At 39.4% G+C, this 576,716-nt stretch overlaps 1 protein-coding gene, 1 non-coding gene and 1 pseudogene across 2 annotated transcripts; all 3 read left to right on the top strand.

The window, feature by feature from the left end:
• Window positions 1–99,882: 99,882 nt before the first annotated feature.
• Window positions 99,883–499,961, top strand: ST6GALNAC3 (ST6 N-acetylgalactosaminide alpha-2,6-sialyltransferase 3). Its single transcript, XM_047085699.1, has 5 exons — window positions 99,883–100,157; window positions 198,360–198,554; window positions 303,104–303,513; window positions 496,539–496,646; window positions 497,733–499,961. The coding sequence occupies exons 1-5, from the start codon at window positions 99,993–99,995 to the stop codon at window positions 497,917–497,919; spliced, it is 1,065 nt and encodes a 354-aa protein (XP_046941655.1). The 5' UTR covers window positions 99,883–99,992; the 3' UTR covers window positions 497,920–499,961.
• LOC124516385 (small nuclear ribonucleoprotein G-like) lies at window positions 412,665–412,885 on the top strand (annotated as a pseudogene).
• A 49,005-nt stretch (window positions 499,962–548,966) lies between the features above and the next one.
• On the top strand, window positions 548,967–549,073 carry LOC124516713 (U6 spliceosomal RNA). Its single transcript, XR_006963122.1, has one exon. It is a non-coding gene; the product is annotated as a U6 spliceosomal RNA (small nuclear RNA).
• The last annotated feature ends 27,643 nt before the right edge of the window (window positions 549,074–576,716 follow it).

Below are 576,716 nucleotides of genomic sequence, written 5' to 3'. Positions count from 1 at the left end.
TAACAAAATGCTTGCCTTTTAGAATTTACACCTATAAAACACCTAGCACGGTGTCTCAAACATAGTAAGCAGTCAATAAATCCTATATTGTTGTTTTTGTGATGGTGATAAATGCAAGTGGGCATTTTTTTCTTTTAATTAGTCACTTCATGAGATTAAAAAATGGCTCAAAGCATGAACATGAACTTGAATTTAAATTTTTATTAATAAAAGAGCTAATGTGGGCTGAACATTTGTTATATGCCAGCATGAGTTCCTAAGCACTTTGTGTAGAATGTTTCATTTAATCCTTACTTTACGAGATAGACGTTATTATCCTCACTTACAGGTGAGGAAATTTAGAAGTCAAATAATTTGTTTGGGATTTCAGAGCTCAAACTAAGCTCAGTCTTCCCAGCTCCTATGTTCTTAACTATTCTGCTATACTGCCTCCTTCCAGGACACCTGCAGGTCACAGTGATGCGAGGGAGTTCACGGAAACAAAAACATGTCTGATAAAAATTAAAATTGGATGGGGATAATTTAATCAAAAAATGTTGCTAATGGAGACGGTTCTTGTTAATTTGTAATTTGTGACAATGCTGATGGAGGACTTGGCCAAAAGTCTATAGTAGTGCTAATTTTGAAGGTAGCAGTGGTTAAGCAAATGAAGCATATGAACAAGGGGAATATAGAACCTATTTAAGTAAATAAACTTTTCCCAAGTACATTACCACCTCTCTATATACAAAATTAAACGCAAATGGCTCTAATGTGTTTATGATTGTAGATCTTTTTTTTTTTTTAAGTTTATTATTTATTCATTTAGAGAGAGAAAGTGTGAGTGAGTGAGCAGGGGGAGGGGCAGAGAGTGAGAGTGAGAGGGAGAGAGAGAATCCCAGGCAGGCTCCTTGCTGAGTGTGGAGCCCAGCACAGGGCTCAGTCTCACAAGCTGTGAGATCATGACCTGAGATGAAACCAAGGGTCGGACATGTAACCAACTGAGCCACCCAGGTGCCCCTATGATTGCAGATATTTACAATGTTCTCTGCTTGGTACACTTGTGTTTAGCAAAGTACTATAATTGCTGTGGGTAAACATTTGTTGGTTACTTTCTTAGCATCTGCCTCCTCTTTTCCTAACAGCACCTAGAAAATTCCTTTGTGAACCATCTTATACCTCATTTAATAGCAGCCACTTAGTTTGGGATGGATGGACCCTGATTGGCATGGAGCCACTTCCCACATACCATGCTTTTTGAGGAATGGTGGGCAGACCTCACCCAGGCCTTACTGAATCAGTGCTTAGCATTTTCCCCTATCTACATGGATGAGTTCAGCACTGAACATATGACCTAAGTTGGTCAAATCAGCATGAAGCCCAGGACTTTTGCTGGAAGGCCGGAGAAAGAGAAAGCCTCGTTCCTGCTCAAAACAGTTTGGGCTGACCATGTGAGGCCTGGAGCTGCTGCAGCTATTTTGCTTCCATGAGGGAAGCCAGCCAAGGAATTAAGCAGACACAAGGAGGAGGGCAGAGGTGAAAGTATTGTAGAAACTGGGCCAAAGCACTGATCAAACCATCTCAAAAGTCTGTCCCACTGTAGGACTTTTATTACCTGAACTAATTTCTTTTGTTGTGTAAGCCAGTTTAAGTTGGGTTTCCTGTCTCCTGTACTTGCACTTAATCTTGATGGATTTAAGTGCATTGTATACATTTTCTATCATTTGGGTTTTTCAGTAGTAGAGATTACACTTTCCCATCATTAATTGCAGTGAGTAAAGTTTATTAAGACAAAAGTACCTGGCAGAAAGCGATGTTGTCCATGTTCTTGAGAACCCTATAGCCTCTTGTAATGCCATGGCAGGATTTTAGGATTCCAGGCTTGTTCTGTAAGCCTGTCCCCTGGGGGTCACTTTCTGGTTCACCCAGTTAGTGCTCTATCTAACTCGCACTTTCCTCATCTGTAAGTTCAGGATAATAATTAATAGTGCCTACTTGATTTAGGGGTATAAGGGCTACATGAATTGATTTATGTAGTTTTTAGCACAGGGTCTCTCACATAGTGAATGTTAATGAGTGTTAGTTATTACTTTTATTGGTGTTATTGTTGTTGTCACTGTTACTAACAGATCATTCTCTTTCAGAACAAATCTCTGTTTCCTCTCTAGCCCTCCCTCATCCCTAAAAAAAATGAACTGAGTAGTGTTGATTAGGGGAGAGGGTGGACAGGGTGAGTTTGGTAAGTCCACAAGTTGACCTTGGCAATTCTGCCATTTCCTTTGCTACTCTATGCTTCTCAGACGTGGAGCTCTCTGAGCAAGTCTTGGTCTGTGCTTTGATCTTAGCGGTGTTCCTTGTGCTTGGGATGACTGTGTCCCCCATGTGATTCTGTTGATGGCCTGCAAGGTTCTGTGCAGGAATCGAATAGTATAGCTGAAAATAGTCACGTCACCTGGTGTGGCGAGGCAGAGCAATAGCCATGAAATACTTTTTGTTTCTCTTTTTGAGTTAAGCAAACAGAAAAATCTGTAATTCAAATATGAGGAAGGTTGCTTTGGGGAGTGGACTTATTAGCAACAACAAAAGCCTGGGATCTCCCATTCTCTAATGATTGAAATCAGTGTGCTGAAGTATATAAGTAAATACCACAGGGGCGCTTCCTAAGTGACCTCCCCCCTGCCCCCACTGCTGTTGTCACGGGAAATGCGTGCGTGGCAGCATTCCCTTGCCAATGGGAACACATACCCGTACACTCCCCTTTGCCCACTCCCTTTGAACACTTTCAAGGCCTAAAGACAATTCCTTGTTATCTTCCTGAGAAATTAACTTCTGTTTTTCCCTCCCTGTGAACCAAAATAGTAATCATCACATGCTCCCTCGTTATGAGTTTAGGGAAAGAAACACAGGCTTCATTCAGGGTCTGTACCAACTGCGTAGGGTTTAATTGGTCATGGAGGGAATTTTCACTGTCGGTCTGCAGCTGTAGTGCGGGCACTTCCTCGAGTCCCAGCGGACTTGGTTCCTCTTTCCTGACCAACGTCTTCCCTGACTAATCTCATGAATACGCTGTCTGAGGAGAATAAAAGCAGCTATTGCTAATTAAGTATTAATCAAATACGTTATTCTTAAAATACATTCTTATTTTCTCTCTCAAGAATCAACAGTCCAGAGCTGTCTGTCCTACTTTTATCCTCATTTCACTGAGGAGGAAGTGAAGTCTCCGAGGGATTTAGTAACTTGCCCAGGTCACACTTAGGAGGTGCAACCGGCTCTCAATCCCAGATTGACACCAGAGAATGCCGTCTTTACCCCTGTTCCATTCTCCGATCCCGTGATTATTTCCTCGCCTTGTGAGTGTTCTTGTATGTGATACTACCCTTGTTTTTCATTATTCTTGGTATGCACAGACTTCTTTTCACTTGCTTCTGTTCCTCGTTCCTTCCCTGTGAATCAGTATGTGCCTTTTTGTGACTGAGCCCCTCTTTCCTCTTGCCTCACTCCCTAGCTTACCTTATGTTTACATATAGACCTGTGGGTAGACCAGAGTAGGCGGTCCACATGCACGGGCTCACGGGAATATGCAATGTGGTGAAGAAAGGAAGCTTCTGGGTTTTTTCCTCCACCTACGCCTTCTTTCTGCACCCCAGTGTACTGTCTTTGTCCATTTGCTCCTGTCTGCCTTTCCATCATCTTTGGAGCTCGCCTTCTGGCACTTGGTCTGGAGACATTTACATCTATGGGGGTCTTGGCTACAGATCTCTAATACATGAAGTGATTTTCAAGTGTGAAAAAGAGCTATGATTTCAGTTACATATTTGAACTGAGTCGAAAATTATGAAGACTAAAGTAACATTTGGTAAAAGAGTTGAGGGACAGAATAGCAACTTCATCTAAGCCCGATGCTTACATGTGTGATGCTGGTTCAATATCTCCAGTTTCCGTTCTGGCATTCTTTCAAGTGCTTCTAAAGAAGAATTTGATCATGGTAGGTCAGGACTTGTGGGGGTCTGAAGCTGTTCTCCCTGAGTTCATTTATTCATTTATTTAACAAACAGTTACTGCCTGTGTTCCTCAAGGTTCCTAAATTTCATTGAATCAACCAACCTTTCTACTGAAAGCTATGGACTCTTTTTACATGAAAATCCACAGAATACGTAACACAGTTTTGCATGCAATTGGAGGGGGTTCACGGACCCTTTAAAGCCCACGTAAGAACTCCTAAGAACCCCAGCTTTGTGATGCACCACCTTTCCTGCTTATTCATGTTCTGATCTCTAAACCAAGGCCTTTTCCGTTATGAATAGAGATAGATAATTCATCCCGGATTCTTGGATGGAACAGAATTGCCAAGTTCTATTTGCTCATCACTGCAACTTTGCAAGACTATTAAAAAAGAAACAAAGTAGCCAAGCAGCTGTGCAGAATTATTCACGATCAAAAAGGTGTCCTTACAAAGGTGTCATCTTCAGCCAGCCAGCCATCTGAGCCTTCATATGTAGGGTCGCTAAAATATTTTATGGGGAATTTAAATCCTTTGATTGAAATAAAGATCCTAGGAGGGATGAAAAAGGCTGTCTCAGTAATGGATAGGCATAGTGCGTTATGTATTTACAGAAGGCTTGGTTGTTTTGAAGAGAGGAATTCCAAAACATTGAGTTCTTAAATCTGTAGTGTGTATGTGAGGGTATAATGTTTGAAGAAAATGAAATTTTTCACATCTAAAGAAATAAGCATTTTTCCTTTGCGGTTTTTTAGTCCACAGCAATATGACAGCTAACCAGAAAGCTGCCATACTCTGAGGGGTTACATCATATTATTTAATTAGATGATTTATAGTTTCTCTGACAGGCCTGGTGTAGCCTTTGCATTCCTGGAAGGAATCATCTATAACTTGGAGTCCTACAATACAGGAAATAAACAACAGTAGCCAGGGCTCATTTGCTGTTATGGTTTATGTTGGTGACTTGGATATGTAAGACTTCTGTCAACATATATAGAAGTTGGCTGATCACAAGAATGAATACAATTTTGTGCTGACTTTCCTTCTGGTTATACTCTCACTGCCTCCTGCTCCGGTAAGAGTAACTGAAGAATTCTCAAGCTAGCATGGCATTGTGTTTCCATGCAGAAAACCAAAGCCTCCCGTAAACTGAGCTGAGGTGGGAAGGGCATCAAATCCAAGGCCTGGGCATTTGTCATTTGTTATTAAGAGCTGTGACATAATTGGTCAAAGGGGCTCATTGTTCAGGGCTTTCTATAAGTCATTCTGGAATGTTTGCCTCAGAGGAAAAGAAGCCAAGTCCTGTCTTCACCTTCCTGAAGACTTCGGTGGCTCCTGTCCGTTGGACAGTATGTCCTGCTGGGTGTCTGACTGTCCTGCTGTAGCATTTCGGAGAACCCAGGTTTCCTTGTGGCCTGGAGGATCCCATCTCAGTCTGCGTGGGAAAGGGCTGAAACTACATCCCGTTGCTTGGTCGTGGCACTGCCTGTGTGCAGGGACACCGTGCAGAGCCTGGGCTTCCAGGCACACTTTGGATGAAGTCATTCCTCCCTGAAAACCGAGACGGGAAATTTCTCCTGACGTTTAGGAACTTGACTAAGAGGTGAAGCAAAGCCTAGCTGAGAATCAGGCTGGGAGTGTGTTCTTTCAAGCAAAGGTTTAGAAGGGGATCACATTGCCCTTACTTCTATTGTTTCCTCTACTAACAAATTATTAAGGTAAATTTCCACTGAAAGAAAATAGCCATTTGAAAGCATTTGAAAATGTACTAAATGACACATTCATTTTAAAAATTATAAGACAGACTATGAGACTATCAAACAGTGACCTGAGAATTAACATTGAACTTTAATTTGTTTGCTTGGTTGTAGATATCTGTATGGAAACTAACAGGGCTGGCCATGCTTAATTCCTCTTTCTCTACCTTCTACCCAAAGGGCCTCATTATAATTTCTTTTTATTCTTTTAGTACCTTCATATTCTCCACATCCCCTCCTCCCCTGCCATCTTGCTCTCAGAAAAGAGTCCGATCTCAGTTACCTACACTTTAGACACCTTAATGTGAATGCAAACCTAGATATTGATACTCCCGGGGGATTTAGAATGCTGTTACTTATTTTGAATTAGAAGACTTAGCCTCCTTTATAAAAGAAGCAGCAACTAATACCTAAGTTCATTTGGAAAATGAACATGCAACTTTCGTGCTTTGCCCTGTTCTTGAATTGCCTGGATTAGTGCGATGCCTGGGACCACCGAAGTGTGTGTGAGTAAGCCTTATAAACAGCACCATCTGGGAGAGATGGGGACTTGGCAAAATTCAGGTTTGCCACTAGTTTGCACTGTGGATTTGGGAAAGTGAGCTGACTGCACTACCATGCAATGAAAGGTTGAGTTAGGCGATCTCCAAGGGCCCTTCTAAACCTATGAGTCTGAGGAGTTGAAGCCGAGTCTTGAAGGAACAGGCTGTGTAGATGGGCTACAGGTGTCTACCAGTGTATGGTCTTAGAGTAACAAGTCTGCCTCATTGTGGTCTTTGGTTCCTATAAGACCAATATAAAACAGAGAAAATATTATAATCTTTATAGCTCGTACCAGACTTTCCCTTAGGGAGGGAACTGCCTTTGTTTGGGAGAAATATCACAATCATTCATTTGGAGTAGATGGTGAAGCACTGAAAACATTAGTCTGTAGTGAAAACATTAGTGTGCGGGAGGCCGAGCCACAAAAAGATGGCACATCTTTTGAATATGATAAAGTGAAAGGATTTATGTTTTGTTCTGCTCTCAGCAGAGGTAGAGAAGAAACTAGAGAAGCAGAGACAAGAGAGGGAAAGGAGAGAGAGTTTGGCAAGATGACAGAAGACTGGATGCTATGTATTCTGAAAGGTCAATAAGAAAACCCTAGAGATATTAGGAACTGCAAGGTCTAATGTGAGATTTTAATTTGGTTTTCTGTGTGCTATCTAGTTTCTGTAACCTACTAATCTTTAGCAACTCTAATTTTACTATTAAATGGTTTTTAAGTGGGTTACTTTTTAGAAACTGAGGAAAATATTGGAATTTTGTATCTAGATTAATGGGCATTAGTATGGACATAGCAGGTATGGAATAAAATCTTGTAGGTGAAGTTTGACAATGAGAACACAGAAATCACTTAGAAATTTTCAGAAATCTTAGTAAGGGATTTGTATTTCCTTTGGGCTTGGAGTTGAGGGGGTCCCTAGTCAATTTTTAAGATCTAGCCAGATCTTAAGGGGGCAGATCAGGTGAAGGAGTTACCAGATGGCATTATTATGGGGTCTTATCTGAAAATCTGCGACGCAGTAATGGTAGATAAGCAGTTTTGGCAAATTTGTAAGACCCTGGAAAGAAGAAGAATCTGATTCTTTTGGTTGTACTTTTGAGATAATGTGATGAACCTCATCCAACTCTCAGTAAATGCTCCCTTTTGGTCAGATGTTGACTGCTTAAGAGAGATCTAAAAACTTAATTCCCTTATTCATCTGTGGCCATTTGTAACTCACTGATGGCTGTCTTGTCCACTGTTATTTCCTGGGATTTTAAAGAAGGTTCTGAGACAAACAATTCCTTTGTGAAAGATAGCTTTGGAAATGACAAATGGAATGTCTATCCTCAAGCAGTATGCACTATCCAATCCCAGGTGGGTAAAATGTATGCGTATTTAACAATTGCTCTGAAAAAATGGAGGAAGCATGGGTCTCAAAATAATAACTAGAGTGAGAGGTCCCATTACAGTTTTCATTGTATTTATTTATTTATTAAAAAAAATTTTTTTAACGTTTATTTTTGAGACAGAGAGAGACAGAGCATGAACGGGGGAGGGGCAGAGAGAGAGGGAGACACAGAATCGGAAGCAGGCTCCAGGCTCTGAGCCATCAGCCCAGAGCCTGATGCGGGGCTCGAACTCACGGACCGTGAGATCGTGACCTGAGCTGAAGTCGGAGGCTTAACCGACTGAGCCACCCAGGCGCCCCTCATTGTATTTAATCTTATACTCTTTCTTTGTAGCACTTATCAAAATTGAAATTCATTACTTGTGTGTTTTGTTATCAATTCCTTTCCTAGAACAGGGACTTTCTGTCCTGTGCCAGGCCTAGAGTAATGAAAATCTCTGAGCAATGAAGTGGAAGGTGCTTATTTTCTTCTTCCTGACTTTCTCTAGCATTGTAGCCTCTACAAGGGCTTATTTTTTTCCCTGATGACAAAATATAAATCTTACACAAATGAAGCAGGCATAATTAAACACTCTGTGTGACGTTTAAGAGATGAATTGGTGCAGCTGAAGAGGAGACCTAGAAGGGGCAGAGAAGTGTATGTAAGTGGTAGGTTTTCTTTCTTAGACCCAAGACCTTGATCAGTAGAGGAGGATCCTAAAAAAGAGTCTAATGTGTGCTGAGGAAACGAGAGGCCATCCTCACAACATCCGACAGCTTGATCTTCATTTAAAATAATTACAGTTTGTGTTTTGTTCTCTGCCCTTTGGAATTGGATTTTGTTTTGTCAAGGAAGAAAACTGAACAAGGTTGCTACTATAGGATCACTTATTAGATGTGTATGTTTCAGCATGTATTTCCTGGCACTTCATGGTGGAAAGTTGGCTTTTGGAGCTTAGGCTTGGTTTTCGTATATTTTCTATGTGTCAGGATATTTCAGTATGTCTCTAAGTAAACTGGGTAGGTACCCCTCGCCCCTCCAAGGATTCATGACTGATTTGGGGTAGCTGTAACTTCTCTTTTTAAGGTCAGTTAGAAGGGAAAGCATTGGAATTCACTACATGTCAGTTGTATTCAAGCCACACTTAGTATTAAAACCACAGAAGGAGTCATTTACAATTGACAGGGGCTGTGGGTCTTCAGCAATGATCTTTTGGCAGTGTATTTTAGGTTGAAAAGAACCTTGATGTTGGGATTTTTGGTTTTCAGATGAGTGGCTAGTAGCCTGTTTTGAGAAAAGCCTTGGGGATGGGAACATGTACTTGGCTTCCTGGAGTGCAAGAGTTCTGCTTCTTGGTGGACCACAGTTTGACTTTGTTTTCAGGGTTGCCTTGGTGTAACAAAGCATCTCTTATGCCTTTGGGGTTGTCCTTGCCAGCCATCACCTGCCAATTGGGTCCCGTCTATGTAAGTGTTCTGAGTCGGAAAATGAGGTGTGAGAAATACTTTGAGTCGAGGCCGCTTCTACCGTTTGGATACCATTAAATTTGAAAGTTTAGGATTTGGCCTGGTTCCCTTGTTCATTTTCTTCACTCAAAAATATGCATTGGATATTTTTTTTAGTGTTTACAATTGCAGGGCACTGTACTGGGCACAATAGAATTAGAATCAAGCAGGAGAGACAGCCTCTGCCCTTACTAAGTTTATAGTATGAGAGGAAAGAAAAAAAAAAAAGTCAAACCAAAGGCCACACAGCTCTTTAATTGCAGTCGTGATCCATGCTCTAGTTGGCCTGAGTATCATGAGGAAGTGTAAGGAGAAGACAGGCTAAGGGGAGGTGGCTAGACGGGAGGGATAGAGTGCTAGTGACCTTATGGGGAGGCCTAGAAGTAAGCAGGAGTGGCTGTCCTAGAGATGAAAAGAAAACGCGGTGGCCGGAGCTCATGTGGGAAGGTGAGTTTGCCTTGGGGAGGACTGAATGGAGGTCAGGAGCTAGATCGTGAGGGCTCCTGGGTCACCTTGAAGACTCTGGACTCTGAGCTGGGAGCTTTCTGCCCACAAAAAAGGTGTCTATCCCAGGAAGTATGTGTAGGGGACACATAAGGTATTTACCTCTAACGTGACCACCCCTGCTTAGTCCCTTCCCAGTTCTGGAAATTGCTTCTTTATTACTTTGTGGCTATCATGGAAGCAGCCTTGTTGCTTTAGGCTACTCTGTGGCCCAAACATGGCTGGTTGACTGAGGGATTTTTCATATTTGATTCCTCGGGGTATTGCAATTGCAGTTGAGAAAGTGAAGTTAGTTTTTCTCCTGGTAGCTGAAACAGTGGGGCAGCAAACTGAAGAGCTGTCAGAGGCCCTGTTCTGTCAAGTGGCCTGTAGCACGGTGACAGAGGAATGAAGCAAATCTGCAGAAAGAATTTAAATTGAAGGTGAAATCAGAGAGGGAGGACCTATTTCTTAGTTCTCCTCATGCTCCAGGCATTGGTTCTAGATCTTTCCAGCATGTATCTTAGCCTTGTATTCGATAATATAATAAAAAAATCTCCTCTCTCTACTTTTTGTTTAAGCTAGCCAGAGTTAGTTTCTGTTACTAATGTAAAAATTATTTTTTCTATGTGTGCAGATATTCATAGACATATATTACAATTCTGCTTTAGGCCCATTTTCTGACTGTAATTGGGCCTCAAAGCTTGTTAATTCATAGAAAGTCAATTATCCTCTAGTTTTGTTTAAGATACACAGGAGCAGGAAAAGTTAAGTTCATCTAACATTTCTCAAGAATGGAAATGTGACCCAAGGAGACTTTGCTGCATAAGCAGAAATACTTTAACAAGTTAACAAGATAATTTATGGATTTGATTGTAAAAGCTTATTAAGAAATGAAATTTTACCTGTAGCATTCTCTCTTATTTTAGTCTTTACAGCCCACTCAGGTCTTATTTCTTCTGGAAGTGATGCAAACAGCAATCGTATTAGCATAAATTTAAAAAATGTGGTTTATTTATATGTGTAACTAACTACATTTTCCTAATTCTGTCTTTGCTGCATTATCAGCTCTTGGAGAGAGCTGCTTTGCTAATGGCAGGGTCACTCATACTGGTCTGGCCCCTGGGTCTGCTAATTTGAATGAACTGTGTCTGCCAATTAGTGCTGAGATTTGAGAAAGTGCTAGACTGAAGAATGGGCAAATTCAAGACAATTCCACACTATGGTGTGCTAACCAATTAGTCTGGTTACCCACTTACCAAACTGGTTGGGAAGCAGTGTGGTATTGTGGATAAGAACAGGCCCTGTGGATTGAGACCTGTGTGGAAATTTCACCTTGAACCATTTGCTGGGTGACTTCAAGCAAGTTACCTGATGTTTCTAAATCTAACCTTCTTATCAATAAAATGGGGTAATAACAGTGCCTACTGCATTAGAATATTATGAGTCAGTAAAATAATATTTATAAAGCACATAGGAACTTTTTTAAGTATTAGCAATTATTACAGGTATTATTCTATAAAGCACTTACCACAATGCCTAGAATTTGATAAATGCTGTGGCTCTTTGACCCTTAAAGTGCACATATTCATATCCTTAAAACTTCACCAGATAAACATCTCCCCTGACCTATCTGTCCTTGGAAAGCAGGTTAAGAGTCCCTGACTTCATCCAGCCTCTTGATTTTACAGGCAGGGAGATTGAGACCCACAAGAGTGGCAACTTCTCAAGGTCAGACAGTGCCTGGCAGAGCTGGGTCTGGAACTTAGGGACCTGTCTCTTAATTCAGTTCTGTACCCACTATACTGCCTGTTTCTTTTTTTTTAAATTTTTTTTTCAACGTTTATTTATTTTTGGGACAGAGAGAGACAGAGCATGAACGGGGGAGGGGCAGAGAGAGAGGGAGACACAGAATCGGAAACAGGCTCCAGGCTCTGAGCCATCAGCCCAGAGCCTGACGCGGGGCTCGAACTCCCAGACCGCGAGATCGTGACCTGGCTGAAGTCGGACGCTTAACCGACTGCGCCACCCAGGCGCCCCTATACTGCCTGTTTCATGTACAGAAGACCTAGAGTGTTCTTCAGCCTCACTGATATGTATACAGAGGATACATGACATTTATGAAAGATACATTAGAGGCCATCACAAACCTCCAAACTTCTGAACCCGGAAATGTTTATCTGGATCCTTGTTTATCCCAAATGGTATTTCTGTTAGGGATCATGTTTCTCTTAGGATCACATTTTCTGTATAAAGCCTTTTATGTGAATACAGTTTTACTAAAGTATCTTCTCTTGCTTGTTGTCAAGTCTTCACAAGCACCTGAGTTTGTGATCACATCACGGGCATTATTGCATCTCAGGACAAGGGAAGAATCTCCAGGTTTTATTGCAGAAAGATGCTGGGCCCCTGGAACCTCAGTAACTCCACCAAACGCTAGGTGCATCATCTGGAATATCCAAATTTGTATTTCAGTGAAATTTCACGCTAGAACATGTCACAGATCTTTGGTATTGCTGCTTGTGAATGAGTGAAATGGTGATTGTTAAATCTTTTAATGCTAAAGATTTACTCTGTAACAGTTCTATTATACTTGACATTGGTCAGACCACTGTGTTCCATTGAGGGCCATATTTTAAGAGGACTGTGGCCAAACCTAATAGACATAAGAACAACGGCGAGGATGGGGAACGGTTCTGGGAGTGAGTTCTGTGCGGGATGGTAAAGGAGTTGAGTATATTTGCTCTGGAAAAAAGAGGAAAAGGAGTGATAAAATCTGCCTTCAGATATTGCAGTGCTGGCAGAAGAAGGAGGGATTTTAGTTAGTCCTACTGGATATTTCAGGAAGACGTATTTTAGGCTGTTTATAAAAAAAATTGGTGATACTTGAACAGTAATAACTATAACAAAGAAGGCAGCCAGTTATTGGGCCCTTGGGACCAAATACTATCCTAAATGCTTTTGAGGGATCATGATTCTTATTTTATGGATGGGGAGACTGAAATGCAGACAGGTTTGGAAATTGGCCCAAAGGCACTGGAAGTGGTGGATCCATAAGATACCAGAACCTTGGGAAGAGCAAATGCCTCCTTCCCAGGTGGACGAGAGGTTGTAGGAAGAATAGATTGTGTGAGTACTCCCTGCTCTCGTTCTGCCCGACCTGGTGATGCCCAGGACCTGGCCTGGTTCTGCTCAGCAGATCATCATGCAATGAATGAATGAATGAATGAATGAATAATTGAATGGATCCTGCATTTGGTGGGGTTCGGACTTCTCTGGGCTCCAACACTCTTTTTTTTTTTTTTTTTTTTTTATGAAGTTTATTGACAAATTGGTTTCCATACAACACCCAGTGCTCATCCCAAAAGGTGCCCTCCTCAATACCCATCACCCACCCGCCCCTCCCTCCCACCCCCCATCAACCCTCAGTTTGTTCTCAGTTTTTAACAGTCTCTTATGCTTTGGCTCTCTCCCACTCTAACGTCTTTTTTTTTTCTCCCTTCCCCTCCCCCATGGGTTCCTGTTGAGTTTCTCAGGATCCACATAAGAGTGGGCTCCAACACTCTTTAAAACTCACTAATAATTTAGCAGGAAATGGAATACACATCCCATCACTTGGCCATTGGATATGAGCTCATCACAGTTGGTCAGGCAGGGAGTGTGGTGGGGGTCGGATTTCATTATAGCTTTATCAGCTGGGAATGCCCTGGGCTATCTGGCGTGTTCTTGAGAATTGTGGCCATTTGTCACCCAGGTGCTGCTAACTCCATTCTGTGGAGCTTGATGGGATATGATGAGGTTTGTGGAGACAGAAGACTTTAAAATGTCTCTGAAAAATGAGTCCCATTGCCTTTGGATTAGAGGCTGATTTCTAGAAATAATAAATGCCTTATGTTAGTGGCATAGTTTGAACACTTAGATAAAATGTCTCCTTTGATCCGGGGTGCCTGGGTGGTTCAGCTGGTTTAGTGTCCAACTTCAGCTCAGGTTTGAAATCAAGGTTCCTGGGTTTGAGCCCCATGTCAGGCTCTGTACTGACAGGGTGGAGCCTGCTTGGGATTCTCTCTCTCTCTCTCTCTCTCTCTCTCTCTCCTCCTCCTCCTCCTCCTCCTCCTCCTCCTCCTCCACTCGTGCTTTCTCTTGGTCTCAAAATACACAAATAAACTTAAAAAAAAAAAAGAAGAGGGGTGCACAGTTTGTATCCGACTCTTTTTCTTTCTTTTTAATGCTTATTTATTTCTGAGAGAGAGAGAGAGAAAGAGGGAGAGCGAGCATGCATGGTGGAGGGGCAGAGACAGAGGGAGACACAGAACCTGAAGCAGGCTCCAGGCTCTGAGTTATCAGCACAGAGCCTGACACGGGACTTGAACCTGCTGACTGTCAGATCATGACCTGAGGTGAAGTCAGACACTTAACTGACTGAGCCACCCAGGTGCCCCAGTATCTGACTCTTGATTTTGGCTCAGGTCATGATCTCACAGTTATTTGGATTGAGCCCCAAGTCGGCTTCTGTGCTGATACCGTGGATCCTGCTTGGGATCCTCTTTTTCCCTCTCTCTTTGCCCCACCTACCTCCCCAGCCTCCTGCTCATGCTCTTTTTCTCTAAATAAATAAATAAATAAATAAGTAAATAAATAAATAAGTAAACAAACCTTAAAAAAAAAAGATATAACACCTGTTTTACAGAAGGTCACATGCAGTTCGAATCTCCCTCGAAGCTGCAGGATCGGTTATCATCTACCCACTTGGTATCTCCACCTGGATAAATATTGGGCACTCAAATTTAGCACGACCTAACAGAGCTCCCAGCTCCTGCTCCTTCTCTAGTGCTCTCTGTCTCAATAAAAGGCACCAGTGTGAACTCAGGTGTAATAGTTTCCTATTGCTGCTGTAACAAATTCCCACCAACTTAAAGCAACATAAATTTTACTGCTTCACAGTTCTGTAGGTCACAAGTCCAAATGGGTTGGCAGAGCTGGGTTCCTCCTGGAGGCTCTGGGGGGAGAATCCGTTTTCTTGCCTTTTCCAGCTTCTAGAGGCTGCTTGTGTTCCATGAGTTTTTGCCCTGCATCACTGTGACCTCTGTTTTCACCATCACGTCTCCTTCTCTGATTTGACCCTCCTGCCTCCGTTTTTCTAAGGACCCTTGAGATTATATTGGGCTCACCCAGATAATCCAGGATAATCTCTCCATCTAAAGATCTATAACTAAATTGCATTTGCAAGTCCCTTTTGCCATGGAAGATGGCATACTCACAGGTTTGGAGATTAGGGTCCAGATATCTTTGGGGGCCATCATTTTGTTTACCACACTAAGTCCTAGGGCCAAAACCACCTCTATTCTTTCATCCATTCCTTCAGCAAGTTCTGTTGAGATCTCTGTCATCACCTCTTGCCCACACCTGCTCTCACCTGGACCGATGATGGTAAAGCCTCCCCCCTGTCTGGTTAGCCTGCATCCACCCTTTGTCTCCCCTCTCTCTGTTTTCCATATAGCAGCTGCAGTGACCTTTAAAAATGTGGGTCAGATCACACCAGTCCTCTGCATGTGAGCCCTCCAGGACAGTTATATCTTACTCAGAAAAAAAAAAATCAAATCTCTTTCCATGGGTCCTACTGTGTGGCTCTCCTGGCTTTGCATCTCTCATCACTCCTCTCCCTGACTCACTCCCTATACTCCAGCCACACCAGATTTCTTGCTGTTTCTTAAACATGCCTGGAACATTCTTCACTCAGATATCTGCATGGCTTACTCCTTCCCTTCCTTGGTGTCTCTTCTCAGAGCTGCCTTCCCATGGAAGCCTGTCTACCCTGTTCTTTTATCCTGCTTTATTTTCCCGAATGAACACGTAACATTCCCAACATAGTTCCATGAGGGCAGAGAATTTTGTATTTTCTCAGAACCTGCCATGATGCCTTGTGCACAGTAAGAACTTAATAAATCCATAAATGAAGGCTGGGCTTTCAGTGCAGGTCTTCTGGTTCTAGATGAGGTACGTTCTCCCCTCCCCTGTGGTTCCTCTCAAGAGGTGGTTAAGGAAAAGTGCTCTTGTTAACAAAGTTTTGATTTCCTGATGCTTTCCCACATACCAGTCAGCAGGGGTCGCATGCGTCCCTGTGTATTCTGGGAGGTGGATAGGCTGATGGTGGACAGCCTGGCCTGGAAGCACCGAGCTGTTCACAGAGAATTTCTCAGGGTGAGTGACTCCTTGAGAGCTTCCTTGGCTAGCCCTGTGCCATTTGTAATTATGTGCACACATTTTTGTTACCCTCTCATTAGAGAGGCTGACCCTGCATATAGTTTTCACACCCTAGAGTTGCTCTTGACTAAGCATAGCTTTTTGGGTAAGCTTAATGTGGGGGTGATTATGCTTGAGAAGAGTCTCTTGACCTCAAAGCACCTCACAGATTCTGGACATGTGGGTGAGCTACAAAGGAGGTGCCTGAGCTCCGGGAATGGGTGGCATTGTTTCCAGTTAGTTCAGCCACGAGCCAGGGACTGAGATGAGGGCAGGAGACACCAGGAGCCAACGTCTCCAATTGTTGCTCTAGAGGACCCTGTGGTCTACATCAGTGCTGTTTGTATCAGGGCCCATGGACTGGCAGTGTCCGCATCACCTGGAAATTTGTTAGGTGTGCAAAAGTTCAGGCCCCACCCTGGATCTCCTGACTCCAAGATCCCAAGGTGATTGTTCTGCACCTTAATATTTAAGGAGCAGCACTGTGGAGTGTGACAAACAGGCATATAGTTATTATGTCCAGTACCATGGAGTTAAGAATGGGAAGTGAGGGAAGCCCCAGCTGCCCAGGGAGGGGAATCAGATGTGAGTGTGTTAGTGTGCTTTTGTGCGTGGAGCATAGTGGGTTGGTAGAGTGGCATTGACAGCAAAAGCCAACAGAATGAGTTAATTGCTGAGGTAAGCTTTAAAGGAAGGAGTAGGGATTTTAATAACAATAGCTATTTTTTTTTAATGTTTTTATTTATTTATTTTTGAGACAGAAAGAGACAGAGCATGAGCAGGGGAGAGGCAGAGAGAGAAGGAGACACAGAATCCGAAGCAGGCTCCGGGCTCCGAGCTGTCAGCACAGAGCCCGATGCGGGGCTCGAACTCACGGACTGTGAGATCATGACCTGAGCTGAAGTCGGACGCTTAACCGACTGAGCCACCCAGGCGCCCCAACAATAGCTACTATGAACACCCAAGAGTAGCATAATCAATAATAGTAATCGCTTCTATACTTCTTAGCATGTTCCAGGCCCATTCTATTTATTTGAATTTCTAATACACTTGCTTTAATACATGAACTCATTTTGATCCTCCCAAGTCTCTGTGAGGTCGGCATGGTGATTCTCCCTGTCTTTCTGGTCTAAGGAAACTCTTGCACAGTCAAGTCTTCTGCCCAGGGTCACACTACTAGCAAATGTCAGCGGCGGGATTTGGATTTGTCTTCAAAGTCTGGTCCGTTAACTATATGAACGCTATTATGGTTAATAGTGCTTCCTTTCTCTAAGTTTAGGTGTCCACATTTCACCCTTTTTTTTCCTCTCTCAGGGGTGTGAGTTCTCCACCTAACAACATTTGGGGTTATCCAAAGAGAAAAAGAATGTTCATGGCTTGAGGTACAGCAGTGAGGTCCAGAAGTTGGAAAAGTGAGGCCAGCAAGATTGAGCTGGGCTCCTGACCTCAGTGATCACTGGAGTGCCAGGTGATCCTAGGCTGGGTGGTGTGATTCTCCCCTGTCTGCCCTTCCTCCTTGGGGAGCCCGCCTTGCTGTGGATGAAGTGAAAATAGGGAGCAGGGAAGCTGAGTCCCATTAGTGTCCCCATGATGAGGAAATCACACGCACCGTTGCCAGGTGATGTGAAGAGATGACTAAAAGACTTTGAGAGGTTCTAGTTAGAAATCTTTTTAGCTATCACTGACTGGGCTGGGGAGGGGCCTCTCTCCACTGGCAAGTTGTAACCCTTCCCCCACGTCTCTGGAGGGTGACATGTGCTATGCCACCTACTGTGTATTAAATGACTTATTTAATACACCTACTGTGTATTAAATGACTTATTCCTAATAGGGAACCAGCTCTGATCTCCATTTTGCAGCAGCTGCCATCTGCTCTACTCTTCAGCAATGAATGTGAGGTCGGCCTGTCCCCAACTTCTTTTCCTTTTGTGACAATGTTAAGAAAAAGCTCCCTAATGTTCTAACTCTCCTTCATGTGGATTTGATACCCTGCTTGCTCCGTAGATCTTTTAGAGAGTTCCTGTTGATCATAGACTTCTTCAGGGTTTTTTTAATATATATTTTTAAGTTTATTTATTTATTTTGAGAGAGAGAGAGGAGAGAGAGCATGTGCACAAGTGTGAGCGAGGCAGAGAGAGGGAGAGAGAAAAATCCCAAGCAGGCTCCGCACTGTCAGTGCAGAGCTGGATGTGGGGCTTGAACCCACAGACTGTGAGATCATGACCTGAGCCGAAACCAAGAGTTGGATGCTTGATTGACTCAGCCTCCCAGGTGCCCCATGGTTTTTTTTTTAATGAAGTAAAATTTGGGGAAAGGTAAATTGTTTGTATACAAACTGTAAACCTGCATTGTACAATCAGCTACATGTGGCCACTGAGCACTTGAAGTGCAGTCGTTCTGAATGAGATGTGCTGTAAGAGTAAGGTGCCCATTGGATTTCAAAGACTTAATACCAAAAAACTAAAATTTCTCATTAATAATTTCTTATATTGATTACTTAGTGAATGATGATATTTTGGATATATTAGGTTAGATAAAATATGTATTAAAATTAATTTCTCATATTTATTTTTACTTTTTAATGTAACTACTAAAAATTTAATATCCCAAATATGGCTTACATTTGTGGCTTACATTATGTTTCTGTGGGATGGTCCCTCAGCCTGTTTGACCAGGAAGCAGCCAATAAGGTTCCTGTCTGCTGTAAATCCATTTTTAGAGCTGAATGTCGAGTGAATGTAATTTTTCCCCCAGGGTTTCCTCTCCCCTCCTCACTTCTTCCTTTGTGGTCCTGGACCCACTAATTGGATCCTGTTTGGGTTTTAGGCATTGAGACTACTGATCACTGAAGGGCCGCTGGTTGGTGTGTGCTTCATCTTCTGGTCTTTCTCTAGGACTCCTCAGCAGGTGCCCCCAGTAGGGCAGCCCGAAATGTGAGTGACCACACCGTTCTGACCTCAGCCTCTTTATTCCCTTCCGTCCACTTCCCACCCCTCCCTTTCTCACTTCATGCTGTCCTTGGGTGATCCCATCTGTGCTTATGGCTTCATTTATTATCTTTAGACTGGCGACGCCCAAATTTGTGTCTCCTGCCCCAACCGCTATCCTGACATCATTAGCTCAGCCCCTTCCTGGATGAGTACGCTAGGTTACCCTGCAGGTCCCTCAAAGCTTAGTGTGTCATCATGGGACTCACATTCTTCCTCCTCCTAGATTTGTTTTGGCCTGCTTTGTCTTCAGATCAGGGAATGGTGCTGATATGCACCCACTTTTCCAAGTCAGGCACCCAGGCAATAATATCTTTGATGCTCTTGCATCCCTTACATCTAGTCAATGTGCAGACTCTGTCAATTCTTTCTTAATTTTTAAATTTTATTTAAACAAGTTAGTTAACATATAGTGTAATAATGATTACCAGAGTAGAATTTAGTGATTCATCACTTCCATGTAGCACCCAGCGCTCATCCCAACAAGTGCCCTCCTCACTGCCCATCACCCATTTAGCCCATCCCCCCATCCAATGCTCCACAGCAACCCTCAGTTTGTTCTCTGTATTTCAGAGTCTTATGGTTTGTCTCCTTCTCTCTTGTTATCTTATTTTTCCTTCCAGGCTCTGTCAGTTCTATTTTGAAATCCTTTTGAGTGTGTCTTCTTTTCCATTGTCTCTGTTGCTGCTCTAGCTCAGGGCACCTTCTCTCCATCCATGTCTGCCTCAGTCACCCCTCTCCCCTCTTCATTGTCTCTAGTCTCACTCTCCTCTTGACCATTCTCGTGAGTATAGCTGTGATTGTTCTTGAACACAATGCTTTTTGCTCTTAGGACCAAGTCATGTTCTTTTATGTAGCCAACAAGGACCCTTGTTTTCTGACTCCTGCCAGTCCTTCCAGACTCATCTCTTGCTCTTCTCCCCGTCAGCCCCAGCTCCCTCTGCACCAGCCAAACGGAGTCTTCTTTATGCCTCACGAATCCACCCTCCCTTGCTTTGTCTTGGCTAGTTCTTTCTCACTTTAGGTTAGGCGCTTCCATTGTGCTGCAGGCTTCCTCTCTACTGCTGTTCTGACAACGATGCTGGGCCACTTTAATTGGTTGTCCCTGCCCTTCATTCTGAGAATCCAGGACATCAGGGAACCTGTCCTTGTTTATCTGTATCACAAGGGTCCTGTGCAATGTCTAACCCATAGAATAACCTCAGTAAATCTTTGTGGAGTAAATGAATAGCTATTTCAGCTACTAGAGGTAGTTACAACATTGGACAGGAAGTGGGACTCTCATCCCTTGGCTCCTTGCCTTTGGTTGGGTAAGAGCGCAGCCACTCAGAAAAGTGCTGGCTGGCCATTGCCCTACACTGGGCTCTGCTCTACCAGCTAGCTATCCAGTGTCTAGCTGCTGGCTCACAGTGAGGCATAGGGTCCTAGTGACCATTTACCAACCGTCAGCGTGGTCGAACTGACACATACTGGTGATAGATCCAATGAGGGAGAGTTTACATTTAATGACTCAAAATAATTATTTTGTGTTTGTGTGTGTGACTAGGGCTTTCATTTACCTGACCTGCTTGTACCTGAACTTCCTAAGACCCAATGGCAAGTTTGGAACACTTTATAATCGAAATGTACATGAGACAAGATCTCTATGGGAGCCTACTCTTTTCTGGCTGTGCGCACTTACCTGGAACCCCTGGAACGATGTATTTAACTTCTAGACAGTTGTAAGGAATCATGGCAAGAGTGAAATTGAGATGGTTACACTGACAACATGAAACGTAGGAAATGGGCTTTGTTTCTCACTGGACAGTGGATTTCACATCTCCTTGAAGATGTGATTTAGAAGTATGGTGTAACAGTTATATAAGCAGTGAGTGTCCAGTTCAGTCCTGTTTCCTTCCTTCTGAGCCTCCGCCTCTGCTGGAAGACACAAGTAGCATCTCATTGTCCTGAACTGTTTTTGCACAGTGTTTGAGCTGCATCCCACCAAGTTGTTCATGACTGTGTTAGGATCTGAGGATGTGAAAACGTTTAGGTAAAGATACAACAGGATGATAAAACAAGACAGCTTGTGATTAGAATATAAATGGTTGTTTGGGACTCAGATTCACATTGAACCTCTTTCAACTTGCAGTGCAAGATTCTGTGGTCCATCTGGAAAGAGCCATAAAGCATCCTTTGTCGTCTTATGTTAGTACCTAGAATATACTCGGAAGATCAGAAGCGGGTTTCTCTGTACAACAAAGCATGTGTTTCCCATCAGCAGACAGCAGACTCTTTTGTAGCTGGGTTCAAAATCTTTGTTGTTGACTGCTTCTGGCATCTACTCCCCTTTTGTGGATCTGCGGGTGATACCTTTTTGTTTGTCTGCCTTCTCTTTAACACCAAGATCTGCTTCATCCTGGTATATTTTTAAATACCAATATGGATATGCAACTTGTATCCATGCTGACACCCACTAGACCGGTCTCCTACTTTTTATTCCCAGTTTCTATGTTAGAATCCTATTTAGACAGATGGAGCCAATTGAGCGGGCCCTGCTGAAAAGCCATATTCAGTTAGTGTAAATCTTCCTGCTGATGTTGGAGACAGCAAGATCTCCTGGGATTCCGTCTGGAAATCTTATTGGATTTGCAAGGCTTAAGTTAATATAGAAACCCCCCAAATAGTGTAGGGCCTCATTTCTTTGTCTTGAAAGACATTTTCAGAGGTCTGTCTCAAAAGCCTTGCTGATAAGGAAGTTACTTCTAATATTTCAAGAGAAATAGAACACAAAAACACTTCTATTTTCTTATTACTTTTTCTATCCATGCCCTTCCATCTCTTTAGGGCCTTTATAATGTTTCTCCCCTGCATTCCTTTTCCTCTTTCTCTCACTCACTCATTAACCTTAGGCCCCGGTTTCAAATGGAATTAATTACTAACCATGAAGCATGGTAAGTGATGCCCATAAGGGAAAAGTCTTTCATCCCCTCACCCCTTGATGAGGGATGAATGTCTCTTACAGATATAAGTGAATACATTTCATGATGAAGTACATTTCTTTTTTCCCTAAATCAAGTGAGCCTCTCCTTACTCACATAAAGGATACCGTTCTCTGACTGTTGCTCTGGGAAACAGTATCTAACAGAAGAAAGAGTGTGGGCCTTGGCGTCAGAGCCATGGGTTTGAGACCTAGCTCTACTATTCTGAGCACATGATGTCACTGCTGTGTATTTCCATTAACTTGTCTGTAATGTGGAGATAATAATATGTACCTCGCCATGTTGTGCTAAGAATTAAAGAAGAGTGATGGGACGCCTGGGTGGCTCAGTTTGTTGAGTGACCGACTTCGGCTCAGGTCACGATCTCAGAGCTCGTGAGTTCGAGCCCCGCATCAGGCTCTGTGCTGACAGCTCGGAGCCTGGAGCCTGCTTCCGATTCTGTGTCTCCCTCTCTCTCTGCCCCTAACCCACTCTCATTCTATCTCTGTCTCTCTCAAAAATAAATAAATATTAAAAAAATTTTTAAAAAAAGAATTAAAGAAGAGTGAATAAGCACATAGTACCTAGTAGACATTCCAGTGGTAGTTCTAAACAACTCCAGCCAGAATCTTTGATAAATGTCTTGTATTGGCCTTCTTGAGTCCAGCAAGGATGTAATCTTCATGCCTTCATTGAACTATATCCCATACTCTCAAAACCTTCTCATGAGGCATATAAAAAAATGATTACAACAAAATTTAAGGTTTCTCAGTTTTTCATTGATGCTTTTAAAAGGGAAGTTTTGAAGTATGAAATAGGTTTCTTGGGTCATCTTTAAGATTTTTGTATTCTCATTGTGATGGGCTACCTGAAATGCATGTCCTCAAAAATGTGGCTGGAATTACAAATGAGGAAGCTGGTGTTATAGGAGCCCAGGAAGCATGGAGATGCCCAAAAAACTCCCTCTGGGAAGAAATGACTGTCTCTGGGGCTCTGGCTTTTCATCAACATTCAAAGCCATCCTGGAGGCTCCAGGGAATTAGTAATATTTTTATCGGCAGCAGAGTGATACTGTATCTGCTTTGGCTGAAAAATATGAATTTCCTACCCTCTTGGTAACAGAGGATGGTCAAGGGGTAACTTATGCACTGCATATTTGTGTCCACCCACAAATTTATATATTGAAACCTTAATCCCCAATGATGGTAGTCAGAGATGGGGCTTTTGGGGGGTAATTAGATCACGAGGGTGGATCCCTTATGTTGGGATTAGTATCTTTATCAGAAGAGACACAGGAGAGCTTGCTTCCCTTCTGTCCACTCTCTCTCTCTCTTTTTATTTTTGTCTCTATCTCTGTCTCTCTGTCTTGGCCATGTGAGGCTACATCAAGAAGGTGGCCATCTACAAGTCAGACAACGGATCTACAAGCACTTTGATCTTGGACTTCCCAACCTCCAAAAATGGGAGAAATGAGTGTTTGTTTAAGCCACCCGGTCCATGGTATCTTGTGACAGCGGCCTGAACTAAGACGGTAACTAAAGGAGCATGGCAAGAACTGTGTTACTCAAAGTGTAGACTTGATTGCAAATCTGAAATGGAAATAAAGTCAAGGATCTGTCTTTATTTACAATAAACTTTATGTGTTAAGTGGGCGTTTCTATTCTATTTTACTGTGTGTTGAAATAATAAACATTTATTATATGATTATGGCATGCACTGTCTTCAGCATTTTACATGGATTTTCTCCTTTATTCCTCACCATGATGCTGAGGAACGTATTATTATTATTTTCAGTAACATCAAAGGATTAGAATAAAGATTCTGCAAAGGCACTTGATAACTTATCAGTAGTGTCTATCTTCTGAGATGACCCAGTGATGAAATGGCTGACTGTTCATTCAGGGAGGCAACCTCCCGTTGGTGCTAGGCGCCATGGAATGTGTGCTCGGAGACTGTCCACACAGGTAGGTGACCATGCATGCATTCCACAAAGGTACTCATCACATTAGAACACATCTGATGATTTTTTGTCAACTTAAAGGCTCTATGTGACCCATCTTCATCTTCTGTTATTCTGCCCATGTCTCTCTTTTCCATATCCTGCTTTGTGTTTCTACATAGCAATTATTGCTACCTGACATTATGCTATGTGTAGAGCAGGAAAATCCAGCTAACAGTCCCAGGCGAGGATTCCCACTGCATGAAAGATGATGGTAAAGAGCATGACAATGCCAGCTTGTGGGCTCCAAGTCCCCAAAGAGGACTCAATGTGCAAAGTGCTGCTTGGAACAGCACTTTGCTACAAAAGAAAAGTGATAGAGCCAGATCAGTGTCTGTGCTGTGTGCCAGTCTCCCTTGGCCAGAGGGTTCCTCCTGATAGCTGACACGAGGGGGTTGGACTGCATACACTCTTCTGTGGGCAAAGACCCCATGCCCTTCCTGAGGTGAAGGCTGGGGAAGGGGGAGCCAGATACGCTGGTGGGTCTGGCCAGGTGCCATATAACACACACTAGTAAGCAATATGAGGAAATTTGTTGACTACCCAGAACGGGGAACAATTTCTCCTAATAAGGAAGAAGACTCTGGGGCCAAGTGGCAGCTTGGCACCTGGCTTCCATATAAAGGAATGTTCCAGGCCCAGAGTATCCATTGACTGTCCTGAGATGCTTTGCTAGTAGTCCGCCCCCAAATCTCATTAATGCTGGGAAAAACAAAGTATGTCACACTGGATAGGACTGATGGTTACCCTGAATATGGAGGTGGAGGGATATCTTTTGTGGTCTGGGTGTGATTCCAATCTCACAGAGACTCCCTGCCCAATGGAGACAGCATGTGGTCAGGACCACTAATAGGACGTTCTGAGGAGGATGATCAGAACGTCTCTGGGGTATGCTTCTTAGCCAGGTGGCCCGGGTATCAGGCTTTACCTGGCTAAAAAGGTCAAAGAATGGGGTGTCTGGGTGGCTCAGTTGGTTAAGCATACAACTTCAGCTCAGGTCATGATCTGCGGTTCCTGAGTTCGAGCCCCACATTGGACTCTGTGCTGACAGCTCAGAGCCGGGAGCCTGCTTTGGATTCTGTGTCTCCCTTTCTGTCTGCCCCTGTGCCGTTTGCACTCTGTCTCTCGCGCTCTTTCAAAAATAAATGAACATTAAAAAAAATTTAAAAAAAAAGGTCAAAGAATGTGTCTTAATGGGGACAGGAGATTTACTGATAACAGTGTGTGGATTTTCTCAGCTCTGTCTTGACAGACACTGAAGTACATATAGCAAGAGTTGTTGGCTATGGCAGGTTCCACCCTGTACTGCCAGAAGGTTATTAAGAACAATCCAGTTACCATCACCAGCTTGTCTAGCTTGTGTATTGTCTTTTCTGGGGCCTGTATGTATTAAAACTTGGACAGTGAAATAGAGCCACCCCTTAGTCTGCCCCTTGGGAAGGGTGTCACCTGCTGCCCTGTGGTGAGCCAGCAGAGTGGTGACTCTCCAACCTATCATGCAGTTATCTATGTGGACAGGGGTCCTAGGACCCCGAGGCAGTAAGATTCTTCTTCAGGGGAAAGACATTCCATTGCTCATTGAAGTCTACAGAGAAACATATTCTGGGGAGAATAAGTGACCCCCATCATGGTATGGTTGTTAGATCATTGACTAATCCAGTTATGTCTTGTTTCTACCTGTTGTTGCCAGCTTGTGGCTTAAAGAGAAAATGTGTACATCTTCCTCTGCTCGAATTGCCTGCATGAGTTGGCAACACCTAAACACATGAGGGGTTCTTTCCAACCATGTTATGGGTGACATTAAGGCACAGGACATTGGAATGATTTTTCTCCTGAATTTGTATCAGTGGGTCACTTGATGGGTGGATCCATTGATGGCCTGAGGAAGATCTGATTATGTACTAGGCAGGCCACCAAGATAGGAGTCGGAGGTAAAAGGGATCTCAGCCTTGGGTGCCAGATCCAGTTTAATTTCTAGTCATTTCCCTTTGCTACAGCAGTACTGATTTTGATGAGGGTGTTATCAATCCAGGCATTACTATGGGTCCTGGGTGGGGAGAGAGAAATCAGTGTCCACCCCCCCCCTCCATTACCCCCATACATCCTAAGGTAGGAAATGCTCCTGTGTCACTTAAGATGTAGAGTATCCAGGGATGGCCATCTAGTCCATCTGTCCTAAGCCAGGGGCCAATGCCTCCTCAGGAACCCACTGCTCTAGCTGTTTTACCCAATGCTTTTAGGTCCCTCATTCAATCCAGACAAGGAGGTTACATCCTGTACAAACTGCATGTCCTATAACATTACCCACATATACAGGGGAGTTGGGAGTTCCTGACAATACCAGGGGAATTCTGGTATTGTGGCTTTCTGTGACCTCTTATCTAATTGAAGGACATTAGGGCACCTGAACCCGAGGCAGAGATTTTTCTCCAACATGACTAGGGTGGTATTGACATGTGGGTGCCATATGTTCCATATTCAAAGCAGGTGTCAATGGCATTGAGTCACCAGAGGAATCAAGAGCTGGGTGTTGAGGTCCAGTGTGATTAATCTGCCAAAACCTAGCCTGCAAATGCCCCTGTAAATATGTGCTAAATTCTCTTTGTTGTACTGGTTGGGCTCATTGGCAGCAGTCACAAGATTGCCCCACATCTTGGCTTTTGCATCCTTGAGGATTATCCTATTGGATTTGGCCCATTTCCGCATTTGAGGTGGGCTTCCATGACTGGCTTGCTTACGCACCTGGTAGGCTGCCATTGCTCAGGAGTCCTGTTCATGTTCTTGTTTGGAGGGACCTATGCCACGAGTGACCTAGATCTGTTAATTCCATGCAGCGAGGTGTTGCTGTAGTCCTTGTCCCCGGACAGAGGATATCGTGAGAGTCTAGTCACTTAGTGGCCAACCTCCTGACCCAATGGCGAGACAGTTTGCTACAGCCTGGGAATCTGTAAAGATTTAGTGCGGTGTATTGGGTGGGGTGGCTTGCACAGCCATCACCACCACATGCAGTTCATTGGGTCGAGCATTTTCCTCTAGTGTTCATTAAGAGGTGGCCATCATGTGGTGGGTAGCCATCGCAGCCCAATGGACTACATGAGCTTTCAGTTTTGCAGAACCATTGGTAAGCGAGGCCATGCCTTCGACCAGAACCTCTTCAAGTGGTGGCTCCCAAGTGGCTCAGGGAGGGGTCAGCATATCCCCTACAGGATGCTCTGTTTCCTCTGGCAGGGCTGTCACCTGCTCACAGAGGCCACTGATCCCTTGGGATCCTGGCCTGGCTCGAAACTGAATGTACCATTGCCTTTGATGATGGAACTCTGCTGGGCTTGTCCAAGTTTATTCATGGGATTTGTGAGAATCTAGGTAAGAATGGTGACCTCAGGCCTCAAGGTCACAGAAGGTGCTTTGATGGTGAGACGTTCAGTCTTTACCAGAGCCCCACATCGGTGAGTAGCTGCAGTTCAAAGGGTGTATACCAGGCAGCGGTTTCAGGCACCTTGTGTGTCCAGAATCCGAGCGCCTAGTGCCTCAGTGTAGTTCCCTGCTGACACAGGCTCTCCTCAGCACTCGTGGTTGCGAACACCTGCAGTTCCATAGGCCAACAGGCTCCACAGGTCCCAAGGCCAGTGCCTGGGCTGCAGCTTGTTGAATGGCTTCCAGTACTTGTCGAGAGGAGCCCTATTCTGGGGTGGCTGCCAGAAGGATGCCCAGAGGGTATGAGCTGTCTTCCACTATCCAGAGAGGCCCACTGGCTATGGTGCCTCCTTTTTATTAGTGGGTGCAGCCAGCAACAGTGAGTTCTGTTTAGCCTCTCCAGAATACTGTGTTGACCCCTGTTTGTGTCCCCCATGAGGTGTAGTGATTGGGCTCCTGCTGTGGTTAGAATTTCACTGGTTGTCCAGAGAACGTACTTCTCTGTTTTTGTGTCATAAAAACCACCCATCTTCAGACAGACTATCTGTTTCGAAAACAGTTTTAAAACGAACTTTTACAAAAACTATAAAATGTTGATATTATTGAAGTAGTATTTTCTTCTTAAAACAATTTGGGAAAGGAGGAGAAAAGTTACTCCGGACCCCTCCACACAAAAATAGAATGGCTACGGGCGTCTGGGTGCCTCAGTCAGTTAAGCATCCAACTTCCGGCTCAGGTCATGATCTCACAGTTGGTGAGTTTGAGCCCCAAACTCCCCAAAGATTGAACCAATCTTCGGGAATCCATTGCCCATAGCTCAGAAGCAGCACTGCCTGCCACTACCAGGCTCATGGTAGAATTTTTAACACAGGTGCTCTATTTTAGAAGTTTATATCCTTCATTGTAAATAGCTAATAAAAAGAGACAGCTATAGGCCATTTATAAATGCACTTCTAGAATCCAAATTCAGAAGGTTTACTAAATGCCAGCAGCCTGGTCAATAGCTGTTTTAAATGCATTTATTTCTTTTGGGAGGCAAACTTTCTCCAAAATAGCTTTGCTGTCAATAGCCTCTTTGTTCCTTGATGTACAGTTTACAAATAAATGAATTTATAGGCCTTGCTAATGTGTGAGGGGTTTGAAATTAGTGCTAAACTTGTAGTCTGTAGTATATTATCTAGCCGTCTTTGACAAACTCAATTTTAATCTTATTAAGTGATATCTTGTGTGATTATGTATAGAGGTTCCTACACTAATTCTATCCTGCTTGGTTTCTGCAGGAGACAAAAAATCCCTGAGGGGCTGTTCAATAAAGTGTGTGTGTGCGTGTGTGTGTGTGTGTGTGTGTGTGTGTGTGTGTGTGTGTGTGTGTTGTATGTTTCTTTTAGATGAAGAGGACCCAGAAGATGCCTGGTAATAAATAGCTTTCACAGTTGCTTAAGGATTGAAGCCAGGGAGACATTTGACCCCCAAATTATATGACCTCTTCTGTGCATACCAATTCCAGGAACCTTTTTACTGTTGCTTAGAAAAAGTTTGAAATATTTGGGAAGTTGTGTTCTTCTTTTCACTCCCTTAGTTAGAATGATTTGGAATTGCAGACTTTGCCACTAACCCTTCAGTGAGATTTCTGCCCCCCCTCCCCGAAAGTTTGCTGAATCTATAGGCCTCAGGAATGGCAGTTCTCATACATATCCTGGTAATCATCTTAACCATCTTTTATCCAGTGTCAGAGTCAGCTCTAGGTGCCTGGAAAACAACATCTCATTTAATCTTTACAATAGCTCATGAAGTTGATATGTTTAACTTACCTTTTTTTTTTTATTAGCAAGCCAAAACTCAGATTGGTTTGGTATTTTGGTCAAGACTGTAGAAGCAGAAAGTGACAGAGGAGTTGGGGTGCCTGGGTGGCTTAGTCGGTTGAACATCTGACTTGGGCTTGGGTCATGACCTCGCTGTCTATGAGTTTGAGCCCCACGTTGAGTTCTGTACTGGCAGCTCAGAGCCTGGAGCCTGCTTCAGATTCTGTGTCTCCCTCTCTCTCTGCCCCTCCCTGAACTCACTCTCTTTCTCTTTCTCTCTCAAAAATAAATAAAAACATTAAAAAAAATTTATGGAAGTGACAGAGGAGGATCTGAAAGTGAAGTTTACCTGCCGGGGAGCCTGTATCCTGCTGCCTTCAGTGCTGCTACCCTCCCTGTTAATGCAGAGAGGAGGTCATTGCTAGGCCATATGACTACCTAACAGAAAACTGCAGAGATGGTCATTTCTATTAGGTTCTGTCTGTCTGGAAAGCCTGAGTTTTTGCAGAGATTCTTACTCCTTTTTAGGTGCCTTCAGTTGTTTGCTGCTTTATAGACCTGATGCTTGGAAGAGTTCTTGGAATCCAGTGGCCAGATGTGTACAGATGAGAAGATTTTCTTTAACTTGCTCTAAATAAACATGCTGCACAGTTGAAGTGTAGTGGTAGAAACATTTCTAGCAGGCAGGTGATCCAAGTGTTGATAGTCAAAAAGATGAAATAGATTGTGGTAGGATCTAAGCAATTACAATGAAAGTTCAGGACATTTTGTTTAAAATAGAAGCTTCCAGTAGAACAGAACACCCCCTAGCACTTCTATCAGCTCAAAAGATTTCGATTTAACAATCCTTTATGTGTAATCTCCAATATTTGAGCCAAAGGCATTACTGGCTACCTTTCTCATAAGTTGTGGCCATGCCTGTGCCAAGAGAAAATATGGGTTCTGTGGGTTTCAAGGTGGTGATTCTCTAGGCTAGAAATCTTTTTTTTTTTTAATTTTTAATGTTTATTTATTTTTGAGAGAGAGATGCAGTGCGAGTGGGGAAGGCCCAGAGAGAGGGAGACACAGAATCCAAAGCAGGCTCCAGGCTCTGAGCTGTCAACACAGAGCCTGATGTGGGGCTTGAACCCATGAGAAGTGAGATAATGACCTGAGCTGAAGTCGGTTGCTCAACTGACTGAGCCACCCAGGTGCCCCTAGGCTAGAAATCTTTCTAAGGGATTTAATCCTGTAGCCAACGCTGAATGCTTGTCTGGTTCAGCAGGAAATGTCCATTTAAATATGCTTTTCTTGCTTTCAGCTGCTTGTGGCTCTGAATTCAGTGGTGTCCCAAGGAAGTTATCCCAAATCCTTGACCCAGACACTCCTTGTTAAAGCTGCTGTGGCATGTAGCTTATACTGACTGTACTGGCATGTAGCTAAGTGACTTAGAAGCCTTACCTAAGTGCTGTTGCATCATCTTAGTAACAGATCTTCATTATTTTGTGGTCAAACTTCAGTCTCTGTGATACTCAGACATATGTTAAGAAGTATCTCCATTTACTTAAATGTATGCCATGCACCATGACAGGTCTTGGGGATATGGAGGGAAAAAATGCATGGTCCTTGCTCTCATAGATCTTACAGTGTAATGAAGAAGATCTCCATTTCAGAATGTCGAAAAATGCTGATTGAAAAGATGTCACCTTTTTAAAACATGAGAAGAGGTAAAATCATTTTCTGAAGGGTTTGTAGTAGGGAGATAGCGGGTCCTTTAGGAAGGCAAGCACATTGAACATGTTAGTGCATCAGTGGGGTGACAGAGAAGAGTGTCCTCAGAATGATGTGTCCTCCTGTAAGTTTCTTCCTGAGAATAGAGTGTGGGACATTTCCTAAGGTCATGGTGAGGCCAGCCAGGAAGTTCAAACAAATGCATGATTCCAGGCCAGTGTTTAAAGGAGGCAGCATTAGCCACAGGGCCAGGATTGATGCTTGGATCTTTGTGCAGGCCGCTCTAATGCTCTTGTTGAACACCTCCCCAGACTGCTCACTATATGCAGATATGAACAACTTTCCAAATAGAATTCCAGTGCTTACTTCAATAAGTGTTTGCACGATTTCTGTCAAATACGGAGAGAAGTGAAATCTCCAGAGTACTTTTCAACTTGGTGTGCCTTCGCTTCTTATGTATGTTTCCCAGGCTTCCATTTACTCTTTAGAACTTCAGTAGAGTGACTTTTTCTATCCACTGGACATTAAAAAGGGCTGGCAGTCAAGCGACCCCCCAGTAACTCTCTAGTGAGATAGATGCATAGCTTTGTAAAGCAGTTAAAAGCAGTTTTCAGAGATTCTTCTATTCTCTTCCTTTTCGCCCCTTATAAATATAAGGGACTTAAACAAATTTATAAATATATACACCCACATATACACACAGTCACACTCACAGATATGTGTAAACACACACACATACACACACACACATATATATGATACTACTATAGACTGAATATTTGTGTCCCCTCCACAAATTCATGTGAAATCCTAACATCCAATGTGATGAAAGAAGGTGAAAGAGTTTTGGAAGGTCATTAGGTCACGCGGGTGGAGCTCTCATGAATGGGATCCATGCTCTTATAAAAGAGCTCCTACTCCCTTTCACCATGTGGGGAGCACAGTGAAAGGGCAGCTGCCTATGAACCAGACAGCGAGTTCTCACGAGACATTGAATCTGCTGGCAACCTTGATCTTGGACTTCCCAGCCTCCAGAATTGTGAAATGTAAATTTCTTTCATTTATAAGCTACGCAGTCTGTGGTATTCTGGTATAGCAGCCATAATGGACATATACAAACAAGACCTTCAGACACATGTACACACATTCACAACTCTCAGACACATGTGTACATATACAGCACTCATACATACGTGTATATGTAAAAACATGTAGGAACACATACAAACGCACACTCTCACATGCACATATACTGTGTCCTTGGGGGAAACCCTCTTTGGGTGACAGTGGCTTCTTTTTCTCTGTTGGCACGTTTGTGCCTTGGCCTTCATATCTGTAGGAAGCCAGGCTGAAAGCTTTTAAACTCTTAAACCCCTCAGAGAAAGAAGGGTATTAAAGGAAAAGGGTCTCTAAGCAAATCATTAATCTTCCCCAAATAAGTATTTGTCTGGTTGAGGTTTCTAGGCTCCTCGTGGATTAGTTGGACAAGCACTCAACTGAGTTCAGGACTTGAGTTCTAATTCTGGTTTTGTCACTAACTAAGCGGGCAAGACATTTATCTTCTCTGAACCTCAGATTCTTCACCCATAAAATGAGGGACTGGCTAGACGATCGCTAAGATTTTTGCTCTAGAATTCCACGCATGTCACTTTCCCAGCGACAGAGGAAGTTCAAAGTGGAATAGGATGGGAGTAGCATGTGAATCAGATCTGAATCCCCACCTGTAAGAAAATCAAAAGCTATCCCCAAATAAGAGAGCCTCTTTATCTCCTCACTGCTTTGCACAGTGCTCATGTTAGATGTATCTATCAATCATTGGTTTATTCATACGGTGCCTCTCACCATGAAATCTAGGCTCTTGAACGATATAATTGGTCTAATTTTGGTTTTCAGACTGCAGAAACGGATGCTTTCCCTACTTGTCTCTTGTCTCAGCTCTTATTGATTTTGATGGTGAAAGGGATTAATCTGATGCCCTGTGGAAGCAGACATCAAGATCTCTGGAGCAGAAAGAAGTTTTGCATTCTGCCTGTTTGGCATTTACAGGGTATTTCATTAACACCGTGGGCGATCCGTGCCCCTTGTACTTTTGGCTGCCCTTGCAGTGCTGCTGAAAAAGGAAAAGCTTTTCTCTTGCTAGATAAGGGGCAAAAAAAGAGGTGGCTCAACACCTACCTGGAGTCTGATGAGGATTAGGTTCATCGCTGCTGCCCCTGCTAACCAGCTAGCCCCCTGCTTACCTTTCCGTCCTCACCTCGAACCACCTCCAGAATTCTTGTATTCCTTTAGCATAGTGTTTATTAGATTATATTGAAATTGCCTGTTTATTTCTGCCTCTCATATAGAACTTTAAAAACCTCACGTCTTTGTCTTTCTTATTGTATATACTCTGGCTTGCCTATAGTAGGTACTCAGTAAGTATTTCTTGAAATAATTAATGGCTTGAGTTAATCTGGATGCAAGCTGGGATGGATAGAGGGCAGTTTTTGTAGCTTGGAGATTTGGTTTCATTGCACCATGCTGTGATGTTCCTGGTAGCTCTGTCTACTGAGCTGGCACCAGGGACCATGCTGGGCTCCTCTGTGGCAGGCATAAAGCACATTTTTATTGGCCAACATGGTCTATTTTATAATGCTGAAATGAGGCACCCTACGTAGCCGAGGATTTCTGCAGTGGATCAAGGCAAGTTCTAAGAGCTGTGCCATTCCCAGCTTGGAGAGAGTTCCTCTTGTCTATAACCCAGGGAAGAAGTGAACCTGGATGTCCATCTATCTTGTCTACCTTGGGGCAGGTTGAGAGGCAGCCCCAAACACTGGCATGCTAAACTGAGAGAGTCTGATATTCCTTATGCCAACTCCCAAAGCAAACCACAACTCCTTGGTATCCCCATGGCCCCTGGGAGGCTTGTGTTCAAGTCACTTAACTCATAGAGAATCTAGCTTAAGAGAGGGGAGTCAAGATCTAACAAAAGATAGCATTTTTTTTTTAAACATGAAAGACTAAGGCTTGCCTTTTATACACATGATCAGCATCAAGTTTGCTTGTAGCAAAAGAGCCTAAAAAAAAAACAAAAAACACTTGGGTATTTTTGTGACTTAAAGTATTTATTATCCCTAGTATATGCCCACTTCTAGAACAAAGTTTTGGGGGAAATAAAAAACACACAGCTCCTCCTGTCCAGAAATGAAAGGAACAAGCAAAATTGTTTGAGTATTTCCATTATGCTAGGTATTTGAGCATGTGCTTTTGTCTCTTCATGACAACCACGATTTAAGAATATATTCGTTCGCATCTTCGTGAGAGAGGCAATGCAGTGTCTTAGGCTTTTTTAGTATACTTCATTGCCCGTCCCACAGGGACATGAAGGAATATACTCACGAAACAGAGTTCTATACAGTGAGCCAAAGTTTCAGATTAAAAGGGCAACAGAATTTCTGAGGAAGAGGGATCTGCTATCACCTGGACCTTGGAGAGTGAAGACATTTAGTCTGGGGGAGGGCACCCCACAACAGGCAGGTACCCAAAAAGGCACAGACCTGGAGGTGGGAGGGAACATTGGCAACGGTGGACAGATTCCATCTTTGTTGGGACAGGAGTCCAGGATAGTGAATTTGCTATGGAAGAAGCTAAGCCGTTGTAACAGATTTAAAAAAAAAAGCAGTGGCTTAAATCACATACAAGTTTGTTTCTCTTTCCCATGATAGTATAGATGTAGCTGGGTATCTAGAAAAGGTGATTGGTTCTGCTCCAAGATGTCTTCCAGGGACGCCGGTCTCGTTCCTCTTTGTGGTCCACCATCTCCTAGGGTGTTGTCTGTGTGCACATGGTCACAGTTGGTGTGCTGGGGAAAGGGGAGGGAAGGCAGTCTCCTTTTCATGAGGAGTGCTTGTACGTGGCACTCCAAGTCACATGGCATCCCCCGCTACCCTGCCCCCCCCTGCCCTCCGCCAAGTTAAGGTGTGTGGCCACCCACAGTTGCAAGGAGGGGTGATGATGGAGTCTCTAACTGGGTGGGGTGGCAAGATCTGCTGCTACGGGAGAGAAGGGGAGCCGGTTAGCCATCTCTGCCGCCAGGAGAGAAGTAGGATGGGAGTAAAAACTGTGAAGGGCCTTAAATACCTTATCAGAGAACTTATAGTCTCTCTAAAGACAGGAAAAAGGCACGTCTTTTCAGCCAGTGATGGAGCAGCCAACATTGGCTACCTGGTGAGTGTAATGGGCAGAACCAGCTGGTAGAGGGCACACTTCACTGTCTTAAACACCTGGCTTTTCCTTCTAAATCTTGCATCTGCTTCAGGACCACATTGCTATGAGCTACATCGGGCCAGTTCACATGGAGGATTAGACCTGGGTACGCTGTGTCTTTTATTTTTTGGCTTTGTTCTGTTTGAAAATGTTGGCCTGCAGCCAGAGCAGAGAGAGAGAGAGAGAGAGAGAGAGAGAAGGAAGGAAGGATTACTTTCTTATCACAAGGAAATTAGATGCCTAAACTAGTGTATAGTGATATCTTTTAAAACAAATTTTTAGGAAAATTCAACTTACCCTGTTTTCCCTTATGGTAGGCTTTCTGGGTGGTGGGAAGGAACCTATTTTTGCACTTAATGAAATGGAACTTGGCAGTAAAGAGTTTAAAACTAACTTTAGATTTATTTAAAAAGTAATCTCTATACCACCAACTTGTCTTCTGTCCTTAAAAAGAGGAGAATTTTTACAGTGCTTGTAGACCACGCAGTTCCTCTCCAGTTGCTCGACAGTCCAATTAGCAAACTCGTTTGTCAAAGCCTTGTTAGGTATCACAAAGGTACTTTGCCCAGGATCCAATCCAATCTGGACTTTCTTATAAAGTTGTGTGTGTGTGTGTGTGTGCGTGTGTGTGTGTGTGTGTGTATCCATTTGTATATTTGAAATCGGGATATTCAGACATGGCCGTATAATAGACTTATAGCACCCAGTTTTTCCTCTGATAAAAGGTTATATCCAGGAAGAGGGCTTAATAAAACATATGAAAAAGAAATAAATCAAGCAGTTCCATTGGAATATAATGTCAGACACTACGACTTTTTTTTTCCCCTTGCCTCTTTATGTTGGAGGATCCATAAACAGTTTTTTTACCAAGCCAATAAATTACACTTCAGCTCACTCTCATGTAGAGGTAAGAACTTAGGAGAACAATTATCTGATAGCAGTGTTAAGCTTTTGTTTGAAAAGAAGTAAAGAGTGTCTTTCCTACCGAAACAGGTGGGATTTTTGCCACACAGTCTAAGGTGCCAAACTCATGCCAGAGACAAGTCTGTGATTCTGATATGTGCTGAGGATGGTGGGGTCCTTGAGGCCTTCACGCTGAGAGGTGGTTGGAGTTAGAGTTGGGAGGGTGGGCTCTAGAGTCAGACCACCCAGGTTTTATGCCGCTCGGCCACTTCCTAGGTGGCTGACCTTGGGCAAGTCACTAGCCTTGCTGGCCTCAGTGCCCTCGTCTGCAAAGTTGAGTGATACCATCTCACACAGTTACCTGTGAGAACCAAATGATTGATACCAATAATGCCTCAGGGCGGTGTCGACAACATGGAAGTGCTCAGTAAAGGAACCAGCTTTGAACAAGTCCAGAGCCCATGGTTTTGCCACTTCATTTTGATACCTCACTAAGAAGTGAGGGCTGGGGACAACAGCAGGCTCCTGGGCACAGAATGAGGGGGTGGGTGAGCATACCCCTTAGGAAGGAGAAAAAGTCACTAACACCTGCTCAGAGGCCAAGGAAATGGGAGGAGGAAGGAGCAATCAGAACATCAAATGTCATGTAAGCAGGAAAGTATTTTGGAGTACACTCTTTCCAGAGTATTAATTAGGAAAATAGATGCTGACCACTGGCAGCCAGGGACTGTCTGGTACTTATTTTTATATCCATAGTGCTTGGCCTCTAGTAAGAACTCAATAGCCCCATAAATGTTGGAGTGTATTGGCCTGTTCCTCGTTCATTCATTTGCTCAATCACACAACACCTGTTGATTAAGTCCCTGTTGTGGACTAGGCAGCACTCTAGGAGCTTGCCATTGGCAGTGAAGAAAACAGGGACAGACTCCGGACCGTGAGCCTGTGCTTGCTCCTAACGCTCACCACTTCTTTTAATAAGTACAATGCTCCTCTTTCTCTCTCCACCCCCACTTTTGCAAACCAAATTCCTTTGTAGTTCCGAATATCTGTATTTCTTGATAACTTGGCATTGATGGTTTTCCCTAACATAGGTTAACCATAATGGTTTGGGGGGTCTCTTTGGCAAGCTGTGTGATTTAGAGCAAAGAGCTCCTTTCTTGATGTCAAAAGACCTCCTGGGTTTGAATCTTAGCTCTGTCCCGAGTTGGGTGGATCTGGGCATCTTCTGAGTTTCCAATTTCTTTCTTGCAAAATGAGAAGAATACTTATCTTGTAGGAACTTGTCTAGAACTTGTGTGCTCTTAAGAATCAGCTGGGTTTTTACAAAAACCCAAATTTTAGACCTCAGCCTCCACCCACCTAAGAACCTCCCTCTTTATTGTTCTTTAGCAGCTCAGAGAGCCTTGCACTGAAACTATACAATTATTACAATGTCATATTTTCCCTTTGTAGTTGGTCTTTTACATTTTGCACACTTGATTTTAGATCCTGAACTTTTTTCCTTAAGTTTGTTTATTTTGAGAGAGAGAGAGAGAGAGCGAGCATGGGAGGGGCAGAGAGGGGGAGAGAGAGAGAACCCTAAGCGAGCACCTACACTGACAGTGCGACACGGGGTTCGAACCCATGACTTTGAGATCATGACCTGAGCCAAAATCAAGAGTTGAATACTTAACCAACTGAGCCACTCAGGCACTCCAGATCCTGAGCTAAGTCTTCCCAGACGTAAGGGGTGGCAGTGCTGATCCAGAAGGTCCAGCAGGAATCAGCAGGCAAACTGAAAAAACAACTCAGTCGCTGTCACCCAGCTTCCTTCATCAAACCACATTGCCTTCCCTTAAGCCTCAGTCCTAGAAGATGGTTTATTGCTTTGCTACTCAAAGAGTGGGGTATGAACCAGCAGGATGTGAATTGCCAGGGAGCTGGTTAGAGGTGTGGAATCCCAGACCTCCCCTCAGACCTTCTGAATCAGAATCTGCAGCTTAACAAGTTCTTCACGTTACTGTTTGAGAAGCACCAATCTACCGAATACCTCTGGGTCAAAGTACTATGTAGGTGTGTTGTTCTTTTAAAATTATGGTAATAATTCGTGATTTGAAACTCGCTTCAATTTAGCACAACGTGGCTGTTTAAATAGATATATCTACATTAATTCTGTTGGAACGACATCACAGAATTGGTGGCATTTATGAGCTAGCAAGTAAATTCTATATATGTTGAAAAATTAGATAAATATAAATTTCACATGACAGTGTAATAGGGACTTTAAAATTTTAACACGTGTAAGTCGTCGTCTTCTTTCTCAATGCATTTTCCTGAGTAGCAGAATCAGGAAATAAATTTATATCACATCTGAGTTGTGTGTGTGTGTGTGTGTGTGTGTGTGTGTGTGTGTGTGTGTTTTCCAATGTGGACTTACAAGTGATTAATTTACAAATTTGCTCTCTGAGTAGGAGTTGACTTTGATAATCTGGCTTGTGATGGTTGGCCCTCTAAGCCAACTTGGCCAATAAACATAAGTAGCTTCTTTGCTTTTTAAAAATGTATTGCCATCTAAAAGGTGGAAGGCAGTTTAGTCAATATAGATAGACAACGTGCTCAGCAGCCAAAGAAAACAGATGCTTGACTTACATATGTCTGCATGAGTGGATAAGATGTGTTTTTCAAGATTAATGATTTAAGATATTCTTTACATTCCTAGCCTGATTAAATGAGGCTTAATTCAAGACAACACTTTCTCCTTGCTTCTTCAAAATTCGCCGTCTTTTTCTGTCCCTTCAGCATTGATTGTGGGGGTGATCTAGGATGCTGCCTGTCTAAAGCCGTAACTTCTTTCTTTTTATAAAAGGAAGATTATCCGGTTCTTAATTCCTTGTTTTTATTGCTGTCAGATGGCAGGCTTTCAGAAGAAGTGAGTTAGCATTCATTGTACCTTCCCAGAAGGTGGCTCAACTTTTGTGATTGAGATGTTCTTGAGGATTCTGTTAGTGGCATCCTGGCATCCTCCTGTCCTCGCTGACTTTGACGGCTCCGCCTCTGCCCCCTCCTCCTGCACGCCCCTCCGTTCCCAATCAGGTGGTTGCCGCGGCCTGTCATCAGCTGTGTCTCTCTCCTTTGTAAATCCATCCTTTGCTTCCAATTTACAGGGTTTTAGTACTTTCCCTCTTGATCAGCATTTCACAAAGTTTATCCTGCCAGGTTTTAATAGGTATTCTGCCTCTTCTCGACCCCTAAAAAGTTAATTGGCCAGGAAAAGAATGCAAAATGCTGATTTAGACAGAATTAAACATGCTCCTGTTTGTTGGTGTAACCAACCACAGGACCGTCCAGAACCTTTAACATGCTGCCAGGTGGGGTTGGGTTGTTGTGTGCCTCATTCCCAAATTTCTTTCCTGGCGGAACCCTCTTGGGAAGTATTTAGCAAGACCGGTGTGCTGTGAAATACACTTTCCAGTCTCTTCCTTGGTATCTCTGTTATGTGCTTCTCTATATCCTATGCTATGTTTAATGACCCCATGTGCTGCTGCAAATTTAGTATCCTCAAATTCATCCCAAATTAACTACCACCACCAGTAGCTAACTTCCACTGACCACTGACTTTTACTGCCGGCCTTTTATAAGCATTTTCTCAGAAAACCTCCCTTACTTCTTCAGTGTTTGTGAAATCAAGTTCGAATGCCTTCACCTCTCATTCGAGACTGTCTGTGTTCTTGGACTGACAACTGGCAACCGTACTTTGTCCTTCCCTAGCATTTGATATCCTCCACGGTGCTTGGCTTGGTGTTTCTTTATAGTCCTTACATCTCCTAATACGCTACACCAGTTATTTATTTTTATTGTCTGTCTTCCCTCAACAAGAACATGAGCTCCAGGAGCCTGGTAGGTTTGTTTTGTCCATGGTACTGTATACCAAGCATGTGCAATAGTGTCTTAACACCTAGGAGGTACTCGGGAAATGTTTCCGATCTAGTTGAGTGAATGAGAATTTTCAGTTTCATCTCCTGCCTGTGCTCAGAGTTGATTCTCTGCTCTTTCCTTGTGTGTATCCACTCTTTCTAAGTCCCTTATCTTGCTTGATCTGTTATCATCTCTCTGTACCCTTCAGAGTCTAGCTTCCTAAGTACCATTTCTCCCCAAAAAGTCTTTTCTTTAAAAAAAATTTTAAAATGTTTATTTATTTTTGAGGGAGAGACAGAGCATGAGCGGGGGACAGGGGGAGGGCAGAGAGAGAGGGAGGCACAGAACCTGAAGCAGGCTCCAGGCTCCCAGCTGTCAGCACAGAGCCTGACTCGGGGCTTGAACCCACGAACCATGAGATCATGACTTGAGCTGAAGTCGGATGCTTAACCTCTTGAGCCACCCAGGTGTTCCCCCTCCCCAAAGTCTTTTCTAATCTGAACTCTTTCCTCATTGAAATGTTTCCTCATTTGGAACATAGTTCTACCTGTCTCATCAGCAAGCCCGTTCTGCCTTGTTAGTACAGTTACTTGTAAGCTGAGAAAGGATCACGGGGTATTCACGTTTGCCTCTTACTTCACTGTGGAGTATGCTCGGTAAATTCATAAGCGAATACAACAAACTCACATTGTGTTTGCAGTAACATAAGCCGCGTTTGTGTCTCAGGCTGCACGGAATGGGCCACAGTGCTGTGTCCCATGCATCTGTGTCCTCACTGAGCCCCAGAGATGAACGCTTGATGTCCTCAAGAGACTGCAAATGGCAATTTTTATTTTCGCAACATTTCTTTTCTCCTAAAAGGCATTTCTTTGGTATGCAGCAAAGCTCGGGTTGCAAAAATTTCAACTGCTCATCATGGGAGCAGAGAATGGTCTAAGAATTCAGAAGAGAGGGTTGTGTGGAGCTCGGGGAGTTTTTTTGTTTTGTTTTGTTTTGTTTTGTTTTTTTGCAGGGGGAGGATTCATTTTCACATTTCATTTGTTTTTCCTCCTTTTGGGCAAACAGTTTTCCACTTTCAGGCAAACATGTTTTAATTTTTCCCCCAATATTTTTATTTCTTTCTCTATGTTATTGCCTTCCCCTCCCTTCCCTCAGAATTCAGACACTCCCACAATGTATAAACAAATGCTGGGAAATTGCAATGCTCTTTTTTGCAAAGTACGTTTTCTTGGGCAGCATAAGGCCCCATGTGTGTTTTAAGGCTGCTGACACTGGCTTTCCACCGAACCACAGCAACGTCTGTCATTCTTTCTCTTCCACAGCATGTCTCCTGTCCCCAGTGGCAGTCCTCTCTCTCATAAACCCTCCCTAATCCCCCAAGCCCCTTCTGGTACAGCTTTTCTATTTTTTCATATATCACCACCTTAAATCTCTTCTGTTCCAAGGTGGGGATTAATTAAATGAATAAAAATATGTATTTATTTGAGAGGTAGGATAGCAAAGGCTTGAAACCAGGCAGACTTTTATCCCCAGATTCTGCCATTTATCAGTAGTGGAACCATAGTCGATTTTCTTTTCTAAGCCTCAGTTTCTTCATCCATGAAATAGGGATAACAATGCCTGGCTTGTAGTATGGTGGCAAGAATCAGGTCAGATAATTCATGTAAAATTTGGAGCACAGCGTGTGGTACCTGGTGATCATTCACTAAATGGCCGAGAGATTCCAGGTTATGCTCTCTGCTTTTCTGGTTTGTGGGGTCGTAGGGCCTGAATCATTTTCAGCCTCATGTGCCTGACAGGTAATAGTCAAATCATTTGGGTTTCAAAGACGAAGCCATTCAGCTAAGTAAAGTGAGGAGCAGGTTGTTGTCAGTCTCAGTCTGCCAGGTCCAGACATTTAAAAGAAAAGATTGGGGCGCCTGGGTGGCTCAGTCGCTTTAGGCGTCCAACTTCAGCTCAGGTCATGATGTCACGGTTCATGAGTTTGAGCCCTGCAATCGGCCTCTGTGCTGATGGCTCGGAGCCTGGAGCCTGCTTCAGATTCTGTGTCACCCTCTCTCTCTGCCCCTCCCCTGCTTGCACTCTGTCTCTCTCTGTTTCTGTTTCTGTCTCTGTCTCCCTGTCTCTCTATCAAAAATGAATAAATGTTAAAAAAAAAAAAAAGGTTCATACCTGAAGGTCACTCTCTATTGCAGTAGAGAGGAGGATATTCCCTGGGAGCCTGGCATCTCCTATTAGTTTATAAGCAGACCTGTAAACAAAGGAGGACTTTTAGGAGGCATTTGGTGTGTTGGGTGACATTTCCTGGATGATATGGTGACATTCTTAAATACAGGGGTCCTCCCTACAGCATGAACATGACCTGAGTTTGTTCTCTCCACTAGCTGGGAAGAGCTCTGTTAGAGTGGCGGCTTCTTCAGTGTGACGCAGGTAAAGCTTGCACGTTTCTGGATTGCCCTGCCTCCTCTACAGGATGAGGCGACTAGGAGAGATTATCTCGAAGATCTTCTAGGACTGAAGGTCACATTTTCCATCCACATTTAAGAGCCTCTTTATATTACCTATAAGGGCATCTTTGCCCATCACCGCCCTGGTGGGCTGGCTTTTATGTTGAGTGCTTTGGTGTGAAGGGCGCATTTCTTTTAAGTTGATGTCAACTTTCCTTTCACCTTTTCTCTTTTATTCCTGCTCACTCTCTTCATTAGGGTGTCGTAAAGCCCACAGTGATAAATCAGGTCTGCTCGTCCTTTGGTGATATGAGATCCGTGCGCGTGGCAGTTTCATCTCGTCTGCGTCTAGGCAGACTCTGTTCCCTCCTAATTGCCTTTTTCCTTTCGATCATTCACATCTCTTGTCCTAGTATTTTCTTGACGTGTTAGCATATTCTCCTTTCTTCACCTCTTTGTGATCTCAGGTTTTCTGTGGAAGGGGGCTGTGTCTTGCAGTCTGCCATGGAGAGCAGAGCTGCTTGAGCAGGGTCCAGCAGGTCCACCGGGAGCCTGGCCCGGGCAGAGCGGGCCCAGTGCAACAGCACCAGAGGCAGAGACCGCGTGCACTCACTGCGGGGTCCCCACCTGTTCTACCTGGATGCTGACCATGACAGCACCTCACACTGGGTGCTGAGGTTCCTCCAGAGATGCTCACAGGTAGCTTGTGTGTGCAGCAGGCTCGGACCCAGAAGTGGCGACTTCAGCAGGTCTTGGCTGCAGTTGACCCTGTTTCTGCCAAGCCAGAGGTTGTCTGGGTCTCCGTGGGGCTGGGCCTTTTTGCACCTTTGTCATTTGCCAGGCTGTAGCCCTGGTCTTTCAGCCATGTGAACTCTGAAAAGCAGCGGCAGGGGCTTGAATCTTCTTGCACAACTCCCACTCTGCCTGCTTCACATCCTGACGATCCTGGTGTTTAAGCCTCTTTCTTTCTTTCTTTCTTTCTTTCTTTCTTTCTTTCTTTCTTCCTTCCTTCCTTCCTTCCTTCCTTCCTTCCTTCCTTCCTTCCTTCCTTCCTTCCCCTCCCTTCCTTCATTCCTTCCTTCTTTCCTTTCAAAGTTTATTTAATTTGAGAGAGACAGAGACAGTATTAGTGGGGGAGGGGGCAGAGAGAGAACCCCAAGCAGGCTTTGTGTGAGCCTGATGTGGGGCTTGAACTCATGAACTATGAGATCATGCCCTGAGCTGAAACCAAGTGTCTGATGCTCAACCAACTGATCCACCCAGGCAACGTTTGAGCCCTTTTCGAAGTGTGCAGTAGCACATTGGTAAACCCTATCGTACAGGAAGTGGGGTCGTGGCCCTAAGTTCTGATGTGGAAAGGGGAGATGCATTTCGATCACTGCCTCTGCCTTTGCTGGTGATTCCAGGAATCAGGAGGAACCATCAGGAACTGCCCTGAGATGTTAGCAGGGAGATACGAACGCCAAGCTGTGTCACTTTCAAAAGTTTACACTCCAGTCAGCCTCCTGGAGAAAATTGCCTACTCCCTACATCACAAGGAAGGATCAGCCATATAAGGATGGGCCGTTTAAAAAGACTGTAAGGCCCTGGTAGAAAGGCACATGACCTCCTGTCCTAGTTTGAGTTCCCACAGAAGCAGACCCCGAGATTCCAGGGCACATAATTTATATGAGACATGATCCCAGGAAACACTGGTGAGGGACTGGGGAACGAGACAGGGGAGGAAGGCAAAGGTCGTGCTGCCAAGCTAGCGGTCCCTGTGGCAATTGGCGCTTAATCCCACTACAAATCTGGCATGTAGATCTACTGGCCAGAGAGCCTCAGGGGCTAGCTGTTGGAGGTCAGGTCCATGGGCTCTGAAATAATCAAGGCTACGGGGATGTGATGGGACACCGGGAGCCCTGCTCCATCTCTTGTCCTATCTTCATCTTCTAAAGGATCCCATGTGTGTTTTGTTTCTTTTACGTAGAGAATGAATTCAGAACTCAGAAGGGCAACTGACCCCCGAGGTCACAGAGCCAGTTTTTGATATTCAAGGTCATGAGAATCTAGGTGTCCTGACTCCTACTTTAGTGCTCCTTCTACTTGGCTACTCGAGGCAGAAATTTATATCTGTAATGATTCATGAGGCATGCTGCACCCGATTAATGGAACACTATTTCCCTCCCCAATGTGGGTTTGTTAGTCTTTTTCTGAGTGAAAAATTATCAGAGGGATTAAGTCCTCTTTGAGAGCCAGAGAAAGAGCAAAGAAAAAAAAAAAAAGGCTGAGTGTGTAAATAAAGTCTCCCAGGAAGATCATATTTTTGAAGGCATTTATTATTCATGTCTTTTTGTCATTGTCATGTCTTCAGTGTTTACTTGGTCTTCTAGCTTTTTGCTTTTCCAAGGGCACAGCTGATCCATTCTAGAAGAGCCCGACAGCCATCGCCTTAACAATGGCTCATTACTGTCCAGGTTATTTAAGATGTGGTACAAATGTTTATCACAGACCCGCCAGGTGGGATGAGGCACGTGACTTTTGCACATCACACGTTTGTGGAGCTCCTCTGGATGAAAAGGTCTGGCTTGTTTATCAAGCACCTCCCTGGGTGAGGATGGGCTCTCTTAGATTCTGAAATGCCCCCAAGCCTTTGGTAATGCCAAGAGGGAAGCATCTGTGCGATTCTCAAGGCTGAGCCTGAGGCTTCAACCAGCCTATGCCAAGGAGGACACATCTGTTGAAGATGTGGACTGTGGCCGCCAGCAAGAACAAAGACCCCAGCAGACCAGAAACATTTACATTGGAAACAAAATGCCTGCGCATGACTCCAGGCTCCTGAAATGAGCTAGAAACGTGACAAATTATTCTGAGCTTTGCACAGAAGTTTTCAATCGTGGATGAGCCAGAGACCATGTCCACTGGAGGAGTGAAGAAAAGACCCAGAGGTTTCATCAGTTCATGTCCCCTAATTCCTGGATGCATTTGGGCAGTTGATTTGTGTCTTCATTTTCTTATTTACGAGAACCCAAAAGTTTAAGTCCTATTATGTGATCATTCATAAACTTTTGAGAAAAAGATCTTTATACTGGAAAAGGTTACCCAAATCTTTCTTTAGAATTCCCAGAAGGGAATTGCTGGGTTTTAAAGTGTGCACTTAAAAAAAAAAGTTTATTTATTTATTTTGAGACAGAGAGAGTGGGGTAGGGGCAGAGAGAGAGGGAGAGTAAGAATCCCAAGCAGGCTCTGTACTGTCAGCATGGAGCCTGATGTGGGCCTTGAACCCACAAACCATGAGATCATGACCGGAGTTAAAATCGAGAGTCAGATGCTTAACCGACTGAGCCATCCAGGTGCCCTGAGGTGTGCACATTTTTACGGGGATGCATCTGGTTTCCAGAAAAGGGGAAAACATTTTTATACTTCGTTTCATAGTGGTTTCTGGTGTCTCTTTCCTTAGATCTTCTTCAGTAATGGATGTGTTATTCTTTTTTATTTTGCGAATCTGATAGGTGGAAGATGATATGGCATCTTTGCTTTAATTTGCATCCCTTTGAATTCAGTTGTGGAGATTTTTTACTTGTGGGCATTGCTCATTTGCATGTCATTTGCCTGTACTTGGAGGACACTGATAATGCGCTTCTCCTGTCCTTCCCTTTTTGCTGCCAGAATAACTTCAATGAAGCCAGTTACTCCATCCCTGCTTCCCCAGGGCTCCAAATACATACGGGCTGGCTAGAGAGTACCTGTGAGTCCCTGGGAGACAGATCAGCCCCTGGAACTGCTCCCACCTCAGGGCCTCACCTGCCTGTGCATGCCTGTTAGAGCGAATGGCTGCTCCAGGCTAACAAACCTGTTTGTGGGCGGGGATTTCCATCAGGCATATTCCTCATTCACTTCAATAAAACATGGAATGAGAGGGACACCTGGATGGCTCAGTCGGTTAAGCATCCAACTCTTGGCTTTGGCTCAGATCATGATCTCACGGTTCCTGAGTTCAAGCCCAGCATCGGGCTTCACGCTGAGAGTGTGGAGCCTGCTTGGAGTTCTCTCTCTTTCCCTTTCTCTCTGCCCCTCCCCTGCTCATGCTCTCTTGCTTGCTCTCTCTCAAAAGCAAGTTAAAAAATTAAAACAAAAAAACATGGAAAGAGTCCAGGGAAGGTGGTCCATTCCTCCTTCTTCAAGTCAGACTTTTCTGTGTTTTGTTGTTGGTATAGTTCTGCGTTGGTAACTTTTATTATTTTATTTTGATTTTTTAAAATTTTATTTATTTTAAGAGAGAGCAAGCAGGGGAGGGGCAGAAAGAGAGAGAGAGAGAGAGAGAGAGAGATAATCCCAAGTAGGTTTTGCACTGTCAACACAGAGCCCAACACAGAGCTCGAACTTATGAACCATAAGACCTGAGCTGAAATCGAGAGTCAGACGCTTGACCAACTGAGCCAAACAGGCATCCCTGTGTTGCTAACCTTTTTTAAAAAAATATTTTGCTTAAAACAATAAACACAGTTTTCTTTGAGTGACTTTATTTTGCCTTCTAATGAGGTGACCTAAATGGGGACAGTCATATTGTGTACCAGACCATTGACTCTGAACCCCTTTGCTTCTCACTTTTCCATGCCAGAGATGATGCTCTGGGCTGCTGGGTTTGAGTGAATGGTCTGTTGAAATCAGGAAATCTCCTTTTTGGCGTTTATCCAAAGGTGGGCCTCTTGGAAATGGGCGACATTTTCCAGTTTGGGGTGTTTCTTTAACACCTTTACGGCTGGCTTGGTGAGTTGGCTCGATCTGTGTTAGTGGTGAAGAGAGGTCAACTCTGTGGTCTGCAGTCAGAGTGGCATTTTCAGTGTTGAGAGTGAGCTATAAACCCAGGCCGACGCTAATCAGAAGAGAAGTAAAGCTGAACCTGGTCTGGTCTGCCTGAAAATGGATGTGTTCTTTTCCTCTAGGAATTTTCTTGTACTCTGTGGGTGGACAGTTCTTTTGCAACACCGCTAGGATTATGAAAAGGAGAAAGCAGGAAGCAGGAACAAAGTATACTGTACATGAACTGAACCTGTAGTGACCGGCTCAGCGAGGTAGCGGGCACAGTTTTACACCCTGCGTGCAGGGCCCTTTCTCTCCCACTAGAGGGCAGTGTCGTCACTCTTAAAGCAATAGTACCTGGGAAGAACTCGGGTTGCTTCTTGGAGTCCCCAGAAGCTCACTGCCTTGAAGAGGCCGCTTTGTGTCTCAGCTTCCACTCTCAAGGTGTGTTATGAACATCACAACACCCTCCTGCGCAGCCAGGCATGGGGAAGATTCGTGTCTGGAAACTCCTGTTGTAAATTATGCACAGTCCCTGCTTATTTGTATTTCATTAATAAGATGTGATTGTAACCTTGGGGCTTTTTTACACTTCCTGGAGCAGCACGCACCTTTGAAGTGCTGCTCATCCAGTCTGCTCTTCCCCTTTGCCCGTGTAACGCGGTTTAAGTGTGGCTGCAGATCAGCCGTATTCCACTTTCCATGCATCAGCAGAGCTACCATTTAACAAAACCACCATTCTGACTTCTGGGGTTTCTAGGTCATCCGGCAGCCGCTGTGTGGGGTCAGCTCCTTGACCTTTGGTCAGAAGTTCCTTCCGGTTACAAAGCATTCTTCATTGAAATATTTACATTTCTACCAGTCTTCTGATTGATTGATTGATTTTTTTATTTTGTCGGCTTTGGAGGATGTATGAGATGACCTGCCTTTTAATTGTGGGAATGGAGGAGTTTCTCTTTCCTAGAAGGTGGCCAGTGTTAACTCTGAGAGCTACTGGCAGTGTTCTTCCTGGTTTGATGTACAGGGTTTGGGAGTGGTTGTTGCTTGGTGACCAGTATAGTGACACCTTATTTTCTGAGCCTGTGAACCTATGTGTCACTGTAGCTAATAATTATATACCATGACTGGGTTCCAGGTATGGCTTATTTTTGTTTATTTTGATGAACTTTATGTTTTAGATTTACAGAAAACCTGTGAAGATAGTACACAGAGTTCCTATATATCCTACATCTAGCTTCCTCTGTTATTAACATCTTACATTAATATGGCACATTTGTTACAATTCCTGAACCAATACTGATACATTATTATTAACTAGAGTCTGTGCTTTGTACAGATTTTTGAAGTTTTGACCTAATGTCCTTTTTCTGTTGCAGCATCCATCCAAGGTACCACATTACATTAGTTCTCACATGTCCTCAAGATCCTCTTGGCTGTGGCTGTTTCTCAGACTTGCCTTGGTTTTGATGACCTTGGCAATTTTGAGGAACACTGGTGAGGTGTTTTGTAGAATGTCTCTCTACTGGAGTTTTTCTGAGGTTTTCTCATGATTAGAATGGGGTTATGGATTTTTGAGAGGAAGACCACAGAAATAAAGTGACATTGTCATCACATCATTTCAAGGGCACATACTGTCAGCATAACTTATTGGGGCGCTTTAATGGTTCAGTTGGCTAAGCATCCAACTCTTGGTATCGGCTCTCATTGTGATCTCGCAGTCCTAAGATTGAGCCCCGCATCAGGTTCCGTGTCAAGCGTGGAGCCTGCTTTGGGGATTCTCTCTCTCCCTCTCTCTCTGCCCTTTCCCAACATTTTCTCTCTCTCTCTCATATAAACAAGCAAGCAAACAAACAAACAAACAAAACAAACACATGACTTATCATGTTTGATGCTGACCTTTATTACCTAGCTGAACTAGTGTTTGGCAGGTTTCCTCCCTGTGAGTCACGACCCTCCCCTGTATCCATAATATGCTCTTGAAAGAAACTCATTCTACACTATCCACACTTAAGGAGTAAGAAGATATGCTTCACCCCCTTGAAGGCAGAGTATCTACACAATTTTTTTTGTAATTATGCACAGGAGATTTCTCTCTTTTGGCTCATATATTTATTCAATTATTTATAGCAATGTGGATTCATGGAGATTTATTTTGTACTCCCAGTAATAATAGAATACTGCTTAATTTTGTTTGCTCAAATTTTTTCAGATTTGGACACTGGGAGCTCTTTCACTTGGCTCTTGTGTCCCTTTAACATTCCTCCATCATTGTGAGTTTAGTTGCCGTTGTTTTCTTTGAGCACTGTCTTATTTTCTGGAACTACAAGGTTTTCAAGGCTCATCTTGTATGTCTTCTGACCCATTCCTACAATCAGTCGTTTCTCCAAGGATCCCTGGTTTCTTTTATTGGAGGATGGTATTAGAAACCAAGGTCTGGGCTCTGCGTGTGCTTGTTGCTACAAGGGTGCTGTTGCTTATAGGCCCTCTCAGCTGTCAGAGCTGGGAAATATATGTGTGTACACTAATCTATAACTATATTTACATCTAACCATCTGTATCTGTAATAAGCTAAACATGAGTTCATACTGATATCTTCAACTCTGATCAATTACCACATGAACAATTCTAGCCTTCTCCCCTGGCTTATCAGTAAAGCTCTTGCTCCGGCAGTGATGCACTTCACTCCATTTGCCATGCGTTTACTTAATCGTTCAGTCCAGTACACATGTATACCACCATCCAAATTGTTAACCCATATCCCTATGGAAATAGCTTCATCAACTAGAGTATGTTGCTTATGTACGGTTTCTTTTGCCTTTACTTTTACAGTCTCTGCATTTCTAAAGTCATTAGGTAGTACCTATTTTCTTCACTCTTTTTTTTTAAATGTTTTATTTATTTTTGAGAGAGTGCAAGCGGAGGAGGGGCAGAGAGAGGGAGACAGAGGATCTGAAGCTGGCTCTGAGCTGACAGCAGAGAGCCCAATGTGGGGCTTGAACCCATGAACCATGAGATCATGACCTGAGCTGAAGTCAGATGCTCAATTGACCGACCCACCCGGGTGCCCCTTTCTTCACTCTTTAGTAAGGTTGTTTCATATATTTTTAATACAGTTAGATTGCTTTGTCACATTCTGCATTTCATCCTGAGATCCTCCTGATTTTCTAAATGATTCTTCTAAGTTTGTGTATATTAAACATTATGCTAAAATTTCTGTTTCACGTATTCATCTATTTAATCCTCTCCCAGTCCCTAGAAACTACTGACTCTTTAACTGTCTCTATAGTTTTGCCTTTTCAAAAATGTCATATAATTGCAATAATACAGTATGTAGCCTTTTCAGATTGATTTCTTTCACTTAGCAATACACATTTAAGACTTACTGATGTCTTTTCATGGCTTGATAGCTCATTTCCTTTTATTATTAAATAATATTCCATTGTATGAATATACTCCAGCTTGTTTGTTCATTCACCCATTTAAGGACATCTTGATTGTTTCCAATTTTCTAGCAAGTATGAATAAAGCTGCTATAACATTTGCATTCAGGTTTTGGTGTGGACATAGTTCTGAAATCAAGTGGGTAAATACCTAGGAGTGAGATTGCTGGATTGTGTACTAAGACTTATTTATTTACCTTTGTAAGAAATCGTCAATCTGTGTTCCAAGTTGGGTGTACCATTTGCATTCCTACCAGTGAAGAATGAGAGTTACTGTTGCCCTGTTTCCTCTCCAGCAACTGTCATTGTCATTTTTTCCCCTTATTTTCACCATTTAATGTGTATGAAGTGGTATCTCATTGATGTTTTATTTTGTAATTTCCTAATAACAAATGATGTTAAATGTTTTTTCGTATTCTTATTTCCTATCTATATATCTTTTTTTTTGGTGAAATCTCTGCTCCGATCTTTCATCCATTTTCAACTGGGCTTTCTTGTTAAGTTTTATGTGTTCTTTGGATACAAGTCCTTTGTCAGATACATGTTTACAAATAGTTGCAGCCTTCTGTGGGTTATCTTTTTATTCTTTTCACAGTGTCTTTTGCAGAACAGGCATTTTTATTTATTTAATTTATTTATTTTTTTAAAGTTTATTTATTTATTTTGAGAGAGAGAGAACACGAGTAGGAGAGGGGCAGAGAGGGAGAATCCTAAGCAGACTCTGTGCTGTCAGCGCAGAGCTTGACTCGGGGCTTGAACTCATGAACTATGAGATCATGACTTGAGCCAAAATCAAGAGTCAGATTAACCGCTGAGCCACCCAGGTGCCCCTAGAGCAGGCATTCTTAATTTTAATAAAGTCTAGCTTAGGTCATGCTTTTGGTGTTGTCTCTAAAAACTAATCTCCAAACCCAGGATAACCTAGATTTTTTCCTTTGTTCTTCTCTACAAGTTTTATAGTTCTACATTTTATATTTAGGTTTGTGATCCATTTTGAATTAATTTTTGTGAGCAATGTGAAGTCTGTATTTATTTTTATTTTTTATTAAAAAAATTTTTTTAACGTTTATTTATTTTTGAGACAGAGAGAGACAGAGCATGAATGGGGGAGGGTCAGAGAGAGGGAGACACAGAATCTGAAACAGGCTCCAGGCTCTGAGCTGTCAGCACAGAGCCCAACATGGGGCTTGAACTCACAGACCGCGAGATCATGACCTGAGCTGAAGTCGGCCGCTTAACCGACTGAGCCACCCAGGCACCCTGTGAAGTCTGTGTTTAGCTGCTGCTGCTGCTTCTCCTCTTCCTCCTCTTCTTCCTGTTTCTCCTCCTCCTCCTCCTCCCCCTCTCCTTCCTCTTCCTCCTCTCCTTCCTCCTCTTCCTCTTCATCCTCCCCCTCCTCCTCCTCCCCTTCCTCTTCTTCCTCCTCCTCTTCCTCTTCTTTCCTCCCCCTCCTCCTCCTCCCCTTCCTCCTCTTCTTCCTCTTCCTCCTCTCCCTCCTCCCCCTCCCCTTCCTCTTCCTCCTCTCCCTCCTCCCCCTCCCCTTCCTCTTCCTCCTCCTCCTCCTCCCCCTCCCCTTCCTCTTCCTCCTCCTCCTCCTCCCCCTCCCCTTCCTCTTCCTCCTCCTCCTCCTCCCCCTCCCCTTCCTCTTCCTCCTCCCCTTCCTCCTATTCCTCCTCTTCTTCCTGCCCCCCCCAGCTTCCTCTTCCCTCTCTCCCTTCCCCTCCTCCTCCATCCTCCTTTTTATTTCACATTTGGACATCCAGTTGTTCCAGCACCATTTGTTGAAAAGACAGTCTTTTCTCCATTGAATTGCTTTTGCTCCTTTGTCAAAGATCACTTGACTCAAATTGTGTGGATCTGTTTCTAGACCATCTATTCTGTTCCCTTGATCTAATGTCTGTTCTTTCATCAATATCATGCTGTTTTAATTACTGTAGCTTTATTGTAAATTTTGAAGTCAGTTGGTGTGATTCCTCTAACTTTGTTGCTCTTCAGTATGAAGTCTGCCATTCTAGATCTTTTGCCCATGCATGGTTTTAAATGCTTTGCATATATTATTACACTGAAGCCTCATAGAAGCCCCCAAAGAGGCCCAAAGAAGTTGTGCAACCTGTTCAAAGTCACATAGCTAAAAAACGGAGGAGGCAGGATTGAAGTCTCGGTGGGTTGGCTACAGAGGCTGGCGCATAACCACCTAGCAGATGGTCACTGAAGGTAATGGAGAAGGAATCCTTACTTATTTTTGACAACTTAGTGAAAATATTCATGAGGCTATTTCCTAGACCCATTTTGTGGGAAAATAGGCAGTGAGGAGTTTCAGAATTCTTGCTCTGACTTGTTTTGACTCCTGGCTCCACCAATTCCAAGCCACAGGACCTTGGGCAAACATGAGTCCAAAAATCAGAGTCTTGGGCACCTGGGTAGCTCAGTCGGTTAAGCATCTAACTCTTGATCTCAGCTCAGATCATGATCTCACGGGTTTGTGAGTTTGAGTCCCGCATCAGGCTCTGCACTGATGGCATGGAGCCTGCTTGGAATTCTCTCTCTCTTTCTCTGTCTCTGCCCCTACCCCACTCACGCTCTCTCTCTCTCAAAATAAGTAAACTTAAAACAAATTCAAAAATCAGAGTCTTCACTTATAAAATGGAGCATAGTAGGCCTCCTTAATAGTGTCATGCTGACTTACTAAATAATTCCCCCTTCTCAGCAGTGGTGGGGGATCTGTGCAACGTAGTTCTGCTCCCTGGCCACAGTAACTGATTGAGTCAGTCCAGTTAGCTTCGCTAGCCTAGACATTTGAAAAACAGGGAAGGGACCCTCGATGTTGAGATACCATCATAGCTACCGTCTGGAGAGTAGGTACATCAATTCCTGCTGCTGCAATTTTTGGGGCTTGCCCTTGGTCCTCAGCCAGCCTGGCCTGGATGCTTAGGGATTGATTAGTTTGTTGAACAACTCCAATATCTTAAAAAAACAAAAACAAAAAAAAAACAAACAAAACTCATTCCCCACTTCTTCTTCTCTACCGTCTTCTTATTAAAACAAAACAACAGCTTAAGCCAGGCAAAATCAGTCCTTCTTGCTTACAGGTACCTTAATTAGTGCTGGAATAATAGTAGCTTCTGCATTGCTTATGAGGATTAAATAAGATAACTTACAAAGCACTTAGCACAGTGCCTGCCAGTGAGTCAGTAAGTACCTGATAATTAGTAGCTTTCACTAGTATCTAATAATAGCTCTTGATATTTACCTAGTGCTTTATAATGTAAACTATATACTCTTGTGTTGCCTGCTTATTCTCCTTAATAACTGGGGGGAAATGGTGTCCACATAGTATGGATGAGGAAATAGGATGATGTTTATGAGTTTGCCCAAGATCGTGAAGCTGTTGAGTGGCTGAGTCCGGAACCCTAGCAAGGCCCTTTGTCGGCTCGTACAGGGGTCCTACCACCATTTCCGCCTCCTATGTGGTTTGAGCATGGATGAGTCATAATGGAGGGGGAGGCTGTTTCTTTTCCTCGTTTTCAGGGAACAAGAGTGAAGACGAGAAAGTACAGACACTTCCCAGGGGACAGAGAGTACAATAGTCTGAGTCGAAGGTTGTGGCTCTTTCTGTAGTTGTGGTGGGTTAGGTTGGTGGATTTAGGCCTGGAGTTCTTTTCTGAGCCATGGACAGTGCCTGGAGTCAGCCTGTGTCTGGTGTCCCCCATCTGTAGCTTTCTGCATTTTATTGCACAACCCATTTTGTTTAGTGCCTTCCGTGTGCCAGACGCAGTGCTAAATACAGAGATGAAGAGATAAATAAAACCCATGAAATGTCGACTTTTAAAAAAAAGTTTATTTATTTTGAGAGAGAGAAAGAGAAGGAGAGAGGCAATAAAAGAGGGAGAGAGAGAATCCCAGGCAGAGTCCACACCCTCAGCATAGACCCCAATGAGGGGCTAGATCTCATGAACTGTGAGGTCATGACCTGAGCCAAAACCAAGAGTCAAATGCTTAACCGACTGAGCCACCCAGGCACCCCAAACGTCTACCTGTCAAAGCTTATAATATGTTGGAGAAAACAGGGAAATGGAAGTACAGAGATGTTAAATAGCTTGCCCAAGGTTATACAGACGGTTGTGGAGTCAAGTTCCAGAGCCTGCCCTGTTATCATGGCACTAAACTGCTTCCCACAGAAGGTCTTAGTATGTAGTTCTTTCTGGGAGAGTTGATGAGACTTCTAGAGCAGGTGCTTTCTGAACTGGCTGTTAAAGGAGGAAGAGGAGTTTATAGGTGGATCGAAGGGAAAGAGGGTTCCAAGTAAAGGAGACAATGTGAATTTAAAGCACAGATGGACGAAAGTGTATGTGTTTTGGGAGTGACTAATAATCCCAGGGATTGAGGGGTGGCAGAGAATGGTTGGTGATTAAACTCAAAAGGCTAACGCTACTACAGTAGGCACTTGGGGACCTCTCAGAGGATTTTGAGCAGAGGAGTGGGTGTTTAGATATGTTCCAAAAAGATTCCTGTAGCAGCAGTGTGAGGCTGGTTTGGGTGTGTGTCAGAATAGTTTGAAGTCAGGGAGACCTGTCGAGGCTCTACAGTAGTCTAGGTGAGACCGTTCATCAGCCCCTGAATATGATAGTGGAGGTGCCTGTTCTTGGCAGTTTTGGGGAGTTAGAGCTGTCACAGGTTCATTAGAGTCCCATTGGGAAATGCCATCCCTCTTACTCTTAAACAGTGTTCCACGAAGCGGCCAGTCTATGAGCTGTTTATTACCATTTGGGCCAACGTAGGGGGCTCGCATCACAATGTAGATCGATACACTGCTTCCTTTACTGAGAAAATCTTGGTATGCACGCAAGCACACACAAAGTCAACCAGAGCAAACAACATGCTTTGTGACAAAGCTGATTTATATATCTGGTGTAAGCTCCCATCTCTTTGCAGCCTGATAACAATTTGTAGACCTTCACTAGTTCACAACCACAATTAAAGTAGCATTGCTATATAATCAATTTTATTTGTTACATGTACGCTATATACTTTATGTATCTTTTTCTCTGTGGCCAGACCTTGTGCAGAAAACATGGTTTCAACATTTTAAGAGCTTTCTTTTCATTCTACAGGAAAGCCACTTGTATCAAGGACTCCTCTTTTACTTTTTAGTTTTTGGGACTTTACATGACTACTTAACCTTGATGAATAATTGATAAATCTTTCCATAAAGATGGTCTAGTGCCCTCTTCCTATTCTCCAGTATTGTTAAGAGTTAGTTGTTTTTCAGGTTTCAGGTTCTCTTCAACCTCCAATGCTTGGGTCATAATTCCTTCTCCAAGGTTCTCTGAAGTTATGGAGCACTAGAGAGGGAATGGAAATCATGATTTCTCTATCACCTGAGTGTAAAGCATAAATGAAATCAGCACTTAGTAGTGAGGTTATTAGAAGGATTCAAATACTGGTAAAGTGTCTGAGCAAACAGACCTTAACTATTTGCAGTCCTGAGATTTTGGGTTTTTTTTTTATTTTTTTTATTTGACCAAAGTCATGGAGCTAGGAACAGCAGAATGGGGACAGCATCTAGGACTTCTGACCGTCCGTCACACTGCCTCTTGCCAGCCACCTCCCCTCAGTCCTTCACCAAGAGCTGCAGAACAAATGATAGGTTCCCTAGAGGCTGGAACAGATGCTGTGGGTCTTCATTTAATGATGGGACCTTTGGAGGCTTTTCTCTCTGCTAATGACCACAGCAGAAAGATGCTTTACATACTGTATTGAGATCTAAATTTCTATAGCAGATGGGCTGACATTGATGTTCTAAAGTGCATGTTGGGAAGATAATTCCCAATCTCCTGAGGAAAGAGGTGTCAAATTCAATTTTACTGAGGGGCTGATCTGTAATTTGGCTCTTCCAACTCTGGCTTGCCCCAGCAATGAGCCACATGATTTGCCTTGAAGGGCCACCCCTTGATTTGGACAGAGTCTGTACAGATGCCAGTTTAGCATAGTGCCTAACGCTGAGTCTGTGAATTTCTATTGGTTTGCCTTTTCTAAATGCTGTTCAATTATGGCAGTGTCCATTAGTGTTTCAGTTAAATTTTCAGGCCTTTGTCAAAACCTCTTAACTAAAGATCAGAGTTGGTCAGAAAAAGTTGTTAGAAATTGACATTTGCCAATGTCAATTGGCCAAAGACAGTTGGTACTTAGCTTGGGAAACAGGGTCAGGCATTTTTTTTTCTTTCAAAAAGCATGCTTCCAAATTCTCTAAAATCCCTTGTGGGTACATGGTTGTCAAAACTTACAGCTCACTACTTTGGCTTTTCTGCTTACCAGCTGTGTGGGTGGGCATGTTTCTTAGACTGTCTGAGTCTGTTTCTCCATTGCAAAGATACTAAATCCAAACCTTAGTGTAATTGTGAGAATAAATAAGATAACACATGTCAGAGGTGCTCAGCCCATTGCTTGGCATATGATAGGTCCTCGGTAAATGTTTAATGTGAATCTGTTCCATATGCATTGTCTGTTGTAGCCAGGTAAGTGTCTCCGTACCATGAAATGCCATTTTATTCCTGCCTCCAAGCTTTTGGTTTTGAGCAGGAGGAGGGCATGGCTTAATGGTTAACAACATGCCTTTGGTGTGAGGCACATCTGGCTGGACGTTGACTTCTCTGTTGTGGGACATGGGTTAATTGACCTCTTCAAGTCCCACTGTCTTCATTTGGTAAAACGGGAGAAATTATGGTACCTACCTTACAATGTAGTGGGGATTAAATGAGATAAGGCTTGTGAATGCTCAGTCAGGGTACTGTGGGTCACCGTATTGGGTTCATGTTATGTGTTAGTCCTGGGGGTAGAATGGTAAGCAAACTGGAAGTCCCTGCCATCATGGAATGATCAGGTCTAATGGATGTGTAAGTATAACGGTTATGAACTTTGAAGTAAATAATTACAAATAATTACAGGGCTGCGAAGCATTTAAGAGAAGAGATGGGTCATTTAGCATTTAGCCAGGGAACCCAGCTGGGTCTTCACAGAGGACATGGTGCTGAAGGTCGATGTGAAGGACAAAGAAAAGGTAACCAGGTGCAGAGCCAGGGAAAGACTGGTCCGGGCAGGAGGAATAGCGTGTGTTTAAACTTAGAAGCAGGAGAGGATGTGGTGTGTTTTGAAGAGCTGCGAGAACTCTGGCACGAGCCTAGTAGGTGCCCAGTGAGTGGCAGTTTTTATTCTAGATTCCCTCTCAGGTGACTGAATCCTGACTCAGAAGTGGGGTGCTTTCTTTCATTCTCATCTCCCCCCTTATTCCTTGGGTTCTTTCATCACCTCTGAACTGATTCTACTCTAAAGACCTATAGCATTTTAGTCGATGCTATGTATTTCAACACTTAAACATACCTTTAAGAAGCTATTCCTAAAGTTTATGTATCTTTCTTGAGTCATCAAAAGAGATGATTGAAAGTTCCATGAAGGAAGAGCCCTGATTTCACATTATTTGGGTCTCCTGAGGGCTGAGCAAAGTGCTGAGTCTGCAGGGATCTACAAATAATGCTTAATTATTGCTTACAGTTGGAAACAAGTAATCTACCTAAAAATTATAGGGTACCCTGGGCCATGTGTTAGAGTTGGACGAATGTGCATTTTGGATCCAAATGGGTGGGTTGAACCCTGACTTTGCCATTTTCTATGTGTGTGATCAGACAAAGACAATTCACTCTTTTTGAGCCTCAGTTTCCTTGAATAAAAAATGATGTTACTACTATAGTTCATTGAGAGTAAGACTCATTGATTTTCTTCACATTTTAACATTTCTAAAACATGGATGTGTCTTACAATGAACATGTTACAGTTAAGTTGGCAGTGTTTTTCCCCCTTTGTTTCTTTTGATTACGTAAAATTGTGATGTGTCTTACATTTGGGCATTTTAAGATTTGCTGAAATATAATAAGATTGTTGTGAAAATTCGAGATAATGTACACAATTCATCTGGTCTTTACCCAGCGTTGCCATAACAGCTAAAAGGTAGCTGCACACTGTAATTTCCAGTCCCATGGCCCAGTACAAGCATTGCAAGCTGCTACAGTTAAAAATGGTTATAGCCCATGCTTAGTAAAGCAGTGAAGTTCAAAGCCACACACCCTTAACCTTAATTCCTCCAAATGTATTTTGCCCATTTTAACACTGTTGGCAGAATGCTCAAGATGTTGGGGACTTTGAAAAATCCCCTTTCCTCTCCAAATAGCCACACTCACTCTCCTACTTAGGTTCTGAACTAATTGAGAAATAAGGTGAAAGAACCTGTAGAGGGAGAACTAAAATGTCACAGTTCTAGGCTCCTATCTGTGAGTAAGTGGGCCCCCTGGCACTGTGCCTGGAATTACCTATAAAGTTCCACATGCACTATAGGTGAAGGTGTGGAGAAGCATAGAAGACCTCGGTGCCCTGTGGACAGTTTACTCCAAGGAAAGTAGGAAGGAAGAAGGAGGCTCACAGATCAGCTAAGTCATCTGTCTACACCAGGAGAGGAAATCCAGTAGGGCCCCACTTAACCAAAAGAAACTTGCAGAGTAGGGCAACACCTTGCATAGAGTAGGCTTTTAATAGAAGGTAGCTATTGAAAACATGACAGGTTTACAGACATTGGAGTGATCCCAAAGTTTGAAAATATTCCATTTTTACCTTATATACTGCTTATGTAGATGTTTAAAAGTATTTATGTTTGTCTAGGATTTCTAAGCATTGGTTCCAGGTATTCTTAGCCCAGCCATCACTTGCTCGGTCAGTTATGCAATTCACAAATCGGATGGGTTTTAAAAAATTAATACATCAGCAATTTTTACATACCAAATTCAAATTGTATAGTTACCTTAAGCCCATAGTAAGGAGAGAATGGTAGATTTAGAAGTTGGTGTCATAATCTTAAAGATTAAAGAATAGGAGTAAATAAACAAATTAGGAAGGAAAAAGGAGGATGTTAATCAATACCAAAGCTTATTTTGTCGGATCAGAATGAAAAAAAAAAATATTTGATTGAAAAATTTGGGCATCTATCTCCAGAGCTTTTTTTTTTTTTTAATGCAGATAGTACTAATTAATAAACTCCACTGCTGGAGGAAGGAGAGAAAAATGTTTATAAAAGAAATTATTTCAAAGGTCTGTATAAACCTTGAATTCTGTAGAGCCTGGTTCATTGCTGGCCTGTTGATCTCTTCACTGGTTAGGGATCTGGCATGGGAGGAGAGATCTGTCTGTGGTGCTGAGAAAAAGCCATGAGTGTGGTTTGCACTGTACACGGTTTAGCTTTGTTTATGTATCAGACAAGCTAGTTTAGTTTACAAATGGAGTTTTGATACACTCAGGACTGTGAATAAGTGTTGGGGGGTGGTCTAGTAAAAGGCAGACAAACCACAGTAGTTCATTTCCTTTTATTGATCCTAGTACAAAGCATTGCTGTTGCATCATAGAAATTAAAATCCTAGCTGCACAGAATAGTCTGGTGCAATCTGGAAAGATGTTATGATGGTCTCTCAGGAGTAAATAATATGAATTTTTAAACATTCCCCAGGAATAATTTACATGATTTCAAGTGTTCTAAAGCATCAAGATGTACAGTATTTCTTACAGTAGGGGGAATAAATATTTTGGGAAAACTATAAAGGTGGAACTGTATATTGGTAGGAATGTGTTTTCAAGGATTAAATATTTATTTTATTTGTTTTTAACCCAACAGATATTCACTGAGGTTAGTGTATGTGTGCATTTTGGGGAGAGTGTTATCCCAAATATTAATATCACATAGAGACAGTCTACAGTCTCCCACTTACAAACTCTCCATACTTCATACCCAACAACTTCTACCTCCCACTCCCTCTTGCCATTTTGCCAGCGGAGCTGTTGATGTTGTTGCTTTTAGTGTTCTGCATTAAATTTAAAAAATAACCTTTCTTAAGTAATTATAGAATGGTCAGGTTAATTTTATGGTTCGTACAGAAATCCTAAAAATTGTAGACAAGTAGAAAGGGAAAAGAAAGCAGTTAACCATTGTCTGAATTTTTGTGAATGTCTTTCTAATATTTTTATTTTATATAGGTATACATACATAATAAAATATATATAAGATTAAAATATAAAATTATACATGTAAGATAACAAGTATATATGTTTTCTAGTTTACCCTTCCCTTTTACTTAGTAACAGATGATGAAGCTTTTCTATATACCAATAAATGTGTTTCTATGATGTGCTACTTATTGGTATCCACGTATTACATTGTATTGAAGTCCCATTCGTTATTTACTTAACAACCTGCTCTGGTTGGGCATTTACATTAATTAGTAAATTACTGATTTTTCTCTGTTTTAAAAAGTGACATCTTAAACATCTTTATACACATTGCTCTTGGTGCACATCTTTGATTACTTCTTTTGTGTAGTTCTCAGCAGTGTTTTTTTTTGCTGGGTCAATGCTATACTTTTTTTTTTTTTTTTTTTGGACTTCATACATGTATAGCCAAAGTGCCCTCCAAAGAGGCTGTACTCAGTTTACACGGCCTTGGAGTTTTTTGAAAGTTATTATTCTCTCATACCCTCTCATACTGGATAGTCCCATTCTTTTTGTAACATTTTTAGCCTATCAGAGGAGAATGTTTTCATGTCTTACTCGCAGTTTCTTTGACTTTTTTTGAGGCCAAATATTGCAGAGCTATCATTTTAGAGTAAAATAGAAAATATGAAGGCTTATTTCATCCATATATTGGTTTGATCCATTTGCTTTGAATCTCTTGTGGTCAGCTGCCCTGAGGAATAAGCCTTGGGGTTGGCCTGGCCAGGATGGGGACCTAGTTGGGAGAGGAGTAAAATTAAGGTAGTTGGAAAGTATTGTAGGGTTTATAAGAGAAGTACCAGAAGATGGGGAAAAGGTACAGAAAAAGAGAAACAAAGATATTAAGGACTTTTCTTTTCTTTAAAAATATTCCTCCAAGTCTATACTTTGCTATGAAAAGAGAGAAGAAAATTTCTTTTTCCCCTGTAAATGCTATATTACCCCTTGGCCACTATTCCAGAACTCAGGACACACTGTGTGTCCTATACTTTGGCTACATGTGGATGAAACCATTTTTGTGTGCTCTTTTAAGAACAAAGACCCCAATCACAATTTTAAGATCACTTCTCCAGGAAAAAAAACAAAAACAAACTTTCTAAGTTACTAACTATAGGAACATAAGTTATTGGTCATTTGAAGAACTACTTATCCTTTTAGTTTTCCGATTTAAACATTAACCAAGGCAGTCTGAGCTTTGCCTTTTTTCTCTTTGGTAACTTGATTCCCCAATTATAAATAATGATTATTTAATGTCTGTTAATTCTGTCACAGTTTAGGGTGAATTCTAATTAGCCATCTCCCTAAGATATGTGGTTTGTGGCTTGAAAGGTTTTCTAATGTGTTTCCACCCTGGAACTAATGGCTCGGAAACGAGAAAGACTGACACAGAGCTTCACTGTATGGCGGGGCTGGCTACAAGGCTCATAGAGCCTCCACACCCTCTTGCAAGCTTGTTGCCACATAGTGACTAACGCCACATAGTGACTAACGCCCGCCACCCGGCCTGTCTCAGTATTGAACCTGCTCACTGTTGCACTGGAAGGGCTTTGCTTGGACAACAGGAATTTTAGTTTTCAGTTCTGCAGGTGAAGTTTGGGATCAGAGTGCCAGTGTGCTCAACAATTTCCTGTTGTTTATAAGTCATCCAGTTTTCGGTACTGTGTTCTAAGCAGCCCAGATGGACTAACCTTGTTGTCTTCTCACGTGGTGGAAAGAGGGCGAACTAACTGTTTGGCCTCTTCTTATAAGGGCACTAATCCAATTCGTGAGGGCTCTGCCATCCCATTAGGGATTAGATTAGATTTCAACACATGAATTTTTGGAGGACACAAACCCTCAGTCCATAACACCCATCAACGTTGGCATATGGGTACGTGACGGCTCAACATGACTTTCTGGATGAAAATAGCACTTCTTTCCTGAGCATAATGCATAAACTGGGTTTAAATATGATTAAATCACAAAAAAAGATAGCTCTAGTTTTACCCTATGTAAGAATGAAATCTTACACACGTTTAAAGAATAAGTTCTTCTGTTTAGCAAGAGTTTTCTGATTAAGAGGGAAATACAGGAGGAAAAGGAGTTACTTATTGGGTACAGATTTTCAGTTTTGCAAGATGAAAAGAGTTCTGGAGGTGGATGTGGTGATGATTGCCTAATGTGAATGTATTTAATACTGAACTATATGCTTAAAAATGGTTAAGATGGTAAATTTTGTGTTATGTGTATTTTATCACAATCAAAAACAGAATTAAATGGGAGCCGCTTTTGGAGAGCCTTTCGACCCACATTTTAACTTAGTAAATATGGGAAATTAAATGCAATTGTGTGTATACTGGCTGTTTGAGAGTCATTGCCCTGCATGCAGTTCTCATTTTATAGGACTGGAGAAGGCAGAATGTGCTTTAGACCCAGAACGTGTTTAAGAAGGAGGTTATTTCTTCATGTTGGTGTGCATTCCTGTGATTTGCATTCTGCTGCTACATGTGCAGGGAGAAAAATAATTGGGATCCCAATTAATTGGGTTCTAATTTATCTGTGTCTTAGGTTCTGTATTAAAAGATCAGCTACGTAAGGTTGTATTTAATGGTAACTGATCTTGCACGTAACTGCACAGGAGAGAACGAGTTTATATGAAGCTTTCTTCCCATTCCAGCTTTCCCTCGTGCTTTGTGTTCTTGAGACTCTGTAAATTTTTTTGAAGGTCGGCTATGGTGCAGAGGAGAATTAATATTGAAATGCATTTAATAAATAAGCTGTCAGATGATTCCCTAAGATACCGTAGCAGCTGAAAGTCTTCTTTCCTTTTTCTTTTAGATCGCTGAGTACAGAGGGAATGATGGTTAATAGAGAGTCTCTGTTGGCGTCTCTTAACAGGCCCTCAGTAATCATTTCTCTCCCAGAGTTGCTCCACTGATTTCATCACTCTTGAGTGACGGAGCAATTTTCTCACAGAATACGCCCCCTCTCTGGGAAGGAGGGAACAGGAATAGTCATCTACCAGTGTAACAGTAGGAGAATAAAAAGAAAATTACAGATTCAGCTGAGAAGGCTTGCGCAAACTGACCCTATATTCCTGGCACTTTGAGTGGGGTTTTGGTCTTTGGTTTGAATTGTCATGATTATTTAATGTTCAACCTGTGCAGTGTGATGAGGCTGTGATTTTGAACTCTGTGCCCTTCATAGGCTCTGCCTCAAGGCACAAATATGGGAAGATTAAATATTAATTAAAGTATCCAAAGCAACCACACAGGAGAATAAAGCATGTAAAGAAGCAGAAAAATATGTGGCCTTCTCACTAGGGAAAGTGATTTTAGAAAGGAAGGTCTCATATTGGACTTTGGAGATGGATGTAAGTAGACCCAAGAACGTGAATAATTTCTGGGGAAAGTATTCTACCTTTGATTCCTTGAAAAAAACATTATAAAAGCTCAGCAGATGTGGGATGATCTCAGGGACTCTAATGGTATGGAGAGAGAGGAAAGAAGACCATGTTCAAGTTAGAAGTTGTAACTGTCTTTGATGTTTATTGAGAAATGATGGGGCCTTGGGGGGGGGGGTGTTCCAAAGCTCACTAAATGCCTTTCTTCCTTATAAAGTCCAATTTAGCATATCTGATGTGGGTTTAAGAATTTGTATTTCTAAAAGATTCCCTGGTGTACAGCTTGTTTTGAAAACTAGTGGTCAAGGTCAATAGTTTTAATTAAGATGAGAGACAGGGTAGGACAAAGGGAAATTGACAAGAAAAAGGGAGGATGAGTTTTGGAATCCTTTGTTCCAATATCTGAGGAAGAGAATATGTAAATTAGTTCAAAGCAGAGCGGTGCTGGCTGAATTGGAAGCAGAATTTTTTTAGGTTCCTAGGGCCATGCCAGGGAAGACCAGACTGAACGATGCAGATTTAACCCTCACCCGTTGGTCTTGTGTGGCCATCATTTCCCTCTTCCCTGGCTGTTACTGCCACCTTCAGTGTCTCTTGGCTGTTTCATCCCTGTGTGCCATTTTTTCGAGCTCTGATTTTTGCCCCTTCAGCTGTCTCTTCTGCGTCTGCTCACAAGTTAGTCTTCAGTCTGATACCTGTCTGCTTCTCCATGGTACTAGAACCTCCACTTTTCATGTGGGGGTGTCCCCAGCCTTGTAGACAGGACTGGGCACTCAAGGTGTGTCTGAATGGAACTCCAAACTAATTTTGGGTCATGGCGATTTCAAGAGAGCATGGACTTTAAAGTCTGATAGATTCTCGGGGCGCCTGGGTGGCTCAGTCGGTTGGGCGGCCGACTTCGGCTCAGGTCACGATCTCGCGGTCCGTGAGTTCGAGCCCTGCGTCGGGCTCTGGGCTGATGGCTCAGAGCCTGGAGCCTGCTTCCGATTCTGTGTCTCCCTCTCTCTCTGCCCCTCCCCCGTTCATGCTCTGTCTCTCTCTGTCTCAAAAATAAATAAAAACGTTAAAAAAAAATAAAAAAAAAATAAAGTCTGATAGATTCTCTCCAGGCTTCTTCTCAGTAAATGTCCCCTTATCCTTCTATTTAAGCTCAAAATTCTTGAAGTCATTGTTAGCTCCTTTCCATCTTTCACAGTTCACATTTAAATAGTGAAATTTTTCAAGTATACTCGGTAACCTCTATTCTCACCATCTCTATTGTTCACATCTGGTCCAAACCACTATCACCTGTTGCCTGGATTATTGCCACAATCTCCTAACTGGTCTCCTAGCTTCTGCCCTTGTTCCTTGAGGCTTCCTAACACAGTAATCATAGTGATCCTTTAAAATACAACTTGATGGGTGCCTGGGTGACTCAGTCGGTTAAACGTCTGACTCTTGATTTTGGCTCAGGTCATGATCTCATGGCCATGAGATCGAGCTGTCTGTCAGGCTCTGCACTGGGCGTGGAGCCTGCTTAAGATTCTCCCTCTCTCTCTGCCCCTCTCATGCTCTCTCTCTCTCTCTCTCTCTCTCTGTCTCTCTCAGAAAAGAAAAAAAAAGAAGAATACAACTTAACTCCCTTCCTTCTCTGCTCAGAGGACTTTTCTTTCAGGGTCAAAGCCAAACACTGCAAGTCAAACATTGCAAAGCCCTCCATGATGTGGTTTCACCCTTTTATATCTCTCACCTCATCTCTGACTTATGTGCCCCTTGATCACTTCACTGTGGCCATAATTTCCTCCTTGCTGTCTCTCATTTGGTCAAACATGCCCCTGCCTCTGCCCACTGTCCTTGTTTCTTCTGTCTGAAGCATTTTTTAAAAAAACATTTATTTATTTTCAAGAGACACAGAGTGTGAGTTGAGGGGGGCAGAGAGAGAGAGGGAGACACAGAATCCGAAGCAGGCTCCAGGCTCTGAGCTGTCAGCACAGAGCCCTACGCGGGGCTTGAACCCATGAACCGTGAGATCATGACCTGAGCTGAAGTCAGCCGCTTAACTGACTGAGCCACCCAGGTGCCCCTGCCTGAAGCATTTAAAAAAAATTTCTTTTTCTTACTTTTTATTTTATTTTATTTTATTTTATTTTATTTTATTTTATTTTAGAGAGAGAGAGTGAGTAAGCGAGCAAGCAGGGGAGGGGCAGAGAGAGAGAGAGAGGGAGACAGATAATCCCAAGCAGGCTCTGCACCCAGAGCAGAGCCCAAAGCAGGGCTTGATCCTCTGATCCTGAGATCAAGAGTTAGATGTGTAACCACCTAAGCCACACGGGTGCCCCTGCCTGGAGCATTTTTTAATGGGATATGTGTATGGTTCCTTCACTTTTCTTCAAGTCTGACCAGTTTTTGAGATAGTTTTATATTTTTATTATTTTCCTATTAGAGAGTCTATTCTGGACCAACTTATATGAAAATGGAGCCCCTCCATTCATTTTGAGCTGTTTTGGTCTTATCCTGCTTTATTTTTCTTCATAGCACATTTTATAATATGGCACTCTGTTAATTTATTTATTTTATTAATAAATTATTTTATTAATTAATAAATTAATTTTTTATTTTATTTTTCAAGCGGTAATAAATACTTAAATTTTTTTTAATGTTTATTTATTTTTGAGAGAGACAGAATGTGAGCAGGGCAGAGAGAAAGGGAGACACAGAATCCGAAGCAGGCTCCAGGCTCTGAGCTGTCAGTCAGCACAGAGACTGATGCAGGGCTCGAACTCACAGAGTGTGAGAAAATGATCTGAGCCGAAGTTGGATGCTCAACCGACTGAGCCACCCAGGCACCCCCAGATCTCCAGGATTTAGAACAGTACCCAACACATAGCAGGTATTCAGAAAATATTTACTGAATGAACGTATCAGTAGTACTAACGCATTATTAGTAGAAATGGAATTTCAACTTGGCTTTTCATTTATTTGTTACGTGACATTCATCATGTTACTTCTCAAATCCAAGTTTCCTCGTTTTAAAAATTAAGATAACTTCTATTTCATTGGATTCTTTTGTAGAATAGAATTAATGCTTATGTTTCTGTAGAAAAGTCTTAGATCAAGTTAACACTAAAAATACAATAGCTCTTATTTTTGTTGTTGTTAGTGTTGATTGAGCTTTGATTTAAGACTGAATTTATCAGGGTTGGATTTCAGTGGAAGTAGAATCCAGGAACTGTCTGTCACTTCTAGAAGGGAAGTTTTGGTTGTTTCTATTCTTCTAAAAGTTCATGAGCTACCTGCTGATGGCTCCTGGATTTTTGCTTGAATTATCTTTGCATAAGTAAGAACTCCACAGTGTAAATTTTCCCACTTAAATACACTACAGAGGGGAAAGTATTATTTTTTTTCAATTACATAGGTTTGTGAAAATTCATTCCTGTCTTCTTATATTTAATCAATATGCAATATCTTATGTGCCTTTATCATCCATGTGTTAAGGACATAATATATGGTAGACAGCAGCTTTTTTTTTTTTTACATTAGCCAAAAAATATGGTTAGTGCTCAATTCCATAGAGAATACTCATGTAGATAGTTTGCTTATTAACCAGGTTTGGTGTCATCTACACACTTATAATGTTAATAATTACTAGCTATTAATATTGTAAATTTAGTTCAAATATTGTAAATGTTCTTCCAAGACTGAATGTTAAGATTAGAATTTAGAATTGAGTACAAGTATGTATAAATCATTTCAAGCAGAAAAAAAATGAATGCAAATCAGAGACCAGCTGGAGGCAGATTTGCATGATTATTTTAATGCTATGACAGGACACGAACACTCAGAAATTTGAATCAGCTTGTTTCTCATACCTGCAAGAGTCGCTGAATCTTTCTTACGACCTGGTCAAGTATCACCCTGAATTATCAGCAAATCCTACTGATAGAAATTTGAGAGTCCAGTATCAAACTCACTCTATTTTCTCTGAACCCTGGGTGTGAAGATTGAAATGGAATAAGCATTTCCACCAGGGTGAGCAATGCTTAGCACTTAAATTATTGGTGTTCCTTAGAATTGCTCCACGGTTTTTCAAAAGATCATGCCGTCTGATTATTGGCAATCATTTGTCCATTCAGCACCCAAATGCAGACTTCCCTGTGTGTACTGAGCAGCCACTTTTTTATTTTTATTTTTTAAGTTTATTTATTTATTTTGGGAGAGAGAGACAGAGTGAGTGGAGGAGAGTCAGAGAGAGAGGGAGAGAGAGAATCCCAGGCAGGCTCTATACTGTTAGTGCAGAGCTGGATGCGGGGCCCGAACTCATGAACCGTGAGATCATGACCTGAGCTGAAACCAAGAGTCAGATGCTTAACTGCTGAGCCACCCAGGCGCCCCATGAGTAGCCACTTTTAGGAGAGAATAAAAGAGCAACAACAGTGCCATTTTCTAGAACGAGTCTAGACATAATCTTTTCTGCAGCATGAAACTAGTATCTGGCTGATTGAGTCTTGTTGCATGATCATTTCTCATACATGTGCAAAACCTTTAGTACTATTTATAAAACATAATTATGACTTCATAGGGATTTCTTTTCTTTTTAGGGGCATGATTGTTTATATGCTTTTAGTTTCATGCTGTTGCACTTGAAAGTGTGTGTGTGTGAGTGTGTGCATGTCTGTCTATATGTATGTATGTAATGGCCTCTGGCCTTTTTAGCAATTATTTTAATTTTATTTATTTATTAATTCTAAGTTTCGTTTATTTATTTTGAGAGAGTAAGAAAGCATGAATGGGGGAGAGGCAGAGAGAGAGAGGTAGAGAGAGAATCCCAAGCAGGCCCCATGCTGTCAGTGCAGAGCCTGATGCCACATGTGAACCCATGAACCATGCGACCGTGACCTGAGCTGAAGTCAGATGCTTAACTCACTGAGCCACCTGGGTATCCTACAATGATTTTCATTTTAGTTATTCAAATGAATTGCTGGTAAAAATAAGCTTTGATGGTCATGTAGAATTGGAGATGATTCTGGTTTAAAAGGATCACTAGGCAAATTAATAAGTAAGGTTATCACTCCACATAAACAAAGTAATTTTTTAGGAACAGAACACTTGATATATTGCTTGATGCTTCAGTCTGGTATGATATTTGAAGAGCATAACGTTGTAACATAGATTTTCATTTTAATGGGAGAGTTGTAACACCCTCATAATTTTTTTTTACTTCTCATTAGTTTTTACAACCTATGAATTACCTAAAACAACTTCAGTCATTTGGATTTTGACTTGCCACTTATTTTCCTATGAGCAGAATTGCCGTTTGAGAAATGGAGTCTGTATTTATGGGTATTGGTGTCTCAGGCTACACGTGTGGACTATCATAGAGTTTACAGACGCTGCCATGTGCCATGAGGTTCTAATGCCATCCATCCAGGGCTCTGTTCAATATATGATTATGGAGAAGCATAGAAAGAATGACAATGAAGTAGTAGTTACCGTCAATCTTGACGTAATATAATGAGAATTCAGGAGACTTTTCTGTACACTGGTCTAGCTCTACTATTTTAGACTTGTCTGGAGAACATTTTGTATGATTTATTTTAAGCTTATTTCTCCAGTTTGTTCTTTGATATATTATTGCATTATCATTTACTTAAAAAATGATCAGCATCGCAAGCCTTTCAGCCTTTGATATTCTTTCTGTTGTTGTTGATTTCTGTATTAAATTTCAGAAATGCTTTTTTTGGGGAGGGGGTGTAGAAATAACTATTTGTACACATATATGTTATCATATATATGTTATATATATGTTTTGGGAAGGTAGAGACAAGTAATGACCGTATGTACATATATATGTTATTGAGTATGTTATATATGTTATTAAAACCTCAGTTCATTGTAACATACATACGTATGCATCAACATATGGTCTTCTGTATGCGTCCATATAAAGTGACACCTACAGGTTTGTGTGTTTAGTCTCTCTTGTTTCTCCTTGTCACTTTGCCTCCCGCTCTCCACTCTGAGTCCATCCAAGTAACCCATTTTAATACCTAGTTACATATTCTTCCATAATTTTTTTTTACTTTAGCTCATTTCCAGCACTGGGGAATCAGAGATGACCAAGGCATGGACCTTCCATGGGAGAAACTCACGCATAAGTGAAGGAGACAGACCAATAAGCGATTTTACAGTAGTCCCCCCTTATTCACAGTTTCACTTTCCATGGTTTCAGTTACCCACAGTCGACCAAGAAGCTGGTCCTCCTTCTGGTGTATCCTCAGAAGGTCAATAGTAGCCTAACTCTATGTGGCAGTGCCTCCATCATTTACCTCACTTCATCTCATCATGTGGGCATTTTACCATCTTACACCATCACAAGAAGAAGGATAAGTACAGTACAGTAAAATAGGTCGAGAGGAACCACATTCACATAACTTTCATTAAAGTATCTTATTATAATTGTTCTATTATTAATAGTTACTGTTATTAATCTATTGTGCCTAATTTAGAAGTTAAACTTTATCATAGGTATCTATGTGTAGGAAAAACATAAATATTTAGAGTTGGTTATAATCCACAGTGTCAGGTATCCACTGAGAGTCTTGGAATGTACCCCCCGTGGATAAGAGGGGCTACTGTACTGTAACATAACTGTGGGTTTCTGGAATGTAAGCTCCAGGAGAGGAGGGCTTTTGTCTTTTTTGTTCTGAAGCATGTAAAACATTCCATGAAACATGGTAGGGACTCAGTAAATATTTATTGAGTGCATGTATGAACATGTCATGGAGGGAAGCATTTTTTGCCTTGTCCATGGTTTTCATTTGTGCTTTCAATCCAAATTCTACTTCTGATCCCTGGATAGCTTTGCCTACAACCTCCTGGAACACCCTGCTGCCATTTGTATTCATTCCGCAAGTGCTTTATGGAACATACACTGTTTTCCAGGTATTGTGTCAGCATTAGGGGCATAACAGTGGATAGAACACAGGCTTCGTCCCTGTCCTCATGGAGGAATACTCTTCTACTCAGACAATTTGGATTCAGTTCTGTTCTGCCACATACCATCCTTATGTAATCAGCAGGATTGATTCTTTAATGTTTATGTATTTTTGAGAAACAGAGAGCACGAGTGGGGGAAGGGCAGAGAGAGAGGGTGGACAAAGGATCCAGAGCGGGTTATGCACTCTCAGCAGTGAGCCCGTTGTGGGGCTTGAACTCATGAACTGAGAGATCATGACCTGAGCTGAAGTTGGACGCTCAACTGAGCCACCCGAGTGCCCCAATAGGATTAATTCTTAAGTATCTGAATGATAGAGAGGGCCAACATACCCCAAGTGACCTGACCAGATGCCATACCCTATGAGTTTCTGTATAAAGACCTTCTGCCATATATTCTCATACAAAATCTACTATGTTCATCTGGCATTATCTGTGGTGGAAAGAAGCAGACAGGTCAAAGTAAACCCACTGACCACTGGAAGAGAAAGGTCATTCACATGTGTGATCCCTCTGCTATGTACCGGGTAATCTTCTAGGGTGTTTCTTCCTTCACTTAATTTGCATAGTAACCCTGAAAGGAAAGTGGTATTTTCTCTGTTTTGCAAATGAGACCCATTGAGGTTAGTGGGGTGTTCAAGTTCAGGGAACAAGGGAGCAGTAGAGCTGGGATGAGAAATGAAGCCCAGTTTCCCTGCAAATTTGCTTGTCTGAGATTGTGGTGTATTCTCAAGAACATGAATAAGGGTCAGGGAGGGCTGGAGAGTGAGTTGCCCCGTGGTGCCTATTTATACCAATGCCCTGGAAATTGTACCTGCAGTCATTACCGTGGTCGTCTGCTCTCTGTAACCTCACAGGAGGGCTTTCTCGTGTTCCTCTGTAGATTTATGAGCTTGTGCATAGCACCTCCACTCTATGGCAGTCTTTAGAGTTCCCCAAGGATTCTCATAGAGATCACAATTATTTAGGTTCTAAATTACCCTTGTCCAGTTTTAAGCAGATGAGCAGTATTTTTGCCTTCTAAACAATGATTCCTGAGGCTTATTGCTGCAATAATATTACACTTAGTTTCCAAGGAAACTGCATATCCATTCCTTCCCTCCGTCTCTCTCATTTCCTCAAGGCTGAGTTTTGTTTTGTTTTTTTTTAAACTCAAAATGTGCCATTTTAACCTCCTGCTATTGTTAAAGTTTTAGTTCCAGCACCAGTTCCTAAGAAATTACAGTTTTTTTCTGATCTTCTTATGTTTAGGATGCTTTTTTTTGCAGAATGGCTGTGCGTTCTAAATGGCACTGAAACAAATTACTGCCTTCATTATAACACACAAGAGATGAGTATATCACACTTCACACTGATAGCTTCTTTGGCCAAAATATTCTAGTTGTTTTACGTCCTATAGTTGTATAATTGCTTTCTTGATATTCCATTGTGAGACCTGGGAGTGAAGTAAAGATTAGGCTGTGGTATACATGTATATTTCACTCTCAGTATGTATGTGCATTCCAGTTAACTGGACAGATTCAATCAATTTGTAACCTCCAGATAAATTAATTATTGGATGTAAGCATCACTTTCCTGTAGATTATGATACTGGTGACTAAAAACACTCTTGGACATTGTATAAACCACCTAATTCAGGCAGCCATGTTTACTACAAAGGGCAATAAAGTATGTACTTACTCCAGAATTCTCTGGAGTACTACGTGATCCTGCTAGAAGGTAGGGGGTAGCTGCACCACGTCACAGCATGTCAGCATGCAGACCTGCTGCTTAGGCATTATCGCTGTGTTGATTGAAGACTGTCTCTCCTGACTCTTCAGTTTCCCCACCTCACACACACACACACACACACACACACACACACACACACACACCCTTTCCCATCATAGAAAAGAGTGGTGAGCAGCTCTGTGTTTCCAGAGACCCACCCCTGGCAATGTCTACAGGTCTAGAGCAGCTAATTTCCAGTCACTGTGTCCATCCCAGGGATTGCCTCAAGCCTCTGACCTTTTAATAGAGACCTATCTATACCTTAGGGGTTTTTTTTTGTTTTTTTCCCTTGAAAACACTCTGAGACTTAGCTTTTTGGGGAATGTGGAACTTGGGATCTGATTTGTTTTCAGAAATGAGTACTAATTAACAGCTACTAAATAGCAGTAGATTCAGAAATAACCTGTAGTATTTAGTAGGTAAAGGCAAAAGGGATTATTACAGTGTGTTTGGGAATAGGAAGGAATTCGTTTATGTAGGTTTGCGATTGCGAGGTCTGCTAAGGGATTGTTGTATGTGGGAAATGGATCTGCCATTTATTTAGTCTTTCAAGCACTCAGGCTGCCTGGGGTCTAACCAGGTATTAGCTTCTTGGTGGGCAGATCCATAACGAATCTTTCCAGAAGAATTGGATGGAGCCAAGAGAGTATAATCCCACCCTCTTTCCCCAAAGGAGAATGGGAACAGGAATTTCCTTAAAAAAATTTTTTTAATGGTTATTTATTTGTTTTGAGAGAGAAGTGAGTGAGTAGGGGAGAGGCAGAGGGAGTGGGGGAGAGAGAGAAAGAATCCCAAGCAGGTTCCACACTGCTAGCGCAGAGCCTAATATGGGGCTTGAACTCACAAACCATGAGATCATGAACTGAGCCGAAATCAAGAGTGGGACACTTAACTGACTGAGCCACCCAGGTGGCCTAAGGGAGCCACCTTGAGAGATCCTGGCCCTCCCAAGCTGTATGTTTCTATAGAGGAATTTGTTCCTGTGCTGGGAGAATATACTTTGTGTGCCCATCTTCATGGGAGTAGACCCTTAAATTCTTTTCCTGCAGTAAAGTGAATTTGTATCCTTTATTTCTATCACTACCACCCCCCTGGGATAAGTCCACAGCTTTAGGAGCCAGAGACCATCCATGGGCACATAAAGCCTTTCTGCCTCTTTTGTATCCCCTTTGTATGTAGTCACCCTGGGCTTCTTGTTCCCTCCTTGATCTGGGCTGAAGTCAGCAGGCCAACAGACAGTGGAGGGAAATATGGATGGCTTGGGTTCACTTGGGTCATTGTGATTAGGGAATCTAGAATGTTTTAATCTGAGAAAAATAGACGTAATGAAGAATAAGGAGTAGAATGACTCATCAGAGATCAGAAGCCTGCAAAGAGTAAATCCAACAACAACAAAAAATAGTCTGAAGTTTGAAATTCCTTGATTTTAAATGGGAAGTCTAGCTTAATTTGCAATTAGTTAATTTGCAATCTACTACTATGTAGTAGATGTTAGTTTCTATGCTGCCCTACATGGAGGTGGGGGAGAGAAAAGCCCTTGAGAGAGAGGTACAGGTAGTGCAGGTGGAGAGAGGAAAGTGGGGCCTGGCCTGTGAAGGGTCTTACGGTCCGTGCTAAGAAGTTTGAGCATTATCTTGGAGGCTTGAAGGGACCCTGAAAGCCATAACATGGGGACTGCCATTGTGGGAACTTGATCCTGAGCCTTGCTGAAGGCATGAATTTCTAGTCACTGAATCACAGTAGAATGTTGACTTCTGAGAGCTCAGTTGTGGCCGATGAAGAAAAGTCTATCTGATTGATGAATGCTCTTTTCCTTATGAGTGCCTTCTGACTTTTGGGGTAGAGTCTTAACAATCCTCATTTTAAAATGACTTATTGTGCCCTAATTGTTAATTAATACAACAAAAGTAATGTAGTACATGACACTCAAGACATTTCTCCAGTATAGTAATTGATGGTAATGTGTTCAGGAGTGTTTTGTGGTATTGGTAGGACTCAAAGACTATATTATATGCCATCTGTGTGAATAGATTGGGAGATTGAGAAGGATGAGAGTCAGGCTCAGAGATGGGAAGGAAAAATTTCACAGACCCAAGTAAAATTGTTAGAAAAGTACACAGGACACCAAGCTTTCAGCCCAGTGACTCCTTGCTGTTTCGAAATGGTTGTTAGTTCCTTCTTTGGCAAGCTTTGAGACATATGCCCAGCAGTTGGAAGGATTTAGCTTACATGATATTGAAAAATAAAGCAAGGCAAACAAAGCAGACAAAATGACATGAAAAGAACCCACACAAACAAACACAAATGAAATTATTTAGCGAGGCAATTTCTTACAAATTTCAGCTAAAATGTGCCGAAATGATTCTTGTCTGTTGTCCACAAGGGCTTCAGGAATTTGACCCACCCTTATTGAACAGATTTGTAAAATAATGTTTTCTTCATTTGTTGAAAAACTTAATTTGCTATTCAGCATAGTTATTTTACACACACAGATCTCCTCTTCATAAGATAAGGTTTGTTAGTCATCCAGTACAAACTGTGGGATTGATATGCTATTTGCCATTGTTCTTATGGATATATAGAAAGAGTAAATAAGGGTGCGCTATATTTTTTTGAGGCCCCCAGAAGCATGGTGCTCTTACTCAAAGGACATATGTAAATGGAATAGGGCAGTTCCTCATCCCTGGTAGCTCATTAAAAAATGGATGTTGGTTCTACTAGTAGAAATAGCAGAAGTGAAATCTGAGTATAGAAACTTCCTTCTCATAGTTTGGCTTGCAGACCAACACCATCACCATCACCAGGGAACTTGTTAGAAATTCAGAATCTCTGGTCCTTCCGCAGACTTACTAACTCAGAATCTGCATTTTACTGGGCTCCTCAGTTGATCTGTTTGCACATTAAAATTTGAGAGCCACTGGTATGGACTATCCTTTCAAAACCTTGGTTGAGTGCAAAGTGGAATGGATTTGGAGAAAGCCCTTGCCAGAGATGGAGTGTGGTTTCATGGCACTTTTTTAAAAAAGATACTATTTTTTTAAGTAAACTCTACACCCAACATGGGGCTCGAATTTGCAACCCCAAGATCAAGAGTCACACACTCCACCAACTGAGCCAGCTAGGTGCCCCTACTTCTTTTTTTTTTTTTTTTAACTTGGATAAGACTTGACTATATATTTGTAGAGAAGGGGAGCTTTGGGAGTAAGAGACTGAAGAGAAGGGAGAGAAGTGGCTGAGATTCCTGTGAAGTAGGAGGGACTGAGGTGCAGATACTGGGTGAGTGACACTTGTCCTTTTGAGGTGAAAGGGAGGGAGGAAAGGATGGAAGTCACAAAAATTCACCTGAATATTGAGGAAGGGTTAAGGAGGGAAGTTGGAAAGTTGAGGATAGTCAAAAATGGTGGTTTGCTTTCACTGACAATGGAGGGGAGAGTAAAAGGCAGGGTTGGTCACGGGATTAAGCAAAGTGCAGGGGCCCTTGGAAAAACACACTGATAGAGGAGACACTGTAGGGTGAGAGTAAGGAGACCTGAGTTATATAGCTTGTTTTGGCTATTCTCTTAGTCAATTCAAAATACTTTCTGCATCTCTATATTGGAAGAGTTACTCTAGATCGATCTATCTATCATCTATCTATCTATCTATCTATCTATCTATCTATCTATCTATCTATGTTAAATTACAGTGCTAGGCATCATGTAATTAAAGAAACTAATACAATGCTGTTCCAAAATGTGGGACTGTATTGACTAGTTTTTTGAAAATTTTTATTCTAGTCTAGTTTAACATACAGTGTTATATTAGTTTCAGGTGTCACAATATAGTGATTCACCAATTGTATATATTACTCAGTGCTCATCACAGTAAGTGTACTCTTAATCCCCTTTACCCATTTCACCCATCCCTCCACCCACCTCACCTCTTGTAACAATCAGTTTATTCTCTATAGTTAAGAGTCTGTTTTTTTGGTTTGTCTCTTTTTTTTTCTTTGTTTTGTTTTTTAAATTCCACATATGAGTGAAATCATATGGTATTTGTCTTTCTCTGACTGACTTATTTCACTTAGCATTATACTCTCTAGATCCACTCATATTGCAAATGGCAAGATTTTATTCTTTTTTATGGCTGAGTAATATTCCAGCGTATATATTCCAGTGTGTGTGTGTGCGCGCGCACGTGTGTGTGTGTGTGTGTGTGTGTGTGTGTGTATACCACTTCTACTTTATTCATTTACCTATTGATGGACACTTGGGCCACTTCTATAATTTGGCTCTTATAAAGAATGTTACAATATATATATAGATGTACATATATCTTTTCAAATTAGTGTTTTTGTATTCTTTGGGTAAATATCCAGTAGTGGAATTACTGGACCATATGGTAGTTCTATTTTTAATTTTTTTGAGGTGCCTCCATACTGTTTTCCATAGTGGCTGTACCAGTTTACATTCCCACCAGTAGTGCACGAGGGTTCCTTTTTCTCCACATGCTGGCCAGCACTTGTGTCTTATGATTTTGATTTTTAACCATTCTGACAAGTGTGAGGTGATAGCTCATTGTGGTGTTTTTTTAAGGTTTTATTTTTTAAGTAACTTCTATTATGCTCACAACCCTGATATCAAGAGTCACATGCTGTTATCATCTGAGCCAGCCATGTGGCCATCTCAATCTGGTTTTGATTTGCATTTCCCTGATGATGAGTGATGTTGAGCATCTTTTTATATTTATGTTGGCCATCTTGCATTGGCAAATTAATGCTTTATTATTTCTAAAAACGCAGAGCATCTTTATACATGAGCAAATTTTCTTCAAAGCCCACTATCTGCATGTAAGAGATGGAGAATCTTCGGCATAGATGTGTGATAAATTTTGCCCATAGTTATGAACTGAGGTTATGTACCAGACGCCACTGGCTTCCAGCTAGAAGTTCCTTCCACTAGACTATTTACATTTCATGATTTATCAAGAGCCTGCCTGCACTCTACTTGACTTGGGAAAGGAATTTTTGAGGAGCCCTGCTCTCACAGAACATCTGTGAGAGCCTAAGGAAAAGTTAGAGAGACATTTTAATATTTTATTATCTTGACACACAGCCTCAGAGGCCTGCCCCTTCCAGTGTCACTGCCAATAGGAAGTCATAGCTGCTTTTCATCCTTCTGGTGGCTTCTTGTTGCTGGGGCCTGTGTTGTGGTAAGAGGATGGTTTGTTTCCGAGGCCAGGTGGTTCAAATATCCTGCCTGCCTTAACTAAAATATTCACGGCAATGTGCTTCTCAGCACTGTGGATCATTTTTCAAAGCATTTCACTGCTTTTTCTCTTTGATCAGGAAAAATCACTTAACAGTGAGACTGGAATCTACTTTCATAGACTCCCCTGTGTCCTTGTTCTCACCTACTGGTCTTTACTTCTCTGAAGAATCTGACCTTATGAATTAAATTCTTTTTGATTGTAACATTAGTCAGCTGAATTGGGAAACTGGGGACTTTTGTTTATTGATCTCTTTTATCGTCTGCTTTTTTGCCTGTAAAGGTCATTTTTCAATTTCTCCAGAAGGTAATTCTCCTTCTCTTAGTAATTCTCAACAAACACTAAGCTTAGGACGTTCATATAAAAGCCAGAATAAACATTTAAGTTTAGGAGTGTCATATAAAAACTAGAAATCTTTGTGCTTCTGAGTGTTTCTTAAATTAGGTAGGAAAAAATATCTAGTAATGAAAGCAGCAGATTCTTCTACCCTATGCAGGGTCCACAAAAGAAAGACATGGCCCCTTCTCTTTAGGAATCTAGACTTGGAAGACTTCTCTTCATCCTTTGGTGAAAGCATAAATGTCACTTTCTCAAAGATGGCTGCCTTAGTGTCTATTTCCCTTACAGTCTACGTTAGGTGTCCCTTTTATATCTTCTTCTGACATTCTTGACTTCCTCAACAACATTTAACACAACTATTGTTGTGTATTTTTTTGAATAATTATTTGTTGAAAGTTGACTCTCCCATCCTTCCTTCCCCAGACTATAAGCTCCATGATGTCAGGAGCCTTGGTGGAACTGTAGTAGATACTAAATACATGTTGTTAAATAAGTAATGATAATAACAGAATATTTATTCTGCTTGTTGTATGCCAGCAGCTGTGCTAAATGCTTTACCCATCTTATCAATCCTTTGTCTTAGTCTGGTCAGGCTGCCATAATAACATACCATAAGATGGGTGGCTTAAACAGGGGAAATTTATTTTCTTACCATTCTGTAGGTTAGAAGTTCACAATAAGGTCTGCCTGATTTGGTTTCTAGTTGGGGTTCTTTCCCTGGCTTATAGACAGCCACCATCTCCTGATATCCTCACATAGCATAAAGAGAGACACATGGCTTTCTGATGTCTCTTCTTGTAAGGAATCTAATTCCATAAGATAAAGGTCCCACCTTCATGATCTCATTTTACTTTAATTACTTCCTGATTCCAAATACAGCCTCATTGGGGTTTAAGTCTTAGCCTATGATTTTTAGGGGGACACATATAGCTCCCAGCAACCCTAATGAAGTAGGTGCTGTGATTATCTCTGTTTTACAGATGAAGAAACCGAGGCTGAGAGCAAGGAGTCTGCCCAGGTCACACTAGTTAACCAGCTGGGTCATAGTTACTTGTATACTCAAATTGGGCCTACAAAGGTGTAAAGGTGTGTACAATGAGGGGCTATAGATTAAGAAGTGATTAGAATTGGTTGGGTATAAACCAGGGAAGACTTTTGGAAGAGAAGTAATCTGAGATACTGAGTAGGATCTTACAGAACTGTGTGAAAGGCAGAAGGTTCTACAGACTGCTTAAACCTTGTATCTTAGAACCTCATTATACTCCTCAAAAGTATTGAGACGCTTACAAAACTTTTGTTTATGTGAATGATATCTATTGATATTTATAGTATTAGAAATTAAAACTGGAAGATTTTAAAAATATTTATTCATTTATTTTATTTTTAAAAAATTTTTAATGTTTTTTAAATTTATTTTTGAAAGAGAGAGAGAGAGAGAGAGAGAGAGCACAAGTGGGAGAAAGGCAGAGAGAGAGGGAGACACAGGATCTGAAGCAGGCTCTTAGTTGTCAGCACAGATCCAACACGGGGCTCAAACTTGTGAGCCATGAGATCTTGACCTGAGCCGAAGTCAGATATGCTTAACCTACTGAGCCACCCAGGCGCCCCTTTGTTGTTAAGTCACTTAAAAGTAATAATAATTAACTCATTACATGTTAGCACAAATAATATATGTTTAAAAGAAGTAATCTTATCTTCCAAAATAAAAGTTAGTGAGAATGTTAACAGAATTTTTGTTCATTTGTTTTCGCAAATCTCTCTAATGTCTGTTTTAATAGAAGACAGCTGGATTTTCTTATCTGCTTCTCCATTCAGTCTGTTGCGGTATGTTGTGTTGGATGGAGTAGATGAAGAAAATTCGGACTTACGTAGGTATGTAGTTGGAAAGGGATGAACATTTGAATAGCCTTTTCAGATAATTGTGGCCATTCTGCTTTGTTATTGCAGTGGAAGTCCAAGTGGTAGTTTTTTAAAGGTTAGTTGCAGTGTGAAATCTGAAACTGAATCAATGAACTTTTCATATTCTGTTCTGTTAAAATCCATTGGTCTAGCTTGCACTTCGGATGGATTTTTTACCCACGTATGATTTTGTAACATCTCGAATTGGTCATTTGAGAATACCGGTTCACTGAGTTAATGCAGATCTTTCAAATGTTGACACATTTCATTACACAATAGCCAAAGATCGCATTTCTTAATATCATCACTCAAATATCTCATCAGAAACGTCTTTTAAGTACAGGGAAGCCGTCGGGGCGCCTGGGTGGCGCAGTCGGTTAAGCGTCCGACTTCAGCCAGGTCACGATCTCGCGGTCCGTGAGTTCGAGCCCCGCGTCAGGCTCTGGGCTGATGGCTCAGAGCCTGGAGCCTGTTTCCGATTCTGTGTCTCCCTCTCTCTGCCCCTCCCCCGTTCATGCTCTGTCTCTCTCTGTCCCAAAAACAAATAAACGTTGAAAAAAAAAATTTAAGTACAGGGAAGCCGTCAAGCTCTTGGTGGCCGATACCAGTTTTATAAAATCCTAATTTTCATTTAAAACTAGATTTTTATCATCCACATCAAATACTGTTGGTTGTTTTTCTTGAAGTGGTAGGATCACTTCATTCATTTTCAAGCAAATGCCTGCCACATGCCTGTATCTACATAATGGTACTTTGTTAGTTTTCCATTTGAGTACAAATTACGTACGATGAAGAAAGCAGCTAGTTGAACTCACAACCCAGTTGCACAAGTGCTTTTCCTTGTGACAGCCATCATATTTACACATGTACAAGTGCTTTATGCTTTTTTCCCCATTTCATCATAGAATATTAAAAGGATGTGTACTCAGGGTTAAGAAAGTTAATAATTCTTACTGCTCCATTAAGAACATTCTTAAGTGAAACTGCTATTTATTTTATTGCGAGTGCATGGCCTTGAGGCTAGAGAACTACAAGTAGTTTGGTTCCAGCGCCTTAATTCATGCGAGGGCACTAGCACCCACTGTTGCTTTTGTACTTTTGGCACCAATGTTAACAAAGTGAAAAAGGCAGATACACCTTAGTATCATTACAGAACCAGTTTTGAGTCCGTAGCCCCCTACTGGGGTCTCATGGACTCTCCCCTTCCCCGTTCCAAGATCTGTGGCCTGTCCTTTGAGAACTCTAGGGCTCTAGGAATTCTGACATGGGATAAGTTACATAAAGGAAGTCAGGAGCAGGCCTGCACCTGGTTTGAGTATAAAGTTCAGGGATTAGCAACTCTGAAATGAGTGTGGCGTGGGGACAGGCAACCCTTAGATGAGATTGGTAAGAGGGAGAAAGGTTTTAGCAAAGAGTCCTAATGCTCAGAAGCTCAGATTCTGGGGTGATTTCTCCTCCAGGAAAATCAGGAGTTTCCAAAATTTGTTGGGACAGAATGATACTGTCCATGTGTTTTCTCATCTGTAGAATGGGACTGTAATAGGGTTAGTATTTTTTGAATTAGTGTCTACACAGCTTAGAACAGGGTCTGGTACACAGTACGACCTATCTAAATGTTGTTATTGTGAAGATGGAATTTTGCTGTGGTTATAGGATGAATTAGCGGGCTGTCCTCAAACATCAGCAGATGGCAGAATGCCGTGCAGGGCACTCTGTTTAAACAAAGATTGCCAGGCCCTACCTCTGGAGTTTCTGAGTAAGGAACCCTGAGATGGGCCCATAAATTTGTATTTCTCTCAAGTTCCTGGGTGATACTGATGCTATTTTTCTGGGTAGCATGTTTTCTTGTAACTCTGAATCAGAGGAATTCACTCGGTGTCCTTTTCTTTCCCACTTAACCAAGCCAGTACCTACTACCCTGATAGCCTTAGGTGGAAAATGATGTCTATTTATTCTTCCTGTTTGGTTTGATTTGTTTCATTTAATTTTGCCCAAGAATTGAAAATTTCCCTGCATGTTCTTGTGTTTTTATTTTCTGTGACCAATAAACTGATGCAGTATTTATGTTTTTAAACATGCTCTCTTTTGCTGGGTTTAATTGTTATTAAAGCCAGGTGACTGGGTTCCAAAAATTCACCTGATTGCCAATGGTTTTACTCACGAGCATAATTTCAACAGCTCTAATGAAGCACTCTAATGTCACAGAACGTCTTGGCACTTTTTCTGAACTTGCCATAGCTTACTTTCTTTGGGGGCTCAGAAGTATAGATAAGGCTGCTGATTTTAAGCTGCTGCTGAAGATGTGCTAACTGAAGAGTGTTGGCAGTTTGATGATTACCACTGATGTTCATTTAAAATTGTACATTCATTTAACAAATATGTGAGTGCCAATCACGTGCTAGGCTTTGTGGTAGATGCTGAGAACCAAACAAAAGCCAAGATGGGTACCAACCAGTCTGAGTCACTGACAAATCAACAGGCAATCATAAAACAGGGAAGGATTGGGAGCTGGTTGGGCCGAGGGGCCACCTAATTAATGGGGTGGGCAGGGGCATTTTCCTAGGGTAAGTGATATTGGAGCTGAAACCTTAAGGGTGACTTTGAATTAGTCAGGTGAAGGAAGCAGGGAAACTATGGGAACAGCATTCCAGGCTAACACATAGTATGTAGGGAGACCTGGAAGAGAGTGAGAGCACAATGTCTGAGAAGGAGTTTAATTTGGCTGGCTCATTAAGGTTGGGTCAAGGAGGGTCGTATAGAAGGTGGGAAATCACAAGAAGGTGGAAAGGTTAGGCAATTCCCCCATATGTCTTCCGTGTTTTTCAGTTTTAGCACTAGTGACATTTTGGGCCAGATAATTCTTCGTTTGGATAGAAGTGGGGTGGCTGTCCTAAACAGTATAGGAAGCTTAGCAGCATCCCTGGTCTCTGTCCTAGGTGCCAGTGGCAATCCTCCTTAGTTCTGACAACCAAATATGTCTCCAGACATTGCCAAATGTTCCTTGGGAGTGGATGGAGGGGGGTGGGGGGAAGGGTGTGTAGTAAAATTGTCCCTGATTCAGAACCATTGTTAACCAAATTTTTCTTTGTATTAAGAGCAGTGGAGGGAAGTTGTAAAATTTTATTCAGGTGAGTGACATTAACAGATTTATACTTTTGGACAATCACTATGGTAGCAATGTGGAGAATGATTGGGGGTTGGCAAGACTGGAGACCTGAAACAGGTTAGAGTGATTTTGTAGCAGTTTGGGTGCTTAGATCAAATACCAGCCATTTGATCTAAGGTAGTGGCTGTAGGGATAGAGAGAAGTATATAGATAGACTTGAGATATATTTTGGTGATAGAACTGACAGATATTGGTGACTAATTCTACACGAATAGTGAGGAAAAGAGAGGAATCATGGCTGATTCAAAGTGTTTGGCTTGGGTTTTGAAAAAGATGGTGGTGCTATTCACTGATTAAGGGAGCACAGGAGAAAGAACAGATTTATTTGGGAGGATCAGAGAAGACTGTCTTAGATTTTAGATATGAAAATTTGAAGTTCCTTGGGAGAGCCAAGTGGAGCTTTTCATCTGTAGGTGCAGCTTTGGTTCTGGAACTTAGGAGACATATCTGAGCCAATCCGTAACTAGATGGAAGTTGAAACTCTGGATGAGCCTGAGGGAGAATACATTGAGTGTGAAGAGCAGGGAACTAAGTTCAGCTCCCAGAGAGAGAAGGAGGGACTGATGAAAGAGGGAATGTGGAGGAGGAAAACCAGAATGTAACAGTGTCAGGGGAGTTTAGAAGAGCTTAGCTCTATGAAGAGGAGCAAATTTTGTGTGCATGGCTCAGAGTCCTTTCTTTCCTTTGGTGGATTTAAGTTTCATTTGATCCTAGATACTCAGTAGGGTCATTTTACAGTTATTGGGACGTCCAAGAAACAGAGGGTGTGATTGGTATGGAGATCGCCACGTTTACCTCTGATATAACCCAAGGAGAGGCTCTGAGTCATAACATCTGGAGTTGAAGACAGATGCCGTGCTTCTGCGGGATTGATGTGGCCCAGGCTGCTGAATTATGTAGTAGGCTTTGTAATGGAGACAGATTTCCTGAGCCAGAGATCACTTGCCACTTCCTTAAAAAAACTCCTTTGGACTTGATGAGTAGTGGAACTGGGTTTCTGTTTTATAAAAGCCACTTTTGATGAAAAAGTAATAGTTTTAATTTAGAGATCACGTAGCTATCACCAAAGGTTATGATGTCATATAAACAAGTCTCTAAGATCAGCTTTGTATAATATTGTATGATTTTTTTTTCCTGAGTGGTTGCTCCAGATACCTAACCTTTGAAAGCAGTAATGTATTATTTACATGAAACTAAGATCCAGTGCATTCTAAATGGTTGTGATTTATCATGACTATTTCAGAATTGGGTCCTGTGGCCATTTGCTAATTTGACTCTAAGGAAATTCTGCGCCGTGCACTTGGATTTCATGCTTTAAAATTTCAGCAATAGTTTCAATGCTCTATTAATTAAAATAAGATGCTTCATAACTTTTCCCACATAATATGGAATGCACTCAGTAGCTCATCTTTGAATTTAAAACCCTTACAAGCCTTACATTTTCTGGTCTGGCAATTTTTGTTTTTTTGTTTTTTTTTTTTTTTCTAATTTATGCTTCCCATTTGTTCTGAAGGAGTTGGGAAGTTGAGATTTACAGCCATCCCCAACTAGAAGAGTTAAGACGCTTGATTAAGTAAAAGCTTATTTGTGTATTCAAATGGAAGACCATAGCTGGGCAAACTAAAATTTGTGCTCACTTTGTAGTGTAGTTATCTCCCGAATTTAGTGCTGTATCCCCTTCCTGGAAGTTCCACGTGTTCACTAGCCACATGGTAACTACGAGAGAAGCCATTTTTGTATAATACAACTTTTCAGCAGTGACTGAGTGAACCAGAAGTAGGCCTCTAATCCTAGCTCTGCTAAGTCAGCCCCTGTATCTAGGATTTTGTAATTGGGTCTACCAAATTTTCAGTATGTTTTGGATGTGGCCATTTTCTTCTGTGTAAATAGGGAAATTAAGAAAGCAGATTTACAGAAATAGAAGAGTAAAGGGAAAGGAGCAGAGACTAGCAACAGAGAGAAAGGACTCCCAGACTTCCCTGGGGCATCTCAATCCCTAGTTCCAGTCAGTGTCCAAGACCCCGTTCCTCCATGCTTTTGGGATCTCTCACAGACAAAGATTCCTGTATCTTTCCAATAAAGAGGGTTGCAGGAGACCCTTATATCCTTCTAATAAATCACCTTGTGTGCTTGAATTACCTCTGATGGTTTCTTGCTCATGGAGCGATGAAATGGGATACATTACCTAGAGTTTTGTTTCTTGAATGGATGGTGGTTATAATATTCTGATTATATCCTTAAATCCAGCTTTTTTATAAGTTGGCTTTTACTTGGCTTTAGGTTGAGCTAGTCTTTGGTTTAAACGTTACTGATATTTTCTGAAAAGTTACAACCGTAAGTATAAGAAAAGTAACAATACACACAAGTTTGAAGTAAGATTCTTAAAACAAAGGAAAGATGTGTGTGTGCATAAGCAATGATTGGTTCTAGGTCTAGTAATGCAGACCTTTGAAAGTTTGATGTGCAGACAAGAAGAGAGTACAGTCTGTCAGTGGTAGTTAGGAGGCAGTAGGTGTGGTGACCAGAAGTACCTTTGGGATGAAAGGTCTTTTCCAACCCTTCTCCCAAGAGAGTTTGTTTCTTATTTTCTGGTCCCATTCCTCTTTGTTCCTTGAAACAAGTGCTTTGGGATCCCAGCCTAATCAGGGACCTCTGATGACCTAATATTTTTAATCATTGGGAGGAAGACTGCTCTTGCATCTTTGACATTTGAAGATTATTGATAATAAATATCCTCACAAGATTCCTATGTCCATAGGATAGTAATGCAAAGCCAAAATATATCCCAATGTATCTAGTGTTCCTTATTATTCAGAAATTGTGAATAAATATAGGCTTATATGTCTGTGTGTAAATATATATTGGTATGTAGACACATGTATTTATATGTGGTGATACATTTATATCTCTGTATGTTTAGAAGAGTGTTGTGATAGATAGCCTCCAAAGATTACTTCTGAGAAGTGGGATTGACAGAGCAAGGGAGGAAATTTTCATTTTTTTTACCTTAATTTTTTTTCAGTTTATTTATTTTGAGAGAGAGAGAGAGAGGGAGAGAGAGAATCCCAAGAAGGTTCCTCACTGTCAGCACAGAGCCCAGAACCTGATGCGGGGCTCAAACTCGTGAACCTGTGAGATCATGACCTGAGCCAAAATCAGGAGTCAGACGCTCATCCAAATGAGCCACTCAGGTGCCCCACCTTAATTTTTTAAGTGACATTAGAATTACATTTATCCAAGCTTTTTATTACTATAAAAAGAAAAGTTTAAAGTTACTTATTTGTGGTATGAAAGATCAGTGGTTGTACTTACCTAAAAAGTAAGCACTTAACCTAAGTACGGTTACTTCCTAAATAGGTTGTTGGAATCGTGAGCATGCACGCATGCGTGTAGGGGTATAAAGAAAATGATAATTGACTTCTAACTATAAAAATTTAGGAGGGGCGCCTGAGTGGCTCAGTCGGTTAAGCGTCTGACTTCAGCTCAGGTCATGATCTCACTGTCCGTGAGTTCGAGCCCCGCGTCAGGCTCTGTGCTGACAGATCGGAGCCTGGAGCCTGCTTCGGATTCTGTGTCTCCCTCTCTCTCTGCTCCTCCCCTGCTCATGCTCTGTCTCTCTCTGTCTCAAAAATAAATAAAAGTATTAAAAAAACCGAGGAATTTTATATCTGTCATGTATAAGTGTTTTAGGGAAGTGAAAATTGTGAAAATCTACTTCTGTTATTATGTAATTTCCAATTAGGTATTGGCATCATATTGGTTTTTATGTGGCTTGTTTTTATTTTCTAAATGTCAGTTATGCTTATTTAATTAAAACCTTGTAAGGTGACTTTTACAATCTCACGTCATATCATCCTGGTATGGCCTTTAGAATCCCAAAGTAAGGGTCTTAGGAACTCTTAGGTACCCTTACTGTGTTCTCATAAGTGATATCCTGTATGTGTCCATATAAATGAGCATGTACAGAAAAATATGTCAGGGAGACGGATATCCAAGAAGATGGTCCAAGTTTTATTCAGTGGAAATATGAGTGAGTGCTATTTCTTGGAAAAGAAGAAAAATAGTTGCAAAATTGGTGATAAAGGGTCATATTTCTTGATTTTGTTACTTGTTGGATCTTTGATTTGGGACAAGTTATTTAACCTTTCAGAATCTTAGGTTTTTCATCATTCATTCATTCATTCATTCATCCATCGATGATCCAAAAAATCTGGCTTGGAGCTTGCAGTCTACATTGCTTCTACAATTTTACTTTGCATCGTAATCACCTACAGAGCTTGCTAACACAGATTACTGCACTCTGCCTCCACATTTCTGATTTAGTGGCTCTGGGGTGAGGGCCCAGCGTTTGTGTTTCAAGCAAGTTCGCAGATGATGCTGATGATGCTGGCCCCAGAACCACACCTCCAGGGCCGCCTGTCTAGCACTTGCTGGTATGAATCCAAGTTGTCAAATTCCAACTGTGTTAAGGGCTGAAGAGGAGAGGGTCCTGGTGCTAGAATAGAGCAGATGAATTTTGAGAGGTTAGGCAAGACTTCCCTGATTAAGCAACTCTTGAGCTGAAGGAATTGTTGAGAATAAGTGGGTGAAGGAGGAATGAGGTTGGTGAAGGGTAGCTCTTCAGATGGAGGTTTTGAGGAGGGAGCACGGAGCATGCCAGAAATGGGCTGGCTGTAGTACTGACAACTAGGGAGATGGGAGGAAGTTATGAGTTGAAGCTGGAGGATGGATAGGGGCCAGTGCAGAGTCATGTTAAGGATTTTGTCCCTTACTCAAAGGCCAGTGGGAAAGCATTAATGTTTCCAAGGAGATAGATGGGGGAAGGAAGAAGAGTGGAGTGGAAAGCAGCGATAGGATCTATTTAGTGTTTTAAGACAAATCACTTTATCATTTGGCTGCAGTGTTGAGAACATGAATGTGAGGAGACAAGGGTTAGGGGTGCCTTTTAAAATAGGGTTAGGGGCCCCTGGGTAGCTTAGTTGGTTGAGCATCCAACTCTTGATTTCAGTGCAGATCATGATCCTGGGGTTGTGGGATCAATCCTCGAGTCAGGCTCCACACTGAGTATGAAACCTGCTTAAGACTCTCTCTCTCCCTCTGCCTCTTTTCCCTGCTTATGCTGTCTCTCTCTCTCTAAAATAAATTTTTTAAAAAGTTTAAAAAATTGGGTTGATAATACACAAGGTTGGGTCACCTATGTGGCTCAGTGGATTAAGCATCCAACTTCAGCTCAGGTCGTGATCTTGCAGTTTGTGAGTTTGAGCCCCACTTCGGGCTCTGGAGCCTGGAGGAGCCTGCTTCGGATTCTGTGTCTCCCTCTCTCTCTGCCTTTGCCCAGCTTGTGTTCTGTCTCTCCCTCTCTAAAAAATAAATAAACTTAAAAAAATCTAAAATAAATAATAATACACAAGGTTGATGGGGTGGAGAAATAATACAGGTAAAAAGCTTGGTACTGACACAAAGTAAGTGCTCAATGTTAGCTGCTGTTATAATTAATAAAAACAAATATTTTGAGACCCAGAAGTTATCAGGACCACAAAAAGTGACATAAAAATATCATTATACTTGAATTTTTAGGCTTCTCCTACTATACCTCAGCTAGAGTAGCCTTTGAAAATGTGGCAGTGTATAAAAAAGAAAGGGAAAAACCCCACAGATTACTAAATCCTTATGTTGAGACTGAGAACCTGAAAGCAAAAGAGAATTCATCATTGAGATGGAAACTGAATTTATAGGTGGTTGTATTGCTAGTTGGCGCTGATGACAATTATTTGTAGTTCTCTTGAGTGTAGAAAAAAATAATGGTTTCTCTACTTTGGCATCTAACACGTAGGTTGTAGGGAGAATATCGCTGTTCAAAAAAGGAGGACCACAAAGAATAAACTGTATTTCTGTGGAGCTACTAAATTAAAAGAGTAAGAGGGAAATTAAGGGTAAAAATGGGAGGAAGTCAGAGGTCTCAGCAGAAAGGTGGTAGAGTGCCTTTGAGCAGTATCATTTGGGATGCTAACAGGAAGACATGCAAAATGGCAAGAATTTGTCCTTGGATGCAGATTGGCAATTTCCAGTTTATAATTACTAATAACCTCCATGTACACGGCATTCAGCATGTGTAAAATATATTGGCAAATGCATTAGTGAATTTAACTATCCCAAAGCTCTGGGAGCATTGACTTGGTAAAATAACGGAATCCCCATTAAAGCAAAGGTAATTAACTGACTCAGCACTCCTTATGGGTAAAGTGACTCGATGTCAGAGATAACTGTGAAGGACACAGAGGGCAAATCTGGGGAATTATCTGGCTACAATAGAAGGAAGACACACAGAGAGACAGAGCCATACATGTACCATTGACTTCAAGTTTAACTCAAAGGCAATGTTCTTTACCTAGAGAGTGGGGGAAAATCGATGTTTCTAAGGGAGTCCTTTAAGGTGGTATGGATGGATTATGCGTGTATTGTGTGTGTGTGTGTGTGTGTGTGTGTAGACATATGTGCAAATACAGACATATATATTTAGCTCTAAGGCTTTAAAGAAGTTCACGCAAGTATTTATTGTGAACCTTCTTTGTGTAAGGCCTCTGCAAGGTTTTGGAGGGGGAATATATATGGGCGAAGCCCTAAGCTTTGCTTTTAGAAGGCCGAGCATCAAGTGAGAGTGAAGACCACCCCCACCCTTTCCAAGTCCTTCTGCCTTAGCGTCCTCAAGTCATGGCTTCCATGAAACTCTGCGGGAGGTACTGAAGAATGTGTGGTTAAGTTGTTGGTAATGGAAGTAGATGTGATATTACATAACATGAAATGAGAGGAGGGAAGTGTGAAGTGTCTGCAATCAGAGACTGCCTGTTCTATGCTGATGAAACCAGGCAGCCTTGGATGTTGAGATCAGTGTTTTCTATGAAAAATCTGCCCAGTGTCTTAAAATGTAGGCAAGTCATCTGTATGTGGCCTTAGTGCGTTGCATTTTTTAAGTACTGATTTATTAAGTATATATTGACATGCCCTTTGGGCCATTGGTGTTAAATACGGAGATCTAAATGTTCTTCAGTTCATCTTAATTGTGAAGCAATTGCCTGTCAAGTAAGGATATACTTCCTAAGATAATCAGGTCTTTAGCTTTATAGGGATCCACGCACAGTAAGTACTTTTAACATGTAATTACACTTTATTGGTCCTGATTAATTTGTGGGAAGATGTAGAATGAGAGTTTAGAATATTTCAAATGAAACTGTTATTATATGTTAAAAAAAAAAGTTAATGACTCTCATCCATGTGCAAATGCTGGGCTAGGTCTTAGGGTATATGTCAAAGGAATATAAGGTTGTTCCCAGCCTTGGCTTCAAAGTAGTCACCTGGAGAACTTTAGAAAAATTTTGAGACCCAGGCTAAATAAACTCAGATCAATGAAAGCTACACTCAGATCAATGGAGGCAGCACTCAGATAGATGAATGATACACTCAGATCAATGAAGGACACACTTATATCAATGAAGGCAGCACTCGAGTCAAAGGAGGGGCACTTAGATCAATAGAGGGCACCTAGATCAATGAAGGACACATTGAGATCAATGAAGGACATACTCAGATCAATGAAGGCAGCACTCAGATCAATTAAATCATAGTCTCTGGAGAGGGTCTTATACATCAGTAGTTTGTAAATCTCCCCAGATGATTCCAGTGTGCAGCCACCTGTGAGAACTAGATCAAAGCTCTGGAGAGTTCTAAAAATGACCCAGTATCAATTAGTAAGTTTTATAACCTCCCTAGGTGATTCTGATGCACATTGAAGGAGTAGTACCAGTGGTATAGACCTTGCCCTCCTGAGGATTACTATCAAATGAGGGGAAAAGGTGACTTAATTTGTGAAACTGTTGAGGAAAAGTACACAAAAGTCTAAGTTTGAATGCCAAAAAATGAATAAAAGCAATTAATGATAAGAAAATATAAATAGTAAATATTTAATGAATAAATAAAAATGATTTGTATTTAGCATGCTGATTCAGATGGGGATGTAGGAATTCTTGGAAATTCCTTTTTGTATCATACATTTTCACCATTTGTTCTACATTATAGGTTAAAACTTGATCCTCTTATCTGACAGAATTACCCTATATTCTAAAGTGGAAGAGTTGACATTGAGAACTGCTCCATTAATATGGTTTCTAAGCAAGCTTAGTTTCTGTTTGTAGGGGCAGTAGGGTGGAGCCAGGCTGGCAGGGCTGGCAGGGCTATGATGGTAGGAGTCCTTTTTATTTTACTGCGGAGGTGGGAACAAGTGTGTGTGTGGCAGGGGTGGGGGGCAGAGGGGAAAGTCATTGCCTAGATATCCAGGATCATTTTTCCCAAATGTACACTATTCAGGAAGTCCCATATTGTAGAACGTGTGTCTTAATGCCGAAATCAGGCAATAGCCATCTTTTTGGATGGGATATGGGGAGATTTACTTGATAGAACTTTAAGAAAATTGAATGAGAGATGCTGTTGGAGAGTTCTTTGGATTTCCATAGTACTCCATCAGAGTACCAATAGCCTTGGAATATTATATAATCATAGCTTCTTAACTCATAGGGTTCTTATACCCATTTGAATGGAGTGGCTTATGTAAAGGCACTTAGGACAATGCTGGGCACAGAGTGAGCACTCAGTAAATATTAGCAGTTCTCTAACTTCCCTACTACTGCTGTTATTCCCATCATCTTTTGTTGCCTGGACGGTGGGACCCTTTAAGGCAGGCAAGTTCTTATCCTTGTCTTTATATTCTCAATACCCTAGCACAATGCTTGGCACAGAATCAGCATTTATTAAATGTGTGCTGAGTGAAGGCTTGGCCAGTTTCGATGTGATTTGGGCCCACAGCATTTATGCAATTACGTTAAGCATGTTACATCAGTATCTCCATGGTATTCTGCATGAGTGAAGAGCTCCCTGTCTTCCAAATGCCCTGCAATGTCAATGCTGCAGAAAGTGACTGCTTTAGAAGAAGGGGCCCCGTGTACATTGGTAATCTCTGGTCTCCCCTTTTGCCTTCCTAATGGTGGGCAGGCCACTACACCTCCCCGTCTACCACCTTCCCTGCTCAGTGTTCCCCAAAGCACAGGTGAGTCCCTGGCTCATTGTGTTCTACAGAAGACTAATCTCAAAGAGTGGTGGATCCGATACCAGGGATGAGGAGAGGATGTGACCCTGGTGATGTGCCAGCCAGACACCTGAGCCCCTTTTCCAAAGAACATCTTGTTCATCCTATCTGGCAGCCTATGAAGGAAAGTTAGTGTGCATTTATGAATGGGACCCTTACTGCTACTTTTACGTGGTCAAAGAGGAGGGAAATCTACAATGGGAGTGAGAAATAATGAAAGTGCATATATTTTTTTCTCCCAAAGAAACCAAAAGCATTTCCACAGCTATATTATCCGATGCTGCCGATTTTATGCTTCAAAGAATTGAGAATGAATACCTGGCAGTAAGTACTAAATCTGTGTGTGGTGACTGACAGATTAAGCACTAGGGACGTTAAAGGAGATTAGACCATGGATCCCCAAACAGCAAATGTCAGTATTATTTTCCATCTTGGAATAAATTGATGTTGCCTTTATGTTTCTCACCCTAGCCATCACCATTATATTTTCCCAATTTTGTTCTTACATTACTTCCCTCTTAGGACATCATTCACTTATTCAAATGATATTTCTTGAGCTCCTTCTATGTTATGGCTTGGTGCTAGCTACTGAGAAGGGTATAACAAAGTGTGTGACATGGTCTTTGGACTCTAGAGGGTTATATTTCAAGAAACAGAAAAATGAGACCATAAAATAATCCTGAGGTTTTACATGATGAAGTTCCATGAGGCCACAGTTAAGGAATCCTTGGAAGTAAGGGGAGCAGCACAGAAAATAATACCACCTTTTACGATGAGTATCATCATGCCTTGTCTGTTGTCAGCTTGAGACAGCTGAAGGCTAGTGGCTCTCAATTCTCCACTAGGTTTTGGAATGGGGGTGATAGAAGGAATATGGTCATTGGAGTTATTTCTGGATTTGAATCCAGCCCCTGCCACTTTCCAGTTGCATGGCTTTAGGCAGAAGACTTAATATTTCGAGCAAAACTAAATACATGTGTACCTTTCAGAGATGTGTAAGGCGTAGCACTAATGTTCACAGTTAGCAGAGTGCTGGCATTTAGAAAGCACTCAATAGGTGGTGACGGTTATTAACAACAATTGTAACAGTAAACGTATTTCTATTGGGCCACTAAACTCATACTTAAACGGTTACTTCCAGCAAAATGACTCCATTCACCTTGCTCAGGTTAACCTGTCTTTCTCTATATGACAGATTTAGTACTTTTCATTCCCCTAAATTAGCAGCATTACACAATATATCATGGAGCAGTGCTTGTTCCCCTTGAGGAAGCAATATGTTGTTTTATTTTTCATCCCATTGACATTTCTTAAGAATTCCCAAAGAAGGAAGCCTCAGGTGGCTTCTACCACATATTAGGAGGGTGTTGTCAATCCATTATTTTCGACTTCTGGTTCCTCTTTCTGTCGTTTTGGTAACTAGCAATAACAACCTCTATTTATTGAGTGCCTGTGCTGAGCATTTTACCCAATTAGTCTCATTTAATTTTCCTAGCAGTTCTGTAAAGTAGATGCTAGCCCCATTTTACAAATTAGAAACCCAAATGGCCCAGTTGGCCAACAATTGATAGGGGGGCAGTCTTGCTCCAGACCCTGTGCGTCTTTTGATGGTGTCCAGCTCACTTGCCCTCCCACCCAACCCACCAAACCCTGGGCTGCACCACCTCACCATATGTTCCCTCTGGTCCTGTACATGGGACTTTAGCAGCATTTGGGAGAATATACAGTAAGGGTCGTTACCTGCCCCCCTTTCAAATTGATGCTAAAAAAGGAGTGTTGAATTTATCTTCTTTCTAGTGTTGATTCCCCATAGGCCCATATTCTTTACTGACTGTTAAATTTTCACCTTAAATGCTCCAACAAGCCTAACATATAAAATGACCTTGGAACCTGCTTCATAAAGAAGCTGTACTGTCCTTAGACCTGGGCAAGAAGAACCAGGCCCTGAGTCTTGCCCCTATGCTGCAGAGGGATTCACTTTAGTGCTTGGTCCCATCTGCTCCCCACCATGAGGAGTCCCCAGAGCCTGGGAGAAAGCTCTCCTGGAAACAATGCTATCCCTCTATACCACAGGGACCCAAGACCCTGGACCTGTACACCCAGATAGTTGTTTCAGCATCTCGCGTCCTGCTGGGACCTCTTCCCTGGGTTTGTCCTCCTGAAGGCTGACCTTGGCTTCCTCGAGGGAGCATCTCTAGGCCCGAGGCACATGGGCAGATTGCAGGTGGTCCTGATGACTATAAAGACAATGATTTGTATATCAGAATGCTTTGCAAAATAGGACATTGTCTTAGTCCCACTGGGCTGCTGTAACAAAATCCCACAGATTGGGTAGCTTATAAACAACAGAACTTTATTTCTCACAGTTCTGAAGGCTGGAGTCCAAGATCAGGGTACGATTATGGTTGGATGAAGGCTCTCTCTGGGTTGCAGACTTTTCACTATATCCTCACGTAACAGAAGGGGAAGAGATCTCTTTGGAGCCTCTTTTATAAGTCACTGATCTCATTCATGAGGGTTCCATACTCATGACATCAGCACCTCCCCCAACCCCCACCTCCAAATGTCATGATCTCTGAAGGTTAGGATTTCAACATATGAATTTTGGTGGAGACACAAACATGCAGACCATAGCAGGTATCACAGAAATTTAGCCACTGTTATGTCATGCCTGCTTGAGCAACAAAAGCTCCAAACAAGACATTTGGTTGGAGGATTGGTCTATGAGGGGATTAGCATCTAGTGGGTTACAACTTACTGGAAGCAGAACATAGACTCAAACCATACACCTCTGCCTTCCAGGGTCTGGCTCCTACAGTGGAATTGCCACTTTAGATGAAATTCAAGACTTTCAGTCTAACTTTCTGAGGGAGGCATTTGGGGGACGTTTTCTGTGAAGCCATTGAGTCCCTCCTCAAAAGGCTGGGAGTGGGCCCAAGTAGAAGTCCATCATATGTGGGTTGGGAAAGGTAGTGTGTGTCATTGCTCCTGTCTCTGATTCTTATCCTCAGCTTGGATCTGAGTGCCTATATTGTAGGTAACAGGATTCTCTTTCCATTGTGATGATGGGGATTTTTAAAAAACATGTTTATTTATTTTTGAGAGAGAGAGTGTGGGGAGGAGGGGCAGAGAGAGAGAGGGACAGAAGATCCAAAGCGGGCTCTGTGCTGACCACAGAGAGCCTGATGTGGGGGGCTTGAACTCACAAACCATGAGATCATGACCTGAGCTGAAGTTGGACACTTAACTGACTGAGCCACGCCGGTGACCCTGATGATGGGGATTTTAAAGTAATTATTGGTTTACTTTTTGTCTTTTCTTTTTAACATCCACCTCCACCATTTTCCAGTCATTTTACTTGGAATAATATACATCATAAGTGTTTTTCACATTAAATGTGCTCTTCAAGTGTTCTATGGCCACCCCCTTCCTATTTCTTGAGACAATTAGTGCTGATAAGGATTTTATGGGGTTTCTCTCTGTGTCTCTTCTGCCCTCTCTCTCTCTCTGTCTCTCTCTCTCTCTCTCAATGGTGTTTTCCTTAATTCTTCTTGGCCCAGTTTTGAGTTTCTTTGGTCTCAGAAACCTCCTGTGCTTCATCTTTAGAGAAGAATTTATCTCAAAGCTTTTGTGTTTAGTGGCTCACTTTGCTGACGTGTGAGAGCTTTCTCGGGCATTTTATTATTTGATTCTTCCATATTCAAAGATTTCTTAGAATTTGCTGTGCTGATAGTCTAACGTTCACTTGGTAAATTGCTAAGATGCATTGTCTTGAGAGCAGATTCATGATTTGTGCCCATTATAATAGCTACTTCTGTCCTGTATCCATTGCACTTGGAATGCTTCTTGCAGCCACTGAGCTTGTGCTGTAAGTAAAAGCACGGGCTTTTTACTGTTATGAGCACAGTGGCTCATGAGGCTTCACAAACTCTTTTACATCAGAGCATCTCATATGGTTGTGCAGATTGCATCCTATTCAAGTGAGCTGGGCCAAGGGGCCAAGTGGGGGGGCGGGGTGACTGCCAGTGTGGGCTTCCCCAGCCAAGTCGTGCACCTGGTGCATGGCTGCATCCCCAAGGAAGGGGCCTTTTCCTAATATGCACAAAGGTGTCATATGGGCCAGCAGCTGGTCTCCTCTAACTTGGCTGGGCGTCTTCAGACGAAAAGATGGAAGAAGAGGTGATGGTGTTTTTTGTGGAGGGCTGAGATATGCTTACCCACCTGGGGTCTTGAAGTTCTCCAAGATGAAGAAAGTCATTAGAAGCCAAAAGAAATGGTTTAAAAGTTGTTAAAGAACCACTTGGCATTTGCTAGCATTTTACATGCCCAGCATGATTTATTACGTTCCCTCAGTTATTCTTTACTGAATAGGGTACTTGCAGTCAGTGCTATAGATCTGATTTTAGCCTGTGTAGCCCCTGAAACACCCTTGCCTGCTGAGTTCCATGCTCCCTAGGCAATTGCTGCCCCAAGTTGTATTCAGGCAACCTAGCTCTATTAAGATAACCTTGTCCCCAGGGACTCTGACAAGCCAGCCTCCATTTTCCACCGAGTTTGGTCAGTGCCCGGAGCAGCCCCACTTAGAGTCTGGATGGCATTTTCTGGAAGTCAACAGTATAATGACTTGGCAGCCTTCTTTGCCACACTGTAGTTGTATCTGAGAGCTTCATGTACCTTAGGCCTTTTATTGTTTTCCTTATGTTAACCATAAATACCCTTTCTCTGACTACTATGCTGAAAGGATAGTACAATTTCATTCAGCAAACATTTCTTGATGTTGCCCTTTGTTCAGAGATCTATGACTTGGACCTTTTCTACATCGCACTGAATGTATCTGTTCACCTGGACATCTGTACTAATGTGGCCTAAAACTTTCTGTACTCGTTTTTGTATTAGTCCACCAGAGGTGCCAGAATAAAATACCACAGACTGGGTGGCTTAAGTAACAGAGGCTTATTTCTCACAGTTCTGGAGGCTGGGTGTCTCAAATCAAAGTGCTGGCAAGGTTGGTTTCTGGTGAGTCCTCTCTCCTTGGCTCAGAGATGGCTGCTTTCTCCCTGTGTCTTCACATGGCTCTCTTTCTCTGTGCACTCCTGGAGTCTCTTTCTTTTCTCGTAAGAACACCAGTTGGATTAAGGCCCTGCTTTTGTGGCCCCATTCAACTTTAATTAAAGGCCCCATCTCCAAATACCTTGGCATCACCTTGGGCGTTAGGACTTCAACCTATGAATTTTGGGAGGACACAATTCACTCCATAGTAACCCACACTTCCTGGACTTTCTCATTTGAACAAATCCAGTGGATAATAAAACAACGACATTTTAGTGATACCTTTTCTGTCCATTTGGGCTCATGCAGCCATGTTAAAGACTTCGTTTCCACCCTCAGAGAAACACTCCATTTAGCAATAATTACACTTTGGATCCTGCCCCTTAGATGGTGTCCTAATTGTTATATCCAAAAAATCTAAGTCTCATTTTTGGAAACTGCTCCCCTATGTTAAATATAGTGAAATGCTTCCAGGCAATCTCATTTTGTTAAAATTAAATTGGTGTTTTCTGGACCGTATTTGTCCCCTAAGCAGCATTCTCGAAGGGCTTGGCAGGCTTGGCCCCCAGCCTGTGCTTGTAGTAATCATGTTGATTTTTAATCAAGAGACTTATTTTGGCAGCTTCTCTTTTGTGATCATTTGAAAAATACTTCCCGATGTTTTAGAGTTTCGATTCCTGGGAACTGGATCATGAAGAGGAGTAAAGACCTTAGTGTCTCAGGAAAAAAGCACCCACCTTGTATATAGCATTCATGGGCAATTTTGGTAATGACGATGATGAAGAGGAGGGTTTGATTATTTGAATCTCCAAATATTTAGGGATCATCAGAACTTATTTTCATGTCTACCATTCAATATTGAACAAATTCAACCGTTAGATTTTTTTCTGGGGTAAAAATGATTTCCATGAGAAGAGGGTGTTTTTTCAGACCAGGTTGAAATGCAGGTGCATGCTAAAAAAAATGTAAATTCTTTGGGGATTAATCATGAAATGTTTCAGGGTTGTTATAAGGAAGCTTATCAGTTTAATGAAATAAGGGCCATTTTCTTGGTCATGAATTTTTTATTTGTGCTATTTGATCAGTTACTTGCTGGGCTAGATGGTATCTGTGGGTGTCACTGGTGGGTCAAAGACACAGGATGGGAGAAAGAAAACAGCTGAGACTTATTTAGTAAAGTCTGACACATTCTGTGCTTGAAACATTTGGCAAATGGCAAAACCTACTGCTTATGCTTGAAATGAGTAACTGAATGAGTAAATGAATGACTTCATTAACTCAGGCTGGACTGTTTCCCAGTAATCCAAATTAGTGGTAGTGGCAAAGACAGTGCTATGTGTTCACCAGACTCCTGTCCTTTTTCCTCCTGGGCACATACCTGGAATTGGATATCTCATTTACCTTTGATGTCCAGTAGGACTATTGGGTTGAATTCTGGCCAATGGGGTTCGGTAGGAATGACATACAACACTTTAAAACCTAGCTCCTGGGGCACCTGCATGGCTCAGTCAGTTGAGCGTCCAACTTTGGCTCAGGTCATGATCTTGTGGTTCGTGAGTTCAAGCCCCGTGTCAAGCTCTGTGCTGACAGCTCAGAGCCTGGAGCCTGCTTCAGATTCTTTGTCTCCCTCTCTCTCTGCCCCTCCTCTGCTTGTGCTCTCTCTCTCAAAAACAAAAAACAAAAAACAAAACACAAAACTTGGCTCCTAACAGTCCTCCTGCATGAGGCTGCACATTTTCTCTCTTCCCTTATCCAGTGATTGGGTGCAGAAGGTACAGTGGAAAGCCTAGGGGCTGGTGGAGACATAAGATGGAAGCATGCTGGTCTCTGAAACACTGCATGGAATAGAGCCCCCTCATCAACCAACATGAGACTGTAATGTGATCAAGAAATAAATCGTTATTGTGTTTTAAGCCACCCAAATTTGATTTGGGGGTTGTTATGTTACTCTGTGTTAATTAACAATGAAGTTCCACCTTGGTTTTGTTTCTCAGTATTATTATGCAGAGAAAAATATTTGACCTGAAAACAGTGAACACAGTAACCAATGGAAGTACGTGTGCCAGTGTCTGCCCTATTAAGAACATATTCCTGGGGTGCCTGGGTGGCTCAGTCAGTTAAGCATCTGACTTCGGCTCAGGTGATGATCTCATGGTTTGTGAGTTTGAGCCCCACATCAGGCTCTGCACTGTAAGTGCAGAAGTGAAGGGATTCTCTCTCTACCTCTCTCTCTGTCCCTCCCCCACTTTCTCTCTCTCTCTCTCTCTCTCTCTCTCTCTCTTTCTGTTTCTCTGTCTCTCTGTCTCTCTCTCAAAATAAATACATAAACTTAAAAAAAAAGAGCATACTTCTTTTGCTCTACTTATTCCTAGTGGAATCCCAAGGATGTGCTAACTTACGGGCCAATTGAGCGTATGTCAGAAATCTTGTAAAATCACATGCACACTAAAACAACAAATAAATACACAATGTCTTAGAGAGGTGAGTCATGCCAGGTGTTTGTTCTACCTCTAAAATCTTTAGGAGCCTACTTTCTCTGGATATAACCCAGAAGATGAGAACGTCTACCTTTGGTGGCCATCACCATATGATGGAGGGAAGGCAGACATCAATTCAGGCACATGTTCTTAATTGTGAAAATCCCATGAAAGAGGTGTGTTTGCAGAGTCAAAGCATATGAGTTCCATGTATGACCACCACATAATTTGCTTTAGTTCTTACGTGAATGCATACTTTTTATGACTGTATTAATAAACTGCTTGCCTCTCAGGATTGTTTTGAAAGAAACCCAAGAAAAAGTAATTACCAAAGGCCGTAAAGAGTGAGTTTATAAGTTGTTTTGTGTCCCCCCCTCCCCCCCGGCCCCAATCCTCTCTTTGAGAGGTAGTCATTTTATCACCTGGGTTCCCTGAGAGTTGTGTGGTCTATTATGGTAGCCATTAGTCATATGTTACCATTTAAAGTAAATAAAATTAACAGTTTATTTCCTCAGTCACATTAGCCACATTTCATGTGTGTGGTGGTCACATGTGGGTAGTGGCTACCATGCTGGACAACAGAGATATAGAACATTGTCATCATTGTTGAAAGTTCTGTTAGCACTGGTACAGACAGCTAGCTTTGATATTTTCATCTTTTTCATGATGCAACCACATTTTTAGGTTTTCTCTCACTACTATATATTTAAAAGCGCTTTTCAAAACCAGACAGTAGACCCAGAATGGAGTCACTTATGCTAAGCCTACATCTTCAAACCTAAACTTAAGTACAATTTCAGCTCTCTCAGAAATGGATCTTAAACAAGTCAGTCAGGAATCATCTCATCTAATCATCAGATCATCTCATCTGTCTGATACACCTCTCCCATGCCCTAAAGGAAAGTAACCTTGCAATAACTAATCACCTTTTTTGCCTAGTACAACTTCCCTGTTTCTGTTACCTTCTGTTTATAAAATCTCTTGCCTTGTATAGCTCTTTGGAGTTCCTTTCTATCTGTTAGATTTGATGTTGCCTGATTCATGAATTGCTGAAGAAAGCCAGTAAGATCTTAAAATTACTTAATTGATTTCTTTTTTTAACAGCACTATGGTGTTTTGTTATTGTTATTTGTTTGTGTTTTGCTTTTGTTTTTTTAAGCACATGAGATGTTCTTAAGATTATTGTGATATAAATTGTAGAAAAGGTTGTGGAGTAAATCACAAAAGGAGGATGTCTGAGTACTTATAAAAGGAAATGATGATAATTAGGAGCTATCAAGGGTTCCCTAGGTTAGGTTATGATAGATTCATTTTGTTTTCTTCTATGACTGGCATAATCTAAGCTTCATGAAAGGAATTTTTGCTCTATTTTCTCATTGCTGGGTTCTCAATATTTTCAGTATGCTTGCAGCATAGAAGGTGTTCAATAAATATCTGTTGAATGACTATCAGCGAAATAAGTTTGATGCTGTTCACTTCAGTTTTATTAAAAGAGAAGAGGAAAGTTCTCATACTATCTTTGAAGCAATGGTTGAAGTAATAAGACAGTTGGGTGAGTTGCCAAGTAGTTAAATAATGATAAGTGGCTAATGAAGAGATCATAAGACTTGGAATCAGATATAGACCTACCTTCAATTCTTGGTTCCTCTACTTAACCTGTGAGATCCCAAGCAATCATTTCACTTCTCTGAATCACTGTTTCCTCTTCATCATAATACTTAACATCTTAGGGTTGTTGTGAATATCAAATATGGTGCTATAAAAAGCTAGGATGAAGAAAGCCTTGAAGGTGGTATCTAGTAGAATGTTATGAGTCTCCATTCTGACCTAGCCAATGTTTCTATCTCCATCAACAATGAGGACATATGCTTGAATTTGTGGGTGGCATACCTGTTTTAAGAATCAGATTAAGAGGGACCTCAGTAGACTGAAAAGATAGTCTAAATCGAATCCTTTAAGGTTCAATGAGGAGAAATGCGATGATTTATATTGATTGACTCAAAGGAAAAAATGCAACAGTAGCGGACAGAGGATGTGCGGCTTAACTTCAGTTTGCAAACAAATTGGGGACTTCAGAAACAATTAACGTCATGCACCATGTGATGTGGCTGCCAGAGTTAGTTTTAGCAATAGGAATAAAGCACCCGATGTTGCACATTGGTGCTCCTGAGAAGTTAAAAATGCTGATGACTGGGCCTTTGCCAGAGATTCTAATTTAATTGGCATGGGATGCAGCTTTGACACTGAGATTTTTAACTTTCCCTGTCTAAACTCGCCCCCCCACCCCTCCACCCAGTGATCCTAATGTGCAGCCAAGTTTGGGAACCCCTGGTCTAGGCTGAGCAAGGTCCTGCCTACTTCTGTTTGCTCCATATTTGCACAGTCTATAAATATTACTTGCATGGAAAAATGCATGCTGCATGAGGTTGTGAGTGCCCCATTCATGCTTGGGATATATTCAGGCAATAGTGTCAGGACAGTGAGCAGACTGATAATTGTATCATTCAGGGGAAAGTTGGTTTTCTTAGAGAACGGTAGGAAGAGGTAACAGTCTTGGACATTGCTTGCTTGGTCTGTCTTAGGAAGTTAGATTCAGTTCCTCTCCCTGTCATTCCAGAAGGTGGACAGGGATCCACTGAGTAGAAGCTTTAGGAGGTGGATGTAGAAAAGTGCTTGCTGAATATGGTGCTTTCTAGAGATGAGGGATTGCCAGATTCTGGAGATTGGCAGAGACCTCACAGATTTTATTGTGGATTTAAAAGGCTAATGGGTGGGTTCAACTATCAGAATGTTTTCTTTCACCCTTGACCTCACCTCCTACTCTCTCTTCCATCCTCTGCCTCAGTCATGCTATTCTCATTGTCGTTCTTAGGGCCCCATTCCCCAGCGTGTTCTCCATCTCTGGATAGAGATACCCTTTCTTCATCCTGAGACACTTTTTCTCTAGATATCTGTACAGTTTACTCTCACTTCCCTTAGGTTTTTGCTCAAATCACAGCCTCTCCCTTGATTCTTTATCCCCAATTCTTTTTTGTTTTTTTCTGTCACCATCTGAGATCACACACACACACACACACACACACACACACACACACACACACACACAAAATTTGTATGCCTTCCTTTAATAGATAGTGAGCTTCACATGGTCCAGGACTTCTGTCAGAAGTGTGCACTGATATGTCCCAGTGCCAGAATAGTGCTGGGCTTTCAGAGGTGCTCAAGAAATATTTGTTAAATAAATCTCCAGGATCACCTACTTCTGTAGGATCTCACCAATTGTTTTGATTTTTCTGTTCTGGCCTGGATAAACTTCCTGTTGAGGAGGTTTGGCATCTTTGGATGATAAATTTAGTAATATCTGGGCAGAATGACTACTTTCAAACTGTTTTTCTTTTTTGCTTTTCTCCCCCCACATCAAATGGGAACATCATCCCCTAAACATGAAATATTATTCACTGATTAGCAGTTTTTGGGCAACTGTTGAGGGAAATCCAATACAGAAAGAAAATACGAAACTTCACTGCAGTATAATTTCTTTCTTCTGAACCACGTTGGGTACAGTAAAGGTCAATAATGCACAAGAAAGCTAGGTTTAATTTCTTTGATGTGTAAAAATTAGTGCCTTGTCATCAATTACAGATGCAGGAGGACAAATCACCGGCACATTAAGTTGTTCCTGCTACATAAATTACAAATCTTGTTACAAAAAAAATATTAGCATCATCCCTTGTTATTTTAAAAATGCCAGCTCTGATAAACAGTCAGCCTTGGGCATATATTAAAATGCCCAAATTGTACTAAAATAAATTCAGCCTTTTAAGATAACACCTCATTTTAATTTCATACACGATTAAATCTATCAATTCAAAGGTCTTTTAACACATAAGTTTTGAAGTCATAATAGTATCCTTTAATTCCCTGTGGAAAAACTTAAACCTCTCTCTGCTTCTTTAATAACTTTCTTTTATTGACAGAAAATTTTAAGAAATCCTCTTTTACTTTGTTTTGTGTTCTTGTGTGTTTTTCTCAAGGAGAAGAGGAAATTAAATTGTGATCCCTTTCATTTTTGGAAGGAGATTTTTCCTTTAGTCATAGTCCAGAAGGAGGTTGAAAAAGCTTTGTGAATGAAATATGTTATCTCTATCACAGTCAGATAGTCTAAATTATTGTCCTATACCCAGCAAAATCTTTATTCCTCCTTTCACTGACTTCTGAATTTTTCATTCTTAGCATCAATAGTACCCTCTCACTGCCATCCAGGGTGACTACCTCTCACCTTCCTTGTAACTTGAAGACCTCACTTTGCAAATGTAAATTCGAAGAGACCCAGGCTGTGGTTCTGACAGCCCAACCTGAGGGTTGGGGTGCGGGGGACATGCCTCTTTAGGCAGGGCTGCTCTGTGGCCTTTCCAGGAAGGGGAGGCTTTCCAGCCTGCTGTCCAGCTCAGAGACCTTGGAGGCCTGAACACCTGGATGTCTGATCTCATCAAAATCTCCTTTGAGAGGAAATTCTGTCAACAGATATTTATTGAGTACCTTCGGTGTCTCGGATTCTGTGCTTGGGGCTGGAGGTACGTTGATGAGGAAACCAATATGTCTATAAGATACCTGGCTTAAAGAACTAATGCAACATGTGCATATTACCTCTTTGAAATAAAGAAAGCTGACTACCATTTCCTGAAGAAAACAATTCTGTGTGTGTGTGTGTGTGTGTGTGTATATATATATATATATATATCAGTATTTATCAAATATTTATTGACTTTTTCTTACCCACCTCCTTCTTTCCTCCTCTCTCCTCTTCTTCCTTTGCTCTTCCTCCCTCCCTCCTTCTCTCCCTTCCCTTCATCCATCCATTCATGCATCTTGATTCCTGTTAGCTAAGTACTATATTGCAGTTGGAAGAATTAAGAGCAAGGTCTTTAGAATCAGAAAAACCTATATTTGAATCCTAGCTCTGCCATTCCATATTTCCCATATAGGAATATTGGTTATCACTGCTACCATTATTATTGTTTTTTTTCTTTGTCTTTTTTTTCTTTTTTTTTTTTTTTACTGTAGATAACAATTACTTCTGCTACTTATAGTTATTAATCATTTACCGTATCGGGCACTAAGGGATTTGCATGCATTTTACATTTAGTCCTTATAACAATTCTATGATGTAGATAATATTATTGTCTCCCTTTTATGGCTATGGAAAGTGTGCCTTGAGATTTTTATATAATACGTTGCTCAAGGTCACATAGTAAGTAAAGGAACTGGGACTAGCTTTGTGATTCAGACTTTCTAAGACTCAGTTCCTTCTTTGCAAAAGGAGATACTAATTCCTGCTGAGGAAGTTGCTTGGAGTGACTCAGTGAGAAGAAGTGCTTCACATTTGCAGCTCATTGGGTACCTGGCACATGATAACGTAATAAGTGTTGACACGGTGTATGGCTGATCCTGCTCTGCCTTTAGCTGTCTGGCATTAAGATTTTAGCTATTTCCTAGCCCCCTCCTTAAGTTTGGGACTTTGTTCTTTTTGTTATCCTAGAAAACCCAGGGAAGCCTGAAGTATTTAGGACTCATGAAATGTTTTGGAGGTCCCATGGAATCCTGGGGCAGACGCAGCACGGATACAGATGCAAATCTCTGGGCTTGTAGATGTGAGACCTCTGCCTGGTGTGTTCTCCTAGGTTTTCTCTGCAACTAAGCAGGTGCTGGGGGGCAAGCGGGTCCTTCCAGGGCAGCCTTTCCCTGTGTACAGAAATACGCTCTGTAGAAGCACCACATGGGGGTTTTCATAGTGATGAGGAGCTCTGAAGAGTGGGCTTTGACCATAAGTCGTGAAGTATGTCTTGTAAGTGGAATGAGGCAACTGCAGAAGTGGACGTGGAGAGTGTGTCACATGACAGAATTATTTGTTAGTGTGCAATTTTCTTTCTGTAATTGAGTAAAAGTCCATAATAGAAAGTGAACCGTTTGACACATAGACTTTGCCTCCTGTAACCCAGTTATAGTTCCCGTTTTAAGGAAGTTGGGATTAGAAACTTGGATTTCTAGAGCCCTGGTGAGTGATTCTGAATCTTGCTCTGGAGTCCCGAGTTGCTGTGTGTCCCAGCCCTGGGTCATTCCTGTGACTCATGATAGTTGTTATAGAGAAACCATCTATCAGTGAATGAAGACAAAGCTTATTACTGTTATTAGCAAACACAATTTTGGCTTGAAAGTCTATAATGGCAAACTCTGCTAGAGTAGAAACTTTTATTTTCCCAATTAATTTCTTTTTGATATAATTTTCTCTTAATTTTTGAGGGTTCTATGGTTCACATTTCATAAAAGCTCACTTAATAATCTGATAGATTTTGTCAAAATTTTGAGGACAGGGTAAGACTTCTCAAATATTTGCCTTGAAACTCAGTGGTATGATTACACATAATTTCTTGAAGATCTATCCTAACTTTGTATTTTTGGTGAGATACTAGAGACAAAAAAGAGTGAATTGTGAAGTTATGCATATCATATAAACAAATTCTCATTGTTTATGGCTAATCTTTAAATACATGCATTTTACCCAGAGTCAAAGTAGTTTAGAAGTTTGGTTCATTTTTAAAAAAAGGTTTGTTTGTTTATTTATTTTGAGAGAGAGAGAGCGCAAGATGGGGAGGGGCAGAGAGAGAGGGAAGCAGGCTCCACGCTGTTGGTGCAGAGCCTGATATGGGGCTCAAACTCCAAACTGTGAGATCATGACCCAGCCGAAACGAAGAGTCAGACGCTTAATTGACTGAGCCACCCAGGTGTTCCCAAAGTCTGGCTCATTTTTAAGGTATCTCATGCCTTAATTGAGTTATTCATTCCATTTAGCTAATGATTGATCGAATCATTCATTCCATTTAGTTAATATTTGAGTCTTACTATTTGCCAGGTAATAGGGCTACTAAAAAAGCCTTTGCAGATCTTATAATCTATTGATGTAACATAAACAAATAATAAGATCATTATAATTTAGCGGCAAGAACTGTGAGAGCACATAGTAAGGTGACCTAACTCTGACTTGGGGGAGGGGCAAGGACTTCCTCCTGGAAGAAGTAGGGTGTAAGCCAGGTCCTAGAAGAGTAGTGAGTGTCAACCTGGTAAAGCTGTTGGGGTGTGGTGGAGTAGCGGGTTTGAATCAAAGAAATAGCTCATCCAGATGCCAGGACCTGGGAGCAAGCCATGGTGTTGTTAGGATCTTCCTCTTCTCAGAGATACTTGTAATAGCAAGAACTTGAGATTGTTCCCAGTTGTGACATGTGCAGTTTCAAAAATATTGCAAAAGCTGCCTGGTGAACCCCAATCCCGTCTTGACAGGTGCATAGTCTGATAGGTCCAAATGTGGCAGTCACATAGGCAGTCCTCTGCCCATAGTTGAGGCACAAACCTGTTGAACAGTTTATTCCCACCCAATGGCCAGGTTGCTTTTGGAGTGATTGGTGCAGATTGGTGGTACAGCCTGGGACAGGGATCCTCCTGGGGGTGAGGCAAGAAGTCCTTGTAAATCAAAGGTTCCAGGACTGCTTCTAGTGGGATGAAAGAAGTGATGAGTGTGAGATGGAGGAGTAAATATCAAGAATCTCTCTGGTTCTGAAACCTCCGATGAATAGGAATATTGGAAGCACAAGGATCTGAGTCATGGGGCATAATTCGATTAACTTCCCAAGCTACCTTCAAATTACAAAGTCATATTACATCATAAAATCACAGGGTTTTTTTTTTCTAAAGATTTTTTTCTTTTTAAGTAATCTCTACACCCAACATGGGGCTCAAACCCACAACCCCAAGAACAAGAGTTGTATGAGTTGCATGAATCACAAGAGTCCACCAATTGAGCTAGCCAGGTGCCCCTCATAAAATCATGTTTTATGGTGCAAAGAGCCTTAGACTTGGGAGAAGTTCAAAGAGTCATAGGTTCTAGTTCCAACCACATGCCCTGAGACCAATGATGCACTAACCTTCAGTGAAGCTGTTACTGTCATGTGCTAGCATCACCCTGACATGGATTTGACTATACCCAGGGCAGCCATTTGTGATTGGGCAACTTAAAATACTATGGGAGCAACTATGGCTCTCATCCAGCCTTAGCCTCTTCCTGGGCTTCATAGCTTCCCTCTTCCAGTGCGCCCTGGGAATAATTTTGTTGTATGTCATTCAGATCATCTTCCATCCATCATTCCAAGTCATAGTTCCTTGCCTAAGTGATTCAGCAACAAGGATCCGTGACCCTGTTTTTGCCTGCCTTCCCTCCTTCTTTTCATTTCACATGCTCAGCAACTCAAAACCAAAGAGGAAAGAAAGTGTCTTATGCATTTTTTGTCAGACGTGAATGTAAACTTTGGAGAGATCGGCTTTGTTTCTGTTTGTTCCCTATGATGAATGTTAGGTTTTTCACTTAACTTAGGGGTAGAGATTATTTGTATACTATTAATATAAAAATCCTTTGACTCAAGAAGTATCACTGCTATTTCACACTCCCTGAAAGTTTTTAATTCAGTTCTTGGCATGAACTTTGTGTTGAAAGAATGAACTTGTGTTTTTGGCTCTTTAATGTGAGTGATGAATAGGGGGATGATTGCTGTCTTACTGGGTGGCCATCCTCTTGAAGAGGAGAGTTCTGAAATTTTCATCTATGTGTTTTTTCTCATTTTTGGCCTCAGTGAAAGCTCTTTCTCTAAGTGTTAAAAATGAGACATTTGGAGTGTGCTTTTGGAAGTATCCAGGCCAGGCCAGAGCTTATATAAATCCATGTTACTATCTTGCGGTTGATCAATACAGTTAAGAACCTGTGTGGTGGTGTATTCTAGAATATTGCAACAGCTTTCTGTCATCCTGACACTACTAATTCACCTTTCCAGTCTATCCTGATTATTGATGTTAGGATGCTTTTGTTTTTTCAAGACAATTTGATTATATATAAGCTTTCTGGCTAAAATCTCTCTAGCTTTAAGAATCCTTAAATTAAAAAAAATTTTTTTAATGTTTATTTATTTTTGAGAGAGATTGAGAGACAGAGCACGAGCAAGGGAGGGGAAGGGGTCGAGAGAGGGAGACACAGAACCTGAAGTAGGCTCCAGGCTCTGAGCTGTCAGCACAGAACCCAATATGGGGCTTGAACTCACAATCTGTGAGATTATGACCTGAGTCGAAGTTGGTCACTTAACTGACTGAGCCACCCAGGTGCCCCAAGAATTCTTAAACCTGGATCCACAAATTGCAGTTAGGAAATTGATGAACTCTGAATTTGTATGCAGTTTTATGTATAGAAGATCCAGAGTTTTGGTCAGAGTTCCAGGTATCCTTGATCCACTCTAGAATATCTTAGCTCTTTAATAAGGAACACACCTGCCCTTCTTGACATGTAACCTCCATCTATCATATGATATTCCTTCATATGACCTATTCAACATTTTGAATCACTCTTTTCTAACATATCTCCCTGCTTTTGAATCTGATGATCATTCTGCTTATAATGTCCATTCCTCATCCTTGGCTTTGCATGGTGAACTTCTATTTTACCCTTAAGAATTTACTCCGGGACCACTTTCTCTGGAGAAATTTTATTTCCTTTGCCAGGAACAAAATGATGCTTTCTTATCTATTTGCTGCCTTAATAACACTCATGTTTCTGCAGTAGATTTGAGGACAAGAAATGTATTCTGTTTCTGTGTGTCACCGGTCTAGAGGACTGTGGTGGCCCAAGGTAAATGCTCATTGAATATTTGTTGAACAAATAAGCAAAAGGATGAAAGACACATTCTTTCTTTAGGCGAAGTGAAGATGGACTTACAGAGCCCTAGTGCTGGAGTCAGTCTTGCCTTCCTGTAGACAAATGGTTTATGTAATCTGGACATCAAGTGCCTGCCCCTGGATGAGTATGTTGGTCTCCTATTTTCATTATGGTACACTGATTCTCCGTTCAACACAAACAGGTTATAATGGATTCTTCTAAGTTTTATGAAAAGATTTCTGGTGCTAGAGATTGATTTGGGTACTTACAAGCTTCTCACTAAATCTCCAAGAGGAACAAAGGGGACAAGGCAAGTGGAAAGATTTCTTCTTCTTTTTTTTTTAAGTTTATTTATTTATTTTTGAAAGAGAGAGAGCGTGAGCATGAGCAGGGGAGGGGCAAAGAGAGAATGCGATTCCAAGCAGGCTCTGCACTGTCAGGACAAAGCCCAATGCTCGAACTCATGAACTGTGAGATCATGACCTGAGCCAAAATCAGGAGTCAGATGCTTAACTGACTGAGCCACCCAGGCACCCTGAAAGATTTCTTTTAAATAAGCCCTTTGAAAAGTTCTGCATGGCAAGATCGCCTTCATCTCATATTAAAATGTACTGTTTGTCACCAAGTGACTTTGGATGGTGTGTGAATCCCTTATATGAAAAGAGATCTGGTCTGGTATTATGGTCCCCTGGAGATTTAGTTGATACTGTGGACAGTGATGACAGTGGAGAACCCAGGAAAGTCAGCATGGTTCAGACTGCATAGATGTCTACCTGACATTATAATACAGGGAGCTACCTACACAGGTGGCTGCCCCCTGATTTGTGCATTGGGAACCTGGATTAAGCAACAGATAGTGTAGTGATTCTTGTAATGCTCTTCCGAAGCCCTCTTTTATTTTTCATCTACTGAGAAACAGAGCACCTACCTGCTAATCCATGAGGCAAAGACTTCCTTATTTCAAAATATATTTGATGCAATCAAAGTCTACTATGCCCGAAGAATCTAAAGGACTTCTAAGTTTGCTGAAATGGGTTTTAATCTAATATTTAAATCTTATGCCTTCTACCCAAAGAACAACTCCTCCCCAGTCCCCATGCCTGTATGTGGATGCCAGAAATTTCATAATTAGAAACTTGTTGCTTTAAGGCTTGATCCCTTGTGAAGAATGCATTATGCTTTCTAAGCGATGTGCATATTAGTCTGAATAAGTCTATCAGAGGTTCCTGTCCTGAGATTAGCCATCGATGGAGACGAGAAAGAGAGCTGGTGCAGACATCAGGGGAAAAACAGGCCCATTAAAGAAGGAGAAGAACACCCCCAACACCCCCTCCTCTTTCTCTCTCTCTCTCTCTCTCTTTCTCTCTCTCTCTCTCTCTCTGACACACACACACACACACACACACACACACACACACACACCCTAATAGCACTTAAGGCCACCAAAGGTAGCACTGCCTATGTCACCATTCTGAAGGCAGTTTCTAACGTGCCATCTGCTTCACTGGATTTAGAGAACCTAGTTAATGCACTCTCACATGATAAGTGTATGATGTTACTTGGATAATAGCTTGTGGGGAAGTGGGGTAAATAGTTTGCTAATAAGTTTCATGTATCTATGATTGCACAATGGAGAGAAAATCATGACAAATGGGGATGAGAGGGCAGTGAGTGTTGTATGGGAACCAACGATTTAAGCTTTGAAAGTAGCCATTCTGTTGTAAGAGGCACTTTCTCCTCCTTTAGGCATCTTGCTCACTGCCTCATTCTACCCCACTCCGCCCACCCACATACCAGTTGCCCAAAATACTCACAAGTGTTTTCCTTTAACATTATTTTTGTATTTAATCCTCATGAAGGTTAATAAAGTCCTCTCTCTCTATGTGGTGTGAAAACATAACCAATGACTTTATTGGTGCAAATATATTATAGCTGCTTTGACATTTATGTTTTCAGCCCTGATAGATGAATGATTCTGATGAAAGTAAATCAATGGTACCCAGACTGTGAGTATAAAACACAGCGCTCTGGGTTTTCTTCTTGTCTGGCAGATAGTGGAGGGCGAGAAATACTGAAATTTGACTTAATACTCTGTGTTTTCTTTGAAAAAAGAGAATTCGCTTTGTTTTGTTTCCTAAAGTATATCTTTGATCAATGTTTGGCCCAGCCCTTAGTGGCAACATAAGGATGGATTTCCCTCGTATGTGGATCTATTTGCTTTCATGAGAGCCTAGGTGTTTTCTCTTGGTCTAGTTGGAATGACTTCTTTGTTTCTTCTAGAGGGTTTCAATCAATTAAAAGTAATTACAAATATAGTTATTAAACAGCTTGTTTGTGTTGGCAAATGTAATTTATTTGGGTCCCAATAATTGGAAATACCAGAGAATAAGTCCAGTTCCTGGGTTGGGTTTTATTCACTTTGGTGTTAAAAAAGAATAATATTTACAGTGAAAATAAAAAACCAATACAACTGGAAATGTCAGTTGGAAACTGGAAATGACATGTACATTCTGGAAGTGTATCCCTGTTTTCTTTTAATTCTGCACCCTGGAATGCCCTTCTTTACTTTGTCTCCTTCCTCTACATTCAGGAGAGCTATGGCCCCAATCAGTCAAAAATGGATACTGGCCGTATGCATCCAGCATGGTGCTGGTGCCTGGGCTGAATGTTAGCCTTCCCAGGTCCTTCCTGGAAGAATTAATTGCCTTCTCAATTGGGATGCCTAAGAATTTCAAGATCAATCTCTCTCATGTCATTTATCACATATTATTAAAACTGTTTGTCTGTTTGTTTGTCCAGCTTAATTTCTTACTAGACAGTGAAGTCCTTGAGGGCAGGGTCTGTATTTACCCATCTTTGTATCTTTATCACCAATTTGGCACCTAGTGCAGAGACAGCACTTGATAAATATTTGAAAAAAGAATTAAAATTTTAGAGGATATTTAGTATTTTCATTCCAGATACATGCAAATGTGTCCTTGTGTCATGAGCATACAAGTATTTAAATCCCATTCACTGGAATGTATTTTAGCATCAATTTAGTTTGTCACCCTAATATTGAATGGTATGAGTTTCTGACCTGCAGTTAAAAAATCTCTAGGGAAAGGGTGCCTGGGTGGCTCAGTCACTTAAGTGTCAGACTCCTGGTTTTGGCTCAGGTCATGATCTCACGGTTCATGGGTTCTGGCCCCATGTCAGGCTCTGTGCTGCCAGTGTGGAGCCTGCCTGGTATTCTCCCTCTCGCTCTCTCTCTGCCCCTCCCCTGCTCTCTTTCTCTCTCTCTCTCTCTCAAAATAAATAAATAAACTTAAAAAAAAAATCTCTTGAGAAGAAAATTTCAAAACTTGTTACTCTTGTTAAAAGTTCAATTACAGTAATAATCATCTCCAAAGGGTAGGGTAAATACCCTAAATACTAGGGTATTCTAGTAATACTTGCTCTCTTGTGACCAGAGAGTGTATATTCAAAATGCTACAAGAGATTCGCACCTATGACTATACAGAAACCTTGGAAAGTCTTGTGCTGAGTTCCTTTATAGGGGATGTGGTTTCTAGAATTTGTGTTCAGGGGGAAAATATCTAAAACCTGCAAGTACTCATTTGTGGAACATTTAATTTCATTACTTCGTTAACAAAGTGTGTATCTGGAGGTAAACACCAATCAGCTACAATTATGCTTCAGGCCCAGGAGAATTGAGGTTAGGATGTCAAGGCAGAAAGATGCCTATTGTAGCAAAATGCATTTGCTCTAGATGAGGAGAGATTTTTCTATTGAAATGTTGAAATAGACCATGGCACAGAGGTTTGCCTACTACTTAAAAATTTTTAAGAACATTATAGTTCAAGAGTGCCAAATTTTAAGCAAAGTCTTGTGATTTCAGTAATACTATGAATCAGATCATGACTCCTATAAGAACAAGGTCTCTGAGGAAAGTAGAGCTTTCCCTCACACACTTACTCTTACGTTCTCATTGTTCTCTGTCTTGCATTAACCTGGGAAGTTGATGACACAAATCCGATTCTTTTCCTTAAATACTTGTATTAACCAGGTCAGTTCATAGGTGACCCCAGAAGGAAATGTGCATTTCTTTAACGTTTATTTGAGAGAGAGAGAGAGAGAGAGAGACAGACAGACAGACAGAGACAGAGACAGAGACAGGGTGCGAGCAGGGGAGGGGCAGAGAGAGAGGGAGACAGAGTCTGAAGCAGGCTCCATCCAGGCTCTGAGCTGTCAACACAGAGCCCGACGTGGGGCTCAAACTCACAAGTTGTGAGATCATGACCTAAGCCAAAGTCAGATGCTCAACAGACTGAGCCACCCAGGCACCCCTGGAAACATCCGTTTTGAGCCAATGCATGTGAAGCCTTCTTTCAAATTTATTTCTGCTCTACTTTATGTTCAACTTAATCCACCCCATTTCCTTGTCTGTTCTCTGCTTTAGGTCAAACTGTAGCAGCGTTTTAAAACTCTGTAGGAAGCAGGTCTCAGAACTCTAGAGGAACAATTATATCAGTCTTGCAAATTATTTTTTAATTATCCATTCCTCAGACATCCCACTTGGTTTACTTCCAGGAAAAATGTTATCTCTGTAAATGAGATGTGCTTTCTATTGTAAGAAAACATAAAGTGTGTAACTCTTTTTGTTTTAGCTGAGAGTAAATTTAGATTCAAATTGTTTGCTGTATATTAGTTTGTAAGTTTGAAATGAAGCAACATAAACAATGGTGTTGGCCTGGAGAAGCTCACAGCAGTCAGAGAGAGAGCCATGTATGCTGATGATCATTCTCAGGTAATAAATGTTGAATAGACATTTGAACAGTTAATAAGGCAGCTTGGAGAATGGAGCTGCCTTTAGATAGGCTTTATCAGATTCAGATTAGATTCACCAGTATCATATTTAATGTGCCTGTTCTGCTTTCATTTAGGGCTGAGAGACTAAATATACAAACAGGCAATGTGCCAGACCATACATAAAAGTAGACTTTGACCAATGACCCCCAGCAATCTGTCTAGGAAACTAACCTCTATCTATAATAAATACCCAGGCAGCCAATTGCTATAAATTAGACTTTTGAAAGTCAGACTGCTATCTCTAGTAACAGTCCAGGAAGCTAAACAATAACTTCTATAATAATCAGCCATAAATGGCCAGGGCTTGATTAATGACTGACAACTTCCCTCATTCATGCTTCTTCTTCTAAGTTGGGACCAATCAGAGAAAGCCAAGTATGTTCTCCTCATCAGTTACATAAGACGCCTCATATCTAGTTCACCCATCCCCAGTTTCCTCACTCCAGCAGCCTCCAATCAGGGCACACCCAAAGCCTTCCCTTTTTTCCACTGTGAAGCTCTTCCACTCTTCTGCTTGCCTTTGAGTCTCTGCCAAAATACAAGTGACAGTGGCTGACTCCCTTGCTGAATAGTAGGCTCTGAATTAACTACCCTATGCTTACTCTCATTTGGTTGGTCTTTGCTTATTTCCACTGGGCCCAGTTGGACAAGGAATGATATTATTCAGGAGCACTCCTTACACTTTGCAGGTGGGTGATTCTGTGTGGCTGTTGCTGATTTGGTGCATTAGAATTTCCTAGCTCTGAGGGAGCTGTGGTTGGCCTGAGAGAGATGCACCATGGCCCCCAGTTGCCATTTAATGTGTGGAAAGGGCAGAGCAGTAAAGCACGTTACTAAATGTCAATGCACCATCTGATGGTGCACCCCATTCTCATGGCACCAAGTAGGGAGAAGCAGAGGGCCTCTTTGTCACAGAGATCAATGGCCAATGGCTTTTTTTTTAATGTTAGAATATAAAGGAAAACCTTTTCAAATATTACTCTCAAAAGATTTGAGGATACCTCAGCAGGTCACCAAAGGGCTAGTACTTGCTTATAGATGAGTTGGCTTCGAAGCTTCGACTTCCTCATACTCTTGTTTGTACTGATAATAGGACCCAGTACAACAAGACTGGGAAACAAAAGCAAGTCTTTTCTTTCTAATGAAAATTCAATGACATTTCAGCAATGACCTCTCCTTAATACTTAAGTAGCACATATTAATACTAAGATGAGAAGCTGGAAAATTGCCTAAGAACAGTTTGAAACCATATCACACCTTCTTTTGTTATTATATTTGTTTTTTTCTGCATTGAGTACATTATCTGCATTCACTCTGTTATTACTATATATTAAAAATTGCAATTATGGAGCTTTCATAAAATAAAAGAAGGATGCAAAAATGCCTAAACATTGTTCATGGTGAAAGATCTACAGTATTTTAAAATTATCTTTTATTTTATTAGTTGAGCTTTTAGGATTCTATGGCAATATGCTAGAGTCCAAGTGTTTCTTCAAAATAATTGAATTTTATGCAATTAGGATTGGGTAAGCCTACTGAATTATGTCAGTTTATAGCAAAAGCATGAGATGACCATATTAAATTTCATATTTTGGTTTTTGGTTTCCCTTCGTTTTTAAGACTTGAGATATGTTAAGTCTTGTATATCTATTTGCCATATATATAATTATATCTTATGTATGTAGATATATAATGACTGTGAGATAGATGCCTGTTAGTAACTGATGAATTATCCTCATCTCTGTGATCAGAAGAAATACATTGGAAAGATCAAAGTCAATTTTGATTTGTCAGCTGGCAAGTATTTCTTGAATTTGAAGAATTATAACAATAGCAACAATAACAAAACAGTAACTGCCGTTTGTTCAGTGCTAACTATGTATTAGGCACTGATCCTTGGTGCTTTATTCTATTTACCTTAAATGGTAGTTTTTTGTGAAGGTCACTGTAATAATTCCCTTATAGCTTATACATGCACACTTACAATGTAAATTTGATATCTATCCCTTCCCACTCCATGAGGGGAGGGGAGTCTGTTTTCCTACTCTTTGAATCTAGGTTAAATTCATGACTTTCTTTGACCAAGTGACCAAGGTGGAAAGGATGTTTTGCACTTTGCAAGCCAGGGGCCAAGAGGACCCACTCGTTGCTCTCTTACCCTCTTGAAACACAGGGCTAGGATGAAAGACCATGCAGAATGTGAGGTCCAGCCAAGAGGTAGCATGACTCTTATGAGTAAGCCCATATTAGCGTGGGTTCTCGAGAGAAACAGAACCAATAAGACATATCTAGGTCTAGACTTATAAAAATATTTATTATAAAGAATTGGCTTGTGCAGTTATGGGGCCTAAGAATTCCCAGCATCTGCAGCTGGCAAGCTGGAGACCAAGGAGAGCCAATTATATAGTTTGAGTCCAAGTTCAAAGGCTTCAGAAACAGAAGAGCCACAGGTTTAAGTTCCAGTCTGAGTGTGAGTGCAAAGGCAGGAAAAGACTGATGTCCCTGTTCAAATGTAGTCAAAGAGAGCAAATTTTCTCTTACTCAGCCTTTTTGTTCATTTAGGTCTTTAATGGATTGGATCCGGCCCACCTACATTGGGGAGGCCAGTCTGCTTTGTTCAGTCTACCTATTCAAATGTTAATTTCATTCAGAAACATCTGCACAGACACGCCCAGGATAATATTTGTCAAATATCTGGGCACCCCATGGTCTAGTCAAGTTGATACATAAAACTAGCACAAAGTCCATCTTAAACAACTCAGGTCAAGCTGAGCCACCAAATGACTACAGGCAAGACCCAGTTCAAATTGCTGTTCCACTGAATTGTAAGCCAAGAAAATGGTTGTGTTTTTAAAATTTTTGTTATTTTTTAATTTTTAATTGTGGCAAAATATGCATAACATAAATTTGCCATCTTACTCATTTTAAGTGTACAATTCAGTAGTGCCAAATATATTGATATTGCTATACAACCAATTTCCAGAACTTTTCCATTTTGCAAAATGGAAACTCTGCATGCATTAAACAACTCCACATTTCCCCTTCCCACCAGTCCCTGGCACCTACCATTCTATTTTCTGTTTCTATGAGTTTGACTACTCTAGATACCTCATATAAGTGCAATCATGCAGTATTCATCTTTTTGTGACTGGCTTATTTCACTTATAATGTCCCTAAAGGTTTATCTGTGTTGTAGCATGTGTCATGATTTCCTTTCTTTTTAAGGCTGAATAATATCCCATTGTATGTATATACCATTTTTTGTCCATTTATCTCTCAGATGTTTGGGTTGCTTTCAGTTTGGCTATTGTGAACAATGTTGCTATGAACACGAATGTACAAATATCCCTCTAAGACCCTGCTTTTAATTCTTTTGGTTATGTACCCATAAGTGGTATTGGTGGATCATATGGTAATTCTATCTTTAAAATGGTTGTTGTTTTAAGCCATTAATAATTAGGCAGTTTATTATATAATGACAGCAGAAACAACTAACTGAGTTTGTGCAACAAGAGTTAGAGTTTGAGTTGTGCAACAAGAGTTAGTTACTATCATCATTCCCATTTTATAAGAAAAAAACAAGTGTATCCAAAGGCAGGAACAGGGTTTGCACAGAACAGGGCCAGCCTTTAATCTCTGGAAGTCTGGCATCAGAATCCAGCTTTTTGGCACAGCACGATGTAGTACTTTACAAAAAACATGTTCAGAATTGTTTTATTTATAGTGGTCTACACTGGACAGAGAGAAGAAGCATCAGTAACCAGCAACATTGAAAAGATGACTATCTATGACTAATGTAGCTCAAGGAACTGTGCTTTCCCAAAGGTGACAGTATTTATTCATCATATGGTAGCATCTTAGTCTGTTAGGACCGCTATAACAAAATATGACAGACGGGGTGGCTTATAAACAACAAAAATTTATTTCTCACAATTTTGGTGGCTGAGAAGTCCAAGATCAGACTGCTAGCCTGGTCGTGTTCTGGTGAAGCCTTTTTCCTGATTCACAGCAGATGCTTTCTTATTGTGTCCTCATGTGGTGGAAAGGATAGGGAATCTCTCTGAAGCCTCTTTTTTAAAGGCAATAATCCTATTCATGAGGGCTTTGCTGTCAGGACTCAATTACCTCTCAAAGTCTCCACACTCTAATACCATCATATTAGCTGCTAGGATTTTGACACATGAATTTTGAGGGGGACACAAACATTTAGAGCATAGCATGTGCCTCTGGGCTTATTTCTGTGTTGTCAGCAGGACTTAACCTAGTGTTGGTGGGAATAGTACAGGGATGACAGAGACCATTCACTCTATTCCATGGCTATTGGGTACAGCTGAGCAAGTTGCACCAGAACGAAGGGACTTGCCTGGAGGGGGTGGGCATGAATGGGTTCTGAATCCCAGGCCACATTCCACTCAGGTGGGACCAAGCCATCTTGGCCAAAGGAGGAAGGGCTCTTTATCCAATTTACCCTCCTAGAGTGGCTCCTTTGTGCAGTTTATCTGACAAGAAGAACTTCTTTCTCTAAGATCCTCTGTGTATGCTGCTTCAAATCCCTCTTACCCAGGATAGTGGACTACTACTACTATTCATAGTCGAGCTATGAATAACTTGCTCTCAGTGCCCTCTCTCCCCAACAGCAAGTCCCTGCCTCCCAGCACTGGGTGACTATTGTACCTCCTCCACTGGGGTAAACTGTGTCTTGGAAACGACCAGATAAGACCTATGTTTGGCAGTGATGAACTCTTGCCTTGAGTATTTACGCAGGGCTTGAGTGGTTAACCGGAGCTAGCCAAGTAGGGAGAGACCCAGATGAACCTTTAGTCAGTATGAAATCCAGAAGGATAATTCTACTCTAGGAACTTAAAGCCTTTGGCTTTGGAACCAGAGCAATTTCTGGTTTTACCACTTAGGAACCATGTGATTTTAGGCGGTGCACTTAGCCTTTCCAAGCCGTCAGACACAGACACATGAGAAGTGTTATATCCCATGTTATAGGATCAGAACAAAGTCTCTAAATGGACTGGAATAGTGCCCACTTTATAGGAAATACTCAATTCGTGTTTGCTACTGCTACACTATACCCGTTCCCCCCTTATTCCTTCCTTCCTTAACTTCCTCCTAAATTCTTTTCCAGTAATAATTATGTCAATATTGGAACTATTTTAACTAAAACCACCACAAGTACTAATAATTCTTACAATGTTAGCACCAGAAGAGTCCAGTTCAGTCAGATTTGGTGGTATCTCATATGATTAAAATTAAGAGAGTAATGAATAAAACCTACTTTTGATTCCAAAAATTTACCTGCCCGGGTATAAGATACACGAGATGTATATTAGCAGCAACATTATAAAAAAAAGACATAAAAATTTCATTTGAGAATAATCTAGCATCCATTGGCCAAAGCAAGCATACAGGCCGCCCTGAAATGAGGAGTGATGAAGGGCATCCATCAAATATGAGGCCAAAGCAAAGGGTGGGCATATATGTCTTTACAAGAGAGCAGAGAATTGTGACCTCTGATTTAATCTAATCACAAGGGGTATGAACTGGTATGGATGAACAGTTGTTTGGGACATTTATCTCTTAAATGGGCAGTGACCATATTTGACGGGTTAGTGCCAGTGTGGAGCCTATTAAAAAATTTTTTTTAAATGTTTATTTCTGAGAGAGAGAGAGAGAGAGCAAGCACGAGCAGGGGAGGGGCAGAGAGAAAGGGAGACACAGAATCCGAAGCAGGCTCCAGGCTCTGACCGCTCAGCACAGAGCCCCATGAAGGGCTCCAACTCACAAACGGTGAGATCATGACCCGAGCCAGATGCTTAACCAACTGAACCACCCAGGTGCCCCAGTGTGGAGCCTATTGTTAAAGATTTCAAGTATCACTCCTTGTTGCCAAGCATTGTGCTAAGGGCTTCATCTATAGTGTATCATTTATTCTTCAACACTGACCCTATATGAGATGCATTTATCAATGGGAAGTGTCTTAGGGCTGCTGTAACAAATTACCATAGACTGGGCGGCTTAAATGGCAAACTATTTCTCATAGTTTTAGAGGCTGAGAAGTCCAATATCAAGGTGGAGATCTTAGAGTCCAAGTTTAAGACCTGGTGACTGGTGAGGCCCTTTTCCAGTATATCCTCAACATGGTGGAGAGAACACTAAGAGAAAGAGCTAGCTCTCTTCCTCTTCTTATAAGGGCACGAATTCCACCATTAGGGTTCCACCTTCATGCCCCGATTATCTCCCAAAAGTCTGCACCTACAAATGCCATCATGCAGGGTTTCAACATATCAATTTGAAGGCGGGGTGGGGGGCCACAAACACTCATTCCAGAGCAGGACACTATATCCACCAAGGGCAAAAATGAACAAATAATCCTTCTTTGTTTATGTGTAAAGCACAGATGTACGTAACAATAATAAACACATATTCAGTTTATCTATCGTATTACATTCAATGGGGGGAAATTAGAAAAGATAACTAAAAGAGCTTTTTGTGGGGGCAATAATTTTTAAGAAGCCTAAGAAGTACTGCCATCTGGTATTTTTATGAAATAGATGTTTAAACGTAGGTTGCGAGATTAAATAATTTGCCCAAGAACACAAAATGATTAGGTGGGAAAGCTCTGACTCAAACCCTGCGTGACGCAAAAACGTGCTTTTTATTCAGTACACTGCACTGCTTGATCTGAGGGTGGGAAAATGGCAAGCTCTCTAACCTCCCACCCGCTTCCAGGTGCTTTTTGGCTTCCTTTCCTCCCAAATTACTCTGTGTCCTCCCCCTAGTGGTGGTGGCCTGGGCCCTGTTTTCTCCTCTAGATTCTGAGCCAACCTCCTCTCCCATCCCTGCCCTGCCTCTGGAGCTTAATTGTTAGCTGAGTAATGCCCCAGGAGAAATTTTGGTTCCTGGTTTGGAGGAGGAGGTATTTGCATTTTAATGCATGTTCAGAGGAATTGCCCAAAAGACTGGCTCTTTCTCAGTGGGATTTCAGGGTCTCTCCCAGGCCAATGAGAAGCAATTTGTAACCGCGTGCTTTGCAGAACCACACAGCAAATCATAGCAGGAAGGGAGCCGTCTAGCTCTAACCGAAACCCTTTGTGCTCTGTATCTCCATCTGACCCTCTTGACTAGAATCTCCTGCTGTTATACTGTGAACTGGGCTCAACGCCTGAGTTTCTCTGTGTAGCAACTCCAAGAACATTCAATCTTAAAGCACATTTTATAGTACACAGAGGCAGCCACGAGAAACACTTTGTTGTTACTTTGAAAGGTGTTGCTTTGCAAGAATTACATAGACAGCCTCGGCTTTTTAACTAGGGTTTCTAGGATCAATTCGTCAGGAATGAGTGGATTCCTTTCTCTTCTTCCCAAAGGGCCCATGGAGGATGAGGAATATAAGCAATAATAGCAAATCAATCAAATTTACATTTAAATGCTTTCCTCACAAGAGCACTCTAGAGGGCCCTACTTAGATAATCAGATGCTAACATCCTTCCCCTCTCTCCAGAACCAAGAAGAGTGGGTTCCAACATCTCCACAGAGATGCTAATGGTTACACCTGAGGAAGCAGGAACTCAACACATGGACACTCTGCAGAGGGCACCAAGAGTCAATCACTCAACTGATGGTCTCTGGTTCTCAAGAGAAAAGCAACAACTGCTCTGAGCCATTGCTCAAAAGAGAAAAAAGATTACTCCCCACATTTTCAGTGCCCAGATTCATGCATGTGCCAAGTGCTAAAACTTAGCTGTCTTGGATGCCTGGGAAAGCTAGGGTTATTTTCTTAGAACAGGAGGTATATAGGTGTCTCTCACTTCATTTGATAGATAAATCCCTATGCCCCACTTTCCCCATCTTTAAAATGGGGATCATAAAGAATACTCTGCTGTAATACTTTGCTGGGGCTGCTATAACAAAATCCTACAAACAGGGTGGCTTAAACAACAGAAATTTCTTGTGTCACAGTTCTGGAGGCTAGAAGTTCTGGAGGCTACAAGTCTTAGATCAAGGTGTTAGCAAGGTTGGTTCCTTCTGAGGGCTTTGGGTGGCTTATTAACAGTCTTTGGTGTTCTCGATCTCTGCCTTCATCTTCACATGGTATTATCCCTGTCTACATGTCTGTATCCAAATTTCCCCTTTTTATAAAAGACACCAATCATATTGGATCAGGAGCCCGTTCTATTCCAATATGACCTCATCTTAGTGTAACTAATAAATCTGCAGTGACCCTATTTCCAAATAAGGTGACATTTTTAGGTACTGGGGTTTAGAATTTCAAATATGAATTTGAGGACGGGCACACACTTCAACCTTTAACACCTCACAGGTTATTGTGTGGATTAAATGAGTATATAAACTGCTATATGAGAGTCTGCTCTAATGATTACTGGTAAGTAGGCATCCTAAGAATAACAACAATTATGATTACTGTTTGAGGACCTACTATGTGTCAGGGACTATTGCTGTATTTCTTTCTAACCCTCATAGAAACTTTCAAAGTAGGTTCTTTATCTCCAGTATCCCCAGGGTAAACTGAGGCTGGAGAGGTGATATGATTTTCATGTGGCTGAAGCTTCACAAGTTGTTTGTGATTGTAAACAAGACAGAAGCCCAACTTGATTGTGAAATGCTTTGAATAATGGAAGAATGTTTCAAAAATGTATTAACTCTTATCTTGCTTTTGTATGTAAATGCGATTTTCTGTGTAATGTATGGAGTTGGTGTAATCAAGGATTCACCATGATTTTTTTAGACAGGAAGCTTGACTGTTGCATATAAACTGTTAACTAAACAGACATAAAAATAGTCATTTTGATCTTGTCAACAATATCTTTAAAATAGTGGTGGGTTTCCAATTTAGTTAACATTCTGGGAACAGTCCCTGATATTGTGTAAGGAATCTGCAGAACAATAAAATGGGAGTCCTGCCTTCAGAAAGCTCATGGTTGGATTCAAGAGTGTGCTGAGGGGCTGGGCTACTGGCCAGGATTGGAATAGGTTTGGCTGAGTGCAGGAGGGCTGGAGTCCAATGAGGAAGAGTCAGATTGATGGTTAGTGGGGAGGGTGCAGAGGGACCTACATGGAGTCAATGAATCACTTCAGGTATTCTTACACTGAAGAGAATCTTACTTTTATGGCAAGTGCAGGGAGGTGGAGATCCATTTCAACTGTGTCTTTGGGCTCATGGAAAGGGCCAGTCAACAAAACTGAAAGGTTTGAGATACACTTATCTATACTAATCCATGCCTGATTTTCCAGAAATATGGTAGAAGTTAAATGGGTACCATAGGCCTAGAATTTATCAGGTAGTCACTGCAAATGGAGGAATGAAAACCAATTGTTTTCTCATAGGGCCATCTTTCATTGAAACTCAGAAGGAATGGAAGGAATTTATTTAAGGGACATTTAACACCCAGTAACCCACCAGGACTCCTGACAAAATGAATATTTTCTGGAGACGGGAATGCTGGGTTTGGTGCCATGTGCAAAAGTGAATGTGGCAGAGTCCTTGCTTTCAAAAAGCATATAAGTCTTAGGGGAAGATAGATACTCCAAACTTTTCTCCGCACTTGTCTGAATATGAAACACTTCCTGCTCTCAAATGAATTATGCTGATGTTGATTAATGATAATGGAATAATATTACTTTGCATTTAGAGGATGCTTTTAACTTTTCAAAGTGCTTTCCCATACTGTTTTTTTCTGCCAGCCTGTCAAACAAGCTTGGGTGTGGATTTAGGCTGGGCTGACACCCAAAGTGGCACAGGATTTTCAGGACCCCGGCCTGGTTGCCACTTTTCTGAGAGCAGTGACTGTCTCTGGTCATGCCTTCCTAGCCTGCGGCTTCTGCCCTTCCTCTCCATTTCCTATGCTGTGCTTCCGTTGTTCTGGTCTTCCTTGCTGTTGTCCTGCAGTTCTCTACATATCACACTGTGCTCTTTGGAGCAAAGCTATTACAGAAATCTAATAAATAATAAATTTCAGCGCTCAGACAGATCAATAAAATGCATGATAAGAAGAGGCCATTATGGTGAGTGAAAAATGCACACGAGGATGCCCACAGCATGAGTCAACCTTCAGCCAGGAGAAGCTGAGCCTCCTGAAACAGCAAAGACTAAGCAGGACATCTCGAGGGCTTTTGAAGCCTTCGTTTCTAAGTTCATACATAGACATTTGTTGTAGGTCTGTCCCCTGCTGGGCCCAGTGCTGGGCACCAGACATGCAGAGGCATTCTGTATTCTGGAGATCAACAGTTTAGCCAGGGAAATAGATGAAACAACCATAGCTAATAGTAATGCAATGTTATTGCCTCTGTAGACAAAAACAAAGATCTCTGAGAGCTCAGAGGGGAAGGAGCCAGCTATAAAGAGGAGAGGGGAGAGGCATCCATTGAAGTGATGACAGCTGACTTCAACTATATAGAATGGATAGGATTTTTTCGGGTGGAAGAATTGAAAGAACTATGAGATATTGTTTTCCAGGGGCAGGAAATAGCAGATGCAGAAGTGCCCGATTGTACATGTACTGACATGTCTAGGGATTTTTGGTCCATACTTTATCAAAGTATTTAAAGTCTTTTTTAATCTGGAGCAGTCTAGATAACCAGTCTTCTCTTCCCTCTCAGCCTGCTCCAATATTTTGGATTCTTACTGTTGAAGAAAATATGAGGCCCAGTAAGTAAGAAGTGAGCACAAGAGCACACACACTTGGCCCCAAGAGTGTTGGCAGAGCTGGAAGGCCACCAGTTGAATCCTGGGGACCTCAGTTTGGCCCCATGGGAGGAAGAATCTGAAGGGAGTGGTCTAGCCTTCTTATCCCTCTGGCCATATGGAGAGAACACATGGAAGAAGTGACATTTTACCTCAATGATGCTTTTCCTTCTAACGTTCCAGTTTCCAAATTATGTGACCCAAATTGGATCCTTGAACTTGACCTGGCAGTAACAATACTCTTCTTCCATGGGGGAGAAGGGGAGGATATGGAGACAGGAGCCTGAATTCTCCTAGAAGGAAATTTCAACTTCCAACCACAACTTTGTTATAAAATCTGATGCAGGGCTGAGATAAGATGTAAAGAAGGCCCTGTGCTAAAGAAATTTCCTGTGTCAGCATCTTCATGTTTTCTTCTGGACTCTCCTCTTTTATTTATTTACCTATTTATTTATCTTTATTTCCACCTCCCAGGCCCAGGTTTAGTCCATTGTCTCATTTCTGCCTATCCCTATTATTTAAAAAAATTAAAAAAATTTTTATTTTTAGAGAAAGAGAGAGAGTATGTGAGTGGGGAGGAGGGGAGAGGGAAAGAGAGAGAGAGAGACAGAGAATCTTAAGCAGGCTCCACACTCAGTGCAGAGCCTGATGGGGACTTAATCCCACGACTCTGGGATCACGACCTGAGCTGAAATCCCTAGTTGGACACTCAACTGACTGAGCCACCCAGGTACCCCTGCCTTTTTCTATTAGGATGGCCATTGATAAATTAATTCTGGGGAAAGAGTATATATACTTTGAAGTCAGAAGTGGGTTCAAATCTAGGAACTATTATTAATTTAACTATATGACAGTGGGAATGTTACTTAACCTCTCTGGGTCTTAGCTTCCTTAAATGGAAGCAGGAAATAAATTTGTGACTTTAGATTTGCTGGGAAGATTAAAGAAGATAAAATATGTGTAATATATAACGTAGTGCCTTATCCTCCAGACATTCTATAAATGGCAGCTCTGCTTTTTTCTCTGCCAGTTCTTTATTGGTAGTATGGTATACTAGAAAGAATTTTAGACTGTGAGAACAGTCTCCAACAATTACTAGCTTTTTGTCCTTGGAAGGCTTATTTCACCTCGACTAGTTTTAGTTTTTTCTTTGGAAAATTGGAAAAATGATACCCACCTCATTGGATTTTCATGTGGATTACTTGGGGGACCCTACAGAAAATACTTAGCATGGTGTTTTACATAAAAGGTGCTTAAAAATACCAGCCCCTCCTCCTCTTCCAAGCCCATACAAAGTTTCTAACTTGTTTTTGTTTTGTTTTGTTTTGTTTTTTACTTTTTGCTAGCATTCTGTCTCAGTTTCTGGTAAATTCTATCTAGTTAGCCGTGTTGAACACTAACTCCTGGATGTCCACCCAAATCCATTCTCCTATTTTTCTTTCGTTTGACCATTTTCTCTCCATTTCCAGCCTTCTTAATCATTAAGTGTAACCACTTGACTAAGTGAGTGGAAGTGATGTATGCCGCTTCCCGACTTGGCCATTCATTTCCCACAAGCCCTCCTCTGTGCTATTCTTCCCCTTCCAGACAACTGGGATGGGGCTGCCCAGAGTGATCTTGGAAGCCATTCAGCTGAATTGCTCTCAGTCTGCGTCCCTGAATAACTGTTGAACAGAGTAAACCTTTGACGTTTACCACAACTAACACACACACGTACACACACACACTGAATAGGATGGAACATCTGTAAATAAACTATTGTTTTTGAGCCATTTAATTTTGGGTCTTTTTGTTTAGTCTACCTTAACACTCATTTCTTTTCCCTCCTTCTCTCTCCGAAGGTGACTGAGATAGCTAGAAGATGCCAAACTGTAAAGCACTTTTGAAAGAGCACTGAACCGACAAGCAGAACTGGGTTTGAGACCTGGCTTTGCACCTAACAGCTGTGTGAACTTTTTATTTATTTATTCAACCCATCTCCTTATTGAAAAAAAATGATAATCTGTGTAACATTAAACTTCTTTTGTTTCAGATTATTTACCAGCAAATGATGTCACAGAACTATTATAAAGATTAATTCGGATAATACATGTCATAATTTTAAATCTGGACAGTCCTATAGAGTGGTACTGTCTAAAATGGTAGCCCCAAACCACACGCTGTTATTGGATACTTGAATTGTTGTTAATCTGAATTGAGATATTCTATAAGTGTAAAATACACACCAGATTTCATGGTCCTCGAACAAAAAATTTTTAAAAAAAATTTGTTAATGTTTATTTATTTTTGGGAGAGAGGGAGAGAGAAAGAGAGAGAGTGAGTGAGCGAGTGCACAAGCAGGGGAGGAGCAGAGAGATGAGACACAGAATCCAAAGCAGCCTCCAGGCTCTGAGCTGTCAGCCTAGAGCCCGATGCGGGGCTCAAACTCACGAGCCTTGGGATCATGACCTGAGCTGAAGTCGGACTCTTAACTGACTGAGCCACCCAGGAGTCCCTTCGAACAAAAATTTTTAAAAAGAATGTCAACTTACTCAAGAATTTTAATGTTGATTCCCTGCCGAAATGATAATGTTTTGGATATATTGGGTTAAATATGTTATTGAAATAAATTCCCTTTTTGATTTTTTAATGTGGCTGCTAGAAAATTTAAGATCACATATGTGGCTCATATTACATTTCTATCAGACAGTGATGTTCTAGATATTAAAGTGTTATTATTTAGAATAAATGGACATCTTCTAATACCTGTAATATGGGGTGTGGGTAGTGGGAATTGGGAAGCAAGGGTTTTTTTGTTTGTTTGTTTTTGTTTTTTAATGGAGATGATGATTCTTTCAGGGCTGTTATTGGTATTACAATTTTTATATGTGTAGTCTGTGGTTTACTGAAGTTGTTCAGCAGTGGTAGATGTTGTTATTCTCCCACGTTTTCTTTTTATTCAAGAGCAGTTTCCACAATCAGTGGCTATTGGCTTCAACTTTTCTCATTAAGGAAAAAATTCTTCTGTTTCCCCTTTTAAAAACCCTTCTAAAATGTATTTGCAATATCAAAGCTGAGGCTGTTTTTGTTCTCCTTTACAGCCTTTTTAATGTCACCATCTCCCTAAGTGTGCAGTTATAACAGCTAACCTCTCCCTGGATCTAATCTAAGGAAACTGAGAGCAATTAGGTTCATTGGAATTAGGGGAATATGTTTCAAGTCTAGCAATCCCTATTTTTAAAGCCCTTTGCTTACCTAATGCTTTCCTTTAATCGAATCACTGCCCCTTAATTTTTAAAGAAAGAGGGGTGGAACTAAGTGGCTATTATCCTAAGCCCAGAAGTGTTTTATTTTTCTCTGTTTTTGGTTGAAGATCCATAATATGGACTGTCTACATGAAGCATGTGTTTTCCAGTACTGCTCTCTTGGAAGCAAATTCCTGTTTCCTCGGTTCTCTTGCTGTCTCTTCTCATCTCCTCTCCCCCTTCCCGCTATTTACATCTCTCTTCTTTCCCTCCTTTCCTTCTCTGTCTCTCTCCCTCATTGCCTCCTTTCCCCTTTTCTCTTCCCTCCTCCTCCTTTGTTCACAAAGATGGAAAGAGGGTGACACATTATGAAGACTGAGAAACTGTCCCATTTGTGGCTACCTACAAACCAGAAGTCACTAAGATCAGGCACCAATACATTTCCTCTCAAAGCACTGATGTACTTTATATTAAGACGGCTCTCTAGACTTTCTTGAGGCCAGTACACCCTTCTTACTTCCTGCATGGAAGCTGTTTATGTTCTCGTTTGAGGGGGTAACCTTGAGAGATGTATGTGTTCAGTGCCTTTTTTTTTTTTGAGTTCACTCTTTTAATGTATACAATTCAATAGTTTTTAGCATACTCAAAGAGTTGTACAACCATCTCCACTGCCTGATTTCTTCATTTCTTCAACCCCTAAAAACAAGTACATGTTTGCACTCGGTTCCTATGCCCTCTTCTCCCAGCCCCTGGAAACTGTCCCTATGCTTTTTGTCTCTACTGATTTGCCTATCCTGGATGTTTTCTGTGAATGAAACTGTGCAGTGCACGGCCCTTTGTGACTGGCTTCTTTCACTTAGAATCAGGTTTTGAGGTTCATCTGTATGGTAGTTGGTGTCAATATTTCCTTCTTTTGCTTGCTGAATGAATTTCATTTTATGAGTTTATCACCTTTTGTCCATCCATCCATCCATCCATCCATCAGTTGTATTCACTGTTTGGCTATTATGAACAATGCTGCTGTGAATATTTGTATACAGATTTTTGTGTGGACATTTTTTATTCTCATGGGTATACACCTAGGAGTGGAAGTACAGATCAGATGGTAAGTGTTATGTTTTATCGCCAAACTGTTTTCAAAAGTGACTGCCTCATTTTACCACGTCCTCCCAGACACGTATGAGGGTATAACTTCTCCACGTGCTTGCCAACACTTGTTGTCACCCATTGTTTTCATTTTAGCCATCTTAGTGGTTTGAAGTGTTATCTTGTGGTTTGACTTGCATCTCTTTGGTTATTAATAATGTTCAATACTTTTCATGTATTTCTTTAGCCATTTCTATGTCCTCTACTGAAAAAGACCTATTCAAATTCCCTGCCAGTTTTTTAAATGCAGTTGTTTGTTTTGTTGTTGTTGAGTTGTAAGAGTGCTTTATACAGTCTGTGTACAAGTCCTTTATTAGACATACGATTTGCACGTATTTTCTTTCATCTGTGAATTGCCTTCGCTTTTTGGTGGAATCCTTTGAAGCACACAGTTTTTAATTTTGTTGTAGTCTACTTTTTCTGTTGCTCTGTCACTTGTGTTTTAGGTGGCACACCTAGATAATAATGAATGGCCTAATTCACAGAAGTTTCTTTCACGGCTTTAGAAACAGAGATATGTAGAAGAGGATGGTTCATGATTTCTAGCCTGCCCTTGTCAGGCCTTGGTTTTGGCCATGCTATCAAAGGATTGTTCAAATCTTATTTTCATAGCAGACTGGTGGTGTGAGGAGGGCACAGCTGCTAGGCATTTGGACACTGCAGCAATTGCCTTAATTGGACATTCCTCACCTCTCTGATCTGCCTTGTTAATGGCTTTTTAAGTGAGACACACCAGCCAAGTGAATTAGACTACTTGGCGAGTCAATTCTTGCTCACTTGGAAGCGTGAATCCATGGAAAATAAGCAGAGGCCAGCAGCCAGGAGGAAACCTGAATTTCATTTGCAGAGGTGAAAGAGAAAGAGCTGTTGTCTGCCATCTCAGGAGCTTCCAAGCACTCTTCCAAGGGCTGTCTGGAAAAAGGTCTTATCTAACTGCTCTCTCAACCACACTTCTTCAATGCAGCAAATGTTTGTTAGTGCCAGCGACGCAAGGGAGGTCTGTCATGGTGCCTGCCCTGAGGAACTTCTACTCATTGGAAGGAATAGAAAATGCATATAGGAAAGTTTTAGAAATAATCCACTAAATATTTAAGATACTTTCCACTCACTCCTCAGCTTCATGTACTCTGGCTTCAGTTGACTCTACACACATTTTTCATCCAGAGAACAATGAATGTCACCAATAACCGACTCGTTGCCAAATATGATGAACTTGCAAATCTGTGTTTACGGCATTGACCTTTCTTCTGGGCTCCACCCTGACTTCCCACCTGCCTCCCACAGAGCTTTATATAGAATTCTTAGCAGCACATGGACCACACATTGAAAATGGAACTTTCTTTCTTCCTTCCTTCTCACCTCTTTTACCCTCACCCGTCTGTTCTACTCCTCTGGTCATAGCAAAACCGCCTACCCTAATTACCGAATTCTTCTCTTTTCACCCCCATGTCATCACTTCCAATCTGCTACGTTCCTTTCCTACCCACTGCTTTCATTCAGATTTTGAACAGTATAAACAGTATAAAGCTACTCTATACCCATTTCTCCTCTAATCCTTGGTCTACATTTCTGCCAAAGTTATTTTTCAAAATCTATAACCTCATCCTGCCAGTCCTTTGTTTAGGCATCTTCAGTGACTCTCCACTGCCTGGAGAATAGTCCTAAGTCTTTATACAGCTTATGTTGACCTGTTAAATTTGGCCCCAGCTTCCCTTTCTAGCCTTATCTCCTGCAGTTCTAGATTCCTCTCTGTTCTCCGATCACATCATGGTCTTCTGTACACTGACACACTTGACCACTCTCTTTCCTCTGCCCGGAGTGCCTGTCTCTTTCTTCTCTGCTTGCTGAACTCTTCCTCAACTCTTTAAGTTTCCAGACCCAAAGTGAACTCTATAAAATCTTTCTTGAGACTCATAGTACATTGCATAGATTTCTGTTATGGTTCTTATCATACTTGTGTGATTGTTTACAAGTTTTTCTCTTGCTCCGGTCTCTCACTCTTGGTCTCTCCAGTGCATTCTTCAATCCCTTGTTCCCCTTTCTTGCTCTCTCAGTCTCTCTCTCCCCAAACTCCACTTATAAGCCTGTCAGCTTCTAGATAAACAGCAACTGTCTTGCCTCAGAACCTAGCATAGTGTCTCAGAAAAGATGTTAAAAGTCCTGATGATTGAATTTACTGCCCCAAATATGATTGATACTTCCCACCTAAAGGCAAACATGTCCAAATGTCAAATTAGTCCATAGTGTGGTTTAAGTGCTTTTCATGTGCTAATTGTTTGTTTGGATGGTGGAGAGACTTATGCCAGGGTAACAAAAACCAGAAAACCAAATGGGAGGAATTTAATGATGCTAAATTGGCCATGGAGGGCCAGGAGCCAAGCCTGGAGTGGCTCATCTGGTCCCATACTTGGTGCAGTCACTTCTGTAACTGGCGTATAGGTCTCATTTGAGGTCATTTTCCTAACTTCTCTGAAACTGAGTGGCCACCACTGAGATAGGAAACAAACACTCCTGTTAAGGGTTTTGTGGGAATGACTAGGATAATGTTTATGTGATGTTTAGCCAAATCCTTGCATGTCGCTGTCAAATGGGAGCTATTTCATGTGTATATTTGGAAGGATATGTATGTATTGTTTAGTCTGGAAAAAATATAGGTGATATTTCTAACTCATCTGACCCAGTTCCCTTGAGCATGGTCTCTTTTCTTAATTTTTTGGACTGGGGATGAGAGTCTCATTCCTGAATGCTACTGATGCTTAGAGAGATGTGCAGTTCAAGCCAGTGAACTGAAATTGTGCAAAGTGAAATTATTCCTAGAATTTATATCCTTGGGGATATTTAAATAGCAATGTCCAAAGCTGTAAACACAGCTGAGAAATGCTGTTATTGCATTTAAGAATCTCTTTTCTGTAATATTAAGACATCGTGATTTAATTGGTAAGCTGTTCTGTGATAGCATTCAATTTAAATGAGGTTTGTGGAGGGGAGGATCATAAGGCAATCTTTGATGGATCAAAGATTGCTGATGAAGTCTACCTTATTGCCATGTGTCAGAAATTAAATCACTGTCTACTGTCATGAACCGATCGATCAGGTTCTCTTTTTGATGGTAGAATACCAGTGGGGGGAGGTGGAAAAAAATGAGGATATAAAATAGAATTTTAGCACTTCTGTGTTGTGCAGCTTCTTTATGGTATTGGAACTGCTCTGGCCCACTGTACTGGAATATTACCAGTCAGTATTTTCATCTGAAACATGTGCACATACACCTAGAGTAGAGTAGAAATCTGAAGGAAATATAATATAGAGGAAACTATAATTTTGTCTTACAAAAAGTCTCCGGAGACTTGGGTTCTATGGTTAGGATTATTCCACCTTAAACTTTGTTCTGCATCATTTCCATCAGTAGATTGGCAACAAAGAATATGCCCTATTCCCTTTCGGAAGAAGGAAGTAGAAGTGAGTGTTTGCTGAGTTCCCTAAAGTCCTGGACAAGAACACTGTCATTGGTGTCTTTTGGTTTACACGAAGATGGAGGAGCTCATTTAAAATGTGAAATCTTTCACTATTAAAGCTTCACATGAACCCAAACTGACACAGAATCAAAGCTTTTTTGAGACCATGAAAGAGATTGATTATGTCAACACACTGGCTCTCGAAAATATTGTGAAGCATTAGACTTAGTATATTGCATGACACTGCTAGACTGTATCTCAAATTTGGCCAAATTACAGAATTCTTTTACTATTTCTCATTTAACATGGGCTTAATTGGAGCATAGCCTCCCATGGAAAATTATTGATGCAATTACATTAACCCTGATCACCATGGTGACATATAACTCTAAGCTTGGCTGAAAACACGATAAGGCAGGCAAACCAGGCATCATTTACTTTTAGCACAGGAGGCCCCTCTTTGCAGAGCATTCTGACTTTCTTAGTTGCCAGTATTCTAGCAGATGGCATGGGCTGTTGGGGTATAATCAGTTCCCCATACGCTGACTTGCATCTTCCAAGGGGATTCTGTGGAAGGATGGTGCGAGCAGCACAGACCTTGGGATTCTTGAAAGGATTCTCAGTGGCCAATCGGCATTTAAGGGGGAAATGGTGGTAAATGAGGTAGAAGACTTCTGTGAATGAAGTAATGGTCTGGAAGGGGCAAAGTTTGGATTCTCATTCTGTTAATTTTCTCTGTGACCTTGGCAAATGCCTTTATTTCTCTGCTTTTGCAGATGGCGAGAATCATGCAAATGGTCATACGAAACCTTGGAACCATAAGATGTTGTAGAGATGCTAAATATATACCATCTAGGATGTGATTTTCCTCTGTTCTCAGGACAGTTACTATTTCTAGGCAAAAGTGGATCAGAGGAGGATAGTACTCTGATGCTCTAAGAAGAAAACTAGTGTTAAGCTGGATGTTGGTGTGTTTAGCTGTAATTAAGGAGCTGCTGTGGAATTAGTGAGTCACCCTTTATCAGGATGGTGAAGCTGTCTTCTGCCGAGTTTTTGACTCTTCTCTCCTGTTTGGTTTGTTAGAAGTCCCTTTTTTCGTGATAGGAGAAAATGACAATTATCCTCCTCTTGTGTTGTTTCCATTTTTGGTAAGCAGTGGGCAGAGTTTACATTGGATAAAATTTCAAAGGCTTGTTTTTGTGACAAATTATTCCCTCCTGACAATGGCAGAATGGTAGGGGAGAGACTGTAGTTGGCTTTTATTTTACCAGGTTCAACCATCTGCAAAGGCTAAATTCAGTGACTAAATTCAATGTCCCATAGACATTGGGAATCTAGTTATTGTCACAATCTGCCTGTGAATTTTGTAGTTCTTAAAACCATCCTGAATTTTACATTAAGCTGTTTGGCCCTGTGATGTTGACTACATCCCTGTGCCGTTTTATCACTCTCTTCCTCCCTTATTCCCTCTGAGTTATTTGGGCTTGGGAGGGATACAAACTATTTTTTAATGCAAGGTTAGCTTGAACAAATTATAGCTAAATGATAAATGTTGTAGGAAAAGCAGTGCACACTGAGGCCATCTGCATGCAGATTTTGAATTATCTGCTCTTTTGTTTTATCTGTTCTATAGTATTTTTCCATTGGTGCAAGTAAGAAAGAGTCGATTGAACTTCCTGTCTGGAGAGAGATAAACCAAGATTGGGAATGAAATCTTGCAGACGTTGCAAACTAGCCCTGTAAGGCTGAATTCGGCCCCTGTATATATTCTATTTGGTTATTGCAAATTTAAATTCAGCCGTATTTAAGTGGCTTTCCAGTGCAGTTTGTTAAGGTCCCCCTTGCTCCCTGCCTGTTTCACTGCTTTATTGTCTCCTGGTCCCTGAGTGAACGTGAATTTGCAACCTCTCATTGAAAGACTTGTTCCTACCAAGAAGCTGTGTGTTTTTATGCTAAGTACTTCATCTTTTTCTCTTATATGCCAGGAAGGGATAGCTGCACCAGAACAATAGTTGAAAACTGGAGGGGTAGAGAGAAAAGAAGGACAAAAGGAAAAGGCAATAGTAGGGAGGGGGGGTTTGGGGGGGCGCTATTCAACGGGTGTAATGTTTCGATTATGCAGGATGATTAAGTTCAAGATTAAATTCATGATTAAGTTCTGCTGCACAACGTTGTGACTAGTGTTAACAATGCAGTATTGTACATTTAAAACATTGTTCAGAGGGTAGATCTCATGTTAAGCATTCTTACCAAAATATTTTAAATAAAAGCATAAAAGATAATATGTAAAAGTCAGCAAAATAATAATACAAGGAAATACAATAGAAATCAAATACATTTACTTTTATGAGAGCTTCTATAAAGGAAAAGGAAAAATAAAGTATAAAGATACAGGACAAAAACAGAATTAGAGAATTAAAGAAAAACTCTCAGTGGTAAGACACACATGTGCGCACACACACATGCACACACACACACACACACACTAAAGTACAATTAAGAAATGCTAAAGAGGAGTCCAAGTCTAACATTTAACTCATCAGAAAAAAAATACAGGTACTTATAATATAAAACTTAGCAAAATTGAATCTAATATTTTAAAGGTAAAAATTAAGGTGCTTTAAAATAGTTTAAAAACATATTTCTACTTTGTATACATTTGACTTGCTATAACAAGTATTAAATTACCTTTGTAACTTAAAAAAGAAAAGAAAAACGTTATGATCTTCCCTCCCTCTTTCCAATTCTGTTTCTTTGGAACAACCATTGTGGAATTGATTGCAAATCCATTCACTTTTTAAAATCGTAGTAATTTTTGAAGGTAATCTTCATGTAAGAGAAGGCCAGCTATCTGTAATATTCTTTAATCATAACAAAAAGACACTGAAACTCAGAGGCAGGAAGAGACCCTTATTATGAGAGCAGAGACTAACATAACAGTGGGAAGAAAGGAAATTTCCTGAACAAGTTGCTTTACTGCAAGGTAGGTGCACGTTAAAGTGATATCATAAGTGGCATCCCACCGCTTCCATGAGTTTAAATTGTATCAACCCAAAATAAAATCTAAGTCAATTAAAAAAATAATTTGGAGGATACATGCGAGTACATTAGAGTTTTTATTTTTGTTCTGTTTTAATAAGATTAAATTTCTGAAAACATAAAATTACTTGGGATTTTTTTTTAATCTCCAGGAGACTTGAGAAAACAAATGCTATGTAAGTTATAAACAGGACACAGTGAATAGTGATTTCACAGGAGTGGGGGAAGAAAACCCAGTCACAAAAGTTAGAATCAGAGTAATCTGAGGCATTCACAATACTTTGAATATCCTGTCCATATTCAGGGCTACTGATTATATTTCTAAAGAAACTTACAAAACCAGATGTCTGGTTGGCAATTCATTTTGATGAATCTCCAAATCCTAGCAATGAGAAAATTTGACAGTTGTCAAAAGCAGCCAGTTATTATGAGTGAGACAGGAAATTTTTTTCACTGTTGCAAGTAAAGAACTGTTACAGGAAGGCATTGATTGCATCATGATGTCATGTTTATAAAGAAGGTCTCAGAACATATGGTGAAACCCCCAATTTTTAAAAGTGACAGTTAATTTTCCTGGATGTTGGAAGGTATTTTAATACCTCTATTACACATATATGGTTTTATTATCACCAATCAAAATGCCTTGATATTTGTTAATTTTTAGAAAATTGATTTTATAACAATTACATTGTTAGAAATTCACATTGCCAAGAATGACACTGATATGGCTTCTCATAGTGAAGCCTGGTACATCAGAATAATTTGGAGGGACTTGTTAAGTATACAGTTGTTGGGTCCCTCCTCACTCCTAGTCATTCTGATTTAGGGATCTGGGGTGGAGTTCAGGCATCTATATTTTCAACAAGCCCCATGGGCAACTCTGAACCGTAGTTAGGTTTGCAAAGCACTTGTTTGGGTAACACCTGATTTAGCCCAAAGAATTTACAAGTGTCTTTCTTCAGTAGCCCTTCAGCAAGAGTAGCTCCGTGTGCTGCCATGTTTACTCCAGTATATCTCTCCTTCGTTTGCTCTTTCGTTGCCCCACTCGGGTCTCTGCTTATGCTCTGTCCCGGTCCTTTTGGCCTGTACCCACTGTTCACTAAGGAAAGCTAGTAGCTTCTAAAATGGGCCCAGCCACGCAGTTGATAAAAACCAAGAAAAAAATGACAGGCTATTCTGCTGAATGATATTGGAAAAAAGGGGTGTGATAGAAGCCCGATGATGTTATTTTATTTTCTGTCCAGTATCTTTGCACTCTTGCATGCTTTTCCTTTCATTAAGTTGAATCTTATGCAGAATCACACTCTGTAAAGCAGATGAATGTGGAGCTGCTCTGGCTGGCAGCCCTACTTCTGACTCAGACCCTGTTGAAGCCCTTGTCATGAACCTGAAATCTGCTGTGACCTTTAAGCTTTAGTGTCCCATCTAAAGCAATAGCATATTGCAGTGGCTTTTTCATGTTTGAATTGTCTCATCTAACTGAAATGTTCTCCAGGTAGAATTGGTCTTTAATTAAAATGATTCACATGTAATCTAAAGTGTTTTTCATCATAAACCTATCTCCAACTTTTATAGGGAAATTCAATTGTAAAGTAAGATGAGGTGTTAAGTTTCATTTTTTTGGAAGAGATATTCATTCAATAAATATTTATTAAGCACTTTCTAGTTATGATGCAATTCAGTTTCACAAGTACAGCATACCCCCTTATAAAATTGCATAATCTTTAAATTGAAAGGCTAGATATTGTCATCAAATATTGCTTCTTCGGGTCCTTACTTCCTTAGCTTTTTAAAGAAATGGGCACCTTTAACATGAATGGGTTTATATCCAGATGATAATTCCAGAGCCATCAGGGCTTCAGGTTGCTGGCGAAGGAAATCACTTTTATTGTCATTTGAAGTCTCCGCTGGGATGAAGCAATATTGGAGGAAGCAATACAGTCTACAGCGTCGACTTTTCAGAGGGTTGGACTTTGCTTAAACAAATACATGATCTCTGACTTAATGAAATGTCTTTTGAGCACCTGATATATATAAGGCACTATGGGAGGGCTGGGTGTGCATGGCGTTGTAAGATGTGGCTTCAGCCCACAAGGGGCTTGCGGTCTAGCTGGAAATAAAGATCTGGCAATAAGCGATCACAATGAACTCAAAGAAAGGGACTAGACTCTACATACTACACGATGCATAATATGATTGAAAAAATCGAAATCACCAGGTTGCACAGCAGACCTGGAAAAACCAGCAAGGTTGTTTTGGACATATTTGTGACCTTCAAAACTTGCTTCCTCCAAAATATTCTAGTGAACTGAGGGCATCAAAAAACTCTAAACTCTATCAAATGTGATGGGAGTATCTTGTTTCTCTGAGAAGATTTATATTCTCCCTGCCTTTTCATTCCTGTTTTCCTATCTTAGATGCTATAAACAAAACCTCATTCAGGAAAATAAAAGATGAATGCATGTTCTGAAAGAATATAGAATTATGATGCTCAGCTGAAATGGCCATGATTTCTCTTAGGAGATGAAAAAATTAAATATGTAGGTGGGGAGCATTAGAATGAAATGCTCTAGGTTACCATTTGCTTACAAAAAAAAATCAAAAGCAGCTGCAGCAATCGACACTTCTAATGGCAGAAGAAATCGAATGCTGCGTACAGTGGGGACTGAGGACTACTTGGAGGCATAAAAGGAAGGTGATGTCGTGGGAAAGCCTGGGCTCCAAGGAGAGACTGCCTGGATCTAAATCCTCACTCATTGCCCCCCGGGAATGGTTATCGCACCTCTTCGTGCTTCGTGTATAGTACCTGTCACATGCATTGTTGGGCAAAGCTCTCTGTGTAGCATCAGGCATCCAGTTGGTGGTCAATAAATGTTAGCTGTTCTCATCACCACAACCACTACCACCACCCTCTGCTAACAAATATTAAACCCAACTATCTTGGATAAGTTCATACTTTAATACCTATAGCTCCTTTTAAGAAGTTAAAAACAACAACAACAACAACAACAACAACAACAACAACACAGTACTTCATAGATTACACTGAGGAAATTGCAAGTGAAATGGGTGCCATCATCTATATGGTACTGACTGTAATACTTCTGTCTATTAGCATATACACGTTGGTGCTGCATACATACACTCTGGAGCTGAATTTAATTAAGTTTGGGCAGTAGCATTTTCATTGTTGATGAACTTGTATTTATTTGCTCTGATTTACAAAGCAGCTAGGGTTGTCCAAAAATCGAGGAATCTACATAATTAAGACTTTTCTCCTTCAGTCATATATTTGCTCTAGAACCTACAGTGGCTCTCCTGAGGGTGAATAGAGAGGCTGGTCCGTCTGTCCTCCTTTGTCACTCTTGGTGTCATTTTGCTTTTTTCTTCCTTTTTCCAACTGACGTGCGGGATGACTGGGCTGTGTTCATTGAGCTCACCTACTTCAGGGCCTCAGAACCCAAAGGCTGTGGGTGATCTATGATCATGGCAAGCAGGAAGCTTTGGGGACCATGCTTCCCATTTGAAATCGTCCTGGTTTGAAAATGTGGGAGGAAAGCTGAGCAGCTAGAGAGCACCATGTGGCTGTCTAATCAGAAAATGTTGAAATGGAAAGATGTTGGAATAGAAAATCAAATGTCATTTATTCGTAGGCCTACGCTTTCACAAGTACCTTCCTGGAAGCCTAAGCATATTCTTTGTGGTGGTGGCCTTTTAAATGTCAATCTGCAGAAGGATTTCTGTTTTTAGCAAAGACTGTTCTCTAAGGCAATTAGAAAACAGTTAAAGTAATAATCATTACTTATTGAACACTTGCTATGTGCCAAGTACTGTACTCAACACTCTCTTTACATTATCTCATTTAATCAGGACAGCATCCCTATGAGCTGGGATGTTATTATCATCATTTTGTAGTTGAGGCAGCTGTGGTTTAGAGATAAGTACCTTGTCCAAGGTCACACACAGTAAGTTGCAGAGATGGGATATGAAACCGGACTGCAACTTTGTCTGACTGCAAACCTTGTGCTCTTAACCACTTCTCTAGACTTCTTCATGTATGTTTCTTGGGTATACACTTTATGCTGAAAGGATATTTTACTTTGCTGATAAATCAGAAGGAGCCTAGAGAAAATTAGGTATCGATTCAGGTTAAATTTAACGTGTCAGTCTCCCTTATTCCTTTATTTATTCATGTAACAACCTTACCTTTTTTATAAAGAGATTGTTTTTTTTCAATGTCTATTTATTTATTTTGAGAGAGACAGAGACAGAGAGAGAGAGTGAGCACAGGGGAGAGGTGCAGAGAGGGAGAGAAAGAGAATCCCAAGCAGGTTCCACACTTAGCACGGAGCCCAATGTGGGGCTTGATCTCATGACTGTGAGATCATGGCCTGAGCTGAAATAGAGTCAGATGCTTAACCGACTGAGCCACCAAGGTATCCCAAAAGAGGTACTTTTTCAACATTTAAAAAAAAACTTAACTATATACCATGAACATCCAGGTTGAAACATTTGTGTCTGTCTTTTAATGGTTGCATAATATGATTTGGATACACCATAATTTATTCAGTGATTCTTTTGTTGGTGGGTACACTGTAATTTATTCAACCGTTCTTTTATTGATGGGCATTCATGTGACTCCATGTTGTTTTTCCAATTAGGTACATTTTCCACTTGAAAGTTGCTGCTGTCTGCATTGCAGCTGCTATGTGATAAAAACCGAGTATTGATGATGCTGGGACAATCAGGAGACATTTAAGCCCAGTAATGAGCACCCAGGCAGTAGAGTCACCCAGACCCTGGTCCAAGTCCTGGCCTTACCACCCACCTGCAGTGTGAACTTGCGTAAGCCACCCAACCTCTATCTCAATTGCTTCATGTGAAAAGTGAAAGAAATAGTGATGCTCTCAAAGAATAACCCAGAGAAGTAACAGAATACTGTGTGCAGTGGGCTTAGCACAGAGCCGGGCATGTGGAGCAGGTGCTCTACAACAGGGGCAACCGTATTACAGGGGCCTAGCAAAAATGTCCTCTGGCGAGAACCAGGACATGTGTTCTCTGAGGCCAGAACCATGTCATTTATCTTTGGTGCATTATAGAGACTCAATAAATATTTGTCGATCAAAGTGGTTTGAAAAAGGACTACTGTTCTGGGCCATATTTGCCTCTTCTTTCCTGTATCTTTATCATAACAAATTGCTGGACCATATTCAAGTGTGTCTGGGATGGAGAACCTTTAGGGGTTTAATCTTGCCGAAGAAATGTTTTTCACCTGGAAAGAAGACTGAGTGAAATTTATAGAGATCTTGTCTCATATTTTCATTTGCCCAAACCATGTGTTTATGACTCCAACGTCTGGCCTCTCAACCACTGGGCCATATTGCCATAATAATGATGATATGATAATAGCTAACATTTACTGGGCGCTTATTTATACGCCAGAAAAATGTGCCCAGCACCCTTTACCAACTATCCTCTAATTATCACAGCAATCCCATGAGGAACATGCCCTCATTGTCCTCATCTGATACTTGGGGAAACCGGGACTCTTTGATATACCCAATTTGCTTGGGTTGGTGGGACCAGGGCTCTCACCCAGATCTGCCCAATATCAGAGCTACCGTGCTAATTTCATGCCATGCTCTTATAATTATGTACTATAGGGCCCAGTTTTATGGAAATTTATATTTGTAAAGATATTGGGACCCTTTACTATAATACAAGAGTAAAGGAGAGACATACAGAGAGCTAAAAGAAGAGAGTATCACTCTGTTAATTTTGATGCCTCTCCTTCAATGTTGATATTTGGATGATTTAAGTAAGTGTATGCAATATTCAAGAGACTGCTCTGGCTACTTGGTGTAGAATAAAGTAGAGGTGGTAAAAGCTGGAATCAAGGAAAGCAGCTAAGAGGCTGTTGTAGTCTTTAGGCATGAAGTCAGGAAATCTGGGATGAAAGGGGTGGTGGTGGAAATAGAAACAAATCAGCAAATGTGCTAAACAGTGCAGCAGGACATAAGGTAGTAATTAGACCCGGAGTGGATTGTGGAGAGTGGGGAGCATAGCTGGTCATCCCTCAGAATGTCATCTTTCCCTGGAGATTGAAAAGGTGCACCCAAACATTCCCTAATTTCCCTTTCCAAAATTTTAGGGAACATTCACCAGTGGTGTTTCCCAAACTTTGGGAGTGATATCTTCCATTTATCACATCCTAGTTAGGGAAGCTTTTCCTTTTATCTCCAGCTCACTGAGTCCATGGTTACGTGGTGATCCAAAGCCATATCTCTGAGGCTATTGTCTGAGAGTACCTCAGGCAGGGGTTCTCAGGGACAGCACCTTAGCTGAGTCACCATGTGTCAGATCTGATCTTCAATTTTCTGAGTATTTTCAGGTGACCCAGTTCAGTCTCTGCCTCAGGAAAACTAAACTGGAAGGACAATATAGAGGTTATGGTTCTAGTCCTTTGCCACTCGTAACCATGTAACCTTGGCTAAGTTACTTAATCTCTCTCAGCTTCAGTTTCCTCATATTAGCATGGGATTTTCCTTGTAAGATTCCATGCTGATTAAATGTGTGTAAAGCACTTGAGTGGGTGCTTGGAACATAGCTAGTGCTCATACACATACAGCCATGTGTATAAATCAGAAGTAACTTGTGTGATATCCTTTTTGTAGAGATGTTAAATTTCAGGTCTCTATACTGAGGGCTCTCTGTGCTCCTCCTCCTCCTTTTCTCTCCCCCACCCCCTTTCTCTTATTGAAGTGGCTGGGAGACTGAATTGTTCATCAGAAGGTAGTTCAGTGAGCATGGAATCAACAAAGAAAGGAGATTATTTAGGCATGTAATCCTGAAGCACTGGGAGAGTGATACAGTATTTATGCCTCACAATAACAGTTACCTTCTGGTAGCAGAATTGGTTTAGCATCTCAGCTCCAGGGTCTCATTCTTTTGGAGACTGCTGAGTGAACACATTTTGCCCCTCTGAACACCATGTTTCTCTAGTGCTCATCCCTGGCAGTTGACATATTCTTTATGCTAATGTATTAGAATCACTCATTAAACCAAAGTCAAGCTTACCCTTCTTTTGGCCTGGGACGTGCTCTTTTTCTATCTTCTATCTGTGGCTTTTGTTCCCAAGTGGCATACCATTGCAATACGATTGTTACTTTGTACAACATACAAAAATGATGGAGCTGGAAGGAGCCACACAGATTACCTCCATCCCCCTCATTTTACAGATGAGGAAACTTACTTAAGTAATAGTCTGAATTCTATTAGAACAAGCAGAGAATGTGTCAGGAGTGAGCTGGGGTTAGCTCTAGGCAGCCACATCAGCATAATGGGAGTAGCTTCAATTTTTCTTCATACTGTGCTGAATTCATTTGTTATAATGAACCTATCTATCTATATATATTATAGTCATCAAATTATCTTCAGTAACTAGATAGGTGTTATTAGTTTAAACCTTTAAGATCCATGAGAATACTTTGCTTCACCAAGCACGTCTGCCATATGCACTTAAGGAGATTCTTCACTGAATGGTAATTGTGGTAACTGCTGCCCTACTCTTGTAATATCTTCTATAAAAATAATAATTTGTGCTTCAAATGTCTCTTTCTTTGAGTTGCTCAGAGTACTTTGCAGGAATCACTTACTTAAATCCATCCTTCGGGATGGTATATGGAATAGCTTACAGTGGAGTGGCTCAATAGGAGTGGAGGAAGAGTGCCAGGAGCTCCTAGAATCCAAACTCTAACTTGGTCTTGTTCAGATGCGATCCTTATTCATGACATTAGAATATCAACTTATGTGTTCAAAGTTATTTAATATTTATTGAATTAATGATAGATCTTCATTGAATTCTTCTGAAATAGTAATGGTAGATATTGTGACAGGTGACTAAAACAAGATGGAGATATCTTTTTTGGCTTTAAAAACACCAAACTGGTTTTTTATGAAACTATACCCCATGACTCTCAGCTGTAACTCCAATGTTTTTTCTACTAGATTATATTACCTAGAGATGTGTTTTCCTTGATAACATAGTGGTACTTTTAAGGAGTGGTCTTTATCCTTCTGGATTACAAAAGATAAACTACGTATTCCTCATTATATGAAGACTGGTAGCTCTTTCAGGAACATCAGGAGAGCATTTACAGCATCCAAAAGCTAAACCTCAATGCCATTTTGTTCCAGGAATAATTATACAGGTGATATTTGACTTTGACAAATGCTTTGAAAAAAAAATTTTTTTTTGGCTAGAGTAAGCACAATTAAAATTTGATATGGCAGCTTTCAGTGAATCATGTTTTTTGTTTTTTTCATAATTCAAGTTACTGAGACCACTTGTGGCTGCATTGGCCTTCCAAGGTTGCCTGTAGGCAAGCCATGGTGGTTATACAGGGTGGTGATATTGATACAATGTCATGCTCTAAGCATGTTACAGCATACTAAGCCAGCATTGCTAATCATTTTAAATCAAGACTACTAAATTCACTTGTAACATTCCATTTCAGTGCACAAACATGGCATTATTCACCAATATTGCTATTTTCCTTCCTCCCTGTTTTTTCTGCCCCTACTGCTCTTCACATTGATGGGCTGTGAAAACATTACCCACAAATGCAACCCTATTTCTTCTCAGTTCTATGCTGCAAGCATACATTTTCATCGAAGTTAAAGTAAAATAAGACTGAAAATGGCACACAGAGCATTCTGTCAATCATTGGTTCTGTGGCTGGCATTCATTGAACACATTCCAGTGTGTAAGAGCAGGGGTTTGGGATTTAGATAGACCTGGGATGGGTCCTGGCTCAGCTACTTACTGGTCGTGTGACTTCTAGTTCTAATCAGTTTCCTCATGTGTGAAATAAGGAGGATAATACTTGCCTCATAAGATAATTATAAGGGTTAAAAGAAAATGTGTATGAGACATCAAACTTAGGGCCTAGTATTGAGTGTTTTTCAATAAATTAAATCTCACTGTTTCTCAAATTATTGTATGCATAAGTGTCACCAGCAGTGCTTATGAAAACTCCAGATTCTCATGTTTACTCACATCCCCTGCCAAGGATTTTGAGGCAGTAGGTCTGGTTAGGGACCAGGAATCTGAAGTTTCACAGGTAGATGGTCTCAGGATCATAGTTAGAAAAATCATGCTTGAGGGAGTAAGCAAATGAGCTATATGAAGAGTTCTTCCAACTTTTCCAGGTTATGGTCAACTTCCCTCAACTTTTCAGAGAAAGAAATGGTAACTTTCAGGGGTCGCTTCACCACCTGCAGATAGCTAGTGGTGGAAAACTGGATGTAGTGGAATTCAGTTATTCATTCACCATATGTTACCAGGTACATTCTCTCCAGCAAGAACCTCTCCAAGCCGCAGGGACTGCAATGGCAGACAAGGCCAGCGGAGGCTAAGCACCAGATAAACACCTCCCTCTCCTGGGAGCCTGAAGCTCTGTTTCCCAGGACTTCTCTTCCTCAGTATCAACATGTCTCTCTCAAGTAGGTCCATATTTCCTTTCTAGTCCCCACTGCTTAGACTGTTGCCTTTGCTCCAGAAAGATACTGGGTCTCCAAGGAAGTTATCTCAGAGGAAGTAGATAGAGCCTGAAGTCTCTCCTTTGTTGGGACCAGACCCTGCATTCCTGGCTAAGAGGAGATTTACTATTCTTATCATTGGACGTGGAGCACAGGCTCCTGGAGAGCAGATGTGGCCTCCTGGTTATAAAGGCAAGGCCCTTTAATGCTTAGAGGAAGACAGTTGGTTGCTCTTAGGGCCTTGTTTAACCACTGGCTCAGTAGATGCCATCTCTAGTTCTCATCTCCCTTCTCTGGCTAGATTCTAGCCAGCCATCTGAGCTTCCTTCTGTCATCCTCCCTGTGAGTGCTCCAGCCACTGACTCTGCTCCCTTCAGTCCCACTGTGGGCAGAAACAATCTGGAATGTTGAGGAAGTCTGCCCTCTCATCTGGTTTGCCTCTCCAGCCATGTGTTAGATGCTGTGGCCACCTATAATCACAGGCTCAGCTGCTCTGAACAATGGCCCAGGGAGGCCATGTCTTTGGGTCGTATCCCCTGGAGGGCCATGCTCAGGTCTTTCTGAAGGACAGCATGGTGTGTGGTGAGAAAACTGGGCTGGGAGCCAGCAGTGGCAGCCAAAGCACCTCTGCTCCAGCCAGCTCCCCACCTGGGCCAAGGACCACATCTTTCTAGAGAGTTCCAGCTCTCCTTCTAGCCCAGAATGCTTGTGGGCTGTGCACCCACACCCCAGCAGACTCTAGGCAGGAGTGGGTGATGGTCTAGTGAATCCAAAGAGAAGATCTGGAAGCAGTGACCATGACAGGTTTATTGGGGGAACTTATGAACTGGACAAAGCATCCACTGCTGGAATCTATGTGCAGCAAGCTTTTATAGTGTAGCCACTTAGCCTAGCAACTATCTGTAGCTTCTCCCTTCCTTGCACAACCAGGTTCTAAGGTCAAGAGCTGCCATCCAGGCAATCTTCATTACAAAGGACAGGCTTCAGTTTGGCCATTCCCAGAGCCCCTGACCTCGAACACTGAATAACAATGTTCTTCTACATATTCTGTTTGATGGGAATATAGAGGGAGGACAGTATCTCTACATTCTCAAGATAGTGATTTAACAGGGGCATTCAGGGTATGCGTGCAACCTAGCTATCCAGCACATACCATATGGAGCTGTGGCAGACAGCACCTATGTTAAGATCTCCTTCCTACATCCTGACCTCTTTGACTTAGGTCCTTGACTCCCTTGTCCCCAGTTACTTTCTCCAGATTATGAGTCCTCAAGGCCTGACTTCTTGATCATGACCCCTTGCTTGATGGACTCATGGAACTCTCCATCTCTTTCCAGCTCATAGTGACCTCTCTGGACTTGGTCAGTCTTCCGTTTCACTTGGGATCTTGCTAAGTCACCTGCTCTGTTGCCCTCATTCTCGTCCCAAGGTCTGTCATGCCTCTGTCCAAAGTTGGAGGAGGCAGAATTGCTGCATTCCTCAGTGTATCTTCCTCTTCCTCCCCTTTCCCTCTCTACCGGGGAAGAGCAGCCACAGTCCCCTCCTTGGACCTTGACTACCTTTTCTTCAAGGCCCAGCTGAAAATAAGATCAAGATTCTGAAGGAAAATATGTCAGTACTGAGGCTGAGTGTGAATCTGATCTTTATGACTCTCAGATTAAAAAAAAATACATATTTCCTGAAGAAAGTCTACTGTTATCTTAATTGTCACCCCTGTAAGATTGCTGACGGTCTGAGGCCCAAGAAATGGCTTTGTTCTGACTATGTGTGATATGCAAATGAAATGAATTCATGGCAACCGAGACCCCGGCTTTAAAATCAGCTCTTTGTGAATCGAAAGCAGCCAATATTCTGTAAATCCTCCCTAGATAGGGTTTCTTACAGAAAATACTGGCAGACTCTGTAATGACTGTGGCTGCTTTGATATGAGGATGTAGTCGATACCTCATGAAAAAAGATTTCAACTTTCTACCTTCTGCAGTACAGAGAGGAAGGGAAATGGTACGCAGTGTTCTCATGTCCATCTGACTCAGCGACCAAAATGCTTTATAATTTTTTAATTGATTTGTCTGGAGAGAGTCCATTCCCTGTGGAGCTCACAGATCTCCATTTATATAGGGAGGAAAGCTGTAGTCCTGTCCCCATAGCTGCTTGAAATTCCATTATTGATGTGATAAGCTCTTTGTTCCTCATTTTGATACAGATAAGATATTGAACTGAAGAAAATGCACGAAATGTATCTTTTTCCACTAATAAACCGAGAAGTGGTAGTGGTGCTGTTTGTTAATTCAAGATTTGCTTTGCTTTGCCACATGGATTTGCTGTTAATTTCACTCAGGCCCCACAAAACTCTACATCAGTGACATCCAGAAATGGAGGTGGGATTTTCGAGTTGTTGCCAGAAGGTATCTTGATGATGATGCTTGATGCAGATTTAAGAGAGAGAGAAAGCAAAAGCAATACATCGCACTGGGGTGCTGGAGCGGGGACAGTGACTGTGGCCCCGAGTGGGACCCTCCCTCTCTGAGCCTGGCCCAGTGGCAGTCAGCCTTTCCCTTCAGCCCCCACGCCAAACCAGTCAGTAAAGCCATGCGTGAGGCATGTTGATTTGAAGAGAGAGAGAGAAATTGGCTCCCAAAGTCTCAAAGCTGAGGTACTTAGGCACTAAACTCTTAAGAGGCATTTCATTTTTAACTAGCTTCGTGTTTCCCATAGTTTGACAACAACCCAAATCAAGAAAACACTTCAGGAAGAAAAGTAGAGCTGCTGGAAATTAAGGGCAGTGCCTGACGGCAGAATGGATTTGACACTCTCTTCTCCTCTTGTTTGGGTGCGATTGTTTTCATTTATTCATCTCCAGGTGTTGTACCCATCTTCGGAGGCCCAACTGAGGGCTCCTTGGTCAGACCCCTAGGCCTCCAGGGACCACTCAGTTTACTTTATCACTAATACCACACATTTGGACACCTTATGATGCCTCGTATTGCTGCCTCACGTTTAATTGCTTCATGGCATTTAGCTGTATCTAGACTGTATACAGTCTTCTAGAAAGACTGTATTTCACCAAAGGGAGAAAATTTGACTTTGATTTGGTCTCAGGCTCTAAGCTATGGTCATCTGTGGAGAAGCTAGGAGCTAAATTTGCAGCCCATCTCCAGCTAAGTATAGACTTGTGTGGTGGACACTGTGGGTCATGACCCTATTTCTGGCTCTATTGCATTGTTTCTTTTCCTCCCTCCCCTTTCTCCTTGTTGTCCGTCTCTTCTAAGCCTCTTTCAATCCTTTTAGGGATTAGGCAGAGTATAAATAACCTTCTATACGTGAAGCCAGGGGTCATCAACACAGATGCCTCCAGACTCCAGGCAGGTAATGAAATGACTCAGCCCAGGGAAGAGGGCGTGACCCATCCCTGCGTAGCTCCGAGCACTGGTGGCCACACAGGAATGAGAGCCTATTGTTGCCAAATTTTTAGATTTTTTAAGAGAAGTCAAATCCAGTCTTAAGTAAATACCACAATTCTGAAACATAGTCAACTAACGTGTGTATATGTGTATGTGTGTATATATATATACACACACAGGAATATGTACATACACATATATATACACAGGAATACATATATATATATATATATATATATACACACACACATATATACACACACACACACACATATATATATATATATATATATACACACATACATACATATTCCTTCCTTTGTACCTGCTCACCCCCACCCCTACCCCCAAATATTTTGCTGCCATATTCAGCCTGTGCACCACTGGTTTGCACTGTCTGCTTTAAAGTTTTATTTGGTAGCCGCCCAGTTATAATGGGATTGACTATCCTACCGTGGCTCTTTTAGTATGAGGCCATGCATATTTGGTCACTTGCCAAGTGCTGTTTTGCTGATCAGCAAAAGCCGCTGAAGGATTTGGAAAGGAATAGGAAAAAGGAAAGCTAGTTGCTTAGTTCTACAAAGAGCCAGACCATGTTGTATCATCTATGAATACACTGTTCAAAATCCAGGACCTTGCTAATGAGCTCTGTTGTCTCCCCCAGACTAACTGCTCCAGAGCATTTAGCAGAGAACCCAAATGCATTTGTGCCTGAAACCCAGCAAGACCGAGTTCCTCTCTTTTGTCCTTATCTAAAGCATCAAGTTAGGGTCATAGCGTTGCTCCCAATGCCAGGCTCACTCTGAGATTCTGTCCTCAGATTAGGGATGCAGGAGCATTTACATGAGTGCTCCCCAAATGTTGGTACCTGAGAAAATTCCCCTGACCTACATCTCCTGCTATGAGAAAACAACAACAACAACAACAACAACAACAAGTATTTCATAAAGTTAAAATTACTGACCTCATTTTGTGATTAGGTACCTAGTGTTTCCTGTGAGTGTGTCAGAATATCCAGTCGAGGAGGTCATTTTAGAAAGTACATTTGCTTGACCAAATAAAAAGTTGGCAACCTTAGAATGGTTCCTGCCATCTCTCTTTATTTCTTTATTTCCAGATTGTGTTGGTCTGTGAAATGGAAGTCTGTGAGCCACACCCTCAGTTGATGAAAGGTACAGAGAAGCAGGGAAGGGTGGGAGCAGCAGAGAGCCCCAGGGGCAGGAGGAGGTGGAGTGAGAGTGGTCACCTCTCCAAGAGCAGAGTGTGCTCATTCAGCCCACACTTGAAAGAGATTTATCCAAAAGCTGTTGCAAGCAGCTCAGGGTTTTGGGTTTCGGTGGGGCAGGGGGCGGGGGGGTTGCGGTGGGGGCCTTTGAGAGGGGGATTTGACCTTTTCTAGTCTTTGAAAGAGGCTGTATTACTCTTGAGAAACAAAAGATCTTATTGTTAGCATGCTTGAATTTAGCAAACAGACCTGGAGATGGTCCCGAGGGATGATGGGCTCAAAGAACATGGATGATATCATGTAACTTTGACCTATTTCATATGAGCATCACCGAGCCTGCTTTTTGGAACTGGCTGCCTTGTTTGTTTTATAAATTAATCCCCATATCGATTTCTTACTTGATGGCTGTGGAAAAGAAGTCTCTCTCCTGTTTGAACTCATGTCTTTGTGGGCTGCTGTTAATAAAGGACCAGCCTGCTTATCACATGAAAGTCTTCCCAACCCTCATTGATTTGCCAAGTGACTTCCTTGCTGAGAATTTTCCAAGCTGTAGAGTAGGTGTGAAGTGGTTTGCTGCAGCGGGAAGGGTTAAAAGAGAGGATCCTAGCTCCATTTGGAAATGACAGTTAACTGATGTTACTCCTTGGAGCCAGAAGAGCTTATTCTAAGAGACAGAGACATTATTCATAGATTCATAATTATTCACAATTATTTGTTGAGTATTTCCTGTGTGCCTATCTCTATTTCAGGCACTGGGGCTATCGCAGCCACTGAACAAAACAGATACAAATGCCTGTCCTCAGTGATCTTATACTCTAATTGGACAAAACAGACAAAAACCAAAACCAAACCCAGATGTAGAAGTACATTTCATAGTATGTGAGGAGGGGACAGTTTTGTGTGGAAAATGAAGCCAGCGAAGGGGAATCAGGAGCACGGGGGAAAAAGATTGCTATCTATCTATCTATCTATCTATCTATCTATCTATCTATCATCTGTCTATCTGCCTGTCTATCTATCTAAGTTTATTTATTTTGAGAGAGAGTGTGAGAGGGGCAGAGAGAAAAAGGTAGAGAGAGAGAGAATCCCGAGCAGGCTCCCTCTGCACTATTAGTACAGAGCCCAGTGTGGGGCTCAAACCCAGAAACCATGAGATCATGACCTGAGCTGAAATTAAGAGTCGGATGCCCAACGAAATGAGCCACCCAGGTGCCCCAGGATTGCTATGTAAAATAGGATGGTCAGTGTAGGTATCCTTGATTAGGTGACATTTGAGTGATAACTTTACTTATATTTTAGAAAAGACTACTCTGGCTTTCTACTGGGAAAAGACCACAGAGGAGCTGGGCTGCAAGTCTGGAAACCCCTTAGGAAGCTATTGCAATAATCCTGGCAAGAGATGCTGGTGGCTTGGAGCAGGGTGGTAGCAATGGAGGTGGTAAGAAGTGGCTGGATTCCAGGATATTTCAGATTTATAAATTTATATCATAGAAAGGGACTTTAGGGATCATTTAGCTCTATTCCAAAGCCAGATAGGGAACATAAGTAGGTGAAACCAGCTGCATGACAGCAGGGGCTTTTAGAAACAGAATGCTATGCTCTATTGGATTAAAAAAAAATTAAAACACGATGTGAGCCAAACTAAATACATTTGCACAATTGGCCTGTGAACTTTCAAACTGCATCCTCTCATTGTCAAGCCTTTCATTATACAGATGAGAGATCCAAGGTCATAGGAAGTTCATTGACTTGTCCAAGGTCATTGGAGGCAGAATCAGGATCAGAGCCTCAGGTTTCCTTGTTTGTAGTCCATTGTTCTTTCATTACATTTATACTTGAACCACGAATCGCTTTTCAACTTGATGTCACTTTGAGTGAGCACCTGCAGAGTAGAATGCTCTTTTTAATTTTTTTCCAAGAAGACAGCTTGATGTACTCATTTTACATTCCCTTCATCTCTATCTTCAAGTGTCCTATTCTTAAACTTGCAAGTCTTTCCTGTCCCAGTCACCCCACAGAATGCCCTTGGGACTGACTGATCAATGATGTGTGTGCCCTAGCACTTGTGAGCCTTGAGGAGATAAGGGTAGCTCAACATCTTCACTAGTTTGGTGGGCATTGCAGTGAGGGGACCAGTCACAGAGCCGCCATAAAATGGGAACAGAAGGTTATACTTTGCTTTGGGAAACATGGTGGGTGGATCAGTATTTACATAACAGATAAAAGGGGAGTGTGTGGGGAGAAGAGAGGCCATTTGAAAAAATGTTCTGAGGGATCAGTTATGGTCCTTTCAGTGACAAGATGTTAATTACCTTTATAAATTTAAAATTATAACATTTGTTCTAAGAGAAATATATCCTGCTATATAGAATAATTTAATATATTTGATAAAGAGGGTATTGCCAGGAAAAGAATGTTGAGAAAATGAGATATCTGGGGAAACATCAAGTTCTATTTTCATCTCATATCATAGATAGAAATAAAAATCTCAATGGATTAGAATTTAAATGAAAAAAATCACAAAAACTCTAAGGGAATTTAGTGAGTATTTATTTGATCACTGAATAGAGAAGGATTCTGAAGGTTTAAAAGCAAAGAAAAAATTGGGGGAGAACATGTTATTTATCACATAAAAAATTAAAACACAACCAGAAAAACATTTGCAATACATATTTGACAAAAGATGAATGAGCTTAATGTAAAAAAGTTTATGTACATCTTGAGGGGGGGAAAAACCCAAACATTAATGGATAATGGAGTTGAGAGGAAGAAGTCACAGTTCCCAAAAGAGGAAATACTAATGGCAAATAAACTTATAGGAAAAAAGGTATAACCTTCCTAGAATCCAAGAAGATGAAACCTGAACTAGAATGAGACATCATTTTCTGTTTGTCAAACTGGTAAAGGTTAAACAAAAATTTTAATATGTAAAGCTAATAAATTAAGACAGATCCACTTGTATGTTCTTGGTAGAAATATTCCTTGGTATTTCAGTCTGGAAACCAATATGCAATATGCATTGAGATTTTTAGGACATTAATATTCACTGACCCATTAATCTTACTTTTGAGACTTTTTTCTTTTTTTTTTTTTTTTTACGTGATAAATACTTTATTTGGCAACAATATTAATGTCGATTCTTTTGTACCATGAATTTCTTCTTCCTAGACCTAATTAACCATTAGAAAAATTAACCAACTTTGAGTACAGTATTTAACTTCTCTTAGCCTCAATATCTTCATCAGGAAGAAAGGAAAGAGAAAGAAAGAAAGAAAGAAAGAAAGAAAGAAAGAAAGAAAGAAAGAAAGAGGAGGGCACCTGTTGGGACGAGCACTGGGTGTTGTATGGAAACCAATCTAACAATAAACTTCATAATAAAAAAACTAAAAAATAAAAAAATATAAATAAAAGAAAGAAAGAAAGAAAGAAAGAAAGAAAGAAAGAAAGAAAGAAAAGAAAGAGGTGGGGAGGGAGGAAGGAAGGTAGAAAAAAGAAAGGAAGAAAGGAATCTCTTCTGATATCCAGTTTTAAAATACCTGAGTAATGTCTCTTCTCACAAATTATTCAAAACCATCAAAGAATAAAAAACAATTTTAAATTGGATCTCTAACAAAACCAAGAAACATCTGAAATCTGAAATCTGAAACCACAGAACGGAAGGAGGATAATACAAAAGAACAAGTATCCAACAGGAATGTGGGAGAATGGAGATAGGATAGAAGTAGCTAAATTTCTTATTTTAAGAAGTTAGCAACCCCTTTTCAAGATAAGAAGTGCACCCTGAGGTGTAAATCACAACATTTTTCCCCATCAATGGGTGTGGTATGTGCCAACCGGTGAAAGGCCCTTTCCTGGGCCTGGCTTGGATCCCACAAGAAGCAGAAGCAGAGAAGGCAAGATTGAACAAGGAATCACACTGACAAACCATGTTTGCAGGAAGTAGTCTGTCAAAACAGGTAGAAGGAAAGGAACTACCTTTTGAGCTGCCTTGCAATGCCAATTCTGGTTGGTTTGCAAGAAATAAAGGCTGAAAGAACTCTTGAGACACTCTCAGCTATGTGTCATAATAACTGCTGATCTGGAACATGGACCTCTACCTAACCTGTGTGAAGGTCCTACAAATAGTTGGTCTGTGTTCATTATCACATGAGCAACAATCAAAACGAAAAGGATAAGATTTCATTATTTAAAAACAGGAAAAAAATGACGAGTTGAAGAAATTCACCAGAACACTTAAAAAAGTAGATGAAAATTTTGTGCAAACATTTCATTATGAATTTAAAAAACTTGGTGAGAAGAAAAATGTAAAGCTCTAGCAAACAATATAAGCCCCAAATAAATGAAGGTACACATCATATTCACAAGTGATATAACACAGTAAGATGTCAATAATCTACTAATTGAATACAAACTAAACTTCCACTTGGATATTTTCCAGAACTCAATGGACTTATTCTCAAATGTATGTAGAAGGATAATGTATGTCCAAAAACCCAAATAGCTAAGTAAGATGTCGTAAAGAAGAGCAGAGAGTGTAGACTCCTTACCATTTATCAAGATATAGTGCAAAGCTTTAGTAAAAAATCCAGTAAGGTTTTGATGCACAGATACATAAATCAATGGAACAAATAGAGAGACACAGAGCTCAAGAATGGATCTATGTGTATGTGACAAATTTTAATACTATAAAAAATGAAAGACATATTCATTAAATAATGACATTGGAAAAGCTGGCTTTTTTATGGAAAAAAAGAAAGTTGGATCACTACCTTACACCATAAACCAGGGTGGACTTTAGATGACTCAAGACCCACTTGTAAAAAAGAAAGCACTATATGTCAGTAGAAAAAAAGACAAGAGACTGTTTCGGTTAAATAGGAATGAGTAAAATCTTCCTAGACAAGATCTTCCAAAAATAAAAAACCACTTACAATATCAAAATTAAATGTTTTTGTTTAATGCAAGACACCATAAACAAAGAAAAAAGATGACTAACAAGAAGTTCAGACTCGCTAGTAATCAGAGGAAAACAAATGAAAACAACAAAGAGATACCTCTTGACACTTAAAAGAATGGGAAAAAGTTGGAAAAGTGGATAATATCAAGAATTGACTAGGACATGGAAAGAATGAAACTTACATTTACTGTTAGTGAATGGGTAAACTGGCATAGACATTCTGAAGTGCAATCTGGCAGTATTTATTTATTTATTTATTTATTTATTTATTTATTTATTTTTTTATTATCCCAAAAATATATTTTTTAATTTTTTTTTTATTTATTTATTTTTTATATGAAGTTTATTGACAGAGACTTTTTTCTAAAAAAGAGAAAGGGAACATTGGAGCCAAGATTTACATCATAGCTTGATTTACAATAGGGAACAATTGGAAACCATCTAAATATCCCCTCAAGATGTGAAGGTAAATTTTGTTATACTCATATGGTAGAATGATGTTCCTGAAAGTTTGCCTCCCCACACACATAGACCTTGTACCACTCTTGTGCTGTATATACTATGGAGGTCTCTTGTAAAAAAAAAAAAAGAAAAAAAAATCTCTGGCCATTTCTAAAGCTAGTGGCACCTCACAACTTCATTCAGCGGGAACATGTTACATGGCTCAGAAGTGAGTCCCATTTATCACAGGAACTTTGGAGTATATATAAAACTAAAAGCAAGAAAAAGATGAGCCATAATCACCACATCTAAAGTCAGACGTAGTTAATATTATAGTATTTTCCCTTTTAATCTTTGTAAAACGGATTGATACAGAGAATTTTCCTTAGTTGTCATAGCTCAATAATGAAAAACCCCTTCAAACTATGCTTGGATTATATATTGTATGCACTTGTGGGTACATATATACTATGTATTACTTACAAGTGTTATCCTAATTCTCCAACTCAAATACTGGACTCTGAGCCTGTTCCAACTCATATTAAATTTTTAAAGTTTTTATAAAGATCCTAATTTACCCACAGCCTTTTAAGAACACACCTGCTATGCAAAGTGAAGTTTGGAGGATCCTGCTGTGAACTCTGTCTCTGTAACTCTTTTAATAGCACAGCATGCTGGAGCCAGCAGGAGCAGTCTTCATGAGTTTGCCCAACCTCTCCCAGTCTCCAGTAATTCAGGCATTTCACTTTGCTCAACCTTATCTCTGATCAGCCTCTTCTCCCATAACTCATCATTCCACATCAGGAATCCGCTAGTAAGCAATTCAAAAACCTTGAGTGGAACATGACTTCAAGCTATTTCTGCGGCCCAAACTTCTTCAATCAATAAAAGAATGTCAGCAGTTCTATAGTTTGGAGTTACTACATTCTAATATGATTCTGATATTATTTTTAAAATGCTAGCCCCAGCCCTCTCTGTCCCATTTCTAATCTCTGAAGGAAAGGGTAAATGTAAAAGGAAAGGGTAAAGGTATTCTAAGGCTCCGGGGATCGAAAGGGGATGCTTCTCCCGGGTGCTCTCTTACTGTGTTCTTGACAGACCTCTGTGATGGAACAGTTACTGGTGGAGACTTTCACCCACAGTTTGTTACTATGACAGCAGAAGCAAGCACTCAACATTGGGGAATGTCAAACTTCATCTCGTGGTGAATTCAAACCTGGCGGAAGGCCGTTGCTCCACTAGGGAATGGGAAAATGTCAGTCTCTGAGGTGGCAATAGAGGGCGCCTCGGGTTCTGCTTTGAACATGGCGTGAAAGGATGATAGTATGGCATCCCTGTAGACAGAGAGGCCAGCTGCCTCTGCTGTGTGGCAACAGTGTTTTCTAAAATGTGTTTAGCAATTACAGTTTCTCAGCTTGTGATAGATGCTCCTCTAGAAAGTTCATTGCTTAAATGCATTTAGGGAAAGATTCATTGCAGGGGTTTAATTTTCTAAGGTGCATTGTGAATCAATAAGAACAGGTTGTAGCACGCAACATTTCCTAAACCTGTATAACCATGAAACCTTTCTTCATGAGGGAGTAGTGTTCTCTAAAGCTTACTTTTGAGAAATTCTGTGTTGGAGCTTTGCCAATGTAGCAGGTTTGAATCTTGGTCTACAAACTCAGGCAAGAAATAGCACATTTTATTTTTTGAAATTTTAAGTTCTGATTTTTATTTTATTAAAAAATTTTTTTAACGTTTACTTATCTTTGTGATAAAGACAGAGTGTGAGCGGGGGAGGGGCAGAGAGAAAGAGAGAGAGGTGGGGGGAGACACAGAACCCAAAGCAGGCTCCAGGATCTGAGCTGTCAGCACAGAGCCTGATGTGGGGCTCGAACCCACAAACTGTGAGATCATGACCTGAGCCGAAGTCGAACGCTTAACTGACTGAGCCACCCAAGTGCCCCTAAATTCTGATTTTAAAGCCCCATCCCTCCTGGGTGGCAGGAAGTGTAACTGTGGCCTTCGTTGGGGCTGTGCTATAGTTAGTGCTATGCCAAAGTTCTGATCATTGTTCATTTGTCTACACTAGACCAGTTGTCTCTGGTCCCAGATGGTGCCTAGGAACCATCCTGAGGTCTTCCCTGGACAGTACTGGAGTCTCCACTGCTGGAGATGTGGATGTAGATCTTTTCTTTTTTTACTTGATGGTTTTCTTAGTATTTAAGAAAATTACTTCCTCTAGCATTTATGTTTTTTAAACAAAAAGGAAATTTACTGATGTACATATCTAGCTTATCCACTGGCAGTGCAAGCTTTAAGATTGATTTGATTTGGTAGTTTAACAGTGTCACGGGATACCAGTTTGATTCTTCTATATTTGGGTGACTGTGATGTGAGGTTGATCCTAAGAGCTATTCCTTTTTTTGAGGAGAAGGTGAATAGCTGAAGCGATTCCAGATTTTATAGTTGCATACCACATCTTCTAGGAGAGAGAAACAATTGGCTTGGGGTAGCTTTTCAGAATATAAAGATTTCCTCTCTCATCAAACTTCTCTTAACTTATTAGTCTTCACTGGATCCCACAAGGTCATTAAAATTATTTTGAAATATTTCTTACATATAAAAATATATGTAACATATAAGATATATAAAGAATAATATACATAATGCAATTCCATAGAGCTACGACCAAGCTTAAGAGCTAGAGTATTACCAATTCCACTGGAGGCTGCTTCTAGTCCTTGCTAGCTGTGCCTCCCACATTCAATGCCGGAGATAAGGTTTCTTTGTGTTTATTAATATCTTGCTTTTTTTATATGGTTTTACTCCATGTATATATTTCCCAATAATATATTATTTAATGCTGTATGATTTTGAATTTTATACTAAAGATCCCATCTGCGTTTATTCTTCTATAACTTGCTTTTTTCATTCCGCACTGTTTATGGGATTCGTCTATGTCGATGGACGTCTTCACTGTGATACAGCATTTCAGTGTGTAATGAAACCACAGCGTATTCATCTGTCTACTGTTGATGGACCTTTAGTTGGTTCCAGTTCGAGACTATCATGAATGATGCTGCCAGGCGTCTCTTGTGCTGGTGCCCGGGTGGAAGTTCTCAAATGCACATATATATTTAAGAATGACATTGCTAACTGAGATCATGCACAGTTTTTAATATTACTAGGTAAAGCAAAGTTACTTTCCAATATAGAATAAAATTATTTTCAATACAAGTTGAAATACAAAAATATAAGATATGCTGTTGTTCCACATCTTTCCCAATATTGGTTTTGCCCAGAATTTAAGCAGTTGCCAAATTGGCCCGTGAAAATTGTATTTTGTGGTTCAGTTTACTTCTTTGACAAATTAATTAGGTCAAAAAATTTTTGTTTATCAGTATTTTTATTTCCTCTTTTGTGAAATACCTGTTCTTGTCTTTTATGCATTTTGCATTTGGGTTGTTTTACTCTTCTAAACTGATTTATAGAACTTCTTATATATTCTCCTTATTAATCTACTATTGGTTATTTATGTTATAATATCTTTTCCCAGTTTGCAATTCACATTTTTACTTTTTTTCATTTTTAAAAATAATGTATTTTAATATGTTAAAAAAAGTAAATGATTAAATCTAACAAACTATTCCTCATGATTTATAGGTTGATGTTTTATAAAAATTGTTTCACACTCTAACTTTATTTTACACACATAGGCACACACACACACAGACACTCTATATGCACATACAGATCTTTTTTTTGTTGTTGTTGATGAATTTATTTATTTATTTTTTCAATATATGAAGTTTATTATTGTCAAACTGGTTTCCATACAACACCCAGTGCTCATCCCAAAAGATGCCCTTCTCAATACCCATCACCCACCCTCCCCTCCCTCCCACCCCCCCACATACAGATCTTTAATTGACTTGACATGAAAGAGGGGTCCTATTTCTTAATTAATTAATTAATTAATTAATTTAAGGGAGAGTGTGGGAGCAGGGGGAGAGGGGCAGAGACAGTGGAAGAAAGAGAATCCCAAGCAGGCTCCCCACTCAGGGCAGAGCCCCACATGGGGGCCAGTCTCACGACTGAGATCATAATCTCAGCTGAAATCGAGAGTTGGACACTCAACTGATTGAGCCACCCTGGCACCCTCCATTTATTTTTTGAATATGGCTATTAATTATCTCAATACCATTTATCTTTTCTCAATGATCTGCAATGACATCTCTGTCACCTATCAAGTTTCCGTATATGTGTGGACTCATTTCTGGACTCTCCATTGTGTGCCTTTGTCTGTTTGCCTGCCTTTGTCTGCCTTTGTGTCAGACACACAGTGTGTGGTTGGGTGTTGAGTTTGGTAAGTTCTTTATAGATTTTGGATACTAACCCTTTATCCGATATGTCATTTGCAAATATCTTTTCCCGTTCCATCAATTGCCTTTTAGTTTTGTCGATTATTTCCTTTGCAGTGCAGAAGCTTTTAATCTTGATGAGGTCCCAATAGTTCATTTTTGCTTTTATTTCCCTTGACTTTGAAGATGTGTCGAGCAAGAAATTGCTGTTGCTGAGGTCAAAGAGGTTGTTGCCTGCTTTCTCCTCTAGGGTTTTGATGGTTTCCTGTCTCACATTTAGGTCTTTCATCCATTTTGAGTTTATTTTTGTGTATGGTGTAAGAAAGTGGTCTAATTTCATTCTTCTGCATGTTGCTGTCCAGTTCTCCCAGCACCATTTGTTAAAGAGACTGTCTTTTTTCCATTGGATATTCTTTCCTGCTTTGTCAAAGATTAGTTGGCCGTATATTTGTGGGTCCATTTCTGGATTCTCTATTCTATTCCATTGGTCTTTATGTCTGTTTTTGTGCCTAGAACTGACATTTTCATAATTTTATAGCATTAAGTCTATCTTTAGCTTTATCTATTTATATCTTTACTAATTTAGGTCTTTATGTCTTTGGTTGCTATTATAAATGGTATCTTTTAACATCACATTTTTAAAAAAATGTTTATTTTTGGGGCGCCTGGGTGGCTCAGTCGGTTGGGCGACTGACTTCGGCTCAGGTCATGATCTCGCGGTCCGTGAGTTCGAGCCCCGCATCGGGCTCTGTGCTGACAGCTCAGAGCCTGGAGCCTCTTTCAGATTCTGTGTCTCCCTCTCTCTCTGACCTTCCCCCATTCATGCTCTGTCTCTCTCTGTCTCTAAAATGAATAAACATAAAAAAAATTTAAAAAAAATAAATAAAAATGTTTATTTTTGAGAGAATGAGAGTGCAGGGGAGGGGCAGAGAGAGAAGGAGACAGAGGATTCGAATCGGTCTCTGCGCTGACAGCAGAGAGCCTGATGTGGGGCTCAAACTCACAAACTGTGAGATTATGAGTTGAAGTTGGATGTTTAACCAACTGAGTCACCCAGGGTCCCCTCAACATCACATTTTCCAATATTGCTGAGCATTTTTTTTTCAATGGACTTTAGTGTTTATATAAGAGGGGCTTTTGATATCTGTTCACCTCTACATTTTGATTAGCCCAAATCACTGAGACAAGGAATGAGTTTGTCTACTTGCTTGAGAGGAAAAGGAATAAAAAACTAAAGAAGAGTACAATTTAAAAAGTAATTTTAGTAAATTTGCCTGCCACACCTACATGATCTTACTAAACCCCACCTCTCAAGGGAGGTGTTAGTTCTCCTGTTTCAGTGGCCAGGAAACCAAGGTTTAGAGAAGCCCAGTAACTTGCTCAAAGTCACACAGCTAATGTGTTCATGGCAAAGCCAGGATTTAAAATGAGGAGAATTGCACTCCAAAATGGTTTTATTCATCACACTGTGCTTTCCCTCAAGCAAAAAGGACATTCAGAGTTTTCTAAGCACTGAGTGTAATGACCAGAAAGGATAAACCATTCTGTAGCCCAATTATGTGACATGACACCCCCCCGCCCCCCGCCCGACTAAGTCAGCAGGGGTTGGCTAGCACTTGATCCTGGTCCTTGTCCCTATTGCTGATGGAGGAAGCCAACTGGCCCCCGGGAATAGTTTCTGCACACGTGAGGAAGCAGATAGCAGACATCAGCAGCACACCTCCCCTGGACTGTATGCCAATACACGTAGCCAGGCTGGGGAACTGAAATTGTAAAGCAGAAGTCTGTGTGGAGCCTTTTAATATTTTCTTAAACAGTCAGTGATGGAAAACTCCGATAACAACTCAAGTAAAGGCTTATGGCTGTAAAAAGTCTCCTCTGTGGATTCGACTGGAAAGGATTCTCTGCTGAATATGGCCTGGATGCCTGAGCCCAATGTTCTTCAGTGAGAAAATTACCACAAGTCATCTCACCATCTGGGATCCTCATGGGTGGAATCTTCTGCGGGAAGACACAGTCGTTATCAATCAACCCGCACTATCCAACAGGCCACCGGAGCTTCAGGGGATATTGTTACAGAAGAAATGGGAAGGAGGACTCTTTTGTGGGGAACGGATGATTAGTGTTCTTGGTGGCTTGTCAGAGGCAGGTAGTGGCCATAATCAAGTGAGCACAGCACCTGAGAGTGCTGGCTTCAGCTGCGGTGCCCGGAGCAGGGACTGTTGGCTGCTGTCCAACGCAGGAGCGGAGCCCTCAGTGTCCATTGCCTCAGGAGGTCCCCCAGCTTGGTAGAGCCAGAGCACAACTGTCACTCCCCAGGCATGCTGACCTCAGGAGCCTCGCCTGGGTCTCTGCAGAATGCAAATATGAAATATGAAGAATTGGGAAGGAAGTTTCCAAAACTTGGTAGAGATCCTCTTCCTAGATGCAGTTTCAGAAATGGGGTAGAAATAAGGGCGATTCAACTGGGGGAGCGCTAAATGCTTCTTTATCATAATGGCGTTTTGAGAAAGTGGGTGTTCAATAAACTTTTTTTTCTGTCCCCCTTCCTCTCGTTCATGCCTCTCCCTCACCCCTTCTCATTTTGCCCCTTCTTTTCTCTTTCTTTCCTCTGTCATTCTCTTTTCCCTTCCTTCTGTCATCTCCCCTTCTCTTTCCCCTTTGTCTCTCCCGGCTCCTTTTTCCTCCTTTTCTCCTTCTTTCCTCTCTTCTGTCTCTCTCTTTCTCCGCTCTACCATTTTTGAGATTCTGAGTCAGTGATGCCAAAGTAGAAAGTTGGAAAAAATGTCAGAACTCGTATTTATATTTATTTCAGCACTTGTATATCTCTACCTTTTGTGTGAGTAAAGCAGGGATATGTTCTTAAAAATACGTTGCTAATGGAGTGAGGAAGAGACTATTGCTTTCAACTGTCCGTTTTCATCATAGAACTACCTACGTCCTTTCCAGCTGGAGTGCATGGATTGTGTTTCTTGTATGGTTCTTTCAGTGTTTATTATTTTTGGTGAATGAATACCTAGTGTGCCACTTGGGGAGCTAATTCTGTCACTGTTTGTGTTGGGGGTGAGGACTGTGATCTTGTGTTGGCTCTTCCCTGGCTGCTTTCACTGGAGCCAAAAGATTGAGTTGGATGCACCATGAGTCAGGGCTAGTGCTCTGTCCTATCACCAACGATTCTTGTAAGAATTAAGTGAAATCGTAGGCGTGGAATTGAGAAAAATAACTGCTAGCTGTTATCATTGTTAATATTATGCGCATGGTGTAGTACAAAGGTTTGGATTAGGATCAACCTCTGTTCAAATCCCAGCTCATTCACTTGCAGTTTTGGACAAGTCCCTGTATTCTATTGGAGCTTCTTTTCTTTATTAGAGTTTTATTTTCTTTAAAAGGGGATCAGTAATACCCATTTGGTCATAGAGACAAATGAGGTAACATGTGAAATTTCCTAACAAAGAGTAGATGCTCACTGATTATTGCCTTTCTTCTGCCCACCTATGTCTATTCCTTGGGCCCACTAGGACATACTTAGGTATGTATGTCTACGTATGTATGTAGTTACAAAACACCTATCTAATGCTTACTTTGTGCCATACACTGTTCTTTTTTTAATGTTTATTTATTTTTGAGAGAGAGAGAGAAATAAAGAGGAGGACACAGAGAGAGAGAAAGACAGAATCCCAAGCAGGGTCCATGCTGTCAGCACAGAGCGCAACGTGGAGCTTGAACTCACGAAGCATGAGATCATGAACTGAGCTGAAATCAAGAGTCAGATGCTCAACTGACTGAACCACCCAAGTGCTCCAAAAATGTAGTATTTTATTTATGTTGAGAGAGAGAGAGAGAGAGAGAGAGAGAGAAAGAGAAACACCACAAGCGGGGAAGGGGCAGAGAGAGAGGGAGAGAGAAAATCTCAAGCAAGCTCTGTCCTATCAGCACACAGCCCAATGGGAAGCTTGATCTTATGAACCATGAGATCATGACCAGAGCCAAAATCAAGAGTTGGATGCTTAACCAACTGAGCCACCCAGGTGCTCCCTGTGCCATGCACTGTTCTAAGTGTTTTATAAACTTGACTCTTTAATATCATAATCGCCTTCTGAGTACTCACCATTATTACACACTTTACACATAGGGAAACAAAAGCACAAAGAGGTTTAATAGCTTGCCCAAAGCCACTAACTGATATTTGTGTGAGGACACCTTAATGTAAGTTTTCTATTCTTTTAATTGAAGATATCATTACCCTGAGATGTTGTCTAGAAATCAACATAAATTTCTCTCTTGAGTCTGCAAATTTTCTCATAGAGGCCTTAGGGAAGGAAAAAAAACACAAAAACATGAAATAAGAGCACACTTTATGAGTTTATTTTCTGCGTTAATAGAGTAAAGGGGTGAATGGATTTCGCAAAACACGTTCTCATTTGGGTCCAGTTTGAGGAAGCATCAGACTGCAGTGGCGGCCGCGTCTTCAGCCCTGAAGCTGGCCAGACAGAAGTGGCCCGCAGTGTGCCTGGGAGAGCCCCTGCCAGCTGCTCCCCAGTGTGCTTGCACCTCATCTGTGCAGAGTGCACACAGTGTTCAGAGGCACACAGATGGGAATTCAAGTGGGGCCAAGATCACTGGGAAAAGCGTTGCAAAGTGAAAGCTGGCCCACAGACAGCGCCCTTCTGTTTTGCCAGAACTCTGGAGCTGGGTCCAGAGAGTAATGACTACAAACTGGTCGTGGTTTGGGTTTAATCAGCGTCTTGTTCTCATTTTCACATGTTTGGTCCTTGGGAAGACCCCAGACCTCCCTTTGCTGCACAATCATATGGCCTATTTAGGAGTTTTCAAGAAAATGTTAATTTGTGTGGCCTAGGTTTGTTATTATTTAAGATCATTCGCATGTTTTGAGGCGTAATTGACAGTAAGGAAAGGGAAGACGGGACCACAGATTGAGGACATACCAGGTCCCAGGTGCTGTGGTGGGCACTTCTACCCATGTTAGCTTAGCTGATAATGTCAGAGAGGCAGAAATGCCTTTAGGCAGTAATGGAAAAGGGAGGAAAAGGTTAATGGAAAAGGGAGGATACCTGGAAACTGGAAACAGGAAACGTAGGACATCTCGAAGTCGTTTTGATTCCAAAATCCATGGCTTCAAGTCACCTGAAGTGATTAGCGACAGTATATAATTGCCTTGTGTGAGGAGACAAAAATTATGTTACATGTGTTTCTCATCTTTTCTGTCCTCCTGCGGAAGCAGTCTCGGCTCCATTTATTCAATTACTTTCCTTCCTTTGTCCTATCCTGAGAGACGCGTTATATAAGCTTTTGTGATGGATTTCAGGAGGGAGGGAGGGAAGAATGGGGCAAAAAGCTTATGGACACATATATATATATTCCTCTGTGTAAGTGCATTTATATTTTCTACATGTACGTATATAAACTTCATAGGTCATATATACATGAACATTGTAAAATGAGATTATACCATGCTTAAGCTTCTGTTACCTGTTTTAAACCCTTTAAGTTTATTATGAACATTCTTCCATGTCAGAATGTTTAAAACTGTAATATCATTTTTAATACTGTCTAAACTTTGTAAAGTATATGCCAATGCTTGATTATTATTTAGCTCATTTCCAGTTTATAGCACTATGGACAGCACTGCAATGACACCTGGAAAAAAATTTTATTTTATTTACTTGAGAGAGAGAGAGAGAGAGAGAGAGAGAGAGAGAGAGAGAGAGAATGAGCGGGGGAGGGGCAGAGAGAGAGGGAGAGAGAGAGAGAGAAAATTGAGAATCCCAAGCAAGCTCCAAGTTGCCAGTGTGCAGCCCGACGTGGGGCTCAATCCCATGAACATGAGATCATGACTTGAGCTAAAACCAAGAGGACACTCAACATACTGAACTACCCAGGTGCCCCCAGAAAAACAATATTTTTAACTGGCACAAATTTCTATTTATCAGGGAAAAGGTTTACTGTGATTTTTCCTAAGTCAGAGGAATTACCTATATTTTCAAGCTAATTTTCTAAAGCACTGGAATCATTCTTGCAGCAGTATCTTATGGAGGATACACTGTGTGAAACCCATAGAAGTGGCCCTTCTGTCCTGGGGTTGCCTCCTCCCCCTCCCCCACCCCCAGTGACCCTTGAGCTCCCACAATAGTCCGGAGCACCCTGGGACATGGTGGGAAAACCATCAGCTAGGTACTGGCTTTGTTTGTTTTCTGCGATAGAATTATTTGCTCATGTTACATAGTACTGAAAATCTGTTTTTTCATTTAAAGGAGGAAACTATATTTTCTCTTTCTAACTCACATTGAGTTTTGATGTGGTACTTAGCTAGCAGAATTAATAATAATTTAATTTTTTAAATCTATTTCTGTATGTTATAATAGAGCCTTTATATTTCTTTCTTTTTTTTTTAATTTTTTTTTAACATTTATTTATTTTTGAGACAGAGAGAGAGAGAGCGCATGAACAGGGGAGAGTCAGAGAAAGAGGGAGACACAGAATCTGAAACAGGCTCCAGGTTCTGAGCTGTCAGCACAGAGCCTGACGCGGGGCTCGAACCCACAGACTGCGAGATCATGACCTGAGCCGAAGTTGGACACTTAACCGACTGAGCCACCCAGGCGCCCCGAGCCTTTATATTTCAACAAATGCAAACACATTCAGGCAGCTGGGGTAGACTCACTGAAGTGTTTTGTATGCCTGAGTAGTGACATGAAGTCCATTCAGGGTCCATTGTCCCATTAACTTAGGGGAAGGCACAAGGGACCAGGATCTACCATATCTCCTGGAGATAAAAAAGAAAAAGAAAAACTTGGATGGTACTATTGTGCTACTCTATGTCTTGACCTTTTGATCTTCTACCTTAAGCGAGGGTTTGAAATGTTAGCCCAGCACATCTTGTCATTACTTTAAATAGTCAGATTGTTTTCCTTTGCAACGAAGCTCAGGTTTTCCTGTGATTTCTATGCTTCTTCCATGATACTGAGGAGGGGAGGAGTCAGGAAATAGACATGCAGGCATCTGTCTTTGTGTTTTCATTGCAGTTCTTTTGTGCCCTCCAAGGTGAACCTCTCTGAATGAGTGTGATCATAGCTGCTAATAAATAAATAGATGGCGTTTTTTTTCTTCAGATGTTGGGATTCAAATTGTCTGGAAATTTCACATGTTAGGCCTAACTTATAGACTCCATGTGACCATGCAAAAGGGAACCTTCATGAATATGTTATTAGGAACCTGATCCCTTTGTCATTCATCCTTCTGTGTCCTTGCTTGTTGGAAGATGAGAATTTTGTGATTGGTTCAAACCAATGGAAATGTCAGAGAAATGAGTTAGATATGCAGAGGATATTGAAAGGACAGAAATTTATGCTTTAAAGTATTACCATTATTAGATTTATAATTTTAATTTTTTTCCCCTAATCTTAGATAAGGTGAACTGTTGACAGGTTTCTGAGACCAGAAGGAAATTAGAAGGTAAATGTGTATAGGTAACTGCAAAGGATCAGAGAGCGAAATCTCTTAGCAAATAAAAGCAAATAGGAAGAGGACATCATTGTAAACAAAAACGTGACAAAAAGGAAAGGTTTGGGGCTAGAAATGGTCAAATTATTCTTCCAAAAGTGAGAAATCTTTTCTTAAAAAACACATTGGACTATTTTCTGTTATACTGGGACTAAAGGAAATAGGAAAGTATGATTGAAACATGTGGGATTTAGTTGCTTTTCAAAACTTTAACCAGCAAAAAAAGGGCATTTTTTTTGGTCCAATTAGTAGCATTAAGATAAATTTAACGTGCTGGCTTCCTGGGATTTGTGCCTTCAATTTATAAGCTTTGCTGATAAAGAAGAAAATCAATTTCATTTTATTCTATTTCCCAGGGAGATAGCAAAAAGCTTAGGGATTTTGTAGGGGACTTTTTAATTAGGACTATTATAGAAACAAGTTGAAGAACCAAATATCAAACCTGTAAACTATGTCCTGGGGATAGAGTATGGATGATGGTTAGGTTCGGAGGCACGTGATTCTTAAGGTTTCTCATGTAAGTTTCTCAGTCTTCATAGGCCAAGGTGATCAAATCCAGTTGTTCCTGACCCTTACCATGTGTCATTGTTTTGTTAGTCCTCCAAACAGGTAATTCAAGTATGAGATGCCAAGGGATCCAGAGAGATGGTGGTGGGTGTGAGTTGTGTCACAATAGGGTGCTAGTACAAGGGAGCTGGATGGTCACATATCCTCTGCCTTCACCCAGCCAGCACTCCTGGTAAGAGATGCAGGAAACAAGGTGAGGAGAGGAGCATCTGAGTCCTGCCCAGGGCTTCCGCTGCGTCCCTGAAGCAGATGTCTAGTGGACCAAACCTGGCTGCATGGAGAAGCCCTTGTGCCTAACCTAGAGCTAAGGTGGGCAGGAACACACACTTGGTGTATTTCTTTCTTTCTTTTTTTTAAATATTTTTTTTTAAATGTTTATTTATTTTTGAGAGAGAGAGACAGAGCGTGAGTGAGGGCGGGGCAGGAAGAGAGGGAGACACAGAATCTGAAGCAGGCTCCAAGCTCTGAGCTGTCAGCACAGAGCCTGACATGGGGCTCGAACTCACAAGCCATGAGATCATGACCTGAACCGAAGTCGGACACCCAACCGACTGTGCCACTCAGGCTCCCCCACTTGGTGTACTTCTATTTTTATTTCACCAGAAGCCTCGGTCTTAACGTCCAGCATAAGGACAAGACAAGTGTCATCACCCTAATCTATGAGAAGCAGAAGAATGTCCAGGAACAAGGTCACATTGGGCCCAAAACTTAGGGCAGGAGGAGACTGTATGATTTTGCTTACACTTTTCTAGGCTGGGAAGGCAGGCTAGTCCCCTGTTTGGATGGGGGTGGTGGTGGTGGTGGTGGTGGTGTGTGGAGAGAGAGAGAGAAAGAGAGAGAGAGGAGAGAGAGAGAGAAAGGGGGAGAGAGAGAGAGAGAAAGGGAGAGAGAGACACACTGACTATAGGGCACAGTGCCTGAGGCTCACAATAATTTTAAAATTTTTTTTAACGTTTATTTATTTTTGAGACAGAGAGAGACAGAGCATGAACAGGGGAGGGGCAGAGAGAGAGGGAGACACAGAATCGGAAACAGGCTCCAGGCTCTGAGCTGTCAGCACAGAGCCCGACTCGGGGCTTGAACTCACGGACTGTGAGATCATGACCCAAGCCGAAGTCGGACGCCCAACCAACCGTTCTCACAATAATTTTAGAGGCCCACAAAAATGTTTTAATTTTTTTAATCAGGAGAAAAAAACTGAGTATGATATTAATGAATATACAGTAATGGCTCCATCCTGGATTATACTTGCCTCTTTACTAATGCAGCCATAAGATAGGTCTTGTTACTTGTATATAAAATGAAGGAAGGAGCCCATGAGGGCAAAAGTGCCTAGGCCCCACAAAACCTAGAATGCAGGCCTGACTGAACAACCATGACAGAGGCAGACAGACTAGCAGAGACTTGCAGAGGCAGACAGAACAGAGAGACAGGAGGACACACACAGAGTGAAAGATAGGGACAGAAAGACAGAGAGAGGGGGATGAAGAAAGACACCTACCTGGATGGAGAGACAGGTGCACAAACACACACACACACACACACACACACACAAAGATGTTAAGGGGGACATTCTACTAAAAGGGAGCAGCCATCATCTTAGTCTGATTTTTTTCCAGCCACTCAGGAGCAAATGTGTCTGAAGATTACAGTCCTCTTCAATCATTTCCTTTGCCCCCAGCCGCAGAGAATCGAGGGAGAAGTGAGGGCCAGCCCTTCTCCTTTTTTTCCCATGCTCTTGGTACATGGGAGTCCTGAGAAGGTTTGTGTCAGTCCCTGGTCTTGGCCTTGGGCCACATTCTTTTTGCATGTGAACTGAAATACAATGGTTTTTCTCTTCCCCCACAAAAGTGCCTTAGTCTATGTTACAAAGCCACAGACCTCATGGCCATGTTTCACCCAAAGGAGATGGGAGTGGCAAAACTGAGAAGATTGGGTTGAGGCAGGAGGTGCTCCAGCCTGAGCCTTAGGATTGCTGCCTTGATTGGGGGGGCACTTGAGGGGCTCCGTCGGTTAAGCGTCCGACTCTTGGTTTTGGCTCAGGTCATGATCTCACGGTTCGTCATTTCGAGCCTGCTTCAGGCTCTGCACTGACAGCCCAGAGCCTGCTTGGGATTCTCTCTCTCCTTCTCTCTCTGCTCCTCCCCTACTTGTGCACACTCTCCCCCTCTCTCTCAAAATAAATAAACTTTTTTAAAAAAGGAACGTATATAGAGGTTGGGAGCAGGGAGGCATTGTTTCGGTTGCTCTGAAAGCAGAAACTGGACAATTTGGAACGACTGGGACATAAAGACCTTTTCATTTAATTGAAAGTCACATTATTCCTTTTCACTTGTGTTGTCTCTAGAAAATAGGGTTAGAGATCATTTATAAAAGGTCCAGGAAGATGTATACCATTTGAAACGCCTTACAAGAGAGCCCAGTGAAATGAAATAATTTACACTAAAAAGTGTACATACTTCAGTCTGTTCTGAATTCCAGTCTTCTAATATTGCCAGAGATGGCTGTAGGAAGAAACCAATAAAGGAAAAAGGAGGAGGAGAGAGAGCAAGCGAGAGAAAGAATTATTATTTTTAATGTTTATTTATTTTTGAGAGAGAGAGCCCGTGTGTGCATGTGTGCACGTGTGGGAGGGGCAGAGAGAGAGGGAGAGAGAGAATCTCAAGCAGGCCCTGCACTGTCAGCACAGAGCCTCATGCAAGGATTTATCTCGTGAGCCTGTGAGAGCATGACCTGAGCCAAAATCAGGAGTCAGATGCTTAAGTGACTGATCCACCCAGGCACCCGGAGAGAGAGAAATTATTAAACCAGAATGGAACTCAGCCTTCTCACCTTTCAGGTCCAGAAAGAAATCAACAGGAAGCAATAGGCAGTGGGTGCTTTGGAAAATGGTGCCAGCCTTGAGGAGAAACTGCTCATGTGTCCTTGGTTGTGGAAAGTGTTTTCAGGTGAAGTGATTTCTTATTTTGCACGAAGGATCCCAGCATGTGTCTGTTTGTAAATTCAGTCACAGCCGCTCTCCAACAGCATTATAGAGATAATTTTCTCAGTTAAGAGAATAAGGGCAGTTGAAGTTATTTATAAGTTTGGTTTTTGTCAGTTGTAGGTTATTTTTCTGCCATTTTTTGGCAGCATCAGAGTGTGGTATGGTGTATAAATCCCACCAAAAATGGAGTTATATGGCCACATTAAGCCGAAGCCTCCCCCGCCTACCCCCCCCCCAAGCTAACTGCAATTACTTTGGATTCATTTTAGTAGGTGTGAGAAGCTCATCTATTTAGAAGATGAATAGTTTATTTAGGATCATCTGGTAGCAGCAGGTTAATTAAAGAGTGACTCCATCATCTCTAGCCAAAATCACAGGCATTATAAAAGCAAGCCCTGCTTTATGACTGTCATGTGAGAAATGCACACAATGATGCCCAGAGAGTTTAAGCATTATTAAAAGTTATTCATTGGGTACATTTGTTCTTCTTCCATGATATACGGAAATGAACAGCATCTGCCAGTTTCCTCTTTCCTGATTATATGCACCTTTTATCATATAATAAAAAAACAATTGTGCTTTTGCAAACAGTAGCATAGCCAACAACACCCTTCTAAGTGTGCCGCATTTAATTGTTCCCACAGCCTTTTAGTAGGAATACTGTTATTTGTCAACCCCATTTTAGACATGAAGAAACTGAAGCACAGGGTGGTTAAGTCATTTATCTGAGGCCGCACAGCTTGGGAGCAGCAGGGCCGAGGTTAGCAACCAGCCTGCCTTGGGAGCCAGTGCTTTTATTGCCTGTATCTGTGGCCCTCCTCAGAAGCAGCACAGGAAATAACATCTCCAGCTCTCTGTTGGGAGAATATTGACTCATTATTCGACTGATGGGGCAAGTTCTTCTGCTTACCAGGATTTTAGATAGTACTTTTGAGTCTGTAGGCCTAAGCTATGACTGTTACCTAGAAACTCCAGGGGGAAAGGATGGTATAAAATTATTGTGGATGCTCAGAGCTGAAATTTGGATTCTTTTATTTTCTCCAATCTTATGTCCAATAATAATGTTTGTAGTTTTTGTTTTTGAGTCTAGGGGTCCAATTTTTGCTTTCAGTGTGACCAAAACAATGCTTCCCTGCCCCAGATCTCTATATAGATGTTTGAATAGGCACGTTCTAAACACAAACCACATCAGGCACCCGTCGCCCAAATATGTCAACCCATCAGCAATGTACTAATTGCCAGGCCCTGGAGAAAGTACCTAGAAGTGTAAATCCTAGCCACTCCCTCTCACCAAGGAATTGAGGTCTTTCAGAGAGAGTAGCACATAGAAACTTCAAGGCCACCCTTACTGCAAAGAGCCTTAGGTGAGTGGTGCACCCCATGAATCCTAGGAAGCTCAAGTGAAAGAGAAATCCTTTCTCGCTGAATGGTGGGCATCTCCAAGGAAGGGGCAAGATGTGGGCTTTTCTGAGGATGTGAGATTGGCTTTGAGGTAGACCTTCAAAAACTGGGTTAGACTTGGATGACTGGAGAGGACATTCCATGTGTAGAGGTGTGCAAACAAGCCTCTGGGAATGGAAGAGACTGGCAGTGGCCGGAGCCAGGGAGGAGAGCACTGTTTTTAGAGTCCTGGGTGATGAAGTTAGAACAATACCAACTGACCCGACTTCCCCACAGGGAGCAGGAAAACGAACATGTTGTATTTTGCTCAGTAGCGTATGAAGGTATGGAGCTCAAAAATCGGATTTTTACGAGTAGCTTGTGGAATCAGTCTTCACCCGCCAAAGTTAAGTCTTGTGTTATTTTATGTTCTGATCTTGTCAAAGAAGCTATGTTTTTAAATGCCACAAATTCCAATAAAAACAAGTGTTTGTTTTTTCTTCCTCCCATTTGTGTTCTTGAAACCTATGTGTACAGGACCTTATGTTACTTACACACTTTAATCCCACTTCTATTTGCTACAAATACAGGGAAAGGTGACAGTTTCATTCAGGATAAACTCCATTGATCTCTCTCTGTGAGGCAAGAAATTTTTCTTGAGCATTTTGGGCACATTTTCTCTAAGAGGCAGAGTGAACATAGATGGGGCTTGGACTGCGTTGGGATCTCAGCTCTGACACTTAACTGCTGGGGAACCTCAAGTAGGTGCTTAACTTCTCTGTGCCTCAGATTTCTCATCCAGTTCACGTTTGATGTTCTAAGCGGTACCTGGTACACAATAAAGAATCATCAGCTTAAATCTTGTATTCTCAATAGGGGTGACAGCACCCCAGGAGGGCAAAAATTCATGAATGGCATGCTTAGGAAAAATATTGCCCTTTTGGGAGTGTGTGTGTGTGTGTGTGTGTGTACAAAAAAAGTGTTTGAGAAACACTGACTTAAATCAATTCTATTAAAGTAGACTCAATGAAACACTGGTGGAATCCAAAAGGACGTTTAGGTGTACTTTGACACCTAAGAATCAACAGAACATTTAATCAGCAGGCATTTACCAGGGCCTGTTGTAGGCACAGTCTTAGGTCACGTCTTGGTCATTTGCAGAGTGAGGTGACCAAAGGAAGGAAGATCCCCCTTTAGCTGGGTCTTTTCTTGAAGCTAGTGGTGGTGGGAGAACAGAGCTGAGATGGAAATGAATTGCTTTGTCCACTTTGACCAAAGGGCCGTGGCCTGGGTATGCGTGGCTTGGCCTGGACAGAGGGAACAGTAAAAGCTCACATCTGCCAAGTAGGTTTTGTTTTTGTCAGAGTAGTTTCACACACATTATCTCTCACGAGCACTGTTTTCCTTTAAAAATAACTTCAAATTACACATTAAAGAAAGAAACACATTCTTTATAAGAAAATTGACATATTACATGCATCTTATGTAAGCATAAAAATTCCCTCTGGGCCTCATTCCCTGCTCCCCTCCACAGGGTTAACCACCATTAACAGTATGTGTATGTACGACACTTTTTTCTGTTCATTGACACACAGATAAACCTATTTTTAAAAGTACATATTATTTTGTATTTATATGTTAATGATAATATACTATATATGATATATACTACTAGCTTTTTTTTTTTTTTTTAACTCGTGGTATGCCTTGGAGATCATTCCCTAATAAAACATGCTGATCTCATTCTGTTAAACTGCTGCATGCCCATGGGAGGACTATCCCAGTATTTACTTACCCATTTCCCCTTCTGGTAGATATTTATGTTATTTCCGTATTTTTCTTTTACCATAGCTAAGAATGCTGCCTCTTTGGGTATGTGGTGTATTTCTGTTGCTGTTCTTTGAAGCAGAGATTATTATCTGACAGCAGAGGAAACTGAGGCCCAGAGAGGTGACATAATCAGTAAGTAGCAGGTCTGGGATCAGAACCCAGGTATTTTTGTTCCAAATTCAAGTTTGATGGGTTTTTGTCCCCTCCCATTCCATAGCTCCCTCACAATCTCCCAGACTGAAATGCGTGCATTGGGCGACCTATTTCCTCACAGTGACGTTTGAGGGGCTGCCCCAAACGTTGCTGCTTCTTTACTCACTTTCGATAATAGATCAGCTGCCACATGTTCCCTGCAGGAAGGGTGCTTTCTGCAAGTGGACGGTTATGTGCAAATAAAATGGGGGTGGAGGAGATTGCAAAGAAAGGCCGGCCCGACCTGTTTACCAAGTCATTGTGCCAAAGCAGGCACCGATTTATCCATCCATGGCTGAAATTTGAAAGCTCCAACTGAGAAATGTCAGGATGAAGTAACGCTTAAATTATTAAGGAAGAAGGTCTTAAAGAGGGTGGGGAATAATAACCTATGGTGACTGGCTTGTTTTGAGCAGGAAAGAAGGAGATGGATGTTGTAATTGGCCATCATACTTTAAAATAAAAAAGGTTCCTGGGGCCTACTAAAAGCTTAAATTTCAGAGAACCTCGAGCTTCTTTTGATGAGCCTTCTTCAATATTTTACAATGGCATAGCGAAAGGATTTTTTTAATTAAAATCCCCCAGTACGTTGTTGGGGCTACTGATCAGGAAGGTTGGACCGGTCCTTTCCTCCCCCGCTGATCGAGGCTGGCATGCCAGGGGCCAGACTGCCCACATCCATCGGCTGCCCCAGACCATGGGGCACTCTGGCAGCCGTGCCAGAGAAGATTCCAGCCAGAGAAGATCCTGGCAGAGAACAAGGAGCCTCGCAAGTTTGTGATGGCCTCACTGCCCCGATCCATGCAGACGCTCCCCTGGACCCAATTAGCAGATTGGAAATAGCATCCAAGTGTGTTGCAACCACTAAGTTAGAGAAGAATGACACACATGAAAGAATCAAGGGGGAAAGGAGCATTTTGGATCCTGAAGGAGCAAGTTGCTTGTCAGAGGTGTAACGAACCGAAACAAAATAAGTTGCTGCTCTTAAGCCTTTTTCTAACACTGCCTGGATTCGTTAGCTTGGGGGGAAAAGCACCGAAATGACAAAAGAACAAAAAAAGAGAGAAAAGAAATGCTTATTGTTCCCACGTTCAATTTCTTATTTAATATCACTTAAAAAAAGAAGATTTAATAGAAAAGGGAGGGTATCATTAATTTTTGAGTCTGCAAGAAATGAAAATGAAAAATGATCTGCTGATTAGTGATATGCAATTTGTTCCTTGAACGTCTTCAATAATGTGTGAATGTCACATTATATAACACTTATAATGATTAAACCAGAAGATGAAATAAGATAGGAAAGATCTTGTGTTCTTCCCTTGACTAGTGGACAACTTATCTCATTAATCTCTCTTGGGCTTGCAGCCTTAAATTGAATAAGCTGTGTTATTGGGGGAGATTTATAGCCACAAGACTTAGCAGCCTCACTGAGGAAATCTTACAGTACTATTTTGAGAAGCCTCCAAGATAATTCTTGGGATTTGTATTCATTGTAGCCTGTCATAAAACATTGCCGGAACCAGTAATGAGTAGTGTACCTTCTCAGGAACTTAATATTCTGACAGCAGCATTGAAAACAGGCTGTCGTTGGTGCCTTGTCTCGTGGGAAGTTAAAGTATTCTTGATCTCAATTTAAAATTACTGTTAGAAGCAGGGGCTTCAGTGTAGTAAGAGATTATGTACTGATAGACCTGGGTACGGAGGAATGGTCATGAAAAGTTCGTGCACTTTTGACGTTACAAAGGCAGATCTGCACAGAGCAGGTAGGAAGCGACTTCTATGAAGTGTTTGTTGAAAGAATGAATGAGTGGGTAACCAGGAGTCCTCCTCTTTTTGCTTAAGTACTCCCTATGACTGAAGTCCTGACACTGGGGGATAAGTACCAGTAAGATCAGCTCATATAAGGCAATTTTTAAAGGAAACACCCTGCCACACCTTGGACCAGTAGCTGGGAATTCAAGCTGGAAAAGAGGTGGTTGTTCTCCTCTCAGCTTTACCGAAGTGTAATTGACAAATAGGTGTGTATATTTAAAGTGTACAACCTGATGGTTTGATACATATATACACTGTGAGATGATTACCACAATCAGGTTAATTGACATGCCCATCACCTCACATGGTCACTTGTGTGTGTGTGTGTGTGTGTGTGTGTGTGTGTGGTGAGAACGTTTAAGATCTATTCTCTTAGCAAATTTCAAGTATAAAATACAGTATTATTAAATAGTGCCTGTGCTGTATGTTAGATCCCCAGAATTTTTTCATCTTGTAACTGAAGGCTGGTATCCTTTGACCAGCATTTCCCCACTTCACTCACCCCTAGCCTTTGTATAACTACCATTCTACACTCTGTTTCTGAGTTTGACTTTTTTTTTCTTTCTTAGATTCCAAATAGAAGTAAAATCATATGGTATTTGTGTTTCTCTGGCTTATTTCACTTAGCATAATGTCCTTTAGATTCATCTACATTGTTGCAAATGGCAGGCTTTCCTTCTTATGTCTGAATAATATTCCATTGTGTGTGTGTGTGTGTGTGTGTGTGTGTACATACATACATACATATATCATCTCATTTATCCATTCATCCATTGATGGGCATTTAAGAAAAAAGAAGTTTAATTTAATAAATCAGGTGGTGCAAGATTTCCCTTTAAAAATCATCAGTAAGCCTTTCCATGCCTTCTTCCTTTGGAGTGTTCATTTCCTCTCAAAGCAGCCTGTTTATTACTGGACCATCAGCTACCTTGAGGAGAGTCCATGCCTGTCTCCATAGTTCCACATCTTGATTAAGCCTGCGGCATATTAAATGCCCTTGAAACCAAAGTTTTTGTTGATGTTTGAAACCAAAGTTATTATTTATGTAGAGTCAAAATCCACCTTTTGGACTTAATTCTACTTGGCAGACTTAATTCTGTTTTTTGCCCCAGACAGAACTATACCAACTCCTTCTTCCACGTGAATATTTTCATTCTTAATCACCCCTTTGGTTTTCTCTGCTTCAGATTAATTCCCAGTTTCCTCAATTAATTACTTTCTTTAGCAGCTGTGCCATTCATTTTGAACTTCCTGGTCAACTAAAACCTCAGGTCTTTTTGCCTTTAAGTAATATCAATGAAACATTCCTACCCATCTTTTATTGGACCAAAGTCTTTTTTGTTTTAACTTAATTTGTAACCTTTCCCATTTATCATTGTGAAATTTAATCATACTAGTTTTTACCTATTTTTCTACCTTATTTTTTCACTTGCCAGTTTGGTGAACAATGTTGTTGCCATAATGTTATATCTTTGCAGATTTGAGCAACAAAGTTGGTAACAGAAAACTATGGATACAGGGTCCTCATTTCCCCTTGGGGTGACAGTAAGCTATCCTTTAGCCCTCTTCTGTGATCATTAAGCCTACCCAATTTTCTACATGGTGCTAGAAGTGACTTTAGAAATTGTTCCATGTATTCATACTATACCAATTTCACATATAAGGAAACCAAATCAATTCAAAAGAGCCAACAGTTACTCGTCTGGTTAGTAGAAACACCCAGGCTAGAACCAAGGCCAAGTGATACCAATGGCTGTTGTCCTTTCTTCTCTATGAGAACTTTTTTTTTAATAGACAGTTTTTTTAGAGCAGTTTTTAAGTTCATAGCAAATTTGAGCTGAAGGTACAGAGATGTTCCACATACTCTGGCTGGCCTGACTCATACAAAACCTCCTCCGCTTAAGAACATCTCTCACCCAAATGGTACATTTGTTACAAATGATGAACCTACATTGACACGTCATTATCACACAGAGCCCATAGTTTACATTAGGCTTCTCTCTTGGTTGTGTACATTCTATGCTTTTGGACAAATTTCTAATGACATGTATCCACCATTATAGTAACATATAGAGTAGTTTCACTGCCCTAAAAATCATCTATTCTTCACCCCTTCATCTTCCTCTTCCCCCAGCTCCTGAATTGAACTTTTTGCTATCTTCGTAGTTTTTTTCCTTTTTCAGAAAGTCATATGGTTGGAATCATAGTATATAGCCTTTTTAGATTGCTTTCTTTTGCTTAGTAATACATATTTAAGGTTCCTCCATATCTTTTCAAGGCGTGATAGCTCATTTCCTTTTAGTGCTGAGTATTCCATTGTCTGGATATTCCACAGTTCATTTATCCATTCACCTACTGAAGGATATCTTGGTTGCTTACAAGTTTGCGCAATTATGAATAAAGCTACTATTCACATCTGTGTGCAGGTTTTGTGTGTCCATAAGTTCTCAAATCCTTAGGGTAAATACCGAGGAGTGTGACTGCTAGATCATGTGGTAAGAGTAGGTTTAGTTTTGTAAGAAACCAGTAAACTATCTTTCACACCTGGCAGTCTTCATATTATTTCAAGTTTAATACAGAAACATTAAATGTCTTGTTGAAATCCTATCATTTTGTGGAAGGTTTCCTAGTCTTTTTTTAAATTAACTTTTTTTTTTTTTCAACGTTTATTTATTTTTGGGACAGAGAGAGAGAGCATGAACGGGGGAGGGGCAGAGAGAGAGGGAGACACAGAATCGGAAACAGGCTCCAGGCTCTGAGCCATCAGCCCAGAGCCCGACGCGGGGCTCGAACTCACGGACCGCGAGATCGTGACCTGGCTGAAGTCGGACGCTTAGCCGACTGCGCCACCCAGGCGCCCCTAAATTAACTTTTTTATTGAAGTGTAGTTGATGTACGATGTTACATTAGTTTCAAGTGTACAACAGTGATTCAGTATCCTAGTCTTTTTTACTCAAAGGTCATATACTAATGTTAATTTGAAGATAAAGTAAAATGGTGAGCTTTCTCCTTTCTTCTTCTTCTTTTTTTAGCATTTAATTTTTTTTAAATTTATATCCAAATTAGTTAGCATATATCTCCTTTCTTCTTCTAAGACCATCAGTGAAATTCTGTTTCTAAAAGTAAAACTTTAAAACATGATATGGTGATGTCACCTAAAAACTGGTACATTACAGATACAAGTAAGCGTGTGTGTGCGTGGATAGGCCAATGTATATTTGCTTTCTATCATGAATAAAGAGTTGGAGAAAGAGAATGGTTTGCTGGTCAGTGAAAACTTTTTGCACAAAGGCAAACTGGTCACTCATGCATAGCCACTGTGGGGGGGGGGACTATGGAGCCTTGCTTTGTACTTCACTAGGGGAGCTCTATTTTTTTTTTTCAATATATGAAATTTATTGTCAAATTGGTTTCCATACAACACCCAGTGCTCATCCCAAAAGGTGCCCTCCTCAATACCCATCACCCACCCTCCCCTCCCTCCCACCCCCCCCCTCCCTCCCACCCCCCATCAACCCTCAGTTTGTTCTCAGTTTTTAAGAGTCTCTTATGCTTTGGCTGGGAGCTCTATTTTTGATGAGGGATTGTACATTTGTTCAATGGAAAGAAAATAGCTCTTTGTACCTTGCTGGCTTAATTGCTAACAATATATTCTTCAACCCCAAGTCTCATCGTTCCCATTATTCAGCATTTAAATACACATATGTAATGTCTTCACTACTGTTAGTATTTCCAAAGAGCTTTTTTTCTTAAATCTCTGAAACCCAGGGCCAAAGAATACTTTCCTCTTAGGTATATTTTATTATTGGGTAGAATAGAACCAATCCATAAATTTTTAGAGTCAAAAAGCACTGAGAAAAAGTTTTCTGTAGAATCTTCTTAGAACTTAACTTTCGTATGAGACTATCTTCTAAAAAACAACGACAACAACAACAACAACAACAAAAAAACCCACGACCTTTAAAATCTGTTGTTTCATCAGAATTGTTTGTAGGGCAAATGTAAACCTCAGTATTGTTTAACTGCAATCCAAGAGAGGACTATCATATTGCACTTCTAATCAAAAAATAAATTGAACATAGTGGTAGGCTTACAGAAAGAGAGAGAATTAGATTTGATTAGATTAGCTTTAACCTGCCCGGAATAAAACTGTCTGCCTTTCCTGTTATTTGTCAGTGTTTATAGCTGGTTTCGTCTACAATGCTTTCACTATTATTTCCAGGCGGTAAAAGGCAGTCAAGCAGAAAAGACACTCATAAATGTCAGAAAAGAGTAAGTTTTTTTTGCATTTCAAGGGCTTTGAAGGTCAAGTTCAGCCCACTTAAGGGAAGCAGAGTGATGGGTGTGTGGTTGCATGTTGTTAGTTGGTGTATTTAGGCATATAATTTATGTGAAGTTAATGCACTTGCCTATTACTCTAAGAAAGTGAAATATCCTGGGAAGATTCTATTTATTTTATATATTTTGTTCACCTGTTAGGAGGTAAAATAAGTCAAATTTTCATAATCTGTGATGAGGAAAGGAAGACGTTCAACTTGTCAAAACCTGATCAGGTTATGGAGCCCTGTGATTCTTTCCTTGCTCCTCCTGTTAGAATTCTGTTCTATCTGGCAGCTTCCTCACTCTGGAGTATGAGGAAGAAGAGCTCTGTTAAGAATTTTGCAAACCAGTGCAAGATTTTTCCTCCAGAAGCCCTTATTGAGATGTTTTCTTTTTCTTCATGAGACTTTATTTTTTTTCCCAGGAGAGAGCCTTAGCAATTACAGTTTAAAGCTACCGAAAATAGGTATGTTCTTTGATATCAAAGAGCTTCTTGAAGATTTTTCAAACTAAAGAGACCCAAAGGCTGTATTTCAAGGTGCTACTAGCATGGGCCTTTGTAGTTAAAAACTCGAAGAATGTTCTACCAAGTGGATTATTCTTTGGAGATGTTGGACTTGAGTACTATTGCATTTGGTAAGAGGTAAGGTGTTTGAGTTTGTGAGGGTATGCTTATGTGTATTCCCACCTGTGCTAAACTGAACCTCAATAGTTACAAAGTGTTGCTCTCATGATGTAGGATGAATAGACGGAGGATGGTGGCCAGGGAATGGAACAGACATTTAGGAGCACTGCTATGTGCCAGATACACAATGCGTGCTTCTTTTTTCAATCCTCATTGTTAGCATGAGAAGTGGTAGGTTACTATCTCCATTTTCCAAATTGGAGGGTCAGGGAGGTAAAGTTTATGTGTCTAGGAGCAAACCCAAATTTCCTAAATGTCCGCAGTTAGCTCACTAAGGTAGGCTCCAGAGCGGTGTAGTTAGTGGAAAGAGAATAAAGCCTGTACATCAGAGCTAATTTCTTAGGGGAAATTATGCATGTGTGTTAGGTGGGAGGGAGAAAGTACAATTTCATGCAATAAAATGCTTTGAAAACTATATCACTAGATAGTTCAGGGGCTGTCTTTTCTTTCCAAAGAAATGTTTTTTGGTCACCCCACATAGACCCTGCCTTGCTCCTCCTTTCCTGGGCGTCTTTTCATTTGTTATCATTCTCTTCCTCTCCTGTTGTCAGTTTCCATCTGAAAATTCCTGTGGCTTTTTACATAGAAAATTAATTTTTCTCTTTGATTTTAGCCTCCATTTCCAGACCACCTTATCTTAGAAACCTTTGTCCATGATGGTATTTTACTAACCCAAGAGTGCACCATGAGTGTGTAGTCAACAAATGTTTGTTGAGCACCACCTGTATACCAAATATTGTACTAGGATGATGTATTGGCAACAAAAACAGACACAGTTCTTGCCTTTGTAGAATTTCAACCCTAATGAGAAAGATAGACATTAAGTTATTTTTTAATGAACACATACTAGTTTCCTCCATCATATTTTCTCTCACCATCAAGTTTCTTATTTTAGGAGAACAGACAGAACTCAGACCTTGTAGAAGCATAGTGTTGGTGCTCAGTAAATATGTGTTGATTTGTAGAAAATATTACATTTCTTCAGCCCTCAGTTTTCTTGTTACAAAAGTAATGTTTTAAAATAAATATTCTTCAAGGAAAATCATCTTTTATAGTTGACAATCAACATCAATCAACATTTGTATGGAACTTTTAGTGTTTATGAAGGAAGGGCTTTTATCAGAGTTAAACCCTATAAATCTGTTAAAGGGGGGGGGTCTCTTATAATCTCCATTTTACAGTGTAGAAATCTGTAGATAAAACTAGTTTGTTTAATGTGGAGCTGAGATTAGACCACAGTCTATCTTGAAATTATCTTTTCTTTTGACTATTACCTCTTGAAAATGTTTAAAGCAAAGCATCAAGAGATATACAAGCATCTTGATTTCCACTTACAATAACTATTTTTCACCTGAAAGCACAGAGGTAAATTATTATATTCATTTAATTTATTGATTTACCAATATTTTATTGAGCACCTATATGTGCCAAGCAATGAGTTTCCAGTGCTAGGGGTCCAAGATGCAGTTCTTTTCTCCAAGGCATTATAATTTATTAGCATAGACAGACATATGACTAAACAAATACAGGACCAGGAGATAAAATATTCTTGGGGTATAATGCAAAGATCACTAGCTTTTTGGACAGTCTGGTTTGAATCCTGACATTAATTACTATTTATTAGCTATTATCCTAGGCAAATCATTTATCCCTTTTGGCCAAAGTTTCCTTAACTGTAAAATAGGGGATAAAAGTATTAACATGCATTGCAGTTGTAAATATTAGAGGAAATGTGTGTAAAGGATCCAGTATAATTCCACATACTAGCCGGTGCTCAATTAATGGTACTACAATAATAACATGAGTGAGCCAGTACAAATTTTATGTGTATAAAATTTTGCTTTATATCTGTAATTGTTTTATCCACCTATCTTCTGTCTGTCATCTATCTATTGCCTGTCTGTCTGTCTATCTATCTATCTATCTATCTACTCTCTGATTATGGACTCCCCAAGAATCTAGGGGTTAATTTCCTGGTAAGAAAGTAGAAAGGCCAGGGGAAATATCTGAGAGGAGGTGAAGTTTTTTTGTGTCTGAAGACAGATTTTTTTTTTGTTTTGTTTTTCATTTTCCTGAACTGAAATTTTAGGTAGAAGGAACTATACCAGTGTATGAAGCTGTCAAAAAGCATGTCAAAAACCATGAGATGCTTACTATAGCTAAAGTAGGACATATGAGCTTGAGGAGGCTGTGGGATAGGCCGGACAAATAGTCATAGGTCAGATCATAAAGGGGCTTTTATATCATGCTAAGTCACTTGGACCTTGTCTTACCATATGCACAGTTTTCTCTCACCTAAAAAAGAAAACGACAAGCTTAAAGTGATTGAAACAACTTATTTTGGTTGGTGGAGTTCTTGATTGCATGGGAAAAAAAAAGAAATCTACCAAAAATTTATTCAAAAACACAAGAAATGGTATATATTGAACAAGAGTCTTTGTGATTAGTGGATAATGGACAGCTGAGATTTTTAGTGAAATATACCATTAAAAGCCCGTTAAGCCAAGGTCTGGAAGGTACATTTAGTGCCGAAATGTTACAGGTCATAGCTCCCTGGGAAAGATTTTGTCCGTTACATGGCAAGTTCTACAGCAGCAGGGAAAGGACTGAGAGTACCTGAATCCCAAGTAGAACACTCCCGGTTTTTCCCTGAAAGTCAGTATAAATATTTGATAACGTCTCCCTTTCTGTGAAGGGGCCCTTTCTCAATGGGAGTGGTACCTAGTATCCCTTAGCAGAACAGAATTATTTGTTTTCTTAAGCTTTTCTTTATGTCCTGGAGGTGGATTCTAAAAGCTCCTAAAGTATTTTGATTTTGAATTCTCACGAAAGTATTTTTTCTTTCACAGTAATTCAATCTAAAAGGCAATAAAAGTGATATATTCAGAAGTATTCAGGACTTGCTATCAGCACCACACGGGAATAAACTATCTTGCCACTTGCACATCCCACGGGAGAAAAGAATCACAATTCACATATAGGAAATATTTAATGTGCTTGCCTCCGTTTTGCTCATATTGTCTGCTCTGCTGAAAGGCAGATTTTTTTGCAGATAAAAGCTGCCCTGTCTTGCTGAACTGCTCATCTGTTTTGCTCAGGAAGAAAAGCCTTTGTTAAAATCAGAGGCAAAACCTGATTTTCAGAATATTGCCTAAAAATAACAAAATGCAAGAATATATCAAAATATGCTAAGATTATGGGCCAACTTCGTGCTTTGAGAAATTACTGGAAAAATTTGGAAAATACTGTTTTTAAGTGAACAGGAGTTATGTGTTTTCTGAGCATCGTCTTACGAATTGGTGGTCAGGTGCTTGAGAATACACTAGAGTGTGGAGGTGGCCTTGCTCTTGTGGCTGGGCTAGGCTGATAGATACATGGTTAAAAGAGGTGAACCATGCTGCACTCACTTGGGCTTTCAAAACTTCAGATTTCTCATTGCTTTCGAGGCTTGTGTGCACAAGACTTCTGGCTTGGCTGCTTTTGCCAATGGGGAAGCATTGGTGAACAAGGCAGATAGAGCCTCTGCTTTTCAAGAACTCACAATACAGCAGGGAGAGAGATAGGAAGCCAGCCGTTGCAACAGTCAACAGAGATATGCTGGGGAGGGTCAGTGTACCGCAGGGCAAGCCCTTTAGCAGTTGTGAAAGTTCAATCTTTGGGACCTAAATTCTGCCCCAAAACACCCACCCAGTCTGGGTCTTGGGCACCAGAACTGACATTTTATCTAGCACAAGTTAACTCCTGTCACTGAATGTTTCTAAATTTGGGGAAATGGCCTTTGTTCCTTCACATCTGTTTATTGATAATTCTTCCCCTGGAACTACCTTTGTGAATATTTTTATGATAATGTTTACTGAGTAAATCTGAATATTTGACTTGTAGAACCAACAAATAATCTCCAGAGAAATCATCATCTTTTTTAAAAAACATTTTTAATGTTTATTTATTTTTGAGAGAGATGGGGGGGAGGCGAGGGGCAGAGAGAGAGGGAGGCACAGAATCTGAAACAGGCTCCAGGCTCTGAGCTGTTAGCACAGAGCCTGACACAGGGCTCAAACCCACGGACCATGAGATCATGACCTGAGCTAAAGTCAGATGCTTAACCGACTAAGCCACCCAGGCACCCCTGAGAAATCATATTTATACAGTCACATATAAGATACAAAAACAGATATTTTCTTATTTTAATAAATATGCATAGAAATGAAAATTTTCGTACTCACTTTGCTTTGATTTCATATTTTCAACAAACTAAGCTCAACAGACATTTAAAATTCCTACCATGAGGGGAAGGGAAAAAAAAGTTAGAGAGGGAGGGAGGCAAACCCTAAGAGACTCTTAAAAACTGAAAATAAACTGAGGGTTGATGCGGGGGGGGTGGGAGGGAGGGGAAAGTGGGTGATGAGCATTGAGGAGGGCACCTGCTGGGATGAGCACTGGGTGTTGTATGGGAGCCAATTTGATAACAAATTTCAGGAAAAGAAAAATAAAATAAAGTAAAATAAAATTCCTACTGTGGGCGCCAGGGCTTAGTGGGAGTGGTTTGACCAGGTATGTTAACCCATCAGTGTCTGTATATGTATGAGAGACTGAACCTGATTCTGTTCTGCACAACCGGGTGAAAAAATATGGAAGCTTCTTTTCAGATAAGGGTTAAAAAGGAAATAATCTCTTTTGCTGCAAACTTTTTCTCAGCAGGTGCAAAATAGCTGCAATCAGGTAGGCTTTGGTAAGTGGCAGCTGCTATCTACCAAGTTGAAAGATCACAAATTCTCACCCCATTTCGATTTCAATTTCAGAGACACTGGGTTCAATTTATGAGTTTCTGAAGGCATGCCTAACTCTGTGGTAAGAAATGGGCCTTGACCACGTGTGGAGCCACATCCAGAACCATGCCAGAAGTCTTACTTGTAGTGACACCAGCACTGCCCAGTCAGGGTACCTGGGTCATCGTTACAGTGTCATTAGACATGAAAGCCAGCTAGGATCCTGAAGACATTCCATTGTCCAGATGAAGAAATCAAGGCCTGGACAGGATAACACTCTTACCTGTGGTCACGTTGGTCATAGACTAATCAAGGCCCTTGTTTCCAAGCTGTTACTTGTTTTGCGGTAGAGAGGTCAATATCCCAGGTCTAATTACTACCACCGCTGCCTGGAGCATTGTGTTGAAAGGATTCCGAAGTTGCTTCCTGACTCAAGGGGAGGGGGTGCTGTAGTTGATTAGCAGTGTCTGTCTGAGGAGAATGTGGGGGTCATGTGTTCTCTGAATTCGGTTGAATGATGAAGGTTGATTGGTAATCAAATAATTACCACATGATTTGAAGTATGCTTCAGAACAAAGTGCTCTAAAATCTTCCTGGAGGGTCAGGACCATTTCATAGGAGATGACACTTAGATTTGGTCTTGAAGAGTGATTAGCAGTTTTCCTAACAGAGAAAGGAAAGACGAAGATGTTCCACGAAGGCAGAAGAGCTGGTGCAGCTAATTTGAGGAGAAAAAAGAAAAAAAGGAAATTAATGATCGTTGATTGCCTCTTATGTGCTAGACACTAAGCTAGACCCTTTTATGTATTATCTCATTATTTAATTTTCAAAATGACTTTAAGATTTTACAGATGAGGAACGTGGACAAAGAAAATTAAGATGCTCAAAGTCATGGTGTAGGGTGAGATTTTAGTTATTGGGGCTCTCAGGGAACTTCAGTGGTAGCTACGTAGAGGGACAGTTTAGATGAGGAAGAGATGATTGGGGAGGGAGGATATCATTGGTTTAGATTTGGACTATTAAATTTGAGTTGCCTCTGGGACATCTTAATAGAGAAGGCTTGTATGCTGTTGGAAATAATGGTATTGACTGATCTGTTTATGATAAAAATATATATCAAAGACTCACTGATGACAGACCTTATACATGTATTTCTAGGCTTCTGCTTAACAGTGGAGATCTTTCTGCCTTTGCTATTCTAGCACAGGAGACCATAAGTAATAAACTAATATACTTTATGTTGCATGGGCGATTCAAATTACTGCCAATGAAATATGAAGCCCAGAATTGACGGGGAAACTGTTCTACTTTCAAATTCACCTGTTCTTGGCACAGTACAATTTATTATCACCAGGAGGCCTGTGCTCTGGCAAAACTCTACTTGTGTTCAGCAAAGACTTTTGAATATATATGTTCCTCTGCCAGGGTTCAACTTCGACCTACGAGAGGACAGTGTCTATTCCCGAGGGAGATGCTGGGAGGTGCCACAGTTGACATCTGTGTATGGATGGGTTATGACATGCATGTGTGTGCAGGGTCACCTAGCCATGTCAAGGAAAGAAGGCTTCCCAACTTCAAAAAGAAGGAAAAACACCCAAAAGGCATTTATGTTGGCAAATTCCAATGTCCCGGAGAACTCCCAGACTCTTTGTTATTCTTTCTTTGTGCACTGTGGTTATGGCTCCTTTAGAGTACAGGGTAAGGGATAGGCGTTTAAAATAATCCTGATCCCATTCCTGATTCTTTTTATTCTCTAGGATGATGATGATGATGATGATGATGATGACGACGACAATGATTTTGATACCACCATACTTCATTGATTTCAAAATGTTTTTTTTTTCTCATATCTAAGAGGGAGGTGTCTTTGTATACTCCATACCACCTTGCAGTCACTACCAGCCTGCAACAAAGCTAAATTCTCCCAGATAGGATTTGCGTTGTTTCAAACGGTCACCTGGGGATACTACCAACCTGAGACCACTTTAAATTGAATTATTTACTGAGATTTTTCTTGAGTCATACCAGTAGTGTGAAGCTGTATCAAAAACCTGCATGAGTACCTGCCTGTGGTTCGAATTCTCAGGGGAGACTATTTTCCCTTTCTCTTTTCTTGCTGTGCCTTTCTGAATGGCAGCTTTATTTCTGGAATATTCTAACTTTAAGGAAATCTCATTTTGGTGTCTTGGCTTTTTGCAGAGGTCTATTATTAGACTTCCCATCTTGCTTTTCTTTCTTACTATATTTAGAGTAACTGTGTATCTAACAATTGATGGTATCTTAGAGTTGATGAAATACTGTTAACAATAAATGCTAACATTTACTGAGCACTTTCCCTTTGCCAGGCAGTGCTTTTAGGGTTCTTCTTATGTAGTAAATCATTTAAACCATTAACAATCATAGGGGGCGCCTGGGTGGCTCAGTCAGTTGGGCGTCTGACTCTTGATTTCACCTCAGGTCATGATCCCAGGGTCCTGGGATTGAGCCCTGAGTTGGGCTCCGCAAAGAGTGTGGAGCCTGCTTAAGATTTTCTCTCTCGTAAGTTCATTAAAGGTTCTTCTGGGGTGCCTGGGTGGCTCGGTTCGTTAAGTGTCCTACTTCAGCTCAGGTCATGATTTCGCAGCTCGTGAGTTCGAGCCCTGCGTCGGTCTCTGTGCTGACAGCTCAGAGCCTGGAGCCTGCTTTGGATTCTGTGTCTCCATCTCTCTCTGCCCCTCCCCTGCTCACGCTCTGTCTCTCTCTCATGCTCTCAAAATATAAATAAACACTTAAAAAAATTAAAAAAAAAAGATTTTCTCTCTCTCTCCCTCTGTCTCTGTCCCCTGCTCACATGCTCTCTCTTAAAGACATGCTTTCTCTTAAAAACAAACAAAAACCTGTTAACAATCATACTGGGTAGGTACTATTATTTTTCCAATCTTAGGTGGGAAAACAGGCACAAAGAGGTTAAGAACAATGTGCCCAAGTTGACATATATTGACTCATTTAGTGTAACTTGACCACCTTGAGTCTACAGATAGGCTGCTGGTGAGAATCTGTTTCATCTTTGTGAAGTGCTTGCTGAGCACAAGTCTCTCCTCTCAGAAAATGTGTCATCGTCCTTATTACTACCACAGGTATCCTTTTGTTACCCACGTCTCATTCACTGATGTCGGATTCTAGCTTTAAGTGTTATCCAGAGACAAGAGTTGGTTTTCTTTAAAAAAGTGCATTCTTTAAGTCTTTTCATTATGTACCCTATAAAGGATGTTGCTTTAAGCAGGTTTGCTACCATTCAGATCTGCAAGCTTCCAAGCAATTCTCAGAATACTCCAGTTCTATCTCCTTCACTTTGTATTCCCCCATCCTAACACTTTCCCCCACCACCCCACCATACCCACGTCAGATCTACAAGCGAGGTGAATTAAGAGGAAAAAAGAAAAGAATACTTTGTGTAGAAAACATATTTCCCCTAATGATCCCAATTTGAAACTTTTCAGATAATTTACTGCTTAAATTTAGAAGAGGATAATTTTTTTTATTTTTTTTAATGTTTATTTATTTTTGAGAGAGAGAGAGTGCAGTGGGGGAGTGGACACAGAGAGAGGAAGACACAGAATCCAAAGCAGGCTCCAGGCTGTGAGCTGTCAGCACAGAACCTGACATGGGGCTCGAACTCACCAGCCACAGATCATGACCTGAGCCGAACTGACTGAGCCACCCAGACGCCCCAGGAGAGGATAATCTTTAATCCTCAATCTTTCCTTGTCTCCTTCATTCTTTTCATTCTTCCACACATATTGACTGAATATCTTCCAAATTCGAGAAGTTGTGCTTGAGGGTGCTCGAGATGTTTCTCAGATGTTGTTCACATTCTCAACGATTGATTGCAAACAAAACTAGAGGGGAAACTTTCCCTTCCCCCAGTCCCCCCCCCCCCGCCCCAACTCCTTCTTTCCTGTTTCCTCCATCTTCCTTCTCCATCCACTCCATCTCGACTCAGTCTCATCCATGACCTGGAAGCCAGGGAGGGATACAGGCTTTAAGGAGGAGACACCATTTGAGTGGAGTTATTTGTGAACTTGTAGAGATGAGGATGATAGATGGCAGTGGGGAGCAGTCTGGACAACGTCACAGGACCTGGGTAGCAAAGGAGCTTTAGAGAATGGTGAAATGCAAGCTTGAAACTGGGAGGCATGAAAAGACAGAGGGGCATGAGACTTCCAAGCACCCCCACTTCCCTCTCTACTTCACTGATTACAGGGAGAATCCTTTGGGGTGATGGGTCTGAAAGTGTTTGTAAATATATATGCTGTACAATGTTAATGTCCTGTAGATTCACAGAAAAAGAAAGGGTCCCTCCCCATCATCATTGTCTTTGTGGTTATCATTCTTGCCTTTATCGTGGTGCCTCTGGGAATGACCTCCTCCCTAATGGCACCAGGATCCCCAGAATTTATCCTTCTGTTTACTAAACACCTTGAAAGTAAGAATTGGATTCTAAGAGATGAACTCATCTCTGCAAGAATGAAATATGCCAAGCAAATGTTTGCAGAAACCAACAAAGGCCGGTGGGCCATAGGTGACTGAGAATAAAACAAAATCACTTGCCCTGGTTACCTAATCATCTTCATTGTCTCTGCTTATGTAGCACCTCCTTTCCCTCTACAGAATGCCAGGGGAATGGAGAGACAATAACAGTCAGACTAGGGGATATTGGTTCCCCTAAGTTCAAGAATTTAATGAAAAACAGAGGTAACTTCAGGGCCATCTACTCCAATCTCTGATGTTCTTATCATGAGAACCTGCCCTTTGGATTAAAATTCTCTGTGTCTATTGGCACAGCCACACTGAGAGACTTTGCTTTCCGGGCCCTTCATTCTACATACTCAATACCAATCTTCAGCTCTATCTTATGTTTCTGAAGAACTTTGATTCCTTTCTGCCATGTGAAAGGGCATGTGCTGAAGCAGTACGATAAAGATGAAAGGCAAAATGGGATAAACTGGTTTTATATAATTTTTCAAAATGAAACAAACTCAGTCAATGTAGCCACGATTGTATTCATTTGATATTTTAGCAGTTTGAAAATCAAATCAGGGCAGAAAACCTAAATCCCCTCTGCAAATAAAATAAGAAAAAAATGTGTAGGCACACAAAAACCTCATTGACGGTTTTCATTATGGTTTTAATATAGGTGTCAAAGTTCAGTGCGACCTCTTATCATGTCATCTGACAGACTTATAATGCTCAGGTTAACTTAAGCTTCTCTGTAGTGTTTACAACTATAGGGAGTCTCCTTTGGGGGAAAAAAAAACCTGAAGAAATTTTGGCCACTTACAATTTTTCCCTAGGATTAGCTTTTTGTACAGAATAACGTATGACAGTGGTGCCCACGAGAACTGTATTGCCTTGGTTTCCGTTTGTTGGATTTGTAATTCTTGCTGGATTCTACCTATGTCTGATGGTGACATGTTGCCATGGGTTCCAAATTCTTAAAGGAGGTCACCATACTGAAGGTTGTCTATTACTTAATTTTTTTTTTATGAAACCGTCAACATTATGCTGTTTAGCTGCATCTTCATTGAATAAACAAAAAATGGCAGAACTGTGGAGCTAAGAAAGGCATGTCTGTTTTACCATGTTAGTCCCTACAAACTACCTGTAATAGGGCTCCATACCATTGATTGACAAAGGGCACTGAATATTCTGTAGCCGGAGTAGAGGAATAATTGCTTTATTTTCCCTGAGTGCTAACCAACGGTACCCTGAAGTTGTCTTGTTAATACTGGGAATAAAGCCAGAATTAAATTTGCCCACAAATTACTGATTTTGAGGTAAATATAATTACCATGCTTCAGATCAGCCACTTAATTTTCCATATGAATTATTTTGTTTATTGACAAAATGTATTACAAAATCTACTTAGGGCTAGTGCCAGTTTTTAAAATTTCTGAACCACTCCTATGAGAGTATTCCCTTTGGTATGAGTAAAATGGACAACTTAGTTGACACACACACTAGAACACAGGCTTTGAGTTCAATGCCTGTGTGTATTATTTCCTTGCTCTGTGACCTTGGGCAAGTCACTCACCCTCTCTACATCTCTATTCCTTTGTGTGGAAAATGAGGGTTACACAAGTATTTCTCCAACTAATCGCACTCATTAAATATTATCTTCTATTAAGACGGTGATTGGAGCACCTGGGTGGCTCAGTCGATTAAATCCCTGATTCGATTTTGGCTCAGGTCGTCACCTCCCATTTTGTGAGTTTGAGCCCAGCATCTGGCTCTGGGCTGACAGGGTGGAGCCTGCTTGGGATTCTCTCTCTCCCTCTGTCTCTGCCCCTCCCCCACTCACACTCATGTGTGCATGCTGTCTCTCAAAATAATAAGTTTAAAAAAAAGATTATGATGATTGTTCATAATATACATTATATCTGGACTTTAATCCTAGTGCCCCTACTAGGAGAAGGACAGCCAGTTGCTAAAAGTATCCATTGCAGTTCTCATATTGAGAATTTAACGTCTGTTAGTGATATCTGATGATGTGGTGCATGTTGCTCTTGTCCTTGTCTTTCCAACAGGCTGTTTCCCACCTCCTCATTCATTGACCACACCATGTCCAGAGTGAACTCTCCAAAATCAAACCTGATCCTATCTCACACTTAGACCCCTTCTTTGGTTTCTGTGGTGTAAGTCCAGATTCCCTGGCATGATATACAAGACCTTCCACAATCAGATTCCTTTCTGCCTCTCTAGGTCCACTCCCTCCGCCCTCCTCAAAGCCTACTCTCAAAGTGTATTTCTTTTAGGTTATCACATTTTCTTCAACAGCTTTATGGATTCTGAAGTGCTGCTTATTCTCTCATGTTGACCTTGTTTGGCATTCCCTACTCTCCTAGATGTCCTCAATGATTTTATCACCAGCTGTGCTGCCTAAGTATGGACTCCACGAAATTAGGTCTGACCCTCTTGTTATCACCTCCCTTTCCTCACCCCCCTCCCAACAAATGGGTGATATTTTCTCCAGAGTTCACTATAGTTTAATAAGCAGGATCCAGTTTGTTGATTCAATAGATAAACAGAACAAATGAAGATTTTATCTGTATACTCTGAGCTTTGCTAATTCATCCTTGTACAAATGAGAAGCAGCTTTATTGTATTTTGGGAGAACCACATTTGGAGCTTGGCCAATGACACAAGGTAGAATTAATTTCATGACACAATTTCTATATGGTAGAAGAATTTGTATTTGATAAGGTCACAAATACGCAATGGGTAGGCATTCGTCAATGTGTGAGGTGTTTGAGTACTGATATAAATAACACAGTCAACCCAAATATTTGTTATTGGATAAATGACAGCATATGGACAAAAATATATACAGTTTTACCCTAGAAAACAACTACTTCAGTCATTAAATAATACTATTTAAATAGAAGAATATAGCTTTATACTATTGTTTATCATTTATGAAAAAGAAACAAAAGATCTAGCAACTGACTGTATTAAAAGATAAAGATTTTATCTTGAGGTTAAAGGCTAATTCTGTGGTAGAAAGAATAAAAACATACAAATGTTAATATAGCTTGCAAATTTGCTAGGTACAAATATTGGCAATTGTTTTCTCCCTAAATCATGAATTCTCTGTGGATTTTATTTTGAAATAGGTATTTCTGCTATAAGTCTGATAAATGATATTCCAACTCTAAAGAGCAAGCAACTAGAATGCCACATTTTTGATGCATATTTTTGCAGCACAGAGGGGATTAAATTCTAAATGTCTCAGCTGTTAAAGGCCCCTTCAGACTTGCCCAAAATGAGGAACAAAGAAGGAGAGAGCTTTCCCTAAAGCAATTCATCAGATCTATTTGGGCACAGTGACATTCTATCAGAGCTTGTGTGGTTAAGTTGCACTGAGTGGTTCAAGGGTGTGCAGCTGCTTGGAATATTTGAGGAAAAGATATCTCCAAGTTTTCTTCATGCATTCACATGGGCTGGCCAATTCTTACCAACTGGCTAACGGCCAAGAAGGCTCTGACAGTTAGTAGTTACATCATCATAATAACATCTCCCATTTTTGAGTGCTCCCTGTGTGCCAGAACTGTGCTCTGCATTTTGCACCTGTTGTGCCATTTAAAAGCTGATACTTCTTCCTTTTTTTTTTTTAAATAGGCTCCATGCCAAAGGCAGAGCTTGAACCCATGACTCTGAGATTGAAAGTCACATGTTCTACATTGAGCCAGCCAGATGCCCCTAACATTCATACTTCTTATCTTAAAGGAATGGCCTATTAAATGTAATGCCAGTTTTTGCAGTATGAAGAGTTTGTCAGAGTGAGTTTTACACATTATAAACTTGATGAGTACTTACTGTCGTTTTTTCTCACCTAGTTGCTGGCTGTTGGATCTAGGAGAGGCTCTGATTACTTCAGCAGGGCAGCAGTGATCACTTCCATACACAGACTGTTAGACCTAGAACACATATAAAAAAGTCTTCTCCTTGTCTGAGTGTTGATGGACTTGAAACAATTGCTAGAACAAGCCACTGATGGAATAAACTTAAGTTACTGGAAACAAGGCAATGTGGATGGCAATTTCAAATAAGATGTGAAGAATATTTAGAATTATAAAGCATAGCACTTTTATGCATTTATCCTTTCATTGTCCTAATGTTAAGATGGATGGGGCAGATAATTGCATCTGACTGAGTGTATCTGGCTTACTATATTTTGTGTTATGGTTTGCACCCTGTCTGCTTCCCTACCATCATCTTCCCCCACGTACAGTCTGTGTGTTCTTTTTACCAAGAGATTTGCAAATTTCTGACCAATTTAAGGCCTTAGTCTATGCTGTTCCCTCTGCTGGAATGCCCTTCCCATCTCCACTTGTCTAACTCCTCCTCATTCTTCAGGACTCCATTTGAATACTGCCTCCCCAAACAAGCATTCCCTGAATTGTCCCACCCACAACCCTTCCCACTTCCTCTGGGCTGGCGCAGTGCCCTGTGTGTACCTCCACTACCTCATTTGATAGGTGACATTACACATTTCTGTTTACTTGCCAGCTGCTCTAAGGTGTATCTCTCTGGAAGCTTGAAGCATGGTCTGTCTTTTATGGTTTTATTTCTCCTTTTCAGCACCTCACCAAATCTACACAGAATATGGGCCCAATGAGTGCATGTGACTTGAAGGAATAAATACATTCATATATATCATACACATTTGTATTTTGTTACTTCCCCAACTCCCCATCCCTCCCCTACCCCCCACCACACACACACATTCTCACTGCCTTCTGGTGTGGTAGACTTTAAAAAGCCTCATCCACGGTTTTTATTGTAATTGCTAGAGCTCAAGGTCACGATTTGGCAGGAATGACTGCTAGAAGGATGCACATCAATGCTGTGTCCTGCTGTCCTTGCTGTCTGGAGTACAGGATGTGTTTGAAATTATACCTTTTCTAGTGAAATTTCAGGGTGGTTTTATATCAGCACTATGAGAATGCTTTCATGTTAAATAAGAATGTTGAAACAGAAAGGAAGGCAAAGAATCAGGTCCAGGCAAAGCCTGAGCTATGAAAGGAACACCTCTCTGCCCACCGCAGAATATGATTCCAGGTCAAGCACAGAGGAGTCTGTCTGGCTTCCACTCTCCATTTGCTCCCCTTATCCTCTCTGTGCTCATTACTTGGTTCCCTTTGGTGAAACATGGGAGGCAGACAGGGATTACTAGGGAGCAGGCTTTTACAACTGTGATCTCGTTCCATTTTGAAGTTGCTCTCAAAATGGTTGATTTATTTTCCTCTCATGTATGCATTATGTATGTGTGGCTATGCGAGATCTGTGAATTCAGAAAGGCCCTCTGTACCTTTGTCCCCAAACCCCCATCCATGCAATGTAGTGCAGCAACCAGTAGAACCAGAGAGCCACGCAGGGCTTTGGAATAGACAAAGACACAAATCCCATCTGGGTCTCCTTCAAAGAAAACTGCTGTTTTGCAACAAGCTACCGGATGGCGATAAAAAAGGTTCTTACCTGTTTACTTAATGGGTGACTGGCCCCTTTGCTTTTATTTAGCCATCTGTTCTGGTCTATGTCCCTTTAAACTTGTAAGATCCATCACCTCATTTAAGCTGTTACCTTGACACATTGCAATGTTGTGGACATAATGATTCCACAGAGGAGCAAATTAAAACAGTTTTTCATGATTAGAAGGTTAAATGAGGTAAGGCTGTGGTAGTTAGTGGTGAGATAAGGGGTTTTGAGGAGGCAGAACTCAAGGGACTTGCAGGTGATTGGAAAATTAGGCTGGCTAGACAGAAGGACGGGGCTTTTACAAATTACGGAGCTGAGCAAGAGCTAAGACTTCCTTTGGGGTCTCTGACTTCTGGGGGCTTTAGTCTCCTGTCCTTGCAGAGACTGTGATCATGGCCAGGGAGGAACAGGGGCGGCTTTGGGTTTCTTTTCTACTTTGGGACATTCTGTGAAGAGCAAAACGAAGTTTATTCACTAAGAAGTGATAAGCTGGAAACACGACAACATACATCAGGTCATTCCTGGATAGCTATTTGGCTTCCCTTAAGTTTGAAGAAGAATTGAGGGCCAATCCCAGCTTTGTGGAGGAATCTCTGATTGTGTCTTCACCCTGGACTTCAAGGCATGGCTGTTCCTGACATCTGCCCTCTGCCCTGCTCTTTCTTCTTGCTCTAGACCTGACCCTCCACCTGACTCCTGGATGGCTCCATTCAGGTGACCCACCATCTGGATAAAAACTAGGACTTAGGAAGCCCAGGGTTTTTAAATCATTTCGTACCCTTCTAAATCATTTCTTACTCTGACCACTCTGGTTTCTCCTAATATGACCAGTATTCTTGTAGTAACCTGGACTCAAAATTCTCCATCTCACCTCTATCCAATCAGGAGCCATGTTCTCTGCTTACCACCTACGTTGAGTTTCTCATATTTTTTCTACCTTTGTACTCCCCTTGCCACTGCTCTAGTTTCCATCCCTCATTACTTTTGTCCTAGCCAGTCAGAATAGCCTCCTAACTCATTGCTGTCTGTCTTTAGTTCCTCCCTGCTTCAAAACATTTTAAACAGTGACATTTGATTATAACTTATAACAGTTATAATTATAATTATAATTAAACAAGCAACAAACAAAACCTCCTTTGGTTTTCTATCACCTACCACCCTCGATAGACTTCTCAGCTTGGTGTTGTAGGCAGTCCCTAAAGTTATCATTTGTTGTTTCCAGCCTTTTCTCATCCTCTGTGCCCCAGGAAGACAAAGTTCTGTGTAGCTATGAATCACCCCATGTTTTCTTGCCTCCTTGCTGTCTTCCCTCTACCTAGAAAGCTTCACTCACATATCTCTACTGATTAAAATTCATGCATTTTATCCAGCTCAATCTCAAATACATCTCTGCTTTCCCCACCCCAGTCAGATGCATTTGCTCTCGTTCTTGTTCCATGGCAACCCATTAAGGGGGATGTTCTTAAGCTGCTTCGCATGGATTTTTTTCCTACTTTTATTGTTAGCTTTTTGAGTCTTAACTTTTGCATAGCCTTTCACAGCACAGGCAGCTTCCTGCCTGTAGCGGGTGCGAGATATAGAAATAAAGTAATTGCTGATAATTTGTCTACAAGGATGGGAAAAATCCATTTATTCATTCACTCAAATGTTTCGTGGGTGCCTACAATATGTAAGGCAGTGTGTTATGGACCTGGGATCCAGAGATCAGTATGACAGTATATTCTGGTTCTCTAGGAACTCGCAATTAGATGGAGGAAAAGTCATATAAATAATTATGCAGTGAAAACTGTGCAACCATAGACGTGCCTTCAAGGTATGGGAGTGCAGGACTCTGTTAGGTTAGACAGGTTGGGGTAAAGGGATGGTGGTGGGAGGGGATGCAGCAGTTAGGAAGGGTTTCCTACAGTTGGGAATGTCTGATTTGTGTTTCGAAAATTGAATAGAAGTTGTCGAGGAATGTGGGGAAGTAAGGAAGGGTAGGAATGGAATGGAAAGATAATCTAAGAAGGCTTCTCTGCTTGTTCTCAGAGGCTGGCTAAAGCAAACTGGTCACCAAATGATTAAATTCTGTCTCCAAATGAAATCTCCTAAATGACACAGTCCTTTTATCCCTTTGAAAGAAAAAGAGAGGGAGATAAAGGAATCTCCCTCTGTGACTACTTTTGGTTGATAATCATTCATTCATTCATTCATTCTTCTTCTTTTTAATGTCTTGTAGAGAAAGTCTATGATTGCAGTGAGCTTCATAGCAGCGTTCCTCTTCCTGCTGGTTGTGCGCCTTGTAAATGAAGTGAATTTCCCACTGCTGCTAAACTGCTTTGGACAGCCTGGCACAAAATGGATACCATTCTCCTACACATATAGGCGGCCCCTTCGAACTCACTATGGATACATAAATGTGAGAACACAAGAGGTAAGACCTCAGAGGGTTTCCTAGGATTTGTGGATATCCATGGTAACAGTTTTTCTTTAGGAGCAAGATGGTTTCCAATCACTGAACTTACTCCCTCTGCCTCTCCAAGCTTCTTTGGGTCCCTGACATCTTCTGTTTTCTCATTCTTAGACATTGTGACATACACATGTCTAATGTCTGCTGCCCCTCCTACATCAAATCTTCTGATTGTCTAGCTTCATGTGGAGTTGAGGAGGCAATTACTTGTTTTCCTGGTGTTTTAACATCCATCTCTTTCTATTGCAAAACTCTGGTCAGCAATTACCAGCTGGAGAACTGGCTGGCTTTATTTCCTGGAGGTCAACTTGTTGGGGACAGCTCTTTGTAGAACGGCAGAGAAGCATTTATATTCTTTAAAACTCTGTAATCCTTAGACCTGGAGCTAGAAAGGCCAAGCTGATTTTAAAATTCTCCGTGGTTGCCGAGATAATGGGATTTAAAGAGTTGCCAAATTTAAAGGGGTTAACATCATTTAAATCCTGTAATCACTGAACCTCTAAATCTTTGTAGCCAGTCGGTAGCACAGGAGAGGATGGAGGTATATGGACAACTAGAAAGTATGCTACACTTTTCTAGTAGCACTTTTGCAAGCCAAGATTTGCATTTTAGAGCAAAGTAAATAATTTGCATTTTAGAGCGAAGTAAAGAACCTCCCAAAATGTGTGAAGTGTATAGAAGTGGTTAATGACATTGTTTTTACTATTTGTTTCTATGGAGTGCGGTAAATGTGAGGTTACTATTCCTAGATGCAGAATCCAAGCCTGTTTGATTGTTGGTGACAAGGGTATAAGTCATCAGTATGTCTGTGTCACTGGGGAGAGTTTTAGATCAGATCCCATCGACAGGTCATTTTGTAAAAATACTAGAGAGGAGGGGCTCCTGGGTGGCTCTGTGGGTTAAGCGTTCAACTTCGGCCCAGGTCATGATCTCGCAGTTCTTGGGTTTGTGCCCCGCGTCGGGCTCTGTGCTGACAGCTCAGAGCCTGGAGCCTGCTTTGTATTCTGTGTCTCCTTCTCTCTCTGTTCCTCCCCTGCTCATGCTCTGTCTCTCTCTCTCTCTCTCTCAAAAATAAATAAAGGTTAAAAAAAATTTTTAAAAAATACTAGAGAGGAAACTTAGGTGTAGAATGCTGCTACTGTCCTGAGAGTTATTCTTAGCATCCGGGGAGGGACACTGAATGCTGGCTTGGTCTGTCGTCTTGTGTAGGCAATATCATACCTGAGTCACTGCTTCTGGCTAATTTGATTCTTTGAAAATTGTTTCTGTATCTGCAGGGTTTACAGGCTTTTTATTAGACCTTGATAGTAAAAAGAAAAAGGCACCATTAATAACATATAAATTCTTAGGAGTTTTGCTTGATGTTTAACCTTTAATTGGTTTTAAATCAATTTTTTTTTCAACGTTTTTATTTATTTTTGGGACAGAGAGAGACAGAGCATGAACGGGGGAGGGGCAGAGAGAGAAGGAGACACAGAATCGGAAACAGGCTCCAGGCTCCGAGCCATCCACCCAGAGCCTGACGCGGGGCTCGAACTCACAGACTGCGAGATCGTGACCTGGCTGAAGTCGGACGCTTAACCGACTGCACCACCCAGGCGCCCCTTAAATCAATTTTTTAAAAAGTGTCCATTGCTTGAATTTGTTGAGTGTCCTAATAAATCGATTACCTATATAAAAATGTATCTCTTAGAGAATAGTTTGTGTCACTCTTGTCTTTTGGTACTTTCAATTTTGGCTGTCATTGAATATTCTATAACTACTAGATTGTGTTGGTCATTTCACAGGTGCCTATCACAGGTAGAAAATGAAACATGTGAAAAAAGTGTCTTATGAATTACTCTTGTGAGGGAAATCCCACCAAATGTTAAAGACCCTTTCATTTATCCAAATATTAATGGATTCGGGGCACCTGCGTGGCTCAGTTTAGCATCCAACTTTTGATTTTAGCTGGGGTCGTGATCTCAAGGTTGTAAGATTGAACCCCATGTCGAGCTCCACCTGAGCATGGATCCTTCTGTCTCCCGGGGCGCCTGGGTGGTTCAGTCAGTTGAGCATCTGACTTCAGCTCAGGTCATGATCTCACAGTCTGTGGGTTCAAGCCCCACGTCAGGCTCTGTGCTGACAGCTCAGAGCCTGGAGCCTGCTTCAGATTCTGGCTCCCTCTCTCTCTGCCCCTCCCCCCGCCCATGCTCTGTCTCTCTGTCTCTCTCTCTCTGTCAAAATAAATAAACATTAAAAAAAAAATTAAAAAAAGAAAAAGATTCTCTCTCTCCCTCTCTCTCTCTCTGTCCCTTCCCTGCTCCTGCACGGGCATGTGCACACACTCTTTCTCTTAATAAATAAGTAAAAAAAAAAAATAAATTATATATATATATACAGATATATATATATATATAGATATAGATATAGATAGATAGATAGATAGATAGATAGATAGATAGATAGATAGATATAAACAGATATATATTATATATATTGGATTTTGGACTGTTACTGGAAAACTGACCTGAGGATGCAGTTATTTAATTAACCACATCAACCAGGCTACCCTTTGAAATTCTGTTGGTATAGTTTTTATTTTTTTAATTTATTTTATTTTATTTATTTAGTTTTGAGAGACAGAGGAGGGCAAAGGGAAATCTTAAGCAACCTCCACACCCAGCACAGAGCCACACGCGGGGCTCGATCTCATGACCGTGAAATCATGATTGAGCCAAAATCAAGAGTCAACACTTAACCAACCGAGCCACCCAGGCACCCCTGTTGGTATTAGTTTTTTAATATAATGACTTTACTAAAGGATATTCATCATTTATTTTGCTCCTGCAGAGGTTCTATCTTGGGAGGAAGCATAGTTACTGGAAAGAGTTTTTAAGCCGTGGAGGGTTTACATGCCAGTTCTGACATGCAGAAAGTAAGCATGACAACATCAACTAGCTAAGTTATTATAAATGCCAGATTGGTAAAAAAATTAAGAATCTGACAATAGCAGATGTTGGTGAGGTATAGAACAACAGGAATTCTTATGTACTGCTAGGGGCAATATAAATTGGAACAGCCACTTTGGGAAAAAGTTTCCTGTTCTTGAGTAAAGTTGAAGATCTGCACACACCTTGCCCCAGTGTTTCCAGTCATTGATGTACTCAGGGGAGACGCTCATGAGCATAGGCACCAGGAGGCATGGACCACGTGTGGGGCAGCATTATTCATGACAGCTAGAACCTGGTAGCAACCGAAATGTCTCTCTGTAGGACAATGGCTTAAAATCGCTCTGCATACCCTGGAATACCACACAGCAACAGCAATGATGGAACTGCAGCTACGTGTGACACTAGGGGTGAATCTTGCACAAGCAATTTTGAGCAAAAATGCAAGAATAATAGAATACAGAGTGTGATTCCATTTATAGATCACAAGAAAAGGCAAAACTAAATGATGATGCTTAGGGACATATATAGGAGATAAAACTACAAAGGAAAAAAAAAGGTAAGGAGATTATCATTGTGGAAATGAGAAGAGCAGTTACCTCTGAGAGAGACGGACAGTTTGTGATCAGTGTGGGTTGCTGGGATGTTTACAGTATCCTGTCTTTCGATCCAGTTGGAAGTTATGTGGGTGTTCACATTATAATTATTTATTAAGTATGTGTTCATGTTGTTTCATTTTTATGCATTTCTATTTCATATTAAAAATTAAAAATATATTCTGAGCCCAGGTAGGATATTTATTGACCAAGAATCACACAGAGCACCTCACCTAATGTACAGCAAGAAGTAACTGAAAAGAAGCATTAGGGCATTAAACTATCTAAAACAAGAAATATTTGAAATAGGCAATTTCATCTTACGTAAAGACAAACAGATAATATGGGTAACTTACGTGCATGATAGACAGAGAAGTTCCATATTGTAACATGAGAGCAGGTGATGAACAAAAAATTTTGCATGGATGTTGAAATATAATATAATAACATCCAAAGAGAATGACAGATTTTCCTCCAAAGTCAAACAATTTTAGGCTACATTGGGAGGAAAACAAAATTTTGTGGTTCCCTACCTCCTTTTTCATGATTTCATCTTTCCTTCTCACAATTCCACCCCACCCTCACCCCCATGTCTGGGCTTCAGTCTTACTCCCCGATGCTCTGTATTCTGGTCCTCACCAAATAATGATTTCAGATGCAATCCTTCCCAGAGATGGTTGCATTTAAATAAGGCTTGCATTACATAAAGGAAGAAAAAGTCTTCAAGAACCAAAGTAACATAGCTTAAATGGTGGGTGGTACACTTGATGTTACTGTGCAAACAGCTTCAATAGTGACCCTCAAACCTTGCTTCAAAGGTAGCTACATACTCCTATGTTCCTGATCACTCTACTTTAATCTGGAGGAGGGTCAATAGCCATGGCTTAGCTAAGTAAGTCGTCACCAAGATGATGTGTTTATTTTTAATATCTTGGTCCTTGAGGTTTTCTCAGAAGAAAGTACAAGCTTTCTAGAAGCCACCAGACTTCCAAGAATTTTTAAACATGTAGACATGCCAGCAATAATTTCCAGACCTAGAACATCTGCAAACATGATTATTGTTAATGATGGCTTTATTGGCTGATGCTTTAGCTGGACCAGACATCGCTACCATTAAACAAAAGTTTTATGAGTGAAAATGTTTACAAGAAAGAATATCTCTCCAATACTGTCTAAAACAATGAGGGGGTGGGATGGCAGAATTTGAAGATTTAGTGGACATTGGGGAGAGCGGGATTACTTGGGAGCAAAATCTGATTCTTTGGTTATGTTTAAAATAAGATGAACTCTGGTCCCTTTGGCTTGGCACAAGTAGAAGTATAGGCAGTCTTAGAAATCTGTGACAGCCTGTCCTGAAGGCCTCACAGAGAATAAATTATACTCTTTTCAAGCTTGGATTAATGTTATCAATTCACCTAGTTCTTAAATGACCTATTCTCAAGGGAAGTACAAGAGGTAAAAGTACAAGGAATACAGGAAAGATAACCTGGTGGACTTGCTTATATTTTATTTTTATTTCTTTTTAAGGTTATTTATTTATTTTGAGAGAGCATGTGTGCAAGCGAGGGAGGGGCTTGCAGGGAGTGAGGGAGAGAGAGAATCCCAAGCAGGCTCTGCAGTGGTAGCACAGAGCCCCATGTAGGGCTCGATCCCTCGAACCCATGAACCATGAGATCATGACAGGAGCTAAAATCAAGAGTTGTACGCTCAACAGACTGAGCTCCCCAGGTGCCCACTTGTTAAATTGTTGGAGTATTTTTTTCCTGATCTAGACCCATAAGAAAGCAAGTTTTGAAAACTATGAAGACTATTCTAGTGAAGTTAAATTGAAAGAATTAAAATACCCTTCCTAGCAAAACAATGACAGTCTAAATAATGCAGTTGGTGATTGCCTCCCCACCACCTTCGTTGTCCCCTGGCCCTTCTCTTTCTTACCCAGTACAGGCTGCAGTTCTTATCTTTGGGGGAGGGGAAGTCTTGAGAAGCAGGGAAGTAAAATGAGTTACAACAAACAGGGTGAGTGCTGAAATTCTGAAAGTCCTTGCTGGCTGCAGAACCCAGAATTCCTCATCAATACTTACGTGTGATCTGACAGTAACCATGAGGAAGTGCCAAACTGAAGTTTGGACCCAGGGAGATTTAAGTGTCGTAGTAGGCCCTACACTCCCCCTGCGTCCACCTCACTTTAATTCCTGCCCCACTAGCTGCTCAGATTTGCCCTTCCACGTCATTTACTGTGTTAGTAAAGCAACTCTGCATTTTAATAAGACTGACTTTGGGGGACCCCACCTACAGCATTATGGCAGAGTTATTGTATTATTATTTGACCTTGGACATGGTTAGAAAGCATATGATACCCAGTGTTTCCAAAAAATCCCTATCTATGCTTGGCAATAACCTATGAACTCTGCTTTCTCCTTGATGCAAATGTTAATGATTTGTTTTAAATTAATTAGTTGTGGCAGATAGAGAAGGTATAAAAGCCTAAGGTACCACAGGGTTTGCTTCAAGGCAGCTATTGTTTCTCCCTGTTTGAAATCATGGCAGATTTTGAGGGAAGAGAAAGGAAATGAACTTCAAGCTAGATTCTGTTTAGTTTCTAGACCATGGATTTAGTCATTGTGTTGCCTTTTTTGTTGGGTGAGCTGGTGTGAAGACATTGCTCAGAGCAAGCAACCTGCAACTTATTTGCATTAACTACTAGATAAGAGAATCAAGTTCTAGCAATCAATAGGATGCCCGGCCAGATCTTCCTGGTGATTGGTGGGGGTGACAGATGTCTCCCTCACGTCTGATAAGAGAATATAGCATGCTAGAGCTGCAGAGGATTTCTGGTATTTGTGGTAGAGTGCTCTTTCAGGTACCTAAAGATGTGCTAAGTGGAGAGAAACAGGATTTCTGGAACATAGCGATCAAGTTGTAGGGCTGCATATTGATTTGCTTAACAATTTAATGAGGCCGAAATATGCCTCTTTTAAAAATGAGAACATTTTAAAGCCTCAAGTAGACTAAATAAGAATACTTAGGATCAGTTGCTGTGACAGACAGGCCGCACTAGCCTAATTAAAGATGTGCATAACATATTGATGTTGCAATAGAATTTCCTGAATTGTGGTTATAGCAACAATTAAGGCACATAGCTGACTTTCTTGGCAATAAAAGCACACACTCCACAAATTCAAATAAATGTACACATGTAACTAAAGCTGACATGAATAGGCTTTCTATATTTGGGAATATAGGCTTTGGATTTTACATAAGTATATTGAGAGCAATTATATGCAAATGAATGTTCCAAAAGTTTAAATCTGATGAATTTAATTGTTAATTAAATTCTGAATATTCACATTTGTGTAATCATAAAGCAAAAGAAATTTCAACTATCAAATTGTTATAGAAAAGGAAACAACTAAATTAACATACCATAAAGATTACTTATTTGGCATGTGCATATTGGATTCATCATTTTTAAGATAATTTATCTTTTTCCTAAGTATGAGGGCATATGTATATTGAGTGGAGAAGAGATTCTGTTTCTCAGTCCAGTTGTGAAATAGCAATTCCCAAACAATGTCTGCATCTCAAGGCCACCTATACTCCAGTGCTGAATGGGAGGGACAGACATAACTGTGCTCTTGGTTTAGGAGAAGGATTTGGATGGGCTGGAGAGAGGAAAGAAAGCAGAGTTGGGGAGAAGAGCAAGATTCAAAGTTCTGAATAGACACTGTCCATTTTCCTTCAGGTCTTACCACTCCCATTTGGCCAAGTGTACTACACCAAAAGTCAAGGTAAATTCCTAAGGTCTGTGTGGATCATCACCTCTACCTCACACTCCACTGATCCATTTCTTATCTCTTTCAGATTCTATTACCCTTGTTGCTAATCTCTTACCTCCTCATTTTGCTTGGCTAGTTACCCAGTCTTTTCGTTTTGTTTTGTTTTAAGTTTATTTATTGTGAGAGAGACAGAGACAGCACAAGTGAGAGAGAGGCAGAGAAAAAGGGAGAGAGAATTCCAAGCAGGTTCCGTGCTGCCAGTCTAGAGCCCAATGTGGGACTTGAACCCACGAAGCCGTGAGATCATGACCTGAGCCAAAACCAAGAGTCAGACCCTCAACCCACTGAGCCACCGAGACACCCCTAGTTACCCAGTCTTGGAGTGCTCTTACTGTGGTCCTGCTGTCCTGAAAACTATATATGGGGTCTCTTCTAATAATGCTTCCTTCTGTGTTCCCGGACATGGCAAGAGGTCCCTGAGGCACTGCCATAGGCCTGCATGATCCTCTGACTTTCCAGAGAAAGAAATGAGACACATCTCTGGACAATAAGTAGGCCACTCTGCCTGGAATGCAACTTATTGTAGGGAATAAAAGATAGAAAATGAATTTCATTAGCTAATGATGATCTAGGATGTAAATGGGATCCCTGAAAAGGGAAAAACCACACCCATACTTGGCAAAACAGTAACACATACGTTATATACATACATTCATATTCATGAAACAACATATACAAATATACAAAACACATACATATATATATTTACATGCTTGCAATCTATACACACACACATATGCTTACAGAACAATTTATACTTTCTTAAATATAAGCACACAGACTATATGCATATATGTTATATTAGATAGTAAAATGCTTAAAATATGTGATTAGCCAGTTAGGTGTATGTGGTATCTCTTGGGCTTGTCTACCCTCTATCATAATCCCTCCCTTCTGATGAGAAGGGTGAGCAGAAAATTCAGGCTAGTGATTAGCCAACCAAGTAATTGGTCAAGAGATAGACACATGACCCAAGATGAGCCATTTTGAACTCTTCCCAGATTTTATTATTTTTCTGGGTAATGCTGTGCTCTCTCCTTTGGTTTTAGAGCTGTTGAGAGGTGATTCTATAGGTGGCAATGGCTGTGTTCCCTGGAGAGAACGAGACTAAGACACTGAGAGAAGCAGGAATCAGTTACAGGGCTAAAGCAGGGGCATGAACAAATACTCTAGTGCTGAGACCAGTGGTTCTTGAAGCCAGTCTGCCTTCCTCTGTGGTTTGGGCATATAAGCTAATAAAATCCCTCCTTTTTATGTGTGCTGGTTTGAACTATGCTGATTTGGTCACTTGCAACTGGAGTCCTAGCTGATACGTATGTTACAGCTTATAGTTATTTTACAAGAACCACAGCCAAACATTCTGAAGCTCATCTTTAAACAAGGTGTTGCCTGCAGGATGAGAGGAGCTGTCTTTCCAAATCCATACTTCAAAACGCAGGGAGGCTGTGCACGAGGGGACATGGATGTCAGTCAATCAGTCAGCTCAGGTGTCCACAGAGATGCAATGCTGTATATCTTCCTGCTCAGGGACATATGTTCAGAAACTAGCTTGCTCTTTTGAGGGAGGAGAATGAAGGTCACAATTTCCCAAGGTCGTCAAGACAGAAAATGGCCAGACAAGACTGAATACTTACTGAATTTCTAGTCTTACTCAACTGATAAATCATAAAGTTTTATTATAATCATTCAGATGAAATCTTCCCAATTGCTACAAGGCATCATCAGTCAAAATAGATTGATTTTCACTTTACAAATCACATTCGTTATTGATGAAAAATCCATTATCACAGTTTTCAGTGTAGTAATTGGTTCCCCAGGAAGATGTAGGGAATTTTATTCATGATCAAACCTTAGGTAGATAAATGCCCATTTTGCCAACTGCCGTGTTAACACACTTGAAAGGGGCCTATTAGAAGTTGAAATTCACTTGCGACAAGCAAAGAAACACAAAACAGGGGCGCCAGGGTGGCTCAGTCGGTTAAGCATCCTACTTCAACTCAGGTCATGATCTCACGGCTCGTGGGTTCGAGCCTTGTGTTGGACTCAGTGCTGACAGCTCAGAGCCTGGAGCCTGCTTCAAGTTCTGTGCCTCCCTTTCTCTCTGCCCCTCCCCCCACCACTCATGCTTTGTCTCTTTCTCTCTCTCTCTCTCTCTCTCTCTCTCTCAAAAATAAATAAACGTTAAAAAAAGTTTTAAAACAAATTGTTTTAAAAAGGAAAGAAAAACCAAACAGCGCACCCACAAAAAAAAGCACCCTGATTTGAGAGTTGAAATAGGTGATAGAACTACGGCCCCAGTGGTAAGCGTTTTCGTTCAGCTTTCTCAAGTTCCGGCTAATAGCCTGACATAATGACAAACACAAAACCACTCATTGAGTGGCACTTAGTATTCACCATGAATATTCATCAATCACCACATATTTAAGAAGGGCTTGCTCAGTTACAGGCCATGTGCTAAGGATTCACAAGAAACCGCACTTAAAAAAAAAACTAAAATTGGGGTTCACAAGGAAGAGAATGAGATAGACACAGTTACAAGTGTCCTCGAACAATATCACCTAAAGGGCATTGACATTTCAGCACCACAGATTTATTCCACTGCTGTTAAGAATAGAGAACATTCAAGTAATTTCAATTAGACAATTGCACTCAATGTCTGGAAGATAATTTGTCACAAAGTAGATGGCATCAAGTTGCGATTTCTCCAGCCTAATCATTTTCCAGAGTAGACTTACAAAGGCTTACTTAAGAAAGAAAGATATTTATTAAAGAATTTTCATTTAAAAAGCAACTCTACAGCTCCTATGTCAAATGTTATCCCACAAGGCTTGGGAAGTGGCATATCTGGTTAATTGAGCAATCTGGCTAATAGAAACATTTTACTATTTAACCAGTAGATTATTGATTTAAAAGGAAAATGCAACTGGGGGTACCTGGGTGGCTCAGTCGGTTAAGCGTCCGACTTCGGCTCAGGTCATGATCTCGCGGTGAGTTCGAGCCCCACATCTGACTGCTCTGACAGCCCAGAGCCTGGAGCCTGCTTCGGATTCTGTGTCTCCTCCTCTCTCTGCCCCTCCCCTGCTCATGCTCTGTCTCTCTCTGTCTCTCAATACTAAATAAACGTTAAAATTTTTTTTTAAAAAGAAAAGGAAATTAAGAGTTCTGGTCTAGCAATATAACACACTAAGATAGCTGACAGTTCTCTTGCTGTAACACCAGGACCTGCTGGATAAAATAGGATACCTTATTTAATGCCCAGCTTGTCCTTGCCAGAGAGAATGGAAAGAGAGGTAAGCAAGAACACTGATGGTGTGTGGTTTCCTGGGGTTTTATTAGTATCAACAACTGAGTAATATCTATCCTATAGGAACAGAAGGCAAGACCTGGGTCCAGGAAAGCAGAGAGTCAGAGCCCTCCCCACCCCACGTCCCCTTCCACACACAGACCTAAAGCTGGGCCTTTGCGAGCTCTGCCCTGGTGAAAGGGGAGGCTAGGACTTGAAAACTGGCACAGAGAGCAGATAAGGAGACTTACTTATATCTTCGGTCCTTGGATAACAAAAAATTATCCCTGGAAATTCAAAATGCTAGACCTCTACCCTAGTGGTCTTCTAGTTCGAATTTTACTACTTACATTTCCAGGAAAGCTGCAAGATGAGAAATCACCCCCAAATTTCATCTCTAGCTAGTGATAAACGGACGAAGGGGACTAAAATTCCTCTGGAGGGTGTTCCCACAACTCAGACACAAGGGAGTCATTAAAAATTATGAAACACAAGGAAACAGTCTGGTTAATGTGAATAATCACAGTTGATTATAACGTATTTTCCTATGCCTAGTTGTGGCGTTATATAATAAGTGTGCATTTGCTCTCTCGTCCTCCTCCATGGAAGAATTCTCAGTTCCAAAATATACCTGGTTCAAGGCATTTGGGATAAAGGATCATGGACCTGTGTACTTAAGCACTTCACTTGCCATTATCTCTTTCAGTCCTTACAGACTACCTACTATTTTACTGATTTCATTAATTTTGCAAGGCCCCAAATTGGTGATTCTGTGCCAGCGACTTTAGTTGTCCTGTGAGGGCAAAGGCAGAGGCTGAGAGTGTACTGGTCAGAAGATTTCATTACATGGTTTCATAGAGGGTCTGTCAGTTCATCAAGCTAGAAAGGTCATTGGGTCACACTTGCTGAATGCACTACATGCTGGGCACTGTGCTAGGCTCTGGAATTATAAAGACAAAATACTTTTTGTCGAAGAGTACAGAGCAATTTTTCATAATGTTAAGTGGTGGTAAGTGAGAGGAGTTTATGTAGAGGTTTGTTTCAGCTCTTGAAGTGTAGACCTAGAAAGAAGGTTTGTAGACAGCACAAAATATTCGCTGTAGTGATCTATGTCTGCATGGTAAGTTTTAGGCAACCTTTTTCTTAAGCATGCTTTCTAGTTTTTCTGCACTGAGCATGTATTGTATTTATTACTAGAAAAAAATTACTAGAAGTAAGTACTTTATTTTTAAGGCAGTATCCATCTGTGAAACACTTCAGAGCTGTTTCCATCATCAAAAAAATATAATTTAAAATGTGTAGATAAATATATTATTTGGAGTATTTTATTTCTTATTTTTTTATTTTAGAGAGAGAGAGAGAGAGAGCACAAGTGGAGGAGAGGGACAGAGAGAGAGAGGGAGAGAGAGAGAGAGAGAGAGAGAGAAAGAGAATCTCAAGTAGGCTCCTTGCTCAGTGCGGAGCCTGGCATGGGGCTCAATCCCAGAACCGTAGGATCATCACTGCACCAAAATCAAAAGTCGAGTGCTCAACGGACTGAGCCACCCAGGCACCCCTGTTTGGAGTATATTAAAAGTGAGTACTCTCCTACTCCTTAAGTATAGGTTGCTTATAGTGACTTCCTTCCAAAGAGTGCAATATGGAAAAGGGAAAAATAGTAATTTTGCAGTGGAGAAACCTGACAAACACCCTCAGCCAGGTGAACAAGGTCAACATCAATAGTGTTAAATCATGTTGGTAGTATGTACCCTTGGTGTGATGCCATGAAATGCCACTTTGCCTCTTTGATCATCTCCCAAACCCATAATCCCTGTCTAATTATGAGAAAAATCCCAGACAAATATAAATTGAGGACCATTCTGCAAAATACTGACCAGTACTACTCAAAACCGTCAGGGTCATCAGAATCAAGGATGGTCTGAGAAGCCGCCAAAGGCAAGAGGATCCTAAGGAGATATGACTACTAACTGTAATGTGATATTCTGGATGGGTTCTTGGAATAGAATAAGGACATTAGGTCAAAACTAAGGAAATTGCAATAAACCGTCGACATTAGTTAATAATAATTTACCAATATTGGTTTATTAATAATAACAAATGTATCATACTAATATAAGATTTTTTAAATGTTTATTTTGAGAGAGAGAGAGCGTGCACAAACTGGGAAGTGGCAGAGAGAGAGGGGGATAGGGGATCTGAAGCAGGCTCTGCACTGACAGCAGAGAGCCCAATATGGGGCTCGAACTCATGAACTGCGAGATCATGACCTGAACCAAAGTTGGATGCTCAACTGACTGAGCCACCCAGGTGCCCCAAGATAAGATTTTGATTATAAGGGAAATTGAATGTGGGGTATATGGGAATTCTAAAATAAAAAAAAATTCTAAAATAAGGAATTGATTTTTTAAATGGCATTAGATTTTCATCCTGTGTATCTAGATGGATGGAATTGCTATTAACTGAGATGAGGAAGACCACAGAAAGAGGTGGTTCAAAACAATTCGAAATGTATACTATTCCAGCCCTACAGGAAGGGATGTGTGAGACAAATGCATTGTGAATACATCACTGTGTTCATTTTCTATACTGAATACAAGAACTACTTTTGGAAAAAAAGTATTCTAGAAATAATTCTGGCCGTCCTTAAAAATCTTAGGAAATTCAAATTCTTCAAAGATTCCTCCATGAACACATTGGAAATCAATCTGAGCTTTTAAATTTTTTTTTTTTTTTTCAACGTTTTTATTTATTTTTGGGACAGAGAGAGACAGAGCATGAACGGGGGAGGGGCAGAGAGAGAGGGAGACACAGAATCGGAAACAGGCTCCAGGCTCTGAGCCATCAGCCCAGAGCCCGACGCGGGGCTCGAACTCACGGACCGCGAGATCGTGACCTGGCTGAAGTCGGACGCTTAACCGGCTGCGCCACCCAGGCGCCCCTCAATCTGAGCTTTTAAATTCTGTTACTTGTTGGGGCGCCTGGGTGGCGCAGTCGGTTAAGCGTCCGACTTCAGCCAGGTCACGATCTCGCGGTCCGTGAGTTCGAGCCCCGCGTCGGGCTCTGGGCTGATGGCTCAGAGCCTGGAGCCTGTTTCCGATTCTGTGTCTCCCTCTCTCTCTGCCCCTCCCCCGTTCATGCTCTGTCTCTCTCTGTCCCAAAAATAAATAAACGTTGAAAAAAATTTTTTTTTAAAATAAAAAAAATAAATAAATTCTGTTACTTGTACTCATGCACTTAGGCAATTTCCTTTATGGTTAATGCAACCCACTTTTTGGCAATGTAAATGACTTGTAGAATTCCTAGGAAGGAAAGGTACAAGTAAATAACTTTTTGGTGGTTCAGGATGGTATTGCATTTTGCCAATAACTCTCATAAAGCTCGACAATGTTTATTGAATTGAGGACACTTACCTATCTTTCAATTATCTTTCCCAAAGCTCATAAGAAAATGTTTTCAGCATGTCCCCAGAAGGTAGGAACAATAACATAACAATAATAACGATGATGATGATAAGCCAACACATATAGTGCTTACTATGTGCCAGGCACCATTCTAAGTGCTTTACATACACTAATTTACTTAAACCTCATAATTCTAATAATTAGGTGTTATTATTATCACATTTTGCAAATGAGGCAACAGCAGCTCAGAAAGGATAAGTAACTTTTCCAAGGTTACGTTGTCCTTAAGTAGAGTTACTGAGATGTGTATCCTGGCTCCAGAGCCTCTGTTCTTCACCACCACACACACTGCTTCTAGTAATAATAGCTAATATTTATATAGAGTAATCACATCTCTGCTATGTAAAACTTGAGCATGGGTAAAGGGGCTACTTTCTTCCTCAAAAAATGCCTCTTTCATATGTCTTATATATGCCAGAGATAGTCAAATGCTACCTGAAATATTAAGAAAATTTCAAATGTCCTCTGTAGGTAATTTTGCCTCTAGTTTTAATATATAGAAGTATTGGGCACCTATGATTATATTTTTCTGGTCTTCATGGTTTCTCCCAAAACTCTTGAGACAGGAGTTTCATTTAATTATCCTGTTATGCATTAGTTTTCTGTTTAGTCTTTTTCTATATGTAAATATGTTTATGAAGTTATAATTGTGGTGCGTATAAAAGTTTGTGTATATTTTTTTACATTGCTAACCATTTATCATTACATTATTCTATAATCCTTTTTTGTTTTGGGAGTCCCATTATATATTTGTCTTACCTTTGTTTGTTATACTGAATTCTTCTGTGACTTCCAGTTAAGTTTTAGAAGGTTCCTCTGGATCGTTTTAGTGTGCAATCTCGTATTTTTTTTTTTTTATATTTTATTTATTTTTGATAGAGAGAGACAAAGCACAAGTGGGGGAGGGGCAGAGAGAGATGGAGACACAGAATCTGAAGCAGGTTCCAGGCTCTGAGCTGTCAGCACAGAGCCCGACGTGAGGCTCGAACTCACAAACTGCAAGATCATGACCTGAGCTGAAGTCGGATGCTCAACCGACTGAGCCACCCAGGCGCCCCTGTCAGTATTTTTAAATGCTGTTTTTCTCACTTCTTTTCAATATTTATTGGATTAACTAGAGCTTATCAAACAATTGTAAACAACAGCTTCTAAAGAGATTTTTAAAAAGAGTGCTTCTAATTTTGATCACTCAGTATAAAATTGACCTGACTTGGTTTTCTTTACTGTATTAAGGAAGAATCCAATTGTTCTTAGAATTATTTTTCTAAAATCATATCTATATGTGTTAAATTATGTCAAATGGCTTTTGGGGCATCTTTTAAAATAACTATGATTTTTCTCTTGAAATTTATCAAGATGACACTTATTTTGAACCACCTTTACCAATTAATTTCTTTTTTTTTCATAATGTATGCATTAGTCAGAATTCTTCAGAGAAACAGAACCCATAGGAGGTTCTGAAACAGATTTGTTTTAAGGAATTGGCTCATGTGATTGTGGAGACGTGGTAAGTCCAAAATATGATGGAGTAGGCTAGCATTCCTGAGTTACAGTTTGAGTCCAAAGACAGCTTACTGACAGAGTTCCTTTTCATTTGGTGGAGGTCAGCTTTTGTTCTAGTAGGCCTTCTACTGATTGAATAGGGCCCACCCACATTATGGCGGTTAATATGCTTTACCCAAAGTCCAATTTAAGTGTTAATTGCATCCATACACAACTTCACAGACACATCTAGAGTAATGTTTCACCTAACATCTGGCAATGATGGCTCAGCCAAGTTAACACAACATTAAGCATAACAGTGTATAAGGCTTTTGATGAATCAATGAATATGAAAATGTTTCATAATATGGGTTATATAAAATTATTCTCCCATATTGTGGATGTGGAAATTGAGACTAAGAAAGGTTATACAAATTGCTCCAAGTCACACTTGCTCATGGTGGCAGGGCTGAGTCTTGAAACCTGGACTCCAGAGCCCCAAATTGAGTCACATGATCAAGAGCATCCAATGTATTGACATGTTGTTCTTCATATTCATGTTCTTCAATTGCCTATATCTCTCATATGTGACTTGGTCTTGATTGCTTGTATTGAGTTGGATGATGAGTATAAGAGCTGAGATTTTTACTTACAGATATGAGCTGATGTAAGTCAGTTATCTCGTTGTAGTCCACATCTGGGCTGAGTACAAAAGTGAAACTCTCCTCCTGACTTTTTACTTATTGTACTGCTAGGCATAACAACCACAACATCACCATTCTTGCTATCTTGCTGATGAATTGACTTCATATTTTTCTCCTTTTATTTCTCAAAAGAAACAGTGCTGTTTTGTAAGTTATTTAAGCCCTGTTTCAAAAGCAGTATGGTTGGTAACTGTTTTATCTTGGGCTGCGCTGAGGCTTTTAACCCTGTATTGTTGAAATAATATGAGCCTTCAGGCAGGATGTGTTCAGGATAGCCTTTCAGAGTGAAAATGTTGATGTTCCCAAATTAAAGAGCTCATGGTCTATGGTACTATATTCTCTTGATTTAAAATTAGGTGGAAATTGGTATAGTTTGTCATAAACCTACTGAGGATGAAAAATGAGGCACAGTTTTAGGTGCTGAGCTGTATGCCAAGTAGCCCTTGTATTTCTTTCTTAAGCATCTACTTCAGAGAGGCAGATTTGCCTTTGATATCTGTGGGAGCATGAATATGAACTAATTCCAGTTGCCCCCATCATCTCCAGAATTACATATTTGTTTATTTATTTACTTACTTATTTAGTGCATGGGTCTGTGGTCAATTTGCTTATTTGTTTCTTGAAACCAGCATGATCATTATAATTCTCCTTTTCATTAAATAACCCACTCTCAGCCTGTTGTTGTTATCCCTACTTAGAGGTTGGGAATGGAGTCACCTAACATGAGGTCATTCATCTCTTCAGTGAGTGGTGAGCCTGTGTTACAAATTCTTATGCTGACAAAAAACAGGAATCATGGCAACAGAATAATATGCACCATCTGAGCCACCTTGACATTTTCCTGCTAGTAGGAAGCTTTCTTTTTTCTCTTCTGCTTTTAACTTAGAGGAATGCATCTTAAATTCTGTAGGCTACATAATCATGCCCATGAGCTCTCTCTTTTCAATGCATCCTGCCCCCATAACTAGCTTTTTTTTTTTTCTGTAAGTGATGCTAAGGATGCAGAAAGCCAATTAGGAGGTTTCACTTAGGATTCCTTGCTTAAATGTTTCTCTAAGCTTATGTGGCATAACAGCTAGAAAAAGATGTTAGGAGAGTAGCATATTTTATATCCGTCCTTCAATTTCTCACCTTCATGCCTTAGTTCAAACTGGAAAGCTTCCATCTGCCATCTCTATATGTAGAAAATCTACCCATCCCTCAAAGCCCTGTCCAAAGGCCATTTCCTCCATGGTGGTTTGCCTGATTCTCCTTAGAAGTCACGGTTTCTTCCTATGAATCCCTCAGCACTTTCTATTGTAACTAATATTGATAAACATTTGCATAATTCTTCTTGCTTTACAAAGTTTATAGACCTCTTATCCCATTTAATAAATAATCTTATGAACGCGATATATTCTCCATTTGAATTAAGAACATTAAACAAATGAAGCACAGAGAGGTTAAGTAATTTGTTAAATGCTGCATAACTGTCTCCTCTGTCTTCTGACATGAAATCTCTTCCTTTACCAGCTGTATCCTTTTGGTCTCGAATTATTGTCCTCTTCTTAGCTAACCCTTACTGAGCACTTCTTTTTGCCAGGTATTCTTCTAGGTGGTTATATGCAGCAGAAATAATACCTAACACCTCCTTTCCAGATACTCCATCTTTAAAACAATTCTACGAATAGATATCATTATCATCCCACTATTTACAGATGAGTACTCCAAGGAACAGGGAACTCAAGTAACCTACTCAAGATCAGATAACTGTAGGAAGTTACTGGGAGTGTCAGTCTTTCCACATCACAAATATGGTGTCTAGTCAGTGAAAATGCTATGAAAACTCCCAATTGTCAGAAGCCACACTCAGGCATCAAAGCAAGATTGAGCTCCATTTCCTTTGCATTTCAAATCTTGCAGGAGTGCATTCCATAGGCAGAATACAAATGCCGTAAAGGATCTAGTCGTCAGGAAGCCTGGGAAATATGGCTGTTAGTTTTTCAGCCTTTGCTCTGCAGGACAAGGGAAGAGCACAGAAGGTAAAAATAGATATGGAGCACTAGTAGATGATACTTAGCATAGCTTTGATGGTGATGTGAGTCCCTTGGCCATTCCTTTAGAATAAGACCCTGTCAAGATGGTCATGGAACGTTGTCACTCAGATTTGTAGTGGTTTCACTGGACCAACGCAGCAGAAGTGAGTGACCACATAGTTTGATGTAGGAAAAGATTGCTTGTTAACAAGTACTGAAACACAGGACTGAAAAAGGAGTGGTTGCTTTCTACAACTTCTGAGAATAAGCTTATTCTATCTTTAATGGAATATTAGTCAGGCAAACAGATGCCCGGAGGGTTATATCCAGGTGTTTTCCTACTTGCAGTCACTCAGTGCGTGTGCAACCATCCAAAGGCTTATTTTTCATTTATTTGTTTATTTATTCATCTATTTATCTGTTTATTTTTATTTTAGAGAGAGGGTGAGCTGGGGACAGGGACAGAGGGAGGGAGGGGGAGAGAGAGAGAGACAGAGAGAGAGAGAATGAATCTTAAGCAGATTTCACACTCAGCACAGAGCCTGATGTGGGGCCCTATCCTGAGATCATGACCTGAGCTGAAAACAAGTCAGACGCTCAAGCCACCCAGACGCCCCCAAAGGCTTCTTCAATTTTTCAACTAAGTAATGATTGAATAGAACCTTTGTTTCCCTTTTCCTGCTTAAATGCTCCTTCATTAGCTTTACTTCTTGTTCATAACCATCATCTCCTAAGTTTTCTTCAACTTGTCGATTTAAATGCTGGATAGATTACTACCAGTTGCTCATCTAACATGTTGTTTCATCAGTTGCTTGCAGGTTCCCACTCTAGAAAACAGTTTTAGCATGGAAATGTCCCATCACTGTATCTTCCCCACTACCCCCAACTGATAAGGGCAGGCTTTGCACTGATGAATATGTGTCTCGGGTGGGCCTTTGAAAAAGTGCCAGAGACTCCTTTTATGGGGAATAAATGTAAATGTAAATGTAGACATTTGTTTACCAAAAAGACTGGTAACTTAAGAATTATTAGCTAATAATCACCCTACTTGTCAGTGTATTGTGTCTTTTCCAATTAGTCCTCTTTTTATGAAGAACCCGGCCTAGAATATCTCATGGATTTTTTCCCCATAAGTGTACTTTTGTGAAGTTTCCTGGGAGATTGATTGGAACACAAGGATTTCAGTTCATGGCATCCTGTTAATCGGTGCAGATTTGTTAAAGTCATTAGTGTTATAAATTTCTTTGTACTTATAGTTTTCTTTACCTGGAGTTAATTTGTTGGCGGTGCATTAGTGTGGGCAGAGTACCTCCCACCAACTCAGTGTTTTTAATGGAGCTTACTCAGTTTAATAACAGTGGAGATCCCCAAAGGGAAAACAAGGCATTTGGCTCAGATTTGTGGGAGCTGAACCCGCTAGAATGTTCTGCTGGGGGACTCATCACTAATCTACCAACAACTGGAGCCTGTATCCCATCAATTCCTCTTCACCGAAGCTAGGAGAGTTGGTGCACTTTCTTCATCCAGTCATTTCTTTTATCTTGCTTTTTAATTCATGAAAGAGACACAGGAACATTTGGAAAAGTTGGGACTCGGCAGATTGTGAGATTGATTTTCCTTTGCTGGTCCCCATAGTATTCAGATTTGAGATAAGGTACTTAACTTCCTGGGCTCCAAGTTGCCTTCTATAGAACAGAGTCGATACCAATTCTTGGAAAGAAATCAGGCCATGATGAGTCAGGTTTTCACCATGTGGGGGCTGTGCTAAGTGTTTCAGGGATAATGGCAGTCCTTTATGAGGTAGTGGATAAGGTGGTTACAAGGTTAGAGCCTGTGATGTGAATCCATGAATAGTCCTTGAGACTGTTTGGTCTACAGACACTGACATCTGCCCATGTCTTGGCTTATCTCTCATGGTCCCTGCTCCCCATAGTGCTCAGTGCTTTGGCTGTGCTGAATCACTTTGAATTCCCAAATACACAGTATATATCATACCTTTCTGAATTTTCAAATGCCTGCCTCTCCCCTCATTTACTTGGCGAATTACTCAGCTTCCAGGCCTTTTCTGATAACCTCCTCCTTCACCGTGTGCTTCTGTTCCTTGTGTAGCCTCTACATATTTCTGTCAGAGTGTCTATAACCATTTGTTGCCAGTACTTGTGTGCAGAGCTGACTTCCTCTCTCTAACCGCAAGCTACTTAAAAGTAGGATCCTCTTTAGACCTCAAGTCCCTTCCATTCTCTTCCTGTCAGTGTTAGTACCTCCACTCAGAAGGAAGCACATCCAAAAATATTTTAAAATGTGTGAATTTTGGTGTGGTGTTTATTTCAACCCTGATAGAAAACCAGATTGGTTTATTCAGACACGTGAGTCTCCTCTATTAGAGTACATTCAATGGGTGGAAAAGCTCAGCAAGATTTGTATTTTATAAAAATCACAGGAGGGAGGACCAGTGATCAGAAGATATGAAGGCAGATTTGAGCTCAATATAAGTAATAACTCTCTGGGCATTGAAACTGTTCAAAGCTGGGTGCCTAGGTGGCTCAGTGGGTTAAGCGTCCAACTTCGGCTCAGGTCATGATTTCATGGTTCGTGAGTTTGAGCCCTGTGTCAGGCTCTGTGCTGACAGCTCAGAGCCTGGAGCCTGCTTCGGATTCTGTGTCTCCCTCTCTCTCTGCCCCTCCCCCACTCACACTGTCTCTCTATGCCTCTCAAAAAAAAAAATGTAATAAGAAAAAATTAATAAAAAAAGAAACTGTTCAAAGCTAGAATGTGCTGTCTTGTCAAATAATGGGGTCTCACAACTGGAAGTATTCATTCCAAGACTCACAGGGATGCTGTTAAATATATATTCTTACATTGTTTTGGAAATAAGTGCTTGCCAAGATTCTTTCTAATCGTAAGAGTCTATTTTTATCTCTATGATTCAGTTCAAATATCATTAAAGTTCTCATAATTTCCAATTATGGAGTTGATATCCATCAATTTATCTCAACCTTCATTAAAACTTTTTGTATTAATCTAAGTCGATGAAACAATTATCTTCTGCCTCACTCCGCAATGAATCTAGCTGTCCTTTTTTATCCATGTTTTGCTTCATTCCTTGTCTATAAATACATAGTAAAATTCCTAAGACTTTTAAAATGTCTTTCAAATTAAGTTGACCAATACTTGAATGGCAGGCCAGATGTAATAGGACGTATAGAGAAGTCATGAAAATGATTATGGGAGCTAATGTTTATCAAGTGCTTACTGGCATTTTACGTATATCAACATTTTTGTTATTCACATCAATGCTGTGTGGTAGGTAGTATTTTCCCATTGTATAGATTAGAAAACTGAAACATAGAGAAAGTTAATTAATTTGTCCAAGATCATAGAGCTACCAGGTGGAAGAACGCTAGCAATTTGATCTAAACTCTGAACCTGCAACTTTAAGCATTACTGACTCTCAATGAATACATTTAATAAGATACTATTCTCTTACCTTCAAAGATGATTTCACCTGGTAGAATTACATGTGTTTATTATATAATGGAGAAGGCATTCCTTGCTTTTACTTACTCTGAAGATTTCTTCTTTCAGGTTTCTCTTTGTTGTTATTGCTTTAGAGTATTCTGGCATTGGCCAACCCAATCCAAGCTGGTGTGTATATATATATATATATATATATATATATATATATATATATATATGTGTGTGTGTGTGTGTGTACACATACACATATATACCATGCTTATATACCATTTATGGTTTTCTAAACTTGCTATCTAACTACGTATCTTTAGTCTGAACTCATAGGAATATGATTCTGTCTCCATGATTATGTTAATTATCCTCCCCTGAGACTTCTCTCTTTGTATTTTGCTTTTGTGGGAACCACAATGGTATGCAATAATCCAACGACAAATTGATTTCCTCTATAAGCAAACATTGGTCCTTGTAAAGTATAATTTAGAGAAGCAATTTTCAAATTTTAACATTTACCTGAAGGATTGGGTAGAACACTGGTTCCTGGGTCCTAAACTCAGAGTCTTAGATTCAGTTAATCTGAGGTCAGTTTCAAGAATTTGCATTTGGAATGTATTGTCAGGTAACGCTGACATGGTACTGGGACCATGCTTTGAGAGGTTAGGCTTTTTAGAGGTTAGGCCGGGTCACAGATATTACAGGTACTTTTAGAAAGCTTCACAGGTGATTCTGATGCACACCTAGAAGTTATACATATTCACAGTATTACCCTAACTCTTTCAGAATGCTTGAGTCGGTGCCATTCAGTCCTCTACTGACTTTGTTAATTTGGTCCGGAACACTTTACATTTTTCACTACTTGATAACATGTCTGCACCTACTTGCTTCAAAAGATCATTCAGGAGCAGAACTCTGCCTGATGCCTACCTCAATAAAGACCAAGCAAGTAATTAATGGAGGATTTAAAATACCTCCTTTTCCAATTACCATATGTGGCACAGCACGTAGTAGATGTTCAAGGAGTGTTTGTTAAATGAATGACTATCTCTTACAATAAATGCCTTATTCCACCAGACCAGGTTGACTGACCATAGATCCTAACCATGGTGGAATACTAATAACTTACTTCTGATAAGATTATGAATTTCATTAATCCAAAAGAGCCATATAAAATTGTTTTCCTGTTCTTACTTGCTATTTTCAGTTTTTCCAATTTGGGCTCAGCCAGCAGTGCCACAGCCGATCAGGCTGCATGGATTTTATTATTTTTTTTTTTAATTTTTTTTTTTTCAACGTTTATTTATTTTTGGGACAGAGAGACAGAGCATGAACGGGGGAGGGGCAGAGAGAGAGGGAGACACAGAATCGGAAACAGGCTCCAGGCTCTGAGCCATCAGCCCAGAGCCCGACGCGGGGCTCGAACTCACGCACCGCGAGATCGTGACCTGGCTGAAGTCGGACGCTTAACCGACTGCGCCACCCAGGCGCCCCGCTGCATGGATTTTAATAAGGACTCCTATTTCGGGGAAGGATGATAAACAGGTCTGGAGGGCAGGGTCACACTCCTGATGTCTGCCTGACACGAGGCAAAGATGAAAATGCTAAAGCACCTGCTGAGAAGGCTGGCAGGAAGCTGCAGTTCCTTACCTGGATTTCCTTGGAGTGCCATTAGCTTACCAGGAAGAACACAGGGCAGATTGCATTTACATGAGGAGGCAAGGCTGAGCTCCGTTATCTCAAAATTTTTTGGCATCCTTTCAATTATTTGTTAGAATAATGGAACTTTGATCTAAAACATGTTTCTTAGTATCATATTTCTTAGCATGGCAAGGCACAGAATATTTCCTGTTTTCTGTAACGATTGTCATAGAATGCCCTTAAATTTACGATATAAGTGAATCCCAAGACAGTAGTATAGAGATCTCCCAATTCTAAACAGTAGTGTATCTTTGTGGTACAAACAAGACCCTCGTATCCCATTCGGCATCAGTGATGGAGTCTCAGCACGCTGGGCAATTGACAACAGTCATGTTTTTATTTGATCTCCATTAGAAATTGGGGACATAACCGTTGGCATCTTAACCCCATTATATAGGAGAGGAAACGAAGTCACTGCATGGTTAACTGATTTGTCCCAGACAAAACAGCTGTGAGAGGTGAGGTCAGTGACAACATCTCAGGTTTTCCCAGCCTTGGCTCAGTGCCTGATTTTCCACGTGGCACTGCCCGGCACCTCTGTGAAGAGGAGCGCCTTTTATTCCCTTTTGTCTGAGGAGAGGAAATATGAAGAGGAGAAAGTTTGGTGACGTGGTCAAGGTCAAAGGGCAAGGCTGATTCAGTGGTGCAGATAAGGGCGAGAGCTGCAGGAATTTCATGTCCGGAATCTATGGAGAAATGTACCCCACCCAGCCATGCCAAAGGGATGTCTCAGTCATTGCCTCTCCTGTCCCCATTTGGTCTGGCCTGCTGCATGTTTGTGAACAGCAGCTGCATTATCAAGGAGCCAGGGCTTCCTCCAGATTAGCTAATGCGCCGCCAGAGTGGAAACTAGCAGGGCTCACTTCATGGGCCAAAGGAGGCATCTGCATTTGCCTCACAGCCCCAGTCATTCAAATCTGCCCGCAGCTGGAGAGATGACGTCCTGGGCAGAGGCCAGCCTCTGATCTCTGCACTCTGCTTTCACCCAGATCCATCCCATCCTGTTGCTTATGCACAGTCCAGGCTGAGCCCCCTTGGACACCAAGCACAGTCATTCTGCAGTCCCCAAGCACCCTCTGGCTGCTGTGTCAGCAACTGGATACTCGCCCAGACTCTGCAGGACTCTGGAGTCTGGAGCCTGCTGGCCTGCAGGCAAGAGAGCTGCCAGATGTGCGTGCTAATAAATGGCAAGAGCTACTGTGCAATTATCGTGGTACAGAAATAAGTCGGGAAATTATCTCTCCCACTGGGTTTGGAATCCAGAGTAACCGAGGCAGCAAACTTCTCTTTGTGTGTGAAGTAGAACTAGTTACCAGTAGCTTCTGTTCAGGGATGTCCCCCTCTTGGAACGAGGCCCTCTTCAGCAGTCTAAGGGGTGAGGGGTTTAAGAGCAGGTTATCTAGCACTTGATACCTAAAGTGTGGCCTGCAGGCCACCATCACTTGGGTCCTGTTTAGAAATGTGGAATCAGGGCCCACCCCAGACCTACTGAGTCAAAATCTGATTTTTAATAAGATCTCCAGAGGGTTTGCTTGCCTGTTTGGGAAGCCCTGACCTCAACACTTATGAGCCTGGGGAGACGCTTGGGGGCTGTGACACTTGCTTTGTACTTTCATAATATAACTTGGTCACATTGAATGGGGTCTTACCCCAGTACTGAGAATAGAGTGATATTAATCTTGCTGTCCTTTCTGGCCCAGAGTGACATTTCCAGAGGGCTGTGTGAAGTGGTACATGACCAGACAAGGAATTACTGGTCACGTGAGCTTTCTCCCAGAAGTCCTTGAGCTACGTGGCCCCTGCAGACCAGCCTCTTACTACATACACTGCACCTTATTGTCAGAAAACCCCACACTTTCCTGTGTGGACGAGCCACGTAACTAATGGAGAAGCAGCATACTGAAAATGATGTTGTGGCTATTAACATTTTTATGGGTGGGCTGCTTTGCAAAGCTGAGGGAAAGTATTATTCTTCTAGGATTAATATATTTAACAAAAAGTCTGCCAGGAGAGGAGGCTTTTGCTGATAAATATAATTCTGCTGTTGATTTATCTAGTAATGGAGACTTGAAATTACAGGAATCAATGTGTATGTGAAAGCCATTGTCATTTGGTTAATTATGTTTTGCCAGCAGTATGGGGAAGCACTTTATACTCGGTGCAGCCAAATGTATTTCAGCCAGAATCCTGCATTGTAAGTGATGGGCCTAAGCGTAGATGAAAACAAAGACACCTATAATTCCAGACTCCTGGACATTTGATGCATCCCTCTCCCCCTGCACTGAGGCTGTCGCATTTAGGTCTGTTTCCTCTAGGGCAGTAGTTCTGAACTGAGGTGATTTTTCACTGCCTCCCCCACCCCATGGGACATTTGTGAATATCTGGAGACATTTTCATTCTCATAACTGGGAAAGAGGTGGTGTGGGCAGAGGCCAAGAATGATGCTGATGCTAAATCTCCTGCAATGCACTCCCTCTCATCCCCAACAAAGAATTATCTGACCCAAACTATCTGGAGTAGAGATTGAGAAACTCTACTCCAGATCACCCCTGCCTCTGATTCTGACCCAAAGAATTGGGACCAACTCCATATCCTGTTTGTCAACAGATAAAAAAAAATGAAGTCTATGAGCATCACAGTCATCTATGATTATCTGCCAGGATACCCACCTAAGACGCAGCCAACGGGAGCATGCAGTGAAAGAGACTGCGATGGTTCCCAGGCTACGGCCAACTGTCTGTCATTGGTAGTGATGCTGTTATCAGGATCTTTCTCAGCTTTCCTTTTCCTTCTTTTTGATGAATCAGCCCTTAGTTTGGAAAGCCTAACCTACACGGTAGTCACAGCATTGCTATTTACTGAGTGAGCTTGAGTGTGTGGTAGGCAGAATCGTGGCTCCAAAGATGTCAACATCCTAATTCCTGGAATGCGTGAATGTGTCACTTTGCTGGCCAAGAAAGAATTACAGATGTGATTAAGTCAAGGATTTTGAGATGAGATTCTCCGAGATTATCCAAATAGTCCCAGTACGACCACCAGGATCTTTACACGTGAAAGATGGAGAGAAGAGAGTTAGCGTCAGAGATTAAAGATGTTATGCTGCTAGTCTTGAAGATGAAGTGAAGTTGGCTAAAGGGGCCTGAGGTGAGGAATGTAGGCCACCTGCATAAGCTAGAAAAGGCAAGGCAAGGTATTCTGTCCTAGAACCTCCAGAAGGAGCACAGCCCTGTGAGTACTTTGATGTTAGCCCAGTAAGGCCCAGTTTGGGACTTCTGACCTCCATGACTGAATGATAATGAATTTGGGTTGTTTTAAGACCCTGAGTTTGTGGCAATTTGTTATTGCAACAGTAATAAACTAATATGTTGAGTCAGACATTTTCCTCTTGATATCCCACTGTAAAATAGGGCTTGATCCATTGTAAAATGGGCCTCACTCACTCAACAGTTATTTGCTGATTACCTGTTATGTGTCAGGCACTATTTGAAGCATGGGGTAGAGCAGTGAACAACACATTCCAACCACTGCTCCAATCTAGTGACAGGAGACCAATAAACAACAGAAAGTCAGTGAATGTGTAAGTGATACATGTGATAAATGCTGTGAAGGAAAATTAGAGCAGATAAGGAAGGTGGAGTCCATGGCTGTTTCTTAGAAAGCATTCAGGCAAGGATTCTGTGATAAGGTGACCTTCAGCAGAAACCCCAAGAACGTGAGGGAGAAAGCCATGCAGGAATCTGAAGGAAGACTGGTCTCAGCAGAGGAAAAGGCAAGAAGCATGCCCTGAAGTAGGAGCCTGATTCGGGGATTCAAAGTACAGGGAGGGAGCCAGTGTAGATAATGATAATTACTTCACAAGGCTGTTGTGAGAAATCCTGGCAAAGTACATGAATCCCCTTGGTGAACTTCAAAGCACTTTGCAAATATGGTTATTTTCACTGCTCTGGTCCCTCAGAGTGTATTTGTGGGGTTGCCGAATGACCCAAGGGGTGACCTGCATTTTCTGTCTGAACAAAAGTGAGGAGGAAACAGCTGATGGCCCAAGGCTCTGGAAGTTGTGAACAGAGGCCCAGAAAGAGGAGCATTTTCCCAACCGGAGATGCTGGGGAGTGTATGTGTGCCCTTCAGATTGGCAAACTTTTGAGGAGTGGTGAGGACAGGGTAGGATAGATGGGAGATCTATGGCTAATCTTACCTCTTCCACCTTTCAACCAGGAGGGTGCTCTCCACCAGCTAAGAGGGGCTTAGAAGTAGTCCCCTTGTCTCTCATGAAGGCTCACAGCCACTCTGGGAAAGAAATCATGGAGGAATTTAGAGACCTTGAACTTTACCTGGCCAGGGACCAGCGAGAAGCACTTAGGATAGCTTCTGATAGCCCAGCCTTGCTGGCAACTAATCCCCCAGGAGGAATCAAGCTCTGCCAAAGGATGAAATTGAAATATTTGAAATATAATCTGCACACTTCTTTTTCCAAGGCAGGTGCTGAAATGGTCTAGGTTTTTATAAAAGGCTGAGAAAATTAAAATGCTGACATCCTGCACAAGGCTTGTGTTTGGGAGTAAGACTTTCCTCGGCCAACTATGGGGGGATTGGAGGAGGCTCAGGGCGTGAAGCACCCAGGAGATTCCCAGAGGCTAGAGCTGACCCCTGTGCCTACCCATTAACATCTTAGGTTTAAGGGACTTTTTCAATGCATTCTGTATCTCTAATCTCATAATGACCAAGGCAAGGTCATTGATGATGTGTGTGTATTTCATCCTTCTTTATGCTGAATAATCCACTTGTAGCTGAAAGGCATTTCAGCCATTATTTGATTATCCTGTTAAATTTTTTTTTTCCTAAATGAGTTTCTCTAAGCTGTCTTTCCCTACTTTTTGATAGATAAATGGAATATCTTCAGAATTGAAAGATTAATGTGAGTGCTTTATCATCTGAGTGGGGAAGCTTTCTCTTTGGAGACATAGTAACAAAAGTAAAATGGACATCTTCAGCCTTACCACTCTTTCTGTGAAAGAACCTCATTTATAAAACTTAGACTTTGATACCAGTTTGTTCTGTAGCCTGCAGGGACTGTAACAGGAAAGGTAAAGGAAGGCTAAGCAAGATGAGCAACTCCAAATCAGGACAAATGAAAATAAACAGGGGGAGATCTGTGTGTGCTCGGAGTTCTGTGGGAGCCGAATCTGTATCCCAGAATGCTTGGGAAAATAGCGCAAACCAGAGAGAAACCAGGCATGTGGCCAGGATGAACAACTAGAGGAACCCCGAGGAACCGTAGCCTGTCAACTCTGGGTATGTAGGCAGCTTCCCCTGTCCTCAAGGTCAGATCAAATGCCTATACTACTTCTCCTTTCTTCTCTTCAACATCTAAAGCAAAACCCTGTGGACTACAGAGAAGTGAGGACCAAACTCATCCCTCTAGCTTTGAAGTGCTTTGATATTCTTTGCCTTTTATTCTCTTAAAGCCTCAACAGTGTGTTAATGCCATGGAATAGCAGGATTCCCTTGCATTATAGGATAAATGTGCGAGTGAAAAGTAATTGCAAAGCAAGTTTTTACAGAGGAATTAAGACGATCTGACAATTGCTTCGAGTGGCATATTCATTCACGTATTTATCAAAGGGCTGTGGTACCTACTAGATGTCAGACACTGAGCTAAGCAGTGGGTCATGGGCAGGTGTGGGCAAGACCGTATCCTGGGCCTCCTGGAACTCATAACATAAATGACAAGGGAGACAACATGCAAATGAATAAATATGCAATAGAAAATACAGATTGTTGCAAGTGGTATGAAAGGACAGGCATGATACCATACTGCCGAGTTAGGACTGGCAGGTGTAGGATGAGGGAAGCAACTTCCGGCAGCCAGGGATGGCCTTCCTGAGATGTAATCTGAGAAGAAGCAAAGTATACTGCTAGAGGCCAGGCATGGAAACAGGGTCCACGCTGGCTACTCGGGGACGACGAAACAGGGTCCACTCTGGCTACTATGGGAATGATGGGAAAGCCTGTGTTTACTAAAGGGGATTTTCATACCATACGACTTCACTCACGTGTGGAATTTAAGAAGCAAAGCAAATGAACAGCAACAACAAAAGAGACCACAAAAAAACAGACTTAACTGTAGAGAACAAACTGTAGGTTGCCAGAGGGGGAGGTAGAGGGTGATGGGTAAAACAGGTGATGGGGATGAAGAGTCCACTTACCGTGATGAGCACACAGTAATGTATGGAATTGCTGAATCACTATATTGTACTCCTGAAACTAATATAACACCATACGTTAATTACACTGGAATTTAAAACATTTTTTTTTAAAAAAGGGGGATTTTGATTTACAGACTCATATGGTCTAAGAGGAGCCTTTCACCATATGCTTCTAAGGAGACTGGGTCCCCCCGCTTCCATACCACCCCGCCTTCTGTATTTCATACTCTCTTTCCCAGCATTATTTTTTCTCCCTAGCTATCACTAATATGTGACGTACTTTCTAATTTACTTACCTGGTTTATTGTCTGTCTTCCCCACTAGAATGTGAGCTCTATAAGGACCCACGTTTTATCTGTTTTATTCATGATGACTATGTCTCCAGTGCCTAGAAGAATAAGTAGGTGTTCAAAGAATACCATTTCCACTACACTAAGCTATTTCTTCTTGCCCCTAGAGAGGAGTATGGCATAGAAGAAAGATCAACAATTTTGAAAACTGCCAGATCTGGAATAATATGCCATATTTTACAAGGTTGTTGTGAGATTTGAATGAGAAAATGTACATAAAGAATGAGTGTCATGCTGGTGTGTAAGGCCTGAATAAATATTGTTCTCTCGTGGTTCCCCATCTTTCTTTCTCTCTGCATACTCAGTGAGGGTGAGAGCCACAAACCTTGTGAAGTAGGAGAAGGTAACATGTTTCTCCACTCCCTTGCTGGGGTCCTCCTAGGCGATTCCAGTGCCTTCCTCCAGCCTCCCTCTGTCACACACTGCACCTAGGTCTAGCCTTCCATCCTGTCCCATCCAGTCCTACCTGTCTGTCATGGTAGCCCCTCAGGATCCTTGACTCTGGTGTACAAGGAATGGCCTATTACTCGCAGCCAATTCATGCTGAACCCCTAGTGACTGTCACTGCACCGGGGGCAGGCCAGCCCTCATTACCGTGTATGGGTAAGAGCAGGAGAAGCCAGCAGACAACATCACCCTGCTTGGGAACTCAGCCTCCCTCTCCCCTGTGGTGAGGGGCAGACATTGCTGCTGTTGGCCTCTACCTATCCCGTTCCCACGTGAGCTGACAAACCTCAAGAAAAGCCTTCTTGAGGGGCACCTGGGTGGCTCAGTCGGTTGAGCGTCCGACTTCAGCTCAGGTCACGATCTCGCGGTCCATGAGTTCGAGCCCCGCGTCAGGCTCTGGGCTGATGGCCCAGAGCCTGGAGCCTGCTTCCGATTCTGTGTCTCCCTCTCTGCTCCTCCCCCGTTCATGCTCTGTCTCTCTCTGTCTGAAAAATAAATAAACGTTAAAAAAAAATTAAAAAAAAAAAAAAGAAAAGCCTTCTTGAATCCCTTTTCCTCAGAGGAAACGCAGGGGGATAAAATAGTGCAGAAGAAGGGAGACAGCAGGGCCAGAGAGCAGAGGCATAGAGAGAGGACAGAGTGTAAAGAGGAAAGGGGTGAGGGAGAAGAAAGGAGCTAAGAGAGTGAATGAAAGAGCAAAGCAGAAAAGAGGCAGTGGGTAAGCAAGCCTGTTAGATGCTGGCATATCTCACACCCACAGAGAAGATGTTAACAGCAAAGTCTGTGAAAATCCTGGAGGGGGAGTATCTCTACCTTGGAATACTATTTCTAATAACACAATAACATTTATGAAATACAATGCTAAGAGTTTATATGCATTATCTCCTCTGTATGGTCCTTTCAACTGAAGGCAGATCCTGTCCTCCCTATGCTCAGAATTCATAGTAAAAGCCTATATCCTTATAGGACCACTCTTCAACCCCACCTCTCAGTTGGATCCACTTCCCACTCCCATCTCTGAAAATCCTCCCAATCTCTCCCTTGCTCCCTCCATTCCATCCATAATCGCCTCCTTGCTATTCTCAGACTAATTATCCTGCCTCAGGGTCTTTGCACTTGTTCTTATGTTGCCTAGAACAGTCTTCTCCCAGATGACTTCATGACTTCCTCCTCCCTTGTTCCTTTGGGGCTCTTCTTCCTTTACTTGCTAAGCAAATTTACCCCTGACAACTCCCCATTGCTGTCACTTCCTCCTGCTCCCCATCCTCCTCATCTTTTTTTTTCAAAATTTTTCTCTGTTACTTATCCTCTCCTGGCATATAATATTATTTTATGTCAATTGTTTGTCTTTTGACTCTAGACTATGAGTACCGGAACTATGTCACCTTTCTTCTTGATTCACAATAGACTCATGATTATTATGTTCTCACAGTAGGGGCACCTGGGTGGCTCAGTCAGTTAAGCATCCGACTTCAGCTCAGGTCATGATCTCACAGTTCCGTGAGTTCAAGCCCTGTGTTGGGCTCTGTGCTGACAGCTTAGAGCCTAGAGCCTGCTTCGGATTTAGTGTCTCCCTGTCTCTCTGCAGACACCCTCCCCTGTTCCTGTTCTGTCTCTCTCTCTCAAAAATAAATAAGCATTAAAAAAATTATTATGTTCTCACAATAGACCTAGAAGGTGGACACTGGTTTTTATCCTCCATGGTACAAAATAGAAAAATTAAGCTTACTTCAGGTAAGTAAATTTTCTAACATCATAGATAGAAGGTGGTAAAGTCAGGCTTCAAAAAGACATCTGCTGGGGTCCAGAGCCAGTAAGCACTCTTAACCACTATGCTAGGTGGTTCCCCTGGGGCTTCTCACAATGTAAGGATGCCTGCCCCAGAGGGTAGGTTAGCATAGTACCTGGCTCATGCTAAGAGTTCAGTAAGCATTCAAGATATTACTATCACCATAATCATTATGGAGTTGACTTACTGTATATATGCAGCGAAGGTTTTGGTTGAAATGTTATCTGTTCAGGCATTATCATTTTTTGGGAAAGAGCATCTAAAATTTGGAAATGAGGAAAAAAGATGATTTGCATACCCTTTCATTGTCATACCAGAACATTATCTGACATCCTTTCCTAAAGGTTGTCTGACTTTTCTGGACTGTACAATTTTGTTTGCTTTATTATTTACCATTGATTACAGTCCAGACTCTATAAAGTTGATGTTAATGTGTATAAAACTGGCAAGATGCAAATTACTACTGTCCCATAGGGAAGTAAATGATTTCCAGAGAGTAGAGACAGTAACTCCAAATGATCAGGTTTTATTGCTTTCTAAACCATTAGGTTTTGGATATGTATCTTAGAAAGTTATTCCAGCAATCTTTTTCCCACCCATCCCTCCATCTGTCTGTCTGCCTGCCTACCTACCTACCTGTCTACCTATTTACTTACAATCAGCCTCTTGCATTCTCTTTCAAGTCAGCTTTTTTGTGTTGCTAGTTCCTTCATTAATGATTTTAATATATTTTTGACAATGTTTCTTATGTATTTGTATGACAATAATTATGTTTTTGACTTTGTCAAATATATTATAATGGACTAGCTAGAATAGAATAGAATGATGATATGATATGATATGATATGATATGATATGATATGATCTCCTAATAAGGAATAGATGGTACCTAAGCCATTGAAATGCTGGTGTACCCTAACAATTATCTAATTCCTATACTGGTACCCATGATGAAATTGAGTGCTTATGATAAGGTTTACCTTACTTTTGCTTACTGGATATAAGAAGGTTATGTGTCATAGTGGTTAGGAACCAGGACTATGGAGTCAGACTACCTAGGTTCAAGTTCTTGCTCTGCACTTATTAGCTCTGAGATTGTGATGGTTAATTTTATGTATCAACTTGACTGGACCATTGGGTGCATAAATAAACATTATTTCTTGTGTGTCTGTAGGCTGTTTCTGGATGAGATTAATACCTGAATCAGTAGACAAAGTAAAGCAGATTGCCCTCCCCAGTGTGGGTGGGCCTCATCCAATCTGTTGAAGGCCTGAATAGAATAAAAGCCTGAGTAAGGAAGAATTCTCTCTCTCTCTGCCTCACTGTCTTCAAGCTAGAACACTGGTGTTCTCCTGCCTTTAGACTTGGTCTTGGACTGGAACTTATATCATCAGCTCTCTGGGTGTCCAGCTTATTAAATGTAGATTTTGGGCTTCTCAATCTCCGTAATTGTGTGAGCCAATTCCTTATCATAAATCTCTCTCTCTCTCTCTCTCTCTCTCTCTATATATATATATATATATATATATGTGTGTGTGTGTGTGTGTGTGTGTGTGTGTATACATACATATATATATATCTCTCAACCCAGCTGGGTCTATCTACCTACCTAATCTATCTCCATCCATTCATCCATCCATTGTATTGTTTCTGTTTCTCTAGAAAACCCAGACTAAACCAGTGATCTTGGCTAAGTTGCTTAACTAAATGCCAACAAAATGGGGCATTTGAGTACATCTAATGACAGAAGGTACTTTTAGGGGTCAATGTAGTAATGTATTTAGAGTGGTTCGCATGGTGTGTGGTACTTGGTGTTTAACAAATATTAGTTATTATGACTTATGTTTGATTTTCATTTTAGAAACTTATGTAAAGAAAATGAAACCTTACAAATCTATTGACGGATTTTAATTGTAATACTCTCTCTGCAAACTACAGCAAAAATTATATAATAAGACAACTTTCTTCATGTTCTTCCTAGAAGCTTACCAACTAGAAGCTCTGGAAATAAGTGTTTACCATGAAGGATATTGTATTCTTAGCCCTACAAATTAAAATAGCCCATTCTGAATGTGTTTGAAAAATGGCCTTTGTTATTTATTTTCTAACTTTCTACACTGTGTTACAGACAGAGATAAGTTATTATTTAGCACTGACTGTCTAGTCTGTAGTTTTATTGTCTTGTGCACTTTCTGACCCTATTGATTTACCCTGAAAGTCTAATTTAGTGTGAGAGACCACTTGTGATTTTTGTACAATTCAGAATGTGGAAGTATCTTTCCCAGCAACCTGTACATTCTGATTTCCTTTGCACATGAGAGTTGATGTGGAAAAGGCAGCTGAACAGAGGTTGGCAACCTTTCAGAAGTACTATGCCAAGTGTCCATTTATTCACTGTAATTTAAGGGTTTCTGTGCCAGGAAGAACTTCCTCTTCTCCAAACCACTGGAGGCTGAGAACTTCCAAGGCAGAGCGAGGCTACAGAAATTGAAATTATCATCGTAGGATAGATTTTCCCATTTTTTTCTTTCCCCAAAAAACAAGAACTTTGAAAAAGCTGATGCCAGTTTTATGCAATCCAGGCAGAAATGATCATGTATGTGATGAAGTGGTTGGTGGACAACATTGGAGTTCATGCACTGTGCATTCATTTAAGAATCCATTCGTTAAATCAGCAGCGAGCCCCTGACTTTACATATGCTATGCTTCGTTTTTTGAAGAATAACTGAAAGAATGTATTTAAAGTATCCAACACAGTGCCTGGCTCATAGTAGGTATTTAGCAGTGAAAACCGTTAGTTTTAATCTTCTCTTTAAATATTTTACAAAAGTAAAAGTGTACATAGTAAAATAGCTAATAATGCAGAAGAGTTGAAATAAAAAGCAGCAATTCCCCCATCCTTCTTCTGTTCTTTCCCAGTCATATTCTCCAGAGCTTTGATTGTTAAAACAATTCAGTTTTTCCAGTAGTTGCCCATATAGAATTAAATAATTCATGTACCGGGATGATGCTTCCTTCATGTTCTCTCATAGGTCCCTGCTGGGTCCCTGCTGGGTCAGTCTAGATCACCTTGGTTAGGGGCAAACTTCCCTCTCCCCCTTTCTCAGGTGGAGGTCTTACAAGTGTTCACAATTATCAGATGCCAGACCTATTGTTCAGGGGGATGAATTGGAGTGGGGGAGTCCACAGTCAGGGAGCTCACCTTCCGAATCCCTTGTGCACCACTGTCCAGACCTTGGTGGGAGCTTCTCTCCTTTCTGTCCCACTGTGATGTCTTCCTTTTCCTTTCACTGGGTTGACCCTTCTCTTCTCTCATACTTTCTCCATGACCTGTCACATTCAGTCTCTGTGAGAAGAAAAACTCTGCAAACCTCTTAGTCTGGCTCTTTTCATCTTTGTTTCCCTTGTGGTATGGCCTGGAGGTCAGTGTGGAAGGAGGAAGGTAGCTCTTGGGGGTACAAATGAGGCAAGTAATTGAAGGGAAATGCACAGAGAACAACTAGATTAACATTTTGGTGGGGCACCCGGGTGGCTCAGTCAGTGGAGTGTCTGACTCTGTTTCAACTCAGTCATGATCTCACAGGTTCGTGAGATCTGCTATCAGTGCAGAGCCTGCTTAGGATTCTCTCTCTCTACCTCTCCCCTGCGCACTCACTCTCTTCTCTTTAAACAAACAAACAAACTTAAAAAAATAAATAACTAAATAAATAAACAACTTAAAAAAACATTTTGAGATAGAACTGTCCTGCCTTATTTCCTTATTTTACTGTTCCTTGATTTATCACTGTTAGACATGATTTATCGTTCCCATCAATGAAGAAGGGGAATTGAGTTCATCCTTTTTCCCTACTTTTTTTCTCTTTCTCTTCCCAAAGTTTGAGGGTTTTGTTAGTATTTGCTTCTTCTATTAGTTTTCTTTTTCATTTTAAATATTAAATTATTTTTTTTCCATCTTCTGTAAACAGCCTCTCTTGTCCATCCACCAAGATGAGCAGGCATATGCCCTATTCTTCTCTTCTCTTTTACATTGTTGAGGTTGCTAATGCCCTCTTCTAGAACCACATTTAAAGTTTCCAAGTTTTATAGATAGCTTGATTATAAAAGTTGAAAACCAATAAGCAGGATTTATATTCTAATGTTGATTACCAAATTTTGAAAATGGACTCTATATTGTAAAATATTGTTTCACTATTAAATTCCTTCAATTTGGTAATTCTATTTTGTTTACATAGAGACTATCATTATACTTACAATACACATGCCAAGGGACTACAGCATGCTCCCACAGAGGTCTGGGAAACAGTGCACAGGGGATTGAGAAGACCTTGAGGTCTGCAATATATTTTCAAATAGTTTAGCAAAAATAGGTATATATAGAAATATAGAAAGATAGATTGATGGAGAGAGAGATAAAGTCAATGCAGCAAGATGTTAACAACTGCAGTTCTAAGTGCAGGGGACATACATCTCTCAGTCCCTTCATCATTTAACTTTTATGTTGGTTTACACTTAAAAAAAATTAAGGAAAATAAAGTCCATTTCAAAGTCCAGAATTTTGAACAAGTTTAAAATAGATGAATGTAATCATGGTTACATCTCCCTCTCAAGATTTACCAAGTACTGAATTCAAAAAGGACTATTTTAGGGGCACCTGGGTGGTTCAGTCGGTTGAGTGTTGGACTCTTGGTTTCGGCTCAGATCATGATTTCATGGTTCGTGAATTTGAGCCCCGCATCGGGCTCTGTGCTGACAGCGGGGAGCCTGGTTGGGATTGTCTCTCTCTCTTTTCTCTCTGTCCCTCTCCCACCTGCGTTCTCTGTCTCTCTCTCTCTCTCAAAATAAATAAATCAACTGTAAAATAAATTAAAGGACTGTTTTAGCTTCAATTAATTTAATGTATAACTACTGAGAGTTAATGTTTAAGAACCAACCATGAAAATATCCATTGAGTGACACATTTTAGAAGCATGAGTTTGAATCAGATTGCTTCAACTCAAGTACAGTTAATAATCTAACAAAAAGAACCATCCATTAGATGGGTAGATAGGTGAATCATGTTTTAGATTTTTAAACTGAGACAGGTCGAAAATAAACACATTTTCCAGCTTCTTAGATAAGCTTTCTATTCTACCAACTCTGTGACATGGCTTAAAATAATGATAATGGATTAAAAGTTTTGTTTTATTTCATCTCAAATGCGAAATATTAGTGTCATGAAGCCTTGTATTACTTTACACTAATAAAGGGCTGGCAGTTGTGAGGCAAACCATAGGCTGCTGGGGCTTGCCTAAGCATTATTATTCTGTTAGATGATTGCACTATTTTAAACACCACATCTCAATTTTCTGACACATTTTTCACTTTTATAGTTCTAAGGACTTGCAGCATCACATTCTTTTCTAAGAAAAGTGTTAAATTAAGTATGAAAGTTCAGAGTGTAATGTAGTGTTGAGAAGTAAGGCAGATTTTGTCCTGGATCATGCATACTAATCAGCTTGTGATGATAGATTAATTTCTAGAATTTCCTTTAAATGTGCATGCTTATATTCATATGTGAGACTGGGCTACACTATTCTCTTTTGTGTATTAATTTTGTCAAGCCTAATATATTAGGCTTATATTAGTTTTATAAAATGAATTAGATAACTTTCTATCTTTTTGTTCAGCCTGAGAACAGATTATGTAGCATATTATGTGTTTTTTGAAGATTTTAAATAATTGTTTTCTAAGGAAATATATGGCCTAATTTTTTTTCTAGACATATTTCATTGTTAACATTTTCAAATTCTATCATGATTATCTATAACTGCTTTTTAAAAATTTTTTATTTAAATTCCAGTTAGTTAACGTACAGTGTAATATTTGTTTCAGGTATAGAATTTAGTGATTCAATACTTCCTTACAACACCTGGTGCTCTTCCCAATAAGTGTGCTCTTTAATTCCCATAACCTCCTCCACCTCCCCTCTGTAACCATCAGTATGTTCTCTATAATTAAGAGTCTGTTTCTTGGTTTCTCTCTCTCTCTTTTTTTCATTTGCTTGGTTTTTGTTTATTAAATTCCACATGCGTGGTATATGGTATATTTCTTTTTCTAATTTACTTTGCTTAGCATTATACTCTCTAATTCCATCTATGTCCTTGCAAATGATGAAATTTCATTCTTTTTCATGGCTGAGTAATATTCTATTGTATATACACACCACATCTTCTTTAGCCATTCAACAGTCAATGGACATGAAGTGCTTCCATATCTTGGCTATTGTACATAATGCTGCTATCAACGTCGAGGTGCATGTATCACTTTGAATTAGTGTTTTTGTGTTCTTAGGTAAATACCTAGTAGTGCAATTGCTGGATCATAGGGTAGTTCTATTTTTAACTGTCTGAGCAACCTCTCTACTGTTTTCCAGAGTGACTGAACAACTTTGCATTCCGACCAACAGTACATGAATGCTTTTTTTTTCCTCCACATCCTCGCCAATACCTTTTGTTTCTTGTGTTGTTGATTTCATCCATTCTGACAGGTGTGAGGTGATGTATCATTGTAGTTTTGATTTATATTTCCCTGATGATGAGTGATATTGAGCATCTTTTCATGTGTCTGTTAGCCATCTGTACGTTTTCTTTGGAGAGATGTCTGTTCATGTCTTCTCCCATTTTTAACTTGATTATTTGGTTTTTTGAGTGTTTTTTGAGTTTTCTAAGTCCTTTATATATTTTGGATACTAGCCTTTATTGGATATGTCATTTGCAAATATCTTCTCCTATTCCATAGGCTGCCTTTTAGTTTTGTGGATTGTTTCCTTCACTGTGCAGAAGACTTTATTTTAGGTAGTTCCAATAGAAAACCCAGAAATAAACCCATAACTGTATTGTTAATCTTCAAGAAAGCAGGAAAGAATATGCAGTGGGAAAAGGACAGTCTCTTCAACAAATGATATTGGGAAAACTGGACAGCAACATGCAAAAGAAAGAAACTGGACCACTTTTTTACACCATACCCCCAAATTAATTCAGAATAGATTAAAGACCTAAATATGATATCTGAAACTATAAAAATCCTAGAAGAGAGCACAGACAGTAACCTCTTTGACTTTGGCCATAGCAACTTTTTCTAGAAATGTCTCCTGAGGCAAGGGAAACAAAAGCAAAAACATAACTGTTTTTAAGTCCTCAGTCCCCTTAAAAAATATATGCTTTCCCAGAAAATTCTCCTTTTACCTAGACTTTCAAATTTCTTAGTATAAAGTATATATAGTGTTCTGTGATAATTTTGAAATCATATCTGTGTTTTTATATGCTTTTTATAACTTCTAATTTGCTTTGTGTTTTCTATTTTTCTTAGACTTTCCATATTTGACCATTTTGTTCATTTTTCTGACAAACCAGCTCTTAGGTTTATTTACTTGTCCATTTTGATTTAATTCATTGCCAATTTTATGTTTATAATTTTTTCAGAGTTTTATAATGAGTAGGAGGGTCACACATTCCATTTTGTATGGGAAATTTTGGCATTTTGGTGTATGCCTACTGTCCTGATAGAATTACTGATAACACACTCTTTCCTCTCAAAAAAATATATAGGTTAGATAATAAATTATAATGATAAATCTAATGATGAGTGAATTATACAATTTCCCGTAAATGCAGCTTTAACTGTAGCCTATAATTATAATGTGTGTATTCTCAACCAGAGTAATGTTCATTCATAGGGGGGTGAAAATTGATTCAAGGGTGGAGCAGAAGTTCTTTGATATTTTAATGGCTTATGGCCATCTAAAGGATTATAGTACATAAATTGATATACAATTTATCCATGGTGTTAAAATTTCATAGACATGGCAGTGCAATTAGGAAACAAGGCTCCTTGAAGGGGCGATAATGGCATAAATGTTAAGAAACACTGTTTGATGGCTGTTTGAATACTGCCATTCACTATTTTGTTGCCCAGTTTTTGGGTTTTGCTTAATAGTTACTCAGGAGTTTTATAATTTGAAAATAATTGTAGAAGTGTTTCAACACTGAAATGCTCTTGTTGACATTTGGGACATCAGTATTGTCAACACAGTTGTCTCCTTCATGTCTGTGGCTAACTTCACCTCTCAACCATCTCTGACCCTTTCTTCTTACAGCATAATTAGCAGCCTCATAGGAGTCAGTGAGCTGACAGCAAATGGCTCAGAACTGGGCCCGGCGTCTCTTGGTTTCCCTTCTACCTCACTGGCTATTTTCAGACTTGTTTGATTGCTTTTACATCTCCAGCTGACTTCTAATTGCTGGAGTGTAAAGAGCTTGAGCCTGGGTCCTCTTTTCTTCTTTAGATCTCATTCCTAGGTCATTTTATCCAATTTCATTGTTTTAAGTCGTCTTCTATAAATTCGTGTCTCCAGCCTGAACGATTACAATGAATTTCTAACTAAAATAACCCATTGCTTGCTCGACACTTCCGTGTGGTTGTATAAGAGTTATCCCAATTATGTACGTGTTCAAAATAGAGTTTTCTCTTCACACCTAGGAATAAAGATTCTTCTTCATCTCAGTAAGTGGCAATGACATCCACTCAGTTTCTTAAGCCAAAACCTTAAAAGGCATCCTAGGGATTTAATTGCCTGCCTCCTTCCACATCCCACCCATCAGCAGTTGTATCTCCAAACCTGTGCACTTCTCTGGAATTTCCCTATTACTCTCAAATCCAAGACACCACTGATTCACCTGCACTGGTCTCCTGCTTCCACTCTCCTCCTCCATCCATTCCCCAGAACTGTCAAGGGACCTTTTAAAAATATAAATCAGACTTGTTGGCCTCTCTCCTTAAAATCTCTATTGGCTTTTCATTGCAGTGAGAATAAATGCCAAGCTCCTTATCATGGCCAGTAAGGAGCCCTGCCCACATCTTCTCTTCAGCCACACTGACCTCCCTCTGATCCCAGAACATGCCTCACAAGTTGCTGCCATGGGATTGCTTGCTGTTTCCTCTACCTGGCTACTTTATAGTCTGTGGTCTTCATGTAGCTGGTCAATGTCATCTGAAGAATCTTAGCTCATTTGTCCCTTCCTCAGAGAGACCTTCCCTTCTTATGCCATAACTCACGCTGGCCCCTCTCCAGTGACTATTAAGTTACCATGTCCAGTTTGTTTTGTTGTTGTTATTGTTGTTTTGAACCAGATAGATTAATGAAGAAATTTGGCCAAGGTTCCAGCAGGGTGGCCCCATCTGATTTTGAGCTAGGGCTTCCCGCCCAGGGCTGGGCAGGTGAGGCAGTAAAGATGACAAGGAGGTATTCTGGGTGTAGGCTTCAGAGCTGCAAGATGATCTGGAAGCCAGACTGCAGGTGAGGCCTGTACCTTCTGGCTCTGTATTCAGGGCCTTCACCATACCTTCATCCATTATCATGGAGAACCCTTAAGCCAACCAATTTCAAAGAATGGCAGCAAAGAAGCATCTTGTAATAAATTTGTCCCCTCCCCAGAAGTCCCAGTAGGGCCAGCCAGGAGCTGAACTTTGCCTTCCATATTGTGGGCTCATACCCATTCACCAGTCATGACATGGACACTGAGACATAGACTTGGACCCCTTTTGACTTCACAGCCCCAGCCTATCCCATAAACCTGCTAGCAGGTGGGTCTTGGGGCAGTCCAAGGTAGAGGCACACCTCTTGCCCTTGTACAGCGCTGCCTGGTTCATTTTTCCTTTACAAGGCACCATGCCAGATGGCATTTCCCATCTTGATGGGGGCGATGGCCACAAAGGCACTGCTGAAATTGCTTCCACCCTTCTCTTTCTTACAGTTGCCATCCTGCTTATGCTGCTGCCACTGCCACGGACCCACAGTGGCTGCCCTAGTGATTACTGTCCTGTCCCAGGCTGCTCAGTTTTGCCACCTCAGGCCTGGCCCTGGAGCTTCAACTAGTCCACTTGCCCTTGGGCCATCACCTATCCTATAGAGGAGTCCTAGAGTTGGTCTTAGCTTGGGGTATGGCCCCTTCTTTCTTGCTGGCCCTCCACTGCTGTCTTGTCAGCTCTAGTAAAGAGGGGACCTTGTTGCTCCATTTACAACACATTCTCAATAGCTAGAACTATAACCTGTCCTAAGGTAGATATTTGAGTGTATAGGTTACATAATGGACTTTTGGCTGAATTCTCAGATCCAAATGATAAATTTTAAATCACTGAATGCTGAGAGTATGCTGTATTTCGAAGTTTTTGTTGATTGGTTGGTTGGTTTGTTTTAAAATCAAACCAGCCTTTATGTATTGAAAATGTTATGGAATTTGATAAGGTATGTGCATGTGCAAATGAGTATATAGGGGCGAGGTTTCTATTTTGTTTCCTTTCAAATGATTAGTTATGCTTTGCCACTGTTGCTCTGGAAAGTCTATGAATATTGGTTTGGGGAATGTAGCCAGTATTGAGAATGTTAACATTCATCTGTATTTGGCTATCAGATTTACCCTTTGAATTCTGCAGTTTTTCTTTTCTATTATGGTCTCTTAAACAAAGCAAAGACAAAGAAAGCAAAACTGTTTCGGTAGGCTCTTACTGAGATAGGAGGGGAAATTTTAAGAGATAGAAAATATTGAATTTATTGAAATAATTTTCAGATGCAGGGGTTGACTTTGTTGATTAAAACAGAATTTAAGGAGTATCTAGGAATTCAATTTAGTTTAATATACTTAGCATCTCATCAGAGTGATAAGAATTGCCTATGCTTTGGTTGTTTCCAAAACAATCATATGGATTCTCTTTTTTTTCCCTTAAACTCAAGTGATTTGGATTGGTATAAAATACCCCCCCCCATTAATTTATTTTTTCAGTAGAGATACTATACTGCCAGAATTTCTTAAGATGACCCATAAGCTTATTGCCAAGAAACTTGGGTCAGTGATCATTTTTCAAAAAAACCTTTAATTAATTTTTCCTAGTTGGATAATAATATCCATTGCAAAGAAATAGAATAGAAATTACATGTATTCCAAGGAAACTTTCCATTTTAGTAGATTTCTTTTCAGTCCTTTTTCTGATATATGATCTTTTTCTTTTCCACTTTGAGATATGCATTGTGATTTCCCTTTGTGATAAAGAGGATAAATCTGCTGGCTCATTTCCCTTTATAGACTGCCACCTTCTCCACAAACCAAGAAAAAGTGTGTTCTGGATTTCGCTTGGTTTGCAGCAATTTATGCTAGAAGAATTATAAAATGTAGAATCTGTAATCTGGATTTGGCCAACTCTGTATCAGAAAAAATAACTTCCACCACAGCCAGGCAGGAACTTTACGTATCACTCAGAGAGCCAACACTTTTGATACATATTTTATGATCACAGCTGAGGCTTTTCCAAGCTCAGAGTGCCATATCATTCATTCAGTCTTTAAAACTACAAGATTATTTTTGGCTCTTTGTGTTGGCATGTAAGACTTCCCATTACTGATCTGCATGAACCATTTATCAAGTCAAGGGTTTAATCTATCAAAGTCAGAATTCCTTTGTTCTGCCTCTCTCTGTCTCGCCTTCCCATATGGTATTATCTTGTATGTGTATACTGTTGGCTTAAAGAAGGTTATTTGAATGTGAGGATTTATCACGTTTCTCTGCTTTTTCAAAATAATATATTACAGAGCAAAGTGATATTTTATAAGGAATTATAATTACACTGTTAATCAGTTTTTAGAACATTAATCTCCAAACCTGTTCCTTCGCTAGTATTCTTGGTTTTGTCCTTGCCAGTAGCTCCTACTTTTCCTACTCACTCAGCCTGAAAATCTGAATTGGCTTTGATTTCTTTCTCTCCTCTTTTCTAAGCATCTACTGAATTGTCAAATCCTTTAGATGCTACCTCCTGGATGTTTCTTGAGTCTACCCTTCATCACCTTTGTTTACTGGACTCTTGATGTTGTCTGTTGTCTTACAAGAAGCAAGAACGCTTTTGATGGGCTCCAGATATAAAGACCAAAATAAAGTAATTCATTTAACAACACTGAGTGCCTGTCATGTGCCAAACCCTGTTTAAAGCTCCAGAGATAACAGCAGTAAACAATAGAGTAAGGTTTGTTTTTTGTTTTGTTTTGTTTTGTTTTGTTTTGCCTCATGGAGCTTACGTTCTAGTGGGGAATGGAAGAAAGTGACAAAAAAATAACATAAGTATAATAACATAAGTATGTTGGATGTTGTTAAATGCTATGAAGGACAGTAAAGCAATGAAGGGACATAGGGAGAGCTGAGATGGACAGGGAACGTATAGATATAAAGCAAGTGATGAGATGATAATGAAAGTTAATTAAAACTTAAGCGAGTATCACGAACAAAAAGAATACAGCAAAAGGCATTCTAATTCTATAACCTGTTAATTGAATCTCCTGGTGATGCCAAATCATAGTGATAATCTATACCTGAGCATAATGCAACAAGAGCTATTACAATAGCCACCAAGCTATTCTTCCTCTCTCTGAGCCATCTCTGTCCTAGGTCAGTACTTGTAGTGAAATCTTATGGAGATCTAAATATAATTGTATGGAAGGAAACAAAGAAGAAAGAATGGAGGGAGGGAGGGAGGGAGGGAGGGAGGAAGGAAGGAAGGATGGAAGGAAGGCAGGTGGGCTGAAGGGAAGGAGGGCAGGAAAGGGGGGAGGGGAGGAAAGAAGGAAGGGAGAAATTGTGCTTGGAAAAAGTACTAAGGTCTACCCAAAGAGGCATGTGCCCAAATAGGTCAGTGTACATGAGATGGGACTTCCAAGGGCCAGAATGAGACGTAAATGGGAATCATGAATAATATTTAGCAAATTCTTACTGTCAATAGGAAAAAGTCTAAAATTTTTAGTGTAATATTCATGGCCCTCCACCATCTAGTTTTCCAAAATTTTCCTGCCCATTCCCCGACACCAATCTTCTGATTTCTTTCCTTGCTGCCTTTACTTTATTTTATTTTATTTCCAGTGAGAAGATTTTTCTCCACCATCTCTTTAATGCCTAAATTCTTTCCACCCTTCTGGACTCAGTTCAAATGTTTCCTTTTCTATAAAAACTTAATGAATATAATCACCACCTCTTCTGAATGTTAATAATAAACTCTTTTGGGCACTTCGCACTGTATTTACTTATATATGAATGTACCTTCACATTTCTGTTAGTTAAAGCCCTTTGAGAGTAAGCTTCTGGGGAAGAAGGTTGCAAGAGATAAAACACAAGGGAAACTAGGGACCAGATTATAAAGGGTTTAGTAAACCTTGTTAAGACATTTTAGACTTTGTCCTGTGGGCAATACAGAGCCATTAGATCATTTGGAAAGAAAATGACAGGATCTGATTTATATGTTATAAGTGTTCTAAGTTGAGTTGTATCCCCCAGCCCCACCATTCATTTGTTGAAATCCCAACCCCAGTGCTTTAGAATGACACCTTATTGGGAAATAAGGTAATTGTAATTAGTTAAGAAGAGATCACACTGGAGTAGGGTAGGCCCCTACTCCAATATAACTAAGTGTCCTTATTCTAAAAACTGCCATTTAAAGAGATAAACATGCTTACAGAGAGAATGTCATGTGAAGATTGGAGTTATGTTGCCACAAGCCAAGGAACAATCAGAAGTTAGGAGAGAGGCCTGGGACAGATCCTCCCCTAGCATCTGCAGAGGGAGCGGGCCTTGATATCACCTTGAGATCAACACCTTGATCTTAGACTTCTGGCCTCCAGAACTTTAAGACAATATATTTCTGCTGTTTAAGCCCCTCAGTGTGTGATGCTTTGTTACAGTGGACTGAGCAAATTCACGTAGTAAGGCCAAGTCTGGCTGCGATATGGAGAATGGTTTAGAAGTGTGCAGAGCTGGGTACAGGGAGGCCATTTGGGGCTATTAAAATAAATGAGGATAGTGACTGCAGGCAAGATGAGAGAGCTAAAACAAAAGTAGAATCTACCAGGATGGGTGAACGGTTAGACTTGTAGAGCTGAGAGAAGAAAGAAGGCTTGAGAAATGGAGGATTTCATTGCCTGGTGATTCCCAAATGCACATCATTAGCTGGAACTTCTCTCCAACCTTCCAGGTTCTTATATCCAAATGCCAGCTCAGCTCCACTTGGATTTTCCACACCCACTTTGATGAATGTTAAAATTAATTAATTAATTAATTAATTACTGATAATAAGGGTTGCCATGTAGATGAGAGGGGAGAATTAATGTGTCAGTCCTCCAAACAAGCGTATGCTGAAGGGGACATACTTTCATTTTACCTAGGAAAGAATTTTTAGTCAAACAGAACTCCCCAAAATGGAATGTATATGGGAAGTATATTTTTTTTTCTTGTGTTATTAAGCAGAATCTAAATGACCATAAGTCTATGGCTTTAGTCTGATTTTTCCCCTCTTTTGCATTGCTACAGCACCACCACCCCCCTTTTTATAGCTCTTACATATTCTCTTTACATTCTAATTTTATAAAGGTCTATCTATCTTCTTCATTTTGTAGTAAGATCTCTAGAGCAAACACTACACTTTCTTCATCCTGCCAGTACTTGGAGCCTAACACTAAGTTATACAACTTAATAACTAGTGCTCTGTTGAGAATGAACAGCGTTGGGCCCTGATTTCAAATATGCTCTACTCCAGCTTTTTTTTTTTTCAAGAGTTCAGTAATAAATATACCTGTCTATTTCCTTGCTTAATAATGAAAATACAAAATTTTGAGATGAAATATTTCTGGTGGCTAATCAATATTCCTGTTATCAATTATCCATGCTAGATTATATTATGCATTAATTTGGCTCCATGCTCTGTAGTATATGGTATGTGTGTTGTGCAAAGTCATAATTGCTTGTGTTCATACATAGTAAGTAGGTTGGGGAATTGGTCTGATGGTATATCTTAGTTATTAATAGTGATTGTCAAGTGTACATTTCAAGTTTAGAACCTCATTGGCCTTCTGGGAGTCAGCGTCTCAATTTCAAGGAAAATTTAAACCTTTCCTTTCATGTACTCCTGTTCATTTAATCCTGTCAAAATAGGAGATTTTGTGTGTAAGAAAAAGAGCTAGAAGCTAATTAAAGGACCGACTCATGGCAAGGGTTTCATGGCTCTCTGATTTCTCTCCAAATGAGTGATAAATTACATGTAAATGAGTCAGAAACATACCTTATGTTTTTTTAATTGTGAAAAATGTATAACATAGAATTTACCATTTTAACCATTTTTAAGTATACAGTCCAGTAGTATTATTTTAAACTTTTTTTTAATGTTTTATTTATTTTTCAGAGAAAGAGACACAGAGTGAGAGCAGGAGAGGGGCAGAGAGAGGGGGAGACACAGAATTTGAAGCAGGCTCCAGGTTCTGAGCTGTTAGTACAGAACCCGAGGTTCGAACTCACAAACCATGAGATCATGACTTAAGTGGAAGTCAGATCCTTAACCAACTGAGCCACCCAGGTGCCCTTACAGTTCAGTAGTATTAAGTACATCCATATTATTGTGCAGTAAATCTCCAGAACTTTTGCATCTTGCAACACTGAAACTCTGTGCCCCTTAAACAACTCCTCCTTCTCCCCACCCTCAGCCCCTGGCAGCCACCATTCCACTTCCTGTCTCTATGAATTTGACTACTTTAGATACCTCATATGGGTGGAATCCTAGATAATTTGCTTTTGTGACTGGCTTATTTGACTTAACATAGTGTTCTCGACATTCATCCACCTTGTAGCATAGAACAGGATTTTCTTCCTTTTTAAGACTGAATAATATTCCAGTGTATGTATATACCACATTTTGTTTATCCGTTCATCTGGTGATGAACACTTGGGTTGCTTGCTTCCACTTCTTGGTTCTTGAGATTTTTTTAAAAAACTAACTGTATTTGAAATCTAAAGTTCTTAGATCAGACTTGTTTTTAATTTCCCCCTATAAGGTGAAGGAAGGATATTTTAATATGCTAAAACGTTTCCAAAACTCTTTGTCACTTAAGGCTTCTTATTCTAGATTGTTAGTCTCTGGCAATAATGGTACCAAGTATTACTTTAGGCAGAATGATATTGTGAAACTCAGTACAATGAACAGTTAAAACTCTAAAAATAGATCTTGGATGTTTGGGCAGTTAGGTAGAAAGACTGTGGAAATGAAGGACTTCTGACCTTCTGAAGGATCAAGGACACTTTGGACAGAATCATTAAGACAAACCCATCTTTTTACAAAACTCTTTACGAATTAGATTCGTTTCCATACTTACTGAAGATGAAACTATTATTTTTGCTTTGACACTATAGTGAGTAGACTTTTTTGTGATATCTTAAATAATTCCAGGACCCAAGAGTCTCAGAGGTCTGTGCCAGTGAAAATCAATGTGTCATCCACATAATTAAGATCTTTTCAAGAAAGAATTCACAAAGGCTTTGAGTATGTATGTAAAACTAGGCCCTAGAATTCTTTTAAAGTAATGACAAGCATAGTCTTTTCGTTTTTCCACGTTCTGAAAATTGATAAACTAACAGAGCCATTTAGTGTATTTAATTTTCTGAACATTGGGTTCATTAGTCTAATTCATGGTTATCATTCCTGTGTCAATGGCACAGATACATTTATCTATAAATGTAATCTACTTTTACTTGCTTTCTCTCTCTTCTTTGTTCTTTCCCTCAAGTCCTTATATTATCCACAATCCCTGACAAAACATATGTGTTAGGTGTGAAATTACAGAATTGCTAGCATCAGAAAAAGCTATTGCCTTACTACCGTAGACTGAGTCCCTCTCTTTCCATATTGGAAGGTTTCCTTATTTTCAGAATTAACTTCTTGAATTCATTTTCTTGAAACTGATTCATAATCCATTTCAGAATTACTTTCCCCTATGCCACGTTTTCCCTTTAAGTCAATCTGTGCATGAAATTAGTTTTTAACCCAGTGTAATTTCGTCCAGTGCACATTTTTGTTTGTTTTTTGTTTTTTTGTTTTGTTTTGTTTTGTTTTTTGTTTTGCTTTCAAAGCAGGCAAGAAATGTGTGGATTCAGGTCCATGATCTTTTAAAAACTTAATATGACTGACCCCTCCAAAATTCTTTTCCTCTGATTCTTATTTAGCTTCTCAAATGAAGTGTCTACTATTTAATTTTTTTTTAGTGTTTATTTATTTTTGAGACAGAGACAGAGTGTGAGCAGGGGAAGAGCAGAGAGAAAGGAGACACAGAATCTGAAGCAGGTTCCAGGCTCTGAGCTGTTAGCACTGACCCCAACACAGGGCTTGAACCCACAGACTGTGAGATCATGACCTGAGCCAAAGTCGGATGCTTAACTGACTGAGCCACCCAGGCGCCCCTGAAGTGCCTACTATTTATATTTTTAGAAATTTGAAAGTAGATCCTAAGTGCAAAAAATGTGCATGGTCAGTTCTAGTTGATTCATGCATTTGTTGAAACATTACTTGTGAGGTTTTTTTTACCCTCATGGATTATCTACTACTAAAATAATTAAGTAAGAAGGATAAGGATACAGTGTTGCAACACGACTGCCATGTACCATGATCTTTCTCCTACTTTGGACACCTTACTTTGCTGAGAAGCTTTAGATCTTTCCCTGTTTGGTTTGATTTCTTTTACATGGTCATGCATATAAAATGATTAAACAGAAAGTTCCCATCCAGCAAGTACCAAAGTACCCCTGGTGTTATAATTTGAAATCAATCAAGAAATCACTTTTTCTTCTTGGTAAAAAACTGCCTCCCATTTCTCCGGTCTGGCAGAACATACAAGTGCTGAAAACAGAAAACTATAGCAGATAAATAGGACCATTGCGAGGCATAAGATTTGGAAACCAGCACTTTGCAACAAAAATTAGGACAAACAAAACTCCACAGAAATATAGTTAGCTAAATCTCTTTTCTATAAGAGAGATTGAGAAGTACTTACAGTTAGTATTAAAAATTCTGATGTAAGGAAGTGACCATTCTAGCAGGTCAGCGTTAGAGAGGACAGGGTGGCCTCTGAGGCAGAGAGAATCAGGGGGCCTGCCTAATCTGGACAAAGAAACCAGAAGAAGACATAAATGACACCAGAGAAGAGACCATTCTCTGAGTGACACCTGGATAATTCCTTAGTGTGAAGAAAATGGGGGTTGATACCAGAAACATATGGTTCATTATTCATGTATTATGCTTGTTAGCTATAGAGCAAACCATATGTAAAATTTTCACTCCGTAGTACGTGTAGTTAATATATACTGAGGACCCACGAGTGTTTCAGGCACTGACCTACAGTGGTGAAAAGGACACAGCTTTGCCTTCAGAGATCTTACAGGAATGGGGCAGATGTCAGGAAAGAAATGGTACTGTGTAGTACACACAGTGCATTATGGGAACAGGAAGTGGGGATATTTATCTGAATCCTTGTGGGCAAAGGAAATAAGTATAACTAAGAACAGAGGATAGTAGGATTACAGAAGGGTAGGGGAGAAGGTTCCCAGAGAAGCATGTACTAAATTTTGAATAGGGCAAAAGTTCAGTAAAGCTTTTGTTATTATAAAACCCCAAAGTAAGTGTCCTTTGCTGAACTGGATGTCAAGAACTGACAGTGTGGCCACACTGGGTGTTCCATCTGCCTTCAGCATTTCACCCTAAGAGGGCTTGTCATGTGACTTGTCAGATCGTGTGGTTTATTCTGCATGTTCCTGGAAACTTGAGGCCATAATCTAGAAACCATTTTTGGTCTCAGCAGCGTGAAGCGAGTTAGTGCCTCCTAGTATCTTGGATAAAAATGTGTCTTATAAAAAGGATTCCATGAAGCACAAATGTAAAAACATGCCACAGAGGCACATTTCATGGTGCCACAGGGGCTGTTGCTGTGAATTTGAGTTGTAAAGTGCACAGAAAAGTGTACCTGTCGACTCATTCCATTCTGCTTATATTACTGTCCAATCCAAAACCAGGAGGAAGTTAACCAGGAGAATGCTGACCACTTTTCCAGTTGCCCTCTCTGATCTAGTCCATGGCTCAGCAATTTTTTTTTTTCTATAAAGGTCCAGATAGTAACTATTTTAAGCTTTGCAGAGCAGAAGCAAATGCTGCCATTGCAGCGTTATACCAGCTACTGACAGTATGCAAACAAATGGTCACGGCTGTATTCCAACAAAACTTGATTTGCAGAAGCAGGCAGTGGCCCGAGGCCATAGTTTGCTGACCCCTGGTTACAACAGTTTTCTCTAAGGCAAGCATCTGGACCCTTGTACATACTGTTGCCATGGTTTGGAATATTCCTCCTCCCTCTCTGCCTGGCTAGATTTTAGTTATTCTTCAGCTCTCAGCATAGAGGTCACTCCCGAGGGAAGAAGCCCTCACTAGTGCTCCAAATTCAGGTTGTTTGCCCCTCATGTGCTCCCACAGCACCGTGTACCTTCCCCTCCAGAGCACTGACTGTTTCTAGTTGCCTGGCGACTTGTGTCTCTCACCCCTCCAGACTGCCAGTTCCAGGAGTGCACAAACATGCTTGCTTTATCTCCCCCTCGTATCCCTAGCACCTAACACAAGGCACCTGGGACATAGGAGGGGCTTTATAAGTATTTGTTTAATGCTTGTGAATGAAATAATTTATCTTTTCCCTGACTTTTTCGGATCGTAAGCCTAGCAGGTAAAATTTATTTATGACTATAGTTTACGAGCCACGTTGCCATCACTATATTGTAACAAAGCAGAAGTTTCACTATTATCTTGGTTCCAGCAGCATTCAGAGGGCTGTGGAAATCAATAGTTTTAGTCCTTCTCTAGCTAAGTGCCATTTGGGCTGTCTGCGACCACTGAAAGTTTTATTCCCCACCTTTGCCTCCCCCCCCCCATTACTGCTCTGTGGCAGTGGAGGATAGCACCTCTCTGTTCGCATCACTGTCTTACACTCTTTTCAGAGACAGACTCAGCACCATGCTGTCTGTTCTCCAGTGTTTTACAGAATTTTTAGTAAAATATCTCTTTCCTTTTTAATATAGCTCATTATCTCCCTAGAACCAAATAGGTCTATTTAACTTATGAGACTAGTCTGAAGTCGGATCCGATATAATCGGAATAACTCTTCTCTCCACTAAGACAAAGGCTTTGTTACTGGGCCCAAATTGTGGGGCTCAGCAATTGGGAAGAATTATTTCCCAGAGAGCCCCTCCATCCCTTACAGGCACACACTTTAAGGGGCCTGCCTCCCAGTCTGTCAACATGCCTAGACATCACTTTGAATCCTAGCCAGAGAAAGCTGGGATGGTGGCCACAGAAGAATCAATCTCTCTCTCTCTCTCTATCTCTCTCTCTCCCTGGTTTTTCCTTTTCTACTTGCAGAAGAACAACTAATAACAAATACTGACATGGAGCTCACCACACACCAGGCATTTACTATCTGTAAGCTATTTATAGATAGTAACTTATTGAACCTTCATGGAAACTTTATTGCAGTATCTTTATTTTACCAAAGGAAAAACAGTAGCACAGAGGAATGAGCTACCTCGCCCAGAGTCACACAGATAGCAGTTGTGGAGCTAGCAGATGAACTTGGACAATCTGATTCTGAGTCCTTGCGTTAAACCATTTCACGGAAGCTGTGACCCGCGACCTCCCCCGATCCCCACCCCACTTTGGTAGCATATACAGACTCCATTCTATCTGCTTCTGTCTTAGAAACTAAGAAAATAGGAATGAAGTGGGAAAGGAAACAAGAGCGCATGGCTTACAGTGGAAACGGAGACTGGATTGAAATGTTCAGAGGCCACGTTAGACATTAAGCAATACTATCTCTACAGTAGGCAGAAAATTCCTAATCCATAATATTGTAAGTCTTGAAAATCATGACTGAAATGAAAATGCCCTTGAATGGCTATGCTGCTTTCGCTTTTCAAAGAGCTAGCTTGGAACACTGAAAAGATGTTCTCATACACTGAATGTTTTCCACTGAGTCTGAAGTAGACTTTTAGCCATAAAGAGATATTTTCCCTAAAATTGAAATCAATTTGTGAAATTATGTAGAGAGTGCCATGCCTGTTGCTGTTTTTCCAGTAACAATGCAACAGAGACCAAGCATGAGAAGTTTAGTCATCCTTTTGGACTAGGTACTCATTCATCTCTAGAAGGGTGACACATAAAATTATTCTCACCATTCCATGTTGCAAGTAAAAATTAGTAAATTAGTAATAATAAATGAACTCCTTTGTGATATAGGAAGTGGCCACCGTGGGTCTAAAGATATGAAATCCCAAATGTTTTGGGGAACCTATCTTTATTCTAGACTTGGTTAAATTAGCATACCCAGATAACTCATCCACTTTTCAATGTAAAAATCTCCCTTCTCATATTTCCATCTTCAATGGCTAATTCTCATTTGAAAAGATCATTCTTTTTATGGGAGAGTCCCCAGACTAAAACATGATTTTTCTGACCCAAAGAAACTGTTTCTTCATAAAGTATTAGGCATTAAAATATTTTTTACAAGGTTACCAAAAATGACTTGCTCAGGGGCACCTGAAGTCAATATGGCAATAAATTGAGAAATCAAATTCTCTGTCCTCTAGTTCTCTAAAATTATTGTGGATGAGATGAGCATTATTGTTTTGGCTCCAGAAACTGATTTCTAGAAGGAGAGTCGACAGTGTTTGGGGAAAGGTTTTTTCCCCCAAACTGATAAAGCCAGTTTTTTGTTTGTTTGTTTGTTTGTTTGTTTGTTTACTGTGTAATGAATCCATTCACCTAGGCATCTACCCACCCAACCATTCATGCATCTATCCAGCCATTCATCCATCTGCCCATCTGTCCATACAATCTAAAATTTCAACCACCTGGCCCATTTTATCCTCCTTCTCTGCTCTATTTTTCTTCATTGTACTTATAATCATCTGCTGTTCTACATAGCTTACTTATTTTGTTTATTGTCTGTCCAATACTTTAGAATGTAAATTTTATTAGGTCAGAAAAGCTAGCCAACTTTGTTCATAGCATATTCCGGCACTTAGAATAGCACCTGGCAATAAGGGATAAAAAATGTGAGGACTGTTGAGTGAACTTTTATTGGAAAAATATTTATTTATTATCTGCTGCTCTTCAAAGTACTGGACTGAGAGCCAAAGGAATCTAAGATGAAACAGATATGGATCTCACTGTCAAGGTGATTCCAGGCTAATAAAACCATTACCAAAATATGTCCTTTAAACAGCATCATTACACAGGGAAAAGTACTTGTTCCCATATGAAAAATGAATCAGAAGTGCTATTTATGCTTCTCCCTGAGAGAAAGGCTTCCCTGAGGAAGTGACATATGAAGTAGACATTGAACAAGGGAAAGGATTGGAAATGGGGAGATGGGTTGGAAAGGCATTCCAGGAAAAAAAAAGTGATAGTTGGAATTAAAAAGTAGAGGTGGGAAATGCAAGATCTATGGGAGACAGAAAGGCTAGTGGTTCCATTAGAAGAAGCTTGGAGACCTAAAAGGGAATAAGGGACCATTTATCTGGGAAGGACGATTGAACGAAATTACAGAGAATTTTCATGGCACTGTCTGGCAGCAGTGAGTTCAAGGTTCTCTTTCTCTGATCTCTGAACCCTGCCATCCTCCCCTACATTATAACTTCTGAGTGACAATATTTTATGTTTTATGTTTCTGGTTTTAAATCAGCAACTTGGCCAACTTTGCTTCTAGAGCCTGGAAGGAATCTTGTGTGAAATGCAGATTTAGTCTTTGATCTATGTTTTGTAGGTCAACAAGCTCAGTTACTTGACAGTAATCACAGGGCTCACAAGGATGTTGTTCTTGAAAAAATTATTTAATCTGTTAGCCACAAACAAGCTTTCGCCACTGAGCATCTCACTGTCCCTGTTCCTGCTTCTCAGCAGGGAACTATGAATTGTCCCCAGTTCCCAGAGATTTTTTCAAAGCAGATCTGGAGTATGGATTTCTACCTTCATAAGAGTTTCAGCCCTAGAGCGGTGTAATAACAGACAGCATTTTCTACTCCTAGTATCATTTAGGGAGGACACCAGAAAGTGTTTTTCTCTTGGCATGTGAGCCTGTCGAGTGTGTCCTTGTTCCATAAGTGTACTTTGGCACCAGGAAGCAGAGACAGCAGCTTTCAAGTGATAGGAGAAGCAGGCTGATTAAGGGTTCTGCGTGGGCAGACGGCACTAAAGCTGCTTGCATAGTCCTTGCCTACCATTCGGGGGTTTTAGTGGAAAATTTTCCAATTTTGGATCATTTGGTAGAATTTGTTATTTCCCCCGTCCCCAATTCCTTCTCTCTCAGTTAATGCCACCACTGTCCTCTGTCTTCCCAGGCACTCAGATTTGAAACTCCAGTGCCATTAGGAAAAACTGGTAACTGCGTAATTTATTGTAAATAAATTTAAGTAATGTATTTACTTTTAAAAATTAAAAAAAATGTATATTAATTAGCACTGAAGGACAGAGCTAATTTCCATGACATGAGTATTTGGTCTTTCTATTCATCTTCCACTATTTTGGCCTTCTATCCCTTGACTAAATTCTGAAGTGGGAGGGACAGCAAACGTTAATCCATGAGTTGGTGATCTGAGAGTGCCAGTTCTCATACTGTGCTAAGTGTAGCCACGCTATCTCCTCACAAAGCGAGCAAAGTCATTTTCGCAATGACTTTCCTGATCGTACCAGCCAGACGTGCTCCTTGCCTCCGCTACCTTTCTACAATAAAAAATTGCACCAGGAGTGATGCCACACTTATTCTGTACCTCTCTTGTGGCTCTAATGACTATGACCTTGAAGTGTTATCGTTTGTTGAAAGAGCTCAGTTTTGTGGCCAAGAAAACCTGGGTTCACATTATGACTCCCATCATCTACTTGATAGCTTGGGGCATGTCATTTGAACTCCCTGACCTCTTTGCTCCCCTGGCAGATGGAGATAATAATAATCAATACCTTTCTGGGTTGTTGTGGGGAGTAAATAGTATGTGTAAGGCACATAGCACAAGACGTAGTAAATAGGTGCCAATGGAAGTTATCATTGTTGTTGTTTTATTAACAGTAAAATGGAAAATTTTCCAGGACAGAAGCTGCATCTTCTGTACCTTTGAAGGGTAGTGTTTTTGATAAGCAAAGATGCGCGTGGGGTGGGGGTAAGGTGTGAGCATTGAACTGTGGAGGCTTTCGTTGCCTTTTCCCATCATTTTGTAGATTTTCTTTAGTATCCTGCCTCCTGGTAATGAGGAAGGGAGAAGGCACCTCATACATTTATATGTTTCAGGAAAATCATTTTTCATCTCTAGGCCATGGGTAATCTATTTGCAAGGACGCAATCTGTGATAGCTCAACATTTGCTTTGTTTTCCAAAATCAAGCCAAGAGAAACAAATGTGAAGTTTGACGCGCAAAACGCTCTCACAAGAAAGAGAGTCCTAGAAGTGTTTGCATTCCCCCCTAAGCATTCTAGAGCCTGAAAATGTGTCTTCTCGCTCAGCATTTTTTTCTTATGGTGCCTGGCAAAGATTACATTAAGACATGAGAAACACTCCAGGGTGCCCAGACGCCTGCGTTCAGGGGCCACAGCTGAATTTCTGAGTTCTTTCTCCTGTGATTTATGTACCTATGGTTTGCCTACCGCTAGTTAGAGAGAAGGAAAGCTCACACATTTTGCAGGGAGCCAAGGTAAAAGAGAACTCTTTTGTCAAGGTAATAATAACACTTAGCACTTATATAGGGCTTTTTATCTTCAAAGGGCTTTCCAAACATTAGCTAATTAAGAAATCCGTGCAATGTGCAGCAGCTGTTGAAAAAATAAATGTGGTGCTTGGGTGTATTAAAAAAAGGGAGCCAAAACATGAGGACATCCTATATCAAGCAGCTGTGGTGCTCTGTCTAAATTGTTTGCTTCACCTGGTGGAATAGATCAGACGTTAAAGTAGTCCTGCTGTGCCAAGTAATAATGGTTAGGGAGAGTCAGAGCTTGCACATTATGGAATATAACAAGGGCTACAGAATATTTGTCTGAAGAAGGAAAGCCAAAGAAAAGCTGTATCACCTAACTTTTACTAAACTTTCATAATCACAGGCAATAAAACACTAATAAACAACACTAATAAAACAGGCATCTGACATGGAGACACAGATGATCTAAGAAGAACCATTGACAAGAACAGGCATTCTCACTGATTCATTCAAGTTTACTCAACGGATATAGAGACAGCACTTACTAAACTTTGGAGACGTATATTTTAAAATTACATGGAACAATTTAAAAGTGATTATAAATATGTCACGGTATGCCATTTATGTATGGCACCTTAATTTGACACTAATATTACACACACACACACACACACACACACACGCACACACAATTCAGTCAGCACTTTGTTGGCTCACTGGCAGAAATGAGCCAACATACCAGTACATGAGCTGAGCTGTGACTGGTTTTGAAAACAAAATAACCAAAAATGCTTTTTTGTTGTGGCTTTCTTCAACAGGCATTGGGAAGTGGCCAGATTTTCTTTATCTCGTTATTTTTTTTTAACTTTTTAAAATGTACTCATTTATTTTGAGAGAGAGAGAGAGAGAGAAAGCCTAAGTGGGGGAGGGACAGAGAGAGGGGGAGAGAAATCCCAAGCAAGCTCTGCACTGTCAGCATAGAGCCTAATGTGGGGCTTGAACCCTCGAACCGTGAGACCTGAGCAGAAGTCAAGAGTTGGATCCTTAACTGACTGAGCCATCCAGGTGCCCAATTTTTTTCTCTTTATTTATTTTAACAGCAAAATTCATTAATTTATACCCACCATTCTGTCTAAAGTGCCTCCTTGGGAGATCACAAATTACACAGGGATAAGGGGAGGTGATTTGTGAAGAACAAAAGGGGAGGGGCATACGATGTCAAAATATGAGTACCTGCTCCCCATTATTGTAAACACCACACTATTTGTACATGTTTATACACCTTTAAGGCATATTAGAACACCTTCCTTCCTTCCATCGTACTCAAGAAGAAAGGGTAATTATACTTTTGATTGAGTTGCTTGTCAAAATGGGGTTGCAAGAAAAATTATTTCATTCATTCCAGGAGGACAAGTCATGGCAGGGGTGGCAGGGAGGTAAATAAATAAGGAAAAAGGGTGTTCTAGGTAATTGGGAGAGACCTGAGAGGGAACATCTTCATAAAGTAGAGACAAACATCTTTAGGAAACTATACATAGGTTCACTTTTGCTAAGGAAAATTTACAAGCCTAAAAATAGAGAAAAATAACAATGGGAAGCTGAGTGATGCAAAGCCAGGGGCATGGTCATGGAGATAAATAAGCCTCTGGTCAGCATGTGCTAAGTTCAGGGTCCAGCACGCTCTGAAGTGACTGGAGGATCTAGGCCTAGCTCCCAGGGGCCCGGGACCAAGGGTTGCTTTTCGAGGGGATATGTATGGGGTCATGGTTAGACATGGTTAGAAAAAAATCAAATCAGTGTTCACTGGCCCACCCTGGAGCTTTGTCTGTAATAGGCACTATTTGGAAATAAACTAGATGTCTGGTTTTGGTTGGGCTGTGTTTTTCTATGAAGAAAGGACTGATTGAGTCAATCAGGAGTTTTTCATAAGTTGGAATCCTGTGTGGCTATTAAACAAGGAGCTCTATCATGGCTGAAAGCTCAAAGATAAATTGGTAAACAGACTTCTAACCATAGAGAACAAATTGATGGTTACCAGAAGGGAGGTGTGTGTGGGGGGGGGGGTGGCGGGGGGATGGGTTAAATAGGTGATGGGGGTTAAGGAGGGCACTTGTGAGGAGCACTAGGTGCTGTATGGAAGTGTTGAATCACTATATTGTGCACCTGAAACTAATATTACACTGTGTGCTAACTCACTGGAATTTAAATAAAAACTTAAAAAAAAGGTAAATTGATAAAGCAATGTTGGGGAAAAGTGTTTATGGTGTTAAAATTTGTATAAAAACTATAAATCTATATGGGTATATGCATTCAACATATTTATATGTGGTGAGACTCTAGCTTATGTCTGACAAGATGTGTAAGAAAAGAGCCACAATGGTTATTCCTGGAGAAGAGAATGGAGGGATATAGAGACACAAGTAAATGAGATTTCCTACTTAATGTATATTTCCTCCGTCAGTTTTTTTTTAATTTTTAATTTTGATATAATTGTAGATTCATATCAGTTGTAGGAAATAATACAGATAGACCCCATATACCCTTCACCCAGTTTCCTTCAGTGGTAACATCTTGCAGAAATATAGATTAATATCACAACCAGAAAGTTGACACTGATATAATCCACAGGGCTTATTCAGATTTAACTGGTTTTTAATGCAGTTGTGTGTGTATGTGTGTGGTGGCGGGGGGGGCGGGAGGTTCAGTTTGCTGCAGTTTTATCACACGTGTAGGTTTGCATGACCAACATCCCAGTCATGATATAGAACAGTTCCACCATAAGGATCTGGTGCTACTGTTTTATAACCATACCCACCTCCCTCCTTTTCTCTCCTTACCCTGGGCAACCACTAATCTGTTCTCTGTATCTATCATTTTGTCATGTCAAGAATGTTGCATAAATGGGATCAAGTAGCCTTTTGATATTGGCCTTTTAATCTCAGCATAATTTCCTTGAGACATGATAGCATATTATTGGATTGTTGTGTTTGTTTTTATTTTCTTAATGTTTATTTTTCAGAGAGAGTGTGACCAGGGGAAAGGCAGAGAGGAAGGGGGGCAGAGGATCCAAAGCAGGCTCTTCACTGACAGGGCTCGAACCCACAAACTGTGAGATTATGACCCCAGCTGAAGTCAGACACTCAACAGACTGAGCCACCCAGGTGCCCTTGGATTGTTGTTTTTATCCACTCTGCAGAAATCTCTGACTTTTAATTGCTGTTTTCAGACCATTTACATGCAAAGAAAGTATTGATTTATTAGGGCTTAAGTCCGCCATATTATTATTTGGTTTTTGTTTGTTTCTTCCACTTTCGATCCATATGTTTTTCTTATCTTCCTGAGGGTTACTTGAACAGGTTTTAGGATTCTGTATGTCTTTATTTATAGTGTTTTTGATTATATCACTCCATAGAGTATTTTTAGTGGTTGCTCTGGATATTATAACATACATATATAAATTAGCCAAATCTACTAGCATTATATTCCTTTTTTTTTTTTTACCTTTTGGGTTACTTTTTATTGCTTAAAAATTCATTTAAAAAATAAATAAAACTAGCAAACCAAAATATCCTCCCCCATTCACACTCACTCAAAAGAAATGAAACAAAAACTCACCTGTGTATAGTCAGACTATAGATAGGAAAAATGAAGATCAAAGCACTTCAAAAGAAATAGCCCAAAGAAATCTTGAAAAGGAAGAAAGCACTGAATCAAATATTTCCAGGGCATGCTTGAGAAATTGAAAATTGGGAGTTTGTCCAGAACCTCTGAAGTATGGAATAAAGAAAGCCACATTGTTGAGTATCCAGGCCTTGGGTTTTTATAAACCTGCCACTCACATGTACCACCTGGGGGAACTCATTCCATTCTTTAAACTCTCTAAGTCCCAACTATAGAGGAAGTCAATAATGGAGCCAACTTCATAGAATTGTTGTGAGGATTTGCCAAGAGAGTGTATATAAAGTTCTTAGTGTTGTATCTGGCACATGGCAAAAAGTGAAACAATTCATTGCCATTATGTAACTGAACTTTCTCTTGAGTTGCCTACTGCAACTTCAGGGGTTGCAGATATATAATGTCATGGTGTCACTCCTCAGGATGAGAAGATAGTGTCCCTAGACATGCCCCTTTGGTACTGCTCACTCCTTTGCATGGATGGCACTATCTCTCCACTTTTTTTCATTAAGGCCAGATATTACATATAACCATATTTAAGGAAAAAGGGCTTATTCCAGGCCTTTTGGCTCATTTCCCTACATTTACACTGGTGGTCTTGGTGTTTGATAGTAGTTGGATATCAAAAAGGAAGAGTAAAAAAAAATTGGTTAGGACCTATAGGTTCTTACCTTTGGAGGATGAGAGAAAGCTGTCTGAACTGGTAGCATTGTCCCCAGCAGTTAGATACATGATCAGTCTTTTCTAGCTTTCATGTTTCCTTGTTGACAGATCGTTGGATAGAAGATGGGGGATAGAAGATCTTTGGATAGAAATGCATGGGGGGGGGGCGCCTGGGTGGCTCAGTTGGTTAAACTTCCAGCTTCACGAACTCAGGTCATGATCTCATGGTTCGTGGGTTCGAACTCCGCATTGGGCTCTGTGCTGACAGCTAGGAGCGTGGAACCTGCTTCTGATTCTGTGTCTCCCTCTCTCTCTGCCCCTCCCCTGCTCATGCTCTGTCTCTCAAAAATAAATAAATGTAAAAAAAATGCATGGAATGCATGATGTTTACTTATTTTATATAGGACCCAGAATCCATGTAAATGACTCTTACAGTTGCTTTTTTAGTATCTTCTGTCATACAAAAAGTCATCCAGGTCTGCTGGATGGCACTTCCCACAATCAGAATGGTCATGTTAGGCTATTCTAATCACACAGAGAACACTTCCTTAGAATGGTCCTTCATTTTACTTCTTTCTTTCCTTACTTAATACATAACTTTCATGGTACAAAGACCTGGCTCCATTTTTGGACCAACAGAAAGATTATCATCAGAACTAAGAATATTTTTCTCTACTTATGTCTCTTCCCTGATCCTTTGCTTAAGCAATTTCAAATTCATTTTGACTGTCCATAGATTTCTTTCAGGGCTTGTCCCCAAGCATCTTGCCAATATCCCTAACCCCATCTCACCCTTCACCAGACCCTGCTAAATCTCCCACTGTAAATTTTATTCCCTGATTAGAAGTTTGGCCCCATCTCTCATTCTACTGAGCAAACTGCAAAGAGATTAAGACTAAGGGCAGTTTAGAGTCAACAAGAGCTCAAAAAACTTGCAGCTGGTGGTACCATCTGTGCCTGTCATACTGTGGCCAAGTAGTTTTCCATGGTGGGGAAAGACAGAATCTGATAATGGCTTTGGTTTGAGGTTACTGAGACATGAGTCTACCCTAGAGGAAGATTAGGAGAGCTGCTAGGCAGCTTGTGCTCTTTGTAATGTGTGGCTCGTGTCCCAGAAAAACAGGCTTCTTCTGGGAAAGGATCGAATTTGACATCCGAGACCTTAGAGTGGCCTCCTGCGTGTGTCCTTTCTTTACTAGCTCATCTTCAGAATTCATTCTGTGCCAAGTGGCCAACATGACATAAGGGAGTGGTAGAGGCATGAAAGGGAATTAGAAAACCTCACAGAACTTACAAAAGACTTCTATGCGAAAGAGAAATTTCGCAGGCTTTTGGTGATGCAGAAACAGGAAGATGGTAGAGAATAGCAGCAGAGAAGAAAGGGGGAGAATTCCTGCTGACTGTATCTCAGTCAGAGAGAGAATCTGAATATTAGAGGAAGGAAAGAGGTAAGAAAATAACTATGGCAGCTAGTCCATATCAATCCATGTTAAGCAAAATACATGGTGAGGGGGCAAGGAGTGTGTCACATTAGCCACATGGGCTTGAGGTGAGGGAGAGGCTCCTGAGAGAAGAGGAGAAGGGAAGAAGGAGATTTTCAAGAAGTGTTCTTCATGGGAAAGACACGTAAACAGGCACTTCACAAAAAAAGGATAGTGAAATGGACAATAGAAAAGTGAAAGAATGCTCAGCTGCATTACTAATCAGGGCAATGCCAATTAAAACCACAATGAGATATAAATATCACCAGAATGGCTAAACCAAAAATGACAGCAAGACCAAGTGTTGGCAAGGATATGCAGCTCTGCACCTCTTTTACACTGCTGATGTGAGTATAATTAGTACAACCTCCATGACAAACTGTTTATTACTGTCTGTTAAAATTGAACATATGCATATCCTATAACCTAGCAATTCTGCTTCTAGGTATATACTCCAACAAATGAGTATATATGAGCACTGAACATCATGCACACAAATGTCTATAGTAGCTTTATTAATAATAGCCACATGTAGGAATAATAAAAATGTCTATCAACATAGAATGGATGAACAAATTCTCTACTTATATAATGGGGCACTATACAACACTGAAAAAGAATGAAATGTAGGCAAGTCTCACAAAATGTAACAAAAGAAATCAGGTGTTAAAAGCTACCTAAAGGTGTTAAAAGCTACCTATGTGATTTCATTTATATGAAATTCAAAAGCAGACCAGGTTAATCACTGTTTGGGATAGTGGTCACCTCTTGGGCACAGAAAGAGGAGTATGGTGACAGGATTGGAGGGGTTTCTGAGGTCTCTGTAACATTCTCTTTCATGACTTTGAGGGGTGGTTACCTACTCATGGTCAGTTTAAAATAATCTATTAAGCTGTATATTTATTGTTTATGCTTTTTTTAAATTGTGTTTTTCAACTTAAAAGTTTATTAAAAAGAGGGAGGAGAATTGGACTGTAAATTAGATATCTATCTATCTAATTTTGATAAGCCAAAGTAAAGTTGGAATTGTTTTAAAATTGTTATATTTGTTCAACTCTATTCCTTAAAAATTTTTTTAATGTTTTTTTTTTGTTTTTTGTTTTTTTGTTTTTATTTCTGAGAGAGAGACACAGAGCACAAGCAGGAGAGGGGCAGAGAGAGAGGGAGGCACAGGATCTGAAGCAGGCTCGGGGATCTGAACTGTCAGCTCAGAGCCTGATGCAGAGCTCGAACTGACAGACTGTGAGATCATGACCTGAGCCAAAGTCAGACGCTTAACCACATGAACCACCCAGGCGCCCCCAACAACTCTATTCCTTTTAATGTGACATTGTGCCTGAATAATAGCACATGGGACCCAGGAAGTTTCCTGTCTATATAATATATTTGATTGCTTGTCTTTTTTTTTTCTCTTTTCTTCTTCCTTCCCAGTTTTTCTGTGTAGTTTTCTTCTAGCAACAAACAATCTAAGATTGACATTTAGACCACCCTGAGTCAGATTTCTCTCACTGTTTGCTGTTTCACCTGATGCTTGTTTATTCTGGATGATAAACAGGCATGATACCTAGGCCATGATGTATATTTAGTGTATTATGGAATGAATATAATGATAATTTGGATTCTGGTGAGCACTAAAGAAGTGGAGTGATGCGTAAAAATCACCAGAAATTTTGCTTGACCCATGCCAAGCCTTTCTATAGTGGGACCAAACGGGATAAAATACTGAGCATTGTTTTCCAAATTATAGTATTAATGTTTAAGTCTTATTTGATTCTAAGAGATGAAATGTCCAGAAATTGTCCCTATGGTAGTAGTTTTTTTTTAAGTTTATTTATTTATTTTGAAAGAGAGAGAGAGCAAGGAGGGAAAGGGCAGAGGGAGAGGGACAGAGAAAGAATCCCAAGCAGGCTCCACACTGTCAGCACAGAGCCCGTTGTGGGGCTTGAACCCACAAACCGTGAGATCATGACCTGAACAAAATCAGGAGTCAGAGATTTAACCTACTGAGCCACCCAGGCATCCCACCATGGTAGTAGTTGTTAAACTAGATTCCTCAAGAGCTTTTGGACTCCAAGACTACTATATAACTCAGGAGTGCCTATCTATCTATCTATCTATCTATCTATCTATCTATCTTATCTATCCATCTGGAGGGTTGAGATAACAGTAAAATAGGCAGCTTTGGATCATTTATTGGGGATTTACATAGATTTGGTTTGAAAATAGCTGGGGCAGCTAAAAAAAAAAAGAAGAAAGAAAAAGAAAAAAGACAATCCCTTCTTTTTTTTTTTAATTTTTTTCAACGTTTATTTTTTTTTTGGGACAGAGAGAGACAGAGCATGAACGGGGGAGGGGCAGAGAGAGAGGGAGACACAGAATCGGAAACAGGCTCCAGGCTCTGAGCCATCAGCCCAGAGCCTGACGCGGGGCTCGAACTCACGGACCGTGAGATCGTGACCTGGCTGAAGTCGGACGCTTAACCGACTGCGCCACCCACGCGCCCCAACAATCCCTTCTTTAGAGGACTGTTAATGTGGTGATAAAAGATTACCAGACAGGGGAAAGTCTGGTGCATAAGACCATGTAACCTAAAGGTAATATATGTGTACTTGTAATGCGAGGGACAAGTATGAGAATAAATAGCACTTGGAATTGGGAGTTTGGGGTAGGATTCCTAGGAACATTACACTAAAAGATTCCTCTGAACTAAAAGTTAGTTTATATGTAGTGATAATAATAAGTATTTGTTGAATATTTATTATTATTTAGTACTGTTAGCTGTTTTTTAGACATTATTTAATCCTCACAAGAGCACACTGCTTGCAGAAATGATGGAGTAGCTGACATCATACTGTCTCTCCCACTAAGAAGCTGGATAAATTACTACCTGGAGGCATCAGAATGCACCTAAAGAGACTAGAATTTGAGAAGTCAAGACAACTGAGAAAGGGAAATGTATTGAGGTGAACAGGACCCTCTCTGTGGCTCTTTTTCTTTGATTCATTTGCAATACACAAAAAGGAGCATAGAGGCCACACAGTAAGTAGTGGCCTAGATCTTACAGGAATCTCAGTGGAATTAGAAGACAGAAATTCTTGTTCAGGAATACCAACACAGCCATGCTATGAAGGACCAAGATCCCAGAGAAAAGGGAACCAGAGATATCTGAGCCAACATTCTGCATGCAACAATCCCTGAAGAACCTGTGGACTTTGCACTCTGCTCAAGAGAAGCCAAGAAGAATGCAGCAAATAAGAGGCCAAAAGTCTAAGCAGGTATTTAAGCAATCCCATATACCTGAAGAGGAAGAAATTGTGGTTCAGAGTCTCCCATGGAGGAAGGGGCCTGGTAAAAATTACAAATTCTCAATGGAGACTTGGAAGAGCTAGACTGTAATAGTAAGGGCAACCTGGAAATAGACCGTTCTCTACTGGATCAAGGTAATGAGTCTATGCTCTACCTTTCAGAATAAAACAATATCCCCAATGGAGGAAGAACTTAAATAATTGTTTCACTTAAAATGTACAAGTAGTTAATAGAAAATTACCAGGCATGTCAGGATACAAGACCAGATACCTGAATTTCAAGAGCAAATAGAAATAGACTACAGGAATCTATAAGCAATCTATAATTCCCTTTGTAAATTTCAAAACAAGTAAAATTAAGCTATAATGATACAAGTCAGAATAGTATTTTGTTTTCTTATTATATACATGTTATACCTCATTAAAAATATGTTTAAAAAAAACCTAAAAGGTAAACAAGGATCAAATAGAAATCCTAGAATTTTCGAAAAACATAAATTAAGAATGCAAGAGAAGTGTTTAGTAGCTCATTACACTTGGGAAAAGAGAAGATTAGTAAAGCTGAGGATGTTAGTAAAACATAACAGATTGAAGCATAGAGAACAGAAATCTAAAGCGCGCGCACACACACACACACACACACACACACACACACACACAAAGAGACCACAACAGACATAGGAGGCCAGTAGGAAAAATCTAACATGGTGCTTCTCAAAGTATGATTCTGAGACCACTTCTAGAACTGGCCCCTGACATGAGAAGTAAAAAAAGATAGAATATTAATAAATATTTACAACTGACTTAGACAGAAAATCTTTAATGTACTTTATGACAGAATTGGTCTGCAGGGGATTATAAATAAAAGGAGAAAACTTTCATCATAAATAGTTGGACAGATACTGGCATGACATATATCTACTTGGAGTTCCAGAAGTGAGGAAGAGAAAGAATGTACCACAAGTAACATTTGAAATTGTATTGACTGAGGATTTTTCAAACAGACCTCAAGGTGCCACTTCATGAAGCTCCATTAACCCTAAGCAACAGAAATATAAATAAAACCATACCTAAGCACATCAGAATGAAGCTACTGAAAACCTAAGACAAAATAAAAAATCTTGAAGTCTGACAGGAAAGAAAAGCTTCAAAGGAACAATAGTAAGACAGAAAATGCTTTTTCAACAGGAATGGTGGAATCAGAAGTCAGCAGAGTGGCATCTTCAAGGCATTGAAAGCACATAATAATAATCAGGCTGCTAACCTAATTCTATATCAAGTGAAAATATTCTTCAAAGTGTAGATGAAAAAGATATTTGTGGACAATATCTGAGAATTTGATAGCAGACTCACCCTAAACATTAGAGGGAACTGTTTAGCCAAAAAGAAATGATCTTATATGGAAGTGCTGAAATGAAAGAAGGAATGAAAATCAATTAAAAAAAGTTTTAAATGAAAGTAAATATAGATGAACATTGTGCAAAATAAAAATACTAATGTCTAGTGAAATTAAAATACATGGCAACAATAGTCAAAATGTAGAAGCAGGGTAAAGTGTTAAAGTGTTGTAAGAGCCTTGCAATGTTTGGGAATTGGTGAAAATATTAAACTATATTATACCTTAATATGTCAAAGAAAAAAATAGTGTAATTTGTAGGGCAACAACTAAAAAGAATAATCCAAGAATGTAGAAGTAATAGACTAATAGAGAAAAAAGTGGAAAAATAACAATAAATTGACTTGATTAATTTTTAAAAAGACAGATTAATATATAGGAACAAAGAACAAATGGAAATGAAAAACAAACAAGAATGTGGTAAAATTAAATCCAGATATATCCATAGTTATCTTAAATATAAATGATCTAAATATTTCCATTAAAAGACTTAATATATGAAAATACTATTATGCTACCTAAATCAGGACACAGAAAGGTTGAAAAATAAAAGAATGGAAAAAGATACACCATGCAAGCACTAATCAAAAGGAAGCTGATGTAGCTATACTGATATTACACATTTTAGATTTTAAGGAAAGAAGTCATGCTAAAAATGAAAAAGCCATGTCAATAGTAACAAAATCAGCAATTTGACAGCAATATCCATAACCTAAAAAGATATGTACTTAAAACAGTTAAATCAAAAACTGGCAAAACTAAGAACAATGGACAATCCAACAATCATAGTTGGAGATTTTAATAGATCTCTCTCTCTATAACTGTTAGCATTAGCAGACAAAAATATAAGTAAGGATAGAGTAGATGTAAACAACATAGTTAACAAACTGGACCTAAATGATATGTATATACAGTTCTGCATCCAAAAATTACAGAATACACATTCTTTTTAAATAAACATGAAACATTTAACAAAAATGATTATATACTAGTCACTACAGTAAATCTTTAAAAAATTTAGTGTACTGAAATCACATGTAGTATTTCCTCTGATCACAATGGAATTAGGCTATAAATCAATAACAAAAAGATAATGAGAACATACACTTATCCTATGACCCTAGAAACCTGCCAACTTAACACAAATGGCTACATTTGGCAGGAAAGAAACTATACAATAATGTTTATAAAGTTGAACATATAGCCTTTTATTCATCCATAATAGAAGGAAAAGTTACGTTATATGTTCATAATAGAATAATGAATGAATTACTTCTACACACAACAGGATGAGTTTTGCAGGTGTAATGTGAAGAAATGAAAAGCCAGGCACAAAAAAGGCATACATACTGTATATTTCCCTTTGTAAATTTCAAAACAAGTAAAATTAAGCTATAATGATATAAGTCAGAATAGTATTTTGTTTTCTTATCATATACATGTTATACCTTATTAAAAGTATGTTTTTTTTTTTAAAAAAATAAGACCCAAAACCTCCTCAAGATAAAAAAAGTAGAAGGGTTTTTTGGGTGAAGAAAGGTGTGCAAACATTGCAAACAGAAATTTCTTGGGTTCAAGTTTTATATTCTCCATGAACTTTCCTTCACCTACTAAACTTACTGTTAAACTCCATTATCATTTTCATCTGTAATTTATTATGGAAATAAATATTCTAGCTAATTGCATTATTTAATTGTCTCAGATCTTTGCTCTCCCCCATCGTGTGGGGCTTGTAGGGCAGCATGATGTAGCGACTAAGACACAACCCTAGAGACAGACTACCTGATTTAAACCCCAGTTTAACATTTGAGCAAGTCATTTAAACTCTCTGGGTCTTGATTTCTTCACTGTAATGAGAGGTGATGGCAATACCTGTGTCATCGTGTTGTTTTCAGGATTCGTTGAGTCAATAATTAGTTAAAACAATGTCTGGTACAAAAGTGAGCACTCCACAAATATTTGCGATTGTTATTGTAATTACCTTGGGGGGGATTGGACCACTCCTTCTATTTGTTTTAAAGCTGTCTAATACCTGGAACTATACTGAGCAATCAAGAAAATGGGATTTCTGGAAAGCTAGAGGCAAAGATATTTTGAGAACTGACTCTGTTTTCTCTGCATGGATGAGGATGAGCTTACACTGATGACAATTTTGGCTCATGAACCAGAAGCTTAAATAGAGCTGCATAAATTAGTGTGTTAAGAATAAGATGGAAAAAAATTGTTTTCTCAACACTGGCGGCACCCTACAACCCTAGTGTCAAGAGCAGCTTAGTGCTCTGCTAGGGAACCAAATGGCGAGTGCCAACACATGTGAACTCAGTCCCTTCCCTGTGCAATCACCTTGCTTCCACTGTATTCTTCGTTCATGGCCAAGTAGGCTGGGAACCTCCAGCGAGGGTTCGTGTGTCGTTTTCTGCAAATGTGTAAACTATCTGAACTCTGAAAGCCTGTATGTTAAGTACTGCTACTACCAATAAGGTTTGTAGATTTAATTGAGTCAAATTGTACTGATTTGCACTGAAATGAATCTTGAAAGATGACTAAGAACCAGAATAGCTTAATTGCTTAAGTCTCAGGCTTTGGAGTCAGATGGATTTGAGTTTCATATACCAGATGTATGTATTTTCACAAAACATTTAACTTCGCAGGGTCTCAGCTTCTCCATTTGTAATATGTGGTCAATGATTATAAGAACCCCATAGGATTGATGTAAAGATTAAATGAGATATATATCTGATACATGTGTTAAGCACTCAGTAAATCATAGCAGTTACTGTTATTGTGGATGTTATTTATTTATATTTTAAATTTCTCTCAGCCATGAGACTTAAACTTGGCTGAACTGAATTGTGAAAATTAGGTGCAAGCCTTACAAATGTGTCCCTTCCTTATTTTTTAAACTCTGTTATGTTTTTATTCTTCTGGAAACCCTCAGAGTTTGGACAGGATAGGCACTATTATCTGCATTTGGCATATGAAAAAATAATATAAGAAGATAAACTTATTTGTCTAACAATCCCATGACTGTTGGTGTTAGAGAAGAACCTGGCCTTTTCACTGCTAATCTTGAGATTTGTATTCCTTCCTGTTCTGTCTATATTCTTACCTCTGATAACCAGTGAGAGAGTATTCATCACCCCCATGTAGAGGAGTCTGGAAACAGAGATATTATCCTAAATTAGTAGTACAATATCTCATCTTTTCAGATGTGGTAGTAAGATGGTTGACACTGGTCAGTACAGGTTTCTAAGAGGTCTAAGAGGTTTGATATTGACATTCACTTAAGGATGCCCCCTCCTTCTGAACCCAGTATTTCACTCTCCCACACTAGAGCTCACTTTAGCCTCTCCCAGCATAGCCTTTCATCTTTCTACATTCTCCTTGTTCTGAAGTGGCCTTTTTCTGGTCCTCCACCTGCCAGGCTGGAGATGGTTATCTTACCTGTGGCTCCCCAGTTTGTTGCTCTTCATTTCAAGCCACCAACAGAGACTCAATCCTCAGTTTTTACATGGACACTTAGTTTCCTTGAGGAACCTGTAGGTCAACAGCCATGCCATTGAATTTTCTTGAAGGTGACCCTAGGACTGGAGGAGCTGATCTACTTGCCCTCTCAGCACTATCTGTAAGCTTTGTGAGGACAGAGGACATTGTCTCTCTTCCCTGCGGAATCCTGGTGGGGAGGGGTCACAGAACAGAGGAGATGCTTATTACATATTTGCTGAATAAATGAATGATGTTTTAAATCAGAAACCACTCACATTTTTTCTACCTTTGGTTGTCCCTTTTACAATACATTTATTGGATTACATTAAGTTAGATTAGGTTTAGATTCTGTTTAAAATATTTGGGTTTGGGGTTGCCAGGAAGATTACTAACTGGATTTTAAATGTCCTGGCTCTGGGGTACCTGGATGACTCAGTCAGTTAAGCATCAGATTTCAGCTCAGGTCATGATCTCACGGTTCATGGGTTTGAGACCCACATCGGGCTGTGTGTTGACAGCTCAGAGCCTGGAGCCTGCTTCACATTCTGTGTCTCCCTCTCTCTCTTCTCCTTTCCCACTCGTGCTCTGTCTCTCTCTGTCTCTCAAAAATAAATAAATGTTAAAAAAAATTAAAAATAAATCTATCTATCTATCTATCTATCTATCTATCTAATCTATCCCTGGCTCCTTAGAGTAGTGTTTCCTGCCCATACCCTGCTCCAGGTATTTATGACCACAAATTTACCTGATTTTGAAGGTTGATTTTAGACTAAATGAATGAAAAATAGCACTATTTTGTCTTAATTAAATTCAGGCTCTAAGTTACTTAGGAAATTTCAGATGTAAGGTTTTCTGTTCCTTAAGGTCACAGGATATTCTTAAAATTGGCTGTTTAGTCTGCGATGCTGTTTCCATTCTCATTGCCTATCATACAGAATAGCATTTATGATTAGTTGTATTTGATCTTCCATAATAGGACATTGAGCCACCTCTTCTGGGCCCCCAAAACCCAACCAACCAACCAACCAACCAACCAACCAACCAACGAAAAACGTTGAACAAACCAACTCGACAACAGCAAAGTGTAAGCCAGCCTATGCTGGGCACTGAGGTGGTAGACTCTGGATTCTAAGTCCTGAGTGCCTGCAGAACCCTGGGCCTCCATGATGCTCCCCTGGGAGTAGGGGAAAGTTTTTTCCCCCGCTTCCCTTCTGTGCCAGGGCAGCTGGAAAAGCTTTTAATCTACTCTATTTCAAACAGCTGCAAGCGAAGAAAAAAATATCATGGGAATATCCAGACTTGGGCAGATAATAGCCCTCCTCTTTGTATCCCACTTATTAATCCATAGGAAGGAAGGGGAGAAACAGTTTTTTGGATGGTCAACTATCCGTGCACAGTAGTTTGATGCTGAGCCCTTTTCACATGTAGTCAGAATAAAAATGAAACCCCACTACTTGTTTTGCCCATTAGATAGCATTATCTCCATGGAACGCCAATTCATATCTCTTTGTGCTGTGTGTGGTTCTCACATATGGGATTTTAATAACCTCCATGCTGTGCTATGAATTTATAAGCAGGGCCAATAGAGGAACAGCACCACAGGACTTTATTTTTTCATTATTACTCTTTTGAAAAACAGGATCTGCCTCATTTCTGTAAGGTTCTTTTGGCAGCTCTGGCAATGTTGCAGCTAGTGGTATAGTTGTTACTGTGGAAAGGAATAAGCTCTTTATTTATTTGCTATCTATTTTTTCTGGACTCCCTATCTCACCCTGTCCTGCCTTTAGCCACCTTCATAATATCCTATGGCATTGTACTTGCAGCTTCAGTGAACTGATTATACAGAAACAGGCCCTGTTCTTCAGCACTATAGTTCATCTTATATTGTGATATTTTTTTCCTGCACCGCCTTTTAAATGTGCCTGCATTGGGGCGCCTGGGTGGCGCAGTCGGTTAAGCGTCCGACTTCAGCCAGGTCACGATCTCGCGGTCCGTGAGTTCGAGCCCCGCGTCAGGCTCTGGGCTGATGGCTCAGAGCCTAGAGCCTGTTTCCGATTCTGTGTCTCCCTCTCTCTCTGCCCCTCCCCCGTTCATGCTCTGTCTCTCTCTGTCCCAAAAATAAATAAACGTTGAAAAAAAAATTTTTTTAAATTAAAAAAAAAAAAAAATGTGCCTGCATTTGTTCTCTGTACAATTCTGCATGTTCAAGAAGCCTGTTTAGTGCAGTGGTTAGGAAAGCAGGCTCTGGAGTCATCTAGTCCTGAATGTGAATGCTGGTTTTTCTCTCTGATCCTGGAGAAGTTATTAGGATTTCATTAGCTCATTTATAAAACAGTAATGATAAGCCTTCCTCCTAAGATTGCTGTGATGGGTATTGGTATTTATTTATGAATTGTTCTATTCAGTATTTGACAAAGCGTTAACAGAAGTTGCCATTATTGTTGTTATTCACTCAACAAATATTTGCTGATTGCCTGCGAGATGTCAGACACAATTATGGATGCTGGAGTCATATAGGGAACAGAACAATTTCCTTGCTTTTATAAAACTTATCATAAAATTATTAAATAACCATTAAAACTGCAATTGAAAGTTATGCTTTCTACCTTTATCCAGTGACCCTTAAAATCTGTCTTTTTCTCTTCTTCATTAAACACAGGAGTTAAAAATGATTTTATACTCTTGTATGCAGATGAATATCCTACTGTGTTTTTATTCTTTACTTTCCTTGTTTTCTAACCTCTTTTCTGTTTTCATGTTGTGCCCTTTTGGACTGGCCTGCTTAAACAAGAAAAGTCCTGTGATCCTGGCTTCTCCAGCTACCATAACCTTTTCATCACAAATTTAAGTCTGTTTTAGGTTCATTCCCTCTAACTCAGTGTGATACTTTATCTGAAATTTCATATTAGACCTCTTGGATATTAAAGTAAAATGTAGGTTAAGAAAGCAATTTTTGAGAAGTTCAGGAGAAGAAAGAACTCAGGGGCTAAATCCTGACATGTCTATTTCAAGACAATCTGTCCAGCAGGGCCCCTGACTAGGAATCTACTTATAGGTGGGTTTTGAAACATGTACACACATGTACTCCTGTACACACAGACATGTATATGTGTGGTTTAGACAGTGACTACACTCAGTGTATTTTATACTGTTGCTCAGTTCAATGGAATGAATTGTATATCCCATTGGTATCAGAGGTCTCTATATTCTTGGAGATTCCTCTGAATTCGTTGAACTTAACAAAATTTAAGATTTATGCTCTGAAAGACAGGTACCATATGTTTTCACTCTTATGTGGATCCTGAGAAACTAACAGAAACCCATGGGGGAGGGGAAGGAAAAAAAAAGAAAAAAAGAGGTTAGAGTGGGAGAGAGAGCCAAAGCATAAGAGACTCTTAAAAACTGAAAACAAACTGAGGGTTGATGGGGGGTGGGAGGGAGAGGAGGGTAGGTGATGGGCATTGAAGAGGGCATGAGCACTGGGTGTTGTATGGAAACTAATTTGACAATAAATTTCATATAATAAAAAAAAGACAGTAAAAAAAAGATTTATGCTCTGAAAAATATAAGATGCTGTGTGAATAAAGTAGGATCCTACTTAACATTGATATTGGGTAATGGTGCTAAAACCACTCTATCACTAAACATCACAGCTAAGTCTTTTAACCAATGTGATATTTACAGTGCATCTGAAACTACTTTTATGTGTTCAGAAATATTTATTAACATCTACTTTGGGCCAGGCAACGTGTTAGTGTTGTTGATATAGTGGCAAACGGAATGTTCTCTTAACCTCCAAGAAATTTAGGAACTAATGGGAAAGACTGACAATAAATGAGTAAATGGATTAACAAGTACGCAATTATATCTGAAGGTACACTATTGTGTGCTATAAAAGGGCCTAATGGGGAGGATTTACCTTGAACTTGAATAGGTGGTCAGGAAAAGGCTTCTTTGAGAAGCTGACATTTCAGTTGGGTCCTGCATGACGAGAAGGAATTTGCAAAAATGGCTTGACAATAGAGCGTAAAGTATTCCAGGAAAAAAGAGACAATGTTCCAAGTCCTGAGGCTGTGGCAAGAACATGACATGGTCAAGAAACAAATTAAGTTTGCTGTCTGGCTGTGACTGAGAGGTCCAGAGTCCAGGGTGCCTGAAGCCACATGAAGGGTTTAGAGTTTATTCTACGTACAGCGGGAGCCTTGTTGATTTGTGGTTAACAAAAGTGAAAACGCAATCCCCGTAAGGTTTCTTCTACCAGGGAATGCCAGAGGGCAGCATCTTACTGTGTGTAGTTAGTGTTTTGATTCAGTTACTTTTATGGACCTATAGCTTTGTGAGAGTAGGATATGTGAATTCCAGAGCCTACAATCCCCATGTTTATTTTGAATGCTAATTACCACAAATATGTTTTTAATTGGTAGCTGTGTATCTTAGACACACTTCATTACATTTAACCTTTGAGATCAGTTTTAATTCACCCTTTAAAAAAAAGTTTTCTATTAAGAAAGTATGGCACACATCAACATTTTAATTACTTTCTTCTGGAAGATTGTTGTATTGGACAAAATTTAATTGTCATGGAGGAAATGACAAAATGATCATACTTTGAGTAAATAATGCAAAATAAGATCAAGTGCCAAACATCCCAATGCATTTGTTGTCTAGATGATTTAGTATTGTGCCTTTACAGAATACTGTTTGTACACTCAGCCTCGCTTTTTGGTGCCATTTATTAAGAATGTATATAATTTAATTTTTCATAGTAGCCAACAGTTTAAAACAGCTGGATATTTGCTTTTTCCTCTTTCAGTGATGTGCTCCCACTTCCTATCATTGTATCATACTGACCTTTAATCCAGCCTCTACACACAAACCCGGTGATATGTATGATTCTTGTTTTAATGGGTTTTGATAGATTTTTCTGTGCTCATTTATTTATATAATGATTTATTATTTATGTTGGTTTCATGGCGCTTTTATTTCTGTGTTTTGTATTGGTGGAGCCACCTTGTATTCTAACAAATATTTCTTCACTGGGTATACATGAATTTTAGGTAAGTTGTTGCAGATAAATAAACATTCATGATTTTTTTCTACCCACTATCTGCATCTATTATTGTCTTTAATCCCCAAGGTTTTTTTTTGGCTTTGTTTGTTTGTTTTACTTTTTAAAGGAATTTACTGAATTAAATCTGAGCCAGTGGGAGGGACTTTGCTGTTAACTAAAGAGATGGCATTAGAGATGGCTGCCTTTCCCTGGCATCTACGTTATTGGTACTTGATTAATTATCAAACTTCTATAATACTAGTATCCCAGGGCGCCTGAGTGGCTCATTCAGTTGAGAATCTGAATCTTGATTTTGGCTCAGGTTACGATCTCATGGTGGTGGGATCGAGCCCTGTGTCGGGCTCTGCGTTGAGCATGGAGCCTACTTAAGAATCTCTCTCTTCCTCTGACCGTCTCCCCTCTGCATGCTCACTCTCCCTTTCTCAAATAAAATATATAAAACTAGTATCCTTCAAATTCTAAAACTTAGCTAAGATTTATTAAAGATTCTGCTACTGGTAATCAACCTTTTAGCTAATGGAGCATATATTGATTTTTTTTTTTTTTTTTTTTTTTTTGCACAGAGGATGGTTCCCTCCCAAGGGCTTTTGGCTCCAAAGACTAAGTGTTGCTTTGTGGATTTGGCAGGCCTCAGAGGAGCCTCGCTGCTGGGAACTGAAATGCTCAGAGCCTGCCAACCCAAAACCACTGTGTTTCTCACAGCCCTCCAGTGCCAAAACTCTGTGTGCCAAGGAAACAGAAATCTATCTAGAAAATAAACTGTTTTTCTTGACTTTTCCTCTAGGAAGATTAGAAGCTAACCTCTAAGTTGTTTTGTGGTTAAAAAATGACTTAGGATGTTACGTTGGAACTTTAATCCTACATATTTATATAGAAAACAAATTGGTGCATGATTTATGCTCCCCAAATCATTGTGCTCCCAATTCCTGAAATGTGTATTTTTTTAAAAGTGATCAGTGTAATTGTTGGGGTGGTGATGGTGGTGGTGGTGAGCTAAGCAGCCCCTGTGTGTGACAGGCCTCAGGTGTGAGTGTGTGTTGTGAGTGTAGGATGGGATATGAAGCTTATCTGAGCTGGTTGGTTGTATACAAATGCACATGGTTTATGTGGACAGGTAGTGCTGATGAGATCAGTAGGAGATGCCTTTACTTGCTAACAGAACTCCTTGTAGGAGTGCATATTCTTTAGAAACAAGTTGCAAAGCTATTATATATTATATATATATATACACACATATACACATATATTATATATTATTATATATTATATATAAGTATATATTATATATAAATATATATAATATATTACATATATTACATGTATTATATTACATATATATTATATACATATGCATATGCATATACATATACATTCTCAACCTCAGCACTACTGACATTTTAGGCTGATTAATTCTTGGGGGGGGCGTGGCTTTGCTCTTCATTGTAGGATGTTGAGCAGCATTCTTGGCTTCTACTCACTAGATGCCAATAGTACCACTGCCACCTTCCACCCCCAGTTATGGCAGCCAAAAATGTCTCTAGACATTTGAAAATATCCCCTAGGGAAGAAAATTTATCCCAGTTGAGAATCACTATTTTAGACCCAGGTACTTGGAAAAATGTTCCTATAAATCAATACATGAAGTGTAGGGGTTTTTAAAGTTTTTTTTAGAGACTGGATTTCCCCCATCTTATCTCATTATTTTCAATAACATTCAAATTCAAAAGCCATGCCCAATGCTAGCAAAATTCTGAATAGAAAGTAAACTCCCTTTTTATTAGATAAGATGTCCAGCAATGAAAATCTCTGGATTTAAAGAGCTTGTTAAGATGTATTATGTCAGATGAAAAGTGCTATTTTAATAACTCATTATTATTCTTAGCATGGACCTTTTATTTTAGAAAAATGGATAATTAGCATTTTGGCTTATCACTTTCTCTCCATGAATACAAATAATTTGATAGACAGACAACCAAGAGAGACTTCATTAAATAATGGGTCTAATCAGCCTGGGACTAGAGTAAATTAGGGGTTAGACTTCCAGCTTGAGAGTTGGAAATCAGAGTTTGGTGGCCATGTCAACCCATTCATACAGGATATTTTTGTTGACTGACCTAATGTTGCAGTCAAAAACCAGAGCACAGGTCAATCGGTTAGAAATAAGAGTCAAAACTCATCTTGGGAAGCCACAGGCTACCCTGCATTTAACTTAACAGCTGGAAAACTGCAAGAACCCATTCAAATCATAACTACCAGACCTACGGTATTTGGACTTACCAGCTTCAATTTTAAGATAATGGCCCATTATTAATGTGAAAGTATTAGTAAGTTTTCCCAGGGGAAAAAATATCAGCTTGGAACCATTCCCCTTTGCATACATTATACACTTTACTGCCATCTGTGGTTATCCATACTCTGCATAAAACTTTACTAGTTTTCCAAAAAGACTACAAATAGCCCTTTATTTTTTTGAGAATAGTCTTCCTAACATCCAGCCAGGAAATCTATTATGAAATTAATTTTCTTTTTAAAATTTGTAGTGTAATCTATCCTTTTTTTTCTAAGAAACCAAGCCCAGTGCCATGTTTGATTTGGAACTGCCTCACTGTCGCTCGGAGGAGACAGATAACCATTAGAGGAGTTTTCCTGGCCTTGGTTGTCTTTTGAAGCTTGCCATGCAGTGTTAAGAAAAGATCATGACTGTTACTTAGGTTTTCTCTGTGGGGCAGAAAGGGAACTTCGATCTGAGAAATTATTCCCATCATGAGCTAGAGGAATGATTTTCGTCACAATGCGTGCTCTACATTCACGATCCAGCCCACACAGAAAAGCCTTCACTCTGTGTGTCCTTAAGCTGCATCTGATGTTTTCTATGTAGCACTTTTTTTTACCAAGCAGACTTATGTGGGGGGAAAAATGAAAGAAGCAAGTGTATGGGTGCTTCTGAAACATATTTATTACCAACATCTTCTAAGAAAAATAACAAAGCTAAAGCCAAAGCAGAAAGATTTTACTAGTCCTGAAGGGAATCCTCAGATGACACAAATGCAGAAAATAAAAAGGCTTCATTTCCTCTTGCAAAGTGTGTGTATGTGTGCTTTTATTTATTAATCACAAGATTTGTTATTGATACATCTCTACTAACTCCTGAGAAGGGTCGATCTTGGTAACTAGAGAGTCTAGGGGGCTGAGTGAGTGATAGTTGTGAGAGTACAGCTGGGAAGAACCATCAGGAGAAATATATCGCTTTGTGAAGAGATGCAGAGAAATAGAGTCTGGGGTGTGTCACTAGGAAGAAATGAAGATCTGGGAGGGGAAAGCCCTCTTTCATATTCCCAAACGGTCTTCCACTAAATTTATATTGCCCACTAATGACTGTAGGGTTTTTTTTCTCTCTTTTATGGGAGATGAATAGTAATGTTGAATTTTATTCAGGGTTGTCAGGTGGGCAAATACAGTGGTTGCCCATGGATAACTAATAAATGAATTGTAGAACTTAAAAAACAGAGAATCATGAAGTTGAGAAATGTATGCAAAAGCACCCAGCCTAGAAAGTGGCAGAGAGGAATCTGAACACAAGTCTGATAACAAAGTCAGTGCTTATTTGTGTTGTACTATGCTGCCAGAAGATGGTTCTATTCTCATTTTCTTAAAACACATTAAGTTCTTTTCAGATAAGAAGGAAGTGGAATATGATGAAATGGTGCATGTTGGTTGTATTGAAACGACTATATGCAGTGATCTATTTTATATATGAAAGTTTACATACTAAACTTTCAAAGTCCTGGTATTAATAGCCTTCATTTTGAATCATGTCTTCATTTTTTTTAATCATCTTTTTTTTTGAAGTTTTTTTTTTTTTTTGAGAGAGGGAGAATGCAAGTGGGGAAGGAAGGGGTGGAGAGAGAGAGGGAGAGACAGAATCCCAAGCAGACACTGCACAGTCAGTGCAGAACCCAATGTGGGGGCTCAAACCCACAAACCACGAGATCATGACCTGCGCTGAGATCAAGAGTTGGATGCTCAACTGACTGAGCCACCCCGGTACCCCATCATGTCTTCATTATTTAATCTGTATTGGAAAATCTGGTTTATGGGCAAATATATGCTTCCAGCACTGGAAAGATAGAGAAATGATATGGCCATGGTATAGCAAACTGCCTGTCTCCTCTCACAAGAAACAAATATTCAGTTGGAACAAGTCCTATTTTTGTGAAGTGTTACCTATTCTTTGCTGAAAATTAGTATTTGTTGACAGCAGTTATACACACACACACACACACACACACACACACACACACACACACAGAGGCATATCATTTTCATAACAATTAGAACTAGAAAAATTATTTGGCTTTTCACAGCTCCCTCTCACTTCTCCACGTTGCAAATGAAATTCTGGGAAACAGAAAGGTTATTTATTTATTTTTATGGCCAGGCTGGTATATTCAATAATATATCCATACATAAGTCATTAGCTTAATTAGGCCCTATGCTTTAGATACGCAGCTACAGACGGGAGCCCAAGCGTGAGGTGGGGGGCTGTGACAAGGACCGTGTCTCAGCTGCTGCACCCAGCCAGGACTTGTGCACAGTTTACATTTCCTTCTTTTCAGGAAAGGCAAGGACACCCATTCTTTTCATAGCCTGTCAGTAAACCTATTTTGTAAATGAAACAAAAAATAAAAAATTGTTTACATTTTGGATTGCCTGTGCTTTAATGTTTTATGGCAACTGACCCTGTTTTAACTTCAGGGCCTTATTTTTTTTATTTCAGTTTCAAAATATGTAAAGGAGCTACAATACTCAGTGCTTGAGAGATGTTCAAATTGCCCTTTATCAGAATGATCCCATAGAGAGTTCTAAACTCCAGTTACATAGGTTTTGGAGAAGACTCTACGGAAGTCTGAAATCTCTTAAAATTGTGATGACTGTGCACCATAATTTTCAATAAAACATTTTGGTTCATTCATCCTGTGAATAATTATTTGTTTATTGTTGCTCTTGCTCTTCTGAGGCCTGAGCGAGGTCTTTAGTTTGTCTAGTTGCTGGAGTCTTGGGTACTAGAAGGGTGGTAATTTTCAGTTTTAGCTAATTGCTATGCTTTACATGGTCACAGGGAGTGAGCATTTTAGAAAGCCACTTCATTAAAGCATTAAAATACTGGGGGCTCAGTAATTTCATTTACTGGGTCAATAACCATGATATCTAGAAGAAGATTTAAAATAGTTTAAAAATAATTATTCAACCAAGAAAGGGCTTTCAAACTATAGTTACTGCAGTAATAAAGGAAAGAGAGTCTCCGAAGCAAGCATAAATATTATATTTAAATCTTACTATCAGATTCCTATCATTCAAAGGCTTTATTTAGCTTGTCCAGTAGTAGATCACAAAATCTAAGACCTGAAATAAACTTTAGCAAGCATCTAGTCTCGATGTAGAAATTAATTTTTTTTTCTTAAAAAACACTTATCATTCCGTATCTGCACTGACAGCCTGTATGTTTGTTTTTCTTAGAGCATTCACAAATTTCTTATTCAGTTTTTACCCCTAGGTATTTTGCATTTTGGTTGCTATTATACATAAAATAGTTTTCAGTTATAGTTCTTTTCTTTTGCTGGGGTACTATGGATGTAATTGTGTTTTTGGTTTGTTTGTTTGTTTGTTTATTTATTTTTAATATAATTTATTGTCAAATTGGTTTCCATACAACACCCAGCACTCATCCCAACAGGTGCCATCCTCAATGCCCATCATCCACTTTCCCCACTCCCCCAACCCCCATCAATCCTCAGTTTGTTCTCAGTGTTTAACAGTCTCTTATGGTTTGCCTCCTTCACTCTCTGTAACTTTTTTTCCCCCTTCCCCTCTCCCATGGTCTTCTGTTAAGTTTCTCAGGATCCACATATGAGTGAAAACATATGGTATCTGTCTTTTTCTGCCTGACTTATTTCACTTAGGATAATACTCTCCAGTTTCATCCACTTTGCTACAAATGGCCAGATTTCATTCTTTCCCGTCACCAAGTAGTATTCCATTGTATATATGAACAGTATCTTCTTTATCCATTTGTCAGTTGATGGACATTTAGGCTCTTTCCATAATTTGGCTGTTGTTGAAAGTGCTGCTATAAACATTGGGGTGCAAGTGCCCTATGCATCAGCACTCCTGTATCCCTTGGGTGAATTCCTAGCAGTGCTATTGCTGGGTCATAGGGTAGGTCTATTTTTAATTTTCTGAGGAACCTCCACACTGTTTTCCAGAGTGGCTGCACCAGTTTGCATTCCCACCAACAGTGCAAGAGGGTTCCCGTTTCTCCACATCCTCTCCAGCATCTATAGTCTCCTGATTTGTTCGTTTTAGCCACTTTGACTGGCATGGGGTGGTACCTCAGTGTGGTTTTGATTTGTATTTCCCTGATGAGGAGTGACATTGAGCATCTTTTCATGTGCCTGTTGGCCATCTGGATGACTTCTTTAGAGAAGTGTCTATCCATGTCTTCTGCCCATTTCTTCACTGGATTATTTGTTTTCCGGGTGTGGAGTTTGGTGAGTTCTTTATAGATTTTGGATACTAGCCCTTTATCCCATATGTCATTTGTAAATATCCTTTCCCATTCCGTTGGTTGCCTTTTAGTTTTGTTGATTGTTTCCTTTGCAGTGCAGAAGCTTTTTATCTTCATGAGGTCTCAGTAGTTCATTTTTGCTTTTAATCTCCTTGCCTTTGGAGATGTGTCAAGTAAGAAATTGCTGTGGCTGAGGTCAGACAGGTCTTTTCCTGCTTTCTCCTCTAGGGTTTTGATGGTTTCCTGTCTCACATTCAGGTCCTTTATCCATTTTGAGTTTATTTTTGTGAATGGTGTAAAAAAATGGTCTAGTTTTATTCTTCTGCATGTTGCTGTCCAGTTCTCCCAGCACCATTTGTTAAAGAGACTGTCTTTTTTTCCATTGGACATTCTTTCCTGCTTTGTCAAAGATTAGCTGGCTATACATTTGTGGGTCCAATTCTGGAATCTCTATTCTATTCCATTGGTCTATGTTTCTGTTTTTGTGCCAATACCATCCTGTCTTGATGATTACAGCTTTGTAGTAGAGGCTAAAGTCTGGGATTGTGATGCCTCTCACTTTGGTCTTCTTCTTCAAAATCACTTTGGCTATTTGGGGTCTTTTGTGGTTCCACACAAATTTTAGGATTGCTTGTTCTAGCTTTGAGAAGAATGCTGGTGCAATTTTGATTGGGATTGCATTGAATGTGTACATAGCTTTGGGTGGTATTGACATTTTAACAATATTTATTCTTCCAATCCATGAGCACAGAATGTTTTTCCATTTCTTTGTCTCTTCTTCAGTTTCCTTCATAAGCTTTCTATAGTTTTCAGCGTACAGATCTTTTACATCTTTGGTTAGGTTTATTCCTAGGTATTTTAAGATTCTTGGTGTAATTGTGAATGGGATCAGTTTCTTTATTTGTCTTTCTGTTGCTTCATTATTGGTGTATAAAAATGCAACTGATTTTGTACATTAATTTTGTATCCTGTGACTTTGCTGAATTCATGTATCAGTTCTAGCAGACTTTTGGTGGAGTCTGTTGGGTTTTCCATGTATAGTATCATGTCATCTGCAAAAAGTGAAAGCTTGACTTCATCTTTGCCAATTTTGATGCCTTTGATTTCCTTTTGTTGTCTGATTGCTGATCCTAGAACTTCCAACACTATGTTAAACAACAGCAGTGAGAGTGGACATCCCTGTCGTGGTCCTGATCTCAGGGGGAAAGCTCTCAGTTTTTTCCCATTGAGGATGATATTAGCTGTGGGCTTTTCATAAATAGCTTTTATGATGTTTAAGTATGTTCCTTCTATCCCGACTTTCTCGAGGGTTTTTATTAAGAAAGGATGCTGAATTTTGCCAAATGCGTTTTCTGCATCGATTGACAGGACCATATGTTTCTTATCTTTTCTTTTATTAATGTGATGTATCACATTGATTGATTTGTGAATATTGAACCAGCCCTGCAGCCCAGAAATGAATCCCACTTGATCATGGTGAATAATTCTTTGTATATGCTGTTGAATTCGATTTGCTAGTATCTTATTGAGAATTTTTGCATCCATATTCATCAGGGATATTGGCCTGTAGTTCTTTTTTTTTTTTTTTTTTTTTTTGCTGGGTCTCTGTCTGTTTGGGAATCAAAGTAATGCTGGATTCATAGAATGAGTCTGGAAGTTTTCCTTGCCTTTCTATTTTTTGGAACAGCTTGAGAAGGATAGATATTATCTCTGCTTTAAATATCTGGTAGAATTCCCTAGGAAAGCCATCTGGTCCTGTACTCTTATTTGTTGGGAGATTTTTGATAACTGATTCAATTTCTTTGCTGGCTATGGGTCTGTTCAAATTTTCTACTTCTTCCTGTTTGAGTTTTGGAAGTGTGTGGGTGCTTAGGAAAATGTCCATTTCTTCCAGGTTGTCCAGTTTGTTCGCATATAATTTTTCATAGTATTCCCTGATAATTGCTTGTATTTCTGAGAGATTGGTTGTAATAATTCCATTTTCATTCATGATTTTATCTATTTGGGTACCCTCCCTTTTCTTTTTGAGAAGCCTGTCTAAAGGTTTATCAGTTTGGTTTATTTTTTCAAAAAAGCAACTCTTTGTTTCATTGATCTGCTCTACTGTTTTTTTAGATTCTATATTGTTTATTTCTGCTCTTCTGCTGGGTTTGGGGTGTCTTTGCTCTTCTGCTTCTATTTTCTTTAGGTGTGCTGTTAGGTTTTGTATTTGGGATTTTTCTTGTTTCTTGAGATACGCTTGGATTGCAATGTACTTTTCTCTCAGGACTGCCTTCGCTGCATCCCAAAGCGTTTGGATTGCTGTATTTTCATTTTAATTTGTTTCCATATATATTTTTTTAATTTCTTCTCTAATTGCCTGGTTGACCCATTCATTCTTTAGTAGGGTGTTCTTTACCTGCATGCTTTTGGAGGTTTTCCAGACTCTTTCCTGTGGTTGATTTCAAGTTTCATAGCTTGTGATCTGAAAGTGTGCATGGTATGATCTCAACTCTTTTATTCTTATTAAGGGCTGTTTTGTGACCCAGTATGTGATCTATGTTGGAGAATGTTCCATGTGCACTTGAGAAGAAAGTATATTCCATTGCTTTGGGTTGCAGGTTCTAAATGTATCTGTGAAGTCCATCTGATCCAATGTATCATTCAAGGCCCTTGTTTCTTTATTGACCGTGTGTCTAGATGATCTATCCATTGTTGTAAGTGGAGTAGCAAAGTCCCCTGCAATTACCACATTCTTATCAATAAGGTTGCTTATGTTTGTGATTAACTGTTTTTGTGTATTTGGGTGCTTCCAAATTTGGTGCATAGTCATGATGAATTAAAAAATGCTATAAATGAGGTGCAAAATAAAATGTAGTCAGCCACAGTGCAGACTGAAGAAGCAGAGGGGAGAATAGGTGAATTAGAAGATAAAATTATGGAGAAAGAGGAAGCTGAGAAAAAGAGAGATATAAAAAATCCAGGAGTACAAGGGGAGAATTAGAGAACTAAGTGATTCAATCAAACGGAACAATATCCTTATCATAGGAATTCCAGAAGAAGAGAGAGAGAAAGTGGCTGAAGGTGTGCTTGAACAAATCATAGTTAAGAACTTCCTGGATCTGGGGAAGGAAACAGGCATTGAAATCCAAGAAGCACAGAGAACTCCCTTTAGGCGTAACTTGAATGGATCTTCTGCAGGACATATCATAGTGAAACTGGCAAAATCAAGGATAAAGAGAGAATTCTGAAAGCAGCTAGGGATAAACAGGCCTTAACATACAAAGGTAGACACATAAGGGTAGTAGCAGACCTATCTACAGAAACTTGGCAGGCCAGAAAGGAATGGCAGGAAATCTTCAATGTGATGAACAAGAAAAATACGCAGCCGAGAATCCTTTTACCCAGCAAGTCTGTCATTGAGAATAGAAGGACAGATAAAGGTTTTCCCAAACAAAAAGTGAAGGAATTCATCACCACTAAACCAACCCTACAAGAGATCCTAAGGGGGGGGGGGGCGCCTGGGTGGCACAGTCGGTTAAGAGTCCGACTTCAGCCAGGTCACGATCTCGCGGTCCGTGAGTTCGAGCCCCGCATCAGGCTCTGGGCTGATGGCTCAGAGCCTGGAGCCTGTTTCCGATTCTGTGTCTCCCTCTCTCTCTGCCCCTCCCCCGTTCATGCTCTGTCTCTCTCTGTCCCAAAATAAATAAAAAAAAAAAGTTGAAAAAAAAATTAAAAAAAAAAAAAAAAAGAGATCCTAAGGGGGACTCTGTGAGTGAAATGTTGCAAGGACCACAAAGTACCAGAGACACCACTACAAGCGTGAAACCTACAGACATCACAATGACTTTAAACCCATATCTTTCAATAGTAACACTGAATGTAAATGGACTAAATGCTCCAACCAAAAGACATAGGGTATCAGAATGGATAAAAAAAACCAAGACCCATCTATTTGCTGTCTACAAGAGACTCATTTTAGACCTGAGGACACCTTCAGATTGAAAATGAGGGGATGGAGAACCATCTGTCATGCTACTGGAAGTCAAAAGAAAGCTGGAGTAGCCATACTTATATCAGACTTTAAATTAAAGGCTGTAACAAGAGATGAAGGAGGGCATTCTATAATAATTACAGGGTCTATCCATCAGGAAGAGCTAACAATTATAAATATCTGTAATTTTATATATCCATGTTGTAGCGGCTAACCATTCTAAAATTTTCCTACTGGTTCTAAAGTTTCTCTGGTCTGTTGTGTTTGCAAGGAAGACTAGCATATCATCTACAAACAATGATGATTTTTGCCCTCTGTTCCAGTATTAATACTTCCTCCAACCTGGTCTCCGGGCTTCAGTTATTATATTGAGTAGAACTTCCAGAAAAATGTACAATAATTGTGAAATCATTGGGCATTCATGTCTTGTTCCCAGACCTAATAAGACCATATCTATCATGGTGTTTCCAAACTATGTTCCAAACCATTATTTCATAAGGCATTAATCAGTCTGCTACCAGAAAAATAAAAACAACAAAAAAAGGAGGGTAATGTTTCCAAATAATTTTCTGGAACTCTGAATTAAACAAAATGAAACAAATTTTCTCAGTGAATGACTTGTCATAGCCTTAGGTATTTAATATGCATTGGCAGTCTCTGAGAGGTGGAGAATATATGTGACATTTGCCAACATATTTGTCCTCGGAACACCATTTTTGAAGAACACTTAACCACCATCTTATACCACATCAGTGCTATTCTGGCAGGGCGTTGTTAACTGTGATGTTCATTATGGTTTCAAAGTGATGTTAAGAAAATCTCCCCGGCTTAGCTTATTCAGAGTGTTGTATAAATAGGTTCTTCTACTCTATGTTCCTTTGTGTCTGGTTTTCGCTTGACATGTTTTTGAGATACATGTATGTTGTTCATTTGTTTTCAATGATGGACAGAATTCCTTTGCACAAGAATTTGAGGGTGTTATAAACCATGCTGCTCTGAATATTCTTGTATATGAATCCTGGATTACAAAAGAATGCATTTTTGTAAGTGATATGGCAGGGAGTAGAATTCCTGAGTCTTAGGGTGTGTATGTATATTCAAGTTTATAGGAGAATGCTATACTTTTTCAAAGTGTTAATGCAGATTTCACATGGCTGCCAGTTATTGTTTGAGACTTCCAGTTACTATACATTCTTTTTAATACTTGATATTGTCAGATATTTTATTTTATTTTATTTTATTTTATTTTATTTTATTTTATTTTATGTTATTTTATTTTCAATTTATTTATTTTTTAATATAATTTATTGTCAAATTGGCTAAAATACAGTGTATACAGTGTGCTCTTAGTTTTGGGGGTAGATTCCTATGATTCATTGCTTATATACAACACCCAGTGCTCATCCCAACAAGTGCCGTCCTCAGTGCCCATCACCCATCCCCCCGCATCAACCCTCAGTTTGTTCTCTGTATTTAAGAGTCTCTTGTGGTTTGCCTCCCTCCCTCTCTGTTTGTAACTATTTTTTTACCCCTTCCCCATGGTCTTCTGTTAACTTTCTTAAGTTCTACATATGAGTGAAAACATGTGATATCTGCCTTTCTCTGACTAACTTATTTCACTTAGCATAATACCCTCCATTTCCATCCACATTGCTGCACATGGCAGGATTTCATTCTTTCTCATTGTCAAGTAATATTCCATTGTATGTATAAAACTACATCTTCTTTATCCATTCATCAGTTGATAGGTATTTAGGCTCTCTCCATACTTTGGCTATTGTTGAAAGCACTGTCGGATATTTTAATTTCAAGCAAACTGACAGAGGTGCAGTAACATCTCATGGTTTTAATTTGCATTTTTTGATTACTAATGATAAACACCTTTTTTTTAAAAAAAATTAACATTTATTTATTTTTGAGAGACACAGAAACAGAGCACAAGTGGGGATGGGCAGAGAGAGAGGGAGACACAGAATCTGAAGCAGGCTCCAGGCTCTGGGCTGTCAGCACAGAGCTTGATGTGGGGCTTGAACTCACAAACCATGAGATCATAAACTGAGCTGAAGTCAGACACTTAACCAACTGAGCCCCCCAGGTGCCCTGATGATCACCTTTTCTGATACTTATTTGCCATTTGAACTTCCTCTTTTATGTAATGACTGAATCTTTTGCCCATCATTCTGTTGCTTTGTCTATCTTTTATTATTGACTTATAAGGATTTGTTATATATTTGTATATTGACTCTTTTTAGGATATATATATGTATATATATATACATATATATGTATATATATATACATACATATGTATATATGTGTGTGTGTATGTATATATATATGTATATACATACACACACACATACCTCACAGAGAAGATACACACACACACACACACACACACAGACACACACACATCTGTGGCCTGCCTGTTTACTCTCTTAATGTTGTCGTTTGAAAGACAGCCATTCTTAAAATTAATATAGTTTATTTTCTCAATCTTTTCCTTTATTATTAGTGCTTTCATATCTTTTTTAAGAAAAAAATATTCTTACTCTGAAGGTATAAAAGTTCTCTCCTACTTTTTTTCAATAGAGCTTTACTGTCTTTCAGATACAAGTTTCCAATTCACCTGCATTATATTAAGAAAGGTCTATATTTACTTTTTAAAATTCAATTATTCCAAGTCCACTTTTTAAAAAAATGTTTATTTATTTTTGAGAGAGAGAGACAGAGCACGAGCAGGGAGGAGCAGAGAGAGGGAGACACAGAATCTGAAGGCTCTGAGCTGTCAGCACCCCAACTCCACTTTTTTAAAAGCCTGATTTTTTCCCTCTCTCCACTACTCAGCTTGGCACTTTGATTCCAAATTATTTAGAGCCTTTATTGTGTTACATGGGTCTCTTTTGTCCATCCTGTGCCAGTACCATCTTGTTCTTCATCAAGGGTGTCCTAGCTTTTCTAGCCCTTTGCATTTCATATGCATGTTAGAATTCTGTGGTATTTGGGGATTTTGATTGAGATTTCTTTGAATCTATAGATCAATTTGAGGACAATTTACATCTTTACATTGTTAAGTTTTCTAGTCTATGTACATGTTATATCTCTCTATTTATATGAGTTTTTGATAATGTTTATTAATAAAATTTGTATTTTCTCAACAGAAGTCTTGCACATCTTTTACTAAATTTATTCCTAGGTATTTTATATTGTGAGACAGTTATAAATGATACACTTTCTTCAATTTTCACTGTTGCTGAGATCATTGAAATATAAATGATTTGTATCTAGCAATACTACTAACTCCAACAAAAATTATAACAAATTACATGTGCATTATTTAATATTATATCATCTGTGACCAATTATATTTTGTTTCTTCTTTTCCAATCCTTATACCTTTCATTTTTTTTTTCTTGCCTTGCTGCATTGGCTAGGACCTCAGTGTAATACTACATAACAGTGGTGATAGTGGAAATAATTGTTTTATTCCCAATTTCAGAAAGACAGCTTCCAACATTTTACCATTAAATGTGAAAGTACATTGGGGCGCTTGGGTGGCTCAGTCAGTTAAGCATCCAGCTTTGGCTCAGGTCATGATCTCACGGTTCGTGGGTTCGAGCCCCACGTTGAGCTCTGTGCTATCAGCTCAGAGCCTGGAGCCTGTTTCAAATTCTGTGTCTCCCCCTGCCACTCCCTCTCCCCTGCTCATGCTCTGTCTCTCTTTATCTATCAAGAAGAAATAAACTTAAAAAAAATTTAAATGTGAAAGTACAATGTTGACTCTAGAATTTTTGTTTTGTAGAAAATATTTTATTAGACTAAGGAAGCTCCCTGTTACTTCCCCTTTAAAAGAAAGTTTTTAATCATTAGTTGGTGTTGAATTTTATCAAATTCTTTTTCTGTGTTTACTGAGATGATATTTCTTGTATGCATTTACTTTTGAGATGATTATATGATTTGAGTGTTAATGTTACAAATTACATTGATATAGTTTTCTCCCCAACACTTTTTATTCTGAAAAATTTTATATGTGTTGCAAGTTTCATTGAATACCATTTTTACTTGAAATAACAGCCAACAGACAAATTATGAATATTCGGATTTAGGTATTTGGCAGACATTTTCTTGAAAATGAATGACGTGAACCTGTCATTTCAAGAAAATAACAGGCAGCATATTTTACTAATGACAAAAATTGAGCCTTCAAGTCAAAATTAGCATTTTGGAAAATTTGTATTTGTTACCATCAGCTTTCTGGTTTCTGAAAACTTGAAAACTTTTCTGATGAGATCAGTGGTAATATCAATGAATGTTTTTATAATATATATTGGAAAACTTCAACACTTCAAATATCTTCATTACTCATTGCACTAATGTTTTTCAAAACCAGGGTGTGATGTTACAAAATCATGCATGCACACAGTGTTAAAGATGCATGAGAAGTGTAAGATAGACCGATGAATTATAATGTAATGGTAGAAAATTTTATTGATATGTTTTCAGGTTCCATATTGTGAATAAAATTTAAGAAATTGCCAATTTTGGTATAGATTCAAGGAACAATATCTACAATTATCCCCCCTTTCCTACTACATATCTGTGTGAAGCTGGATTTTTTTTCTCTTCTGTTTCAACCCAAAACACACATTTGTAATGGATTGAAAGCTGAAACAAATATGAGAATCCAGCTATCTTCAATTAAGCAAGATGCTAAAGAAAGTTGCAAAAATGTAATATAAATTCACTCTTTTTATGGTTTTGTAAAATATATAGTACTTTTCATTAAAAATGTGATATGTTAATATGATATGGTAATATTTTTGTTATTTTTAAATGAATTCATATTTTTAATTTTTCTCAGTTTCAATTTTGAACATGGTGAATATCACTATATGTTCAACTTATGTAAACAAACTATCCTTGGAATCCTCAATAATTTTGAGAGTATAAATGGCACCTGAGACCAAAACATTTGAGAACTACTGCCCTAAGAACAGCATCTAAGCTTATGAAAGTATAATGTTATTTGGCACATTTACCCTCTTCCCATGACTATGGAAGAAACTGAAAGTATTTTAAGTCCACTTACAGCCTCCCAAATTATATGCTATTTTATGGTAAATTTAATTCTAGAATCTCCTCTTTGTTTTTGTGTTTCTGAAGCTTCTCTATACTATGTTTAGATATAGATTTATTTTTTATTTATTTTGCCTATGAGTCATCAGCCTTTTGAATGTGTGGATTCTTATAAATTGTAGAAAATTCTCAGCCATTGTCCTCTGTTCCATTTCTCCTCTCCTCTGGTATTTCAGATAAATATATGTTCAGTCATTGAGTTCTTCATTTCTTGTATTGTGTTTATCAGTTCTAGAACTTCTAAGTGGTTCTTTTTTATGTACACTCCATCACTTTTTATAGTTTTCATTTCCCTGCCAGTATTTCACTTGGCTTTTATCTCCTTGAATGTAGTGAACATAGATTGTTTCTGTCTATGCCCTGTAATTCCATTTGTGGAGGTCCCATGGGACTCTTGCTTTTGGTTTTCTCTATTGGTGCCTTGTCTTTTCATGTGTCTGGATTTTTAGATTGTCTGTTGGGCATTGTATTTACAATTTTATTTGTAGCAATAATTTGAGGCCTAGTATGCTATTATCTTCCTCCTGAGAAGATATTTTTCTTTGCTTTTTCCAGGTGTCTAAAGCTATGAGAAGTGCAGGACTACATAATGCAATTTCCAAAATTGAAGTTTTCAGAGCCAACCAACCAGCATGAAAAAAGATGACAAATTTTGCTAGACTGGTTTATTTCAAACTAATTTTTAGCACACATCTTAGGAGTCCTAGAACAAAGTAGATGTTGATTTACCCTTTGGGAATTTGCATTCTGATTTCTGCCGGAAGCAGAACTCAACCATTTATTCCAGAGCCACAAATGCCTCGAGGGCAAAAGCAGCCTTTAGTGTTGGTCTACCTCCCTGAGTTCCAGATTTCTGTAGGCTGGCAATTTCTCGCTATGTTAAGTCTTGGATGATCTTAAACAGATTGTTTCTACATTTTTTCCAGCTCTTTTATCTGCCATGGAAAGTTTGTCTGAATTTTATAAGTTAATTTATTGAAGCAGATATTCTCATGCTGGTACTTGTTAACAGTAATGAATTTGAATATCCCTCGTACTTTGGTTTTGCATTTCCAAACTAGAAGGAATGACTTATACTATAGTTTATTTCCTGAAGCCTGAGCCAGTTGAAAGCCTATATAAGCCACATTTTTTTCTTATTCCTAAATAAGCATAGTCTTAGGACATACAGTACATGCATGCTCTCCCTGTCTCCAGTGAATGAACATAACCCCACTAAGACATTCATGTTGCCTTATCTTTTCCACTTGCTCATTTTGCCACCATTTCCTTCCACTTTCAGCTTGGAATCCATGTTACTAGTGCTCATAATTACTTCTCAACTGTGAACTTTCAGTCTATCACTTACCACAATCTCCAGCTCTAGATCAAGCTGGCTAGTTTCTTCATTCCTATCTCTGTGCTCCTGAACAGCACTAGAAAGAATGTATAACCTTTCAATACATTCATCAAAAATCTGTAATTTCTAAATTCCAGCTGTGGCACTACTGCAATCTTTCTTATTCTTGCTCAAAATACTCTTTCTCAAAAGTTCATCCCTCTCCTAAAGTCTGTTAACCTTACCTCTAAGTATCCCATCTTTCCATAATTAACCCTTACTTGCTTTTTAGAAATGCAAGGGAATCCTGAGTGAACTCTAATTGCAGTCATGTCTTGTAAGGTTGTCTTTTCTCCTCTCGTTCTTAATTCTTTTTTCCTGTCTCAGAGGAAGAGGTGTCTCTGTCTTTTCAAAGGATAGCCATTAAACTATATTCTTAAATTATTGCCTCCTATGTTCCCTGGGTTCTCACTCCATTCCTGGGCCCTTCTCTGATATTTGCCATTGCTCCATCTCCACCAACCCCTTCCTCTCAAAGCATCCTTCAGCCTAGAAAATGAAACAAGATGGGAAAGATTGTATTTAGTTAATGTTCAATTTGTCACTAGCCTTAAATGCTCGCCAAAATTCCACATGACAATTAAGAAAATTATTCAGGCAACACAATTTTCTTCCATGCTTCCAAAGCAAATTTTAGCCAGAACATATGAAGACCTCTAATGCTCTATAATAAACATAACTCTGTGGGAAATAAAAGTTCTCATGCTTGGTACTACATGCATACTTGCAATATCCTCTCCATATGCTCTTCATGACATCTGACTTCTTGGCCTGATTTCAGTGGTAAGTGCTGCTTACCAATCTAGCTGGTAGTAGTCGAGGTTGTAATTGGAAAGATTTACTACCCTAGGATCTTCTCCACACAGTACCCCAGGGATCCAACTTTACCATTTTGTTTTTCATCTCTTTAATCTGGCATTATGGTCTCCTCATTTATCATTGCTGATTCCTCTAGGAAAGTGTTTCTCAAACCTAGATACCCACTGGAATCATCTGTGGAACTTGAAAAAAACGCTTACTTGTAGGTGCCATCCTCAAGAGTTGTCTGATTCCATTGGTCAGAAGTGGAGTATATCCATTATAATTTTTTAAAAGCTCTCCTGGTTATTGTTGAGTTCAGTTGAGAACCATGTCCCTAATTGAGTGACATGTTAAGATTCTAATACTGTAAACATAGCCAAATTATGGAAAGAGCCTAAATGTCCATCAATTGATGAATGGGTAAAGATGTGGTTTATATATATAATGGAATACTACTTGGCAATGAGAAAGAATGAAATCATGCCATTTGCAGCAGCGTGGATGGAACTGGAAGGTATTTTGCTGAGTGAAATAAGTCAATCACAGAAGGACAATTATCATATGTTTTCATTCGTATGTGGATCTCAAGAAACTTAACAGAAGACCATGGGGGAAGGGAAGGAGAAAAAATAGTTACAAACAGAGAGGGAGGGAGGCAAACCACAAGAGACTCTTAAATACAGAGAACAAACTGAGGGTGGATGCAGGGGTAGGTGGGGGGAGAGGGGAAAATAGTGGATGGGCATTGAGGAGGGCACTTATTGGGATAAGTACTGGGTGTTGTATGTAAGCAATGAACCACGGGAGTGTACCCCAAAACCAAGAGCACACTTTACACACTGCATGTTAGCCAATCTGACAATAAATTATATTAAAGAAAATAAAAAAATAAATAAACTAATTGGGGGAAAAAGATACTAATACTGTAGCATGAATCAGTGTTCTTTTTTACTTTCTTTGTATGACATAGAGGGTAGAATGTTAGCAAAGTATCCTGAGCTCATCTTCCTGAGAGAAAAGAATCCAGAGGTAAGTTGGTCACAAAATTAGTCAGATTTTATGATCTAATAGTGAGAATTATTTCTAAAAGTGTGAATTATTTCATTATTCCAGCCTGTAGGAGAAAACTCTTGGTTTGAGAAGACTTGTTTTTTGCTTTCCAGTCCAGAGAGTGCAAGCTGTTTTCTTTGGCATGCCTACATGATTATACAGATCCATTCCCCTCAAGGAACTTCCAAATAAAAAGAACACATCATCAATGGCAACGGAGAAACATAGCTTTATGTTACCTGTTTTAGAATTATTTCTTGACATTAACATTTTTATGTACCCCCATATTAAGTTTTATGTTTAGATGTAATGCCACCAGGTAGGAATCAAGGTGGATGCCATATCCCAAATCCACAGAGAATCAGAGCCAAACTGTGGGTTATCAAATCTGTCTTTTTATGTGCTGTTACTCATAATATGTGATTTATATACACTACTTTTGAAAGCTGCATTAACTGAAAGATGCTGGTTCGTAGAGGGGCAAAGAAGTGCATTTACAAGCTGGCTTGGTTGAACTGTGTTGATTTCTCTCTAGAACAGTCTTCACAATTCTTTGCTCACAGTTAGAGGTCTGCTGAAAGTGACTTGATGTAGATGAAAACAGCTTGCTTAATCATTCCTGAAACACGGGAAAAATTAAAATACATTTTTTTCTTTGTCAAGCAATAAAAACAATGCCAGATTGTTAATGCCTCTTTTGTACCTTTTACTTGAAAGACCTCAAAAGAACATCAAGGAGAATAAAGGCAAAATCTATTCCCCAATGGCATCATTATACATGTTGAAGCCTCTAAAACTAAAACTCTAAAAACATTCATGAAGAGTGGAGAAATAAACGACAGCAAACTGGAGAGTGCATCTCTGGAGCTTTGTTCAACTTGCTTTGTTCAAATTCATTCAAATTGGATGATGAAAAGCAAAGATCTCATTTGTTTCAATATTAAAGTAGTAAATTAGTGAGTGGTGAGTTGCTAATTGTCCTGTAAAGCATTTAGGGTGCCAGGAGTGCCCTGTGGCCAATATTTTAAATTGCATTCTTATGGTTGAAATGAAAGCAACCGTTAGACTAATGTAAAAAAATGTTTTTAATAATTTAAGCTAGTTCGATTCAAACATGATTTTCATTCTGAAATATTTATCGAAGCTCCTGTTTTTATTTGCGATGAGCGAGTTTCACTTAGACTTCAAGGCGTCAGGTAGAAATTCGTTTTTAGGGGCTAAAATGGGGAGATAGATTTGCACTCTCTAGTGTTACGTTTCATCCCCGGCTGTGTCTGCCTGCTTCTAGGGTGCAGAATTAGCAGGTTTGGTTAAATTTTACTTGAGTTTTTGGTGACCTTTTCTAATCCTGACTGTTTCATAATTTAATGTCTTGACCTTCGTTTTCCATAGAGCCACCTTAGTGATAAATACAGAGATTTAATAACTAGAACTGGTTGACAGGTGACCTTTCGTACATGGCCATTTCTCTTTGCTGGAGAAACCACACTGTTTTTTGCAAGTTCTAATTCATAGATTTTAATTATCTATTCTATAAGCTCTAATTATCTTGTCTATATGCTTATTCACAGAGAAAAAAAAGAAAGGTTAAATATTTCATTCTTCCTGCTGATTAAAATGTAAAGTGCTTGGCAGTTGTCCCAATATATCATTCAAAAAAGACAGGACAATTCGTCAGGTTCTTACCAGAGAAGAGAGAAGGGGAATTTTCCAGAGCAGTTGGTAAGGAGCAGGATGGAAACAGTGGCCAGTAGAGTGAGTCATCTCATTAGCTGGATGAGGGTAACTGTGTGTGTATGAGTGTGTGTGTGTGTGTGTGTGTGTGTGTGTGAGAGAGAGAGAGAGAGACAGAGAGAGAGAGAGAAAAACAGGAGAGTTCTTTAGCTATATGTGTATTAATTTCAAGATAAAAGTGACTGAAAAGTAAAAAAAGGATAAACTTGCCAATCAGAGAGAATGGCCTGTTAGTTTGGGTAATTTTTCCTTTTTTTTTTTTTTTTTAACCAGGTAAGGATCAATAGGGCATGTCATGGTAAATTGGTTTCTAGAGCCTTTTTAAATAATATTTAAACACAGAAAAATAAAGCTGACTAATTATAAAAATGCACAGATTCTTAAAAAGAAGGAAAGAGTAGCCAACCTTTCTCCTACCCTTCCCCATAGGATCAGAGAATATAGGTCCTTCTTGGTTTCCGTGGGCTTGCAAACAGAATTCATTTTGTGCCAAACACTAATGCTTCTAATAAAGTAAAAATTAAAAATAGATATTAGGGACACAGGATCCCAATCAGCAAGTGTTCTGGAATCTTTATGAGTACAGAGGAGAGAATGACTACTGAGTTAGAGAATGGCTTGGCAGTCTTGAGCTACCTTGGATTCCCAAGGACTTGAAAGCAGGCATTGTGGGCTGCTAAAGTGTATTTACCTCAAGGAGGTTTTCATATGGGGGGAGATATTCCCTTTGGCCACAGAGAACAGTTTCTAAAAACATCATCTGGCATGGCCTTTTTTACCTCAGACATGAACTATAATCACTTAATGTTTCAGAAAGAAATACAATTCACTGCTGTTATGAAAAAGTTTTGAAAAAGAAATTAAATAAAGGTATGGGTTGCCTGGGTTGCTCAGTTGGTTGAGCATCAGACTCTTGGTTTCGGCTCAGGTCATGATCTCACGGTTCCTAAGATCGAGCCCCCAGTCGGGCTCTGTGCAACAGTGCAGAGCCTGCTTGGAATTCTCTCTCCCTCTCTCTACACCTCCCCCACTCATGCTCTCCTTCTCAAAATAAACAGATTAAAACCAAAAAGATGTGGAGAACCATCTGAGACTAATAAAATTGGTTGTGATTAGTTTATCTTAGACTGAAGTTACAGCCATATTTCAAATTGAAAATAATAAAAAATTTTCCACATAATTCCATATGCCATGCTAATACCATTGCCAGAGAAAAGAGGTTAATTCTGCTCATATGAAAACCCTATTATTCCTAAGGAGCCTTTCATCAGTTGGGAAACATTGTCCTCTTTTGGTGAAATTCTTGTTCACCAAGTTGTTTAAAAGCATCAATTTGTAATTTTATATAAATAATCTTAATACAATACTGGGTGAGACTTGAGGTGTTTGCCCATATGTATATTAGGAATAATGCAAATTAATAATAAATATTTCCTTCTTAGCTATGAGTACATTTTATATAAGGTAACATATACTCCTCTTTTTAACCTGAAAAATATCTGGTACCCACTGGATATCATGTTCATCTCAATCTTCCCAACTCTATAATGGGAAATAAAAATGTAACTTATAAAGAATTTATTATGAGAATGAATGGAATTATGTAATAAAGTGCTGGGTAGGGTGACTGGCCCATAATAGGTGTTCAATTATGTTTCTATCAATAAATATAATACACAAAGCTTATTTATCTTTCTCACTGTTTCTTCCTTTCCTCCCTCTCGCATCCTTTCCCGTGCCCAAGACAGGAACCGAGTCCTTTTTTCTTGTAAGGAGGCAAATGTCATGATTCATTTTAGCAGAGAAAGGACTTGTTTTTCAAGGCAATCCCTCAGGCCTTTAAAATAGTGCATGAATGGACCCTAGTTAATCATCGAACTCCACTATGCCTCAGAGCTGTGTACTAAGATTAAAAGCTCACACTGATTAGAATTCTAAAATTATTTTATCCTTCATGCTGCCTTTCACAGAATAAGTACTAAGTAAAAATTACTTGGTTGCTTAATAGATGTCAGCAAATTCTTAACTTTCCACAAGCTGAGTGTTCATAACCAGATGTGCAGGTACAGAGTTTATATACTTTTGCAAGGGAGAAATACCCAAATCAAATGTAGTGATCTTAGCATTAAAAAAAAAATCAACACATGGGGCGCCTGGGTGGCGCAGTCGGTTAAGCGTCCGACTTCAGCCAGGTCACGATCTCGCGGTCCGTGAGTTCGAGCCCTGCGTCGGGCTCTGGGCCGATGGCTCGGAGCCTGGAGCCTGTTTCTGATTCTGTGTCTCCCTCTCTCTCTGCCCCTCCCCCGTTCATGCTCTGTCTCTCTCTGTCCCAAAAATAAATAAAAACGTTGAAAAAAAAAATTAAAAAAAAAATCAACACATATATATATATATATATATACACACACACATACATATAATATACATACATATAATTTAAATATATATATATTAGAGAGAGAAAGAGAGAACTTTTTTTGTTTGTTTTTTTGGAGAGAGAGAAAGAATCTTAACATGGGGCTCAATCCCACCACCCTGAGACCATCACCTGAGCTGAAATCAAGAGTGAGCCACCGACTCATTCTGAGTAAGCCACCCAGGTGCCTCTCAACATGTTAGATTTTTATTTTTTTCTAAAATGTTCTTTTAACTTTATTTTTGAGAGAAAGAGACACAGAATCCAAAGCAGGCTCCAGATTCTGAGCTGTCAGCACAGAGCCCAATGCGCGGCTCGAACTCACGGACCACGAGATCATGACCTGAGCCAAAGTAGGACACTTAACTGAATGAGCCACCCAGGCGTCCCTCAATGTGTTAGATTTTAAATAAAAGGAAATGTTTGATGTTTGTGGGCTTTCTTTTAACGGGGACACAATTGCCCAGTCAGCTGAATATTGCAGCAATCTCGGTTTATAGACACAGTGCGAGCCCAACCGAAGCATTTGCCTTGATGATGTTTTGAGTGTGCAATAAAAAAAGATGAAGAGGTTAAGTTTGTTTTAAATGAAAAGAAACAAAAAATAAGGACAAGGCAACTAAAAAGGAGAATTCAAAATTAAGATAAGGCTTGATAAAGTGGAGCTGGCTAAATCTTTCCAAAGGTCTCAGAAAATTCAGGGCCTCAATCTGGGAAGAAACTGCTTACTGAGGCAGAACCGAACGAGTGGAAACATATGGAATACATTTTCGAGCAAGGGCCCCAAGTCAAATAATATAAATGAGTTCGAGAAATAGCAGTACATTTTAACAAAGAAAGTTGAGATCACAAGATGCAGCGATAAGGCTAATAAAAGGAACGGAGATAACCAGATAAGAGCAGCTTTTGGGTCAAACCGTCCGTTCATTGCTAGGTATTTCTTTTTTATCATGGCTTACCGTAGTTTGAAGTGTCTTCAAAGGTATAAATGAGTCCCTTGGGCCTTAGCAAGCTCTTGGTGTTACCTGCAGCTTCTGATTATGATTAGGAATGTTTCATTCATCCAGCCCTGCTCTCCCAGCATACTGTAAAATGGTCCCTGCAGCCAAGTGGCAAATAGAGTGTCACCATGTGCAGCCACATCTCCTGCTACCTCATTTAGGAGGTCAGGCAGCTAGGCAGGACAGTGGCCAAGCAGGATACGTATGTGGAAGGCTTTTACGACTCTGGCTATGGTGACAATATATAAAAGAAAGGGACAGTTTGAAGATCACCACCTATCCCCCCAAGCCATTACATTCCTAGCATTCTGCCCAATTACATATTTGTTACATAAACAAGAGGCTCTTGTTGCCAATGTTTGCCCTCAAGTTGTTAGTCAGCTGCTGACCTCATAATCTGCACAGCTGCGGCATCCCGATATGTTGTCATGAAACAGATTGTGATGTCTTAATTGATCACTTTCAGAGGTTACAATTGTCAAGTGAAGCCAGTGTGCTGATTCTTATTAGTTAAATTAAGTCTTGTTACAGCACAACCAGCTAATTCACTCTAACGACTAGGAAATCCGATGCAAATTTGTAGAACAGAACACATCCAAGGCTCTCTCTCTCTCCTTTCTTTTTGATTTTTTTTTTTTAATTTGTAGAGGCCATACCCAAAAAAATGCTTTTATTATACAGTGAAGCAACTTCTTGGAACAGAAAATGGAATGTAACCTCCCTGCACCATATGCATCTTGGTGATAAGTTGGAGTGTGCCATATGACACACACAGTTTAAATCAGGCATTGATTTGCATGACTCTAAGTGGGTTTGGAGGACTTAGCTAAGTGTAATGTATGTGAGGCCCTGCTGCAAATCGTCTGGCAGAAAGAATATCGTGTTTTCCTTCTTGCCCTGAAAAACTGTAGGCTCCTAGATGCATGAAGGTCTTAGATCAATGCCTGGTCCCAAGAGGTATCCACTTATGCCACCATCTGACCGTCGGTGAAGTTTTCACTGTGGCACCAATCTACAGGACCCATTTCTAAGTGCACTAATACACTCACTCACCTTGAGCAGACCTATTCTAACCTACTTTTCAGAAATCTTATTGCAGCAGGGATGAGGGACAGTCCCTCTGATAGCAGAGTTTTAAGACCCTTCATAATTGGTGAGACCTCAGCGGAACATCCAGTCCACAGCTGAGCTGTGGTATTTAATGTCCAGCCCTGTCCAATCCCTATGTGATTCTAACAGCTCAAGAAATCTCTTTTTATATGGGAAAAAGGAGACATTTCATAAATGGACCTTTGTGGATTCAACAAGTCAAGTTTGTTTTCAAAACCCTTAATTTTGATATTAAATACTTTTGTCCACCTAGCATATTTCACAGGTGCACAATAAAAACTAAAAGAAGTACAGTTAAGTTAACTTAATAAATGCTAGCATCCAAAACACAAGGATGGTCATCAAAGCAGTTTTATAACACACACAAAAAATCAGATAATAGCTAAATACCCAGTGGTGGGCAAACAGGTACATTATGGTATGCCCACAAAATGGAATATTGTGTTGACATTAAAAATATCTGTAAGACTGTTTACTGGCATGGGAGAGTTTAATGATGTGAAATTAAATGAAAAACAAAGGTTGCCAAATTTTATAAATGATATTTCTCTCTGTCTAAAATAATGTATCTAGAAGGAAGAAAATACCACAAAATATTGTAGCAATTGTCAAGTGGCAGAAATATGGAGAGTTTTCTATTTTATCTATTTATTTCAGGTTTTCTACAATGAGCCCATATTATTTCAATAATCAGGAAAAAATAAGTGTTTAAAGCAGTTTGAGTAGTTCTATTACAACATTAGCTGTAGGAGTCTGTGTTCAAGGCATCTCAAATCTAACAGAGTTGGAAATGTGCTCATTTTCCTCCTCTGATCCTGTGCTTTTCCTCAAGCCTTTGCCTTTTTTTTTTTTAACGTTTATTTATTTTTGAGACAGAGAGAGACAGAGCATGAACGAGGGAGGGGCAGAGAGAGAGGGAGACACAGAATCGGAAGCAGGCCCCAGGCTCTGGGCCGTCAGCCCAGAGCCCTACGTGGGGCTTGAACTCACGGACCGCGAGATCGTGACCTGAGCTGAAGTCGGACGCTTAACCGACTGAGCCACCCAGGTGCCCCAAGCCTTTGGCTTCTTATTTAAAGCCAGTTCCAATCTTCCAGTTGCTTAGGCTAAAAATCTGAAGTTCTCCTTGATTCGTCTCTAACTCTCAGATCTCGTATTCCATCTACCGGTCAACCCAATTGGCTCTACCTTCAGAATATGGCCAGCGTGTGGCCAGCGTCTTGCTACCTCCTCTGCTACCTGATGTCGTCCAAGCCACCATCATACCACACACTATGCCATGATTGTGGCCAGCAGTCTTGTCTCCTCTTTGTCAGTTTTCCGCATAGCAGCCAATGCTGTTAAAATACAATGCAGATCAGCCACTCCCTCATTCAGAGCCTTCCAAAGGTTCCTAAGTAAAAGAGCCTACATGATGTCTCCCTGGTCATCTCTCTGACTCCAGTACCCACTGGCTGTCTACAATGCTGTGTCAGGCCACACTGCTCTCTTCCTTGTTCCTCTCCTACCTGCCATGGGGGCGTTTGTAGTGGCTTTTGGTTTTGCTTTGCAGGAATATTCCCCCCACCCAAATCCCCAAAGCCAGCCCTCTTACTTTCTTCAAGTCTTTCTTCAAATATCATTCCCCACCCACCCCTAGAACTTTTCTGATCCTTCCACTAACACACACACACACACACACACACACACACACACACACACCCAGAAGCATTCTAACCCCCTTCCTTGCTTTAATTTTCTTTATTTAGCACCTGTCTTCATCTATCATATTATATACTATGCTGATTCATTTATTACCTTTCTCCTCCCCAGTTGAATGTAAAATCTATGAGGTCAGGGATTTCTACTTAAGATTTTCACAGCTGAATAAACCCCAACCCCCAGAACATGGTACATCATAGTTGCTCAGTAACTACTTTGGATTCCTACCATTGACAGGAAAGACGTCTTGTTATACAGTTGTGTGGTAATTATGCAGGCGACTTGTCTGAGGTACTTTGCCTCTCCATTTACTCACCTAGATTGAACCTGTTTGTATATTGATAGGTTTCTTGCGGATTACGTTTCTCTTTTCATCTAAATCAACAATTCTCAATGAATTAGAAAAGTCCATTTTTTCCCTAATATCAAGTTCGGTGTTCAGGTTTCCAATAAATTATCTCAATTCAATTGCTTTCATTTCCTAATTTAGTTACCATATACTGAGCTGTAGTAATCCAAGGACTTCTGGGATTAAAATGAAGAAGACATTGCCTCTTACAGAATTTATGGTGTAGTGGACAGACATAATTAAACAATAAAATACAACATAACTCATAAAATAAGAGCAGTACCCAGTGTGAGAAGAGCCAATGACCAATAGGCCCAATAAAAATGAAAATACAGGATCAAATGTCAGATACAAAATGTGGAATCTCATGGAAGGAAGATGAGAAAGATATATATCAACAAAGTGCATTGCTCCTTTATCACTGTTTTAAAAGATAGGATGACTTTTCCTCATTTAGGAGGAAAGTAACAAAAGGAATTTATTTGGTTTGCTCAAGAGGCAGGAGTGCGGGGAATAGTGAAAAGAGCAATGGGTTTAGAGTTAGAAGATCTAGATTTGAATCTAACACTGCAACTTGAATCTCTCATCTGCAAGTTCTGAAAGCTGGTGCTTAACCTCGGAGTCTCTGTTACCTTGTTGGTTTACAACAAGGAGGGTGGTGGTTAGGCCAGCACTAGGGATTATCTCTGTATATCCTTTCCCTGAGTTCTTAAAAGAAACCTTTCTTAATCCATCAAAAATAAGCATAAACACAAAGGCCAGTTAACATGGTGATACAAGGAAATTTTTTAAGGGTTTCTGTAAAATTTTTGCTAGCCTGAGAATTGTCTTAAATAGTTCTTGGTTCTGAACAATTTTTCCAGAACCTCATCATTTGCTGAATTTTTCATATTTTCATCAACTGCTATATAACTATTCATACGTATAAGTAAAATACAGAATTGATGCCTGGATATATTCCCTTTGCATTTCTGTTTTTAGCCACTGTCCTTATTAAAGAGATCAAATCTCCCTATTTCCTCATTTCATTTGAAATTACGGTTTGAAATGAAAAGTCATTATTTAGAATGGAAAACAAATGACTACTTTTCCATTTAATTTTAAACTGACACAAGGGGATAGAAATTATTATTAAATAAAATTATTTCTTAACAATCTGTATTCACTTGTTAAATGGAAGCATGCCCCTAGCTTTATAACCCCTACTGTAGGATCGGTATGTATATTTCAGAAACTCCTACACCCAGCAGCTATGCACAGTATCTGAATTTTGTCTTCCCAGAAGAACTTGTTTGGATAGGTGAAACTAACTAATGTACATGTTTCTCCCCCTGTCTTATTTCTCTGTTTTTCAGCCCTTGCAACTGGACTGTGACCTCTGCGCCATAGTGTCAAACTCAGGTCAGATGGCTGGCCAGAAGGTGGGGAATGAGATAGACCAGTCATCCTGCATTTGGAGAATGAACAATGCCCCCACCAAGGGCTATGAAGAAGATGTTGGCCGCATGACAATGATTCGAGTTGTGTCTCATACCAGTGTTCCTCTTTTGCTAAAAAATCCTGACTATTTTTTCAAGGAAGCAAACACTACTATCTACGTTATTTGGGGCCCTTTCCGCAATATGAGGAAAGACGGCAATGGCATTGTTTACAACATGTTGAAAAAGACTGTTGACATCTACCCGAATGCCCAAATTTACGTGACCACAGAGAAGCGCATGAGTTACTGTGATGGCATTTTTAAGAAGGAAACTGGGAAAGACAGGTGAGTCCTCTGAGAGGCAGCCTCGTGTCTTTTGTCTAGCCTTTGTCTTTTTTGCTAGCTCCTTGCTGAGTTCTTTTGCCAGCTATCAAATGAACAGAGTTATTTTTCAAATTGATTGTTCTGTTTTCTTGACTATTATGATTACTTGATGAGCCAGCAGCTAGGCCCCATTTATTCCACCTACACTACATTCTGTTCTCTCCATTTTGATTGGCTTGAGGATCCAAAAAATACTGGATGCTTCCCCAAGATATCTTTAGATTTGTTCTTATTTAGCTCAATTTGCTATTGGTTAAATTGGATGTTAGCCGAAAGGAAGTCTACACATTTTCTGTTTCAAAACAGACATATTAAGGAACTTTAGGACCTAAACGCCTTTGGAAGTTGTGGTAAAAATTTACCTGAGACTACAAGACAGAACAGGCTATTGATTGTCTAATAAGGTTGCACGGCTTCTTGCATGTAAATAGACCCTATGATCGTGAGCACCATAACTTGGTATCTAACAGATATGTTGGTATGTTCAGCAGAATACCATATTGAAATTATGCATTACTGAAAATCATTAACAGTGGATTCTTGAAGAGAAATGAGGTATAAATACCATTTACTCAATTATCCAACAAACCAATTTGCATTTTTCATTACATCCATTTTTTTTCTGTAGCCTTCTGTAAAACACCCTTCCCACTTCTTTGTCCTGAGGCCTATTCACCTCATTTTTCTCCCACTCCTTACATCTCCCGTTTCCTCTCTCTGCTCCCTCTTATTCCCCTTTCCCATATAACTCTACTGCCTACCATTTTTTTCTTTCTTTTGAGAAAGGCAACCAGTGTATGAGAGAGAAGTAGAATTATTAGTTCACATTTCTCATTCTAATAAAGAGCCACTGAAGGAAAATATTGAAAACAATTGCAAGAGTTTTAAGTCATGTGTGAATCTTACTTATTCATGTAATACCATGGATAAATTGAGCATTGGCTGTAATTCCAATATTAACATTCTGATTTCCTCAAAATGTATCTTTCACTGTTTAATATTATCAAATCTAAGTTTTTAATTACACTGGGGTACGTGCTTGTGGGGGGAAGTTTCTGATATCTCTAGGTGTAATTTGTATGCTGATAATTATTTTAAAACCTTATCTGGACCAATTCTCCTATTGATAATGTAAGTTGAACATAGCATTTTCTATTTCTGAGCACCCAAAATGCACAGCTTCTAATGAATTACAAGGCAGGAATAACCATAATGCTGGCCCTTTTCCCTGTTAGAGTTTGAAAAAAGAATCCCAATAGTTAGATTTGAATCAGTGTGGAATAAGCGTCCCAAAGAGATAGGCAGGATAAAGGAGTAAGTATGTAGCACAATTCTATATAAATATGACCATCTCAAGGGGGTTGGAAATTTCTGGTCTCTCATTAGCCCAGAGCAATGCAATTAATTAGATATATTTGGTATTTCATTAGTCATAGTCAGCCCTCAGGGTATCCCCCAGTCATAACTATATGCCCTAGAATCATTTGGGGCTATCAGAGAAGCACTCAGCATGCCGTATGCTCCTGTGTATTTATATCATGTTGGCTTTTGCTGTGAGCTTTCAGTGAGACGGCACACTGTCAAAGATATGTGGATTGTACAGCAAGCATTGGGAGAGAATAGCTTTGGAGGATTCATTTTCCTACTGGCTGTGATGAGAAAAGCTATTTGTATAGTAGGAAAGAGCTTGCTTGGTCAAATTAATGTCCAGGTATCATTCATTTGGTAAAGTTACTAAAATAAAAGTAGGGAGGAAGAAAGCCAAATTGATTTTATAATGCTTCCTTCTGTTTTCCTCACCAAGTCTATTCATGTCTGGTTGCATCATAGGGTCCTGCAACCAGACTGAAAGAGACAACTGTGCTAGTATTTGAGAAATGAGCAGAATGGATGGTTTTGGTAAAATCTGGTTGGATGGCAAAAGGTTGACCAACATGACTTCAAAGGCTGTTATGTGCTCTATAATTTAAATCTGTATCCTAACTTTAGCTGTGTGGATTTTATTGTCTAAGGATTTCCCATAGTGATCTGATGTTCATTGCAAAATTTCAAACAAGGATTTTTTTTAACATTTTATGAAGGAAAACGTCAAAATTATAAAGTAGAGAGACTAGTGGTGTAATGAACCTCTATATACTCACTGTTTGGGTTGAAGAACTATTAACTCATGGCCAATATTGTTTCATCTATATCCCTACACGCCTTCTCCCTCCCCAAGGATTATTAAGAAGCAAGTGCCAGACATCATGTTATTTTGTTCATTAACATTTCAGCATGTATCTCTAAAAGATAAAGATTCTTAAAAATAAGTACAATGCCATTGTCCTACATAAAAACCAGCAATATTTCTTTAATATCATTATATAGTTTGTTTTCAAACTTTTCCAATAATCTTATTAATATTTTTAAAATTTAATTCAGATTAGGATTAATTAGCATTAAGGTCCATACACTGTTCAAATCAGGATTAGCATAAGATCTATACATTACAACTAATTGATATGTCCCCTATATTTCTCTTAATCAATGTCTCCCTCCCCCCATTATTGAAAAAAAACTAGTCATTTGTACTATACAGTATTCTACAACCTAATTTTTGCTAATTGCACCCTCCCATGGGATTTTTTGTATATTGGTATTGCTATAGTGAGGCTTTACTGGATTCAGGCCATATTTTCTTCTTACCAAGACCATTAGGTGGTACTTCTATCAGCAGGTATACTGACCAGTTTTCTCCATTTACGTTAGCAGTCATTAACGATCATTGTCTAGATTCAGTAGTTCATTAGAGGTTGTGAAATGGTGATAGTTCATGTTTTCATTTATATTAGCTGAAACTTTATAAAGAGAAACTTGTCCTTGTTAACTTTTTTTTAAACCAAGAGATAGAAGATAGGACCAATCCTTTTTCTTTATCAGTTCTAAGGCACTGGTTCCCTAGCATCCTCCAAGAGTGACCAGTTTATTACTATCAATGTTTACATATTGACATATATTTAACTATATTTGGAATATTTTGATTTATTAGAATTATGTCTTTACACTCAAAGTGTCCTACTTTGTGCCATGGGAACCTCTTCAAATTAGTTTTTGAGTCCTTTTGACATGCCTTTAGTAATTTTGGATAGCTTCTTTGATTCCTGGTATTACAGGTTGATTTAGGCTCTTCTTGTACAGATTCTGATGCAAAGCTAGATCCAGACATTTCTCCAAAGAACTTTGGTCCTTTTAGTATTTAAGAGAGCAAAATCTTGGTGCTACATGTGCGCGTTGCCACTAGGTTTGTCTTTGTTTCTTGGCCTTTTCATTGGACAAAGCTAGTGTAGAAACAATGCCTATATTGTTCAAAGATAAAATCATCATGATTTCAAACAAACTTCCGATTCAGATTCAGGGCTATCATGTTTTAATTTTACCTCATGTATCTTACATGTGTTTCTCCTTTTTGCCATGTTGGCAATCACAGGTCCTAGAGACACCAATGTAATTACTCATTTGTTTCATTCCACAACATACACACAACACTCTTAGAATAACATCACAACCAGCAATATTATTAGTCAGCATTTTCAGATTCTTTTACATCAAAGAAGACGCATTAATGCCAAGCATTCATGGGGGTCCATGCTCACAAAATGTGTGTTACTTATACCCTAACAAAAGTTTTAAATATTTTTCTCCTAAGTAAATAGGAATATGGCCAGTGGATATGTCATTGCAGACATGAGGGAGTAATGAAGAAGGACCTCAGTTTAGTTTGACTTTTGTTGTACAGCTATTTTGGTTGATTTGCCTGAACTTACTGGAACTTTTTAGCAAGTGCTCATTTTCTTCATCAGGTTTTTAACGGAGAGGTTATGTCACCATTATGATGTATAATTTATAGAATCTAAAAAAATTGTGTCCCTAGTAGTTAAAATGATTCATGGTAGGAAAATGACTAAATGGAGTTTCTCAAAGAAAAAATTTGACTCTCAGCTTGCTTCTTCAAATTGTCAAAATCTTTTTAAAGAAGTATAAACCTCTCTCCCACGTAAGGTGGGCATCTTTTCATTTTGTCCACTGCTTTTCTTTTTTTTTTAATTTGTCTTAAGGGATTCTTCATTGTGGAAACATGAAGTAGTAAAAGAAATATATATAGTGCTAAGTTTCTTAGAATAAGTTTAGACCAACTCATAAGCATATTGGAATACTTTTTTCAAACCAAATGAAATTTAATTTGCTTTCTTATCAGTTACTGACTAAAATTATTTGGCTTGTCACTTAGAAAGAGTGACCTTATGGGAAAGGCTGAGAAAAAGAAAGAGAAGGCAGCTTGTGTTTTCTCTCTTCATCTTCTGGGGCCCAGGTTTCTTTGGAATTCTAGGTCTTTCGGACAGTGGTCACCTTTACATTTTCACTTAACCAAATATTTTTCTAGGAAACAACCTTCAACAAACCAGAAAACTTTGGAATTAAAGGTCTTGTATTCAAAATAAACTGGACCCAAATGGATCTTTCTTCCCTCTTTGAATGATTGGTATGCATAAATAACATTAGCCTGCTGACATTTACACATTTGCATTAATACATCTTAAGACTGAAATACCCTCGAGGTGATGTCAGGCTGACAGTGGCACATGGCGCCACACTCAGCATCTGAAGAATGCGATTATGTGCCTGGCCATGTACTGACACAAAATGAATGTGAACTCTCCTGGAGAAGCAGCAGAGAGCCAGTGGGAGCTATTCTTCTTACCTGTAGGCAGGTGGGCAGTTGCAGCTTGCCTCCCACTTTAGAAATACATTGGCAAATGCAAGCACATTATTTAATTAAGTAATAATTGAGAAAGCTATAGTCCCCATTAAAAACGCAAAGCTAATTTAGGGCTGATAAAGGGCCCTGAGCTGCCCTAAATAGGTCTTAATTAGCTGGCACCAATGTGGCTCCGCCTTCAGGGATGGATGAAATTAATGAAAGCTAGTAGCAAATAGATCAATGTTTTAAGATGTTACTGCCTCAGGTGCAGAGGTTGAGAAGGGAGGGAGTTACTTTTAAGGATTGTTTAGGAAACAGGATGCACAAAAGTCACTTTCAGAAAACACTATCAAAATGGCAAACTGATTCGTAAATATCAAGATGGCTGCCATATTTAATATTTGCCAGCATGTTCCATCCTTTCCCACTCCATCCTAAGGAGAGAAAAAGAAATCAGTGAGGCGTCATTTCTCACTGCCTTCTGTTGGAGACAGGTTTGTCATCTGGCATGGTTTTAAGTACAGCCTGGGTTTTGCTATTTCAGCTTGGCCATTTTGAAAGTTTCTTAGGATTAAGTTGGCTCACATCCCTTAGGTTTGCAAACCCTTAGTGGCTTCTAGAGTGGGAAGAAGTTTCAAGCCCCCTCGCCCTGAGAATTTGGGAACTCTCTGAGAGTCCCTTCCATTGGGTTACAAGGCAGGTAACCTGCCTCAACAAAAGGAGGACAGCAAGGGGCAGGGGCAAAAACAAAATCAAAATAGAAGAAAAAACTGTGCTAGCCCGAGAGTTGGCCACAAGGCACCGAAATGTGCCTACTTCACCCAAACTAGTACTGTTTTTCTACCTGGACTCTGAAAACAAAGATGTCTAGTTATTCATAACTCGGAATAAATAATAGGTATAACTCCAGGAAATCCTGGACCAACAGAAAATAGGCAAAGTGGAAAGATTCTTGGACTGAAAGGCTGGGCACAGTATTAAAAATAGTATTTTTCTTTTTTTCTTCTTTTCCTTTTTGAAGATGGTCTTTGAAAATTCAGCATCTCAGCACTTTTTCAAGAGCAACGTTGACACACCTCTGTTAAAATGAATTAATGTTCCCATCCCAGCTGATATATTTGGCAGGAACAGTAAGTTCACATAGCAGTCATGGGCAGACCCACAGGACTCCTGTGTCAAAAAGTATAATAAGGCATCCAGGGCTCTGTTTTCATGCTAACAAGCATTGGGAAACAAGGGATTTTGTTTTTCCCATTATTCATGATGGCATCCAATGACCTACATTAGGCTTCTTCTATAATACACATCACTGAAAATTAAAAATTCAATAAAAGAGGGAGAAGAATCTATTTTAATAATGGGAGAATGCTTGAAGGAATGTTTGTAATTTATCAAGCTATCAGTACCAACCTGCCATGTGCTTAAAAACAGACACATGTGTGCACACATACACAGAGTGAACACTAATATATTTGACAAGACAGCTTAGTTGAGGATTAAAACAAGAGAAACAGCTAAGATTCAGTGACCATATTTTTAAAGGGAAGGCTGTGCAGACTACTGATATTGCAGAAATCAAGACTTGCAACCAGTGTACTTGGGGAAATAAGTTCTCCTGGGCCTTAGGATATGACTTGACAGAATAGCTAGATACATGGCCAGATTATACTGTAGAGAAAGAAAGTCCCAATAGACACTTACGCTGAACATGCCCTCGATATAAAGGCCTTTGAACACCGCAGAGGGTGTGAAACTGAGAGACAAATAGGCTTCAAATTAGAAACCCCACTAGAATATATCTACACTTTTAAACTTTATAAGGGCTTTGGAGGTTTTTAACTTCTCTTGTTTGTTTGTTTGTTTGTTTGTTTGTTTGTTTGAAGTCATCTATCTCTTAAGCTGGTTTACTCCTCTCCCATAATTTGGATTTCTACTCTCCTTTGATATTTTTTTCCAACCATCTCTGTCTCTCTTCAAGTTTAGGTTAAAGTCAAAATTAAGAATGGTTATATATTTGTTTATAAAAAAAACTTATGAACCAGGAGCGGTCTCTTTTCTTTTTCCTTAATTGTTGCATGCCTAGACTCTCAAGACAGAGTTGATTGTTTTGAGACTTTTCATGCTATACTATATCCATCTGGATGACTAGATTTTTAATTGCTTGGACAACCATTTCAAGGTAAAAATAGTGTGTAAGATGTTGTAGGGGCTCTACGAGTGTCTGTAGAATTGAATTTTTTGCTTCTCTGCAAACAAAAACAAGAGACTTATCAGGTGTGGTATTATTGACCTTCTAAATGGGCTTCCCCCTTTAGCTCTTTTTCTCAGAAAAAGAATGGGTCCTCTAGATCAATACAGTCTCTTTCTTTCTTTCTTTCTTTCTTTCTTTCTTTCTTTCTTTCTCTTTCTTTCTTTCTTTCTTTCTTTCTTTCTTTCTTTCTTTTTCTTTCAACACAGTACTTTCAAACTTAAGTGTGCATATAGTCTCCTGCTGATTCATGTGATTTTGAGTGGAGCCTGAGAATTTGCATTTTGAAGAAGTTGCCAGGCCAGGCCAGGGCTGTTAATCTGAAGATGATACTGCAAATTGTGCTATTGTAGATTGCTTTGATTGAAGGATAAGACCACATTTCATTGATCCTTGAGCCAGAGAAATACAGAAGTGAAGAATAGCTATTTCCCAAATACCTTGGTAATCTGCTTGTAGTTGAATCCCAATTTTGTGACTATGCTCTGTCTCTGGCCAGTTAAGTGTGGTGACCATCTTAAGTTGAATCTTAAATCCTTAAGAATTCAACGATTTATCTGACCTTACCATGCTTAATTTATCCATTTCTCTCATTGACGACACACCTCATAAGGACAGGGACTGTGCCCAGCTCCATTTTGTTCTCAGACCTACCATGGTGGTGGTTTGCCACCAAAATAGCAAATGTATTATTTTCACTCTACTTCTATCAGCTAAATGGCCCAGAGATATTTCAGGTTTCCTTGAAATGACCTCAGCAATAACTCGTCTTCTTTGTTCTGTCATTATCACTACCAATGGTGCAGTGTAGGCCTTGTTTGCCTCTCACACAGTGACAGTTAACCCGGCCTTGACTAACACAGCTTTCAGACTTTGTTCCCTCTGCCTAAATTGTACTTCCTGCCATCACCATGCACACAAATGCATCCTTTATGACCAAATCAAATGTTACCTCTTCCATGAAGCCTTTTATACTATCTCTAATTAGGACTCATATTTCCTCCTCAGAAAATCCATAGCATTTGGACTTTTTAAAAATGGAAATCATCACTCCCTACCATGCATTATTGCCACTTATGTCTAATCTCTTTAGGCAGTCCATAAACTCTTTGAGGGAATATCAACTCTTATGTATTAGTTTCCCTAGCACCTGATATAATATTTGACTCTGAAGGGATAAATAGATGAGCAAATGAGCACAAAAAATAATAACTGGTAGTGTGTTTTTTTTTTTTAAGTCTTCAAGTCCCTTTGCCACTCTTTGAAATACTTGTGAATTTCCAAACACTTTTCTTCAGTATATAGGGGTCACTGTAATACAACGAGGCAAGTTCCAGGATTGTGTTTTGATAGAAAAGTTTCCACAGTTCTATTCAGACAGACTACCCCTTGCTCTGCCTTACCCAAAGGTTGGCAAATCTATTACCTTCTCTAGGAATTTTGTGTGACTGGGCACTGGGTTTTTAATAAGTCACTGACAGAGCCATTCCTCAAATACAGGTTTCCATTTTAGTTGCACATCAGTGGAAAAGCAGGTTCCGAGACTTCACTCACAATTCTGTTAGCTGTCAGTTGCCTGGTGAAAAATCATTTCCTAGTACCCACACCCAGGGTTATACTACTCTTGGGCTCTAGGAAGCAAATACAACAACCAACCATCACAGAAGGCAGGGGACAAAAGACCAAGTAAAGGAGAACTGATCACCACCCAGCTTTATCTTTTAATTATCTCCCACAGAACATTTTCTTCTTTGATAACAAAGAAAGTGAATTGCCTTACTGAGAATTCTTTTTAAACCACTGCATGAATGGTTGGTGAATTTGTACATGGATTTAGAGGAAACTTAACGAAAGTGTTTTGACATAGTTCAGATCCTGTCACTCTTCCACTCAAAACCCTGCTATAGCCCCCTATATCCCTTAGAGTACAAGCACAAGTTTTTACAGTGATTTACAATTACCTTTAGGGTGATCTGACCCCTTGTAGCCTCACTGACCTTGATTTATGAAACTTCCTTTGTGCTCACTCCGCTCCAGCCACACACACTTCCTAGCTGCACCTCACCCACGATCGGTATGCTCCCTCCTTTAGCCTCTACTTTAGCTCTCTGTGGGATGACCCTTCCTCCCCATATATTGCATGATTCACTTCATCATCTCCTTCAATCCTTTTCTCATTTGTCATCCAGTCAATAAATCTAACATAATGTCACTTAAGATTGAAATCCTACTTTCCATAACCAGCATTCCCACCTATCCTTACCTTGTTCTACTTTCTTCTTTTCCCCCATAGCGTTGTTTCCTTCTAACATTCTATAGAATATGCTTCTTTTTTTTATCCTTTATCATTTGTCTGACTCCCCCACTAGGATAGAAGTTTTTTAAGCCAGGGATCATTGTCTATTTTTGTCACTGATAAATCCCAAACACCTAGAACAGTGTATAGCACAGAATACATATTTAATATTTGCTGAATGAATGTCCAAGAGAAGCAAAAAACAATCACATAAATAAAGGATTGAGGCAAACTTGCATAGCTTATCTTGCGGGGTCTACCAAAGTTCAGCTTAAAAAGAAGAAAATACATACTTTCGGAAACTATGCAATTAAGGTAGGAGTAAGGCCGTTTGTTCTGTTGCTCTACAGAAGGTTACCAGCGTGATAGCCCTCTGTTTCAAAGAGATCATCATGTCACTCAAGGAATGGTCTGACCGAGTTTTTATTCTTTAGCACTTGGACCAGCTTAAACAGAATTGACCAAATTAACTCATTTCTTTAGCACACGGCAGAAACAGCAACAATCTTTGACTCTTATTTGATTTGGTAGGAAGGTGGATCCCGAATGTGAGCTGACATCAGAATCCCCTGGAGGGACTGCTTAAAACCGACTGCTAGACCCATCCTGAGAGTTTGTGCGTTGTTGGTTTCGGGGGCAATGCCACAGCGTTTGTGTTTCTAACAAATTCCCAGGTAGTGCTATTGCTGTTGTCCTAGGACCACACTTTGAAACCCACTGTGGTAGAGAAAGAGTCTAAGATATCAGAAATTATATTCAATTATTTTGAAAACCTTTGGTTCTATAATCTTTATACTATTGGTGCAGTGTTATGTGAACACCTAAAGTGATTTTTATTATGATATTTTTAATGATGAGAATTTTTTAACCTCCTGTGAAAATACAGCTACAGCTCTGTCATTTTATTCTTCACTTTCTTAAGATCTTGCTCCTCTGTAATCATGCCAGATGGTGTTGCTCATTAGCTTATGAGGAAAGGCTGCTTTATCATTCTAGACAGAGAGACAAATCATTCCGTTCTCCAACTTTGAGTCAAGAATCAACATTTGGGTGTATGTTCAACCTACTATTTGCTTTACAATTTTGCTCATTAGGTATTTATTACCCTGACAATCTATGAACTAGTCATTATCCCTCTGTCAAGTATTTCTTTCAAATTATATTCATTTAACGTTCATATTGGCACTGTTTGACAACTGCCATCATCACAGCATTACCTCCACTAATATGTGATTTCCCTTTTGCCTGAATTATCCGGGTAAGGTGGTTATCTTGGAAGTATATCCATAAAATTAAGACACTGGATAACATTCCGTTCTCTGACTTCCCATGTTCCAAATGGATAATTGGGACAATTGGCATTGGTGATTTGTGAGAAACAATAAAACTTGAGGGGGAGAAAAAGTAGCATTATGACCAAAATTATTGCATTCTTTTCATTCATTGTATGTTTTTCTTAGGAAGAAAACACAATGAGGAAAACATAGGATTGAAAGAAAAGTGTTAAAAAACAAAGCCAAACCTCAAATACTTAGTGAGACACTGGCAGGGTAGACAGGGACCTTCATACCATGGGAAGTGAAGAACTAGTTAGAATTCGGGATCCAAAAAAAAATATACCCGAGGCATTAAATTCTTGTAACAAAAAACATTTATAATTTTCACTAAAAGGATAATTTAAATTATTACTAGATAATTCATGCAAAGACACAATGACAGGCATATATGTAATAGTCTCCTGATGCAAACAGTTTGTTTATTGTCCCTGAGAATGTTTCCCTATACCATTGCAATATTGAACATGTCAAATTTTCTTGAACTTTTGTTGAGCAGAGAGCAGGGAAAAGAGAAGGGGACAGACATAGTGGAAGACTTCTGAGAGGGATTGTCAATCTGTCTTAATTCTTCCAGTTGACAGTAGATACTTGAGCATTATATCTTTCTTTAGTACAGTGTTAATATCCTTGTGGTGAAATGAATATTCCACAGCCTACATGTATCATTGTGGAGGGGCAAGAGTAGGGGCAAGGTAAATGGAAGACGAAAAAGGTTGCTATTTCAAGGTGACTTTTGCACTACCAATTCTGTATTTGTTTTTTTTTTAATGTTTATTTTATTATTTTTGAGAGAGAGAGAGTGCAAGTTGAGGAGGGACAGAGAGAGAGGGGAATAGAGGATCAAAAGCAGGAGGACCCTATGTGGGGCTCTAAAGAGCAAAGAGCCCGATGCAGTGCTCTAACTCACAAACCATGAGTGAGATCATGACCTGAGCCTAAGTCAGATGCTTTACTGACTGAGCCACCCAGGTGCTCCTCTATTCTGTATTTCTAATGTGTTGTGTAGCCTTTAACAAATACAGTCATGTTTACTTGGGAATGCATTATATTTTCCCCTGTCAGTGGAGCACATTTCACTTACATGATTATAATTAATTTGCTCTTTATCTCCTCTTTATCTTTACTTCACTCATAACTCATCTGATAGTTCACCATCCCACCCTGATTAGAAGAGAAGACCCTTCCAAAGACTGAACCATTGGCAGTTTTGTCACCTGGAAAGAATTACGAAAAACAGAAATGCCTGCCTAACTGGTTCATCATATTTTCCTTAGCAGGTGGATTCTTGGTGGGCAGAGTGTGTTTCTGGTGTTTTTGCTGCCAAGCACATTGAGGGTGTTCAGTAAATATTAAATAATAAGAAGAATTTCCTAATTAAGATGAACATTTTTCTATATTAGGCAGATGGTGCTCAATAGGAGTAGCCCATTATTTACAAGTATGACACAAGGTGCTGGCAATTGTCTAGGAAACGTGGCTCTCACTTCAGATGCTGATTATATATGTTAAAGCAAACTTTTATGCCAAACAGCTTGATCAATATTAGTTAATGTTTGTGATAAAAACTGTGAATGGAGGTGGACTTTGTGTGTGTGTGTGTGTGTGTGTGTGTGTGTAATTCTACTGTTTTGATTATTAATATTGACTTCAACTATAAAAGTATTTCTTGCTATTTGCTGCAAGGCATCTTTTGGCAAATCAGTGTATATCCTATTTTATCCCATAGGCTCACCATTTGATTTGAATTCTTGTGATTGCCTGATTTCTAAAGAAATTTTTCTTCCAAGTCCTTTGAGTATCTCTTTCTGGTTTCTAAAACTAGATGTGAACACCTCCATGGTATTTGCAATGCTTATACTAGTAGCTGAAACCTCAGTGGAACTGAGGAGAGTTAATTAGGCATTCCCAAAATACACATCGTTTTATGATTTTGCAGATCACCCCAATGGAAATAACAGTCTAATTTCGTCAAGTCATGTAAATTACAGTAAGAGGGATGATGAGAGTAGGCAATTCTCGGCTCTTGGAGAAGTTAATTTTGTTGTCAGCACACACATCTCCAAAAATCACAAACCACAGGCAGAACTTTCTAGCTCAAGTGAGATTCGGTGATCATATACTATTTCTACTTCTAACGTCTGCCTTCTATAAAGGGTCTATGCAAATAGGGGCTTTCAAGGATGTAAAACTGGCAGCTTCCTCTACTAGGAGCTTAGGGAGCAGCTGCCTTGCTTTCTCATAAAGGATTGAAAACATCCTGTTTACTAACATACACCCACACGCCCTCACCCACTACACTCACACCAAGCTATTCTATTCAGGCAGAGTTTTTATTTTGGTTTGAGATAGGCAGCACAGACGTGTTTAAGTCTTTTACAAACATTTCATTCATTCTTTGAGCACATATTCCCTGGGTGCTAACTAGGTGTCAGACATTGCCCTAGACATGGGGAATACACTGATACTTTGAAACATACTCTCTGGTTTTATTGGGAACTCATCAGAGGTTCTGGCATGTGTTGGCAGGTTCTTTGCATCCGGTCTCACCTCCTTATTTTTAATATTTATAAATCATGCTCATCAGGCTGTCAGCAGGTAGGAAATGAAAGTAGTTGAGAAACCCCTGCCAAGACAGAACAAATCCCAGAGTGAACTAAAAATATGTTGACCGCAAGGATGTGAGGCAAACCAAGATGTGTTCTCGAAGCAGCAAAAATTACTGTTGTGCCAAAGTCCAAGCTTTACCTCGTTGTCAGATAATCAGTGGGCTAGAGATTTCACCTGGACTCTCCACAAACCCTGTTAAGAAATAATGACCATGTGCTTTCTACAAGCCTGGAGTCTACCCAGAACATGAGCTCATAAATATGTTAGCTAAAGTAAGGCTTATGATAATATAGAAGATGAATCATCTCCCTATTTTGAAAAACATGTATTCTGTAACTTAGTACATCTGGAGTCCTCCCAGAGACCTCTATGATTTTGCGCTCTCATTTTCTTTAGGTTTTGATTCAAATGTTGCCTTGTCAGAGAGCCCTTCTTTGACAACATCCTCCATTTGGCCCCCTCCCCACAGCCTGCTTACCAAATGTTATTGTTCCTTCTGTCACTTATCATGGCCTGACGCATCATGTGTTTGCTCTTCTCTGTCTTCCCCCCTACCTGACTGTAAGCACCAGGAGATCAGGACTGCATATTACCCCGTGCTATATCTCTACCCCCTCAAGTAGCACCTACCACATAGTGACGCTCACTACCCAGTTGCTGAGTGGATGACATGAGTCTGTTTGGAATTGTTAGTTTCTTAATTTAAGAAGCAGTATTCGTCAAGAACTTTCAGGGTTGGACTGGAACTTAGAAATCTTTATCCCAGTCTGTCCCGACATTTTTCATACCAATATTCCTTTGTGCGATTTTACCCCTACAGGCTTTATGCTTTGAAAAATGTGATCCTTAAAAAAAAAAACCAACCTACATTTTTTAAGTAGTATTCATTTTTCGATCTACATAAATCTGAAAAAAATATAACTGCCATCAGAAATTCCGATAACCAGAGGTGATACAGTTCCAGCTGAAAACCAAAACTGTAGATGTGTCCGTGACTTTGAATTGGATAAATAAATGATTCCTTTTTGACATTTCAGAATTTTATACATAGCTCAATAATGTCTATTGCCAACTTCATGATCTCCTTATAAGAGATCACAGTAAGGAAATTCCAAAATGAGCCCAACACGCATCTCATGGGTGGGAAACCTAAGACTGGGCTAGCTTTAATGACTTTCTCAAGGTCACACCTCTTATGGTGGCAGAGCTTCTATCACAGGGTCTTCTGAATCCTACTTTAGTGCTGTGTTTACTGGTCTGTGTGGCTTCCCCTCCACTGAATTGAGCACCAGCTGCAGCAGTGTTTCTCAACTATATTCTGTGGACCACCTGTTTCAGAATCTTCTGGAATGTCTTGATAAAAACAGCTCCTCAGTCCTATAGATACATAATCTCTGGGAATAGAACCTGCATTTTAATCAGTTCCTCAGGTGTGTCTTACACATTACTAGTGTCTGAGGACAAGCCACCTATTGTGTGCCAGGACTCTTGCTTCTCCTCCATTTGAATGGAAAAATAAAATATTCAAACCTTATCACCAAAATATATGAGTAGATATTTGTTGAACACTTTGACCAATAGCCTTTATTTATTTGTTTGTTTATTTTTATTTAAAAATTTTTTTAGTTTATTTATTTATTTATTTTGAGAGAGACAGAGACAGCGTGAGTGGGGGAGGGGCAGAGAGAGAGGGAGAGAGAATCCCCAGCAGGATCCATGCTGTCAGCGCAGAGCCTGACACGGGGCTTGAACTCACGAAACCGTGAGATCATGACCTGAGCCAAAACCAAGAGTCAGACGCTCAACTGACTGAGCCACCCAGGTGCCTCGACCAATAGCTTTTCTTGGAGAGGGGCACTGGGCCATGTTAAAATCTGTTTCACTTTACCATCAAGTTAGATAATAAACTAAGAGCTACTTTGAAGTTTTGGATTGCAGTCTAACTGGTTCATTAATTTCTTCCACTAACTTTGTAAAGTGCAAGGTGCCCAGGATTCAGAGATAATGGAACAGCCCTAGTGAAGTTGGAGGAGACATAGTGAAGTTGGTTTCGGAGGACTGCAGGGAACCCTGAGGGGCTTGTGATGCCTCTGTATAAGGCCTCGAGACCAACTCACACAACCAGCTAAGGCCAGGTGTTTTCTATGCTGCATTTCTAAGTCCCTTTCCATGCCTCTGGATACCTCTCCAAGTCGACCAAATGGTCTCAGACTTCACCAAAAGAATAACGAGGGGATCTGCGATTTCTCTGAGGTAGTGGTTAAAAAACGAAAACTTTGTTTGATGTTATTATTGTTGTTGCTATTGTTTTTAGGTTGCAGGACTCATACTCACTGTTGCCATAATCACTGTCCAGTTGCATTACCCTTTGCCTTTGTTCTAACAGATGTCTCCCACTCTTCATCATCTTTGGCGATGAATCATACAGTTCATCAGCATTTTGCTTCTTGACATACAACCTTGAGCAATTCAAAAAATTTCCCAGAAATGGCTTTGTGGGATGTTAATTTAATTCTCTGAATGGTGAAAACTGCTGAAGACATTTTTCAAAGGTTAGGCTATTGAATATTTCATACCATGGAAACTGACTTAAGAAAGACTTGCTACTTAAGGCCACAAAAAAATGAGGGAAAATATACTTGAGAAAACCTTATAAACTAGACCTTTTCAGAAGAATATTAATATATTATTTTTCTCCATCTTGAAATATCCTCAGGCGTGTGTTGAATGAGCTGACTTCATGGTTGTAGTTTTGTTGTTCTTTCCATGTTGCTTCGCAATTCTCCCTGTGGCCATCATATTGATTTGAACACTGTGGTCATCATTCTAGGAAAATGAAGGCATTAATAACTGGGTCTCTGTGGACAGATTGTAATAGAAAACCTTATAAATAATTGCCCACTAATGGGAAAATTGAAAATATGCACTGTATTATAATGGTCATAATGTAATCATTAAAATTACAATTATATGACAATGAAAGAATTCATTATGCGCTAGTTTATCTTTACATAATGTTAATACCTAATGAAAGTGTGACAATTACATCTAATTAAGTTTAACAACATTTCTGCACTTCTTGTAAATGGACTATATTTTGCTTGAAACAGTGTATGTGGAGACATTAGTGAAGCTGAGGTCCATCACTATTATGAATTTTGAACGTGACCATCAGTCCTACTAGAAACCATAATTTAGTGCCTTTTTGTTAAATGAAGCTTACCAAGGGTAGCTTCATAAAAAGGTTTTTTGGATTGTGTCATTCATGTAGTTGAAGTATCCATTAACCTTCCTCCTCCCACAAATGTGTGTGTGTGTGCTTGATTAATTTATGTTTTGTCTTTTAGACTTACACTAAAATTTCAAGTCAGAGGGCATTCACTTGGATTTGGGTTATAATAATGGATGGAGTTTGATGTGTTAGTGTCTTGCCATAGATTATCCTATATCCTGTGTCCTACGTGCACTCTGTGTTGTTCATTTTTTTTTATGTGTGAAGTTACAATGAAAGGAATAACATCTGCTCCCTTTGCTTTGCTGGAATTAACATTTATTTTGTTTATAAATTTAATTTATAAATGTATAACATTATTTAGCCTGGGCCTGGCACATAAAGCATTAGCAAGTATTAGTTATTATGATTTATTTTACAGCCATATTATAATATCAAGAGAACAATTCCAAGCTTAGTGTGTCACTTTTCCTCCACTGACAGTTTATTATGTCTTCAAGTAATCATTCAGACTTTTATTATTCCGTTACTTAAAAAAAAAGTTATTATACATATCGTATTGAAAACAGCATGGGACCCTCAATAAGTGATCAGCTATATTCTCCAGAATGGAGTTTTGAGATGCTTGAACCATGGTAGACATTGGCCAGGTCACCAGGGCTTCTACCTGTTCAGGTTTTACTTTCAGAATGATGGACTATGGGTTCCCTCCAGACCCTTGGCCAATGTCACCAGTCTTGGATCATCAGGAAACAGAGACTGTGGAAGGAATTTCAGATAGAGGTTGGCCAACTGGTCCGTTGCTACTGTGCTTCCAAGAAGCTATGACATTTATGGCCTTTATTTTTTTTTCTCTGTTCCTTCTGTATGTTAAGCACAAAGGAAATGTTCATTCCCTGAGAGGACTTATCCAGCTGCATAGTGTCAACTAACAGTGTTACATGTTCTCTCAATGTCTGATATCACTTCTGAACATTGTTCTCTCAAACTAGCTACTAGGCATTTTCTTTGTGAAACTTAATTTGTCTTGAAACTTGACTCATTTTTCCAAACCAAACTCTGATCGTGTTACCAAATCCTTGATTTCTTGCTTCATAGCATTGATTATATGATCATATGCTTTATTTTTCTTTCAGGACTCTCATTATTTCATGTCTAGACTATTAAAATTTTCTCCCTCTATTCTCTCTGTTTCCCATCTTTTGCCCTTCAATACACATTTTGTACTTCGGCAGATTAATCATATGAATCACGTTTGCATTTCATTCGCCTACCCACAAATCTTTGATGGCTCCTCATTGCCTATAGCATCTTTCATCTGGCATTTTTGTCCTGAGAACTTTTCCCTACCTTCTCTCCAACTCTGTCACCAACTAGCTTTTATAAATACTCTCTAGCTCAACCAAATGAGTCTTCTCATTATCCACAACACACTCTGAGCTTCGTATCTTTACTGACCCTGTTTCCCCAGCTGCAATGCCCTTCTGTTTGTGTTCTTATCATATAAACCTGTTTAGGCACAGCTCAGGAGTCAGTTCTTTCATGCAACTGTCTCTAACAGCCCTATTTATTTCTCCCTCCTATGAATTCCTCAGGCATTTATTTTTCCTGCCCTGTATCTGCACTCTGTACAGGCCACTTTGGCTGTTTCTTATCCTTTATGTATGGTTCTGGCTGGCCAATGAGATTGGCAAGATTAGAAGCCCCTCAAGGCTGTCTTACATTTCTCTGTGCAGAGTACTAGGTGTATATTAGGTCCTCAACAAATATTTGTTGATGAGAATGTCAATTTTTTAAGCACTTGGAGACGATACTCAAAAGCCTTCTTGCAACTACCGGAATCTGCCTGGAGCTGATTTCATACTTAGAAGTAATGTTTTCTGAGCCTCCTTCTTATAGGAGTCTTGTAAAACCTCTTGGTAGAATTAAGCACAATCTCCTCTGCCCTGAATTCAAAGACCTCCTCCTTGGGGAAGTATCCTTTTAGCTGTGAATTTGTGAGAGAAGACAGACATGCAGGGATTAGCATCATAGCCCTGGCAGCCCCATCTTCTGCTGAAGGCAGCTTTCTCAATTTCCCATTTCAGAAGAGTCCCAAACTTACCTTGTTTGTGAAAGAACTGAGGCCAGGTCATGAGGTCATGTGTAGCAGATGACATTTAGCAAACCCCAAAAATAAAAGCAGTGAACAATGAGTATTCTTTCTTCAACTCTGTTACTAACTAGGCAACCTTGGTCAAGTCACTTCCCACAATCACAAGGCTTCATTTCCTGCACTCTAAAATGGTTGAAGAACTCTGACATTAAAATGTGATTATTTTTATATTTTTAATCACCCACTAGATAGATCCAATAAAATGGAAATTGTTATTGTGGTGAAAAAATTAAATTCAAGACAAATCTACCTGATTTTTTTTGTAGCTGTTTATCTCATAAGGGCAAATAAATCACAAATCTCCCTTCTCTCTGTCTGTGTCTATGTCTGTCTGTCCATCTCTCTCTCTCTCTCTCAGTCTCTCTCTCTGTATGCCTGTCTCTCTTGGTCTCTATCTCTGTCTCTTTCTGTCTCTCTGTCTCTCTCTCAGACACCCATACCCACCCACCCACCTCCGCCCCATAGACACACACAATTCTCTGTCAAAGCAGTTTTCTTCCCAGAAAGCTTTTGCATGCTCGGTTCTCCTCTATATGGAAAGAGCTGCCAATGAAATATGACCCAGGAATAGGATAAGTAGCTGACTTCCTTTTTAGAATGTTTTGTTGTATACACCAAAAAAATTCTGGCTGAAATATGTAGCTAAGTTGCCTTCATTAATTTTTTTTATCTTTTATAATGCTGAGTGATTTACCTTTTTTTGAGTTACAGATTTAAATATAAATGGAAGTCTCTTCTCTCATCTGTACCACCTTAAAATATTTTGATTGTTTAACAAAAATAAAACGAAGAAATTGAGCAGTTCACGAACTTACACAGGTGGTCTTCCAGGGTCAGATCAGGAGTAGGGGGCATCTCCGTTCTTATGTTGCTTATCTTCTTGTGGCCATTCCTGCTGCCTTCTCCCTCTTGTGTTCTTTCCTTGCTCTCTCCTCCTGGTACCTGCTCACTCTGTTCTCTCCATACCTCTTTGTTCTTCCTCAGAGCTCTTGCTTCTGCTTTTCAGTGCCATGGTTTTTTGAGACAGGCTGGTTTGATCACTATCATTTCTTCTTCTTCCTTTTGAAAGCTTTCTCTGTCCTGTATATCTTCTGAATGTCTGATAATGCTTGCCATTCTTATTAGGTTTTGTTCTTGTTTCGATTTGATTTTTCCTTAATTTTTTTTTCTTTAACTGTATGAGAGAAAGAGATTTCATCCTCACTCTTCTTCCAGGTTTTCCTTTCTGTCGTGTTTTATAATGTGAATGAGAAATGTGTTTTACAGACCAAAAGGATAGATAGCAGAGTGGGTGGTGGGGGTCGTGCATGATTTCTGGTTTTTTCATTTTGGTATTGGATATTTTCTGAAATTATTTCATGGTGCATATGTGCAAATATTTATAGTGAGAAAGGAAAGGCAATAAAACTATTTCCATTTGGCAAAGAAAAATATCTAATGAGTGCTTGGCTTTGCATCTTGCTTCTCGCTCTCCATCAAACCTCCTTTTCCTTTTCTGTCTTCACCACCAAGCGTGACCAAATGGCTGGCTGAGCTGAAGATGGACAGTAGTCCATGGGGATTGTAGAAAAGAGCCAATGGTTAGCTGCCGCCTATGAGACTGCAAGTCATGGGTCACTTCTATTGATTCCCCAAGGCCAGGCTCTTGCTGCCAGTTGTTCCTAAGTGGAAGAAATGCAGGGAAATAACACTCACTACCTTATGAAATCCAGCAAACTTTGTCCAATATGGCAATTATTTTTTAAACCTGCTGATGATAGCAGATAGTGGTGAGATGTAATGAGGCTTTGCTCATTCAATAGCATCACATTGTGATTCAGATTTTTTAAATTGTTTTATCTATTTATTCATTCATGTATTTATTTTAGCTTTCTTATTGATTGCTCTTATTGATTACTGTATGCTCATTTAAGTTGTGTGACCGGTGTTGCTATTTGCTCACTCCTCACAGATAACAAACTCAAAAAGCAAACCATGGCAGGTCACCCAGAAACTAAGGTGGCAGGGGTCAGAGACAGAGGTAATAAACTTTGGCCAGAGGGCAGGCCCATTTTTACTTGCCAGTAAAATTGTTGTTACTCATTGTAAACATGTGAACATAGGCATGGGATTTCATGACTATGAGCTGTCATATTCTAAGTTCTTTGGCCTATTAAGCTGTTAGCTTAAATGTAAATTTCCCTCCTAAGAAGTTAACTCCCATAGTATGACAAACCAGCATTTCATTTATTTTTGCAACAAGCGTATATTGAACATCCACCACATCCACTATATGCTAAAAACTCTGAAACAATGAGTAACACAAATTTCCTAAAAGTACTTCTAGTGAGAAATATAGACATGTTAACAAATAAATGCCAAGCAAGATTATAAAAAAAAGAATCTTAAGAAGAGGTAGCTATTAGACTCTTAAAAACTGAGAATAAACTGAGGGTTGATGGGGGGTGGGAGGGAGGGGAGAGTGGGTGATGGGCATTGAGGAGGGCACCTGTTGGAATGAGCCCTGGGTGTTGTAGGGAAACCAATTTGACAATAAATTTCATATTAAAAAAATTAATTTAAAAAAAGAAAAAAGAAGATGTAGCTATTTACAGGATACAGTACAAATAAGTTAAAGTTATGTGAAGCCATTTTTTTATTGTCAAATGAACAAAATTGTATTGAATTCACTACAACTGAGTAATATATGGATACACTTGCATATTACAAGCTGTCACTGGAAGATAACTTTTCATTGCCATTTTATATTTTGGTAATTCATACCCAGTACTCTTAGTCACTTAGTTTTTCAATATCTCATTCTCCTTATCTATAAAGTTAATAATTCATGTATTCAATATTCAAAAAGTATATAGGTTAGGGTTATTAAAAATATATTCCATAAAGTTGATTGAAAATATCAAGTAAAAATATGAATCAAAGACCAGTTGAGAATATATATAAAATGAAAGGTATTATAATTGTTATCATTAATAGCTTATATATGGGGAAAACAAGTGATTAAATTAATATATACATATTATGGAATACAAATTTATAAAATATGTGCATATAGCAAATAGAAAAATCTAGTATCTCCTCTTTCAGAATAAGGAACATTCTTATTCAATTGCTAGAGCAAAGGTTAAAGAAAGTTTTAGAGATTTGACATTCCCATGTTTGAATGATAGATCATAGATATGATTGTCCTGAATGCTGGGTAAATAATTTAATAAATCCAAAAAGGTGAACTGAATTGTGCTGAATGATACCCTCCCTGGATACTGTTGTTCGGTCAAAGCTAAAAAGACCTGACTGTAATTCTCCTAAAATTAATGTTTTTTTTTTTCCTTCCTGCAGAAGTAGTTTTCATAGGATTCAGGTCAGTATTTCTGTGTAATTTCAAGATTATATTAATTTTGATGGGTTCATGGTTTATATTGGTAAATTAGTTTCCGTTGATGATGAAATATCTACAAATTATAGAGAATATCAATAGAAAATAGACCCATTGCTGTATGCTTCATCCTCTTCTAAAGCTTCTCACATGGACTGAAAACCGAAATCACTATGTTGGTTTTAAAAACTCCTTCAAATGAAATTTGTAACCTAGTGCCTTTATATCAGAGCGTTCGACTGCAAAAAGCATAAATTTTCTGTGTCAATATGCAATTTTCTAAACTCACTTAAGCTCAGACTGCTAATAATCAAATGAGACTGAGTTCTAAGCTAGATTAAAGGATAACTGATTGAGTATGGCAGTAATTCCTGAAGGATCTCGAAGTCCATCAGAATATCACATTTGGGAAACTGCTGGTCGTTAAGGCTATGGGTTGTGAATTTATGCCTAGAGGGATGTTGCTTTTTTTAGAATGCTTTAACCAGTCTTATTGTTGAGGTATCCTCAGTCACAATTTTTTCATTTAATGGGACTATGTAACTCTTAAGAAATCAGGGTCAACATTTCTGTTTTACATGATTTGGATGTGTCAGCTATTATTTAATACATTAAATATTGGGAATAAACTCTTAACCAAAAATATAGTGGATATATAAATGTCAGGCCTTCTTTTTTAAAAAATAATTTAACAAATCCTTGATTTTTACTTGACTCCATGCCAATTATTTTCCTTACATGGTCTCATTTAATCCTTAACAATAACTTCATGAGGAAAAATATTACTCCCCGTACACACACACACACACACACACACACACACACACACACATAAGGAAATTGAGACATAGAGACCTTACATATAGTCAAAATTTTTGTCTGAGACAATGTATAACATTTGGAGAATTTCTTTTTTAACTTTAAAAATTGTCCCTATTTTGAAAACAGAAACAATTATTGATTATGGCATCATCACTTTTAGGAACTGAACCATTGCATTTTCTAGAGATATTTATCTCCAGTCCTCAATCCAGATGGTGTGAGGGAAGTGGACTTTCATTCTGACCAGAGAAGTTGATGTGCACTCCGCTGATCTACTCTTATTATTGTCACACAGGATTCTTACAACTCCTTTTTACCTATAATCCCATATGACTATGCATACCAGTAGAAGGTGTGATACCACAAAAGGAACAGTTTCAGCATTCCTTTTAATTTTTTTCCTTAAGTGTTTACATGCTCAAAGGGAATATATTTTATGAAATCAGGTGTGAATGAGAAAGCAAAAGCCCCACCTAATAGAAGAAAGGACCTGCCCGTGGAAGTTGATTTCTTAGGTCCAGCTTCCTCAGGTCTCTCAAGATACTGACTCACAGCCCTTCCTCTGAAGCACAGGATTCTCCATTCGAGTAGCTCTGTTAGGTTTGATATCATTGCTTGCCACCAACCCCATTCAGTAAGATTTCCTGTTGTCTGATTGTTCTCATAATCAGATGTGCTTTTCTGCTTTCCAAGGTGATTCTGTTCTGTAATCAATATTTCCTTGGTTTACTGTTAGTGTCAAGTTTTTCTTTAACTTGATGGATTCCTTACTGCAGAAAAAAATATATAAAATTTTGCATTAGTAATAAAACTGTTTAGTTTCATGTAGAACTTTTTTCATTTTTGTATTTTCTCAATTTCTTAAAATCAGTTCTAAAAATTTACTGGGTAAATAAGAGGCTCTCAATAAGTTTTTATTTTTAAAAATTAATGTTAAAATAAAACAGACCTGAGTATTTGAGGTGTGACAAAGGCCTAATCTAAACTTATTTTTGCCTAACATATTCTGTCTTCTAAATTTTTGAACCAAACCTTGATCTGATTTTTCAGATACTGATGACCTGTCCAGTTAGGAAGGCCTTATGATTTTCTTTAATGAATCCTGACATCATTAAATGCAATGCTATCGAACAACATAGCCTGGCTTCCTAAAAAATCATTTAATTGCATTTAAGCCCTATAAACTTCTGACTTTCTCCTTCATATTTTTGTATGAGATTCACAGTTATAGCCTCTGCCCTCCTTCTATGAAGTAGAAAAAAAACTTCTGCTTTCTTCCTTTCTCTCCTTCTTTTATATCATTAAGCACCCCAAGCTCTAACAAAACAGTATTCTAAGCCTCTCTTCTTGCCTTTATGCTCATGACCGCATTTTATTCTATCTGTAATTCCAGTTCCCACCTTACCTTTTCCATACTTGTCTCCCAGGCCAGATCTGGTGCTTCCTTGGGGCACAGAAGTGGGACCTCCACCACCAACCCTCCCTGCTATGCCCACGTCTACACAGGGAGGTTCCTTCTTTCCTCTGGGCTCTCAAATTTCTGGTGAGATTATGGAATGGAGTGGCTATTTGAGTAAATGTCTTTCTGACCACCTAAAATGTGAGCTTTCTTGAAAGCAACAGGCAATTTTATTCTTTTTTTATGTGCAACACCATACTCAATAACTTTTAACTTGGATATCAGAAATGTAATGGTATGAGGAGCTAAATGTCCACGGTTCACTTTTTCTTCTTTGCAATAAGGACCCAGTTGCTCATCATTATATGCCTTTCTTGAATGCTGAAATGGATACCGAGATGATGTCTTTGGAAATGTCTGAAGGTTTTGAATAGTGACATAGTAACTCTGCCATAGTAAGCCTCCCATGGTAACTGTTCACCTAAACTACTGGTCCAGATAAGTGATGTCCAAGGGAGAGCATGAAATGTCATCTATCATTGGTTTTCCCGTGACAGCTAAGGGGAGAAGTGAGTCCTGGAGAAATGGTGTAGTAAAGAGTCTTTGCAGAAGAGTTACTGTCAAAACTAAACTAAGCTGTCTCAAGAGACTCTTGACTCTCCCTAATATGTATAGCTTAAAATAAAACCTAATGTTTAGAAATGAAAAAAGGGAAGTTTATTTAAAAAGGTTTGGGGCATTGAAAAGCTATGCTTTATGTTTTCAATTTCTCCTTATATGCTTCAGTAACTCTTCAGAATTTAGGAGTGTGTAAGGCATTTGGTTATTGCTATACATTGAAGCATGTACTTTTACAAAAGTATACCTTCTCTGAAACTCTTTATGTCCTCTCGCCTACCCACTCTTACTTCTGTTCCGTTGACAGTAAACCTATTTTTGCAGCCAAATGAAGATATGATAGCATACATGATGTTAGGAAAACATGTAGAGAACGTAACTGCATTTTCCTTATTGGGATTTATGCAGTTAGTAACTTTTAGTTAAGTGCTAAGTGTGAAGTGTAGTGACTGAGTATCCAAAGGTAAATAAGAAAAGGAGCTTATAACACACCAGTCTCTAACAAGCACTGATGTGGTGATATAAACAAGATTCTATAGTAGAAAAGAGGAAAAAATTAATTCCAATTGATCAGAAGTAGCATCTACTTACCAGCAATGTGACTTTGGACACATGACTGAATCTCTATGCACCATACTTTTCTCTTCTTTAGAGATGATAATAATACCACCTCTTAGGATTTAGTGGATATCGAACTAGTGTGTATGTGGTAAGTGCTTACAACTATCCTTGACACCAAGTATGTACTCAATAGAATATGCATAAGATCTGTTTTTCAAAAGACACTCTAGATTTTTAGGAGGAAAGATGAGAAGATTTCCCTGGCAGAGGTAACAGCTTGAGTAAAAACATGAAAGCATGGACATGTGATGTGCACTGGAAGAATTCAGTGTTGCTAGAACTTTCTTTTAATGGCAAATATTGAGAAGAGGTCCTGGGAATGTTGTTAGGCCCCAGATTAGAAAGAGCATTGTATATCAGATCAAGAAATTTTAACCTTGATGTTTATATTTTCAAAAAGTGAGCTTTGTGGCCAAAAAAAAAAAAAAATGATGGCTTGTAAAAAGGGTGTAGCTAAGGAGCCCAGTTCAAGTTACTAATTGGTTATTGCTACAGCCAAGGTTAGAGATGATGGGGCCAGGATGGGGACATGCTGTCCATGGAAAGGCAACAAGAACCAGGATTTGAAAGCAGAGACCCTACCAAGAGCAGAATACCCACTACAGGTACATTCTTTCCCTTTCTAGAAAATAGAATTGTATTTGATAAAATCTATCGTTCTTCATCAAATTCTGTTTTAGATTTTTACCTTCAAACTACCCAGGAACATTATAGCCTCATATATTACAATTAATTAATTTTATGACTCACTATTTAAAGTGAATGGAAGTTTTAAACTTGTTTTTTATCATGAGAGTCCCTGTCTGGTAGTAACTAGGCAGAGAAAATAAGATAAAAGAGGTACTTTTTTTCAGGAGCCACTGAGTAGAAAAGGAAAGAAAAAGCAACATGGATATCAAACATTAAGGAAATATGACAGAACATGGATTTGTTCCACTCAAAAGATTGAACAAATGTGTATGTACCTGTAATTATTATTTTAATAATAATAAATATTTGTTGTTAAACCCTTACTATATGCCAGGCTCTGGCCCATGTATCAGATACATTATCTCATGTGATCATCTCCATAACCCTATGAGGCAGGCACAATTATTATCCTTGTTTTATAGGTGAGGAAAGTGAGCCTCGGAAAGATTATGTTAATTTTAGCCTAAGCTAGCAGGGAAGAAACTGTAGAGGGAAAAATGTGCTCAAGGCAGGATTCGAATCCACAGTTCATTCTAGAGCCCACACACTTGACTGTCCTATACTGGAGCACCCAATAAATATTCATGGGAAACACTATGTGCAAAGCTAAAAAATTTCACAAGGAGACAAATGCCATTATCCTTCACCAGGTATGGTTCTTTTTTTCTGGCGAAGAACATACCTTAGAAAGGTAAGTTTCCCTTGATGTCAGTCTCCATCTTCAAAGCACAATTTCTCTAAACAACCCTTCAATGATCTCTCATTTGTCAATTTATTAGAGCCTTTTGTCACCCCGTTTGTGTTCTTCCAGTCTTCTCTGGATAAGTACTGATACCCAGATATGTAGAATAAGTGGAGGATTCTGTGTGTCATGGGATAGAAGAAATAACAGTTGTAGTTTCCCCTTCTAAAAAATGAGCTGATGTCCACTTTCCTTTATGATCTAATGATTAGTTATTTCTAAATTTGCCACCTGGAATCTGTCTACAGAAATATTGCATTCCAAGCTGATTTATTTCTTCCACCCTAATTGTTTCTTCCACCAGATGATGTGTATTGAGAGGCTACACACCAATTTTCACATTTTCATAAGCAAAATACAAACACAAAAGTAAACCTGATACTTTGTAAACAATATGGTATAGTGTATAACCAAAACTAAGTGATCTGATTTTGCTTTGTTTTGGAATATCCATATCACTGATTGTTTTCATGAGCATGACATGGTTCAGAGTTGACTAGATTGGTTTTACTCCATACACTTCTTTTTTTTTAATATTTAATTTTCAGAGAGTGGGGGAAGGGACAGAGAGAGAGGGAGACACAGAATCCGAAGCAAACTCCAGACTGTGAGCTGTCAGCACAGAGCCCTGTGCAGAGCTCCAACTCATGAACCATGAGATCATGACCTGAGCCGAAGTCAGATGCTTAACCAACTGAGCCACACAGGCGCCCCTTACTCCGTACACTTCTAGGAAGCAGTCTATGTGTATTATGATAGAATTCATCTCAGGCTTTAGTGAGCCATGGTGTGGACCAGGGAAAAGGTATCTGCTTTTTGGCCCATTCAACCAAGAACACATTTCTATTTTTCCCATCTGTTCTCAACAACAACTCTGTTATCTGATGAGAGCCCCCTAACATGCACCCAGCTTGGCATTATTCTCTTGGCTCACTGCTTCTTTTAGGACCCCACTTTTGACTTCCACCAACAGAATATGACTGCCAATCTAAATGTGTATTTCTTCAATGAACTTAAGACTCAAAAATTTGAGTGGAAACCACTTGGCTGTTCGTCTTTTATCAGACTCCTGGGGAAATTCAGCCCTCATCTTTTTTTTTTCACACATAAGACTGATGAGGAAGAACAAAATGGGCTCCTACTGTGTTTAAGATCTTTTCTTTTTTTTTCTTTAAATTACTGGCTTTCTGTAACTTCCTTCTGTGATCTCTAACATCTATAGTATCATAGTTATAACTCAAGATTTCTCCTCCTTGAAGTCTCCATTTCTGAAGTCTTAAGATCACCAACTTGGTTTCATTCCAACACATTTACTGGTATACCTTTTAATTATAAGATCCAAGAGTCTTGGCCAAACCAAAGCCAAAGGCAGGCCTGTCATTGTTAATTCAAACAGTTCCTGGGACAAGTTAAGGCAGTGTGATCCAACTTGGCCTTAAAGAATGATGACTCTATCAGTTCATTCAGCCTAGAATTAGAAGGGCTCTGCTTCCTGTCTGCAAGATTCTGTTGGAGAGCACAAGGCAGGACTTCTTAGAAATGCTAACCAGAACAGGGAACTAATTCATGGCCCTCTGTAGTTCCTAAACACCTTTCTACTCCTACCCACTACATCCATTAAGAATCCCTATACCAAAAAGTATCTTATTTCCTATTTTTAATAGCCTTGGCCAAAGTGTGAGAAAGACTGTAGTTTAGCCTTTTTTGGCCTTGTCAGTTTTTTAAAGCATAGTCTGATGCTCTGTAAAAATTATTCTATGAATTGTAAAACAAAATGATTTGAAAATGATGATATTATGATAGAAAGTAGCCTTCTGATCTTGTCTTATGCATCACAAAGAGGTCAGTCTTCCACCCCAGAGAGATGGCAAGAGAACTATATTTCAGATAAATGCTGTTTACTCTCCCTGTCTAGGAGACTCTATAATAGGTATAATTTGGCATATTCATAATTATGGAAGTGTAGTAAATAGTGTTTCCAATTATTTCTCAACACAAATTTTCATTAAAGTAGTTTTATTATAGTAGTTGAGACCAATGCTTCAAGTAAATGGAATAGATTTTTTTTTTCAGAATTAGAAGCAAAAAAGTGGCATCCTTCTAGAGAAGGAGGGTTAGCTTTTACTTTGTGATAGACTTGGCCAACTACATTCTTCATTATATCCTCACCCAATTTTTCTCTACCAGTCATTCAGCTACCAGCTACTAACATAGCAACCCTCCATACTAAAGTATTCATCTCTATAAAAACAGGTCAGATTATAGACCCTTAGAGTTAGATGAAGGGATATTAGATTCTTTCCCTATTTTTCTGAGGCTGGAGGAAGGAAAACCTCCTGTGTGCTCAATATATTCCCCAATTCTCCCAGACAGTGTGTACAACATTTGTTTACCCATTTATTTAACAATTTTTACTCAGTGCCAATTCTGGGACACCCACCGTGCTAAGACACCATCCAGTTAAAGACAGGCAAATTCATGAAACACTGTAGTGAAACTGGAGAATCTTTCAGACACTAGCTCATGCACAGCCTCGATGCTGTTCTGATCTTGAAAATCCCTGGCAGGTAACACTGGCAATAATGTACCTACTGAAAATTTGCATAGAACCTTTATTTTCCAAAACATTTTTGGGGGGTTTGATGTCACTGGATTTCTATGTCCACCCTGTGAAGTAAAGAGAAAGGGTCTTTGTGTCTCCTGATTACAGATAAAGAAAAGGCTTGGCCAAGGTCACATAGCTAGTGAGCGACAGACAGAACAGCCATGAGATGCCAGGCTGTGGATTCCCAAATGAAAAACATTTTATCATTCAGCCTCTGCTTACACACTTTGAGTGCAGATGGTGTTATTCCCACTAATGATCTGCTTGCTCATGGGCTAGTGCTTATGCTCTGGAAGATGACAGGGTCATCTCTCTATCCTAGGTACTGCTGTCTACAGTACCTTCATCCTAATCAGTGCTCAGTAGATGACTATCTGTGTGACGTATTTTATACTGTTTGGATTTTACATCGTAAGTCTCCTTTATTTTTGTCCTTTGGAGGGGGAAACAAATGTGAAAAAAAATCAATGAGGACAAATTAACTGGCCATCGTGAGAGCAGAGATTAGTTTTTCTGATGAGTCCTTACCATCCTACATAATCAGGGATGCCCCTACCTCTGCAGGGACTATCAAGTGTGTGGGATAGTGTCTGGGCTCTGGTAGGAAGTCACTAATGTTAGTCCTCTCCATTTTCCACTCTTTCCTCTCTTCTGGAGAGATGAACAGAGGAACAGCATCTACAGTGAGGAGAGCCCCAGCAGAAAGTAGTCCTGGCTGACTCTGAACCAGCCAAGGCAAGTCTTATATCCTCTACTTATTAGACTAAATCAAGACTCCCTTCCTTTAGCCTAGACTAAATCAAGGCCCCCATACTTACATGGGCCCCTCCCAGTCATTCCTAGCTCAGAAAATTTTGGTTATCAAAGTACAATTCTTAAGCAGTCTTTTTTTCCCCCCATTTCCTCATATTGTCAATCAAAGGCATACAAAAACGCCAAGCAGAGATGCTGAGTTGTCTGAAATTACAAGTACTGACTAGAGAATTCTAATTTAAAGCAAGGAAATGTGTTCTTTCTATTAGTGTATACAATCTTATCATTAGTAAGTCCAGAATTCCCATTAAGCTCTGTTGCATTTGAAGATGGTTTTCCACCTTGGTGAGGACTTCAGAGACTACTGAGAACCATTTAGGATGCTATGGGAGCATGTCCTCCAGAAGACTTCCATGATGCCCTTGCTATGCCAAGTGTGTCAGAGAACTCTGCATATAACAATACCAGTGGTATCCAAAGTATAGTCCCAGGGGTGCCTGGGTGGTTCAGATGGATAAGCAACCAACTCTTGATTTCAGCACAGGTCATTATCTCACAGTTTGTGAGATGGAGCCCCACATAGGGCTCCACACTGACAGCGCAGAGCCTGCTTGGGATTCTCTCTGCCCCTCCTCTGTTTTTTTTCTCTCTCTCTCTCAAAATAAATAAAAATAAGAAACCTTAAAAACCAAAGTGTAGTCCCACACCAGCAGCATTAGCATCTCCTAGGAACATGTTAGAAATATAAATTATTGCCCCCCCATCCCACCCCAGACCTGTTAGTCAGGTCTGGCATGGAGCCCTGCAATCTTTGGTGAAACAAGCTAGCTCTCTAGGTGGGATTCTGACACATGCTCAAGTTTGAGAACCCCTGAATCTTACTGGTAAACACATCATTTAAAACGATCAGTTTATATGTGTGCCTCCATACTAGACTGGAGGTCATTTGTGGGTAAGGACCATTTATTTTTGTATCTGATGTATATACACAGTGTGTGTGTGTGTGTGTGTGTGTGTGTGTGTGTGTGTGTGTGTTAGTGTGTGTATGTGTGTGTGTTACAAAAATAGGATCATAGGGGAGCCTGGGTTCCTCAGTCGGTTAAGCGTCGGACTTCAGCTCAGGTCACGATCTTGCGATCCGTGAGTTCGAGCCCCGCGTCGGGCTCTGGGCTGATGGCTCAGAGCCTGGAGCCTGCTTCCAATTCTGTGTCTCCCTCTGTCTCTGCCCCTCCCCCATTCATGCTCTGTCTCTCTCTGTCTCAAAAATAAATAAACATTAAAACAAAAAAACAAAAACAAACAAAAAAATAGGATCATACACTATATATGGTTGTAACCTGCCCTTGTTTCCCCCCCCCCCAAAAGTATATCATGAACATTCTTTCTTTTGGATACAGATATTTTGTGGTATGATATTCAATGGCTGTGTAGCATCATATTGCATTGGTTGTATCCAAATTTCTTTAATTCTCTACTACTAAAAATCTGTTTTAAAATAGCACCCATGCACCCCTCCCCAATTCCTCCTTCCTAACTATAGAAGCAATCACTTCTCACACCTTTAGATGATGCTATTTAGATCAGTGTTTCTAAGTAACATACATATACTTCTCTGATGTCTCAATTTTAGACATGTGCTATGAAATTTCTGGCCTGGCAGTTGAGAATTTATCTCCGTCATGTCCCCACACCTGTTCTTTACCCACTCTTCCAATACAGCTTTACCATAATTTTTAGTTAATGCAAAAGTTCAATATTTAAAACTGTATGACTATCATTCATCGCATGTTATGGTTACATTTCTTTTCTTGAAAAACTTTTTGGAGTGATTTTAGTTGCCTAGTATTTTTTAAATATTTATTTTTTTAATATTTAAAAAAAATTAACATTTATTTATTTTTGAGAGACAGAGACAGAGTGAGCAGGGGAGGGACAGAGAGAGAAGGAAACACAGAATCCGAAGCAGGCTCCAGGCTCTGAGCAAGCTGTGAGCACAAAGCCCGATGCGGGGCTTGAACCCACAAACCTTGAGATCATGACCTGGGCCGAAGCTGGACACTTAATTGACTGAGCCACCCAAGTGCCCCAGTGGCCTAATATTTTTACTTACATGGTTTTCTGAATAATCCATCCACATTTTCACGCACACATTGATTTCCCTCCCCCACCTAATATTTAAACATAGTGCCACATCCAGACAGGTTGTCCTTGAGGCCTCGAGGTTGTCATTACAGGATCTCCACATTATATTTGTTGTCTGACTTCTCATTCCTGAAACCTTTTCTTTTCATCTTTCTCAGTTAATGTCCTCATTTTGTTGGATTACATCTTCAAGAAGCTTCCTAAGAAAGGGTGGATTAAAAAGATAAGCTTTTTGTATTTTTGTTGGAAAGAATCTTCATTCTACCTGCATACTCGATTGACAGTTTGATTGCATGTAGAATTTAGCTGGGAAGTCCTTTCCTAAGAATTTTGGAGGAATTGTTCCATCACTTTCTACTTGGGAGGTCTGATACTATTTTGATTTTTTACTTCTTTGTTCTTGACTTTTTTTTTTCTCGTTAGAAACTGAAAGAATTTGTATGTATCTCTGGAGATATGCTAATGTGATATGCTTAGGTTGGGGTCTTTTCAAGTGAATTGTATGAGACTTCAGTAAGCAGTTTGAATATGGAGACTCCAGTTTGTTGTTATGCTCTGGGAAATTTTCTTGAATTGTTTCTTTGATAATTTCATACAATCCATTTTTTTTTCAGTTCTCTTTCTAGAACTTCTGTTAATTTTTCTACTAGATATGGATTTGTTCTCTAGATTTCTTGTCAGCTTTCATCTCTTTGCTCTTTTATTCTGCTTTCTGGAAGATTTACTTAAATATGCATTCAAATTATTAGGTTTTTAATATTCAGCAATTAAAATTTTCATTTTCAAGAGTCCTTTTGCATTCTCAATTGCTTCTGTTGCACAATAGCCTGTTCTCATTTTATGGATGCAGTATTTTTTTTTCTTATTTCCATTATGCCATTACATTTTCCTCTGTTCCTGCATGAATTATGTATTCATATTATTTTTTCAGTTTCCTTTTTCTGTTTGTTTTGATTTTGGGCTTTTATTTTGTCAGCTTTCCTTGATTTATGGCAACCTTCTGCCGCTGATTCATATATAAGAATACAGCAAAGAATAAAGCCTGACTGAAAGTTGTGTTTTGCATGGAGGGCTTTGTGTTCACTGTAGTTTGGTCTTGCTGAGCCAGCTTTTTTGGAGGACTCCTAATTTTGCATATGTACATTTTACTTTAGGGAGATACTTAATTTTTCCAGGAAACACCCCCAGTGTGGTTGGTAGGATGCTGAGGATCTCAGTGTGCAAACTCAGGGGTTTCAGCTACAAGGTTTCAGCCCCACTTTCCATTGTGCCTACTGTTCTCTTTATTTCAATTACTCTAGAGAACCCTTGGTGTCTTTCTGGGGGAGGAGCTCAGTTGCTGGATGATTCTCTAAGTACTGACTTTGATCAATACTGCATCTCTGGGCTTTTTGGGTTTTTGTTTTTGTTTTTGTTTTTAGAGAGAGAGAGACAAAGTGCATGTGAGTGGGGGAGGTAAGAGGAGAAGATAGAGAGAGAGAATCAGAGAGAAAGAGAGAGACCGAGACAGAGAGAGAGAGGGAATCCTAAGCAAGCTCCACACTCAGTGTGAAGCCTGATGCGGGGTTCAGTCCTACAACCCTGGGACCATGACCTGAGCCAAAATCAAGAGTTGGACATTCAACCGACTGAGCCATTCAGGTGCCCCAATACTGCATCTTTTTTTTTAGTTCAGCATTTTGCTTTGCCTTTTAGAGTACCTTGGATTCTAAGTCTGACTGTTACTAACCCTATAAATGAAAATTGGTGGTGCCTGGGTGACTCAGTTAAGCGTCTGACTATTAATTTCACACAGGTCATGATCTCAGCACATGGTTCCTGAGTTTGAGCCCTGGACCATGAGTCTGATGGTGCAGAGCCTGCTTGGGATTCTCTCTCCCCTCTCTTTGCCCCTCCCTTGCTCATGCATACACGGGCTCTCTCTCCTTCTCTCTTTCAAAATAATAAATAAATTTTTAAAAAATAAATGAAAATTGCTTAAGTTTTGAGAGCCACCTTACTTTCTCTGTAAAATGCAAACATTACAGGAACATTGATTGAATGTGTGAAAACTATAAAGCACAATACCATTCTGCAACAAGATTGTGACTTGTCAGTGTGGTATTAGAGGGGACCTTCACACTTTTCCACTGGCATGCCCAGTGCTATACTGCTATACTGCTCAGATTTGTATGGTTTGGTGCAGTTTATGAAGTGCTTTTAAATAGTCCTAAGGGCTGGGGAGAATGAACTTGCCCCTTCAGAGTCTGGAAGCCAGTGAGCAATTTCTTTTAAGTCTTGTAAAATCTTAAAAATACATGTGGATCTTGCATCTTGCTCCATAATGTATCTGTTTTAATATAAAAGTAATGTTCTTAGATCCCTTATCATGGAGCGAAACTGACAACTCAGGAAGATGTACTGTATTATTTCTGGGATTTATATACCTCCTAGCACATTGGTAAATATCCTTGGGAGTGCACATACCTATGCTTAAGTTGTACAGAAACAACCTGTAAGCCATCAGCTCTGAGAAATTTGGTTCCTTTCATTTGCTTGTTTTAAAACTTAGATTCAAGATGGGCTGACAAATTAAAATAGTGTCCTTAGACAATAAGGCGTCACTGTCTAATGGAGAAATATGGGGATAGAATGGGATTGATTGTGGGCTGCCGAGGGGAGTAGCTTATTATGTTTATGTAAACATGCCTGCTCCCTGTTGCTACTCAAAACAATAAAAAATGCCAGGGGAGTGGAGAAGGAAATTAGCAGTGTTTCTGTATTGCAGAGGAGAAAAGCAGTGACACTGAGAACAGCAATTATAGACGAGGTTCATTTAAATAAATATAGATAACAAAATGTGAACTTTGTTGAGTACACGGAGTCTGCTTTACTTTCTGTGTGTCCACTACAAGGAATACTATCCCATATTGATTATTTTAAATGGAAAAACTGGCTACTTTTTTTTAATGTTTGTTTTATTTTGAAAAAGAACAAGGGAGCTCAAGCCAGGGAGGGGCAGAGAGAGAGGGAGACAGAAGATCTCAAGCAGGCTCTGCGTTGACAGCAAAAAGCCTGATGTAGAGCTTGAACTCAAACTGTGAGATAATGACCTCAGCCAAAGCCAGATGCTTAACCAACTGAGGCTCCCAGGTGCCCCCAAACTGGCTACTTCTATAAGATGCTTTAACATCGGTGGTGCTATCGGGTGGTTCCCATAATTTCCCCCCTTCATTGATCTCCATCAATCCCTTAATTCTAGCTGTCCGAAGTAAATACCCAGTCTAAATGAAAACCATTATTTGTACTTAGCAAACACAATTTTGATGCAAATCTTCTAGAGCCCTTTCAGACATATTGCTACTCCTAACCATGAGGAGTGTGTGTGTGTGTGTGTGTGTGTGTGTGTTAAAATACACATTGTATAAAATTTACCACTGTAACTATTTTAAAGTATCCAATTCACTGCTATTTGGTATATTTACGATGTTGTGCAAACATCACTACTATCTAGGTTCAGACCATTTCATCACCTCAAAGGGAAAGCCATACCCATTAAGTGGTTACTCCCCATTCTTCCTTCCCCAGCCACTGGCAGTCACTTACTCTGTGTTTTCTACCTCTATGAATTTGCTTATTCTGGATATTTCACATAAATGTGGTATTTTGGGTCTGGCTTTTTTCATTTAGCATGCCATGTTCAAAGTTCATCCAGGTTTTAGCATGTGTCAGTGCTGCATTCCTTTTAATGGCTGAATAATATTCCTTTGTATGGATATACCACATTTTGTTTATCTGTTCATCAGTCGGGGGACATGTGAATTATTTTCACCTTCTGGCTATGGTGAATAGTACTGCTATGAACATTTTTTGAGATTTCTTTGCTTGAACACCAGTTTTCAATTCTTTGGGATATTTACATATGAGTAGAATGGCTAAGTCTATGTTTCCCTTATTGAAAAACTGCCACATTGTTTTCTACAGTGACTGCAATATTGTACATTCCTAGTAGCAATGTATGAGGGTTCCAATTTCTCTATCTCCTTGCCAACCCTTGTTATTTTTCTTTTTTTTTTTTTAAATAGCCATCCTAATCTGTGTGAGGTGGCATCTCATTATAGTTTGGGTTTGCATTTCCATAATGACTAATGAGTTCGAGCATCTTTTTATGTGCTTGTTGGCCATTTATATATCTTCTTTGGAGACATGTCAAATCTTTTGCTTATTTTCTAATTGGGTTGTTTGTCTTTGTGCCATGATGTTTTAAGCATAAAACTCGAGACAAATGGAGCTACTGGTCGGTCATTTTATTAGAAATCACACAAGGTGAAAAAGTCTCAGTGATAAATTTTGCTAAGTTTTTTGTCCACTATTCACTAAAAAGTCCCTTTCTCATTAATTTCCTTTTGATCATTGGTCCTCTGGCTCCATCTGTCAAGAAACAAGCCAGTCTTTGATTTCAGCAAACAAATGAGACTCAGCAGAACCTAGTCTCACTGTTGCATCTGAAGTTTCATCACTGTGGGTTTCCAGGAGTCGGCATTACTGTCAAAGACAATTGCTAAATGGGCCTGACTTCATTATTTTTCATTTGCATTAGCAGTTGCTCTAAGCAGTAACAAGATTATAACCCTAACCAGCATCCTGTTATCTTTTATTTATTTGATTTAATATAGAAATGGAGTCTTTTAAAGAGCATTTACTTTTCTTCCTCACATCACTGAAATCATTCTCAATGCAAACAGCCTGATAATGTGGATGAATTTTTTTTTTCAGATCCAATCACTAGGTAGGAGACTCAGAATTTCTGATTTTGTTTAAGCTTTTTGAGTAAATGGATAAAGAGAAGGAATGGTAGCAGATTTTACAGTGGTTGGGCTAGGCTTCTGTGGGTTTTGAGTCAAGTGAGTAGAAGTAATATTGGTGACCATTTTATTTGAAGGCCTTATTTTTTGAAGTAAGATCACAACACAGAAAGAATCTAATGTAGGAAAGCTAGACATGGAAATGGAATCTTGAAGTCAAGATTGGTCATTGTCTTATTTAATCTGGTTCTGCTTTTTTCTTCTCACCTATAAAATTGTTCTTTATGGTACTCTGTATCTGCCGGTAGTTCATACCCTCCACAGAATTCTCTAACTATGCAAACCACACAGTGATCAGTTATCATGTGAATCTCAGTACAACTTTAATAAGCTGTGTTTTATATTTAAGTAGTTTCTCCCCTGGTGGTTGCCCATGGCAGACTTTGGAGTGTGTTAGTTCTTCACTCCTTATTTTACATTTTATCTTTAACTAATTATATCCTATGCCCTTAAGCCTCAAAAGCATCAAAATATTTAAAATTACACAGTTAAACACTTCAGATAACAGTATTAAAACTTCAGGAAAAGACACTCCAGAGCAATCATACATGATGCTGGAGCCTTTATTCCATTTCCTTCTTCTCTAAAGACTTCAGGTCACGGTCTCCGTCTCAGCATAAGCATCTACCATGCTTATTACAAATTCAGGGGACCTAGCCTCCAAGTCTAATTGTTCTTATTCAGGATACCATTTTGTAAGGAAGATCTTGCTGCCAACTTTAAGGGGAAAAACAGAATGATGATCTTGACATTGACAGTGATAGTGATAATAGCAGTGAGCATGTGTTGGACTCGTGGTGCTGTGCTAGGCTCCTTTTTGTGCATCACTCTGCTTAATCCTTACTATAACCTCACTAGGTGTGTGTTATTATCCTCTCATTGTACAGGTGGAAAGACTGAGGTTCAGAAGGTTGTTCAAAGCCAATGAGATAATAAAAGGCAGAATAAAGATTTAGAACTGGGTTACCCTGACCGTAGCCCTGAAAAGTCAAGCTGGTCAGGTTCTCCAAGGTACCTAGCATGTCTTTAGCATGGCCTCCGCTGGGCAGTGTACCTGTTTTTCCCAGTTGAGCTGACCCCACGGCCTCCTGTTTCCTCGGCACCCTGTATATCTGTATATTTCTTCAGCAGCTATTGTCATCCATATAGTAATCAACTCCATACTTGTCTCCATCTCCCCAGATTGTGAACATCTGGAGAACATAGGCGCTTGTGTCTTTTATCCCTGTCTTCAGGATACAACACAGAACAGGAACTCAAAGTTTGTGGAATGAATGATTGAATAAATGGGAAAAATTAATGTGTGTAAGTGAATTAATAGGTTGTTTTCTGCTCTTTCTCCCAACTCTTAATATAAAATGGGCCCAGCCATCTCCAGAGGCCCTGGATAAATTACAGCATTGTTTTTCTCTTTAGTTTCTTCAATCCCTATCATTTCTTTTTTAGGCAGCCTGTGTTCTCTTATTTTCCACACTTTCCACTTATATATGAGCCTAATGAAATCAAACCTCTTAAAACTATAGGTCTCTACCCATTAGTGGGTCTTGAAATTAATTTGGTGGGTGGCAGTCAGCACTTTTTTAAAAAGAAAAAAAAAACAGACTAGAAAAGAATACAACTTATCAGTATGTGTGACACATAGAAAGACACCGTATTTGTTTTTGATGGGTGAATAAAGAGTATCTATCTATCAATAGTACTGATTAACTATCATATATTAAGGCATGTTTTAAGCAGGGCAAATACCATATTGGCATTAAAAGCAGTGTATTTCTAAATGTTTGACCACTATTTACACTAAGAAAAACATTTTACATTGTGACCCTGTATATATCTGCGTGTGTACTAGGTTACTGTGTGAAGGATATTGCTACTGTTTGAAATACACTGTCCTAAATGACATCCCAATATTTGACTTGTGGTCAAACATCACTATCCTGCTTAAACAGTTCCTAAAGGGGTGCCTGCTGGCTCAATTGGTAGAGCATGTGACTCTTTATCTCAGAGTTGTAAAATGAGCCCCACATTAGGTGTAGAGATTACTTAAAAATAAAATCTTTTAAAAAAGAAAAAGTTCGTGAAGTTTTCTATTTAGTCAGCTTTGGTATAAATGTGGCCAAGGTTAAAACACACACACACACACACACACACACACACACACACACACACACAGATAGACCCATAGATCAATGGACCAGAATAGGAAACCCAGAAATGATATTAAACCCACAATTATATGATCAGTTAATCTTTGACAAAGCAGGAAAGAATAACCAGTGGGGGGGATAATGTTTCTTCAACTAATGGTGTGGGAAAAACTGGACAGCAACATGCAAAAGAATGAAACTGGACCACTTTCTTACACCATACACAAAAATAAATTCAAAATGGATTAAAGACCTAAATGTGAGACCTGAAACCACACTAATTCTAGAAGAGAGCACAGACTAGCTTCTTTGACATCGACCATGGCAACTTATTTCTAGATATGTCTCCTGAGGCAAGGGAAACAAAGAAAAAATAAACTACATCAAAATAAAAAGCTTTTGCACAGCAAAGGAAACAATAAACAAAACTGAAATGCAACCTACGGAATGGCAGAAGATATTTCCAAATGATATATCTGATAAAAGGTTAGTGTCCAAAATATATAAAGAACTTATAAAACTCAACACCCAAAAATGAATAATCCAATTTAAAAATGGGCAGAAAACATGAACAGACATTCTTCCAAAGAAGACATACAGATGGCCAACATACACATGAAAAGATGCTCAACATCACTAATCATCAGGGAAATGCAAATCAAAACCATGAGATATCGCCACACACCTGTCAGAATGGCTAACATCAAAAACACAAGAAACAACAGGTGTTGACGAGGATGTGGAAAAAGGTGAACCCTCCTACACTGTTGGTGGGAATGCAAAATGGTGCATCCACTCCAGAAAACAGCATGGAGTTTCCTCAAAAAGTTAAAAATAGAACTACCCTATAATCCAGCAATTGCACTACTGAGTTTTTACCCAAAAAACACCAAAATACTAATTCAAAGGGATGTATGCCTCCCTATGTTTATAGCAGCATTATCTATCCACAATAACCAAATTATGCAACCAGCCCAAGTATCCATTGACTGATGAATGGATAAAGAAGATGTTGTGTGTGTATAATACATAAATACACAACCTCTATATATATTACACATACATGCACACAATGGAATATCATTCAGCCATAAAAAAGAATGAAATCTTGAAACCTTGCCATTTACAATGACATGGATGGAGCTAGAGAGTGTTATGCTAAGCAAAAAAGTCAGAGAAAGATGAACACCATATGATTTCACTCATATGTGGAAATTAAGAAACAAAATGAGCAAAAGGGAAAAAAAGAGAGAAAGACGCAAACCAAGAAGCAAACTCTTAACTATAGAGAACAAACTGATGGTTACCAGAGGGGACGTGGATGAGGGGATGGGTTAAATAGGTGATGGGGGAGTAAGGAGTGCATTTGCTGTGATGAGCACCAGGTGATGTATGGAAGTGTTGAATCACTATATTGTACACCTGAAACTGCTATTACACTGTGTGTTAACTAACTAGAATTTAAATGAAAAACTTAAAAAAAAAACATTACCAAGGTTTAGGAAGTTTAATCCCAGTACAATTATTTTAACATCATCTGATCAAAAATAAAAATACAACAGGTAAATTTAATAGGAAAAGCACAGAAGGTTTTAAAATTTTTTATAGTAGAAGCTTACCTTTAAGTCTGCAGACTTTTTCCATTTTGTACTCTTCTTTAAATTTGCTCTTCCAAATGTTTACCTAAAAGCACTGCTGCTTTAGGTAAATCGTGGGGGCTCCACTTATATCAGTCAATAGTATTAATATAGGATTTAAACGTGAACTTGCTGTGAAGGAGCTGAACTGTGCTGTGGAATGCATTCATGTGCAGAGTTGCCTTGCACAGCTCATTGGAGATAAGACAGTTTTGACTTCACATGCCAAACTTTTGTCACTTTGTCTATTTTCATATTTCTCTAAGACTCTGCAGAGACAAGCTTTTGATCGTTTCAGTAGCAAATTGAAAATGTTCTTCTTTAAAAATGTAGTTTTGAAGTGAATACCCAAGCAATACTGCTCTTCCGACAACAAATATTTGTTGAGTGCTTGTTCTGAGCTAGGCAGTTATTGGACAACAGGGTTACAAAGTGGTCAAGACACAATTTCTGTTCTAAAGGACCATCTGGTCCAGGTGCCTTCCTACCTTAGGACATGGTTACATCTTGCCTGGGTCTATGGGTAGACTTAAAGATCCTCCATATGCCCTCCCAGACCCACTCTATACCCTTCACCTTTCTCTCTGTCCCTATATGAGTTTGACTCATATAGATTACAGCCGAGGGCTGTCTTGCTCTCTGGACTTTGGTTGAGTTTAGACAGTGGGAATACTAGCAGGACACCAGCAGGAGGGAAAAGATTGAGGTTGGAGTATTTCATCTTCCAGCTCCCTCCTTTCAAGTTCACTCAAGACTGGGTCTATTGCTCTAGCCAAAATTATACCTCCTTTCAGATGCCCTCTCCATACAGCTGTTTCTCTCTGTGTTCCAGTGACCCCTCCCCATCCTCTTAGTCCTCCAATACTCCCCCACCCCACCTCCACCGCCCTGGCCACCAGCTGTTACCCAGCTGGGGATACATCACTACCCATCATGGCTTCGCTACACCCTGACCACATTTTTTATTATCTTTTCAGCACTGTATACCTTTTTTTTTTAAAGTTTTATTTATTCTTAAGAGAGCAAGACAGACAGACAGAACATGAGTGGGGGAAGGGCAGAGTGAGAGAGGGACACAGAATCCAAAGCAGGCTCCAGGCTCTGAGCTGTCAGCACAGAGCCCGATGCGGGGCTTGAACCCACAAGCTGTGAGATCGTGACCTGAGCCAAAGTCAGACATCCAACCGACTGAGCCACCCAGGTGCCCCAGCACTGTAAACCTTAACTGAGCACTACTTTAATTCGAAACTTCTTTCTTTAAGATCTTTTAGTTCTCTTGACTTAATGCCTTCTAATTTTCTGACATACACAGCTGAAACAATTTCAAGAGACTTATTTTTATCTGTTTCCAGGAAATTGTCTTATTAATCAATATGGAAAGGTATTTAAAACCACAACCTCTGGTTCCTACAAATATATTTTATCTCTATCCAATTGATACCTTTGAAAAGCTCAGTAAATATTTGTCATTGTAGGTGATGCTGATCATGACCCATGAAGTGTTCATAGCCTTCATTGTTAATTACCTAGTTCACTAGGCTTTGTAAGTTTCCTGGAAGGAATAGTCTTGGAGAAGAGTAAGAGAACTCACCACCTTGCTAACAAATTTGCCGCAGCCCCCACTTTGTGAGTCCTAGTTGAGTGTTGCTGTCTATTCTCAGGAAAGATGGAAAAAGGATGAGGTAATAATTTAAAATCCTTGCAACAGCAATAGCAAGAATCAGTGGCCACTTATTCATCACCTGCTGTATGCCAGGCACTGTACTGTACAGGCATCATACTACAGTCTTTAAATTTATCATCTTATTTAATCATTGCAATTACTCTATGAGGTAGCTCTTAATTCCATTTTATAGATGGAGAATCTGAAAGTTAAAGAGGGTAAGTGACTTGTCCAGTGTTGCACAGCTAGTTTCAGAACTAAGATTTGAACTCAGTCCCAGAAATGTGCTTTCTACTCTTTTCATCTCTCAAAAGCCTCTTTGTGCCATTAACTTTTCCAAAGGTTGCATTTTACCATCATGTTTGATCTTCAAACATTTTTAAAATCAGGCATTCTATAAATGGCCAAAAAAAATCTGATTGGAATTCATTTTCTTTCCTTCCAGTAGTAAAAGAGTGGAGCCTGAAATTTGATGGAGAAAGAGAAAAGAATAAGTGAACTTTATATTAACAAAGGACCTGGGGAACCCTCAAGTGAGAAACAAGCAAACATTGAATTTTCTGCATGTTAGGTGCTGAGTTACTTGCCCTGTGACCCAATGAGACCTTCTTCTGATTCCAGAATTTGAACCTGTGTCCTTGGAGAATAAAGGCTTTACCACTCACTGGCTGAGTCACTTCTCTGGGCTTTAGAAGAGTCCTACCTACACTTTATTCCCTTGGAAGCAAGCATTTCCCAGAGTTTCTGCATTAGGATGAGGGACTGGGGCTAAAAGAAAAGAGAAAGCCAACAAGTCTATCTGAAAACTGTCAGTTTCATCTCGATGGGGAGTTATGATGTTTTGACTTCAATAAAAAGGCAAAAGAAAGCAAGCCAGCCAGTTATAAATTTAATTTATGAAAATAATACCACAGGCCTAGAACATCCACCAGTACAGCCATTGATTCTCCTTTCTTGTTCCTTGGGGAGCCGTTGCTGTGTTTGATATGGTGAACTTCAAATTGTCTTACTTTATCATTTAAATGTCACATCAGCCTTATGCTGAACGCAACTGAGGAGCTGTGCACCTACTGGGGAAAGACAAGAGAGTGTTTTTCACTTCTTCTAGAAAAAAATGTGACTTGGTTGAAAGATTTTCTCTGTTGGTGAGGATTGTTGTTGCTTTTTCCTAATTTTTTTCCTTCCTATGTTTTCACCGCAAAGTTGCGTCCCTTCAGTGCTGTGTGAGGCAGTGGGAAAGGGTAAATCGTGATGATCCGGGTCTGTGGTCTTTCCTAACCTCTGGGATTATTTTCTTTAACACAGTTGTTGGAAAGTCGGCTGTTACCTGCCAGAAAATAAAACAACCAATTTTTCATCACAAGTTAAATAAACATTGAAAAATCAGCATTCTACAAGGACCATTAGCTTATGCATCACTGTAAAATGCTTTATGACTCTTGGTATAAAGGATGCTCATATAAAAATAAATTGTGTCGTAACAAACATTTCTCCCTGTCATGGTTTGTAATAGCCCTAATATCAAATAAATCTAGGTTGAATATTGTTAGTCTCCTGAAAAACCGACCTTCAGTTTCAGATAGTTGGGTTAAATCACTGCGGTGATGACACAGCCTTAGACATAAGGAGATACAAACTTGTATCAACTCCCTGGATCATCTTTTATTTAGAAGAGGAGAGACGTCTCAGTGAACTGGAATGGCTCTGGAGTGACCCGTTTTATTTATGTATCTGTTTATTCTCACTGCTGCTTCACACGTGGTGCCAAGGAGCATCCTACACAGAACTCTCCTGGGTTTTGGAGAGACAAACCCATGGAAATACATAGATTAAAAACCATAAGCAGTTACCATTTTACATCTGTCAAATTAGAAATCATTTTTAAAGCTTAACAGTCACTGCTGCTAAAATATTGGTGAAACTGCCAGACTCCTATCCTATTGGTAGCAATGTAAATGCTTTGAAAAGCATTTCAGCACACATAAAAGTGTCCATATCCTTTGATACTATATTTACACTTCTGGGAAGTTAGCCTAAGGAAATCATTTAGGGGAAGAAGAAGAAAAAAAGCTAGGATGCTCATTGCAGATTGTTTTATATGAGTGAACAATTAGAAACAACCCACGTACTCAACAACTGAGATTCTTCCAGTCAGTTTTTAGAAAATCTGTGTGGGTTATATGCATGAAGTCTGATTGGTACCATGTAAAATTTTATGATATAGGGCTCAGAGAAAAAAATTCTGATTATGAGCATATAAAATTATCACATGCCCATGAAGGAATGGCATTTGGTAAAATGTGTCCAAATTTAGGTTTTAAATTTCATTGTAGCATTATAATGTCGTTTTGCATATCACAATAATTAGAATCTAAAATTACTTGATTATGAAGATTAATATCAATGGAAAGGTTTTTTTTTTAATTGGAACTTTGCTAAAAATATTGTAGTTGTTAAATGTAAACCTTGAGGAGTGAAAGTGTCAAGAATTTGGAAAACTGGCATTTAAATAATTAAATTTAAGTAAAAGAGAAACCAAACAGCTAAGCAAAAGAGTTAGACATCTTTCTCTTTCTTTCTTTCTTTCTTTCTTTCTTTCTTTCTTTCTTTCTTTCTTTCTTATGGGTATTTATTTTTGAGAGAGAGAGAGAGAGAGAGAGAGAGAGAGAGAGAGAGAGAGAATCCGAATCAGGTTCCAGGCTCTGAGCTGTCAGCACAGAGCCCAACGTGGGGCTGGAACCCATGAACCGTGAGATCATGACCTGAGCCGAAGTCGGACACTGAACCGACTAAGCCATCCAGGCACCCCATAGACATCTTTCTATAATAATGAAACCTCCTATCCTTATTCTCTTTTAAATGTTTTAATGTTGGTGCCTGGAGTAAGAAAATCTCATCAGATAATTTAGACAGAAGTCATTTCCTTTAACATGTTGCAACAGTGTAGCCCGTAGCCATGAACTGAGCAATCTTTTATATGAGTGGGGTAAGTGGAAGTGGAAGTAGAAGAGGCTCTATCCCAAAGAACCATAGAACAGAAAAGGAAATATGAAAACATCCCTGCAAGGCTTGAATCATACCTAAAAACATCCATAACAAAAGGCCTATTAGAAATAACCTAAATACCCAACGATACAGAATTGGTTAAATAAAGCATGCTGTGGTCGTACAATGGACTATTATTAAATGGGCATTGAAAGTCAAGTAGAAAAATATATATTAATCTGATTAAATGTCTATAGTAACGTTATATGAAAAAAGAGATATAAAACTATGCATAAAACATTACTCCAACTTTTACACTCTTACTTATAAGGAAAAAAGAAATTTAAATGTCATAAACTTGTCAATAGTGGTCATCGGAACAGTGGGATAGCAGGCAATCAATTCTCTATTCATGTCCATATCCTTCCTTTTTTTTCCTCCCTAATTTAGGAAGAAGTTGTCTGTAGAAATTGTTTTTTAAATTGAATTTAATATAGGCACTCAAATACGTAATGATTGAACTGATGCCTGAAATAATTTTACAAGAGGTAACATATATGAATTAAAATAAAATGAAATCAATAAAATACAATTTGATTGCAGCAATTGACTAAAAGTCTACAGCGGTGTTCAGATAAGGTCATTTGCTTTTTATTTCACTCCACCAGTGAAGAGTTTGAATTGAAAAATGCCAGATATTGGTATTTATGTATATGCAGTCTCTTGCTGACACTCTCATATTTTCTTTTTTTTCTGAAACTTTTTTTTGCTAAAATTATGGTGTTATATATACCAGAATCAATCAATTCTTTCTTCAACCCTCCCTCCCTCCTTGGCTCCTCTCCTCACTTGCCTCCTTCCATTCAGTTCTACAACAGTAGGCAGCGAGAGGAAGGATGACTTTAGCTCAAGTTGCCCATTTGTGAAAATTCTTGGGTTTATACAATCTTGAAAAAATGAAAGTAGGGGCGCCTGGGTGGCGCAGTCGGTTAAGCGTCCGACTTCAGCCAGGTCACGATCTCGCGGTCCGTGAGTTCGAGCCCCGCGTCAGGCTCTGGGCTGATGGCTCAGAGCCTGGAGCCTGTTTCCCATTCTGTGTCTCCCTCTCTCTCTGCCCCTCCCCCGTTCATGCTCTGTCTCTCTCTGTCCCAAAAATAAATAAATAAACGTTGAAAAAAAAAAAAGAAAAGAAAAAATGAAAGTAACAGTACTTAAGACAATAACTTAAGTACTGGTTATCAACTAGCTAAAGCTTTTCTCGCCAAGTACTTTAATGCCTAAGATTTAAATATCTGAATGGGGGCACATTGAGGAGCTTGATGTTAGCCTTCTGGAGTCATACAGTAAGAAACAAAAATTCTTTTAGCTTTGAATCTTCAAGAACACCCTGCAAAAGGAAAATGTTGTATTATTTTGGTGAATATACTGAAGGAGACTTGTCCCCAGATCTGTCTGCTTCCTCGTCACTGAACATACCAGCCCTGCAGTTAATTAAATGATGTAAACTCTCAAGGCTACTACATTCACCCACTCCTCTACAAGTACTGATAAAGGGGGAGTTTTGTTACAGTTCTGTTTCTGTTCTTTACCCCTTTTTTACCAAAAATATTTTACCTTTGGTTTTAATAGTTGAGAATCTAGACTCCTATCATATGAGGTCAAGGGACTGTGGAATTCGAGGTCCAGAGTGTGAATATGCCAGTGTACTTAATCATTAGAAGGGATTACTAATCAATATAATTTGATAATAGCAAAAACTATGAAAATTTCTCCTTAGTTTTTTAGTGGTAATGGGTAAATATTTATAAAATGGAGAAAAAAGAAGAAGAAAGACAGGAAGGAAGGGAGGGAGGAAGGGAGGGAGAAAAGAAGGAAGAGAAGATAATACTCCGGCATCACGATGAAAAAATAATAGTCTTTCCTTGACTACTGTATCTGCTGATGGAGAATCACTTGCTTTTTCTACCTTAGTGGTGTAAATGAGAAAGCCTCACAAAAGGGTAACCTGTTCATTATTACAATCTTATTAGCTAGGTAGTAAAAACATGTTATTTATGCAGAAGACAATTATTGCATCTGTTTCTTTTAAATTCCTCCGGTTACGTGTTGCAATGATTTTGCTTGGGGGTTAACCAAAAATGTTTTTCCCCTAATCAAAAAGACTATTGTTGAAAGACTTCTTTTTCCCTATTTATTGCTGCCCTAACTCAACACACCCCCTCCTGTTTCCTTTTCATGTCCTCATCATTTACATTTTTGTTACTTTCTTATGGATTCAAGGAATGATATCTAAGAGTACAAAACATCAGATTGCCCCAGGACCTAGCACAGTATCTTGCATAGTGTAGGCATTCAGTAAATATTGAATGAATTCAATTTAGAACCCTGGGGAAAAGAGACACAAATTTATCAAATAATTCACAAAGAGACATATCCCTGGCAGCTAATCCAGTTAACTGTATTAAGGTAAGCTGAATCCAGAACATGTTTCAAATCATTTTTCTTACAAAAGTTTTGTTTAGTGGCTGGAACACTTGTTTCTCAGTATGTTGATCAAATGTGACTTGAGCAAGAGAGATTCACAATAAATAACACCAGGAGGCTTATGAATGATGTATAAAGCCCACCAATTTAACAATAGGTAAGGCAGAGGAGAGCAGTTATTTTATTTCAGAATATCCAAAGCCTTGGCAATATAATGCCACCATGGGAATAATGAGTGGCTGTGACTAGTTGGCAGTGAGCTAGAATGAAAAAAGTTTGAAATGTTCTGACTGATGTTTGATTTTTTTTTTTTTATTAATCAGGCCATTGCTTTAGGTGAGTGTGTGTGAAAACGGCCCCTCTTGCTTCTCAAGATTTGGACCAGAAGAGGTTTATTTGGGCCAGCTGAGTGATATTTCCAGTATTATCACTTTTTACTTGCAGTGAAACTATACTTTTTCATTTTTTGGAACACAGTTTTTCATGACTTGTTTTCTCTCTAAAGCCTAGATTCTGAAATAAATCCAAAGGATTTAATGTGTGCCTAGTAGTGTGATTCTCTGCAATTGACTCGATGGAAACATAGATCATAATATTGTTGGGTAGAAGTAAACCATAGTTCATGGGTGAAAGGGATTCCGAGTGAAGCTAATTGACTGCTTGCATCTAGGGACAGGAAATGATATTGTAGACTTGCTACACAAAGACTGGTGTCCTGTCCACTAGATCTCTTCTATTTCTTCATCTAAAAAAAATCATCCATTCCTATGTTTATTCATTAAATGAAGCTCTTATTGTGTCAGGATCCTTCAGCAAGTTAGAAAAAACTTCTAGCTGAAAATGTTTTAAGTAACTAAGGAAGTTATTATGAAATATAAAATATACTTTCTCTTGTATTGTCTCTATTTTTTTAAGTTTATTTATTTATTTTGAGACAGAGCACAAGTTGGGGAGGGGCCAAGGAGAGGGAGAGAGAGTCCCAAGCAGGCTCCACGCTGTCAGCATAAAGCCTGACAGTGGGGCTCAAACTCATGAACCAAGAGATCATGACCTGAGCTGAAGTTGGACGCTTAACTGAGTAAGCCACCTAGGTGCCTAGTGTTATCTCTATTTTTAAACAGACTTTTCCTACATGCTTCCCCAAATCCAATAGGGAACAAGAAAAAACAAGGGCTTTTCTTCCCTAAGAGTTTAGACAGAAATTCTAGGCCTGATCTCTTTAGTCCAATCTGAATCACATTTCTATCCCAGGAACCCATCACTAAAGCCAAAGTTGCATCTGGGTTGCCTTTCCTCTTCTGAAACTAAGTTCAGCTCCACAGACATTGGGCTGAGCATGGGGCAGGGATGATTTTGCTTAGGGCCAGATGCTGAAAGCAGAGGACAGATATCCACTCTACTCACTGATAGCCAGGCCTTGTGCAGGCTGTTGTTACAAAGACAGACATGATTTAGTCTCTTTCCTTCTCTGAATCTGTGTTAATATTTCATCAATGCACCTTCTTAAGTCAGCGTTCTAATCCCGTCCTCCCCCTCCCCAGTAGTGTTGCTGGTTCCTTCCTACCTATTGATTAAAACACTAACTTCTTGGTTAATCTTACTTCTTGTTTATCTCCCGGAACAACTGATCACATATCTTTTGGGTTTTCTTGCCTCCGTGGCTTTGCCCTGAGATCTTTTTCTCCATGTCTGTCAATGGTAGTCTCAGTCTCTTCCTCGTCCAGTTCAGATTTCATCTCCATGAAATACACACTGATTTTATTTTTCTAATGTCTGCAACATATAACATGAACCTAAGTTATAACACTTACTGTTTATTCAACAAGTGTTACTGAATGCTTACTGTATGTTTATTCCTGTTGTAAATGTGTAAAAAACTTTTTTTTTTTTACAATTTGTATTATCATTCATAGTGTTCTTCATGGGATCCTTAAAGGGCAGTAACTTACCTACCCCTCATGGGCTGTCAGCATATGCCTCATGGATGAATAAATGTCCATCCAGTTTGCACATATTGAGCAATAGCATTTAAAGTCAAAGAGAGTAGAGCCCTGTTTCCTCTGAGACCACTCTCTGAACATAATACAACAACATGCATGTGCTTGGCATTCAGTAAACTTGTGTTGACCACCTAAATGAGATAGAAATGAAAAATATTCAAATATCTAAGAGTGAACTATTTTCCCTTTGTTTTACATTCTTTAGTCTCTTGGCATCATTTCTGAAACATTTTGTTGTTATTATGTTTTTCCAAACAGCTTTTTGTTCTGGTTTTCTAACTTGAATAGGATTAAGGTCATTTTTTTAACAATGGGGACTTCTTTCAGTAATTGCACATGCCAATGCTATTGACCCACCATTAAAAGACCAAGTTTTATAAAATGCTCCCAACAGCAAAAAGCTTTGCAGACCCATGTTCTGTGCAGGTGTTAGTGAGTAAGAGTATTCAATGGTCCTGGCAAAATTGGTGTTTAATGAGGTAAACACTAGATTTATGGGATACTTGCAGGTATAATCGAGCCCCTGCCTATAATTGTGAGTTTGTGATTTGAACTGACTAACATTTAGGATGTTTCCATGCAGGAATTTGGTCTAAAATACATAAGGCATAGATGGGTGGCAGACATGATTCATTTTCTTGGTTTCAGCCATGCTGGACAAGGACAGAGTTTCCCATCCTAGGCCGGTCAGCCTGAAGAAAAGACAGGAATCCTCTGCCCTCTTTCTTTTCTTTTCAGTTTCCCTCTTCATTCTTCTTCATGAATAATTTGTCAGTCACCTTAGATGACTGCCAACAGGTAACAATTGAAATTAGCCACTAGCCTGGCCTTGGTGACTTGTGTGAGAGCTGGTACAGGGACATGGTGAAGGCAGAAGCCAGAATGGAGTGAACTGAATAGCATGAATGGTTGAGTCATTCACATCTGGAGACTACCCAAGTTCAAACCCAAACTCTGCCATTCACTAGCTGTTAACTGTAAGCAGATGACTAAATATCTCTCTCTCTCTCCGTCTCTGTGTGTGTGTCTCTCTCTCCCCCCCTCTCTCTCCTCTCTCTGCCTCAATTTCCTCTTCTACAAAGTGAAAATAAAAATAGAACTATCTCAAGGTTGTTATGAGGAGTAAATGAGTTCAAGTGTGTAAAATGCTTAGAACAATGCCAGTTTCCTTTGAAGTTTTCTGTAAACATTCGCTCTGGTTTTTGATAAGTATACAAGGACAAGTTGAGACTACTTTTGAAGCATGGCTATGAAAACTGGAGAGCAAATGAGGTCATAGTCAGATATTGGGCAGAGATTAAGAAGTTTATTCCAGCGGCGCCTGGGTGGCGCAGTCGGTTAAGCGTCCAACTTCAGCCAGGTCACGATCTCGCGGTCCGTGAGTTCGAGCCCCGCGTCGGGCTCTGGGCTGATGGCTCAGAGCCTGGAGCCTGTTTCCGATTCTGTGTCTCCCTCTCTCTCTGCCCCTCCCCCGTTCATGCTCTGTCTCTCTCTGTCCCAAAAATAAATAAACGTTGAAAAAAAAAAAGAAGTTTATTCCAAATAGGTGAAAGATAGATATTTTCTTTTTTAAAAGATTATTTCTTTATTTTTAGAGAGAGAGAGAGAGAGAGGCTGAGAGAGTGGGAGAGAGAGAATCCCAACCAGGCTTTGCACTGTCACCGAGAAGTCTGGCAAAGGACTTGAATCCACAAACCGTGAGATCATGACCGGAACCAAAATCCAGAGTCAGACACTTAACTAACTGAGCCACCCAGGCACCCCAAGATGGATATTTTCTATGCTGGAGGGAAAAGAAATGGCTCTTAGAGGCTGACAGTTTGAAGATAATAGAAAAGAGATATTAATTGATGGAATAATATTACTGAGAAGATGAGGAAGGTTAGAACTCAGAGAAGAGGTAGATGGATGGATCGACCCTGGAGAGGGGAGACTTCTTGTGTTCAAAGGCAGGGGCTAGAGTGGGGTAATAAGGAGGGGCAAAGCTAAGGATGCATACCTTTGTGAGTGGAGCAGAAAGTTGAAGACCTTCAAGACTAATAGCCAGTTGTCTTTGTGTAATAGGAACGAGGTTGTCTGGTGGGAGAAAAGAGGTAGCAGAATTGAGGAATAGCGTAGGGCTGATAAATGAAGGAGGTACACAGCAGTAACTTCTGGAGATGAGGTGACACTGGCCAGAAGGTAGTGTCTGACAAAAGGAGTGAGAATTCCTCTATGGTAAGAAGTTGCCCTCACAAAGTGTGAGATTGGTGTTTGCTTCCATAGATGGAACAGTTTAAGGACATGACAATCTAAGGTGAACTATTTGAAATTTTTTTTTTTTTTGGTCCACAGTGTGAAGTTAAACTTTAAAATAATTCTTCACCAAAAAAATAAAAAAAAATATTTTTTACCACAAATTGAGGATTGATTATATTCACACTTGTCTTGCTTTTTTGAATCACACTTCTTTCTCCTATATATAAATTTGCAATGGTATTAGAAAGTTAGACTTTGAGAGTTGGATTAGACCCTATCCCTATACCACCCAATCCGTCCTTGAATATACTTACAGATAGGAAGTGCACTTTTTATAGAACTGATCATTTCTATTTTTGAAAAGACTCTATATCCATTAATATTGGAACTTAAATGGCAGAATATAGATTTTACCTCATTGTGATGGTCACACAAAAATCCCTCCCATCCAGAGCACCTGGGTGGCTCAGTCAGTTGAGCATCAGACTTCGGCTCAGGTCATGATCTTGTGGTTTGTCAGCTCAAGCCCCGCATCAGACTCCACACTACTTGGGATTCTCTCTCTCTCACTCTCTCTCTGCCCCTTCCCACATGTGTGCTCTCTCTCTCTCTCTCAAAATAAATAAATAAACTTTTTTTAAAAAGCCCTCCCATTCTACATACCCTCCCTCAATGTTATTTTGTGACTTTTCCCATCAAGAGATGGAGTAGATCCCCTCCCCTTGAACCTGAGTTTGGCTTATGAATTGCTTTGACCAGGATGAGGCAAAATGACACACTGTGACTTTTCATGCCTAGGCCTTAAGAGACACTGTAATTTCCATTTTTGCTCTTTGAATCCTGAGCTACCAAGTACAGAAGCCCAACTTCTCCGACCTGCTGGAGAGAGACGCCAGGTAGAGAGAGGCTCAGGTGGTTTGAAAGAGTTATGAGAAATATAGGCTCAGGAAGCCCCATCCGATTCAGCTACCCCAGCAGAATCACCAGACATGTCCATAACACCAGCCTGAAGTCAAATCAAGTTGCTCCAGCCATTATTCATGAAACAGAGACAAGCCATTACCACTGAACCCTACCCACGTTACAGAATTATGAGCAGATAAATAGTGGTTGTTGGTTTAAACCTCTTGAGTTTTGAGAGCTTTATTTATTATGCTGCAATAGGATGTGACGAGGAAGAGTCTCAAGGCAGGGGAACAAATTAAAAGACCTTGAACAGAATCCAGATGTCAGGTGATGAGTTGACAAGTATAGAAAGAGAGGTAAGATAAGATGTGGGAGAACAGTGGGCCACACGGTTCTGTGTAACCTAGTGATTGGATGGGGGGCAAAGAAGAAAGGGAAATAAAAGATTTTATGAGGCTCCATCTGGGATATAATGCTGTACAGACAGCAATATGTCTAGACAAAGAGCTGGATTCTTGAGGAAGAAAAGTCCAGTTTACAGTTGTTATTTTTTGATGTGACAGCACAACTTCCGTGTAAAAATGCTCCCTTAGCAGCTGAAGACACAGGCCTGAAGCTGAGAGCTGAGTCGGGGCTGGAGCCCTTAGAAGTTTCAAACAAAAAGATGCAACCAGTTCCCCTACCCTTTTGATCCAGCCTAAAGGGTACTTTCTAACTTCTTTCTCTGGTAAAAGGTAGAGACATCAAGCAAAGGCAGAGGGGAGAAAGAAAGGAAAGGGAAAGGGCTCACGTGAGAGAAAAAGGCAACGTGGTGTCCTGTGGGATTATACCTTATTTTAGTTACACTTCTTGGAAGCCTGCATTGCTTCAGTAAAAATAAGGAATGCCACATACACACTCAACTAAAATTACCACCATTCAAAGGTTCTTCCTTTAAATATCACCAAATGAAAATGCGAAACCCCAACCTCAGCTTTTTAAATCACAATGAAACGACAAGAGATGCTTTCTTTTTATGGATTCTTAAACCTTCGAAAAGGGTACTTTTGTGTCCTGATAAGGATGGCTGTGTCTGTGTGCACAGGTGATGAGGTGATGCTGAGGTGATGAGATTTCATCTGGCAGGCAATGGTGCGACTTCCCACTCGCCAAGTTGTGCAATATTTATTTTTTTTAAGGGAAAAATAAAATATACGGTCTCTCTTCTAAGGGGGACAGTATAGTGTAGTGATTCTGCAGTGTAGTGTCAAGGTTACATGCTCGTGCCATGCAGTCAGCTAGAACTAAGTTCAAATCCTTGTCCCATCACTTACTATCCCTGAGGCCTTGGGCATGCTATTAACCCCTCTGAGCCTCAGTCACTTCAGCTGTAGAATGGGGAGAACACAGTCTACCTCATGGGGTAATTTTGAAGTATCTTTGAATGAGATATTGTATGCAAAGCACTTAATCTAGTATGGGCACAATAAGTGGTGACTATAGTCGCTGGCATTAGTGGTAATTTGGGGCTTTTCATATATTTGGCCAATCATTGAGACGATTTTTCGGGCATATTTACATAAGAAAATGGGTGTGACTACATTTTAGTCAATGCTTTAAATGTATTGAATGCTTAATATATTATATAACAATGGGTCATTTTATCATTTATAAGTGAGTGTCATGAAGATTTCCTTCCTGGGGAGGCGGGGGGGGGGGGGGAGGGCGGGGGGAGGGGGGGGGCACCTGAGTGGTTCAGTCGGTTAAGCGTCTGACTTTGGCTCAGGTTGTGATCTCATGATTCATGAGTTCATGAGTTCATGAGTTCGAGCCCCACGTCGGGTTCTGTGCTGACAGCTCAGAGCCTGGAGCCTGCTTTGGATTCTGTGTCTCCCTGTCTTTCTGCCCATCCCTTCCCCCGCCTCAAAAATAAATAAACATTAAAAAAAAAAAAAAGATTTCCTTCCTGGGGACAAATTCTGTTGTTTCACAGAATTTTTGTGAATCTGTAGGCAAATCAGACTGACACACTGGTTCCTTCTTATTTCATTGCTCATAATTTTAAATGTAAGAAAATACACAATGTTAGAATGAGGATTCAGCAAACTTTTTCTGTGAAGGACTAGAGTAAATATTTTAGGCTTGCAGGTCGCATATGATCTCTGTCACATCTTCTTTGTTAACTTTTTACTACCCTTTAAAAATGTTCGAGCCATTCTTAGCTCATATGAACACAGGCTACTGCTTGAATTTGACCCACAGGCTATAGTTGGAGACCTTTGTTCCAGTGTAAATTTGTATTATTTATTGCTAGCATACTTCTGCCAATAAGTATTGAAACAAAGAGAATGAGAAGATACATTAAGTAAATAACATGTAAGTTATTCTGATTCTAATTTGGACATATGCTGGGCTTAAGTAAAATCGTTGATGGCTTCCCTTTATGGCAGAGGACCATTTTCACTGAGACATAAAGAGGTTAGGTATGGTTTTGAGGACTGGAGACCATTCAGCACATTAGTTGTTGAACAACATCCCTGTGCTTTGCACACATTTTCTTTCTCTTTCTCAGAGGAGCAGTTTGGATACAGGCTTTATAGCATCAGGCATAAGCTTCCATTAAAACCCTAAACTGAATATTGTGTTGCCCTTTATGAAAATGAACAGCTGGTCAGACCCAGATCTATTTGTGTCTGTACAAGTAGCTGTAGTATCCATTCACAGTAAGGGTTTTTAAGGCATTTGTCAATCATCCATTGCAAAAGAAATCTTTGCCAGCAGTGAGTGGTCTCTCTCAGTGCCTGACTTGCCTTGGCTTCTGTCTTTCTGTGGACCTATGAGAGAAATACTCTCCTGGAAGGCATGATCTAGGATTGTCTTGATCTTTTCTTTTCTGACTAGTATCTCAAGAAGCTTCCCTGGAGATACATGTAGAGTGTCTTTTGTCCTGTTTGCTTTGTTTTTCACTTTCCCTCTCTTTTTCCATTGAGTATAGAGATAAAGAAAAATGAGAAATGATTTTAAAACATAAAGTACCCCCAAATATTTATCCTTGGACATGCTGAGAGCAAACCACATTCTTATCTTAGAATCCGGCACTTTTTTGTTGAATCCCATATTTTATGTTTAAAGAGGCAGATGGAGTCCTGACCCAGGATCTGTGTCTTCAATCCTACCCTCAGCTATTTCTCTGCTACCCTGAGAACACGAGGTCAGGCAAAGGGACCCCTTGGCTGAGGCCTGGCTTTATGCTGTAATGTGATCATCTGTACGCCAGGCTACACCGGGCAAATTCATTTTGGCGGGTTGATATTAGTATAACAGAGTCTGGAGCAAATAAAGCAAACAGCTTCCTTTGTTCCTTTCACCCTAAGCCTACACTGGAGCCTGGCCTTTGGCATGTCACCCATCCAGCAGGGAGAAAAGGTGAGCTCAAGAAGAGCCCTTGTCAGGGAAGAGAAGCAGCTTCATACCAAGAGGGCCTGAGCACATTTGTCCAAGTTCCTAGAACAAAGCCACCCTGGTCTGCCTCTCCTAGCCGGCTTGGGGCCCTTTGCTTCAAGCGTTTTCAGGGCATGAGCTGCAACAAGGGAGAAAGCACCCTTCGGTCTCCATTCAATGCTTATTCAGTCACTCATCCACCTAACACAGATGTAATGAGTAGCTATCGTGTACCAGATGCTCTTCTTCTTTTTTTTAGAACTTTTTCGGGTCTTTTTGTTTTAATTTTTTTTAAGTTTATTTGCTTTTGAGAGACAGAGAGTGAGAGATGGAGCATGAGCGGGAGAGTGGCAGAGAGAGAGGAGGGAGACACAGAATCCAAAGTAGACTCCAGGCTCCAAGCTGTCAGCACAGAGCCCCATGCGGGGCTGTAACCCAAGAACTGCGAGATCATGACCTGAGCCAAAGTAGGACAGTCAACTGACTGAGCCATCCAGGTACCCCCAGATGCTCTTCTAAGTACTGGAGATAAAGCAGGAAGTGTGAGAGACACCGTGTCTGCCATTTCACTCCATTCCTTGTTTGGAAGATACCATCCTTCCCTGGGCTCTGTCCTTGATCACTTGTGTTCAGTATTATGAAACCTGGCCTTTGACCAAGGAAAACGTCTTTGAATCAGGCTAATCTCTAGTGCAGCCCTTTCTGGAAGGGTAGGGAAGGAGGAATGGTGAAGAGGGTTCTATGACCTTCTGCCTACAGGCCCGTTGTCTTCATAGGGATAATGGTCTCTCATTTCTACCTCCCCTAGGTCTCGAGAAGATGTGCAATCCTGTGTTTCATCTCGTAACCTCATCTCATTGTGTTCTCTTTGCCTGGTGTTGGGTTAATTTCCCTTTAGCCTACGTTAGGATCTTAAATTAAACCTCAGCTTACTTAGGCCCAGGGCTGTTGCACTCACATTATAGGCACCATCTTTATCATGTCTTGGCAGTAAAGGGTCTTATGTGTGTGGTAGGGAAGTTCCTTTGCTGGTTGTAGACCACTTTTCCTGAGCTTTTGCACACATATCCTTTTCTGTTTTCTATAACCCCTTCTGGTTTATTTTCTGAGGACTCTTGACTCCCAGGCTGAACCAATGCTTGTTCTGTGTTTGATATATCCAGGCTTTTCTGTTCTGACTGATCTACTGTACATAGTTTCTATGGAGACTTCAGTTCCTCTGTTAAGTCAGGTTCCTTGTATAAGCAGGCCCTGTATCTCTAACTCCCATTCAGACAGAGAATGGGTGTTAATTACCCACAAGACAAAATTGCATGTAATTCCTGTTGTAAAATCAATATACTACAAGTACCATTATCTTTTCCAGTCATGTCCCTCTACATTGTTTTCTCTGACTGACCTTCTTCCCATGGTCAGATTTGTGGCTACAGCCCTTCCTTCATAATACCCTCCCCAGGACAGAATCAACAGGCTAAAAGTGGTTTTCTGGAAACATACAGAACTACTGAAATACTATCCTCTCCACATACATCTCTACATCACTAGAAGAGATTACTCCAGGAAATAACCTTGCGGGGGTGGGGGAGGGGTGGTCATTGAAATGTAGACACAAACAAAATCAACTTTCTTCCCTTTTCCCATACCTCACATAGCCATATATAGTCGAACAAGATGATTTTCTCTTGGCCTATAAACACTCCCCTAAGTATCTGTTGTTAACCTCTTATCCAAATTTATCACTTTACTGGTCAGTCCACTGCTTAAAAATTCACATTTTTTATATAACATATCAACCTAAAAGTAGTGAAGTCGTCTGTAGCAGTTGGTTAATAAAAGCAACAGAATTGACAGTTCCCATGTCTATAATTAAATTTGTGAAACCAGCAAATGGAAATAATAGGAAAAATTTTCTTTTCTTTTTTTTTTTTTTTTACTGGTCATGTTGTGACATCAATTGTATTAAATAATGAGAGTGAGAACTTTGAGGATTTGCTTTGGATTGTGGTACAAATTAACATAAAACCAATGATCTGAAATGGATTTGCATAAGCTACCACTGTCAGTAATCATTTGGAACTCATTTTACTCAGATAAAGTGGAGTCTCCAGTGATAACAAGCAGGACTTCTCTTCTGCAGTCCTGAGGAAAGATTAAAATGATAGCTATTTAGTATAACTGGCTCTTGAGATTAGACACACACCTTACACGTGTGGCTTTTTTTAAGTATAAACATGAATTAATGCTACGTGAAACTAACAAAATAAGATGGAGTGCATTGATGATGATGGCCAAGCTAAAGTCAGGAAATCACAGATTGAAAGACGCTAAAATGTCACCCAGTCCATTCCCCTGCATGGGATACATAGGACTTCCAAGTGTTGTCATACTTCATGATCTCTGAGGAAGAAAGAAGAAAAAGATCCTACAGTAATCACCTTTAGGAATGCCTTCACCCTTACCCAAACACTAGCCCCTCAAACTCTCTTTATAACAGTCAATTCTTGTGTATGTATATAGCTTAAAATAACAGAATTGTTAGAGGTGAGGACAACAGGTAATCACTATTCCTTTTTATTATCCTGCAAGTATGGTATATAACAATAATACCAACCACAATCAAATCACCATATATTGAATGTTTAAATGGGTTAGACATTCTTCTGAGTCCTTTTTTTTTTTTTCAACGTTTTTTATTTATTTTTGGGACAGAGAGAGACAAGAGCATGAACGGGGGAGGGGCAGAGAGAGAGGGAGACACAGAATCGGAAACAGGCTCCAGGCTCCGAGCCATCAGCCCAGAGCCTGACGCGGGGCTCAAACTCACGGACCGCGAGATCGTGACCTGGCTGAAGTCGGACGCTTAACCGACTGCGCCACCCAGGCGCCCCCTGAGTCCTTTTTTAAAAGAAAGCATTATTCTATTAGTACCCACTGTTATTATCCATAAGGAAATAGAGACTTGGAGAAGATAAGTAATTGGCCCAGTTTCACAGTTTGTAAGGGACAAAGTGAGAATTCAGACCATTTACTCCAAATCCTCACTTATACCCTTCCTGATTCTGCATCATCATATAATGAAGTACTGTGAATCTACTCACACACTATGAATCTATTTTTAAAAAACTCTAGTTAGGACCCCTGTGAGTTTTCTTATCTCTGGATTAATTACAGTAAAACCTTGGTTTGCGAGCATAATTCATTCCAGAAACATGCTTGTAATCTAAAACACTTGCATATCAAAGTGAATTCCCCCATAAGAAATAATGGAAACTCAGATGATTCATTCCACAACCCAAAAATACTCGTATAAAAATGATTGCAATACTGTAATAGAATACAAAATAATAAATAAAATACAAAATATAAATAAAAAATAAACAAATTAACCTGTTCTTACCTTTGAAAACCTTTGTGGCTGGTGTGAGGGAGACAAGAGAGAAGAGGGTTACTGTGTAGGACAACTTTCACTATCACTAATGGATGTTGACCACAGTACAGTATTAATGAACTCTTGTCATATACTGTATTTAATGTAACTGACAATAAGGCAGCAGCAGAGGAAAGGGTCTATATCTGCAGGCAGCCTGACTTAGAATGAAGCAAAACATTTCAAAGCTTACTCTTGTATGGAAAAGCAAAGGACTGTCCATAGGTGCTTTGAAGTAACAAAAAAATAAACTAGTGCCAGTTGTGGGCACCTTCCAACATTCTGAAAAATCACTGATTTCTGCCAAACACCACAGCCTGAGACCAAGCATCCAAGCATGAGAGACAATTACCCACAATCCCACAGTGAGAGACAAAGAGAGAGAGTGAGAGAGAGAGAGAGAGAACCATTGGCTCAGTTGTGATCAAGTGATTTTCAGAGTCATGCACTGCTTGTATTGCAAGACATCGCTCGTTTATCAAGTTAAAATTTATTAGAATTGTTTGCTCGTCTTGCAGAACACTCGCAGAAGAAGTTACTTGCAATCCAAGGTTTTACTGTGTTTCCAGTTTCTATCATTTTGCCATAGTGTCATGTTCTAACATTAGTCACTAACAGAGATGTATGACATACTGTTATTTAAATCCACAAGCATCAAGAAAATAGGCCTAATTGGCAGAAATTGAGGTAGTTGCAGTTTCCTGATGATTATGCACAAGAATACGTTACTAGTGGAAGTTGTAGAATTGTCTCTTTTGAAAATCTGAAAGAAAAGAACAAATAAGGTTTTAACAAATGAATTTGGACACTTGCTTCCTGATTTTATAAAAATGAGTGGTTTAGAGTAGGTGATCTCCCTTGGGCCTCCACAGCCCTCACATCCCACTAGTCTGTAACTTTAGGTAGGGATTGGATGTTTTAACCTTTCAAGGTCTTTAGGCTTCTATTTTTTGCTTGAATGATTCTTGACTCTCTTTGGTTCAGCTTCACATTCTAGAGTCTCTTTCAAATGGAGATCTCATAAGAGCTATTATTTAACAGTATCCCAAATGCATGATGCACAGAATTAAATACAACTGTGCGTTTAGGACTTCCAACAATCATAGTTCATTTATACTGTGTGTTTGTTCTCCTATTTGATTAAGGTTAAACAACAAGACCATATTTCCTCATTGGGTAACATTTTAAAGTGTATTATGTATGTGACAGATGGGATCTTATAAATGCATTAAGCATGCTTATTTTAATATCTAAGCATATGCAAAAGTTCTAGAAATATTTTACATGCAAATGTCGAGGCTCTGTAAGGGTCTATAATAGAAATCCATACTCTGTGACTTCAAAGCTTTAGTCTCGACAGCTAATCACTTGGCTATTTCCAAATCAAATTTCTTCAAACAAATCAAAGGCATTTGTCCTACCCAAGAACCAAGTTCTGTGGCAAGTTTGACATTTAAAATCAAGCTGCTTATTGAGATATTCATGCGCTGAAAAAGGCACCCAGAATTTCTTTCAAGGGATGAGAAATACCTTTTTTCATGCTCCAGTGACTCAGGAATTTGTCAAAGAGAATTTTATCAAATTTTCTTCGCACACACACACATGAAACTCACCTTTGCAGTAAGAGCCAGCTTTTGGAATTTCAGCCCAAGAGGTCCTTCATTTTCTGAAAGGTTATGAGCCCCTGAGATTTCACTCCTTTCCGAGCCATGATCACTATGTCGCTTCTGAGTTGTTAACAATAACACTGATTAAGGGGAGAAAAAAGGAGGAGATATTCCACATACCAATATTAAATGGCTTCACAAAGTAGGAATATTTTAAACACCACAGCATCTGTGGTAAGTAAAATAAAGTGCCCAATTTCCCAAGGAGCAGAGCAGGAAAGAAAAGAAGAGGATGATAAATAACTAACCTTTATGGAGGGCTTCCTACGTGCAAGGAACGGCACCAGCTCCTTCACAGGCATTGTTTCATTTAATCTACCCAACAGCCTTCCAAGGAGGGGTTTTTACTATAGCATTTTTTACCCACGAGGAAACTGAGGTTCAGAGACATGAAATAACTTGTCTAGATCACCTAGACAAAATCCAGACAGGGTGCACTCCAAGCCTCTGCTCTTAACTGCTCAAATACACCACTGCCTTCTCTTAAGAGTAGAGCAAAAAGCCCTGGCAAGAAAAACTAAGGAAGAGGAAGACAAGGGTGGGCTTCCAGTAGACAGCTCTTTAGATCCCAAATCCACTCTCTGGTTATGTGGGCTTGTTCAGAGCCAGCGCTAATAAATGTTTATTGAATGAATGACTGTATGAATGAATGCAAGACAATGTAAGGCAATTTACAGAGCGTTCTGGCCTTTTGACCCCCTCCTTCCCCCCACTACCAGTCATCCATTCTAGCCCATTCTAGCATCTGTCACTTGTCCATGAGTCTGCAATACAACCCTGGCTTCCACTTCCAAAACCAGTGCTGAACCTACCTCTGAAGAGAGCAAAATGCCTGTTTGGTGGCCTCTGCCCTTTCTCATTCTTCACTGGTACTGCTGCTTCCTAAGACCATGCTGCTCTTAATGCTGGCTGCTTGCTATACAGAACTTAGCAAGCCCAGGCCAAAATCTTCCCATGAACTTTTGTGATCAACTTACTTCTACTTTCTCCTCCTCCTCAGTCAGAATTTCAGGCTTTCTGGAAACAACTGTTTATTTACTTATCTGCCTTCCCCTTTAAACATTTTTTTAATATTTATTTATTTTTTGAGACAGAGACAGAGCACAAGCAGGGGAGGGACAGAGAGAGAGGGAGACACCGAATCTGAAACAAGCTCCAGGCTCTGAGCTGTCAGCGAAGAGCCGGACCTGGGATTCAAACTCACAGACTCCGAGATCATGCCCTGAGCCAAAGTCAGACACTCAACCAACTGAGACACACAGGTGCCCCTGTCTTCTCCTTTAAATAGTAAAATCTGGGGTCACCTGGGAGGCTCAGTTGGTTAAGCATCCAACTTAGCTCAGGTCATGATCTCATGGTTCACGAGTTCAAGTCCTACATCAGGCTCTCTGCTGATGGCTTAGAGCCTGGAGCTTGCTTCAGATTCTGTGTCTCCCCCTCTCTCTGCTCTCTGCTCCTTGCCTGCTCACACTCTGTCTCTCTATCTCAAAAATAAATAAACATTTAATTAATTAATTAATAGTAAAATCTGTGAAGATGGGAGATGTGTCATCCTTATGTCTCCAGTGCCCAGTCATGGTGACTGGAATAAAGTAGTTGTTTAGTCAATATTTATTATCTAAATTAGTGAATGAACAGATGAATGGATGAATGCTTTTCACTGAAAACCTTACTTCTCAAGATTGCAGGTAATTGGATACTATTACCACTGATAATTATTATAATAATATACTTATTTAAAAGTTTTATTATAGGAAGATTTATAGTTTCCAGGGTTGCCTCTGTGTGTGTGTGTGTGTGTGTGTGTGTGTGTGTGTGCGTGTGTGTGTGTGAGAAACTAACATGTTATTGATTTATTCAATAAATATTTGCTGAGTACCTACTATGGGGTTGTTCTAGGCATTTGGATATATAATTGCTGACCATTCAACAATCACAATGAAACATTGTCTTCTGCCATCCCTTTACATTATTTTTTTGGAGAGGAATTCTCTTTCTTTGCTCCTGAATGAAAATTCTAGTAGGCTCTATAATTTCTCAACTCATGGGTAAAACAGCCCTAACATGCCTTGAAGTCATTCACACACACAGTCGCAGTTCAGTAATTATAATTTCTAGTTCCGTAGAATAATCAAATCCCTGAACTTGAGTTAACATTAAGTCTTCTCCCCTCCCGCAGGTGGAGCCCTGTGGTCAGAGGGGACATCATGGGCCTGGGCTCCTTCTCTACTGTTTTGCTCACCTCCTTCTTCACCTGCTGTTTCAGATCCCCTCAACCCAGGGTTGGGCAAGAGATGGGAGCAAAGTTGATGGGACAGTATCTTAGCCTCACTAGTTCTTACTTAACTGTTAGTTCTCCAAGCCTGATGAGTGGTTCAAGCTGATCTGCCTGTTTGAGGAAGCTTTCATAGATCCTTCAGAGGTTTCCCAGTGAGCCCTTTCCTCTGGGAACTCTTATTCTTTTTTTTTCTAATTTTTTAAAAATCTGTATTTATTTTTGAGAGACAGAGTGTGAGTAGGGGAGGAGCAGAGAGAGAGGAAGAACACAGAATCCAAAGCAGTCTCCAGGCCCCGAGCTGTCAGCACAGAGCCTGACGCGGGGCTCAAACTCCCGAACCGTGAGATCATGACCTGAGCCGAATTTGGACGTTCAAGTGACTAAGCCACCCAGTAGCCCCAGGGGGACCCTTATTCTAAGCATGTGTATCTGTTCCAGCCTAGGTGATCTCTTGTATTCCTAGGTATTCCCATGGCTTTTTTGATACTTCTTAATAAATATATTCTGGTCACTTTAAGTAACAAAATACTATCACAATTTGGTACTTTAAATGTCCAGTCCCATGTAATGGTCAGACCTTCCAAATTCATCCAAAATTGCAGCAACTCTCTCCTCCTAGTAGGCCCACAGTGTAGAAATGTGATGCAGTTTATTTATTTTCCTTTCTTGCTCCTCTCTGCACCAGCTTGCTGTGATCTATAGATCATTTGGAGTTGGAGCAAGAGGTAAGGAGAGATAAGCTCTTATATGGCCAATTCTTTGTAAGGTGACCCCATTCCCCCTGAGCCTAGCCTATATTAAAACCTTTTCTCTCATGGACCACTTTCATGGGTTCTTTGGACTCCCCTTTCCCCTAGTGCCAGCAGCCTCCCAACTGCACCGTTGTCTTGATATAGGTGATCATGCATTGTCCTCTGATTGGTTTTTTACTCGTTCCATAATCCTGAGGAATGAGTGGAGAACCCACCCCCAGCTTCTATTTTATGACTTTTCCCATCTCAAAGGTGCTATTGAACAGAATGGAACTAATACAACCTGTATCTGGTTCCCTTGTTTACATGGCCTATGTTTAATCTAAGGGTTTCACTCACTCAACATTTGTACCAAGAAACTCAGAGAGACATTTCTTGAGCCATTGTTGCCACTGGAAGTTACATGTCAGTTTATTACATCTCCCTAGCTGTAGGGAACAGATACCAAATTTCCAAGTGACAGGTCAAAGTTTCTTTTACTTGATTAGATGTGAAGGGACAATAACCCCTTTGGGGAAGAGACCTCACAACTTAGCTCTTGCTGAAGAAATTCCATCTCAAGCTCTTTCTTCTCTCAAACCTTTTATATTCTGTGTGGTTGACTTGCTTTGGGTTTTAGTTGTCTCCTTTTCAATTCCTGCAGGCTAGTCTGTCTCATAAATCACGTTGGTGTCTGATAGCTATAAGAGCTGAGTATTCAGTCAAAACTTCCAGTTTAACATCCTGATATGAATATACAATTTGATATGCACAACTCCCATGGCATTTGCAGCATGTGAGTAAACGAAGGTTCAGTCAAGCTAAGTAACCTGCACTACGACCAGTTAGGTTTTCTTGCTCCGTGGTCTCTGCTCATTTCTTGCCAGTGAGTTAACTCATTGTCCTTCTAAGAATGGGCTGGAGGAGGCCCAGTGAGCTAATGAGCAAGAATAATCTTATTGGTGTTCTATAGCCCTATAGAATTTCCAAGAGACACTTACACTGAGTAAATAAAACACATAATTAATGGGCAGCAAAATAAAATAAAATGGTAGGCTTAATGATGCTTTAGAATAAGTAGGCTTAATTGAGAAAAATAGCCTTACATCATAAAGAAACAAAAATACAGACCTAACAATATGAGCACAGTAAAAATTGAAAAGAAAAACATCATGTATTATTGGAAACGAAATATCTGATTATTTGGTAATAAAAGCTAAATGTGACTTGCCCACGTTTGAAAGAAAACTGATTAGGGGTAGCATATCATCAACAATGAACCCCACCTGTGCCATAGGAAGTGTCTTGGGAAACCGAACCACCCTCCATGTTGTAATGTACAAATTTAATTTGGGCATGGGTGTAAGCCCTGATGTGGGACTACCCACCATACAGTACAAACCAAATGGTGGTGTTGGGAGGGGTTTAAATAAATATGTAAGACTAATAAGCACAGGGGTTGAGAAATTTTGGAGTAGTACAGATCTCTTGTGGGGTAATGTCAGTAATATCATTTATAAGCCATGTTTTATTGCCTGTTCTACTAACTAGCTGACTTTCCTGAAAGGAAAGGTCATCTTCTAGTGCCCTGGAAATGGGGCAGTCTAAGTTGTTTTGAGCTCTACACCCTTATTTCACCCGGGGTGGGGGGGGGGAGGCAGGTGAAGGGGATATGGAACAGAGAGCTAACATCTTTTCTTTTGTTGACTTATTTTTAAAGTACCGTTAGACCTAGTTTTATGTATCATTTACTCCCTATCAAGTTCAATTTTAGATTTTTTTTCAATTGCTTATATCATTCAGCAACCTTTCAAAATTGAATGCTGTCTTTGGAAGTAAAGAATGTGATATAAAACTACTTGTGCTGGAGGTTTTTCAAGTGGCTGGAAAGGTAGTAGATGCTGCCATAGAGAGGTGGCAAAGTCAGAAAGACATGTCCTAGAAGCACACCAAGCCGAGAGAAACTGATAAGGGGACATCACTGCAAAATAGCCTTTGGTGTGGGTTTTGTAAGGCAAGGGAATTTAGGGAATACCAGAAACAGAAATGTGATCTTAGTATGAAAGAAAAACACAAAAATTCAACTATAATCCCTATGCCTCTGGTCTCATTACTCCAACCTGTGCTTGCTCCTGATTTTGCACTGTGATCTCAAAACACTGATTACTGATTTTGATTTACCTTTACTCAAATGGCCATTATGTTGAAGTCTTCTAGTTTTCTAAAATGTGAGCCTTCCTTTACTGTCCAAAAGAAATGCCTAGTTCTCTGCTTTAAATGAAATAATAGATATAGGCATGTTTTCAGGAATTCAGAAAAAAAGACAGTGCAAATACTGAGTATGATTTCTATCTTTTTATTGTACAGCTTAGTCTTCCTTAAAAACCTGTTTAACATGTATTAATTTATTTATTTGGCCCACTTTGTCATTTCAGCATGTGTATTAAAGAGAGGAGGTATTGAATTCAGTCTTCAGAACTTTTTCAAATTGATACCAACAAACTTAATCTGAAAGTGTTGTCTATGTGTAAAGCCCTTTCCTCAAGGATATGAGCAGGTTCATGTAGACGTCCCACACCTCCAGATTTGTTTCCTGTTCTCATCAGAGCTCCTTTATCATCTCTGCACAGATCCTTAGTAGGGTTCTACTGTTTCCATATCTCTAAATCTTTGCAACTCCTTCAAGTTTTTCAAATAGAGAATGCCTATCAAAATGTCTTGGTGTTTTATCAAACCTGTGACTCCATCTTGGTGGTGGGATTTCTGAACACATCCCTGATGCCATTTTCCGAATACTTTTTACATCCATTTTGAGGGCTAATTGGTATCTTGACCACATCCTGTGCTTTCTAGAATTCATACCATCTTGAATATCTAGCATTCTCATTTCTAACATTTTACTGAGAGAATCCTATTTTTAGGTCAAGTTGCTTTTATTTCTTGGAAAATGTTGGTCTTCTCAAATCACTTAAGCCTCTTGAATTAAATTTTCTAGTCCATTTGTTAATTTACAAACATGCAAGTTATATACTTGTATAATCAAGTGTAAATTAGAGTTCTCCCAAGAAACAGAATCAATAAGAGGTAGGTATGTGTGTATGTGTTTGTGTGTATGTGTGTGTGAGCACACACGTGTGTATTTATTTATTTATTTTTTATTTATTTATTTATTTATTTATTCAAATGTTCATATATATATAAAAGAATTGCCTGGGGCCAGTTGGTTAAGTGTCCAACTTCGGCTCAGGTCATGATCTCACAGTTTGTGAGTTCAAGCCCCGCATCGGGCTCTGTGCTGACAGCTTAGAGACTGGAGCCTGCTTCGAATTCTGTGTCTCCCTCTCTCTCTGCTCCTCCCCCACTTATGCTCTGTCTCTCTCTCTCTCCTTCAAAAATAAATAAAAACATTTTAAAAAATTAAAAGAATTGGCTTACATGATTGTGGAAACTGTCAAATCCCCAGATCTGCAGGTAGCAAACTGGAGACCCAGGAGAGCTAACAGTATAATTTTTGTCCAAAGGTTTGTAGGCTTCAGACTCAAGAAGAGCTGATATTGAACCCAAAGTAAGGGAAAAAAATTTCTGATCTTAAAGTAGTCAGGCAGGAAGAACGCCCTCATGTGAAGATCAGTCTTGTCTTGTCTTTTCTTTTCTTTTCCTTTTTTTTTTCCTCTTCAGGCCTTCAACTGATTGGATGAGGCCGACCCAAATTAGGGAAGGCAATCTGCTTTACTCAGTCTCCTGATTCAAATGCTTATCTCTTCCAGAAAATCTCACAAACACATACAGAATAATGTTTGATCAAATGTCTAGGCAGTTTGTGTTCCATTCAAGCCAACACATAAATTTAACCATCACAGAGTATATATGTCTGAGTATCAGGTACTTATTTAACAGAATGTTTTACTATTATTAAAAAATAAAATAATGGAGAGTTAATTTTACTATGATTAGAGAAGACTACTGAAAATAACAGCATACTTGTCATAATAGTGTTGCATATGAGGAGTCAGATGCTTAAGAGGAACATTTCTTGTCATGGTTGGTAGTTGGCAGGGGTTGCCTTTATAATCCCAAACACTGGTGTGAAAAGTTCCTTGTATTAGTCAGAGAAAGTATTGCTAAGTACTATAACAATCAATCCCTAAATTTTAATAGCTTAATTTAAAAAAAGTTATTTCTCATTTACCTCACAGTCTGATAAAGGTCAGGAGGCTCTCCTAGGTACCTCTCTTCCAAGTTATAATATCCACTTATAGAACACTTCCATATGTTTAAATATAGATTTTAAAATCAAAATGTCTGTCACTTAACTTTATATGTCTTTCCTTTTCAAAGTAAACTCCAAAAATTAAATATTTAATTGATTACTGGCCCCTATAAGTTAGAAGCTGCATAACCTTGGAAAAATCATTTTTCTCCATTAATGATCTTCTGTGGAACCCAGTGGGAAAAGACTGTAAGTTGAAATAGCAAGTTAAACTTTCAATAGGCTTTGTTATGAGGGAGTCTTCCTTAACAGAGAGCATTGGAAATGTGGACTTTTTAGGCTGATATAGCAGAGGTAACTTACAGATTGAGTTTTAAATTCAAGTACCAATTGTCCTCATCAAGCTGACTAGCCCAGGAAAACCAGTTAATTGCTCTGGGCCTTCATTTCAAAATTTGAAACTTAAGATGTTGGCTACACTGATTTTTCTGATATTGTTTCCAAATCAAAATTGCAGTTATTCCAATTGAAAATCACCTCTTTGGCTTTGGTTTAAAGATAAGTTCTACTTGGAGGTGAGGGAAGGAAGTGAAGAGATATGAAGTGCCTCCTGTGTCCTCGTGAAACAACCCCACCTGAGATGTAAACAGGTGCGATTCAAAACTGGAAGTCCACCAAGCATCAACCTCGGTTCAAAGAGAGCTTTGTGTGAACCACGTTAAGTTCACAGGTCACATTTACACGGTGCTAGAGCTGCTTGTTAGTCGTAATATGCCAGAGACTTCACTGGCTTCACAGGGGAGCACAGAAGACCCAAACCAGGCATTCTGTCCCCTAGTTTGATTTCAGTTCTAGATTAGACATCATCATTTTAATCTTTATTTGCTGTTTCAATTTGTTAGCAAATGAGTTCCACACAGAATGCAGACTTGCTCAAATGAATTCCCAAGAACTTGTAACAGGCGCACGTAGAACCATCCTAGACAGACCCCTGCTCTGCCATACACAAGCATATTGTTCTCAGGGAGTCATAGAGACGCTGCCTCTGAGCCTCCTCCCGCCCCCCACCACTGCCACTTTGATACAACCCCAAGAGAAGCCACCCATCTTGACAGGTTTCCTTTCCTATGGAGGAAGAGGTATAATTAAATTGTGTCCCAGCAGTGAAGGTTCCTTAATGATGATGAGCCAAAACTAATTGTATTGATTTGTTTATTACTGGCTTAGGAGGCCCATCAAACAAATGGACTGAGACTATTTCCATATTCTTATCTGTTGGGTAAATGAGAAACAAATGACCTCTCCATATGTCTGCATCCTGAAGTCACTGTCCTCTAAGGCTGACTGCTCTGTGGCTGTGGGTGGGAGCTTTGTCCAATGCTGAGGCCATTCTGCTGTTTGCTGTGAAGAAACTGAAAAGTTTGGTATTTGTTCCTTTATTTTTAATTTATTTAGGGGGATTCAGTTTGAACGATTATAATTTGGAACCTTGCCAAAGGTGCCAGATGGTCTGTTTCCTTCAGGGGACCTAGTTATGAGTATTAATAACCCTAATTCAGGATTCTCTGAGGAAGGGGGAGCTACAGTATCTGCAATGACAGGAAATGAAGAGTCACTGACACCACATGAGTTCAGAGAAAGAGACTCCAGTTCCTGGCCATGAGTGACATGTAACTGTGGGCAACTGTCAGGGAGCCAGGGGAAGAAAGTCTATTGTACCTGTGCCTGTTGGATCTTCTTGGTCATTGGTAGTGGAGCCCACTGCCAGTCTGTTGTAAGAGAAATGTAGAGGATTAGAGGAGGGTTCTTTCTGAAAAGATCTATGGTAAAGTCCAGGGCTGGAAATTGGGCTCATGTGGAAGAAAATCAAAGACAGGGTATTACTTAGTTTCAACAACATGAAGCCTAACCACGGATGGACAGTTGATGTGACTATTCACTTTCACTGAGGTGAAGGAGCAAAACTAAGCCCGGTCCTTTCAAAAGATTTAGGAGGATATAGAATAGACGTAACCAAAGAGGTAAAAGATCTGTATGCTGAGAACTATAGAAAGCTTCTGAAAGAAATTGAAGGAGACACAAAGACATGGAAAAACATTCCATGCTCATGGATTGGAAGAACAAATATTGTTAAAACATCAATACTACTCAAAGCAATCTACACATTCAGTGCAATTCCAATCAAAATAGCACCAGCATTCTTCTCAGAGCTAGAACAAACATTCCTAAAATTTCTATGGAACCACAAAAGACCCTGAATAGCCAAAGTAATGTTGAAAAAGAAAACCAAAGCTGAGTTGGAGACATCACAATCCCAGACTTTGGCCTCTACTACAAAGCTATAATCATCAAGACAGTATGGTAGTGGCACAAAAACAGACACATAGACCAATGAAATAGAATAGAGAACCCAGAATTGGACCCACAAATGTATAGCCAACTAATCTTTGACAAAGCAGGAAAGAGTATCCAATGGAAAAAAGACAGCCTTTTTAGCAAATGGGGCTGGGAGAATTGGATAGCAACATGCAGAAGAATGAAACTGGACCGCTTTCTTACACCATACACAAAAGTAAATTCAAAATGGATGAAAGACCTAAATGTGAGACAGGAAACCATCAAAATTCTAGAGGAGAAAACAGGCAACAACCTCTTTGACCTCAGCCACAGCAACTTCTTACTTGACATGTATCCAAAGGCAAGGGAAATGAAAGCAAAAATGAACTATTGGGACCTCATCAAGACAAAAAGCTTCTGCACAGCAAAGGAAACAATTAACAAAACTAAAAGGCAGCCAACAGAATGGGAGAATGTCATTTGCAAATGTCATATCAGATAAAGGGTTAGTATCAAAAATCTATAAATAACTTACCAAACTCAACACCCAAAAAACAAATAATCCAGTGAAGAAATGGGCAGAGACATAGACACTTTTCCAAAGAAGATATCCAAATGGCTAACAGACACATGAAAAAAATGTTTAACATCGCTCATCATCAAGGAAATACAAATCAAAACCACATTCAGATACCACCTCACACCAGTCAGAGTGGCTAAAATTAACAACTCAGGAAACAACAGATGTTGTCAAGGATGTGGAGAAAGGGGAACCCTTTTGAACTGTTGGTGGGAATGCAAACTGGTGCAGTCACTCTGGAAAACAGTGTGGAGGTTCCTCAAAAAATTAAAAATAGAATTGCCCTACAACCCAGCAATTGCACTACTAGGAATTTATCCAAAGGATACAGGAGTGCTGATTTATAGGGGCACGTGTACCCCAATGTTTATAGTAGCACCATCAACAATAGCCAAATTATGGAAAGTGCCTAAATGTCCATCAACTGATGAATGGATAAAGAAGATGTGGTTCATATATACAATGGAGTACTACTCATCAATGAAAAGGAATGAAATCTTGCCATTTGCAACAATGTGGATGGAACTGGAGGGTATTATGCTAAGTGAAATAAGCCAGTCAGAAAAAGATATCATATGTTTTCACTCATATGTGGAATTTGAGAAACTTAACAGAAGACCATAGGGGAAGGGAAGGGAAAAAAGTCACAAATACAGAGGGAGGCAAACCATAAGAGACTCTTGAGTACAGAGAACAACAAACTGTGGGTTGATGGGGTGAGGGCTTGGGGGACAGGGAAAATGGGACATGGGCATTGAGGGGGGCATTTGTTGGGATGAGCACTGGGTGTTGTATGTAAGTGATAAATCATGGGAATCTACTCCTGAAGCCAAGACTACACTGTATACACTATATGTTAGCTAACATGACCATAAATTATTTAAAAAATAAAACACACAGACACACACACACACAGACACACACACACACACAGATTTTGGAGGATACAGAAAGAAAACCAGTATCTCTTGAGTTCATGTTCTGCTTCAGTTACTCTAAGTGTCTTACATGTATTGTCTCTTTAATTTTCTCACCTACCCTGGCAGGTAGCTATCCATGTCCCATTTTAGAGAGGAGGCAGCTATGGCTCAGATGGTTTATGTAGCTTGCCTAAAGGTGCCCAACTAGTGTTGGTAGATTCCAACCCAAGGGTGTCCACATCAAAGCTATATATTAGGAGGTAAATACACATCTATTTCTCCCCTTTATGTTTCCAATACAGGATAGGGGAGTTCCATTCAGCACCCCTGCATTTGCAATATTGAAGAGAATGGCACTTCCCTTCTTTGTCTCAATACCCTCACTTTCCCCAAGGGAGGGCCTCATCTAAAAAAGGAGAATATGGAGAACCTGCGCGTTTTTTACCATATTGGCCAAGGGCAGGACCACAACACAAACCCACCCAAGCCACCCCTATGGCTGAGCTCTCTCATGCCCTGTACGTCAGTCTGTTCTGCTCTGAGGGCCTTGGCCTGTGACTCCACCCAAAAAACAGGCTACACAGGAGCTACTTCTAACAGCCCAGTCAAGAATCTGCCCTCTCAGTCTCTGCATTTCTGTTTGTACCTGGTGCCCATCAGAGGCATGTGACTGCAACAAGGTGGCAGGAGGTCCTTCCACATTACCCATTGACTTATCATCAGTAAAGCTGATGCTCTATTGTGGTCATCAGTTGGCTGGTTCTTTCTGTCCTCAATTGTCTAGAACCTTAGGAGAAGAAGAGTGAGTGGTTAGGTTTTTGCTTTCGTTTTTTTTCCTACCACCAGTCTGTATTACTGACAAGACACATGGAAGAACTTTCTGAATGTGAAGTCATTAAGATGACCTGATAGCTTATAGTGAGTGTCTGGGAATGTTTAAAGGAAGTCTTGACCCACAGGAAAAAGAGGTTTTCACACTTCTCTCTTGGCCTTGCTTGAAGTCTTGTTTGGAGTTTGAAATTGATCTGACAAATTTGCATTACTTTTTTTAAATTCAGTTTTATTTTTTAGAAATCCAACTTCTAAAAATACTTCACATTTATCCTTCATTTACAGATGTAAACTACTTTACCATTCATGTAGACTGAATAGGGTCAAGAGCTTTTGATAAACCTAGCCTCATCCAATTATCAAGACAGCAAAGAAAAACTAACGAAGACATGAGATAAAGTCTCCTCTCTGTAGAGGAGGAAACTTATTGAAGTGACGTGTCAAGGTCACTTGGCTGGTAAATGGCCAGAATGAGACTCTGACTGCTTTTCTGCGTTCTGATACGTTAACCAGATGGCCTTAAAAATAACAACACTGCACAACAGAAGATGTAAGAAAAGCAGTTGATAAATTTGATTACATAAAAATACAAATCTTTTATATAGCAATATTAATTAAACAACATGAGAAGATAAATAACAAGTGGAGGAGTGATTTGCCTCATTTAACCAAAGGTTGTTTTCTTTAATATACAACAAATTCTTTCATATCAATAAGAAAAATATAAACAACCAAAAAATAGGCAAAGAAGATAAATAATTGGTCAATGACCAATGGGAATTGAAGTGACAATTAAAGAAATACCACTGAGATAATCATTTTATCACTAACTGATGATAACTTAAAAGTTTGATGATATGAAACATTGGTGAGGATATGGGAGGAAAGTCTTGGTGGGAGTTTAATTTCAAACAGCTTTTCTGGAGGGCAGTATTTATTTAACCTTTTAGTAATGCTCATAACATCTGGTAAAGTGTGAAAGTAGAATCCCATCACCAGAAATAAAGTATTCACAGAGCCCAGAGGATGTGTTTGATCTGCCCATTAGGTCACTTATCAGACTATAGGGTCCAACTTAGAAGAAGATCAGGAAATCTCTGCTCTGATCTCCTTTTCTACCACCTGTTTTTTTCACCTCCTCTTTCCATGGTTCTTTCCTTCCCCAGCTGGTCTTTTTATCTTTCTAGTCTTCCCCCAGATTTGCAGCTTCTGGGATCTTAACTCTATTAGATCCTACCCTAGTGGGGCCCTGTTGTGTCCTGGGCGTTAGCCAAGGGCAAGGGGCCTTATGGACTTAAGAGTGAAAAAATATAAGATAATATACCATCTCCCTTGCTTATTTTGACCATCACTTATAGTGCAACTCAAATGCACTACCCTGATAGAAACCCCTTTGGTGAAGAAGAGAAAATAAAGAAGGAATAGGACATTCTATTTCACTATAATATAAATACACCCAGAAATTACACTTGGCAGAATTTATTCTGTAGACATACTTGCAAGAGTGCATGAAGATACATCTGAAGAGATAATTAATCTGAGGCAACATTATTTATAATTGGAGAACATAAAATATAAATAGCTGTCGTTAGATTACTGGCAAAATAAACCATGGTGCATCTCTAGTATGGACTACTAGGCAGCCCTTAACAATAGAGTGGATCTTCCATTATACTTTCTGAAAGTCTTTTAGACTTTAAAGTAGTCTGTATCCTCCAGTGTGAAGATTTTATTTTTTAAAGACTGGCCAACCTAAATGTACGTACTTGTAGAATTACAAATGAAATTATTAGACATTGACTTATACTTATTAATCTAGTTACACATTCACATTTAAGATCATATATCATATAATGTATTGTTTTGGAAGTATTTCCACTTTCTGCATTTCTTGAATCAGTATTATTTAAATGTTTCGCATACATCTTTAACAAATGGGAGCTCTTTTCTGAATCATCTAACACATATTTTTCGGTGTACATTTGACTTATTTCCATCTGTTACTTGAGAAGCAGCATTTGTTGGCCCACAGATGATGTTCCACTAGAAATTTTATCCCAAACCACAAGTCCCAGCTATATAACATGAGGAAAATTGTCCTCCTATCACTAATCCTGTAGGGGTATATGTAGAATTTCACAACACAACTACTTACTCTGTTACTTATTAAATGATCTTTGGAAGTCCTGTTTCCAATCTCAGGCTTGAAATTTTGAGTTCTTACCCCCAGGAATAAAGACTAATCTGTGATAAATTTCTTTGCCCTCTTTAAATCAATTCCAGCAGACAAACTCAATAAGCATCTGGAAGGACTATTGACTGAGTTTGTTTCAGGCTAATGCCTCTTTTCCAAACAACAATCTTTTGTTCAAAATTAAGCAATGAGGAAAGCCTCCCATAATTTGAGAGATTTTGCAAGAACCCAATGATAATTATCCTTTTTCTTCTGAAGGATAATTTGGGGAAAGTAACTTCACCTTTTACTCAAGCATTTATGGAATGTAAAAAGATGTGGAAAAAATATCCAAGATACATTTTGAAGTGAAAGAACAGTTTGCAGAATCATGTTTACCGTGAATCCATTGTACAAAAGGAAAGGCAATACCAGTAAACATTATTTATGATCATATATGACCACATATTCATGAACATTTTCTGTAATAATGCATAGCGAAAACTCCTAGGATGGTGGGGGAAGACCACATATTAACTAATACACTACTTAACATTAACAATAATGTATTAAATGGGTATTCTTTAAAATATGCTCCTTTCCTTTTCCTCTCTCTCCTCTGTCCCCTCCTACAAGCTGTTTCTTATTTGGAGTTTTGCTTGCTATTACCTTGAGCCCAAATAAACCACTGACCTCCTGGTGGAAAAGGCCAGAGTCTGTTCAATGGTCCCAACCTGTTTCCCATCTATTCTCCACTGTAGACGCTCACCAAAGCCCTGCTTATGCTCCATGTGTGATTTGTAAATCCCCAAACGCATACATGATGCTCTGCATGGCAAAGGATTCAAAAGACAAGGTCCTTATCCCAGGAGATTAGACACCAAGTCACACAAAAGCCATTTTGAGTCTTTTCTTGTGCTGAAACAGCAGGAAAGGAGGTCAGTTTGGAGAAAATTGACTGGAGGAAGCAAATTTTCTGAGATGAGTAAAGGAAATTAAAAGAACAAAACATGCTTGATGAACAAGCTAAATGCAGTTTTTTCAAATTAATGAAACCAAAGATAGAGAAGCAGGATATCAAGACAGCCTAAACAAATAAGCCTCAAAAAGAAGAAAGAGGAACAAAGTTACAGAAGCTTTGACATAAGAACAAAGAAGAAAGGGAATCCGTGTTTAATAAGTGCACTACATGAAATGGGAGCCTTATTGCCTCAGTTCCGTGTGAGAATCCCTGGCTAAGAGTGCCTAAACAACACAAGTTTCTTTTTCTCGTGTAACAAGCAGTCTGAATATTGGCAGTCACTGGAATTGATCCAGCCAATCGATGAAATCAGCATCTCCATGATGCTTGGCTTTCTTGACATTCTCACAATCAGAGCTGGGTGTGGCAGGGTCAAGCACCACATCCTCCCCACAAGCCACTTCCGAGCCTGGAGCCAAAGGGGGACACAAGGCCGTGTTTCTCCACCTGTGACTCAATTAGTAGGGAAAGATAGCTTGCTCAGAACCCCCAGCAGTCTCCCCTCACATCTCGTTGGCCATAGCCGTGTCACGTGGTCACCCTATTCCAGGGACTGCATCCACATTTTTGAGATCACGGGTCCTCTTCCTGATACCTAAGGAAAAATCAGAGCCCCATTAGCAAATAACAAAAGGTAATGGTCTTCAGGGAAATGACCAACAAGGTGTGCCACATTCTTTGATCCTCTAAAAATAAGTTTTTGGGGTATTTTTTAAAAATTTTATTTATTTTTGAGAGAGACAGAGAGTGAGAGGGGGAGGGGCAGAGAGAGAGGGAGACACAGAATCCGAAGCAGGATCCAGGCTCTGAGCTGTCAGCACACAGCCGAGTGCAGGGCTCAAACTCACGAACTGTGAGATTATGACCTGAGCAGAAGTTGGACGCTTAAACAAACTGAGCCACTTAGGCACCCCATTTTTTGAGGTATTATTATTGCCATTTGTATTAGTTTGCTAAGACTGCCATAACAAATTACCACAAAGTAGGTAGCTCATGCAACAGCAATGTATTGCCTCCCAGTTCTGGAGGCCAGCAGTCAGCAGTCAGAAATCCAGGTGTTGAGGGTTAGCTCCTTCTGAGGGCTGTGGGCCTCTCTCCTTGGCTTATAGGTGGCTGTCTTCACATCATCCTCCATCTATGGGTGTCTCTGTGTCCAAATTTCCCCTTTTTATAAGGATACCAGTTACATCGTATCAGGGCCCACCCTAATGACCTCATTTAAATTTGATTACCCCTGTAAAGACTCTGTCTCTAAGTAAGGTCACACTCTGAGGTATTAGAAGTTAGGATTTCAATATACGAATTTTAGGAGGGCACAGTTTAGCCCATAACATCATTGTGCAGAAAAAACTGACGTTTGTAGTGATTAGATAACTTTTCTAAAACCACCAAATCTCCAAGTCTAGGTCTGTTTTATGACAGACTTGTGTTCTTCCCACCATAACACAAGACAACAAAAGCTAATGTATGAAAAATAGGGTGAGTAAACAATATCATAATATTTCTAATATGTGTGACTGCATGTATAGGGATATGTGAAAAAATACACATGCAGCTAAAACATTTGAATCGGTATCTCAGTGTAGATATAGTTTAAATTATAACTGTAGATCAGATAACATGTAAGAGAACATAAAAGTTAAATGTGCCTTAAGCTCTGTACACAAAAATAAGTAAAGTCAGTGAAAGAATTCAAGGAAGTGGGGCAGAAGGAATAACTAGCCCACCAAACACTATCACAAAGCAGGATTATTCAAGGGCAAAGCCATTCAGTGATGCCTTAATTACATCTGTAAAGACCCTTATTTCATATAAGGTCACAATCTGAGGTTCCAGGTGGGCATATTTTAGGAGGCCACAATTCAACCCACTACAGTATTGAATCAATATCTCAAGTAATAAATGAATGAATACTCGATGTGGCTTCAGTATTTAGTATGAACAGTTATGCATTCATAGCTACATGAAAGTAACCAATCTTTAAAAGTACACAGAAATGTAAATGCAATAGGTCATAAAATAAAGATCCTAATCTTATCAAGAAAAAAAGAAAGAAATGTAAATGCAGGTAAAACATTCACAAAACATAGAAAACACAATAATGGTTGCTCAGAGAACATTTAGAGGGTATTTTGGCCCTTCACTGTTTGGAGCCTTAGGTTTGAAAGAACCTAATGTAATTTATGGTCCAGTGGCATAACAGATTATATTACAATGAGATTTTACTATTTCTGGAGTTACGTTATTTGCTATTTGAACTTCACTAAAGTATAAAGTGATACTATCTATTAGTTTGATACTAATTAATACTCTCCAGTTATTTCAAAAAGACTTAGACTGTAGAGAGATGTTCTGATGTGTGAAGCATTTTAGTAGGAGCATACCCACTGCCATTTTTTTCCTAGCTTATTTAATGATGGCCCTCTTCAAGAACAGAGGGCTTCGAAGCCTCTAGTCCTTCTCTCCCATGTTGTAATTAAGCATATGAAACAACATGGCCAGTGAGGAACTATCTTTACAGCAATGTCGTACTCAACAGAAAACAATTCTCTATTCTGAAATGTGGCTAAATATTTTCCAGTACCTAGTAGAAGTGTTATTTTCAGTGGTGATGTGCTAATTAGCATATTTAGGCAAGAAACGGGCAGCCAAAACTTCCTTGAAAAACTTGGGGTGATATGTCAGATAACATTTAGACATGTAATCACACCAGAGTTTGTCCTACATCATCAATTACTGACAGCACAGGGAGTGGTTGTTCTTATTAACAGATCCACGTAAAACCTAGACTGGGCCACAAATGGGCAAGACTCAGCCTAATTTGAGAATCTTATTTCCAAAAAGGCAAGGACTTCAATACATTTAAATGTATTGTCATCTCAACATCCTTGGAGAAGCAAGCTAATCCCTCTGGCTATGCATTGCTTGGGATACAGTACTGCACATGAGAGCCACTGAAAAGAGAGCTCAGAATGGTGGAGGGCCTTAGGCTTCACTACCATGAATCTTCCACCTTTGCTAATCTTAACAATCAGAAATAATTTGAAAGTAGACATGTGGAACAGCCAGTGCAGGGGAGGAAGCAGAGCCACTTAATTTCAGTGCCAGGCACAGTGTTGATTTGACCGTTTGTACTTGTCAATAGCTGCTGAGGCCAACCTCCTTATTTAACGGCAGACGAGAAAATGAAATATGTTCAGCTCCTACCTTGAGACATAATCATTATTTAATAATGCGCTGTATATGAAACATGGGTTTTATTTGACACATCATATGCTAATAAACTCCAGAGTGTTGCTGAGCCCTTGGAAATGGAGCATGTGAAATCAGGATGGTCTTCTGCTTACATTAGGTAGAACCCCGCACAGTGTTGAATCTGGGGACTCTTGCTAATCTTTTATTAGCTGATGTACACCCCTAGGGGAGAGGTCAGCTACCTCTACCACTGAAATATGACAGAAGTTCAACAGTAGTAGAGTACTACTGCACTCACATGGAATAAAGAATGAAGACCCTTGTGGCAGTAAGAAAGGAGTCTGGGCCCATCCCAGGCAAAATTGAGAAGTAAGTGAAAGATCCCTTACACCAAAACATCATCTTTCTTTAAATGGTCCCTTTCTTTCTTTCAGTGACACATATACACAGATTTTCCTTGCTCAGGGGCTTTCCTTGACTGTGCATCTTTCCAGGGCTGAGGTTACCAAAACAGCAAAACCCTCCCTAAATTATGTCACATGCCCCAGACCTTCCCAACGCATTCTTTAAAAAAACATTATCGAGCAACTATTGTGTTTGACTCTATATTGGGGGACATATGTAGGATAATACTAATATGCTTTTCTTTCCTGAACATTTATAGTTCAAGGAGGACTTCAGTGTCTTATTCCAAAAGAGAGACCAATAATGGGGATTTTAGGTCCAAGGCAGGTGGCTTAGCTAGTGAAAAGAGGAGGCTGCAGACAATCTGGATAAAGAGGCTTGGATTAGGGGACAGCAGTCATATCATGTCATAAAGGCAATTAGCTGTCATCCCTCTGGGGAAAGCAGATCCTGGAGAAATGACTGGACGTCAGGAGAAGTAGATATATATGAATGTTGGTATAGTAGAGTAGAGCCTTGGAGCATACATAGAAGAGAACAGAAATTAATATCTAAGGTGAATGTTCCTTTGGAAATAATGAAAAATGACATGCTGTTGGGCCCTGGCAGGATTTTTCAGGAAGACGCAAGCAGGATTAAGCAAATGTCTTTGCTATTCATTCTTTGACAAACAAAACGACGCCTGAAATTCTGGGCAGTCCAGTGCTGTGTCTCTCAAGGGCAGCTGCTGGGTTTGATCCTGTCAGTCCCAAGTAAAGAGGAGGTGAGCCTGGAGGGAGAGGTGCCTGGAGGAGAGAATATGGGTTAGTCAAACCATGGCACAGCTCAGGAAATAACTTCGTGGGAAATATTCATTCATTCCAATTCTTTTCATTTTTTAAACAGCTTTATCAAAATGTAATTCACATGGCATATAATTTGCTCACTTAAGTGCACAATTCAATGGCTTTAGTATGTTAGGAGTTGTACAGTCATCACTGTAATTAATTTTAGTACATTTTCATCATCCCAAAATGAAACTCCATTCCACTTAGCTGTTACCCCTCAGTCCCCTGGCCCCCACTAGCCCTGAGAAACCACTAATATGCTTTCTGTCTTTATGGATTACTTTTTTGTGTATTCCATATAAATGGAATCATACAGGGACACCTGGGTGGCTCAGTTGGTTAAGCATCTGACTCTTGATCTTGGCTCAGGTCATGATCTCATGGTTCGTGTGTTTGAGCCCTGCATCGGGCTATGCACTGTCAGTGCAGAGCCTGCTTGGGATTCTCTCCCTCTCTCTCTGTCCCTCCCCTGCTCGCTCACTCTCTCTCTCTCTCTCTCTCTCTCTCTCAGAATAAATCAATAAACTTAGAAAAAATTTTTAAAAATGGAATCATACAATTTGTGGTTCTTTGTGATTGGCTTCTTTTACTTGGCATAATGTTTTCAAGCATCATCTGTGTTATACCAAGTATCAGCACTTCATTCCTTTTTGTGGCTGAATAATATTCCATGATGTGGATATATCACATTTTACTTATCCATTCATCCATCAATAAACATTTGGATTGTTTCCACTTTTTGACTTATGAATAATGCTGCTGTGAACATTCATATACAAATTTTTGTGTTGACATATAAGTTTTCATTTCTCTTGGGTACATACCTAAGAGTGGAATTTCTGGGTCATATGTGAATATGGTATGTTTAAACTTTTGAGGAAACATTAGGACCATTTATCAAAGCAGCTGCAACAGTTTTACTTTCCAGCCATTAGTATGTGAAGGTTCCAATTTCTCCACATCCTTACCAATTCTTTCTATTATCTGTCACTTTTAGTGTAGCCATTCCTGTGGGTATGAAGTGGTATCTCATTGTGGTTTTGATTTGGATTTTCCTCATGGCTAATAATATTGAGCATCTTCTCATGTGCCTTTCACTTCTTTATCTTGACTAGCTAACTTGCCTTAAGTAGATTTGGCCTAGCACAATGCAGTCATGATGGCAGAATGGTTTCAACACTCTAATGTCTGTGAATAAAATGGCCCGTAGACCGTCTACAGAAAGACTTAGAAAGGCTGCATCATGTTTGAAGTTGATCACCTGGGTCCTAGCATTGCTGAAGCATGACATCTAGATGTCTCTCTCAGCAATGTGCTGCTGAGAAAGGCATCCAGAAGAGGCTCTAGAAAGGAGAGTGAGGGAGGGAGGAGGGCTTCATAGCAGGCATCAGCTGGCAGCTAAGCCAGAACTCACATTTCTAGGTGAACACCAGGTAGCATATATCCCCTGGTCCCCTTTCTCCTCGTTTTATACTCTGAAATTTTACAGATTTTGGAACACAGTGCCATTTTTACATTAATGATAAGTTGACACCATTTTCAGATGGTGTCTGAGACATCTCATTTAAGAACGAGTAGGAAAGTTTTTTGGTCATATAAAAAATGTACTGAAATTGGCAGGACAAGCCAGATGGTGAGTGTGGAGTGTCAACTTACTAAGAATTTAAGAGCTTGTCATTTTTTTTTTTTAATTTTTTTTTTAATTTTTTTTTCAACGTTTATTTATTTTTGGGACAGAGAGAGACAGAGCATGAACGGGGGAGGGGCAGAGAGAGAAGGAGACACAGAATCGGAAACAGGCTCCAGGCTCTGAGCCATCAGCCCAGAGCCTGACGCGGGGCTCGAACTCACAGACCGCGAGATCGTGACCTGGCTGAAGTCGGACGCTTAACCGACTGCGCCACCCAGGCGCCCCAAGAGCTTGTCATTTTTAAGCTCATTAAGAAATGGGAACGGGATTATTTCTTCTGGAAAGACCAACAGAGTTATTCTTCACTTGTTGCTATAGTATGAAATTATTTGAATGCTGGTGGTCTAAAAAAATATCTTTTATCACTGAATGCAGCCTAAGGCGGGGGGGAGGGGGCGGAAACAGCAAACAAATGAGTGAACACAAAATTGAAGATGAAGAAAAGATGAGAATAATTCCTAGCCAATATGCATTCAAAAAATAGTTCAGAAAATATTGCAGGAATTCAGAGAACTGGCTTGGGTCAAGTTGACTTTTATATTAAGAATAGATGGAAATTCAAGGGGCACCTGGGTGGCTCAGTCAGTTGGGTGGCCGACTTTGGCTCAGGTCATGATCTCACAGTTCAAGAGTTCAAGCCTTGCATCAGGCTCTGTGCTGACAGCTCAGAGCCTGGAACCTGCTTGGATTCTGTGTCTGCCTCTCTCTCTGTCCCTGCCTGCTCATGCTCTCTCTCTTGCTCTCAAAAAAATAAATAAACATTAAAAAAAATTTTTTTAAAGAATCGATGGAAATTTATAATATTGGGATTCTTTGGGATGATACTACAGGAATATCTTGGCTAGAATCATGAAAAAATGAGGATCCATTCTTAATCTGACACTTTAAAATGTAAGAGCAGTTCTTGAGATACTGGAACTACATCAAAGGGAAAAAATAAACTGATTTGTAAATTGTACCGATGAGATTTGAGTTAAGGGAATGTATTAGTTTCCCATTGTTGGTGTAACAAATCACCACAGACTTGTGGCTTAAAACAACACAAATTTATTTTCTTGCAGTTCTGGAGGTGCAAGTCAACTCCTAACTCTCTTGTCTCCTTTTTCTTTTTTATAAAGATCCTTGTAATTACATTGGGACTAAATAATCCAGGATAATCTCTCCAACTCAAGATCCTTAATTTAATTACAATTGCAAAGTCCCTTTTGCCATGTAGGGTAACATATTCACAGGTTTCAGGGCTTAGGATGTAGACATCTGTAAGACCAATATTCTACCTATCACAAGGAAGGAAGGATTTTCCCAACCTTTTGAATATCAGCCTGAATGTGGTGGAGAGTGTATTTCTTTTGTGAGGGCCAAGTCTGACTCTCCAGAGCACAGTTAAAACATGGTAGGCAGTCCTGATATGTCATCTGCTGCTAATGGAATCATAGGATCGGTTGGCATAGATTTAACCCATGGCAAGTGAGGAGCTCTGGACAGGAACTTTAGAATGGGTGGTCTTAGTGAATTCAATTTACCTACATTTGGAGATATGATTTTGAGCTAAAAAATAGTCTGTGTAGGCATGGGTTTTGATTCCTACCCTTCATCAAAAATACCTTGAGGACCTTGTGCAAGGTAATATGCTGGGTGCTGGGGAAGGTAATGCAAATGAGACACAGACCATGCAGGTTAGCAGCCTGCTGCAGAGCACATATAATCTCAAGATATGTCATGATAAGAACAGTAGAGTGAGCCATGGGACCGGAAGGAGGGGCGCTAAAGAAAGGATGGTCCAAGAATTGGGAGCAGAAAGTGTGAAGAAGTACAGAGAAACTAGGGGATCCAACAAAAATAATACCAAATAGTTGTGTGGCATTTACTATATGTCTTTTGCTGATCTACAGCCTCTGTACATATGAACTCAATCCTCAGAACTCAACTCTGGTAAGTTGACTTCCCAGGTGTAGTTTCTCAAACACATCTCCACTTCCCATACCTATTGCTACCACTCTAGATCAGGACATAAGGTCTTTCTCCTAACTAATGTCTTTGCCCTCTTTCTTATCCTATACACAGTGATCCATTTATAAAATAAATCTAACCCTGCAACTTCAACCCCTTCAAATCCTGCCCAGAATAAAACATGAATTCCTTAACTCTCCATTCTAAACCCTGGAGAGTCTGAACTTGATCCTCCTCTTTGACCTCACCTCCACCCTCTCTTTCCCTATTCCCTCTTACCATTGGCAATCCAGAAAGAGTGGATTCTGTCCACTGCAGGCAGCTGTGCTCTTTCACACCATGGACCTGCCCTCCATACCTCTTTCCCCCACGTAAACCCTGCTGTTGTTCAAGTCTCACCTTCAATGCCTGCTCCCCCTCAGGACTTCTTTGTCAGTCCCCTCCATCCTCACCTGTGTATGGTGCCCCTTTCCTTGTCTCCCATGTGCCCTGAACACAGCTCTGGCATTTATGCCTCTGCTCTCCCCAGTAGACTTGAAGTTTCTTTAGAGCAAGAACATAGAATTTGCATCTTCCCCTCTTCAGCCCTTGGCCAGTACTTGGCACATAAATGCCATTTGGCCTATGTTTGTTAAATTCCGCTAAACTGAGCAGAAAGCCATGTCCCCTTACTGTGACTGTGCCTTTTTGGCATTCAGAGAGTGGCGGTACAATCGTGGGTGATTTGAGGACACTTAAAAATGGAAAGGGCTCCACATCGAAGGCCTCTTGAATGTAGTGAAAATTAATATCAAAATCAATATGCCGTTCAGTTTAGGAATATGAATAAATGATTTCAATTGAATTGAATTTTCCTCTCAACATTAAGTGGTGGAACAAAATGAATTATTAGATAACATATTTGAAGTAATAGCTCTCTCCTGACTTCCACAATTTGTTTTTACTTCTCTTACAGACCTGTATACTCTGTGTCATGGCGGTCCGAGAACTGTTTATCTCCCTTAACCTCCTAAAGGGCAGAGGCCGCGTCTTAGTCTCCAAATTTGGAATTATTTCCTGGCGTTAGTCTCTTCTTTCCTCTGTGCTGACATAACATCGTTTCTTTTTCTTCAAATGATTGTTTTTACACGGAAAACCTCACACTTGTACGTTGTTATGATTTTTGTAGGGGAGGGGTTTAATAATATGGAAAATGGAATTAAAATTGTGAAAGATTGCCTCCATTCCTCCTTCAAATCCACACTGCCTTCCCTAGGTAAACTGTAGTAAGAGTCTAGTGCTTTACCTGTGGACATACGTACACATACACACACCCTGGCTTACGTAGTGTTTGTTCTTTCTGCTGCTGCTGCTGCTTCTTAGATGGAATTATGCTGTCAGCATTAATCTGCCATTTGGGTTGTTTTTTAAGTGGTATCTAACAATATGTTGTAGATATATCTATATACAGATACACACATACATACACATCTAAATGTGTATATACAGGTATGTACATATATGCACTTTCTTCTTTCATTGTTTGCTCTAATGGATTTATGGTTTTTCCTTTTTGTTTTTGTTTGTTGCTTAAACTATTTGAGTTGGGTTTCAATAACTGGCAATTGAAAAAAAAATCCTATTTTTTTTCCTTTTGTTACTGAATATATGTGACTTTCGGATAAATGCAAGATTTTTATTAGGAGAGATTCCTAGATGTTTGGTCAGGGAGTATGTGCATTTTATATTTTGATAGCTACACACTGACAGATTGCTTCCAAAAGGGCTGTGACTGGATAGTATCTGAGCTTACTCTTCACCACATTTTCAAAAATACTATCACTGTTTTTTACATTCACAAATGGGCAAAATATGACATATTCTTAGTTTAATTTTTATTCTCATACTAGTGAGACTGATGAATTTTGCATAAGTTTCCTAGCCACATGTATTTCTTTTCTTGTGAATGGTCCTTTGTTCAGGTTTCTATTGGCTTATTTGTCTTTATAATTTTTTTGAAAGAACTCTGTATAAAATGAATAATAAACAATAACTGTATGTTATGCATGTTATAGGTATCTTCTCCTAGTTATCTTTTCATTTTGCTTATCATAGCCTTTCAATATAGAAGTTTAAAAATATATATATAATAAAATTAGTTTTTTCTTTGTTTTTTTCTAAGTCCTTTTATCGCTTTTTTTTAAGTTTGATATCTGCTGAGACAGATCCCAGTTAATTATGATTCAATTTCAAAGATCTATTTGAGATTCTTGAACATTTTGTTGTTCTTTATAAACTAACGTATCGCTTTTTCTATACCCTTCAACCCTTTGTCATTTGTTTGTTTTGTAGGAGAATCCCTCATTTTGATCTTCAAGTTCATTATTCAGTTTTCAACTATTCTGATTTATTAGGTGTATGGTAATTCTGCTTTTAATTTCAAAGAATTCTGCTCATTTATTTTTCAGAGAAGCTAGTTGCTTTTATCATAGATAATATATATATATATTTTAATATTTATGAGATTTTTAAAAAATGTCTATGTATATAATATACACTTTTTTTTCTTGCTTCTTCTGTTAACTTCTGTTTTCTTAGTGGTTACTTTTGTTTCTTGACTCAGTGACTGTTTTTTTCATGCTGTAGTTCCTCAAATGTTTAGTGTTTCATGCATGTTTGCTCATATTTGTATCTGAGGACCTTGATTGAAAAGTATTGATAGTGACATCTTATTTACTTAGCACAAATGAGAATTCCTATTGACCTAGCAGCAAATACAGGCTCTAATAACAGGAGCCTTAGTTCCAGGGACTGGACAAGACAAGAGAGACCCATAACTAGATGGGCTTCTGATTAAAGATAGTTCATAACTTCTTGTCTTGGCACAGAAGACCATAAGTTACCAAAGGTGCTTCTCCAAATTCCCACTTTATAAAGCTATACTTACAGCTTAATCCTAGAAGCAAACATTGAAATTGGCTGCTCCAAGAGCAGAGGATTGGCATAACAGACACACGCACACAGGGATAAAAATTACCTCACCAACCACCCATACTCTACTACGTACAACCTTCATTACTATTCATTTGTGGTTATTTGGGATTCTTCTGGAAAAATCATTGATTTTGGAGGCTTTTTTATGTCTTTGGCTTATAGCAGAAACCTGCTAATTTTTTTATATTGGATGCATTCGTATTTATCATTGTTATGTCCTCATGGTAGACTAGCACCTTATTATGATATCACCTTGTTTATCTCTAGTAATCCTTTTCCCTTAAACTTATTTTGGCTGATATCAGTACAGTAACACCAGTTTTCTTTGTTTAGTATTTACATGGTACATGGCACCTCATTACTGTTGTAAGCACATATAACTTTTTAAAACCTAGGCTTAATAAATTGATCTTTTATTTTGGACTATTTTGTCCATTTATAGTTAATGGATATTGGGGTTTATATCCACCATTTTATTGTGTGTTTACTATTTGGTCCATTTGTTTTTGGCTTTTTTTGACCTTTGCTTTTTTGCATCCTTTTGGATTAATAAAGTGATTTTGTCATTCAATGTTTTCTATCACCTTATCAGTTTTACATTTTTAAACAAATGTTTAATGATTAGGAAATCCTAATATTTGTAATGACTATTACGGCCTAATATAAAAGATGATTTTTTTACCTCTTCCATAGTAATGAGAGAACCTTAGAAAACTTTAACTTTATTTACCCCTTTGTATTATTGTTGTCGTGCATTTTAATTCTGCATATATTTAAAATTCCCTAGATATAACCATCTACATTCAGTTATATTTGTCTACTTATTTATTTTTGTATTACTATGAATTTTTTTCTCCATTTCTGTATTTTCCTCTATGACCATATTCCTTTGGCTTAAGCAGCTTCCTTTAATATTCTCTTTAGTGCATCTTGCTGACAATGAATCGTCTTAATTTTTTTCTGGAAATGTTTTCATCTCCCCTTTATTTTTGAGGTACATTTTCTTTGGAGGTAGAATGTTAGGTTGATAGTAATTTTGAGCACTTTTAAGTTATTTTTTCATTGTCTTCTGGCTTACACCATTTCTACTGAGTAGTCACCAATTTTCTAATTGGGGTTCCTTTGAAGATTGTGTCTTTTTCCCCCCTCTGGTTGCTTTTTTTTTATACTTTAACATTTTTACTAGCATCTGTATTCACAAATTTAGTTGCCTTTTTATTCACTAGTTCTTTTTTTAATTTAATTTATTTTTTTAAATTTACATTCAAATTAGTTATCATATAGTGCAACAATGATTTCAGGAGTAGATTCCTTAATTCCCCTTACCCATTTAGCCCATCCCCCTTCCCACAACCCCTCCAGTAACACCTGTCAGAAACGCTAAATTAACAACTCTGGTTGCTTTTAGTATTTATTTATTTGTCTCTTTTAAAATCAGTTTTTCTATGATGTGCCTTATTGGTTTTTTAAAATACTTATTTTGTTTGTAGTTTGCTGAGCATTTTGAATTTGAGAATTAATGTTTTTCTTCAGGTTGGAGTGTTTTTTGCCACTATCTCTTCAAATATCGTTTCTTTTCCAATTCTTTACTCTCTTTCTGGTGTATCCACTACATATATGTTATACTGTTTCTCTTTTGCTCTACTCTTGCCCTCTACACATTCTTTTATCTCCCTGTGCTTCCTTTTGGATCTTTTCAGTTGTCTTCAGGTTCACTAGTTTTGTACACAACTCTGTCCAGTTTGGTGTTATATGCATTAATTTAAATTTTACTTTAATATAGAACACTTTTTATTTCTGGAATCCCCATCTAATTCTTTGTGCAGATTTTTGGGTGGCTTTGCATTATGTCAATTCTGCTAGGCTAAACTACATTTCAAGAGTGCTCTTCCTTACATGTTTTAAGTTCAAACAATCCACAAGAGACATTATATGTGAGATTCGGAAGGTAGAAATAAAGCAGTAGCCATATTGATTTATACCTGGCATGTCATGAAGTAACAGCAGATGCTGTTGCATCACACACACATTGTCACTGATCTGTTGATTCATCTCATTGGTGTTAGGCAGCAGCTAGGTCTTCAGCTACTCTTCCTATTCCTGCTTCTCTGACTCTTCAGCCAGATGTATTTTCAACTGTGATGAAGGGTGAGAACTTCTTGTGCATGACAATTGCCATCTAAATTAGAGGCAGTGGAAGGCTAGCATGGTTTTTAGTCCATCTTCCTGTGTTCCGGTTGATTCCTTTGGATTCCAGTTTATTCTCACTGTCCTGAATTGCATATCTTTTTTCCCCAAAATATTTAACGTTTTAGACAGGAAGCTCCAGTACGAAACGAAGACATCCATCATACAATGAATTTTTAACCAGCTGTGTAAAGATACAAGTCACAGTTGTGTAAAGACAAATCCCTATAATGAACCATATATATATATATATATATATATATATATATATACACACACACACACACATACATATGTTCATATATATGCACATATATATTGCAATGTTTATATGTATATAGAATGTAAATATGACTAACTCAGATTCTAAGTACCTGATAAAAACTCCAACACGTCATCGTTGATTTTCATATCAACCAGTTTTTGATAGTCTGTATCTTATAACACTAATGTCTGTGTCACCTATGAATCTCTTTCTGTTGCCTATTTTTTTCCTCTTGGTTTTTAGACACATGATGCTGTCTCTTGTCATGCCTAGAACGATTTTAATAAGTGAAACACACTGAATGTAAATATCAAAGAAACCCCAGATATTATGACCTTGCATCAAAAAAGCATTATCCTTTACTCTGCTAGGGGGGTAGAGTTAAAAGCTATCTTAAGTCGTTTAGAAAGGGCCAGTTTTAGGCTGGATTGAAGTTTTTATTAAATTAGATTAAACTAAAACTGAGTTTATATCTGGTTTCCCTGTCTCTAGTCCAGAGGCTTCCATTGCTTCCAATGAAGAGCTTGCTCTATTCACTAGATCCATTTACCCTAGCCAGTCTTTGTCATCTCAGCATCAGGAGACTACAGAATTTTCCACTTCGCAGAGTTTGTAGCTTAGTTCTTAAGCCTCCTATTTTGTACACCTTCAGAATTTGGCACATATTTTGAGGGAGAGAGGATCAGGTCTCTCTTGAAGCTCCTCGAGTATCCAATTTTATAACTCCATCTCATCTAAGATGAGAATATCTATTGGTTTCTGTATCCTCAACAATGGCCCTCTGCCCAGTGAAAACCCATAAACCCATTTTCCCAGTCTACTCAGGCAAGAATCAGCACAAGCTTCCAGGGATAGTGCAGCTGAAGATCATTATTACACCTTTCTAAGAGTCTCCCCTTGCCATGCTTTTAACCTCTCCAGACTTCATTATTTCTGCAGCTGTGTATATCTTTAAACAGAGGATTTTTGTGTTTATTTTGCTTTTTTTAAATAACTCTTCTCAGTAGATGACTTGGTCTACCAAAAACTACCTTTAGCTACGTGAAAGAGAAATTCCTGTCAATCTATTCTTCTCTTCTTTTTGTCTTCCCAAATTCCTATCAGTATATTGCTCTATTAGGACATCTGCTTTTCTTGTCTTATCATGGCTTTTATAATGGTTTGTAATAAAGTCGTATCAGTAGTAATTTCAGAGGGAAGACGGGTTTACATGTGCCTTCAGTAAGCCATCTTGAACTAGAAGTCCCGTAACATTTTGAACTTTCTGCCCTATATTATAGTTATTTGATTACATGTATCTCTATTAAGATATTATAAATTTCTTAAAGGTAAAGACATATATTATTCATGTTCATACTTGGCATAATAGCATGTGTAATCACAGATAGTAGATGCTCATCATTTACTTCTTAAATAAATCATGAAATAAGTGAATAAATGACCTCTTGATGTTCATGGTCTGCCTTTATTGGTATCTTTCACATTATGAACTGTATTGCCTTTAAAAATATTTTAAAAATTATATATAATATTAGAGGCAGATATTTTGTTTCTTTACAGAACCTGGTATAGTCTATGCCCTTAAACAAAACTTAAACAATAATAAAAACAATTTTTTCTCCAGCTTCTGGGATTTCTCAAAGAGAATTCTTTAAATATGAAGAACTTTAATCACCTAGTCCCTTTAGATTTTATAGTAGTTCAAAAAATATGCTTTTTAAATTCCTGATATATATGTCAGTTCTCTCCTAACACTTCTTTCCCTTTAGAAAAGAAAAAAAAATCACATGAAAAGGGAAATTGAAGAGAAATGTTACCTAACACATAAAAAGTCACACTTTTCAAAGATTATATTTCCATTTCTACATAATGTACTCTCATTATGAAATCATCAGTGCATTTTTTAGTCATAAACAAGACACTGAAAAGAAAATGAATAGCACTGGAAATGGCTCTCTGGAAAGTGACATCTATTCCAACAACCTCAGAAAAAAAATGAACCTTCTGAAATATTAATTGATCATAATGAGGAGGCCAAACTTTAGATAAACAGAGGAGCCAGGGAATATTTCCCACAGGCTCGCAGCTTGTTGTTAAGGCACCTATGAACACTGGCTTTGAATTTAAATTTAAAAGTAAATAAAAATAGATCAGACTATCAGACTGTCAACTTAAAAACTTCAATTGGGAATGCCATGCTTCTGTTCCTTTGCAATTCAAACACAGAGTAAGAAGAAACATAATTGTGCTAGAAAATAAAATTGCCATGATTCCTGGCCATCAGAAAGACCTTTCAAAAAGAACCGCCTCTGCTTTCTTCCCTAACTTAGAAATGAGTTACAGATATAGGTCACCCCAGGAGCCAATGAACAAATGCCCAGTTATTTTGGCAGTATTCCAACTCTGTCAAGAGAACCTTAATCTAATGTCTTCTTCATAACAGGTACAGGAGACAGGGCCACTACCTACAAAGTTCCAGTCCCAGTTAGTCTTCATATTCTAGAATTCTCCTTTGACATTACACCTGAGTATTTCATTTTCCATTGGACCACTATTTATATAACTTGTTTGCAAGGAACCAAACAATTTATTCAGCCCAGTTCCTTCAAACACCAGACTTTCATTACCAGAGGTTTCACATGGACAGCTTTCCAGAAAGGGCCTAATATGCAATGGAGTTAAATATGGAAGACCGTCGAATTCCAAGCTCAAGAGTAAATGCCAAAAACAGTGACAGGTTCCGTATCTGTGCAGTGCTTCAGAGTATCCAGAGAGGCCTAACATTTCTTCACCTTCACCTACATTGTGTTCTGAAGTTGCTGCCACTGTATTTGGAACAGCATAAACTTAGAGCATCAAAGGCTCATCTTAGCCCTTCCTTTGTGTGTCTTTCCATAATAATAGAGCTTCCCTTTTTCTCCAGCATGTAACCTGTCCCTGTGGTTCACAGTCTTCCCCACTTTTCTCAGGGGATTAGTGGGCACACAACGTCCTTTCCCAGCAGTGTTTATCAAGCAGTGAGCTCTAGAACCAAACCTATTTAGGATATGGTCTTAGAAACCTAAATACCTGTGGATACAACTTCAGGTAGTTTCATACCTAGAGAGTGGGCTGTAGCCCTTTCCAAATATTCATGCATGAAGCTCATTAGTAATTTTCCTCTCTTAGTAACTGAAGATAAATCCTTTAATTTGAAGTGGCCTTAACACTAATGAGCCATGTCATTATTCTGGAATCCTTTAAGTTGTTTTTTTCCCCCATTGTCTAAGTGAGGTAGAAATTAAAGACAGCCCCCATTAGCTCTCTATATTTTCTGAAGCATCTGCTCCTACTTGCAAATTGATCCATCCTAGATATTTATTTGTCTGTAAATGCCATGGAGTCAACACTTCGCTTTAGACACTTTTTCCCCCAATCACAAAATTTCTTTTAAAAGTTCCGTCAATAACATCATTTGCAATTTAAATGCCTTAAAAATATGATCCTTCCTGCTGTGTTTTTGAATACTTCCTTCATATTTAATTGCTATAGACACTTTAGTTCCTAATTAAACTTTATTGTTTATGATGTTGCAGTCATTAATAGACATGATGGGGGGCAGGGAAATGGCTAGTTCTAGTAAATTCTCTGGCTGCTAGTTCTAGTCTGAACCTTAATACTTTCCAAAGCAACAATGAACTCACAGGGCTGAGAGGAGGATGGGTAGAAAGTGAGACACAAAGCAAGTACATAGTTCATGTTTTTGAGGATTTACTAGACATTCTGGAAGACAAGCTTGAATTGGACTTGAATTGAATTGGACTTCCTGATTTGTAGGGGAGATTAGCTTAGAAATAGCATCTCAAACACTTGAAAGACGAATATCCTCATTTTTTAAGGCTCCTTTCTCCAGCACATCCCTAGGTTTTGCACTGGTGACAGAGAGGAGCATATATTGCACACACAATGCTTGCCTCATCCTCAGAGCCTTAAATGACTTTTATTGTGAGAGAATGGAGACACTTGATGAATCTGATGGGTTTTGGTCATGGAAAGATTTGCTATGAACCATTGCACCAAGGTTGAAATGCCCAAGAGGCTGACAAGCTTATTGCCCATTTCGGAGATTAAATAGTTTTGGAAAAATTTTCTCCCCTGGCAGTTGTAATTGTGTCTGTGAAATAAGTGTTCATTCTGCTTGAGCACCGTGGTTTAAATGCTTCCTTCTATATTTTCCCCCAGTGGATTGATTCTAAAAAGGTCTGTTCAGATTTCCCTGTACCAATGCAAATTAACCCATGAACTCGATAACACATCCTCCTAACCCCCCACATCCTTGCCATGTCCCATGCTAATGGGTAATCAGAGACACTGCCAAATCCCTTTATCATGGATTATCTTTGAAGCTGTTCGAAGGCAGGGAAAGGGGCTGAAAAATCTTCCAGGTTAATGATGTGGTTATAGGAAGTGGACAAAAGGTGCTATCAGTAACCTTGGAAGTCTTCAGCTGCCAGAGGAGCACTCATGAGTAAATAAAGTGGTCTTTATTTACTGGGACTTCCAAAGCATGTGGGAGGCCCTCAATTTCCCCCAAATAAAATAAGGTGAGGGTAGCATCTCAAGAAGACGGAAGAGTGTACAAGCATAAAAAAAACACAGGTTCATCATAGACAAATCATCTAACTATTCCCTGACTTTGCCCGGGGTCAACATTGCATATTAGTCTACTAACTGTTGGAAAGTATCTGACCTTTTGAATGATTTGGAATGTTTCTGTTTCCAGCCTGGGTGGATAAAGATCATTATGTTTTAACACAGACCACAACATATTCCTCTTCCACAGACAATCAACACCTAGAATTCTTAGGTGTACCATTTTAAAGAAGCCTCAAAATCATACCTCAAAATTGAGTGTAAGAATATCCAAGAAACCTGGAGGCGGTTAATAATATTTATTTCTGAGCATTCACTATATCCCTGGGACTGTGCTAAGTCTGTGAGTGATTATTGTATTTAATCCTATAACAATTCTGTAAAGTAGTTTCTAGTGCTATCCTGTGGAAACTGATCCTCAGAGAGATTAAGCAACTTGTCTGAGGGCACAGAGTTAGTAATTAGTTCAATCAATTTGAACCCAGGTATTCCCGATCCTAGAATGTGAGCTCAGATTATAAACCTATTGTGCCTTCCCTTTAATCCTCAGTACCTTGAGAAAGGAGGATGAGCTGATGCCAGAAATAAGATGACTTTACTAATTAGAAATGTCTACTATATGAGGACCTGGATGGGGCAGGTCTGGTTTTTGTACCATTGTTTTCATCGAGATGGCTTCTCACTAATTTTGAAAGTATTTTTTCTGGTTCCAGAACATCCTAGGGTGGTGTTTTTAGCCCTATTACCTTGTTCAGGTACCTTTCTGTCTCTACTTTTATGAACTGTCAGTGCTGACCAGCATCCATGCCTGAGAGGAAGTGGGTGTAGTTCCAATATATGAGTGAAATGTTCAGCTGACTGTTGGGATTAGCTCAGCATCACATCCAAACCTGGCACCAGTTGTTAACTGAGTGACAAAACAACATGAAAGAATCTATGCTGAATATGGCCCGAGTCATACTACATGTTGACATTAGGCGGATCCTTTTTTGAGAAAAGCAAAAATTAGAATGGACAACAGAACTTGGAATATAAGTATTAAAAGGTCATGAAAATTTACAGTTAAAGGCACATCTTATTCAAAGGAAATGAATAAGGTCAAATAAGGTCAAATAAGATAAGGTCAAATGATTGGCGTATAGGCATTTGAACTTGAAGAAGCAGGTTGATGGCTGTTTTCTTAGATTTTAACGAATCAGAAGTGAGTAATTATTATATGGATTTTTGTATGTTGTAAGTTCACGTGTCAAGGGCAAACCTCTACAAAATCAGAGGATGTTCCTTTTACTTTCACTTGCCTACAAGTTTCTGTCGTTCTTGGCTGCGTGTGTTTCCTTGCTTGGTTTATCCAATTCTTTTCCTCTTTCCCTAGTCCACCAAGTATTTAGATAGCAGAAGGTAGGGAGATCAGAGGCAGGTGCAGAAACCTTCCCTGTCTCACTTGGATTTTGTAGGGCTTAATGAACTAACATATTCTAAAGTGATTTTAAAAGGTGAAGTGCTATATAAGTGTCAAGCATGATTAACTAGCAGCCAAGTTATTAGGCACCTGAATATTATGCATCTTTTCTGAATTTTAGAAAAATGGATGTGCATATGCATTTTCAAAGGCACTATTATTTAAATGATCTTCAGGCACTCAAATAAAAGTCTAGCCCAATTCTAATTATCTCTACTTTTCTCATACCAGTCATGTAGACCTTCAGAGTGGCATACTTACGCAACTCTGAGTAAGACAGATACAATTACCGATCTTGTGGACTTTTCAGTGCAGCATAGGAAAAACACACAGGATAATGCAAAATGGTAGTTGCCTTTCAACCTACACCTCATACTTCTAGCACAGGAGTTATTGAGGCCTAGTGTTTGGGAGTGTGAACTCTGGCCCAGACTCCCTGGGTCCAAACCCTCACTCCACTGCTAGCTAACTGACTTTGGGAAGCTGCTATACCTCTCTTTGCATTAGTTTATTTATGTAAAAACTGAAACAATAATAGTACCTATTTCATAGATATAAGGTGCTTGGAAAAGCAGTTCCAAACATGCAACAATTGCTTCTTCTTTTTTAATCTTTTTCGATGTTTATTTATTTTTGAGAGAGAGAGAGAGCAGAGCAGAGCATGAGACACAGAATCCGAAGCAGGCTCCAGGCTCTGAGCTGTCAGCACAGTGCCTGATGTGGGGCTTGAACTCATAAGCAGAGAGATCATGACCTGAGCCGAAGTCGGACCCTTAACCAACTGAGCCACCCAGACGCCCCAGCTGGGGCCCAACTTCTTAAATGTTGGCTATTATCATTTTAATTGTCATTAATATGACTCAAGCAGTTTCCACCCTTGGATAGAGAAATAATAAATAGAATTGGTGGTTATTTTCCCAGGACTCATATGACATTTGGCAGCTTACAAGGCCATTTACTTATAATATTAACCACTGGTTGTTTGGCAGTTGCTGTGTGCCTGGATCCTCACAACTTGGTGAGTTAGCTTAGCAGAGTGGTAGCTTTTATTTTTGCCTTATCTGTTCAGCAGGATTTGAAACCCCTTGTAACAATTCACTCTAGCCACTACCTTTTACCCCACGTACAAAATGGGGATGACCCCGTGCCTGGTCAGTCACAGACTTCTCATCCTGAGGGAAGCATTTGAACCAGCATGGCTGATCTGAGGCCTCCCTTGGAATACAGGAGACAGATTTGATTTGAACTTGAAGAAAAAAACAGCTTTGCTTCTGGGTTCATAATTCTAGAAGAATGTGAAATTAGGGTTACAAGTGGCCAAGTTCATTCAAGCGAAGAAGATATGGCTGCAATAGGAGAGAATGAAGCCAAGCAGAGCAGGGCTGAGCTGTGAGATTGAGGAGGAAGGGAAGTTCCGGTGGCTTTGAGTCTCGATTGTAGCATTTGAGGCCCAGATCCCCATCCTTTGGTTTGGTCAGATAACCCAATATTCCTCTCAGCCATATAAGCTAAAAAAAACTTGTTCTGTGTGTTCCCTTAAAATAATTTGAATTGGTTCATCTTTTGTGACTTAAAGGATTCTCATAAGACAAATACTATAATCCACCCATTTTATGGGTAAGGGAATTGAGGCTCAGAGAGGTTAGGTGTCTTGCTCATGAAAATCACAGTACCAGTGGTTTTCAGAGCCAGAACTTCATGTCCTATTGAATGACCCCAAATGCTATATGCCAGTAAAGACAGCAAGGCCTCGCGAGGATCTTGGAGAGGAAGCTGGTTATTAATGAAAGGGGCAGAGAAATTTCAAGGCACCGTCCGATCATGGCTATCCACATAGGTAATTCATTCACTGGTTCATCAAACACTTGCTCAGTCACTAACAAACAACCTAAGACAAGCTGTCTAGATAGAGGACATGAGTGATCGCAGGTACCCCTGGCTCTCCTGGGTACCCGTCTGCTCTCAGCTACTGCTGGCCCGACAAGGGGTGAGAAGCCACAGAGCCAGCCTACCCGTGTTTTCCAAGTTGCTATTCCGGTGAATGTGATGTATGCGGTACATGTCCAACACTTGGGCCTCTCAGAAAATTGATTATGGATCTTGCCTCTTCCTTAAAAAGCAGGCTTTTGTTTTTATTAGCATGTGTAAATACGGAATAACTTCTGAATGCAAATATGGATGACATTTTATTTTTCTGACATGTTTGGAAGCAGCCTGGGGCAGGGTGGCAGTGAATCAGTAAACCTCATGGGTACACTGCACTGGGAATTCATCAAATGTGCACACAACTAATGGGCTGATGCCATATGTTCCATAATAGCATGTTTGCTAACATGGGACTGGGCTGCCCGATTGTATGACAAAGCTGCCATGTCAGTTTCTTGATGTATAGAAACAGGCTCTGCTAGCCAGATGTAGAAATCTAGCAAGGTCATTTGAGGAGTAATTTCCATTTTGTGTGCTTCTTTTCCCCCTCATTGACTGTAAGAGAATGTGATGTGCCTCATTACAATGTGATTCCAGGTGCATAACACAATAATGACCTTTATGCCAAAGACTGAAGTTCATGTAATTGATAAGATAGACTCCCATTTGGTGATGTTGGAAACCATTAGCCAGAGGCAGAAACCGTGTTAACTTCTTGACATAGGAGGTCACAGGTCAAGGTCAAGACCCAGGCTGCAGCCATTTCTGGACTCAGAAAAAAGAGGAAAGCAGTGCTGCCTGGCAGCCTCTGTAAGAGGTAGAGATGTCCCAGAGCCTGTGGAAAGTGAAGGGAAGGCTTGGGGATCAAGATGGGAACTGAAGAAGGAGTAGCAGATCTCCATGGAGATGCGCCTGGGTGGTGGGCTTGCCCATGCGGGAGTGCTGTGATAGCCATCCCCTCCCTTTCTCCTTTCAGGTCCTTACTGATTTCCTCTGCTTTGCATCTGACCCAAAATTATAGTGTCTCTATAGAGGCATTGCTTCTTTTTCTCTCCTGAATCCAAGATTGGTGGTGCTCAAGTGGGAAATTAAAGATTTGTTACAGAGTCTTTAGAATAACTTGGGAAAGTTAGGATTCCATTTTCCCCCACCCAGGGAACCGGTTTCCTGCCAAAGTCATGTGTGGCTTTTGCCCTTTATTGAAAATAGCTGAACAAATCAAGTCCCTCACTGGGTGATTATGGCTATTGCATCAGCTGTCATTTTGTTAAACACACACTTACAAATACATTTGTTCTCTATTGTTTTTTGTAAGTTTATTTATTGAGAGAGAGAGAGAGAGAGAGAGAGGGAGAGAGAGCATAAGTCGGGGTGGGGCAGATAGAGAGAGAGTACCCCAAGCAAGCTCATGACCTGAGCCAAAGTCAAGAGTTGGATGCTTAGCTGACTGAACCACCCAGGCGCCCCTCCAAATGCATTTGAATGCCCAAAGCTGCTCCAGACCTCAGGCCCCTTCCCAACTGTGTGCAGCTTTATCGGAGTCACTCATGGCCAGCTTCTGCTCTTGCTCTTTTTCCTGTTTCACTCTGAGGGAGGACACGGTGTCTCATATCTTCACAAACTACAGGAGCCCAAACCTAATGTAAAAAAGCAAGCAATGAAAAGGGAAAGTAAAAAGTCACATGTTATCTGAAATCTGGAGCTTAAAAAATAAAGAAGTAATAAAGAACCAGAATCAGAATGCATTCGGTCAGAGGGAAAGAGAGAGAAGTGGGAATTTGGGGGCGTTAAGCAAAGGAAACGAAACGGCTAAAATGATCAATAAAATTGCTTGTTTGTTCGTTTGTTTGTTTACATCTCTGGAGTTATAAGCATCTCAGCCTGACCATGAGTTAATAGTTTTTTAGGAGGGGCCTATCGTGTGTGTTTATTGATGTTTGATTTCCAGAGCTTCTAGCTCAATCAGGGACAAAGGCTCTATGTTATACTAATGCTCATAGATGTATAATGCCTTTTTAAAATATTGCCAAGTCTGCTGTCATTTCAGGACCCCAGAGACTCTGCCTATTAGGATGGCAGGCGAGCGAAGAAATGAGTTGGGCAGAGAGGTGGCGGGGGTTAATTTCATATTTGTCATGAGATCTTGCATGATTTCCCTAAAAGATATTTAATTTCCACTGGGCATAATAACTTGCAGCTGCCGGAATATGCTGTATACTAGTGGCGAGTTCTTGTCTTTGGAGATTTATGCAAGTCGTTATTTAAAAATAGAGATCCGGGAGTTACAGCTGGCTAATTAATCTACCACTAAGGAAAGCTAAGCAAGTGACCCACTTAACTGTTTCCAGGAACCACGTCTTCGCTGAAGTGAACTTTCACAAATGTCTTAACACAGAGAACCATTTTATGATCTTCTCACAGCATAGGTGTCCGTTGTTCGTCTCCCTTTCTTTCCCAGGGACACCACTCATCCGTACACAACTTGAATTCCCATATGCTTCACCGCCTGTGTCCTTTATCCTGAGGATGGGCGCTGAGGCTCTCCTTCCTTAGTGTCTTCTTTCTCTGGATCAGTCACCTACTCAGGCAACACCCTCAGTGCCTGTCTCTTACCACATCAGCTCCAGGCCTCTGCCTGACTTCAGAGGGTTCCCGTAAGAGATGCAAGCCTGTGTTTGCTCATAGTTCCTCTACTTTCTCCACATGCACGTTCCTCTCCTGGCGTAATGGTCTCTTTCCTCTCGTACTGTCCCTTTACCCAGGTCACCTTTCCATTCCTCTCTCAGTGTGAATATGGTCTGTACATCCTACAAAGCAGCACTCCATCTATCCCAGGCTATATTGAGTTTTCTCCTGAAACTTGACAACAGAGTTGATATAATTAGGCCATGACACATTTTTATCCTTTGGTCTGTGAGTGCCCTGATCTTATTTTTAAATCAATCAATTAATTACTGTATTATGTTTATTCCTCTTCCCCTCCTCTACGTAGACAGGCATTCTGTTGTATTTTATGTGCATTTTTGATTGCGTACATCTTTGCCAAATAATTATTATTGTTTGTATTTTGACTTACACAAATGGTATATATTACATTTTATCCATTTCTTACTTTATGCACTATCTTTTAAAGTCTGTGTGTGTCTCTAACTCTGGGCTGTTTCATACTACATGGTAGGCCACCTCTCCACTTTCTCCATGGTATACACACACAGGTCGCCCACTCTCTGGATCTCCCTTCTCTGAAATCCCTTGGTATTCATTTACCTTACAGCTTAAGTATATGCTGGGTTTTTTTTAAATTTTCCTATGAGTGTTTCTTGCTTTCTTGTTGTCTTCTGTGTAGCTCCTTAAAGATCAGGGACCACCTCTTGTACTCTTCCTTTCCCCACTACACCCATCCCTACCTCTGTAGATCTTCTTTGGAACTGGGTGCATAAATGGTGCTCAATAAATCCTTGTTTATTTAGTGAATTGAATAGTGTGACTCCATAAGGATAAGTATTGTCTCTTCCTATTCATATCTCCAGTGTCTAAACTAGTGCCTGACATGTTGCAGGTGATCAGGAGATTTGTTTGAAGCAAATGGGTATCTTGTCTTTCACATGAAACAAAGGAATATGGAATCATGGGATACACAAAGGTCAAGATAGTACATTCTAGTTTCTAATCTGCCACCAACTAAGTATACAACACCTGGCATGTCGGAGAACTTCTCTAGGTCCTGGTTAAACTGAATGATTTCACGGATCCTTGTTCACTCTAACTTGCTAAGCTTCTGTGGCTTCACTAACAATTTTTCAAGTAAGAGAGTCTTCAGTATGAAGTCACCTGCAAGGAATACAGAATAGACATACTCAAGACAATAGAGCATGGAAGGGGTAGAGGTGAGAGAGCAATCTTATGAGTTCTGATCTTAGGCTCCCAGAATGATTGGGAGGACAAAATTCTTGCCACCGTAAAGTGATTAGAAAAGTATCTAACACATGGTGTGCCTATGTGGCTCAGTCGGTGAAGCGTCCAACTTCAGCTCAGGTATGATCTCACTGTTCTTGGGTTTGAGCCCTGCATTGGGCTCTGTGCTGACAGCTCAGAGCCTGGAGCCTGCTTTGGATTCTGTGTCTCCCTCCCTCTCTGCCCCTGCCTCTTCTCTTTCTCTCTCTCTCTCTCTCTCTCTCTCTCTCTCTCTCTCTCAAAAATAAATAAACATTAAAAAAGAAAAGTAACACAAAATAAGTGCTCTATAAATCTTTACTATTATTTTTATAAATTTAGGAAAATCTACTAGCCTTTGTTACAATCTTATGTCTGGCATTTGCAAATCTGGACTTCATGCTTATGTGCAAACAAAGCCCCAGAAATTCTAGTGTCATTGCTGAAATTAAGTTTTCTTTTATAGTACAGTAATCACCAGACAACAGTCTGATTTCTTTTAGGCCGAAACTGTTGTCTTTTTGGTAATGGCCAAGTTCTAATTTTCATGGCTTTTGTAAAATGAAGCAAAGGAGTATTATCCTTCAAGATCATGTAGCAGCCAATAAAGATGTTAGGACAAGAATTCTGAGTTTTGTGTTTGCTGTCTATCAAAACAATAACTGTTTTTCTGTAGAGCAATCACTTGGAAATGGAAACAGAATATGAATGTGTTAATATCTTATGCAGATGTTATTTTTCCCCTTAGTAGGGAAGAAGTAACTAAATAATCTAATTTGCTTTCTCTTATCTTTAGGGAAGTGAATTCAAATACTGGACAAACCATTATTAAAATTCTGAGCAGCTTTTAATGCATGAGCTTGTTTTTTGCTATAAGGCTCCTTTTTCTCTAGGTCAAGAGGTAAAGCTATTTGTCTAAAAGAAAAAAAACATTAAATAGTATTGGTGATGGGCTACAGGTTTTATAACTTAACTATATTTGCTTCATGAGCAAATATAGCATTTAATAACTATTTTATTCTACTGTTACTGGACAATAGAAGTCTTAAACAGCATTTCAGTTTGATGCTTTTACATAAAAATCCAATATGTGAATTTGTCTGTCATCTAAAGGTTAAAAAAAAAATCAGGTAAAAATACAAAATGGGAACTGGGAACTGCAAATGAACGGGAAATCTTTAACCAAGGAAAGATTAAAACTTCTACTCAAAAAGTTGAAGAAACAGGTAAAATGACCCATTACAAACAACATAGGAAATAACTATGAATCATTGGTTTGAGAACTCAGAAACACTGGAATAAACTATGACTTACACGGTGAATGGGGAATTTCAAAAAACACTTTGTCTTTTTGGTTTTGTTTATTTTTGTTGTTGGTGGTGTTGGTGGTGTTGGTGGTGGTGATGGTTTTGGGTATTTCTGGATGCATAAACTTAATTTAGGAGGGTACCAAAAATTTGTATTAAAGTAAAGATGAGCTGTGTTCTAATAATGTCTTTCTGTTTTCTCAGGTAGTTCTCAGCTAAAGCTGCCATTTATTTCCATATGCTGTAAAGTGAAATAAAATATACGTCTTGGGGGTGCCTGGGTGGTTCAGTTGGTTAAGCGTCTGACTTCAGCTCAGGTCATGATCTTATGGTTCGTGGGCTCAAGCCCCACATCCAACTCTGTGCTGACAGCTTGGAGCCTGCTTTATATCCTCTGTCTACCTCTCTATGTGCCCCTCCCCAGCTTTCTCTCTCTCTCTCTCTCTCTCTCTCTCTCTCTCTCTCTCAAAAATAAATAAACATTTAAAAAAACTTTTTTTTAAGATATAGATTTTGCATAGCCAGGATGGATTGCCATGAAAATTAAAGGAGATGTGTGGAAGGCAATCTGAAAAATCTAAAGTTCTATACACATATTTGTTTCTGCTGTTATTGTATTCAATAAAAATCAGAACAATGCCTATGATGTATCAGGAGCTACTTTAGGCACTGATGATTCAGAGAAATGATAATACTGATCTTTTCTTTCAAGGATTTATGATTATATTGGGGAAATAGAGAATGTCAAATGTATTGTAAGTGCAATAAAAGAGACAAGCCAGGTGCTTAGAACATAGAATGAGATCCCTGACTAAGTTTTTAGAGTTAGGGATGTCAGAGAAAGTTAAGGAGAGGAGAAGAAGGGAGTCCCAGGTGAAGATGGCATGACTGTAGCCTTGCGTTGAAAAATAGCACAGTATATTCCCAGTCAGTAAAAGGATCAGTATGACTAGAGCTTAAAATATCAAGCAGAAAATAGCAAAAGGTGAGTCTCAAGAGACCAGATCATAGAAGGCCTGTATATTCGGTTAAAGGTTCAGGTTTTACCCTGTTGGTGATGGAAACCCGGTGAGGCCAAGGCATAACGTAGGCACTCAGGGGGAGTACAAGAGGTTCATTCGAGGGTCAGGGAGAGCATGAGGAGGATATTGCTGTAGTCCGGGTGAAAGTCTGTGAGAGCAGGAACCTAGGCAGGGGGAATTGGATACAACAGAGAAGGCAAATCTGAAAGAGTAAAGAATGGCAATGTGTGGTGATTAATTTTGTGAGCACTGGTGAGGATGACCCTCAAGTTTATAATTTGACTGATTCAATGATTTGCAGTACAATTTATATACAGAATACTGAAGGAGAATCAGGTAGAGGGGATAAGATATATGTCCATTTTTTGGCCATGTTTATCTCAACATTTCTATAAGACATTTGAGTGAAGGTGTCCAAGAGGCAATTGGATATATGGCCCTGACTTGTGAGCAACAGATCTGGGTAGGAAATTCAAATTTGTAAGTCATAAGCATAAAAGTAGTAGTTAAAACCCTCAGAAAAAAAAGGTAAAGACGGAAGCCTAAGAATGCCAGCATTGAAAAGTTGGGCCAATGAGAAAGCCAAGAAAGATACCAGGAAACAGTGAAATGGGGTCTGAGGTGACCCAGGGCAGTGTCATGTCACAGAGGCCAGAAGAGTAGAGGTTCAGGAAAGTGGTAAGATCCAAAGTGAAACCAAAGCAATGAAATCCAGTATAGGGACTTAAAACAAATCCTGTAAATTTAGAAAGCCATGACTTTAGGGGACCTTATTGGAGCAGTTTCACTACAAGGTGGCAGGAGAAACCTAACTGCAGTCAGTTGAGGAGTGAATCTGGGGTGAGTGAGCACAGTCTTTCTTTGCAGAGAATTTTGGATGGGAGGAAGTAGAGGGATAGGATGGCAGCTGGAGGAAATTCTGAATCAGGACCAGGTTATTTTAAGAGCAGAGTTGTTGAAGGAAGGGTGGAGGTTGAAGAGAATGAACCAATAGTGGGAAAAGGGAAGCCTACATGGTAAAAGAGAAAAAAAAATGATGTAGTGTGTTCCCAAGGAAAGTAGGAGAGGTGGCCCAGGCAGGGTGGGGTATCCATAGGAAAGGTTAGTCTTAAGCAGGAAGGACTTAAACTCTTAAGCCTCTGAGACTGGAAGGACAACTAGAAGGAAGAGAGAGGATGATTGTGGGGGAGAAGGAGAGGCAGGTCATGCTTCAAGGATTTAGGACAGAGTTCATAGCATTTAGTTCTCATTCACCTGAGGACCCATACAATGCCTTAGCAGATAAAATACCCTTCAGAAGTCCCTCATAATCCTTTCAGGGTTGCTGTCTCACCAGCCATTGAAACATTCCCTCTGTACCCTTGGTTCTCATGCTGCTCCTCTCCCATCTCCATGCATGGGCTTTTCTCCAGTGGTGCTGGATACCCCCAACACACAGTGTTCCCCTTGGAATACCCATTGATTGTCCTCATTCAAATAAATTATAAACTATTTCATTCCAAGATATAAATATCTGACACCCAGCTAGCTGGGCCAACCTTCCCAGGAGCATTTGCCCTTTAGATGGATATTCTGGCTGTCAGGGGCCTTGCCTTATTAGACCTCACCCCTCCATTCAACCTTTCTTCCCACACTTCATCAATATGCATACTCTGCTCTCGTCGCACTTGTCTTCACTTTTTCAAAAAGTGAAGCACGTGGTATGGAAATCATGTAGTTGGAATAACAATTAGGACAGTGAAGATTTTCTGAGTCATCCCCATTGTCCTACCTGGCAGGGGAACACCTGTCACTCTGTACAGGCAGCTCTGTACAAAAGGGTGCTGCAGCTTCTGATACAGCATAATCCAATATACATTACCTCCATTCATTAGAAGATTTAACCTACAGATTAGGAGTACTCTTTACCCCTTAGTAGGGGTACTTCCCCTACTACTTAGTAGTAGTACTTCCTTAGTAGGAAGTTAGGAAAATTTGAATCAGCGCTGCTTTTTAAAAATCAAGCTTACTGCTGTTTGCTGGTTAGTGTTACAATCACAGAAGCAAAGACTAAGCCATTTTCTCCTTAAAAAAAAAAAATAGTGTTTTTCATTATGCCCAAACAATCTCCAAATGAATAGAAGAAAAAAATGCCCACAGGCGCTCTTGGGCTCAGCATCATACCCAGATGCCTTAACCCCAGATCTACTAGCTATGCACTGGTAATAAAATATCCCAGTGGCTCTGGTCTCTACTGAGTCTGGATCTAGAATGTACAACTTTATGATGAGGGGTACTGGTTTTAGAGTCAAACTGACTTGCTTCCTGACTTCACAACTCTGGGACATATCTCAGAGGGCTGTTGCGAGGATTGAGTGTGATCATGAATTTAAAGGGCTTAGCGTTCTTGCTAAGTACATAGTAAGTTCTCAATAAATGGAGGCTGCTGTTGAATTATTACTATTAACAATTTATGCTCTGATTTAAGAAACTGCCTGGCTTAACTGGCCTCAGGAAGAGGCTGGAACTGCTTTCTCACCCAGCTTCAGCTGTACGGCTGTAAAATGATGGGTTTCCTTTTAGGATATACCCACATGCTTACTTCTCTCTCATCACTGATGCCTACTGTCTGGAGTCATTAATGATTGGCCACTTAGGGTAATTGTTTCCCTGAGAACCAAATGTGCTTACATTCAGTGGCACCCACTGTAATGCAGTTACTTTTTTCCAATAATATTCATCTAGTAGATAGGCCCAAGATAAGTGAGGTCCATAATGATAAGCTACCTCCTCTTTGTTCATTTTGAAGAGACTCATTAGGGACAGTGGTCCTCAGCGTTAATGAAATGATAGCATCTAATTATAGAATTACAGTTATACACACAAGTGCCAGAATTAGAGGACTTGCCACCTAACAGGTAATGTCACTGCCTGCACCTTGCTCTTGTTCTTTAGGATATGCCTCCACCTTGGTCCAGATCTCATCCTTTCCTTGGGCCTGTTTTGGGATTCAGCCATCTGCTGAATGCTGGTAAAAGCCTAAGCTATAAACAGCTTGCTTTTTGGTAGAACAACTCATGCCTGAGAAAGTTGATAATGATTTCAGAATTTCTTTTAATTGAGTTTTTAATTACAACACAGCAAATATCCCATTCATATGTAATTTTGACAAAGATGACAAGCAATTTCATATTCTTTGGAGATCATTTGACAAGTGTGGGAGCCTATATTAAATACCAACTGCCTTGTTTTTTGGACAGGAGTACCTGACAACCACTTATTCAGGGAAGATCGGGAACTGGAGCATCTGGATCTCAATAAATTATTTGACAGAACAATCCAAGTGCTATAACACAAGCTGCTACTGGGAATGTAAATCTGATTGGCTGGCTTAGAATCTCGTTTTTCTAATTTATAGCCCACATATTATGAATTGGGATACTGTACAGCCAATGGGTGTTTGGACAGGTTTTACCATAAATAATTTTTTTCTTTCTTTAGACTATCAGCACAACAGATAAAATATGCAAATAAGTTCTTCTGAAACACAAAGCTTAAACTTGAGATGGGTACCATGATTCTCTATTTTTTTTCTCCTTTGGCATTCACTTAAGAGTTCCAGAGCTCCAGAACTACAATTAGACCAAAGAAACTGCTGCATGCCAAAGAGCAGAGAACCAGTCCAACAATGGCTGGTCCCTACTAGCACCTCCCATAAGTTTTCAAAGGTCATTTGTATGGCCATTACAATATCCAGAGGTCCCAGATGAGGGATCTTTTTCAACTACAGAGCAATAGTCCTCAAACTTTGGATTTTGGAGACCAGGAAAGAAATTCTTAATTGGAGCCGTACTAAGGTCACCTTTTTAGTTTACCAATTAAAGATGTGTAAATTTTTTTCCCTTTTCACTCATTTGTTAATTTGTGACTATCTATTGAGCACATACTATCTGCTGCTACTAAAGTATGCCCTGGGAATGCAATGAAAAACAAAGCTAGATGTAATCTATACCCTCAAATATTTTATGGGCTTGGTGGGGGAGACAGTTATTGATAAATTATACTAATAGTTGTAAAATTCACATTGAGATAGGGACTGTGAAGGAAATAAATAAAATGGTTCTCTTAGAGCACGTAACACATGCATTTTATATAGACAGAAAAGGTCAGGAAACCCTTCTTCTTTAAAACGTGCTGGGAGAGGGTTGCCTGGGTGGGTCAGTCAGTTGAGCATCTGACTCTTGATTTCAGCTCAGGTCATGAGCTCATGGCTTTTGAGTTTGAGCCGCCGCCCCCCCCCCCCACCCCCCGTGTGGGGCTCTGCACTGGCAGCATGGAGCCTGCTTGGAATTTTCTCTTTTTCCCTTTCTCTCTGCCCCTCCCCCCATTCATGCTGTCTCGGTCTCTCACAAAACAAATAAATAAACTTTAAAATTCTACTGGGAGGTTTGGAGGCATCTTTGAGCTTGCTAAGTAGACACCATGAGCAAAGCCTACCCTGTTGAGTTAAAAACATTTATGGACAAGAAATTATCATTGAAACTGAATTGTGGCAGACATTTCCAAGGAATATTGCAGGGGTTCAGTCCTTTTTTGAATCTTGTGATAGATGAATGTGTGCAGATGGCAACTGTGGGCAACAGCACAATATGAGAATGGTGGTAATATGAGGGAATAGTGTCATCATGTTAGAAGCCTTGTAATGAGCGTAAACAATGAGTGTGTTTGCCAGAAGAAATCAGCTGCTTCTGAATATCCCCTCTCCATAGCACCTGTTTTACTACAATATAAAAATCAGGCCATGTGCATTTTCATATTGAACTTTTTTGTTAAATAAACTTTTGTAAGAGTAAAAAAAATAAAATAAAATAAACTTGTGCTTGGCTTCAGCAGGTCTCAGACTAAACAGGGCCTTGTAGCCCATGATGAGGATTTTTAATTTTATGCCAAGAGTGATGGAAAGTAATTATTAAAGAATTTTAAGAGAGTCCTCTGAATGCCACTGGACAATGGATTGGAGGGCAGGAAGAGTGGAAGGAGTGAGATCAGGTGGAACAGAATGTTGGTGCTATAGATATGATTAGTGTGACAGCCATGTGATGGTGAGTCATTGGATTTGAGGGATATTTTGGAACTGGAACTGCTAAAACTCATTGATAGATGAGGGATGAGGGAAGGAAGAGAAAGGTATTGAGGATGACTGAATATTCCTGGCTTGAGCAACTTGCCATTTCCTATACCATTTACCGAGATAGAAGGACCAAGAGAGGAACACATAGAAGCAGAAAGGATCCCTTTTTGGGCTTGTTAAGTTTAAGGTGCCTATGAGATATCCAAAGCAGGCAGATATATGAATCAGAAGTTTGGAGACGTATTTTGCTGCTAGATACACATTTAGAAGTTGTCAGCATATCGATGGTATTAAAGTCATGGGAGTAGATAAGATTTCAGAGAAATGAACATTATGGAACTTAGAACATTCTGAGACTTGATACAGAAGGGAGAATCTTCAGAGCATCTTTCTATGAAAAGGACAGCATTTTAACACCCACAAAATAGGAAGAACATAATATCTGTTCTTTAAATTAAGGACATTTCATTGCATGAAATCCTCCCTCCATTGTCCTTACCATTCCTATTTTGCTTCAGATCAGTCAGAAGTTTGTCATGGAGCAGCCATTGCAAACCACTGCCCTAGAGTTTCTGTGACTGCCTTGGGTGGGAAGGACCTCATTTTGGTAGCAGAACTTCTTATCCACTCCCAGTTTCACTTGACCTCTTAGACTCTTCAGGCTTAAAAACACTTCTGGGGCTCACACGCCTGCATGGCTCAGTCGGTTAAGCATCCCAGTTTGGCTCAGGTGATGATCTCACCACGTGTAAGTTCAAGCCCCACGTTGGGCCCTATACTGACAGCTCAGAGCCTGGAGCCTGCTTCGGATTCTGTGTCTCCCTCTCTCTTGGCCCCTCCCCTGTTTGCAGTCTGTCTCTCTCTCTCAAAAATAAATAAACATTAAAAAAATTTTAATAAATAAATAAACACTTCTGGGGTTTCTAAACCAAAGTCATCCACAGAGTGACTTAAGATCCTACCATATGACATCAGTTCCCTCCTATCCTGAAATGTAAAGTCAGTTACCACCTACACACTTTGTGGCATTCCTAAGTCAGAGGGCTACACTGTCAATTGTAGTGTAGTTATATGTGTGCATCAGGGTGAATTAACACTTACATAGCCATCTCTTCCTCCTGTCCATCATAGTATGGCACCCATCCCGGTGTTCTTTGCTAGTGGACCTAGTAAGCGTTTCTGAATTGTCTCATCACAATGTTCCAGACAGCCATGATCAATCAGATTGAATGTGGAAATTATTGTAATGATACTACTAGCAATAATAACCACGTATTATCATACTTGTAACTATTATTACTAGTAATATTCTTAACGCTTTGTGTCATGCTCTGCACTAAGGGTTGTCCATTCCTCAACTTATGTAAGCCTTCACCACAACTTAGAAGGTTGGTTCCATCTTACAGATGAAGAGGCAGAGGCTGAAAGATGGACTTCCCAGGTGTACATCCCATTATTGTTTTTACATTGTTTTATAATAACATGCCATTATCTGCAATGGTGGAAACTCACTGGGACTCCATACTTTTCCTCTTCAAACCCTCAGCACCTAACAGTGCTTGGCACATTTAAGGTGCTTGATAAATATTGAAGATGGTATATACTCTATAGTGACAGAACCCTTTTGAAGGGTGGTGGTTGTGTCTTTGATGATTTAGAATCTCTTGCAGCTTCTAGCATAATTCTCCATAAATATTTGGAAGGTCGAATATGTGGGTTTAAAATGGGCCGAAAAACTCCTGGAAACTAAGAAGGTTCTGACCGCACTGCTGGTGGAGGGATTACCACCAAAGGAGGATTAAGAAGATGCATCACCTAATGTGCTGTGGCGGCAACTGTGGGTCTGATTCTTACTGAAGCATTCTTATTCATGACCTGGGTGGAGAAAAGGAAGAAGCTGCTCATTTTTGGAATTCACTAATAATTTCAATTTGGAAAGTATGGTGAGCAGCTCAGGCAACAGAAATAAAAGGCAAACAACCTGGGAGACTTGAGGTATGTCGGCTGGGAATAGTAACTTTGTGAGCATTTGAAAAAGGCAAGGCAGTGCATTCACCTGGGGGAAGGGAATCCAAACACAGAGCTGTTCTCAGGGAAGCAGATGCCAGAGCACAGCGATGCCAAAGTAGGCCCAGGGGGCATAGTGGTCTGCAAATTAAATTCAGGCCAGCCAGGCAGTCTGGCAGAATGAAAGGGAAGGCCAGGTTGAGGCTGCCTGTGCAGAAGGGCACGGAATAACAGTTCCTCTGTGGACACTTGGAGCTGGGCAGCACCTGGCACCACACGCTCTCTTCCCACCACCTCATTACTGGGGAAGCTCAGGCAATTTGGAAGAAGAGCAGAGAATAGCAAAAAGAGTGAATGAATTCAGGAAAGGACGTGGATGAAAGATCAAAAGAATTAGATAGCTGTAGTTTAGTTGCAGAAAGCTAAAGGGAGGAGGAGGGAAAGGCCTGGAAACTCAAATATCCAAGTCTACTCTGAAATAACCAACTGGAAACTTGCAGAATACCCATCAAATTGAGACCTTTCAGATGAAAATGGACATTTTCTTCCAAGCCATGGGCTTCTTGCCTGAACTGGCACTCTGCCTACCCAGGTGCTCAGTAAATACTGTCTTGTAAAATAACCTTCCTTTGCCAGAAGAGTATAAGATCCAGGAAATAGACCAATAGGAAGCACATTAGAAAATCAGCCAACCTTTTCCACCCTTTCCTTAGTGCCCAGTGAGGACAGGATTAAAGGAACTAGATTTCTGTTGTGTTTTTCAAGTCAGACTCTTTTCAACAATGAAGTTGCCTCTTCCCATTCAGATAAATACAGAGCAAAATAGAAACCTCTGGAGCACAGGGAATGCCTAAGACACGGTTGGCTAGCCTTTGGTTAAATCCTATCATTGCAATTTCCTTTATGTCAAGGGGACTGGGGGGATGCTAATTTTTTCCCCTCCCAGGCGGTGGAGGAGGTGGGTAGTGAAAGCTGTACCTCTGAACTAAAGGTGGACTTGGTGGAGTTCAGTTTTAAAAATCCAAGTAGATGGATTAGGGGTTCTTTGTTTTATAGAAAGAAAACAGCAACTACCTGGCTGCTATTGAGTCTTTGTTTTCAGACCAACTCCACTGTTCTTAACCTGGAGCCCGAGATAGTCAAGTATTCAGATTCCCAGCCAGTTGCAAAGCAATCACACACCTGTTATTAAGCTCCAGCATCAGTGGGCTTCTTGTGCTCCTCAAACACGCCAACCCTCTGAAACCTACTGTTTCCCTCTCTGCTGGGCTTCCTTACCCACCCACTTCCTTGTCCTATTCTTGCTTTCTGCAGGGCTGGCTCCCTCTCATTCCTCTCTTCTCAACTTAAATATCGTCTCTTTTAGAAGGTATCTTTTTGGAGTGATTTTGCCTGCAAATAAGAGGAAATCATGTTAATAGAGGCTCCAGCCAGTAGGAGCTAAAAAGAAGTTCAGAGTAAACAGTCCGTCCAAACCATGGCTCAGCTCTGACTTCAGGGACCCAGGAGCCCATTACTGTGCTCCACCCCTCACCGCATATGGCTTCCATCTGCATCATCTCAAGATGTCTGGTCCATCCCCAGCATCACATCCATGCTGCAGACAGAATAATATACGAGGAGTAAAGGAGAGTGAAAGGCTTTTTTTCTAGTGATGCTCTTTTTGTGCAGAAAGGGCCACTGGCTCCAGAGACCCCTATGTCTAATTAGTTAGAACTGTGCCACGTGCAAAAGAGTCTGGGAAATCAATATTAGCTTCCCAACCTCTGTAGTAGAACAAGGCCAGGAAGAAGGGGGCACATGGATAACTTTCAGGTAGCCAAACTTCAGTGGCTGCCATGGTATTTGCCCTGGCCCTGCTTGGTTATTCTGTCTCATAATTCCCTGCTTCTCTTCATGGCATTTCTCATAGTTTGTAGATGTACATTTGTAATCCCACTGGAATGTGATACATATTCTTTCTATGCCTGGCTGTTTTACCATTCTATCACCAGAACCTAGCTTTGTGCCTGACAAATGGAAGACACTTAATAAATATCGCTTAATTCAAAGGCTAGTTGGCTGCTAGAAGAAAAGAGAAGCTACCTCTGAAATCATCATGTAATCACAACCTCCCAGGAAACTAGGATTCTGGCTGTCAACATTTGATTTTCACACAGATCCTTTTTTATTTATTAAAAAATATTTCAAATATAAGGAGATATGTATATGTGAAAGAAAATAATGAACATTCAAATACCTGCCACCCAGCTCTATCAAATTCACAGATTTTGCCAGAGGCCTTTGAGGTCTGTTAATATTGTTGTTGAATTTAAAAACAAAACACTGCAGATGCAGTTGAAGTCCCTGTGTCTCTTTTCCTGTTTCTCTGCTCCTGCTTCTGCTCCTGCCTTTCTCTGCCTGGAGGCAACCACTGCCCTGAATTTGGGTTTACCAGTCTAGTATGTGTTTTTATATTACGACTGTCTATACATCCTTAAGCAATATAAAACTATAGCATGTTATTTTGTGTGTTCTTAAGCTGTCTATAAATACTATATTTTGTTCAAACACTATTCACATTATATAAATCTAAAGTATTATTGTCCAACCTTTTTAATCTACCTTGTTATTGATGTTTAACCATCATTGCAACCTAGCTATGCAGTGTCACAGTGTGAATATACCACAATTCAGTTACCCATTTTTCTCTCCATAAACGTTCGGATTTATCATTTAAAGTCTTTTCGTATTACAAATAATGATACTTACCATTAGCATTCTTCAACATGTTTCCTTGTCATATGTGTGAGGATTTCTTAGTGTAAAGTGTATACCTAGAAGTAAAATTACAACATAAAGGAAGTATATGTCTTCACTTTTCTTTGATTTTGCAAGAGTGTACTACAAAATGTTGTGCCAATTGATATCCTCACAAGTAGTGGATGAGAGAAACTGTTTCTGTACTCAACACTTGATATCAGACTCTGATTTTTGTCAATCTATTGATATAAAGTGATATCACATTTCACAGAGATCAACACATGTGTTAAATTTATTCTTAATTATATTTTAGTTATTGTTGTGAATGAGGTACTTTTTATATTATTATTCTTGAATGACCTGTTACTGCTCTGTAAAAATCCTGCCATTGTTTTCATGTTGATCCAGTATTTAGCCACCTTGCTGAACACGTAGTAAATTCTAACAGTGTGTAGATTCTCATCGATTATTTATGTAAACAAACTGACCATTTATACAGAAATACAGCATTGTTTCTATCTTTCTAATATGTACCTCGTTTTATTTTTCTTGTCTTATTGTGTTGACTGAGACTTTCTAACAGCATTAGAATAGTGACAGCAAGCATCCTTGTCTTATTCTAACTCTAATGGTGACATTAAGTTTCATTGTTAAGCTTGATCCTTGCTGTAGATTTTTGATAAATAATAATTATCAAGTTTAGATCCCTTTTACTTTAATTTCCTAACAGTTTAAACATAAGTAAATGTTAAATTTCATTAAATATTTTTTGACATCTGTTGAGTTCACCATGGATTGTTTATTCTTTAATTTGTTGATTACTAATATTGTATAATGCATTAATAGATTTTCTAATGTTGAAACATCTTTTCATTCCTAAGATAATGTACATTGGTTATCAAGGGTGTTTCAAAGAAACACCTGGGTCTTTTCCTAAAGGACAAGAAACTTTAACGTTTTTGAGCAATTATTATTTTGATTTGACTTCATGTAAGTTTCTCTTTAGATATGTGTGTGTTTGGCACTTCATTTCTTTATTTCTTTCATTTTTTGGATTTTCTATATTTTAAAAAATGGAACATGTGAAAGTTGTATAATAGTAACAAAATATATGCACAGGGAGAGAGGAGGAAGATGGAAGTGTTAGCTCTGCTTATTTTGGACCATGAAATGAAGGGGAAGAACTTCTGATCAGCAGAATTTCTAGGGTAACTTGATTGAGTGCCATAATTAGTTTATTTCCCGAGTAGGTGAATCATGCTGGCCATTTGTCTAGAAACCTGGTGACACTTGTATCTAGTCATTTAAGAAAGAAATCCGTAATTGCCCCAGGTAGCTGGGAATTGCTTGTGAAGTAGAAAGGCTTGTCTTCCTAAAAGCTATCCTGGGTAGCACTGAGGTAGCTGGTGATGGAGAATGCATCTGCTCTTATTCTTTTAGAGCCACTTTTGGTTTTTCTCTGTTTTTATTCATCTGTGGTAATCACATCAGTTTTGAAACTTACATACATGTAAAACCTTTTGTAGTTCTAATACTCAGCAAAGGAACTATGCTCTGTTCAATGATTAGCGCTTCCATATTTTAAAAATTATTTCAATATAATTGCTCTTGGTGGTAAAACTGCCAGGTCATTGTAGAAATAAGGTTTTGATGGTTGTTGAACAGTCCTGTTTCTGAATATCTGTTCTAATTGTATGCACATATTCATACAATTACTGTATTACCAAAAGAACTGTATACAAATAGTAGCAATAATGTGATGTCCCGGTCTGTTGGCTTTAAAAAAGATTTCAGAAATTGATTAAAACACTTAATGTTGGTTTTTAACTCAAGGACTTGTGAAGCAAATGACTCATTCCACTTGGAAACGTGTTACAGAGAGAATATTCTTTTCTCCTTCCCACTTCATTCTATAGAGCATAGGGAGAAAGATACCAAACTCCTGGGAGTTATCTCCTTGATTAACTGTGAAGTAGTAAACATAGGAAGGCAGCAACAACTCAAGCAGTTGGGTACTAAATCTCCACCTTTATGGCCCGCATTTGCCAACTGTCTCCATATTTGACAGATAAAATGCATCTGTGAATTTTAAGCTTCTCAGGTTACAGTTAAGATATGTAATTAGATTTCAAGATATACATCTTACCCAAAACTTCTGCTACGGGGGGGGGGGGGGGAAGCCAATTAAGTCAGGTTTACCAGCTTCGAAACAAAACTTCAACTTAACAATGGATGGAAGAACCTAACTAATGAGAACACTCCACATGGCACATGTTATTGTTTGTTGGAGACACTGTTATGCTCTGGGACACAGGCTCTTACTTTTCCGAAAGCTAGAGTCAGGAGGTTTACTTGGTTAATAAAGCCAGTTCCTTAAGAGATATAGTTTGATGCATGAACAGGTGGAAATTAGTATTTTGAACATTTGCTGCATACAGTTTTCTAAGCATTTATACTCATTGGATGGAAGTTAACTATCTAAGAAACTGTATTAACTCAAACAGGCCAGTGAAAAACTGCTTCAGTGCTCTGAAGCAAAACTACATTCCAACTATGTAAAAGTCTGTGGGCTGCTAAGGACTAACTTCAGGTTAGAAATTTCCAATCATCATAATGACTATGATGATTAAAGTAACTAATATTGCCTGAGCAGGCATATATGTAAGCTCTTCCTAGATATTAGGTAAGCATTAACTTGTTTATACTCATGAAAAACATACACAATAGGTATTCTGTCATTTTATAGTTAGAAATGGAGGTTCAGAAAAGTAGAATAATTTGCCCAAGTTTATCTAAGTGTCTCCCTCTCTCCTCTGTGAAATGAAAATAGACTAGCTGATTGTTGCCTTTTGTAAAATAGCCTTAATGCCCTTAAAAGTAAAAGCTTCCTTGGATCATATAAGAAGAGATTTCATTGAGACAGTAGATATATCAGCTCATTAGAGCAAGCATATATTTTATTGTTCACAGACACAGGAAATTCATGTGGGATGAAGTTACCATATACCTTCAAGAAGATAGTAGTCTAATCAGGCAGATAAATACATGAGGAATTACTTGAAATAATTAAAAAACAAAATGTCAAGAGATGCAAGGTAGGCCGATACTTAGAAGTGAATTGTAATTCCTCTGGACTTCATTAGTATCAGCAGTGAAACGATGGGGCGGGGTGGATAACTACTTCCCTTAAAAGTTTCTTCCTGCTCCCTGACAGAGGTTGGGGAGCCTGAGTGCATATGCACAGATCAATTTGGAGAACACAGCCAGTGCTGACTATCAAAGCAAAGTGGGGCGGGTCATTCAAGATCTCCTGGAGATGAGATTGGAACAGGATCCAAAGAAGGTGAGACATATTGATTAGTTCAGAGGGGATATTCAGATATGAGGGTAAAGGTAGAGTGAGGATATTGATCGAAGTGGAGATAGAGTGAGAAAATAGCAGGTATAAAGAAAGGTGCAGAGTGACAGATTGAATAAATTTTTCTAAAGTAGACAGGTCAGGAAAATTGAAGGAAGAAGTTGATAAAGCACCTTAGGATTACCAGTGATCAACTTGTTTTAAGCCCCTGTGTGTCAGAACAACCAAATCAGAAACTCTGGGAAGTAGGATGGTGTGTGTTTTTTTAAGGTTTATTGAGATATATAATTCACATATCACATATTTCACCCGTTTAAAGTTTATAATTCAGGGTTTTTTAGTACTGCACTGTGTGTCCATCAGCACAATCAATTTTAAAACAATTTTTATCACCGCCCTCAAAACTGTACCCGTTAGTAGTCACTCCCCAATATCCCTAATTCACCTCCCAGATCTAGGCAGCCACTAATTTCTGTCTGTACAGACAGTATTTTCTGTCTGTACAGATCTGCCTGTTCTGAATATTTCATATAAGTGGAATCATATAATAGATAGCCTTTTGTGACTGGCTTCTTTCATCTAGCATGATATTTTTAAGGTTCATCAATGCTGTATGTAGAATGTATCATCACTTCACTATTTTTTATAATGGAAAAATACTCCATTATGTGGATATATACCTATACATTTTATTTATTCATTTATCAGCGAATGAACATTTGTATTGTTTCCACTTTTTGACTGATATGAATAATTATGCTGTGAACATTCATGAACAAATTTTGTTTGAACACATGGTTTCATTTCTCTTGGATATATACCTAGAAGTGGAATTACTGGATCATGTGCTAACATTTTGAGGAACCGACAAGATTGTCTTTCAGAGCAGCTACACCATTTTATATCCACAGCAGCAATGTATGAGAATTTTAGTTTCTTCATCTTTGGCAACACTTGTTATTATCTTATCTTTTTGGTATTATTCATCCTAGTGGATGTAGAGTGGTATCTTGTTTGGGTTTGATTTGCATTTCTGATACCTAATGATGTTAAACATCTTTTCATGTGCTTATTTTCCACTTGTCAATCTTCTTTGGAAAAAAGTCTATGCAAATCCTTTGCCATGTTTTAAGTGAGCATCCTTTTGTTTTTGTTATTGAGTTATCATAATTTGTTATGTGTTCTAGACACAAATCCCTTATCAGATGGATAATTTGCAAATATTTTCTCTCATTTGCTATTGCTGTCTTTTCACTTTCCTGACAGTTTCCTTTCAAGAACAAAAGCTTTTAATTTTGATGAAGTCCAATTTACACATTATTTATTTTGTCCTTTGTGTTTTTGATGTCATATCTAAGAAGAAATTGCCTAAGCCAAAGACAGGAATATTTACTCCTGTATTTTCTTTTAAGAGTTTTATCGCTTTAATTTATACTTAGATCTGTAATCCATTTTAGTTAATCTTTGTGGAGGGTGTGAGGAAGGGGTACAGCTTCATTCTTTTTCACGTAGATATGCAGTGATCCCAGGACTATTTGTGGCAAAAACTATTTCCCCCCACAATGAATTGGCTTGGCCCTGTTGTCAAAAATCAATTGATCATAGATGCATGGAGTAAATTTTGGAATCAAAAAGTGTGAGTCCTCCAACTTTTTCTTCTTCTTTTTCAAGATTGTTTTGGCTACTCCATATTCCTTAAGTTGCCATATAAATTTTATGATTAGGTTATAAATGAGATGTGGGCTTTTTCAAACTACACAGGTGATTCTAATGTGTAGTCCGGGTTGCAAATCACTGATATAGGTCTGAGAAACACAAATGATGTTTATTGATCTACTAATATGCATCTAGCTTCTGCACTGGGTAACTTACATTTTTTTCTTAAATCATTTGATCCCCCATAATAACATTATGCGACAGTCACTATGATCTTTAATTATAGGTGATAAATCGGAGTCAAAATCTTGTCCATAGTTACTTGGTAGTGATGTTGAGATTTAACTCATGTTGACTATTCCAATTCCTTACCCAAGAAATGTAGATCAGATCATCTGGAAACTAACTCTTACACACCTATGGTCTTTGTATTACTATTATAACATTCTTATTAGAAAGAAAATAAATCAAGTTTGTGTGGTATGGCTGAATCATAAAGGCATATAGGAAGAACATGACAAAAGATAAAGCTTCTTAGATAGGAGGAGCCATGGTGTTTCCCAAATGACAGACTGTGATAAATATTTCATATTCCACAAAAGCATTTTAGGGGGGCAGTCTGCTCAGTTTTTAATAAAGTTAAATTTACTTACAATACTTGGCCTCTGAGATTATTTTCTTTACTGGAAGGTGCATCTATGTAAAACATTCTTGTTAAATTATGTAGAGAACGTATAAACATTATTTGTTTTACCTTTTTCTCTTCTGAATAATAATGGAAAGTCTAAAACCCTATGTAAGTCTCCCAAAATTGTTTATTTTACTTTGCTACTTCAGGAAGCCCAAGTCTAGAAACCAGTACCATACAAAATAGTGAGCTCCTGAAGAATTTTGAGTGTGAAGTGAAATGAAACCCTTAGGTTTACACGTAAGAAAGATCACCTTTTCAACAAATGGTGTTAGGACAACAGCATATCCACATAGCAAAAAATGAAATTAGAATCCTACTTCACACAATATACAAAAATTTTAAAAATGGATAACAGACTTAAACGTAGGAAATAAAACTGTAAAAATCCTGAAAGAGGGGTGCCTGCGTGGCTCAGTGAGTTAAGCATTCAACTTTAGCTCAGGTCATGATCTGGCAGTTTGTGAGTTTGAGCCCCACATTGGGCTCCCTGCTGTCAGAACAGAACCCATTTCGGATCCTCTGTCTTCCTCTCTCTCTGCCCCTCCCCCACTTGTTCTCTCTCTCTCTCTCTCTCTCTCTCTCTCCCCCCACCAAGATAAATAAATAAAATTTATAAATAAATAAATAAATAAATAAAACTGAAAGAAAATAAGAGTAAATATTCATGATTTTGGATTAGACAATGGTTTCTTACACTCAACACCAGAAGCACAAGCAACAACAAAGTAGATACGCTGGACTTCACTAAAATTTAAAACTTTTGTGCTTGAAAAGATACTGTCAAGAAAGTGAAAAAACCAACCCACAGAAAATGAAAGAAGATATTTGCAAATTGTATTCTTGATAAGGGATTTTTATCTAGAACATATGAAGAGTTACTACAACTCAATAACAAAAAGATAAATAACCTAATTAAACAATGATTTGAATAGAGAAAGGATTTGAATAGATACTTCTCCAAAAAAGATACACAAATAGTCAATAAGCACAGGAAAAGATGTTCAACATCAGTAGGTATTAGACAAATGCAAATCAAAACTACAATGAGATTCCACTTTGTAACCACTAGAATGGCTATTACCAAAAAGATAGACAATAACAAGTGTTGACAAAGATGGAGAAACTGAAACTCTGACATATGGCTAGTAGGGATGTAAAATGGTGCAGCTACTCTGAAAAAACACTCATATTTCCTCAAAATGTTAAACATCCAGTTGCATATAGAGTAATTTTACCCTAAGAGAAGTGAAAACACATGTTTTCACAAAACTTGGCCATGAATGTTCATAGCAACATTATTCATATCAGCCAAAAAGTGGAAACCCAAATATTCATCAAGTGATAAATATCTTTTAAAAATATGGTATATACATAAAATAGAATACTCAGCAATAAATTTCTCAGCAATAATATTACTCAGCAATAAATAGTATGGATAAGTACTGCAAAATGGATGAACATTGTAAAACATTATATTAAGAGAAAGAAGCTAGTCACAAAAATCCACTTCTATCAAATGTCCAGAATAGGTAAATCTATAGAGAATGAAAGTAGATTGGGGCAGGGGCATAGAACTGGGACAGGAATGAGGTGAACTGCTAATGGGTGCAAGGTTTCTTTGGGGCTGATAAAAATGGTCCAAAAAGTAGATTGTGACAATGATACACAATTCAGTGAATATACTAAAGACCACTGAACTGTATACTTTAAAGGAACTAATAATATGGTATGTGAATTACTACAAAGCTATTAAAAAAAAATTGTTAAGTGTCAATATGGAAAACAGGATGTTAGAGACTGACACTGTAGATAAGGAAATAAACCAAACAGGTGTTGATATAATCCAAGGAAGTGATAAACTGGGCCCGAACTAACAGTGGTACTTTGGGGACAGGTCCAGGATCAGAAGGTAACCAGGCAAACTAACTCAACATCATCCTTGATGGCTGGTAACCGTCAGTTTATTTAGAAACACCCAGAGCTGGGGGCGCCTGGGTGGCTCAGTCAGTTAAGCGGCCAACTTCGGCTCAGGTCATGGTCTCGCAGTCTGTAAGTTCGAGCCCCGCGTCGGGCTCTGTGCTGACCGCTCGGAGCCTGGAGCCTGTTTCGGATTCTGTGTCTCCCTCTCTCTGACCCTCCCCCGTTCATGCTCTGTCTCTCTCTGTCTCAAAAATAAATAAACGTTAAAAAAAAATAGAAACACCCAGAGCTGAGGCCTCTGTCATTGGTTCCTATCCTCCAGCTGGCCTAACTGGAGAATCATTTTTAAATAATTTTATTGTTTAGGATCAAAATTTTCTTGTCTGCAACATTTACCCATTGTTTTAAGTCTGCCTCATAAAAATAGACACGTTGCTTTAAGTTTTGAAAATTTTGTTTGTTTAGTAAATGATCAGGATCTGTTGTGGTTTTTAGGTTATATAAATGTCTGTACAATGAAAGTCAGAGAGGCTAATTCTCAAATTAGAAATCTATAGTTGGAACACTGAAAACTTAACCAGATGTGCAGATGAAGGGATCGAACCCTTTGTAGTGTTGAACCAGCTCTCTCACCATAATTACATCTAGGCTGTACAGAAAAGGCATAGTAGTCCCAGCACCACGTGGGGTTTTCACTGGTGGCATCTCTTTGGAATACTGAGAAGGAACTATTGATACTCCTGACATCCAGGTTAATCAAGATGAGATCCTTTTAGGCAACCTAACAATATGTTTACATTACACACACAGAATTTTTCTGTTAAGATTCCATTAAATATTTAACACCACTAAAGAAAAATATGTCCAGCAATGTAGCTGTATCAAAATGGGAAATCAATTAGTTTTCAATCTTGTTTGGCAACCCTCTCACTAAACCAGGCGGGCAGAAAACCTGTAGAATGAGAGGAAGGGATGTTAGGCCTTAAGCCAGAGATGGAATTAAATCTCTGTTGGTCCATCTACTTTAAAACCTGCATCCCTTTCTGTGTGCCATCAAAGGGACAAACTTGGAGAGGCAGATGCCTGACATCGCTTTTGTCTGGAGAATCAGAAGTGTTACAGAAGTCATGCTGATTGTTTCCAGCACTTTCTTTAAAATGTTCTTTTCACCCATACAGTTTTCTCTGGTATTCCCCAAAGGAAGATAGTAGTTGGGATTTCAGAGTCTCAGCAACACCCTGATGACAAAGTTAGGCATATTTAGTGACCAATTTAGCTTTCATACTCCAAAGCAGTAGAAATAATAGCAATAATAACAATAATAAAAATATTTTACATTTATTTAGCATGGTACGCTTACAAAGCACTTCACATACATTGTCTCATTTAATTTACCCAGTGGAGAAAACTGTGCTATTTAACTGTTCAATATATGTTTAATTTGATTTTATTATGAAAAAATACGAAGCAAAAAGTTTTCCTCCATAGGAAAATAAAGGCCATAGAAGAATTTTTAGCATAGCTTCCATGGCAATGCTGAGCAATGTTCTTTCTCCCTTCTGCCCCCTAAACATATTCTGGCTAATAGTAAATGTCCCTAATACCTTCACCAGGAGTAAAGAGTAACAATAATTTCTCCCATTTTGTCGAGGAGGATCCATTGAGCATCCCGGGTTCCCAGAAGAATAGACAAGAGGTATGGGGGTGAGCATATAATGAACTTGATCACATTTCTCTAACACAGTCGTAGAAAAGAAGTAGGCTATCCACTTCTCATCTGATAGTTTGCCTCTCGTTAGACCATAGACTTAATCTTGCAGTGTAGGTTCTTATAGAAAACTGGATAACCTATTGGGATGAACTGAGCACAAGAGATTTAACATGAAGCTAATAACGTTTGAGCCCCAGGTCTTTAACTTGCATGGGTCCCTTTTGGAGGTAAAGGCATCACAGAAGAAGGAACTGAATCTTCAGGTAACCAGTAACTTGTGATTTACTTTTTTCTTTCTAAATATTTACTTTTGTACCTAATTTGTATTTGTAATTTGATTTTTTTTAAAGACCTTCCTTCCTCCTAACCATACAGGTTTTAGGCCTCATGCCACTCAGACCCACTCCTGCAAAGTACTTGATTCAAATACCACAGAAAAGGCTTCAATATTCATAGCAAGGCCAGATTTGGTGGTAGATCCACTGGTGATACAAAACTGGTGAGATCAAAAGATAACACGCCAAATTCATATATGCAAACTAAAGCCCACGTCTGTATTTTTCTGAAACTGATCTAGTCTTCAGGCTCCTCTTCCTCCTGGGTAGTAGAGAAACTTCAGCTTGGTAGTTCTGTTTGTTGTTGTTTTTTCTTGTTCTTTCCATTTAAAATACTCCTTTCCAGGAAAATGCTTGAAGTTTTAGAATTAGCCACCTCCCTCTTTCTGTTTGTTTAGTAAACGATCAGAATCTGTTGTGGTTTCCAGGTTATATAAATGCCTATACCATAAAAGTCAGGCTAATTCTCAAATTAGAAATCTATGATTGGAAAACTTGAAGTGTTAGCCAGATGTGCAAAGTTGGTGCCTGGCTACAGGGAGTGGGGCTGGGGGTGTCCCTTGGTCTTCGTATCCAAGGGCAGAGGGCCCCTCTGGTCTCACTGATTATGCCTATTTTTTTTTTTCTGGGCTCTCATTGGTAAATTTTTTTTGTTTTTATTTTTTAAATGCTTATTTTTGAGAGAGACAGAGACAGACAGAGACAGCATGAGAGGGGAGGGGCACACAGAGAGGAAGATAGAATCCGAAGCGGGCTCCAGGCCCCGAGCCGCCAGCACAGAGCCCAACATGGGGCTCGAACTCACAGACCTTGAGATCATGACCTGAGCCAAAGTCAGATGTTTAACTGACTGAGCCACCCAGGCACCCCTCATTGGGTAAACTTTATGGAGGCTTGCCAAGTTGGGAACAAAATTACTCCAGTTGAGGGCATACCCTCTTTAAAGCTTAACACACATGCCATCATCCTCCTGCTGTGTTCCAGAATACAAGAGGAAACTTGAGTTGAGGAAGTTTCTGGGTAGCTAAACACAGTCCAGTTCACTATGTGGGGCCACCACTGAAGTCTCCTCCCGAGCACAACCACAACTCCCCCTCCATACCAGGAGACATCAGGACACATGTCTTCTCATTGGCTTCCCCTACCTCTCCCTGTTTTCTTCCCACAGAATTCCTCACTGACAGACAAACATCCCTCCTACTGCCCAATCCCCATTTCTATTCCTTTCTTGAATGGGCTTCCTCTAAATCCTATCCTTCTCCCTAGAACAATAAACCTCAGCTGAAGTAATAGAATGTCCGCTGTGTTATGGAAAAAGCATAAATAAGCCTGATTTGTGCTCCAGGCCTGGTTCTTGATGTGTTAATTAAAGCTAAAAGATTTTAGAAAATCCCTTTCATTTTCAACAGAAACAGTTGTTAAAAACTATTGTCTTACTGCCTCTACCAAAGATCTGGATATCCAAAGTTCTTTATCAACTCTCCTTTTACCTTTGCAATCCTGCCCTAATAATCCTAATCTTCTCTGGGCCATATGGATGCCTCTGGAACAATGTGAGGATGTGCACAAAAAACTGCAGAAAGAAAAGGCACATTAACATAATTTAAAATTATTTTCTCTATCACAAGACTATTAAGAGGTCTTTTTTTCGGATTTTCTTTTGAAAGTATTTCTATTCTATTCTAAGCAGTGTACGTTTTTATTTTATTTCAGTTATCATTCTAAGTGACAGTTTGGTACTCTGATATGCTTAGAAACTAGTGAGATAAGTACATATTTATGTTTAGTTAACAAATATGACTTCTATGGATAGTAGATGTTAGGTAATAGTGAATGGCAGGTACCATTTGCATCCTTGGAGGTTGAATTCCAACCATCAAGGCTTTCCCAGATTCTATTCCAGAAGTGACATGCTATATATATATATATATATATATATATATATATGGCTGTAAATCTGTATATCTCTCAGACATGACGTGATATATAAGTAGCTTTCAAAGGGGCCTGGCTTAACAACTTGAAGGTAAAGAGCAATTCATATTTAAGACATCCCAACAATAGAGGGACTATGGCAATAACTTCCTAATTGGTCTTCCTGCATCTACCCTCTCTCCCTACAGTTTATTTTCTACACAGAAACCAGAACTTCTCTTGTAAACCTAAATAACCCTCCAGTGGCCTCTCATTATTGAGAACTCAAGCTCAAGTTCTTTACAGTGTCCCAGCAGGTCCCCCATATCCTACCTCCTGCCTCCTGTGACTCCATTCCAGCCACACTGGCTTCCTTGCTGTTCCTCCAGACCTTCTGCACATCCCTGCTTTAGGGCCTTTCCAATTACTGGAGTACTCTTCTCTGGGAGACTCTGCGACTCATGCCCTCATTTCCTTCACACCTGCTGAAATGTCACCTAATCAGAGAGATGTTGTTGGACCATGCTGAATGAAGTCCTCTCCTTGCCTTACGCAGCACTATTTGCCTCTTACCCTGTTTTATTCTTCCTAGCACTTCCTCACATTGTCAGAATTCATTTTCTCTCTTGCTCCATTGGCAAGTATACTCCGGGAGATGGGATGTGCTTTATTTATTGCTGAAATCCCAGCTCCTAGAGGAGTACCAGGCACAAAGTAGACCATCAGTTACTGACCAACTCATCCCAGGTTGCTTTAACATTTCTAAGTTTTAACAAAAAATTTCACATCCTTGGAATCCACTTTGCCCCAGGAAATCCCAGACTATTAGCCACCCTACTCTCACTAAGTAGTTGTCAAATTGAAAGAAAGGGAAAAAAAAGAATAAAGACAGGGAGGGTTGGGGGGAGCTAAGAAGGAAAGGAAGGAGGGAGAGGGAAAAAGAGGGAAAGGATATTAATATTTCCCTATTATATATGTGGAAAGCCAGAAAAATATTTTTGTACTATTTTCAGGAGATGCCTGGATCAAATTAAATATGTTTTTTAAAGCAGTGAGACCCTCTTGTTCTTGGTTTTGATGTTTCACAGTACCATAACACATCTGATTGGAATTTCAATTTCAGGTTTAATATACTATGCAAGCTGGTGTAGGCTCTATAATTATGCATATTCATGGGAGCAATCATGCCCTTACTTTTGATATGACTGGCAAAGTAAGGTACTAACAAGAGAACAATAATCAAAGAAACAGGGGGAGTACCAATTGTTATTTACTTATGACATTTTACAGGAAAAACTGAAGCAAAATGAAAGACTGTTTCCAATGATGTACTGAAACTAACAAAACAATGTTATAAAACGCCACTTTTTTTCCCCTTTACACAATAAAACATTTTAAAACTGCACCACTAGGCAGCCACTCCACCAGACGTAATAATATTCAAATGTGAAGGTACTTAATAATATTGCAGTTTTAATTTTTAATTCCTTCGATATTTCAAAGATGTTCTGTCTGTGAACAGCTCAAATCAAATCAAACTGGTACTGTCTCTTGTGGGTCCTTATACTGTGGTCCCAAGAACCTACTGGTGCCTCTTCTGGGTGCATTTAAGTTATTTACCTTGACAATTCTTCAACCTATCTAGGGTGGGTGTATAAATTTGTAACCAGTTGTGGGATGTAATAAAGGAAGATCTGTCTTCCTGTGCTTGGAATTGTCAATTGTGTATCAGGACCACAGACTCTGTGTTGAGTGTCTGTTTCATGTGATCTAAGCAAATAACTACGTACCTCTGTGCGTCAGCGGTTGCATCTGTATGATAGAAATAAGATTATTGCCACCTTAACGGGAGAAGAGAGGCTTTAGAAATAAAAGCAAGGAAGAAAACACTAAACTCAAGACAGGAGTCACATCTTATTATTTTGTATCACCAGTGCCTGGCAGAACACCCAACTGACTTGCTGTGGGCATTAGGAGGTCGCTTATCTATTATGTCATTCCCTCCTGCAAGCCACCCTGTAAAGCAGGTGTTATCACACCCTGCTTGTAAAGCTCGGAGAAGTCCACTGGCTTGCTAGGATCAGACAACAAGTACATGGTAGAGGCATGATTCAAACCTTGCCCTTGCAGCTCCAGTCTGGTCCTCGTTCCAGAACAGCTGTGTGTTTTCTCTAGCCATTGAGTTGTTTCATATGTTAACCATTTCACATTGTTTTAACACACCAAAGCCTATCTACAGAAACGTATGGAAGGTTTGTGGCTGAGCCTGCTTCTGTACTGTGTGTGTACTTTCTTCCTGACGCTCTCTTTGCAGACCATCTCTATCCCAGCATGAGAGTGGTCTATAAACCCTGTGCAATCACATTGTAATTTGGAATCTCTACAGGAGCTGACTATATTGAACCAGTGCATGGATTAACACCTAGTTCAACACACACAAAACCATTCCCCACCCATACCAGCAGTTTTCACCCAACCAAACAATAGCAGACTGAGGTTCTACACTATGGAGAGATAGCGATGGAAGGGCATAGTGGAAATACTGACACACCATACATTACTTAGTGTGCAGGTGCATTAATGAGCCCTTGCCTCAAATCCCAGGTTTGCCGAGAGTATCACAGCAAAGCCATCTCGGGTGTGAGTGGAAATTCTAGTAGTGTTCATGCCTGTGCTAAGCATTTCCTGGAACCTATCACAAAAGATTCGTTTCCCAAATGCATTTTGTTAATTTAATTGATTTTGTTCTTTTTGTAGCTAGAAACCTAGAGAGAAATAGAGAAGAATAAATGGGTGAAACTGCTCCAGGGGATGGCTTGTCTATGGAAGCATCCTGGGCATTCTGAAGGGACCTGGATGAGTCCCACTTGTCAAAGGATCTGCTACGCATTTTGCAGAAAAAAAATAACCCCTTTCAGCTGTTGATATACCATTCTCTAGGGAAATGAATGAAGAGCCATATACTACTGTCTCTGCTGCCTAAATATATACTTGTTTGAAGAGAAGGCAACCAAAGCAATACAACAAAAAATAATAATTTCAAAAATATTACGTTTTCCTTCCAAGACATATTTTGTTCTTTTGATAGCAAAACAAGTTCAGTATATGCAAGGAGGAGGAAGTATTCCAGACTGAAAATGGATTTCAGCTTGACAAAAATGAATTAATAGAGACACGGTAAGTCACTTATTTAACCCAGTACCTGGACTGCCAGATTAACCTTGTGTGAGCTGAGACAACTAAAGAAAATTCTGTGTTTGTTCTGCTGCAAAATTAGCCCAAGCAAATCAAAACAAGACTCCTAGGCAAATCAAAATGACATGTTCAAAATAAAATCATGTTAATATGGGTTGCAAATGCAACTTTATTAGCAAGTCAACTTTAAGAGAAGTGCAGTCTAGATGTGAAAACCTGATTGCTTGAAGAAAAAAACACTCCCAAATAATTACTCTCTTAATAGGACCACAGTTAAAATCAGGACAGCATTTAGAGAGCTTCTTCCTACTTCTCACCCTGTGTATTATTTATGGCTGCAGGTTAGGCTATACCCCCCCAAATATCATATTTCTCACCAGAAGCAGCACTAAGTAATTGGGTGCTGCAGGGCTTAATGTTCAATACTGAGTCATTTTGATTAGACCCATATTTTATCACTAGTGCTGTTTGCATCAGTGATTTTTTTTAAGCCACGAAACTTCTGTGTTCTTGGATTTGATGTTCATAAAATTAAGGAAATCAGTTTCTTACGTCTACTTTTCTCAAGAATCAAGTGACTTAGTGTCTCATCCAGGTCTAGGTGGTTTGAAACACAAGCCATTTCCTGTGTGACGCTAGATGCGAACTCAATCTGCTTTCTGTAATGAAGCAACAAAGTTAAAGAAGGGCTGGGCCATACTCTGAGCTGCGGAAGTAATGGATCTAATTTAGATAGGTAATTCAGCCATTTCTAAGTAGTATGCACTCGTGTTGGTTGAGCTGATAATGTCTATCTGAAGTCAATATGAAATTTAAACTTTTTGGAATATCTTTTTTTTTAATGAATATAATTTACTGTCAAATTGGCTTACATACAACACCCAGTGCTCATCCCAACAAGTGCCCTCCTCAATGCCCATCACCCTTTTTCCCCTCTCCCCCACCCCCCATCCACTCTTAGTTTGTTCTTTTTATTTAATAGTCTCTTATGGCTTGCCTCTCTCCCTCTCTGTTTGTATCTTTTTTTTTTCTCTTTCCCTTCTCCAATGGTCTTCTGTTCAGTTTCTCAAGATCCACATATGAGTGAAAACATATGATATCTGTCCTTCTCTGACTGACTTATTTCACTCATCATAATACCTCCCAGTTCCATCCACGTTGCTGCAAATGGCCAGATTTCATTCTTTCTCATTGCCAAGTAGTATTCCATTGTATAAATAAACAACACCTTCTTTATCCATTCATCAGTTGACAGACATTTAGGCTCTTTCCATAATTTGGCTATTATTGAAAGTGCTGCTATAAACATTGGGGTACAAGTGCCCCTATGCATCAGCACCCCTGTATCCCTTGGGTAAATTCCTAGCAGTGTTATTGCTGGGTCACAGGATAGATCTATTTTTAATTTTTTGAGGAACCTCCACACTGTTTTCCAGAGCGGCTATACCAGTTTGCATTCCCACCAATAGTGCAAGAGGGTTCCCATTTCTTCACGTCCTCACCAGCATCTTTAGTTTCCTGATTTGTTCATTTTGGCCCCTCTGACCGGTGTGAGGTAGTATCTCAGTGTGGCTTTGATTTGTATTTCCCGGATGAGGAGCGACGTTGAGCATCTTTTCATGTGCCTGTTGGCCATCTGGATGTAGTCTTTGGAAAAGTGTCTATTCATGTCTTCTGCCCTGGAATATCTTAATAAAAATATCTTTATAAAATATATAAACCTTTATGAAATATCACTAAAAATGTATGTATAGTAATGGGTAGTTCTTCACCTATGTTTTAGATCCTCTGCCCTCAGTCTGAGGGTCCTAATTTTGCCTTCCTCCCTACCTCGCTCCTTCTTTCCCTCCCTCCCCCGTCCGTCCTTCCTTCCTTCCTTCCTTCCTTCCTTCCTTCCTTCCTTCCTTCCATACATGCAGTTATTTCTCTGTACTGTTGATTTTCTCCATGCAACCTATGAGGATGCTTAATTCCGTTTTTTTTACTTTTCATTTTTTTCAGTCTCATACTCTCCTCTCTCTACTATGATAAACTCTCCTATACTTCATGTTCGACATGGTGTATATTCTCAATGTCTTTCTCCCTAAATTTTCATCGACTTCGCTAACTCATGCAGCTGATTTTTCATAATACCATACCAATAAACTTGCCAATGGCATCCTAGGTTGTGAAAGTGCATGGACATTTTCTTCATTTTTATTTCTTTTTCTGGGGCACTTGACCCATTTCCCTTTATACAAAATTCTCTCTTCTCTTGCCTTGGGGGACATCACACTGTTTGTTCTTCTTTCATCTCCTTCTTTGGATTTTCTTTTTCTTAATCCAGAAATATTATTCTCCCCAGGATCTTTTTCTTGGTTCTATCCCTTTCATTTTATGTGTAATTCTTAGGTGGCCTTATCCATGTGCATGGCTTCAGATACCACTGATATATTCATATTCTCAGCCTATGTCTGCTGAAATCCAGACCCAAATATTAGTTATCTATTAGATGTCTATACTTCAGTACCTTTGTAGGCAACTCAAACTCAAACTGCCTGAAATTGAACACATTTTCTTTTCTCCCAAAACTTCTCCTTGGCTTATTTTCCTAAAAATGAAGAAAAATGATTGGCACTCTTGGTGATAGACAAAGCTTCTTGTCTTCTGCATTCATTTGACACTGAATCTTATCTATTCTATGTCATGTCTGTACTTCTCCCCATTCCCACTGCCTTTTTTTCTTTTATATATATATTTTATTGAAGTGTAGTTGACATACAATATACAGTTAGTTTCAGGTGCATATCATAGTGATTCAATATTTTTATTTTTAGTTTTTTTTTTTTTTAGAGAGAAAGCCAGCGGGGGAGAAGGGCAAAGGGAAGGATGGAGGGAGAGAGAAAGAAAGAGAGAGAGAGAGAATCCTAAGCAGTCTCCACACTCAGTGTGGAGCCCAACGCAGGGCTTGATCCCACAACCCTGGGATCATGACCTGAGCTGAATTCAAGAGTCAGATGCTCAACCAATTGAGCCACCAAAGGACCCCAATATTATTATACATTACAAATGATCCCCACAATAAGCCCAGTTACAACCCACTGCCTTTTAATTGGCATTTTTCCACTGAATTATTAAAATTTCTCCTGAAATATTATCTCTACTTCTGGTATGGCCTCTTCCAAAATGCAGATGAAATTACATCACATTCCTGATTAAAATCTCTCCTACTGTATTAGGGTTCTGCAGAGAAACAGAATTGATAGTTCATAAGGTATTGAGTCACACAGTTATGGAGCCTGAGAAGTCCTACAATCTGCCATCTGCAGGCTGAAGGAGAGCTGGTGGTGTAATTCAAAGGCCTAAAAACAAAGAGCTCTGAGAAAAGGACATTGATGTCCCAGCTCAAACAGTCAGGCAGAGAGTGAATTCAAACTTCCTCTGCCTTTTGTTCTACTCAAACCCTGCATGGATTAGATAATGCCCACCCACAATGAGTAGGGTCATCTAGCTTACTTGATCCACCAACCAAAATGCTAACCTCTTCTAGAAACACTCTCAAGACACACTCAGAAATAGTATTTAACCAGCTAAGTAGGTATTCCTTAGCCCATTCAAGTTAACACATAAAATTAATCATCACACCTACTATTTATATTGTGTACCTTCTACAGGTATTTTTTTTTTATGGTTAGCACGTGGCTTACATAAAATATCCTATAATTATAGCAATCTATTTTAAGTTGATAATAACTTCAGTTGCATCCAAAAAACCCTACACCTTTACCCCTCCACATTAAATATTAGTGGTATCATATTTTATATCTATTTATATTGTGTATCCATAAATATTTTATTTAGTTATTTTTAATACTTTTGTCTTTTACCTTTTATACTAGAGTTAAAAGTGATTTTTTCTTAACTATAGAGAATAAATTGATGGTTACCAGAGAGGAGACAGGTGGGGGATGGGTGAAATAGGTGAAGGGGGGATTAAGAGTTCACTTACCATGAGCACTGAGTAATGTATAGAATTCTTGAATCACTGTACTGTATACCCAAAACTAATATAACACTGTATGTTAACTCTAATTAAAATTAAAAACAAAGATATGTGGGGAATGAAAAATTAGGTAGACACTAGATTAAAAATGTTAGGATAAATACAAACCAGAAAAAAAGTGATATAACCACTGTTATATCTGTATTTATTCTGTATTCTATATTCTGATATTCTGTATTTATTTATATATTTACCTTTACCAATGAGTTTCATACTTTCTTATGCTATCATGTTGCTGTTTAGCATCCTTTTCTTTCAACTTGAAGAACTCCCATATTTCTTGTCAGGCAGGTATGGTAGTGATATATCCCCTCAGCCTTCTGTCTAGGAAAGTCTTTACCTCTCCTTTATTTTTGAAAGACAGTTTTGTCAGGAATAGTATTCTTGGCCAGCAGACTAATTTCAGCACTTCGATTATATTATCCTGAACCCTTCTAGCATGCAAGGGTTCGCTGAAAAATCTGCTGGTAATCTCATGGGGGTTCCCTTGAGACAAGTCACTTTTCTCTTCCTGTTTTCAAAATTATCCCTTTGTCTTTGACTATTGACAATTTGATTATTTGTCTTTGACTATTGACAACTGGATGTCTGTTTACTGCCCCAGATTTGGGGAGTTTTTGGCCATTATTCCTTTGAATAATCTTTTTGCCCCTTTCCTTCTCTCTCTTTCCTCTCCTAAATAATATACACAATATACTCTCATAATGTATGTATTGGTCTACATATGCTGCCCCATAGTCGCTTAAGTTACCTTCATTCTTTTTCATTCTTTTTTCTTGTTGTGCACCAACTGTTTCTAGACGCTAGTTTAGCAGATGAGGTTTTTCTTGAATTCATCCTGAACTTATCTCCCACCTCCTAGGCAAGCAGTTACCTCCTTGGCTTCCTCCCATCTCCACAGCTACACCAAACTGCTTTCATTTTCATAGTACATTTTGGGGTTTTTGTTTATGTATTTGTTGTTTGTTTTGCTTGTTTGTTTGTTTGTTTGTTTGTTTTTACCACTTTTTGCCTGCACTTTGCCCTGGAATAACTCTATATTCCAACCCCCTTCTTAATAGTTGTCCCCCACTTATTCTTCAGACCTTAGATCTATCTACTGAGAAATCTGATTTAGAACACCCTCTCTAGTTTATGTACCCTTCTCTAGCACTTACTAAATTTTACTGTGTTCGTTAATGGTGATGTTCTCTTCACCTTCATATGCCTTGAGCTTATCAAGATATGTAGCTCTTATTAGATGTTCAATAAATGTTTTTAGAATAAATGAACCAATTAATGAAAGTGAATAAATGAGCCCCTCTCGATCCCTTGGACCAAAAAATGTGGACTACCTCCGTATCCATCTATTTTTAAGAGGTAACTTCCACATTTATAAAGGCCGGTAATCCTTTTACCGGTTGAATAATTTTCACAGCGGTGAATTTATCAGGAGTTGTAGATCCACTGGGTCCTCTTTCTTTTGGAAAATCATGGTTTTATATGGAACTGTGCTGTATTCCTCGCTTCCATTAACCTGTATTTTCAACCTTCAGAGCACTAGAAGTATTTACTATCTTATAAATGCAAACTTTCCTTTTTCCTAGACAAATAGAAATGGAAGCTAGAATTGCAGATAGGAAAGAAAGGTCCGCTTTGCCTGAGGGACTTGATCCTCTTTATTTACCACGTGTAAAGAGTGACTGACTTCACTGTCACCCTGTTATATATGTTTTAATTCAAAACCATTGTGGCCTGGGTTGCCTGGGTGGCTCAGTCTGCTGAGCGTCTGACTTCGGCTCAGGTCATGATCTCACAGCTCGTGAGTTCGAGTCCCCCATCGGGCTCTGTGCTGACAACTCGGAGCCTGGAGCCTGCTTCAGATCCTGTGTCTCCCTCTCTCTCTGCCCCTAACCCGCATTCTGTCTCTGTCTCTCTCATAAACATTAAAAACAACAACAACAACAACATTGTGGCCCTCACTATACCTTGTACTATTTGGTTCTGATGGTTTATAAGGGAATGATTTATGTAACATCGACATGGGCTTTCTTAATTCTCTTACTAAGAAAAAAAAGAGGAGAAAGTTCCTGTATTCCCTTGTGGTAACTCTCTTAGCAGAAATTATTGCTTTTTTAATCAAAATCAAAATACAGAATAACATCACTTTATATCTTCTATTTTTCTCACATGTTAGGCATTTTTGTTAAATAAGTTATATCTTTCTCATGGGAAAATCATCCTTAAGTCAACAAAAACATCAGCCAGAATTGTTGCTGTGATCTTCTCTTTTTCTTCTCTTTTCTTCTTGTTGATTGGCTTTACAATTTTTGTACATGAACTATTTTTTTTCTTATCTATTCTGGTAAGGAATATTCCTTGTCTATCTCAACATCTCATTTACTTTTTAAACAAGGTTATGATGTTTTCTTAACCATATAACACACCTTTTCCTCTTTTTATAACAAAAGAAGGTAGGTGACTTTGATTGGCTGAAACAGTACCCAGCACATAGGAAGTGCTCAGAAGATGTGGTACGTATGAATGAATGAACACAAATCCAGGTAAACATAAGAATAGAGAAAAAAATAAAAATGAAGCTGTAATTAGTAGTTTTTTGTTTGTTTGTTTTCATATCCATGATCTCTTAGTGGTTTCCCAAGAACAGTTAATTGTACATGTAACAAGGAATTTATATCCTTATGTCACTGGCCTCCATTCCCTGCCCCCACCAGTTTTTGAAATAATTTTACCAGATCACCAGATGCATGCCATTAGCTACTGAAGAATCTCTTGTCTATCTCTTTAGCTTCTCCATAAATACACACATTTCTTCATTTGTTTTTAAGGCAATGCTGTATGTGTAATCATGTGTGAATCTTTATTGAACACTTATGGGATGAGCCACCTGTTCTTACAAATTAGCTGAGTCCTCAAGAAGGCCCAAATTAGTGAATTAGTTGATGAAGGAAATTTGTTGCAGAAACAGCAAGCAGCTAAGAAATTTTTCAGCTTGTCAAAAGGATTGTTAGTCTTACAGCTTGGCGGAGAGACAAGATGATACCATTTTGAACATTTCTAGGTAGTGACTTAGTACCTTAAATTCACTAGAGAAGAAAATGAAATTGCTTGTCTTATCAGTTAAGAGAAGCTTTGCTGATCTCGACCATAGCCCAGAAAGTTAACTAAGTTTTGTAGAAGTGGATAATATTTTCTCAGTGATCAGTGTGGCTAGATTAGAAATGTGTTGCCAGAGGAGTCGTGGGAAAATAGACTTCATTGTTTTGGTTGTACTTCTGGCTGGAGACAATGCTGAATAAACTTTAGAAGTCACTTGGCCTGGGTGACTGGGTCGGTTAAGTGTCTGACTCAATTTCAGCTTGGGTCATGATCTCATGGTTCGCGGGTTCAAACTCCCCATCAGGCTCTGTGCTGTTGGCACAGAGCCCGCTTCGGGTCCTCTATTCCTCTCTCTCTCTCTGTCTCTTTCCTGCTCTCTCTCTCTCTCAAAAATAAACATTAAAAAAAGTGGTCACTTGGCCGTCTCTCATCGAGAGAGCATGTAAGTCACCTGATGATTCTCACAGATGCTTTTTAAAAGTGATTACCCGTCTTTGTGAGTGAAACTATCTTTTGGTTCCTCTCACAGGCATAAAGTTACTTGTTGAAACGCCAAAGGCAATATGAACTCTCTGACAGGTCATTATGTCACTTGCCTCCTCCATCCACATTGCAAATCTGTTGTTGATTGGCAAGAAGTTGGCATCAAAATCCCATATATTTTAAACACCCAGAGGCAGCCTCCTTATTTTCAAGGAAACAGGGCTCTAGTGTGAATTGCATTGTAGGGAGCAACTCAAGACTGGACCCTGCCCTGAACCAGGGAGCCTAAGTGTTCAACTTGTTCTCTACCTAGGTCTTTGTGTGACTGACTGTGTGGCCTAGTTCACACTGCTTGTGCTTCAGCTACATGGAAGAAAAGATAAAACATCCTCTTGACTCTATGTTTAGAGAGATGTTGGCCAGATTTGTATGAAGGTATGGCCAAGATGCCATCTCATTCCTTTTCTCTAGTTTATTTTTTTATCATACAAAACTAATAAAAGTCATAAAAGTTCTTTTTAGAAAAACTATTAAAAATGAATAAACATATTTATAATTTGCCTATCAAGATACAATTATTGTTAACATTTTGTGTTTATCATCTGGCCTAACAGTTCTAGGAAGTAATGGTTGATCTCGTCATGTTCTCTAAGTACTTAGAACTATTCTAGGTAGGAGTGGGTGGTGGCGGGGCAGCAGAGAAGGATCCAAGGAAAATATTTATCCTAGAAAAATACCTTTATCTTTTTTCAATCTTGTGGGTAAGAAAATGTTCACCATTCAATATGTATTAATTGAACACCTACTATATACCAATTACTGTTTTTTTTAATTTTTTTTTTTGAGAGAGAGAATGTGTGTGTGTGTGTGTGTGTGCGCACAAGCAGGGGAGGGGGAGAGAGAGAATCCCAAGCAGGCTCTGTGCTTTCAAGGCAGAGCCCAACATGGGGCTCTCATGAACCGGAAGATCTTGATCTGAGCTGAAGTCAAGAGCCAATTACTGTTTTAGGTCTAAAAATACTACAATTAATAATGCAAAAATGCCTGGGGTGCCTGGGTGGTTCGGTCAGTTAAGTGTCTGATGCTTAACTTCAGCTCAGGTCATGATCTCATAGTTTGTGAGATGGAGCCCTGCGTCAGGCTCTGCACTGACAGCGTGGAGCCTGCTTGGGATTCTCTCTTTTCCTTTCTCCCTCTCTCTTTCTCTCAATAAATAAACTTAAAAATAGGGGCGCCTGGGTGGCGCAGTCGGTTAAGCGTCCGACTTCAGCCAGGTCACGATCTCGCGGTCCGTGAGTTCGAGCCCCGCGTCAGGCTCTGGGCTGATGGCTCAGAGCCTGGAGCCTGTTTCCGATTCTGTGTCTCCCTCTCTCTCTGCCCCTCCCCCGTTCATGCTCTGTCTCTCTCTGTCCCAAAAATAAATAAACGTTGAAAAAAAAAATTTAAAAAAAAAAAAAAATAATAATAATGATGAGGGGCACCTGGGTGGCTCAGTCAGTTAAGCATCCGACTTCGGGTCAGGTCATGATCTCGTGGTCCATGAGTTCGAGCCCCACATCGGGGTCTGTGCAGACAGCTCAGAGCCTGGAATCTGCTTCAGATTCTGTGTCTCCCTCTCTCTCTCTGTCCCTCCCCCACTTGCACACTCTCTGTCTCTGAGAAATGAATAAACCTTAAATAATAATAATAATGATAATGCAAAAATGCCTTTGTACGGGTCATAATAATGGAAAGTGGAAAAGAAAGGGTAGAAATACCCAGTGCAAAACTTTAAAATCCAATAAATAATTTGTATCCAAACTATTCTAAATAAGCATTTACAGGACTTGGTATCTGGCATAGTTTTGAATGATGATCCATTAAATTCATGATCAGGAATTTTTATCTAATCTGTGTGTCTAAAATAGTGGATCACATAAAAATGAGAAAGTCTTATCAGTCTTATTCCTAGATGATATTTTATAGCCTTTGACAATTACTTAAGTCTGCACATGGATAGAATTTATCATCAGTTGAGTCAAATCTATTAGGCTCATAGACTCTCTGAGATAGAAGAGACTTGAATATAATATGGTCTGCCCTCCCTGTTCCTACCTACTCTAAACCTCTATTCCCCATTTTCTGGGCTGAATCCTCTCCCCAACATACAAAACATGAATTATCAGCCTCTTTTCAAAATCTCCAGGCACAGGGTGCTCTCTTCTTCCAGAGGTGGCCCGTTCTACCATTCAGTAGCTCCAGTTTTAAAAATATTCTTCCTTATGAAGGTAAAATCCATGACCTGTAGTTTCTTCTGTTGAAAGTAATATGCAAGTCCCAGGAAGTGTCTCAAGCAATGGAATTGAGGCAAGAGCATATTACTTCCCCAAGCCTTCAAGGTCAACCAGCCAAGGAGACCCTGAAAATGTCTAAGGCACTAAACTCTCTTTCATAAAACCAGTGAAGAAGATAATAGAATGGATAAGGAAACTCCAGTAGTGTACGGAAGGACTAGGGGTAAGGTGACCTGGCTTTAACATCTATCAGTCCTTTGTCAGCAGGGCTGACTTCCCATCTGACTTAGCTAGTTGGAAAGGTGGCCCCTTCCTCCCTCACTGATCTGTGTGTGGCCTGCCTCAAGCTGTATACTAAGGCAAAGAAGCTGGTCTTCTAAGCTGTATCTGGGATCTTCTTTGCTCCAGGGTATCTGAAGAGTTAGGTCATTTTAATAGAAACTCTGAACTTGGAACAGAAGTTTGAAGCAGTCTAAATACCTATTTTTATAAATGAGAAGAGACTGTAACATGCAGACTATGCTTTCATGGAAAAGCCAGTGATGAAATGTCTTGGTTTGAGCCGTAATGAAAGTTTATCTTTATATACAGAGGAAATGGGAATTCACTATAGTTACCAAAGGAAAGATAATCATTTCTAGGTTCTCTTCCAACACACGGCAAACACACTAACAGTTTCATTGTAAAAATGAAAACAGTTGAGTTTTCTCTTCATCTTGTGATTTCCAGTAGCATCTAAAACTACTCATAGCCTCTTATGAGTAAGACGCCAGTCAGGAGGAGAAAAGACCATTCATTAATTGCATCATTGATTCATTCACTAAACATATACTGAGAATCCAGGCTATGTCAGATACTTTCACTGTGCTGAGGATTTACTGACCAATCAGACAGAGCATCCTCCCATCCCCCAAAGAAGCTCATGGAGACATACAAGTAAACAGGTTATTTTAGAAATGAGTTCCAAGGACAAATCAAAGTTACTTAAAAGAAAAAGGGATAGGACATTCCAGGCATCATTGACCAAAGGCTTGTAGATCATCTGATAGTAGTGGAGAACCACTGAAGGGTTTGAAGGAAGGGGCTAATAATAGCAGCTTTGCACTTCAGAGCAATCATATGGACTACACTGTGTAGAAACAAAGAAAGAAAGAAAGCTAAAGCAATAAGGACGAGTGGGGCTAAAAATGGATTGCTGCCTATCTGCTCTATAATTCTGGTGAGGAATCATAAGACCCTAAAATAAAGTAGCAGAGTGTGGGTGGATTGGAGTGGACTGGGTTAGAAGATATTGAGGAAGGAGGTTTGATGGTAACTAAATATGGAAGTGGATAAGGAGGAGAGAGTAGGGAAGGCATAAAGAGTAACTCGCAGGTTTCTGACTTGGGAAATTAGGGGATGGTGGTGCCCCCACAGACATAGGTGAAGAATCATGAAAGAGTTGATTTTCATACGGATGAAAATCTACCAGGAAGAGACCATAAGCAATGATGTGTTCACCGGTGATGGCATTCACGCACCAGGCTCAGGGAACTTTTCTTCAGGTATCGAGGCCCAGACTTGGTGGTATGGTGGACTACAGGGTAAATAACTGGCATCTTTTCTTTGAAGCATTATTTTTTCCTTTTTAAAATAAGAGCTCTTGGTTAAAAGCTGTATGTCAGATCCCATATGGGGGCTCTAAGATCTAATTTTACTTAAGGACGCCAAGGCACAGAGGCTAGCCAAGATTCTGAGAATATACCAAATAAAAATCTTGGAACCAATGGAAAGCAATTTTCATAATTAGGAGGAACACAGCACCCCATATATCATCGTTAGTCTGAGACAAGGAACAGAAGGTTGGGGTGGGGGAGGATGGTTTCTCTAAACAGGGAACAGGTGGCCAGTGTAGTCAGGGCCAGCTAGGGAAACCTTAGGCAACTCTGCTCAAAGAATGTCTTCCCTGGAGACTGTCAGATGCAGTGGAGAACAGGATTATTAGGTATTTGGCAATGAATAGTTCTCTTCATGATGGTGCTTCTATTCTCTAAGCAACATAGGGAAGGGCCAAGGGATAGAACTTAATGGAACCCATAGACGCTATGGAAAATGAAGTGTTTTTGTATCTCCTAATAAACTAAAGTTTTGATATCACAGAATGTCCAAAAAGAAATTTGGCTCTCATTTGAATTGCTTCCTGCAAAGTTAATTGTTTGCTCCCAATCCATAATTGATGATAGCTTTTCCCTTGCTGCAGATAGACCAAGGAATTTTGGCAGTCTAGTGCTGTGGAAGCCAGACACAAACAGGTAATAACACCCCATGAAGAGCTGAAATATTCGTCTCCTGAGACACAGGCTGTGAAAATTTCTCTGACTTACAAAAGAGACATCAGTCACACCTTAGAGCTGTCTTGTAGACTTAGTTTCATAAAAGTTGCCTAATAACTCTGGAATATACAGATGACATGTTAGAAGAAATGTCAGGATGAGCTCTAAGGATCTTGATTAACCATTTCCACAGGAGCCACAAGGAACAAGAGGGTTGTCACAGCTGAAGGAGTAGATTTGCATGTGTAACTAATTCCCTTCAGTCTCTCTCTTTCTCTGTGTGTATATAATATTTTTACATATGGAATGTATATTCTTCTGAAACAGTCATATACACTTATCACCTGGAGGCTAGAAGCTCCATTACTGACTTTATAGGATCTCTTGCCTGGGAAGAGTGTCCCTTGTCACTATAGCTATCAAAATTCTGGCCTTTTCCATATCACAGTCAAGCCCTAACTCCCCATCTGTTCTTCATGGAGCTTTTTCCTGATCACTGTAGATGTCCTTGGTTTCCCTTCTCCCTGAACTATTTAGAGTCTGTGACATATACCATATAACCATCCCCTTTGACAGATTGTTCTAGGATGGTTCCTTCCCCCTCCCTTCCTAGACTGTAAGACTAAAACCGGCTCTCACATTACTGTACTTCCCCGCTGCCACAGGGTCTAGTAAAGAGGAACACATGCCATGTTGATTGATTGAACATCTGCCACCACAATTGCCACTCCCCCAAAAAACGAAGGAAAGTCAGGCAGGCAGGCAGGTAGGCAAGGAGGAAGGGAGGGAGGGAGGGAGGGAGGGAGGGAAGGAAGGAAGGAAGGAAGGAAGGAAGGAAGGAAGGAAGGAAAACAAGACAAATTTCTATTTCTGTGGTTCAAAGATTAAAATTGTGGTTTTATGCAAAGTTCTTTTCCTTTGTTGACTTGCACAATTATTCAGAGTGGATGACAACCAAAAAAAGAGGGGAAATTGTTCTATGTAAATATTTTTAAAGGTTTCTCTGTCTCTTTTGATGTTTTGTTTTATCTAGTTTGTTCTCATTGAATCTTATTCAAGCAAAACTTATTCATCTTCCTATTACTCTGATTTTGATTATCAGGTTGTAGAACGGAGCATTTTGTGATTCCTCCAAAGGGATTGTTTTGTAGAAAAGGCCATGCTAGGTTGCACCACCACGGTGTCCTTCTGCTGGGAAGGTAACCTTTAGTAAGAGCTATGGCCTCTTAATCTTGTAGTGGAAATTGCTCTTGTGAAAATAGGGCCCGATAGTTATCTTGGCTCACTAATTCATGCCATGTGGGCCAAAATTAAAGCATTAAAATTTCATAGATATAATATCATTTATAAATCATGTCATAAAAACATTCATTTCCCATAGACCTTGAAAACTGGGCATGTCTTCCTCCAGCTGTTGTTCAAAGTTCATTACAAGCACAGCAGTATGTTAAAAATACAGCTGAGGTAAAGTAGGGGGATATTTAGCACCAAAACCCTCAAAGCCTCAAGATGCTGTCCTCTCAGCCCCCCACACACATCGCTGCCATTAGTGGGAATGACAACAGCAAGAGTGCCTCAGTGCATTGAAAGGGTTCCATACAATTGTATTCATACAGCAAGTGATTCTGAGGAGGTCTTATATGACCCTATCCTGTTTGGATGGAGAAAAAGAGGATTTACCACATTCCCCTAGTTTCTCTTCTATAAAACTTCAATATGTTTAGTGAGTGAGCACAGTAGACTAATTAAGTAGATGGTCAACATTTGCCACGTTTCAAAAAAATGACAGACGCTTCTTTTTGCCATTTATCCTTAGATAGCAGATGGGGAGTTGATAATTGTTTAAGTTACAGAAATAATTTGCCCTAGTTTACTACTGAGTCTTTTAAAATTATCTTTGGCTGTGCCTGGATAAAAATCCTTTTGTTCTTTTGAAAGGGTGGAAATTAGAATATCCGCATTGAGGTGTTTCTGGGAGGTACATGGCACATGTTTGTTTGGCTTGCAGATGCTAATGGATATATAATCACATTTGCCAACCATAAAACCCCTGTTGGTAAAACACTTTCGTCTGCAATAATCCACTACTTTCTTGAAACGTGCTAATTTGCTCTAATAATGCAGGGCCCTTAAGGGTTTCTATGTTGTGTAAACAACTAGTTGTGGTAAACAGTCAGACGCAGGAGGCCATTATATAATAATCTAAACTCTGTTACTTTTCAGGAGTTTGGAGTTTTGGGTTTTTTTTTTTTTAACTTGTCTGCCTGTGTTACTTGGTTTTAATTTCATTGTGCTAGCTTTTCATAGTGTAGTATTGAGATAGATGCCTTGACCTTTGATATGAAAGGTAGGTGAACCATCTTTGTATTGCCTGATTTGTTGGATTGGAGAAGAATCTATATGTATTCAGTTTTAAAGATTATCCCCAGGAAACTTGGAACTACTCTGAAGTATGAATTCCTAGATCTAGTGCATTTTCTCCAGGCTAAAATTGACCTACACACAGACATTTGGTGGTGTTGAATTCCCTTAATCTTCAAAGTACAACATCTGCATGCTCATTCACATGGACACATTTTATATACACTACTTCACCATGCCACCAAGGTCATTTTTCTGGTACATAATCTGAAATGTGCTTTTGTACTAATTGAAATATTGGTTTATTTGTTTTCAGCCTGATTTGAACCTTCTTTGACAAGGCTAGAAGCAGTGTCAAGCAGAATATCAAAAAGACACATCTGAGGATATATCCATGCATGCACACATTTGTGTGTATGTAGACGTACACATATTCTATTCAAATGCACAAGAGAGTTTCTATTTTCTTTCTATCATGTTTACATATATTCATACCCTTCCATGTGGATATAGCTTTGGATCTGGGGCAACCAAACCATTAGATGTATAGTAACTTGACTGGAAAATATGAAACAGCTTAAATTAGCCAGTTCTTGCTAGTCTTTTGGTGTATAAGTGTATATATCTACTAATTTTTTGTTTTCTTGCCTTTTATTGTGGAGAATTTAAAAAACACAGAAATATGAACAGGATAATATAATGATATTCATATCTTTCATCACCATTCATCATTCACATATTTATCACCAGCCCAGCAAACATCAACTCATTGGTCTACCTTGCCCTATCTCCACTATTAGCAACATCTCCTCAACCCATCCTCTGTATTATTTCAAGGCAAATCCAAAATCATGTTTTTTATATTATTCCATTTTCCAAATACTTGAGTACATACTTCAAAAATATAAAAACTCAGTTTTTATATGTGGCCAGAATGCCAATATCACATTTAAAAATTAACCATACTTCTTTGTACCATCAAATATCTAGTTAGTGTTTACATCTCCAATTGTCTCATAAGTGTCATGCATGCTTCTGCTTCCAAAAAAATCAAAATTTAGGGTCACTTGGGTGGCTCAGTTAGTTGAGCATCCAACTCTTGATTTCAGCTCCAGTCATAAACCCAGTGTCATGGGATCAAGCCCTGCATTGGGTTCTGTGCTAAGCATGGAGTCTGCTTAAGATTCTCTCTCTCTCTCTCTCTCTCTCTCTCTCTCTCTCTCTCTCTTGCACTCTCTCTCTCTCTCTAAATTTTTTTTTAGTCAAGATGTAAATGAAGTCCATATATTGCAGCTGATTGATAGTTTTTAATATTTTTAAAAATATGTAGGTACTCCCCTCCTCTTCTTTTCCTTGCAGTTCACTTGTTGAAGATACCAGGTTGTTTGTACTATAGTTTCTCAGTCTAGCTTTTGCTGATTGCTTCCTCATAGTATAGTTTAATGTGTTCTTTGGTCCTCTTATTTCCTATAATTTGTAGTTGGATCTACAGACTTGATCATATTCATATTTTTTTTTGGTAAGACAACTACACATCTGATATTATCTACTTAATAGAAAGCACATAATATCTAGTCATCTCTTTTAAAGAGATGTTGGTGTTCAATACCTAGATCCATTAATTCATTAGAGATTATAAAATGGTGATATTCTTATGTTCTCATGCATCTGTCACTTATTAGATGTAATAATTCTGTAATTTAAAAATTCCCATCATTTACTCTTTGGTTAACAGAGGTACTGTCAGTGTAGAAGAAGAAGGGTAAATTCTTGATTCTTCTCTTTCTAGTTTTTGAAATAATAACTTAGCTCCCTGACATTCCTCATAAGTACTCAGTATTTTTTAATACCATGAAGAACAAAGGAATTAAATTTTTTTTTGAATTATTTCAATCCATTATAGTCATTATCCTTATGGCTACTCAAAATCATTTCATCTTTGGCCAGTAGGCACCTCTTAAAGTTGGCTAAGTTCTTTTGATACATTCCTATCTACTTTTAACTCTGTTTCCAATATTGTATTTTAGAGACTTTGGAAATGGGCTGCTCCCTTTTACTCAGCCTAACCTTGCTGTCTCTTGAACATTCCAAGTGTTCTGTCACGTGGTTTTAGCTGGGATAGCTTCTCAAGAAGCTAGTTTTTAAATGTCAATTATTGAGATACACAAAAGTGCCAGAACACATTAGTTTTCAACAACATGTCTTATTCTTTTCACATTTTTATGTTATCTTAGGGAACCAAATTCGCCTGGTGTTTGGAATTCTAACTTTGGGGTGGTCTCTTAGCTCCAGATTGCAAATTGCTGTGTTCTTCTCTGTCTTTCTCATCACAGCCTGGCACATGGTAGCCACTGGAATACTTGTTGAATGAATCCGTAACTAAAAGAGCATGAAGAAAAAATCCACTTTATCCTTTTACTTTCAGCCTAAGTGCAGTTGTTGATATTGTTGATGTGCACAGCACAATATAGCTGATATGAGAGCGTTGATACCACAGGACTGGATGAGAGTGGGTTTCCTGAGCCATTTGGGAGGAGGGCTTCAACAGGAAGCTGTCCCTTGTGCGGGAGAGCATTCCCTGGGCAGTCTTTCAGACACTAGTTTTGACAAGCGCCAAAGCAAGACACATGCCTTGGAGTGTTATGGGATTTTGTGCCAAGAGGTTGAAATAATTTAGTGAATCTGAAAGGGGTGGAGGTAGCATAGAGTTATGGTTGCTTTATCCATTCCTTCTGATCTGTTTGGGTGATTTATCTATTCTGATTTCCCTGAATTGTTTAGTGCCGAGATTTCATGGAAATAGGTGTTCTAAAAGCCACTAAATATTGTTTTTTAATTACCTCACGGCCTCAAAGGAACAAGTAATCCTCATCTTCTTTTTATTGGCACTAAAATTCTCTATAACCACCAGCTCCCATAAAGATCATTCTTTTTAAAGCCTTGTTTCTTCCTAAGGAATGTTGATTTTCTAGATAGATCGTTGCAGAATGGAGTCAGGCAAAGAATAATCATTGTCATTCAAGTCAGTGATTCACAATATATCCGGGTGCTAAGAGCCACTCTAATTGGAAAGAGTCCATGTGTTATAATAAAATTATTTGTCCCCCCAAAGAAAGCAATAATTTTGTAACATGTCACATGTCAATGCTCACGTACACAAGAGATACATACAGTTAGAGAGCCATGGTAAACAGGTTCCTGTGCACCCTACCAAACCCACGCTTGCCACATGTCTTATCCCTTAAATAAGTAGTCTACATACAGTTTTTTCTTGCACTCACTCACAGGCAAACAATTTTGGAGCATTTGATCTCAACGAAGTAGGTCAAACCACATAAACTGACATTTTGTGGGTCAAAAGTACTTGGACATCGGTGATTTCATACTTTTCAACCTTTGACTTGTATTTATTATTTACAAATATAATACAAAGCACAACTCTTAGGGTGCGGGTCAGTAATATAGTGAATGTAAAGCTGAACAATTTCCAAATTGTTTAGTTCATTCTCATCACACTGTCACAGTTTGAGTTCTGGTACTGTGGCTGGCTAGAAATTTGACCCAGGAGGAAGAAAGTATCAACTCTGCCCGTTTCTAGTTGTGTGCATGTGTTTACATTGTATTTCTTTGTCAATCTGTGCTTTCTTTGCAGGAATCTCTTTAAGCCTCTTGTCTACTTTAAGAGGGCTAATTAGTAAGTCAAAAATCAGTAATATAATATATAGGTAAGCCAATTTGACTAGACTACCTAAATGAAAATATTTTGCAATAAGCTAAAGAGAATGTTTAATATGTGGATTCTCTGACATATGGATGAGTGGCGGTGCCATTGTTAAGTAGAATACTACATTTTAGTTGAACTTAATTTATTTCTAATTTTTCATATGACAAAATAGATGTAAATGAAAGTTTAAATTTTATTGGAATTTTTCTTCCCATGGCTTGGAGCTTTCAAGGCTTGTGGCTGGTTCTGAGAGGGAGCATGTCAAAAGTGAGCATTCAATGCACACAAGGCAGACACTGTCTAGATTTTTAGGATGCAGCTTTGGAAGTCACGTGGTGTGACTACTACCATCTTTAATTAAGTAAAACAATTACATGTTCTCCCAGATCCAAGGAGAGTGGACAAAGGCCCCACATCTCCGTGAAAGAAATGTCAATTTGTCAGACTCCAATTTGTGGCCATTATTTATAAACCACCACACTACCCAATGCATGGATCCCATCTAGGGTCCCTAATAAATGGTCATACAAGTTTATTGCCTCTAGTGATGTGGACCTCATTAACACAATACAAACTATTCCTTTTTTGGACATTATTAAATATTAGAAAACCTTTTCTCAAGCTGGACAAATACATGTTTTCTTATAATTTCTAGTCTTTGGTCCTCCTTTCACCCCTGGTAACCAAACAGGGCAAGTCAACTTCCCTTTTTGCTCAGGAGTAGCTTTCAAATAAACCATGTTTTCTGTTGGATGCTCACATTCCTGGTCATTCTAGGAACCAAGTTTCCTGTATCCTTCATTACCTGATTATCCTCTAAGCAAGCAATAGTTTATCCCTATCCCTCTTAAAGTGTGGCTAAGGTTGAATACATGTTCCATTTAATACTGCCCCTTGCTGGCTGGGTTGTTATAATACAATTTGTATATAAAACAGTTTCCCAAGGGAAAAGTATATGCATTTATAGAACAAGTCATTAGAGCACAGATCCTTAAAGTGCCGGCACACTCTGAGGCAGTAAGAGCTAGTATGGTAGACTGTTCTACATGCTTTCAGACAGCAAACATTTGTGCCCCATATGGCAAATATTCTCAGCCAGTGAACACTCCACTGCACCATACCGAGTTGAAAGTGTTCAGCAATGTGTGTTATATACCCTTCGGGAGCATCTCTTTTTGCCACATATTTTTGTGTTGTGGTGAACTGCTTTAAACCATGATGGCAGGCAAAATGTATGCGAGTGGTAGTGCTGAGACTGAGACAAAGAAACACAGGAAGAGGATCATACTGGGTGTTAACATGCAGGGCTTCCAGTAGCTTAAGGAGCCTTTGATGAAAAGGTCAAGGTAACAGATGGTAAAGATCAGCAGGAAATTAGGGATTGGTGTAAGTCCTTTTGACATTCTGAAGGGCATTGTAAAGTATCTCTGTGGGATTGACCAACAGTTGTCTGAAAAAAATCCTAGAAGAAACTGAAACTAGAGCATGTCATGACTTCTAGTGATTTGACACAAATGAAAGTGCCTCAGGGCACCCGGACGGCTCCAATTTAGGCTCAGGTCATGATTTCATGGTTTGTGAGTTTGAGCCCCACATCAGGCTCTCTGCTGTCGGCACAGAGCCCACTCTTTGTGTTCTCTGCGCCTCCCCCACTCATTCTCTCTCTCTCTCTCTCTCTGTCTCTCTCTCTCTCTCAAAAAAAAAAAAACTTTAAAAAATGAAAGTGCTTGCCAGTGTATAATACCAACAACTAATATTTATAGAGACTATAAATATTTATAGGGACTATGTTCGTAGGACCCTGTGTGATGCAGAAACAGCTAGTATTCCATTTTCAGAAATGTGTGGCCCACACCAAAAAGCATTTTTCTATATTCTGGGTGAGTTTTGATCAGGGTACACTGAAATAGAATTTAATTTTCCTACAATACAACATTTTTCATCTATTACTTGAGTTGATTTAGCTTTTTAAAGCTACATTACACAGTCGACCCATAGCAAGCGACTTCAGTGAAGACCTCCAGATCTTCTTCAGGTGAAATTATACAAAGCCAGATTCTCTTCCTCATCTCCATTCTAGCACTTAATCTGGTCACGGTCATGATGAGGTGTATGATTAACTTTTATTGGGTGTTTGCTATGCTCTAGGAACAATTGTTTTTCACCATCTCAGAAAATTTTCATAAGAAACCTATGAGGTAGTTACTTAATGTTCTCCCCATCTAAGTATGAAGAGATTATAGAATCTAGGTAGGTCTTATAGTCAGATGGTAGAATGGGGATTGGAGTAGCAGTTGGGATGATATCAGAGATGTTGAATATGCCCATTATGATGTCAGCTATCCCTCCCAGGTTGGGCTGTACTTGTAAACTACATGAGAACAGGACTTGATCTGGCACAGTGTTTGTTGGTTCACAGTAGATAGTGAATGAGTGAATGAATGGATATGTTATGGGTCAGTCAATCCATTAATCCACTAATAAGCATCTATGACGCAAAGCCCAATTCCTCTTGATGCAAATCAGGTCTGTTACTCTTAATGTATACTAATAATAATTTTAAAGCTGTAATTTCAAAATTATAGGATCCCGTAAAAACATCCTCCTGCAAGAGCGAGCAGCACCAAGGCAGAGCAATCCTTTTGTTCAGGACATGTTATGTATCTCTGTTTTCTAAATATCTTAAAAGCTAGCAGCAGCCTCAGGCATGAAATTATTTAGTGGGCAATCCTAATAGGAAGAACAAGCTCTAAAAGAGAAACATACAAGAAATTATACTTCTGCCTTTCAGTGGAAATTGGCATGGGTCATGGAAACTCCTGAAAAATATGATATCTACCATTGGAATTATGTGACAAAAGAAATAAAGCAAGGTCATTGATTGAGCTTTCTCAATGGCTGGGGGGGGTAGGGGTGGGGGTAGGTGGTCAACTTTAACAACTAACTAGTAGTAGATTGTTGAAAATATTGCCACTTCTCCTTTTGGGTCCCTACCAATGGGGTACCTCCCTATGGAAAGATGATACATCCCTTCCCTTTTTTATATTTCAAACTTGGACAATTGACTTTGGGGGCCAGTGGCATGTGAGCAGCAGTGATGTGTGCCACTTCCAACAGAAAGTTTTCAGAACCCTTATGGAGTATGGTGCCATATGGCCTTTGTCTGCCACAAGGCCAGCAATGTCCCAAGTATGAGAGTTCCATTAGCCTGGGTCCCAGACCCATCTAGCCAGCCCATTATGGAGATGTAATATCAGCAAGAAACAAGTTGTTATAAGTCACTGAGGACTTGGGGTTATTTGTTACCACAGAGTGCTTCACCTAAGTTGACTAACAAATCAGTGAATATACGTGAGGTAATAGTAGAAAAACCATTGGTAGAAAAAATATGTGAGCTAACGGTAGAAAAACATGTTAGGCATAAAAGGAAGAGCAGCACCTTGCAGTCCCATCCACTTTGAGCAAAGAGTGGGCCCAAATGCAGACACCGTCTCTTAGGGCAGAGCTGGACAGACTGGGAACAGAAGCTTACATGGAATGGATGCAGGGCCGTGGTCAAGGGCTTGGGAATCATATGAAAGAAGATGGTATCTTCCTGGAGAGTGGCCAAAAGTAAATAACATTACTTTTTCTAATCTTACTGCTTCTTCCCTATCATAATCAATCAGTTTCATAAGCCCTTCCTTTGAAATCCATAGCTCTCCACCATCAGTCAGTACCTTAAAATCACTGTAATACCTTAAAATCAATCAAATCCCAAATGGATTTTTATTTTACTTATTTATAGATCAAATAGTGCATGTCAGAGTCTGCTGTGGCACTGAGCAGTCAAGAGGTCTGGAACACCCTCTCCCCCTTACCCAGTGACCCCATAAATCAACTGACCTATACCACTTCAGTCTATTTCAAATATTTGGCTTCTAATTAGATTTCATCTGTACAAAGGATTTTGCAGCCAAAATGTTTAGAAAACCACTGCCTCACATAAGGCCGCAAGATCATTTCAACTATTTGAAATGATTATCATCAAATTCTGTGGACTCTGTTCTGATCTGTCCTAATCTCAACCCTTCTTTTCTGAGCATGTGGCAGAAGAATCAGCACCACCGAGATAAATATTCATGTGCATTGCATTTTGCTCACAGGCACTGTATAAACTATATTTAGAACTCTGAATGTTGAGATGCACTGTGTCAACACTGAAATTTAATTACTGTGATGGACTTTAAATCCACGTACCTTCTTGCACTGTGGAGTGAATATTACCTCCCGTGTTTGTTCATTCTCCTTTACACTCCTATAGGAGAGGGCTGCAATCTGTTGTAACGAGAACACCCACCTGCCCTTCTCTTCCAAGTGAATGAAATGAACTCTCAGTTTTATGACTGTTTTATCTTTGTATTGTGAAAAAGAAGTATTGTCTTGCTAAACTCTTTGGACATTTCCCAGTATGTGATATCTCCCTGCTCCACCTATAATTACTCATTCTGGTAATAAATGATAATGTTCATTGCTAGGATTTGTAAAGCTCTGTCAAGTTAGCCCATTATTTTAAGCTCAAGTTAAGGTAAGGAATTTAGATTTATATAAGCCTGGTGCAGTTTCATTAGGAACTAAAGGCGTTTTAATTTTTCTCTTTCTTTATGCAAGGAACTTTACATTTCTTAATGTTACGTTAATCAGTATTTTACTATTTCCTCAAAATGCACCTATTCTCTGTGTGTTATTTACTGTCTTTGTCAAAGTCAGTGAACAGGAATAAAAAGTATTCTACTTGGTAATACAGAAACTACTGCCTTCTTGGGGCTTGTGTAATAGTTAAGTGGATGCTTTTAAAAATGAATCTATCCATGGTACTTTTTCCTATCCCTGGTTGGATTTTGATTTTTTTTAATGAATGGCAGAAACCCCAGGTCTGAAAACTAATAGAATTTCTGCATTTAGCTGCTGATTCATAACCTTTAGGTTTGAATGTGCATCAGTTTGTAGCCAGTTGGTTGGATGAAGCAATGCTTTAAAACTGAAATGAAAAGATTTCTGTTATCTTCCAGCAGGCACCAGATATGAAAGCCAGTTTGGGCGGATTATTATTAGAATGATTTTATATTAGTCTCGATAAGTGGTACAAAATAAGTAGCAGGAAGTAGATAGAGCCCTCTAAATGAGAATAGACAAGGAAGGAAATGTGTTTGTTACCTGACACCAATTCACTCTGTGAGATGGAGGGTAAGTAGGAGCCCAGGGACTGGGAGAGTATATTGCATGGGTGCTGGTCAGCCATCGTGAGTGTGTATGCTGGCCAGTGGGGTGTCTGGGAAGGCACTACTGTTTGTTCGGTTCTCCTCAGTTCCTGTGTGTGTGCAGAACTGTAACTGTGGCTTTAAGATCTTGTTTAAAGGGCAAAGTTGTCTAGATGCTGACAGTCTGGTATAAATAAGGAGCAGCCCTCAGCGCTGCTGCCCTGTACTGGCCCTGGGCTGTCTGAGACAGTAAATAAAATCTATACTTGAATGCAGAAGCTGGTTCAAATCCCCCTTCTATGACTTACTGGTTGGGTGACCCTGGAAAAATTATTTAATCTGTAACGTTGTGCTTTCATCTGTAAACTGGGAGGTGCCATGAGGATTAAATGAAATAATCCAAGCAAAGTGTCTAGTCCAGTTCCAGGCACATAATGGGCTCTTGATAAATGGAAGTTATAAAGAGAGCATGGCCCTCAGGCAGTGAGATTCAGGTCTAATGAGTTCTAGTGGGACAAGAGAAATGGCATGTGGACGGCAAAGCCTGGAGGCTGGGATTGGCAAGAGGGGCAGACAAATCCCACTGCTGGTTGTGGCAGTGTAAGCCACTGGCGTCTGCCAACGAGGCTTCACCTGAACCTCTAAGAACATGAGGAGGGTACTGGGGGCACTGTCCTCCAGCAAGCACAGGGTATGCCCAGAGGGAATAGAGGTAGGAAGCAGGAATGATGGATGCATAGAATTACACTTTGCTCCATTTCCCTTTTATACCCAGAGCCACTCTGCTCTTTGTTAGAACAGATCTCAGCCTAGAGCTCATTTCTCTTTGTGCTCTGTGTGCCCCTAAACCCATCCTAAAAATGAATGATGGACCCAGTAAGTGCTCAATAGTCATGAATACCTTTTTTAAAAATGTAGAGATTGTCAAAAGAAATACACTTAAAAGAATTCCACTGAAAATTTTTTTAAGTTTATTTATTTTGAGACAGAGAGAGAGAGAGAGTTGGTGGGGGGCAGAGAGAGAGGAAGAGAGAGGGAATCCCAAGCAGACTCCTCACTATCAGTGCAGAGCCTGATATGGGGCTCGGACTCACAAACCATGAGATCATGAGCTGAGCCGAAGTCGGACACTTAACCGACTGAGTGAGCCAGGTGCCCCATCCAGAGATTTTTTTTTTTAATGAAGCCATATCCAAATAAAGTGTACAATGCCTTCCCCACCTTTCTCCACCCTTGGCACATCCCCTCCTGATCTCTGCTTATCTACTACAGCAAACTCCAGGGTCTCTATGTTACACAGAACACAAGGGATAGGTCAGTAAAAGTCACTAGGACATATAAGGAAAGGGGGGAAAAGTTAACTGAATTGCAAAGCTTATAGCACAAAAGGCATGTACTTGGGATCTGCTGTGTATGGGATGCTGGGGGGCCATTTGCCTGTTTGTCTTTTGGTCCATTTCCTCCCTTCTCTGCTCTGCTGTCCATCACAGGAAACACCGTTTTTCGGGCTCCCTAGACAATCAGCTCCTGGATCGCTTTGGCCAGCAGGGGGTAGTAGAAGAAGATGAGGATAGGAGGAAGGAGAAATCAAGTATTTCTTGTAAAGTCAAGAAATACTGTGCCTTTGGGGGACAATTCCAGCAGAAACTTTCTCTGCTGGCTCCATTCCCAATGGATGTTTCTTCCCTCAGTGGCCCCAGTTTCTGCAAAGTGGTCTCCACAGTAGTATTTATTCCAGACTGATTGGGCAGGTTCTGGAAATACCACTTCCTAGGGGTAGTTGCTTCCTGCTGCTGCCTGTCCTTGGGATGTCTCATCTTCCCTGATCAGTGTTTCTGGTCTTCGGTCAACTGAGTTACCATTCCAGTATTAAATTTTCTTTATTTGCAGAACTTAAAGTGGTTTCTGTTTCTTGTCTAGACCCTGATTGATACTGCTACACATGGTGATATGAACCTACGTTTGCCCAATGACTCAGTTAGAATAGGAGTGTTAATGTATTTAAGGAGATATATGTCTACACAGCTTGGAATAAAAACAAAAATGCATGAATAATGTCCCAAGATATTCTATCACAGCAAAGCACTACTTTGGTCTCTAATATTTCATGCCATTTGCAAATATCTCCCTGTTTGTTATTCTGGGGATTTTACGTTAGGGCTAAATTATTTCACATGACAATTGTATAATTCTACAGTAGTTGGTGAGAATTCTGCACTTTTCTAGGTGAGAAAAACAGCTCTGAACTAAATGTTCCCTTCACCCTGTGCTTTCTAACATACAGTCCATTTCTACCCACCAGAAGCCCTGCCCATTGCCCTGATAGGAATTTGCATGGTCCACAGGGCAAATGTGCCCTGACCTGCTTTTCACTATCTCCTGAATAAGAAACCTGGAAAGAGATTTTATTAAGTGGTTAGAGAATAAAACTTGCTAATTTTTGTAAGAATTCAGACAGTAGCTTATAAAATGGGCCATTAAAATAATTCATGTCTGAAATCCAGCATTAATATGATACAACATGTCGAGTGGGGGAGCTGACCCCTCAGAGCACTAAGTCCTAACCTCATGGCTGTTTGGGTAATGCTGAGAACCCATCTGAAATAAGAGAAATAGAAAAACTGGCCTGTTTTTAAGGATGGCTTAAATTAGCTTTGAAAATAGCAAGATCCCACTGGAAGCAGATAAACTGGGCATTTAGATAATGAGTTATAAACCAGTTCTTCCTTGATGACCAGCAAGCACCCCTTCATGCAACAGCTTTTGTCCACACCAAGTCTGGGGAAGAGAGGACAATGATAGTCCCTATTTTCTCTCTGAGGGGTAGAAGGTGGGCTCCAGTTCTATTCTTATAATCCGTTATATATTCATTGGCACCTTTCTTTTCAGTGGGTTCAGTACCCTGCAAACTGGGAATGTATTTTAGTCATCTCCAGCTGAGTCCAATGGCAGCTAAGAGCAGAATCAGCATGTGGCCTTGGAAAATGTGTTCAATGTGGCTAAGTTGTACCCATGTGGTACATCTGTACTCGAGATGTACTTCTTTCTACTCCCCATTACCTAGGATTCGTAGCAGTCTGTAATCAAGACCCATACTTTCCTGAAGTCCTGAGCAACTGCTTAATGTGACCACGTTTCATCTGCCATTACTTTCCGTGTCTTTTAACAGAAAAGAATATATCCATTCTGTAAAAGAATAGGATTAGGATTTTAGAAAGGCTATAAAATAACGCAACAATAAATTCTTCAATACCCAGTTGTCAGATATGTTTCACTAAATTGCAAATATCAGATTACTTTTTTAATTACTTCAAACCCACACTGGGAATTATGCAAGACCCTCCTATTAGAGAGGAAAATAGGCTTACCTTTCCTATTGTCAGACTCCAGGCATCCACACGGATCTTCATGGTGCAGATTTCAGCAACACTGTTAATACTGATTTATTTCCAATCAGAGCTGAGAGATCAAAAAAGACAAACCCTCTGTGGATCCACTCACAGTTTTTTTTAAACTCATGTTTAAAATTAATAATTTTCTAAGTCATTCAACAGTGAATAATAAAGCTGAGCTCACTTATTTAAAGTTTTAAAATAGCTCCAGATTAGTTCTCTGTGATATAGGAAGCCAGGATGCAGAAATCCAGTAACTGCCCCAGGGTTTCATCCCTGACTGTGTGACCTTGGGGAGGTTATTTAATTGTATTCAGTGTCTGTTTTCTCTGGAAAAGGCGGATGATAATGGTGTTTACCTTGGATAATTATTATGAGGCTTAAAGTGGATCATTTGTTTGCTCATTATTCAACAAATATGTCTTGAACATCTCCTATGTAGCAGACATGGAGCCAGTCCTTGTTGAATTTATGGTTTGGAAGGAGAAATAGAAATCAATGAAATAATTACACCAATAAATATAATTACATATAGATAAGAGCTTAAAAAAAGAAGATACTTGATATTATAACTATATATGACAGAGGACTTCACTTAATATGGGGAGAGGGGAGGATCAAGGAAGGTTTTCTGAAGAAATGCAGATGAGTTTGAGATATGAAGGATTCTTACAAGCTAACTAGGCAGGTGCATGGGGGTGGAGGTGGGGGTAGACATTTCAGGCAGAGAGAACATGTGCTCCAGTTCTCTCTGAAGCCCACCACACTGAGACAGCCATTGTCAACCTTCCTTCTAGTTGTGTTTATTTTTAGTTTTCAACAAAACAAGTTTATTTTGATCCAGAAATTTAGGAAATTACTTCGACAGTAGGTACATATGTGGGTCCTCTGGTGAAATGCATATATTTTGCAGAGGGCAGGGCCAATGTGCATGAATTATAGTTCTCTTGGACACATATGATAGGCATGTGTTGTCATTCATTCAGAAAACATTTGCCAACCATCTATTCTATGCCAGGCACTACCTTAAACACTCAGGATACAGAGATAAATGACACACAGCTTCTGTCCTCAAAGACTTCAATCCCAGAGTTTAGTGAGGAAAACAGATACCAAAGCACATATTTATAATGTGCCATATCAGAGCTATGTGCATTTGGTCCATAAATTCTGGTCGCAAGCAAATGGCCTGACTGTCTCTGCCTGGATGAGTCAGTGACATCTCCACAGAGGAGGTGATGTGTGAGCAGAATTTTAAAGGAAGCTGAAGATGGGCATTCCAGAAAAGCATGTGCAAAGATACCATATCCATATCCCCAGGACCTAGAAAAGTGCCTGGGATCTAGTACCTAAACAATAAATAAGTTTAGTTCATAAGTGGCACAGTAAGAAGTTCTACAAATTATTCTAAATGGTTCAAATAAACCATGCAAGTAGAGAGTCAACCTCAGATACGAGCCCAGAAATGTAAACAGAGGTAAAACAGTGAAGATTTTTAAAGGCAAGATGAGGAATCCTAGATTATATTCACTGGTCTAGATGGTGGGAAGCAACTGAAGTATTTTTAACAAGGAGAATTTTGCATGCAGAAAAATCACCGTGGTGGAAGTTCAGGAGATGGGTAGTCAGCAAAAAAGACTGAAATCTGAGAGACCTAGAACACAGATGATGAGGTTCCAAGTGAATGAAGATGAAGCGGATAGAGAATTTGAGAGATATTATGCAGTAAAATCCAGCAGTCACATGTTGGCTTAAGGGAGAACAAAGCGACAGGGATGGTGGGAGATGTTTCTGGTCTACATGTCTGCTGATACCATTAACTGAGATGGGGATAGAAAACTAGTAAATAGGTTGAGAAAACATACAAAGATTGTTTGGGGGCATGTTATGGATAGGGAGCATCATATACACACAGGAGAAATGTCTAGATGTAAAGAACCCTGGGGCTTCTTGTATAGATTTGTAGATCAAAAACTTACTTATTCACTCATTTATGCATGCACTTACTTGGGTGGGTGCCTGGCTGGCTCAGTTGGTAGAATATGTGACTCTTGATCTCGGGGTCATGAGTTCAAGACCCACATTGGGCTTAGAGCTTACGTAAAAAAAGAAAAAGAAAAAAGAACACTCACTTACTTAGGGAAGAAGGCATCAAAAAGAAACTTGGGGTCTCCTGACTCTTGTACTATTCGCCCTCCACCCTTCTTCATCTCAGACCTCCTGGGCATGCCTTCCTAGACACTGAAGAACTTGTGAACTGACACACATCCCCCCCCTCCCCGCCCCAAATCCTGCTGTTGCCCAACCATTGGCCTTGCACATAGTAGCTTCCATGTGTTGACCTTCTCAAGACAGAAAAATCAGGATAAATGCTAAGTGACATCTTGCCCTGCTGGGACACCCATCTGGAAACACAGAGGAGAGAAAGTTGCACCCTATATAACATGGAATGTTGGGGATTGAAGAATCTTACAGAGAAACAAAAGAACATTCTATAGAACAAATCTACTTTTGAAAGAACCATGTATTTCCACACACAAAGAATGCAAAATAGTTTTGTGTGTATTTTGTCCTCTTTTTTTTTTTTAATGGGTATCCACTCACATTTGCTAAGTTGTTAAGAATTAAATCTGTCAACATGATTTCTTCTAAATAACTCCTTTGGAAAGCACTTAAAGCCCCCATCTATTATCCAAATGCAACTTAAGGACAAGAATGGAAGAATTATTTCTGAAAGAAAATAATCAATGAATCATTTATCAGTTTTCCTGCCCTTTGTGTAACAAATTGTAATTAGTATGATGTCTTTGTTGGCAAGTGCTTATCAGACAAAATGCAGTATAGAAGCAAAGGAAGATTCTGTAAAGAACTGTGTTGTTTTGCAGAGCTAATTGTGATGCTATCGCTGGAATTCTATGTGATTGCATTGTTAATTTTTAATTTGGTATCCTTAGTAGCAACAAGGTTATTAGCGCCTACCTAGGGTTCTTAGTGCCCACATTAGGTAACAAAATCTTGGTATGGTGAACATTTGGAAATAAACATCCATCTAAGATTAAAAAAAAAAAAAAAGAAAAGAGAGACACAGAAGGCTCTGATAGCCTTGAAGAGAGAGCACAATTTTAAGAAACTGAATTTGGTAGAATAAAAAGTACTTTATCAACCATCTTTCTAAACTACTTTTATATTTTCTTTTTTTGGTAAAGAACATATCAGACCTTGTCCAGAGTTTTACAATCACGTCCCAGACTCTTTGAGGAGACTCTTTGCTCTACTTCCCCCAAAGTTTGTTTTCATTCTAATAATTAATCCTCAAATTTGATACTTGCTGGGGAATCAAAGATAAATGGGACCCAATCTCTGTTTCAAGGTATTCACAGTAGAGTCTAATGGGAAACACAGGCCTATAGACAAATGGTTTCATTACAATGTAGTAAGCATGCTGATGTAGTAGATCATGGATTGCAACAATGACAAAAGAGAGCACTTACCCACATGGAATAAGACACCTAGTCACCTTGGAAATCTCTAAAAATTACCCACACCCACACACAGCTGACAACAATTAGCACAAGAAAGAACCTGGAGTGGAAGGGGCCCTCATGCTGCCTCCTCCCCACATTTCATCCACAATGAGCTCCTGAATTGGCTTTGGACATGGCTCTGAACGTGAGTTGGGAGATAACTTTCAGTGGCTGCTGATATTGTTTGTTAGCCATGTGATTTTAAGTGTGGCTTCTGGAAATAAATATATATTTTCTGACAAATGTAGAGAATGAAAAAATACTAACATAAAAATGAAGCTATTAAAAAATGAAGCTATTTCTACATATCCAGAACTAATTTTTTTTTTAATTAGTGAGCTAACAGTCTCATCAGTCAGTATTACAAATATGATATCCCACAATTTCCATTTGCAATACTATTCATGGATAAACAAAAAAGAAGAACATACCACATCTACCCAACTCTTGAAAAGTTTTGCTCTCCTGTTAGAAAGAAACATATTGTCCCTCAATATCTTTTTTGACTTTTAAGACCTTTGAAATTACTAAAGATATCTAGTATTCTCTTTTAGCTTTCCAAAAAAACCTGTATTATCAAATTATACTGTATAATAAATTATTCTTAACTGTATGTTGATATTGTCCTCTCATAAAGGAAAATCTCAATAACAATAGACAAATGGGTGGATGAATGGACAGAAAGGCAGATAGATAGATGATAGATAGATAGATAGATAGATGATAGATGGAGGTATTCCTTTGGGCCCTTTAACTCTTTTCTTTGATTATCTTTGAATTAACTGTGATTCCACAGAATTAGCATAAATAAATACCCATATTAGTACTGTTCTTTGAATTGATATATGTGACCATTCAATAGCTGTATGAACATTTGTCTGGGATGTATGAAAGAAAATGTAATACCATTTCTCATCTGTCTACAGCTTCTCCAAGGAGGTAGTAATAGTAGTTGATATTCATCAGCAGTGTTCCTCTAACAGACTCACACGTTTCTTATAGACCATACTTGGCAATATGGACTCAAAACTCTAGGACAAGAAATATACCCTGCCAATAGCACAGTATCAGATTGTCCTCCTTGGAAAACACCTTGCAGAATCTATATCGCTGTCCAGAAGCTATTCTCTTGGCATCCAGGTGATAGCTGACATTCCTTACAAGGAATGTAGCTTCATGCCAGACAAGTATGAGAGCTACCATGGTTTAAAAGTGTCATATCTCACAGGAGCCGATGTCCCCTATAATGCCTTAGGCACAGCTTTCAAGACCCCCACAGGGTCATGCCAATTAGATAGGAGTCCCCACTCTCAAGTAAGCTTAATGCTATGGCTTCCTATCAGGTGTTTATAGTTCTCCCAGATCAGATGCAATTTATCAACCAGGTGTCATTTTTATCATAAGCAATTTGGCCTAGTAACATAGTTGAATATTCTATCTTATTAGGTTACAGGGGAAGAGAGCTAGAAAGTTAAGTGAAAGTCAAATTCTCATGCGGAAGGAGAAAGACAGTATCAAATGATGTATATCAGCCTTAAAAACAAAAAGGAGAGATTTTTTTAAAAGAAACATTAAAAATTTTGTGGTTTTAGATTTATAATATGTTGCAAAGATTGTGGTACAGAGAGAGTTCCCGTATACTCCACACCCAGTTTCCCCGATTATTTGCATCTAACATTAATATTTTTCATTTGTCATAATTAACAAACCAAGATTTATATATCAAATTATTATTAATTAAGATCCATATTTTATTCAGATTACCTAATTTTTTCAAAAAAAAAGGAAAAATTCTTAGTTGGTGTTATAGTCTACACTTAATCCATTACATACTCAGATATGTTCAGAAACCACTCAGGATTGTTTAACTGACACAGGAATCATTTCAAGTACAGTCTTTAATAACCCCCAAATGTTGAGCATGTAAAAGTCTTTAAGTCCACATACTGAATTGTAATTCTCAAGAGCCAGTAACTATGAATAAACATCATTTATATATACTAGGCCACTTTGGATTTGATTGCAGTTAGTTGTATAAAAGTGAGCTATGGATTTTAAACCTTTGTGTTTCTGTCTTTCTCTTTTCATTTTATTTTATTTTTGTATTAGTTTGAGGTATACAGTGTAATGATTCAACAATTCTATATATGACCCAGATAAGTGTGCTTTAATCCCCTTCACCTATTTCACACATCCTCCTACCCACCTCTCCTATGGCAACCACCAGTTTGTTTTCTATATATTGAAAAGTCTGGTTTTGTTTGTCTCTTTTTTCTGTATTCATTTGTTTTGTTTCTTAAATTCCATATATGAGTAGAATCATATGGTATTTGTTTTCTCTGACTGACTTACCTCACTTAGCATTATAGCTTCTAGATCCATCCATGTTGTTGCAAATAGCAAGATTTCATTTTATGGCTCAGTAATATTCATATATATGATATCTTCTTTATCCATTTGTCTATCAGTGGACACTTGGGTTGGCTCCATATCTTGTCTATTGTATATAATGCTGCAATAAACATAGGGGTGCACATATCTTTTTGAATTCTTGAAATTCAAAACAATTCTTCTTGAAGTGTTTTTGTTTTCTTTCAGTAAACACTCAGTAGTGGAATTACTGGATCATATGGTTTAATTCTATTTTTATTTTTTTGAGGAATCTCCTTACCGTTTTCCACAGTGTCTGCACAAGTTTGCATTCCTATCAGCAGTGCACAAGGATCCATTTTTCTCCACATCCTTGTGCCAACACTTGTTATTTCTGGTGTTTTTTATTTTAGCCATTCTGACAGGTATGAGATGATATCTCATTGTGGTTTTGATTTGCATTTCCTTGATAGTAAGTGATGTTGAGAATCTTTTCATGCATCTTTTGACCATCTATATATCTTTGGAGAGATCTCTGTTCATGTCTTCTGCTCATTTTTTAATTGGATTATTTGGGGGGGGTTGTGTTGACTTGTATAATTTCTTTATATATTTGGGATATTAGCTCCTTATCAGATATGTCATTTTCAAAATCTTCTCCCTCAGTAGGTTGCCTTTTTTGTTGTTGATGGTTTCCATCACTGTATGTTTTATTTTGGTGTAGTCCCAATAGTTTAATTTTGCTTTTGTTTTCCTTGCCAGAGGACACATATCTAGAAACATGTTTCTACAGCTGATGTCAAAAAAATTATTGCCTATGTTTTCTTTTAGGAATTTTATGGTTTCATATCACATTTAGGTCTCTAATCCATTTTTAGTGTATTTTTGTGTATGGTTCAGTTTCATTCTTTTGCATGTAGCTGTCCAGTTTTTCCAACATTACTTGTTGAAGACTGTCTTTTTCTTATCATATAGTCTTGCCTCCTTTGTCATAGATTAATTGACCCATAAAAGTGTGGGGTTATTTCTGGACTCTGTTCCATTGATCTATGTGTCTATTTTTGTGCCAATACCATACTGTTTAGATTACTAAAGCTTTGTAGTATATTTTGAAATTTGGGATTGTGATGCCTTTAGTTTTGTTCTTCATTTTCAGGATTGATTTGTGTTTTTCTTTTCAAGGACCCACACAGATATAGTTCTGCTCCATTTCTTATCCTTCTCTCAAAATAATGGTCCTCTTGGCGTAGGGCAAGGAAAGTGTCATATAGTTGTTTACTATGGAAAAGTAGTTCTCAGGCCTAGTGACATAATTTGAGTCACTGGGGACATTTATTTAAGGTACCAGTAACTGAGACTCACACCAGAGACTGAATTAATTGACCTGTAGAGTCCCCTCATCCCCATTTTTAAGTGCTCCTCTGGTGATTCTAATGCACAACCAAAGCAGAGAACCACTGCATTGGAAAATGCCGTTTATCTTTTTAATTCAGGCAAACACATGAAATGTGGGGCCTTGTTTATTAACATGAGTCCTGGAAGACTCTTAGAAAACTCTTCAAGGACCTCCTGCTTTAGCTTTTGTTTCCTTTTTGCCTCTCAAGCAGAATTAATTACTCCCTCCTTGAAAACTTATGCATCCTCTTGTCAGAAAAATCCAGGCTTTTTTTTTTTTTACTGTTTTTTTTTTTTTTTTATTCTCCAGCTTTCAGTGCCAAAGCAGCCATGCTGAGTTAGGTAGGTGAGCACTGCTCAGAAAATACATTTCAATAAAAGAGAGAAACAAAAACAAAGACAAAACAACAACAATTATTTTACTTATCCTATGAAATTATAATTATTTGATCAATGCCTGTCTCTTCAGTTAAACAGTCTATCTCTGAGGTACAGAATGTGTCCTGTTTATGTAAGATATCCTCAACCTTTAATAAAGTTTTGGGCACATAGTAATTGCTCAGTAAGTGTCCTAGGAAGGGAGGGTGGGGCATGAACTTGGGGTGGGGGAACAAAGTATTATTTAGTCTTAACTGAAAAAATCCTTCTTGGACAAACACTGGCTTCAAATTCTAAGAAGTTCATTGTAGACAAATCTGTACTTGTATTGTGACTGATACATACAAGATATACAGCAGCTGTCATATTTTTTTAATTTAAATAATTTAGCCTATCATCTCATTTTAGAAAACAAAACAGCATATCGTGAAATAGGGATTGCTAACAAGTGAATGACTAGTTCCATTGAGCCTCAACAAAGTTGCAACAACACCAGCCCAGGACTTTCCCCCCTGTGTTTCACATGTCAGAATATTTGTTATGACTATTGCTGTCATTGGATTGTATACCTGGCCAGCCACAATCTGGGGCTCCACACAGAGAGATGTATGTGATGCTGTCAGTCTCTTTAGACCTGAATTCAATTTTGATTGAATATGTTTATACTTGCGAGCTTATAATTATTCTGGAGTTTAAGAGGTGGCTTAAAAGATTTCTTTTTTTCTTTCTTCTTTTTTTTTCACCTACTGCTGTATTTTCAGAGAAATTCACCAGACTAAACAATTTGAGGGGACATTAATAAAAGCAAAGAAAATCCATAGGTTAGTTTGAGTCTGAAAGCATAAAGCAAAGAGATTCTGGGAAGTTTTCTACTGATTCTTTTTCTCATGTGATCGGTGTAGGAGGCCTGCCAAAGACACTCCTACGTAGAATTTTCTGGGGTTAAGGAGAAGTTCTAATGAAGTAGCAGAGAACTAGGTTTTCCACTTTGACTAAACATTCGTGTATGGGTCATCTTACATTCATTTCTTCAATAAATGTAAGTTTCTTGCTTATCATGTGTCGAGTCCTGGTGATAAGAGTGGTAAGTTTCCTTCCCTCTCTGGTAGAAAGTTAGAGTCATACACAGAACAAGCACATGTGTGTGTGCTCACGTGCACACACACTCATGACTTTTGCCATATAAAATTGAACAGAAACTCAGAATACAAGTTATGAAAGTTATGTCTTCCACATCTGATTTTGTGTCCTGGGATTCAGACCCACTGTATATTAATTCAGGAGGGGTCAAGCATGGTTTGAGAAGCATGGGAAAATAGATACTGGCAAAACTATTCCCCTGTGCTGAGGATGGTTCTGTAGGTTCATAGACTATTCAACTCTGTAGCACGTGAGGAAGTGGGCTAGGCATTGAGCACAGATAAGGGAGCTGGCAATGTTCCTTCTGATTGTTGTGGGCATAATTTGTGTTGGGAAGGCATGGGGGAGATTTTTTTTACCTTTCTGTTCAGATTTACAATGAGCAAAAGGACTCTATTTTGAAAAAAAGTTACCACCATAATATCATATACCCATTGGAAGGAGAGAAAATATTCTTGGCCTTAAATTTTGAAGGATCAGCTTAGACTACTACTTTGAAAGAAATTCAAAAAGTGGATACTTTGGACTTAACAAGCAAATGGACATCCGAACAGCTGCTGAAAATCTAAACTATTTGTAGGCAGAAGGCTTCTGTACTTTGACTGTTGTTTTATAAAGAAGAAACAGACTTAAAGAGATTGAGTAATGGACCCAGATTCCGACTACTAGTAAGTATCAGAGCTGGGATTGAAGCCATGGGGTCTGTGCTCCCTCTGCTGAGCCATTCCTAACAGAATACGTTTGCTTCTGCTCCTCACTCTGTGTGGCATGCCCCCTCTCCACCGGGCCCTGATTTTAGTCATCCAGGCTCAGTTTAAATGCACACTGTCAACCAAGATGGCAGTTACTCCATGAGCAGGGTGTCAATCAGACTCCAGGAGCTCGGGGATCCCATGCATTCATGCGCTTCTGCCCACCCCACAGCATCCAGGGCTTTCAGGAGGCTAAGCTGCCCCCAGGGTACCAAAGCTTGACTGGAGTCAAGCTGACAAGTAGAAACGTTTTGCAAAATGTTGCTTACATATTCAGAATTTAAACTGATGGTGAGGCCTTGGGAAAGAAATAGGAATTCTAATCCTATTTCAATCTTTCTGGATCAAAAAAAAAATTTTTCATATCTACTTCATTGTATTCAATGATGGGAAAAAATAAAACACCTTTTCACACCTCCACTAATCCTTCTACTGATCTTGTTTATACTTAATGATTCATGTGTGCTTCATAGACAAGCGTGGAGCCTCACTGCGAATTCCTGCCATAAATGCTTCACAAATTACAAAATAAATGGAAGCCTCTGTTAGACTGAAAGGAAAGGATTCTTTTTACTAAGCGCTTAAGTGAGGACCGATGGGGACATTTCTTCAATAATACCAATACCTACCATATACTTCTTCCTATACCTATAAAATGATAAATTTCTGATGAAAATATGTGAAATCTAAATATATCTAATTGTCACTGCATTTCTGTGTTTTTCATGGAAAGTAAAAACACTGGATGAAACTTGTGAGTATTGGAATTTATTTTTCAAGAGTAATCTACCTTTATTAGTAAGATTTGCTTCTTTTTTTCATGGTTGTAGGTTCCTTGCATTGCTTTTTTTTCTTACACATATTTTTAGGATTGTTGATTTCCATAAATTTAATAGAAGAAATATCATTAATTCTTTTCATTTATTTTTCATTAGCTGTTCACATTAAAATAAGTCATCTTTTATCCTTCTGTTCTGCATAAAATAATTGAAATGTTTATATAAATTGTGTGGGTTTTTTTCAGGTTTAGAGTGGAGCTTATTGTGAAGGAACTATAGTAGAGTCAACATTTCGTGGTGAAAAAGAGCTGAGTGTTATGTTCATATGTGAAAAATCAAGTATAATTCAATTCTGAAGCATGGATTATTTGGAATATCCAAGATATTATTATAAAATAGGTTGTTTGATTATTTTATTATTCCCTTTATTGTTCAGTCCAGTGTGTGTGTGTGTGTGTGTGTCACGAGAAGAGTGTTGCTTAGAAAATATGAAGAGTACTTCATTTTCTATCATATTTTATTATCCGGGGTTATACACATCAATGAGATTATGATCATTAATCCTCAATTTTCAGAACATACAATTTGATATCTTATGTGCTCTGTTTATTCTCTGTAGCTGGAAGCTAATCTAGGGCAAAGACAGAAATAGGTAAGAATTAAAAATCTCTTTTAAAGACTTTTTTAAAGGTACACTAATCTGGGAATGGAATCACCTTCACCCTCTCTCAAATGAAGAGTCGTATGTCAGCCCTACCCTCATTATTCAGCCCAGCGTTTTCCAAGTATATACATTCTGCTGGAAGCAGGCGTATTAGGTCTTTTAAGACACAACCCCTACTCATCTTTCTGTGCCCTTCATACTCCAATAAAGTTTTGGATCTAAGTGCACACCAGTCACTACATCATCCTATATATACATCTGTGCCCCTCTGTGGCTGTCTCACTGCTGAGAGCGCACTGTGCTGTCTCTGGTAGATGGCTGTCTGGTATGTTTTAAAACGTCAAGGTTATTATAAAATAGATGCATCAAGACATTTTTTGCCAGCTTTCAACTTATGAATATGGATTGGCTTTAATAATTAGATTAGAACACTACTTCAGAAGCCATTTATCTAATGTATTTTTCCAAATCCCATTTCACTGAAAAATTTCCAGGAAATGGTCATCTACAAAATGTGCAAAATGTAATGAGGTCAAGATACCTCCTAAAAAGTCTTCTCTTTGAGGAAAACAGCATATTAAAATTCACTAGCTTTAGTTCTCTTTGCCTTTTATTTTCTAGTGTTCACTGAAATGTAACTGGATAAATAGTAAGAATAAAGTAAAATGAGTAAAGTAATTTGAGGAAAATGTATAGTTATTTTAAATAAATAATGGAATTAGGACATTGGGTCTTAGTTAAAAAAGACAGTTATGGGGTAAAATTTTTCAATCATTAGCTCAAGACGCCATAGGAATTTATTTTTCCAATGTTGAAAGAAGAGATTAAAGAAGAGGCAATTAAATTAAAAGATAAAGAGAATTTACACATAGGGAATTCCTATCCTGTATGGCATGAAGTTCAATTTCAAACACTATGTTTTATTTAATCCTCACAACAACCTAATGAGGTAGGGATAATTATTCCCATTTTACAAGGGCACTGTGGCTGAGAGAAGTTCCTCATCTTTCTTCCGAAGCTCGGAACAGCCAGTCACTGGCCAAGTTAGGATTCAAGCCCAGATCTCCTAAGAAAAACCATGTGGAGTCCATCACCTGTAGACTTAATGGGAGAAGCCAATTTGCAGTGGAATGAGGCAGAAATGGGGTGGAAAGAAGGAAATAAGCACAGGCAGTGCTGAAAGTGACCAGCTGAGGGAGAGATGAGAGCAGCATCATTCACAAAGGAAAAAGCGAAGGGTGAAGGGGTAAGAAGTCTAAACTGGCATGGACAGGATCCAAACACTGGGTCCCCTATGGGGTGGAAGATATCCTTCTTCTATTCAAATGAGTGAGAACACAGAATAAATGCCTAAAAGTTCAGAGGAACGAAACAGAGAAGACAAAGAGGAAGACATTTCCGAGACTTTTAAATAGTTTCTAATTGCTTTGCCAACTAGGAGATGAGGTCATCATGTGAGTAAAGGAGGATATTAATAGGGCCTCTAGAAAGAGAAAAGCTGTCACATGTACACTTGACTGCTGAATAAAAACATAACATGGGAGTAATAGTGGGTCAAAACTTTAAAAGCACTGTGTTGGTATGGGAGTTGTCATGAGTCTGTGTTGAAGTGATTTAACTCTATGGGATATTGAGTATCCACTGGAATGGATTTGTTCTGCATTTACATTAATGAATATTTAAATGCAGCAGATATAATTTCAAGTGACTTAACATGAATGAATAAAAGTCAATACTATTGTATTTTAAAAAGAAAGAAAGGAGGAAAAAGATTGGAGAAAATTAAAGACAACCCTAACTACAAACAGCTTGGTTAAAGACTGTGTGAAGCAAGCACCTGGGAATAAGCTTAAGTATGAAAATCTGATTGCTACCAGTTCAGCCAAGTTATCACTGGGGACCGCTTTAGTGGGGAGGCAGAACTGGAGCTGAGCATCGGGAGGGAAAAAGGAGAATGGGCAGGTGCATGCGTGTGGGTGTGTACACGTATGTGTGTGTTGTGTGCATACATGCACCCTCAAGGAGGAGATTATGAGTGAATGTGGAGTCCAGGAAGAGCAATATTAGGAGGAAAGGCACAAAATTTTACTTGAGACTTCCTAAGTCATTTTGTTAGTTGTTGGTATAATGATAGATTTGTGATTTGCAAGGCAAGCAGAGGAAATGTGCTTTTTAAAGAATCTTTAATTTGACATCCAATTAGGAATGAATTTCTTAAAAACAGCCTTCAAAGCACAAAGTATTAAAAAAAAGGTTGATACACTTGATTACTCTCATAAACGTTACTAATAAATTAATGTAGTGATTTTTATTTTTAAAAATTTCGTGTAACTAATTTCAATTTAATTGATTACTTTTAAGTTAAAAAGATTTAAGGAAAAAAAGTAAAAATATATGCCACAGTGAGAGGAGATACTTTTAACACATACATTTGCAAGTAGCATAAAAGATTCCTGAAAAATCATTAAGAAAAAGAAAAACATCTCATTGGAAAAAAATTAAGCAATAATTAGAACAGGCATTTCACAAAAGAAGAAACACGAATAGCTGATGAACATGTGAAAATATTCTCAACCTCATCAGTAATCAGGGAATGCAAATTTATACCAAAATTAAATGCCATTTTACACCCACCAGATTGGCAAAAATGCTAAGGTCTGAAAATATATAGTATTACTGAGGATAAGGAACAGCAGGAGCTCCTCTATGCTATTGATAGGAGTATAAATCGGTCCCAGCCCCTTGGAAAACAATTTGGAATTATGTTGTAGTTGAACATTTGCTTACCTTTCTACCTAGCAATTCCACTCATAGACATTTCCCTAGAGAAACACTAGTACAGGTGTGTGAATATTCATATTGTAATACTTGCAAGAGGAAAAAGAAAATTGGAAACGCCTCAAATATCCATTGACAAAGAATGGATAAGTAAATTGTTATGTACTCATAAATGGATTTTACTATGGTAGTAAAAAAAAAGTGAATGAACTGAAGCCACATTCATTAACGGAGATGAGCCTCACAAAATATTAAGTGAAAAAGACAAGTCACAGAGGAATATATACAAAATAAGGCCATTCCTACAAAGTCAAAAAACCCATAAAACCAAATAATGTCTTGTTCATGGACGCATACACATGTAGTAAAACTATACTGAAAAAAGAAATGGAGTGATAAATTCTAAAACTAAAATAACGATTACCCCAGGTAGGGAAATGGGATTGGAATACTAGGATCTGAATTGATAATACTGTATTTCTTAAGCTTGTTAGTTTATTATTCTATGGACCTATGAGTACATTACCTCTAGTCCTTCGTATGTATGAAATATTTCATAATAATAATGTAGGTAAATTTGGGCAAAAGTTAAATGAGAAATGAAAAGTTGAGCATATAGAAGAAAACTTGGTGCTAGTCTATAAACATACATGTTTGGTTCTAATGCATAAATCTTTGCAACTTTCACTCTGAACTACATAAAAAATTGGCTGGGTCTTGCAAAGTCACAGGCCTTTAAAGAATGGCTGAATATATGAATTATGAGAACAGATGAATTTGGTGTTTCATTTTTAATAGGTAAGAAGTGCTTTATTATAATGAATCTGTCAATTTAGCTTCTGTACATAACACAAGATTAAAAGTATGCGGTGTAATATTTGCAGAATATGTTCTATAAAACATCAGATGTTAAGGGTTCTGTAATCAAATGTGTTCAGGAAACACTGGATACTACACCCACTCTTAGAAATTCATAAGTAAGCACCTAATCTGCCTACTAGAATAGTTTTTTTAATTAAAAAAATTAATGGAAAGAACAGTATGCATAATTTAAATATTCTCTATGAGAAATGGTAACATAAATGTCATCTCTAGAAATGTCTAAAAGAATCATGCATCAAATTACATCTCTAACAGTGTCTTCTCCATCTCCATATTTGACCTTGTGCCCTCTGTTGACACATCAATTGTCGGAGTTTCTTAAACACCCATTCTTGTTCCTCTTATCTCCTTGATGTCAGTTCCTCCCTTACAATTGATAATCTTATTATTTCAAGATCTCTCTATCTAGACCTGACTTACCCAAACTTCTATTCTAAATTCATCTTGGAACTTCACAAACTGAAGTCCCACAGGCATCTCAAATTTAAAACATGCAAACCAGACTCTGTTATCTTACACCCTAAAATAATGTGATCTCTGGATTCTCCATTTCCATTATGGTGTCATCATCCCACCTAGTTTTCAAATTAGAAATAACTTGAGTTTGATTCTTTGCTGCATCATCTACTTGCATCCATCTTGCTATTCTTCTAGAATGTTCCTTAGCTGTGGCCTCTATTCTCTCGAATCCTTTGTCGCACCTTAGTCTCCATCTTCATTATGGCTTGACCGGGCTTCCTATCTTGTCATTCTATCACCAGTATTTCCCAAATGCAATGCATAATCCACATAAGCTTATTATCATAAAATTTAATCATATTATTTTCTAATAAGCATCTGCTACCTCTATAGCTTAAAAGGTACAATCCAAATACACACACACATGTAGCAAAGACTCTTTCACAGTCCAGCATTTCAAAATCTACCTCCTTAGCCTTATTTTCTGTTATCCAATCATAGATACTCTATGGTGTGGTGATATTAAACTCTTCATCATCCCCTGAATGTACCACAGTTTAAGTTCTGTCTTTGATCATATACTGATCCCTCTGCCAGGAATGCTCTTTCTTTATCTACTAAGCAAACTCCTGTTCACACTTTATATACCCATAAATATCCCTCTTATAGAACACCTTCTCCAACATTCCAAGTAGAAGCCAGACAATTCATTTTCTACACTACCAAGAATCTGTTTGGACCTTCACCTAACCCATTGTACTGTCCCTTCACCTAAACTCCATCTTCCTTGCATTTTCCATTACCTATTAGCACTTGGAAGAATTTCACTAAATGTAAGAATTAATGAATAAAAGGGCAGATGGTACTTCTGTACTTGAACCTTTCTTATTATCAATCTTACTAAACTTAACTTTGAGTATAAACTTATTCAGTCTTTGTTAAGGTCATGTTTCCAAGATTATTCTCACTTAAGTGTCTTTATTTTAAAAAATTGTTTTTTGTTACGTTTATTGAGATTTATTAAAATAAGGCATTTTGCTCTCCTTACTGCTAATTAATAGTGGCTCTTCCCTGGAGCTTTCTTTTTCCCTTCATTGACAACAAATGCTCTAGCTGTGGAATTGCTAATAATTTCCTTTTTTCTCTGCCTTCTGAACTAGTGGTTAAATTACTAAGGAAAGTTTCCATTATGTTCAGGCCCAATGCTATCATACTCTTAAACTTTGTTCTAATAGAAAAAGATGCCCCTTCTAGGTGAGAGATTCCTGGAAGGCATTCCTTTCTCTGGGCTGTTGCAACCAGAACCATGGCAAGTGGACTAAAAACTGGTTTCAGGCCCCATGTGCCCTGAGCTTCCCTCCTAGACTTGTGCCCTTGTGGAGGAGACAAGCCGCACAGCCATGACCTACAGCTCTGATTCTGACTCAGCAGCCCTGTACCTTATATGGTCCCGTGACGGCCCCAACCAAGCATACCACTTGCCTAATTATCCTTGGCAGCCAGCCTGCTGCTAGGTGACAATTCCTTTTAAACTACTTCCTTTATAAGAATCTTCTGATACATTGAAATGAGCCAATCAGTCAACACAAGTGGGAATTTTCATGGGCCTGTGACAGATTCCGATTAAAATGTGGTTTTTACCCAAAGCGTTAGTGCCTTGCTTCATATGAAATATAATTTCATTACAAAATAGCAAGTCCATCCCAAGTCAATGAGGTAGCCCTAAGTACATGAACCAAAGTCATGAACATGCTGATATGAATTAAAAGGTCAGGTACACATAGACTAAGTGAGTCAAAAGTCCAATGAATTTAGGAAATACTTAAATAAACAGAGGAAACTAAATGGTATTTTTTCATTTAATCAACACATATTAATTGAGCCACTACTATGTGATGAATATTATTTAGTGCCTGGGAAAACAGAGATTAACCAAATAAATGATATTCATGGAATTTATAATCGAGTGGGAAGAGGAAGACAGGAAATAAACAAACCTCTGCTATATCAGATAGTATCAGGTGGAGCAGAATGAAGCTGGGTGAGAGGGCCAGAATGAAGCTGGGTGGGGGGCATCTGACACTGACACAGAGGGCAGAGGAGAGCTCACTAAGAAGGAACATTTGTCAGAAAGAAGACCAAGTCATTACGCTGAAAATGTGTGAGACATGTACCTGTGCCATTTTCTTCCATGTTTGCCTTTTCCCAGCGATGCTTAAAGAACAATTTTTATATTAAAACATCAACACTTTGCATTTCATATGTGTTACCAATGTTGCTTCTCCAACTTTGTTGATGCATTTTACCTTTGCGATTGTCTTTGCACCTCTGGAATTTTTGTCAGAATTGCATTTGAATGTATTCATTTGGGAGACTGGACATATTTCCCAGTCAGTGAAACTGGTTGTCCAGTCCTGAAAGTCCCACAAATTTTTATTAAGATTATTATGTAGTATTTTTAAAATATTCTTACTGTTAATATGAATTTTAGGATTATTTCAGTACATTATATTTTCTACCTATTGGTTCTGGTTATGAGAGAAAACTTTTCCTTTTTAAATATATGTATTTTGTATTGGACCAGCTTATCACATTCTTGTATTCTAATTGTTTTTAGCTTCATTCTACAAGTTTTATACAATCTTTCCTGTAGTTGTAATATCTCTGTTTCTTCTTATCATTAACATTTCATGTTTTATTCCATTCACTAAAATCTTCAATGTTAAAGAAAAACAAGATAATAGCATACATGTTTTTCTTGTTATTCATTCTTTTAAAGGAGCACTGATTTTTCATTTTTATTTTTCTTAATGTTTATTTATTTTTGAGGGAGAGACAGACAGCGAGTGGGGGAGGGGCAGAGAGAGAGGGAGACAGAATCCCATGCAGGCTGCATTCTGTCAGCACAGAGCTTGATGTGGGGCTCGAACTCACAACCCAAGACAAAACCAAGAGTCAGATGCTTAACTGACTGAGCTACCCAGGTGCCCCCACTTGTTCTTCATTTTAATGCCACATATTTTCTAGCCTTTTACCATTACTTGTGATGCTGGCCCTTCGTTTAAGAGAGGTGTTCTTATGTTAGGAGATATCTCTTTAGTCCTAGATTAAAATTTTATTTGGATTGAATATTGAATTTTGTCAAATTCTTTCTGGCATCTGTTGAAGAAATGATGTAGTGTTTGTTTTCTTGAATGATTGGCACAGTGAATTAACTTAATGTAGGATCCACCAAAAATGTTTTCCCAGAGAACACTTTTTCCACAGGCTGGTCCATGAAAAAAACTGAGGGAGGGAGGAAATTGTCATCTGTTCAAATAACTTGGGGAAATGTTGCATAGCATATTCTTTTCTTACAGATTCATTAGCTCATTATCATGTGAAAGATGCTGAGAAGTCTGAATTTGGCAGTTAAGAAATTCAGTTAAAAAAGTACACACACACTCGCACGCATGCACACACACACACACACACACACACCCGCACACCCCATACTGCTGTATGGTAAATTTGAAAGCTGCTAAGAGAATAGATTCTGAGAGTTCTCATACAAGGAAAAGAAACATTTGTGTGCTGTGTATCGATATGATATGATGAATGTTAACTAAGCATTTCACAACATATCCAGTCATTAATGCTGTACACCTTAAATTTATACAGTGCTGTGTGTCAATTATATCTCAATACAAAGAAAACAATCCAGTTAACTTTGTTAAACCCACCATTATATTTCCAAACATTGCATGTTCCCCTTCCTTCGTATAATACTTACTAGTATCCCATTGACTTAGGGTTCGTTCAGTCTAACACACTTGAGGAATGCCATATTAATAGCTTTCCTTATATTAAATTATCCTCGCACTCCTGGAATAGAACCTGCTTGGCCATAGGAGTATGACTATTTAATTTAGTGCTAAGATCAGTTGGTTGGGTTTTAATTGAGGATTTTTGAGTCTGTAATTATAAGTGTAATTGTACTGTCATTTTTCATCCCTACCCCCTTTTGGCTCTTTCCAGGTTTCAGTATCACTGTGATGCTGGATTGGTAATATGAATTGGGAAATGTTCCATATTTTTCTGGGCTCTGGAACAACTTATGCAACATGGGAATTATCATAGGATTTTATTTTCTTAATTTGAAATATTTTTTTATAAAATAGCCAAAAAAGAGACAAACCCAAACACAGTGCTAACTGGTTGTCAGTGAGCTTTTATAAATGAATCCCCCTGTTAGCTCTATTTTCTTTACTGATGAGGCTTCAAGTGTCTCCATTTTTCCTCGCTCCGAGTAAACATGATTGCTCTTTGCTCCAGAGGGTTAACGGTGCAGACAGCCTACTCTGCTTAGAAGCAATAACTCCTTGCTCTTGTCACTCCAGTTCGCCACAGAACAGGGGGTCACCAAAGTCAGGTCAGGGAAGAAGGAAATGATAGAATCCCAGACATGAGAATCACCACACTTCTCCATGAGCATATTGTCACTGACGCTGGGCACAAAGTGAGGTGACAGGAATGAATGAAGGCCTGGAGGGAGAGAGGAAACAGAGCTGGGTGAATTATGGATCTAGAATCCCAAGAAGAGGGTTGAAGACTATTGATTTGGTTTTTAACACTTTGAAGCAGTGTTGGGATGATATTGGACATTTTATGGTCCAATATTAAGGGGAGAAATGGGGTGTTAAGGTCCCTTTGGAGACAAATTCCTCCCCAAACCACAGAACCTTTTATTCAGAGAGATGCCACATGATTATAGACAGAATACTTCACAGATCTTCTAAAAGCTCAGGCATAAAAACACACAAAAATGCTTACATGTTTTCCCTTCTAATACAAAGATTACTCAACAGTAAAAGGCAAAATACTTTATCTGTGCAGGGCCAAACTAGTAGCAGGCAACTTGATGTGTTTAGTGTTTGTTGAATAATTGCATATTGTTTGTTAAATAAAGGCCTATGTGTTGTCTTTCCCCGGTATTATGCAACGATGTGCTCCTAAAATGTGGAACATAAATTAAATGAATCTTTTTTCCAGGTTTATATATAATAACTCCCTCCCTAGGTGCTAAATATATGGGGTTTTTTTTAATCCTTCATTAGTTAGTGCATTTCTTAGCCCTGAAACTTTAAATTTCAGTGCTTTCAAGGTGCAATAATGGTCCCAAATATTCTAGGAACTTACTACTTAAAATGATTTTTTACAAATAAGCTAATAAGTTGCCAGCTTTTTTTTCTAATTGTATTTTCACATGCTGGGTAGAATAAACATAAAAAGAATATACCTTTGTCCAAAGCACAAATTGCACAAAATACAATTCTTTAACCAAATCCAGCTTGTATTTTCTTTCAAGACAAAAAGAAACTGCTAAGATTATACATCCCTGAGTGACTCTATAATGTGATGAATGCCAAAAAAAGGAAACACGTATGTTAGAGGAAAATAATGCCTATCAGTAGAAAAGTGGTTCCCTCCCCTCCATGCACCACTGTTCCCTTCAAAGAAGCACATTGTCTAAAGGTGAATTGTTGGGAGAAACTAACTCATCCATTTATCTATTCAAAGATCCTTCCGCTGAACAGTGCTAGGCCAATGCTTAACATGCTTATAAAATACTACTACTTCTGTAGTGGTGCACAAAGGGAAAAAGAAAAATCAAAAGAAGATTTTGGCGGCGTGAAGCAATATGAACCCAGGATTTGAATGGCTGCAATATTTTAACCAACACTGAGTTCTTTGAAGCTCCTTGATTATCAATCACAAAGCTGAAAATCACTCCTTACCCCTGATTAGAGAAAAATCTGATTTTCCTGTTGCATTGCCTGCTTGAAAGAGATGATGGGGGAAGTGCCATGGTGAAGAGCAGAGACTGAATCAAAGAATATTGATTTTGTGTCTAACCCAGCTTGCACTTTCTCAGTTCCAACACCTCACTGGGAAATACATAGAGGCTGTTTCCACAATAAAGTCACCTGTGACTAGAGAAAATATTGGATAGGGAGATAGGAAAACATCTTTTTCCATGGAAATACTTGAGTGTTATCCAAATACATATATATGTGTGTGTGTATATATATGTATATATACACACACACATATATATATTATATATACACATATATATGTATATATACACATATATTTTTTTAAGCCCCTCCATGATTTTAAAGAAAATGCCAAGATTGTGAAGGGACATCTTGGGTATTGATGGTGGCTCCTTGGGATTGGGCTCGTTTCCACTGCTGCTACAAGCACAGTCATCACCTCATTGCCTTCTGTTAAAGGTGAATATGGATTTCATAGATATACCACAATGGGTGGATATAGTTATCTGAGGCCTACATCTAAGCCACTTTGTTACCCAGGGTTTTAAAGTAGCAGTGGGATGCAAAGTAAGAAACAAGAAAGATAACATGAAGGAAGAACTGACATGACTCAGTACCTAATGGGACATGAAAGATGAAGGAGAGGGCAAAGTCAAGGGTGATGCACATAGCTTGGAGAACAATGGTGCCACCATCCAAAAAAATTAAAATAATTCAGGAGCTGGAACCATCTACTATCTGATATACCTCTTGGCTGCATTAATATCATCATTAGTTCCTGAACCATGAACAAGCAGAAGGAAACAGCATTCACAGCAGCACCACAGTTGTGAGCACTTAGTTTTTCTTCTCTTACAGTGTACAAATCATCAGTTGCAAGCTTGGGTTTTAGGAAGCCTCAGTAAGTCAGGGCACCATCCTGAGGACATTAGCCATATTAACAGCATGCTAGTCATGGGGGCTTGCTACAAGCCCAGTCCAAGGTGAATGGAAAATGCTCTTTAGTCAGGGTTACTCAGAGAAGTGGCAGGTCCAAAGCCATTTAAAAACTGGAAAATGGCCTTCTGATAAATGAAATGGCACTTCTCAGTCTGAAGATAATTGAAAGAGCTTTGTGCTGACAGAAGACTAAGGACACTTTCCTATGGGAGGCTAGTATACAAATGTCACTTTCTGGGTTTTGTTGACTGTGAAACTGGAGACCATACCAGTAGGAGAGGTGCCTGAGTCTTGCCTGTGTCTGTATTATGACCTAAGACATTAATTACCATGAGATTCCATTAAGTATGTGCTTTACCAAATCAGGAAGATATAAATGACACTCTTAATTTTCTGAGTTTGTTTTGCAGTGAAAATTCAAGAGACTGAAATTAATTTAGTTAAACTGATATTTTATCTTATGATTTCAGGGATTTAATAGTGACTATGCCTCTTGATGTTGATATATCTACTGTGGGTTCATTTATTCTCTTTTCTTTAGCACACTACATGTAGACAGCCCTTTGCTATGATTTGTTATTTATAAAATGTACAGAGCACAGTTCAATCCTGATAGATGAAATCAGAATTCTGGCTAAGCTATGGGTCAACTGACTAGAAAAAGGGGTTTAAAACCTGATTCTGTCCCAGCTAAAAGGTAAGTAATATCTAGGAATCGAATGCATACTGTGGTGACTACAATTAACAATACTGTATTATATACTTGAAAACTTTTAAGAGACTAGAACTTAAATGTTATCACCACACACACACACAGACACACACACACACACACACACACACACACATTGTAATAATGTAAGACGCGGAGATGTTAACTAACCTTATTGTGAGAATCACTTTTCACAATATGTATGTGTGTCTAATCATCATGATGTACACTAATCTTACACATGTTATATGTCATTAATATCTCAGTAAAGCTGGGTGGGGGGACCTGATTCTGGAGGTAAATGGCTGCAAGGGATGTGTGTGAGACTTACCAAATTTTGAGTGGTGATTTAGGCCACATCCCAGACATGTGGTGTATCCATAGGCATATCAGTAAGCCTCTCTGTTACATCATCAATGAGAACACATTGGCAAACTGTTTAAAATTCCCTGGGAAAAAAATATTGGCAATTTCCTACTTAGGAACATCCTTCACTCCAAAATTTATTCCATTAAATTGGACATATTGAGTGCCTACTGTGTGCCAGACATAGTTAAGATGGGACATTTTTGTTAACCCGTATCCCTTCACGGGCAAGTTTGCAGTTGGTTTGCAAGTCAGCTATTTATAAATTGGGACACATTTTGCTAAAGAAACAAATTTAAAAATAGTGGTTAGATTTCCAAGCCAATCTTCAAAAGCTAATTTAATTTATAATAAAGTAGAACTCAACTTCTAATAGAATCCTCAAACCTAACTACCATTTATAGCAGTGATTTTCAGCCCTGGCTGCACACATCACACTATAATCACCTAGGAAGGCTTTTTTTTCTTATTTATTTTTAAAAACAAATACGAAGACTCAGACCATATCCTCAGAACAATAAAGTCAGAATCCATTATCAGAGCAGTGGTGGGAAATGGAGCCTGGGAAAGGGTGGAGAAGACTGGAAAGAAGGTCTCCAAGGAGAGTGGCATCAGGGCTATCACTAGGAAATGGAGGCCAGTGCTCCAGTGGGGGATAGATGGTGGGGTCTGGGTATTGTGGCACTGATGGATAAAATAAAAAGAAAGGATGCCCCTTGGGGAAGGAATAGACTGTGTACTCAGAACTTTTGGGAGATTTTGGTCTCTGGTGACAGTAAAGGGTTTTTCAGGAAGGAGAAAAGGGTTCAGCTCCAGGAACACAGGATTGGATTGGTGCAGCAATGATGGGGAGAGAGCTGGTGAGAACCCGGTTCGTCAGCATCACTCACCAGTTGTCTTTGTCCAGTTCATGAGGAAGGAAGGCAGCTCTACCTTCCAGTCCCTTTCTTATTTTGGGGTAAGGCAGAATTTCATGCCTTGTATTTCCCTTCTAGAAAACCAAATGTTGTAGTTCTCTTCATCCTTTTGACATGATTTTGGACCCTCAGGACTAAGCAGAGTTAAGGGGAATGGAAGAGGAATGGATGAAACCCAATAAACAGGCTCCAAAAATACAAGTAGGCTGGTGATTCTGTCCATCTGCTGTCACTATCCAACAGCTTCCAGAGTTCTGTAGCTCTCACTCCTGGTCACTCCCTTGCAACATCTTTAGTTAAAATGTCAGGGATCAGAAACATGGGCTCACAGTGTTATCAACAGCCGATGAAAACAAATATGCCAGGTGGATGATATCTTAAACTGTTTCCTCTGCCCTTCTCTTTATAGTTTGGGTGTGGAGATTTCTTTTTCTGACATTGTGCCACTGTTGCAATGTAGGGAGATCCGGGGAGATAACACTCTCACATTTCAATCCGATAAAATTAGAACTCAAGTTCTGAGTTGTACTCTGTATTTTTTTCTTCCTGGCCCTTTCTAGGATATATTGCCTTAGCTCTGTGTTGTAGTTCTCTCTTTATGGCATTTTGTCTACTCTGGATCAATGAAAATATGGGCTATGAGAATTCTGGAGACACCTGGAAGTTTTCTCTTCTGACTGGAGCAAAGGAATTACTGCCATTATCTTCTCTCTTCCTTACATTTTTTGATATTCCTGATTTTTTTTCCTTATATGGGTAGAGTAAGTTACTGCGAAAAAGAAGAGGGGATACCCTGGTTCTGTAAGTTTCTGGAGATACAGGTATGGGGGAAGCTCTGGTGTGGAGAGAGTATGCACATAAAGACTTATTCCCATGTGTGAATTTACTGTAATCAACACACACAGGTCCTTTCCCCCATAGATTGCTGGCTAAGCTGTGTGGCAACACTATGGGAAAAACACCACCTCCGTGAAAGAAATTATTCACTTCACTAAGCAGGGAGTCTAGCTCAACTGGAAAATCTGGATTAGATTTCAAAGTAAGAATGTTCTCCTCTCAAACCACATCCTGTCTCAAGAATAGAGAGAAAAATGGATTTTTTTTTAGGACTGAAATTCCTGAACAAAATTAAGTTGGGATAACTTTCTACCTTAGTGGGCAAACAGCTGGTTTATAGGTGAGACTCCAGTAGCTTTGACTGTTTCAAGGAAGATTCCATCACCACATCATTTGACTTCAGGTGTTCTGCCACAGCAGACAGACTCCCTTTCGAGGAATTTGCTCATGCTAGAGTAGAAGAACTAGATGAGTGCCTGCTTGGATACACAGGTGATGGCCTATCATTTGCAAAGGTGCTGTGTAAGGTAGTCAGTGACTGTCAGCCTGTTGGAAAACTGACAAATAGGCCTCCTTCTCTTAGAAACAAAACGTATCAGTGCCTGGAGATCTGTATGTTAGTTGTTGCTTCTGACCTTTTCTAATTGAATTATCTTTCTTTAGTGAGCCAGATAAAAACAATTTTAATAGATGGGGGACATGGGAATACTGCTTAGCTTTTCCTATTAAAAATAAATATGCCACACGAAATAGTTTATTTCAGGACTTATTGAGCCATTTAACTCCGTCAAAAAAGTGGTAATAGCTTCAGATAGGTAGCAAAATTCGTCTTTCTTAACCAGAAGAATGTGAGAGCTACTTTGTGTTTTTTTAAGTTTCACAATTATGTATAGCTGATTGCTTAGGCCCTGGCTGAGGCTGGTTTAGTGACGATCCCAGCAGTATTGGAGGCTTTAGCAAGAAGCTTGGATATCCACTCTCCTTCAATGGTGTGAAATAACCTCAAATCTCTGTCTTCAATCCTTGTTAAAACTTTCAGTTGTTTAAGAGTTATTTCTAAACACAATTTTCATTTTGAAAGAGAAACAAGGGCTCAGAAAGCATTTTTGTCAGAAGCAAGTTTGAGTCTGATTCTGTGCTAGGATTATTTCTTGAGGAAATATTGGTTGGTTGGTTTCATTCAAGTTCCAGTTAAGTCAAAAAGCTAAGGGAAAGTGACTCATTTCATTTCTGTTTTAAAAAATGAAAAGTAGGAAAGAAAGGGCTTTTATCTACTTAGATGTACTCCTACCTGATTACAATCTTTACTTTTTTTTTTGCTTCAGTCTTAAAGAAAGTATATGCAGAAAAAATGGATGATAAGAGAACTAGAAGAAAAAGTCAAACCCTCCTATTAATTACCTTTATCAGGTTAGCAGTGGAACAGGCACCTATGCCTTGGGTAGAGGAAGGTGATTAGCATTCAGAATACTGAAGCCCACATCAATTTAGGAAGGGCATGATTTCAAGAAAAGTTGAAGGGTAAGTTAGAAAGAAGCAATTTCTTAAGCCAAAGTATAACTAGGATCAGATCAAATAGTGATTGTTAATAAGAGTTAAAGATTAGTTAGAAGTAAAGCCCCTAATTATACCTAGAGTTTTTAATAGACTCATTTTTTTTGGAAAGGGTCTTATAAGTCAACCAATCCAACATCATATCTCTGGTTTCAAGTAACAGACTCCTCCTCCAGCAGACACAAGCCAAAGAGAAGAATTTATTGAAAGGTTATAGAACCTAAGGGCTGAAAGCCATGTCTGGGGAATGAAGTAGATCTAGGAACTTGATCATTATTTCAGGAGTTGTGCCTTCATTTTTTTTTTTTTTAAAGTTGATGCAGGGGCGCCAGGGTGGCTCAGTCAGTTAAGCATCCGACTTTGGCTCAGGTCATGATCTCACGGTTCGTGAGTTCAAGCCCCACAAAGGGCCCTGTGCTGACAGCGCAAAACCTGGAGCCTGCTTTGACTCTGTGTCTCCCTCTCTCTCTGCCCCTCCCCTACTCATGCTCTGTCTCTGTCTCTCTCTCTCACTCTCTCTCTCTCTCTCAAAAAGGAATAAAAACAATAAAAAATATAAAAATATTAAAGTTGATGCATATATCTGCACCTGTGGCATACAGCTATTGTTTGAACATGACCATGGCTGAAATTCTAAAAACTGTTTTGAATCCTGAAGTTATAAATACAAATCTATAAAGTGGTGGTAGTAACTCTGTGCTAAAATATACAGCTGTACCCTCCAGCATGGGCTATGTTACCATGACTGCTATTACAGAACTTTAGTGATGAAAGACCCTAAGCCTACCTATGCTATTCTTGTTCTGCCATCCAAAAAAAAAAAAAAATTGTGGCCCAAGAAGTGGCATGTTCAAGATTTCCTAGACAGTTAACAATACAATCTGAAGACTTGAAGTTCTTTGATTACTGTCCTATCAGACAGTGGTGTCTGATCGCCTTGGGCGATTCTGAGACCCACGGCTGAGAAAGAGTTCAGTTAAGAACCTGAATTTTCTGGTGTCAACTGTCCTTGGGTAAGTCATTTATAACTCCCTAAAGCTTCATTTGTTTAATGGGGATATTAATACCCCCCCATAGGTTGGGGTTGATGTGAGGATTTAATGACATGACCTATACACAGCTCTTGGAACAATGTCTCGTACAGATAAATGCTCCATGAGTGGTAGCAGTTATTATTATTAATAATAAAAAGAAAAGTTTAGTCAGCTCTTTGCTGCATAACAAATAACCCTGAAACTCAATGGCTTATAAGAACACTTATTTCCTACTCACAGGTCATGATCAGCTATAACTCTGCTAAGCTTAGCTGAACTTGGCTCCAGTTTTGGGCCCATGTCTGCTGCATGCGTTACCTCATCGCAGGACCCGGGCTAAAAAGCACCCCCTCCTGGGATGTGTTGTTCCTATGATGGAGGGAAGACTTGTAAGAAATGGGAGCCACGTGATGCTTTTTAAATGTTCTACTGGGAACTATTAATACTACTTCTGTTCCATTGGTCAAAGCAATCATTTGGCCAAGTCCAAAGTCAGTGAGGCAGGGAAGTTACTGCACTCACAAGCAAGTCATGTTCTGGGAGGGAATGAACAATACAATGTAATACAGGAAAGATGAAAAAAAAATCTATAGTTATTGAGACAAGGGCCTCTAAGGTAGCTTGAATAGTTTGAAAGTAGAACCTACACAGGCTGTCCATAACTTCTCATGTCTTCCAAATTATGGGCCATTAGGGAAAGCAGAGGTCCAAGGCAAACAACAGAGTTTGGAGACAGAGATTGGTTATAAGGGGACACAGTAGCATCTCTTCCTGTACAAGCTTTACTTGCTGGTGGAGATGTTGCTTTTGAGGTCATTTAGTTCGGTGTCTCTAGAGCTGAAACGTATTTTAAAAGGTTCACATTTTAAATTTTCATTCATCAGAAAAGTCCAGTAAATTCAATGTTTATATCAAAAGTGTTGCCCTTTAAAAGGGCATAGATCGAGAGCCTCCAGGTAGGTATTGAGGAAGGCTGCTTGCTCAGGACTTGTAACTTAGTTTATAACACAGACAGACACTACTGGGTACATCTGTTATCATCACACATATTTTAATTGTTTTTATTCTTAGTCATATATTGTTTACATTTGTTCTCAATCCTGAATTAATGAGGAATTTAATGAGGAAGGAAAAAACATAATTCTGCCAATTTTTCCCTAGATACTTTCATCCAGATCCATAAATTTCCATCATCTGAAAAGACTAACTATATAGAACATCAAGATATCTCTAATATTTCAAAGCATAATGTAAGGAAGAAAAATAAATCAGTGTTATGTATGTATCCTGTCTCTAACCAATAATCTATTATGAAAATAAACAAACACATGATGTTTTGAGGTCCATTCCAGATTAGAGGACATATGAGAACTACTCTGTATTCCCTTTATTCTCATACCTCAGTGCAACTACAGAAGCCATTCCCTCTGTTTGAGAGTCTTTTCCTTCTCCTTTTTCTGCCTGGTGTTCTCATTTCACCTTAATCCACAGCCCAGCTCTTACTTCTACCTGGGAAAGGAATCGCCAGTTCCCCTCAGCTGTGTCTGTTGCTCTTCCCACGGTAGTCCCACAGCACTTTAAGGAAATTACCTCCTTGATAGCTCGATTGCTGAATGTGGTCATTAAGCCTGTCTCCCCCACTTGACCCTGAGTTGAGATCAGGGGCAACTTGGTATTTCCCAGGCTATCGTACCGTGCCTCACACCCACATGTGACTGGAGGAGAGTAAGCAGAATGAGCTTGATGAGATTAGAAACTGAAGGGAACGTGGGAGAGAGCATTTCAGGAAGAAGGAAGGTGTATATCAGCAAAATGAGTAAAAAGACAAAAACTGGCATGTACAAGATATGTTTAAAGCTCAAAAAATGAACACATATGACGAGATGGGAGTTCACGAGTAGTCCTGGAAAATACAGTGGGGAGTTTAGGTTTGTGGGAGAGATGCCCATTGTCTTAGCTTGTTTGGGCTGCCATAACAAAATACCCGAGACTGAACACAACAGAAATTTACTTTCTCACAGTGCTGGAGCCTGGAAGTCCTAGATCTTGGTGCCAGCATGGACAGTTTCTGGTGAAAGCTGTCTTCCTGGTTCACAGCCTTCTCACTGTGTTCTCAAATGATGCAGAAAAAAAGAGAGCTCTGTTGTCTCCTCTCCCCCCTCCTCCTCCTCCTCCTTCTCCTCTACTTGCACTCATCCCATCATGAGGGCCCATCCTCTTGACCTAGTATAAAGCAAATTACCTTCCCAAAATCACATCTCCAAATGCCATCAAATTGGGCATTAGAGCTTCAACATAAGAATTTGGAGGGAATACCATTCGGTCAATAGTGTATGGTTAAGGAGCCAGACTGGCCTTAATTTAAGAAGTGGGCCAACGAGATCTCACTGTCCATCCCTGACATTCCTGAGGTTACATTGTTCATTTAAGAAAGTGAATGAAACTCCAGAAATCAACATTTCCAATTGAAGGGGCTTAAAAGCCAAAGGGCAAGAGCAAAATAGCCTTTTAATTTCTGAGATGAATGAACAAAGTAATTTTTGTGAGTGGTATCTTCTATTTCTACAGCAGCCATAAATCATACCTTTGGGAGCTGTACCATTTTACTTTTAAATGTACATTTTGAAAAGAACACAGTCGTTTCTTATTATGCTCCTTTTGTACAATTTCACTGCATTCATCACGAGCCAGAGAGTCCTGTTGATTCTATGGCAGGAAAACTATTTGTTATATTCACAGTCCAAGTGCTTACTGATTAGCCCAGGCATCATATTTGCTGATTGGGATTTCTCCATTTACTCATGGTCCATTTTTCATTACTTTTCAGGCCTAGATTTCTTTCATTTGATGCATTCTCTTAAGAATCACTGTCCACAATATGATATTTTCACCCATTTGAGAAGTGTATGTCCATTTACAAGTGATTCAAGCCAACATCAAGAATTCTGCTGCCCCATTTGCAGAAACTTGTTGCTGCCTAAAGATTTGCTGGGCATGTACCATTGATAGATAGTACAAATATACAGTGTTAATATAATGGGAAAACTCCAGAGTATTTCCATAGCTCCTGACTATCGAATAATATACAAAAATATATGACTTGGGGACAGCTGAAATTGTTTCCACACTTTGAGCTCTGCTTCCATTAGACTGGTTCACAATATTAGATTGAATCCCAAGGTGCTACTGATAATCATCAGCTGTTTTTCTTGCCCAGTCTCTTTGTTTAAATGTGTTCTTTCATTATCCATGGGCCTTTGAAAAAATGGGGGAAAGAAGGTTTTTAATTGAATAATCTGTATTCTGTCAGGTATTCCTTCTCCCTAGGAGAGTATATGGAAACTTACTTTGCTATTTTTATTTATCCTGCCAGTATCGTGTATTGATGAGAGAACTGAGATCCAATAGTGTTAAAACAAGACATGAAATATTGATTAATTCTTTTTTTAAATTCCCTTTTTACTCCTGAGTATAGCAGATTTCAGAAGCTGCTGCCAATATTGTGCTCTCCAATAAACCTCCATTATTAGAGGGTCTTGATCCCCTTTGGGCTTTGATAAATGATAATTATGCTTTTAAAATGTTAGCTTGGAGTGCCCCAGGCTTTGTTTTCATCAGTTCATAGAAGAAATGAGTAAGAAACAATAAAATTTAGGCTGCAGAGTTTGAGCTAAAGACCCCCAAAGGAACCCTTCCATGAAGAGGAAGCAGCTAGCGACTGAAGCAACTTAGACTCCTCATCCTTGCCCCCACCTGACACATTTTTCCTTTTCCCATTGCACATTCCCCACTGCAGGTCAGGACTTGCCCTTCGGGCCTAGGCCAAGTGAATTCGCTGATTCCTAGGGCTGTATTAGAAGGTGAGATGATTTAGTATTAGCCAAACATGAATGGCTTCAGATAGATTTGTAAAGAGAAAGAATAAGATGTTTGGCTGAATGAGGAAAACCAGTGGGACAGTCAACAGAGTGGGCAGAATGGGAACTGTAGATAGGGATAACCTGAATTTTTAGGATCAGGGACATCTTTGGGGCAAACTACTCTAAGCCAAGAGTAGGCACTGGGGAATCGAGAAATCTATTACCCTTTTAGGGCACAGGTGATCTTGGAACAGAGGGGAATCTGGTGAGATATCAAAAAGAAGTTACCGCACAGAGCAGCACACACACCCCCAACAAAGAATTATCTCATCTAAAATATCAACAGTGCTGAGATTGAGAAACCCTGACATAGAGAAAGTGCTATTATTCCATCCATCAAAGATAAGCTTCTTGTGTTCAGAACCCAAGTCACTGAGCTAATGGTGTTCAATAATTAGCAGAGCATCCTGTGAATACGTAGTAGATTCAGTTTAATCCAGTTTTCTTTTGAAGGGTATTCATTTTAGTTTCTTCAGTTCCTCCCCTGAAATTAGCCAAAAGGGAAATCTCACTCATTAGAAAGTTCCAGCTTGCCAGGTAATAGGAGAAAAATGCTTCACAATATGTTTCCAAAAATGAGAAGATGAGAGAACATGCTCAGAAGCAAAAGTACAGGTGAATGAAGCATGCTGACAGCCAAAGATAGTGAGATTGGTAAAAATAAGGATAGCTTGACAGACAACGAATCCCTGTGGGCATGTGATGACCTTTAGACATCAAGAAACAGTAAGTAAACATCAAGGGGCAAGGTAGCTTATATTTTATTGGTAATAAACTAGATGAAAGATCATATTTTAAATGATATGCCTTCAAGCATGTGCTATATCAAGGTGTTGACAGCATCATTTTTCCAAGAGATGAGCAAGTAAATTTAAGTAGTTTCCAAGTAGTAAGTATCTTGATTACCAAGGAGCAATGGGATGTAAAGTGTGGCCAGTGGAAACAAATGATTGATAGCTTCCTCTTAACACTCCTGCCTTTACTTTTCTCTGCACGGCTCATTATTCTGCCACATTAATTTAAGCTTTCTTACTGTATTGAATTAGGGGCTTAAATTCTCTTATCATCCCTATGGGAATTTTGATTGTTTATTTGTAGATGACAATAATTGTTTTTATCGATCCCCAAATGTAGAAGGTATAAAAAGTGCTATAGCTGATGGCCAGCTGGTACATAGTTAGGGCTGCGTGCACAAGTGACGAATTACAAGACAATATTTGGCCCCAGAGGAGACCCTTTAGGAATTTTTAAAGCATCTTATAGTTATTACTAGTTCTCTTCTATCTGAAAAGCATAAACAATTTCACATATGTCAGCTCAAGTCTTTTTGTTGTTTTTATTGAACCTCAAAAGGTCTACTTGAGTAAAATTTATATATCCTTATTTCTAGTACATCCACACAGCAGGAGAGTTTGGAATGGTGTAGCTACAAAATTCCCAGGGCCAGTGCCATCCAGGCCCAATGAGTTCCATTAGAGACCCAGATCACCAGGGCAATTATTCAGAAGAATTCTTGGATTAATGTAGCAGTTGCCATTATGCCACTGCAAGTGTCTTTAGATGACATTAGCTCCAAGTATTTTGAGAAGAAACCACTTTGCAGTCACCGACATGGGTAGGAAACCTCACATGATTTCACATCCCAAATTTATCAGAGGAACCAGAGAGAGAAAATGCAACTGTCTAATTAAAGTGCTGTTTTTAGGACAGGACACTTAAGCAGTATGAGCCCCCTCAGCCTGAATCAAATGCAACACAGCTTGCTTGAAGATTTTCAGGCAATTATGATCTGTCTATCCAGAAATAAAATAAATCAGGTTAGGCTTAAAGGTAATTAAGTATCAGAGACATGGTAAATTTTCCTTAGTAGTTGGTAACATGGAAAGATATTTAGCCAGGTGCCAAACTCTGAAATTCTTGACCTTCTTTTCCTGTGGTAGAGAGAAGGTAGATACGTAGAAGACCCACTTCGACAATTGCATCCTATTTATCCTTGGGTTCTGTTCTGAAGGTTTGTTGCTCAGCTCTCAACTATCTAAGTGGAACCAGAATGAGCCAGGAGAGTTGTTTTGCAGGATAGAGGTCCATATGTCACACAAATATCTTCCTTCCTTTATCCTGGAGTTATAATATTATCTTGGCCTTAACAGTTAGCAACTCCAAGGCCAAACTGACTCCCAAGAAAACCACATAAAAAGAAAATTTGCCCTAATTTAGGTTTACTTTTTCTCTCAAATTAAGCTTTAGTCTCAATACTATGATCTAGTTGTGTCCTTGGTCTTGGACATCCATTCCAGCACATTCCATGAGCAGTAGTGTGAAAGAAGGAAATACGGAGCTCCTTCCTCCAAAAGTTTAGTGGCTATAGCCACTACCATTGCAAGGTAAAAACTTTGTACCATTTTTATATATGCCTTGGGCATTTAGTGGCAGACCCACCACAGAAGTAGACATTAAATGTGATGTCACTGATTAAGGTGTACATTAATTACACATTCAACATGTGTGGAGCATGTTACTGTAGAATGGGTAAAGCTATTAAGGGTGATGATCACAGAAGCAATTGATTTTAAAATTGGAAAAAACCTTAGATGTGACTTAGTCCAACCATCTCATTTTAGAGACAAGGAAATTAAGATAAACATGTTTTCCAAGGCTTGATAGTGGCAAACCTGGAATGCGAAACCAGATATCCACATTCTCAATTCCATACCTATTCTCTACTGACTCTGGAACACATGGGATTGTGTTTTGTGAAACTGTATTGTGATTGTTTTAACAGGTGTGCTACTAGACTATATATTCTTTAAGAAAGTATTCATCACTAACTTCTAGCATAGGATCCCAATAAATGTCTGTTAAAAATACCAATAAATGGGTGAATGAGTGCGACCTGTTTTCCTCCTCATGTACAAATAAATGCTGTAATGTTTAGTTGATCTCTGCTAGTGCATGGTCAGCCTAGTAATGAAGAAAGAGAGGATAGAAAGCTTGAAAAAATAGAATGAGAAGGCAAGAAGAGTAAATGGTGTATACAATTCAAGTAGGAATATAACCAGAAAAAATCCAGCATGCAGACAAAATTTCTAGATTCGATTTGGGAGCTTTTAATCAAGACTCTTGCCTATTCTGATCTCTCCCAGTTTTCAAATAAGGACTTTTAAGCAGATGGTGCTTTAAGCAGTTCTCATCATTGCTGCTCCCCCCCAGACCCCAGAACACAGGATGGACCACAAGTTAAGTTGTATAATAAGCAAAGTTGCTCTTGAGTGTATTTCGCCTCCCTCTGGTACATCTTCCCACCCATTTGGCACCCATTCCTAACCCATGCGGATGCTGCTCTTCTTATCACAGAGGAAAGTGCATGTAACTCAATGTGGTCCTGTTTCTGAAATATTTCCCATTTAGGACGCACACCAGGAAATACAAAGAAAGACAACTTACATAGTGGATTTCAGACTCAGTGGCAAATGAGCAGAGGGGATGGATATATATGGACTGGGTTTTTCTCTCCTTACAAATCATCCAAGTCAATTAAAATGAAAGTGAGAAAATCCAGTTACCAACCCCCACTGTGAGCCTATATTGCTCCTGAACTGCTTACATGTTGTAAGTAATTTGGTACTAAATGATGCCTGTTTAAAAAAAAAAAAAAGAATCAAAGGATTCGGGGTTCTAATTATAGCACACCGATGGTTTGGTACTAGAGAACTGTATCCACAATATAGGACATCAGTGGGCAGCATCTACTGGCTGGTGGGCTCTACCTAGAGAGTGGTTATCAGTGGCTACGTGTCAGGTTCTAGAAGAGCTGGCTATGCTCCCGTATGCCAGGAAGTCTAAATGGAAGGTACAAAATTTAGTCTTTTTTAGAAATGGTGCTGCACAGTTGCCAGATAACCTGGCAAGACCCAATGCCCCTATGGAAAGACATTAAGGAGATAGGCAGTCATTCATTTAGATGGATTGGGTCCCCTTGGCTAAAGCCAAGCATGGAGATCCAGCTTTTCATCTAATGCTCCCTTGAGCTGCTGAAGTTTGGCAGACTCTTCCAGTCAGCACTACATCTTAACTACATCAGCCACTCTCCTCCTTCAGTGACTGTGATTCCCATCTTTTCCTTAAACATACCGAGCGCACTTCCACATTTGTGGTTTTGCCCTTTACATTTCCTCTTCCTGGAACACTTTCCTCTCCTATGGTCTGTTGAGCAAGTGGCATCTGTCTCCTATCACCAAAGGTAGAAATCCAAGCACTTCTTCCCACTGTACCTTATTTGAATCAGCAAGAAAAATACAATACGGTCAAACACTGGATGGAGCATTACTTTACTCACATTGAGAAGAGACAGAACAAGATCAGCTCCAATAGTGAGCCTTGGTCCCCACGGCCAATGGGTCCTTCCTGGCAGCTAATTCAGAGCCCTTGGCCTACATGCAACCTGTCTTGTGATGCAGAACAAAGAACCCTGTCCACTCTTGGCAGGGGACAGATATAATAGTGGGTTTGGTCAGGTGTCATGTAACATGCATACTTAAGCAGAACAAAGGAGTACATATTGAGTCTGAAACAGGGAAAGATATTCCCACACAAGGCAATAGCCTGGAACAGGCTGTGAGGGCTCCTTATCTCTTATTAAGGAAGTGTTCCAGGCTCAAGGCTCATTCTTAATGCAGCCAAGATGAGAGCTGGAAGACTGTATGCATGAGACTGTCTTTTCCAATATGTTCCACCATAGCTTCTTCCTATTCCCACCCCACCGCCAACAACCGTCCCCTGTCCCCCACCCCCAGATTTTGCTCCTATTATCAAAGAAGCCTTCTCTGGCCAACCTTTATAAACACAGCCACCTCAAAATCTATGAAGACAGAAGCATTTGTTGTTTTGATAATTGCTATATTGCCAGCATCTACAACAGTGAATGCACATTGTAGGTGTTCAATAAAAGTGTGTTGAAAAGATTGGTAACATGGGTCTTACAAAGGAAAAATCTTGTCTCATGATGTCTGGAAATCAGTAAAGGAAAACTTTGCAGATGCTTTCCTAGACCAAGTAATTCACCTACACACTGCATCTAATTTACACTGAGAAACCCAACAAGTCTTAAAGAAAGTGATATGTCCAGGTAAGCAAGATAACACCATTATCATTCAGTTTCCATCAGGGCTCCAAGCAGCTTTAGAAAACCTGTCCTCTGATATACAGCACTAATTTGTGTCTTACGGAAAATCAAATAAATTATTTTTTTACCCGAAGGGAGCAGGATTATTTGACTTCAGATATTTACCATATGGCTTCTCTTCCATACAGCATAGCTCCTAGGCTTAAGGTTGTAAGAGTGAGAGCATACCTATAAATTATTCAGAGATAATTCAAAATAAGTGTGTATCTTTGACAGATTGTCAAGTTTCTTAATGCTTCTTCCTGATAACAAGTGCTATGTTTTTGATAAAAGGTTGCTCGTTTCTCACCACACTTTATTGTTGTTCTGTGTGTGTGTTTTGTTTGTTTTGTTTTGTTCATTATTGTTTGTTTTTTGTTCCCCCCACAGAGTCCAGTCTGGCTCTTATCTCAGCACGGGGTGGTTTACCTTCATTCTGGCCATGGATGCCTGCTATGGCATTCACGTCTACGGGATGATAAATGACACCTACTGCAAGTAAGATCACAGGAAATTATTTTTATGCATCTCCAATTCTGATATCTTGTCAAAATATCACAATTCATTTTAATACCATAAATCGGAAAAACAGATAAAGCAACAATTATTTCCCGGTGCTCTTTGCTGACATGACATTTTATTGTCAGCACATCAAGTTGTGACTTTTAGGGGTGATAAAAAGAAAAATATTTACTACAATCTAATGTCAAATGTCAGAAGGAACATTTTTCCCTTAATCAGTGGCATATCAGGGATTTGTGGCTTGGAAATACAGAACAAGTTTAGTGGTTATTTAATTTGCAAAGCAAGTTTGTCATTTCTGCTGCTCTAAGGGCTTGATGGATAGCTAGCTACTCAATGGTTATATTTGATCATGAAGGACAAAATGTCCTGAAGCCTCAGAGAAGCTGACAGCTTAACAAGAATTCCTGGAAATTATATTTCACTAATAAGTGAGTAATCTGCCAGATACTTATTTAAAATGTGTATGTTTGTCCATAGTATATCCCTGCTGGAGGGGTTGTTTCTAATTATTTAATAAAAAAAAAAAACCTTCCATGCTTCATCAAAGTGATGAAATGGATTTTCCTACTAAGAATCTGGATAATGTTATTCAGAGAGTATTGTAATCATATTGTCCAAATGGTAACTAAACCACAATCTTCATGATCAAATATTTCTACCCTAACTATAAGTATAATGGAGCACAGATGAACCGAATATCTTATCCTGAAAAATTACAAAGCTTCTTCAAGCTCTGCAAGAGCATCAGGCTATCCAAAGTTTGCTTCCATTATATACCATTTCCTCCTTCAAGGGATAGGTATATGTTTGAAAGCAATTGGTGTGATGTATAAATTTTATTTGATTTATTAAAGCACTAAGGGTCTGGTACATCTTCCTAAAAGCTTTTATACATAATAGCTTTTAACTGAGTTCATGGACAAGAATCATGCATGGGTTTGCAAGTAAATGCATTTACTGGGCACATAATGGATTCTTGCAAATCACTGCTTCATTCTTCATCTTAATTCTTCTCTCCTTTTCTTTTCTTTCTTTTTTTTTTTTTTTGTTCTTTTTTAGGACAGAAGGATATAGAAAAGTCCCCTATCATTACTATGAACAAGGAAGAGATGAGTGTGATGAATATTTTCTTCATGAACATGCTCCATATGGGGGGCATAGGTTTATCACTGAAAAGAAAGTGTTTGCTAAATGGGCCAAGAAACACAGGATAATATTCACACACCCAAACTGGACAGTGTCTTGATGTTAGTTTTTCTGATCTTGCCACAACACTTGACATGGTAATACCACAACTGTGATGATATTGATGCTAATGACGATGACGGTGATGACAAGGACAACAATGATGATCAAGTCTGTACATTCTCAGATATGGATGGTGACCCTGCCAGTAATTTGAACTTGGGATTTCATGGAGGGTGGTTGTGCTCTTTCCATTTATTCTGAAGGTTCAACATTACATACTGCACTTTATAATTTAACTGGAATTGAAATGAAGGCCAGTAACATGACAGCCGTGACCTAAGAAATGGGAAGATTATCCTTCAAGATAGCTGCCCAGTATTCTTGAACAGTGAGTAACTTTCAAAAGCCATGGGATTTGGCCTCGTGAGACTAGGTTATTGACTCTGTGGTCTCTTCAACTTGAGCAGCTCCACCATCTTGAATGGTTGATTGTCAAACACTGACCCAAGAAATTCTATCTGGGTACAAGTATTGTACCACACTTACTAGTTAGCCTAGAGGCAGTGAAGGAATCTTCCTGACATACCATGGTCCTAGAGTACCTCCTACAGCTGAAGCCTCAGGCCATTTCTTGATTAACAAGGGAGATATCATGGCCATCGTACCCATCAGGATTATTCAACAATTCAAACACTTAATTCAAAATGGGCCAACTAGCAAATCTTGATGGATTTCCGCTCCCACCACTCCATTCTCACTACCCCAAACAATATAACCTAACCCGGTACTAGAGTGATCTCTATTACTGTTTAGTTATTTTTGGTTGAGTCCTAAATATTTCAGAAAGCTATTTAACATGTAAGATACCAACACTGTAATAACATATACTGTGAAAACATTCTTAAAACATAACCAAAAGGGTTTACTAACTCTATTTCAACATCCAACAACACAAAAATATATGCTTTTTAAAATCATGAAACGAGGAAAGCAAAGCATATTTTTACATCAATTTGTATCCTACCATACTTCATAATATATATTTGTATATTCAAATTTCTATTTTATAGGCTCAAGATGCATCTCTCCATACATTACATTATCGTTGCCAAGTGCCAACTGTTAGACATGGAGAGGAGATGATTCCTTGTGTTAAATCTGACCAGAACTTTTGCCTTCTTGGGGTTTATTTTCCCCACAGTGTATCAGTTGTTATACCATAATAACAACAATAATAATGACCTTAATGTCCAAAGTGCTTTGTCATGTAGAGTCCTCATACATATGCTGTCTCATGTGATGCCTGTGACCATCCATTGGGCTATTGCCTGCACATTCTGACATCTCCTTAGCAGATAAGCTGTAATTTGTTAATTGCTTTGATATATTCCAGATCTTCCCTTTGCTAATATTTGTATAGAATAGCATTTATGTAGACTAGTAACCAATTGATTTCAGTGCCAAATATAATACATCAGGATATGCAAAAAGTATCACAAGGATGGTCTTGGCCATACACTAGGACTCCTGTGAACGTAAGTACTTTTGATTTTTTTTAAATGACTCTTTTTAGGTAGAGAAAAATGAGGAAGCAGGACAACAGGAGGGAATGAACGCAGAGAAATACAGTCTCCTGTCCCCATCTTGAGATGACATTGTTCTCCATATAGTCATTGTTCGTTAAATATTAGAGGACTGATTTGCTGAGAGAGTTGCTGAGAGATCAAAAATATCCTTGCAAATTATTCAAAAGATGCAGCCAAGCTTAACTTACAGAGAATGATTTGGAGGATGAGAGTGATGATACATTTCACCTTAGGAGGACTTTACCATGCTAGGTCCCATGATTAGTTCTCATTAAATGAGCCATCTTGGACCAAAGCCTCTTTGCTGCTCTCTGCTGCCATTTTGATAACACCAATACATCCATGAAAATGACCAAACACCACGGTGGAACTGTTACTGTTGTTATTCTTCTGTTGTTTCCTCATATGGTTTTTAGTTCTGTGTATGTCAAGATTTTTTGAGCTAATGATGGATAGAATTGCCCACGCAAAGAAAAATAAACAGATGCAAATGTTAAAATTGTTATACAGACTGTTTAACCCCCTGTTGTGATATAGAAGTTCCACTTTTAAATATAAAGGAACATGTGATTCTCAGAATGATTCAGGGAATGACACAATTTATTTAGTTTTCTGGTAAATGCAGGGGTAAACCTATTTGTTTCAGTCCTTACCAAAAAGAAACTTTCAGCACTTGCCTGCTCTCCTGTCTCTCTATGAAGAAGACTTAGCAGGAGACTTTGTAGTGGCCACAGCGCTCTGTGGCAGGAGTTGTTTGTAGCAGGCAGTGTTTCCTCTGGAGGGGTAGGGGTGGCCTCTCCTCTCCTTTCCTCTCCTCCCTCCCCTCCCTTCCCCCCTTTTTTTTTTCTTAACTAAACCTCAATCCCACTTTTTATTGTCGTTGTCTCTCATCTCTTTTTTTCTAAAAGTGGGAAACAAAAACCATTATTCTTAATTTGAAGACCTAATTGGATGATTTCCAGTGTAATCAGAATTTTGATAGAATCACATAGCTTATTTTTCTCTGCAGTCTTAATGTTCTCTGCTTCCATGTTCTGTATTTTTTGCCCTCAGCTTCCTAATTCTAGTGGAAATACAAAGTCTAATTTCTCTCATATTGAGAAACTTTTCATCCAAGAGTTACTGATAGAGAAGAGAACGACAAAGGAGCAATTCAAAATTGTCACACAAATTTCTGGCCATTTCCACTAGTTCTAGTCAACTGAAAGGCTTCATCCAGCAGCTAAACATTGAAAAATTCAACTGAACTCTCTCTCACTGATGTATATGTATTCCAGGAGTTAACATCTGTAAAAAACAAACACGTTTCAATTCCATCCAATGCTCTAGACAAATGGACTATTGAAAATGGCCACAATTTGCTGAAATCAGCGTAAAAGCATGCAAGCTAGAAATAATAGAGTAAATATTATTTTTAATTATGCAGAATTTAGAAGAAAGCAAGGAAATTTTAAAAAGGGTTTTAATATGAATGTTTGAATCCTTTCTAAGTTAGCATAGTGATAAGTAGTAATGATTTATATTGTTATGATGGTAATGGAAATTATAAACCTTCTAGACTATGTTTTACCTTGCTATCAAACCTATCAAAGAAAAACCAAGGATGTTTGTATATATGCACAGAGTCCATGTGTGTGTGTGTGTGTGTGTGTGTTGTGTGTATGTTTAAATGCATACATGTAATCCTATATTTTTCAGTGATGTGTATGAATCACAGAAAACCTATTTTAGACTTCAATGAAATGTGTTGGTTTACATTTTGAATCCTGATGAAAAAATAAAGCAAAAGTCCAAATGAAACATACCAGTTGTAAAGAGTACATAAAATAATATTCAATGGCTGGCCCATTGAAGAAAGAGAAGCTGCTTAACCTGGAACCGAGAACACAGATGCCACAGTCGTCAAAGATCAGACCCGCAAGTATAACCATCTGTATTGTAGGCTCTGACAATCACAGCTCTGCCAAAGTCACGTGGAAAAACACTACATCAAGCTGCATTCACACTGAAGTGAATGAACACTGACCTCCTTATTAAAATCAGCCTGTCTCGGGGCGCCTGGGTGGCGCAGTCGGTTAAGCGTCCGACTTCAGCCAGGTCACGATCTCGCGGTCCGTGAGTTCGAGCCCCGCGTCGGGCTCTGGGCTGATGGCTCAGAGCCTGGAGCCTGTTTCCGATTCTGTGTCTCCCTCTCTCTCTGCCCCTCCCCCGTTCATGCTCTGTCTCTCTCTGTCCCAAAAATAAAATAAAACGTTGAAAAAAAAATTAAAAAAAATAAATAAATAAAATAAAATCAGCCTGTCTTTAGCGTAAGCAGAACTCAGATTTGCATGATTTTTATTATATGGTTAGAGAACTGTGACCATTGTGCGAAGAGAAAAATATATAAGGAGTTGGTTCTTTGAAGATTTGGAATGAATCAGCCGTTGTGAGAGCAAGAGTCTGAATTGGGGACTTTGCTGACCTTTCCAGAAGTATAAAGGCATCAGAAGAGAATCACTGGTTATTTCCTTAGAAAAAAGACAACACTAAGTACTTTACCTGGTGGTGTTAATTAGATGCTAATAGTAAGCTCAGCTTTAACTTTAATAAGCAAGATAATATAATCAGATGGTTTATTTATTTATTTTTTTTAGCATACCCATCTAGCGTTTAATGTGGCATGTCAAATGCAAAGAACAAACCATGTCGTCCAGTGTCAGGTGTTTACATGCCTTAGCACAAGTGATTTATAGTCCCAGAGACATGAGGAGGGATAAAGATGCTTTCCCTGAACTGCATTTTTAAAAGTCAAGACCTCCTCATTTTAATAGTATTCATAGATCCAGTGACTGAAGAAGTCAGTGCTAGCCTTTGTTAAGTATTCTAGACTTTCAGAGCTTCAAGGGGCTTTAGAGACTAGCCAATCCAACCCCTCTGTCTTGAAAAAAATAGACCTATAGAAGTGAAGTGACTTGTCCACAGCTCTAAAATAGACTAATGGCAATACTGAGAGTCAAATTCTTACCTCATGTCTCCTCTAATACTTTTTCCACTTCTATTTTTTTTTAAAGAACAAAACAGTAGCTGGAAACATGCATAAAAGACTTACTGAAAAAGTCTATGCCTGGAATCCTAAGGCTCCAATTAGTGTTGATTCTACTTATGGTCAGAGAAATCCCTACACTGAAGTGCAGAAAGATTCACATAATTGAAAGAACATATCCCAGTAATTGTCCATATTCTCTGTTCTCTATGTTTATTGCTAAGACTACAACACATTCTTTTATCATGAATTCTAGGACTAATTTAGAGAATGTAAAAGTGAGTTTCTTGCTTCTTTGTTATTGAAGATGATCATGTCACTGATACTCCTCTTCTAAGAGGTGTTGATTATGGAGGTTGGTGGAACTGGTACATCTTAATGTCGAAATATCCTCAGACCCTGTGACCTAATCTCTCACACCAGTTGGGCTGCCTGTATTAGTGAAATTATCCAACTGCACAGGCTGGTGAAATGCTACCCTTTGTTTTCTCACCCTCTCTGTACCACACAAGATCTTTGAGCCAGATACCCTCTGGGAAGATAAATCAAAGCCCCAAATGCCCCACACGACTTAATCACCATGCAAAACTGAAAGAGTTTTTTCTTTATAGTCCACTCATACGATACTGTTAGAAGTGGAGAATTTTGAAACTATAGTCACTAGGCTCTGAAAATGGTTTCTTTGACTCAGAGATAACATATTGTTTTGTTGCTTGTTTCTGTGGAACCTTAGAGAAACCACCAGAGTAAAATTCCATGTAAATTGCTAAAGCATCAAATCAGGGCTGTCCTTGGGCATTGTAACTTTGCAGAAAATCTCAGTTGTGTTTTTTTAAGTCCTCTACTTTTTTCCCCCTTTTCAGAATAGGCACAATTTATTTTTGGAGTAGAAAGCTCTTCTTTCTCTACAGATAGGTTTCTTTTTGTTTGTGCCTTGGAGACTTCAGAAAAATAGGAGCTCACTTTCATAAAAGTGAAGAACATCTTAACGAATAGCCAACTTCATATATTCACGTATTTGTCTACAGAGTGAACAGTACCTTCTGAGAAACTCCAAAGGGACACAAACCAGGGCATTTCATGGTTCGTCGTTACCAAATCTTCAAAGTACTAATTTTCTTGTGTTTAACTTTGTTGTCATTGCTACTGAGTAAATACCCATTTCTATTACATACAGTATATTTTATGCTTCACTCATTTTTCTGAGTTCACACAATCTTTGCTGTAGTCGCTCATTCACTTTAAAAACCTGTAATCTTCATCTATTTATAGAAGAGACTGTAAACGCACAGAGTTGTGCACTTGGTGAGGTTTTTTTTTTCCTAGCATCAAATTGCTTTATTTATAGGCACCATGCCTTAGAATAAAGCTTACTAAATGGCAAAGGGCTACCGGTATATTTCAGTTTGGTTTGCTTTTACAAGATAAGTAAGGACATGTGAATAAAGCCAGAGAGTATTTGTCATTGAAAGAGAAAAAGCAAGGCTGGGGTTGGGGGAGAAGATATTCAATATACTCAGTACTCAAGGCAGAAAGGCTAGGTCTAGACTACTATCACGAACAATGACAAGAGAAAATGTTGGTCAGCTTCCAGAATGAGTTTTTTCCACATTAACTATCTAATGCTGAGGTATATTTCCTTTCTTGCTGTATCAGACCTGTTAGCAAGTTGGGTTAGTACATAAGCTGCTTAAAATACAAAAGTCTTCATTCTTAACTCTCTCCCTCCTTCATTACATCCCTTCCTTTCCTCCTCCGCTCCTCCCTGATTTTCTTTCTAGAAAATTCGACACTCTTGAAGTTGAACATTATATGTGGATAGTTTCTCATTTTACAGATCAACTTACAGTACTTTACCAAGCTCTGTAGGTGACCCCTATTTGGATATGATCTTAAAATGAAAGTCTTCTTTGGGAATAAAGTAGCAATAACTTATATGCCATGTTTATTATAGGGCTGTGTACCTCATTCAATATCCTCAAATACTCTGTGAGGTACGTAATGTTACTATCACCATATCACATATAAAGAAACAGGAGCACATAGAGGCTAAGTAGCTTGTCCAAGGTTGCACAGCTGGTGATGAAATGAGGTTTTGAGCTCAGGCAATTTGACCCAAAGTCCATACCTCATTGGGGCAGGCTAATCGATGTAAACAACAACCCCAAAATTTCAATGGCTTAAGAGAGTAAGGTTTGTTTAGATGCTCCTCTCCAAACAGCTTGTCTCTGAGGATGATTCAGTGACCCAGGCTTCTCCCATCATGTAGCTTTGCCCTCCTCTGCATTCTTGGAAACCTCTCCATTTGGCCTGCTAATGGTGAAAGAGTATGGAGGATTCTGTGTTGGAGGGTTTTGTGGACAAGTCCACAAGTATGCAACACTCCATCCATATTCCACTGGGTAGTTTCAGTCATGTGGCCTGGTAGAGGTGGGCAGTGTTGTCTGATGTGCCTGGGAGGAAAAGGAACAGAGTTTGATGAATATGTAGCAGTCTCTGGCATAGTATTCTTAGTCATGATGACATATAGCCTAAAAAAAAATTACTCAGTTTTGTGCAACTATATGGATGAATTATGTTGATAATCCTTATTAAGAACACCTAAGAAAAATTTCTCTTTAAATGGATGTCAGTATCCATGCCTCAAACAAAATAAACTAGGGAATATTGTTCTAGGTCCTATAATGCCAAAAAGAGAGGAAATGATTTCCCTTACCCAAAAAAATAAAGACAGAAATTAATATGCTAGAAATACTTTCAAGTGACTTAACTCTACTAACAGTAGAAGTAACATGACTTTTAATGTCTTCATGATCTTTGGTTAACATAAGATAGATCTATCCTTGCCTCTGATCAACCAATATTGTGTGTATGCCTCTTTCCTTCCCGTGTAAGATGTTGCAAAAATTAAGTTCCCTTTTCAACTTCCCTTTGGTCTTCAGGTCTATGCAATGTTGCGATGATTTTTTTAAAGTAAAAAATGAAACTGGCGGTTCTTATATCTGAAAATAACAAATTTCTCTCTTGCACACCCCTCCCTTTCCCTATGCACATTGGCATATGAGCTTGTTCAGGGAAAAGGGACTTAATATGCCATATTTGGTTGTCCATGCCAAAATGACATAAGGTATATTCCCCTGGAGAGAGGCCCTTCATACTTTTTTCTCTTTAGCTCCCAACATTTTTCTTCCCCCTCAATACTTTCTATTTTTGCACATTATTTTCTTTAAGCTATCTAGAAATTCTTTTCCCTTAATGCAAACAGAATTTCACATCCTAAAGTTCTTTCTCACCTAATAGGAAACTATTTGCTGTCTTGGGAAAAATGCTTTGCATGTTAGCATATAAATTTTCTTAGTTTGTCCATTGAGAGAGATTAGTTGAGACTCTAAAAACAAAATAATTAGAGAAGAGAAGCAGCCAGTGTTTGCCTTCTTCCAGATCAATGTGAAATTCCTTTTAAGGACAAAAAAACTATAGCATCTGGTTGATGAATGACATAGGTTGGACATTCTGTTTAAGGGCTGTAACTGGTGATAATATCTGCAGGTCCTTTACAGGATTAAATTGAGGTTTACTACCCCTGAACGCATGCCTAAAATTGTTGAGTAATACAAATATGCAGTGTGTGTACACCAGCAGCCTCTTACACCATGCATTGTTGAGAGTTCTTGCATCTATCATTGTAAAACTTTGCAAACATACTATTTCTATGCTTATGAAGTCACTTAAAAATCTATGTAATCTTCCAAAATAATTTTCCTCCACATGCCTACATTTCCCCAGAAGTGTAACAGATATAATTCAATTCACTTAGAATGGTTTTTCCATCTTTAGTGCCAGTCTTACCTCAAATTAAAATGGTTTGTCCAAGACATATTTTGGTGACGATGATTATAGTGGTTTTCATCTCTAGTAAAAAAAAGAAAAAGGACATACTCTATAATCTTTGATAGATAAAAGGGCATTAATGTTGGATGAGGACATTAATGTCATGCAAATGGATCTGTGGATCATGCAGAGCTGTGAGTGGCTGTTCAATATGGAACGATATAAAAAGAAAAAAGCATTCAACAACACAAACATATGGGTTCAATAAAACCAAATGAAATCTGACAGGAACAAATGTAAAGCAGGGCACTTAGGTTCAGAAAAGACAAGAGCATGACTTTACAGCAGTACTCATGAAAAATATTTGGAGGTTTTAGAGCACTCTAATATGATACATAGCAATTTAAAAGGTCACTGTGCCCTAAGATGCATAGAAAAGTCCAAGAAGAGATAGCAAGGTTCAGAATTGATCAGACCACTTCTGGAAGTATTTTTAAAACTTGTTTTAATCCTTAATAAGAAATTGCAAGCATTTCCCCAATGTCATTAAATTATCTTAAAACACTTTTAATAGCTATATTGTGCCATAATCTATTTAACCATTCCCCCATTGTCATTTTTTTCTATACGAACAGGTTTGTTCAAGAGTTTTTGGGCACTTCTCTGATTTTCTTTTCTTTTAGTGTACCAATGTACTGAGGTGCCTGCTTCCTCGCACCCTTGCCAGAATTTTGTGTTGTTTCTGCCATCTTTGCCAATTTCACATATGCCAAAAATGGTATCTTGCTTTAATTGGCATCCAGTTGATTACTATGGAAATTAAACATTTTTGCATATTTTTTGGAAATTTATATTTCTTCTTTCATGAATTAGTTCTTCCAATATATTGCCCATTATTTATGGCAGTGGGAGTCACAATACTTTAAAGATACAGAAAAATGAGAATTCGTTCAAAAGAAAGGGAACAAGTTAAGAGCAACCAGGATCACGAGAGAACGGGAAGTCATGTTGCACCAGCGACTGGAAACAGCTAGCTTGGTAGAAGTTTTCAGGAAGAACAAAATTCAAACATTTGAAAGGCATTAATTCAGGTATAAAATTCATTTTAAAATGAGTCAAATTGCAGATTTTATCTCAGAAGGACATTCAGAAAAAAATCCAGAATTAGAGTGTAGGTTTTTAGAATGAGTAAATTTGTAGAAAGTATTCATAGACCAAGACCACCTACTTGTTCAGTATTTTATGTAATTGGACAGAAAGTTGAACTCCTTTGCCCCCAAGGTCTCCTCCAAAGCACATGTTCTGTCAAATGGAATGCAACTCCATGTGGGAAAGCAAGATTTGACATGAGCGCTCTTAAAAAAATTAGCCTAAAATGGTTGTGCTATGGGGGCTCCTTGCCTTAGCGGCAGCATATTCACATACCATCTCTTAAAACAAGTTATTTCTAATAATGGCAAATGTCACCAAATTCATGTTCCTAAACTTTGGGAGCACATTCCATTGCTGGTAGGTGCCCACAAGTACACGCCACAACCCCCAACCCCAACTCTACCACTGTTTATTGCTGACTTCATTCTTGAAATGTTTCACAAAGACCTGTAACTTCCTTCGCTTCCCAGTGGGGGAAATTTGTTCACATTTCACACATTCATATTTTTATATACTTGCTATTGTGCTATGTCTTTGAAATGTAATGACTCAAGAAAATTACTTTTGATATCATGGCATTCCTCATGTTGGTAATTTATGATAATAGATGTCACTGTAGATTTAAGAGTCATTTATATTGTCCACCTTTTCCTATTTCTGCTAGATTAAATAAATTCTTCATACCGAGTTTTGCCACATTTTTCAGGTTTCTAGTCTGTATCACTCACTTTCAGTATATTTATAATCCTTTTATCTGGTCTTTGTAGTTTCAAAAATGGTGCCTTGGATATTTTATGTTTTGAGCAATCAATGCCCTTTTCAAATTGCCCTCTTAAGGTTTTTGTAAAATAATATTCTCTATAATATAACTTTAAATTACCTATCTTTTTCTTTACTAGACTTAATCCAAGAAGACTAATTGAACATTAAACATTTTAATCATCCCACACTGTCGAACCTGTCTTCTCATTATTGAGAATTGGATGGGCCATGAGCTTAATTGTGTTCCTGGCAATGTAAGTAGACTGGAAGCTTCATAATATGATTAGTATATAACTATAGAATTAGTCCTGGTATTTATTAATACTACACAAATATACATTGAATATAACCAAATGCATGGTGCTTCATTAGTGCTTTGGAGAATACAGAGATGAGTAGGCTGTAGTACTTATCTTTATGAAGTTTACCAAAAAATAGAAGAATAAATCAAAATTCCAAATAACCAGGATAACCCAAAACAAGTTAATGGCCACAAAAATGATGCAAATGAGAATGTTGCATATGATACGGAAGTAAAAGAAGTATAAGGAAATGATTCAAATATAAAAAATTGTCATTACATTATATGTGCAAGTAATGTTCAAATATACCTACAGGGTGATTCTTACTCTTAGGATGACCCAACACACAGTGAATCTCAGGAAGTGCATCTTGAACTTCTATTAGCAATGCCTTATAGAAATGGTTAATACAGGAGACAGCCACCAAGACAAAAAGATGCTTTCATCTAACACAACATGAGGCTTCCTGACAGAAGTATCTTATAGAAAAGCAATGTTTACTTGAAAATTTAGGAGTTATTCAAAATGCTAAAAACTCTTCTATCTGCTCTGAAATCTGCTAGGGGACCCCAGGGTTCAGTCAAAGTACTATTTTTAAATGTATTCATTGAACAAACAATACCTTTCAAAGATATTTCAAAGTAAGTTGTGAATTAAAATAGCATAGGATGTGGAACCAATGTAAGTGTAAATATGGATTCGTTTTATCCCTTTTATCCATATAGATCAATTAGTCTTGTATTATTATTCTTGATATGCATTCACTCTCCGCTTTAGTAGTTACCATGAATGTGAATTACCCTGATTAGGTTTTTTTTCTTATGATGGTTTCATCTATACTTATCTACTGAGCTTAAATGAAAATTTTCTAATGTAATGATAGCTATATGCATATAACTGGAGACTTAAGCAGGGCTAAGAAACAGACTGAGAAAGTAAAAATCATAATATGCACCTGTCCTGACTTTCACTTGCTATCTACAACTTCCAAAGAAAATCTAATAGAGGAGTCACACTTATGTGGTTAAGTGGGTTTTGTGACCTGAATAACCTACTTCCGTCTTCCTGGAAGTGACTAATCCTGTGTGGTAGGTGAGTTATTCTGAGTGGAGAATGAGTAAAGAGAGAGGAGATAGCTAGTTGTAAGATTATTATCTTCCTTGTCTCTTCTCAGTCTCTGCTGAAATCTTATGTTCTTTCCAAAAGGTTCTTCTTCTACATTATATATTAAGTTGAAAAGGCTACCCAATGATCTCATGAGCTATGGTTATTGAGTCCAGAAACAGATCCACATATGCTTGGTCAATTGATTTTCATAAGGATGCCAAAGTTATCCAATGGAAAAAGAATAGTCTTTTCAACATATGGTGCTGAAACAACTATCTATATGGAAAAAGATAATAATAATAATTTTAACTCTTACCTCACATATAGAAAAATTGACCTGAGATGTATGATTGATCTAAGTATAAAAGAACAATAAAAATTCTAGAACAAAACAAAGTATAAAATCTTCATCACTTTGAATTAGACAAAAATTCCCTAGGATACAAAAAGCAAAAATCATTTTAAAAGAAAAATATTATAAAGAAGGAATTTAATCAATTAAAAATGTTTTGGACGATACTGTTAAGGAAATGAAGATACAACCCACAGACAGAAGAAAATATTTGTAATATGCATAGCTGACAAAGGATTTGTATCCTGAAGATATAAAGAACTTTTACAACTCAATAAGATAAACATCTCAATTTAAAATGGGCAATTTGAACATATGCTTCACAAAGGAAGATATATAAATGGCGAATAAGCACATGAAAAGATGCTGATCATCACAGTGAACAGAAAATATAAATTAAAACAGGCATAAGGGATTCACTGGGTGGAAAAATTCAACACAGTCCCTGCCTTTATGAAGTTTACAGTATAACAATGGGATAGTGCTGGGAAAGGAAAAAACACAGGTCATTTGGAGGTGATGACAGAGGAGATCCTTACACAGACAGGTTGGACAAGGGAATTATCAAGGCAGGCTTCCTGGTGAAAGTGAATTTAAGCTGAGATCAGAGGATCAGTGGAAGCAGATTGAGCAAAGAACGTATGAAGTAGATAAGCATGGACAGGGAACAGTATAATATAGAAAATCATGAAAAGAGGAAGCACGACAAGTTCAAAAATCTAGATGTTTACTTACTATGGCTGCCTTGAGAAAAACCATAAGGTGAGAAGCGGAAAGTGGTGGTTAGAGATAAATAAGCAACTTAATAAGTCTTACAGGCTATCATAAGGATTTTTATTATAAGAGCAGTCCATGGAAAACATAGAAAGGTTTTAAACAAAGACATATATCTGACTTGCTTTTTTAAAAAAATTTTTTTAATGTTTTTTTATTTATTTTTGAGGCAGAGAGAGATAGAGCATGAGCAGCGGAAGGGCAGAGAGAGAGGAAGGCACAGAATCTGAAGCAGGCTCCAGGCTCTGAGTGGCCAGCACAGAGCCCGACGCAGGGCTTGAACTCACAGACCTAGAGATCATGACCTGAGCCAAAGTCAGCCCGCTTAACCGACTGAGCCACCCAGGCACCCCTGGCTTGCTTTTTAAAAGGATCACAGAGAAAAGAGGAAAATCAAGAATAATTCACAAGTTAACTTCAACAGTTGAGCAGATATCGATACCACTATTTATGATAGGAAATATAGTAGAAGAAGCAATTAGAGATTGAATCCTAGACATAATCAGTTTGCGGTATGTATAGGACACTGAAATGAGGTTTTACATATGAAGCTCAGGAGAAAGGTCTAGTCTAGAGATACAAATTTGGGAGTCATCCGTATAATAGAGAATAGGATGTGATAAGTGCTATGATAAGAATATGTACAGAATATTATAAAGGCCTAAAGACCATCTGTATTAATTATCTGTTGCTGTGTTACAAATTATCACAAACTCGATTACTTCAAACAACACACATTTATTATATCACAATTTCTGTGAGTCAGGAATATACGCTTGGCTTATCTGGTACCTCTTCTTTAGAGTTTCTCACAAAGCTGCAATCAAGTCTTGACTACGACATATACCTCTTCTGAACGTTCAGCTGGGGAAGGATATACTTCCAAGTTCATGTGGTTGTTGGCTAGATTCAGTTGCTTGATGGCTGTAAGCTGGAGGCTGTTCTTAGTCCCTTGTCATGTGGGCCTCTCTATAGGGCAGCTCACCAACATGGCAGCTTGCTTTATCAAAGCGGCCAAAAAAGAGAGTCTGCTATCAAAAGTTATAATCTCTTCTAATTTAATCATGGGCATGACATCACCTCAATGTTGAGGTATTCTATTGGTTAGAAGCAAGTTCCCAAAGCCATGAATACCAATAGTCAGGATCATTACAGGGTACCCACAAGCTATCTACCTCTCCATCTCTACCTAGACGAGGTAAAAAAAAAAAAAAAAAAGCTTCTACGTGAAAGTGACACATAAACATGAGAGAAGATATGTGAATTCTACATAGTTAGTAAAAAAGAAAGGGCAGATTGGTGATGCCTCAATTTCTCATCTTGATATTGATTAGCCAAAAATTTCCGTATTTTCCTATGTCAGGATTGTTCATGGATCAAATGACCGAAATACACAAAGTTGTACTAAATCTAGTATACAACTTGAAAGAATCGGGGAGCCTGGGTTGCTCAGTTGGTTGAGTGTCCAGCTTCGGCTCAGGTCATGATCTCACAGTTCGTGAGTTTGAGCCCCGTGTCCAGCTCTGTGCTGACAGCTCAGAGCCTGGAGCCTGCTTCAGATTCTGTGTCTCCTTCTCTCTCTGCCCCTCTCCCGCTCATGTTCTGTCTCTCTCTATGTCAAAAATAAATAAACATTAAAAAGAAAGAAAGAAAGAAAGAAAGAAAGAAAGAAAGAAAGAAAGAATACAGCCAAAAATAATCCCATGGAGTTGCCTTTACCAAACAACAACAACAAAAACAAAAACAAACAAACAAAAAAAACAGAAGGGGAAAGCTTTTAAGAAGTTATCGTGTTAACACATGTACAGAATGGAGAAAAGATCGTTACATATTTAGAATGGAGTTCTGGTAGTAAAAAGCATAACAGGGTGCATAGGTCTAAATGAAGGAATATTAATTCAGTCATTATCAAGAGTTAGTTAAGGGAGTAAAATCTGTTTCTAAGTATACATTGTTATTTGGCTTCCCAAACTGGAACAAATACATTGGGAACTGAGAATCCCAGACACATTGGCACTGGATAGATTCTGAGACGCTGGAAGGAGGACAGAAACATGAGAAAAGCAGTCAAGTTTTAAAAATTGATGTGATGTTAGGAATACTGTTTCCAAAAATGCATGAGCCACGGGCTAGAAAAAAAGAAAAAGAAAAAAAAAGCTGAAATCGCAGTTTAAATTAGGGTGAAGCATGCATCACAAACATTAAGTGTATAGAGGAGAAATTACAAGATCTCACAAAAAGACAAAAAACTTTTGTATTTGATATTCTGAATGAACAATGTTTATTGGGTATTCATTTATAATTTACTCATTTAATATATATTTACTAGGTGACAGTTGAAAATTTAAGTAAAAACAGTTTGGAACTTTTTTTTATGTGGGAAACTATAATATTTCAAATTAACACTCAGGCCTGGTGCTAGGTTATCTCTGTCACAGCTGGAATGTGGCAAAGGAATGGAGAAAAAATAAAATAAAGAGCTTTCTGATCTATACCACCTATAGCTAAAATGAAGTTGATATTTACTCTCCGGCTCTAATGACAGAAAATATTCTTGACTTGGGGATACAAAGTGACAATTCAGAACCCTTGACAGAAAGAAGAAAGTTAAATTTAGAATATATTGTAACTAATAATTTCAGAAACTTTTTTGATTATGATCTTTCTCAATGGAAAATGTTGGTGAATGATATAACTATGGAGGTGAATAAGAAATAAGATAGCCAACTAAAAGACAAGTAAATAATCTCAGGTGTAATATTGGTTCTCTTATTATACTCTAGATTAATTCGTGGTATCTGTTATTTTCTTTTCCCAACACACATTCTTTTCTTTGTCTTCTTTCTTCATCTAGAAACCACACCATGATCATAAGGGTGAGCCTATAATCCATGATGGGTCAAACTTTGGACCATATCATCTTGCCCATGGTAATTGGTTTGGAATGGGTATCTACCCAAGCAAGGTCAATCAGATCTCATTCCTGTGATTGAAATATAGATTCTGGAAGAAAGGAATTGACTCTTCCCAGTGATATCGCTATGAAAGTAGACTGGTAGCCTATTTGGCCAATAACGATCTTCCCTTCAGTTGGAAAAATGCCCCTGCTGCATAGAAGTGAAGAGACAAAAAGCTAGCTGGTGATATTTTGAACCCTCAAAAAATCATGAATAATGCTTATTCTAGTATGTTTTTCTCAATTATATGAGCAATAAATGCCCCTTTTCTTTTTTGTTTCATAAAAACCATCTAAAACCTGAATTTTACTATTTTATTTGCTGTCAGAAGAATTTAGACTAATAAAATGTACCAACAATATGTTTTGAAAGATACTATCTACTATATTGCACTTATTACATGAAAAGTATTTGTTTTATATTTTTAATAACTGAGAAATTTTACATCTATTCTAAATTTCTAATCAGGATGAGAAAACTACAATTATTAATTGAGTGGACAGAATTCCAACCAAAGAGAAAGATATTTAATGCTTTGCTAACTTTTGAAAACTAATCAAAGATAAACATAAGGCTTCTGTGAAGTTTTGCAAAATATGACAATGATTTGGGACCTACATGACTATCTTCAGAGTGCCCTAGATTCCAGAGACTCCATTGTGGAAACTATGCTCACAAAGAAAAATCTTCCTTATAGTACTTACAACATAATAATATAACTCATGGCTTGCATGCCGTTCTCCCCTATTAGACATTGAAATTTTTGTAGGTAAGAATAGGGGTACATAGGGGCGCCTGGGTGGCTCAGTCGGCTGAGCGTCCGACTTCAGCTCAGGTCATGGTCTCACAGTCTGTGGGTTCGAGCCCGGCATCTGGCTCTGTGCTGACAACTCAGAGCCTGGAGCCTGCTTTGGATTCTGTGTCTCCCTCTCTCTCTGCCCCTCCCCTGCTCATGCTCTGTCTCTTTCTGTCTCAAAAATAAATAAAAACATTAAAAAACAAAATAATAGGGGTACAGAAACTGCTAGATGTTTTCTATATTTATTTTTCCATTTTTTTCTTTTTTTGTGGTGATAGAGCCTCTAGGTTTTGGCTGGCCATTTGGCCATGCACCTTTGCCAGTGAGTATGCTCAAATTATTAAGTTTTGGTCATGAGGTGTAAGCCTGAGTGTTGTGTAAGCTTGAGGCTGCAACCTTACAAAATGGCTGATAGTTTTCTGATTTCATTAAGGAGTGAACATCCTATCCCTCACTGTTTACAGCTAAAAATCCCTAGTCAAAAAAATAAATGAACTATCTGAGATCTTTGAAAAGTAAATATTAGCAGTCAGACTGGAGACAGAAACAAAAATGTGAAGAATATTCCATATAGCAGTGGATTCCTTATTTGTTTTTCTCCTTGTATCTCTTGGATTACACTCTAGGTGTCCCAAATCCTAGAACAGTGCATTATGCATGGACAGAAAAATCGCCTCCCAAAATTCTCTCTCTCTCTCTCTCTCTCTCTCTCTAATTAGAAGGCTGTAAAGATAGCCTTCTATGGGATTGAGCCTCAGTAGTGAAGCTGCATCCCTACAATAGTGGTGGCAGGAATAGAAATGGCACCTAAAGCTCTTCTCTGAATTCTCCACTTCAAGGTAGACCCAGTAGGGGGAAGTGCTGAGCAAACAGGGAGGTTAAGGCCTGGATTTATGGACACAGCATCAGAAAAGTGTGCTTCTGAGAGCCAGAGTTATGGGAGAAATCACAGGGAGTAAGGAGGTGAGGAAAGGAGTCCCTTAAATCTGTGTATGAAAAGTGGCATCTACAAAAGCCCACAACCTAACATCATACTGAATGGTGAAAGACTGAATGACTTTCTGCCAATGCTTGGCAACAAGGCAAGGATGTCTGCTTTCACCATTCGTATTTGTCACTATACTGGAAGTTCTGTTCAGCATGATAGGGCAAGAAACAGAAATAAAAAGCAAATGATGGGCACAAAAGTCTCCCTATTCCTACATGACAGAATTTTTTACATAGAAAGTCCCAACAAATCTACAAAAAAAATTCTAGTCTTAGAGATTTTAGAAAAATTGCAGGAAAAGTGATCAATATACAAAAGCCAATTGTATTGGGATACATTGACAATGAATAATTGGAAACTTAAAAAACTCCATTTATAAATTTATAATAGCTATATGAATAAGAAATATTTAGGCGTAAATTTTGTAGAGACAATACTTTATGGGTCTCTCACATTCCTGATGTCTTTCTTGTAAGCAAGGCACTGGATGCTCTTTGTTCCAAACTACCCTTTCAACATTTATATAGTTAAAGAAACATAAATAAAAATCTCAACAGGATATTTTTGTGGATCTAGACAAGCTGACTCTAACATGTTATGGAAAAGCAAAGGAAATAAAATAACTTAAATAATTTGAAAACATGAGAACAGAGTTGAAGGACTCAAACCACCCAATTTTAAGACTTACTATAAAGCTACAGTAATGAGAACAGTGTGGTAAAAGGATAGAAACATAGATCAATGGAACAGAATTAAGAGTCTAAAAATAAACCCATATAAGTATTTTCAATTGAATTTTGTCCAAGGTACAAAGGCAATTTAATAAGGAAAGGATAGTCATTTCAATCAATGGTGCTGGAACAATTGGACATCACTAGGCAAATCAAAACCAAGAAACTAGATATTCCTCAAGCAAAAGTTAAATTCAAAATAGGTCATAGACTTTAACCAATAAAACTTTTAGAAGAAACTCTATATGATCTTGGATTGAGCAAAGAATTCTTACATATATGACACCAGAAGCACAATCCACAAATGAAAAATTGAAAAATTGGACTTCATAAAAATTGAAAATGTTTGATATGAGAAAAACACTCTTGAGGGAATTGGGGGAAAAAAGAGCTATAGCTAGGGGAAATTTTTTTTAAATTTTTTTTTAACATTTATTCATTTTTGAGAGTGAGACAGAGCATGAGCGGGGGAGGGGCAGAGAGAGAGGGAGACACAGAATCTGAAGCAGGCTCCAGGCGCTGAGCTGTCAGCACAGAGCCTGACGTGGGGCTAGAACTCACGGACCGTGAGATCATGACGTGAGCTGAAGTCGGACACTTAACCGACTGAGCCATCCAGGCACCCCTCGGGAAAAATATTTGGATATCACATATCTAACAAAGGATTTTTACATAAAACTGTCTTAGTCAGCTTGGGTTGCAATAACAAAGAACCACAAACAGATTGGCTTAAATAACACACATTTCTTTCTCACATTTCTGAAGGCTGGGAAGTCCAGGAGCAAGGTGCTGGCCAATTTGGTGTTTGGTGAGAGCCCTCCTCCTAGATTGCAGATGACTATCTTCCTGCTGTGTGGTCATGTGATGGAGGGAGAGAGAGCATGCCCTCAATGGTTTCTCCCCCCTTCTCCTCCTTTTTTAATGCTTATTTAATTTGAGAGAGAGAGGGAGAGAGAAAGACAGCACGAGCTGGGGAGGGGCAGAGAGAGAGGGAGAAAGAGAATCCCAAGCAGAGTCTGAGCTGTCAACATGGAGCCCAACATGGGACTGAATCTCACAAACCAAGAGATCATGACCTGAGCCCAAATCAAGAGTCAGACACTTAACCAACTGAGCCACCCAGGTGCTCCCCCTCAATGGTTTCTTCTTAATAAGGGTACTTACCCCATCTGAAGAGCCCCACCCTCATAAGTGATGAATCATGGGAATCTACCCCAAAACCAAGAGCACACTCTATACACTGTATGTTAGTCAACTTGACAATAAATTATATTAAATTAATTAATTAAATAAACAAGCAAACATAAAAAGAAAAGCCCTACCATCATGATCTCATCTAAATCTGGTTACCTCCCAAAGGCCCCATCTCTTAATACATCACATTGGGTTAGGGGTTCAATATATGAATTTTCAGACAAAAACATTCAGTCTATAGCAAGACTATGTAAAGTCTTCTCAAATCTCAGAGCACCTGGGTATCAGTCAGTTAAGTGGCCAACTCTCCATTTTGGCTCAGGTCATGATCTTACAGTCTGTGAGTTTGAGCCCCATGTTGGGCTCTGCTGTATCAGTGTGGAGCCTACTTGGAATTGTCTCTCCCTCTCTCTCTGCCCCTACCCAACTCATACTCTCTCTCAAAATAAATAAACTTAAAAAAAAAAAGTTCTCAAATCTCAATAATGAGAAACAAAACAATTCAATATAAAAATGGGCAAAAGAGTTGGGCAGTTAATTAGGATTCTGGGGGGAGGTTAGTCCTTTTTCCTAAGGCCTTGACTAATTGGATGAGACCCACCCACATTATGGAGAGTAATCTGCTTTATTCAAAGTCTACTGATTTTTTTTTTTAATGTTTATTTTTGAGACAGAGAGAGACAGAGCATGAATGGGGGAGGAGCAGAGAGAGAGGGAGACACAGAATCGGAAGCAGGCTCCAGGCTCTGAGCCATCAGCCCAGAGCCTGACGCGGGGCTCGAACTCACGAACCGTGAGATCGTGACCTGAGCTGAAGTCGGACGCTCAACCGACTGAGCCACCCAGGCGCCCCCGAAGTCTATTGATTTTAATGTTAATCTCATCTTAAAATTATCTTCATAGCAACATTCAGATGTGTTTGACCAAATATATAGATACTGCGGCCTAAGTTGACATATAAAATTAACCACATAACTAACCACATTTCATTAACCAATAAAAATATGTAGATTGAAATAAATACTTCAGACAATGGTCAGCAATGTTAGTCATTAGGGGTATACAAATTAAAACCATATTGAGATACCACCACATACATACCTATTAAGATGGCTTAAAAAACAAAAACAAGCAAACAAAAAAAGCAAAACAGCAAAGACAACAAAATATCACAATATTACATGCTAATGAAGATGTGTAGCAATCTGAATGCTCATGCATTATAGAAAAGAATGTAAAATGGGACAGTCATACTGGAAACAGGGAGTTTCTTATAACGTTAAGCATATATACTTGCCCAATGACCCAGCAATCCTACTCCTATGTTCAGAACAAAATCTTGTACATGAATATTTATATCAATATTATTCATAATCACCCAAACTTGAAATGGCCAAAATGTCCTTCAACAGGTGAATAGATTAATTGTGGTACATCCACACCATGAAATATTCTCAGAAATTTAAAAAAATATGAACACAATATGAATGAATCTCAAGTGCATTATGCTATGTGAAAGAAACCAAATAAAAAGTTACTTATCGTATGATTCTGTTTACATGACATTCTTTAAAAGGCAAAAGTGTAGGGATAGAGAATAAATCAGTGGTTCCCAAGGGTTGAGTTTGTCAGGGGGTGTGTGTTAACTACAAAGGAGCCGCATGAAGGAATTTGGGGGGGCTGATAGAGCTGTTTTGTGTCCTATTTGTGGGAGTGGTTACACAAACTTATATACATATTAAAACTCAAAACTGGGGGCGCCTGGGTGGCTCAGTCGGTTGAGCGTCCAACTTCAGCTCAGGTCATGATCTTGCGGTCCGTGAGTTCGAGCCCCGCATCGGGCTCTGTGCTGACCGCTCAGAGCCTGGAGCCTGTTTCGGATTCTGTGTCTCCCTCTCTCTCTGACCCTCCCCCATTCATGCTCTGTCTCTCTCTGTCTCAAAAATAAATAAACGTTAAAAAAAAATTTTTAAAAACCTCAAAACTGTTCACAAAGAGTGAATTTTTTGTGTGTAAACAAAAATAATAATGATGAAGTCTTTCAAAACTAGACAACTGACACTTATCCTTTGTCCCCTCTACTTTGTCCTGGGAACATGAATATGAACTTGAACTATGACAACATGGATGGTGAAAAAATTACCTGGAAATCAGCAACATACTAGCCCTATACTGGGAGGTCTGTTATTTGAAGGTTTTCCATCAGTAGCAGTCAAAACTGTTCTAAATAATAATCAATATCTTTTATTTATGATTCCCCAGGTATCTAGTAACACATACCTATTTAATAAATAAACGTTGGGCAAAGAAAGATTAACACAATGTTAGCTCTTAATTATCAAAATATTGTATTCCTCAGTTTGGCCAGTTACAAAATATTGTTAGAAGCATTTCACTAATGAGTTGAAAGACAAATGTTGTCCAGGATCATTCCTCTTTGGCAAAACAAAGAATTTGATTGAGCCCATCCTGAATAAATCAGTCATTGCATCTATGGATCCACCACACTATATAATCTGCTCAATTTGTTTAAAACCATTCAATCTAAAGCAGTCTGACTCTCCTGGCTCAGGTTCCAGGACTCTGACTGATCAGCTGTGAGTGGAGACAGGTCTCTTCTGAACCTGATTCCAGTCTCACATTTCCTGCGGAGACTTCCCCTGCCCAAATTTTCCTGGACTGTATGACTTAAATGAAAACTCTAGTTTTAGGATCTGTGAGTTCCCAAACTTTCTTGTCTGTTGGAATCTTAGAATCCCTCTTTACACTTACAAAAATAGGCAAAAATTCAGAGTTGCTTTTATTTTGAAATATCCTTTGCCAAATCCTGCCAACCTAACTTACCATCTTCCTGTGACTTAAGTTACAAGCACCTCAGATCTAAGCATGTTCTGTAGCAATCCGAACCCACCTTTTAACAATTTCCTTGAAATCCATTTGTCCAGTCAATAAACATAGTTTCCACAGTAAGTTTTTTTCAATCTGGAATTTAAAAGCTGGGTCTGGTTTCATCCTGTCCGGGTATCTACTCTCTTCATCATCACGCACGCGTGTGCACGCACACACACACACACAAATCTGTTTCCTCATTTGGAGGTCAAGTATTCTATTTAATTTTTTTATATCCCTGTCTGCATCTACCCAGCCCTAATATTTACGTGGAATTTAGCTCATGGTAAACACTAAATATATTTCTTAAATAAATAACAAAAACTATAATTCAAAAAAAACTACAAAAAAGAAACAAATATGGTTATGGCAAGTAATCAAAGAAAGAGAAGAAGGAAGGGGACATTTTTAGCAACATGTCTATCAGTTGTTTGCTCTTCACTGGGCCTTTGGTATGTGCTTTAATGGTTCCTCTGGTACCATAGCTGCCACTGGACTCTAGAGATTAAATCTCTTGTCTGCAATGGATCAAAACCGATTATGGTTTTGGATCAAAATCAGAGGAGCACTTTGAAGCCTTAAGGCTTCTGAACTCTGACAATACAAGGATGTTGGATCAAAGTGTCACTAGCAGAACACCTATTTCGTATAAAATGAATAAATCCTAGGAAGTTAAAGGTTTTCAGAATTTCTGTGTCTGACTTTTCTGACATTATTTTAAAACTTTGATGTACTTGGCTCACGTTTAAGAGTCTATATTCATTTATCACAATGACTCCTTAATGGCATCTTTATGGGAAACTTTAACTCCTGAAGAAAATGACTTTAATACTATTTTTTAAATTGGGAGATTCCCAATAAAAAATGCATTAATTCGGTCAGACAATATGAGTACATACTATAAGTAGGGCAAGGTGTTACAAATAAAAAATGGACCTGTCTTCTGGGAGTTTACCACCTAGTAGTAAAGATAAAATATGTACATCAAATATTACACTTTAAAAAGCATAAGTGGTTCTGATTCCAGCAATGGCATACTAATTTGCACAAGACTAACATTTACTGCCAAGACCAACTGGGAAAACTGGATAAAATATGAACCCCCCCCCAAAAAAATCTGTTGGATAACACTGGGGAGTCATCAAGGATGCAAGGAACCAAGACCTTTAAAGAAGGGAAGTAAAGACATAAGCCAGATATTTATGTCTGCTTTTCCCTTCAAAATATTTGTTGATTTGTAGGCAGCCTCTGAGACACTGAGAAGCTAAGCAAACTTTTCAGTAGTCTGTGGAGTTGGGAGTAAAAAATTCAAGTTCAAGTCCCACTAAAAAGAAGGAGATAGGGGTGCCCGAGTGACTCAGTCGGTTAATTAAGCATCTGATTTTAGCTCAGATCATCATCTCACAGTTTATGAGTTCAGCCCTGTGTTGGGTTCTGTGATGACAGCTCAGAGCCTTGAGTCCATTTTGGATTCTGTGTCTCCCTCTCTCTCTGCCCTTCCCCTGCTCGTGTTCTGTCTCTCGCTCCTTCAAAAATAAATAAACATTTAAAAAATATTTTAAGAAAAAAAAAAAAAGAAGGAGCTATGGTAAACACCTAAGACTTTCAGTTGAGACCCTTAAAGGATCTTTCCATAGATGAAAGCCGAAAAAGAAATAGACCAGCCCACCTGAAACTGGATTCTAATCATCTTGATCTCAAGTTGAATTAAAGTGATTTGGCCCCAGCCTAACTGCTTTCAGGAAAACAAACAAAACAAACGAACAAACAAACAACAAAAAACTCTCTTTCAAAGAAAACAATGTGATGCGGAGTCAGATTATTTCTATTTTTTTTATATGCGAAACCCAAATATTTTAAAAAGTAAAAAATCTATTAGACAAAGTAGTAGAAGGGATCAACAGGGAAAATAGCAGACAATGGAAAGCAACTTATGGGAAATAAGATATTGGAGTTATCATATGTAAACAAAAATAATTGTCTAATATATATATTTTAAAAATATATGGCAAGATGAATAAATTTCAGTCAGGAAAGCAGTGGTTAAAAACTTAGGCTCTGGAGGCGCCTGGGTGGCTCAGTCGGCTAAGCGTCCGACTTCAGCTCAGGTCACGATCTCGCAGTTCGTGGGTTCGAGCCTCGCATCGGGCTCTGTGCTGACAGCTCAGAGCCTGGAGCCTGTTTCAGATTCTGTGTCTCCCTCTCTCTCTGACCCACCCCGTTCATGCTCTATCTCTCTCTCTCTCAAAAATAAATAAACGTTAAAAAAAAAAAAAAAAAAACCTTAGGCTCTGGAATCAGAAGTGGTTTCCAAATCCTCATTCCAACCTACTAAGTGCATGATCTTGAGCAGAACACTACTGATAATGAAGCTAGTACTTATCTATCATGTATTGGATACTTTATGGTAGGCATTGTAGCTAAGAACTTGTCACACCATATCTCATTTAACACCATCAACAACTCAGGGGAATCCAGTGAACACCCACATTGCCGGATGAGGTATCTGAGGCATTTCAGATCTCACTACACAAAGCGTATGACTTTGGGCAAGTTACTTACTCTCCGAAGCCTCACATACAAAGCTAAAATATTTAATTTCTGTAGCTATTGACATGACTAAATGAGTTGATACATATAAAGAACTTGGTCTCTAGTGAGTCTAATGAGCATTCTGCCAATACTATTATTGTTACCTTCCACACTCCCATATGTGAATCATTTATATATGGTATAAAGAAATCAAAACAAAAACACTACCTAGTCAATTATATCCAAGAGATACCACCAAACTGAATTGCTCAGATTAAGGTACTCATTTTGGAGATAGTTGACAATATGTTTCAATTTGGGTTATAAATACAGAACTGAAGATATAAACATTTGGGATGAGGCATCAAGTTAAAGATAAGCAAATAATCCAGTATCACTTTTCAAATATTAGAAATGTCCCTGGATCACCAGTGATACTTAGGCAGACAGGTGTGCCTTCCCCCATGCTTCTTCACCCTTACCTCCATATCCAACTATGTGAGGAAATTCCAGGTGCCATAGCTCTCAGCCCACTTTATAGCCTATACCATGTTATATCAAGCAACTTAAGCTCAGCTTCCCCATTGAAGACCACACAAATGCAGCCCTGCTTAGTGACTCCTTTTTGTTTATCATGCTGGGCATCTATGGTCTCACAACTCCAGAGAGAAGAATCAATGTGGTCACTATTCATTTCCATCTATCATGACACCTCAAAGAGATGTCCTTCACAATGACACCATCCTATTCTAATGCTTTACACAGTGTATTATTTTGTCTTATTAATAATCTGATGATGATAAAAGATGTCCTGAAATTCAGCTTGTGTGTCTGTAGTCCTGCTTTCTGGTAATTCCAATTACATCCAGATGTTTTTCTGCCCTTTCCACCTCCAAACACTCACAAGGGAAAACAAAAGCATTCTTACTTTACCTTTTGTTGTTGATGGTGTGCTATTTACAGAAAAGATGCTTAATTCCAGGTTTTCATGTGGTGTCTGTTTCCATATTCCTAAATTTATCATAAAAAAATGGAATAGACCACTACACATGCCAAAAGTAGCTTTTCCCACTAATAGATGACAAAAGTAAATTAAAGCCCTTTGACTTTTCCTGTGATATATACATGAAAGATATTTTAATAAGAAAATTTAATAATCAAAGACTTCTTCTTCTGACCAAGAAAAGGAAAGGCTGAATTCACCTTTCTTCTTGAATCTGCCAAGAAAATAAAATATGTGAAATGTATGTGAAATGTTTTCAAGATACTGAACACCAGGCAGCAAAGGACAGTAATTTCTGAGAAATGGGCAACAAATGAGGTGTGCTTTATGACTGTCCCAGCTTACTACGTGAGTTTCCAGGCCATTTCTCAGGAAGGGGGAACCCAAATGAATTCTGGTGGTTACCCTGAGTAAAGAGGAGAAGGCTGGGATTCTAGAGAGACTGAGGTGATAAGAATTGACAAGACAGAGTACCAGACAGGAGACAAGTACACGGACAGAGAATTCTGTCGATTTGCAGCAGGTTCCCCTAGAGTTTTCAGATGCGTATCAGCACACACATTTGAGGTTAGGTAATTCACTACCTAAAAGGACTGGAGGGAAACAGTTGCCAGGGTTCACACAGAGCCTGGAATATTACCCATTCTTATCAGCAAGTCTGGAAAACCTCATCATTTATAGAGTGCTGAGTATAGTTCTCAGAAAGTTCTCGACTGAGTAGGAAGAATAATTAGTCCTAGCCTTAATACTGCTCTGGTCTCACCTAACAAGTTGTAAGAACAAGTTGAAAAGGTTAAACTGCTTCTAAGCAATTTAACTGTGCTCCAAAACAAAGCTCAAGACTATTTATAAAAATACAAAGATATCCAGTTCCCAAAAAAGTAAAATTTACAACATCTGGCATCCAATAAAAAATGACTAAGCATGCAAAGGAGTAGGAAAAATGAAGAAAAATTAATAAACTAAAATCAGTCCAGAATTGACACAAATACTAGAATTAGCAGGCAAGGATATTAAAAATTATTATAATTATTTCAATATGCTCAAAAAAGTTAAATAAAGACATATAATATATGTAAAAGACTCATTAAATTTTTAGACATGAAAATTGCAATGTATGAGATTAAAAAGATACAGGGTAAAATTAACAGCAGATAAATGAGAAAGGAAAAAAACTAGTAAACTTGAAGACATAGAATCTGTACAAACAGAATCTGAAGCAATAGAATCTATCCAAAGTGAAACACAGAGAGAAAACACAAATGACAGGGTGGTCAGGATAGGTCTTATTGAGAAGATGACTTTTAAGTACTTTGCCAAGTACTCATCTAGGCATTTTATATATATATTTGTGTGTGTGTGTGTGTGTGTGTGTGTGTGTGTGTGTGTAGTCAGTAACACTGTAATATGAGTAATTCCATTTTATAAATAACAGAGCAGAGCCTTTGAAGAGTTAAGAAATTTATGCAAGGTCTCCAAGAGACCAAGACAGAAACATGATTTGACCTCAGGATTCTCTGACTACAAATCTTATATACTTTCCACTACTCCATGTTGCCCATTGTCACACATGAAATCTGGAGACCTGGGAAAGTAAATGGGAAAGTTAAATGTCCCAAGTTCCTATACATCTCTGTGTTTCCAAGGAGTCACAAATTCAAATGAAGCTACCATGATAAGTGATGTGGAAAATTGTGGGAATATAAAATGGTCCAGAGCTATGGAAAGTAGTACGGAAATTCCTCAAAACTTGATCATACAATTTCAGTATGATCCAGCAACTGCATTTCTGCATATATACTCCAAAGAAGAGAAAGAAGAGAGAGACTTAAGTAGAAGTTTGTACAGCCATGTTCATAACAGCATTGTTCACAATAGCTAAAAGGTAAAAGCAACTCAACTGTCCATTGGTGGATGAATGGATAAACAAAATATGGTATATACATGCAATGAAATATTCTTCTGTCTCAAAAAGGAACTGAATTTTGACACAAGCTGCAACATGGATGAACCTTGAAGACATGCCAAGTGAAATAAGCCAGCCGCAAAGGAACAAAAATTATATGATCCCTCTTATATAGGTTCTTAGAGTAATCAAATTCAGAGAAAGAAGAAGTAAATGGTGGTTGCTAAGGGCAGGTAGAAGGAAGATAAGCGCAGGAAGTGTTTCACAGATAAGGAGTTTTATATGGGGAATATGAAAAAGTTCTGAAGATGGCTGGTGGTGATGGTTGCCCAACAATGTGGATGTACTTAGTGACACAGTATTATACTTTAAAAAATGGTAAAAATGGTAAATTTTATGCCGTGTATGCTTACCACACAAAAAAAACACACCTTCCAAAACCCAGTAGTCTATTATGACATTTGTGTTCACCCTCACAGATCGGCAGGTATGCTAGAGTTTGTATGGAACTAACTTGGTCTTGGCTCCAGCCGAAAAGAGATCCATTTTTCCTTTCATACTTTTTGGACTAGCAGCTCCCTGGGACATGTTTTTCTTGTGGTGAATGACAAAAGCATAAAGAAATGAGAGTATAAACACATGATACCTCTTTAAGCCTTGGCTTTGAGCTGGCCCATTCTCACTTCTGCCAACATTTCACTGGACAAAACAAGTTATATGGCTTAAATCCCACATCAATGGAGCAGAGAAATATACTTTGGCTACTCTTGGGGAATATATTGCAAAAATCACATGGCAAAAGGTAGAGCTGTAAATTATAACATACAGAGGGTAAAGAGTTGAGAACGAGAATCCAATCCATACACTGACATAAAGATATGTTTATGTAGTTTTACATACAAGACATCATGCATATCTAGTTCATAACTGATAAATCACAGAATTGGAAGAACCGGGTTTCTAGCTTTAAAATTGCCAAACACTACAAAGTTTATTAATAAACTTAGATATGAAGAGGAATAAAACATATAGTTTCTTTGACTTTTCGTATGAATCTGATTTTTTTTCATTTGCTGTTTTGTACTTATGAGTTTCTCCAGAGACCAACAATACTCGTGAATCAAAATAAACAGTAATACAAATAATTTAGAAAGTAAATAAGAAACACTTCGAATGGATGATTTTAACTTTCCAGAACCTACAAAGATACATTAGCTATCTTGGGAGAGAAATGATTTTTAAACTCCATATGGCCCTAGATAAGATGGGCCACATAGAGAAAATGGGCTGTATTCTCAAAAGATTATAAAATTAAGGTGCTCCACCCCCATTGAAAGGGCTAATCTTAGAAACTAAGAAAGAAAGAGAGCGAGGAGAGAGAGAAAAGGGAGAAAGAAAGAAAGAAAGAAAGAAAGAAAGAGAAAAGAAAGAAAGAGAGAAAAAGAAAAAAGAAGAAAAGGTGGTAGAAACATGACATTTTCTGTTTAAGAAGGGGACTTTTATAAAATGCTTCCATTTGCCGGAGGCCAAACACAAAGAGAATCTCAGATCTGGTGTATTCAAGCCAAACAAGATCTTCTTCAAGCCTGAAATATTTATTTCCCACCTAGATTATCAAACAGCAGGAGTTGGAAAAATAAATCTGTGTCATCAGATGACCATGTTCCTATTAAAATACAATGCAATGTATTGATAAAATGAAGTTTCAGATTGGGATCTGCTAGGGGCCTGACCTTTACCCTGAGGAGTATTTGGGGGGAATGATATAATTTTATAACAGTGGTGGTGCAACCCTTTATCTTCTCAATGCTTTGGACACAAAGACCATGGGATTAATTATATACTGTGAACAACAATTCATGAATATTTAACACACTCATCTATACTTAATGAATAAATTTGCATTTTGACACTATTATTTAATGTGCTTTAAGGAAATACTGCTCATTACCTTTCAATTTTGTAGATTAGTTGAATGTAATCAGAATGATAAGGCAGGAGAGATATAGTATTATTTAAATAACATTGTGTTTTATGACTGCTTCTGCTTCCATGAGTTCGCCCCACTTTTTTCTTGTAAGCAACTAGGTTTATTTTATTCTATTCTGGCTGTTTTGTCTTAATCATTTTGCCTCCACGCTCCTTGCAGAAGGGAGTTTCTCTAGATTCATGGGAAAACAATGCAAATTAAATAAGCAGTGTTTTGCTTCTCTGTGTGTGTTTTGTAACAGGGCATTCTCTCACACAAAATATCCCAGTGCATTTGGGAGTAATTGTGTCCTGGGCAGCAAGGCTCAGCAAAGTTGCCACTACCTGCACCATAACCAAAGGCACCATAACCAAAGGCAATGAACAGAGGTCCATAACCAATGGCAATGAGCAGAGGTCTCAAACTTACCTAAGGAAAGTAAAACCCCAGGGAATCAGGGCTGAGAAAAACTGGCCACCTGGCAAGGATGCTGTCAGAGATAAGCTATTCTGTTTGTTTGTTTGTTTGTTTGTTTGTTTTTAATCTTTGGCTCATGGTGAGGGGCTTTTTCTCATAAGGCATGGATCTTTGGTTTGCAACGTGCACACTTAATCTACATATCCACTTTAGGGAGTTTGGGTATGAGAACATACCTCTACCAATCCTATTTGCATGAATTTCCCATGCAAAAGGGACATTCCAAAAGGAAGTGAACTTTAAAATCAACAGTCAGCCTCTTGGGAATCAGAATTAAGACTGCCCAACTAAGATGAAGGAAAAAGTGGACAAAAGCAAGAGGAACAGAAAAGAAAATCCATATGCCGGACACTGAGCTAAATGTTTACATATTTAACTGTTTTCTAAATGTTTATTTATTTATTTATTTATTTTTGAAAAAGAGAGAGAGCAAGTGGGAGGAGAGGCAGAGAGAGAGGGAGAGAGAATCCCAAGCGGCTCTGTGATGTCAGCTCAGAGCCCAACAGGGGCTGGATCTCATTAAACGTGAGATCATGATCTGAGCCAAAATCAAGAGTCAGAAGCTCAACTGACTGAACCACCGAGGCACCCAAGAAATGTATTACTTATTTGTTTTGAGAGACAGAGAGAATCCCAAGCAGGCTCTGCACTGGCAGCACAGAGCCTGATGGGGGACTTGAACTCGTCAACCATGAGATCATGACCTGAGCCAAAATCAAGAGTTGCATGCTAAACCTACTAAGCCACCCAGGCATCCCTGTATAATTGCTTTTAATCCTCACCAAATGAGATCTCTGTCACTGTGTCACTATCATCATCATCATCATCATCACCATCACCACTCTACAAAAGTGAAACTGAAACTTAGATCGGTTTGACACAGATAGTGAAAAACAAAACAAAACAAAATAAGAACCTAGGATTTGAATCCAGGTCTGTTGGAACCTGAAAATCATGATTTCAACAGTCCTCAACTAATTGGGGTTTTAAATGTTTGCTATCAAACGTACTGGGTTTGAGCTGAAATGCACCTTCCTCAGGGAAACCTTCCTAGCCCCCCAGTCCTTGGTTAGCTTGTATGTTAGTTACAGTGTGTGATTATATTATATTTATATTCCTCCCCTCACCTCCACACACTTGACTGTTAATTACCAGAAGGCAATAACTACTGTTCACTCACCTTCTAGCCCTAGCACCTAGCAGAATACCTGGTACAGTGCAGCCATTCTCTATTTGTGTGTGTGTGTGTGTGTGTGTGTGTGTGTGTGCATGTGCGTGTGAGTGTGCACACGTGTGTGCATTTACTCATCTATAAAAATGTGGTCAAAAATACTCACGGTGAGAATTAAATGAGATGATTTATGTAATGTGACTATCACAGAACCTGGAAAATACAAAATTTTTTTGGTTGCCAGGTTGTGTTTCTTTATGTGAGACACTGGTGACACTGAGTTATGTGAAACCCTGGAATTTCTTTGCAAAAGCCCTTCCCAAATTGATGACCTCACAGCCTGAACTAGGGAGATGCATCACTGGCAGAATCAACCATTCAGGATGTGACATTGGCACCCTCTTTGGTACACACCATGAGACAGCATGGGCTCAAGGAGTGGGGAACAGCCTCTCAACAGGCACCTATAAGGGTTTGAGAGGGTTATTCCTTAACATTCCTCTCCCCTCCTCACCCAAGTTCAGAACCAAAAACAAAAACAAAAACAAAAAACAAAAAAGACCCAAGTTTAGAATCAATAAAAAGAGAGGCACAAAAGTCAGAGAGATTATGATGAAAGCTGGTATTGGAGACTGGTGATTCAGAACTACCGGTAGTGGTCCTGGTAATACTTTGTCCTGATTTAAACAGACTTACCGACCCACAATCTCTGAAAGTGCTGAACAACCACAGGCTTCCCCTGGAGGTGGAGAGCAAAGAAGAACATAATTTATACTTTCTGTCAACTATTCTCTCCAAAGACCCCAGGGAGAGGACGAAACTGAACATTGTGAACTCAGTGTCCCCAAATGCATCAATTAACTGAGATTTTTCATATGGAAACATGAAGCTGGAAAAATGAACTTCCCCAGATATTCCCTAACCTAACAATTTGATCAGGGGTGTGGTTATTTTCTTGAGGGAAGAAGTCACCCTTTACAAAGCACTAGCAGGGAGTTTAGATCTTGCCCCCAGAAGACTCTGAAGTCAGTCAGAACAGGACAGGACAGGACAGTACAAGCTCATTCTAGACTCAAAGCTGACAATTCATTCTGCCATTTGGTTTCCCCACCTAAATCATGTCCAGTCATAATGTCTGATTTAGTTCATTAGTGGTTCTGCAATGAGATTACATGACAACCTGAAGACTCTCCAGTACCAAAAAGATTGCAACATATTTGAACTTCAGCCATCTTCCTTTATGGAATTCCCAAGGAGAAATTGGAGTTCAAAGATTAAAGTCCAAAGAAGTGTAGGCCATGCTGAACACTAATAGTTCTTACCTCTCCATTGGGCCGTTGCAAAACAATGAACATCCAGGAACAGAGGAAAGTACATTGTGTACTTTCTGAAGGCAGCCAGCTCCCCAAGAGAGAGAGATAAAATACTAAATCACACCTGCCTTATTCCTTCTCCCAAACTCACCCACCAGTGATACTCTAGCAGAGGTCCTCAAGGAAGGCAGCTCAGAAAAGTATCCCCCTCCTCCCCACATACACACTTCCCAGAAGTGTTGCAGCAAGACTGCTATTTTACAAATAGAATAGAGAAGTCGAGTTCAGAATTCACATGGAATTTTGCATATATCCCAGATCCGTTTCTTGCTGGGATTCAGAAACTTTACAACCCACTTAGACCCACACCTACCCAATGTCAGCTCCCCTCTTCCTGACGTCCTCATACCTAGGAATTCTCTACCATGGCTTCCTCTACATGTGTTGGGACTGGATTTGGATGCCAGTTCATCACCCTCTCCTAATTGCTCAGTCTCACTACTTCACTACCAGATCTCAATGTCTATGAAATTTCTGCAGAGATGCTACTTACAATTAGATACTGCAAAGTACGGTAATTGTAGTTTCTAAAATTTTATCCAAAACCAAAAATCTTTCAGCAACAGAAGAAACACCAAAATCTGCTTTGACACAAAGTACAGTTGACCCTTGAACAATGTGAGGGTTAGGGGCACTGACCCTCCGTGCAGCTAAATATCCATGTATAAATTTTGACTCCCCCAAAACTTAACCCTTAATAGGCAACTGTTGACAAGAAGACTTAATGAGAACATAAACAGTCAATTAACACATATTTTGTGTGTTATATGTATTGTACACTGTATTCTTGTAATAAGCAAGCTAGAGAAAAGAAATTGTTACTAAAATCATAAGGAAGAGAAAATACATTTACAGTACTGTATTATATTTGTTTTTAAAAATCCATATATAAATGGACCCATGCAGTTCAAACTCATGTTGTTCAAGGGTCAACTGTACTACATTTCCTAGTTTAAAATCATTTTTTCAATATAGCAATTTTTAAATTAATGTTTACTTATTTATTTTGAGAGAGAGCACACGCACGCATGCACGGGGGAGGGGCAGAGAGTGAGAGAGAGAGTCCTAAGCAACCTCTGCACCAACAGCCCAGAGCCCAACGCGGGGCTGGATCCCACGAACTATGAGATCATGACCTGAGCCAAAGTCAAGGGTCGGACACTTACCAGACTGAGCCACTCAGGCACCCCAAAACCATTTTTAATGTGACCTAGAAACATTTTTGTTTCTCTCTGAACAGACTTCTTTCTTGAAAGAAAAAATAAAAGTTGGACACCAGTGTCAAAGGGCACCTTTATGCTATGCTGTCCCTCTCTCTCTCTGTCTCACCTCCTCTAGTAAGCCTTTCCTAGCTCTCCTTGGCCACATGAGGTATCTGTTGCTGTGTCCCACAGTACCCAGTGTATTCCTCAATTATTGCTCTTTCCACTTGGCAGTGAGATGATCTGTTTATGTATCTAGTGGGCATGCTGTTTATGAGCTTTTTGGACTAGGAGTTCATTAAGGGCAAGAACTACCTCTGTCTTCCCAGCCCCAGCATGATGTCTTGACACATAACACAATGAATATGTGTTGAGTTAATTAGTTAACTCAATGGCAATTTTTTAAAAAATCTACCTAAACAGAGCATCCTGCAGTATAAGGCACTTTATTAATCTCAAGAGAATGATAAAAACAATACCTTATATATGGATAGCTCTCAATTGTTTTCACATAATACTGTCAGAGCTGTTACTGCACCTGGTCTTTTCAACATCTTTTAAGAAAATTAGGTAGAATGGGTGCTTTCAAGCCCATTTAACACTTGTGGAAAATACGACCAATTTCATTCTGTTAGAAAGCAGCAGAACTGTGTTTTGAGTCTCCAACTTAGAACCTTGTCCTTGGAAACTAGGAGGCTCATTCCAGAGGTTGCTGAGCTCTGCTTGGGATGCCCTAGACTCCCATAGTGGTGCCTCCACCCTTTTCCCCAGGAGAAACTTCTCTCTAAAGTCATAGAGTTCTTCTTTGTTTGCACAGACCCAGACACTCATCTAAATTCATTAGTATGGAAATGTTATTTTTCATCACCATCTGTAAGTTTGTAATTAAAAAAAATTATCTACAAAGTGATGAGATCTCTTTCTAATTTTCAATTTTCTAACAAACTTCAGATTTCAGTGAATAGCCCTAGACAATCTATCTCTATTTTGATCCTACCTAAAAAAAAAAAAAAAAGAAAATCACATCAGGGAATGCATGACCTTTGATTCAGCCTAATTGTCTTTAATGCCCATCAGACTAATTCAGGGAAGGAGAATTGCAGTGTTGTCCAAGTTTGTTCTACTATGTTGGAAAGCAAAGTCTCCCAAGATAAGAGCAGACTGAACTTAGGTGAAAGTGAGATAGATACCCTTTTCGCTTCTGCTGCCAAGCAAGGCTGTAGAATGTGAGACATTTCTGCAGGTATTATCCAGAATCCATTTCCCAAGTCAATTGCCATGGATAGTTGAGGCAGAAGCAGCACCAACTGCAATGATTTCCAGTTCCAGAACCCTATATCACTGGTACAAAGGCATGTTCTTGAATTCTTAGTTTCAGTGATGGTTTCAGACGGTAACTCTCTTAGGGGTCAGTGAAGAATGATTTTGAGAACCTTCTAGTGCCCTCTTCATACCCACTCCACCAATCCTTCTGACAATTTTGGAAGCAACAAATTCCCCATCTTCAATCCCTTCTTGCTTTAAGAATTTAGAGTGGGTCTGTCTTCTATATGAATCCCTGACTGACTCATTCTCCTTAGCTCTAAAACCACATAGTTCCTCCTGTTAACTCTCTCAGCTGATAATTCAGTCACTCACTCTTCTCTTAAATCTCACCTCTCTTCTATTTTTGGACTTGATGCTGAGCATTGTTTACCATCCAGGTTCATTCGGGGCCCTAAGGCAGTAATGTTCTCTGATAACCCTCAATTCACCTTGTGGAACAAGAACAAGTTCAGAAGTGATTCTGCAGACTTGATACTCAGATCAAGAATGTGGCTCCCACCATATTAAGCAGCCAGAATGGATCTGGAAATTCTTTTCCCCAGCAAAGTTATTTGAAAACTGTCCCTTGAAGAATTAACCTTGCAGGAAAGAACCATTCTTCAAAAAATGGCTATTGTAAGTTTTAAAAGACTAGGTAATTGTGGCGCTATTCACAAGAGCCAAGAGATGGAAACAACCCAAGTGTTCATTACAGATGAATGGACGAACAAAATGTGGTATATACATTCAGTGGAATATTATTAGTCCATAAAAAATAAAGAAATTCTGATACATGTTACCATATAGATGACCTTGAAAACATTATGGCATGTGAAATAAGCCAGACACAAAAGGACTGATGTATAATTTCACTTATATAAAATATCTAAAATAGAAAAATTCATACAGACAGAAAGTAGATTAGAGGTTACCAAAGACTAACTGGGGTAGGGGGAGGATGGTGATTTACTGCTTTAATGGTTACAGAGATTCTATCCAGAGTGTTAAAATGTTTTGGAAATAGGCAGTGGTGATGGTTATAAAACATTGTGATTGTAATTAATGCCATTGAATTTAATTATATCTTAAGAATGATTAAAATGTCAAATTTTACATTACTTATATTTTACCACCACCAAAACAACAAAAGATTAAGATAATGGCAATTATGTAAAAGCAGAGTTTAATTCTCTAAAGGTTTCTGATACCAGTTCTGGGGAGTAATGATGATACAATGCATTTTTCACCAAACACATGGGCTGTACATCTGGAGACCATCTCTCAAATAAGAATTCTGTTAGATTTCTTTCCATTTTCATGACTAATGTTCCACTTCCTTGTGCCTCAAGCCAGTCTCTGTTTAACTTTGTTGTTGTTGTTTTTTTTTCCCAGTGTCTCCCTGGGTGTCTATACTCTTTCTGTTTTGGTTTCCTTTACCCTGCTGAATATTCACATCTTCTGTCCTTGGAAATGACCCTAAACATCCAAATCTTCTTTCTGATTTCCTTAGGAAATCAGACCCAAGAAAAGCTAGCAAGGGAAAGAAGAGGTGTCTTCAAAGGACCTGGGGAAATTAACAGAGAATTCCATGCACGCGGTAGATGTATTGCCTGGTCTTCTGTTGCTCATTTACAGGAGGAAGAAGAAGAGGAGGAATAAGCAGCTAGAGATATTAATGGCCTAAAACTGCAAGCTGTGGTTGTAGGTTCCAAGTGTAGCCTCAACTAAGTCATTTCCAGCTTTAATACCTTACTTAATGGTCTCCATGCTACCCAAGAACTCACCTGACACTGGCTCCAAATGTGAGTTCTAAACTGGTACTGCCATGCTGAGCAAGGGCCAGAGAACCAACTGCTCACTCCCAGCTGGAGGTGGCATGCCTTCTTGTGCTTCAGACAAAACTTAATTTTGCAAGTTTGTAAAACCTAAGCTGTGCATGTGTCTCACAAGCAAAAACCAAAGGGGAAAAAAAGATGATTGCAGAAGTCAGCCTCATCAAGTAGAAACCATGTCACTAAAAAGTTTTCCTAAACTTCTAATCGGCACCCAAAATAGCCTACACAAGTGTAGGAGGCAGACAATTCATTCAAACAAAAGGAACTTAGAAAATTCTTTGCCTTAGAAGATGTCTTTCAGTTTCTCTCAGATCAAAATACAAAGCTTGATTTGCTTACCCGCCTACATATACATATTTTTTCAATCTTAATATCAGAATAACATAATCATATAATCATCATGATAACAACACAATAGCCCTCACATAAATCTATCTCTGACAAAGCAGCTTTGTCTTTATATATGCCAATGCTGGACCACACCATGGCTCCTCGTAATATCAGTATCTTAAGGTTAAGTAGGCTGTTAGTCACCAAACTCTAAAAATAAAAATGATATTTCTTGAAATTCATCGTGCTTTTCAGGCAGCTGCAGGTAATTTTCTCCAGACTTGTAAGGTTTTCTAGATCAGTATTCTAGTCACCGAACTAAGCCCCACAGGTGATCTCTGGGCTGCAGGATTTGTTGTTTAAACTATGCAACTGACTTTAACCAAGATGACACTTTTTCCACGTGACCTGTTAATGTGAGATATGGTTGGAAATGAGTCGCCCACACGCTGTGGGGTTACTTGGGCTATTTTTGCCTTGTTCCAAAGGGAATCTAGTTTTTACCCAGCCCCCAAGTTCACTTACTACAGACCACCCAAACGTGGCTATTGAACCATCATTTTGGAGTCAACATTTTATAAATCTTACTAAACTGTTAAGTGACAATCTGATGAAATAAGTCTCTTCCCAGAAATATTTTTTTCTGCTTAAACTAAAAAAAATTTTATAACACTTCTCATCCTCAAGCTCCGTTCACCCTGTTCACAACCCCTAAACTAATTAAGGAATTATTTTGCATCCTATTCCTCTGAGAGAACAGAGTGCTTTTGTATGACAGAGACACCATTCAAATGTGACATGTGACAATCCTAATTCCATTTTAAGTTCCTAAAACTTGAGGGGGAGGAAAACCTTTAAGTCAATAAATATATCCAAGGGAAAATTGGAGGTGATGTGCTAATGATGGGCACTAGGTGAACAATAATTAAAATCATACTTTGGATTCAATAAGTTTGTGCAGAGCTAGAAAGACCTTGAAGATCATTTAGCATTTTAAATGATCAGTTTCTCCATTTTGAAGAAGAGAGATGCTGGAGCCCAAGAACTTGAAAATCTCCTCTTGCTAGTCCAGGCCAGACCTGGGTCTCTGTGATGGGTCCTTTTATGGATACAAGCCTATCCTGGGTGGTGCATCACTTGTTTTCAGCCCCCCTCCCATGCTGCCTACTATGGCTGTGTCATGCCATAATGAAAGGAAGATGCAGTGAGACAGAACTGGAACAGGAGTGAGCCTTTCCCTCACCCTCACCCTCAAGGTCACCTTGGAGGTGCGATTGCCCTTTGCATACCTAAATGGTTTAATAAGTCCGTTCTGGCTAGGAATGCAGAAACATGGATTCCAGCCATGTTTCTGGCACCCTCTGCCCTTACCCCTCCATATTCCTTCTGCCAATTTTCCCTACCTCAGTTCCCAATATCCACAGACAGGTCAGAAGACAAGTAGGCAGCAAAGCATTTGCTTGCATTCAAAGAAAAATAAAATTCACTCTGTTGTTGAGTGAGATCAACTGATGAGAAGACAAATCACCACTGGAGTAATCCAGGGAGGTAAGTTATTTTATAGGGTTTCAACTGGGCTCAATGGCTCCATTTCTAGCACTAAGAATTGCATTACAGAGCACTTCACTAATGTAGTTAGGAGTTTACAAATTTCACTGATCCTGGGAGCTCAAGAAAGAAAAGAGGAGGGGGAAAAGGAAGAAGGGGTGGGGTAGAGAGGTAGAGAGAGAAAAATTTCTCAGGTATTTTTTAAATATCCATTTTTGAGAGAGAGAGAGAATGAGAGAGAGAAAGAGCATTCACATGCACCCAGGAGAGGGGCAGAGGGAGAGGGAGACAGAGGATCCAAAACAGACTCAGCACAGAGCCCAATGCGGGGTTCAAACTCAAACTGTGAGATCATGACCTGAGCAAAATCAGACACTTAACTGGCTGAGCCACCCAGGCACCACTTCTCAGATTTTTAAATCCAAAAAGGACCTCATTAAGCCTTTTCTCCTCTGTTAAATACCAAGTGGAGTGCTCACCAAGCACCGTCTCCACCCATGCTATGGGCATGCCTTACTAGTGGACAAGCTCTTTCATGCTGCTACTGGATTAAGGTAACATCCTTGGATAGGTTATTTAACTGTATCCTGCATTCTAAACTGTGACAGGTTGTGTTATGGCAATACCACAGTGATCATTTTCAACTGGCCTTTAAAACATGAAGCAGTCCTGAATTAGCTTACCTGATGGATCTCAGGAATGGTCCCACTCAGGTGTGAGTCATTGTGTATTTCCATCTGATACACTGCTCTTCTCAGTAGGGGTAACTGACATCTCAGTCAGCCTATCATATTCACAGTAACATAATCATCTCAAGTGGGATTCTTTTCTTCTGATATTCATTGAAACTAATTTTAGACTCATTTGCTATTCCACTGCCAAACACAAAGGAAATTCCAGGACGACAAGGAGGATAGTCAGAATGACTAAGTTCCTACCATCTTCATAATAGCATTGCTCTGATGTGATTATTTACTTATTGAAACATGATGTTTCTGTTTCAGAGATAACATGTAAAATTAAGAATCCCCTTTATTCTCGATGTTAATTAATAAAAGACATTTAAGACGGAAGCAGACTGTCCAAAGGGAAACTACATTGCCTTTGGAATGGAAAGTTTGATATGGATTCTGTCATTCATTCAATAACCATATACTGATAGTCTGCTGTTTTTCAGGCATTGTCTTTGGAGTTCTGTCACTTACCAGCCCTATGACCTAGGCATGTAATTTAATACTTCCACACTTGATTTAAGCCAGGTGCTTTTTGTAGTACCAGACTGCCCAGCTGCACATGACAGTCCAGTCTCAGAACCTCTAAAGCCATCCTTCCTGCAAAGATGTGTGCTTTCTTAGCCAGTGTCTCTTGTCTGAAGAGTAAACACAGGCACAGGTCAGCCCTCTAAGGGCAATTTCTGCTATTAAATCTGTCTTCCAACACCCCCCCCCCCATGCCACAGTGCATCCTGTAGGTGGTTCAGGATGTAGAGAGGTGGATGGAACCTTTTTATCCCCTAAATATCTAGAATCCAAGTCAATATTCCCCCTTTTGAAAGTTAGAAATGAAACTAGGCTGGAAAAATTGAGAGTGAATCATCTATGCACATGTAGAACTCTAAACACCTGTATGTTTATCCTTAATGATAACGGAAACCTTTCTAAAACTGGGGCCATTTACTATGTATGTGACCCTAGCCAAGTCACTTAACACTCCCAGGTATCTTATGGGGCTTACTGATACTATCATCATCATCTTCCTCATCATCCTCATCCTCATCTGGACTTTATGGTCAGAAAGAACATTATTTAAAGACTCTACTTTCAGGTGTTCTAAGACACCCATTAGTGGTAGTCAAACTGCCAGGGTGAGGTGTGAAATTCCATCTTTCACTGGTGGCTTGCTCAACCATAAAGAGGCTGTCTGCCAGCTAGAAATCTATCTGTGTGAATGCCTCCCTGAACAAGTCCAGAAATCTAGGATTGAATGGGAGTCATAACAACCTTTCACAATCAGTGCCACTAACTGAGCAGAACCAGAGGTCCTCATGCTTTTTTTTTAAATAAATGGTAAGTGGCTGGTTACAGGGTACAATCAAGAAAGCCCTAGAAGGGGCGCCTGGGTGGCGCAGTCGGTTAAGCGTCCGACTTCAGCCAGGTCACGATCTCGCGGTCCGTGAGTTCGAGCCCCGCGTTGGGCTCTGGGCTGATGGCTCAGAGCCCGGAGCCTGCTTCTGATTCTGTGTCTCCCTCTCTCTCTGCCCCTCCCCTGTTCATGCTCTGTCTCTCTCTGTCTCAAAAATAAATAAACGTTAAAAAAAAAAAAAAAAAAAGAAAGCCCTAGAAGCCCCCACTTCAAGACAATCCCAAAAGATAATTCTCTGGCTGTTAATGGTTTGTGGGGGTGACAGTTTCACTGAAATTCAGATTCTGGGATATAGAGTTCCAAGCCCACTCTTGTTCTGAGACAATCTCTTAAGAGGCCACATACTTGTCCAAGCCCTGGGCCAGTTGCACACTCAGGCAGTGCCGGTAGCTGAGTGCCAAGAGGAGAGCATTCCCAGTTTCCATTTCTATGACAATGGCATAAAAATTCATTTTTATAGAAGGATGGTATCAGGGGCATTGATGGTCAGAGCAGGGAGTCCTGATCTCCTCCATCTGTCCAATGAGGCTTCTATTTTCAATCTGGCAGGTGAAAAAGTTTTAGGATTTCCTCGTTTGAATTGAATGTTTGCCAAACATTGGTTGTCTGTACAGCCAAAAGGGTGTTCCTGGGAATATGAGGTCATAGTGTGATGTCCATTTCTCACTGCTAGGAACCAGGAAGAGCCTCTTGGAGAACTGACTAAGAGCTGGGTGGGTGGGTATCAGAGGAAGGGATCCCCAGTTGTGCTACATGGCATGGGCAGCTCAAGCCTACAATGATAAAAGTGTGTATAGTCAAACAGCTCTTACAATTTAATGGGACTAGTGTCTAGTCCCCTTTTTTTGGCATATTATAAACCAGTTTGTTAGCCTTGAAAATGAATAAGACTGACATAAAATATTCTAGACTGATAGACAAGAAGAAAGATTTTAAGTGTGAGATTTGGTAACCTATTGAACCTGTCTCTTTTAACAGCCTTCTATTTTTTTTTTTTTTTTTTTTTTTTTTTTTTACTTTTTGAATAAATACCAATTCTAGAAGAGACTATGGGAGCAACCCACACACAGACCTCACCTATACAAGGTATCACTTAAAATGTCTGTCCCTCCTAATCCTTGCTCAGGGAATCTGCCCGTGCCCACAGTCTCTGCCAATGAGCAGAACCCCATTCTGCACCATGTGACGTCACTCCAGCCACACACAGCTATAGTCCAGGATGGGCTTCTCCCTCAAGGGCAGTGCAAAATAGAAAGACCAGGAGCCCTAAATTTATGTGGCCAGACTCAGAATGTTTCTCCATAGATATTTGGACCTGGGAAACTAAGAGGCTATCTTAGTTATCTGGGCCCCTGCACATAGAATGATACAGGTTCAGGGTGACTGACCCCCATGGGTCATGCATACACTGAGGTAACTGAGGGAAGAAGCATGAGTAAGCAGAGAAAGGTGATGGTGGAAGAGAGGACTGGAACAGGTAAGGAGAGCAGGAAGAAAATGCTGTGGGGAGGGAGAGGGAATGTAAAGAGAGCCCCGAGCTATGCCGACTCCCCCGCCATTCCTGGCTTGCACATCCCTTCAGGCAGCTCCTCCTTTCTTGCAACTATGCTGTACACAGTTACTGCATTTTAAATACTACCTCTGGTCACTCCAGGGACAGGCTGGCATTTGCCAGGCAGCACCTCAGGAGGTCTTTGGAGGCATGTTTCTTTCCCAGTTCCCAGCTAGATGGGAGTGTCTGGTCTCTTCCACCAGATTTTATTTTCCATTCTCTCCAGGCAGAAACTGCTATGCTTGCACAGTCTTGACATTAAATATATGGTACATGCTTCCAGGTCAGTTAGTGGAAAGTAGTGGCCTTTACCCTAGAAACTGATTGTTTGATCACAGACTTATTAGAGTTGGAAAATATCACTTTCGGAATGATTCTTTACCATAGCCTCAACAACAGGCTCATTTTTCTTCCTGAGGGACACATTTTAAAGAGCCAGATGGTGCCTACACTGCAGCAGAACTCTGCGTTCTCTCCCCCCACCCTGCCTAGTTCACTTCAAACACTTTCTTTTCATCCAGAGAAAATATCTATGCGCATTTGTTTAGCACTATCCCAGATATCTCACTTGGCCCTCAAGCAATGAGGTGAGAGAACTACATGCGGTATTATTTCTCACAAGTTTAAAATTAGAGACCAAAGACACAGAGAGATTAAGTGACTTGCAGAAAGCACCCAGCATGGACACCTGGCAGAGTGGAGCCTGGAATCCGGGCATTCTGATGCGTAGCCAGTGTCCTCTCCACTACAAAAGAGGACATCTCTGATTTTGTGGCCTACCAACCTTTTTCCATTACATTAAAATCCTAAACAGCGCGATTAGGTTGAACCAAGACCTTTGCCCATCTTCAGGGCACATGCGTGCATATGCTGAAAAGAAAGGTGTGCACTGGAGCTCCTCTCTGCTCATCTGTCAAGGCCAATGACCCTTAATTGGCCTTTAATTGCCAATATATTAAAAATCATTAAAGAGCTCGTAGGGTCTGGGTGTCCAACTCATGGTTTCCACTCAGGTCATGATCTCAGTTCATGACTTTGAGCCCTATGTCAGGTTGTGCACTGACAGGACAGAGCCTGCTTGGGATTCTCTCTCTCCCTCTCTCCCTGCCCCTACCCCGCTCATGCTCTCTGTCTCTCTCAAAATAAATAAAGAGGAGTGCCTGTGTGGCTCAGTCGGTTAAGCATCCACCATCAACATAGGTCATGATCTCGCGGTTTGGGAGTTCCAGGCCCCCGTCGGACTCTGTGCTGACAGTTCAGGGTCTGGGGCCTGCTTCAGATTCTGTGTCTCTCTCTCTGCTCCACCTGCCCCCCACCCCCCAACACTTATGCTCTGTCTCTTTCTCTAAAAACGAAACATTAAAAAAATTGTTTAAAATAAATAAATAACTTTAATAAATTAAAATTAAATAAACTTTAAAAAAAGAGTTCATAATGGCAATTGTGGTAATTTTCCCATTGTTCGTGTATGTGAAGTATACTTACTAAGTGTCTGCCATGTGCCAGACATTACTGTAACGGCTGGGGGTAAACATGTGAATAAGACAACATCTCTGTCTTCACAGATCTTGCACGTTTGGGGGAAGACAAACAGAAATAAGGAATTACACAAAGTCAAATAGTGATTAGCACCATGGGAAGACCAACAGCACAGTAACAGCTTGTGATAGGGAGACCCTAATGTGTCAGGTAAGGACTAGGGAAGCAACGTTTTGGCGGAGATCTGGGTGAGATGTGGAAGCGAGGCCTGTGCAAACTGGCCTGGCCGAGAGTTCCAGATGGAAGGGACAGCAAGTACAGAGCCTGAGCTGGGAGGACTCTGCGTGTGTGTGGGGGGGGGGGGGAGGGGGGGGAGCAGGGCAGCGCGGCTGGAGCTGCATACTTGAGGGAACAAGAGGTAGGAAATATGGGGGTGACTTAAGCAGGCAGGATCTTGGTAGGCAGGTCATGGTCGAGACTCTGGATTTCATTTTAAGTGTGATGGGAAGAGATTATGACATTATTGAATTTATAATCTAAGAGGATCACACCAAGGGGATATTTGGAGAAAAGACTGCAGGATCCAAGAGTGGATGTAAGAAAACAGAAAGTCACTGCAGTGGTCAAGGCAAGAGGATGATACTGTGTCTCGGTCCCATTAGCCCACAAATACACCGCTGTCCCTTCCTTTGCTCGGACCCTCTACCCCCCACCGGCTACTGTCTGACTTCTCTGCTTCTCTCTGTAGCACGTCTCCTCCAAAGAGCTATCTGTTTTCACTGTCTCTAATTCGTCTGCTCTCATTCTCTCTTAAACCCTTAACATTGATGGTTTTATAACCACCACTCCTCCAAAATCCCTCCTGTCAAGGGCATCCGTGGCATCCATGTTGCTAAATTCAGTGGTTAATTCTTGGACCTTATCTTTCCCACCATTGGTGAGGGATACTACATACAATTGTGCAGCTGTACCTGTACCTGGCTCCTGGAAAAGGGGATGGGTGGACGTCAGTTTAGTCCCCACTGGTCTTACCACCTGGAGAGGGTGACTTTTCCTACCTCACACAAAGATCTTGACTAGTAGCAGTGATCCTGTTCGCAGCAGTTGACATAATCCTACCTTTCTTTTTAAATACATTTTCTTTATGACTTCCTGGACTCCCCCCCCCTCCCCCCCCCCCACACATGGTTTTCCTTCTAGCTCACCAGGGATTCCCATTAAGTCTTTTCTGCTAGGTCTTCATCTTCTCATGGTGGACATGGTAATGTTGGAATGCCTCAGCCCTCTGGATTCTCTGTCTCTGCCTCTGTCTCTGTCTCTCTCTCTCTCTCTTTTTCCTACACTTACACCTATGTGATCTCACCTAGTCCATTGACCTAAAAACCATCTTTATGTCCATGACTCCCAAACTTTATCTCCAGCTTGGACTCATATTTCCTGAACTCCTCCTGAATTCCAAACTCTTAAATCCAACTACATCCTCAATATCTCCACTTGAATGTTTGATAAACATCTCAAATTTCACATACCCCAAACTGAATCCTGAAATCTGCCCCGCCCACAGTTTTCCTGTCTTCATACAAAGAAACTCTACCTTTCCAGTTGCTCAGCCCAAATGCCTAGGGTTAATTTTCACACTTCTCTTTCTCTTGCACACATCCCACCCATCAGTAAACACTACTAGCACTACCTTCAAAATCTATCCAAAAGTAAACTTCTTACCACCTTCACAGTCCTTTTCTGGTTTGAGCCATCACCACTGCTGCTTGCCTCACTGCAGTAGCCTCTCACACATTTTCCTGTACATTCTATTCTTGACATAGCACTCAGGCAGATCCTGTAAAAATAGAAGTCCTATTGTGTCATTTCTCTGCTCAAAACACTGCAAGGTCTCCCAGTTTCCCTTAGAGGAGATGCCAAAACTCCTGTTCCCCCTGTGCTTTTCCAACCACGTCCTCTGCTCTCCTTCCACTGTACCTGCTCTGGCCACCTTGCTGATCCCTGAACATGCCAGTTAGATTCCAACTGTAAGGCCTTTGCTTTGACTGTTTCCTCTGCCAGAAACCCTTTCCTCAAAAAATATTCCTGTAACCAAATCCCTCTCCTTCTTTAAGACTTTATTTAAATTTCATCTTTTAAAATTGCTACTCTTCCTCTATTTCCCTGATACTATTTATCCCACTGTACTCTCGTCTGTGAATATCCATCTTCAAACACTTAGTTATTATGCTCAATTTGGTGACCTGTCTCCCTCAAATACAATGTAAGTTCCTTGAAAGGCAAGAGTTTTGTCTGTTCCCTGATGCATACAAGTGTTCAGAATAGAGGCTTGCACATAGTAAGTACTCAAAAAATATTTATTGAATGGATGAAAGAATGAGAATATGTTACTAAATGCTGTGTAATTTTTAGTCCAAATCTGTCCCAAAATTATAATGCTAAACAGTCGGGTAAACTATTAGAATATTTAATGACTTGGAAAGCTATTTACAATCTAGTGCTAAAGTTTTTACAATCAGGTTTCATAAAAGTAGCTACAATATGATACAATTTTTTATTTAAAGAATGTATATATTTGCATTAAAAAGAATAGGAAATATTTATTTAACAAATATTTCTTTTTTTTTTTTACCATTTATTCATTTTTGAGAGACAAAGAGAACAGAGCATGAGTAAGAGAGGGACAGAGAGAGAGGGAGACAGAATCCAAAGTAGGCTCTGGGCTCTAAGCTATCAACATAAGCCTGATGCGGGGCTTGAACTCACTGACCGCGAGATCATGACCTGACCCGAAGTCAAACATTCAACCAACTGAGCTGCCCAGGCACCCCAACAAATATTTCTGAAGCACCTACTATGCACCAGGAATTGTGCCAATTAACTCTTCTTGGAGTGAGATTATAAATTGTTTTTATTTCTTCTTTTGCTAATCTGTATTTTTTATATTTCTATGCTAGTGATCTATCATTTCTATACATTAGAAATAATTTAGCTGTGGGTTTCTATTTGCTTAGGTACTTTTGAGTGATTTGACTTTGGGCAGCACATTTTCAGGATAAATGCATAGCCCTATATGCATACTGGTTTACTCCAATATTAGTAGAAGAGGCTACAAATGGAGTTCTCTCTTAAATTACACTAACCAGGGAGAATCCCAGATCTCACTTCCTGTTCAAAGAATTGCAGGGACAGCTGTGACATCCACAATCAACATTCTTCAGTAACCAAGGAGAGGCAATTTGTAAGCTACTGGGATAAGAGCAGATATTTTACCATTGCCCACCATACCTGGTCTGTTGGCATTTTAATTCCTTGTTAGTAAGACACTTTGGAAAGCTTTGAGCATGAGAGAGACAATACACAGTAAATTCTAGTATAATTTCCTTGTATTCATTAAATCACTGCCAACTTGAACATGATTTTCTTTGTACAGATACACTATCATTGCTAAGAACAGTAAATTCTATGTACAGGTTTAAAGAGCAAATTTTACCTGGAGTTTATTCCCTGGAGGTATTTCTATAACATACTATTTGAAGATTCCTCTATTTCAATTTTTAAAATCCTCCATCTGCAGATGCTGTCCTAGGCTGTGACATTCTCAGCATTAGAGTGAGACAGATGTTTCCCAATGCTGATTTTTTTCCCCCACTGTCACTTTGTGCTTTGTTATATCAGTCAGATAATGAAATACTTAATTAGCTCTTCCCTTTTGCCACAGGATCATTTGATTAAAAGGTAAATTGAGAGCCTCGAAAGTGAAACATCTCCACTTGGCACGTAGGTATCTAAATCTAGGTATGCCTCCTAACCATCTTTGAATACTTGAAATACTCATGCAAGGATGCTTCTGGTTAGACATGATACACAAGACTTTTCTATTGGTATTGGTATTGGTATTGGTATTGGTATTGGTTGCTGGCTGATGGAGGCCACATCAGCTCTCCTTCCTCAGCAGCCCAAATATCACTTGTTTTATCTGAGAAATAACCAAATCGGGCAAATCAGCAACAGTGATTCTGGTTTCTGGGAAGATACTTCCAGTGAAGTTCACTCTACATTACTTAGAAGCTTTGTCTCTCAAGAGAGATCAACCATGGAAGTCTTCACCTAATTCTTGACTCATACTATGTTAGGCAATCCAATGGAATTGTCAGTAGCCCTTTTCCAGATGGTTCTTCCACCGAATGCAATTCACATTGTCAGTTGTAATCTAGTCCCTCAACTTCTCTAATCTTAAAAAGGAGAAGTGTTTTTCTTCTCTCCATTCCATCCACCTGGCACCCCCATGGCTCTAGCCTTTGCAATTTGCTCATTATATAAGAGATGTGTTCCCCCAGCTGCCTATCCATGTTTCCTTTCCTGTTTAGCCTCTTTGGCCCAAGGAGTGAACAAGAAGTTTTCTGAACAAGAGGGTATTTTATCTGTGGTCAAAGTGGGATTTTCCAGTGTGAGCTCCACACCCCCGCCCCCAAACCCACCACACTTTGGCTGGCTGATATTTGCTCAGGGAGAAGCTAGCAGGCAAATCAGCTGACATATTTCCTGAGGCGAATAGTTGAAAAATAAGACCTTCTCAGGATGTTGCTGCAACTACAATTTTTGGCTAGAAGAGTCATTCTGCTAGTAAGGATGGCAACTTGGTGGGGTTAGGAGGCGCCACAGGAAACAAGAGCTCAATGCTGATCACTGTTATACAGACCTGGGATGCTGGCACATGCAGTGATCAGCTGATTACATTACCGTATCAGCGCATTCGTTTAATGTAGTCAAGGTCAAGGAGGTCTGCTTCTCAGTGGTGCTAGACAGGAAACTCAAAATATTATGTATGCCGGCAACAAGTGCCATGATTGATTTTTGTTATGGAATTAATCTGTCAAGAGTTGCAGTTTCAGGTTTGCTGCCGTGAATTATATCTCCAGTTCAGCTGGAAGACACAGTGCCAGAGAGAAGGGCTAAGCTGTCTTTGGCTATTTGCCTCAATCAGAGCTTTGTTAAGGGCTTGCTGCTGCTGCTGTTGATAGGGAGGTAGATGTGAAGGCTGCCAAACATCATTCCATTTAAAATGGAATGAAAAAAGACCCCCTCGGTCATGGCAGCCAGACCAGATGTGGATAGATAGTTGGGTTGAGTTTCTTAACCTCCAGGTCCAGCTGCAAAGACACTGATTTTAGGGCATCTGAGTGGAGCCCAGTTAGCTGCATTTTAACAAGCCTCATGGGTGGTCAGCAGCCTTACTTGAAAACAGTCAAAACAGAACTTTAGTATGGCTGATGACGAGTCATTAGAAAGAGAATTGCCATGTCTTTTGGGAAGCCCCTGTGAAGTGTGAGGAGGGGGTGAATCAGCATTTTAGAAGGAACACTCAGATACTAGCACACAATTGAACTGGAGACAGGGAGGATGGAGGTAGGTGAGAATAGTGCATAAGCTATTTGCAAAAGGGAATTGTTGAATTACCTCAAGGTATGGACACCCATTAGGGCTGCCATCCTGACCCCTAATGAGGCTCACTCTTCACAGCACATGAACATATTCACCATGGCCCAAACCAGCCATCTTTCATTTTATACATACCTCACACTATAAAATCATTTATAGACTGATTTCTTCTGAAATAAATTTAAGTTTTATTCCTATCCCCCCTCTCCTTTCCTCTTACCCCTGCGGCTCCAAGGTGCAGGTTTGAGGGGAGCCACTTACTTTCTTTTGGGAGTCATAAAGTAATTATATAAATAACTGCTCAAATATGTCACTCATTACTATTTTAGAAAGGATGTTCGAGATCTTTTTTAGAGCAACATGGGTTTTTGTTGTTGTTGTTTTGTTTTTCAAAGATGCTTCAGCCTGCACTCAACTGATGGGCAATTTCAATCCCTTAAAGTCAGGGATTATAGAAACATAGGTTTTGGGAACTCAGAGGAGGCAGATCCATTATTGATTACCTCACCAAACCCATCCAAAGCATGAATTCCTCCACAATAATCCCTCCAAGAAATACTATCATTAATAATGTCTAAAGCTTACATAGCACTAGTATGCCTTACATTTGTTAATTATTTAATCCTCCCAACAACTATGTGAGGCAGGCATTGCTTTCTTATTCATCTTACACTGAGGGACAAAAAGACACAGTCTGTAAAAGAGGCAGACCTGGGGTTTCAACCCAGGCAATCTGTCTCTAGGATGTGTGATGGCCCATTATACTATACAACCTTCAGTTCAGGTTTTGCTTGAATACCTTCAGGCATGAAGAGTTCACTAGCCTTAGGAATAGACTATTTCATTCTTGTCTGTTCTGGTAGTTAGACACGTCTTCCCATGACCTAAAGTTTTCTTCTCTAATATTTCTACCTAGATAGGCCTCTGGAGTAATAAGAAGGTTTAATCTGTCTGTTGCCAAAAGCCTTTTCCTGGGAATTTAAATTTGTCCTCCAACACCTTAATTCATATGCCATTTCTTTGGAAAGTTTTTGTGTGTGACAGTTAAAAGCTGGTGTATTTTTTTCTTTGATAAGTTCTGATGGTCCCACTTAGGAGTGTGTGTGTAATTACTACCATATTTGTGTGTTTGATGATTGGGTCATTTTTTTTTTTAATCATGGGAGTAGAATTTTATATTTCCCTATTAAATTTTTTTTCAAGATTGAGCCTAGTTGCTGCAACCTATTAAAATCTTGTGCTGTGCTAAATATTGCTCGTTAGTCTTAGTTTCATGTTAATATTTAATAAAACATGAAGAATGAAGAAATTGAGACTAAGGATGCTTAAGCTGCCCAAGGTTTTAGTAAGTGGAATTTGCACTCAGTTCTATCATTAAAAATGCATGCAAGTACTCACTTCAGCAGCATATATACTAAAATTGGAACGATACAGAGAAGATTAGCACAGCCCCTGAGCAAGGATGACACACAAATTCATGAAGCTTTTGCTATCGTTGAGTGTACTTGTCGTGGTGAACACTGGGTGCTGTATGGAATTGTTGAATCACTATATCGTACACCTGAAACTAATATAACACTGTATGTTAACTAACTATAATTAAAGTAAAAGTTTAAAAAGCCAAAAAAAGAAAACAAATTAAAAGTTTGGTGTATCATAACTGTAGGGTGTATATATATATATATACTTACTTCACTAGACAAGAAGAATAAGAGGAATGTATGCAAAGTGGATGAGTTTGCACTATTTTCTGAGCCATTAAAAATAAGCCATTTGAAAAAGAAAAAAAATGCGTGCAAATCCAATGCTTGCTCTTGCTACCAAATCTACTTTTCACTACCTCTGTTTCTGGCTTGCCTCACCCTCCAGCCCTGCCCTCCCTACTAATGCAAAAGGGGCATGACTGTATAAGATTCCCTTGTCTCAGCGGCCACCTCACTCTCTATTCCTCATTTTTATTTGACTTGAATTGTGAGAAAAGGTGTTGTCCTGATATATTGCCTAATCATAGAGTAGTTTTTGGCTTGATACTGACTCTTTTTAGCCATCTTCACTGTATTATCTCTGATTATGGTTTTTTAAAAAAACTTAATTAAAGTCATGATGAAATTAATTCATTGCTGTGCTAATGTTCAGAAAAAAAGTATTCCAGAGACCAATGTGAATTAGTAGAAGGGGTTTTAAAGCTCTATTATTAGTCTAGGGGATGATACAAAGTCAAAACCACTAGCATCATTTTTTTTTGTTTTTTTCAAGACAGAATGATGTTTAGGATGGTATTTGCAAGTTGTATAAACTAGACAGAAATATGCAACTGTCAAGCAATGTGACAGCCTGCACTAAGAGGAAAGGGTGCAGTGACAGTGGGGATCACCTCAAAGATCACTTTGAATCCTAAAAATAAGGACAGTGAAAGGGAGGAAATAGAAACGAAATTCTCACTATAGGATCTTGAGATAATTTCTAATCTTCTCCAATTTTTCTCTCCTTCCCACCCCACGCTAACCAAAACACATGTGCAGACATAGGACATTCTTACCATCATTTTAAACTACTTGTCTCCATTTTTACTCTAAATCATTTTCTTCACATCCTTTTTTTTTTCTAATCAACTTAATGAGATATTATCAGGAACCAACTGTGATCTCACAACTATGCTAGTTACTCTGAAAGATTCACAGAAAGATAACTCCTGGATCCTTTTTAGAATTTTAAATCAGTTGGTAAGAAAGAGGATACAGAGGGGAAACTGCTGACATATTCAGTATATCATCCAGAACTAAACCCATCGTGCTAGATACGTATGCTGTAAGACTTGAGGAATTTATTCATTTATCCCAAAGACATTCAGTAATGCCTTGCATGTGTAGGATACTGGTGGAGGCTGAGAGAAACAAAGATGAATCAGGCATTCTCCCTGACCTCAGGGGCTCGAATGCTACTCGGAGTGACAGAAACATAAATGGGTGATTAGAAATCATCATGGTTGGGCTTTATGTTAGGACTGGAAAGACAAGTAAAGTTCTACTATTTGCAGAGCACAAGGGAGTTGGTAGGATGACACTGTTCAGCTCAGTAAGAGGACAAGAGAAATGCAGGAGGGTAGGAAAGGTGCACAGCCTGGGGAGGGAAGTGGCTTGTTATTTGGAGGGGAATTTCAGAGGAATGAGGAAGCCAATCTGATCAGGGATTTGGCAGTTAGGGTATTGCCAGGATGCTGTATTGGGAAGGACTGCAAGATGCTGTGTTGTACTAAAAGGGCCACAGAAATCATTTTTATGCCTTTATATTACATGTACACGCATTGTTTTATGACATTATTTTACACCCATACCACCACCTACACTCTACCCCTAGCATGTATAGGACTCATAGCAAGACATACAATGTGTTTAAACATTTACAACTTCTAAATCAATCTAACAAAATGTTAAGTGAAAACTGTTCTATCTTCCTCCGTTGACAAATACACCTTCATAACAAGCCGGAAGATCAGTTTTGAGTTTAAGGGTTCCTGGAATCTTCCAAGTTCCAGACTGGAATCTGGTAGTTTGGAAAAATCCACTGCCCACTCTTGCCACCCCGATTCTATCTCACTTCCCACGTTTGTAGGATATTCAAACGTATCTGGACACTTCTGTCCTTGCTGAACTCCATTATAGCCACCCCCCACCAACACACACACACACACACACCACCACCACCACCACCACCACCACCCATTGGCCCACCCAGGACCTAGAGGGATGTTCACCTGAGGTGTAGTCTACTCTTGGGAGAACAGATTCCAGGAAGAATTCTGCATATACCTTAGTGATGAACTTGAGCCATGAATCATTGATACCAAAAATGTGACCTAATAGTTGGGGTTAGGGGAGATGCAGGTTCTTGGTGGGCCGTTCCTTTGCCCCTGGCACTCTACCCCAGTGAGGGGGTATGGACAGAGAAGGGCCAGAGTTGGGTCCCCCAAAGTGCAGGATACAGGAAAGGGGCCTCTGATCCAGGTCTCAGAGCAGTATTTCCCTCACCCTTCCTTGTACTGATGGAGTTATCTGAAGACCTTTACTATTCTAAGCACAGTCCTGATGTTTAGAACTGAGGACTTTTTATGCTGATGTTCCCAAAGCTTCCAGTCAGATGACTCCTTCGTTTAACCGTTAATTTTAATCTCCCTGTAAAGGTCTGTCTATTGCAGCCATCTTCCTCCAAGTCAGAGTCAACAACCTGTGTGTGTGTGTGTGTGTGTGTGTGTGTTGTGTGTGTGTGTGTGTGAGCACGTGTAGGAGGGAAGGGTGAGATAGGAAATTCAACTTTCTTACACGCTAAATATGATGGATTATTAATTATCAAACATTAAACACTTGGCAAACTTCTTCAGCTCCTAGTTCACCACATGTTTCTGTACCAGTATAGAGAAGAATACTTCTTTTGTATAACTAAGACTGGAAAATTAGAAAATAATACAATAGAGGTAACAAGAAAAGCCCTATGTCTTCTGGCTGCAAGGAAATCTGGGCACGAGTCCACCAGAAAAAGGAGAATGGTTGTCAGTGACAACATTGTGTTGTAAACTCTACCCCAAGAGGATGAACAAGGGCTCTGGATTATGGACTGGAACTCTGAGGGCACAAGGACTCTTGTGTCACTCTCCTTATAGGCAGCTGAAGGAGTCTACCTCATAGGTTTGTGAAAACCAGAGTGGAGGCAGCCCAATCAGAGTAAAGGTGGATGGTGGGCAGACAGGAAGAGTCTGAGTGCTCTTATCAGATTCCTCTTCCATTGGTTCCTTGATAGCAAAGACAGGGGCCAGCACCCTGAATGCTGGCAGCTAGTTCTAGGTCCTCCCTGGCACCATTCACACATAGACTTCTGCTCAACTGAGATACATGGCTACAAGTTGCTTTGGGTCTGTTGTTCAATTCTTAGTCCTCGCTGGTCATTCAGCAACACTGGACACAGTTAATTGGGCCACACTCCTTGAAGAACTTTCTTCACTTGGCTGCCAGCATATCACTCTTTTTGGGTTTATTTCCTAGCCACTAGCTTCTTTCTTTTTTTTTTTTTCAATATATGAAATTTATCGTCAGATTGGTTTCCATAGAACACCCAGTGCTCATTCCAAAAGGTGCCCTCCTCACCCATCACCCACCCTTCACTCCCTCCCACCCCCCATCAACCCTCAGTTTGTTCTCAGTTTTTAAGAGTCTCTTATGCTTTGGCTCTCTCCCACTCTAACCTCTTTTTTTTTTCTTCCCTTCCCCCATGGGTTTCTGTTAAGTTTCTCAGGATCCACATAAGAGTGAAAACATATGGTATCTGTCTTTCTCTGTATGGCTTATTTCACTTAGCATCACACTCTCCAGTTCCATCCACGTTGCTACAAAGGGCCATATTTCGTTCTTTCTCATTGCCATGTAGTACTCCATTGTGTATATAAACCACAATTTCTTTATCCATTCATCAGTTGATGGGCATTTAGGCTCTTTCCATAATTTGGCTATTGTTGAGAGTGCTGCTATAAACATTGGGGTACAAGTGCCCCTATGCATCAGTACTCCTGTATCCCTTGGGTAAATTCCTAGCAGTGCTACTGCTGGGTAATAGGGTAGGTCTATTTTTAATTTTCAGGAACCTCCACACTGTTTTCCAGAGTTGCTGCACCAATTTGCATTCCCACCAACAGTGCAAGAGGGTTCCCGTTTCTCCACATCCTCTCCAGCATCTATAGTCTCCTGATTTGTTCATTTTGGCCACTCTGACTGGCGTGAGGTGATATCTGAGTGTGCTTTTGATTTGTATTTCCCTGATAAGGGCCACCAGCTTCTTTCTTGTCTTCAGTCATTCTGTCTGTTCCTCCCTATCTCCACAGCCCATAAACACTAGAGTGCCCCGTGGCTCAATCCTTAGATTTCTAATATTTTTTCTTATTTTCAGTCGTGTGATCTCATCTAGCCTTTACCCAAAATATCATCTCAAAGTAAGAATTCCCAGATTTGCACTCCCAATTTGGACCTCTCTGAACTCCACACTCATGTATGCACCTGCTTACTCAAGAGTTTTGAAAGTCATTACCTTAAAACTGGATATTGAAAATCCACTATCAAAATGGGGTACATGACACAGGATCTCAATAATTGGTAGAATTAGCAGCCAAAATTGAATAAGGATAGATGAAATTTAAACAGCACAATGAATAATTAAGGACTGGTAGGAACATTGTATCCCCAAACTCCAGAACACACATTCTTCTCTGGTACATATGGCATATTCATAAAAATTAATGATGTGCCGGGCCATAAACTTTAAAGGATTAGTACCAAGTATAGCTTATTTTCTGATCACAATGCATATTGTTAAAAATAAATAACCAAAAAACCCCTTAAAACCCTAAATGTTTGGAAGTTTAGAATCAATTAAAAAAAAAAAAAAAAAACTCCTGGTGGAAAAAGTCACAATGAGCAGCACCTTGGTGCCTCAGTTTGTTAAGAATCCGACTCTTGATTTTGGCTCAGGTCATGATCTGCTTGTTTGTGAGTTCAAGCCCCAATTGAGCTCTGCACTGACAGATACTCTGGGATTCTCTTCCCCTACCCCACTCCTCACTCTCCCTCTCTCTCAAAATAAATAAATAAATATTTAAAAAAGCAAAAATCATGATGGAAATTAAGAAATATTTATAACTGAACAGTAGTTGAAGGAGTATTTGTCAGAACTTGTGGTATGCAACTAATGTGTTACTCAGAGGAGAATTTATAGCCTGAAATGCTTATATTAGAAAGTAAGAAGGGGCGCCTGGGTGGCTTGGTCGGTTGAGAGTCCGACTTCAGCTCAGGTCACGATCTCACAGTCTGTGAGTTCAAGCCCCGTGTCGGGCTCTGTGCTGACAGCTCAGAGCCTGGAGCCTGTTTCCGATTCTGTGTCTCCCTCTCTCTCTGCCCCTCCCCTGGTCATGCTCTGTCTCTCTCTGTCTCAAAAATAAATAAACATTAAAAAAAAAATTAAAAAAATAAAAAAATAAAAAAAAAGAAAGTAAGAACAGCTAAAAATTAGTGAATTAAATATTCAACCTATTTAGTTAGAATCACAACACCAGGTAAACCTTAAAATAGCAGATGGAGAAAATCAATGAAATGGAGGGGAAAAAAGCTACTATAAAGACTATGAACAAATCAAATACTGATTCTTTAAGAAAGATAACCTACTTCAAAACAAGCAAAACGATGGGAAAAATAATCAGAGGAAAAAAGGTCACAAATTAATAATTCTCAGAAGGCAACAGGTAACATAAGTACACATAGAGTGGAGATGAAGAATAAAAAACAATATTAGAATCAACTTCATGCCAAAAAATCTGAAAACTGAGATGAGGTAGAGAAGTTCCTAAACAACTCTAACTTACCAAAGTTGATTCACAAATAATTTTTTTAATACTTATTTATTTTTGAGAGAGACAGAGTGCGAGTGAGGGAGGAGCACAGTGAGAGGGAGACACAGAATCTGAAGCAGAGTCCAGGCTCTGAGCTGTTAGCACAGAGCCCAATGTGGGACTCAAACCCATGAACACAAGATCATGACCTAAGCCGAAGTTGGACTCTTAACCGAATGAGCCACCCAGATGCCCCATTCACAAATAAATAAGAAAACTGAATAGTCACATAACCATCTGTGAAACCAAACCAGAATTTATTTTTGCTGGTTTTGCTGGCATTCTATCAAATATTCAAGATGATTCTAACCTTACACAAACTATTCACAGAGTAGAGAAAAAAAATACATTCCTTTCCATATTTGTTGAGGCTGACACAATGTATAAGATCTGACAATGACCACATGGAAGGGAACAGTGACAGTCCAATGTCTCTTATGAACATAAAGGTAAAGTGCTATTTGGCCAACCAAATCCAGACATAGAGAACATTTTAATTATCAAGTTGTATTTATCCCAGAAATTCAAGATTGACCTAACATTAGAAAGCCAATAAATATAGTTCATTACATAAACAGACAGAAGAGGAAACATATGATCATCTCAACACTATAGTAAAGGCATTTAATGAATTTCAACAAAGCAAGAGACAAAATTGTCATTATTTGATAATTATATTTTACCATGTACATAGATGCCCAAAAGATCCTACTGAGTTATTGAAGTAATGTGTTTGGCATTTCTACACAGCACCTAATAATGTTATATTAGAAAACATAACATTAAGGGGACCTGGGTGGCTCAGTTGGTTAAGCATCTGACTCGTGATTTTGGCTCAGGTCATGATCTCACAGTTTGTGAGTTCAAGCCCCACATGGGGCTCTGCACTGACAGTGCAAAGCCTGCTTGGGATTCTCTCTCTCTCTCCCTGTCTTTCTGCTCCTCCCCTGCTTGCTCTCTCTCTCTCTTAAAAATAAATAAATAAACTTAAAAAAAAGAAAATATAACATTAAGTATACTTTCATAATATCAAGAAATATATAAACTATCCAGTAATATATTTAAGAAAATATATAAAAGACTTTTGAGGATATAATTATAAACTCTTGTTGAAAGGCATTAAAATATGTAAATAAATGGAGAACTGTACCATGATCATGGATAGGAGAAATCAATACCATAAAGTTGCCTGTTTTCCATAAGGGAAATTAGGGAACATTTCCCTGCAAGGTAGTAAAAAAGTCTTTTTATAAAGGTATAATTATCAGCTTTGAATTGTCTCAGTGGTAAATAGCCCACTAGAACAGCAAGAGTCTAGAAATAACCCTATTTAATGTGGAAACATGATATATGAGAAAATTGACATTGCAGATTAGTGTAGGGCAAGGGCAATGACAGATTGTTTAATAAAAGGCACTAGAACAATTGATTCTTCACTGAACAGAAAATGAAATTGGATCCTTACACAGACACAAAAATCAATTGCAGATAGTTCAAATATTTACCTGTGAAAGAAAAATTATAAAACCTTTAAAACAGAATATAGGAGGATTCCTTTATGACCTTGGGATAGGAAACATTTCTTAAATAAGACATCAATTTATAAACTAAAACACAGTATGCTTAATTATGTAGAATTTTTTTTAACTCCTGTTCACTAGAAGGCACAATGAAGAGAGGCATAAGAATCCAAAAGCTGGCAGGGGAGCCTGGGTGGCTTGGTCGGTTAAGCCTTCGACTTCGGCTCAGGTTTCACGGTCCGTGAGTTCCAGCCCCGCGTCGGGCTCTGTGCTGACAGCTCAGAGCCTGGAGCCTGTTTTGGATTCTGTGTCTCCCTCTCTCTCTGCCCCTCCCCTGTTCATGCTCTGTCTCTCTCTGTCTCAAAAATAAATAAACGTTAAAAAAATTTTTTTAAATAAATAAAATGTTAAAAAAGAAATTAAAAAAAAAAAACTTCAAAAGATGCTTACTACATTTATCCCACAAATGATTAGTGTCCAGACAAACAGTAGGAAAACATCAAGCACTGATTATCCTATGGAATAATGAGAACTGTCATATATAGCTAGTAAGACTGTAAATTGATACAGCCTCTTTGGAAAACTGATTGGCATTGTTAATGAATTTGAACATGTCCATTACCTACCACTAGTATCTTCACTCCTAGATACAGCCGAGGAAGTTTTGTATATATGTATGAGGAGACATGTACAAGAATTTTCACAGTAGCAAAACTCACAAACTATCCACTCAATTTGTGAGTTTGAACCCTGTGTCACTCTCTGTGCTGACAGAGCCTGCTTCAGGTTCTGTGTCTCCCTCTCCCTCTCTACCCCGGCCCCACTTGTGCTCTGTGCCTGTCTCTCAAAAATGAATACATATTTTTAAGAAATAGAAGGAGTTGGAAATTTGTTCCTTTTTAAGAAAATGAAAACTGAAAATTATAGAAAACACATAGTGGAGGTAGTTTATGGAAGAAAAGTTGCACTTAAAAATTTTTTTTAATGTTTTTATTTATTTTTGAGACAGAGAAAGACAGAGCATGAGCAGGGGAGGGGCAGAGAGAGAGGGAGACACAGAATCCAAAGCAGGCTCCAGGCTCTGAGCTGTCAGCACAGAGCCCGACACACAGCTCGAACACACGGACTGTGAGATCATGACCTGAACTGAAGTCAGACACTCAACCGACTGAGCTACCCAGGCGCCCTGAAAAGGTGCACTTTAATCAATACATCCACACATAGATGAAAATCTGTATTTATATTATAAGCTAGGCAAAGCAATGTGCATCTATATGTCTTAAGTTAAAATCCTTGATGTATTTATGAATCTATTTTCATGATTTCCTGCCTTACTAACCTTTTTCTAGTAACCAACCAAATATTGATAATAAGAACATGAGATAAGAAGGCTTCTGTGGTATTGTAGCATGGGATTAAGCTAAAATCTAGTTTCATTTCTTTTTTCCATTATCCAGTGGATGGCAGCTTGTGAAAAAGAGTGACCAGCTAATAGACAAAATATATATCTGTGTGTAGTCTGGGTAAAATTTTTAAGTCCTATTAACATAAGTATCTCATGTTTCCTGGGAATTCATATCTAACTTATGAACACCATGTCTGTTTAATCCGTGTTGATTATTGTGACAGAGACTGCCTATTTTTCTCCTAGAATGTTAACTCAAAAACACTTCCCAGGCCCCCTTGGTCATAGGTCATAGGACTGAATTTCAGTCAGTGGAATATGGGTAGGAATCATGTACAAAACTTCCAGGCCAGGGGCGCCTGGTAGCTCAGTTAAGTGTCTGACTCTTGGTTTTGGCTCAGGTCATGATCTCATGGTTCATGAGTTGGAGGCCCACATCAGGCTCTGGACTGACAGTGTGGAAGCCTGCTTAGGATTCTCTCTCTCTCCCTCTCTCTCTGCCCCTCTCAGCTCTTTCTCTCTCAAAATAAATAAATAAACTTAAAAATTTTAATTAAAAAACCTTCCAGGCCTATTAAAAAAACTGATATACAAAACCTCCCAGGTAGGATCTGCAATGCATTCTCTTTCCAGCTGGCTTGAGTGGAGAAGGCCCTACACTGTAACCTGAGGGACACAAGTGGAAAGCCGTGGAGCCTTAAGATGGAAGGATCCTTAGTCACCATAACATAACTTGCAAAAGAGCCTGCCTGTCCAGGAGCGCCTGCACTGGATGCCATGAGAAAGGAATAAACTTCAGTGATTAGATACTTCAAACATGTCGGGGTTTATCTGTAACAGCCTAATCAATTGATTATCCTAATCAATATCAGAAGAGCTAGTTAAGAAAAGAAAAAGGAGAACCGAGGGAACAACTGTATGTCTCTGTTTTCTCCCTAGAGAACAGATCCAGAGCAGTTCCATATTCACTAGCTGGCTGGGCAGAGCCAAAGAGAGAAGAGGGTAACTCTGCTCATTTGCTGCCTGATGATCTTTACAAATTGTGGCAAAAGAGTTTGTAACCAAAGTTATATTTACCAGTGGCCTCATCAGCCAGCCAGTGATGGGATGCAAGGCCATCAAAGACTTGAATTGAATTGACATGCATTTTTGAATCCAACAAATATTTCTTGAGCAATTGGTATATGTCAAAAATTGTAAATGTTTCTGAATATACAGTATTGTAAAAGTGTTTTCCAAAGTGGAAATACCCAGCATTATTAAGGTCAGAATTATTGGTATTTTTGAGCGTCTAGAATTTGTTAATCCAAAAAGTCCTTTACACTCTTAGGAGAATGGAAAATTTCTTTGTTTTGTTTAGCTACACCTTGAATTTTGCTTTTCCCCCTTCCCAATAGAAATATTTATATATATTTTAAAGATATGGCTGAGAGTGCTGGTACTCACAAAATATCATTGTGATTCACTGTATTTCTCTGCCCTCATATAAGTAGGTGGGGTCATATGACTAATTCCTGCTGGCAGAAAATTAAAGGAAGTCTGCATACTTTCTTATCTGAGGCAGATAAGAGGATATGTCTTCTCCACACACACTCTTTCCATCTTCCAACCAAGAAGCTAAAAGCAAAGGATTCTGAGATTCCTCAGTTGCAAGTTGGAAATATCCTGGTCCCCAAGACATAGCTTGGATAAGAGCTATGCAGGATTGCCACATGATCCACATTGGACTGTGCCATGAGTAAGAAGGAAACATTGACTGCATTAATCCAACTAGATTTAGGGCTTTATTTAATGAGCAGTCTTCTTATAAACACCAAAGACTGTGCTCTATGTTGAGACAAAGGAAAACAGTAAAAGATGAACATGATTCATTAAAATGTTAGAAAAGAAACCAAGGAAAAAAGTACAATCCCAACCCCACTTGTTTATTTTTAAAAAAAATTTTTTTTTCAACGTTTATTTATTTTTGGGACAGAGAGAGACAGAGCATGAACGGGGGAGGGGCAGAGAGAGAGGGAGACGCAGAATCGGAAACAGGCTCCAGGCTCCGAGCCATCAGCCCAGAGCCCGACGCGGGGCTCGAACTCACGGACCGCGAGATCGTGACCTGGCCGAAGTCGGACGCTTAACCGACTGCGCCACCCAGGCGCCCCAAACCCCACTTGTTTATTACTGAAGAAGCGTCTTGTTGAAATTGTCAAATGAAGGTGCAAATCCCTATCCCCTTCCAATACCTCACCAGCTTACTCTTCCAATTCCACATGTAGGAGCTGAAATGAAAGGCTTGAATTATCACATGCAAGGGCCTTGTTTATTTACCACATCTCTGTGGAAGTCTGAAAATTCAACATTAAAATAATTGGAAAATTTTGTGAGTCAATGTGGAATTACTAATGATTTCTTTTTAGCACAAGGGAATTGATTTAATTGGGAAAGAGAATTAAAATGCTCTATTAATGTTGCTAACATAATTATCATTAAATATTATTAATACACCAGCAGTGATATATGCAGTGATATGCTATAGGGAGAGTAAATGAGAAAAAAATAAAGACCATGAATCAATTTGTTAGATTTGAGAGGGTAGAGCTATTCCTAGTGCAGGAATTTTTGTATTATGTTTGTAAAAGAAATATGTTCTTTTCTCAAAGTCTTCTAAAGATGAAGAAAGCCAAGAAAAGTTACCTTGGTTGTAAACAGCTAGTTTCTTCATCATGAACATTGAATGCTGGCAAAGAAAACATTGAAAAGATGATGCTGCAATACCAACAAAGCAGGATTTTCTGCTTCTCTTTTCTGTAAAACACACTTGATCTAGAGTAGCATGGGCTGGAAAGGTTTCTTCTGAATATTTCCCTTACTGTTTTTTTTTAGTTTTTCTGTTAATAATCAACAAACTTCACTCCTTAATAAGAAAGAGCTATGTTTATTCTTTAAGCAACATATGCATTCTTTAAGAATTATGCTACTCTCCCTCTGTTGATAGCTGCATTTATGAGTCAATTCAAAATCCAAAATATTTGCCACAGATATTAGCTACAGGGAGTACACATTCATAAAGGTATGTTGTCAGTGTGTAATTTCCTCTTTCTTATTAATCACCTTTCTGAGCTCCTCATTTGCCAGGCTTTAGCTTTATTCCTGTCTTTTCTAATCAGCTAAATGCACTTCCTAAAGAAAACAGGTTGTCCCATTACTGCGTGGCTGAAAATTCTAGTGCAGGAAAGCACAGTTGGTTGGCGCTTTCAACCAGCTCCCACTGTGATATGATAAAATGTGTCTAAACATATAATCATAATCTCTAGAGGTAGGCTAGGGCTGGCGTCAGACTTTTAAAAATCTCATCATGGCAATCTGGGACGGGACCGTGCTCAGTTGAAAATTTGCATAAATTCCTTAATAATCACAAGCCTTACTTCTTCAACCGTCCCTCAGACCAAGTTCCTATTACCTCTGTATTGACATGCCAGGTGAAAATAAACTGTTGATGTATTCAGAAAAACAAAGACTCCAGCTGTATGCATGGATAGAAATATTAATCTGCTTTAGAAATATTGGTATAGTGTACTCAGACAACAAAATATGTAGGACTGAGTTTTTGTGTCATATAGCATAAAGAGCATCATATTGAATGATAAGTACAATCACAGAATCACAAGCATTTAGATCTGGAAAATACACTGTCATAATTCAATGTCTTTATTTTTAGAGAAAGAACCAGAGCTTAGAAGGGTAACGTGGCTTATTCAAGATCACACAGCAGGTTAAACGTGGATCTGGGGCTAGAAATTCAGGTCTTTCAAATAGTCAAACATTTATCTTCTGCATACAATGCATAAGGTTGACCAGATAAGTCATGAGTGAATGGAAGCCAATTCAGTACCTACAGGTACTGAATTGATGGGATACCTGTAGGGAGAGCTATTAATTGATGTGCTTTGGATATTTGGAGAGGAACTTAAAAATGCATGAAAACTTACTCACTTGAATTCATTATAACCAATGTTTATGGTGACCCTACCATGTGAAATCACAGAATCAGGGAATTTTGGCCGTTTGCATTTTAGCATCTAATAAAACCCTATCGAATACTCTCAAGGAAGCCACACCCTGTCCTCTGCATATTTTAACTTGCATATATTCATCAGCACACAATCAGGCAATAGACAGCACTAAGGAAGAGAGCATTTCCATTTTCATGAGGAGAAGTGAAGGGGATAACAAAGGGATTATGAGGAAAGACAGAGGAAATCTGTTCTGCACCTAAACTGGAAGCCCTGTACTTCCTTTCTTTTTCTTTTTACCCATTTTTATTTCCCCATTCTTATCCTTTCTTTCCTTTCCCCAGGACTACTTAGAAATAGATAGAAGTCTGGACTATTTCAGAAATAGGGGTCTTGGATATTCACTCTGTTTTTAATTTCTTTTTTTGAGGCTCCACGTATATAAAAATAAATAACAAATCAGGATTGCATATTAAATGGTCTCATTTAATAAACTGACAATTTTAATACAGACACAAACCAATATAATTGCACAATTCATAAGATAATTATTATATTTTAAAAGAATCACTTCACTGAACAATAAACCCTGTGATCTGAAATGGTGCACAAGCCTAAAATTCTAAGAAGGATGCCCTCTTTCTAACCTGCATTTCTCAACTTTCTAACCTGTCTGTGTGATTGATTGGATTAGAGAAACCAAAAGTCTAAAGTTGAGGACTTTTTGTGCACACGCCAACCAAGTACCAACCCCTTCCCTCTACCTTGTACACCAGCTTAATAATCACAGCCCTTCCTTTTCTTCCACTGCCTGTATCCAGAGACAGCAGAGTGGTTTCAAGAAGCACAAGATCAGGACCACTCTCCGACCCTCTCTCTGGGGTTCAGAGTCTGGGAGGTGGAGATTAGTCGGGCAGCTGCATACCAAAAAGGGGAGTTCACTCAAGAAAACACCAACAACCTTTCAAGGGAACAAAATCTAACAGCAAACCAAGTCAGAAAGTAAACAAGGTAACCATGATTTTGATTTTGAGACCAGACCCAAGGTCCAAGGAGAAACCTGAATGAAAAACCAAGGGGTGTGGGCAGAGGAGGGCAGCTACTGAACTGAGTAGAGCAGGTCAGACCCTGGAGTTCACTGTGAAAATTCTACAAAGGGCTTGCCCTTTTCAGCCCATTTTTATTGCCCCCTATGAAAGAAGGGGCTCTTACTCCTTTCCATCATCTTGAACTTAAATGGGGAACAGTTTGGTTCAGAGGCTAGGCCAGAGTTGGTGGGAAAGTATGGGCAAAACCATTTTGAATCTTTCGTGTCTTCCCTAACTCAAGGCTAATAGTCGATGTCCATTACTCAGGAGCTGGCCATCTAAAATCCTCTTGTCCACACACTAGACATTTGTTCTCCATTGCTCCTCTACCACGGTAAACATGGAAAGGAAGGGAAGGTGAAATCCAAACCAGCTAGAATCTGACTTGGTAAGAAGGCTGAGAAAACCATTTAGCTATAAGTGTTGTTTTTTTTCATTATATGGATTTAATTTCACCACTATCATTGGCCTCATTAAATCACATGTTTGAGAACCGGCAGTTGCATAAGCTTTATCTGGGGAGGTTGATACTGGCCACTTCTTGTATACTGTAAACTTCCTACTAGGTTTTTAGCCCTGAAATTTGATGCAAAACTAGCATGCATATGCATTTTTCTGGGGTTATTGTCTACAGATTCCATTAGATCCTAAAAAATAGGTTAAGGACACTGGAAATGTAGAAAATATCTTATTGTTTTATAAGTTCACATTCATTCCCTGCCCTAAGCAACTTCCTTCTGGGTCAAAAGATAATGTACTTTGTTCTTTTTACATAGGCCAGGCATCAAAATGGTCCTAGACCAGACAGAATACACCATTAAAAACAATCCCTTCTGCATAAGCGTGTTATCTAAGGCATACTGAGCACAGCAGGTTTGAAGCTCCAGGGATGAGACCAGATTGTTGCAAAATGCAGACTGAAGTGGGTGGGGCATCTGCACACCCTAGTTTTCTAGGGAAATTGAAGTTCAAGACCTGGTTCACTTTGCTTTAATCCTGTCCTATAAAATTATGGAGAGTGATAGGAAAGGGGATCTGAGCTTGAGCTTCAGGCAAACTTTCCCCACAGAGAGGAAGGTACACAATGGCTCTCATTATCATAAACACTGAGCAAGTCTTCCCTCAGTGAAAGACAAAATGGAAGATTCTCTATGTTTTAGATGGCTTAAACATGGTCCTGCTGGTTAGCAGAGGGATAAATGAGAGGACTTCTTCCAAAGGTCTCTGAATATCCAGCATTCTGTAAACTTGAGGCTTCTATCTTGTATTCCTCCAGCCTACCTTGAAAATGGCCATAAAGGACACCTTGTTACAAGAATGGATCTTTAAAGCTAGTCTCCAGCAGGTGTGTAGGTCTGGAGGCACCGAGCCTTCTCTCTGTTCCGTCAAATGCACTTAGATAGGACGTTTTTCCTACATTTCACCTACACTTCAGTGCCTGACCCTTTGTCTAGATATTGTTTTCAGCCAGCCTGGTGATTGGCTGACTCCCAGGGTTCTGATAACTACATTTGGAAGGGTATATCTGAAAATGGAGAGGGCCACATAAATTGTACTTAGAAGTGTATACATTTGAAAATTTAATGGGGCCCATCCATCACTCCTGGACACCAAGATGATGATTTCATAGATCATGTAATTGTTCTGAACACCTTCTCTTGATAACCCTCATCTTTGAACTTGTAGTTGTTTCATTTATTGCAGCTATTTGGATCATTTAAAACTTAGTCCACTTTTCTCCAGGTGATTTATTTAGTGTTTATAAGTCCATTTTGACATCTTCTTCCATTTCTTTCACCAAAAAAGTCTCACCCTTATGATCCTAGTAGAGGCATCATTTATAGCTAGAGAGGCATATCTGAAAATGCATTACCTTTAAATAGTAGGATTCATCATATCTGAGTTCATATGTCTGATAGCCAAAAAGCCCCATTTCATTTCAAAAGAAAAATTGCTTCTGTCAGTGTAAACAGAATGCATTATCCTCTTTTAATAACCATTCTTAAGTATGCTGCTGTATTACTTTTTCACAGCTGTATTCCAATAAGCTGTAGAGTAATTGCCAGTTCTCCTGTCTAATAGGTTCATTATTCTTTTGCCATAATTGCAGCCATTAAATGTTCAATTGTTAAATTTCCACTCCTACGTTTACTTAGTGTTACATTTTATAATGGGGCATGTCATTACAGCACCCCAGTGGCCATGGCTATTGTTCAAAGTATTTCTAAAAGTCAATGAGATCTCTGTGAAATATGTCTTCATTTTTTATTTGTTCAGATACCCCCCTCCCCAACCTTCCATTCCCTTTTTTAGATCTTCTAAATAGGCTCTCCCAAACTGATATATTTTACTAGAAGTTTGAGGATCTGACCTAGGCTGGGAGACATAAAACTGAGCCCTCAATGCCTGTGACCACCGTTTTTCACTTTAATACCATGATTCATATATAACAAGGTGATCGAGTGAAGATTTCACTAAGGAAATTAACACTTAAGACTTAATGGTTTTTTCAAGAGCTTTGATTTATCTCTTATCATGTTAAATATGTAGGGCTTTTTCATCAAATGAGAGATATCTTGGTCAGAGGTTATGGGATTGTTAACCCCCCTGTCTGCGATGTTCATGGTAATAAAGAAAATGCCTTCCGTTTATTGCTTGACATTTCTGGATATGTCACATCCTCGGGTCTGGGCTTACCTATTCTGTCTGCAATGGATTGTGTTACTTTGGGAAGTTATATTAATAAAGATGGATAGGGAAATGGTAAGATATTCTAACTTATTGTATTACAGTTGAGCATCTCTCGGTTTGTTTGGTTTTGTTTCTTTTTGTCTGTTTGCTTGCTTGTTTGCTTTGGGGTTTCAGCATTAGGCTGAAAGGTCTTTTTTAAGATATCTAATATTTCTTAAGTACTCAAATATTAGCCCAAAGCTTTGATCTAGGTCACATTTTATTTTTAAACAGTTTTCTAATCATCTATTCATCAGTTAATCATCACTTTAAAGTTTATTTTATTTCACATCCATTCATTGCATTAACTTTTATTTCCTTCTGAAGCTGAAAATATTTTTTACAGTCAATGGGTTAGCACTATAACTTTATCCAAGTGACTTCAGCTCTATGTTCTTTTGGGAATCTTTTGCGATGTAGAGCAAATTTCATTTTTTGGTAAGAACAATAGAAGCCCCTTTTTAATGTTTATTTTTGAGAGAGAGAGGGAGAGCATGCATGCAACTAGGGAAGGGGCAAAGAGAGAGGGGGGATAGAGGATCTAAAGTGGGCTCCATGCTGACAGAATAGAGCCCCATGAGGGGCTTGAACTCACAGACGCTTAACCAACTGAGTCACCCAGGCATGCCAATAGTAGCACTTTTAATAATATGGTTCATGGTATCAGATATAGTGTTAATCAAGTTATATCCTTATGTCATAACCACTCTTATGCACACCTTTTTTGAGTATTTACTCTCATTCTGACTCTGTACTACATGATTACATACATTTTCTCATTTAATCCCTATGAGGTAAGTAAATTTATTATTCCCACTTTACAGATGAGGAAACTGAGACTCAGAGAGGTAAGTAATTTGCATAAAGTTAATAACTAAGTACTGAGCTCAGAATTCACATTCTTAACATCTTCTTGACATTATAGTAGAGGGAATCCTGCTATAAATAGTGAGAAGAACTTAGATATCTTGATGAAGCAGTAAATGCTAAATAACTCTTTGAGAATTCTGCCACTTTCCAGACAGATCAGGAAAACAACTTGCCTAGGGTTACAGGGCAAAATAGACACCCAGGATAGAATTATTCCACTGTCAGTTCTCCTCCATAATAAGCCTGGTCACAAAATAGACTAAAGGAAATAACTTTAAAATTGACCTGAGAGTGGCTTATAGTTTATTAGTCCCAGTAACTTTCCTATAAAGACAAAAATAGACTTAATATATTTAACACAGTTGAGTCCATCTTAAAAACTCTACCAAAGTGTTCAGGTGTCTTTCACATATCAGTAACATAAATTTTGTAGTAAGACTTTAGATATAATTTGATTGGTGACAACAAAAACTGAATGACATTTCTTTTTCTCTTCCCTGGCTATATTGGCTTTGCAACATTCCCAAAAGTGAACATTTGTTGTCAATAAAGCAGTCAGCTGTGTCACTTGGGGAAGAGATATATGGAGTAGGATGGTATTATTTTGACAATCACTTTTCTCCCAAAGCAATACAGTAAATGTATCTTATTTTGCTCATTTACTCACAACACAATGGTCAAGATGGAAAAAAAAAAAGAGCACAGCATAGGTAGGGTCGATAAGAAAACCATATTGTGTGATTAACAAAGAGAAGCACATTACCTGATGAAGTTAAAGGCATCACCCAGGGAGAATGACTACAATGGCTACAGAAATAATTGGAGAGGGAGTGAAAAGATAAGCATCCACATGTCTGCAAACAGCTTCCTTGCCTGTCTCATTAGGCAGGTGATCTTTTGGTGGTGCCATATTTTAGAAAATAGTCAACTACCAAAAATAGAATTTGTGAAAAATTTGCCAATCATAAAGTGACTATCATTACAGTCTACTCAGTGCAAGATAAAACTGGCTCATCAACTCTTGAAAGTTTTCTGAAAGGATTGAGTATAAAGTAGTTAAAGAAAAGAATGTCTTTTATGCTCAAGTTCTCTTTAGGTTTGAGGTGTCACCAAGAATTAACACAACTAGAGAAAATAGCTACAAGATCTGTCACTGTAACTACTTAGTACATTCAAAAGCTTTTATCAGATCGTTGAAAGTTCCAGTAACAAACTGTGTTCATTTATTAAAATTAACTATTCTAAATGACAGAGTTTGATAAAAAGTACTTATTTGGTACATATGTATGATAATTCAAATGGTGACACAGATAAAGGGATCATATGGTGGGTTTTTCCCTGTTCTATAGAAACATTGAATGACTTAAACCCCTCTTATACCCTTGTTTCTTATAAGAAATAAAAATACACACATTAGGTATGAGATATTCAAAGAGGTTTAGAAAAGTCCAAACTGATTCTATGGAAAACTTATCCAGATGTAATTCCATTATCCAAGTCCGATCCTGGAGAGGCACAGAATCCATAGAAAGATTCACAGTGCCAAAACATTACAAACGCAATGCAGGAAACCTCTGGAGAAACAGAAGGTAGTTAGGTCCCAGTATGTGTGTTGGGGTGGGAAGGAGGCAGGGAAGAACCTAAGGTGGAAGAGGAGCAGGGAGGTGAGGAAAAACTTTCTTATAATGCTCTTTCTTCCATTTTGTATTGCCTTACATAGGGCAACAACTCAGCAACTCCAACTCAATTAATTGGGTGTTCTGTCTCTTGCTGGTAAAAAAAATTGCAATCTTTCTTCTATATTGATCTTGTATCCTGAAAACCAACTAAACTGTCTCCAAAGTGCATCTTTTTATACATTTTAACATCTCTGAAATTGAAATGAATCTTATAATCTAATTTATAATCACTATTTTCTAGGTGGTAGTCATCATTGCCTGTGCATGAGTGAACTTGGTCATAGCCATTGTCATCATTTCAGTTGAATTGTATATATAGTTAGTAATACATGTGCTGAATATTAACTGTCAGTTAAAATGTCTTTAAAACAATTACACTATTATTAAGTTTTGGAAAGGAAAGTTATTGAATACACTAAAAGGCCCAGAAACAGAGCAACAGAGCATAAACTAGATAATAATATAGTAAATATTCATTATGGGAGGGATAATGAAAATATCATATTTACTTACAAAACAATAACTGAGAGCTATTCAGAAAGAAAAGAAAAGAAAGAAAAGTTCCCATTAGTAGATAAAGATGTGTGACAGGTTATTACACAATAAATGCAAAATAATTATCTACCATATGTCAAGCAATAACACTGAAGGAAGATCTTCCCCAAACTCTGGAAAGACTGGAGAAATTGACAAATCCCTCGGTACAAATAAAGAGCAATTCATACAGTATGCAGGACTATTGTTAAGGCAGTGTCAGATTTTATATGGCATCATGTTTTTCTTAGTATAAAATAATGATGAGGTTTAACAACTGATAAAAAAAAATTATACACTTAATGTAAAATAATATGAATGCTAATAATGCTCATTATCCTAGTTGAAAATGACATGTAATTCTTTATAATCCTTTTATTTTTCTTGCCTTATTGTGCTGGCTGGGATCTCCACCAAATACCAAAAGAAGGAAAGGTGAGAAACTGTTGTCTTTTACTGATTCCAAAGGCAAAGATTTCAACATTTCACTTTCAACATGAGGTTTAATGAAAATTGTTATATATACCTTTAAGGGTTAAGAAACTTCCCTAGTTTGCTTAGAGTTTTAATCATAAGTAGATGTTTTGTTAAAGAATTTTTCTGCATCTATGGAGATAATCATGTGAGTTTTCTCCTTTTATTTTTTTGACATGATAAATTATACTCATTAATTTTTCTAATGTTTAATCAATCTCTAATTCTTGGATTAAATCCAAAATGGCCATAATGTATTATGATGTCCCTTATATTACAGCTGGATTCAATTTAATATTTTTAGAGTTTTGCATCTATGTTTATAAGCAACATTTTTCCCTTCTTGAATAATCTTTTCCAATTCTCAGTATCAAGATTAAGTTAGTCTCATAAGGTCAGTTTGGAAGCTTTCCTTCCTTTTTGTGCCTCTTGAATCATTTGTTGAAGATTGGAAATAACTTTTCCTTAAATGCTTAGTGAAATTTACCAGGGAAGTCACCTGGTCCCTGAGTTTACAGTGTTGGAAGAATTTTGATTACTAATACAATTTCTTTAATGTTTATTGCTCTATCAGGTTTCCTGTTTCTTTTTGAGTTGGAATGGTGAATAGACCCTATTATAGAATACAATCTATTATATTTATTTTTATATTGTACCTTACATTTTAATAGAATATAACCTATTTAATATATATTTTCTAGCTTATTTCCATGAAACTGCCTATAAATTAATATTTTATTATCTCTTTAATGTCTGCAGCTTCTACACTTTTACATTCTTTATATAGTTTGTGTCATTTCTTTTTTGCTTCTTCATTCTCATGCACAGGTTTCTTAATTAAATTAGTCTTTTCTTTAAAGATTTCATTTTTAAGTAATCTCCATACCTAAAGTGGGGCTCAAACTCACAACCCTGAGATCCAGAGTCATGTGCTCTACTGATCAAGACAGTCAGGCATCCTGATTAGTTTTTTTAACTTTTTTTTTAAGTTTTATTTATTTATTTTTGAGAGAGAGACAGAGAGAATGAGTGGGGGAGGGGCAGAGAGAGGGAGAGAGAGGGAGAATCCCAAGCAGGCTCTGTGCTATCAGCACGGAGCCCAATGCAGGGCTCGAACTCACACACCATGAGATCATGACCTGAGCTGAAACCAAGAGTCGGACTCTTAACCGACTGAGCCACCCAGGCGCCCCCCTGATTAGTTTTTTTAAAAAACAGTTTGTTCTTGGGGTGCCCAGGTGGCTGAGTCGGTTAAGTGTCCAACTTCGGCTCAGGTCATGATTTCATGGTTCATGAGTTTGAGCCCCATGATAGGCTCTGTGCTGACAGCTCAGAGCCTGGAGCCTGCTTCCAATTCTGTGTCTCCCTCTATCTCTGTTCCTCCCCTGTTCATGCTCTGTCTCTCTCTCTTTCTCTCTCTGTCTCTCTCTCTCTCCCTCAAAAATAAATAAAAAAAAAAGTTTGTCCTTTTAGTTCTCTATATTTAAAATTTTAATTGTATTCATTAATTAACACTCTTATTTTACTATTCTTTTTTTGTTCTTTGAGTTTTTTACACTGTTGTTTTCTAGTTTTAATTTGGATAACTACTTTATTAATTTTTTAAATTTTTCCTACTTTTCAAATGTCAGCATTTTAATGCTATAAGCTATATATATTTCCCCCTAGTTTTTGTTGAATCCCACAATATTTGATATGTACCATTTTAATTATTGTCAGTTCAAAATAATTTTTCTTGTAAGTGGCTTCATGCCCAGCATTGAGCCCAAATAGGGACCTGAACTCAACGCTGAGATCAAGACTGGAGCTGAGATTGAGTTCAATGCTCAACTGACAGACCCACCCCCAAGTACCCCAGGTCAATGTGTTTTCTAATTTCTGATTTCTGATTTCTTTTTTGATCCACTGGTTTACTTTACAAATGTATATATATTTTTTAATTTCCAAATACACAATTTATAAATTATTGATTGATTCCTAGGTTAATTGTACTATGGTCAGAGAATGTGTCTATATGATTCCAATTCTTAAATATTTGCTGAGATTTGTTTTATGAACCAGATAATGTTCAAATTTTGCATATGTTTAAACAAAATGTGTTCCCTATAGTTGCTGGATGCAGTGTTCTACGTATGTCCATTGCATAAATTTTACTACTTATATGGCTTAACCCCAGGAAAAATCAATGAACATTAAGTATGGCACGTTGTCAGTAATGATGAAACCATATGCCAAGACTATGAGTGGTTCACAAAATCATTAACTTGACATTTTGTTCACACCCTCCAGTGGTATGTTCAATTTTTGACATTAATGTTACAGAATTAGTGGTCACAGACAGATTGATGTTGGGCTACTTTCATTATTATTTACTCATTAAAGTCAACCTAAATGATATGCAAGAGAATATGGAACAAACTTGTATTATACTTACACAGATAAGTATACAGATATATACTTACAGAATGTTTAAAAAAAAACAAAACCAGAAGAGCAGCTACTATGTGCTGATCAAAAAAAACACCTCCCTTACTCTCTTCCCCTCCCCTGCCCGGGCTCACTCTCTCTCCCTCTCTCTCTTTCTCTCAAAAATAAATAAACATTTAAAAAAGAGGGGGGGTGTTCCTGGGTGGCTCAGTCAGTTAATTCTCTGACTTCAGCTCAGGTCATGATCTTGCAGTTCATGAGTTTGAGCCCCATGATAGGCTCTGTGCTGACAGCTCAGAACCTGGAGCCTGCTTCCAATTCTGTGTCTCCCTCTCTCTCTTCCCCTCCCCTGCTCAGGCTCTCTTTCTCTCTGTCTCAAGAATAAATAAACATTAGAGAAAAACAACAAAAACTTTAGTACTAGATATTGCAGCGACCAATATCAATAAATGAGGGTGTATTAGCACACAATGAAATAATTTATTTGCTGTAAGCTGCGGAAGAAGCAACCAAGTTCATTTGCTTTAAAAGTGCAAGTATATCTTACCTGACACCTGCTGAAAAACTTCTTTCATCATTCTACTCAAAAGAAGAATCTGGGGGCGGCTGGGTGGCTCAGTCGGTTAAGAGGCTGACTTCGGCTCAGGTCATGACCTTGCGGTCCGTGAGTTCGAGCCCCGCGTCGGACTCTATGCTGACAGCTCAGAGCCTGGAGCCTGTTTAGGATTCTGTGTCTCCCTTGCTCTGACCCTCCCCCGTTCATGCTCTGTCTCCCTCTGTCTCAAAAATAAATAAACGTTAAAAAAATTTAAAAAAAAAGAAGAATCTGAAGTTATTGTGCATGCAGTGAAAGTTGAGGCAGAGATAGAAAATTTTTTATGACTTGTTTTTTTAATCTTGAAAGCTAATCACATTATTGCTTTGCTCCATTTCTAAATCCAATACTTAAAATTTTTCTCAATTTGATGGTTGTAGGAACTATTAAAGACAAAAAAGAAATAAAAAGCATATGTGTGGACATTAGTCTTAAATCTACTTCAGAAATAGTCAGACATAATCTTCTTCAAGCCATACCCCAAACTGCAGTTTGCTTCAGTGAAATTGCATCATCACCACAGACCAAATTTTCAAGTTCTTAAGTTGAAGTAAAGCCATGTTTTTGATAACCCATTACCATTAGAAAGACAGAATGCATAATAACTGGTGCCAACATTCCCATCAAAAAGCCCTATAGTAGCCAAGTGAAAGAAATGATACCTATTTCTCACCTGACCCTACTTCAAAGTGTATATTATAAAAATGCAATATGGTGGTCACAGTGTCACCAACGGAACTGATACTAATCAACAGCACTGAGAAATCAGTGGGCCATTCCAAATGTTTAAAACTTGGTCACTAGGGGTGCCTGGGTGACTCAGTTGGTTAAGTGTCCTACTTTGGCTCAGGTCATCATCTCATGGTTTGTGGGTTTGAGTCCCATGTCAGAGCCTGCTTCGGATTCTGTCTTCCTCTCTCTCTGCCCCTTCCCTGCTTATGCTCTGTCTCTCTCTCTCTCTCAAAAATAAATAATAAAAGCATTTTAAAAATTTGAACAATATCTTGGTTACTAAAAATTATAATATTTAAATTATGATAATTATAATTTGAGGCAAAATTTAAAATTTTACTTTTATACAACAGAACTTATTTTATTAGTATGGCATTTATGTTTGGCTTCAATTTTGGTTAAATATTGATTTCAATACCCTACTGAAATGCACATTAGCTGTACTTCCAGAATATTACCTAGAGAATGTCTTATACATGTACATCCAGACACATGTTCAAATTGTTCATAGCAGTACTGTTTATAATTTTAAAAACTGGAAGCACAAATGCCTATCAACATTAAATTGAAACAAAACTGTGGTATATACATACAATCAAATGCTACTTAAAGGCAAGAAGAAACAAACTTGAGATAAACACATCAACAGACATGAATCTTAGAAACACAATTTTAGTGAAAGAATCAAGTCACTGAAGAATACATGTGATACAAATTCCATTCATGTAAATTCAAACTAGACAAAATTAAACATTTATTGTCTGAAGATACATTTGCAGATGTTAAAACTGTATCTAAAAAAGAGCAAGGGCTGGGGCGCCTGGGTGGCTCAGTCGGTTAAGCGTCCGACTGCAGCTCAGGTCACGATCTCGCGGTCCATGAGTTCGAGCCCCGCGTCAGGCTCTGGGCTGATGGCTCAGAGCCTGGAGCCTGCTTCCGATTCTGTGTCTCCCTCTCTCTCTGCCCCTCCCCCATTCATGCTCTGTCTCTCTCTGTCCCCAAAATAAATAAACATTAAAAAAAATAAAAATAAAAAAAATAAAAAATAAATAAAAAAGAGCAAGGGAAGAATAATACACAATTCAGGATCCTGGGTACCTCTGAGAAAGAAGCAGTGGAATGGGATAGTTGAAGAACACTTATGAAGCTGTAAGTTAGTGATAATGTCCTAGTTCTTGGGGTAGGTGATGAATTCATATGCTTCATTATATTATTATGAAAGTGAATGAAAATAGCACTCTATGCATAGACACAAGGATACTGTGCCATGAACCAAGAATTATGACTAATACAATTCTGTGCACCTGGGACCCAGGGGATGATTATCCCAAAAAAGCAGGGTAGTGCTTCCTGACCATGGCTATGACTTGTAGAGAGAAAGAGCTGTGACTGGGAGCTTCTAAGGTACTGGAAACTCTCCAGTTCCCAATCTAGATGGTCATTATATAAGGGCTCACTTCGTAACTATCTAGTAAACTGCACTAATAAGTTTCATGCCTCTTTCTGTATGTACAAAATAGTCCATAATTTTTAAAAGGCAAAAGCAAATTAGCAGACACATACAGACACAAGGATATGTACATATTGCATATTCACTTGTATATATTAAACACATGAGGGTGAGTTGTGGTGGAAGCGGACAACGGCAATAGTTACTGGGGATGCACGATAAGGAGTCTGCAAATCTGTTTCCAATAAGTTAGTGGTTTGGTCAGTTTGCTTGCACTCCATGTCTGTAACTGATTATCATGGGAAGAAAACTATACACTTAAACCCAAGGCTTAGAACAGCTCCATCGCAGCAACAAAATTTCCACAGGCATCAGATAGGATTGCTTTCTAGAGCCTCTTTGCCAGTACTCCATTATTTACTATTTTTATCCTCCTTGACCAGTTCTTTCTCCACTATACTTTATTAAAATATATTTATCATTTATTAAGCACAATTTTGGAACAGAAAATAAATCTTAAGTCCACCAAACTAACATAACTATATTGTTTTGCACGTTTTCTTTCCACTCGCATACATATTTTTAAACAGATGCGATAATAATGTAAATAGTGTTTTAATTCCACTTTTCGCCTTAACATCATATTAACATTTCTCCTTGTTATTCATGGTCTTCATAATTATAATTTTAATGGCTGAATAATATTCCATAGGCTAATGCTCCATAATTTACTAAACAATTGTGCAACTGTTTTATACATATATTGTTTCTCAGAGACATTTTTGCAGCTGTTATTATAAAGCTGCTACAATGAATATTTTCTTGCATGTGGATGTTTTGCTTCTGTGGAATTATTTCCTTAGGACACATTCCCTGGGGTGAGATTCCTGGGTTAAGGGCTATGACTATCTCTACAGCTCTTGCTTTGTGTTGCCATATTGCTTTCGAGAGAATCACACTAGTTTACAATTATCACTGGCAGTGTACCAAAATGCCAATTTGAATGTACCTATCTGGCATTTGTGGGATTAATCATTTCTGCCATTCTAAATTCTTTCTCCCAAGATAAAAATTCTTGACTCCTTGCTTTTCTCCCTTTTGAAAAATTAAAATCCCTGATTTTAGCTGGTCCAAAATTTCTTCACCAGCTAAACTGTATTGCCACAACTTTTTTTTAATGTTTATTTATTTTTGAGAGAGAGAGAATGGGGAGGGGCAGAGAAAGAGGGGAACAGAGGATCTGAAGCAGGCTCCACTGACAGCAGAGTGCCCAATGCAGGGCTCAAACTCATGAGCTATGAGATCATGACCTAAGCCAAAGCCAGACGCTTAATCCACTGAGCCACCCAGGTTCCCTGCCATAATAGTTTGGATCTGGTACAAAGTAGGCTCACCATCTCCACCACCTGCTGTTTCTTTTGTGGGAGGAGCTCATAATGGCTATAACCAGGCATTTCTTATAAGGAGTCCATATTGCACAGGATTCCTGCCTTGCCCAAGTATATCTCAGTTTTTTTAAGATCTTTGTTCCCAAACAGACTTTCTATATTGAATACTATGCTTGTTTTTCTGTCTAAATCTTGGACCTTAACCTTCTCACTATACCACCTACAGCATGTCCTGTTTGTATCTTATCCTTATTTTTTGAAAGCATTTCTTTTCAAAAAAGCTCTCTTTTTCGGCCAGTCTTTCCACATAGGAAAGGGCTATATGGAATTACCATCCTGCCATTGCCACTTTCTGTTGTCTGTATTTTGAAGCACAAGAAAATTAGAGGCCAGAACAGGATTCATTGAGTAAGTCCAGGTCTGGGCTTCTTTGCTCCAGTGGGAGCCCATCACAGTATCCTGGTGACATGACCAGTTATGCGTAGGCCTACTCAAAATACCTCATCAGGGAATCCACATACCTGCTGGAGAGGCATAGAGAAAACACTGAAATTGACGCCAGAAATTTGGAGGCGATTTTACCTTGTTTTCTAAAATTAACTCTTAAATGTGTATTCTCTCACACTTTCTTCTTTTATTTTATTCTTCTAACCTCCTTTTGCATTTTCTCCTCTTTAAGAGCACACAGTTGAACTCTGCAACTTGTCCAGAGTCCCTAAGAGAAACAGAACCCCTAGTAAACTAATTTCTACCATAAGGACACATACTTGGCACTAAAAATAGTTTGTGCTGCAGCTGTAGAGAACACTAACAAAAAA

This window comes from Lynx rufus, unplaced genomic scaffold (assembly GCF_022079265.1).
Source record: "Lynx rufus isolate CCGP_SWC_20201006 ecotype Redwood Valley unplaced genomic scaffold, mLynRuf1.p SCAF_2, whole genome shotgun sequence".
NCBI lineage: Eukaryota > Metazoa > Chordata > Mammalia > Carnivora > Felidae > Lynx > Lynx rufus.
This window is presented reverse-complemented; position numbering and strand designations above follow the sequence as displayed.

Bases quoted from the DNA above. Each gene is read 5' to 3' on its own strand.
- ST6GALNAC3 (XM_047085699.1), top strand. From the start codon at position 99,993: ATGCCAGGTGTTTGTTCTACCTCTAAAATCTTTAGGAGCCTACTTTCT. The intron at 100,158-198,359 runs GTGTGTTTGCAG...AATGTCTTGTAG, and splicing joins GTGAAAATCCCATGAAAGAG to AGAAAGTCTATGATTGCAGT. The intron at 303,514-496,538 runs GTGAGTCCTCTG...TTCCCCCCACAG, and splicing joins AAGGAAACTGGGAAAGACAG to AGTCCAGTCTGGCTCTTATC.